The 576716-nt window shown below is 40.1% G+C and overlaps 2 protein-coding genes across 2 annotated transcripts; one reads left to right on the top strand and one right to left on the bottom strand.

Annotated features, from left to right (window-relative positions):
* Positions 1 to 58215: 58215 nt before the first annotated feature.
* On the top strand, positions 58216 to 192852 carry TGFBR2 (transforming growth factor beta receptor 2). Its single transcript, XM_089690798.1, has 10 exons — positions 58216 to 58501; positions 146099 to 146243; positions 153643 to 153833; positions 154719 to 154787; positions 155511 to 155682; positions 157160 to 157353; positions 173706 to 174493; positions 176159 to 176300; positions 186217 to 186344; positions 188972 to 192852. The coding sequence occupies exons 1-10, from the start codon at positions 58441 to 58443 to the stop codon at positions 189149 to 189151; spliced, it is 2070 nt and encodes a 689-aa protein (XP_089546924.1). The 5' UTR covers positions 58216 to 58440; the 3' UTR covers positions 189152 to 192852.
* Positions 192853 to 233000: 40148 nt separating this feature from the next.
* Positions 233001 to 563433, bottom strand: GADL1 (GAD like acidic amino acid decarboxylase 1). The gene is made up of 15 exons (XM_089690797.1): positions 563165 to 563433; positions 453136 to 453308; positions 450462 to 450588; positions 426458 to 426548; positions 424213 to 424319; positions 417783 to 417898; positions 403856 to 403935; positions 399017 to 399071; positions 377995 to 378111; positions 375280 to 375344; positions 372852 to 372933; positions 316696 to 316895; positions 286208 to 286259; positions 280826 to 280915; positions 233001 to 235079 (listed from the first exon to the last, which is right to left on the bottom strand). The coding sequence occupies exons 1-15, from the start codon at positions 563205 to 563207 to the stop codon at positions 234906 to 234908; spliced, it is 1572 nt and encodes a 523-aa protein (XP_089546923.1). The 5' UTR covers positions 563208 to 563433; the 3' UTR covers positions 233001 to 234905.
* Positions 563434 to 576716: the final 13283 nt, after the last annotated feature.

Here is a 576716-nt window from a genome sequence, read left to right as displayed (position 1 = left end):
TCTACCTCCTCCTACTGCCCCCCTTTAGGGTGTAGATTCAGATCGTGTTGTACCTCCATATATCCCGCCCTTAATCGACCTTCCCCTATATCTCTACACAGCACTAGTTCCCCTGCCTCCCCACCCGTAACAAAAAAAAGGGGGGGGGGTAGGGCAGGAAATAAAGGACGGCGGACAGAAGCAAAAAGGAAAAAAGAGCAGCAGGGTCATCCCAATAATCACCTCCTCTTCTACTCCCTCTGTTTAATGTCACTAGTTATAGAGTCTCTCAAAAATTATTTTCTTCTTTTCTTTTTAATCTTATTCTTTCTTCCTTCTTCTCTCCCTTCTACTTATCTCCTCGCTGCTGGCTGCACTCCTTTCCTTGGGATTAGTTGCCATCTTTCTTGTTCCAGGCCCCCTTCTCTCCTTCCTCCATTAATCCAGTTTGTGATATCTGGTGCTTGTATTTCTAATTTCTCACAGAAGACCTGAAGATCTTCTGGAAACCTCAGTCTAACTGAACGTCCTTCTTTCCATCCCACCAGACAAGCAGGAAAATCCAAATTATATCTGATATTTTGTGTTTGCATTTTCTTCAACAAGGTCTTAGAATCCTTCTTCTTGCTAATGTTTCAGGTACTATATCAGCGTAAATGTGCACGTTCATCCCTTATTCTTATTTTATTCTCTAAGTAATGGAACTTTACAATCACGTCCCTTGGGATATTCCCTAGGGTCTCTTATCCCTGTGGACTGTGTAAATTTTCAGTTGTTCTGTCATAGGTCTATCTGTTAGTAGATTAAGCACTTTATTCATTATATCTCTTAAGTCTTCTTCTTGTGCACCTTCGGGTAACCCCCGAATCCTCAGATTATTTCTTCTATTTCTATTATCTTGATCTTCTCATTTATATTTCATTCTTCTTTGTTCAAATCGCATTTCCTCCAATTGTCTCTTGAGTTCTGTTATTATTTGAGCATGCTTATCCAATTTCCCTCCCTTTTCTTCCACTTGAGATAAAATGTGTCCTAAATCCTTATGTATTATTGCCATAAAATTTTTTAGTGAGTGTCCTAACTTTTCGAACATCTCTGCCATATCCATTTTTGTAGGCATCTAAGCTCCACCTCCTTGCACTCCAGTGCTCCCCATATCCAATTCACAGTCTATATTTAAAGTTTCTTTACCTTGACTCAGGTCAGTTGTTTCTAATGACAGACTAGACTGATCTCCACTATTATTTCCTGTTATTTGTTTTCCACTGACTCCCCATTGCCTCTCGGGGGTCTGGCATTCCAGACTCTTCTCCTGCGGGGCATATATTTTTTTATTGTACTAACATTTGTCTTAGGAGTCTTAACCCCTCCGCCTTTTGCTAATTTACTCTTCATCCTGTTACCTCCAACAGTTCTTGCTATGCCTTGAAATATTTCCTTGTTTCCCATTTACTAGAGAGATATAGAGATTATGGACCAGACCAAGGCTACTGAAATTGCACCTTAATGTCTCACTGGGTGACCCGCTCTCTACACATCCCACCAGCTTCTACACTTTGATTTCTTCCTCCAAACAATACAAAAACATTGTGAATGTGCTATGACTTTAAGCACTCACTGCTCTCAGCCTTCTGACTCCCAGCCACCTACTGTTCAGTCCCCTGTACCAATGAGCACCCTCCTCTTGGTGGGGGGATTTCCGTGGTGTCTACCCAAAAGCCTTGGTCCTCCTCTGCTCCCTCTTTCTGGCCCTCTCTCTCATTTCCCAGGAGGCCGTGCGGTCACCGTCACTTGGCTTCCTCCACTTCACTTCCGACCGACTTTCTCTCTCCACCGCACCACTCTCTGGGCACCGCTCTGCACTCCCAACCCGACTAAGGGTTCGTACATCCAGCTGAGAACCCCTCTCTCCAGCAGTGCAAGGTATGGCATTCACGGCGGGTGCATGGAGCTCCTGCTACACGCTCCTACCAGGTGGGTTGCTGTTCTATTCTAGAAGAAGAGGGGTGGGGAATTGCACCTGTTGGTGCCAACATTCAGCCCCTTATCTTTGATTTTAACACTTGTAATATTGTCCTTATGACTTTTGCAGGAAGGTGCACTTTAAATGGTTCTTCAGTGCCCTGCATTTCCTATTCCCTATTTGTACATATACAGGTAGATGGAACTCTTTTTTACATTCTGTAGGAAGCATGCCATCTGAGAAATCAATTCTGTTAGAGTCAAAGTTTAAATAGAAAAATTGTCTGAAGGGTGACAGTCACTTGTCTGAGAATTAAACATTAAACATTTCAGGTTCATTTTATCCATGGAAGAAAAATGCACCTTTAAGCAATTCTGGCAAATTGAACATTCGGTTTTATAGCAGAATACCAGATCTAGCATCTGACAGCAAATAGTGTGTCAAATAGTATCCATCATTCCTACATAACATAAGAATAATACAGTGGTTTGCTCTGATAAAAGAAAACAGGAATTCATCAAGTCTGAGAAATGTAATGGAAGAGCAAATTTCTTGCAGGCATATATTGTATAGCTTAGCAAAATTGATAATACAGTTCAGGCCTGAAATGTAGATGCTGTACAGTTTTAAAACACCATTATTTTCTTGCAGTCTCTGCTGAGTTGCCATCTGTTCTGACAACAAAATAGCAGAGAATATAACTTGCTATCATCGTCATCCAACTCCTGGTCATCATAGGTGGCAAAGCACCAGGTGACCTAACTTTAGCTCCCCACTTGGCTGCAGAATAACAAACTATGGAGTTGGACTTGGAAGGAGTGACTGTTATACTATAGAAGGAGCCTTGTTCATCTTAGCCAACAGAGCAGGATGCTTCACCTCTCAGTTTGAATAGAGCAGAAAGCTGCAGACATAGTATACAGGGAGATGGGTCCCAACACTGTGGTGCTCCCAAGGAGGAAAGACTATGCAAAAGGGAAGATGGTTTGAGAGTGCTGTATAATGTGTTGCCACCACAATGTCACCTTTATTTTCTTGCAGTCTCTGCTGAGCTGCCATCTGTTCTGACAACAAAACAGCACACATATAAATTTACTATCATCATCATCCAATTCCTGATCTTCATTGGCGGTAATGCACCAGGTGACCTAAAGTTAGCTTTCCACCTGTCTGCAGACCCAGGTATTTTCTAAAGAATAACAAGCTCTTTCTATGACACAAGACCAGCTACAGCATATTATAATGTACCTTGTGGATGTTCTTCCTGCTAAGCCATATTTTACTCCATTAAAGGATAAGTTCACCTTTCATAGCATGTTACATGGTACTCCCATATTCAGGGTGTAACATGTAACAAGTTACGAACGGTTCGGCCCCTGCTCCCCCACTGATCCCCATTGTGACAGCTAGCAAGGGATCTTCTCCCCACTAGCTGTCACAATTTAAAAAAAAAACGCTCGCCCACCAGGTTGTGTCATTTATTCACGGTGTTCTGTGAATTCATGAACTACAAGTCCTGACAGCCTTTGCAGCTGTCGGCTTGTAGTTCTCAATGAACTACCACGGCCGTGGTAGTTTATTGATTGTTCCTGTTAGTGTATCTGCTTGCCTGTACATCTTGTACAGGCAAGTAGATATATCAACAGGTCTGCAGGAGGCCTGCATGGCACCAGCGATCAGCTTTAGAGGCTCCAGAAACAAAAAATAATAATTTAAAAAAATAATAATAGTAATTTATATTTTGTAAAAAGGTGAACTTATCCTTTAAAGGATACCTTTACAGAGAAAAATGCATATGGTTTCATGTCTCCTTCTGAAAATGCTGATTATCTGGCTTTTTCTGACTTCTTTAGGTTCCAAGTAACTGACACAGAAAGTATTGAAATCATTGGATCAGCATAATAATCCAGCAAGCTAGAATTTTCAAAACGAGAGATCAGCAGTACCAGTCTACATATTTAAATGAGAATACTTAAAGGAAAATTGTAGCTCATATCAAGCTGTTTTATTACAAAAAGTGCCAGAACAACCACATATTAAACATAATTGGTTTCAATTTTTGCTTTATAAGAACTGATATATTTAAATTATACTTCATTTGTATGTACTGGTCCTTTACGAACATTTTTGAACATTGCCAGTCCCCTGAAATGACTTGTAATGCACCAGAACAGGAGAATTCCAATAAAGCATTTGGGTATATGAATATATTTTGAGATGCAAGGCTTTAAAGTGCTTCTAAAGGCTGAAGCTTTTTCTACCTTCATGCATTCTATGCATGAAGATAAAAAACCTTCAGTGTGCAGCTCTACTCAGACCTGAACCAGATCTCAATCCAGTGATGTGCACGAGAGTGGTGGCTCTCCTGGGTCTCTCCTTCCTCACTGGCTCAGACACAGCAGCGGAAGCCATTGGCTGTCAATCATTGGCTGTGCACTGTGTGTCTTACACACACTGTGTGGGGCTTGGGAATGGGGGGGGGGCGACCAAGAGGAGAGGAGGATTGGAGCAGCACTGTGCAAGATCATTACACAGCAGGTAAGTATGTTTGTTATTTTATAAAAAAAAATTACTTTTACAGTCACTTTAAACGCATACTCAGTTTTCTTTGTCTGTAATGGGTACATGTCTGAGAAAAAGGAAGAGCATTGCCAAAATGTTTACCTTTACTTCTGCTATATTAGTATTATCCCTGAAAGACCTGCTGGCAAATGATGGGTTATCCTAGTGATTATCCAGTGATTTTTTGCCTTGTAACTGGACTTGACAACATACCAACACACCAACAGTGATAATTGGGCTTTATTAAAACAAACAATAATAAGCCCTGCAGATAAGTATTGATTAGACAGATTGAACAGCTGTAGTGGCAATAGTTAACCAGCAGTATAATTCAATAATACAATGAAATGAATACTGCAGGTGTTTGTTTTCTTTCTCACCTGTGAACATACTCGGCAAATTGAAAACAAAGTTGCAAGCACTAACAAACAATGATTAATACAACCAAGGTCCCCTATACAGAGCAGGAGGGTTGCAGCTAACTGTTTAGCCCTTATCAACCAATGGCCAGTTGGTAAACCTGCCACAAAATCTGCTGGTGGAGAAGCCAAAAAATTCAAGAGAAGATGTATGTAGTCCAAAAAGTTAAGTGCATTATTGCAGAGTGTCCCAAACAACTGATAGTGAAAGGGTAAGGAGGTACTTTTTTAGGAAAGCTCCATTATAGACAGCAGTGACTCCCAACAGCAGGGTTCAGCACGCACAAAGGTGCCCCACAAATGTCCACCTGGGTGCTGTCTATCTCTTGATGGCAGCTCCTGCAGGCTGGATGAGGAGCAGACAACACTATCTTTGTTAGATGATGGAAGATGAATAGAGGCAATATTGTCTCTTGCAGGGTGAGTGTTGGATTTTTAGACACATATAATACTTCTTCTAGTGTCTTGAGGCGATTATGAATGAAAGAGCCATTGAAATAAAAAATGAAGTGTGATTTTATTCTATCACACAATGGTGTAAAATAACAATGTAAAGCGTATTATGAACAGTTCCATGTAGATAAAACTACTGTAGAAATAACAAGCAAACGTTTAAAGACAAAGTCACCATTATCTGTCATGGCTGTCCTGGTCATGTGCGATTCTCCATGTCCTTGTCCTTCATCTCTACTTGTCCTTCTAATACTTTGTGAAGAAGTCAGAAGTAGACGGAAGTGATCTCGTAACAGTATGCACCTGTTGCAGCTTCTCAGACGTGTATGTATGTGTATGCAAGTGTCAGTGTTAGCGTGTGTGAGTCTTCCACTTGTCCGTTGTCTCATGATCTTTTATGAGGCAAATTTACGTCATAGTTAGTGATCTTAACACCTTGTATGGCATAGAAGGGAGGGGACGACACTCACATAATGTTTTTGATGGACAGGAACATATGTATGTAACCCTCAGCTATATATTTAAAGAATAATATAGCTTAAGAACATATCAATGTATAATCACTAAACTATATATGTATCAATGTTAGAAACGTATACTAAATACACACAGATACTATTAAAATACGTAATGTAATAGTAAGTCACTTCTAATAACCTTGACATATACTACCAGCATAAGTATAGTATACTCAGCCTTCAGCTGGTATAGCTGTCTCAGATAACTTACCCATATTTACTGCCTCAGCTTAACTTGTATATCTTTTGGTCTCAGCTATAATTGAAGAATTGTAATACTACCATTTGCCAAAAGACCATTCACAAATATTAATATTAATTATGACTAATCATAAAAACCAAATATTTTGCAAGCTTGCCATCAATATAAGTACCAAATCATAATTTAGATTTATTAACAGTGAGGCAGATGAGTGACAGATCAAAATATTTATTTATTTATTAATTTATTATTCCAGGCAGATCTCCCCCAATAAAGTTTGAACCCAGTTCTAATGATAGATTTGTATTTTATAGCATTGTCTGTATCTCACAGAAAGATCTCCAACATTATGCCAACATTTTTCAAAGATACTGTATGAACAAATTCACATTTTTTTTATTGAAAATGTGATGACAACACTGGGAACCTGCCTACTTTATCAGCACAACAGTGGAAGGAAGATTTTCATTTTCATCTTGAGTGTCTAATCATGGACTTATACATGTATAATGAGCTATATTTTATTTATGATGGATATTTTGTATGTTATTGGTATGATATTCTCATGTTTATATTTAAGTCTATAAGTTGTTTCTTGGTGGGGTGCCTGTTGGGGGAAATTCTTCCCAAGATCTGTTCTGTGATGTAAAGCCTTGTTTAGACTTAGAGTTGAAAAGTGGCAAAAATGTGTGGTTCAATTGCATTTTTGCAGCCCAACAACCACAACACCCCCCCCCCTCGAAGCTGCAATGGGCAATGGGCAATGGACCAGTGGACGCGGATGTTTACATGCCGCATGCATGCTGATTCATGACTGTGGCATTGTTGACCTGACATGTATTACTTGCCAACCACCAAATGCTCCACATGCAAGTCAATGGGGAAGCGCCACAAATCCATATATATGGTTGTGACTCGATTTTCAGCAAAATAGGGTCAAAACAGGCAGTGAGGAGATGTTGCATCGCTTCTGCACTGCCTGCCAGCAGCCTCTAATGCAAATCAGGCTTCAGAGGCAAGGGAGATTTAGATACATGTCTAAATCTTCCCTTAGCGTAATTTTCCTAAAGGAAATAAACAGCAATAACACATTACAGAGCTTCAATCTCTCTTGGTATTGCACAGAGCAGCCCAGATCATCCTCTTCTTGGATCCCCCGGCTCCTGGCTACTCCTCTTCTTCATGTGTCCCCACTTTCTATCTAAAGGGATGTGGGTAGAGCTATGCATGGCTATTCACTGTTATCATCTATACCAGCGCTCAAAGCAACTACAGTTGCAGCAAGAGTGACAACACTGCCATGATTGCAGCAGGAAGAGTGTTATCACCCTATCAAAGAAAGTGCTAATCAAATGGCTCTATTGGCAGGATCAACAGGTATATAAGATGCTGTAAGAAAAGCAAAAAGGTCAACCACTTTGATTAATTTAGAACTAACTTTTTGGGCCTCACGCACACTGGGGGTTTTTGAAGCTACTTCCAGGGACATCAGGCATTTTTTTTACAGCCCCTAAACTTTCCTTAAAGTTTTCCTATGCGCCAATGCACGCATAGGTTTTTAGCAACGTTTTCTGGCAGGAGGGTTTTTTTTTTAAGAAAAAACCCCCACTGCCAGTGCATGCTGGAGCAGCGGCGTTTAGGCAGAAAAAAAAACACGTGATGCGCTTAAGCAATGTGTTTAACCGTGCCTAAATGCTAGGTGCGTTTAGTGTTTGAGCATTAATTTATTTCAGTGGTCAAAATAAATAATTATAATTTCATTTTAATAATAATAATTCAATTAATTAAAGCCACAATGCTTGATGGGGTAAACGTGGGTAAAGAGGGATAAACATGTGTAAACATGTTACACACTTCTACAAGCATCAAACAATTTTTGGCTATAATGCTTCTGCCAGGAGGAGGATTCCAGGGGAGTTAAAAAAAAAAACGTCAATGTGCATGAAGCCTTAAAGTAAGGTGCATATGAGCAGAGCAATTAGAAAACAATACATTACTAATATGTATCCAGCATGCTTACAAGTAACTAGCAAGAACAAAATTCTACAGTGTCTTAATAATTTGTGGTTAAAAACCAAGGTCTTTTTTCTTTGCATACATTAGCAAATACATGTGAAATGCTACGTGACGTGGGTTTCCACCAGATACTCCAGTTTCCTCTCAAACTTGCTGGTATGTTAAATGGCCCTGTCTAACTTGGCCCTAGTATGTGTATGTATAAATGTAAGTTAGGGACCTTAGATTGTAAGCTCCTTGAGGGCTGGGACTTATGTGAATGTACAATGTACTCTATATGTAGAGCGCTGTGTAAATTGTCGGCACTATAAAAGTACCTGTAATAAACAATAATAATAGGCCACACTGCCTTGCCAAGGCACCTCTGTAAAGAGTAAACCTAACTCAAATCTAACAGAGCTCCTAACTAGGAATGTATATAGCCAGTAATAAATTGTAGCTTACAAAGTAAGGTGGATATGAGCAGGGCAATTCACAGAAGAATAAAATCTAAAAAAAAAAAACCCTAACACACTTCCCAGCTATCAAGCAAGTTTACAAAAAGTTCCAGGGGGTACATAGAAAAAAGGAGAGACAAGTGTTAGTGGTATGGGTAGCCGACAGTACATATGCAGAATCATTTGTTGTCCTCTTTAATTAATACAGTAATTACAATCACATTCAATCCACATACAGTAGATCTACAGAGGTTTCTGTGCTTTACAAAGATTAATGTGATTTGTCCAATCCCTTTGCAAGAAATGGAATCCATTCTTCACAGCTGTTGAATTTAAATGCAAACATTAGGATTGTGTAATGTGCTAATGAGCTTCTGTGTGTTTCCTTTCTCAGATGACTGTACAAGGGTTCAGCTGTGCCCTATTATCATATATCAAAATTCCCATCTGCTCTCATTCTTGCTTTCACTTCCCCTCCCTTTCATTACCCGCTGGAATGTCTGCTACATTTAAGAGTATGTCATCTGAAGCAAGATGAAGAGAAGAAAGCTAAACTTCAAAATTGGTTTAAACAATAGATTCAGTTGTTAACATTGAGTAAGGTCAAACATGTTAAATGTAACTAAATAAACTGAAATTTGGGTCATCAATTAGAATGACCCATGCACCAGACAAGCAATAAAAGTGTTGACTACACACAAATATCTATTTGCACTGATCCACTTTACTAGCATTCATTTATTATTATACTATATATTATCTGCAATGCTTCATAGAGTATACAAAGATACTCACCCCGTCAGCGACCGTTTACTGTTTAATGTTCCCACTACAGTCATACAGACTGTTTCAGAATGAAGAGTGGATACAGCTCTTCAATACACACTGCAGTATTATCCACTCCATGGCATGCATTTTTTGTACCATTCCAAAAATTCAGACCATGTTGAGGAGCCTGCAATGACCCATGGAGTTGTCGCTGCTTATATTGCTGCAGAGATAACTCCACAATTGGAGGATAAGCTATTCACATGACTCAGACAGGTCATGTGACAGGTTCTCCTAATCCCAGCTTTTTTTTTTTTAAATATACCTCATTGCAAGTTTGTAAAACACATTGCTGGCTGCCTTGCATGGCACTTAAGCTGTCCCCTAGGTTCCAGACATTTGCAGTATTGCATTACACTATCCTCTCTGTGATTTTGGGTGTGATGGCTGGTATGTACTCACTTAGTTCCTTTAAGTAGCTCCATGAATCCAGAGAGCAGCTGCATGGACCTTTCTACTGTACAGGCTGATTCTAACTTGGATACTCCATGTAAGCCTAGCTGGGACTATGACTTAGTGATGTCCTGGAACTCTGTTCTCCTCTGTCTCTTCCTTTCTTCTCTCGCTCTTCATTCTGTCCCAGGAGGCAGAGCTCCCAGCACACAGTGTCCCCCCAGACGACTGAATCCCAGATTCCTTCCCTGTTTACAGCATGTTATCCCATACCTGTGAACAGGGGCGGACTAACCATTTGGCCACTCGGGCACTGTGAGGGCCCGGGTCAGTAGGGGGCCCCATGAGATGCCGCTGGTACCTTTAATTGGCTTTTTCATAGGCTTTTTTTGGCTGTGGGTGAGGAAACAGGGGCCTCGTGATCCCCTATTGCCCGGGGGCCCCATGAGTTGTCAGTCCGCCCCTGCCTGTGAATTAAAGTTTTGTGCACCAAATTAAAACACCTTTAGAGCACCATATCCTTATACCCTCTATTGCCATAGTTGGCATTGAAGTTTGGCAATTTCCTATATTTAAAATGTCAAGCAGACCTAAACAGAGAGACATAAGTTTTGCATGCAGAGGTAGTAGGAAGCAAGCAGGCATGGAAAGGCAAAGCAGTGCTCAGGGTGATGCAACTTACTGATCCAGCGATGAGGAACAGCAGTCAGAGAGGGTTTCATCCAGGGATAAGAGCAACTTGCAGAGGACTGGTGGGACAAGCCTTCCTATTCCAGCAGATAGCACTGCCCCAAAGGTAAAGGCCATTGTCAAAGCCCTTGCAAGCTTTACAATAATCTCTGTTGAGCAGCCACAATTGTATCTACTTAATGAATCCCCATCTGGGCCAAAGAATGGTCAAGGAATACATTTCCAATTTTCATAGGGGGAGTGTGGACAACCAGTGGAATGATGCTACACTCAAGCACCATTTGGGACTCTCCAGACTGCTGAAGGATGAGTTCGTGTGTGTCAGAATACCTGGTGAGTGATCAGTGATCTGACCCAACTGGCTACTCCAAATTGATTGTAGGCTTGGTAAATGGAAGTTTGCAAGGATGGGAACCTACCGCTTACCCAGGCTGACTCACTTCTCACCATTTGTAGCTTCAAAATATCTCACACCTGCAGTTTCTCCAGACCTCCGTGAACTGATGCAACTAGACCTGGCCCAACCTGCTTTGTAGTCTGATGAATACTAGCATCGCTCACTGGCGAACCTTTGCTTGTAATGAGAGGACTCTGGTCACTTCCTCCTCATTCAGTTGGATTTTAATCCTACTTTAACCCCTTAATACTGGCGCCTCCTGCCCCTTCAAGGGGTTTCTGATGCTGGGGGGCAGGGCGGGGTTTCTGATCATGTGACTGCCTGACTGGCTGTCACAGTGGTCACATGATCGGACATCTCCCAACCACAAGTAGAGATTGTGAGCTTTTGGTTAGCTGCTGTTAACTGTGTCCACTCAGCACAGTTGTGTTTACATTCTGGTATGCATATACATGGGGTTAAGGGCCACCTGCTGAGAAGCCACATATATGCATACTGTTGGTGCAAAAAGGTTACATGCATTGTTTGCTGAATTAATTGTAAAAGACAATAACAACAATTCATACCAACATGAGAAGAATAAATCGAATCCCTAAAGATAGTTAAACCCAGGACCCCGGTACCACAAAGCATAGTACTGTGCCCCAATCTGTTTGTTGTAGCACTGGATGTACAATGCTATTACTTTATGACAGAGGCTACTTTAAAATAACAGGCCAGCTAAATAAATAGACACCCAGCATATGCTGGTAATTTTCCAGTACATACATAAGCAAAATAATCATTACTTTAGATGAATTTCAAGAATGCCAAATCATATCATTTCCACCTACCCTTTTGTATTAATAATGTTGATTAGCTTGTCTAGAACAATATAACATCGCCATCAGTGACTAGAAAACTACAATTCCTTTCCTTTGAGCTGTATATTTTATGGCAGCTATAACAAGCTAATGAATACCCACATTAAACATATAATAGGTATTTTATGAAATGAGTAATGCCCTCCCATTAAGTTTGCCGTCCTAACTGATTCCTGAATATATTGTAACGGAATAGAGCAGACACAAAGTCATTGCAACCAACAAATTTTCCTATCATTAGGTTATAACTTATAACATTGCAATTATTTAAACAATAGTTGAACACCAGAGAAAGAAGAAAATCATACATAGCTGGTTAAGTCTGAGAATTTTAATTTTATCACCTTATTGAATGTGAATAGTAATGAGAAATAAAACTATATAGGCATGAGTTTCATTACCATTCAGTAACACATATTTAGTCTAACACTGTGGTGCCCAACCTGCCACCTCCGGCCCTTTGGCACATATTGTATGACTCTTGGTGCCCCTTCATACAGCAGGCAGTGTTTTGCTCATGCAAAGTGGCTGTAAAGGTAGAAGTTTTTTTACCTTAATGCATTCCCTGCACTAAGGTGAAAAACCTTTTGTATGCAGCCCCCCAAGAGCTGTGCCCAAGAGCAGCGGCACTCATCTTTCTCTCCTCACTGGACAGGGAGGCAGCGGTGAGAGACTTTAGCTCCTGCTGCTGTCAATCAGAACCAGTGAGCAGAAAGCGGAGGTGGGTCCACAATGCACTCTGTGAATCAAGGGACAGAGTGTGGCTCAGTTATTGAGCCTGTACGAGTACTGCTTGCTATGGGGGCACTTGGCAGGGAGGAGGAGCCAGGATCACTGGTGGGGGACCAGAAGAGGAGGATCGGTGCAACACTATTGCACTATTGACTTTAAAGTGATATTAAGGGCATATCACTTTTAGGTGATATTAACCACTTCAAGTCCAGACACTTTCACCCCCTTCCTATCCAGGCCAATTTTCAGCTTTCAATGCTATCACACTTTGAATGACAATTGCGTGGCCATGCAACACTGTACCCATAGGAATTATTTTGCATTTTTTTGAGACAGATAAAACTTTATTTTGGTGGTATTTATTCACCACTGGGATTTTTATTATTTTGCTATATAAATGAAAAAATCCAAACATTTTGAAAAAAAGTGTTTTTCTTATAAAATTTTGCAAATAAATAATATTTCTTCATAAATCTTGGTCAAACTTTATGCAGCTAACTTTTTTAGTAAAAAAATAAAATAACCAAAATTAGTTTATAACCAAAAATTATAATTTTTCAAAAATGTTTTTTACATTTTTATTTTATTTTTTATATTATTATTTATTTTTTTTACATACTGTCACCCTAGCAGCACAGTGTCACCATAGTGACACTGTACTACTTGTGGGGGGTGATGAATTTTTTTTTTTTACACTGATTGCTTTTACGCCCATAAAAGCTGTAAAAGCAATCATTTCTCCTTATCTCTGGCTGCATTGTTGCAGCCATTGAGGAATACTGTGAGAGCTGTGATTGGTCACAGCTTGTCACATGGTACAAGGCTGTTGTGAATAGCCTTGTACCATGTGACCTCTGTGATCATTCACAGATTTCACTAGTAGTAAGCAATGATGTCAGCAAGTGACATCTTGCATACTACTATTCATGTGATCACTGATTGGCCAATCAGTGATCACATGATCGGGACCTCACACAGAGGTGTTCCTCAAAGCGGGCACCGGATTGTGGTGCCGCGCACTTCCAGGGAGCACGCACAGGCAGTGAATGCAGAGGCCTTTTATAAACGGCCACCCGCTCCTGCACTGCTCCCCATCCGGCCGTTTATGTACATGGGCTGGACGGGAAGTGGTTAAGTCATGCCTCCACACCCTCCTCACGGGAGTTTGACTAACAGCAGCAGGAGCCCATTGGTCCCGCTGCTATCAGTGTCTTCTGTGAGACCAGGAAGTGAGAGGAGTGATGCTGCAGACGGGACAGTGCTGGATCAGTGAGAGGAGTCATGTAAGTGTTTAGGGATGGGGGTGGGTAGGACATGTGGTGAGGAAATTTTTAGCAGTCAAAGCATCAAGGCACTGGAATACAACAATAGACCTTAGGGCCATTTTAAGTGCTTCTAGTGGAAGAAAAATATGCTTTAGACTAGATTTAAGTGCTTAAATGCTCTTATTTCTTGCACACAATCTTACTTTTTTCTGTGCTGTCCATCCCTTTTGTCTTTTTACATTTTCTTTTCCTCAGTTCTTTTATAATGGATCTTGCTGAGGGAAATATCAAATGTGACACAGGTCATTTTTAAGGGGGCTATAGGAAGAACAAATGAGAATCATTCATTTTGTAACTTAATGTAATAGTAGTGATCTCTAGGAGTCTCAAACGAAGGAAGAGATTTACTAAAACTGGAGCATGCAAAATCTGGTGCAGCTCTACATTGAAACCAATCAGCTTCTAGATTTTATTGTCAAAGTTTAATTGAACAAGCTAAAGTTGGCATCTGATTGGCTACCATGCATGTGACTGTCTCCTAAAATCAATCTCCAGTCTCTGATAACTCATAGAATAATATATATATATATATATATATATATATATACACATACACACACCCACTGTATATCCCAGACTGCCAAACAAATAATGTGCAAACAAATTACATATGTTGCAGCTAATCCACTGTCATGTGTTTCCACATCAAAAATTAAAAAAGAAATAGCAAAAAAGTGCAGCACAACAAAATGATCAATCTATATATAATATTCAATACAAAATTTGTATATCTGGTCACTGCAGTGAAACAAGACGGGGGGATTTTGCACGGATTTGGAGGATATTTCTGACTGTTTGGTGGAATATACTGTGATAAATTGTATTTCATTTTTTGTTTATATATATTTTTTGTCATGAATCTGAGAATCAAATTAATATTTGAAAATAATCACATGGACACTTTGTTGGTGATATAAGCATTTTTATTGTAAATATTGCACTGGACTGATTAGTTGACTTATTTTAATATTTTTGTATTATATTTCTGATGTGTGTATTTTTTATTTTAATAGCACAGAATTTATATATTAATTTTATATTGAATAATCTATATAGATCAATCATTTTGTTGTGCTGCACTACTAACTCCTATTGTATGTCCACAGACTATGACAATCTCCTGTAGCATGTTTTCAGTACCTGACTATCTCTTATAGTATGCCAGTAGGCGCTGACCACTTCTGTTGTATGCCTGCAGACAACTTTCTATAGAATTACATTCATTGTATATTATGTGGCCCTCCTAGGGGCCATACTTGTGGGCCACTATAACAAGTAAAATGACTACAACTGTTGTAACCAGTTGTACAGATCGTAACTGACCATCCTGGCCAACATGTGAAAGTAATTTGTGAATGGCTAATACTATCCAGGAAAAACTGTAACCATACCTCTCAACTTTCTGAGATGGAAATGAGGGACACCTATAAGCAAAGGTATGTATTCATAGGACACACCCCCTGCCATGTCCCTTACAAAAAGAATTAAAACATTAAAAATGATTGGTTAAACACACAAGTGCATTTTTACTACTGCTATTGCTTTATATTGGCTTTTGAACTGTACAAATGCAACAATTTAGAAATTTGAAGAAAGGTTTAACACTATAAAACAACTTTTGATAGATAAAAAGTGCATTGATAATAATTTTATATACATCAGACCAAAATGAGGGACAAATGAGGAGGAAAAAGGGACAGAGGGACTTTGTTCCAAATGAGGGACAGTCCCTCAAAATCAGGGACAATTGGGAGCTATGCTGTAATTGTGCTAAAATCAGAAAGTCTACTAAGCGGACCTTTAAGCAATGTGTAACCTGGACCTGGTTTGAGTTATACTGTAGCTCAGTGCTACAGGCAATGGCTGGCCTTCTGCCTGAAAGAAAGGAGGATGTGAAAAAGTCAAAGGATCCTGACTCATCAATGCAATGATGTCTCGTTTTGTCTTCCAAAGAAGAATAGAATAAGAATTAGGAAGCATGGGATCCCTGAGACAGGAATGTATATATTGCAATAAGGACCTTACATGGGGTTTTGAAAAAAAATCATATAATTAGGGAGGGTTTCCTGACATATGTTATAACATTTACTGGCTCTATCCAGAAAACCAGAAAAAAATGTGCCTGGAACTAAGCTTTTAACCATTTGACTACCTGAGCCTTTTTTCTCCCTAAATACTCCTGAGTACCAGTCCCTGAGTTCTAATGCACTCTACATTGCTTTTGGGGGACAGGTTGGGCTTTAATTTAGCAGCAGAGTTCGATGCATATGTTTTTTTTTCTGTTTCCTTTATTGGGAATAAATAGTAAAAAAATTATAAAAAATGCAAGTTCCTGCAGTTTTTTGTCCAATGCATTTTTGTAATTTGCACACCAGCATATACTATAATTACTGCAAAATATAAAAATCAACAAAGTCTGCTTATTAAAATGATATAACATTAGTGTGACTGTTATGTAATGGTATTCATGTAATGCAGAATGGTAAATCTAAAAGGGAATGTTTGCATTTTACATTAAGAGAGCTTTATATTGCCATACATGTTAAAAACTGCATAAATTGTTAGCATAAAATTAAGAAAATATTAAGTCAAATTGACAAGGGCAGAATTAAGCACAATGGTGACATTTTCCAGCTTTGCGATTGCAAAAAATTGAAGATTAATTTGGGTGGGATATTATTTTTTGTTTTTCATTTTAATACATATGTTGTCATCTCTCTCTATCATATTTTTTTTGTTATATTTACACTTTTTCTTCTTCATCCGGGTCTGGACCTGGTCAATGGAGACCTGATCTAGACCCCCCTGTAGCTTTAATAGAACCCAAGCTTCTGGTAGTGATCTATTGTTGGCTGTAGTCATCCAGCAATAGATCCCTATAGCAGTGATCTACTGCTGTACGGAGATGCTAGCCAGAGCTTCAACAGCTCGGCCTGAGTCTTTGTACTGACAGGTAAATCTGTAACACCATTCCTAACATCACTAAACTTTCTAGGTAAACAAGAGTATTGTGTTAACACTCTTCTACAGTGAGCAATATGAAGCATTCTTTAGAAGCAACAGTAGTCCAGGAGTTGAGCATTTCAGCTCCAAGGATTTTCGCTGGATTTCAGCTGTCACTGGAAGTTGATGGCTCCAGTACTAGATGACATCAAGACCCACAGAAGTAGCCAAAACAGCTGTCCCTGTACTGGGACCTAAGTGGTTAAGCTGTTATGCTTTATAGATTCTGGCTAAGGTACTGTATAGAGAAATCATAGTAACCTCCCTAGCGGTCTGATTATGTCCATATTTCTGTGCTCAAAGTGGTAAATTTTTTTGCATGGAAATATGTTTTATTTTTAATGTAGGCCTGTAATTTTTAGGAATAACTCACTGAAATCTGTCCGAACAAGATTCTAGTAAACATCCCAGGTATGTTAAATTTTGAAACACGAAATCATAAATTATAGTTTAATAAATAATCATAAAAAATAATAATATAATAATACATTTAATTCGATAATGTAATCAAACCAAAAACAATTTGAAATATAGTTGAATATAAGTATGCACATCACTGAGCAAAGTCGCAAAATCGTTTTCAGTGTCTGATAACAAATTTCCACACGAATCATTATCACTCAATTCTGCAAGTGGTTCTAATTTACTATCGCTGTTCTCTAGCTGGTCTAAAACCGCTTTTGACCTAAAGGGACACTTTTTGGAAGCCATGGACATTTCTCAGTTTCCAAGCAGAAAGAACAGTAAAAATGCAGGCAGGGCACAGGACAAAGCACTAGGGACAAAATGTATGTAAATGGTTTGATACAGTAATGTTTTACTATGTGAATTTAGTGAATGTCACTTTTACAACTTTCCAATTTCCTGCCAGTTCCGTCCCCCGTACGTCCCGACGTCGCAGGGAATGGAACCCAGAAGACAGATGCCGGCATCGGCTGGAGGACATTGCAGGGGACACTGCAGGAGGGACATTGTGGGAGCGCAGGACAAGGTAAGTGAAGAAGAGATCCCGGAGCAGCGCTGCAGGGCATTCTCGAGTGTAGCTCGGGGTTACCACTTGTGGTGCTGAAACTTTACCCCGAGCTACACTCAGGAATACTGCCAGGGAGGTTAAAGTGCATCTGTGTCCAGACTATAGACATTCATTTACATACTCTTAACAAAGTAGCAAAAGCATCCCCTCACCGCTGTATCTGCTCTACAGTGCCTGTACCTATAGAGCTTAGCAAGAGATTGTTTTAAAGTGGTTCTAAAGGCTCATTGTTTTTTACCTTCATGTATTCTATGCATGAAGGCAAATAACCTTTTGCAAGCAGCAGCCCCCTCAACCCTTTCTGACACTTACCTGAGCTCACTCTCCATCCAGCAATGTGCACAAGAGCCTCATCTCTCTGAGGACTCTCCCTCCTCATTGGCTGAGACAGAAGTCGGAGCCAATGAGAGGGGGAGGGACCAAGCCATGGCTGTGCGTGTGAATGTACCAGCAGAGGAGCTTAGGAGCAAGCCTGCTTGGATGCCCCCATAGCAGACTGCTTGCTCTGGGGGCACTTGGCAGGAGAGAGAGGCCAGGAGCACCAGCAATGGACCCAAGAAGAGGAGGATCGGAGCTTCTCTGTGCAAAACCACTACACAGAGCAGGTAAATATGACATGTTTGTTATTTAAAAAAAAAACTAACTTGCTTTTAATATTACTTTAAATCTCATGTACTGCTTATGAAAATACTAGAGTGCCCTTGGCCTGGTTATGGGTTAATTTAGGGTACATTTAGACGCCATTTTAATTTTAGCACAATGATTTCTAACTTACTGATTCATTTCACTTGCTGGAATTGTTCTTTTGTGAACCTTTATCCAGTGTGAAAGTGCAAATATTATCTTTTGAAACTGTGTGCTTTTTATCTGTAGTTGCCAGCTATGCTCTAAGGGACACATCTATGCAAGAAAAAGCAAAGCAATTGAATCCTTTTTTGACAGTTGTCACCATAGAGCATGTTGTTATAGCACTGAAGTGTACAGTATCTAGACCTATGTGATCTCTGACCAGCCATGTGACACCTTTATAAATTATCCAGCCTGGAATTTGAGTGAATTAATGCTCTCAGATAGTAACAACAGAAAGATTGCCCTAAGGTTATGTTATCAGCAACACAAAGGATGATGGAATTGAGTAAAGTTTAAACTAGTGCAGAAGTAATATCATTTCTTCATTCAGCTATCACGTTTGATCTGGACTGCTTTGGAGAGCCTCTGCCCTTGAAATAGGTTTTACTAATGTACTACCATTGCTGACCTTCTGTAAATGTTGTAGCCTGGCTGTTATGCTGATACTCTGGAGTTCATATTTTATAATTCACTGATCTGGGTCAAAAATGCAAATCCATTAACGAAAATTCATTGTGCATATCTGCATTCTTTTTCTGGATTTATACCTCAAAGTTTTAAGCTTGAATGTAAAAAAAAAGAAGTCAGCATTCAAAGCCTTTATGTTTTTCAATTGACAGGTTTACCTTAAAAATTAAACCATTTTACTCATCAGACTATATGAGTAAGCAGGGGTTAGTATCCCTTTAAGGCGCATTTACATGGCAGGTCGGATCAGGTCTGCCTATCAGTTTTTCAGGCGGACCTGATCAAATGGTCTCTTCACCCCTATGGACAGGCAGGTGTAAACTGACTATTACATCGACGCAGTGATGTATTTAGACTTTGTGCTGCCCTAGGCAATTTTGCCCCCCCCCCCCAATGAGAGAGCGAGAGAGTCAATAAGTGTGTATGTATGTATGTACAGGTGAAACTCAAAAAATTAGAATATCGTGCAAAAGTTAATTTATTTCAGTAATGCAACCTAAAAGGTGAAACTAATATATGAGATAGACTCATTACATGCAAAGCAAGATAGATAGTTCAAGCCTTGATTTGTCATAATTGTGATGATTATGGCTTACAGCTCATAAAAATCCCAAATCCACAATCTCAGAAAATTAGAATATTGTGAAAAGGTGCAATATTCTAGGCTCAAAGTGTCCCACTCTAATCAGCTAATTAAGCCATAACACCTGCAAAGGGTTCCTGAACCTTTAAATGGTCTCTCAGTCTGGTTCAGTAGGAATCACAATCATGGGAAAGACTGCTGACCTGACAGTTGTGCAGAAAATCATCATTGACACCCTCCATAAGGAGGGAAAGCCTCAAAAGGTAATTGCAAAAGAAGTTGGATGTTCCCAAAGGGCTGTATCAAAGCACATTAATAGAAAGTTATGTGGAAGGGAAAAGTGTGGGAAAAAAAGGTGCACAAGCAGCAGGGATGACTGCAGCCTGGAGAGGACTGTCAGGAAAAGGCCATTCAAAAGTGTTGGGGACTTTCACAAGGAGTGGACTGAGACTGGAGTCAGTGCATCAAGAGCCACCACACACAGACGGATCCTGGACATGGGCTTCCTCTTGTCAAGCCATTCCTGAACAACAAACAACGTCAGAAGCATCTTACCTGGGCTAAAGAAAAACAGACCTGGTCTGTTGCTCAGTGGTCCAAAGTCCTCTTTTCTGATGAAAGCAACCTTTGCATCTCATTTGGAAACCAAGGAGCCAGAGTATGGAGGAAGAATGGAGAGGCACACACTACAAGTGTGAAGTTTCCACAGTCTTTGTTGATTTGGGGAGCCATGTCATCTGCTGGTGTTAGTCCACTGTGCTTCATTAAGTCCAGGGTCAACGCAGCCGTCTACCAGGAGATTTTGGAGCTCTTCATGCTTCCTTCCGCAGACGAGCTTTATGGGGATGCTGACTTCATTTTCCAGCAGGATTTGGCACCTGCCCACACTGCCAAAAGCACCAAAACCTGGTTCAATGACAGTGGGATTACTGTGCTTGATTGGCGAGCAAACTCTCCTGACCTCAACCCCATAGACAATCTATGGGGCATTGCCAAGAGAAAGATGAGAGACATGAGACTGAACAATGCAGAAGAGCTGAAGGCCGCTATTGAAGCATCCTGGTCTTCCATAACACCTCAGCAGTGCCACAGGTTGATAGCTTCCATGCCACGCAGTAATTGCTGCAAAAGGGGCCTAAACCAAGTACTGAGTACATATGCATGCTTATACTTTTCAGAGGTCCGATATTGTTCTATGTACAATCCTTGTTTTATTGATTGCATGTAATATTCAAATTTTCTGAGATTGCAGATTTGGGGTTTTCATGAGCCATAATCACACAATTATGACAAATCATGGCCTGAACTATCTTGCTTTGCATGTAATGAGTCTATCTCATATATTAATTTCACCTTTTCAGTTGCATTACTGAAATAAATGAACTTTTGCACGATATTCTAATTTTCAGAGTTTCACCTGTACAGTATATATGATTCTCTCTCTCTTCCCTCTCTCTTTCTCCCTCTCTTCCCTCCCTCTCTCTCTCTCTCTCTCTCTCTCTCTCTCGACCCCCCCTCCCCCCCTCTTCCTTCTCTCTCTTCCCCCTATCTCTCTCTCTCTCTCTTCCCCCTCTCTCTCTTCCCCCTCTCTCTCTTCCCCCTCTCTCTTCCCCCCTCTCTCTCCCCTCACTCTCTCCCCTCTCTCTCTCCCCCTCACCTCTCTCCCCCCCTCTTTCTCTTCTCTCTCTCTCCCCCCTCTCTCTCCCCCCCTCTCCCCCCCCCCTCTCCCCCCCTCTCTCTCATCCCTCTCTCTCTCGTCTCTCTCTCTCTCTCGTCCCTCTCTCTCTCTTCCCTCTCTCATCCCTCTCTCTCCTCCCTCTCTCCCCCCCCTCTTTCTCTCTCTCTTCATTCCCTCTCTCTCTTCATTCCCTCTCTCTTCCCTCTCTCCTCTATCTCCTCTCTCTCTCTTCCCCCTTCTCTCTCTCTCTTCCCCCTCTCTCTCTCTCTCTTCATCTTCTCTCTTCTCTCTCTCACTTCTCTCTTCTCTCCCTCCCTCTCTCTCTATCTTCCCTCTCTCTTCTCCCCCTTTCTCCCCCCCCTCTCTCTTTATTTTCTCTCTCTCCCCTCTCTCTTCCCCCCCTTCCCTCTCTGTTTGTCACATTGTATGGGGCTGCACACACACACCTCCTAAAATGAACAGAGACTGATGTATCTTGCGCCCACTTTTCTCTGTTCAGCAGGGGATCTATGAGTGGATCCTCTGCTAATCAGGACAGAGTGCATGCCATTTGAATGGGGCCGTAGGAAAACATAGTGGGTGGGACTAGTCTGTCCTTTATAATCTTGAGCTGCAACAGCCTGGGGCAGAGGGTGATGGGAAGAATCTATCCTTGGTATCCTGCAATGTAAGCCTGTAGCCTCAGGAGGAGAACCCTTTGTCATAGGCCTGTAACAGGCAAAGGTGGAAAACCACTTATGGGGGACCTAAAGTGAGGGCTACGGAAAAGCTGGGTGGCCATCCACTGTTGCTGTTGGACTTGTACTGTGCAGAATTATGGATTTCGGTACTGTGATAGTTGGACAGTGGTTGACTTGTTGAAGGTTGACTTGTTAAAGAACTGTTCATTGTGTTCTATTTTGGGAGGTGAGCCCCAGGCTGGAAGAATGTAAGAGTCTGAAGGTGGTGGAGTTTCTTCATGTTGCAGGTGTGTGTACTCTATTTCGTTCCTAAGCAGGAGGATGGTGGAAGGAGCCCTTGGCCAGCATGGTCATTTTTGGAAGCAAAACAGGACCCCACTTACATATGGTATTTGTTGTGTGCTTTCAGTTTCTCCAACTGTCTACACCTAATGTTGTTTTATATAAAACTTTGTTTAACATTATTTCAGGTTCAATATCTTTCTCATTCTTCACTGTGATGGAATTTGAAACTTATAAGACAGACATTTACAACAATTTCTTAAATACACTTTTTCGCTATATTATTAAACTTGAAATGGAAAATCTTTAGACTAAAAGTAAAACAGTAGCTTTTCCTAGAGAAATCAATAGTTCAAGCCCCAGTATACAGTACTTCCAGACATTCTAATTCCAATATTATTTAGAGTTGATTGGTACTCTTATACCAGCATCACGTAGAAGTCTTGAAAAAATACCAAAGGAGTCATTATTAGCTTATTCTTTGGATCGCTAATATACTGTACTTTACTTTGACTTTAATGCCATTGGTGGTTTCTGAACAATATTGTTATTTGTTCATTAAGAATAATGGATAACTCTGTGATATTTGAAACATTTAGCCTTGCAAGGTCAACTAATAACGCTAACATAAAATCCAGATTGACCAAGAACAGGATTTTTAAGGTGCTTTTTCCATTGACCAAAACAGGAGTAATTAACCATTTCAGCTCCGGAAGATTTACCCCCCCCTCATGACCAAGCCATTTCTTGCTATTCGGCGCTGTGGTCATGCAATTGTCAGGGCTCCCGGTAAGACCAGAGATGCGCAAACTGACACAGGGAAACGCAGGCTCAAGTATGGTGTAACAATATAATTTATTAAGGGTTATACACAAATATAATGCACAATATAACAAAACCAAACCTCCAACTGATAACGGAATGTACACAGATAAGAGCAGTCAGGGCTGGTGAGGTGGGTTGGTCAGGTGGGCCGGGTCAGGAATCATCGGGCAGACAAGACACAAAGGAGCAGGCAGAGCGTAGTCAGACGGGCCGGGTCAGGAACAATCAAGCAAACAAGGTACCAAGGAGCAGGCTGGAGAGTGGTCAGTAATAGCCGAGGTCAGGGCAGGCGGAGTTCATTCAGGGTCAGGATCAAGCAGAATCAGGAATCAGGCAGGAAGCAGACAGGATGCAGGTACAGGGGCTCATGGGAAACATACACCAAGGCACTGACTGCAGGTCTGGCCATTCCTTAAATACACCTCCTGCAATAAGCCTCAGGTGATGGCTGACTGCAGGAATGAGCTTCTGGTTGCTGAGAGAACCCGCTGGCCAGCCCTGGTACTGCAGCCCACAAGGCAGGTGAGTCCCACCACCATTGGCAAGTCCATTCCTGACAGCAATGCTGTACCCAAACTAAATTTATGTCCTTTTTTTCACACAAATTGAGCCTTCTTTTGCTGATATTTAATTACCACTGGGGTTTTTTTTTGTGATATAAATGAAAAAAGACAGAAAAAAAACAATATTTTCTACTTTTGGTTATAAAAAATATCCAATAAACTCAAAGTTAGTCATAAATTTAGGCCGAAAATGTATTCTTCTACATGTCTATGGTAAAAAAAAAAGTCCCATTATGTGTATATTAATTGGTTTGTGTGAAAGATATCGCATCTACAAACTATGGTATATATACTGAAATTTATGCAGCTTTTACTTTCTGATTGCCTATCATATTTCATGAAGTGCTAAAATGCCAAGACAGTACAAAAACACCCCAAATTACCCCTTTTTTAGAAGGTAGACACCCCAAGGAATTTTCTGAGAGGCATGTTGAGTCCATGGAAGATTTTATTTTTTGCCACAAACTTTTGGAAATTTACAGTTCTAACTTAAATTATATATGGCTCATGCATGCCATGGGCATATGTGCAGAAGCACCCCAAAACACACTCAGCTACTTCTCCCAAGTATGGGAAAACCACATGTGAGAGACTTTTTGGCAGCCTAACTACATACAGGTCCTCAAAATCCAATGACCACCTTTAGGCTTTCAAAAGGCATATTTCCCCATATCACTTCCTCACTGCCTATCACAGTTTCGGAGGCCCTAAAATGCCAGGATAGTACAAACACCCTCCCTTCCCCCCCAATTGAACCCTTTTTGGAAAGTAGACACCCCACCCAAAGAATTTGATAAGAGGTATGGTGAGTATTTTGCAGATATAATTTTTGTCACAGGGTTTTGAAAGAGAAAAAAAATATTTTCGCTGTATTTCTTCATTTTTCAAAAACTTGTGGCAACAAATGAAATCTGCCTAAATACTCACCACGCCCTGATAAAAATACATTGGAGTGTCTACTTTCCAAAAAGGGGTCATTTGGGGGGTGGGTTGCTTCTACTATCCTGGCATTTTAGGACCAGCATTAGAAGCTTATGCCACACATCACCCACTCTTCCAACCACTTGAAGACCGAGCCTTTTCTGACACTTTTTGTTTACATGAAAAACCTGTTTTTTTGCTAGAAAACTACTTTGAGCCCCCAAACATTATATATTTGTTTTAAAGCAGACTCCACGTGAGTGTTGAAATTTATTATGTCACACAACATTTGCGCTGCAATTTTCCAAACGCTAATTTTCTTTGCAAAAAATGCATTGTGAAATAAATTTTTAATTTTAATGCACAAAAACACAAAATATTGCTGAACTGTTTAATAAAATATAAAAGATGATGTTGCACTGAGTAACTAGATAGCAAACAGACATACTTTAAAATTGCACATGCCCGTGCAATGGCGACAAACTACGTACATTTTTAATATCAATAGGCAATGCTTTAAAAGCCTTTACAGGTCCCCGCTTATTTAGACAGGAGGTATAGTGCTATAATTACTGCCCTCAATCTGACGTTCACGGTGATACCTCACATGCATTGTGCAATATGTTTACATACTGACACGAGGGTGATTTTTGTTATTATTATTGTTATTATTACACTGTCCTTTTCTTCTTTTTTTTGGTCCACTTTTATTGTTATCACAGGGAATGTAAATATCCCATGTGATGGCAATAGGCAGTGACAGGTACTCTTTTCTGAGAAATCTGGGGTCTTTAAAAAATAGCTCTGTTAATATCCGGAGAAACAAAAATGATGAAATGCTTGTAGCTTCCTGTGTCTTAGACCATAGAGATGATTGGAGTCATGCCTGCTGCATTCTCAGATTCTCCTGTGGGATGGGAGAGCTTGAGAAATCCAAGGAAGGCGGCAGGAGGGGGGAATGTCCCTTCCCTCTGCTTTTAAAAATGATCCAGCAGCTAATTAGCCACTAGTATTGCTTATACATGAAAGCCAACCACCAGCTGAAAAAAATTATACTGGGATAATGCCTTTAGCTGCAGGCATCATCCTAGTATAACGACTCAAAGTCCAGTGACATACCAGTATGTTGCTGGTCCATGTTGGGCATATATGTAACAGGAGAGAACATGAGCAAATGATGAATCGGGTCTGTGGACCAATATGACCACAATTTATTCTTTTTTGTAACACCCATGTTGAAGGTTAATCCCAAAAACATTTTAAATTCAAAAACCATGATAGGTTTCCATGCAAATTGTCTAGCAAGAGCTGAATTTAGGTGGATGGTGATGTATTGTTGACTATAAATCGTTTTGGCCCACAATCAATTGGTAGAAATCTATGAAAAACAGCGGAGGGGCTAAATGCTAGTGCTGGCAGTGAATGGGGCTGATCATGCTAACACTGCATTTTTGGGGACACCGTACTAAGGAGACACTAGTATAGTTCTGTTCGTGATCAGTAACCTATAGCATGAGTGCGGGCAATCTAACGCTAGATTATGCTGGTTGGGAGGGGCTCTAACTGACCCTGATGCTATCTGATGTCCCTAGTGCCAGTAATACACGGATCAGTAAAAAATTCAATGTACTGACACTGAACTAATGGCAGTGGCTGGGTGATGGGGTGATCAAAGGGTTAATAGGTATGAACAAGGTTTAAATGTGCTAATCTAATGTGTGTGTGTAAAATGTAGAGCTTTTATTCACAGTGTGGTGTTCTCTGTTCTCTCCCTGAACCATTAGGGGGGCAGCGGAGGGCACACGCAGCGCTCACCCTCAGAAATAGAAAGCAACATAAGGGTACGTCGTTTTGCCCAGAGCCAGTGGGCAGAGGGCAAGTGGTTAAAAAAAAGCCTTTATTTTATTATTTAAACATTTTTTTTATTATTTTAAAAAATACCTTCATCAGAGTAGTACAATATTACCATAGTAACATTGTACTACTCTGGGGGGTGATCAGGGATTTATTTTTTCTTTTACACTTTGCATTGCAGGAGCAATAAAAGTTATTGTTCCTGCAATGCAATGCTTGCTTTGAACTGTCATCAATGGGTTAAGTTCATGACAGTTCAAAATACAGTGTTCTATGATTGGCTCCAGCTGGTCACATGGTACAGGGTGCTGTGATTGGCCCTTGTACCATGTGTGAGCTGTGGGCCAATCACAGTTCACCAGGAGGAGAAGCAACCCTATTATCTATCAGATTGATACAGATAAACAAAATATACAGAGTACACATATATAGAAAATGTTAATTAAACACATCACAAATCACAAAAAATACATTTTTAATATTGTTGATTGCTGTATTTTGGGGTGTATTATCCCAACCAAGGCTCAGTAGGGACATTGGAATCACAGCAACCTATAAAAAGGGTTTGTAACTAATAGAGTTATCGAGTTTCCAATTGTGATAAAGTCCTATAAATGTCTTTTTTGTGAGCAGAGACATGTTCCAACGTAAAAAAGCCAATAACATTAGGGTCAAAACCATGGTATAGACCACTCATATGTGGTCTTATACGTTTTTTGCACTTTATATTTTATTTATTGTATCTATGGTGTAATTTTGAGATATTGTCTGCGTGATTTGCATTTTAGAATATTTGTATGAGGTGGAATATATTATCATCATTTAACAAGCACCTTTTGCACAATTGTTATAACAGCGCTGCACATATTTCTATAATTATTTGTTCTTAGGGGGTTTACGGTTACCTTTTTGTGTCCTAGCAGCTGGAATTTTAAAAGTAGCGCTCGCATAACTCGCCTTACATACCTATAGCTGTAATGTGGCCTTTTGTAGTTGATGTATCTCTAAGGGCCAGTTCACACCACAAAAACACACCCTGGATACATTTCAGATACGTTTTTGCTTACAGTTCACACCACATGCATTTCTGGTGCAGTTTTGATGCAGTTTGCTATGTTCCAGTATGGTTCAGAAAAAAATGCAGCATGTCCTACCTTTTTACTGCACCGTAAACTGACTGAACTGGTGTGAATTAGAGCCATTGCAATAAATGGAAAACACTGGGCATGCATTTTTGATGCAGAAAAAAATCTACTGGACTGCATCTAGTGTGAACCAGCCCTAAGAGTATTGGTCTATTTATTACTTTTATTTTTATCTATACAGATATTTTTGTACAGTTTTGTGACACGTGGGCTCTCCCCATGGGACTGCTTAATTAAATATCTTTGTAAGTATCATAAACATATAAGCGAGGAAATATGCATCTTTGATTGCATCCCTTTAGTATTGAGATTAATGACAATATGAATGTGTATTATGTTCATAGGATACCTCCTTTGAGGTGGTCCATAGACTATCCCACACTCCCAGCAGGCTCATGCTGACACTTGTTGCCATCTATAGTGACACCAGGGGCGGACTGACCATTTGGAAACTCGGCACTGCCTGAGGGCCTGGGGTCAGTAGGGGGCCCCATGAGATGCCCCTGGTACCTTTATCATAGGCTTTTTTGAGTTTGGGCAAGGACACAGGGGCCCCATGATCCCCTATTGCCCGGGGGCCCCATGAGTTATCAGTCTGCCCGTGAGTGACACCTCTCTGGTGTGGGCTGGTTTGTGAATGGGATGGTTGATATAAGGGTGGGTCTTTTGCCCCTTTATGTATATGAAATATGTAATCTGTATATAATCTGATTAGTTTTTAAAAACTTTTTTTGGACCTTTATTAGTTTCCTTTTTGCGCACTTCCTAAAGTGCGGCAAAACATGTATAAGAAAATGCATAGAGGATTTTGCCAATGCTAATATTAATCACAGAGGCTGTCAACAAAGAACACTTATGAGAAATTTTCTATATTTTTTTATATGGATTTGTAATAAATATTATTGTATTTTAATTACTCTTGCTTCGGCCAATAGCGAAAGCACCTTACAAATCCCGTTCCTACTCAATCTGGATTTTATGTTTGAATTTTCAAGGGAAGTGTTGCAGTCATATTCATTTTCCTTTTCACCGCACAGTAATTTAGTACATTAATAATTCTGACATTCTGGAATTCATATGCTCTTAAAGAAATGTAAACCCTGCTCACAGAAAGAATACTGGGTATACTGCATGCAAAAATAAAGCACATAGTAGAGTGGATTTACTAAAGGGAAATAGACTGTTTAATTTGCAAGGGAATTTGCCCCAGAGCTTAGTGAATGAGGCTCTAATAGCTTTCATCTTCCAAACATGTGCAAGCAAAAAAACTGTTTTTTTTATTTTCCCTGCACTTGATTGATTATTTTCCCTGCACATGATTTTATTTGTCCTGCACATGATTAGTTTTTATTTGTAAAGTAAAACTTCACCACATTCACTAAATTCTGGGGCAAATTCTCTTGCAATCTCCCTTACAAAGTCAATGGTATATTTGCCTTTAATCAACCCCAATATGTATTATGATTACTCAAATTGGCCCAACATACATTTCATTTATTTATTTATTTTATTTATTTCAGGTACTTATATAGCGCCGTCAATTTACTCAGCACTTACGTTTATGATTTAATTAGTGATCAAGTGACTGTATTCTGTTCTAAGTCTCTGAAAAGATGGGGCTGTTGGTGTGCTGAAAGATGCAGTGTATTGCCATTTTCCGTTACGTCACTGCTGACTCGGAGGTTTCGATTTTCAGGCTTCTTTTCAGACCACTTTTACTCCAATCTCAATATACACTGCCTAGCCAGCTTTCAAAGCACTGTTGGGCATTGCAATGACTGCAGGACTGAGGGAACAACACTGGAACACATACCATAAATTGGCACAGCAACCTGCAGTTTTAGTGCCGCAGTCAGAGGCTATAAAAAAACTGGCAGGATCAATAAGTGGTTGAGGATTGTTTTGCTTGGTGTCTAGTAAAAGTTACTTTGCATTATAAGCAAGGAAACGTAGACCTCCATAGTGTATTAAAGTGCTTTTACCAAATGAAAATGCTGTACATAGAAACAATTACAATTATAGAAATACATTACAAGACTGACAGATATACCTATAACAAGCAAGAATGCTCAATACATAGTGCGCTGTCCCTTTAAATATATGAAATGCAAACAAATCAATAATATGTGTCCCTGTAAAAGAGCCCACAGTCAATATATAACTACAATATGAACATAAAAATGTAAATCAATACATAAATACATAAACATACATAAAGTCCCAAAATCAGTTGTGAGAAGAAAGTGCTCTGTGCTGCAAAATGTCATACAAAGTGCTTACAATCAAGTGAATACAGCGATATGCAAGGGTCCGGCCGCAATCTCAGTGCGTATGCCAGTACATGATGATGCCATGCAAAGACTCTGCCCAACGAGTTTCCCCAAAATGGCGTCCTATGGGATTGGAGATCCATTCTCTGTATACTGTCTGTTTTATTCATCTGAATGTAAGTGCATACATTTAATAAATAGATGGTTTTTAATTATACCGCACTATGAGGCTTCTCCTTGCTCAATCCTTTTATACCATTATGATGAGCTTACTGGAGATGAGAGTGGAATCCTGGTGGGACTTAAACCTTTTCGGTGAATGCAATTATCCCTTCAGTGGTTTGTCGGAGAGAGTGCCAGTCTTGGGGTATGCGCATATGCTTATTTGAGCTCTATAGCTTGAGATCATCTCTTTTTGGTAAGAAGCTTGCTTGTTTTTTTGAAGAGTACCTTCTGAGCACGGAAGCACTTTGTATGAAGTTTGGCAGCACAGAGTACTTTCTTCTCACGATTGATTTTGGAACTTTATTTATTTATATTTTGTATGAATTCTTTATGTATTGATTGTGTATGTATATATTGATTTAAATTTTTATGTTCATATTGTACACTGCTCAAAAAAAATAAAGGATCACTTTTTAATCAGAGCATCAAGTCAAATAAATTCCTGGGATATTGATCTGGTCAGTTAAGTAGCAGAGAAGGTTGTTAATCAGTTTCAGCTGCTTTGGTGTTAATTAAATTAACAACAGGTGCACTAGATGGGCAGCAATGAGACAACCCCCAAAACAGGAATGGTTTTACAGGTGGAGGAAACTGAAATTTTTTTCCCTACTCATCTTTTCTGACTATTTTTCATTAGTTTTGCATTTAGCTAGGGTCAGTGTCACTACTGGTAGCATGGGGCTATACTTGGACCCTACAGAGGTTTCTCAGGCAGTCCAGCTCTTTCAGGATGGCACATCAGTACGTGCCATTGCCAGAAGGTTTGCTGTGTTTCCCAGCACAGTCTCAAGAGCATGGAGGAGATTCCAGGAGACAGGCAGTTACTCTATGAGAGCTGGACAGGGACATAGAAGGTCCTTAACACATCAGCAGGACTGGTATCTGCTCCTTTGTGCAAGGAGGAAGGGGATGAGCACTGCCAGAGCCCTATAAAATGACCTCCAGCAGGCCACTGGTGTGAATGTATCTGACCAAACAATCATAAATAGACTTCATGAGGGTGGCCTGAGCACCCAACATCCTCTAGTGGGCTCTGTGCTCACTGCCCAGCACTATAGAGATCAATTGGAATTTGCCATTGAACACCAGAATTGGCATGTCCGCCAGTGGTGCCCTGTGCTTTTCACAGATGAGAGCAGGTTCATCCTGGGCACATGTGACAGACATGAAAGGGTCTGGAGAAGCCGTGGAGAGTGGTATGCTGCTTGTAACATCGTTCATCATGACTGTTTTGGTGGTATATCCATGGAGGGATGCACAGACCTCTACATGCTAGACAATGGCACCCTGATTGCCATTAGGTATTGGGGTGAAATCCTTGGACTCATTGTCAGACCCTACGCTGCTGCAGTGGATCCTGGGTTCCTCCTGGTGCATGTGGCAAGAGTATGCAGGCAGTTCCTGAAGGATGAAGGAATTGATACCATTGAATGGCCCCCATGCTCGCCTGACCTAAATCCAATAGAACACCTCTGAGATATCATGTTTCGGTCTATACAATGCTGCCAGGTTGCTCCTCAGACTGTCCAGGAGCTCAGTGATGCCCTGGTCCAGATCTGGGAGGAAATACCCAAGACGCCATCTGTTGTCTCATTCGGAGATTGCCTCAACCTTGTCGGGCATGCACTTGGGGCATACAAACTACTGAGTACCATTTTGAGTTGCTGCAATGAAATTTCAGCAGAATGGACTAGCCTGCTGAATAATTTTTTCACTTTGATTTTCGGGGTGCCTTTGAATTCAGTCCTCTGTAAGTTGACCATTTTCACTTCCGTCAAACGATCCTTACGTTCCTAACACATTACCCAGTCCATATCAGCATAGATATCCAGCATGATATTTTTGCCCATTGAAATCTGATGTGTTTTCAAAGTGTTCCTTTAATTTTTTTTGAGCAGTGTAGTTATATATTGGCTGTGGGCACTTTTTCAGGGACACATAGTAGTGATTAGTTTGCATGTCATATATTTAAAGGGACAGCGCACTATGTATTGAGATTGATAATAATTTAGTATTCAGATTTATTAGTTGCAGCAGTTCACATTTCATAAGGTTTGGTTGGGCCAAACCCAGGGAATTTTTTGATATTTATTTAAGCAAAAATGCTACCTACTTCCTAGTGAATCTATATTCTGTATACAATTGTAATACGCCGAAATGGTTACTTAACTCAGATTTGAGTGGGTTCACGATCTCCATAGGCAACGCAAGAACCCAGACCTAATATACAGCAATTGCAGGAGATCGGATGACAAACTTCATCTTCTGTCAGAGATCTTCCTTGGGGTCAAGTCATCTTAAGAGTCCTTCTAATCAGCCTAGCCTGCCGACCATTATTCTAAATGTTTTGGGTAGCCAATCCTACATGGATGTATCCTTTTACTACCTTATTACACTGTCCAATTATATAGATAATACATTCATCAATTCAACCTCAGTATGACACAGAAGGTCAAGCTATTGGTAACCATGGTTACAGAACAATAGCAAACTTTCAACTGAAATACAATGGTATCTATGTTTCCATTGTATCCAGTGGCATTTGTTTGAGACCCCTCACACAAACTTCAAGAAACTTGTCTGTTTTCTTAGACTTACTGAGCATATAGGAATCTGTTTGTCTTGGAGACAATCAGGAAACACACACACAGACATATATATATATATATATATATATATATATATATATATATATATATATCAAACACAAAACATTCCGCCCTTTATTCTTTCTCAGACTACATAAACCACACAGAAAATCATTTCATTACTAAGCATTCGTTAACATTGAAAGTAACCTCTCCCATATTACTGACACTGAGTAGGTGTTTCAGTCTTTAGAAAAAGTTCATTATAAAATGTCCATTATAAACAAGTCCAGGCTTGGAACACATCAAAGGCCTTGCTCTCCAAAGCTCTTGTGGTCTTCCACCATTCTATCCATCATGAAGCCACTTTCTCTGGCTTTCTATGGATCAAATCAGAGACAGCATGTGAAGTGGAAAACAAAGCTGATTATCTGTTCCTTCTAATAAGACATACAGAGTAGACCTTGGCCCTTCAGCTACAATCTCTCCTCGAATTGGCTTCTTGCCTGGATCTCTGACCAACACTTTGCCACCTGCCTGTATCCACTTCTGATCCTCCGAAAGAAAATCAATAGGGAGGAAAGGAAATATACTGATACTTCCCAGAGGACCATTGTTGTTTATTTTGGAAGGTTTGATATTATAGAGCCTTACTTTCTACTCTTGCTGAGAAGTGTCCACTAACCATTCAGAGTTCCAGCCGCTCTCTTGGAGCTCATCTGCCAATGCAAATATAACTTCAAACCTTCCTGCCAGATTCCCTTTCATTCCTAGATAGGCTTCAGCTTCAGATATGTTATTTGTGGTTTCTATGTTATAGGAAGCAGTAACTTGGTACCTGTTAAACCCAGTTCTTTCAGGAACCTTATCTAAATACTGAACTCTGCATTCCAGCTGTGGAATCTGTGACCCAGCACCCACCATCTTCTCATGTGATGCACTTCTGGCTTTTGGCCTGGAATTTAACAACAGAACTGCCTGTGTAAGGACCCGATTCCATGCCCTTAGTGTGTGTGTGGGTGTAAAGTTTGCGTAACTGGTTCTTCAATAGCCCATTGTATTTTTCAATCAAACCAACCGTCTGTGGATGGTATGGGATGTGGCAAAACCAGTACACTCCAGAATCTTTGGCCCATTGCTGTAAGTGTGAGCCATTATCACTTTAGACCTGTTTGGGACATCTATAAGCAATGACATGTTTCTGAAGCAGTTGAAGTGTTGAAGCTTTATGAGCATGTTTGCAAGGATGAACAAGCAAAAGTCCTGAATAGGTGTCCACTGCAGTGCAACAATATCTCAGTCCATTGTTTCCCCAGGGTAGGAGACCGTTGAAGTCAATCTGACAAATCTCTGTGGGCCTCTCTCCCCTCTTAACCACCTCCCGTCCAGCTTTTGTATATAAACGGCCGGATGGTGGCAGTGCAGGGTCGGGTGGCCGTTTATAAATGGCCTTCCCGCCTTCTGCTTGTGCGCGCTTCCTGGGAGCGTGCAGCACCGCGATCCGGTGCCCGCTGTGTCCTCCGGACACAGTGGAACACTGATCCTCGTACAGGACCTCTGTGGGAGGTCTCGATTATGTGATCACTGATTGGCCAATCAGTGATCACATGCAAAGCAGTAAACAAGATGTCACTTCCTGACATCATTGCTTACTAAGTGTGAAATCTGTGAATGATCACAGAGGTCATATGGTACAAGGCTATTCACAACAGCCTTGTACCATGTGACAAGCTGTGACCAAACAGCTCACACAGTAGTTCTCAGTGGCTGCAAGAATGCAGCCAGAGAGAAGGAGAAATGATTGCTTTTACAGCCTTTATAGGTGTAAAAGCAATCAGTGTAAAAAAAAAAAAAATCTCCATCACCCCCCACAAGTAGTACAGTGTCACCATGGTGACATTGTACTGCTAGGGTGACAGTATGTTAAAAAAAAAATATATATATATTTTTTTTAAAAATTCTTGGGGTCCCCCCGAATCCTTTGGGTCTGGTATGGGTTTTGAGGGGAACCCCCATGCCAAAAAAAAATGGTGTGGGGTTACCAACCAAGATCCATACCAGACCCTTATCCGAGCATGAAGCCCGGCAGGTCAGGAAAGGGGGGGACGAGCAACCCCCCCCCACCTGATCCATACCAGGCCACACAGAGACAAGGGCCTCTTCCCCACAACCCTGGCCGGTGATTGTGGGGGTCTGCGGGCAGGGGACTTATCAGAATCTGGAAGACCCCTTTAACAAGTTGGCCCCCACATCCCAGCTTCCCCATGTGAATGAGTATGGGGTACATGGTCCCGCTACTCATTCACAAAAAACAAAAAGTGTGGTGTGAAAAAAGACAGGGCACAGTCTTTGACAAGTCCTTTATTAAAAGAAAAAACTAAAAGAATTTCCCCCGCAGTAGATCCAACGTCAATCACAATATCCGCCGCCAACCTGAAAAAAGAATTTTAAAAAAAGGCTCCGCTCCCGATGCTGGCTCCTGGCCGTCGGTCTGCTCCACTGGCTTGACAGTTCTTAAATATGTAAGGGGCGAAGCTACCCAGTGATATCACGCGTGTGGCCCCACCTGCTTGTGTTGTCATCAACCAGGGCATGCTGGGTCAATGATGCAGGAGATGGCGCCACACGTGTGATGTCACTGGGTGGCCCCACCCCTTACATATTTAAGAACTGTCAAGCCAGCTCAGAGGCAGACGGCCGGGAGATATCGTCGGGAGTAGAACCTTTTTTTAAATTCTTTTTTTGGGCTGGCGGTGGCAGTGGACATCGTGATTGACGTTGGATCTACTGCGGGGGGCATTCTTTTAGTTTTTTCTTTTAATAAAGGACTTGTCAAAGACTGAGTCCTGTCTTTTTTCACACTACACTTTTTGTTTTTTGTGAATGAGTAGCAGGACCATGTACCCCATACTCATTCACATGGGGGGGGATCTGGGGGCTCCCTTGTTAAGGGTGGCTTCCAGTTTCTGAGAAGCCCCCTGCCCACAGCCCCACAACCACCAGCCAGGGTTGTGGGGAAGAGGCCCTTGTCCCCATCAACATGGGGACAAGGTTGTTTGGGGGGGAGCCCCACCTGCCACAAAGCACCCCTCATGTTGAGGGGTGCTGGCCTAGTATGGTTCAGGAGGGGGGGCTCGCTCGTCTTCCCCCCTTTCCTGGGCTGCATGCTTGAATAAAGGTCTGGTATGGATTTTGAGGGAGACAACCACACCATTTCTTTTTTCATTTTGGCGTGGGAGTTCCCTTCAAAATCCAAACCAGACCCGGAGGGCTTGGTATGGATGGGAGGGGGGACCCCATGCCATATTTTTTATTAATGTTTTAATTGCTGGCAATTCTTTCTTTCACTTTCAGCTGTCAGTGGGGAACCCCGATGACAGCTGAAACATTAACACATGGTTGTCCTGCTATTGGCAATGCAATATGGATGGTGACTGGGTCCTTTTCTGTAATGGTCTCTACATGTTATAGTGCTGTGTATGCCCCAAACAGGTACTTCTATAGGGGCATGTATCTCTTCTGTGCCCTTGTCAGTTGCTTGGACCAAAATCCAATAGGTATTGCCCTCTGCCCTTTATTTTCATTTGGTTGCCACAGACTGCAAGATATGGTACCATCCTGCTCCACTACATCTAGCTCTCATGGGTTGCAATCCTTGATGCTGCAAAATTGTGTCTTTGGCAGCAAGGAATGTGGTCTGCTGCTCTGAACCCCATAAAAACTCAGTCTTTTTCCTGGTAACATTGTATATAGGCCTCAGGATCAGTCCAAGATGTGAGATGAATGATCTCCAGAATCCCACAACTCCAATGAACTTCTGTGCCTCCTTTTTGGTAGTAGGGACCAACAGTGCATGAATAGTTTGAACAACTGTCTCTGGAATTTTCCTCTGTGGCCCAGTCCACATCATTCCCAGGAATTTCACCTCTGTGGCAGGTCCTTGGCCTTTGTCTCTGCTAATAGCCCATCCTCTGTGCTCCATGTGCTGTATCAGCAGGTGCAGTGCTTCAATTACATCTTCTTTTGTCCCAGAGACTATGCCATCATCAATGTAGTGAAACACAGCAACTTTCAAGTTCAGTGTACTTAAATCTTGGTCATCAGTCCATGACAAATCGTTGGAGAGCAAAGGAAGCCTTTCAGAAGGACAGTGAAAGTGAACTGGTGCCCAACTCACACAAAGGCAAACTGGTCCTGACTCTCCGGGTCTATCAAAATCGAGAAAAAAGCATTAGCTAGGTCTATCACAACATGATATTCTCCTGCCTCTTTAGCAATTTTCTCAACGATGGAGATCATATCAGGTACAGCTGACTTCAATGGAGGTGCCACTTTGTTTAGACCTCTAGTCTAAGGTCCAAGGATTCCTACGTTCAACAGTTCTTGAATAGTCTCCCCAATTTCTTTATGGCCTCCAGGAAATCTGTACTGCTTGAGACAAACTGGCTTCTCTGGTGAAGGAATGTAGACAGGGGTCCGTTACGCATGACCTCTGACCACAGCCTTCACCACCCTAACCAGATATGCTTTATCAGGATACCCTAATGTGAATATACCCCGTTCAGTCCGAATTGACTGACCCTGAAGTACATCCATCCCAAGAATATTTTCAGGTAACTCTCAGCCTCCAATTATTTTGCTTGGTGTTTAGTAAAAGCTACTTTGCGTTATAAGCAAGAAAACTTAGACCTCCATAGTGTACTAATGTGCTTTTACCAAATGAAAATGCTGTACATACAAACAATTACAATTATAGGAATACAATACAATACTGACAGATATACCTATAACAAGCAAAAATGCTACCTACTTCCTAGCATATCTATATTCTGTATACAATAGTAATACGCTTAAAAGGTTACTTAACTCAGGTTAGAGTGGGTTCACGATCTTCAAAGGGAATGCGAGAAAACAATCAGTAAACACACACACTCATATACAGTTAGGTATTTGGACACAGGCACAATTTTATTTTTTCAGGTATTTACCAAAACATATTCAAGCTATAGTTATATAATGGCTATGGGCTGAAAGTGCACTCTCTCAGGTTTAATTTGAGGGTATGTACATCCAAACTGGAGGAAGGGTTTAGGAATTACAGCTCTAGCTATCCCCCCTTTTTCAAGGGGCCAAAGCGAATTAAACAATTGAATCAAAAGCTGTTTCATGGACCAGGTGTGGGCTAGTCCTTTGTTATTTCTTCATCAATTAAGCAGGTAAAAGTTCTGGAGTTGATTCTAAGTGTGGTATTTGCATTTGGAATCTATTGCTGTGAACCTACATCATGCGTTCAAAGGAGCTGTCTATGCAAGTGAAACAGGCCATTGTAAGTCTTCAAATATGAAACAAATCCGTCAGAGAGATAGCAGCAACATTAGGAGTAGCCAAATGAACAGTTTGGTACATTCTGAGGAAAGAAGAATGCACTGGTGAACTCAGCAACATAAAAAAAAGCATGGACGTACACGGAAGACAACAGTGGTGACTGATAGCAGGATCTTCTCTATGGTAAAGAAAAACCCATTCACAACATCCAAACAAGTGAAGGACTCTCTTCAGGAGGTGGGTGTATCATTGTCAAAGTCTACAATCAAGAGAAGACTTCACAAAAGCAAATACAGAGTGTTCACCACAAGGTGCACACCATTCATAAGCCTGAAAAATAGAAGAGCCAGATTAGAATTTGCCAAACAACATTTAAAAAAGCCAGACCAGGGGGGGCGCTCGTGAGCAGCAACCAAGATGGCTGCTTTGTAAATTAACTCCTCGGCCGCCGGACACATCGGCCGATTTTCTCTCCTCAGGGGGGGGTCCCCCTGTTTCCTCCCTGGCCCCCTGTCTCTCTGGTGCCCTGATGGGCAAAAAAACGCCGGCCGCCCGTGCCTCCAGCTCCCGGCAGGCTGCTCCGGAGTTTGCGGCCTACCCACCGGAGATCGCGGCTGAAGCCGGGGCCTCGATTTTGGGCTGGCCGCCGCGGACTTCCAGGACCCCGGCCACGGGTTCGCGGCTCCCGCCCGGGACCACAGATGGAGCCCCAGCCGCGATTTTGGGTCCCCCGCTGTCACCATCCATAGGTGGGTCGGACCCTGGCAGTGTAGAGGACCTGGCACCAGAGCCATCCCTGCAGTCTCCCATCCCATCTCTGCGGGATGCTGAGCTCCTGCGCCGATTCCAATGTATGCTGCAGTCCGAGTTGTCCTCCGCTACCTCCAAGCTGGCCGACCGTCTTTTGCAGGAGATTCGCGAGTTGGGCAACCGGACGAACGACCTCGAAGATAAGATGGACGCTGCGGCCACGGTCATGGAAAATCACGAACAGGATTTGTGCGACCTCAAGAAAGAATTGGCGGACGCGCTGCTACGGCTTGAGGATTTCGAAAATCGTTCCCGCCGTGGCAATCTGCGGTTAAGGGGTGTCCCGGAAACGGTCGCGGATCTTACTTCCACTGCTACAGCTCTGTTTCAGGAGCTGACACCCGCTGTTCCCATTGACCGGCTTGAATTTGACCGCATACATCGTGCGTTGGGCCCCAGACGACCGGATGGGCCCCCGAGGGACATTATCATCAAGTTTACGTATTACTGCACTAAGGAAACTATCCTCTTGGCGGCCAGAAACAACCCTGACCTCAGCTTCCAGGGGCATCGCTACCAGCTCTTTGCGGACCTCTCTCAGACCACTCTTCAGAAGCGTCGCCAATTGAAGCCCTTCACTTCAGTCCTGGTGAAACACAGTATCAAATACGCTTGGGGCTTCCCGTTTCGCCTCACCTTCACCTACCAGGGCCGCAGTCATTCTGTGGCTACGCCGGAGGAGGCCCATTCTCTTCTGGAATCTTTACACCTTCTTTCGCCTGAGGCTGCGAATCGGAGCCCAGCTCATTCATCTGGATCCCCGGCAAGGCCGCTTCTTCCAAGCCGCATCTGGGAGCGGTCATCCAATAGGAAGAGGGCCCTCCCTCAGACCTCTTCACGATCAAGTCCTTCCTGTTCTTCTCCGGGCTGAAGATGTGTCTTGGACTTCCCATGTATCATCTCACCGATGGACTTCCTTGACGGGACCGTGAGTTTGGCCCTTAGGGCTCCCCCAGTTTGTCAGCATTACAGGTTGGGACTGCTCCAGTGTGCCCCCTTGGGTTCCTTCCCTGGTTGGGGGGGTCTCCTCATGGATTCGAGAATTATGACTTTCTGCTGCCGCAGCCTATTTTGGGCCTGGGTGATGGTATTCCGGTTTTTGTTGGTAGCACGGAGTGAGGGTTCCCTCTGGTTTCGGGGTGGGAGGTTGATCTGGTAGGCCCGGTTGGGTGGGAGGGGGTTAGCCCCATGGTTCTCTGGGTTGCTATGGGGAGGTCATCACGGTGGCCTAGCTCCTTTAGTTTTATTGCTTTGGTACCCCGTTCTATTGTGTTTAGTGCCTTATTGCCCTTTTGCCCCCTGGGGACTTATGTTTCTGATGTTTCCATTTGCAGCCATGTGTCCGGTGGCAGAGCCACCCCTAACTGGTATCCTTCCTTTGTAGGATGCACGTCACCATTGGCGTGACACGATTGCACTATTGTATATTCTTTTTGTGTACTTTTCCTTCTTTCTTTCTTTGTTTTTTTTTCTCCTTTGGTTTTTTTTTGTTTTTGTTTTCTGCAGGGTTCCGGGACGCCACGGTCCGATCGCCATTGGGAGCAGAAATTGCTAGCTGCTTTATGGTTTCTTCTGCTGAGCGCGTTGCCCTGATGCCGCCATGGCCTCGCCCCTTTTGAAAATTCATTCGCAAAATGTTCAAGGCTTTAATTCGCCTCAGAAGCGGGCTAAAGTTTTTCATCACCTCAAATCACAACAAATTGACGTGGTATGTTTACAAGAGACCAGGTTTTCTCAGTCCTCCGCCCCGCGTTATCTTTCACCTCACTATCCCACCTTTTACACGGCCTCGGCCCCTGAGAAGCGTCGGGGTGTCCTGATCGCTTTTAAACGCAATCTCCCCTTTGTCTGTGCTAGGAATATAGCGGACCCCACGGGCAGGTATCTGCTTCTGCAAGGCACCCTCTGGGATCAGGAGGTTACTTTTGTCTCTTACTACGCGCCTAATCGTTTTCAGGATAAATTTTTTTCACATCTTTGCACCATTGTTTCCCGACACTCCAAGGGTCTTCTTGTTGTTTTGGGGGATTCAAATGTTACTTTGGATTCCGCATTGGATAGGCGCTGCGCACGGGGGGCGGCCCCTTCTCATGACTTGGTGCTGGAGGAACGTATGCGCTCTCTCCTGCGGACAGCGGGGCTGGCGGACGTCTGGAGGGAGCTTCACCCAACGGAACGCGACTTTACATTCTATTCCAGTCCTCATGATAGTTTTTGTAGAATTGATCATATATTTATGCAGGTTCAGCAGCTTCCCTTGGTCAGGCGGATAACTATTCCCTCCTCGCCTTGGTCGGATCACGATCCCTTGGTACTTCTCCTTGCCCTCTCTGGGTCAGAACGGCGCCCATTTCATTGGCGCATCAATGATTCTTTATTGACCACTCAGGCTACCTGCCAACAAATAGAATTTTTTTTACGAACATACTTCACGGAAAACGCGGGATCGGTCTCCTCGGCAGTGCCCCTATGGGAGGCGCATAAGGCCACGGTGCGGGGTCATGTTATACAGCTGGCGGCGGTCCGGAAGCGGGAGCGGGAGCGCCGACTTTTGGAGCTTCATTCTCTCCTGGCCTCTGCGGATGCGCGTTGGAAGTCCTCTCCATCTGCGGCCCATAAACGCGCTCGGAACGCTCTGGCGGCAGAGTTAGACCTACTTGCCTCTTCAGAGGCGGAACGGGCCCTGCGTTGGACCAAACACAAATTTTATTCCTGTGCTAATAAGCCAGGCCCGATGCTGGCCAGGAAACTCAATTCTGTGGGGAAACCCCATAAACCGATTCGACTGCGACTTCCTACAGGTGGCTGTACTTCTAATCCCCAGCAGATTGTTTCCCGTTTCTCAGACTTCCTTGCACGCCTCTACGCTAAACCAGATCCCTTCCCCGTGGCTCAAGCAGAGGCATTCTTTCAAGATCTCCGACTTCCTGAGTTATCCGAGGCAGCACAGGTGGCACTCAACGCCGGTGTCACTGTACCAGAAGTGCTCCAAGCTATCAAATCTTTACGGTCCACCGCGGCCCCAGGTCCCGACGGCTTTTCCGGTCTTTATTATAAGAAATTCTCAGCCTTGTTGGCGCCCTTTTTGGCTGAGTATTTTAATGCGTTACGACAGGGCTCCTCGCCCTCCCCAGATGCGCTTAGAGCGCATATCGCCATGATTCCTAAGACAACCGATGATGTACAGGAACCGCAAGCCTTCCGGCCTATTTCTCTTCTTAATGAAGACCTGAAGATATTGGGCAAGATCCTTAGTTTCCGCATTAATAAATATTTGCGTAGCCTGGTCCACAGGGACCAGGTAGGGTTCGTCTCCGGGAGGCAGGCGGGTGATAACGTTCGTAAGGTGGTCCATCTGATACATTTTCTGCAACAGCGGAAAATCCCGGGATTCTTACTGTCTTTAGACATATATAAAGCCTTTGATTCTCTATCCTGGGAATATCTGCGGTTTGTGCTGTCTCGTTGGGGTTTTGGGGATTCTATTCTTTCTTGGATTCAGGCCTTGTATTCTTCTCCTTCGGCCTCCGTCAAATACGCTGGGTATTTTTCAGATCCCTTTCCTATTGGGCGAGGGACGAGACAGGGTTGCCCCCTGTCCCCAGCGCTCTTTGTCCTGGCGCTTGAGCCGTTGGCTTTGGGGCTTCGGACCGATTGCAATGTATCGGGGGTTCCTGACGCGGGACAGGAATTCAAACTGAACCTTTTTGCGGATGATGCCCTCCTGACTCTTACTAACCCCCTGACGACGCTTCCTAATTTGCAACAGGTTCTTGAGCGCTTCTCCTTGATTTCGGGTCTCCGTATCAACTTGGATAAGACTGTCGCCCTCAATATTACTTTGGCTTCAGATTTGGTTTCGCGCCTACAATCCCACTTCCCTTACAAATGGGCTTCCTCTTCTCTTGAATACTTAGGCATTCGCTTGACCCCCACTTATGAATCCTTGTTTGCTGCGAATTACTATCCATTGCTTAGCTCTCTATCCTCTCTTATGCATTCTTGGCAATTTCCGCACCTGTCTTGGATAGGACGGGTTAATTCGGTGAAAATGACCATCTTGCCGAAATTGTTGTATTATTTTCGCACACTCCCGGTGCGGGTTCCCCCTCATTTTCTTCGGTTGCTTCAGGCGAAGTTAATGCGTTTTATCTGGGCCGATAAGCACCCCAGAGTATCCAAAAGTACGCTTTTTGCCCATAGACTTCAGGGTGGTCTTGGGGTGCCTAATGTGACTAAGTATTATCAAGCGAGCCAGATTGCCCCGCTGTCTATGTTGCACGCCTCTTCCGACGTCCCCCTCTGGGTCCTGTTGGAACTACCTAATTGTGCCCCTATCGCACTGTCGACGCTTCTATGGCTTCCCCCTGCCCTGCGCCCTATGGCACTGAGTCCGATGTTACTTCATGGCCTACAAGTTTGGGACTCGGTGCGTTACTCTGGTGGTCTGATGTCACCTTTTCTGCCTTTGCTCCCAATTATTAACAACCCTCTTTTCCCGCCGGGTTTGGATCACCCAGGGGCGTTTTCTTGGTGGGTGACTAATGGTTTTTCGCAGGTGCGACACTTTTTGATTTTTCGGTCCTTTCCCACCTGGGACTCTCTTCGGGAATCCCGGAATATCCCCCCGGCGGAATTTTTTCGATATCTTCAATTGCGACACTGGCTGCTCTCGCTGCGGGGTACTTCTGCGTTCCCGTACCAGAAATCTGCCTTTGAACAGCTCTGCCAACTGCGTCCGGGCGCTCCGGGCCTTATATCCCTTCTTTATGCAGCTCTGAACAGACGCTCGTCGCATACTTCTCTTTCATATGTTGTTCAGTGGGAGCGCGACCTGGGAGTGGCTGTGGATCCAGAGGACTGGAATAAGGCCTGGTCACTCATAGCTAAATGCTCATTTAATACGACCACACTGGAGGCAGCCTATAAGGTATTGTTTCGTTGGTACTGGGTTCCGGCTCGGCTGGCCCGGGCTAACCCTGCCTGTAGTGATCAATGTTTTCGGGGTTGTGGTCATCGTGGTGATGTATTACATATCTGGTGGTCATGCCCGAGACTGTTTCGTTTTTGGTCTCGTGTATTTGGCCTCCTTTTCACCTTGTTCCATCTCTCCATACGCCGGGATGCTCGGTATGCCTTGCTTCATTGCCCCATACCGGGCCTCTTAGCTCACCAGCAGAAGTTGGCTTCCTATCTGTTTTTATCCGCCACTAGGACAATTGCTCAGGCCTGGAAGAGTCCGTTTGTCCCTCTTCAGGGGGTGCGGGATCGTATGACCACTATGATGCTCAACGAACAGATGTCGAGTATCCGCAACGACTCCCAACGTAAATTTTTGAAAATATGGGAGCCGTGGTTGCAATATGCCCTTCCCTCACTCCCCCCGGCTAGTCTGGGGATGTAATGGCGTTCGGTATTGGCGCTCTTGAATCCCTGCTCTTTGCCCCCCACCCCTTTTTTTTTTTTTTCTTTCTCTCTTTTCTTTTTTCTCTCTCTCTCTGTTTTTGGTGTGACTGGACAGCTGCATTTAATTGTTATAATCAGTTACATTACTGTTTTGTACCTTATGTGCCACTGATAGCCCCTGCGTGGGCGTACCTTTTGCCCTGTTGGCATTAGAGCATTGTTTTTCCTTTTTTTTTTATTTTGCATTTTGTTTATCTGTGCAATTGATAGCCCCTGCGTGGGCGTGTTTTATTGCCTCTGTTTATACTGTTTAAAAAATTTAATAAAGACCATTGAAATAGAAAAAAGCCAGACCAGTTTTGGAAACAACATCATCTGTAAACTATGGTGGAGGCAGTGTGATGGCATGGGCATTGGTGTTTATTGATGATGTGACAGAAGACAGAAGCAGCCGGATGAATTCTGCAGTGTTTAGAGATACAGTATACTGTCAGCCCAGATTCAGCCAAATGCAGCAGAGTTGATTGGATGGCGCTTCACAGTACACATGGACAATGATCCAAAAGACACTGCAAAAGCAACCCAGGAGCTTTTGAAGGAAAATAAGTGTAATGTTCTGCAATGGCCGAGTCAATCACCTGATCTCAAGCCAATTGAGCATTCATTCCACTTGCTGAAGGCAAAACTAAAGGGAGAAAGACCCACAAACAAAGAACAACTGAAGACATCAGCATGCCCCTTATTTTATGTTAACAGGCACTCTGATGGGCGCACTTTATGCTAAGGGGCACTCTGATGGGCACATTTTATGTTAAGGGGCACTCTGATGGGCACATTTTGTAAGGGGCACTATGGCCCATTTTATATTAAGGGGGCACAAATGGGCACATACTGTGGAAAGGGACACTCTGACGGGGAATATGATGTAAAGGGGCGCTCTGATGGGGAAATATGATAGAAAGGAGTACTTTGAGTATAAGGGGGCACTCTGATGGGAATACCTGATGTAAGGTGGCAATGTGATGGGGATACCTGATGTAAAGGGGCACTCTGATGGGGATAACTGATGTAAAGGAGCACTCTGAAGGGCACACTTGATGTGATGGGAATACATGATGTAAAGTTGCACTCTGATGGCGACACGTTATGCAAGGGGGCACGCTGATGGGCACACCCTATTTGGACATCGGCCAGAAGAAAATTTTAGTGACCGGACCTCCTTGAATGTTAATTCAATACTCCTGCTATAGAAAATTTATGGAGGGAGCTGAAACTTGCCAAGCTACAGCCAAGAAACCGTAAGGATTTAGAGAAGAATTGTGAAGAAGAGTGGATCAAAATCCCTCCTGAGATGTATGCAAACCTGGTAACCAAATATAAGAAACGTCTTGCCTCTGTGCTTGCCAAAAAGGGTTTTTCCACCAAGTGCTAAGTCATGTTTGCTTGGGGATCAAATACTTATTTTATACACAAAGATACAAATAGGTAATAAACCAGCTCCCGAACATGTCCCTTTAGAGGAAACCTAAGCATCTCTAGTATAAACAGAGAGGGTGAATCACCCCAGTGGGCACACAGACAGTTATACAAACCTGAGAGGAATTGTAAAGAATATGTAAACCCAACATTACATTTTCCTGACATGTGCCTGATATACCAGGTACTCGTATGAAAAGGCATCCTATCCTCTTTGCATTGCTTCCTTTGTGTGAAATCCCTGGTGTTCCTGCTAGTTCCTCAGCTTTCCTATTAAAAACTGACCACACTAGGCAGGAGAGCACACCATATTCAGTTCTCTAGCTGTGCTGGAAACTCAGTCTGCTCTCCTCCAATTATCAGACTTCTATTCACATGCCCCCCTCCCCCCTGCACAGCCAATCACTGGGAGTTTCATAGTTGTGCTGTTTCTCCTCCCCCAACTCTCTGAGCTCCTTATGTAGCTGAGAATAGAGGGTGTGTAAACACTTATAAAAAAAGGGGGAAAGGGTATTTTTTAATGTTTTTTATATCTATACACAAATGTTTTGCCTTTCATTTCTATTTTAAACTGAATGGGTTGTTTTACAAGACAAAGGTTTACATATGCTTTAATCCCTTCCTACTCTAAAATGAAAAAAAAAAATTACTTGAGATGTAAAGTGCAATGATTGTAGCAAACTCTATTGCAGATCTACAAAGCTAATATTGGTGTCTGCTAGAAACTGACACCTCCATTCACGTTCTTCTTCCTGTTTCCATAGGAGGTTCTGCTCATTATAGTCAGATAATTATTTTTAGTGTTTTAACAAGGAAAAACTGCTGGGGAAATCCACTAAGCTGATCAAATAGGAAGAAATGACATTTCTTATATGTTCTGCCCACGTACATTGTATAATACACCTCCAGCTACAAAGGTTACATTTCATTTTTTTTAATCTTTAAACTATCATAATGGCTGAATATTGAAATAGAAAAGTCACTTTAATTGCAATAAAGCTTAAGTCCAGATGTACAAAAAAGTGGTAATACATTAAATGCTGCTGATGCTGAAAATTAATGTATTATTTACAAAGTATAATTCTTAATACACATATATGGTTGAAACCAATTTTCTCCCAAGATTCCCTTGTGCATTAAGTGGTTAAAAAAGAAGTGTGCCTATTACAGTCACTACCAACATAACAATAACTCACCGAAACGAAATCTCTCAACATGAATTGCCCCAGTGGAATAAGACACAGGGGTAAAGAAGGTCAGCATAGGTGAGAATGTGAGTCCTTCCTAATGCAAGCTTTCAGATCATTACTTGAAATGTTTTTAAGCCCATTACACAGGCAGCTATTTTTAGACAATTTCAAGCACTTTCACTATTGTTCAATCACAACAATGCTGAAAAGAATAAAAACAACATACCATAAACAGTTTGGGTCATTTAATGGTTTCAGTAGATAGTGTATCATTGTTGGCAATTGCATTAATTATCAAAAAGCTAATGGAAATTGTCTGATAAAGTATGATAATTGCAATGTGTGCATATGATCAGGCTTTAAGGACTCATTAACACCACAATTCAATTGTTTTTGTTTTTTTTGTGCCTTGTTTGCCTTGATTTGCCTTGCAGTGTGTTGTGTTTATGCATGTTTGCATGCATTTGAGTGCTTTGCATTAAAAAAATAGTGCATGCTGTATTTTTTCAATGCTGGATAAACACAAAGTGCTGGTGTGAACTGCATTCATAGGGAACCATTATTTTTTTGGGTTGCCATGCTCCCTCCCTTTCCTGGAAGTTCAAGAAACCAATGCAGGATCAAGAGGCAGGGAACGGGGAAGTTGTAAATGTTTAACTTCACTAGGCTGTTTAAATGTATTGGGGCATGTTGCACTGCTGGCTAGTAGAGGATTAAGTTACAAAAAAAAAAAAAAACTTTACTACCAATTATTATTATTTAGGATTTATATAGCGCCAACAGTTTGCTCAGCACTTTACATTATAACAGGAGACAATACAGCAACAATACAGTTCAATACAAAAGGATTAGGAAGGCCCTGCTCCTTGGAGCTTACAATCTACGAGGGAGGGGCGCTTAAAGCAGTGGTCTCCAAACTGTAGCCCGAGGGCCAGATGTGACCCTTTGCTAGCCTTTATATGGCCCTTGGGGAACTTTTCCTCCCAATGATATGAGGCACTTTTCCTCCCACTGACACCTACAGTGTGGCGAATTCCTGCCACTGACACCAACAATGGGGCACTGGTCCTCTCACTGACACCAACAATGGGGCACTATTTCTTCCACTGATACCAATGTTGGGGCACTATCCCTCCCACTAATACCAATGATGAGGCACTATACCTCCTCCAACTGACCACCAACCCTGAGGTCATGTTTATTCTCACTGATGCTGTTAAAGTTAACAGTTTTGCTTAGCTCAGCAAAAACCAGGACATTTTTGGCAAATTTTCACCATTTCACAAAGTTGAAGATTAGTTTCTTATTTATTTATTTGGTATACTGAACTGAGAGCATAACTTAAGTCTAATGAGAGGTGTCCTACATCTCTCTGGCTGCTTCTTAGTGTAGATAACCTCTCTTCATTTATGTTGGATCCTTCTTGTAGCTGTGAACTTCCAGCACTGAATGAGCTAAGAACAGTGACTATGGCTGTGAAAGTCTCCTGATGTCTGCCCTCCCCTTAAACACTTTTGGCCCGCCCACCCACAATGTACTGGCAATAGGTGGCAGCTACACAAATACGGGTACGTCACTGATCTTTTGTCAACACAGGGGGGTGCTGCGGGTGCTCAACCCTACCCCCCCATGTCTGCTGGTAACATTGCATTAGTCTGATGAAAGTATTTTTTTAAAAAAAGAAAAGAAAAATAATGTTTAAAATAAAAAATGTAAAATAAAATTGATAATTTTTTTTTTTAAATACTTGCTGCCAACAATGTGTGGGTGAGCAGCGGCTCTGGGCAAAGCATTGTAATCTTACGTCGCTTTCTATTTCCTGGTGTGTGTGCGCATGCATACGCCCCCCTATGCCATCCAGGGAGAGAAGAACGAACGCGGCACTGAGTAAAAGCCCTACATTTTTCCCACACACACACAATAGATTAGCAGATTTAACTCTTTGATTGCCCATAATAACCTATTGATCACCTCGTCACCCAGCCAGTGCCATTAGTGCAGTGTCAGTATATAGACTTTTTCACTGATCACTGTATTACTGCCACTAGCAACATCAGATAGCGTCAGGGTCAGTTAGCGCCCCTCCCATCCAGGGTCAGCTAGAGTTAAATTGCCCACACACTATCGCACTCACAGTATAGGTTGTTGATCACCGCCATTACTAGTATAGTGTTTGTACAGATCAATATATTGATCACGAACAGAACTATACTAGTGCATCCTTTGTATAGCATCCCCAAAAACACAGTGTTAGCAGGATCAGCTCCATTTGCTGTCAGCACTAGAGTTTAGCCCCTCCACTGTTTTTCATGGAAGATTTGTATCAATTGATTGTGGGCCAAAGCAATTTATACGCACATCAATACATCGCAGCCCACCCAAATTCAGCTCTTGCCAGACAATTCAGATTGAAACCTATCTCAGTTTCTGAATTTAAAACTTTTTTGGGCCTAACCCTCAACATGGGCATTACAAAAAAGAATGAACTGCGGCCATATTGGTTCACAGACCTGATTCATCATATGCTCATGTTCTCTGCTGTTACATATATGCCCAACATAGACCAGCAACATACTGGTACATCGCTGGATTTTGAGTGGTTATACCGGGATGATGCTGAGTGGTTATACCAGGATGATGCCTGCAGCTACATCATCCTGGTATCGTTTTTTTCAGCTGGGGGTTGGCTTTCATTTAAAAACAATCACAGCCATTAATTAGCAACTGGATCATTTTTACAAGCAGCAGAAAGGGGCTCCCTCGCCCCTCCCACCACCTTCCAAGGTTTTCCTGGGCTCTGCTGTCCCACCTGGGAACCCAAAAATGCAGTCAACAGTTATACTGGCTGACAATAGAGCTGATCTGAAACTGCAATGCCTCCACTCATCTCTATGGTCTAAGAGACCGGAAGCTACGAGCATTTCATCATTTCCATTTTTGCTGGATATTAACAGCACCATTGTAGCCTCCCTAGCAGGGAGACCCCCCCCCCCCAAAGCACCTTGTCCCCATGTTGATGGGGACAGGGCCCTTTTCCCCACAACCGTGGCCAGTGATTGTGGGGTGTCTGGGGACAGATTATCAGAATCACTGAAAGCCTCCTTTAACAAGATACCAGCCCCTCCCCATGTGAATGAGTATGCGGTAGTGCAAAAATGACAGGAGACAGTCCTTTAATAAAAACAAAAATTAAAAACGTCCCCCCGAAGTAGATCCAACGTCAATCACGATGCTCACCACCACCGTCGACTGGAAAAAAAGAAAAAAAACACTCTGCTCTCGACACTGGCTCCCAGCCGTCTGACAACTGCGCCACGATGACAGTTCTTTGATGATGTCACAAGGTGGCGTCATCATGTGCTGTGATTTGCCAAAGCATTGTACCTGCCCTGTGGTCAGGTGCATTTCTTTATCTAATTACAATGCACTGGCAGGGCGTAGTGCTGTTTGAGGCGTAGCAGGCGAATAGCCTGCCGAATGCCCTTATCGTTTGTGTGTTTGCTGAACACACGAACAGCCAATGTTCAAGTCGAACTTACTCAATACAGTTTCCTGCCATGTCCAGCCACCATATACTGTGTTTCAGTCTATTATAAATTTTACAAGGCTGCTAACAGCTGGGTCAAAGCCTGTACCTATGTCTTCTGGGCACACAAAACTGCTAGGATTTGACCAGGGGCGGACTGACAACTCATGGGGCTCCCGGGCAATAGAGGATCATGGGGCCCCTGTGTCCTCGCCCACACTCAAACTACACCCAAAAAAGTCTATGAAAGGTAACAGGGGCATCTCATGGGGCCCCCTACTGACCCTGGGCCCTCGGGCAGTGCCCGAGTTCTCCAATGGTCAGTCCGCCCCTGGATTTGACACAGAGGCTAGATGCTCAGTGTGCATAAGGCCTTCAACTACAAGCAGCTGGGCCAGTGCACAATGTGCTAACTATTCCGTCATAGCCACCACAGTAGTAATTAATATAGCAGTAGTAATGCTTAGGAATTGCTTTAGTCATAACACATAAATGATCCTACCAGACTAAGGCACCATTTAGACGTGTGGTTGAGGAGCAGCAAAAATGCACTATTGAGATGCTTTTTTGCCCCCCCCTTGAACTACAAAAAGCAATGGACGGGGCTGTTTACATGCCGCAGTCACGATGCTAACACTACACTCTAGAAAAAGGGAAGGTGCTGCAAACGCCACCACGCATCTAGCGCATTTTTCTATGCAGGTGATTGTGGCTGTGGGAATGGATGCAGACCCACAGCGGGAACCACTCGCACAGATGTGAACCTAGCCTTAGTCATAACTCTTATTTATCACCATTAAAGTAAATCTAAAAAAAAAAAGTAATACATTGCAGCTTGCCAGTCCTTAGATGTAGTGGCTGCATTAGTTATCTTTTTTCAAGCTTTTTTCTTTTACTTTTACCTGGTGGTTCTGCAAAAAATGCATTCCCTGTCTCTTTCTTACTACACTCATTTCTCCATTGTTTCTATGGCATGAGCTATGATTGCCACCAAAGCTGGACTTCAAACATGCCTGCCTTTGTTGATCTGCAATACATGGTAGTTGATGGGATTAATGATTTATACAAAGAAGATAAGGATGTTTGTGCTTTCTTTTCAGTGAGGAGGAAACTGAATTTCTGGCAAGATCAACAGGTCACTTCTTTGCCTGCTGAAAACCTAACAAATAAAACTAAATGCAGCTACCACATCAATGCACTAGTAAGCGGCAATATATTAATTTTTTGTTTTTTGGTATAGAAACCCTTTTAGGTATATCTAAAGCCAAAATGTGTTGTTTTTTTAGTTTTGCATAGAGAAAGAAACTGAAGATTTTAGTGTTGTTTGTGTTCCTGCTGGGGCCCCAGTTGTGGGCCTATTGTTGGGTAGTGTTATAGACAGAGACAGACAGAGCAATGCAGAGTAGACTAGGTCTCTTTCATGACAGGTAGTATTTTTGTATTTATACCATGATCCAATAATGTGCACACAGCTAGGGTCCTTTTATTCCTTAGTGTCCCTTTTCTGTGCAGGACAACAAGACACATCAAGTTAAAGTGGTTATAAAGACTGAAGGTTTTTTTACCTTCATGCATTCTACGTATGAAGGTAAAAATCCTTCTGTGTGCAGAAGCTCTCCCAGCCCCCTCAATGCTTACCTGAGCCTCATTGCGATCCAGCGATGTGATTAAAAGCCTCAACTGTCCCATGTCTCTGCCTCCTCATTGGAGGATTGCTGTCAATCACATCCAGTCAGCCAATGAGGAAAGCAATGGGGCATGGCCAGGCCACGGCTCCATGTGTGAATGGACACACAGAGCAGTGGGTGCCCCCATGCAAGCTGCTTGCTGTGGAGGCACCTGACAGGAGGAGACAGGAGAGCCTGCGGGGGACCTGAGAAGAGGAGGATCTGGGCTGCTCTGTGCAAAACCACTGCACACAGCAGGTAAATATAGGCATGTTTGTTATTTTACACAAAAAAAATGAACCTTTTAGAATCCCTTTAAACACAACCTGGTTGCAGGCAAAGCCTAATTTATACCTCTGATGACTATTAGTAAATGAATGGCCTTACTTCAATCCTTTTGGTTATCACTCATAAACCCCTGCTTGCAGTACCCAGATATTTTTATTATGGTAATGAACAGGTGCTGTAGGATGTATTTACTAAAGCAAATAGATTGTGCACTTTGCAAGTGCAGTTGCACTTATTTTCCCAAGAACTTAGTGAATGTGGTAAAGCTTTATTTTGTAAAGAATACCCAAGCAGGTGCAGGGAAAATAGAAAACAGCATTTTTGCTTGCACATGATTGGATAATAGAAATCAGCAGAGCTTCACCACATTCACTAAGTTCTGGGGAAAATCAATGAAACTGAACTTTCAAAGTGCACACCCTATTTGCCTTTAGGAAATCAACCCCAATCCTATGGGTATGTCTACATTCAGGGCTGCACACCCACACACTTGTCAAATTGAGATAAGCAGGTGTGTCGGTGCAGTCACTGTGTTCCTATACCATTACATTAGCTGCCTGCATGCAGCACTGCTGGCTCAAGCTGCATAAACACGCGGCCTCAGCATCCATGTCAATTAGTCCTAGTATAGATGTGGATGGATTAAGGGGTCTTAAAATAAATTCCAATACACAGTTAAACTATTAAGTAATGCAAATGTCTGAATATTTTAAACATTTGTTTTAGTGGCTATGGAATCCATCTAATGCCAGTCACAAGGAAGGAGGACCTTCTGTAATGGACAACTAGTCTCTCAGCTTCAGATCTGGCTCTGCCCATTGTCAGTATACCACCCGTTGTCATTGGTTGATAGGATGCTGGCAGCTTGTGTCCTAGCTGCCGATAAAGAGATTAAAGTGTTACTAAACCTAGGACCCTGCATCCACTATATCTGGTCTCCCACAGTACACAGAACATGGAAATGCAACTATTTTAGTAAATATAAACTGCTAAATTCCTTTTCTCATCAGCAGTTAGAACAGTCTTCTGACTTCTATCAGCGTTCAGCAGAGCCCTAGCTAAAGCTTGTAGGAGCAGTTTTTTTTCTGCTCTAGGAGGATGCAAAACCCCTGGTCTCTGTCTGGCCAGTGCTGATTGGCCCTGTGCTGATCACATGCACTCTCCCAAGAAAAAAAAAAAACCTCTCTAGCAATACACACCACACTGAGCATGTGCAAAATGCCTACGGTTCAGTCTGTCTTATCAGGAGATAAGAGGTGGAAGCTTGAACAAGGGGAGGAACAGAGCAGTCAGGCTCAATCAGCCTTTTTACACAATGCAGAGGATTAACCCCTTAGGTTCCACAGTGAGTATAACAAGCATGCTTTACTGCATATAAAGACTGATTTTACTGTTGTGGGTTTAGTAACACTTTAATAAAGTTAAGCAAATAATTCCCCCCATCCCTCAATATTCTGTCCTATTTGCATGCCAACTGTTAGCTGGTCTTCAGTTTCATTATCTATGAACTGGCAATAATTATTTTTGAATTTGTTGCAGTCACGATGACATATTGTAAAAATGTTGCAAAGAAAGAACTACATTAAATTTGTTGCGCTTGTAGGAACTGTTAGCAGAAGGTTTCTTGTAGCAAGCATTGGCATGACATTTAAAAGGGATCATACCAACAGAAGCACGTCATAAATGCTTTATTGAATCCATCCCCCATAAACAAGAATGAATAAATGAATGAGTTAGTCAATAATTCTCAGTGTGTACTTCCCTTAACCACTTGCCCTCCGGAGTATTTACCCCCCCTTCCTGACCAGGCCATTTTTGCGTTACAGCGCTGTGTTACTTTAACTGACAATTATGTGGTCATGCAACACTGCACCCAAATTAAATTTATGTCCTTTTTTCCCCATGATTTGAGCTTTCTTTTAGTGGTACTTTAATGCCTGTGCGATTTTTCATTTTTTGTGCTATAAAAAAAAAGACACAATTTTGAGAAAAAAAAACAATATTTTTGACTGTTTGCTATTAAACATAATAAGCATAACTAGGTACCCTCCCAATACAGCTTGGAGATTCCAGCTAATCCATTTTACTGCAGGGTCATTGGTTGATTGGGGTTCCCCTTGGCTGTTACTATTAGTCACCCATTGACTGGAGCAACAGCCAGAATGGGAGATGGGGAAAAAACCTGGAAGAGACATGGACTGTACTCTCTCCTTCTCCAGGTGTGCATGAGGGGGACATCTTCACCCTCTGACCACAAATGTCTTTTCTGTGGCCAGAACAAGAAGAATCTTCCCTACATGCAGCTGGAGGCCTGGATTGGGATGATCCATACGTACTGTACATACAGAATAAGATAAGATACTGAAAATGATACACAGCATACAGAACAAGAGAAGTGGTACTGTGCAGACTCCACCTATGGGGGGAGAGGGGATGAAAAACAGGGAGACTCCTGGATTATAGAATGAGAGGGGGCAAAACAGGGAGACTCCTGGATTATTGGATGAGAGGGGAGAAAAACAGGGAGACTCCTGGATTATAGAGTGAGAGGGGGCAAAACAGAGAGACTCCTAGATTATAGAGTGAGAGGGATGAAAAACAGGGTGACTCCTGTATTATAGAGTGAGAGGGAAGAAAAACAGGGAGACTCCTGGATTATAGGGTGAGAGGGAAGAAAAACAGGGAGACTCCTGGATTATAGAGTGAGAGGGGGCAAAACAGGGAGACTCCTAGATTATAGGGTGAGAGGGGAGAAAAACAGGGAGACTCCTGGATTATAGAGTGAGAGGGGAGAAAAACAGGGAGACTCCTGGATTATAGAGTGAGAGGGGGCAAAACAGGGAGACTCCTAGATAATAGAGTGAGAGGGGAGAAAAACAGGAAGACTCCTGGATTATAGGGTGAGAAGTGAGAAAAACAGGGTGACTCCTGGATTATAGAATGAGAGGGGGCAAAACAGGGAGACTCCTGGATTATATGGTGAAAGGGGAGAAAAACAGGGAGACTTCTGGATTATAGAGTGAGAGGGGAGAAAAACAGAGTGACTTCTGGATTATAGAGTGAGAGGGGAGAAAAAAAGGGAGACTCCAGGATTATAGAATGAGAGGGGGCAAAACAGGGAGACTCCTGGATTATAGAGTGAGAGGGGAGAAAAACAGGGAGACTCCTGTATTATAGAGTGAGAGAGGAGAAAAACAGGGTAACCCCTAGATTATAGGGTGAGGGGGGTGAAAAACAGGGTGACTCCTGGATTATAGTGAGAGGGGACATCAACAGGGTGACTCCTGTGTTATAGGTGAGAGGGGAGAAAACAGGGAGATTCCTGGATTATAGAGTGAGAGGGGAGAAAAACAGGGAGACGTCTGGATTATAGGGTGAGAGGGGACATCAACAGGGTGATTCATGTGTTATAGGTGAGAGGGGAGAAAACAGGGAGATTCCTGGATTATAGGGTGAGAGGGGAGAAAAAACAGATTGACTCCTGGATTATAGAGTGAGAGAGGAGAAAAACAGGGTAACCCCTGGATTTTAGGGTGAGGGGGGTGAAAAACAGGGTGACTCCTGGATTATAGGGTGAGAGGGGACATCAACAGGGTAACTCCTGTGTTATAGGTGAGAGGGGAGAAAACAGGGAGATTCCTGGATTATAGAGTGAGAGGGGAGAAAAACAGGGAGACTCCTGGATTATAGGGTGAGAGGGGACATCAACAGGGTGATTCCTGTGTTATAGGTGAGAGGGGAGAAAACAGGAAGATTCCTGGATTATAGGGTGAGAGGGGAGAAAAAACAGAGTGACTCCTGGATTATAGAGTGAGAGAGGAGAAAAACAGGGTAACCCCTGGATTATAGGGTGAGGGGGGTGAAAAACAGGGTGACTCCTGGATTATAGGGTGAGAAGGGACATCAACAGGGTGACTCCTGTGTTATAGGTGAGAGGGGAGAAAACAGAGATATTCCTGGTTTATAGGGTGAGAGGGGAGAAAACAGGGTAAATCCTGGATTATGGGGTGAGAGGGGAGCAAAGAAGGGTGATTCCTGGAACTATAGGATGAGAGAGGACAAAAATGGGATGGCTTTTGAATTTGAGGGTGAGAGGGGACCAAAACAGAGTAACTACCTGGATTATAGGATCAGAGGGAACACAAACAGGGTATTATAGAGTGAGAGCGGGCACAAACAAGGTGAATCCTAAATTATAGGTGAGAAGGGGCACAACAGGGTGAATCCTGGATTATAGGGTAAAAGGGGACAAAAAACAGGGTAAATCCTTGATAATAGGGTGAGAGGGGAGAAAAACAGGGTGACTCCTTTATTATAGGATGAAAGGGGAGCAATAAAGGTTGACTCCCTTAAATATAGGATGAGAGGGGACACAAAAAAGGGTGACTCCTGAATTTTAGGGTGAGAGGGGACAAAAACAGGGTGAATCATGGATGAGAGAGTGATAGGAAAAAATAGAGGATGACTACTGAATTATAGGATGAGAGCAGACAGAGTAAATCCTGTATTATAGGGTGAGAGGAGAGTTTCCTGAGTTTTAGGGTGAGAGGGGACAAAACAGGGTGATTCTTGAGTTTTAGGGTGAGAGAGGACAAAAACAGGGTGATTCCCTGAATGACAGGATGAGAGGGGACAAAACAGAGCAATTCCTGAATTATTGGGTGGGAGGCGATTATGTGGTGAGAGGATAGCAATGAAGAGTGCTTCCCTGAATTTTAGGGTGAGAGTGGACACATATCGGGTGATTCCCTGAATTATAGGATGAAAGGAGACACAGACAGTGTAAATCCTGGATTGTAGCTGGATAGGGGACAAAAACAGGGTGATTCCATGGATTATAGGGTGAGAGGGGAGCAAAGAGGGGTGCCTCCCTTCATTTTAGGGTAAGAGGGACAAAAACAGGGTGACTCCTGGATTATTGGGTGAGAGGGGAGCAAAGAGGGGTGCCTCCCTTCATTTTAGGGTAAGAGGGACAAAAACAGGGTGATTCCATGGATTATAGTGTGATAGGGGAGCAAAGAGGGGTGCCTCCCTTCATTTTAGGGTAAGAGGGACAAAAACAGGGTGATTCCATGGATTATAGGGTGAGAGGGGAGCAAAGAGGGGTGCCTCCCTTCATTTTAGGGTAAGAGGGACAAAAACAGGGTGATTCCCCGGATTATAGGGTGAGAGGGGAGCAAAGAGGGGTGCCTCCCTTCATTTTAGGGTAAGAGGGACAAAAAACAGGGTGATTCCCCGGATTATAGGGTGAGAGAGGAGCAAAGAGGGGTGCCTCCCTTCATTTTAGGGTAAGAGGGACAAAAAACAGGGTGATTCCCCGGATTATAGGGTGACAGGCGACACAAGCAGGGTAAACCCTGGATTATAGCTGGATAGGGAGGCAGCAAAAACGGGGTGACTTTTGTATCCTAGGATGAAAGGGGACATAGACAGTGGTGCTCCCTGTATTGCAGGATGAGAGGGGTACTTATGTACTGTATATAGAGAATGGCCCCCACTAACACAGCCATGCCCCCGTTCCTTGAAGTGAGCATTTCTAATGAAGCCCCCGATCCTGTGCCACCCTCCACTAACATAGCCCGTGCTAGCCTGTAGCTGAGGTAATGTTCAGTAGTCAGTGTGTGATATGTGATATGACCATTCCCCTGTCCCAGTCCTAGCATGTGTAGTGGGTGAGCTGTATGAGGAAAGTACAATGGCAGAGCTTGTAATGTGAAGCTGAGGGGGCCGGCTCATGTCATATGACTGACACAACTGGGTGAGGTTTTTAAGAAGAAAAAAAGAAGTAGAGAGGCCCAGCACAGCTGTTTGTGAAGTTGAAGATTTCCTGTTTCCTCAGGACTCGGCCAGTGAATGAGTCACAGAGGTGGAAGGCAGCAAACGGTGCCCATAGGAATGCAGGGAGGAGTGCGGGCTGGGAGGACAGGGGGAGCCGAGCCGGGATTGGGGCTGCTGGAAACTTTCTGGAGGAACTCCTAACAACTGTCTGCAGACGTCTCCCTTCTATCATGGAGGGCTACACCGGGCTCGCCGCTATTCTCTGCATACTGACAGCCAGCTACTCCACGGGTGAGTTCGGGTAGTCCTCTCATGGGGGAGGGGAGGGAGTCAGAGATGGGGGTTCTAGTAGTCCTGTCATGGATGTGTGAGGGGCGGTAATATCACACTGGGGGGGCACAGCAAGGACTGGGGGGAGCACTCAGACTCAGCTCTGGCTGCTTCTTCTCTGTTCCCTCACATGTCTGTCTTTATGGAAACACTGGCTGGACTATTATCAATTAATAACTGTTACTGTTGTCAGAATGTTTACATAGTTTCTTGTTTGTTTGTATTGTTTTTGTTGTCTTTCCTGTAGAAGCGAAGCATTCTCATCCTTTTGTATATCTGACAGAATCAGCATGAGGCTTCTCAATAAATAGGAAAAAGAATAATAATAATTAAAAAAATAAAAAAATGATTATTATTATTATACAGGATTTATATAGCGCCAACAGTTTGCTCAGCGCTTTACAATATAAAGGGAGACAATACAGCAACAATACAGTTCAATACAAGAGGGATAGGAGGGCCCTGCTCCTCGGAGCTTACAATCTAGGAATTATATCTATATATATATATATATATATATATATAAAATGAGGGTGCATTCACGCCCGAGCAGAGCGAATTTCAGCCATTTTTATTTTTTTGTGCTTTTATGAGTGTCTATGGCAGCTCTTACACTGATTCGAATTTCTTCCGCTTTTGCGTTAAAAAAAGGAAAAGAAAAACGTATGACCATGTATTCCTATGGAACTCTTCACGCTGATCCTTCATGGGTCCGGTGCGTTTTTTCAAATCCCGCTTACTGCATTTTTTGGTGCAGGCTTTATGTGGTTAAAAAACTGCACCAAAAGCACACCTCCCATTGAAATCAATAGAAAAGGTAGCAAAAACGCATCAAAAAGCATTTTTGGTATGGTTTTTGAATCACGTGTCCTGTAAAAAAGCGCACTGCAAACGTGGTAAAAACTCGGCAAAAATGCTTCAAGTGTTTTGTTTTAGGCCCCATTCACACCCCTGCGGGAACACACGCAAAACCTGTGAAAAACGTACATTGCACTTGCGGATTGTTAATAGCACCCCAAACACGGCTAGGAAACGCAAGTTTTGCTGCACAACGTTTAACCCCAGTGCAGGTCCCGGAGATTCTTCTGGCACATTTGCCGCTCATAAGGTAGCACCTTCAAACAAATAGGCTGCCTTGTGCTGTCGCATGGAAAACGCAGCACAAAATGTGTGAACAAACACGGGGCAGCGGAGTGAATGGGGCCTTATGGCTCATTTACACTTGTGGCGATCTCTGAAGAGTGATCCCCATTGAACAGCGGTGAGAAGGTGCTGTATCACCAGTTTTTAACTCCCTAATGGCCATTCACACTTTTGTGGGAAATCTCATGCAATTCGAACATGACTCGCACTGCATTAATGTTCATGTGATTATTTGCAGTGCAATTTGAGCAATTCAAATCGCACCGCACCCGCAGGAAGGGTGCATGCACCTTTTTTTTGTTCACACTGGAATGGATTCGTATGGGTCTTCACACCCATGCAGGCCAATTCATCCAATTATACTGCGTTCCGTAAGCCTTTTTGGGGTGTCATTAATGTAACATAGACACCCACAGTGGTTCACACGTTTCTGATGCAGTGCAGGAGATGCACTGGATTCACTGCGAATCCCATACAGCATCAGTATGCACTAAATATCGGACTACTGCTCTGCAACTCTGTGTATTGCATGTGGTTGCAGCATGGCCCATTCACTTGATTGAGTCACATTTAACAAGCAGTAGTACCTGCCAAACTCAGTGGGTGGTATAATTTCTGCCACAGCATGTGTGCATCCCCTGAAGCTGCCTTTCCAGCTAAAGGGGCAGTAAAAATGCAGCTCTACTGCGTGGTATTACCCCCTCCCCCCAATTACTAGTGTAAAGGAGCCCTTAGGCAGTCCATACATTATATTTAATTTGACTTTTATTTAAATTTGATTTCCCTCTATCTAAAACGTATGGAATTGCATGACATGTTACATAACATGATTTTCTACGGGGGCATTCACATATATGCGATTTAGAACTGAATGTAAACTGCATATGAAATGGTTATGTGTTCAAAGAGAAGGTGATTGCAGTTTTGATAAGAGTGAGACCCCCCCAGGGCTTAAATCCAAGTTGCAGCTCTGTCCAAATTGCGTGAAAAATGTGTTGCAATCTCAGCTGTACCACATCTAAATCGCACTGGAGGCGCTCCCTAAATCGCACTAGAAAACAAACAAACTCGTACCGCATCAGTGTGAACCTAGCCTCAGTGTTGATGGGGGAATCTCTCCCTCTTTGCTATTGTGTTCTGCTGGCAGGGAGCCTTCCCCACCAGCAGAAGACAATGATCAATGCTGGTGGCTGTAGGTACCAGCTGAACCAGCTGAATTCTGATTAATCTATGGCAGACTTTAGCCAATGGAAAGAACTGGGGTGGATAGCAATCTTTGCAGGCTCAAAATTACCTGCAATACACCTGAAAAAAACACTTGATCTGATTTTTTTTAAAAAAACTGCCTAAATCTGCCTCAAAAGTGCCTGATATAGCTTTTTTGAGCTTCAGTCTTCACACTGCAGACACCTGAACAGTCCTATGTGAACAGTCACCATTGTCATACAGGGGATTTTAAATGCTGAGCATCTTGAGCAAAACACTCAGTTGTGAATGGGGCCATATGGTGGCCCCCCCACATTTCAATCTTATTATCCGATCAATTGATTAATGTGCGGTTAAATCAAAACGATTGACTCCACAAAAACATGAAATAGCCATAATCGCCCTTCTGATCAATTTAGAATGAAACTGGGTTGATCAGCCAAGGTGGAATGTTATTGATCATTTGCAGTGATCAGCATCTCCAGGATACTTTAATCATGAATACAATCCTATTCTGATTGATCAGATCATAAGAATACATGGTGGAGACAGAGATGTGATTGACAACTTACAAGGTTGTGCTCGTATCTTAACTATCAGTCAAAATTCACTTCTCTGTTTGTGGCTTATCAATCAAATGGGTTGTTGACTATGAATTGATTATTCCTAGAGATCAATCAGAAACATTGAAGTGTGTATTGCCACCATTAAACGTTCATGCACACAGATGTAGAGTACAGCTCGATCTTTACTGCACACAGTTATACTTTATATGCGGATCTGAACACAGCAGCATTGTATGCTATAGGGCCCATACACGCAGCAGCATTGTATGCTATAGGGCCCATGTACCCAGCAGCATTGTATGCTATAGGGCCCATGCACTCAGCAGCATTGTATGCTATAGGGCCCATGCACTCAGCGGCATTGTATGCTATAGGGCCCAAACACGCAGCAGCATTGTATGCTATAGGGCCCATGTACCCAACAGCATTGTATGCTATAGGGCCCATGTACCCAGCAGCATTGTATGCTATAGGGCCCATGCACTCAGCGTCATTGTATGCTATAGGGCCCATGCACTCAGCGGCATTGTATGCTATAGTGCCCATGCACTCAGCGGCATTGTATGCTATAGTGCCCATGCACTCAGCGGCATTGTATGCTATAGTGCCCATGCACTCAGCGGCATTGTATGCTATAGGGCCCATACACGCAGCAGCATTGTCTTCTATAGGGTCCATGTACCCAGCAGCATTGTATGCTATAGGGCCCATGTACCCAGCAGCATTGTATGCTATAGGGCCCATGTACCCAGCAGCATTGCATGCTATAGGGCCCATGCACTCAGTATCATTGTATGATATAGGGTCCATGCACGCAGCAGAATTGTATGCTTTAGGGCCCATACACGCAGCTGAATTGTATGCTATAGGACCCATACATGCAACAGCATTGAATGCTATAGGGTCCATGCATGCAGCAGCATTGTATGCTATAGGGCCCATTCACGCAACAGCATTGTATGCTTTAGGGCCCATACACGCAGCAGCATTGTATGCTATATTGCCAATGCATGCAGCAGCATTGTATGCTATAGGGACCATACACTCAGCAGCATTGTATGCTATAGGGCCAATGCATGCAGCAGCATTGTATGCTATAGGGCCCATGCACGCAGCAGCATTCTATGCTATAGGGCCCATGCTTGCAGCAGCATTGTATTCTATAGGGCCCATGCACGCAGCAGCATTGTATTCTATAGGGCCCATGCACGCAGCAGCATTCTATGCTATAGGGCCCTTGCTTGCAGCAGCATTGTATTCTATAGGGCCCATGCATGCAGCAGCATTGTATTCTATAGGGCCCATGCATGCAGCAGCATTGTATTCTATAGGGCCCATGCACGCAGCAGCAGTCTATGCTATAGGGCCCATGCTTGCAGCAGCATTGTATTCTATAGGGCCCATGCATGCAGCAGCATTGTATACTATAGGGCCCATACGCGCAGCTACATTGTGGACAGTACTCCCCCATAGCATTGAGCTAAATGGAATGAAAGCAGAACATTTTGCATCCACTGTCCAATTTGGAATGCGTTTTAAACATTTGTTCAAATGTTTACATATGTAAATGAATATCACCCTTACATATCAATCATTCAAAACAAATTCTATGCTGCTGCCACTGCTTATGTTTTGCTTAATATTCCAATATAAGTATACATATATAAAGTGCGTCCAAATACATACTCATAAAGTGGAAATCCATATATGTAAAAGTGCTTGATGTTTACACTGAAATCAATATATAAAAATCCACAAAGTGCAAACGTTTTCTGTGAAAAGTGCTTCTTCACAAATCTGCAAATATAAATATAACTTGTCTTCCTATGTACAAATTAAAGTACTTCATGCAGCTTCAACACTTCCAAGTATTGCTCCTGATGCTCCACTTCACCACTGTGCACCACCACCACAGCTGAAAACTCACCAAACAGCCATGACCTTCTCACTTAAGAGTTGGTCTATATGCGCTGCTTTTTATATATAGGTTCCCCACTCTTGTGTACCACTGCCAGGGTTCCTCTTACTTGTAGCCTTGCCAGGAGTATCATGCAATTAGGAAGGAGACTTCAATAGTGTAAAATAACCTTTATTAAAATCACACATAGCTACCATTAAAACCATTATCTGTACCACTCACATTTACTATTGCATTGTGCCCTGCACCCGGGTTTAATTGATTAATTTCGTAACCAGTCAGCCCTGCCTCTCAACCTCCCAGGCCGCCTCACAGTGCAAGGGTAGCTCACCACTTCCAGGTGTCACTGCCGGATTGCAATGTCATCACTTTCTGTAGCTCTGCCTCGACATATGTTTCATCCTGATGACGTCTTCACGCCTCATGAAGATGTCATCATGTTTGTACTTTTTTAAAACATCACTAGTAAAACGAGCAAACATAATGGACAAAAGCAAAAAAAAAAGTTTACGTGCAAAAAATAAAAAAGGGTGAGCACTCTCTTGGTCTGTAGAGCTTGGTTGTAAGTTTGGCACCCAGTCCTGCGCTATTAGATTTAAACTCTAATGACAGCCTGGCTACCCTGGCCCCCTCTGGGGGTACAGTGGGTTTGAAGTCCCAGTTGCATGCTAGTCCCCCCACTGCAGCATATGAGGGAAGTGCCTCTCTTGCCTGCTTGTCAGTACTGCTCAGCTTTAAAGTGTATGTATACTAGCCATAACTTTATATTTCATTATTAATAACTGCTCCATACATTGTACTGGACGCTTCATTTTAGTGCTCTTTTTGAAAGGACAAATTGCAGCATAACATTTACACTTTTTGAGTTGTAAACTACTTTAGAAGAAAAATAGTGGTTGTCATAATGCTAATGATTATTCATTCTTTTTTTTTCCCACGATTGTTATATCTAAGGGCTTATTCACACCATCTGATTTGAGCTACATAGGTCAATGCAGGTTGAGCAATGGGAAACATTTTGCGTTTTTATATGCTGTGGTGAAGTGTGGTACACTGCATACAAATACAGACAGTTTTAAATAGCAAAACCCTATGTTGCAATGTGCTGTGGTGCATATACTTTAATGAAGTGTCATTTCAAGTGTAACATAAAGTTAAAGAAAAAGAATAATGTGAACAACATATCATTCTGATTTCATTATGCCACAGGATCCTGCTCAAATCTGGTTTGGGATTCCATGATCAAAAATGTGACAGCTGTAGTGCAAGCAGACAGAGGTTGTCACTTCTAAACCTTTATCTGGCCTTGGCAGTGTGCATGTGGATGTGCAAGCCTGGCCCCTCTCAGCTCAGGATGGGGAAGGGGGGCATGCTTTGACATCTTCCTCTCGGATGCCTGAGGACCTTGTAAACCATATAAAAGTGTATGTAGAATGCTAGGTTCCCATATGTGCAGGTGCGGGACTGCATGTAAATCACACATGTTCTTGCACCTGCATGCAGACACACAAAAAACTTACTGCTTCAACTCTTGACGGCACCCCCTCACATTGAAAAAAGCTGTGTGTTTTCCCACCCATGGAAATGCATGGTACTGAAACACCACGTGGTTTCTGTTTGGCCGCATTTTAAAAAGGTGCAAGGACCTTTTTTTTTTTAAGGAAAGGCAGTTACAGCTACCCATTAGGCTCCATGCACACGGGGCGTTTTAATAACGCTGGTAATGTTAGCTGTGTCAAGTCATTAAAAACCTTTTTTTAGCATTTTTGCATTAGTGTTTAGTGGTGTTTAGATGCGTTTTTGCCATTTTTTTTGCGTTTGCATTTTTTTATCGTTTTTTTTTACCAAAAGAAAAAAAAATGTGTTGCTCAAAAAAAGTCCACAAATGCTGAGTTGCCGTGTTTTGCCATGTTTTGGCACGTTTTTCAGCGTTAGAGCATTTTTACAGCTAAAAAACCTCTAGAAACCCACTACTTCTGAGGATTTTTCTAGCCAAAAAATGCCCGTCAAAAAATGTTGATTACAGTCTGTGTGATATGGACACAGGATAACATGCTGGGGAGTTTACTGGCTGTAGAAAAAAATGCCAAAAGCCAAAAACAGCCAATGTAAAAACGCCCAGTGCGCATGAGCTCTTAGAAATGAATGAGTTGCTGTGCCCCAAAAAATGTGGTAAACAGTATCACTTAGATATGAGCCTAGCCTAACAGTGAGGCAGATTTGTTTTTAGATTGTAATTTATTACATAGAGGTGTATCTTTTTACAAGAAACCTGTATTTGGGGAGTATGTAAGTCAATATTGCTGACCCATAATTCTGAAAAAAGCTGTCTCTGCCATATATGTGTTTAGGGTCAGTGGCTAGGGAATTATTGAAGACAGTGGTGACCAGGCAACTAGCATTTTCCAGAGGCCAAAAATGGCAGCCTCCATATTCTTAGTACAGGTTTCACACATGTATACACACATGCATATGTCCACATATACAATATATATACACATAAAATGTACACACCTACAAGTACCTATACACACACATACATACACAAACACACACTTGTGTGTACATACACATATACACACACTTACCTACATGCGTATGTATACACATAAGTACATACACACACGTGTGCATGCAGGTACACACACATTTACACACTTTTGTACGTACACACATGCAAACACCCACACATACATGTACACACATAAACACACGTAGGTGTACACACACTTTTTTTTATTGGTTTGGTCAAACCGCTGATGTTATTGACCTCTGACTTTGGTGATTATATTCTTGCTTTCTGTAGGGTCTAATGCTGTGTCTTGGTCTTTCTGATAAGCGGAAGGGCCTTTGTTTAAGAAGGAAGGAAGTAAGAATTTGTTTGTCTGATTTATACAGCTTAGTGTGGGGTTAACTCACGGATTCTGTCTGAATGTCATTTCCATGGCTTTTACTGCTCTTTAGTTTCAGTCTCACATTTACAGAGTGGGGAGAGATTCCTCCAATCCTGGGTGTAAATCATGCCACAGATATTTGTCTACATGTAGTCCCCAGTGCACATCTGGAGTCTGTGAATCGGAATCACTGGGAGGCTGCTCTGTTTTTTAGACATTGAGACATTGGATGAGGTACTCGTAGGTGAGGTAATCCAAGGTCTTTTCTTCCAAGGCCATGTGGATGTAATTATGTGCTCATAGATATTTAGGATAATATATAATATGGGATGAAAATGAGGCATGTGCTCTTATAGCTGGTGGTGCTTGTGAGTAGTAACATGAGTAAGAACCATTCACATCATCATGTTAGAAAACACATTGGGAGGGATTTACTAAAACTGGTGCACACAGAATCTGGTGCAGTTCTGCATAGAAACCAATCAGCTTCCAGGATTTTAGTCAAAGCTTAATTGAACAAGCTGAAGTTAGAAGCGGGTTGGTTACCATGCACAGCTGCACCAGATTCTGAGTGCACCAGTTTTAGTAAATCGCCCCTACTGTGTTTTTCTCAAAGTGCACAATGTGCTTGAAGGGTCATATCACACCATGCCTGCACATGAATCACGTAGGAATGCACTGTGTGTTCCTGTGCGATTCACTTGCGGTTCTGTGTGGTGCGATTTTAGCCCATTCATTTTGAATGGGCTAAAATCCCACCGCACCAAAAGTAGTGCATGCTCTACTTTTTAAAGTGCACTGTAACCAGATTGCATGGTAGAAAAGTACCATGCGATCCAGTGTGGGCAAACACAGTGCATTTTCTACCTGTGTTTGGGATGCCGTTCATTTTTTAACTCCCTGAATTGCACAGGAATACACAGCACGTTCCTGTGTGATTCATGTGCAGGCATTGTGTGACCCAGTCCTTAACCACTTGCCCTCTAGATGATTAACCCCCCTTAATGACCAGGCCTCTTTTTGCTACTCAGCGCTGCATTAATTCAACTGGTATCATGCAATACTGTACCCAAACAAAATTTACGTCCTTTGTTTCACACAAATAGAGCTTTCTTTCGGTGGTATTTGATCACCTGTGCACTTTTTATTTTTTGCTCTATAAACTAAAAAATTTTTTTTTGAAAAAAACAATATTTTCTCAATTTTGTCATAAAACATATCCAAAAAAACTAAAATGTTGTCATAAATTTAGGCCAAAATGTATTCTGCTACATGTTTTTGGTTAAAAAATCCCAATAAGTGTATATTCATTGCTTTGTGTGAAAGTTATAGCGTCTACAAACTATGGTATAGATAATGGAATTTACACAGCTTTTACTTTCTGACTGCTCATCACATTTCTTGAGGTGCTAAAATACCAGGATAGTACAAACACCCCCAAATGACCCCTTTTCGGAAAGTAGACATCCTAAGCTATCTGTTGAGAGGCATATTGGGTCCATGGAAGATTTATTTTTTTTCCACAAGTTTCTGGAAAATGACAAAAACTTTTTTTTTATGCCGCATAGTACTCGCGCAGCTATTTTTCAAACGCAATTTAAAAAAAAAAAACACTTTTTTTTACTTTTAATGCACAAAAATACAATATATTGGCTTATTATTTGATAAACTATAAAAAATTATGGTATGCCGAGTAAATAGATACCAAACATGACATGCTTTAAAACGCATGCCCCGTGCAATGGCGACAAACTGCATACATTTTTAATATCCATAGGCAACATTTTAAAAGCCTTTACAAGCTACCATTTTAGCTTTACAGAGGAGGTCTAGTGTTAGAATTACTGCCCTTGATCTAATGTTTGTGGCGATACCACACATGCATGGTGCAACCGCTGTTTACATACTGGCACAGGGTCAGCGCTCACGAACACAAGCAGGGGGGACGAGGGTCCTTTTTTTTTTTTTTTTTTTTTTTTTTATATTATTTTTACACTGTCCCTTTAATTTTTTTTAATCACTTTTAATGCTATCACCGGGAATGCAAATATCCCCTATAACTTCAACGGGCATTGTCATATATTCTTTTTTGAAAAATCTGGGGTCTACCAGGCTCTAGATATCTCCTTTGCTCTTACATTATCTAATCAAACCAAAATCGGTGTGATCAGATGCTTTCCCAATTTACAAATGGTGCTGTTTATATCCTGCGAAACTGAGGTGATGAAATGCTCCTAGCTTCTGATTTCTTACGCTATAGAGATGATTGGCACCATTCTGGTCTCCAATCAGCTCTATGGTCAGCTGGCAGAAACACCGGCTGCATTCTGAGGTTCCCCTGATGGCTTGGGACTGCCCAAGAAGGCCATGGAAGGCAGCGGGGGAGGGTGTATTGTCTTTCACTGCTTGTAAAAGCAATCCTGCAGCTAATTAGCCACTAGGATTGCTTTTACTTGAAAGCAGAGTTTGCTCAGCGCTTTACAATATAACGGGAGACAATACAGCAACAATACAGTTCAATACAAGAGGTTCTGATCCTTGGAGCTTACAATCTAAGAGGTATGTGAAAGACCAGGATGTACTAGACCGCTGGTGCTCGCCAGTTCACCAAAAGGTAGCGCGGCACTAGTACTGACACTCTGCTGCATATCAGAGTCATCAAAATATACCGGCAAGTGCTACCAGAGATCAGGCCTGATTCTGCAAACACTGCAGTTTTGTGTGCAGTGTATCAAATGGCAGAGACCTACTGACACTGCACTTGCTGGGGGAGAAGGGGGGGGTTAAGCGTAGGGGCTAAACGCAGGTGCCGGGTCTGATCCCGCTAACACTGCACACTGGGGACGCTATACTAATGTGAACTCTGGTATAGTGCTGATTTGATCAAAGATATTGATCCATTCAGACACTATACTAGCAATGGAGGTTTATTGTGTATGAGCGTGTTCCTGGCAATCAAGGGGTTAAATGTGATGACTGGTGTACTGATGGGCAATCTGACGCTATCTGGGAGGGGCATGAAAACCACGGGAGTGCCAGTCACGTATATATATGTGATTTTGTGCACCTGTGCCGCCCTGTAGCAGTATTTCTACTATAGAGCGGTCAGGAAGTGGTTTACATAAGCGGTTTGTGTTACGGCGCTGCGTTATTTTAACTGACAATTGCGCAGTCATGCAACACTGCACCAAAATGAAATTTACATTCTTTTTTTCGCATGAATTGGGCATTCTTTTGGTGGTATTTGATTGCCTGTGCAGTTTTTATTTTTTGCGCTATAAAAAAAAGACCGACAATTTTGAGAAAAAAACAATATTTTGGACTTTTTGCTATAAATCATGTCCAGTAAAAAAAATTTCATCATAACTGTAGGCCAAAATGTATTCTGCGACATGTCTTTGCTTAAAAAAAAAAAATCCTAATACGTGTAATTTAATTGGTTTACGTGAAAGTTATAGTGTTTACAAATGGTGGTATAGATGCTGGATTTTTTTTTTATAATAATAGTGGCGATCAGCGACTTATGGCGGCGATCAGCGACTTATGGCGGGACTGCGGGGCTACGGCGGACATTCTGACACTGGGGGGGGGGGGAACTGAGTTGGGGTCACTGACATCCCCAGTGACACCAATACAGTGATCAGCGCAAAAAAAACACTGACACTGTAATAATGGCACTGGGGAGGAAGGGGTTAACTTTTCGAGACAATCAAAGGGTTAACTGTGTGAGGGGAGTGTTTTACTAGGGGGCGGGGGTGTGTACCTCACTGTTACACACTGTTCCGGAAGACTGTGTCCAGTGATCCCAGAAAAGTGTGCTGAAGCTGACAGGGAGGAAAAGCTCCATTGAAAACAATGCAGCCTTCCTCCCCGTCTGTGTTTTGCCGGCAATCACCAGGCTCTATTGGGTAATCAATCCGGTGATTGACACCCGCGGCCGCGATCAGTGCCGCGGGTAGGGCGATCATGTGCCTCGAGCGCGCCCCCTACCCCGGAATGCAGGATCACGTTTATATATGTGATCCTGCGCACAGGGGCCTTGTAGCAGTATATGTACTGTGGGCGGTCCCCTAGTGGTCAATGTATTGTGTTAAGCTCCATGCACACGGAGTGTTTTGATAATGCTGGTAACATTAGCTGTGTAAAGTCACGTTACAAAGTGAGTTTTTCTACTTTTTTTTAACGTTTTTGCATTAGCGTTTAGCGGCATTTTGCTGCATTTAACAAAAAAATATATATTTTTGGTGAAAAAATGTCCAAAAACCTCCTGTTTAAAGAGTTTTACCGCATTTTACTTAGTTTTGCCGTGTTTTTCAGCATTAGAGCTTTGCCTGTACAGGGCAGAAAATAGGTTCCTCGTAAGGCCACAGGTACACTGCTGCTCCTAAGCGCTCATGCACACTGGATGTTTTGATAACGCTGGTAACGTTAGCTGTGTAAACTCACATTTAAAACTTGAGTTTTTCAGCTTTTTTTAGTGTTTTTACATTAACATTTAGCAGCAAAAATGCCGGTTTGCTGCGTTTTACTGCATTTTGCTGCGTTTTTCAGCATTAGAGCATTTTTACAGCTAAAAAACTCCTCTAGAAACCCACTAGTCCTAACTTTTTTTTCCAGCCAATAAACGTCCCAGCCAATAAACGTTGATTACAGTCTGTGTGCATGGACACATAGGATAACATGCTGGGGGGTTTACTAGCTGTATAAAAAAAATGTCAAAAGCCAAAAACAGCAGCTGTAAAAACATCAAGTGTGCATGAGGACTTAGAGTATGTTTGGGAGCTTTTGGTGTTTTTTTCCCAAACCCCTGAACTCAACTCAGTAAAAGCCTCTGTGTCCATGCACACATTTTCTAGAGTTTAGGAGCAGCAGAGTTTAGGGACAGTTAAATGTTTCTCTCCTGAACGCAGAAGAATTATGTTCAGGAGAGGAACATTTTGGGCAAAAACACCAAACATGTCAAAAACGCATGTAAAAGTGTTAGCCACATATAGCACTTGAGCATTTATTCAAATAAACGGCAAGTACTCTGGCCAAGTAAATGAATAAATGTCCAAGCACTAAACGCGGTACTGCGTTTACATGCATTTTTGCCGCATTTAGAGTTTTTCTGCTGCAAGGAGAGTTAATGTCTAGGGGAGTTCCAGTGTACATGTAGCCTAAACGCCCAAGTTGTGATGAATGGAGTGACAGTGGAATGAAGGAAAGCATGAGCAACTGTTGCTGTGTGTTGTACATGTTTACTTTAATCGTAATGCACAGACACAATTAAATTATGCCTGTCAGTGTTGGATATTGCTGGCAGAAAGATCTAGCACATAAATATGTGGAAATGGCGTGCAAAGTATTTGCTTACATAAAGCCTATAGGTGTAAATTCTTTCTAGCAGCTAGAAGAATCATTTCTTCTAGCCACTAGAATGGATTTACACGCATACCTACAGGCATTTGGTCACATACAGGCATTCGGTCGCATACACGCTTAAATTGCTCCAAAATCTGTGTCCTGAAATGTTAGCAATATAAGCATTTTTTTATTTAACACACATCAAGCAAAGGTGAACATGCACCATTGAAAATAATGACTAATCTGTGTACATGGGTTAATGGGCACTAAGTTCCATAGCTGTGATTGGGCCACAACTGTTAAAAAAACAATTGTAGTTGTATTTTGTAATAGGTAGTTTTGGTTCATACTGCACATTTAGGGCTCACTCACATCTATGAATTTTTTGTATATTTATGTGCTCTGCTATATGGTGGGCCATTCACACTATAGTTGTGCATTGCTGTGTGTGTAGCAACACACATGTGTAGGTATAAGGCTAGGTTCCCATCTGTGCTGGTGGTTCCCATTGCGGGTCCGCAGCTGTTTCTGCAGCAGCAACCGCCCACACTGAAAAATGCATTGGATGCGTGCAGGTGCCATTAATCCTAATAGCACGCTACACGCACTGAAAATCGCTCCTCTACTGGAACCACACTTTACTTGTAGTTTCCGTGTGGGCTGCGATTTCTAAGATTCTGCAGGGACCTTGTGTTTCCCTATGTTTCAGGAAGCACATGCAAAACATGGCTCGCAGAGACACATATGTGTGAACCTATCCTAAATGGGCTCCCTTTAAAAAGCACATTAATATGTAGGCGATAGGTCTGAACCAGGAAAGAACTGGATTCCTACCTGCAATGCATTTGAATACAGAGGATTTTTTTTTTACTGAATAAGCTTCAATGCACAAAAAATGCCTGCATTTCTTTTCAGCAACACAGCAAACCATCACACAGAATGTATTCACATCTGTACATTGTGATGGGCTGAAGAGCTCTTTATTCTGTATACATGTGCTAGGGTGCTATTCCGAAAGGCAACAAACCGCAGCTTATGTTCTGTGTGTTGGGTAGGTGGTAGGTGTGTATAGAGCCTCTACTGCAGTTTAAAAAGCCCATGTCGACAGCAGACGTAGATTGCCTGGGTAGTTAAACTATTTTTCTGTCCACTAACTAAAAAACACAATACAGTATGATAAACTCATAGGAAGAGTAAAGTAAAAGCATTGTAAAAATGTTATAAATTATTGCAGGGCTCTGATTTCTATCCACAACAAAGATGTTCATAACAGAACCCAGCAAATATGTTATAAACATAATGACAACTAATAGTTATAGGATGTAACCCTCTGCACATCTATGCCGTCGGTTTCTTAGGACCACTTTGAACTGCTGTTATGACGTTTTCTGTATTTGTCTGCTCACTAAAAAAAAGGCAAAGACGTCAGTCTGACTGAAAGAAAAATCTGCTGGAAAAAAATCATTCTTCAGACAGTTTGCAACAGACATACAAAATAGTTTTATACAGTAATAAAAAGGTTTCCAGTTAGAAATGAGGAACAAGTCTTGTACTTCGTTTTTACATACACTTACTGGAAACAAAAAATGTGTTTGTTGGGGAATCATCCATGCTTCTGATAGACTGGTGTGAATGGTATACTTCAGTAAAAGACTTTAGATGTGACATTACTAGATAAGGCCATATTCACATGGGCCTCCTGTGTTTGTTTTATTTAAATGCAGAAAAAATTGATCTGGGAAGTATAGTGTTTGTTTTGGGTTAACATGTCAACTGTTCATGCATTTCTCTATCAAACGGTACTAGGTGTAATCCTGGACTCCCATCTGTCCTTTCAGTCCCAAATCTAATCATTGTCCAAATCTTGTAAACCTCACCTCTATAAGGCTCAGTTATTATTATTATTATTATACAGGATTTATATAGCGCCTTGGAGCTTACAATCTAGACGTTCACACTAGCATTGTCAGCAGGCATCAAACAGGCATTTGGGAAATGTTTTTAACTCTTCTCAAACGCCTATGAAAATTCTGCAAATGGCAGCACACAGTGCTGTTCACACTGAAGCGTTAGCGTCCCAGCAAAACTGACGCCTCGTGTCCAGTCAGGAGGAGTTGTAGCCTCCCATTCAAGTCTATGGTGCCACTCCTCAAAAGCCTGGCAGGTGTTTACGGTGCATTTGCGATGCGGTTTGCGGAGCGTTAATACCATTTAACTTCATTATAGGTGTTTGTGGTGGGATTTAAATGCTTGACAAACGCCTATCAACCACCACAAAACCCTGCATAGGGCGTTTGGGGAGAGTTTGAGGAGGGAACATTAAAAACACTTCCCTAACGCCTGTCAAACGCTATAGGGGCGTTTTGGCAAGAGTTAGAAATAAAGACAAGTGTGAACGAGCCCTAACATCTCCAAAATACACCCATGTTTAACCGCCAAAGCCCCTCTTCAGTTAATCATGAATGCTGCTGCCAGACGCATCCACCTTACCAACCATTCCATATCTGCCACCCCTCTCTGCCAATCCCTCCACTGGCTTCCCATTGTCCAACGGATAAAATTCAAAACATTACCAATATCATATAAAGCCATTTATAACTCTGCCCCCAATTACATCACCAATCTTGTCTCCAAATATCACCCAAACTGTCCTCTCCACTCCTCCAATGACCTCCTGCTCTCTAGCTCCCTTGTCTCCTCCTCCCATGCCCATCTCCAGGAATTCTCCAGAGCCTCCCCTGTCCTTTGGAACCCCAATCTATCCAACTATCACCTACTCTGCTAACTTTTCGGCTATCTCTGAAAACCTATCTCTTCAGGGAAGCCTATCTTGCCTTCAGCTAATAACCAAATCTTCTATTTCTCCTATCAGTTCATCCCCCACAGTTATTACCTTTTGTACAGTATCTACAGTAATTCGTCCATGGACCCACTGATTTCTCTTCTTTCTAAATGCAATTTAACTGAATGTACCTGCATGCAGGTGCATTGTACTATTTTAAAACATTGCATGCATTTTTATGAGTTTAAGTTGTCCTCAGGGCTCATTCACACCAGTAGTTGGGGGCAGGAAAACCCTGTGGTTGAGCCATGCATTTACTACCCCTATCTGCTACCCCTTTTAGTTGCAGGGGCCAGGGGAGTACACACGCTGTGGCCACAAAGCTTTGTTCCTCGGCCACAGCAGAAATGATACCCTCTGTTGCTTTTGTCTCCCAGACACAACTCATTCAAGTTAATGGGGCTGCTCTGCAAGAATCTCGTAAGTATGCGCAATACATGAGGTTGTGGCATGCTAATGCAGCGATCAAGGGGTTAAAGCAGATAGTGAGGAGGCAATATAGCACCTCTTTATTGCCTGTCAAATACTCTCTGAAGAATGACCTGAATGCAGATTGCCCTTCAGAGAAAAATGTTTGTGTGAATGAGCCCTAAAAAAGGATAAATGCACTTGATGGCATGTATGCCATTGCCTGTGTGAGTGAGGTCTTAAAAATAGTTATAAGGATGTGTACCTCAGTGAAGTTCACCTGTAGATCTAGTATGTGATTTACTAAAGGCCTTAATTGTTGAAGTAAATATACAGTGAGTAACAGAAGTATTTGAACACCCTGCGATTTTGCAAGTTCTCCCACTTAGAAATCAAGGAGGGGTCTGAAATTCACATTGTAGGTGCATTCCCACTCTGAGAGACAGAATTTTAAAAAAAAATTCAGGAAATCACATTGTATGATTTTTAAAGAATTTATTTGTCTTGCACTGCTGAACATAAGTATTTGAACACCTAAGAAACAGCAAGAATTCTGGCTCTCAAAGACCTGTTACTGTGCCTTTAAAAAGTCCACCTCTACTCCACTCATTAATCTAACTTAGTAGCACCTGTCTGAGCTCTTTAAAGACACCTGTCCACCCCACAGTCAGTCAGACGCCAACTACTACCATGGGCAAGACCAAAGAGCTGTCAAAAGACACCAGAGACAAAATTGTGGACCTCCACAAGGCTGGAAAGGGCTACGGGGCAATTGCCAAGCAGCTTGGTGAAAATAGATCAACTATTGGAGCAATTGTTAGAAAATGGAAGAGGCTAAAGACAACTGTCAGTCTCCCTCAGACTGGGGCTCCATGCAAGATCTCACCTTGTGAGATGATAAGAAAGGTGAGGAATCAGTCCAGAACTACAAGGGAGGAGCTGGTCAATGACATGAAGAGAGCTGGGACCACAGTTTCAAAGGTCACTGTCGGTAGAACACTACGCCGTCATGGTGTCAAATCATGCATTGCACGGAAGGTTCCCCTGCTCAAGTCATCACATGTCCAGGTCCATGTCTGAAGTTTGCCAATGACCATCTGGATGATCCAGAGGAGGCATGGGAGAAAGTCATGTGGTCAGATGAGACCAAAGTAGAACTTTTTGATCTAAACTTCACTCGTCGTGTTTGGAGGAAAAAGAAGGATGAGTTGCATTCCAAGAACATCATCCCTACTGTGAAGCATGGGGGTGGTAAGATCATGCTTTGGGGGTGCTTTTCTGCGAAGGGGACAGGATGACTGCACTGTATTAAGGAGAGGATGAATGGGGCCATTTATTGTGAGATTTTGAGCAACAACCTCCTTCCCTCAGTCAGAGCATTGAAGATGGGTCGTGGCTGGGTCTTCCAACATGACAACGACCCGAAGCAAACAGCCAGGATAACCAAGGAGTGGTTCCGTAAGAAGCAAATCAAGGTTCTGGAGTGGCCTAGCCAGTCTCCAGACCTAAATCCAATAGAACATCTTTGGAGGGAGCTGAAACTCCGTGTTGCTCAGCGACAGCCCCGAAACCTGACAGATCTAGAGGAGATCTGTGTGGAGGAGTGGGTCAAAATCCCTGTTGCAGTGTGTGCAAACCTGGTCAAGAACTACAGGAAACGTTTGACCTCTGTAATTGCAAACAAAGGCTTCTGTACCAAATATTAACACTGATTTTCTCAGGTGTTCAAATACTTATGTTCAGCAGTGCAAGACAAATAAATTCTTTAAAAATCGTACAATGTGATTTCCTGAATTTTTTTTTAAATTCTGTCTCTCAGAGTGGGAATGCAGCTACAATGGGAATTTCAGACCCCTCCATGATTTCTAAGTGGGAGAACCTGCAAAATCGCAGGGTATTCAAATACTTCTGTTCCTCACTGTATAACTATAGCTTGGTTTCATTACATCAGCAGTTTCAGCTGAGCTGTGTCCTGACAAAGTTTGTTTTAAAGCTAAACTCAAGACAGATGTATAAAAAACACCCTCTATTGTGGGTCTAAATTCATTAAAAATTAATAAAAAAAAAATTTTGTACATACAACTAGTATTATTATTTATTACAGGTACTTACTGTATATAGCACCATCAGTTTACACAGCACTTTATATCTATATTGTACATTCACATCAATCCCTGCCCTCAAGGAGCGTACAATCTAAGGTCCCTAACTTACATTCATACTTACACATACTAGGGCCAATTTAGACAGAAGCCAATTAACCTGCCAGCATGTCTGGAGTGTTGGAAGAAACCGGAGTACCCTCCATTTACTTAATTTGCAATTTGTGTGTATGGATAGCTTAAAGTGGAACTCCACTCTCTCAATCAACATGGACTGTTTTTAATGTTTTTGCTGCTAGCATTAGTAAATGGATAGGAAAGTATATCATATTTACTTGTTTTAAACCTTTTTTACATTTCTTCAGTTACTTCCTGGTTTCCATGCCTAGACAAATGATGTCATACATCCCAGCAGTCTTCAGGAGGGGAGGGTTCTAAGCTCAGCCAATGACTGAGCAACGGGCAGATGGATTCCGAAAGAAAGCTCAATTCGGAGGAAAAAAGGACATAAATTTCATTTGGGTGCAGCATTGCATGACTGCGCAATTGTCAGTTAAAATAATGCAGTGCCGTAAAGCAAAAAATGGCCTGGTCAGGAAGGGGGTAAATACTCCGGAGGGCAAGTGGTTAAATAGCATTTTTTAGCATTTTGGTTTGTGGTGCTCAGATGCAGTGCAGTTCCACTTTAAGCAGAGTTGAGATCTCGTCATTGTGTTTCTTAATTGTCCAATCTACGTGAGTAACGGGATGGTCACACATTGTACTTGACACTGACAGAGAAAGTGGAGTCATCCTACTGTCTGTGTTCGCTGAAAAAAGGTATATGAATTTTAAATGTGGCTGGACAGAATTATAAATGGTACATAAAACAGTTCACATGTGTTTATTTCAACTGTGTATTTTAGTTGTTTGCTTGGAGTTCAACTTTAAAGTGAACCTGTGATTAGTCCCTGCAGGGAAAAGTAACATGTTTACTTTGATCCCCACCTCTCCAGCAGCGTATCTTCATCTCTGCTATATGCCTTTGCTGCTCCATTTGGACAAGGCAGAGTGTACTTTAAAATGGTATTAAACCCAAATCCAAAACTGTAATATACTGCAGATTACCAATTCTTAGACCCCATGTACACGGAACACTTCTGAATGATGGAAACTGACTGCTGGAAAACGTAGGTTAAAAAACATCTGTTTAGCAGCGTTTGCATAATGCATTTATTCGCGTTTATGTGCGTTAGCGTTTAGAAGCGTTTTTTAAAGATAAGCATGTGAAAACCTTCCAAATGCCCAGAAGGCACTGAAGAGTGGTAAATTAATAACTATTTCAGACTGTTTTAGAGAAATACCGAGAGTATAAGCAGACACAGCAGTATGTGTTGACATTAGCTAGGGGTGAGTTGCTCATTAACATTTCTTTTGTTTCCAAGGGTGGGACAGGTCTCTGGTGGAGTATGTTATTAAGGCCACCTGGCAGGGGGTGTTTATGAGGAATTTGAGGTGTGAATGGTCATTAACATATCTTTTGTTTCCAAGGGTGGGAGAGGTCTGAAGTGTGAATTGGTCATTACAATGTGTGACAAGCTTGGTAGGAACATCCTGTGTTCAGTGTTTTGTCCATCTCAGCACCTTAGTTAAAAAAAAATTCAACCACAAACGCTTATGAACGCGATTTGCTGCATTTACATGCGTTTTGCGTTTGAATCGCTGATAAAATCGACTGCTGAACGCAAGTTTGGTACGTTAAAAAAAAAACGAATGTAAACTCAAATGCCTGTAAACGACTGTAAACAAAGATGTGTACATGGACACATAGGAAAACATTAGGGTGAGTTCAGGAGCTGCTGAAAAAATTGCTGTACAGCTTCTAAACGTGAGTTTATCAGCTGCAGTGTACATAAGTCCTAAGATTGGTGAACTGCAATGATTTGTGGTGGCTGCACTTGGTTTCTTTTTTAGGCTTTTCCCTTCTGTTCACCTGGTCATCTGGGCAGTATCACACCACTGGTATTAGTGTGCCCCCACTCTGAATGAAGGAGCACTAGAGACACCTTTGGACAGCAGCATTGTCAGCCTGGAGGGGGGGGTAGTGCTAGGTAAAGACGTATATTTAAATACACGTAACAAACTGAAGCCAAACTTCAGCTAAACACTTTGTAAGCAGTTACAGCAACAGTTTTGCTTCTTTTGGGATAGAAGTTCTCCAGGAATATATAAAAGCTCTTCTTTTTAATTTTTAGGTATGCAGTGTAAATGGGAACACATAATAAACATATAGTGAAGGTTTCTTAAACTTGACTGCAAAAGTGAAAATGCACTTTAAGCCACTTGGTCCTCATTTGTCATTTGCTGTGCACTCATTGTGCATTATGAGAAATATAAAAGTCATTACCTTGCTCTCTTAATCGTTTCAAATTGTGTCACAGAAAAGGGTTACAGTTCAGTAAAATGCAAGATGTGATGGAATGAAGGTTAGAGCCCTGATGGAGTGAGATGTGCTCTGTTGGCTATAGTTCTATTGCTAATCTGCATCCCTAATCATATTTATTATTTTTTTATAATTTTAAGTACATATATGCCCCAGTTCACACCAATGCCACCCCAAAGTCGTTTGACTTTGAGGTCTGACTATGCTGTGTGACCTTATTGCGACTTGCTGCAACTTTAATAATACACGTCAATGCAAGTTACAATGAAGTCACAAAATAGTGAAGGCATGGGGTGCAACTTGTCATGCTACTTTAACCTCTTGGCGCCGGTGCATCCCGGCCCTTTAAGAGTTTCAGAAGCCGGGAGGCGGGGCAGGGTTTTAGGGTCATGTGACCGCCGTGATTCGCCGTCATGGTGGTCACATGGTCAGTAAAGGTCCCGACTGAAAGGGGAGATCGGGATCTTTCCGGGAGTCGCGGACATATGTGTTGGGAGCGCACAGGGCGTGCACTCTCAGCACATATGTAATTTCTAATTGCACACAAATCTGCGGCCTCTCTGCGTCAAGGCCCAGATGCCGAGAGGCCGCATATTTGCATGCGTTCAGCGTCAAGGGGTTAAAGTGGTAAGGCTCATGACAAGTCGCATTGTATGATCCAGGGCTTATTCAATACCCTGATTTAATAATAACCATTTTCTGTTTTATAATAAGCTTTTTTAATTTTTTCTATAATTCTTTAATTGTATCTGACAGTTATTGTATTAAACAGAGGCACATTGGCATCTTCAGGTTGCGGTGGCACCTGCAGTCAAGTAATCACAGGGGTTGATTTACTAAAACTGGAGATTGCAAAATCTGGTGCAGCTCTGAATAGAAACCAGTTTCCAGTTATTTTTGTCAAAGCTTAACTGAACAAGCTTAAAGCGGAGTTCCAGCTGAAAAAAAAAAAGTCAGAAAGTCAGCAGCTACAAAAACTGCAGCTGCTGACTTTTAAAATACAGCCACTTACCTGTCCCTTGGTCCAGCGATGTCCTCACCACTGCTGGTTTCACCGGCCATCTTCTCTCTCGGGCGCCGGCATCTTTAGTGCGGGCACCCGGCTGTGACAGCTTACGCCTTCACAGCCGGGTGCCCACTGCGCATGCGCGGGAAGCGCTGAGCTTTGTGAATGGCCCCATAGTCTTCTGGGACCTGTCACGGGTCCCAGAAGACTATGTGGAGGGAGGACAGCTTCCGCTTACGATCACCTAGGCGATCACAGCGGCAGTGGGAGCGGGTACCTGTCAAAAATTTGGGTACCCGCTCCCCAAAGGTGCCAATCCTTAATGGGGAGCGGGGGAAAAAGCATTAAAGCATAACGTCCCCTTTTGGGTGGAACTCCACTTTAAGTTAGAAGCTGATTGGCTATCATACAGAACTGCACCATATTTTGCACTCTCCAGTTTTACTAAATCAACCCCAATGCAGAAAAATGCAGATCTCCTCACAAGTGCAAGAAAGCTCTGACAACTGATTATATTGCAACAACAAAGTTCAAAAGGGGTTTCTGCATTGTTTTGTAGAATATTCGCAGTTACTCCACACATTTTTCCCTGTTTTAGTTTTGGCAAGGCTAGTGAAATGTTGGATTCTCTGTGCGCCTTTTATTGTTTCCTGTGCCAACATTGGACAGATTTCCACTCGCTTCCCATTCCAGTAACACCCAGGAATTCCTGTTTCTACTCTCTTTAGAGAATTGTCTATGTCTCGTTTAATGATACCAGTCCTTTTTTGATTCCAGAAAAATATATATGTGGAATATATGCAGAGAAAGGAAGCAGGAAATTTAGATCACAGCAAATCTCTGGGTGTGGCAGGCATTGAGAGGAAATCTTGCAAGTTTTGGAAGGAATTTCACTTTAGCAAAAATAGTGTTGTGAAGCTTGTGAGTTGTTTATATGCTCAGTGAACCCCTACTGTCTTACAATGTCTAGGTCAGCATACAGATGTAGAGTTGTTTATAGAGTGTAGTTGCATACATATTTTTTTCAATAGTGTGTGTGTAAATGGAAATGAATTAGCTTTTTTTTCTGTGAGCAAGTGTATATCCACTTTTGCACCCAAATTAGAAAGCACCTACTTTATATTTGATACATGTTCCCCATTCACAAAGCATAACCTTAAAAAAATGTGCTACTTACCTTTTTACTTGCATTTTACTTAAAAAGCCTACACAGCTTTTCCCTTCTATGTAAAGTTAAAGTGATACTAAAGGTTCCGTTTTTTTTTTTTAAACATTTTATATTTACCTGCAGCCCCAATCCTCAATGCATACAATGCATGAAGGTAAAAAGGTAAAAAACCTTTAGCTTTTAGAACTACTTTAAGGCAGTAGTAAACCGCGACTTTTTTCTAAAAAAAAAAAAAAAAACCCTACGAGACAATGTCATAATGTGCTAGTATGCATCACATACTAGCACATTTTGTCAAACTTGCCTTAAAATGAAGCCTTCCAGTGGCACTATGTCACCACTGACAGGGATTCCATCTTCACCCAGTCCTTCTTCCAGGTTCGCGGGCTCCTGGTGCCTTGAATGACTGAGCCATGATGACATCATCATGTGCAGGAGTCACTTTTTATGGCACACAGCTCTGAAGGAACGGCATGGGCATGCCGTTTCTTCAGAGCGCATGCATCGGTTCTCTTTACAAGTAAATATCTCCTAAATGGTGCATGTGAAAAAACGACTTTACTACTACTTTAAGGAGAGAGCTGAAGAGTTATGCAATTAAAGTGTTATTAAAACCACAACAGTAAAACCAGTCTGTATATGCAGTAAAGCATGCTTGTTATACTGTGGAACCTAAAGGGTTAATTCTCCACATTGTGTAAAAAAATAAAAAAAATGTAATAAAAAAAAATTTAAAAAATATATATTTTTTTTTCATACTGTCACCAGTCTGTGTCCCTGATCACCGCCATGCCAGTTATATGATGACGCTGTACTGCACTGGTGACAGTATGTTAAAAAAAAATAGTGAAAATAATTTTTAAAATGTTTTCATTTTCCGAAAAACTATGACAAAAAAAATACAACTTCATAAAACTCGCCATGCCTCTTATGAAGTACGTCGGACTGTCTACTTTGCAAAAAGGGGTCATTTGGGGGATATCTGTACTGTTCTGACATTCTTGGACCTCAAGAAATTAGATTGGCTGTCAGTACTTCAGGACTGATCAATATTCAGATCTATACCATAGTTTGTGAACTCTATAACTTTCCTACAAACTAAAAAATACATCCTAATTTGGGTTATTTTCACCAAAGACATGTAGCAGAAGACATCTCGGCCTAAATTTATGAAGAACAATTATTTATTTGCAAACTTTTATAATAGAAACAAAAAACATGTTTTTTTTTCAACATTTTCGGTCTTTTTTTTGTTAATTTAGCAAAAAATAAAAACCTCGGTGGTGATTAAATACCACCAAAAGAAAGCTCTAGTTGTGTGAAGAAAATGATAAAATTTTAGTTTGGGTACAATGTTGTATGACCGTGCAATTGTCATTCAGGTCTGAAACCTGAAAAATGGCCTGGGCAGGCAGGGGTAAAAGTGGCCGGTATGGAAATGGTTAATAATGCTGGTAATGTTAGCTGTGTAAAGTCACGTTAAAAACGCAAATTTTTTCAGCGGTTTTTAGCTTTTTTGCATTAGTGTTTCGCTGTGTTTTGCCGTGTTCTTTCAGGTTTGCGTTTCCTAGCAGTTTTCAGCGTTTGTTTTTTCACCAAAAAAAAATTTTTTTTTTGCTCAAAAAAGTCTAAAAACGTCAGCTTGCCGCATTTTTCAGCATTTGTCAGCGTTAGAGCTTTTCTACAGCTAAAAAAAACTCCTCTAGAAACCCACTAGTTCTGGGGGTTTTTTTGCAGCCGAAAAAAAGGCCCTGCCAAAAAACGTTGATTACAGTTTATGTGTGTATGGACACATAGGATAACATGCTGGTGAGTTTACTGGCTGTAGAAAAAAATGCCAAAAGCCAAAAACAGCAGCTGTAAAAACGTCCAGTGTGCATGAGGACTTGATTCTTCAAGGTTGATTTTTCTAATGGAGCCGAGCATGTGTGATTTATAAGTCCTCATGCATACTGGACATTTTTACAGCAGCTGCTTTTGGCTTTTGACATTTTTTTCTACAATCTGTAAACTCCCCAGCATGTAAACTATATGTGTCCATGCACACATAGACTGTAATCAACATTTTTTGGCAGGGGCGTTTTTTGGCTGTAAAAAAACCCTCAGAACTAGTGGGTTTTGTAGCTGTAAAAATGCTCTAATTAATATGCTGAAAAATGTGGTAAATCGCGTCAAACCAGCATTTTTGGAATGTTTTGACCAAGAAAAAAAATAATTTTTTGGTCAAAAAAACCTCTAAAAACGCTAAAAAACACAAAAGAAAAAAACGTGGCAAAACGCTGCTAAGCGTTAATATAAAAAATGCTGACAAACTCATGTTTTTAACGTGATTTACACAGCTAACATTACCAGCATTATTAAAACGCCCCGTGTGCATGGAGCCTAACTCAGAATAATGGAGGTTAGTCGAAGGTCACGTCTCCTTAAAGTGGTGATTAGCGAAGTGTGTGTTAAATAATCATTCAGCTTTTTCATCTTTAGTCATGGGTGAGAAGGAAGAATAAACAGTGCCTTGTTCCTTACACTTGATTTCTTGGTTTAGCAAAATATGTAACCACATGATACATGACAAGTTGCAAGAAAAATGCTGAGACACGTCAAAGTCAGGTTTACACTAAAGAATGCATAGGATGTTGGAAGAACAAAAAACGTCCTCAGAGGACTGAGATTGAGCTCTTGTCAGGGCAGGGGCCGAGGAACGGACAGGCAGGCCTAACAATGTAACGCACTGGCTGACGACAACCACCACCCACAGACCGAAGTCCCCCAGGGTGCGGAGTCTAAGTCCCAGGCTGCCCTTCACCAGGGCCCCTGATGGTGGGGATGGACTTGACGCAGCCAGGACCGCGGCCCCCGAGACACCTCAGCTGCGGTAATGGCCGCCGCCAATGGCGTGTAGCTGGTGGAAGAGACAAAAGAGTAGTCAGACAAGTCAACAACAACAGGACAAAACAGTACAGGACAGCAGACGAGAATCACAGGTCACGAGCCGGGTTCAGCAACAGAGGGTCAGATCAAAGGAGAATACAAAGAATAGTCGAGTCACAAGCCAAATCAGATACCAGGAGAGTCACGAGAGTCAGAACAGAGTAATAGCGACACAAAGACACAAGACACAAGTGCAAAGAGCATGTGCGGGCCACAGGCTTATATGTCATCAGCCACACCCCTCTGGGGGATGGACCACAGAGACCTGAAGGCATAAAAGGATTCCCACCATGCACAGCAGAATCCAAGATGGACGCCAGCACATGGAGTAACATAACCTCAGGGAAAAGGTAGGACCTTGACAGCTCTGCAGTCACTTTTCCCGGAAACTGTATATGCTGTCTTAACCTTTGATACTGTAACTCACAACATGGCAAATAAATTGGCAACTTCAGTCACAGAGGCACTGATTCAGTGGGCACGAACAATTTGCCCTCTTTGAAGCTCAGTAAGCTCTGACATGACTCCTTATTACTAGCAGTGCACTCAGTGAATGACAAAAGTGAGACTTCACACCTGTTAGCTAGGTGTCTCATCACACAGCAGAAGCAAAAGAATGTTACATCACTTCTGCTTTTAATGGTAAACATGTCGTCACTTTCACATCTGCAAATCATGTAGTGCTTCTATTTTTTTGTCTGACTCCTATACATGCTTACCTATTTTCAGCAGCGGTTGCAGGGGATGGGAGGTAGTGCCATCAACAGATGAGGCATGGGAGCCTAAGGAAAGCCATAGATGATGTGATTTTCTTTCCTGCAACCTCCCACAGATCTATTGTGTTCTACCACTGGAGGCTCCTCTGCAGCCACTGCTGGCTGACACAGGGTATCACATGACTGGAGTGGAGTGGGCTGAAATTAGGTAAGTATGTACATCTATCTTACACAGGTTAGTCATCATAAGTTTTAGAAGGGAAAGGGAGCATTTTAATTAGCTTTAGCCTGGAATTTTGCTTTAAGTGTTAACAGACCTTAACACATACACAAAATATTGTCTGTGAATAATTACATAGTATATAAATTTAAAAACAAGATCCTAATGCTGCAATTTATAGAGGATGACAGAAATCCTTATAAAGCATCGGGCAGTTTGCTACAACAAGGACAAATTCTTCCTGATCCCCAAAGCCAATCTGATAATACCAGAGTATAGAATGTTTTTTTGTAACAGAGCTTTTATTTGTTTTAGACATATGTGATATACACAATTGTCTGTTTCATATTCTTTCTGTATGTAAGCTACTTTTGTAAATAACCCCTTGTGTGATTAATTGGGTGGAACATCCGGCCCTGTGCATTAAGAAAAAATCTTGAATAAAAGATTGCAGCACTGTTTTATTCAGGGTCATATAGGACAATTGCCTGAGGTCCTCGATTCTCAAAGAATCCATTTTATTGAAAAAGGAAATGTTTTATATAACCTTAATTTGTCTCTTACACAAAATGTTTGGAATACATTTTACAGCAACAGGAAGGCATATTACACTGAAATGGTGAACAGGGATCCTTTCTCTTACTGACACACTGTTCCTCTACCATTGATATCCTCTATTTAATGAGACATAGCAAAATGTGCAAAGTGCAGCAACAAATCAGAAAACCTGATTAAATAGCTAAAGCATACTATCCACAGTATGTACTGCATGCACACAGTGAGCATAGAGATACACAATACTGTGATTTGTATACATACAGCTAATTCACTAACAGATTTGTTATACTGAGTAGCACACACTCCATTCTCTGAACATAAACCAGCTGAGTGGTGACATGTATTAAAAAAAATAGTATTTCTCTTTATATCTGTTAGACATTTTGTATCAGTATTTTATGTAAAAACAATACAGAATAAAGTGCATAATGATACTTTTTATAGCCAAATGTATGTAAGCATCACTCTGTTTCTGAGTTCTGGTGCACAAAGCCAGGCCCATAAAGACATTGCTTGATGAGTTTGGCATAGAGCTGTTCAGGGAGTCTGCACAGAGACCCAACTACAAGCCCTGTTGAACTCAACATAAATAACTTAGAATGCTGTCTGTAAGTGTTTTTGTTCAACATTAGTATCTGACCCCGCAAATGCTTTTATGGACACAAATTCCTAGAGCCACACTACAATATGTGATAAGCCTTTCAGAAATAGTGGAGGTTGTTACATCTACAAATTGGTGACCATCTTAATGTCTATGCCAGTGGTGGGCAACCTTTTTTTTCAACTGAGCCAAATCTCGCCAAAACCATGATTGAAATTTATTTTGAGAGCCACATTTTTAAAACTGAAAATACATCCCCCATAGTAATTCATCCCCCATATAGTAATTCACCCCCCATAGTGTAATTCATCCCCCATAGTAATTCATCCCCCATATAGTAATTCATCCCCCATCGTAATTCATCCCCCATAGTAATTCATCCCCCATATAGTAATTCATCCTCCATATAGTAATTCATCCCCCATAGTAATTCATCCCCCATATAGTAATTCATCTCCCATAGTAATTCATCCCCCATATAGTAATTCATCCCCCATAGTAATTCATCCCCCATATAGTAATTCATCCCCCATAGCAATTCATCCCCCGTATAGTATTTCATCCCTCGTATAGTATTTCATCCCCCGTATAGTATTTCATCCCTCATATAGTATTTCATCCCTCATATAGTATTTCATCCCCCATATAGTAATTCATCCCTCATATAGTATTTCATCCCTCATATAGTATTTCATCCCCCCATATAGTATTTCATCCCCCCATATAGTATTTCATCCCTCATATAGTAATTCATCCCTCATATAGTATTTCATCCCTCATATAGTATTTCATCCCCCTATATAGTATTTCATCCCTCATATAGTATTTCATCCCTCATATAGTAATTCATCCCTCATATAGTATTTCATCCCTCATATAGTAATTCATCCCTCATATAGTATTTCATCCCTCATATAGTATTTCATCCCTCATATAGTAATTCATCCCTCATATAGTATTTCATCCCTCATATAGTATTTCATCCCCCCATATAGTAATTCATCCCTCATATAGTATTTCATCCCTCATATAGTAATTCATCCCCCATATAGTAATTCATCCCTCATATAGTAATTCATCCCTCATATAGTATTTCATCCCCCCATATAGTATTTCATCCCCCCATATAGTATTTCATCCCCCCATATAGTATTTCATCCCCCATATAGTAATTCATCCCTCATAAAGTAATTCATCCCTCATAAAGTAATTCATCCCTCATATAGTATTTCATCCCCCCATATAGTATTTCATCCCTCATATAGTAATTCATCCCTCATATAGTATTTCATCCCTCATATAGTATTTCATCCCCCCATATAGTAATTCATCCCTCATAAAGTAATTCATCCCTCATATAGTATTTCATCCCCCACAGTACTATCCCCCCCCCTTCTAGTAAGCCAAGTCCCCCGTGTCAATTCACTTACCTTTTGCGTTCCTCTCGCTGTCTTCCCGCGCCGTTCGGGTCTTCAGGGCGGACTGTGAGAGGAGCCTAGCTCCCCTCCCCTCACGTTCGGCACGCTGCCCCGCCTACACACATCCTGACAGCCACATCCGCGGGCCGGATTAAAAGGTCCGCGCGGAGTTTTGGGGCTGCCAACCGAGAGGAGGCAGGGGAGCGGCCGACCGAGAGGAGGGAGGGGAGCAGGCGCCCGGCACACAGAAGAGCCGCATTAGAGTGGGTAAAGAGCCGCATGTGGCTCGCGAGCCGCGGCTTGCCGACCACTGGTCTATGCAAACTCATATGGGTGTGATGGTCAGGTGTTTACAAATGTTCAACCCCATATAGTATTGGCTAATGTAGCACTCTCTAGTGGTGCTAGAGAATTAGGAATATCAAATGGCTTGCTCAGTAGTTCGAGTGAGCATGTCTGAGTAGGGGTCAAGTCCAGGTTAGGCTGATTGATTCAGCAGTTTTGGCCTCTATCGCCTCCCTCTGGTTCTGGAGGTCCAAGGAAACTTCCAGAAGCTAGTGGGCGGAGGGGTGGAGACCTAGATATTCATATTCATGGAAGTCTGACCAATCCCACGCAGGAGGTTCTGGTAGTGTGGCAGACTGCCCCTGGATATAAGGAGCCAACTCAGCAGAGGTCTGGAGTCAGGTGAAAGACGGATTACTGAAGGTGCTCCTGTGTGGGTTGGGCGAGGGACCCCTAAGAAGGGGGTCTCTACTTCCAGGCTGGAGGAAGGAGGCTGGCAGAGGGAGCTCCATTGTCTTTCAGTCCACCATGGAAGGAAACTGTCTCAGTGAGAGGCCTGAACTCAGCTTACCCAGAGCTGCAGGATACGGGGACAGTGTTCCCCTGGGACCTACAGGTGAGGGGGCTGCAGTACTTGGCCAGTTCTTCCTGAGACAGTGCTGCATGCCTTTCTTGGCATATCTTGCTCAGGATGGGCATTTCCTAGCTGGGGTCTGAAGAGAATTCACTTAGAGGGGACCAGGTGCTCCTCACGGAGACTGTGCTATTGATCCATTACGTGAAAAATAATGAAAGTGCTGCTGCACTTATGGATATAATCAACAATGACAAATAACTGTTTGCAGCAGTCCTAATTGTGAACTAATAAACACAACATTAAAAATGAATACCGTATGGACCGCACATAAATAGTGCAAGTATGAAGTGCTCTGTGACAATGTCTGAAACAACAATATTGACACTGATATTGATTGTTCAGTCCAATAAGTGAAAATAAAGTGGAAAGCGCTGTGATTCTTGATTGTGAACTCTGTGTACAGTAACAGGTGCTCCACTGTTCTCAGACTGGTGCCCTACACGGCTTTACACTCACCACCATCCCATGCATAGAGAGTGTCAGAGCTCAGCCCTCTGCACACTGGGAGGGTCCCAAAAGTGCAAACAACCATCCTAGAAATAGGTAGTCATGGGATGATGGTGATGTGCAGGGCTATAGCGGGATCCAATTCATCAGCAACTCCTAAGGAGGTAGTGCTACATGTGGGGGCTCGTAAATCCAGGATTCGCCTGTAGTAACCTGCTGGCCATCACCCCTAGCAACAAACGAGCCAGAGAAGAAATTGCTGCGGAACTCAGGCAGCCATGCCAGGCCCATTGGGTTGCTTCCCAGGTGGCTCCTAATAAAGACCCTGCCTTGCGTGTGCTTCTGAATATATGTGCAACGTTGAAAATGTTTGCTACCCTGCCTGCTATTACCCAGAGCAACTGGGATAGCTCATCAGTCCACAGATGTCCCTCTGCTGCTCCCCAGGTGGCTACCAGTAGAGACTATGTGACTGTATGGGACAGTGAAATGTTTACTGCTCATGTGCTAGCCATTGCACGGAGCAACTGGGATGGTTCATTGCTGTTCAGTCTGTGCGCTGCTCAATAGGTGGTGATTACAAATGACTGTGCCCTAACAGCGATCTGCTTGTTCACTATGACCAATGGATTACAGATGTGTTACTGCTTTGTGTGGATGGAACTTGGTGGCTTTAATGGTGACTTTGTATTCAGCAGGGGGTGTTCTTCATGCCCTGCTGTAGCCCTTGGCAACTGCTGCGGATCAGCATCCTTCCTAACACTCATATTGACTCTGATGCAAGCCTGTGTGGAAAATGCTGAATGTTTGGCTGTGCAGGACTATAGGGGGAACCAATTCATCAGCAACTCCTAAGGGGGTAGTGTTACACCTATATAGACAATTGTGGTGTTAATCACTTAATTTTTTTTAGGCAGAATCCTAATACAAATGCAAAAAAAACAGCATTACTTTGATGTTCAATGCACACTGTAATTGAAGACCATAAAGTATGGATAGATAATGAGTTTAGGCGTTAGACGATAAGAGTTAAACAATTGCGATAATATTTTATGGGTATGGAAAAAGCAGCAGACCTATGCAGCAAAGTCTTGCATAAATTGAAAAAAATGAGCTGTTAAAATTCGAAAAATAATGCATTTATAAAACTGATATGTACTAGAGATAATTTAAAGTATAGTTTTAGATAGAAAAGGTTTGCACTAAAGTCCACGTCATTTTTTTTTTTTTGTGCTGTTTGCCATTCAGAGACAGCAGGAAGTGAGGGAAATTCCTCTCTGAGAGTTGTTACCAAAACTGGTGTCCTAGTTGAAGGCTTTACACTTACCGGTACCTCATATTCTAAACAACTTTAAAATGGTGGGTTTCCCATCGCTTTCTGTCTCAGTAACAATGATCACCAGGATAAATAGGGTGAATCGACCTAGCAAGGGCAGATAGCAGTAGAACTTGACAGGGACTCTAATCCTATGTCACACTATTCTAAAAAAGAAAGGGTTTGACTATACTATCAGACGTTACACCTGGAATCTGTGCCAGTGCTTGTGAAATTTTCTGTCCAGAGTTAGGTCAGTGTACAAGATTACCAGAAGGTGCTGTGGAAGATACTGCACCCTTACCCTCACTCCAGCTGTAACTAGGGGTTAGCAAATGTGCTCAGCCTTGATTTATGAGGGGTTCATTGCATCGTGTTTGAAATTCCCATAACCCTGACTTTGGAGCATATCACACTGAAATCTCTGGGGAGTAAATCTTAATACTAAATTCTGGACATTTTCAAGGCTAATAGGCAAGCAATTGAGCTCGGAACTGCACTGGGGAGGGACATTTAAGCAAAAAAATATTTTAAATACTGTACAGTGGTTAGAGGGTCCATTTAATGTGACTATCAGGGTGATATGGAAGAACCATCAATGTATTCCCTTAGATGCTGGTATGGAACAGTATCTGTGGCACCATATTCTGGCGTCACATGCTTTAGATGTATAATTTATTTTTCAACTTTTACATTTAGCTTGGCTTCAATACAGTGACCCTAATCTGATTCATTTCAACTTGAAAAAATGCTTAGGTAGTTTTGGTTGTGACACCTGATTTTTTACCAGTACAGTAGAAGTACCAGGCACAAATTATTAATTATCTCTAATCACCCCAAGTTAAAAGGGAAAAGACCCTGATTAATATAAAAAAGTATCTAATGTATCGACTTTTGAAGAGTCATCTATCAATCAGTTGCAGACAGATATTGGTCATTAAAAGTATTTTTGGGTGTACAGATATGTGCACATATTCAAGACACATAAGAAAAATATACCTCAGCACTGCAATTCAAAGAACCCAAGTGTTGTTTGCTAAAACAGATGTAAACCCAACCAATAAAATCTCATATAAGCCTTAACATGAAAAAAACACTCGGAAAGCACTTTGTGTTATGGGGTGGCAGTACTATGCTACTGTTTCCCACAATCCCCTGCCTGTAAATCACCCTGTCACATGCTCAAAAGCCTACGCTAATATTTCTCTAAGTAGTTTGTCAGCAGCTCTCCCTTTGCTTTCCCCCATCACAGATTAAACACATTGTGATAAAGGCTGCTGTGACCTCTGCATTTTATAGTGAGAAGGCTAGCTTATTCAAAAACCCCTTATTGACCTAAGTTCAAAGAACAGGTAGTACATTATCATTATCATTATTCCTAGATTGTAAGCTCGTAAGAGTAGGGCCCTCTTACCCCTCGTACGTTGTTTGTTGTTGTTGTACTGTGCCATGTATTGTCCCCCCCTATTGTACAGCGCTGAGCAAACCCTTTGGCGCTATATAAACTCGTAGTAATAATAATAATAATAATAATAATAATAATCATTACAAATAATTCAGCCAGGCCTGGCAATGTGACAATGATTTTCAAACATGCCGCAATCTGCACTGAACCTATGATAGCGGCAAACCTGAACCTCATTTCTAGTTATAACAAGTCTAGTAGCAATGACACAATAATTTTAAGACGGGGTTTTGAACTGATTTGTTCTTTAAATAAATGATTCAACCGTCTAGTCACTGACAGGACCTCTTTAAAAGAAGAAAAGAATGTATATTTCGAAAACTATGAAACTGTGTTTTTCCTCTGGCAGTAGATTCGGACCAATGACATTTCCAAGCTTCCATCATTCTCCTACTTAATCACATTCTTAGTTCACATGTAGACTTTACAAAGTAAATAGATACTAATTTTGTAGTTTCTACTTCTTGATGTCTGGTTTCGGCTTTGTCATCTAGATGTTTTGAGCTCCAGAGCTGTAAAGCTTGAACATTATATTGAGGTTCTATATAAATCCCTTGCGTGTATAAAGATAAAAGATAGAGAGGTTGAGTCCTGAATTAACCAATGAAACTGATCTTTTTAAAGCAGTCCTTATTTATATCAGTATTTTAACATCAATATTGTATGTGTACAGCTTTGGACTGAATTCCAGTGTTACTACTACATTAATGCTATGGAGATTTTGTCAAGACTGTTGAATCAGACTTGCCATGCAGCAGTGAAGTGGTTACACTTAATGAAAATTCCAGAAAGGCTACATTCTAGAAAATGGGTACCATTGAATGCTTTTCTTGATGACTGTAAATTTCACCCCATCCTTCCTAAGTAAGAAATGTAATAGCATGCATTCATTCCATCCAGTGCTGTGTTCTTTGTAGAAGTTTGTTTTAAATAGTAATTCAGGGGAAAAGGTCAAAATGGTCATCAAATTATAGCTGTTTCATGTGCCACTGTGGGCATTTTTAGGAATCTGGTAAGGTAAGCAAAAAATGTTACTAGATCACCAGGTTACCCATAAAGTGTGAAGGTTAGACTAGGATACTACAGCAACACCTGGATGAAAGACAGAAGCTGCGTTCAGGTAGTCAGTGATCAAGGCTTTATTTTCAGCTATGACTGCTGTTACAGATGTGATTTATTTTGGCTTGGTAAGTAATGTGTAAATGTCTCTTTAGGTATTTATTACCATTTGAAACAGATAACACCATTCCCTCCTTTCTTTCCCCCCAGAGAGCCAGCACCACCTTTGTTCAGGCATCCTTTAGTGTCAGCATTTACTTACAGGACTAAATGCTGGTTCAGAGATGAAACGATCATTTGATTCCTGATGCCTAAGCAGTATCTTTTATGTTCTTCTCATAAACATCTTAATCCCATTGCTTCTACCTCTCAGTATGTGACCAACTAGTCGTGTAAATAAATTGTCCTTTAAGTGAATTATTCATGCCCCTGCTTGGTGAAATACTTACCTTCCTTCCCACTCCCGATTTCTTTATTGTATGGCCTTGTCCAGCACCACATAGCGTTTGCAAAAAAAACACCATCACCATCTTCCTAATGTACATGTGCACAGTGGACTCATTAATTCCTATGGATTGTCCATACTTATGGTGGCATTTATGTATTTTATTTATTTAATATCCTTTACCACCAGTATTAAGGAGATGACCCAACATGTACTAAATAATAAATGTATATATCTGGCGAAAAGCATATTTTCATAGGGTTGTGATTATCAAACAATCAGATTCCTGTGTTGCTAGAAGTACTAAATTGGTAATAAAATCCTAAAACAAAAATGTAATATATGCAGCTTACCAATCCTTAATATTGTGGCTGTCCGTTTTCTTTTTTTATGCTTATTGTTCTTTTTTGTCACCTGGTGATCCTGCCGCTAACACACGTACTATCTTAGGGTGGTTTCACTCTGGATGAAGGAGCAATGCAGCCAGCCTTACCTAGGAGAAAGTGTTGTTAGATGCACTAGCAGATTTTGATGACCTTGAATGGCAAATTTAAGCTGAACTACAGCTAACACTTTTTAAGTATTTACAGAAGCAGTCAGTATTAGTGTTCATGTACACTGCAGCTGATAAACTCATGTTCAGGAGCTTTTCTGTTTTTTTTTCAGCAGCCCCTGAACTCTCCCTAATGTTTTCCTATGTGTCCATGTGCACTATGTCGTTTACAGTTGTCTACAGGCAGTTGAGTTTACAGACGTTTTTTGAATGCAACAAACTTGCGTTCAGGAGTAGATTTTATCAGCGTTTCAAATGCCAAACGCTTCTAAACGCATGTAAGTGCGGCTAACTGTGTTTATGAGCGTTTGCGTTTAGAAGCATTTTTTAACTGTTCCATATCCAAATGCTGTCCAGAGCCTTTTTCCATCATCAGAAATGCATGCAAACCGTTTTCCATGTATTCAAATGGACTTAGCACATCAGCGCTGTCAGTTCCAGGTTTTGCGTGAAGAAACAAATAATAGAACGTGCTGCATTATGCTCATGATGGGATCCATAGTGAATATAACCAGATAAGACAGGTCATCTCAACACATACTGCTCTCCCTGCTTCTGCTGTCTGTATTACTCTCAAAATGTCTGAAATAGTTATTTTTTTTATTGATTTTCAGTGCATTCTGGGCATTTTGGAAGGTCTCTTGATGTTATCTTTAAAAAACACTTCTGAACGCTAAACAGACGTTTTTTAATCTATGTTTTCCAGCGTTTCCAGCGTTCAGAAGTGTTTTCCAAATGTCCCGTGTACATGGAGCCTTAAATAGTATGTTCACCCCTCTAAATACTGCTTTTGCTGGGCAGCTTGACCTGTTAAAATAAGTTGAAAAACAACAAATATACTGGCTGGATCACCAGGGGAAAAAAAAACTAAAAAAGAATTGGTTTTTGGTTTTAATACCTCTGTAATTTATGCTGTGAAGGTGTCCCTGTAAACATTGATACCATGAGTTTTTAGATAAAAATTGGGTTTCCAGTTAGCATGGCCATTATAAAAGTGGCAATATTTTAGGAGTAAATAAGGAGGTGTAGTTTTGTTGCTCTGAATGTGGATTCACACATGTGCAGTGCGGATTGAAGCTCAGGTTTCAAAGCTAATTGACGCAGTAGTTGTTCAGCGGTTCAGGTCAGGTTTAGACCAGGTTCAGGACAGGTTTAGATCAGGTTCAGGTCAGGATTTTATCCTGTGCGCAACTGATGATGCATGCGGTTTAGAAACGTTTCCCATAGAAGTCAATAAGCTGTAATCCGCACCTGAACTAGAGCGCACTGCTCAGAAATCGGACAGGACTCTTTTTCAATTCTCACTGAATCTGCACTGCCATTCCTCCGGACATATGTGAACAAACACCATAAGAAGCAATGTTATTTCACATGTCATGCGCATTGGATGTCGTTTATACCGCATCCAATTCTCATATATGTGAGCCGGTACTTAAATAACTACATATTTGAATATCCTCCAGAGTTCTTCTAGCATGCATGTATGACTCATGGAAATGTTTCTGATAAGCAAACAATAGGCTTTGCTGCCTTAACATGTAGCTTGTCCTGTGTATGACAGGGAAATTCTCTTTATGAAAGCTCATCTATAGGAAGTGTTACCTACCCCCACAAACAGGCAGTGAGATAGACAACCGAAGGAAGACATGGGTTTTTTTTTTTTGTAATGTCAATGATCAATGTGTGTGTGTTAGGGTGGGGGTGAGTGAAGGAAAGGTATGTGGGGGTTGTAGTGGAAGCGTAGAGATCAGCTTTAAAATTACAAAGTGTGGTGCTGTGGAGTCAAAATCTGAGCTTTATTGTTATTTAGTATGAAGTTACAGTATACCCACTGGGTATTGCTATCTTTGTTTTTCATAGGTTTAAAATAATTTTTGGGCAACTGTGCTCACATATTTGTACACTGGTCAGATTACATAATTCTTTGTTTTTGTGTGTCCAAAATTCACACAGGAATACGAGTGTTGGTGAAATGGAGCTGGAGTTTTTAAAAACATAAACTAACACTTTTTGTGTAATTAAAAAAAAAAAAACAGACACGAACAAATATTTTTTTATAAAATCATGTGTATTGCTATTTTTTTCGTAAAGCGGTAGTAAACACTGCTTGCTCACTTGTACCTACAGGTAAGCTTATAACGGGGCGGAATGACAACTCATGGGGCCCCCAGGCAATAGGGGATCATGGGGCCCCTGTGTCCTTGCCCAAACTCAAAAAAAGCCTATGAAAAAGGTACCAGGGGCATCTCATGGGGCCCCCTACTGACCCCGGGCCCTCGGGCAGTGCTGAGTTTTGAAATGGTAAGTCCGCCCCTGGCTTATAATAAAGCTTACCTGTATATTCAAGGAATATCTCCTAAACATGCACTGCTTAGCACATATTCACTACTTCTGCAGCTGGTGACATCACCGGTACATGCGCACTGCACTCTGAAGGGAAGACATGTCATCCCCCTGGAGTGCTTTGCTGCGGCCCTGGCTCCCATGCCCATGCGCGGCAGTGAAGTCATTGTGGCTAAGCCATTAAAATGGCTAGAGCCCACAATCTTGGAGGGAAAACCGAGTGAAAATGGAAGCCCTGTCAACATGCCACTAGAGGGCTCGTTATAAAACATACTAGCACATTGTCTTGCAGGGGGAAGGTTTTTATTATAATTTGTTTTTGGAAAGTTTACTAACTCATAAATCACTTTTTTTTAAATTATGTGATCTATAGTACTCTTAAGCTGGGTACACGCTATGCGAAATAAAAAATCAAGGGAGCAGGGTCTAAAATCCAGTTAGATGCAGCTGCAGTTCAGGCATTTTGACAGGCTGCAGCTGTCAGAATACAGTAGCCACAGCAGGAGATTCATCCATCCACACTACACAGCATGAATGGGGAAATCTGTAAGATTATTTTCGTTCAGTATACAGGTCGAACTAAAATAACCTAACAGTGTTTACCCAGCTAAGGTTTTTACATGTATTTGTTTATGGGGTGAGATGATCCTATTAATGTCTGCTAAAACTGTTACAAAAATAATTTTATTAGCTTTTCATTGTAGGCTACTTTTACATTGATCTGCATCAAAAATGTGGCAAAAACGCATATGCGTTTTTGCTGCATTTTTATCGCATTTGCAGTGCATTTTTTAAAGAACGTTACTCAAAAAGTGCACCAAAAATGCAAAGCAGGTGCGTTTTTAATGCATTTTTGACACATTTTCCATTGATTTCAATGGGGAGGTGTGTTTTTGGTACGTTTTCTTTACTGCACCAAACCTGCACGAAAAATGCAGTTTGCAGAACTTTGAAAAATGCACCGCACCCACAACTGATCAGTGTGAAGAGTTCCATAGAAATAAAACACATTTGTTTCTACTTTATTTAACGCAGAAGCGGAAGAGAAACAGACCAATGTGAAAGCAGCTTTATGTGTACGTTGTGACAATCGTGCGGCTCTATTCCCTGCTTTGTAGTGCTGGATAGAGATATGTACATCTCAAGGTGGCAAAGCTAGGAGCTGATTTTGTCTCAGGTGATGTTCATAAAGATGGTAATTAGAATGATATAGTCAGCTACTAGATGAAAGTGATACATATCTTTTTGTAACATATTGTGGAAATATGAAACAGCAAGAAATAAAAATGTTACTCACATCAGAAATGTATTTTCTTGCAGGTTTTACAAAACTAACTCTGAACTTGTACTCACAATAGATTCTGTTTAAGTAAATTAGCTTGTCTCTTGTCCAGACATTACTGGCTGCATTGTATGTAGCTCTAATGGTTCTAAGCCGCAGGGTCTTCCCAGAAATGTGGTCCTGGTTGAGACCTGTGTGAACCCTGCTCTGACATTTCAAGACGTCAGCTCATTGCAATGTCATTGACTAAAATGAAGCTTGGTTTAGTATAATAAAAAAAAAATTAAATGAAAAAAGAAATTACAATTATACTAAGCCATATTGGAGGTCCATTTTGTATGCAGTATAACTCATGTGCATTGTAAGCATTTTATCAAGACTATAAATGAATGAATCCCTTCACAACACTGTGCAAGTATTGTTTTTTCAGTAATGCATCAAAATAAGTCAAAGATTGTGTGTGTGTGTGGAATTTTTAGCACTATTGTGCATCCTCTCTCTGTGCCTTGACAGCTGATCTCTTTCATTTGAAACTGACATTCTCAACATACAGTAGTTGATTGTACACTGGTAAATTGGTCATTTGAAACAAGGATTCTCTTCTCATTATTTGTATAGTATTCACTTACGTTATTCTTGATTCCCTCTAAATAGCCCTTTTATTATCGGTTGTTTTTATCTGTTACTATGATGTATGGGTACTAGTATACTATAATAGTACTACTGGCCTCTTGGTAAGTTTAATTGCTTGCTTGTTTAAGGCCTGTGACTGGAATGAAGGATATCTAGATACTAGAATACAAGATAACTGTATGTTTCTTTACTATCACTCTGCTACAGAGAATACAGATGTAAAAAGCTACTGGTTAGGTATGACTACACATTATACAGTGTGATATTAATAATAATAATAATAATATTATTAAAGCTGGAGTTTCAAAATAATGAAAGTGACTTTTCATATTGCAATACATTTTTAAAGCTTATACCAGATTTCGCTGAATAGGTTTTTCAGAAACAATTTTAGGAAACAATCTAAGAGCTACAGCACACTCAGCCTTGTTAGCACTGACAGTCAAAATGTATAAACACCTAGCTGTGCTGGAGACTGAATTTCTACACATACAGCAGACCCAAAATCAACCAAAATCAAAAGAGAAACGTTGATATAGTGGGGTTGCTTTTGAAAGAACAGTTACTTTGAATGGGAATTATCCCCAAAAAGTAGTGAATGCAGTGAAGCTCTGCTGACTTCCATAACATGTAAGCAAAAATGCTGGGGTTTTTTTTTTGTTTTTGGGGTTTTTTTCCCTTTTGTGTAGTTGGGTATTCTTTGAAAAGCTTCACTACATTCTCCAAATTCCCTTGCAACATTCAACTTCACTTTGAAAGTGAACAGTTTATTTGCTTTTATTAAATCAACCACAATAAACAGGGCCACCATCAGGGGGGATAGCCCATATACATGTAGGGGGTTCACAAGGGGCCCATCTGTCCAAGCCCAGGGCTGTTTTAATGCACAAGCACCACCATAGGTGCATGAGGGTCCCTGCAGTTTAACCCCCCGCAACTTCGGGCACTCTGTGATTATGTGAAAAGACTGTTGACATGGGGGTGCTGTCAGTAATAATGTAGCCAATACAGACTGCATGTGCACACTTCAACAGCAAGACGTTCTATGTGAGCTGAGCTTGGAATGCATCATGCTTTAGAATGACAGCTGATAACACTCGGGGCGGACTCTGTGTTTAAACATTTCGGGAGCTTGGTATTTTCCCGCCGCTTTATTCACTTCAAAGTGCATGCTGAGAGGGGTTCACTCCCCACACTGTCTGCATAGTACATACCAGCCGGAGCTGAGTGGAGGAGACGCAGATCAGAAGACACAAGGTGTGTGTTATCTCTCCCTCCTCAGCTAAGATGCATGAGAGCAGAGCCCCTGGAGCTGCACAGCAGCTTTTGCTCTTCAGATGGTCTGACACTATACTCCTGCATACTACGCACTTTACAGGTCACAGAGCTCTGTATTTCTAACAAGTTTCCTGATGGAATTCTCCCCAGAGATAAGGTCATCAGAGAGATACAGACAGTGCCTGAGCAGAGGAGAATGTGTATATGTGCATGTTTACCTTTCTGCCCCCTTCCATACTGTACTTCCTGCCTCCCCTGTATACTGTGCCCTCCTGCCTACCCTGTACTGTGCCCTCTAACTTTCCCCATACTGTGCCCTCCTGCCTGCCTTGTACTGTACTTACTGCCTCCCCCCTATACTGTGCCCTCATGCCTGCCCAGTACTGTGCCCTCTAACTCCCCCCCATACTGTGCCATCCTGCCCGCCCTAAACTGTACTTCTTGTCTCTCACCTGTACACTCCTGCCCACCCTGTACCATGTACAGACATACATAAATAAAGACTGCTGATAGACTGGGAAAGGTATTTATGACAGGGGGGCAGTGTGTACAGGGGGATGGTATAAAAAAGGAGTGGGAGTAATGTAGAATTGTGCTGCATGTAGCCTGCAGATTTGCTCAGTGTTCACTGTGGATTGGTCTGGAGACAAGTTGTTAGACATCACAATGCTGAATTGATTGACCATGTTGCTGGATGTGGGCCTGTGCTGTGACTGTCTCTTTATTGGATTGGGCTGTCTCTTTGCTGGATGGGGATATCCCTTTTGCTGAATATATAGGGATTTATCTGCTAGATTGGGCCGCCTCTTTGCTGGATTGGGGTGTCTCTTTGAATATATATAGGGAAATATCTTTGCTGGATGGGGATTTCTCTTTGTTGGATTGGGATGCTTCTTTGCTGAATCTATGGGGATGTCTCTTTTCTGAATACATGGGGATGTCTCTTTGCTGTTCTTTGGCAAAAATATAATTCTTTACTGTTAAATTTTGAAAGCACTGATGACGTGTAATATATTTTTCATTTTCATATGGCATATTAAGTTGTAAGATAACAGATAAGTGTTAAAATAAAAGTGGGTGCACTGAAAAACTTGGTGGAATGGCCATTGGGTGGATTCAGTGGAATAGAGAGTGGACGAGCCCTGGGAAATGTTGGTACTCAGGCTCGGGGAGAGGCTCAGGCCTAAAGCTGTGTAAGAGGCCCAAAAATTTCTGATGGCTGACCCTGCCAATAAAAGAAAGAAAACAGGGCTTGCACAGCTATCTAGGACCCCTCCCCCTATCTAAGTAGCCAGCTAATACAGAGTGTGATTCACACACCAAATAAAATAAAACAGTAAATAGCGGCACTACAATAACATTATACATAAACAAATCTCAGTATATACAAGTATGTAAAATACCCCTTGCTTTAGTTAAGCTTTAAATGAAAACAATAACAGTCCACATATAAAAATACAATCGCATAGGTGCAAAAAAAAAAAAAAGACAGCTGAATGTAAAAAGAGTTGCCGGCATTTAAAAAAAAAACAAAACCATAGCCCCCACCCATGCCATGCCCTTTGGGTCTGGTATGGCTTTTGAAGGGAACCCCCATGCCAAATTTGTTTAAAAAATGATGTGGGGGTCCCCCTCAAAATCCATACCAGACTCCTATCTGAGCATGCAGCCCGGCAGGTCAGGAAAAGGGGGGGGGAGGGGCAAGCTAGTGCCCCCTCCCCCAAACCATACCAGGCCACATGGCCTCATGCGGGGGACCTATTAAAATCTGGAAGTCAGGTGCATTGCTTTGGCCAATCACAGTGCACTGTCAGGGCGCAGTGCATTGTGGGGCGCGGCCGGCAAACACCCCGCCGAACGCCCTTGCCGTTCATGTGTTCACCAAACACACAAATGACTGATGTTTGAGTTTAACTAATGTTCGACTCGAACCTACAGCCCATCCCATATTGTGATGATGTCACAAAGGCTGGAGTTTGGGGAAAATTTCCTTGCAACATACAACTTGCCTTTAGTAAATCAACCACAATGGCTGCTCCATGCCTGTTCTGAAAGCAGTCTTTGTTCCATCAGTCATCCACATACACTATAATTGAGCATGGGAAATTATTTTACTATCTTTGCCTTCAGTTGGCTCTCTATAAAAAAAATCCCCACCTACCACCAGTATCCAAACCAAGACTTTGCCAGAGCAACCATGCACAGAATACCAAGAGGATCTGCTCAGATTGTTCATGAAATATAAAATATATACTTTTTCAGTCTGGAATATAGTTATTCTCAAAAAATACATCTTGAAACCTGTTTTAAAGCCTGCCCTACATAGAACAAAACTAGTATTCAAAACATTTTGCACTGACAGATATGATTTGCAGTTGTGCGGAAGATTTAACCTTGGATGTCATTACCTAACCATAAAAGTGCAGCTTGTTTAAGTTTAAAGATGGTAGGTATTGAGAAGAAAATGAAACTGTCACAGATGACATTGTTAGCTGCTCATTCTTAAAGCACTATTTTGAAAAGACCAGAACAGTACAGCATCATGTTTTCAAACAGATATATACTCAAATGTTAACAGTCTTGTCATGGTAGCTAAATAAAGATTAAAAGAAAGGCTGAAACACCTTTTCTGGAGAAAATATTTTGTTTCTAAGGCTTTTGGTCATCACTAATGCTACAGTCAGGTCCATAAATATTGGGATATCAACAAAATTCTAACATATTTGGCTCTATACACCACCACAATGGATTTGAAATGAAATGAACAAGATGTGCTTTAACTGCAGACCGTCAGCTTTAATTTGAGGGTATTTACATCCAAATCAGGTGAACGGTGTAGGAATTACAACAGTTTGCATATGTGCCTCCCACTTGTTAAGGGACCAAAAGTAATGGGACAATTGGCTTCTCAGCTGTTCCATGGCCAGGTGTGTGTTATTCCCTCATTATCCCAATTACAATGAGCAGATAAAAGGTCCAGAGTTCATTTCAAGTGTGCTATTTGAATCTGTTGCTGTCAACTCTCAAGATGAGATCCAAAGAGCTGTTACTATCAGTGAAGCAAGCCATCATTAGGCTGAAAAAACAAAACAAACCCATCAGAGAGATAGCAAAAACATTAAGCGTGGCCAAATCAACTGTTTGGAACATTCTTAAAAAGAAGGAACGCACCGGTGAGCTTAGCAATACCAAAAGACCACGGAAAACAACTGTGGTGGATGACCAAAGAATTCTTTCCCTGGTGAAGAAAACACCCTTCACAACAGTTGGCCAGATCAAGAACACTCTCCAGGAGGTAGGTGTATGTGTGTCAAAGTCAACAATCAAGAGAAGACTTCACCAGAGTGAATACAGAGGGTTCACCACAAGATGTAAACCATTGGTGAGCCTCAAAAACATGAAGGCCAGATTAGAGTTTGCCAAACGACATCTAAAAAAGCCTTCACAGTTCTGGAACAACATCCTATGGACAGATGAGACCAAGATCAACTTGTACCAGAGTGATGGGAAGAGAAGAGTATGGAGAAGGAAAGGAACTGCTCATGATCCTAAGCATACCACCTCATCAGTGAAGCATGGTGGTAGTAGTGTCATGGCGTGGGCATGTATGGCTGCCAATGGAACTGGTTCTCTTGTATTTATTGATGATGTGACTGCTGACAAAAGCAGCAGGATGATTTCTGAAGTGTTTCGGCAATATTATCTGCTCATATTCAGCCAAATGCTTCAGAACTCATTGGACGCTGTTTCACAGTGCAGATGGACAATGACCCAAAGCATACTGCAAAAGCAACCAAAGAGTTTTTTAAGGGAAAGAAGTGGAATGTTATGCAATGGCCAAGTCAATCACCTGACCTGAATCCGATTGAGGATGCCTTTCACTTGCTGAAGACAAAACTGAAGGGAAAATGCCCCAAGAACAAGCAAGAACTGAAGAGAGTTGCAGTAGAGGCCTGGCAGAGCATCCCCAGGGATTAAACCCAGCGTCTGGTGATGTCTATGCGTTCCAGACTTCAGGCTGTAATTGACTGCAAAGGATTTGCAACAAAGTATTAAAAAGTGAAAGCTTGATTTATGATTATTATTCTGTCCCATTACTTTTGGTCCCTTAACAAGTGGGAGGCAGTTATGAAAAATGAATGAATTAAAAAAAACCAAAACAAAATGTTTACTTGCATATGATTGGATGATGAAAGTCAGCAGTTTCCCCTCGTTTACTAAGCACTGGAACAAATGCAGAGTGCAACCGATCTTGCAAAGTGCACAGTCTATTTGCCTTTAGTAAATCAATCCCTGTGTTTTTTTAGATCTTTGCAGATGCCGGCTATGGCATAGTTTTATATAAACTTTTGTGCTTATGTTTTTTTATGTGTAATAATTTCCAATACAATTCTATCAGACAGTGGGGCTGTCCTAACCCTGGAGAGTGTGAACCAGGGGCGGGCTGACCATTTGGAAACTCGGGCACTGCTCGAGGGCCCGAGGTCAGTAGGGGGCCCCATGAGATGCCCTGGTACCTTTTTCATAGGCTTTTTTGAGTTTGGGCAAGGACACAGGGGCCCCATGATCCCCTATTGCCCTGGGGCCCCATGAGTTGTCAGTCCGCCCCTGGTGTGAGCTCTGGTGCAGTTGTGCAAGCTAGCCAATCAGTTTCTAACTTCCATTTGTTCAATTAAGCTTTGACCAGAAGAAAAACCCCAAAAAACCTGGAAGCGGATTGTTTCTATGCAGAGCTATACCAGATTTTGCACTCTCCAGTTTTAGTAAATCAGCTCCAGTGTATTTATTCCTCATTTTAGAAAAAGGTTAAAGCTGTGAAAACCATTCCTTTATGCCTCTGAGGCCAACTATGACATCTTATTTATAGTCATTGGTGTATAGCACAGATGCAGTCTAAAGTTTGATGCATTTAATCTTATTTGCATACAGCCATTTTAGGCTTTTTGCCCATCATATATGTGAAGTATGGATACCGCTGGTCTGTTTAGATTCTATCCTTGTTATATACTAGTGATTTTAGAGCACAGTAGGTCACGGGAGCCTAAAGAACTGATTTTCATGGCCTTAACTACTATTTTGATTAAGGAACAATCCATTTGATCTTTAGATTTGAGTTGAGAAAGAAAACAGCAATACTTGCTGTAATGGTGTACAATACAATGCCTCACCTTAGGACTTCTATCTATTATGAAAAGAACAGATATATTAAATTAAAGTAGGTGCGCCCACCTCCAGCCCCTTCAATACATATATGTGTTATATATATCCAGGGGGTCTGTACTTATATTGTTTGACAGCTGCCTCCCACAATGTCCACAACCCAGCCAGTAAAAATCTAAGGCTGGCTACTAGAGATGAGCGAATTATTCAAAAATTCGATTCGGCTGATTCGCCGAATTCGCGGAATAAATTCGATTCGAGGCGAATATATTCGCTGCGAATTTAACTTATAAAAAGGGTGTTTCTAGGCTTCAGAGAGCCTTTATATTAGTGCAGAACACTGTACCTTTAATTTAAATGCCCTTGGAGTCTGCTGGGGAAGAGAAATAATACTGTCAGTCAGTATGACATGCAGGTGAGTGCCGTCGATCTTAGAATCACCGCACACTTCACTCATTTGAGCAGTCATGGGGCCAAAACCAGAGTGTGGAGCCACAGTGTGGCGGTGGAGGCAGCAGCAATGGGAGGCCATACAGCACCCTATGACAAAATGGAACCCACCAGCAGTGTGAGGAGACCTGAAAGTGGCACATGGCAGAGTGTGGCGATGGAGACAGCAGCAATGGGAGGCCGTACAGGGACCCATGACACACTCTGGACCTGGCAGCAGCATGAGGAGGCGGTACAGGGGCCCATGACAGATTACGGGCCTGGCAGCAGCATGAGGAGTCGGTACGGGGGCCCATGGCAGATTACGGGCCTGGCAGCAGCATGAGGAGGCGGTACAGGGGCCCATGGCAGAGTGGCGGAGCGTAAGCAGCTAAAATTGAAGGCCATACAGTAGCCTATGTTAAAAAGTCCCCCCAGCAGCAGCGTGGGGAGACGACTATCAAGAGTCCAATGGCAGAGTGGCGGAGCAGAAGCAGCTTCAATTGAAGGCCATACACAGGCCTAGGTTAAAAAGTGGAAGCCGTCAGCAGCGTGAGCAGACACCCTATCACAAAATGGAACCCACCAACAGTGTAAGGAGACCTGAAAGTGGCACATGGCGCAGGGTGGCGGTGGAGGCAGCAGTATTCGGAAGACATACACAGGACTAGTTTAAAAAGCGGAAGCCGTCAGCAGCGTGAGCAGACGACAGAGGCACATGGCGCAGGGTGGCGGTGGAGGCAGCAGTATTCGGAAGCCATACACAGGCCTAGGTTAAAAAGCGGAAGCCGTCAGCAGCGTGAGCAGACGACAGAGACACATGGCGCAGGGTGGCGGTGGATGCAGCAGTATTCGGAAGCCAAACACAGGCCTCGGTTAAAAAGCGGAAGCCGTCAGCAGCGTGAGCAGACGACAGAGGCACATGGCGCAGGGTGGCGGTGGAGGCAGCAGCAATGGAAGGCCATACAGCACCCTATCACAAAATGGAACCCACCAACAGTGTAAGGAGACCTGAAAGTGGCACATGGCGCAGGGTGGCGGTGGAGGCAGCAGTATTCGGAAGCCAAACACAGGCCTCGGTTAAAAAGCGGAAGCCGTCAGCAGCGTGAGCAGACGACAGAGCCACATGGCGCAGGGTGGCGGTGGATGCAGCAGTATTCGGAAGCCAAACACAGGCCTCGGTTAAAAAGCGGAAGCCGTCAGCAGCGTGAGCAGACGACAGAGACACATGGCGCAGGGTGGCGGTGAATGCAGCAGTATTCGGAAGCCATACACAGGCCTAGGTTTAAAACTGGAACCCAGCAGCGTGAGCAGACGACAAAGACGCACATGGCAGAGGATGGATCTGGCAGCAGTATGAGAAGGCGGTACAGGGGCCCATGGCACAGTGTGGTGATGGGGGCTACAGCAACTGGATGCCAGAAAGTGGCCGATAGGGCTAAATACTGCATGGAATTATAAAGTTGTAAAGACAGCGGCCTATTTGTCCCTAATAACATGTTTGGGGCATGATTCATGGCGGATTTAGTCAGTTGTGTCAGGAACTGGTGGTTTGAAATCCAGACTAATCCACGCCTGATTCATTTTCACAAACGTGAGTCTCTCCACACTTTGGGTGGACAGTCGTGTCCTCCGCGGAGTTACAATACCTCCTGCCGCACTAAACACGCGCTCCGATGCCACGCTACTGGCCGGGCATGACAGCCTTTCAAGGGCAAATTCAGCTAGTTGGGGCCAAAGGTCAAGTTTCGTTGCCCAGTAGTCAAGGGGATTGTCTACCTCGGTTGGCAGGGTGCTGTCCAAGTAGGCCCAAGCCTGTTGTTTGAGGTCCTGCTCCAGGTCCACCTGATGCTGCTGCTGCTGCGGCTGGTTAGTAGTTTCCTCACTGCGCTGGTGAAGAAAGCTACTCATCATCGACTGCAGACTGAGGCAGCTGCTGCTGGTGGAGCTGCCACTGCTCCTACCACTCCACCCCTCCCCTGCTGCCATGGCAGCGGAACGCGAGTGCACAGGGCCCACAGTGTCTGAGGATGGACGTTGGCGCAGAAAGGCAGAGACCAACTGACTACATAGGTGGTTTTTATAGTACGTTATTTTGGCCTCCCTCTCAGCAGGTGTGAAAAAGGCCACCATTTTTGAACGGTAGCGAGGGTCCAACAAGGTGGACAGCCAAAAGTCATCCCTCTGTCTGATGGTTATTATTCGGCTGTCGCTACGCAAGCAACCGAGCATGCTATGGGCCATTTGTGCCAAGGAATGCGAGGGACTCCCTGCCTCCATCTCCACAGCATACTGCCACGGTGCGTCTGGGTCCTCTGTCTCCTCCTCCTCCTCTACCAGATGCTCCTGCTCCTCCACTCCTGTCCGCTGAGTGGAAAAACCACCCATTTCACTCAATAATTCCTGAGCACCAATGTCCTCCTCTACCTCCTCCTCTTTTTCCTGTCCTGCCCCCACAGGGGTCATGTGGCGTTGAGATCTGTGCGCCACGTCTACCGCACCCTGACCAGCCATTGTTAACAGCATTTGTTCCAGGACGTGCAACAGAGGAATGACGTCGTTCATCCCATAGTCCTGCCGACTCACGAATAGCGTGGCCTCCTCAAAGGGCCTGAGCAAGCGGCAGGTGTCACGCATGAGCTGCCAATGGCTGACATCTAAGTTACACAGGGGAGTACCTTTATCCGCTTGTAACATCAGGAAATCGGTGATGGCCTTTCGCTGTTCGTAAAGGCGGTCTAACATATGTAGGGTTGAATTCCACCTTGTTGCAACGTCGCAGATCAGGCGATGCTGTGGAATTCCGTTCTGCCGCTGCAGCTCAAGGAGGGTGTGCTTTGCGGTGTAGGAATGGCTGAAATGCATGCAAAGTTTACGTGACATTTTAAGGATGTCTTGCAGTGGGATGGTGGATTTTAGGAACCGCTTGACAACCAGATTGAACACGTGAGCCATGCATGGCGCATGGCACAACCTTCCTTGACGCAGAGCAGACACCATGTTCTTTCCGTTGTCGGTCAACATGGTTCCGATTTTCAGTTTGCGCGGAGACAGCCATCTGTCGATTTCTCTGTTCATTACACTCAGAAGTTCCTCCCCTGTGTGACTACATTCGCCAAGGCATACCAGGTGCAGCACAGCGTGACACCGTTGCGCCCTGCACATGTGATATGCCGGTCGGGTAATGGGACTTGGCACGGGGGTGGCGGCTGAGGACACGGCGGAAGAAGAGGTGGTAGAGGCGGACATCTTTGCTGGACCAAGGACGTGCAAACGTGGAGGCAAAAGCGGCGTGACCTGTCCAAGTTGCTGGTGCGGCTGTGCCGGCACCACGTTCACCCAGTGAGCCGTAAATGACATGTACTGTCCCTGACCGTAGTTACAGCTCCACACGTCGGCGCTGCCGTGCACTTTGGCAGAGACCGACAAGCTCAAAGACTGGCCCACCATCTCTTCTACATGTGAATGCAGGGCTGGCACTGCCTTTTTGGCGAAGAAATGCCGGCTTGGCACTCTCCACCGCGGCTCGGCACAAGCCATCATTTCTCGGAAAGGTGCTGAGTCCACCACTTGGAAAGGGAGGGACTGCAGCACCAGCAACTTGGACAGGAGGACGTTCAGCTTCTGCACCGTCGGGTGCGTGCTCGCAAACTGTTGTCTCTTGGAAACGGATTCCAAGAAAGACTGCTGACGGAATCCGTGAAGAGGAGTAGCAGGAGAAGGAGCATCTGAACGAGCGGAAGATGCCAACGAGTGACAACTCCCCTCAGCAGAGGTGTTGGAGCCTTGACTGGCTGATAGAGGGCGATTGACGTCGGGTGACGGAGCAAGTAACGGAGCGGGTGATGGAGCGGGGGCTGGGGCAGGCAGAACCGCCGTATCTTTATCACGGTTTTCCCAGGCCACCGAATGGCGACGCTGCATATGCTGACGCAACGCTGTAATCCCAACATGGGCCCCCTGGCCACGCTTGACTTTCTGGCCACATAGTCGACATACGGCTACGTTTACTTCCTCGGGCGGCTTGATGAAAAATTGCCACACCGCCGAGTAGGAAACTTTGCCCCCGCTACTCCTCACTGGCTGACTGCTACTTCCTCCGTGCACACCGGCACCACTACTGGCCGTGGTGGTAGGCTGCAGTGGAGCTGGTGCTTTACTCCGTGGCCGTTTGGCTCCACTGACACTGCTGCGACCCTGCTGCCTCCTGGGCAACCCACCGACTGTTTTGCTCGCTGGCAAGCTGGCACCCTCTTCTCCTGATGATGCGGAAGCAATAGCCTGATGACGACGAGGCTGCCAAGTGCGATCAGCCTCATCATCATCAATTAGGGTCTCCGCGTCACTACTAGCCCCCTCGGCTGCGTGTGGGTCAGGAGACAGACCTGTCTCTAGACCGGCTACCGAGCCACTCTCCTCGCCAGTACTTCTTCGCCTGGCTGCTGAAGAGGCGGATGTCTCCCCCCGTTCCTGACCTCCCTCTGTTAGTTCTTCCTCACTGTACAGTGGGGCTGAGCCCACAGCATGCGATACTTCGCTTGGTGAGGGAACAGCAAAGGACAGAGGCAGGTCGAGGACACGTGATTTCAGTGGGCTTGCTCCCGGGCCATGCCAACTAACGGTTGTGTCTGACGTACCCACCGACCGTTGGCTGTAGGTGTCAGAAGTGACCTGGGAAGAGGAAGACGACCGAGTCAACCAATCGATGACGGCAGGGTTGTCGGTGGAGACACGACCGCTGGATGACACCGGGAGCACTGGCCTCTGGCTGCGACTAGTGCTGCCTCGACCCCTTCCTCTGCTGCCACGTCTGCTCGCTCCTGAAACATTGCCTCCTCTGCCACTCCTCTGCGTGTTGTCTGACATGCTCTTTAATTCAATAAGCACCCCAAAAATAAAACCGGATTTAACTCTTTGAACGTACAATAGTGGTTGTGAAGCAGAAAGTCAGTTTATTTAGCACAATCGGTCAATTGCAGCTTGCCGTTGACTGGAAACTGTACGTTTATGTCACTGGAATGCACTAATCACCCAAAAAATATTACCGCCACCCGGCGTGTATATGGATTTAACTCTTTGAATGTACAATAGTGGTTGTGAAGCAGAAAGTCAGTTTATTTTGCACAATCGGTCAATTGCAGCTTGCCGTTGGCTGGAAACTGTACGTTTATGTCACTGGAATGCACTAATCACCCAAAAAATATTACCGCCACCCGGCGTGTAAATGGATCTAACTCTTTGAACGTACAATAGTGGTTGTGAAGCAGAAAGTCAGTTTATTGTACACAATCGGTCAATTGCAGCTTGCCGTTGGCTGGAAACTGTACGTTTGTGTCACTGGAATGCACTAATCACCCAAAAAATATTACCGCCAGCCGGCGTGTAAATGGATTTAACTCTTTGAACGTACAATAGTGGTTGTGAAGCAGAAAGTCAGTTTATTTTGCACAATCGGTCAATTGCAGCTTGCCGTTGGCTGGAAACTGTACGTTTATGTCACTGGAATGCACTAATCACCCAAAAAATATTACCGCCACCCGGCGTGTAAATGGATCTAACTCTTTGAACGTACAATAGTGGTTGTGAAGCAGAAAGTCAGTTTATTGTACACAATCGGTCAATTGCAGCTTGCCGTTGGCTGGAAACTGTACGTTTGTGTCACTGGAATGCACTATTCACCCAAAAAATATTACCGCCAGCCGGCGTGTAAATGGATTTAACTCTTTGAACGTACAATAGTGGTTGTGAAGCAGAAAGTCAGTTTATTTTGCACAATCGGTCAATTGCAGCTTGCCGTTGGCTGGAAACTGTACGTTTATGTCACTGGAATGCACTAATCACCCAAAAAATATTACCGCCACCCGGCGTGTAAATGGATCTAACTCTTTGAACGTACAATAGTGGTTGTGAAGCAGAAAGTCAGTTTATTGTACACAATCGGTCAATTGCAGCTTGCCGTTGGCTGGAAACTGTACGTTTGTGTCACTGGAATGCACTAATCACCCAAAAAATATTACCGCCAGCCGGCGTGTAAATGGATTTAACTCTTTGAACGTACAATAGTGGTTGTGAAGCAGAAAGTCAGTTTATTTTGCACAATCGGTCAATTGCAGCTTGCCGTTGGCTGGAAACTGTACGTTTATGTCACTGGAATGCACTAATCACCCAAAAAATATTACCGCCACCCGGCGTGTAAATGGATCTAACTCTTTGAACGTACAATAGTGGTTGTGAAGCAGAAAGTCAGTTTATTGTACACAATCGGTCAATTGCAGCTTGCCGTTGGCTGGAAACTGTACGTTTGTGTCACTGGAATGCACTAATCACCCAAAAAATATTACCGCCAGCCGGCGTGTAAATGGATTTAACTCTTTGAACGTACAATAGTGGTTGTGAAGCAGAAAGTCAGTTTATTTTGCACAATCGGTCAATTGCAGCTTGCCGTTGGCTGGAAACTGTACGTTTATGTCACTGGAATGCACTAATCACCCAAAAAATATTACCGCCACCCGGCGTGTAAATGGATCTAACTCTTTGAACGTACAATAGTGGTTGTGAAGCAGAAAGTCAGTTTATTGTACACAATCGGTCAATTGCAGCTTGCCGTTGGCTGGAAACTGTACGTTTGTGTCACTGGAATGCACTATTCACCCAAAAAATATTACCGCCAGCCGGCATGTAAATGGATTTAACTCTTTGAACGTACAATAGTGGTTGTGAAGCAGAAAGTCAGTTTATTTTGCACAATCGGTCAATTGCAGCTTGCCGTTGGCTGGAAACTGTACGTTTATGTCACTGGAATGCACTAATCACCCAAAAAATATTACCGCCACCCGGCGTGTAAATGGATCTAACTCTTTGAACGTACAATAGTGGTTGTGAAGCAGAAAGTCAGTTTATTGTACACAATCGGTCAATTGCAGCTTGCCGTTGGCTGGAAACTGTACGTTTGTGTCACTGGAATGCACTAATCACCCAAAAAATATTACCGCCAGCCGGCGTGTAAATGGATCTAACTCTTTGAACGTACAATAGTGGTTGTGAAGCAGAAAGTCAGTTTATTTTGCACAATCGGTCAATTGCAGCTTGCCGTTGGCTGGAAACTGTACGTTTATGTCACTGGAATGCACTAATCACCCAAAAAATATTACCGCCACCCGGCGTGTAAATGGATCTAACTCTTTGAACGTACAATAGTGGTTGTGAAGCAGAAAGTCAGTTTATTGTACACAATCGGTCAATTGCAGCTTGCCGTTGGCTGGAAACTGTACGTTTGTGTCACTGGAATGCACTAATCACCCAAAAAATATTACCGCCAGCCGGCGTCTAAATGGATTTAACTCTTTGAACGTACAATAGTGGTTGTGAAGCAGAAAGTCAGTTTATTTAGCACAATCGGTCAATTGCAGCTTGCCGTTGGCTGGAAACTGTACGTTTGTGTCACTGGAATGCACTAATCACCCAAAAAATATTACCGCCAGCCAGCGTCTAAATGGATTTAACTCTTTGAACGTACAATAAGTAACGATTCTGTGTCCCTGAGTAACGATTCTGTGTCCCTGAGTAACGATTCTGTCCCTGAGTAACGATTCTGTGTTCCTGAGTAACGATTCTGTGTCCCTGAGTAACGATTCTGTGTCCCTGAGTAACGATTCTGTGTCTCTGAGTAACAATTCTGTGTCCCTGAGTAACGATTCTGTGTCCCCGAGTAACGATTCTGTGTCCCCGAGTAACGATTCTGTGTCCCCGAGTAACGATTCTGTGTCCCTGAGTAACGATTCTGTGTCCCTGAGTAACAATTCTGTGTCCCTGAGTAGCAATTCTGTGTCCCTGAGTAACGATTCTGTATCCCTGAGTAACGATTCTGTGGCCCTAAAGTCTCTGTGGCCCTAACTCTGTCCCTCAATACACAGAGGTCTGTCTCTCTTGAATGACCGGAGGCTAATGGAGAATTCGAAGATGGCCGCGATTTATAGCTCCACCATTACACAGTGCTGGCTGGCTGGCTGCTGATTGGCTAATGCGATCACATGTCATGATTCATGACTCATGAATGCATTATGGGTCAGCGCGCCTTGTCTGCGCGCCTTCCCAGAGATCCCCGCCCCATCTTCTCTGTCCATTTTCTCCTGTCGCCACACATGTCGCCGCCATTTTTGGGAAAATTCGATTCGTGCATCCGAAGTTTGCTAATCTTCGGATTCGTTGCGAATCGAATTTTTCCAAATCTTCGAAACGAATTCCTCTTCGTCATGTTCGATTCGCTCATCTCTACTGGCTACACATGAGCATCCTACAGTTTTGAATTAGATGCTGCTCTTGCTATACCCATTCATCTCATTCAAGTCCATGGGACATTAGTGTATAGAGACGGACAGCCCAGCAGATTTTTTTCATTCAAAGTAAACATGAACCTACTGCAGGGGAGACCCAGATAAATGTATTGAGGGGGCTAGGGAGGGGGACGTGCTGTGGTACTTAAATCAGTTAAATCAGCTGGGCATGCTACATAAGGTAAAAAAAACCTTCTTAGAAGTACAAAGGGGGGTGTGTGTAGTATGCCCTGTCCTTCTGTCCCTCTGACGCTACCCCCATCACACTCACCAGCACCTTACAGTTGTCAAAATGCTATAATAGTTGCTGTTGCTAAAAAAAAACCCATCTGACACGATGTTTAGAAATACTGTTAAGGTGAGAGAGATACCAAATATCATTGTTATTTTTATATTTACTTTGTTTTATTCATCTGCAGATCAAAAGGTGGAGCTTCTTTCTGCATAGAAACCCTAATCATCCCAATCGACTTTTCCCCCTTCTCCCCTTAATTAATATTTTCTTGCTAATTTAAAAATTATTTTTGTTCTTACCATTAAAGTGGTTCTAAAGTCTAAACATTGTTTAGCTTAATGTATTCCTCGCATTAAGGTAAAAAATGTTTAGGCAATATTATTGGCACCTTGCCCCCCTTATACTTACCTGAGCCCACACCTTATCCAGCGCTGTGCATGCCTGGAGCTCTTCTCTCCCCTCACTTCCGGATCTCAAAGGGTTTGCTGAGACAGCAAGGGCCATTGACTCCCATTGCTGTCAATTAAAGCCAATGACGAGAGAGAGGGGGTTGGGCCTGAGCAGCTTCTTATTGGGGCACTAGCCCTAAAGGAGGAGCCAGGAATTACCCGAGAAGAGGAGGTGAAATTCTTTTACAGCCACTCTGTGGGCAGCAGAAAGGTGAATATTTAGTATAGTAATAAGTATAGTATAAAGACAGGCTCACTTTTGGTGGTGAGCAATTAAAAGTACACATATTTTTGTGTGTAATTTCCTCTTGTGGTTTCCAGTGATGGAGAAGAGGTGTTTAGGCAGACACAGAGAATTCAGATATGTTTCAGTATGTAGGCTGTTGAAAACAGAAATAATTGAAAATGTAGAAAAATCAGGTCACTTTTTTTCAGTCTGTACCAGCACATGACAACAAAGTACTAGCTCAGAGCTCTTTCTCTGAAAAGTCATTATTTCAACTGAGTCAACATTTTAGGGGTCTGTAAGGGTAGGGTTTACCAAAAGTGGGTGTGATTTGGGAAGGAGTTTTGTCTGCTTCAAGCAGGATTGCTTTGCAGCACTTGGGTTCCTTATTTGATTCCCATCGAAGACATTGTCAACACAGAATTTATATGTCCACCATTGTTTGCTTTATTTGACTTCATTCCACAAAGTAGTTTAATTGGCTTTCTCCCAAAAGTGAATGCACCTAGGGACAATAGACTGTAAGCTCCTTGGTAGCAGGGAGAAAAGTGAATGGTGTAGTGTTCTCTGTAGTGCTGTTAAAAAAAGCTACGAGTTTTATTGACTGGCATTCCTATGTAAGAGTTAAACAACCAACAGCTTTAGCATTTATTTTTTACACTAGACTGTAGCTATCTTGAGTATGTTTTCGATTATTTTTAGAAGCCTGGTATTTCTTGCTGATATGCCCCCTGTGCTACTGTAAACATTCACGGCCCTGTGATTTTAACCTAAATACTTAATGCATGAATTTTACAAGTAAGCATAGTGAGACAGCAGTTGGTGAAGGTGAATGAGACATTGAGCAGCTATTTTATGTGATTCTGCATGAATAGTTAGCTAGATCAACAAACAAGCCCATGTGTGTGGGGGTGGCAGGAAGCACACACTGCCAGGTATCCATTCTGTGGCACCCATCCCAGGCCTTGCCCGATCCTTTTTTTGTTTTTTTCTCAGAAAAGGAGAGTTCACTTTTTCCACCCACAGAGAGTTATAAAATATAAGGGAGCAATTCTCTTACAAAGTAATTATTTTGTTATTTCCCATAGTTTTATAACAATTTTGTTGTAAAGCAGTCATAAAAGACAACTTCACTCAAAGCTGTCCTTTAACATTTCCTTCTTACTGTCCTCCCTTCTCCTGTGATCTTCCCTGTGTGATCCTGCCCAGCACCACACAGCCTTTGCAGCAAAAACTCCTGGCTATGTCCTGCATCTACAGACCATGCTCACCACTTACCGGTACTCCTTGTATCCCTATGACTGCTCTGTATTCATGACTGCCTCCAGCTATCTGTTAGTTTATTATCTGATGCTTTTATATTGGTATCAACTATGGGTATAAACATTTTGTCCCTCAAATTAACTTTTGATACAGAATGCAGCCTTGATTCTCTGTTTGCAAAACACAGCACTGTCTCTATTGGTAGCTCATCAAGTTAATAAAGATGTTTCCATCTCTGATGGGAGAATAACGCACATGTCCCTCCTCATTTTGCAGCCTGCATAATCTGATCTCCCCAGTATATAGGTTTATTTTTAGCAAAAAATTGTGAAAGTTAGCCTGTATTGCTCTTGCACAGTGATCAACACTGACTGTCTGAAAGTTATAATAATGACCTATGAATATGTGATATTTTATATTTACATCAGAACATTAAGTTTAAAAAAGGTATTTTTAGTACTGACAATACCAAATCAGTAAAGAAATATAACTATAAAATAATTATGCAGCAGGCAGTAGGACTCAACGGAGCTTGGTTTTGGAGCTGCAGCTGGGATTTAGCATCAAGAGGACTATACGATGCAAATTCTGGCAAACTCTTTTCTCAGGCGACACAGGTTCAAGGTACTGCCCAGGGAAATATGTAGTACCCTGAACGAAAGGCAGTCTGTGTTCAGGACAGTGCATATGTCCCTGTATGCAAGTATATACTGTTTGTATATAGTACCTGCATATTTCAGCCTGTTATTGATTATGATAAGCTGTCGGCATTGCTTTGTATACTAAACCTGTGACTCCCGGGTTTAGAATTATATGCTCAAATGTGTGCTGTATGACCCTTTTGAGGCTGTGTGAATGAGCCTTTAGTGTGGCACAGCATGCCTTTGGATCCTGGTTGTATAGCAAAATTGTCTCCAAGGCTGTTCTTGTTGCACCAAATGGAGCACAGTTTGCAGGAAAAAAAACTTTAATTTCCATCATCAATAATATTTTAACAAGTTCTGTCAGATGTTGGTTCAATTCTTTAACTTTAACAGAGGGTTAGCACATTGCTAGTCCCCATAAATGCACTGAGGATCTAATATTTAACACTGTTTTTTTTTATAGCTTTGAACTGCAATTGGTCTTTAAACCCTTCAAGACACTTTTATCCCCTTCCTGTCCAGGTCATTCAACACAGTACCTATATTATATTTTTTTATAGTTTTTTTCACACAGAGCTTTCTTTTGGTGGTACTTAAACACCGCTGGGTTTTGTATTTTTTGCTAAATAAATGAAAAAAGGCCAAACAATTTGGGGAAATAAGTGTTTTTCTTAGTTTCTCTTATATAAATTTACTGTAGGAAAGTTAGAGTCCACAAACTATGAGATACATATCTGAAAATTGGTCAGTCCTGATGTATTGACTGTCTATCTCATTTCTTGAGGCCCTAAAATGCCAGAACAGTACAAATATCCCTCAAATTACCCCTTTTTGGAAAGTAGACAGTCCACGGTATTTAGTAAGAGGCATGGCACGTTTTTTGAAGTTGTATTTTTTTTAAAAGAATTGCTAATTTTTTTCATTTTTTTACATACTGTCACCAGTGCAGCAGAGTCATCATATAACTGGTATGTCAGGGAGCAGGGACACTGACCGGTGATGGTATGTAAAAAAAAAATAATAAAAAAAATAAATAAATAATAATAAAAAAATATATATATATTTTTTTTAGATATTTCTGTTTACATGTTTTATATTTTGCTTACATACATACCATAGTAATACTGTACTACTCTGGGGAGGTGTTCAGGTTTTTTTTTTTTTAACACACTATAATTGCTTATAGCAATGAATTTCATTGCTATGAGCAAGCATTTTTACAGAATAAAATCCATTCATCCAATGTGTATTCTTCTTATTAGCTGTAATTGGATACGGCTAATCACATGGTACAAATGGGCTGTGGTTGACCAATCACAGCTTACAACACAGTAGTACACAATGAAAGACATAAATTGAAGCCATTCATTGTTTAAAATTGTCATGTGATATGCTGTGATTGGTCACAGCATTCACATGGTACCGGCAGCGGGTCTGTACACTGTTCAGTCATCCGCTGTGTCCGGTGGACACAGCAGGTGACAGATCACGCTGGAGCTCAGCCCACCTCCCATGTGATGTCCTCCCAGAACAAAAGGGCTTCTGCAGCCTTCGTTTTACAATGCAGGAAGCAGTTAAAGTGGTAATATACATTTACATAAGCTCACTGAAATGACTAATTTCAGATGCTAAACAATGATATAGCTAATACTCCCACATAAACTGTACCTCTTTAATTGCAGTCCTCTCATCCATAGAACCACCTAAAGTAAGCAGATCAAGGCTTCTTTCTCAGTTTCCAGGGGGCAGGGGGAGGAGACTAGACATTACACACTTTACAGCAAAGAGCAGAGAGCTGGGTGTAATCTGGCACCAAAGTGGAGGAATGGATAAACCCCCTTTACACAGACTCACTGGAGAACATGCACATTCTCAGTTCAGTAAAGCTGTCAATCACCACCTGTGGCCTTAAATTGGGGAGGGCGTGGGCATCGCTATGGATTTCCTAGAGAAAATTTCTGAATATCAGAGGTCCCCAACATCCAGTCGGTGGGCTGTTGGGGGCCAGGGCGTGCGTCGGGGGTGGACAGTGGATTGTTGAGGCTTGATCTGTATTGGCGGCTCCTCACATTGCTGCCTGGGCTCTGCCTCTTGTCGAGTTGCTGGGGTCCCTGCTGTGGGGCTGCAATGGTAAGCATTATCAATGTCTTTTACATTTGACGTTTATTTCATGTTTAGTAAATAATTCTCAGGTGTTCTGGCTTGTCATGGTCTTTCTAATTGAATTCTAGGCATGCTAGTGGGTTTTGTCTTAGTTTTCAGTGCAGATAAGCAGCTGAGAAGGATACTGTGGCAGGAGAGGGGTTGACAGGACCTCTAGCCATTTTAATTTGCTGCTGCTTTCCTTAATAAACAAGAGGCTATACAATATTTAACCCACCAAAACCCATCCATACCATAAAATTGAAGGGTAAGGAGATATTTATCCTAATTTGATATTTAAATTCATACTTTAATACTGTGTTCACATTTGTGCTGTAAATGTCCTCATAAAATGTTGCCTATGATTATTATAGGTCAGACTATTTTAGCTGGATTGGTTAAATTGTTATGTAGCCCTCGGATAAAAGTCTAACAATAACCCTTATTATGATAAGCAACAAAATTTGTTTTACATATCATAGATTTTTTTGTAGTTGTAAATCACATAACTGCTCCTAAACTGCCCAGCATAGAAAGATATGTTACATAAACTAATGCTGTTGTCTTAATCATACATTTCACGCAGGACACAGGATCTTAGCCTTGGACCATGGTTTATACAGCTACCTTCAGGTGATTGGACACTGGCAAACACAGATATAAGGGCAGCACTGGCTTTTCTGCTTCCACTCCCAGTAGTCCTCAGTTTTTTGGCAGTGTCTTTAGGTGAATGGATGTCTTTTATCTGCTCTGAGAATAGAAAACCCCTATCTTTTGTTGTCTTTCTTTTTTTCTTTGATATTTTATGCATCAGGGCTCTCTGTCATTTTTGAAGGTTGTTGAAGGGGCATCCTATCTATCGCTCCACTATAGCGATGTGGATTATGAAAGTCATAATTTGAGCCTGTAGTCTGAAGGATTAGGTTCCCCTTTCTTGCTAACGTAAACACTAACATACCTGTTATTGCTTTATGGGCTTATCAGTATTAGGCACCTGTTTTCCAGATTTGTAAAGCTGCCACCTGGTCTTCTGTTCACACATTTGTTAAGATTCACCAGGTGGATGTTCAGGCCTCTGATGCCAGTTTCAGGTGCTTAAGGCTGCTGTTTAAGTTTTTTGAGCCGATCTTTGACCAATTGTTGAATGGACCTGTTGGAGTTTGCTTGCTTTGTTGTCCACCCCTCAGGTTAGAAAGATAATCTGTCACTTCCTGTTGAGTCTACAGGACAGGAAGTGAAGAGAAATCATCCTAATGAAACGGTTGGTTTCCAGAAATCAAAAGCACTGTACATAAATGACTGCCAGGACTTAAGTACAAGATACAATCTTTAGCAATCCTAAACTCTATACAGAGATCCGCCTGCATGGTCACTTCAGTTGTTGGGTGTATAATGTGGACACCTTGGTGCTAAGTTGAGGAAGGGGGAAGGTGAATGGGAGTGGGACAAGGGTATATGGAATTGGTGGGGGTACAAAACAAAAACAAGAAAGACGTGATTAAACGTATGACCTAAGGGTCTACCACCTTTGAGATGGTGGAAAGCCAAGTCCAGCTACAGTGTATATGATTAAACCAGGTGTATCTAAGAGACCAAAAACTCTCAGTAATAGTCAGAGCAGTATAGAGTCAGATAGCTAACCGGTCCTGCACATAGTGTGGGAGGAAAATGCTTTTTTCAGCCTAGCCTTACCTGGCTCCTTCAGTGCTTTCCTGTTTATAGTGCAAATATCTAATCCAGGAGTTCCAAACCCTTTCAAATGTTGACTGGCCTTCAAAATGGTGGTACTTTTTTCAAAACTACAACAGTGTTATTACCTCTCTACTCCATGCAAAGTGAACAAAAAATGTCTTGATTTTGGATATGCTTTAATAGCCCAATGCCTCATTCACATTTACTAATTCCTTTCATGGAATAAAAAAAATGCATTTATATATATATATACAGTGGGGATCGAAAGTTTGGGCACCCCAGCTAAAAATTTGTATTAATGTGCATAAAGAAGCCAAGGAAAGATGGAAAAATCTCCAAAAGGCATCAAATTACAGATTAGACATTCTTATAATATGTCAACAAAAGTTAGATTTTATTTCCATCATTTACACTTTCAAAATAACAGAAAACAAAAAAATGGCGTCTGCAAAAGTTTGGGCACCCTGCCCAATATCTTGTACTGCACTCTTTGGCAAGTATCACAACTTGCTTTTTGTAAATGCTTTTTGTAGCCAGCCAAGAATCTTTCAATTTTTGTTTGAGGTATCTTTGCCCATTCTTCCTTACAAAAGTCTTCCAGTTCTTTGAGATTTCTGGGCTGTCTGTCATGCACTGCTCTTTTAAGGTCTATCCAAAGATTTTCAATTATGTTGAGGTCAGGAGATTGTGAAGGCCGCGGCAAAACCTTCAGTTTACGCCTCTTGATGTAATCCCCCGTAGATTTCGAGGTGTGTTTAGGATCATTATCCATTTGTAAAAGCCATCCTCTCTTTAACTTCAGCTTTTTCACAGATGGCATCAAGTTACCATCCAAAATTTGCTGAAATTTTATTGAATCCATTTTTCCTTCTACTCGTGAGATGTTCCCTGTGCCACTGGCTGCAACACAACCCCAAAGCATGATTGATCCAACCCCATGCTTAACAGTTGGACAGAGGTTCTTTTCATTAAATTCTGTGCCCCTTCTTCTCCAAACGTACCTTTGCTAGTTCCGGCCATAAAGTTCAATTTTAACCTCATCGGTCCACAGAACTTGTTTCCAAAATGCATCAGGCTTGTCTATGTGTTCATTTGCAAAGTTCAAACGGTGATTTTTGTGGTGAGGACGTAGAAGAGGTTTTCTTCTGATGACTCTTCCATGAAGATCATATTTGTACAAGTATCTCTTTATAGTGGAATAGTGTACCACAACTCCAGTGTCTGCCAGATCTTTCTGGAGGGATCGTGCAGTCAAACGTGGGTTTTGAATTGTTTTTCTCACAATCCTGCGAGCTGTTCTGTCTGATATTTTTCTTGGTCTTCCAGATCTTGCTTTAACTTCCACTGTTCCTGATGACTGCCATTTTTTAATTACATTCCGAACAGAGGATATTGACATCTGAAAACACTTTGCTATCTTCTTATAGCCTTCTCCAGCTTTGTGAGCGTCAACTATTTTCAGTTTCAGTTTTCTAGACAACTGCTTAGAAGAACCCATGGTGCTGATTGTTGGGGCAAGGTCAGATGAGTCTGGGCATTTAAAACCTTTGAGCTTGACATCACCTGGTCTTCCCAGACGATGATTGAGAACAATCCATGACACTGGCAGGTCTCAGCTTTGCAAAGGGGGCAGTGCATGCTATAAATTCTGCAGGGTGCCCAAACTTTTGCAGACGCCATTTTTTTGTTTTCTGTTATTTTGAAAGTGTAAATGATGGAAATAAAATCTAACTTTTGTTGACATATTATAAGAATGTCTAATCTGTAATTTGATGCCTTTTGGAGATTTTTCCATCTTTCCTTGGCTTCTTTATGCACATTAATACAAATTTTTAGCTGGGGTGCCCAAACTTTCGATCCCCACTGTATGTATATATATATATATTCCCATAAATCTTTTTTGTTTATTATTCTAAACTGTGAGGGTATATTTTTTATATTACAGATGTGCAATAAAAATAGCCTTTATTTTGTTAGCCATGAGATTCCAATCCCCACACAGATCTTACAAACTAAAAAAATAAACTTCTTTGAAAGTATTCTTCAGATCCTTTGAAGATCTAATGTCCCATACATTGTTGAGAAACATAGGCTATTTAGTGTGACATTATTTTTTTAACTCTTTTGAGAATAATATTGAAAATCTTCTCTATTCTGTCATGATATCTTTTTTTAGTTGATTTATTTATTACATATAATAATATTTGAACATATAGTATCTCAGTACTTTTATATTAGTATTTGTTAATTTCACATTTTATAGGTAAAACTAAGCCAAAGTGAACCCTCAGAGTTGTTAAAACAAACTCCTCTCCAGGTTAACGATAATACACGGCAATGATTTCTTTTACCAAACTTCATTGCATGTTTTTATTTGATTTTTTTCTGTCAACATAGAGCTAGGCTTGTCCCTGCTGAAAATAAGTGCTAAATTGCTTAATATAATTACATTTTGAATACTTGTGTTATATTAAGCAATAATACATCACTGAAATCCCTGTAGATGTGCAGCATCATTGGCAAGTGAATAACTAGATGGAAACGCTCACTTCAGTAGATCTAAGAATTTTGCTGGGAATGCCTGTAATTGTACATCAAGAGATTTGCAAACGTCCAAAAAAGCAGTAAATTTATTACTATTACTCCATATTACTATTGATTATCATGAGACATTTTCAGGATGAAATAGAAGGGTCATTTTTCCAACACTTAAGAGATTCTGTCACTTGATGAAAGGTGAAAATACAAACAGCAGCAGGAATGACACCTAGGGTTGCCTGAACATACCTAAAACAGCCTCCAAAATCTCCTGTCATAGCAATGCATACATTCTTGAATGAACTGCAAATTTGCACCAGATTTCCTCCAGATTTGCGCACACTGTTATGGATTACTTGATTACAATGAAATACAATCCAATGTTGTTTTTTAGGTTTCAAGAGAGTGGATTTAGGGTTAGAACCTTTGTTTTATTTTTATTCTGTCCCTTTTTCCATTGGGGAGATTTCTGTCTTAGCACCTAGCATTCTCAACAATAAATCTTAGCAGAGACTCTAATGGTGGCCATACACTATATGTAAAATCGTACAGCTGTAATGTTTGTTCGATTTTCAACTAATTAGTAGGTGAAAAACAATAATCGTTTTCAACTTTTCAGAGCTGAAAAATCAATTAATAAGTTTGTAAAATGTTTATTGAATGAACAAAATTTGAAAGGTTAGTAGGTTTCACGTTCGGTAAAAATTGATTGATTTTTAATGCTCATGTGCAAGAAAACGGTCACCTGGAAGAAAAATACTTTATTGGAATGCACATACAATCCAGAATCAGATCTTTCATCTACACAATCAAAAAAAAAAATTATACATTCATCTAGCAGGCAATATATAGTAATATATGTTCAAACACAGGTTGCCAGCTAATGTATTATTTATATATAATCTATAATGGATGGAAAGTTATGGAAATGCAAACAAAGACACAAAGAAAAATCTTTCCATAACGAATGCTCGTTACTCCTCAAAAGCGGGAATACGTGAATCGACATTGAAAGGTTAAATATATGTCATCACTCCCTTTCTAATGTGAACAAACTGAACAATAAAACAATTAATTTATGTCCCTTGAACGATTTATCTTTTTAAATTTGGTCACTACAGAATAGTAGTATTGTGAGCTCTGCTGAATGATTTTTCTTACAGTATATGACCTGCATTACAGTTCCCCTCTATAAAAACATATTTGCCTAGAATGGTACTTCCATTCTGTCTATGGTAATGGTACATTTTTGGGGAGTCAGTTTTTGTTTTCAGACCACAAAACAGATGTAGTTTACCATAGGAGAGCATGGAGTTATCCACACATAACTAAGGCTGTAGATAAGTAGGTAGGAAGCTGCTTGTGAATCAGATCAAGTAAACAGGGAATTGTAAATATTAACAGATTGTAAACAGAGTGTGACTTTTGCAGGAAAAGGCTGATATTTGCATATCAGTTTAGCTGCCTATGGAGTTGGTTGCTAAGGCAAATAGACTGTTTACTTTTCCGGGGAAGTGGCAATTTGCAAGAGATTTCCCCCCCCCCCCAAAGATTCGTGAATGTGGGGGAATTTCACGTTACAAAGAATACCCAATCATGTACAAGGACAGTAATTTTAAAAAACGGCATTTTTGCTTGATGGAAGTCAGCATAACTTTGCCTAGTTCACTAATCTCTGGTAAAAATTCCCTTGCACAGTACAACTTCCCTTGCAAGGTGAACAGTCTATTTGTCTTTTGTAAATCAACTCTAATGTCTCTGGGTCTGCTGGTAATTTTAACCTGCGGTTTTCACTGAAGGTACATCTGCTTGTGCATTTTCTTCATTATATGTCCAGATTTGTGGGAGGTTCAGCTCCTGTAAGTCACATTATAGGGAGCAATGACATTAACTGCAGATAAGTTAAAAGTGTGATATCTTTGATAAATAAGTTACATAAAAGAACTCGGGTCATCGTCATGAAGATCAGCTGTTATATGCCATGCATGACTGATAATACTCCTGAAAACTGTAAACTCAGATCTAGTACATTACCTAATGACTTTTTGATCACACACATTTAAAAAACACTTTGCAAATAATGTATGTTTATGCTTGTACCACATATAGTTTAAAATAAAATATCAATTGAATAAAGGCCCTTTTCACAAAGGGGCACAGGGAATATTCATGGCTATAGCTATAAACCAAATCATGATATAACAAATAAATAGCTACCTTAATGTTGTCACTTCTTTTAGTGATGTATAAAATAATATATTTGAAAACTCAAAGTGTTTATGTGGTTTGAAATGGCTCTTTTTTATGGTACAATGTGTTTAAATGCCATGTAAAATGGCATTAATGTGTCATATAAAGCAGTGTTTATTTGTAGACAAACAGTGTGTTTAGTGCAGTTTAGATGCTCATTCTCCTGCAGTTATGTGGTGCCATTTACACATTCTTAGCGAAGCGTGCCGCCAATAAAAATTGCTACTGGTGTGATTGGAAGAGGGAAAATTAATCCTTAGATGTGCATTAGTAACACACATTTTAACATTTGTAAATGCACAGGGTGCATTAAAACTTGATTGCATCTTTTAAATCATATATATTTTTTAAATATTAATTTATTATCTTTTGAAAAACAGCATCCAAGACTGTCCTAGCAGTATATTTTTTATATTTTTTCCCTACTGCGTGAACCTCAACTGAAGCCTATTTGACCTCTTGATATTGAGCATTAGTACTGCAACATTTCTGTTACTTGTATGCCCAAAGAGACAAACGGGGGGGGGGGGGGGGGGCAGGTTAATAAAGTGGCGAATAATCTGATCATCAATTGTTTGCTGCATTTTTTACTGATGGCAGCCCGTTAGGTGGTTTGTAGTATTTAAGAAGATTTGCCATCCACATTAATTGCCTTTACCAGAGAACTTGCATTCCTATCTGTTTATGTATATTTGCTTTTATTATTCAGTAGACAATTTCCTTTCCAAATAATGATCCTGATCTGTTTTTAACCGCTTGCCTACAGGGCACTTATACCCCCTTCCTGCCCAGGCCAATTTCCAGCTCTCAGCGCTGTCACACTTTGAATGACAATTGTGCCGTCATGCAACACTGTACCCATATGAAATTTTTATAATTTTTTTGTGACAGATAGAGCTTTATTTTGGTGGTATTTAATCACCTCTGGGTTTTTTATTTTTTCTTAAACAAACCAAAAACCGCTGAAAATTTAGAAAAAAAATGTTTTTTTCTTAGTTTTTGTTGTAAAATTTTGTAAATAAGTGATTTCTCTCCTTTACTGATGTGCGCTAATGAGGCTAAAGTGATGGGCACTGATAGGCTGCACTGATGAACACTGATAAGTGGCACTGATGGGCACTGATGAGGAGGCACTGGTAGGTGGCACTGATGGGCATTGACAGGCATCACTGATGGGCACTGAAAGGCAGCACTGATATATGGCACTGATAGGCCGCACTGACTGGCACTGTTAGGCCGCACTGACTGGCAATTTTAGGCGGCACTGACTGGCACTGATAGGAGGCACTGACGGGCACTGATAGGTGGCACTGATGCACACTGATAGGCGGCACTGACTGGCACTGATAGGCGGCACTGATAGGTGGCACTGAATGGCAGCACTGATAGGTGGCACTGATTGGCATTGATAGGTGGCACTGACTGGCACTGATGGGTGACACTGAAAGGCAGCTCAGATTGTCACTGATATGTGGCATTGATGTGAACTGGTAGGCACTGATATGTGGCATTGATGTGGCACCGGCACGTGGCACTGTTCAGCAGTGCCAGCTGGCACTGATGGACACTGACAGCTGGCACTTCTGGGGCCACACTGATCATCAGGGCACACTGATCATCAGTGCCCTGATGATCAGTGTACATGTCCCCTCCACGGAATACCGATTACTGGCTCTCCTCTCCTCACGAGCTATCAGCGTGACAGCTCATGAGGAGAGAAATGCTGATAACTGGCATTTCCCTGTTTACATGTGATCAACTGTGATTGGACACAGCTGATCACATGACTGAGCCGACATCTTCGGCTCTTTTTTAGATCGGTGATCTGCTGTGTCCGAAGGACACAGCGCACCGCTGATCGCTGCGCTGTGCGCTCCCTGAGCCGCGCATGCGCGGTGAGAATGGGAGGACGTCATGTGACGTCCTCCCAGAAAGAGAGAACCACCTTGCGCCCGTCATTGCACTATATGACGGGCGGGAGGTGGTTTACATTTGAAGTTTTTAGATCATTGATTTTATCTTATGGTTCATCATTCATTCCTATGGAGGAAGGGGATTCTAGTCTAAAGTCTTCATTTATGTACTCCAGTGTTTGCCCCCTGTGGGCAACACCTCTAATTATAAACTATTCGGTGAATAGCTCATTAATATACAGTAAGCCCCTCAGTTTGACAACCCAACAGTGGAAGGCTAAAGTTGCCTTGGAACTGGAAGATCAATTCTTGCTAATATATGGAGAGTCAACAGTGGGAGTCCAAATCCCCTCCAAAAAAACTATATGCAGTTCAAGGCTTTTATCAAACAGATCATTTTATTTCTTTGTTATAAATAATTCTTGATCATCTTACCACGTTTTCTCAGACTGATTCTGAATAGATAGGTAAGAGATTATTGTCACAAGAATGTCGGTTTCAGTGTTAGGCTTCATGCACACAGGACGTTTTTCCTGCTGCTTTTAGGAGCGTCAGGCATTATTGTTTACTGTTACCAAATGCCTCTCCATGTTATTCTATGTGTCCATGCACACTGTGGCTTTTAGAAGCCTTTGGTGGCAGGGGTGTTTAGAGGCAGTTAAAAACAAGCCAGGACCAGTGCATCCTGCAGCAGTGGCGTTTTTGGTAGAAAAAAAATGCTTGATGCGCTTAAACGCATGAAAAAGCACCTAAACACTAGACACACTTGAGTGTTAATTTACTTTAAATGCCAGTATAAATTATTTATTCTCGCCAATGAAATTAATTACCTTCCAAAAGTTTGATGTGGGTAAACACGTGTAAAAGCAGTACACATTTTTATAAGGCTTTTTTTGGCCAAAACGTTGCCAGGAGGCGGCTTCTAGGGTCAGTGTGCATGAGACCTTATAGTTATATAAAATTAAAGAATCTGTATTCCTTTAAGGTGGTAAAACAGACAATTTTGCTAATTACTAACGGAAGGAAGAATCTTCACATAACAAATTGTGTAAATATTCACTTCACTTATGCAGTCATGTGCAGATGAAATAAGTAAACAGGGATTTTCTTTTCACAGTATTGAATAATTGAAGTTAATATTCACAAAATTTATTTTGCAAAATTTCTCAACTCCTTTAGTAAATCAACATTCCTTGCCACGAATGGACTCAGACAACCATTTTGTTAAAGATCCACTATTTTGTATCATACTCTGCAAATATCATTCTCTCTCCCTCCAGCCCCCTCCCCTTGCAAGGAATGTGGTCTGTGTGTGTGCTGAGTTCAGGAGTGAACAGGGCACAGCTGGATACACTTCATGGTTGTAAACTCAATTAGCTGGTTCCATGATGTCTGTCAGACCCTTGCCTTGGCCTGGTCGTAAAGCTATAAATCAGTCTGTCACTGGACATGAAAAGCATTCCAGAATGGCTGTAAAACATACATCCCACTTGAAACCACTTTTTCATACAAATTCATAAATCCCGACAGGAACAAGGTACAATAAAACAAAGCATATATTCAGATAGGTCAGTTTAATACGAGTCACCTGACACATTACACGCCTATGTGGCACCTACATGAGAGTAGAAAGCAATATGTCGTTATCTGGAACGGTAAGATATGTCATGTTTGATGTCTGAAGGTTATTGGCCATGGTATAAACGCGGGAGGGATTTGGTCATAGCCTGAGTCTCCGCCTAAACACCCCTCCCCAAATGAGGCGATTGGTTCTCTGCTTTAAGGAGACACCCTGCTGGGTTCCTAGAAAAAAGGCTGTCATGCCTGGAAAGGAAGATGAAGAGATTCTCCCTTTTAACATCAGGAACCATCTTTGGGAGAAAAGGCAACCCTTTTGTTCAGGACACTTGAACTCTGCTTAAACCAAGGACTTCTTTCTGTTATCTCTCTTTTCTGTTATTGCTCTCTATTTATATATATTGGTTACATCTTTTCTGTAAATTTTTTATTGCACCATTTTGACCTTTTTAGTAATAAATCCTATTTTCTGAAAAGTGTTGAACTGTTTCTAAAGCTCTTTAATGCAAACTAAGAATCCCTGTCTCTGAAGAGTGCTACTGTGTGTTTTAAAACCTCTGGATATATCTGTCTGCGGTGACAGTGTGTATACAGACGCTTAGTCAAACATCATAGTGTTACTGCTAAGATTTGTGAGTTTCCTCCTTCTCTGTAAAAAGGTGGTGGTGGCAGTGTGAAGGGTTAATTGAGTAATTAACCTGACCCAGTAACAATAGCTCTCAGACTGCTTGTACCTAGATTGTGGTCCAGCAAACTGGAAAATCTTTGTGCAGGGTGCAGCTGAGAGTGGCATTGTTACGCTAGTGGCAGCGTGGTTTTAGATTGGCTAGTCCTTCGGTCACAAGTTGGTGAGAAGGGCTGGGGTCTGACGCCGCGCCCGTCACAAGCCCAATATCTCAATACTGGAGAGAGCAGTAAGCTGGTTATTCAAGCAGGAATGTAAATGCTTGAAGGAGTTCTGCACTTTATCAGTGCCACACAGGCAGGCGGCCATATTGCAAGGAAACATCTACTTTTTTTGTTAGATTTTCAGAATCATTCTGGCTGCAGATTTAAATAGAAACATTCAGTTAAAAACAGTGTTTGTGTGGCAAATGGATGTATAATTTTTGGTTGAAAATGGATTTTTTCTTTTAAGATGATAACACCTATCTAAAGGTGTATAATTAGGCATAACATGAATGTACTTTATTGTGGAATTAAATGGATATGAAGATTTCTTCTGTGCTTTTAGTGTCTGTCAGTGAACGTTCATTTAGAAATTATAGTTCTTCACCGGTCCACCAATCAGCATATCAGGAATGCAGTTTTGGCAATTTTTATTTTGCTGATATGCAGACCTTTGCTGACATGGCGTAAGGTCTGCAGTGACCAGGGTTCATCACAGAGATGAATGGAGACCCAGGGACAGCTGTAATAGAAGTCTTTCTCCTAAGTGGCAAGAGCTAACAATAGAGTCCTCCTATCACTACTCCTGTGCTAAGCACATTCTCTTCTTTCAAGGATCTACTATGGTACAGACTGCTAACTGATGTAGCCTGCTGGTAGTCTCTTTCTTCTCTGTTGGTGACCAGCCCTTTCTCAAGACAGATGCTTGAGCAACCATCACTCAAAGCAAATTACAACAAGCAGTTTCCTATAGCTGCCTAGTAAAGCTAACATTAAAGTAGGCAAATTCTTATGCAGGCTGCCACACTCCAAAATTTCTACAGCATTTATTTCAAGCCCTCAGAGAGAATTCCACTTCACCACCAATGTTAAAGTCCAAATTCAGCTTAAACAAATAATTATTGTCCCCATCAGCTCTTAAAAATGTAAAAGCTGCTGTGGCTTTTTTTTAGGAGCCGGGAAGAGGAGGATCAGGTAAATATAGCAAGGTTGTTATTTAAAAAAAAAAGTCTTTAGTATCATGTTAACCACTTCAATACCGGGCACTTTTACCTCCTTCCTACCCAGGACAATTTTCAGGTTTCAGCGCTCTCACACTTTGAATGACAATTGCATGGTCATATAACACTATATCCAAACTAAAATGTTATCATTTTTTGCAAAAAAAAAGACCAAAAATTTTGAAAAAGACCCCCAGGTTTTCTTTGTTTCTGTTATAAAGGTTTGCAAATAAATAATCGTTCTTCATAAATTTAGGCCAAGATGTATTCTGCTACATTTCTTTGATGAAAATAACCCAAATCAGTATTTATTATTTAGTCTATAGGAAAGTTATAAAGTTCGCAAACTATGGGATATATCTGAAAATTGATCAATCCTAAAATACTGACAGCCAATCTAATTTCTTGAGGCCCAAAAATGTCAGAACAATACAGATATCCCCCAAATGACCCCTTTTTGCAAAGCAGACAGTCCGACGTATTTCATAAGTGGCATTGCGAGTTTTTTGAAGTTGTAATTTTTTTGTCACAATTTTTCGGAAAATGAAGAAATTAAAAAAAGTTTCACAATTTTTTTTTACATACTGTCACCAGTGCAGTACAGCATCAGCATATAACTGGTGTGTCGGTGATCAGGGACACTGACTGGTGACAGTGCGAAAAAAAAAATTATAATTTTTTTTTATTTATTTTATTTTTTATTAAATTTTTTTCTCTTTTTTTAAGATTTTTGTTTTCATATTACACTATGACCAAAGTAGTATAATGTTACTATAGTAACATTGTACTACTTTTGGGAAGTGATCAGTATTTTTATTTTTTTTTTACACAATTTGATTGCTTATAGCAAAGCATTTCTTTGCTATAAGCAAGCATTTAACTGAATGAAATTGATTAATTCAGGGTTGTGTGTTGTGATTAGCTGTAACTGGCCATGGCTAATCACATGACACAGATGGGTTGTAATAGGCCCAGCCTGTGCATGTGATCACTGTGACCATTCACAGCTAGACACACTTGTATCTAAGGGATGGCCTTAAAGGAAACCATCCATTGTATACAACTATCATGTGACCTGATGTGATTGGTTGCAGCAGGTCACATGGTACTGGCAACAGGACCGGAACACAGATCTGTCATCGGCCATGTCCGAGGTACATGGCCGGTTACAGATCTCACCACAGCACGGCCCTGTGGGCACACGTAATGCGTGATCCGGGAAGAACATCATATGACACCCTCCCGGAGGGACGAGATGTTCGCCCGGCCATCATTTGACTGTAGGCCGGGTGGCAAGTGGTTAAAGTTCCCTGCATTTATTACTGCAATTTCTGTTGTTTGGGCTAGTTTTAGGATTCTATAAGTGGCTACCTGTACAGGTGTAAAGACCACTCATGGTGGCTGTTGTAGATATTTCCCTAGAGTGGTGAATGGATGTATCCTAGGTGTGATTCATATGCTGTTGTACAAAACATTTTTTAGATTCTTCATGTTGATTATGGTAGTTAGACTAAACATCTGGGGCTGACTGCTTCGTACTCTTCTCTACCACTGAACTCTGTTATGTCATGCATGATGCCAGGATTTTGTGCAAACATCTAAGAAATTAATGTCTCAATCTGAATTACATTTTTATAAATGCAGGTGAGAATAAAAAAGAACATTATGTTTCACTTACTCTCACTTTTTTCCTGTTTATTTTCAATCTTTTGATTTCACACACGATGCTTAGAATTTTGTATGTTTTATGCACACAGTTTTCTATCATTTTTGTATTAGTTTTTTGTTTTGTAGAATCAATTCTCGAAGGACTTGTCAGAAATAAGACATCCTTTTGCACCCTCTGTGGTGTAAAATGAAATTCCAGCCATTTTTTTCTGTTTTGGAAGGGATAGGTAGGTCATATGTCAGGTTTTGAGTTCTGTTGCCAGTGTGAAAGATTCCTCAGTGACAAAGGGGTTGATTTACTAAAACTAGATATTGCAAAATCTGGTGTAGCTCTGCATAGAAACCAAAAACCTTCCAGGATTTTTTTGTTAAAGCATAGTTGAACATGCTGAAGTTAGAAGCTGATTGGCTACCATGCACAGCTGCACCAGATTTGCATGCTCTAGGTTTAGTAAATCAACCCCAACGTGTCTTTTATATCTGCTCAGTTCTAACCCTTCTTCCCCCTATTTAAACCTTAAGTTGAAGTTTAGGCTATACATTACCTCTTCTTTTAGGTGCTGCCTCCCCAGTGCTCTTCACTGCCCTATATACATTTTTGATGAAACCACAAAGTAAATACCTTTTTTTTTCCTATATTACAATGTGGTCATGGGACAACAAAGTTCTATTTCCTTTGTGTAATATGGAGGTCTAACAACAGAGCTGAATCACAGAGAGCAGTGAACTCGCCTGTGGACACCCACTGTTCTAGGTGTTGGAGCACTAGTAAGACAGCATTTAAAAGGTGTAGCATTGTATAGTTTGAACGCCTGCTTCAAAAGGAAAACTTTTCCAAAACTAAATGGTAAAATCGTTGTTAGAATACTACCTTTAAGCGGTAGTAACCCTAAAACCAAAAATATAGAGATAAATACACTAAGAAACTGATGTGAAACTCCAGCTAATACTTTATAAGCACTAACAGCAAACTGTTTGTTTTTTCATTGTAGGTTTTACATAAATAAGGATTGAGAGGGGATAACCCCAAACTGGAATAAATGGACTATCTTGGTACCCATGAACGACACAGTAACATAATAATAATATATTTGTTGATACAAAAAATTAAAAATCTCTTTCACATATACATGAATTTATATATTAAAACCACATAGATTTATAGCATGATACAGTGAAGTACATGAGTAACAGATACTGTAATTTCACACCTCTAAGATGGAGGTGATACTTGCTTCTCTACATGTTTCATGGATATTGTCCACTTCTTCAGGAGGAAAGAGCAAAATGTAATCTGAAAAAAACCCATAATAGTCAACATACAAATATAATGTGATGGACACAGCAGGGGCGGGCTGACAACTCATGGGGCCTCCGGGCAATAGGGGATCATGGGGCCCCTGTGTCCTTGCCCAAACTCCAAAAAACCTATGAAAAAGGTACCGGGGACATCTCATGGGGCCCCCTACTGACTCCGGGCCCTCGGGCAGTGCCCGAGTTTCCAAATGGTCAGTCCGCCCCTGGGACACAGTAATTATGATAATACACTAGAGTTAGTGGACTAGTTTGATCTTTCTTCCTGAAGAATGGACAATATCCGCAAAACATGTAGAGCAGCAAGTATCACTCCTATATTTTTCACCATTTTAGGGGTGTGGAATTACAATATCTGTGACTCATGTACTTCACTATATCATGCTGTTAGTTTGTGGTTTTATTATAAGAATTCATGTATACGTGAAAGAGATTAAAAAATTTTTGTATCAATAAATATATTATTTTATGTTACTGTGTCGTTCATGGGTACTGAGATAGTCCATTTATTCTAGTTTGGGGTTATCACCTCTCAATCTCTATTTAATTACTTTGGATGATGGTACCCCCATTCCCTTTTCCAATGTTTTACTTTTGGAGGCATTCTGCTTAATTAGTTTTGCATAAATAAATAAAAGCAGATCATTGTAAACACCCCTGCCAGTGGTAGATGGTTTGTCTCCTCTCTGTAAACTGAAACATTTGCAGAAAGCATGTTCTTTTTAAAAACAACAGACTTACTGGCTGGATCAGCAGAAAAAAATAGAAGACATCGTAAAAAAACGAATGCAGCTATCACGTCTAAAAACTGGTATACAATAAATGTTTTCTTTTTGGGTTTAATACTTCTTTAAATAAATCAAGTTTTTTCAGCACTAGCATTGGGCCACGTTATGCTGCAGCTTTTATATTAGCATTAAAAGTGGAATTGTTTTTGAACTGGGAAGAGTTGGACCATATGGAGAGTTCATATTAATGCATACGTTCTCTTGGGTTTTAGTTAATATTGTAGGATTTTATAGACTTAAAGCTAAACTCCATGCACAAAAATTGATTTAAATATATTTCTCAATAGCCAGAAATGATCTAAGTCCATTGTATGTGCAGCAAATGTCTTTGCAAACCCAGTTATTACTATATAAATGTAGCATTGACATCAGCACTGGGCTGCTGCCAATAACCTGTACAGTGAGCAGAGCTGTGGAAGGTACCCAGCAGGCCTTACACACTACAGGATGCCTGCAGAAAACTACAGCAGAGTTGGAGACGAGACCAGTTATCCTGTAGAAGAGAGAATGGCAGTGACTGGTATGTATCACGGGAAGTTCTTGCAAACAGACAAAGTTTCACACTGGGTTACTGCACAGATCTTACATTTTTTGTTTTTGAAAAATGGCAAGATTCAAGAGATTAAGCACTACATGTTCACCTAGGCTGGAATAAGAAAGAGGGAGCATATACCCGCTGAAAAAAATAGCTTGCTAGCAACAACAAAATAAATAAAAATGAAAGAAAAGAAAAAATAATTAAATGTGTAAGACTGCATGCACAGTGGGCGTTTTAATAATGCTGGTAACATTAGCTGTGTAAAGGTACGTTAAAAACATGAGTTTTTTAGCATTTCTGTATTAGTGCTTAGTGGCGTTTTGCTATGTTTTTAATGTTTGCATTTTTAGAGGTTTTTTTGACCAAAAATAAAAAAATTTTTTTATTAAAAGTCCAAAAACTCTTTTTTGCTGCGATCTGCCACGATTTGTCTCATTTTACCGTGTTTTTCAGCTTTAGAGCATTTTTACAGCTACAAAACTCCTCTAGAAACCCACTAGCCCTGGGTTTTTTTCCAGTCAAAAAACTTTCCTGCCAAAAAATGTTGATTACAGTCTATGTGTGCATGGGCATGTAGGATAACATGCTGGGGAGTTTACTGGCTGTAGAAAAAAACGTCAAAAGCCAAAAATAGCTGCTGTAAAAATGTCCAGTGTGCATGAGGGCTAACAGAGAGGGGGGATATTGCTAATGGTATTTATTAACTCCACAACTCCCTTTAAAAAAGCAGGAGACACATACTAATAATGCTAAAGGTTACACAAAATTCCAAGTATGCATGCATTTTACCTTGCATGTTAGAAAAGATACTTTAGCTCTGCTTTAAAATCTCACCAAAACAGCAGAATCAACACGTGCCTACGAATTATATTACTTTATTGAAACAGTGCCTAGTTACTTCCAAGAAGCTTGCTTGTGATGTGTAGCCATATCTACAAGCAGCAGAGCAACAAAATACAGTTCTACAGTTACTTTAGATGTTTTCAGTGTAAAAACAAAACCCACAAGCTTCAGGTTACTGTGGTTTGCTGCCTTCTCTGCTAAGCTGTGTTATCCAAATAGTTCAAGAGAAAGTGGCTTTCATGGCATTCCTGTTTGTAATGTCTCCTGCGCCCCACCCACGCAAATCAGCATGTAGCTGTGCGTCATTCTACACACTGGTAAATTTATAGATATGAGTTGAGTTATTGCCAAACAGAGAGGGGAAATTTCAACATCTTGCCTTTGTGAAGTTAAGCAGTGTTTGGCAGGAGATAGATATCTGTTCATATAGCTTTTAGGCAGCTATGTACTGAAACTTAATTAATAATTATTCTCCTAACTTACTCCGAGTACCGCCTCATTCCAGTCTTGTGATCCGGAAAATGAATCATCTGCTTTTTAAAGCCTACAAATGTGCAGGCATGGCCAATACAATTCATCACTGTTGCATGTGTAGCATGAATACATTAGGAAATGTACAGAAATGTTTTTCAGTGTCATGTAACACCGTAAATTTCAACTTCTGTCCTTGAAGTATCTCTCAGTCTAGAGTTCAGTAAACTAAACACGATACAGTGGGAACCTGTGCTTGTGGGTATATTCAGTACATATATGTACACTATATTGCCAAAAGTATTGGGACACCCCTCCAAATCATTGGATTCAGGTGTTCCAATCACCTCCATAGCCGCAGGTGTATAAAACCAAGCACCTAGGCATGCAGACTGCTTCTACAAACATTTGTGAAATAATTGGTCGCTCTCAGGAGCTCAGTGAAGTCAAGCATGATACCATGATAGGTTGCCACCTGTGCAATAAATCCATCCATGAAATTACCTTGTTATTACATATTCCATGGTCAACTGTTAGTGGTATTATAACAAAGTGGAAGCAACTGGGAACAACAGCAACTAGGCCATGTAAAATGACAGAGCGGGGTCAGCGCATGCTAAAGTGCACAGTGCACCGAAGTCGACAACTATGTGCAGAGTCAATAGCTAAAGACCTTCAAACTTCATGTGGCCTTCAGATTAGCACAACAACAGTGTGTAGAGAGCTTCATGGAATGGATTTCCATGGCCGAGCAGCTGCATCCAAGCCTTACATCACCAAGTGGGATGCAGTGGTGTAAAGCACACCTCCACTGGACTCTAGAGCAGTGGAGACATGTTCTCTGGAGTGATGAATCACGCTTCTCTATCTGGCAATCCGATGAATGTGTCGTGGTTTGGCGGTTGCCAGGAGAACGGTACTTGCCTGACTGCACTGTGCCAAGTATAAAGTTTGGTGGAGGGGGGATTATGATGTAGAGTTGTTTTTCAGGGGTTGGGCTTGGCCCCTTAGCTCCAGTGAAGGGAACTCTTAAGGCGTTAGCAGTGTTATAAATGAGAAAATGGAGAATGTGATTAATCACAATTCGCTAGACAATAGGATCACTTAACTTGTAGCAGGTTGGTGTAGGGTTCTAGGTAGTAGGCATAATGTATACCTGGTAGCCTACAAATCCACACAAAGCACTGACATGAATGACAATAGCTACGATGGTGAACAATTAACTTTCCTGCAACTTGTATACTATGCTGTTAGAGTGCATTCTAGAAATAATAATGCAGAGACCCAGGTATTACTGTAGAAGCCTCCCCTTACTTGTGGCAGCAAATTAAGTCGTAAAACAGCTATCTAAAAGACAGTCTGGTTCCCTCGTTCTTTAGCCAGCTAACATCAATGCATGCAGTCTCACTCTCTCTCTCCCTCTCTCTCCCTCTCTCCCTCTCTCTCTCCCCCTCTCTCTATTCACTTCTCTCTCTCCCTCTCTCTCCCCCCCTCTCCCTCCCTCTCCCTCTCTCTCCCCCCCCCCTTTCTCCCCCCCTCTCTCTCTCTCCCTCCCTCCCTCTCTCAATAGGAACTACAGCCTTTCCTCCACCTCACACTCTCTCCTTGTGGGTAGTTTAGTTCAGTGGTCCATAGGATTCCACAGCATGGCTCCCATTCATGACTTCAGCTTCCACAGACCAATGTGGCAGTATACAGGTCAATAGGGCTCCTTTGGCTGATCTGCTTCCCAGGCTGGCATGAGGCAGACGTTGTTAGATGCAGCATGTCAGTTCAGTGAGGACATGGAGAGCAGCTGCAGCACTGCGTTCAAACTCACTCTCTATGTATCCAAGCACATGGTTATTTACGACCATTAGAATGATATTTAACACTTTTTTTTTTTTTGCTTCTTCTAAAATTTCTGCAATGTAATCCTTTAAGTCATACAGTCCCCTGATCTTTGGACTTGATTTGCATTGTAAGGGTAACTCCTTAGCTTGCAGGGGCCATATATTGCACTCACAAAATATCTGCCAATGCTGCTTGCACTCGTGAGAAGGTAAATATGTTCAAAGTGTGAATTTTCTGACCAGAAGTTCGGGGAAGCCATGTGATGGGATCTGAAGGGTGTACCAGTAAGAATGTGGAATTTTAGTGACATTGCGCTAAATAATCAATGACTGGTTATAGCTCAGGGTATAAACATACATAAAAAAAGAATACTGCTTACTTACATAACCCCTTCACGCCTAAGGGTAAAACAAATCTTAATGCCTAAGCACAATTTTGCAGCTTTGACATGTGTTCTTTAAACCGTACATATCATCACAACTCACAACTTTGTACATCCAGGTGAATTATACCTTGTTTTTTTTTCAGGAAAAATTGTGCTTTCATTTGGTAGTAAATGGTAATGGATATCTCCTGATTTATTTTTATCAATGGAAAACTGGCCCAGAATAGTAAAAAAAAAATATTTTTTTAACTTTAGCTGTGTGTTTCTTGTTACTACCATAACCTACCACCAAAGAACAACCCAAAATAGATTTTCCAGCTCTTGATAATGGCAGCGATAACATATATGTGTATATTATTTGTTGTTTGTACCTGTACTACAGCCCAGAAACAATTTTTTACCTAAAACACACTGACACTAACTGACACTGATACCAATTTAAAAAATAAAATAAATCCTGGCCTTTGACCCTGACCTTGATCCAAACACTAACCCTGGCACTGAACTAGATCAGACCTTGATATGGGTATTTTTTCTTTATTTTTTAATTTAATTTATTTATTTTTTTTACAAACAGTTGTGTTTTTTTTTCTCTCTCTGCAAGGAGAGAGAGAGATACAATGTATCTCTTTCCTCCATTCAGAGAGAAGAATAACCAAGGTGGGCCAGCTTTGTAGTGACTGATCACTGTCATAGCCAATCAGAGGCTATCACAGTCATCATGTGACCCGGAATCGGGAGTCCTGGGTCCCGATTGTTAGAATGGGACCCACGGATCTCAGTGACACCCCATTCTTTGTGCTGGGAGTGCGCTGTACGGCACGCTCCCAGCACAAAGACAGGTACACAAATATGTGGCCCCACGGGGAAAAGCCTAGTTCTTTGAGGCCACATATTTGTGTGACATCGGCATCAAGGGGTTAAGCTTTGAAAGAGGTGTCAAAATTGTGAAAGATGGCCCTTTTCATTTTTTAAAAGTGCCTTTCTACTGCTTCACTCACTAACGTCAGCTGTAGATGATGTGATTTCCTGCAACCATAGTCATCCCTGGTTCACACTGATGCGGTGTGTAATTCGCAGCGTTTTCAGTGCGAATTCCACACCACATCAAAATCGCACCCCATTCATGCGAACCGCTGCGGGTGTCTATGTTAAGTTAGCAACACCCCGATAGCGGTCCACAAAATGTAGTGCAAATGTGCAGAATCGGATCTCATAGGTGTGACTACCTATGCGATCTGATTCTAGTGTGGACCCAAAAAAGGGTCCTGAACGTTTTGGGTGCGGTGCGAATAGAGCCATACAAAATGTATGGCTCCAATTGCACCGCACTCAAATCGCATGTGATTTGCACAGGAATGTGATGCAATATACCAAACCGCACATATGTAAACCCAGGCTCAGTGTTGATGGGAGAATCCCTCCCACAGAGCTATATTGTTCTCCTGGCAGGGAGGCATGGGGGGGGCAGGGGGGTGGAGCCGTCCCCACTGGGAGAACACAGAGATTATTTCTCATAGCTATAGCTGCTGGCAGTAATCACATGAAAAATCTGACAGGCTGCTTGTACAACTAATGATTTAGGTACAATCAGCCTGCCCATTGATGGTTCGAATCTTGGATGGTTCCTGCTTAACCGCCTGAGATTTGAACCATCTATGGCCAGCTTAAGCAGCTGAAGGGACCAGCTCATCCTTCATTTGTAAAAAACAAAAGACCAAATGAGATTTAATCTGTTCGCCTTCTTGTTTGATATACTTCTAATGCTGTGACCACTATAACCATGCATCCCTAGACATAAATAAGGATGCCCTTTACAGAGACCCCATCCCTTGTTGGAAATAGACTCTTGGCTTATTTAGCTGCAGATTACATGCCACCAATCAAGTGTCGTCAGAAACTGCATGTTTCCTGAGTTTTCTACTTTTAGCTCCTCATGGGAACTCCTCTGCCCCCCACACGTTCATTTTTGCTTAATATACTCAGATATCAAATGGGAGCCCAGCATGATAAATGACTATAAATACAAATTTAACATGGTAAACTTTGATGTTACCTTCTCTTACCCTGAGATAAATGTAACACTGGAAATAGCCTTACATCCATATTTTGCTTTGATTTAGGTATATATGCTGCAAAATTAGAAACTATACTTTCATGACCTTTGTAAGAAGAAAGAAAACAGTGAGGACTGTTTAAACGTAGACAACAAATTTGTCAGGCACCTGTCAACACATATACTTGCAATGTTCTTGTACTGTATTTTTACTGTTTGATGCATGAGACCAAGTTTGATTTTCAGCAGCTGTCACAGTACAAAAAACAAATCACTTGTTGGGAGCAAGTAATCATGTTAGTCAACAGATAGGAAAACCATTTTTATAAATGCAGTTGTGGTTTTTAAACTTCATGAAGACTTGACCTCTGTCCTGGTCAAAAGTTTGTACATAAGACACAATGGGATTGATTTCCTGAAGTCAAATAGGCTGCTTACTGTGCAAGAGAATTTTTTCATAGTAGAGTGAAACAATTGAGTACTGTCCGTGATACTTTTTTTATTTGCACTAACATACAATTTTGAGGACAAGCTTTCGGGGTATGTCCCCTTCTTCAAGGTCTAAGCAGTACTATTAAAAATCACAAAGTTTAAGCAGAATGTTAGAATGGATTGAGAGAAAAAAAAAAAGGGCTACAGATAAGATACATCAAAAGTGAGGGGGGAGGGGGGATACAACACTCACACAGAGGGGGTCAAGTTTTAGCTAATAGATAGTCATAAAGCTGTCGGATAATGGTTGAGGAAACCCATGTCCAAATTAAAACCGTTATCTTTAGTGTCAAATAGAATTATCATTCTTAGTTCAAATGTTTTTCTTTCCTGGATGGATTTAAATTTTCCTTTCAGAACTAAAATATTGAGGTCTTCCATATTGTGGCCTGGTTGTGAGAAATGGTGTCCTACAGGTGTGCAGAGGTCACCTTCTTTATGTTCCTTGATGGTATGTCTGTGTAAATTCATCCGTGTTTGCAACCTCTGTCCTGTTTCACCAACATAAGATCCTTTGCTGCATTTTCTGCACTGGATAAGGTATACAACATTACTGGAGGTGCAGCTGTATGATCCGCAGATATTGAAGATCCCTTTTGAGTGTCTGACACTTTTTGATGGATTGATTTGGTTGCACAGCTTGCAGCGTTTCTTATTGCAGGGTTTGCTTCCATTATTTGTGGCATCATAATCAGAAGGAAGTTTCCTACTGATTAGTTTATTTCTGAGGTTGGGGGGTTGTCTGAAAGCCAGTATTGGGGGTTGCTGGAATATTTATTTCAGAGTTCCATCCTCTGTTATGATGGGTTGTAAATCTTTGATTATTTTTCTTATCCCTTCTAGTGCCGGGTTGTATGTAGTTACTAGAGGTACACGGTTGTTTGTTTTTTTCTCTTTGTACTGAAGCAGATTTTCCCTTCGGGTTCTCAAGGCTGTGTTTATGCTGGTGTTGATAGTTTTCTCCTTGTAACCTTTCTTATGGAAGGAGTCTGCTAGTGTCCCAAGATGTTTATCTCTGTCTCTTGGGTCAGAACATACTCGGTGGTATCTGATGGCCTGACTGTGTATGATGGCACGTTTCGTGTGTTGGGGGTGGAAGCTAGAACTGTGGAGGTAGTTGCATCTGTCAGTGGGTTTCCTGTATATTGAGGTGTGAACCGTATCATCCCTGATGTATACTGTGGTGTCTAGGAAGTTGACCTGTGTGTTTGAGTATTCCATTTTTAGTTTGATTGATGGATGAAAAGTGTTCATCAATGAGTAAAATTGTTTTAGATTTTCTTCACCTTCCGTCCATATGATGAAAATATCATCAATATAGCGAAAGTATCTGTATGGTTTTTGTTCCATGCTGTTCAGGAATTGTTCCTCCATGTCAGCCATAAATAAATTTGCATATTGGGGTGCCATTTTACTTCCCATCGCAGTGCCCATACATTGAAGATAGATGTCCTTATTGAAAGCAAAGTAGTTGTGTGTAAGTATGAATTCAATGAGCTGTGTAACATCCTCAGCAGTGTATTTGTTGTTTGGTGAGGATGATAAGGATCTGTGACATGCAGCTAATCCATCCTTGTGAGGGATATTACTATACAGGGATACTACATCCATAGTCACTAGAAGTGTATTAGATGGTAATTGCTGGATGTTGTTGATCTTGTTCAGAAAGTCAGTTGTGTCTTGCAGGAAACTAGCAGTATTCATGACTAACGGTTTTAAAATTTTTTCTACAAAGCCTGAGATTTGTTCGGTGAGTGTATTCATACCTGTTATGATGGGTCTGCCTGGATTTCCTGGCTTGTGGACTTTGGGCAGCATGTAGAAGTCCCCGATTTCTGGATGATCCGGAATCGCATTTATAAGTTCTGAATGTAGGTGGGCTGGAAGTGTTTTAATGAGACCTTTTAATTGCTTTGTAAAGTCCTGGGTTGGATCATGATCCAGTTTTTTATAGTAGATGGCATTTTCCAGCTGCCTCTGGCCTTCTTGTATGTATTTGTTTGTATCCATCACAACAACTGCTCCCCCTTTGTCCGCTGGTTTGATGGTGATGGCCTGATTGTTGCGCAAATCGTGTATAGCCCTTCGCTCTAGTGGTGAAAGATTGTACAGAATTTTCTTTTGCTGGGTGGATATCAGGGATGTAGCTCGCAATCTGAAGCTATCAATATAGTAGAGTAAATGAGGTGAAGCCTATCATCAAATCATGTGTAAGTAAAAGACTGTTTTTTTTAATGTGTTTTTGCTTTCACATGTTTGTTTTCAACATTACTAAGCTAAAGGAAATTTTCTCATAAACTGAAGATTCAAGAAGAGAAGTAAACAGTCAGTGTATTTGTATCATTTTGTGAAATTATGCCAACTGATCTTTTCCGACCAATGTGAAAATCCACTTGCCATTTGGCTGCATTGGCAATAACAAACCTTCATCTTGCAACATTAATATACGACAAGGGATTCGCAAAGCGCTATGAGAATGCACTAAGATAAGAGCACATTACAAGTATTTCTCTTCCAGCCATGCTGTCTTTCATTAAAACCTCAGAGAGAACCATCCAATATGGAATGAGTCACTTCTAATTTTGTGTGAATTTCAGCTTCATTTCAGCTTGAGCTATTGAATTCTACAGGGACTTGTGCCTATGGGCTTTTGTTTGTGTTAGTGGCGTTTTGCATTTCCATATGAGAATACAATACCCAATTGGAGAAAATCAAAAAAAAGGTCAGAAGGAGGTTAACTGCAGGTATAACGTAACCTTGATTTATTTCTGCACTCGGATGTCTAACTGATGCCATTGACATAATCCCAAAACCCATTGATTTAGGGACCTAAAAAGTAGGGTTTTTAAACTTCAGGAGGTAAGGAGTGAAAATATGAAAAGAGTCAAGAGCTTTTCCTGCTGCCAGAAGAGGAGAATCAAAATAGTTCATATATTATAACTCATATTTACCTTACTAAACATAAAGAAATTGTATATTTTATTCCTCTGTTTGTAGGAAATAAACATAATATGTAGTAAAATAAAAATCATATTGGAGTGAATAGGCAAGATTTTATAGAAATATCATAGTGTGCAGTATAAAAGCAGTATAAAAACAATAAATACATATGAATTTGCCAGATTGGGCTGCAGAATGGCTGGGTAAATAAAAAAAACAATAATACAAAGAATAAAACAATGCTAAAAAAAACAAAATAAAAGTAACAATGAATATTTCAACTCTTCTGAAACCTATGAAGATAGATACACAAAATTTGCAGATGACAAGTGTCATACTGATAAACTCAAGAGAGCATTATACATGGAATTTGCAGACAGCTGCCCATCCATCTCTGGCCATAGTCTATGCTGTGTTGGGATTCCTACTTCCTGATTTGTATTGTGTGGTTTGTTTGTTTGTTTGTTTGTTTGTTTGTTTAGCTTATCTGGTAGTTGTTTCCCTAGATGGGTTGTTTATCTTTCATATCACATATTTGCAGCTGTTTTCTTGAACAGTATTTGAATATAGCAGTACATATTCTTGCGACCCTCCTATTGCTCCCACTTTGGTGCAGTAGCTAACAGGAAACATGAGCCCTGTATCAAATGTCACCAGAGATTTTACTGTTACATCCGGCTCATTAGTATACATTTTTTGCCTTGCTGACATTTCATTCACTTGCATTTACGGTTTCTAAATGTCTGTGGAGATCATCAAACTGTAACATTTAGAGCTTAGTGGAAAATATGTCTTTTCTCAGATTGTGTTTATATTGTCTTATGGAGCTAATAAATCAGCATTGCATTCACACCATTTAACCCTCACGCTGTACTTTGTGAAGTTTAAATATAAATATGGCATTTACAGACTGCTAACTGCACTCATCTACTGTGTAATGCTTTTATACAACCCCCATTCCAAAAAAGTTGGGACGCTGTGTAAAATCTACCGTACATAAAAACAGAATGTAATGAGTTGAAAATCTCATAGACCCATATTTTATTCATGATAGAAAATAGAAAACATATCAAAAGTTTAAACTGAGTAAATGTACCATATGAAAAAAAAATAAGGAATTTTGAAATTGATGGCAGCAACACATCTCAAAAAAGTTGGGACATGGCAACAAAAAGCTGGCAAAGTGGTAATAAGAAGGAAGAGCTAGAAGAACATTTAGCAACTAATTAGGTTATCTTGCAACAGGTCAGTAATATGACTGGGTATAAAATCAGCATCTTAGAGAGTCTACTGGGTGATGATATCCCTGCCTGAATGGGCTCAATCGTATTGCATGGCACTGAAGACTCACGTGTACCTTTTTTGGAGCCGCACCGCAAACTGGATTTTGTATCATGTGATCAGGTGCAGGCAAGCGCACTGTGCTTGTGACCTGCATTTTGGGTATCGTCAACTTTGTATTGACACCCGCAGCAGATCACAAAGGCAGTATGATTGCAATGCAGTGTAGGAAACACACAGGGATTGAAAGTTTCCCGCAGCGTGTAAGTGTGAACCTAGGGTTAGGGCTTGTTCACACCAGGTTAATTCCTAATGTCACCCCCAAGCATCTAGGAAACCTGTGCATTCGCACCTGTGAAAACTAATTGTACGACAGTACCATGTGTCTTGGTACCATGCAACTTTAAAAATTGTGCCAGTAACTATTTTGCAGATTTCACATGCATAGGGCAGCCCACGGAAATGAATGAGCTCTTTTAAAACGTGTCGTGCACCTCCTGGTGAAATACCCTAAAAATGTCCTTTATTATTTAAAATATGTAGCACACATATATATTTTTATCTCTGAAATGTTTCTAACAAATATTATAGTTATTAAAATTAGCAGACCCAGTTACTTTCTCAACATAATTGGTTGATGTAGGTTGCTACGTTTCGCACAAAAGTATATTGATAACATATGGTTTGCTTTTTGGAAGTACATTATACCTCTCCAATAAGGCAGCTGGATAGAGATATAAGATTTCAGTTACGCCACCACTGTGACATTTATTATATCTAGCACAGACTATATGGCCTTTCTTTTGTGTTTCTTTTTCCACAATTCAGTGACTTATAGTGTTCTTAAAAATTTAAACTGGTTGGACTGGTGCCTTTTTTCAACTTTACCAACCATGTAACTTTATGTAGCTATGTAAAACCGAATTTCCAGATAGTAAATAGTTTTATATTTTGTATATATGACTTATAAAATTAACTGTTTTGATTTTGTTTAAATCCACCAGGTTTTGTGAAGTTCCCTCAACATCGAACATGTGTTTTCTGTGATGTGCTACCAGCAACATGTACACAAAGCAAAGGTCGCTGTGACAGTTCCTGTGAAAGATTGTCCATTTGTGAACATAAGGAAGAAGTGTGTGTTGCCATATGGTAAGTAATGCAAGTTTTATTTTTATTTTTGTTTTCTCTTTATGATTGATGGACTGTACATTTTTTTTTTTTTTTTTTTTGGTCTTTAGTTCTGAGAGTTCCTAATCAGCTTAGTCATATTTTTGGAATATGGTGGCAAAATACTTAAATATTTAGGGAAAAGCAACAGGCTTTCTTCAATGGCGGGCTCCCATCAACATACTTTTTACATCCTTCTGCTCTTCTATTGCTCCATTTACCCAATAAGAGTAAGAAAAGGAGGCACTCTAATAATTACTATATCTACAACTGATAATACATTATTGTGATTGTTAGTGGGAAGAATTATGAACATTGGGAAAAATTACCCCCATACAGATAGTTTAAAAGATTAGTGGTGTCAGTGGGAACTTATCTCAGAAGCAGAAATTGCCCATTGCTCAAGGAGCCCTTAGAAATCTCTGGAGGAACCCTAGTTGAAAACCCCTGTTCTAGTTACACAGGGTGATTGCACTTCTCTCACTCCCATGTGACAGTGCTTATCTAAACACAAAGCACCAGTGTTGTCCTTTGAGAGGATGAGGAGGGAGTCGCATGCCCCTCCATGCCTGGAGGTATAGTTAAGGTATGAAAGATTTTTCCCTTGGTAAACAATGTAATGCATGTTTCAACCACTCACATCGATTATCAGCCCACCCTACCAGAAACACCTAGACCTTTAATACAAAAAGATCTGAAACATGTTTAAATCCACGCCATACCTACTGATGGAGTAATCCCTCTCACAGTGATATTGTGTTCTGTCGGCAGGGAGGCTTCTGCCAGCAGTGATCACATGCAGAAAATCCGATAGGCTGGCTGTGCTGAAGCCGAACAGTGTATCAACTTCAGTGCAACCAGCCTGCCCACAGATGGATTGTAATCTACCCAGTCCCTGATAAACCAGCTGAGATTCCATCCATCCATGGCTGGCTTAAGCTATTCACTCATGTCATTTCAGATTATCCCAACCACGGCACTACCTTCTTGGAGTTTGCATGTTCTCCCTGTGCCTACGTGGGTTTTCTCCGGGTACTCCGGTTTCCTTCCACACTCCAAAGACATGCTGGTAGGTTAATTGGATCCTGTAAAAATTGTGCCCTAGTATGTGACTGTATGAATGTAAGTTAGGGACTTTTATTTTACGCCCCTTGAGGGTTAGGGACTGATTTGAATGTACAATATATACACTATGTTGCCAAAAGTATTGGGACGCCTGCCTTTACACATGTATGAACATACCAGTCTTAGCCCATAGGGTTAAATATTGAGTTGGCCCACCCTTTGAAGCTTTAAAAGCTTCAACTTTTATGGGATAGCTATCCACAAGGTTTAGGAGGGTGTCTATGGGAATGTTTGACCATTCTTCCAGAATCGCATTTGTGAGGTCAGGCACTGATGTCGGATGAGATGGCCTGGCACACAGTCTCCACTCTAATTCATCCCAAATGTGTTCTATTGGCTTGAGGTCAGAACTCTGTGCAGGCCAGTAAAGTTCCTCCTCCCCAAACTCGCTCATCCATGTCTTTGTGGACCTTGCTTTGGGCATTGGTGCGCAGTCATGTTGGAACAGGAAGGGGCCATCCCCAAACTGTTCTCACAAATTTGGGAGCATGAAATTGTCCAAAACGTTTTGGTATGCTGACGCCTTAACCTCCCTGGAGGTATTTCCAAGTGTAGCTTCGGGTAAAGTTTCAGCACCACAAACGGTAACCCCGAGCTACACTCGGGAATACCTTGCAGCTTCTTCTTCAATTACCTTGTCCTGCGCTTCCGCGATGTCCCCCCTGCAGCGCCCCAGGCAATGTCCTCTGGCCGATGCCGGCATCTGTCTTCTGGGTTCCGTTCCCTGTGACGTCAGGACGTATGGAGACGGAACGGCGGGAAATTTAAAAATGTGAAAAAGTGACATTCACTAAATACACTAAAATCACATAGTAAAACATTACTGTATCAAAGCATTTCACATACATTTTGCCCGAGTGCTTTGTCCTGTGCCCTGCCTACATTTTTACCGTTCTTTCTGCCTCCCTTTAGGTCAAAATCGGTTTTAGACCAGCTAGAAAACAGTGATAGTAAATTAGAACTACTTGCAGAATTGAGTGATAATGATTCGTGGGGAAATTCGTCATCAGACACTGAAAACGATTTTGTGACTTTGCTCAGTGATGTGCGAACTTGGCGCTGTATTTAAAATTTCAGTGTTTTTGGTTTGATTACAATATTGAATTAAATTTATTATTATTATATTATTATTTTTTATGATTATTTATTAAATTATAATTTATGATTTTGTGTTTCAAATTTAACATACCTGGGATGTTTACTAGACTTTTGTTCGGACAGATTTTAGTGAGTTATTCCTAAAAATTACAGGCCTACAATAAAAAAAAAATACATATTTACATGCAAAAAAATGTACTCCTTTGAGCACAGAAATACTGACATAATCAGACCGCTAGGGAGGCTATGAGTTCCTGCACTAGAACCAATGGGTATTCCAATCCCTGAAAAACAACCCCACACCATAATCCCCCCTCCACTAATCTTTACACTTGGCACAATGCAGTCAGGCAAGTTCCGTTCTCCTGGCCAAACCGAGACACGTCCATCAGATTGCCAGACAGAGAAGTGTGATTCGTCATTCCAGAGAACACATCTCCACAGTTCTAGAGTCCAGTGACGGCGTGCTTGACACCACTGCATCCGACGCTTTGCATTGCACCAGGTGACATAAGGCTTTGATGCTGCTGCTCGGCCATGGAATCCCATTCCATGAAGCTCTCTAAGCACTGTTGTTGTGCTAATCTGAAGGCCACATAAAGTTTGAAGGTCTTTAGCTATTGACTCTGCAGACAGTTGGCGACTTCAGCATGCGCTGACCCCGTTCTGTTATTTTATGTGACCTACCACTTCATTGCTGAGTTGCTGTTGTTCCCAGTTGCTTCCACTTTGTTATAATACCACTAACAGCTGACAGTGGAATATTTAGTAGCAAGGAAATTTCATGGATGGAATTATTGCACAGGTGGCAACCTATCACGGTACCACGCTTGAATTCACTGAGCTCCTGAGAGAGACCCATTCTTTCACAAATGTTTGTAGAAACAGTCTGTATGCCTAGGTGCTTTTATACACCTGTGGCCAGGGAGGTGACATGAACACCTGAATCTAATGAATTAAATGGATGTCCCAATACTTTTGGCAACATAGTGTATATGTAAAGCGCTGTGTAAATTGATGGCGCTATATAAGGACCTGTAATAATAATAATAATAATTAAAGGAAGGGGGACATCAAATGAAAGAGGAAGCCTCCAACAATGTAAACATACTTAAAATTTATTAAAAGAACAGTAACAGAGGTTTATGAAGTGTTTTATCATAAACAGGCTTTTCAAGTAATTTAGGAAGAAGTTGTTTTATAAGGAAACATGGGAATAACTAGAAAAGCTACAATTTCTGGGGAAATTGTGTGAAGTGTTCTTGCCTGCTCACACACCTGGGTTCCTATGGCAACTCACTCTACAGCAAGGGCAGAGAAGAGTGGTTAAAAACAAACTGCTCCAACTTGCTCACTTCACTGGCAGTTGCCATCTTCAAACATATGTAGTTTAAAAACTATAAATCCTACACCGAAGAGCTTTATATTGTGAGAATCACAAGACCCAGACCTACATTTTGCTGCATAGTATGTCTCTGAAATATTAAAAATGAAGGCACAGTCGCAGTTTAGAAATTGCCCTTCAAATTTGAAGTGGCTAGAGTGGAGTTTCAATGAATGCCAATGGGTAGCGTGAGTTGCAAACGGTCATATTGTGAAAACTATCAGAACTATGGCCGTTGACATTTTGAGTGGCAGCAGGGATAGCTGAACGTTTTGATATAAGATTTGTGTAGGTGGGCTTGAAAATGAGGGAGTGATGGCAGTTTAGAAATCATGTCCTGATTTTTCAGCTCACACTCTAGCTTTTGTCAGCTCCCACTTGAACATTCCGCCATTCATTCCTATGGGACCAATTTCACCACAAAAACGCCGATATTTCGTGAACCATTCGGCGAAGCGTTCCACAAAGTAATAGCACACCGATCGGGAACAATCCGCACGTTTCGGTATATTACTGTCTATGTAGTGTAAAAACTGTGGGAGGAGTTAGGGTGGTAAATTTGGCTATAATAATAAGACTATATATGTGAGATAACAGTTAGTGGTCTTGACATGCAAGAACACTTAATTAGCTAGACTTCAATATTCCAGACCATAGCCTCTGCCTTTCCATAAACCAGGCTTAGGGGTGTATGACCCCTGTACCCCAACCATAATTATAACGTACAGTTATCAGATGAAAGCAAATGTTATCAGATGGCAGCAGACTAGTCATCTGCTGTATCCTAGTGTCAGTAGTAGGTTATTTTTAAAGTGGCTGTAAACCCTTACATATACCCAGTGAAGTGACTGGCCTCAGGTGATACACAGAGATGAAGCAAATCCTCCTACATAAGTTGTACCTGTTTATTTATAGCCACCTGTCCCTTACATCCATTCAAAATATAAAATGTTTACAGGATCTCTCAGCTCTGAAAAGTAAGGGGTGGAGAGCTGAAGTTACAGTTAGGCTACGTTCACACTAGCCTTGTGTGCAGGCGGCAGAGAGGCGTTTGGGAAGCGTTTTTACCGCTTCCCAAACGCCTCTGCCAATTCTGCACATTACAGCACATGGTGCTGTTCTAACAGGAGCGTTTGCGTCGCGTCGTGTTGCGTCGCGGCAAAACGGACGCCTCTGGTCGAGTCAGGAGGCTTTGAAGCCTCCTATTCTCGTCTATGGTGCCGCTCCGCAAACGCCCGGTCGGCGTTTGCGGTGCGGTTGTGACGCGGTTGCGGGGGGTGTTTGCGGAGCGGTAACACCACTCAAATGCATTATAGGCGTTTGTGGGGCGTTATTAACGCTCGGCAAATGCCTAGTAACCGCCGCTAAACCGCGCATGCGGCGTTTGCGGAGCGTTTGCCGAGCGTTAAAAACGCTCCGCAAACACCGGACCAACGCTTGCAAACACTATAGGGGCGTTTGGCAAGCGTTGGCAAAACAGCCTAGTGTGAACGAGCCCTTAGGTCCATATATATTTGGACACTGGCACAATTGTAGTTTTTTTCAGGTATTTACCAAAACATATTCAGGCTATAGTTAGATAATGGATATGGGATGAAAGTGCACACTCTCAGGATTAATTTGAGGGTATGTGCATCCAAATTGGAGGAAGGGTTTAGGAATTACAGCTCTTAAGAGTAGCCACCCTCTCTTTTTCAAGGGACCAAAAGTAATTGGACAATTGAATATAATCATAAATTAATTTTTAAAATTTTGTTTAGAATCCTTTACTGGCCTGAAGTCTGGAACCCATGGACATTACCAAAGACTGGGTTTCCTCCTTTCTGATACTTTGCCAGGCTCTAACTGCAGCTGTCTTCAGTTGTACTTTGTGGGTCTTTCTGCCTTTAGTTTTGCCTTCAACAAGTGAAATGCAGGCTCAATTGGGTTGAGATTAGGTGATTGACTAGGCCATTGCAGAATATTCCACTTCTTTGCCTTCAAAAGCTCCTGGGTTGCTTTTGCAGTTTGTTTTGGATAATTGTCCTTCTGTACTGTGAAGCGCCGTCCAATCAACTTTGCTGCATCTGGGCTGACAGTATATTTCTAAACACTGCAGAATTCATCCGGCTGCTTCTGTCTTCTGTCACATCATCAATAAATACCAATGACCCAGTGTCACTGGAAGCCATGCATGCCCATGCCATCACACTGCCTCCACCATGTTTTACAAATGATGTTGTGTGCTTTGGATCATGAGGTGTTCCAAGCCTTCTCCACACATTTTTCTTCCCTTCATTCTGTTACAGATTAATCTTAGTATCATCCATCAAAAGAATGCTTTTCCAGAACTGGTCTGGCTTTTTTAGATATTTTTTGTAAAGGTTTACTCTGGCTTTTCTATTCTTAACTATTGTGAATGGTTTGCACCTTGTGGTGAACCCTCTGTATTTGCTCCCATGAAGTCTTCTCTTGATTGTAGACTTTGACAATGACACATCCACCTCCTGGAGAGTGTACTTCACTTATCTGGATGTTGTGAATGTTTTTTCTTTACCATAGAGAGGATCCTGTGATCATCCACCACTGTTGTCTTTCGTGGACGTCCATGCCTTTTTATGTTGCTGAGCTCACCAATGCGTTCTTCTTTCCTCAGAAAGTACCAAGCTGTTGAATTGGCCACTCCTAATGTTGCTGCTATCTCTCTGATGCCTGTTTCACTTGCATGGAGAGCTCCTTTGAATGCATGATGTAGGTTCACAGCAATATATTCCAAATGCAAATACCACACTTAGAATCAACTCCAGACCTTTTTCCTGCTTAACTGATGAAGAAATAACGAAGGAGTAGCCCCCACCTGGCCATGAAACAGCTTTTGATTCAGTTGTCTAATTACTTTTGGTCCCTTGAAAAAGGGGGGATGACTAGTCTTAAGATCTGTAATTCCTAACCTTTCTTCCAGTTTGGATGTACATACCCTCAAATTAAACCTGAGAGTGTGCACTTTCAGCCCATATCCATTCTATAACTATAGCATGAATATGTTTTGGTAAATACCTGACATAAACTAAAATTGTGCCTGTGTCCAAATATATATGGACCTAACTGTACATCAGTGAGGAGAGCTCTGAAATCTGATTGAAGGGAAGGTACACCCCCCCCCCCCTCACACAGCATACAAGAACAGAGCTGAGGCTGTCAATCACAGGCTGTGCTGTCCCTGTCACAATTTCTCTTTTGGTGTCAGGAAAACATGTCAGAAGTGACTCAAACTGATAGCAGAAGAAGACAGCAAGGTATTATTTATTCATATTTCATGTCAGAGGTTTATAATCACTTTGTCAGTTTTGAGTTCATCGTGTTTTTACCTTTACATCTGATTAAATTAACTGCTACAAAATTTAGTAACCATGCTGTCCTTTTAAGATGATAGGACTTAGCATTTGTGCTTCGGGGGCACAAATAAAGCAAGAACACTGATTCTCAGAAATAATACCTAGAGTAAAGAGTGGGTATTATCCATGTGCGGTGCCCGTGCAGTGGTTCACCACAGAAGATGCAACAAATCTGCTGACCCGTCTTGAGAGTTTGGATTTCCTTAAGGAATTTACAAATTCTGCAATGTTTGTGGTATATCAGTGACTTGAGTCAGACTAGGTTGAGTATTAAAAGTCTTATCCCCATGATTATCTGGATATCAGCATCCTTAGATCATGTTGATGTTGCATTTACCTCAATATAAATACTTCATTGTCAGTCTGTGGGTTCTACAACTATGTTCTGTTTTATTTGCAGGAGAAGCAATGGTTCTTCTGTCACTGAGGAAACCCTGTGTCATGACCCCAGACTGAAACTGTATGAACACAAGCTGGATGACTATAATGCCTCAAAGTGTCACATGAAAAAGAAGAATCATTTAGGAGATACAATGTTCATATGTGCTTGTAAAAGTGATGGGTGTAATTCTGAGTTTATTTTTGAAAATGGTAGGTACAGTTTGTGTCTGCAAGCCCTTTTCAAATATTAACCTTCCCTTGTTCTGTTTCAAGCCAATCCTTTATCTATCTGTCTGTCTATCTATCTATCTATCTATCTATCTATCTATCTATCTATCTATCTATCTACTTATCTATCTTTTGTATCTTATATACTCTGTCTAACCCATTTAAAAGCAGGTGATTCAGTATATAGCTAATTTTGTATTCGGAAACTGTTTTGCATTCAAATAAAGCTAAATTCCAGGCACAAAAACGTTTACTAAAGAATATTCCTCAAAAGCCATAATAGGTATAATTCCACTTTGTGTGTACCAAATGCCTTTGCAAACCTGAATAGTACCCTGTAAAAGTAGCATTGACATCATTGCTCTGCTGCTCAGAGTCCCAGCAGGCCCTCCCACTATAGGCTTCCTGCAGAAAACTACAGAAGGGCCAGATACAAGATCTGTCACCCTGCACAAGAGGAGAGCAGAGGTGACTGGTCTTGATTACAGGACACTCCTGCACAGAGGTAAAGTTCCACACTGAATTACTCCACAGATATGGAAGAAGTACACAAAGCACACCAAGATTCAAGCAAGTATACACCTACCTCTCCTACCTCTCGTATTTAGACAATTTTTGCTTATCCCAGACTTTAGCACACATAATTAGTATGTAAATGTTGTGGTAGTAAGTAGAAGTAGGGGTGAGCACTGTTTTATTTACTGCCATGAGTAGTATAATGGTTAGGGACAGCCTTATCATATTTTAGAGTGCTTTATGAAGCAGAGTTTTTAGCAAATCATTCTTGAATTGGTACACAAATATTACTACTAACTAGTCTTATTATTGTTTCTTATTTTCTTTTGTTTTGTTTTTTTATTTTTGCAGCAACAGCAAAAAAGCAACATACAGAAAGCATGCATCACAAAGTCATAGATGAAAGCAACAGTTCTAAGGGTAATGCTTTATATTGTTACCATATATTAATTTTTATAGAACCGTCTATAGACAAACGTTTTTCTTTAGTTTTGTGATCAAATATTGCATAATGTTGGCCATGAAGAAAGTTTGCAATCTAAAGTGATTGTGAAGTCAAAATATATATATTTTTTAACAGCAAACATGTATTACACAGAGTGGCCCTGAACATCTTCTTCTTGGGTCCCCCACCATCTTTCCTAGCTCTTCCTTTTTTCTGTGCGTCCCCATAGTAAGCAGCTTCCTATGGGGCTTACGTGCAGGCTCGATCCCGAGACGTGCTGTCTGTGTCCATAGACACATATTATTTGAAAAGTGAAGCTTCACCTCATTTACTAAGCTGTGGAGCAAATTACCTTGCACCTCCAAAGTGCACACTGTATTTGCCTTTTTGTACATCAACCCCAGTGTGTTATAAGTATTTCATTCTACCATACCACTAGTCTACCAACCCAAGCTTCCCTCTCGGATATTGCAAGGAATGGTCACAGATTTCCAATTATAAAGGTGATTTATTTGTCTTGGAAATATCCTTTGAAAATAGGCTTGCCATGGCCCAGAATAGCCATATATATATATATATATATATATATATATATATATATATATATATATATATATGGAGTAAAACTAGTAAAACGTGTTATCCATACTGTAATATATAGTTGAATCCTGATTCACTTTTACTATATACTTCTGTAGGTAAAACAAAATCCTGGGAAAGCGAACCTGGAGGGAAGGTGAAAATATCAAAATTGTGTAAATTTTGTGATAGCCTACCATCAACATGTTTGATAAGTGATGGGAATTGTACAAGCTCCTGTGACAGAACTTCCATTTGCGAGTTTGCTGATGAAGTGTGTGTGGCAATATGGTAAGGCCAAGATTTAATGTTTGATTTTAGCTTGTCTGGCATGGAAAAAAATGCATTAGCATTTAAACTGAATTGATGGTATGATATATTTATTATAATACATATGGTTCCCAGTGTTTTTTTTTTATTTTAAGATTGCTTGTACCATGTTCTACATTCCATATTTTTTTATCCTTTAACCACTTGCCTACTGGGCACTTTTACCCCCTTCCTGCCCAGGCCAATTTTCAGCTTTCAGTTCTTTGAATGACAATTGCACAGTCATGCAACACTGTACCCATATGAAATTTTTAGCATTTTTTTCACAAAAATAGTGCTTTCTTTTTGTGGTATTTGCTAAACAAATGAAAAAATTACCAAAACGTTTTTCTTTGTTTCTATGATACAATTTTGCAAACAGGTAATTTTTCTCCTTCACTTATGTGTTTTGATGAGGCTGCACTGATAGGCACTGATGAGGTGGCAATGATAGCACTGATAGGCACTGATAGGCTGCACTGATGAGGCGGCACTGGTGGGCATTGATGAGGAGGCACTGATAAGGCTGCACTCATATGCGGCACTTATGGACACTAATATGCGGCAATGATGGGCACTGATAGGCGGCACTAATAGAAAGCACTGATTGGTCGCACAGATAGGTGGCACTAGTGGGCACAGTTAGGCGGCACTGGCAGGCACAGATAGGTGGCACTGGCGGGCACTGATGGGCACTGATGAGCTGCACTATTGGGCACTGATGGGCAGCACTGTTGGACACTGATGGGCAGTTTTTGGGCTGCACTGATAATAAGTGCCCTGATAATAAGTGCCCTGATTATCAGTGTAGATGTCTCCTTTGACAGTTGCCGGTTATCGGCAGTACTTTCCTCATGTTGTGACAGCGTGAGGAAAGTACTGCCAATAACTGGCAAGTGTATTTACATGGCGATCAACTGTGATTGGACACAGCTTATCACGTGATAAAAGGCAGCTGTGATTGTCCCTTTACTGTGTCATGTGATCAGCTGTGTCCAAAGGACATCATATGATGCCTTCCCAGAACTAGATGACCGTGCTGTAGCCATCATTTGGCTATAGCATGTTCAAGAAATGGTTAAAATATAAACTTCTAATACAATGCCTTGAGTTTCTGGCAAAATCAACAAGTATTATTTGCACCCATCTAACACTTTTAGTTGAATATTTAGAGGAGAACGGTATTTAGAGGAGAACAGTTAGAACCTATCAGGTTTATTATCACTTTATGTGTCTCTACTGGAGAGATCTCCTTTCAGGATTTCACAGGGAGTGGAAGGGAGGGCAAATTTCCCCTCTGGGAAGGCAGACAACAATAGAAGCCCAACAGTGGTCAGTCAAAATCGGCACTTCAATTTTTCATAGATTTATTAAAAAAACTTGAATCTATACAAAAAAATAACTCTTTATTGCCTTTTTTAAAATGATGCATTGTATATTTGCATTTTTTTCCTTTAAGGAGACATAATGACACTCACACAACTGAGGAGACACTGTGTCATGACCCCAAAGTTCTTCTTTATGGTTACATGCTTGATGAGAACACTGAACCATCTTGTATAATGAAAGAAAAGAAGATGGCTGGTGGGACAATGTTTATGTGCTCTTGCCACGAAGACGAATGTAATTTAAAGTTTGCATTGCAAGGTATAGGTATGTATTACTTACTTTTTAACACAATGCCATTTACTTTATTAGGCCTTATATACTTGTTAATGTATATTTGCTTAGTGTTTAAAGTGTATTTCCATTTTTGCAGTCACATTTGAGAAAACCCCACTAAATGTTTGTTGTGAGTTCCTATTCACACAACATATCTAAAAATAATGAAAAACAATTATGTCTTACCTTTTTATGTGTTTGTTCAGTGCAGGCCTCTGGGAAGACTCTGTACAATTTGAAATGAGAGAAAACTCAGTCTGTCTCCACTGACAAAGAGGGACACCCTTAGTTTCTCTTTATTAGCATACATGAAGAAATCATGCTTTTTAACCCTTTGTTTGTACAGACTGTATTCAAATGTATAATTGTTTGCTCTTTTCTGAAAATGCCAGGACTGAATGTCTTACTTAACTTCCCTTTCTCTGTAATGTTTATGATGGGGCTGGGGATTTAAAGCCTAAGTTTAGTTACATTTTTTTAAATCAGCATAAGGGTTGGTATTTACATTCAATGGAAAGTGCCCCTTGTGCTGGTGGCTGCTATCTTACCTGCAAGCTTCCATCCTCTGTTCCCCTTCTCTCCCAGTACCCTCTCAGCTGTAATCTTTTGATGTTTTGGGGATTAATACAGCCGCTGGACCTGTCATAACCACTCTTCAAGAGTGCTAATTACACCTGCCCTTTCAACCCCCCGCCTCTATTCATAGAAGCTGCACTATGGCTTCCATCAATAAAAATCACTCTATGAATGGAGTAAATGGGGAAGGGGGGCATAAGACAAATGATTTCAACTAAGATGACAACCCAGGACCACAACAAATGATGGCAGGATGGTGAGCAAGAGGAGCACAGGAGCATCTGTCCCCGAATCTCCTCTAAAGAAGTTTTAACGGGAAGTGCTCAGCTCTGACTACTTCTGATTCAGAGCAGTCAGGGTCCAATATAGTAGACCCCTGATATCGCTATAAAGAGAACATGTGACCTGCCCAGTGCTATGACATGTGCAAGTTTATAGCCTGCTTGTAATAGCAACACAATTAAATGTAAAAAAGTTAGATTTTTTAATTATAATAAAATAAATAGAAATAAGAAAGTCACTTAAAGCATAAGGTAACATACATATACAGGGGATGTTTATCTACCAAAATATTTGGAAATCTGTACAGCAGTTTTTTGATGCAAGACAGCTATTCTGACTCCATCTGTTGTAATAGTGACTTATTCTTTCCTGAGACCTCTATATCTGGCCTGAGACGAAGCAGAAACAATTGCTGCTGACAATCTGCATTAGCTTAAGCCCCCCACACTTGTCATCCATGAATATCTTTATTGCATGTTCAAGGGCTGAGGCAGACAATGTGACGCAGTAGATGTTGGCATTTGCAGTGTTTGAAGGTCAAAGGAATTTGTCTCCAGCCTCAGTGTGGATCTTGCAAGAAAAATAAAGGAACTCACAGTGGAAAAGGGAAGTTACATCATACAAAAGGGAAGTTTCAGAAAACTGCTGCAGGTAATACAATGACCACAGGGTGGAAGCATAGCCATAAACAAGTAACAATGAAACAACCATAGAAATAAACATAGATGCAGGGCCTACTTATCGAGCGGGCACCTGAGGTTCACATGGGGCTTCATTAGGGCTGGTCAGATCTAGGGGGATGTTGCTGGCAGTGCTGAGGTGTCATGGTAAACTGCATTGCATTGATTGCACAGAGTATGTTTAACCGCTTCCCGTCTGCCCTATAGCAGTAATACTGCTACAGGGTGGCACAGGTGTGCGCAAAATCACGTGTATGTATACGTGATTTTGCATATCCGGGTAGGGGAAGGCTATTCGCGGCCTTGGCTGTCAATCACCGGATCCCGGCCGATGATTACTCGCCAGCACCCAGTGATCGAGGAGCATTACCGATGGAGGGAGAGAACTGTATGTAAGCAATACAGTTCTCTCTCCTGTCAGCTCCTGCGCACTGTTTTGCATGGCTTTGCATAGCAGAGCCATGCTAAGCAGGATGCTTACAGTGAAGCGCACACACAGTAAAACAGCACACAGTTAACCCTTTGATAGCCCCACATGTTAACCCCTTCCTGCCCAGTGCCATTAGTACAGTGTCAGTGCTTTTTATTAGCACTGATCAGTGTATTGGTGTCACTGGGGATGTCAGTGACACCAAGTCAGTTCCCCCCAGTGTCAGAATGCCTGCCACAGTCCAACTATAAGTCACTGATCGCCACCAATACTAGTAAAAATTAAATTTCCATTATATATATCGCCATTTGTAAACGCTATAGCTTACATGTAAACCAATTAATTTACACGTGTTGGGATTTTTTTTTTTTTGCAAAGACATGTAACAGAATACATTTTGGCCTAAATTTATGATGAAATTTGATTTTTTTAATTTTTTTACTGGACATGTAAATAGCAAAAAGTAAAAAATATTGTTTTTTTCTCAAAATTGTCGGTCTTTTTTTTTTTTTATAGTGCAAAAAAGAAAAATCACACAGGTGATCATATACTACCAAAATAAAGCTCTATTTGTTGTAAAGAAAGGACATAAATTTCATTTGGGTGTAGCCGTGCATGACTGCGCAATTGTCAGTTAAAGTAACGCAGCACCATAACGCAAAAAATGGCCTGGCCAGGAAGAAGGCTAAATCCTTTGGAAGGCAAGTGGTTAAGACCCCATTTACACTTGTGCAAGTTGTCACGTGACCTTGGACATTAAAGTTGCATGACAAGTCGTGCCCCATGTTTTCTAATGGTAACCATTCATATATGTGCAATTTAAAGTTCCAGCGACTTCAAAGTAGTTCATGCACTACTTTGTTCTGACTTTCATACAACTTGAAGGCCATAAACTTCAATGTGAAATCTCAAAAGATGCACGAAAGATGTACTTGAATGTTTTACATGCAACAGTGGTGCACCTGTGGGTCCAACTTTGCAGAGGGACAAGACATATCCAAGTTGCATCCATCAAAAGTTGCGTTAAAATGTGCATCAAAGTTGCTCCAGCATTGCACCAAAGTTGCACTCAAACTTTGAAGTTGTACAAATGTGAATGGAGCCTAACTTCAGCTTTTTGTTAGCAGTGGTGCAGCTCACACAATATGCTGCCTACCATCTCCGAGTCCAAGCTGTCATAATTGCCGGTCTGGGCAGAGTCCGTGGTTGGGAGTGGGTTCACTGTCACTGTGCTGTCTGTGGCTGTGCCGATCCTGTTTTTCAGTATCTCACTTACACAAATCCTGTGAGTGAGATGTTGAGACAGGATTCAGAGGGAACAGTGCAATGTGCTGAAGAGGTCGGTGGTTTTATCTGCCTCCTTATCAGCTATCCAATCCCTGCTATGCCTTCCCTGAAAGCCCCGCCCTTACTCCACCTCCTGTTGTACACACACATACGCACGCGCACACACACACACACACACACACACACAGCACTGTGCTTTCTGTGTGTATGTGAAGCTGTGCAGGACAGTTGGCAAATTGGAGTACTCACACTATAGGTTGGAAAATAGGTGAGTGGAGTCTCTCATTGTCAAATGCCCCTGAAAAGAAATCCGTGTGCAGATTGATTTTCAGAGGAGAGTCAATCTTTTTCAGACAGCGAGTTGATATGTTGCCTCCTCGCCACCTGTTTTAATCCCCTAAATTCTGCATCGCCCTCACCACAACCACATGCATTGCACCCGGTTGCAGGGAAGTTGCAGCACGTACCATTTTATTTGAATGGGTTGCATTTGGTGAGTGGTAGTGCATCATGGCTGCAGCATGTGTAATCCCCCAGCTACTGCCTTGTGATGCTATGCAGTATCAGTGCAATGTAGATTCTGGACCATTGTACTGTTCCTTTTTTTTTTTCCTAAAAAGACTTTATTGAATGTTCACACTGACATTTCAAGTTCAATTGGTACTGTGCAGTACGAGGTGATGGATTGTCTCGCACTGTGCTGCGCTGAAAAAACTACTGCATGCAGTACGTTTTCCAGCATGCACCGCTGCAATGCACTGGTGTGAACTGCGCATTCCAGAGACAAGGCGTTTTGCCTTGTTAAGTGGTGAAACTATGCTGCAATAGCCACCCAACATGGTCCCACCACATCTGGTGTGAATATACCTTAAAGGAGGAGCAGTAAAACCACAGCTCAATTGCATGGCTTTTCCACTCCCAAAGACACATGTGAAAGACTCCTGAAAAAAAAGGCTGAAATTGGAGCATGTTTGTAGAGGCTCCAGTGCATTACTTTGCCCAGAGGCCAATGATGCTATTAAGATTGCCCTGCATAGATGCAATTGAATTGCCCATATAACTGGGGACAGCACAGCAGCATAACCAGATCCTTTACTTTTCTAGCAGCTGCGGTATAATTTAGTCAAGATTCTATCTCCAGTTTGCCAACAAAGCAAGGTGGGAGCTGCAGCACTGTCTCTTTCCTTCTCTTTGCATCTCCAATGGCAGCATGTTTTCACAGCAGCAGAGCATGGATGATTGCTAGCGCTGCTACTCCCTGTTCCAGTATGAATGTTTAGTTTGGGGGATTGCAGGTGACTGATATATGAAAGATACTTTTGGGCGCCTACTCTGGTTCCATTTATAAATACACAACATTAAATTATTTTTAATTATATATAACTGCATTAATTGGTGTGATTTTAATCTATCTCTAGAGTTTACCCTTAGTGAATGTAGCTGATACAAAATAAATCACAAGAAATACTTGTAAACACAATAAAAAACAGTACAAGTGTTGAACTAATCGATTACCAATCTTTGTTTAGCATCTTCTTAGAAAAGAAAATCACCTGTAAAACTATATGTGTGTACGAGCGCTTTACAAAATATGTCTGGTTCTTTTTTTGCATTGTAGAAAATGGCCTATTAAAATTGGGGAAAAATCAAATATGATAGTCCACTTTGACTAAACCAGCAGGTTGTTGCTCTGTCACTGCCAGCTGTGGCCAGTGAGGGAGCAACTTCCATTAAATTGGCAGCTTTCTCTTGGCGACTATGCCTCTTAGCAGGTATCACCAGTGGTTGAAGCACCAGTGTGATGCACTAGCAATCTGAAAAAATGGCATTTTTGAGGAAGCATTGTTTGTCCAAAATTGGCCATTCACTAGTAGAATTTTGTTTGAACATTTTCATTATAAGAATGTTTGTTAGATTTTCTAATAGTTAATGAGGTCAAATCAACAGTCATTTTTGATTACAGCGATGAGAAAATTCGAAGGAGGTGGATAGAAAGTTTTTATTGAATGATTCATTAAAATTGAATGTTAACAGCAAACATGTCGCAAGTACAGAAAAATAAGTTTTGATGTGCTAAAAATATAGTGCACTCCTACCTTCCTCTTTGACATTACAACACAGCTCTGAATACATGTATTGTCAGCCCTGCTTACTTCAATTTTGATGAATTACAAAGAGCACAAACCTTTTTCACATTTTCCCCTACAACAGGCTCCGCCTGTACGGCCACGTCTTTCATTCACAGCATCCTGTGAATAAAGAAGCTACAAGTCCCATCTACCACAACAGCAGATGGCTCATAGTTCTCAAAAGACTGCGAGGGCACTGATTAACACCCTCATATTCCATTCACACTTCCTCCAGCATTCAAACAGAAAGTCCATACAGAAGTACAGTCAAGAAAACTGCAGTAAGTTTCTGTAAGAGCCTGACATGCTTTTCAGGTTCTTGGGGCAAAAAAAAAAAAATCTAATTTTATTCTTTAGATTTGCTGCAGCATATTGAAATCTCTAGCTAATAGTGGTTAGTCACATTCAACTAAAACATGTGAATGGAATTAACTGTTACTAACTACAACACAACTTAGATAAATGAGAACCTTCACAGACATTGAAATTTATAATTATAGAAATATCCAGACACAAGTGATTGTTGGAATCCTGAAAGAATACATAAAAGAAATCTACAGAACTGTCTGTTTGACTGGTATAAGGTGTGATTGAGAGACTTACTACAGCACTCTATAGTTGGTTGAAGAGGTAGGAAAAGGGAGATATGTGTGTGTATGGATCCTGTCTTACGGGATAAGTTCATATGTGTGTAAAAAAAAAAAAAAAAACACAAAAAAAATAAATGCACATTTTTTTGCAGGCAAAAAAATGGGTGGAACATGTAACATGATACTAAAGGTGAATTTAGCCTGCAAATCATATGTAATCCATTATAGGTCATTATAGGTAATAGAAACATAAAAGAGAAAAGAGTGGGTAGTCTTCTTTAGCTCAAGACTCCATTCTCACTTGGGAAAATCAGTAACTAGTACAAACGGAAAATGTGTTGGTATAGATATAATTAGAGATGAGCGAATCGAACTAGGCGAACCGGAATTCGAGTCGAATTTCAGGAAATATTCGATTCGTGTCGAAACCGAAATTTTGCCTACTTCGGGTGCGCGAATCGAACATTTCCCGATCAGCCGGCAAAAGTGTCCCTGCAGTGAGCTCCGCTATTTCTGACAGTTCTCTGACAGAAGGAACACATGTTTAGCGGTTGAAACATTGTATCTATTAGTTTCCATTTAGGATACAGATGTTTCAACCACTGTACATGTGAAGAAGTTGTGAGAGAACTGTCAGAAATAGAGGAACTCTGCACATACACTTTTTGCCGGCTTGGAATTATTCTTCTTTTCATCCTACTTCTTCTTCTTCTTCATCCTCAGAAGAAGAGGATGAGGATGAGGATGAAGAAGAAGAAGAAGAAGAAGAAGAAGAAGAAGAAGTAGGATGAAAAGAAGAATAATTCCAAGCCGGCAAAAAGTGTATGTGCAGAGTTCCTCTATTTCTGACAGTTCTCTCACAGCTTCTTCACATGTACAGCGGTTGAAACATCTGTATCCTAAATGGAAACTAATAGATACAATTTGTATCTATTAGTTTCCATTTAGGATACAGATATTTCAACCGCTGTACATGTGAAGAAGCTGTGAGAGAACTGTCAGAAATAGAGGAACTCTGCACATACACTTTTTGCCGGCATGGAATTATTCTTCTTTTCATTATACTTCTTCTTCTTCTTCTTCTTCTTCTTCTTCTTCTTCTTCTTCTTCTTCTTCTTCTTCTTCCTCATCCTCATCTTCTGAGGATGAGGATGAAGAAGAAGAAGAAGAAGAAGTAGGATGAAAAGAAGAATAATTCCAAGCCGGCAAAAAGTGTATGTGCAGAGTTCCTCTATTCTGCAGATACACTTAGAGGAGCTCTGCAGATACACTTAGAGGAGCTCTGCACATACACTTTTTGCCGGCTTGGAATTAATCTTATTTTCATCCTACTTCTTCTTCTTCTTCTTCTTCTTCTTCTTCATCCTCATCCTCATCCTCAGAAGAAGAAGAGGATGAGGATGAGGATGAAGAAGAAGAAGTAGGATGAAAATAAGAATAATTCCAAAACGGAAAAAAGTGTATGTGCAGAGCTCCTCTAAGTGTATCTGCAGAGCTCCTCTAAGTGTATCTGCAGAATAGAGGAACTCTGCACATACACTTTTTGCCGGAAACCGCTGTATGGAGTGAATGTCCCAGAACTGTCAGAAATAGACTATTTATGACAGTTCTGGGACATTCACTGCATACAGCTGTTTTAACCGCTGTATGGAGGGAATGTCATGGAACTGTCAGAAATAGACTATTAATGACAGTTGTGGGACTGTCCTTCCATACAGCGGTTGAAACATTGTATGTATTTGTTTCCATAAATGGATCCATTTATGGAAACAAATACATACAATGTTTCAACCGCTGTATGGAAGGACAGTCCCACAACTGTCATTAATAGTCTATTTCTGACAGTTCCATGACATTCCCTCCATACAGCGGTTAAAACAGCTGTATGGAGTGAATGTCCCAGATCTATCAGAAATAGACTATTTATGACAGTTCTGGGACATTCACTGCATACAGCTGTTTTAACCGCTGTATGGAGGGAATGTCATGGAACTGTCAGAAATAGACTATTAATGACAGTTCTGGGACTGTCCTTCCATACAGCGGTTGAAACATTGTATGTATTTGTTTCCATAAATGGATCCATTTATGGAAACAAATACATACAATGTTTCAACCGCTGTATGGAAGGACAGTCCCAGAACTGTCATTAATAGTCTATTTCTGACAGTTCCATGACATTCCCTCCATACAGCGGTTAAAACAGCTGTATGGAGTGAATGTCCCAGATCTGTCAGAAATAGACTATTTATGACAGTTCTGGGACATTCACTGCATACAGCTGTTTTAACCGCTGTATGGAGGGAATGTCATGGAACTGTCAGAAATAGACTATTAATGACAGTTGTGGGACTGTCCTTCCATACAGCGGTTGAAACATTGTATGTATTTGTTTCCATAAATGGATCCATTTATGGAAACAAATACATACAATGTTTCAACCGCTGCATGGAAGGACAGTCCCAGAACTGTCATTAATAGTCTATTTCTGACAGTTCCATGACATTCCCTCCATACAGCGGTTAAAACAGCTGTATGGAGTGAATGTCCCAGATCTGTCAGAAATAGACTATTTATGACAGTTCTGGGACATTCACTGCATACAGCTGTTTTAACCGCTGTATGGAGGGAATGTCATGGAACTGTCAGAAATAGACTATTAATGACAGTTCTGGGACTGTCCTTAAATGCAGCGGTTGAAACATTGTATGTAAATGTTTCCATAAATGGATCCATTTATGGAAACAAATACATACAATGTTTCAACCGCTGTATGGAAGGACAGTCCCAGAACTGTCATTAATAGTCTATTTCTGACAGTTCCATGACATTCCCTCCATACAGCGGTTAAAACAGCTGTATGGAGTGAATGTCCCAGATCTGTCAGAAATAGACTATTTATGACAGTTCTGGGACATTCACTGCATACAGCTGTTTTAACCGCTGTATGGAGGGAATGTCATGGAACTGTCAGAAATAGACTATTAATGACAGTTCTGGGACTGTCCTTCAATGCAGCGGTTGAAACATTGTATGTAAATGTTTCCATAAATGGATCCATTTATGGAAACAAATACATACAATGTTTCAACCGCTGTATGGAAGGACAGTCCCAGAACTGTCATTAATAGTCTATTTCTGACAGTTCCATGACATTCCCTCCATACAGCGGTTAAAACAGCTGTATGGAGTGAATGTCCCAGATCTGTCAGAAATAGACTATTTATGACAGTTCTGGGACATTCACTGCAAACAGCTGTTTTAACCGCTGTATGGAGGGAATGTCATGGAACTGTCAGAAATAGACTATTAATGACAGTTGTGGGACTGTCCTTCCATACAGCGGTTGAAACATTGTATGTATTTGTTTCCATAAATGGATCCATTTATGGAAACAAATACATACAATGTTTCAACCGCTGCATGGAAGGACAGTCCCACAACTGTCATTAATAGTCTATTTCTGACAGTTCCATGACATTCCCTCCATACAGCGGTTAAAACAGCTGTATGGAGTGAATGTCCCAGATCTGTCAGAAATAGACTATTTATGACAGTTCTGGGACATTCACTGCATACAGCTGTTTTAACCGCTGTATGGAGGGAATGTCATGGAACTGTCAGAAATAGACTATTAATGACAGTTGTGGGACTGTCCTTCCATACAGCGGTTGAAACATTGTATGTATTTGTTTCCATAAATGGATCCATTTATGGAAACAAATACATACAATGTTTCAACCGCTGTATGGAAGGACAGTCCCACAACTGTCATTAATAGTCTATTTCTGACAGTTCCATGACATTCCCTCCATACAGCGGTTAAAACAGCTGTATGGAGTGAATGTCCCAGATCTGTCAGAAATAGACTATTTATGACAGTTCTGGGACATTCACTGCATACAGCTGTTTTAACCGCTGTATGGAGGGAATGTCATGGAACTGTCAGAAATAGACTATTAATGACAGTTCTGGGACTGTCCTTCAATGCAGCTGTTGAAACATTGTATGTAAATGTTTCCATAAATGGATCCATTTATGGAAACAAATACATACAATGTTTCAACCGCTGTATGGAAGGACAGTCCCAGAACTGTCATTAATAGTCTATTTCTGACAGTTCCATGACATTCCCTCCATACAGCGGTTAAAACAGCTGTATGGAGTGAATGTCCCAGATCTGTCAGAAATAGACTATTTATGACAGTTCTGGGACATTCACTCCATACAGCTGTTTTAACCGCTGTATGGAGGGAATGTCATGGAACTGTCAGAAATAGACTATTAATGACAGTTCTGGGACTGTCCTTCCATGCAGCGGTTGAAACATTGTATGTATTTGTTTCCATAAATGGATCCATTTATGGAAACAAATACATACAATGTTTCAACCGCTGCATGGAAGGACAGTCCCAGAACTGTCATTAATAGTCTATTTCTGACAGTTCTATGACATTCCCTCCATACAGCGGTTGAAACCGCTGTATGGAGTGAATGTCCCAGAACTGTCAGAAATAGACAGAAACTGTCACAGAACTGTCCTTCTTCTCATCCTTCTCCTTCTTCTCATCCTTCTTCTCATCCTTCTTCTCATCCTTCTCCTTCTTCTCATCCTTCTCCTTCTTCTCATCCTTCTCCTTCTGCTCATCCTTCTTCTCATCCTTCTCCTTCTTCTCATCCTTCTCCTTCTCCTTCTTCTCATCCTTCTCCTTCTCCTTCTTCTCATCCTTCTTCTTCTGCTTCTCCTTCTCCTTCTTCTCATCCTTCTCCTTCTTCTCATCCTTCTCCTTCTTCTCATCCTTCTCCTTCTCCTTCTTCTCATCCTTCTCCTTCTCCTTCTCATCCTTCTCCTTCTTCTCATCCTTCTCCTTCTCCTTCTTCTCATCCTTTTTCTTCTCATCCTTCTCCTTCTCCTTCTTCTCATCCTTCTCCTTCTTCTCATCCTTCTCCTTCTTCTCATCCTTCTCCTTCTTCTCATCATTCTCCTTCTTCTCATCCTTCTCCTTCTTCTCATCCTTCTTCTTCTCATCCTTCTCCTCCTTCTTCTCATCCTTCTTCTCATCCTTCTTCTTCTCATCCTTCTCCTTCTTCTCATCCTTCTCCTTCTCCTTCTTCTCATCCTTCTCCTTCTTCTCATCCTTCTCCTTCTTCTCATCCTTCTCCTTCTCCTTCTTCTCTTCCTTCTCCTTCTTATCATCCTTCTCCTTCTTCTCATCATTCTCCTTCTTCTCATCCTTCTCCTTCTTCTCATCCTTCTTCTTCTCATCCTTTTCCTTCTTCTCATCCTTCTTCTTCTCATCCTTCTCCTTCTTCTCATCCTTCTTCTTCTCATCCTTCTCTTTCTTCTCATCCTTCTCCTTCTCCTTCTTCTCATCCTTCTCCTTCTCCTTCTTCTCATCCTTCTCCTTCTTCTCATCCTTCTTCTTCTCATCCTTCTCCTTCTCATCCTTCTCCTTCTTCTCATCCTTCTCCTTCTCCTTCTTCTCATCCTTCTCCTTCTCCTTCTTCTCATCCTTCTCCTTCTCCTTCTCCTTCTTCTCATCCTTCTCCTTCTTCTCATCCTTCTCCTTCTTCTCATCCTTCTCCTTCTCCTTCTTCTCATCCTTCTCCTTCTCCTTCTTCTCATCCTTCTCCTTCTCCTTCTCCTTCCTCATCTCCAAGGGCATTTAAATTAAAGGTACAGTGTTCTGCACTAATTTAAAGGCTCTCTGAAGCCTAGAAACCCTTTAAATAAGTCATCTTCGTAGCGGAGAAATTCGCATCGAATCGAATTTCACACTGGAATTCGCCGAATCAGCCGAATCGAATTTTTCATTTCTTCGCTCATCTCTAGATATAATCCTTGTAATAAGCATGCCACCAGTACTCAGCACATTCTTTTTATGCATCATATTCTACAGAGCAGGCAATTTCACTGTAGATCAATTGTTTATAAAATAGAGCAGATTTTACTCTAGAAATAATTGATATATGATGAACTCAGATGGAGATTCTGTCTGCTGATAAATGTTTTTGAGTTATCATGTGTGATTCAGCTATATAGCAAACCTGCATGTCATCATTTCAGTGGCTAAAATCGAAAGGACACAGAAATAATTTTTTACATTTTAATTACATTACAGTATATCTCTTAAAGTATAAATATGTAATTTATACATTTCATCCCTGTTAAATTTAATCTATTCAAAATCTATCTTAAAATATTTAAATTAAAAGGCTACCAACAAAGCGTAGTAGTTTAAACATTTATTAACATAGAAGATTAATAGTATACTGGCATGTAAAACAACAAAAAAGCTCATAGACATGAGGAAAACAATGGAGGTTTAACCTCCGACCAACACTTAAATAAACCTGGATTTAGGAGGTTCCTAAGATGCTTGTTTGACTGCAGATCTTGCCATTTATTAGTGCTATTACTTTTTTGACCACTGCTATGAATTGCAGGGAAACATGCAAGACCCAGATAAGAGAAATGAATTAGACTCATTAAAAGTCTAACAACCTTATTGTTGCCTAAGATTTCAGCATATGGGCAGCAATCATTGATGCTTAGTGGGGTGGATGAAGGGCAGTGGTGCTCAGTGACATAAACAGGTGGTAATACTGCTCATGGGATGGACAGAGGGGCAGTTGTACTCAGTGAGGAGTACAGGATAGGGAGGCATTAGTGTTTAGAGAAATGGATGGGGGGAGTTGTTCTCTGTGGGGAGAGAGGCAGCCAGTGGTGCTTAGTAGAGGGAGAGAGGGCTTTTGTGTTCAGAGAGGTGAGAGGAGGCATTGGTGTTAAATGGGTTAGGCAGGGTCCATTGGTGTTCAAAGGGCAGAGGGGAGGCAATTGTTCTTAGTGGGGTGGACAGGAAGAGGGAGAGGGCATTAGAGTTCAGTGGAGGGTGGGGGGCTGACAGGGCGCATTTGTGCTCAGTGGGGTGGACAGGGGTTATTGGTGCTTAATGGGGGACTCAGTAACTTTCTCTTGTACCAGCAGAAGTCATTCAGCAGCATGAGTGACACAGGGACCTTCTGCTGCCCTGGAAGCAGCCTGCTTCTTTTGGGCAATAACAGATACAGATCCTGAGCTCTGAAAAGCAACAAGGAGAAAAGCTGGCAACAGAAAATTTTAAAGTGCAAGCGGTTTATGGTTCCCAGGAACCCAGCGTGAAGCATAGCCGTTCCTAGTGCTGGACATCCCTCATTTATTGGTTAGTACCAAGCACTAGGGACAGCTATGCCTCCATCTGGATTCCTGGTACACAGCCTGGGATGCAGGTAGAAACAAAAAAAGTAAAAATCAGGACTGTCCTGGCAAATCTAGGACAATTGGCAAGTACAGTATGCAAGAACTGAGGAGGTTACAGACAACAATAAAAATGTTATAGCCCTTCTCCACAATAACAATTAAAAAATGCTCCTGTTGTTGTATGTGTCATCTGGAGATATTCATCTCGCTTCCTTCCCTGATGAGAACACAAAAAAAGAAAATGTTTGCCTGGAAATGAGAAATAGATTGAATTCAATGTTTGGTTAACCTTTATTAAGAGCTACTGTGTATGAGGACATGTACTTAACCAATGAAAGTATGTGCAAAAACTATTCTAATCAGCCATAGATATCTACCATGCAAGGCCTTAATAAGAATTCCATAAACAAGAGCTGGAACTCAGTGATTCTTCTTTTATATAGTCATGTATTAGTGTTTTATATAAATGAAAACAGAGGTTTGGACAGCTTTTCTTGTTATCAGCAGCAGGGAAGCAAATGGTGTTTCTGTGTCAGACATGATGTTTCCTTTCTGTGCTCAGCAATGAAGACAATCTCAGCAAGTCTATGCTCAGCTCCTGCAGACAGCTAAATAATACACTGTATAAATATCACCTACCTCACATTTATCCTGGCAGCAAGCTTACATTACCTCCAGACTGCAAGTCATTAGCTAATGACTAGCACTACTTGCTGCGTACTCTAGTTTTTCATTTTTAAAATGGATTAATTTCATAATATGTCAGCACTATACAAATATGAATAATTGAAGGAGAAGCAAACAGATTTCAAGAAAAGATAAACAGAACAATGGTCTTGATCAAATTATTTATGGTCCATTATATTTCTAGTATGTTCATTAGTTGAATCTAGTTATTTTATTGTAGTACTAAATTAGTTTTATATAACTTATGGTATTGATGACACACAGTTAACGTACAAGCCATTGCATGAAGGGTGCTTTTGTATAAGCAACAACGATAGGGAGGCAGTGGTGCTCATTGTGGGTAGCGGGGACACTGGTGCTCAGTGGTATAGATGGGGGGCAGTGGAGCTCAGTGGTGTGCATGTTCTCCAACAATGCTAATAGTCTGTTCTAACATACACTATATTGCCAAAAGTATTAGGACACCCCTCCAAATCATTGGATTCAGGTCTTCCAATCACCTACATGGCCACAGGTGTATAAAATCAAGCACCTAGGCATGCAGAATATTTCTACAAACATTTGTGAAAGAATGGGTCACTCTCAGGAGCCCAGGGCATTCAAGCGTGATACCGTGATAGGTTGCCATCTGTCCATCCATGAAATTTCCTTGCTACTGAATATTGCACGGTCAACTGTTAGTGGTGTTATAACAAGGTGTAATCAACTGGGAACAACAGCAACTCAGTCACGAAGTGGTAGGCCGCATAAAATGACAGTGTGTGGTCAGCGCATGCTGAAGTGTACAGTGCTCAGAAGTCACCAACTGTCTACAGAGTCAGTTACTAAAGACATTCAAACTTCATGTATCCTTCAGATTAGCAGAACAGCAGTGCATAGAGAGCTTCATGAAATGGATTTCAATGGCCGAGCAGCTGCATCCAAGCATTGCATCACCAAGTTCAATGCAAAATGTCAGATACAGTGGTGTAAAGCACCCCGCCACTGGACTGTAGAGCAGTGGAGATGTGTTCTCTGGAGTGATGAATCATGCTTCTCTGTCTGGCAATCCAATGGAAGTGTCTGGGTTTGGTGGTTGCCAGGAGAATGGTTCTTGCCTGACTGCATTATGCCAAGTGTAAGGTTTGGTGGAAGGGAGATTATGGTGTGGGGTTGTTTTTACGGGTTGGGCTTGGCCACTTAGTTCCAGTGAAGGGAACTCTTAAGGCATCAGCATACCAAGACATTTTGTAAAATTTCTTGCTCCCAACTGTGTGGGAACAGTTTGGGGATGGTCCCTTCCTGTTCCAACATGACGGTGTGCAACCCGATAGAACACCTTTGGGATGAATTAGAGCAGAGACCGTGAGCCAGGTCTTTTTGTCCGACAACAGTGCCTGACCTCACAAATGTGCTTCTGGAAGAATGCTCAAACATTTCCATAGACACACTTCTAAGCTTTGTGGACAGCCTTCCCAGAAGAGCTGAAGCTGTTATAGCGGTAAAGGGCGGGCCAACTCAATATTGAACCCTACGGACTAAGACTGGGATGCCATTAAAGTTAATGTGCGTCTAAAGGCAGGCATCCCAATACTTTTGGCAAGAAAGTGTATGTATATGTATATATGCATATACTGTATATGGTTGAAGGTGTATTGCATTTTTATGGAGTAGGGGCAGCAGTTGCTTAATGACCACAAAGGTTTTTTCAACATGCAGCATCTCCATGTTTAATATCAAGCACTTTTCAGTTTTTAACTGTCATAGTAGGAAATGAGCAGAGATCTTTCCAAGGTGAGTGGAGGTCCCTCCTCTTAACAGTTGTCTCCAGTGAAAGGTATCATCTCCCCTGTTCTGGTGAGTGACAGTGTTCACCATCAAAAATATATGAAAAGACTTGACAGAAGTTCTAACTTTTCTTTACTTTATTATACAAAACTGAAAAAACTATTTGCCTTGCTGTTATAATTTTAACTGTGCTTTATTATTGTAAATAACACTAGAACTGGTCATCATTTGCAAATGTTGAGTACACAAAACGGTTCTGCTTTCACAATCTGGATTTTAAGTTCACATTGACCCCTATTACATTCTGTACTTAACGTCATGGCTTAGCCCAGTTGCTTTATCATGGTCCATTGAGAGTGCTTTGGTGGCCAAAAAGGGCATGCTCATTGGATAGAGCTTAGCAGTGATGGCAGTAAAAATTAGACCTCAAGGACAAAGGGAAAATAAATCAGAGAGAGGCACATATGATCTTTTATGCCTTATACTGTTAATTGCATGGGCATAATGGTGTCTGTTCTTAGGCAGAACTTTATTTTTAAAACTTTTAAGGGGAGCATAAGTTCACTTTAAAGTGTTCTTGAACTTTTTTATTGTGTTAGTAAAACATATCACATGCTCAGTTATGTCAATGCATTCTTATTCATTCCTTTTTTAATCACTTTACTTTGTTTTTAGAACTTAGAAATCCTGGCGGCCCTGACACAACTATTGTTGCACTGGCAAGTCTTCTTCCACCAGTTGTTATTGCAGTTGCAGTAATCTCCATTTTTTATTGCTACCGAATTCATAGAAAAATTAAGCTCGACAAGAAGTGGGAAAGTAACCAAAAATGTATCAAACACCCAAATATGGAATGTTCCATTATGTTAGATGATGACCGTTCAGATATAAGCTCGACATGTGCCAACAACCTAAATCACAACACTGAACTTCTTCCCATTGAATTGGACACCTTGGTTGGAAAGGGAAGATTTGCTGAAGTTTACAAAGCCAAGCTCAAACAGAATACTTCAGACCAATTTGAAACAGTGGCCGTCAAAATTTTTCCTTATGAAGAATATGCATCTTGGAAAATGGAGAAAGAAATCTTTTCGGATATAAATCTAAAACACGAAAATGTTTTACAGTTTTTGACTGCTGAAGAGAGGAAAACAGATATTGGAAAGCAATACTGGTTAATCACGGCCTTTCACTCCAAAGGCAATTTACAGGAATACTTAACAAGACACATCATTAGTTGGGAAGACCTCCTACTGCTTGGCGGCTCTTTAGCTCGTGGGGTTGCCCATTTACATAGTGACCATACACCATGTGGAAGACCAAAGACTCCAATAGTGCATCGAGACTTGAAAAGCTCAAATATACTTGTTAAAAATGATCTCACGTGTTGTTTATGTGACTTTGGATTATCTCTCTGGCTGGATCCATCTCTTTCAGTGGATGATCTTGCTAACAGTGGGCAGGTAAGTCTGAAAATTGTATTAGAAATCACATATTGTATAAAAAGCATGATGGGCATCGGGAATTGCTTTGCTTGGTAAAGCACTCTTCAATGACTTTTAAATTGTCCACAGTGTAGAATGAGTAGGGTCTTGTGCCTAGAGGTATCCCTGTCAGAACCTGAGACATGGGTGTTGCCTGGGAAGAAAGTAAAGGGAAAATATCCATAATAGGAACAAAATGTAAACCTGACAGACATTCCAACTATTATACTGTATAATCCACTGTGTCTGTGCAGAAGACATTTCCTGCCCCCCTGTTACTTGAATAGGAAGCAAAAAGAAAATCTCAGAGACATAAAAATAAGAAATTATTGTTAACTTGTTGGATAAAATAGCAGGATTATAATATTGTAATGTAGCGCTGCCATGTCCATCCCTGTGTCTAAATCATAATACTAGTGTAAGTCTATTTTTCTTGATCATGAAAGTATTTATGTAGTGTTGCTTCCAGTATTATGTTTCATGTTGAGTAGAAGTAAGCAAGCTTCAGCATCAGCGAATCAAAATCTCGTCCATTTTACAATCAAATCAGGAGGCAGCATCAGAAATGATGTTTGCAGCACAGTAATTAACACGGTGCAGACAGTTGTAGAGAAGCTGCAGTTCTCACATAGAGATCAGTAGCCTTCAACTTAAGGAGGCCACTTGGAAGGGTGAATTTGGGGTTTTGCAGTGTGTTGCAATGTGTTACTGCACACAGAATAATGGGGGAGATTAACTAAAACTGTTGCACTCAGAATCTGGTGCAGCTGTGCATGGTTGCCAATCAACGTTTAACTTCAGCTTGTTCAATTAGGCCAGAAAAAAACTGGAAGCTGGTTGGTTTCTACGCAGGGTTGCACCGGATTTTGCACGTTCCAGTTTTAGTAAATAACTCTCAATGTGTTCTATACCACACATTAACCTGCATTGTGTTAGTAGAGAGTTATGGCCAAACTTTTTTGACTATATTTTTGTTTTGGATCACAGGAGTACATTAATGTTGAAATAAAGGCAAAACTTTATTTTATCGTGGCTAGAGTAAGAGAGGTTTGTAACTCGTGTAATGTTTTTTATTTTCTTTTTACCGTTTGTGTTTCATTGGGGAGTTCTCTATTCACAGTCAAAACAGAAAGTGAGAGAAAATCCCTTCAAAGTGAGAGAATCTCTGGTTGTCACCAAGGTCCCAGGATCTAGTGTCCCAATTGGAAGATTTCCCCTCTATTCCTGTTCTGGTGATACCCAAAACTTGGGCTTTTCTTTCACTTTCGCTTTCACTCTTGGTGGTGATGATAAACAGGACAAATAGAGAGGACAAATCTTCCTAATGGGGGCACAGACAGCAAAATAAAACTTCATAGGTGTTCTAATTTCTCTCTACTCAATCCAAAACTAAAAAAAAGTTTTGCTTTTAGTTATACTTTAACTAATGTTCTGCTTTGACTCTTGATAGCAATGCACATTAGTGCTTTGTGGTGCCCTGTAGTGCATGTCAGTTACATTAGTGCTTCTAGATGCCATTCAGAATGACTGGCAATGTCATGCATTAATGTGTGCATACTGCAGTGCTGTGTGCAGTAACATGCACAGTAATTAACGCATTGTTCATATGATTTTAATGTTTACATTGTATGTTTATATCTGCAGGTTGGAACTGCCAGATATATGGCCCCAGAAGTCCTTGAATCAAGAATAAATTTGGAAAACATGGAATCATTTAAACAAACAGATGTGTATTCCATGGCACTGGTATTATGGGAAATAACATCCCGTTGTAATGCAGTTGGAGGTAACTAAACCAATATAATTGTGTGCTTTGTTATAGTATGTCTGATGTAATACTACCTTACATTTTACAAAATACACAGGCTAATGCATTTTTTTAGACCAATGTTTTTTTTATTTGTGATACAGAAAAGCACTTTCTATTTTTAAAGCTCATTCAAACAAACTACCAATAGTACTTAATCTAACGATAACACATGTGAACTTTGTCATAAAAAGCAATGAAAATGTTGGAAAAAGGTTTTGGTGAGGTAGACTTTTTGTAGCTTGGAATAAATTATTTTATAATATTAAGCTGTATGCAGTATTTTCTGGAAACCAGCAGTTCTGGGTGTACTGTTTGCTCAGGGGAATAAATTAGTATGTTGTTTGGTGGTCTCAATTTAGAATGCCAGGATCCTGCAGAACACTCAGCTGTCTTTCCATCATCCTCCCGTATGGGCAAACAGTTGATGAAGTGCAGGAAGTGTCAGTAAACAATGAGAGCACTCACCAGCATCCTTGCAGTTCATTGAGAACTACACACTGTCTGCCATTGGTAATTGTAGTGCATTAATTCGCTGGAAAATCTGAATGATTGTCACGGCCGTGTGGACGGAGCCCCGAACATCTGCGCTATTTTTGAACTGTAACAAGAGGTTAGGGGAGAGGTGGGGGGGGGGGGGGGGATTGCAGCAGGTGATCCTTAGTAGCATTTTACCAAAGGTGAACTCATCCTTTAAGATATATGAAAAGGTAAGTATATAAAAGGTCGCAAATACGCCATTGGTTTCCCATTCAGAGAAGTATATCCTCCCATTCCTCATTGCATGGGAAAGTGATTTGGATTTGCATTTGACCACCAGAAAAAGAAAGTTCTTTCTCTTTTTCACACTCTCTTTGAGGATACAGGAATCAGGTTGTAAGCTGATGTAGAGTCCCAGAGAGATTACACTGCATGTCCCCAGATGTCAGCCCTGACTGCTGGAGATATGGCATGGCTAGGGATATGATACCCCATTCCTTTTGGTCATGTCTGTGGATCCACCCTTTTTGGTGAGATGTCTGCTCCTTGATTCACAATCTCATCGATCTGTCTCTTGAGCAAGAGCTGGCTGCATGTCTCCTCTACCTCAGTTCACTGTCCAATGAAAATACCACCACTCATTAGTTCGACAGATCCTTAATTCAGCCAGGGCATGTATCCCAGCACAGTGGAAATCTATGTCATCCCATTGGTGACCCAGTGGATTAAATCAGTGAACAAAATTAAGTGTATGGAGAACCTCACCTCGTCCTTGAGGAAACAAGTGGCCCGATTCCACAGATATGGTTCTACTGGACTCAATTTACTTTCTCCAAGAGATACATGGAGCTCCTTGCAGCTAATCATATGTAGACATGGATGCAGTGGCTCTGTGACGGACCATTTACTGGCTCTCTTACCCCCCACCCACCAAACACCTAACCCCCCACTTTTTTTTCTCCTTACTTCTCTCATTTTCCTTGCTTTCTTTTATTCCCTACCTCTTTTTCTGACTCTTTGAATATAAAACCTTTATGGCTGGACATCAGATTCTCCCCCTGCCTTTGACATATGTTTCGGCCTGTTGTTGCATTCTTCATCTCCACGACTACACCAGTCATCTGTTCTCAGCAAGTTTGTTAACTTGATTTTTCACTGTTTACTGCTCATTATTGCTGCTGTAAGCTATCTTTCCTACAGTTAACCATGTTCTGATATTATATTTTACCTGCTAAACTAGGACTTGATGTATTGTTAACAACACTTACAATGTGTAATCTTTTGTGTATATTGTTGCTAAATATTACGTTATTATCTAAGCTATGTGAACATTTACTTTGCAAATTGAACATTTTGTTTTTCACTAGTAAATAAACCCCAGTGAATACCTTGTTCCATACTAGCTGTGGGGCATTGATTTACTTGGTGCACCAAGAAAAACAATGACAGTCCAGAAGGTTATACCAGGCAGAAGAAGTCATCAGCTGTAACTCACATATCTCTATTCTAGTCCTGCCTGTTACTTTTCAACTTCCCTTTGAAAAATTAAGCTGTCCAGCAAAGACAGCAGTTAAGAGTATTGAGACAAACTATTTAACACTGGCAGGGGTGCTCACAAAGATCAGCTTTTTTAATCTATGCAAAACCTTTATCCAAAAAGTAAAATAAACTGTTTCAGTAACTGCTTTAATGCGTTAGCTGGAATTCAGATTTGATTTGTTAGCCAAGTCCATTTAAATCTGCTAGTACATTTAGTAACACAAAATTATAAGGACATTGCTGCTGTCCAAAGGTGTCTCTGTTGCTCCTCCAGAAGTAAAGGAGCCACCCTAGGACAAGAAGTATGTTACTGGCCAGACCACCAGGTGAAAATAAAGGAGAAAAAAATTAATGCAATATAGTACATTTTTGTTTTGGGGGTTAGATGTGCTCTAAGAAAATATTTACTTTTATTGTCGCAGATATATTCAAATTAATTCATAAATGCTGTGCAGAGTTTCACGCTTTTAAATTGTACTAAGCAATACCAATAATTATAATGACCAAAGGGCAAGAACACATTTTCCCCAGTACTTGAGCTGTATCTATTTCTCGCTGTGATTTTAAAGAAGGTAATCTAAGGTGAAGGCATTAGTAACCATGGCATACCATTGTAAATTATTATACTTTGTGTCTTACACAGCAGCCCTTGAACAAATTCCTGCAGTGTCTTGATTTTTCAAAACAACACGAGCTGAATGTATCTCCCCTCTTGGTATTTTCATTAGACCTCAGCAGTAGAATGGCCTATATGAATATTTACAGGAGCCATATCCCCCAAGGCTCTGATGCGTAAATTGTTCTGTCACTGAGCATTAGTTAGAGGTTACAATAACAAACTAGATAAAGTAGAAGAAGCCGAAACATTTTGCAAATGTTGCAATTATAAAAGCTTGCCCTCTAAAGGTCATGTGTACAGCAGCCACAAAACATTTTAATTACTGTTTGTTTGTTTTTTCTTAATTTTGTAAAATTAAACACTTTCTGTAGAGCATCAGGAAAGATAAATTAGGCACTGTGATAAATTGTAAAGCTTTTAATGTGTATAGATTTGAATTGTGTGTGTATATATATATATATATATATATATATATATATATTTTTTTTTTTTTTTTCATACATTTGGACTTTAACCCCTTCAAGTCCGGACACTTTCATCTTCTTCCAGTCCAGGCTAATTTTCAGCTTTCAGCACTATCACATTTTTAGTGATAATTACTCAGTCATGCAACACTGTACCCATATGAAACTGTTATCCTTTTTTTGAGACAGATAGAGCTTTCGTTTGGTGGTGTTTGGTCACCACTGTTTTTTTTTGTTTGATCGCCACTGGTTGTTCTCACCCAAGCTCCACAGATTTTCAATTGGATTAAGGTCTGGAGACTGGCTAGGCCACGCCAGGACCTTAATGTGCTTCTTCTTGAGCCACTCCTTTGTTGCCTTGGCCAGTGTTTTGGGTCATTGTCATGCTGGAACACCCATCCATGACCCATTTTAAATACCCTGGCTAAGGGAAGAAGGTTCTCACCCAAGATTTGATGGTACATTGCCCCGTCCATCGTCCCTTTGATGCGGTGCAGTTGTCCTGTCCCCTTAGCAGAAAAACACCCCCAAAGCAGAAAGTTTCCACTACCATGTTTGACAGTTGGGAGATTGTTCTTGGGGTTATAGGCAGCATTCGTCCTCCTCCAAACATGGCGAGTTGAGTTGATGCCAAAGAGCTCAATTTTGGTCTCATCTGACCACAACACTTTCAACCAGTCCTCCTCTGCATCATTCAGATGGTCAGTGGCAAACCTCAGATGGGCCTGGACATGTGCTTTCTTGAGCAGAGGGACCTTGCGGGCACTGCAGGATTTCAATCCTTGTTGGCGTAGTGTGTTACCAATTGTTTTATTGGTGACTGTGGTCCCAGCTGCCTGGAGATCATTGACAAGATCCTCACGTGTAGTTCTGGGATGATTCCTCACTGTTCTCATGATCATTGACACTCCACGAGGTGAGATCTTGCATGGTGCACCAGACCTAGGAAGACTGACAGTTGTTTTGTGTTTTTTCCATTTGCGAATGATTGCAGCAACTGTTTTCACCTTCTCACCAGGCTACTTGGCAATAGTTTTGTAAGGGACTGCCCGGCGGTACCACTAGCACTCCACTGAATAGGCGTCCCCAGCGCACGGAATCTAAGTCCCAGAGTGCTTGTTCACCAGGGCCCCTGATGGTGGGGATGGACTTGGAGCACCCCAAGACCAGGTCGTGGCTACTGGGTATGTCCGTCAGTGGTAGTGGTATACGCCGAGGGCTCCCACGGGAAAGAGTATGATATGAGGAGGTCTGAAGACCCCACTGCGAGGGATGGATGGATGGATGGTTGAGCAATAGCAAGGTCAGACAGGCTGGGTCGGTAACAGAGAGGACGGTGCGGTACAAGGCAGCGGGCAGAGAATAGTTGAGTCACACACCAGGTCAGCAACAGCAGGTCAGATACGATAGGGGGCATCCAGGAGAGAGGTCAGACAAAGCAAGGGTCACGACAGGAGAATATGGCAAGGTCAGGTACAATCCGGGTCAATAACTCACAAGGCACAGGTTCGCAGATTCAGGAATGCAGGTAAGACCAGAAGGCACTGAATGACAGCTCAGGGCCGTTTAAATATCGCGCCCTGCACTGCCATTGGTGCCCAGCAGGCGGCCGTGTCTTCTACTGTGCATGCGTGAACTCCAACGCCGCGGCCGGCCCGGACCTAGTGCCACGTCCCTGCACAGGGCGGCGCACTGCGCCTGCGCCAGGACCATCGCTGCGGAGATCGCGGAGATCCCTGACAAGTTTGGTAGCCCAGTCCAGCCTTGTGTAGGTCTACAATCTTGTCCCTGACATCCTTGGACAATTCTTTGGTCTTTCCCATGGTGAAGAGTTTGGAATCTGATTGTTTGATTGCTCCTGTGGACAGGTGTCTTTTATACAGGTAACAAAATTAGATTAGCATCACTCCCTTTAAGAGACTGCTTCTAATCTCAGCTTGTTACCTTTATGAAAGACACCTGGTAGCCAGAAATCCTGCTGAATGATAGGGGATCAAATACGTATTTCCCTCATGAAGATGCACATCAGTGCATCATTTGTTAGACATGCATTTCTTTTGAATTTTTTTATTGCTATTCTGTCTCTCAGTGTTACAATACACCTACCATTCCGTTTTTAGACTGATCATTTCTTTGTGAGTGGGCAAACATTCAAAATCAGCAGGGGATCAAATACTTATTTCCTTCACTGTACAGAAGCTCAAGATCCAAGTAGCACCATCAGGCGTTCTAGAGGCATAAATTACACTTTTAATTTCCTGACTACCTATCACATTTTTGAAGGACCAGGAGCACTAGGACAATGGCATTACTGACAAAATGACCCCATTTTGGAAAGCAAATACCCCAATATATATTCTACGAGGCATAATGAGTCTTTTGAACATGTCAATTTTTTCCACGTGTTTTTAAAAAATGTGGAAAGAAAATGAAAACTTTTTTTTACACAAATTTGTCAATTTATAAGATATTTCTAAAAACACTGCATGGACATAGCAAGAATTACACCCCAAAATATATTCTGCTACTCTTTTTGCGTATGGTGATACCACATGCATGAGACTTTTTCACAGCCTAGCTAAACAAAGGGTAAACAGAAAATGACCTGAGGTTATAGTGGAGAAATCTGCAGAGGAGATCAGTGGTCCAGGAAGCAGGCAAAGGTCAGCAATAGGCAAACGAATAGTCCAGGCATAGTCCAAAAAAAGTCCTGGGTCATTAGAGGCAGCAGGCAGAGATATGATCAGCATAGCCAAAGTACTGGTTCAGGTAGCAGGCAAGAACATGGTCCATGAAAACTCCTGGGTCATTACAGGCAGTAGGCAGAGATATGGTTAGCACAGTACTGGTCCAGGCAGCAGGAAGGAACATCAGGCTTAGGGCCTCGGTCAGGTAAGACCTGGCCACAGGGGTAGAGGCTTCATCCCACCCAATCTCTTCAAAGCCTCTGAATTAACAGACCCTCATTTGGAAATTACAAAACCCGGTGAAAGCAAAAAACTGGTTTTCTCTACTCTGAAGCCCCTCACAATACTGTATGTGAGACCCCTGTGTTATCTTGCATCTCACTACTATAGTAGCAGGACAAAAGACCAGTTCAAGCAGCAGGCAAAAAACATGGTCAATTTTACAGGCCGGTCAGTGCAGGTGGAAGGCAGAAACGTGGTTTAGAAACAACCCAGACGGAAGACAACAGCATTGTCGGTATACAGGCCAACGTCAGTTCAGGTGGATGGCAGAAAAGTGGTTTAGATACAATGCAGACAGTAGGGAGAGGCATCGTCGGTAAACAGGCCAGGGTCACTTAATGTGGAAGGCAAAGGCATGGTCAATCAAGGCAGCAGGCAAATGATCAGCATGGATTTTAGAAACTGGGAAATGGCAGGCTGTTAAAAATAAGGGGAACTAATATTTTAGTGACGTGTGATAACGTCGGAAGCAGTCTCAATACATAGGCTCGGTTGGGAGGGACATTGGGCACAATGAACACTGGTGTCTCGACTAACTGCTGCATACCCAACATTTTTGGCGTCTTCTTCCTGATTCTGTGGGTGGACTGTTTTCTGGAAAATGTTGCTCATGAAGTCTGCTCACACAATCAGAGTGAATGTTTTCTGGGGGGGATCCTTCCTGGTATATCAGGGCAGTGATAATTCCCTCTATATATTTGGGTGGGGCTTTCTGTTGACTTTTGATAGATGACAAACGCATTGTAAATGGCCAAATGGAAAAAATAAATTGCAACTTTTTTTATACCAGAAGAGGGAGTTTCTTGTTGACAAATAGGGCTGTAGCATCTGATCATTTAAATCCACCCCCCCACGAACCGATTATAATTGTAGATACATTCAGGTTTTTGGTTGGACCGCATCTTCTGTGAATTTCCACCATGGTGTCATTGTGGATGGTGGACAAGATGTAAACATCTCTCTTATTCCTCCACTTCATGGCCAACACTTCCTCGTTTCTCAGACTTCACCACTTTGTAGCCGTGTGGTTACTAAACTTTATGGGAAGCCCTTTCTATTTTTTCGGGTGGTACCGCAAACTAAGGTTTTCTCACAGTACAGATGCCAGAAAAGGAGCAGACTGGTATAATAGTTATCAATGTAGATATAATAACTTTTTTAGAACAGTGGGAATGCCAGGTTTCAGACAATTTTGCCACTTGTGCCAATGTAGGTTGGACACTCAGGGGGCTGGAGCTGGGAGTCTTTGCCTTCGTACATGCAGAATGCATGCGCATATCCTGTTGCTCTTTCACAGAGCTTGTTCTGCTTCAATCCATACCTGGCCCTTTTTACTGGGAATGTATTGCTTGAATTCCAGCCGGCCAGTGAAGTGGACAAGGGATTCATCCACACAAATTGTTGCTCAGGGACATAAAGTTCCACAAATCTCTTAGCAAAAGAATTTATTAGGGGGTGAATTTTGTATAGCTTGTCATAGTTAGGATGATCTCGGGGGGGGGGGCACTGTGAGTTATCATTGAAATGCAGGAATCGAATGATCAGATCATAGCGTGACCGGGCCTTAAAGCAGAATAGAAGGGCATATGATGCATGTGATTGGTGGACCAATAGGCATGCAATTCACTTTTTTTGTAAGCCCTATGTTAAACTTAAGGCCCAAAAAATTTTTTAACTCCTCCACTGTGAGACGTCTCCATAGAAAAGGACGGGCATATGGTGTACTAGGATTGTTATCAATATACTGCTGAGCAAAAAGGTTTGTCTGGTCCACAATGTATTGAAGTGAATCAGCAGGGCAAAACAAGTAAAAAAAAATCAATTTCAGAAAAATTTTCAGTATTGGTCTGCACACCTAGCTTTGCGTTGAAAGGGGGGATTGAAGCTGATCCTGAGCTGGAAGGCAGCTATAGTGGGATTGACAGGGCATCAGGAAGATATGTTTTGGCCCCAATTCTTGGGATCTGGTGGGATGCTTCAGTGCTGGTACTGGGTCTTTCCTCCTGGGGTCTAGCGGCATTGGTGTCTGCGGATTGACCATTGGGGTGTATTGCCTGCTTTTCAGAGCACCGTATCCTTTTAGGAGGGACTGCTTCCTCCACTGATTCGGTCACTGACCCACTACTTTCTACTGGCTCGTATTCTGAATCAGAATCAGATGGTGAGAGCTCCTCGCTGCTCTCATCCGACATGCTGAGGATTTTGAGCGCCTCCTCACTAGTAAAATATTTTTTGGACATTGCAGCTCTGATGATTGTGGCTGTATGAGGGGTAAACTGTTGATGGATGACTGTGATGGGTACAATGATGGGGGCAGCAGTTGTGTCAACTCTGTGACAAGTACACTGATTAGGCTGCACTGATGGCTGTGGTGACAGGTACATCGATGGGCTGCACTGATGAATGCACTGACAGGTATACTGATGAGCTGCACTGTCGGGTCCACTGATGGGCTGTACTGACAGATCCACTGATGGGCTGCACTGACAGATCCACTGATGAGCTGTGCACTGACAGATGCACTGATAGCGGCACTGACATATCCACTGATGGCACTGACAGATGCACTGATGGTGGCACTGACAGATCCACTGATGGGCTGTGTACTAATGGGCTGCACTAGCAGATGCACTGATGGGCTGCACTGGCAGATCCACTGATGTCGGCACTGGCAGATCCACTGATGTCGGCACTGGCAGATCCACTAATGGCAGCACTGGCAGATCCACTGAGGCAGCACTGATAAAGCCACTAATGACTCCACTGACAGATCCACTGATGGGCTGATCTGACAGATCCACTGGTGGCACTGAAAGGGACTTTTTTTATTAGGGGCAGTGTGGTGCACAGTAGTGAAAGGGTTTTAAAAACTCACTGTTCCTAGGTTCTCCTCCTCACACAAGATCGATGTGTGAGGAGGAGAAGATAGCAACACTGAGTGACCGCTGTGTGTTTATATGTATGATCGGCTGTGACCTGTCACAGCCGATCACGTGGTAAAAAGCCAATTTTTTTGTCTCTTTACCTTCAGCGAGGAAGCGCTGTGTCTGAGGGAAACAGCCTGACAGCAGCAGCCACGCTGCGTGCCCCCAAGGGGGCGCGGCTTGATGCACAGGATGTCATATGACGCCCAGTCACAGGGAGAAAAGGACCGCCCGGTCGTCAATCTGCTATAGGCCGGGTGGGAACATGTTAAACCAGCATAAATGTTCAGCTAAATCAACCATATAATAAAGATTGATAGACAGCCTTGAGCTGGCCATACATGTTAAGATTTCTCTAATTCAGCCCTGTAGTCTGAACAAGAGAAATCACTCGATCTCCTCATCCACAATAAACAGTGGGGATGGACAAAATCTGCAGTTCTGGTTATTGTAATCTGAGAGCCAGAACCTGCAGCAGCCAAACTACCCAAACAGTGTTAGTATCTGATTGGATGCAAACATTGTTCTGCCAAGACTTTTCTGTCTGGCATCTTCAGCAAAAGTGAGTTAAAAACATTGATTTTGTCAAGCCGGTCAGTATTAACAGAATCACCTTCAGAACTATACTTGATCCATGGATAGCTAACTGTAGACAGAGTGGCCTATGCAGGCACTTATTTATTGTTTTTAGTACAGCCCACTTCTGCATGATACTAACATAGTTTGGTAAGAATAAAGATTGCTTTTTGTTGTGGCATTTTTACAATGGTCATCCACATCCAGATTTGGAGTAAACATTACAGCTTTCATAAGTCTCAGGAAACATATTACATATGAAAGGTCTTATATACATTGGAAAAATAACATTAAATATTAAATAATCTGATTTATTTTTTGTAGAAGTAAAAGATTATGAACCTCCATTTGGAACCAAAGTACGAGAGCACCCATGCGTTGAAAGCATGAAGGATAATGTCCTCAGAGATCGAGGTCGACCTGAAATTTCCAATAGTTGGTTGAATCACCAGGTAAAAAAATAGCATATTAATCAAATATTTATTTAGCTATGTTTTTTTAATGTAATGTATTTCTGATATCAATAACAAATATATCAAGTACATTTGCTGCCATAACAAATCAGTTTCTTCTGCAGCACACTTTTTCACCTGTTCTAAGATCAGGCTTCAGTGATGACCAAGATAATACTTTCTGAACCATTGACCTTGAATAATAATGTAGTTTAGTAAAGACAGTCCATAATTGTTCTGGAGATATTGTTTGACCTAAAATGACTCCATGTGTTTTAGCACTTCTGAAACAAAACATTACTTCTTTTAAACTGTTATTAATTGCCATTCAGATAAATGACAAAGATAAATTGCATAAAGTTTTTTTTCCATGATTAATTTTAGTTTAACAACAGATCAGAGTGAATCTTCTTATGCTTATTTGGAGACTTTGTCACACATTGAGCTAATATACCAAAGGTAAAAACAAAGGATAAAAATGTTCATTCCAACTAATAAGGTTTCTTCTTTCAAATGAAGTAACATCTGTTAGGTTCTTATGGGTCATGGTTCTTTTTTTTTCTGCACTATTTTTGTAAATTAGCCTGATTGATTATCCTTTTCTATTGACTGTCCACCAGCAATATTACCACCCCCAAGCAGTTGCCGGTTAAGAGAAAATAATTTTAATTTCCAGGCCTAATAAACCTGGGTTTATGCAGTAAGGAGTATCACTTTTCTTTGATAAACAATGTTATTACAACAGTGGGTCAGGTTTTAGTTCACTTTGAAATGCCTTTGAGAAAACAGTATTTCTTTCTTGTTCATTGAGGGACACAGGTTTCATAGTTTATTGGGATATACTGCAGGAAGATTTGGATGCTGTTAAACAAAAAAACAATGACCAGTCTGGTATAATCCCTCCTACTCCTAGCATGTCTATATTTTTTGCTAGTTTTCTAGAAAGATGGATGCCTTTTCTTTACTTTCAGTCACCCAATTGAGGGTGATAGGTGTTCCTTCACATACGAAAAAATGTGACGGAACGCCTGTCACCCCGATTGGGTGACTCTGCCAGTGAACTGTTTCCCTGCCACTGAGACACAGGATCAAGGTATTAAAGCTGGGCATTGCACCCAAGATTAGATGAGACTAGCTTAGATGCCAAAACTGGAACTCCTTTATTGAACAGAAATCTCAGATTTATTATACACTCCTGAAATAGGGGCAGTGCCCACAGGAACAATAAACACAAATATACATTAGGATAAACATCCCACATTGATTAGGTAACAAGGTGAAGCTGACATCAGTCTAATCCTATCATGTAGGCAAGAGTCCTCAGCATGAGGTTGTTTTTAGCTGATTATATCAACATCTGCTTAGTCTCTGAGTATAGGAAGGGGGGGGGGGAGGTTAAAGCAGTCAGTGCTGGTTTGGGCACAGAGACCCCAAATCTGTATCCTGGTTCTCCAGTTCTCAAAGTCTGTATGTTTTGGGGAGACATGGACTTGAATCCAAAGTAAACTGTTCCAAAGGTCCTCCCAGGCAGACACCAAAGAATAGAGACCCCTCAGATGCCAGGGCCATGGTCAGTAGGCAAGAGGCTAGACTGCAGTCCCCTCCAAAGGCCCCTGTCCTGGTTGGGTCTGTCTCAGAGGGGTTATCCCAAACTAGTCATTATTTTTTGTTTGCCAGCGTCCAAATCATCTGCAGGCAGCAGTATATTCCATTATTCTAGGAATCCCTGTGTCCCTCAAGGAATTTCATAAAAATTGTTGACAAATGTGATGCAGTACGTCACTATCATTAATATAATCATTTTCTTTTTGTTCCCAATGTGACATGGTTTTATTACGAATGAATCCTGTCAGTAAATCTGTGGATTTTGCACTTCCCTAACAGGCCAAGCTATCCAGCTGAAGTGGCGGTTAGAGGACCTGAGACAAACCATATAACACTAGCAGTGGTGTTTGAAATGGTCTGCTTATATTTATTCCGAAAAGAATAGAAAAACCTGTTGCAATATTTTAAATTTGTTTATCACCTTATTACAGGAAATCAAAAAACAACTGATCTACTGACAGGCAAATTTTCAATGTCAATGCTAGTGACAGACTGCATATATGTCATTTTTCGATTTTGCCCAAAGATACACTTTACATGTATTATTTTTAATTAATTTTGTATAATCACTTAAACCAGTCCATTGAATCAGCATCTTGTGATCTCTTGCACATCAGCAGCCACACTGGAAAAGGAGGAGCAGACTGGGAACCAATCAGGTGTGCTGCTTGCAAATATGCTATAAAGGAATATGGTGGTAGGAAGAGTAGTGAGCTGATGGATGATTTCATTAGCCTGGGGCTGCTTTTTCATTGACTAGTCAACAGGCTGGGGTGGAGAAAACATCATTGATTTCCTTAACTGTAAGTAGTGTAGCCCACATAGCTGTGCTATGTGAGGGGCTATGTAAATCTCAGGACTAGATATACAGAAATGCAAATCCTTTTGCTTGTATAACAGCTCTCAAATATATTTCTTCTGTGTTTTTAGATACTTAGAGATCAACTTTAAGCAGTATGTAGGAAAATATATTATTTATATTTACTTATACACCATATAATAATTTCTATATCTTTCCCCAGGGTATCCAGCTTGTATGTGAAACCATAACAGAATGTTGGGACCATGACCCAGAGGCCAGGCTCACTGCCCAATGCGTAGCTGAGAGATTTAATGAGTTAGAAAATCTTGACAGAATCTCTGAGAGAAGCTGCTCGGAAGAAAAAATACCAGAAGACTGTACAGAAAACACAAACAAGTGAAATATGCACTGCAAATACTTTGTCTTAAATAGAAATTCAGGACTGCAATGTAAGCAGCTGAGGAAATCACTTGCATGAACTATGCACTGAACGTTTACCTCCAGAGACATGACAGGGCAAGTCCCAATTGCTGCTGGAGCAATGTCACATATGCTTCCCACAAGAACTGTCTTATCTGTGGGACCTAAAGCAAGTATGGAATGTAGTGACTGAATCCCAGCTGATAACAGACACCAAACTCTAACCTGAGTATATGTAAGGCAAACCGTAAGTGTCTTCTTTTGGTCAAAAGTAACCACCCCAATTGCTTTACCCAGAAGTCACTTCTTCTGCCCCTATGGCACTGTCATAGGGTAATACGTTTCCTCAGGACATGTTTATATTACTTCTAAAATAGCCATACTTTACTTGCACTTTATAAAATTGTGTATAAAACTACACATTGGCTTTAATGTATGTAAGTATTGTTTCTGATAAACCAAAGTATATTACCAGGAAAATGTACAGGACATAGGATCATACAAGATTAATGAAAAGAACACAGATAAGTATTCAGACGTCTAACAATAAGCTCTTGTTACATATTTTTGTATCTCATAATAGGAATTTTTTATTTTATCAGAACCAAACTTTTTGCTTGTTCAGGTGAGAGGGATTTATATATAAGCACTGTACACGTTCTATTTTATTGGAATTAAAGTGCAGGATGGGAATTAAAATCTAGATTTAATAAAAAAAAGTTTGTGATTTTACCCATAACTGCTAATAATTTACTTGAAATATCAAAACAAGACAATATGCTAAACGATTACCTCTTTACACGGTTCAAAAAACTTTCCTTCCAAAATGTGTGTGGAAAATATTGTATGTTTCATATATTACTAATCTGTCAGCATTACATTTTGGAAGTGAATACTTGGAATTACCATTTATCCTGGTTTAGGAGGAAAAAGTATAATATGAGATAGCATATGGGTTGTACTTTAATAAAGCGCTGCGTGTTTTTTCATATTATCAGACGATATATTGAAATTAGCTCCTGAATGCACTCACATACAACAATGAGATATGAGGTAGAGATAATTTTAAAAAAATTTGAAGTGCATTTAAATATTTCCTTGTTTATGGGTGTTATGAATAAAATCTCACCTTGCCTTTAAATGCATTTTATACTTTTCTGATTTTGCTAAAGTGAATAAATGTGACATATAGATTTTACAAAGGCCTACTAAGCTATAGTGTGGAGTGAGGTTGAAGGGGGGAATGTCTTTTGCTTTCTGCACCTTTGGTGTTGTTATGATACATGTACATTTCTTTGAAGCTCTTTTCGCTCAGTGTTATAGTAACATGGAGTTATTAGGAGGTCCACTGATTTAAAGCCATAAAGGGCTGTAACGTTAGTCATTACAAAATAGAAATATTTTGACCTAAGAGCAACCTAATCTTAAGGGTTGCTCAAATCAAGCTGAATATTATAGCTTTAAATGGGCACTGATACGTTGCATCACCAGGAAGCTTTGTATATCTCTGAGAGACTGAGAGAAGCAGGTGTGCTTTACAGCTATGTGTTTGTACTGTGTTTTGAAGAATCCATTCACAGATGGTGATCATGTCTTTTGGTATATAACAGCCATGGTAGGTGAATAGAACTAGGAATTGTGATAGACCTATCTTGCAAAAAGAGTTCCCGAGAAAATGTTAAGGGTAAATGAGCTTTCGTGGGAAAAAAAAATGGCAAATAAAAAAAAAATAATATAGTATATACAATTGCGACACAAATCATATTGTTATTAAATGTTATCAAAAATGACCTTTCCCTTTCAATCAGCAGCTCTGTAATTTTCTGTAACATGCAATGCACTATAGCCACCTGGAGGTTTTCTGTGCACAATTTGTACAGAATGCCCTCCAGCAACATCATTTCCTGCTTGTGTGATCAGCTCACTGATTTTCCCAGAAGTCTGCACTAAGTCAGATTTCAGTCATCTTCTGCAACGATTGTAATTTTTAGTGAGATACTCCTGAAGGGAAATTCTGTCTAAAGGGATGCAGACCCTGCCACTTTCCTCAGTAGAGCCCTGCAGGTACAGCAGCTGATTGAAAATTAGGAACCACTCCCATTCACATTCATTTTGCACATGAACACAGACAAACATCCATCTCTTTCTTCAGAATAACAAAAGGTAGGAATCTGCAACTAAGTGTGTTAAAATCCTTGCAATGTATATAGATCACCCAGAGGGGAATTATTTTTTTCTCAACAAAAGTGGAGTAACAATTTTAAGTAGCCTGTGTGTAATTTAGTTGCAAACATCTTTGCAATAAATTAATGTTAAAATGCAATCCTGTTTTCTAAAGTTATCTTCATTTTTTTATCATATATATATATTTAAGTACATCTAATCTAAAGATTACATTATTTTAAAAACTAATATAATAGTGACCTTTTTATTTTAAAAGTAAGGTTTGCATTATATAACATGAAAATTAATATAAATCAGATAACTTAGCTTAAGCAAGAATAAAATATGTATATATTCTTATAGAATAACTAAATATAGTCTCATAGAATTAATATTATTTTGATAAAACATTTTGTTTTTCTTCTGATCTTTCAAAGTCATGTCATGAGTTCATTTCAATAAAAAAAAAATTAACAGTGGACGCATCAACATATTTGTAAAACCCCATGTAAATGAATAAAATGGTATTACATTTTTATCCATCAAATATCCTGAATACTGCTAATCATCATTTATTACTATTTTTTTTCTGTTCTTTCCCCAATTTAACTCCAGTTATAGAATAATGACTACATAGAAAAAGTACATTGTGCTATTTTTGCTGTTCAATATAGAATCATCAACTGGAACCCTTTGTCAAAGAGATTACCACAGTGGGATACTAACCATTTTTAAATGTAATATAAAGAGAATTTTCTGTCTCCTTTATAATATACCAAATATGTTGTATCCTAAATGTTTGTCCTTTTTTCATGATTTTAGAGGAGTTATTATATATGCGCAGTTATTGCTCCTTTCATAACTGTTAGTGCAGTCACTCCAAGTTACAGCTCTATTTATTGATGGGTTGCACTCCACATCTACTATTTATTTGCAATTGTTTATTTGGAGACATTGTTAAAACATATGAGCTAACCAAATTTGTAATTTAAAGAAAAATTGAAAGAATATTGACAAATGTATTAAAGTCAAGTTTACATTTGTCACACAAGCTTGTTTACACTCAACTACACTGACATCTTGACAAATATATCTAGTGCATTTTGTTTGGACTTTGGGCACACAAAGGTCTTAATTCCGTGTTGCCTCTACTAGTATACATCCTTGTACCTTTATACAGTTATAGTGCTGAATCTTACATTGGTTCTGTAGAATGTGTGAGTGGCCAACTGATATTTTTAGATTTTTTTTCCATACCTGAGAGGATAACTGCATGAGTTTAGCCTCTCAGTAGTCACCCAACAGTTTTATATGGTTGTTTGGAATCCAAATTTTTTTAACCACTTTTCCATGACTGATAAAATCAGCGCTAAAAGTAGGAAATATTGCTCATCAAACATTGCTCTTAATTTTCTGTTTTGTTCAAGAAATCTGTTTCAAATGTGTGCTTAAAATACATTTGTTTAGCAAAATTAATGTTGACATCTGTTTTTGCACAATAAAGCACATTAAAGCACAGATATACAGTCATGGCCGAAATTGTTGGCACCCTTGATATTTTTCCTGAAAATCAAGTATTTCACACAAAAAAGGTATTGCATTAACACATGTTTTGCTATACACATGTTTATTCCCTTTGTATGTATTGGAACAAATATAAAACAGAGGCAGAAAAGCAAATATGACATAATGTCACACAAAACCCCAAAAATGGGCTGGACAAAAGTATTGGCACCCTTAACTTAATATTTGGTTGCACACCCTTTGGAAAACATAACTGAAATCAGTCGCTTCCTATAACCATCAATAAGCTTCTGACACCTCTCACCCAGAATTTTGGACCACTCTTCCTTTGCAAACAGCTCCAGGTCTCTCTTATTGGAAGGACACCTTTTCCCAACAGCAATTTTAAGATCTCTCCACAGGTGTTCAATGGGATTTAGATCTGGGCTCATTGCTGGCCTCTTCAGAACTCTCCAGCGCTTCTTTGCCATCCATTTCTGAGTGCTTTTTGACGTATGTTTGGGGTCATTGTCCTGCTGGAAGACCCAGGATCTTGGACGCAAACCCAGCTTTCTGACACTGGGCCCTACAGTGCGACCCAAAATCCTTTGGTAATCCTCAGATTTCATGATGCCTTGCACACAGTCAAGGCACCCAGTGCCAGAGGCAGCAAAACAACCCCAAAACATCATTGAACCTCCACCATATTTTACCGTAGGTACTGTGTTTTGTTCTTTGTAGGCCTCATTCCGTTTTCGGTAAACAGTAGAATGATGTGCTTTACCGAAAAGCTCTATCTTGGTCTCATCTGTCCACAAGACGTTTTCCCAGAAGGCTTTTGGCTTACTCAAGTACATTTTGGCAAACTGTAGTCTTGCTTTTTTATGTCTCTGTGTCAGCAGTGGGGTCCTCCTGGGTCTCCTGCCATAGCGTTTCATTTCATTTAAATGTCGACGGATAGTTCGCGCTGACACTGATGCTCCCTGAGCCTGCAGGACAGCTTGAATGTCTTTGGAACATGTTTGGGGCTGCTTATCCACCATCCGGACTATTCTGCGTTGCAATCTTTCATCAATTTTCCTCATCCGTCCACGACCAGGGAGATTAGCTACAGTGCCATGGGTTGCAAACTTCTTGATAATGTTGCGCACTGTGGACAAAGGCAAATCTAGTTCTCTGGAGATGGACTTGTAACCTTGAGATTGTTGATATTTTGCCACAATTTTGGTTCTCAGGTCCTCAGACAGTTCTCGTCTCCTCTTTCTGTTGTCCATGCTTAGTGTGGCACAGACAGACACACAATGCAAAGGTTAAGTGAACGTCTCTCCTTTTTATCTGCTTTCAGGTGTGATTTCTATATTGCCCACACCTGTTACTTGCCCCAGGTGAGTTTACAGGAGCATCACATGCTTGTAACATTCTTATTTATCCGCAGTTGTGAAAGGGTGCCAATACTTTTGTCCAGCCCATTTTTGGAGGTTTGTGTGACATTATGTCGAATTTGCTTTCTTTCCTCCCTTTTTTTGTTTTGTCCCAATACACACAAAGGGAATAAACATGTGTATAGCAAAACATGTGTTAATGCAATACGTTTCGTGAGAAATACATGATTTCCTGGAGAAATATCAAGGGTGCCAACAATTTCGGCCATGACTGTATATTAACTTTATGAATTCTGTAGGACTGATGTTTTTCTTTGATATATGGTTTTGCTGTTTGAATAAATTTTGGAAGCAGTTCTATCAAATGCACACAGTATAAATGTGGCAAGCATTTCAATGATATTGTAATATCAAGTAAAAAGTGTAGCTGGAAACAGGAATTCCAATATTTTAGTCAAATATACAAAGATACAGGGACAGTTTAGTTTAAAGTGATTTTAATCATTTCATCTATGTTTACTGATTTTCTTCTAAAATATGTGTTTGGTATACAAAAGACCAACTTCAATTTTGTAAACTTCAAAATGTGTTTCAACAATCAGATCTCCTTTTAATATGCATGTCTAACAGAGACTTTAATGTGTTCAGACTCACTGAGCTAAACAGTTACCTTACATTGAGGCATTTTTAATACATAGTTCAAACCCTAAAGTCATTTGAAAACAGATTTTTATGATCTTAACAATATTTTTAAGGTATTTCTTTAATTTAGATTTGTATTTTTATGAAGATAGAAAAGCAATACTGTTGTCATAACAAAGTAATACTTGAGAAGGATTCAGTATATTGTACACTGTTGCTAAATCTGAGCTTGCTCTTTTTACAATGCTTGATATCAGGAAATCATTTTGGAAAACCTATATGCAATCCTCCTAAGAACCAATGGTTGTTCAGGTTTTAAATTTCCAATCAGAAGAATTAGAAGTAAACGGTAAAAGGCACTGTGTGGCAATAATTAATAGCAGTGGTGTGCTTACTTCAGCTGTATAGGCTAATTTTAGCTGCACATTAATATATTATAATATAATAATATATTAATTAATTTTAGCTGCACCTTTAACACCTTCCAGATCCTTTAAGGGATTTCTGATGCCTTGGCACAGGTTTGTGTACATATATTCATATATGGGTACTGTTGACACGAGCAGGTTAAAATAAGTAAAATGTGCCCCCCTAATTTCAGGGATGCCAGCAAAGCAATCAGAGCCTTTTTACTAACACTAAAAGGATTATTTGGCTAAGGGTAGGTGCTGATAAAAAGACATCTGGAATATCTGCAGTGTTGCTGTAGGAATATGTAACTCTTCCAAGCAACATGGAATAAATTTGAGGAAATGAATGACATAGAAGAGCTTGAACCAAGGCCATAGTTTTCCTGAGTGATTACTGCAACATTCTGGTCAATACCTTTCTCAACAGCTGGGGATAAAGAGCAGGCAGCACACTACAAAAGCAATAACCTATTTTGAGTGTGTTTTTAAAGGTATATGACATGAATCCTGTTTTGAGCCCTTTTTAGCAGTTATGTAGCCTGAGCAATATATACCCAAGGGAAATGAGTAACTTCAATTTCTCAAACTCATTAGGAAGAAGAAAGTGCACTTAGTAGAAGTAAATACTTCTACATAAGCACTAAGTACATACATTGACATTCATGGTCCTTGAATGCCAATTTGATGGCCAAATGCAAAGTTCAGGTTATCAACAGAATTTCTTAGAACTACATAAACAAAAGTGTAATCTTGTTAAATGACCTCTATGTGGATACTGATTCTTCAATTTTCTCAGCGACTAGTTGAGTAACAAGCTATGGTTTGGTCATTTTCAACATCTACCAGTCTTTGGTCAGCATTTAGGCGACCAAAGCTACTTTTAATTAGCTGAGCAGACTGCCAAAAGTAGGCATCCATGTTATCTACTGACAGAGTACCAGGGTGTTTCTGTTTAGTTATAAAAATAGATATTGGACCCCAACAGATAGCCCTTAGAGTACCAGTCTAACACAATTAATTGAGTTGATACATTTTGCAGTTGTTAAGCTAAACCTGAAAACTATTTGCTTACCTGGATAATGTTTTCAGTTAAAGCTAAATTTAAAAAAAATGGCATTTTAGCAATTAAAGAATATCTAAAACTAAAAGCAAAACAAATATATATGAAATGAAGATACCCTGTCACTCCTCATATGAACTACTAGTCCCAGTAATCCACCATGTAATGGAAATTAACTAAGGCAGACAGGTTTGAAGTTCTGCCTGAGTGATAACCAAGGCTGCCCCCCCCCCCCCCCATAGATACAGTGGAGAAAAAATGTAGACATGAGAACAGGAAATCTGATATTTGCAGGATTACCAGGATTTTCCTTTTTAACCCCTTCACGTTCAAGGGTAAAATACATTTTAACACCTAAGCACAATCTTGCAACTTTGACATGTGTTAGTAAAACCGTACATACCATCACAACTACTTTGTACATCCAGGTGAATTATACCTTGTTTTTTATTTCAAGACAAATGCTTTCATTTGGTGGTAAATGGTAATGGATATCTCCTGATTTTTTTTATTATCAAAGGAAAACTGGCCCAAAATAGTAAAAAATAATATATATTTTTTTTATTTATCTGTGTGTTTCTTGTTACTATCATACCACCAAAGAACAACCCAAAATACATTTTCCAGCTCTTGATGATCGCAGTGATACCATATATGTGTATGTTATTTGTTGTTTGTACCCACAGCCCAGAATCAAAAGTGCACTTTTTTTTTTTACCTAAAACACACTGACACTGATACCAGTTAAAAAAAATCCTGACATTTGACCCTGACCTTGACCTTTGACCCTGACATTGACCCAGACACAAACCCTGGCACTGAACTAGGTATTTTTTCTTTTATTTTTTAATATTTATCTTTTTTAACAGTTTTTTTCCCTCTATGCAAGGATAGAGAGATACAATGTATCTCTCTCTTCCATTCATAGAGAAAAAAAAGGGGGGTGGGCTGTACAGTGACTGATCACTGTGATAGCCAATCAGAGGCTATCACAACGATCATGTGACTCGGAATCTGGAGTCACGGGTCCCGATCTTTAGATCTCAGTGACACCCCGGTCTTTGTGCTGGGAGTGAGCTGTGTGGTGTGCTCCCAGCACAAAGACAGGTACGATAATATGCGGCCCCACAGAAAAAAGCCCAGTTCTGTGAGGCTGCATATTTGTGGTACGTTGGCGTCAAGGGGTTAAGGAAAAAAAGGCCTAAAAAAAAGAAAGGCAATGTAGCCGTTACAGCTATGTACTGGAAAATGCAGTATATTACAGAACATCATTGTTTTGGGTTTAGATACACTTTAAAGGGTTTTAAGGTAATTAGTTGAAAAACTAAAGGCCAATGCATCTAGCATACATCAAATATTCAGATAATTATAATATTTTAAAGGATTATGTCCATTTACATATGTCTGCCTCATCTTTATTTTTTATTATTATTTTTATTTGTTCTTACTACGTTTTGCACACATTTGTCCCTGTGTTTTTTTCGGCAAGGTTTTATTTAAGCTAGGACAAAACAACAGGAAGAGGTAATGTGTGTCCATGCCCTCAGGCATCAGTTTGACAGCAGTGATCAAATGTAAGCTAAACTGAGGATCAGTACCTCAGCTTCTTAGGGGATCAACCATGAAATGTTCTCCACATGCCACACACACATGCTTCTGCATAAAATATCTTCGTTTACTTCTTAGAAAAAATAAAATGTACAGAATAGAAATAAAACAAACAAATCATTGTAATGGCCAAGATATTACACTGTGAACTAGATAAATGGTTTTATGGTGGCCACATATGACTTCTTTTATCACACTTTTGTATTTCATATAAAAATGCCCTTACAAAATGCTTGATCAAGGGAGGCAATCTCTTCCTTTTACATGAGCAGTTCCTGCCAGATTATGTTCAAAGTCGCCCAGTCTGCTATAATGCATATGTGTATCTGCAAATCTTTACCCAGAGGTTTATGCACATTTGGGGTGCATTACTGGAGTAAAATCAGCTTTTTTGAATAAAGCACAATTTTAACTATGCATTTAGATAGATCATTTTTATTAAATTAAATTGTGTTTTTTTTTTGTTATTTTCCGACTGTAATTTTCTTGCCAAAGAAATAAAAAAAGATTATGACTTTATATTATTTTGGATATATTTTTGACCATTTTTGATAAAATTAAGGGATATTGGAAATTGTGTTAAAATGTACTGTATATATAAGATATCTTTGCATCGGCTATTGTTTAAAGTGCCTTACACATGTATATAAAATAAATAATATTATAACACATCCACATTGTGCTTTCTCTTTTTTGTGTTTTCTCTTTTTTTCTTCATAATGTGACATGCTATATGAGCATAAATGAGCATAGACAAGGTGGTTAGAGCCAACAGTCGGTGATGGGATATTCGTGCCATGCAACTTCCAATTTTCAGAGAGATTTAGACATATAAATTTAGTATCTGTAACCTCCCTGGCGGTATTCCCGAGTGTAGCTCGGGATAAAGTTTCAGTAGCACAAGCGGTAACCCCCGAGCTACACTCGTGCTTACCATGCGGCGCTGCTCTCGATCACTTACCTTGTCCTGCGCTCCAGCGATGTCCCTCCTGCAGTGTCCCCAGCAATGTAATCCGGCGGATGCTGGCATCTGTCATCTGGGTTCCGTCCCCTGTGAGCATCGTGACGTACGGGGGATGGAACGGCGGGAAATTTGAAAATGACAAAGAGTGACATTCACTAAAATCACTAAAATCACATAGTAAAACATTACTGTATCAAACCATTTCACATACATTTTGTCCCTAGTGCTTTGTCCTGTGCCCTGCCTGCATTTTGACTGTTCTTTCTGCCTTGAAACTTAGAAAAGTCCATGGCGTCCAAAAAGCGTCCCTTTAGGTCAAAATCGGTTTTAGACCAGCTAGAGAACAGCGATAGTAAATTAGAATCACTTGCAGAATTGAGTGATAATGATTTTTGGGGAAATTCGTCATCAGACACTGAAAACGATTTTGCGACTTTGCTCAGTGATGTGCAAACTTGGCGCTATATTTCAAATTTCAGTGTTTTTGGTTTGGTTATATTATTGAATTACATTTATTATTATTATATTATTATTTTTTATGATTGTTTATTAAATTATAATTTATGATTTCGTGTTTCGAGTTTTATCATACTAGGGATGTTTACTAGACTCTTGTTCGGACAGATTTCTGTGGGTTATTCCTAAAAATTACAGGCCTACAATAAAACAAATACGTATTTCCATGCAAAAAAATTTACCACTTTGAGCACAGAAATATGGACATAATCAGACCGCTAGGGAGGTAAAGGTCTGAGAGAAGTCTAGCTGATTCACAAATGGCAGATGTCTGTGAAAACCAATTGATCTCCAGAACATATTTTTTCTTTATTGCCTTTACACGTTTTTTTTTAAAGTTAGTGCTTTAATTCAAAAAGTGATCTTCGACGTGTACCCTAAAAGATGGTGGTCCAACACCAGATGCAAAGGTAAACCCAGTAACATAGGGAATCTGAATTAAAGAGGAGCACATAGGAAGTTGTTATCTAATGACAGGTATCCTATGGTGTCAGCTGTTACTCCGAAAATTTACTTTTAAAAGTTTAAATGGACTACAGGTTAAAAGGGTAACCATATTCCTATCAGCAGTTTTTCTGCATCATTTGCAAGTCACAGGCAGAGTACTTTTGTTATGCCACTGAATTGTGTCTCACAAACAGGCAGCTGGATCCAGAAACACCAGTTTTGCTTATGATGGACAATCAAACAAATCAGCTCTCTGATTAGTGACTGTATGCAAGCTGCAGTAGGGTGTTGATACCAGATCAGGTCAAAACCCCTCTCTGTTGTAGATTTTTGTACATAGTATAAAAATCTGTTTGTTGAGGGTCACAATTTAGGGCAATTTAGGAATTTTTAGCAGTCTAGTTATACTGTCAACTACAGAATTTGAAAAATTCAGTCAGCCACTGTATATCCCCTCCTCTAACTGGCATGCAAGCAGTACAAAGAGCCAATGCAGAGCCAATTAATGCAAAGCTAAGTGAATGAGGTGAGGCTCTGTAGGCTTCCATCATTTAAACATGTGCAAGAAAAAAAAATCAGTTTTTATTATATTTTCCTTGCACGTGATTGGGTATTGTTTGCAACTTCACTGCATTCACTAAGCTCCCTTGAAAAGTGAACATCCTAATTGCCATACCATGTCTAATAGAAAAAAAATTCAGTTACCCTCAGGAAAACATTAAACCTAACCTGTGACTTCAGGTAAAGGAAGTTTGGACAGACATAACATATCCAGAAGGAAAGACTAGTTGGTCAACAGAAGGAGGCTTAAGCTATACACTACTAACCCTTGACTTCAGGGAAAAGGAGGTCCACGAGTAGAAAGGGTGTTACCTAATTAAGCAGCCAATCTCATAAGATAGCCATGGATGTAAGAGCCCTCACTGCAGAAAATGTAAATGGATAAAGGGTGAAAACCCTTAAACTGGAAAAAAAAATTGAAGAGTACTAACCCTGAATTCTTCTGAAGAAAAAAAAAAGGATAGGCAGGGATGAGGATATGGTGTAACCAAAACTGGAGTACAAAAAATGAAGAATGAGTCAAATAGCCATAGTGCAAATTTGCCAAACCAGCTACCAAATATATTAGTCTAGGAATCATCCAGCCTACCCCTGTAAAGAATGGAAGCCTTTACTATGGAGAGAAGGATAGGAATCCTAGTATCAGTACTAGGATTATTTATCTGATAGAGAATAGGAAAAAGGAAGTAATCTTGGGAGACTTCCTCAGAAAACTGCAGTTCAGCCAAAGAAAGGGGACCTACCTCTCTGTGATCAGGTCCCACAAAAGCGTCTAGACTTACACTATTGCCATTATATGGAATCAGCAGCAGGGTAATGATGTGACATGACTACTATTGACCATTCAGTGAAGAACAGGACTTTCCAGCAATGGATACTCTGTGGGGGGGGTAACAAAACTTGCTCAGATTCCAGGTACCATAACACAGAGTGAGAGACTGCACAGGAAAGGGGATCATGCTAAACGTGAATTCCCCAACAACTTCACAAACTCCAAAAGAGGTGCACAGGAAAGGTCAGCTAAACATGATGAAGGGTCAAAGGTTCACAAGGGGTGGACTTTCTTAGCGAGGACTTGAGTCCAACAGTTCCAATCAAGAAGGGCCAAAGACTACTGGTGCAAGATAGTTGGCAAATCGTATATAGACACGGTTTGCAGACATCAGGATCATTGCCATTGTTCAAACTGCAATAATCCAAGAAACTGACACTCTTCAGGTGAAGCCTACCACAATGGGCATGTGAGTAAAAGATAGTAGGATCAGTGTTCTGAACAGGGTCCAGAACTGCTGGAGAACACAAGAGTCAGGTTCAGTGAAGGAAGTTGTAGGGACTAATCCTTGTCAACCTTGTAGGTCAGTAAGTCAATTAGGAGAGGAATAAGGCTAAAAGGAGTCAAGCACCACAAGGAGTGCAACAACCTGTGAGGAAAAAGGACTCCTCTATGAGGAGTGCTGATTTTTGTGTGATTATGTCCCTAAGTATAGGCTCCAACTAGAGTAAGAAGAAGAAATCTTATGGTGTGGAAACCCAAACAACCCTGGGAAGATGCCCAGTGGGGAGCAGTAATTCGGATTTTCGGACATTCCCACCATATGTGAAACACCGTGCCTATCTCTCCACATCCTCTCCAACACATTTTTGAATTTTCCCCATTCATCTTGTGCTCAACACTCGGTGTAATGTGCCATCGTGTCACACACTTATAATTAATCTCAACCTCTCTCATACTGACATTCTCGTGTATCAATCTAAACATCTTTCTCTGTTTGTCCTCGTCAAACCCTACTTCCATATCCCTTTCCCATTTTGTTATAAAAATTAACTTTGTGTTTGTGTCTAATTCTGTGAGTATTCTATAGATTTTCGAAATACCGTGCTTCCCATCCCTTCGTGTTTCTAACAGCCTTTCAAACATATTCCACTCCTGTTTTAATCTCAGGGGTTTTGGGAGATTTCCAATAAAACATTTCAATTGATGATATTTCCACTCATCTATTCTAGTAAAGATATCTCCCTTCTTCTCTATTAAATCTTTAAGTGATCTCAATTCCCCCTCCACCAGAACATCTCTCAGTTGGGTGTCCTCCTTTCTAAACCATCTCCCTGATATCTTATCCTTTCCCGGGGGAAAGTACTCAGTATTTGTGAGAGGCATTAGTATAGAATTAAATTCCCATTTCATGTTTTTATGTAAATTGTCCCATACCCTTAAGACATTTAAAGTGTAAATACTTGTGCTTTCTTTAATTCCTCTAAAGTGTGCTGGAACCCATATCATCTGACTCAATCTAATTCCACTAAGATCATTTTCAATTGTTACCCAACTTTTCCCCTTATGGTTAAATGTCCAGTCATATATTCTTGCCAAGACCACTGCTTTATAATATCTCTTGACATCTGGTAGACCCAATCCCCCTTTCTCTTTAGTCCTACTTAATGTTTTGTATGCTATTCTAGGTTTTTTATTCTTCCATATGTATCTTGCTAACATTTTTTTTATTATCTTAAAGAAGGCCTCTGGAATTTTAATTGGTACCATTTGAAATCTATACAATATTTTAGGCATAATTACCATTTTGACTAGGTTTATACGTCCTATCCAGGATGGGTTTCCTCTTCCTAGTGTTTTTAAATCTTCCCTGATCTCGTTTAACAAAGAAATATAGTTTAATCTATACAAATGCTTAGATGAGGCAGTGAGTTTTATTCCTAGGTATTTTATCTCTTTTTCTCTCCATATAAAGGGGAATTCTTTTTGTAGTTTTTCTTTTTCATTCTTTGATATATTAATATTCAAGATCTCTGTTTTCGTTGGATTAATTTTTAGATGTGATAGTTCACCGTACTCCTTCAGAATCTTCATTATATTTGGGAGTGTTATTCGGGGATTCCCCACATAGAACAATAAGTCGTCCACAAAGGCCGCAACTTTATGTTCTATAGTTTCTATTTGAATTCCCTTTACCGCTCCACTGTTCCTTATTATTGACAACAGAGGTTCGAGTGACAACACATATAATAAAGGGGACAGTGGGCAGCCCTGTCTTGTTCCATTAGACATTCCAATGGGTTCTGATCTCTCCCCATTTACCGTGATGATTGCAGTAGGCTCCCTATATAATTTACTTATCCACTCACGCATTCTATCACCTATCCCCAGCGCTTTTAAGTTGTCCATCATAAAGCCCCAGTCCACTCTATCAAATGCCTTCTCTGCATCAATTGACAAGAGCACCTCCGGGGCTTTCCCTTTTCTACTTTTCTGAATAAGCATCAGGGTTCTCAAGCCGTTATCTCTACCCTCTCTCCCTGGTACGAAGCCCGTCTGATCTCCATGGATCCATTCAGGCATTAGATCTTTCAACCTGTTTGCTAAAACCTTTGCATACAGTTTGGTATCTGTGTTCAATAATGAAATAGGTCTATAGCTGGAGCACCGAGATGGGTCTTTTCCCTCCTTGTGAATAAGTACTACATGGGCCTGTAAAGATTCTCTCCTTACCTCCATCCCACCTCCCAGAGCATTCATATACTTCTCCAGCTTGGGTAACAGCACTTCACTAAATTTCTTATAGTACTTAACTGTATAGCCATCCGGGCCTGGGCTTCCCCCCCCCCCCTGTGCTTCTTAATGCTATTTTAATTTCTTCCTGGGAAATTTCCACGTCCAAGGAGTTCAACTGTGCTTCACTTAGTTTTGGTAATCCCGCGTTTTTTAAATATATCATCTTTTTTTCATTGATTCCCTCTTGACCTTCTTTTAGAGAACCTTGGGGACTAATATTATATAGCTTTCTGTAATACTCCATAAACACTTTAATAATCTCTTTAGTTGAGTGGGCCAACTCCCCCTTAGGACTTTTTATCTTTTCTATATAGTTCCTATTTTTCTTTTTATTCAAAGCTCTCATTAGATATTTTCCTGGTCTATCTCCCCATCTATATCTCTCATTTAAAACCCTGTTGTATACTCTTCTCTTCTCCTCATCCATCAACCTCTCTAGCTCATCTTTTTTATCCATTAACTTCTGTCTTGTATCTTTTGTTATTTTCTTCTTATGGATCTGCTCCAGGTCCAGTATTTCTTTTAGAAGCCCACTGACCCTCTCTCTTCTTTCTTTTTTCTTCCTTGCTCCTGCCGCAATCAAGATTCCTCTTATAAATACCTTGTGACTTTCCCAAACTGTAGCTATCGATACTTCCTCTGTTTCGTTCTCCTTAAAATATACCTTAATCTCTTTCTCGATTTTCTGAGCTAAGTCCTCATCCAGAAGAAGAGCCTCATTTAACCTCCACCCTAATCCTCCAGTCCACCTTCTTCCCCATCCCATTTTCATTACGACCGGGGCATGATCCGAGAACGTTCTTGTCTCTATTTCAATTTTAACCAGATGTTCTATAAGTTGATGGTCTATTAAGATGTAATCTAATCTCGAGTATGTCTCGTGTGCATTGGAGAAGAAGGTAAAGTCTCTGTCTTTCATGTGCATTATTCTCCAGATGTCCACTAGTTGATACTCATGCATCACTTTTTTCAAAGCTCTCAGAGACCTACTCCCCTCTCTTTGCACAGAAGAGGTATTATCCTTTTGTGGGTCCATACAAAAATTTAAATCTCCTGCAACTATCAAACGCCCTTTTTTAAATTCCATTAATTTTTTCAACAGACCCTTCATATACATCTCCGGGTTTTTATTAGGGCAGTATATATTGGCTAAAGTACACTCAATCCCCTGAAGTTTACCTTTTAAGAATAAAAATCTCCCCTCCGGATCGGTCCTTCTGTCCTCTAGCTCAAATCTCATATTCTTTGCCAATCCTATTGCAACCCCTTTTGCTCTTTTAATTGGTCTGCGTAATACCATACTGGATAGTATTTAGATTTCAATTTCACATTTTCCTCTATCTCAAAGTGCGTCTCCTGCAAAAATACCACTGACGTTGCCCTATGATGTAACTCCTTAAACAACTTAAATCTCTTCCCTGGACAACTCAACCCATTCACATTATAGGTTACAAACTGTATTTCTTCCATCCTTCCCAGTTCGCTCCATCGCTCTTCCAAATTGTCTCTTCCTCTTTATCCCTACTGTCATGCAGAGTGTTAACCCAATACCTCCTCCCCTCCCTCCCCCTCCAAACCAACCCCCATCCCCCCTCCCTGCCCCCTCCCATCTCCCTCCCCCCTTTCCCCCTACCCCTTTTTAGGCTTGTAGAGTGCCTGCTAATCATTTGTGGGATCATTCCCACCCTTGATTTAAGACTTTGGGGTTGACCTCCGCCCATGGACGGCTCACCTCTCCTCCATCCTCCCCAGTTTCCCTCTCTCTAATAATTTGACTCAAAAAAAAGAAATCAATCCGGAAGAAATACCCTATTTTCAGAAGGGGGTGAGTGGGAAGAGAAAGAAAAAGAGAGGGTGGAAGGAGAGGAAAAAAAAAAAAAAAACAAACCACAAAATCAAAGTCTCTATTTCTCCCCTCACTCTCTCCCTCGCCCCAAGCCCCCCCCCCCTTCCTCCCCTAACCCGCTGCCAGTCCTCTTTTCTTATGTCTTCTAATTCTCCTTTTTCTTCTTCCCATCCTTCTATTTCCATTCTTTGCAAGTCCAATCTCTCACAAAAGTCTCTCAGTTCCTCTGGAAATCTCAGATAGGCTGTGACTCCGTTTCTCCATCCAATTAGGCATTCTGGGGTTCCCCATCTGTACTGCACATTCTGCTTTCTCATTTGTTCCAATAAAGGTCTCAGGGATCTTCTTCTCCATAGGGTCTCTGATTTTAAGTCCGCATAAATTTGGATATCTAAATCTCTATATTTAATTATTGATCTTCCTTTAATCTTCCTCCAAATCTTATCTTTGTCCCCAAATTTTTGAAATTGAACAACTGTATCTCTCGGTCTCTCCTTCCCCGTGATCTGTTTGAACTTTCCTATTCTGAACACTCCATCCAATTTAGTCACTTCTGATTCCGCTCTGTCCATTATGGAGTTTAGAATTTTACTAACTAGTTCATACAGTGATTCCCCTTTTACAGACTCTGGGATTCCTCGAACCCTAAGATTACTCCTTCTTTCCTTATTCTCTTGTACCTCCATCCTATAAAGAAGTTTTTTTCTGAATAAAGTCCATATTAGTTATCTTCCTTTCTAGTTTAACAATGGTTTGGGCCTGATTCTTAACTTTCTCCTCTGTTTCCTCCACTCTCAGCAACAGATGCCCCAATTCCTTCCGAATAGATGTCATTTCTTGCTTTATCATTTTCTCCAAACTTTGAAACATTTCTATCATCTCTTTCTTATTTGGTACTTGTAGTTCACCATCAGATTCTTTTTTCTCCAGCCTTTCCACCGTTTGTTGACTACAGCTGCTATTCATGCCCAGTGATAATCTAGGGCTACTTCCCAAACTGGTTTCCATTTCACCTTTTTCACTAGCACCTTGGGGCCTTTCTGGAGTAATGTTTCCTTGAGAAGTATATTTCTTGATCATACCCGTTTGGGACCCTTTGAGCCCTGCTCCTTTAACTCCTTTATTCTTCATGTCCTCTATGGGTCTTATTTTCTTCTATGATCACTTATACAAGTGTATGTCATATGTCTATAGCTTGTTAACCCAGCCTTGCCTTGCTATTTTTCCTTTTACTTGACTTTTCTGGGTCTCCTTAATCCTCTTCTCTTCTCCACCTCTTCTTGACTCTTGGGAATCCCCCCCTCCTCTCCTTCACCTTTTTCCTCCTGTCACAGAAGATTATAGTACACAAAAGATTCCAGTATATAGAAAGCCCCAGCCGCTCTCACTCACCCTTCTCTTTCCTTGTCAGAGGCTCCGGTCATCGGGTAGAGGGCTTTTCTCAGTCCTAGGGGGATTCCTCTGGGTCTCCTTGGGCTTTTCAATCACTTGAGGGTCATCCCCTGGCAACAGGCTGGGTCTGCTGAATTTCCTGGGTCCAGAGCCAGTCTGCACACCGGGGAACGAGGCCAGGAGTAAACCGGCACTTCCCTCTCTCCTCGAGATGCCGGCCGGTCTCTCCTCCTCCCAGAGATCCTCCACGGCTAGTCACGTGGTCCCGCCGCGTCTCCTCGTCTCCCAGCTGCCCAGGCTCCTGCCTCACTCCTCGAGCCGCTCACATCCCCTGCTCTCCAACCTCTCCTCCTCGGCCCGCCAAACTCCGGTGAGTCTGCCTCTTCATGTATTTGCTCCAGAGGGTCCCTGGGGAGGACGGGAAGCGGAGCCTAGCAGAATGCTAGTGCCTCACGCTCTCCTCGGCCGCCATGTTCTGGCTCCTCCCCTAGGGTCCTAGTTCTCTAACCGCCTTATTCCCCTCTTGTCCATCCCAAGCTCTTGTATGTGACATCACCTGGGATAGAGAGGAACAGAGGATGGGCCAGTGGGGAACAACGTCCTACAAGAGGCTGATTCCCTGCCATGGTCTGCATATGAAACCGGTAGGAAACTGGTACTGTAATGTGCAATGCTCATGCTGTGTGCCTCATGTCATGTGCCCCATGTAGTGTGTCCCATATAATATGCCTCATGTAATTTGCTCCATGTAGTGCGTCCCATTTAGTGAGTCCCATGTAATGTGCCCCATGTAGTGTGTCCCATGTATCGTGCCTCATGTAGTGTGTCCCATGTAACATGCCTCATGAAATGTGCCCCATGTAGTGTGTGCCATGTAATGTGCCCCGTGTAATGTGCCTCATATAGTGTGTCCCATGTAGTGTGTTTCATGTAATGTGTCCCATGTAATTGGTCCCATGTAGTGTGTCCCATGTAATGTGATCTGTGTAGTGTGTCCCATGCAATGTGCCCCTTGTAGTGTGTCCCTTGTAATGTGCCCCATGTAATGTGCCCCATGTAACGTGTCTTATATAATGTGCTCAATGTAGTGTGTCCCATGTAATGTGCCCCATGTAATGTGCCTCATATAGTGTGCCCCATGTAGTGTGTTTCATGTAATGTGTCCCATGTAGTGTGTCCCATGTAATGTGCTCCTTGTAGTGTGTCCCATGTAATGGGCCTAATGTAATGTGCCCCATGTAACGTGTCTTATATAATGTGCCCCATGTAGTGTTTCCCATATAATGTTCCTCATGTAATGTGCCTCATGTAATGTATCCCATGTAATCTTTTCCATTTAATGTGTCCCATGTAATGTGCACCATGTAATGTGTCCTGTGTAGTGTGTCCCATGTAATGTGCCCATTGTGTTGTGTTCCATGTAATGTTCCCCCTATAGTGTGCCTCATGTAATATGCCCCTTGTAGTGTGTCCCATGTAATGGGCCTAATGTAATGTGCCCCATGTAACGTGTCTTATATAATGTGCCCCATGTAGTGTTTCCCATATAATGTTCCTCATGTAATGTATCCCATGTAATCTTTTCCATTTAATGTGTCCCATGTAATGTGCACCATGTAATGTGTCCTATGTAGTGTGTCCCATGTAATGTGCCCAATGTGTTGTGTTCCATGTAATGTTCCCCCTATAGTGTGCCTCATGTAATGTGCCCCATGTAGTGTGCCCCATATAATGTGCTCCACGTAATGTGCCCTGCTCCCAAGTAATGTTGCTTGCTCCCATGTTTTGTGCCCTGCTACCACGTTATGAACCCTGCTTCCCCACCCCCCTTCCCCGTGTATGCTGTTTATCTCAAGTTGGACCCAGAATCAAGCATCTCTGCAGAAACAAACAAGCACAAGTTACACTTTAAATAGGTAAGTTGTTTTGTTTTTAAAACAAACATGTCTATACTTACCTGCTCTGTGCAGTGATTTTGAAAGCAGCTCCGATTCTCTTCTTTTTAGGTCCCCACTGGGGCTCCTGGCTCATCCCCCTCAAGCAGTGCCCCCAGGGAGAGCCGCTCATGCTGAGGGCACAGCTGTGTGCCTGTCCTCGAGCCACTGCGCTACGTGTCCATAAGATACAAAGAGCTGTGTCTCAGCCCTATACCCCTCACTCTTTCCTCATTAGCTCACTGGCTGTGATTGACAGCATCGGGAGCCAATAGACTCCTGTTTCTGTCTCAGCCAAAGAGGAGGAAGAGTCCCCGGACAGCAAAGGCTGTTGAGAATATTGCTGGATCAGAGGGAGGGGGGGGCTGGGGGGCTGCACACAGGTTTTTTACCTTCATGCATATAAAAAACCTTAAGCCTTTCGAACCACCACTCTCCCTCCAGATGATTTACCCCCCTTCCTGACCAGGTCATTTTTTGCATTATGGCACTGCATTACTTTAACTGACAAATGCACAATCATGCAATGCTGCACCCAAATGAAATTTACGTCCTTTTTTTCCCACGAATTGAGCTTTCTTTCGGTGGTATTTGAATGCCTGTGCATTTTTTTTTGCACTATAAAAAAAGCGCCAATTGTGCGAAACCCCCCCCCCCAATATTTTTAACTTTTTGCTATTAAACATGTCCAGTAAAAAAATTTCAAAAATCTAATTTCATCATTAATTTAGGCCAAAATGTATTCTGCTACATGTCTTTTCTAAAAAAAGCCCCAAAATGTGTTAATTAATTTACGTGAAAGTTATAGCATTTACAAATGGCGGTATAGATACTGTAATTTTAAATTTTTTATATTTATACTAGTAATAGTGGCGATCAGCGACTTATAGAGGGACTGAGGGACTGCGGCAGACATTCTGACACCAGGGGGGGGACTGACTTGGTGTCACTGATATCCCCTGTGACACCAATACAGTGATCAGTGCTAAAAGGAGATTCTCTGCAATCACCGGACAATGGCGAGCAATCACCAGCTGGGGCCTGGTGATTAACAGCCGCAAATGGTTTCGTGCCCCCTACTCAGACATGCAAAATCATGTATATATATATATATATATATACGTGATTCTGTGCACCCATGCTGTCCTGTAGCAGTATATCTGCTATAGGGCGTTTGGGAAGCAGTTCATTCTATTTCTAAAAATGATTGTTGTTATAAAAACAGCTCACTGATCATACCAATGTTCTTTGAGCTGTAGATGTAAACATTATTTCAGGGGTTCCCCGAGATCCCAAAACTTTTTTCCATAGGGTTCCTTCACAGAAAACTGGTTGAAAAACCCTGATCACGGTGGTGTTAATTTTAAAATGGTGGTTTTGAATCCATAAATTAAATCTGATTTGCAGCTAACACAGTACACACAATCTTTGGCCCCAGCAGAGTCAAATTATGGCCTCCAAAATCTGCTTCTGAGGATGCTTCAATCTGTATAGCTGCTTTATAGAGGCTATTGATTGAAGTTACTGAATAAAAACATATCTACATGTACCTAGTATCCCAGTTTTTTCCAATTTTACAATCATGTTTGAGCAAACCCCACTATATGCTCATGTGTTCCCATTCACATAGCATAACTAAAATGATTTTTGTGTAATATTTCTATATTTCTTATCATTTAAATGTCTTTTAGGAGAAGGTATCATGGTTGACTGTAAGCATTTCTCAAGAAAATCACTGTGACATGTCCGAGTAGGAAGTCTGGGGACTGGCTGAATCCAGTTCTCATCAAAATGCAATACTTTTAAAATTGTAACTCTTTGTTAGAACAGGCAAACAGGTAGTGTGTTTTTTTTATTTATATAAAGTGCAGATCTCTAGCTTCATCATAAACAAAATTAACTAGTGGGGTTTAACATTACTGTAACTAACAGAAAAATATTTAATAAAGGTAAACTGAACTTTTTTTTTCTGTTATACTATGCTGATGGTGAAATGTAATAAATATAAAGTGGGTATTATCCCAATTTGGCTGCAATAGAGGAAACAGACTACAACTCTTTTTTGCTTGCCAGTGTCCTAACCTCCTGTAGGCAGTATAACCTGTCTCTTTATGAATTCCTAAGAGAGTTTTGACTGGAAAAGCATTTTAAAATTTGTCCCCAGCCAACATGGATAAAATAGGAAAATCCAATCTTCTGTTGGCCCCAGTTCAGCTGCTTGTTTTGTTGTATTGTTAATGCAGCAGTTTAATGTTATTTATCATATTTTTCAAAATTTCTCATGACAGCTCGCGCTGTTGACGTCACGCCGTCGGAGCATCGTGGAGCTCCGGCGGCCATCACACTCTAGGGAGGGTTAGTGTTTGTTACTGCCTGCCGTTCCCACTATACATTGGATGCACCCCATGATTTTTAATAAACATCTACTTTATTCAAACTTACTACACGATGGGCACCTCTTTGTTTTGACCCCGTACGGGGAGTATTTTTTCCAGACGCTGTGTTGCTCCGAATCCATCCAGAGAGGGAGTTTCCTACTACTGTAAGAGCAACACCCACACATCCCATAAGGGGAACTCTGAGCTGGAGCCTAAACACCTGTGATCTTGGATCTGCTTTACCCAGAGAGGAAAGCCCTTCTACCCGCTGACCCAGATATATACACCCAGTGACACCAGGGAATAAGTTTATACACTGCACTATACCAAGTGCACTTCCGGTGAGTGGGCACTTCTTCTATTTCTTTCTAAAGAACAATCACTGGACTGGATTATTGAGGACTATTTTACTTATTTATTTATTTCATTTACTCGTTCATATCAATACTGGGAAAAGAGTTTCTTATTAAGCGCTGCACTATTTTTTGTGATATATTATCAAGGAAGTTTCTATCACGCAGCCTACTGTTCACATCAAATTAAAGGCTTTCAGGTACAAGGCCTTCCCAGTAAATTAGAACGTATGTCCATAGAGTGGTACTATGGATGAACCACTTGTAAACTGCGCCACATCCTATAAGATTATTCAAGAAATGATTGCAGCTCAATGGACTTTGTAGACACTAAGACATCAAACAGAAATATAAAATCTTTGTTCTCTTTATTATACAAATCACGTTACACGGAAACAGAAACAATTATATCTAAAAGTTATACCAACATATGTACCACAAATTGAAGGTGGAAAAATTGCACCTCAATACATAAATCAATTGAAATCATACCGCTCCTAGATAACTGTATATACTATAGCAGGGGTGTCAAACTGGCAGCCCTCCAGCTGTTGTGAAACTACATGTTCCATCATGTCTTTGGGAGTCATGCTTGTAACTGTCAATCTTGCAATGCTTCATGGGACTTGAAGTTTATCAACAGCTGGAGGGCCACCAGTTTGACACACTATAGGGTACCAAAAAATCACCAATGATTGAGATTACCTTATATAGTTGATTGAAAATGGATGTGATGCCACAATTGAGAGCTAGTATAATTGAAAACTGGCACTACATGTTTTGCAACTATATGTCGCTTTCTCAGGAGCTAGGAAAAGGTGCATCTATAATAAAACAAAGTTTTGTTGTTTATATTTATATATAGATATACAATTAAAAAGTATGGACATATGAATATACTATATCATAAAGTATAAACAGATATCCACTTAGAATTACTCACAATAAAATCACAATTTTGAGTAACAATAGTAGCTATAGTAGCAATTTTTTACTATGAATTCTTGTACTGTACCGCGCTCCAATATTATCAACCTTTGTGATTGACCTTTTTTGATTGTGTGAATTTCTTAATATACCACCTATAATCCAATCATTACTTACTTCTATGGTGCTTAAATATACAATTAACATAAATTCATTTATAAATGTGAATTAAAAAATTATATGTGATTATAACAAATATTAATAAAAAATTAATGAAAAATTGGAATGTCAATTCTATGTGAATAAAATTAATAAAAAATTAATAAAACATTAATAAAAAATGGGAATGTCAATTATTTTCTTTGAATTTGAGATGGTGTTGTTATTCAATTTAGTTAATGTGATGAGTCTGTGTTCGCAGCTTGAACCTCTCCCTCCTGTCTCCTCTCCTCTCTCCTCAGCTCAGCCTTCTCAATTGTGCTTTCTTCACTGGCTGCTTTGTTTATTCCTCCATATACGGAACATGCAGAGAAGGGAAAAGAAACATAGTGTCTTATCCGGGATATAAGTGATTTATTGCTCTTTGATCTCCCACTCACATTGTGTAAATGTAAATAGAGCTTTGCATACAATGTATCCAGATCGTGCTTCAGACAGCCTGGCTGGTGTGTTTGCTTTCAGTAAATATACTCGCCATTCCTCTGTGGATGCGTGATAACGTCACCGCCCCTCCCCTACGCGTTACGCTACAGGGACTCGTAGCTTCCTCTGGGGGATGTGGATTCCATTATTAGCTCTATTTACATTTACACAATGTGAGTGGGAGATCAAAGAGCAATAAATCACTTATATCCCAGATAAGACACTATGTTTCTTTTCCCTTCTCTGCATGTTCCGTATATGGAGGAATAAACAAAGCAGCCAGTGAAGAAAGCACAATTGAGAAGGCTGAGCTGAGGAGAGAGGAGAGGAGACAGGAGGGAGAGGTTCAAGCTGCGAACACAGACTCATCACATTAACTAAATTGAATAACAACACCATCTCAAATTCAAAGAAAATAATTGACATTCCCATTTTTTATTAATGTTTTATTAATTTTTTATTAATTTTATTCACATAGAATTGACATTCCAATTTTTCATTAATTTTTTATTAATATTTGTTATAATCACATATAATTTTTTAATTCACATTTATAAATGAATTTATGTTAATTGTATATTTAAGCACCATAGAAGTAAGTAATGATTGGATTATAGGTGGTATATTAAGAAATTCACACAATCAAAAAAGGTCAATCACAAAGGTTGATAATATTGGAGCGCGGTACAGTACAAGAATTCATAGTTTATATTTATGCACCTAGAGAGGGTGTAATTAGTGCCTAGCGATCTAATATTTAATAAATATTCACTTAAGCACACAATTAACACTAATAATAGAGTAAGTTAACTCCTGGTGGCTCACAAAAAACTATTCTATTAAAATAGCAATTTTTTACTAATTACTCAACATCCAGAACCAAACAGACAAGACACATTGGACGCCTATCTAATTTGACCAAACTTATATCCAATGATACCAACAGTACCTCCCAACCCAGCCCTGATTACGAATTGAGTGTCATTAATATAACTCCAGATCCACTTTTGCCCAATGAACTTTCACATCTAAAATTGGTTTAAGTTTTTTTTTTTTTAAGTACAGCCACTAATGACAAATATGACACCATTAAAGATCTATACCTTTTTGCAAGAAACCTTACTTTTAAATACAATATATGTTTGACCTTGACAGAGTTCGAATCAAGGAGGAAAAGGAATTAGCTGACCAAATGAAGCATTTCATGATGCAAGATTTTAGTCTTGGAGGAAAGTGGGAAAACATAGGTTAGATCCCTTTTCAAGTATGCCACAGGACAACTTAGGCAGTAGGCCTTTAAATAAGACTTTTAAAAATAAGTTACAAAAATTTCCTGATTTGATTAGTAACCCTAATGTGTGGTCAGTGAGGTTAAATGTATGAAGATATTGAATTTTGAGTCAAATTTAAATCCTGCATTTGTCCAACTCCAGAATCGCCCCAATACAATTATTAAACTGGCCGGTAAGGGTGGAAATATAGTCTTGATGACCAATGTACAGTATGAAAAATTGTGTTATGATATTCTTAATAACAAACAATGGTATAGGCCCATATCCCTTGATGTAATAACCATGTTAATCAACGAGTTTAAACAATTAACTGCCACAGCATATATGGAAGGAACAATTGATAAAGAAACATATGAATATCTTAACATCCAACATCTCTGGAAAAATACTTTTTACTCTATTCCCAAAATACATAAAAGTCTTATATCACCAGCGGGCCGACCCATTGTATCTGGTAAAGGGTCAAATACAGAGAACACTAGCCGAATAGTTGATTTTTTTCTAATGGCTCATGTCACCATGCTTCTTTCTTATGTTCGGGACACTATGGACTTACTTGGACAAATAGAGGATGTTACTATTCCCCCTGACACAATACACCTTACCATTGATGTGGAAGCTTTGTACTCCAGCATCCCTCACGAGCATCAGGGTGGTTTGTATATTCCTTATGGAACAGAATAGAACTCACTGGCAGTTCAACTAGTTCATCCTTCAACTTCTACATTTCATTCTTACACACAACTGGATCACTTTTTCAGGCTCCCACTTCCTCCAAGTGCAGGGTGTGGCCATGGGCACTTGTTGTGCCCTTGTCTATGCCAATTATTACCTGGCAGGGTGAGAGCATGAGATTTTTTAAGATGAATCATTTGTCACATATCTGGGCCCTGCATTATGGCTCAGGTATATTGACAATATTCTGGTCATTTGGACTGGGTCAATCCAGTTGCTTCATGAATTTATGGCCAAATTGAATCACAACAATTATAATCTTCATTTTTCCATGAATTACTATACAGAGTCCATTTTTCATTCCTAGACCTTTATATATCTAAGGACATTGACAACAGTCTGTTTACCAAACTTTATCAGAAGGCCATGGCAGGAAACACCAGTCTACATTCCGCAAGTGCTCATCCATCGGCCCTTATCCGAAGTATACCTTATGCACAGTACATTCATTTAAGACGTAATTGTACACAATTGGAGGATTTTAAATGGCAGGTTGCACTTTTGCAGGAGCATCTCCTCAATTGTCTTCTATGTGCCCTGTTCACACCACAATGCTGATATCAGGTATAGATTTTTTTCTGTGCAGGAATCTGCAACGTTTATAAAACTCATCGCGGTGTGCAATAAAACTAATGTAAACTGATGTAAACTGTAATCTGCATGTCAGTTTCCATCAGTTTTTCTGCACGTATGGTATGAACAAGACCTAATTTTGTAGTCAAGTCCACCTAAACTTGTGAGTCTAACATCATCCTCTCCCCAGATTGACAATGCTGCTGCAGCTGAACAGGTAAATATGAAATATTGCATATGTATATTTTGTATTTCCTTATTCAGCCAGCAGGTAAAGCTTCTTTTGTGCATGGTTATCTGTTGATTTTGATCTGCTTTGTTAAAATAGGCCAAATGATTGCAGAGCTCAATAGCTCAAGCTCCTCTCCCTCACTCGCTCTCCCTCCTGATGTTTTCAGTGGAATCTGTTACAGATTTCAGTTAAAGAGAGAGGCAAGCAGACATACAGATTCAGTTTCTCTCTCTTTTTAGAAATCCTTTAATCAGTAAACCCTGTGTCATGGGTGTAATTTGTATTAAAATTTGTGACAGAAACTAATACGGCTACAATCACCTCTATTAAAATTTGTAAAATAGAACTTTTATATTGCAGGGTCTGTTGCCTTCTCATCTTATCTGCTAATATCACAGTTTTATGTATAATTATGTCTTAACATGTCATGTCTACTGAAGGTTGTCTTTGAAAAACTCCAGAAGAAGGAAGTGGAGAGAGAGATAGGAACTGACACCACGGGCTTTATTACTAAAGCTGGAGAGTGCAAAATCAGTCTTACTTCTGCAGAGAAACCAATCAGCTTCTGACCACAGATTGTTAAATTAAGCTTTGGCAGAAAACCTGGAAGTGGTTTTAATGCAGAAGTGAACATGTCTACAGTAGATAGAGGAACTGCATTACTACAATACAGTATTTTATCCAGACAAGAAGAGACTATTAGGTAATTTTTCCTGTTTTCCGGCTGTTTAACTGTAGCTGCCAGGGGCGGACTGACCATTTGGAAACTCGGGCACTGCCCGAGGGCCCGGGGTCAGTAGGGGGCCCCATGAGATCCCCCTGGTACCTTTTTCATAGTCTTTTTTGAGTTTGGGCAAGGACACAGGGGCCCCATGATCCCCTATTGCCCAGGGGCTCCATGAGTTGTCAGTCCGCCCCTGGTAGCTGCCCATAACTTCTTGATCTGAAATCTAGTGACTGATAAGTGTCTGTCATGTTGTCTCACACATGCACAGTGCTAGATAGCTAGGTCTGTGCTACTGTACTTTAATGAAACATTTAACTGACCATAGAAAAGCAAATAGTAGCTGTTCATTACCAGGGTTTATATACACTTAACCACTTCCCATCCGGCCCATGTATATAAACGGCTGGACGGGAGCAGTGCAGTGGTGGGTGACCGTTTATAAACGTCCTCCCCGCTTCCCTGCTTGTGTGCGCTCCCTGGGAGCACCGATCGTTGTACGGGACCTCTGTGTGAGGTCCCGATCATGTGATCACTGATTGGCCAATCAGTGATCACATGAAGAGTAGTAAACAAGATGTCACTTTTGACATCACTGCTTACTACGTGTGAAATCTGTGAATGATCACAGAGATCACATGGTACAAAGCTATTCACAACAGCCTTGTACCATGTGACAAGCTATGATCAATCACAGCCAGAGAGAAGGAGAAATGATTGCTTTTACAGCCTTTATGGGTGTAAAAGCAATCAGTGTAAAAAAAATCTTCATCACCCCCCACAAGTAGTACAGTGTCACTATGGTGACACTGTACTGCTAGGGTGACGGTATGTAAAAATAATTATAATAATAATATAAAAAAATAAAATAAAAATGAAAAAAAATTTTAAAAAATTATAATTTTTGGTTATAAACTAATTTGGGTTATTTTTTTTTTTTACTAAAAGGATAACTTAATAAATGTTGGCCAAGATTTATGAAGAAAGATTATTTATTTGCAAAATGTTATAAGAAAATCACTTTTTTTCAAAATTTTTATATAGCTAAAAAAAAATCCCAGTGGTGAATAAATACCACCAAAATAAAGTTTTATCTGTCTCAAAAAAATGCAAAAAAAATTCATATGGGTACAGTGTTGCATGACCGCGCAATTGTCATTCAAAGTGTGATAGCGCTGAAAGTTGGAAATTGGTCTGGACAGGAAGGGGGTGAAAGTGTCTTTAAGTGGTTAAACAGACCTACATACTTAAATGAATAATTTAAGAAAGACCATTGACCGAATCCAGAGACTTTTGTAAAGAAGCATAATCAATTAAAAAAAAGTCCTTCTTACATATAATAAAATGTTTATTGAATTATTTGCTTGCTGATCTTTTATACAGCTTGAAATTGTCTTAACTCAAGAAAGTTTTATTCATGTTTTTCCATTGATATTTTAAATACATCACAAAGTGGAAGCATTATAAACATCCCGAAGGTGGACCACTAACAACTCAGCTGGGATTTATTTACAGTCAAAACATCAATATATATTACTGATTCTCTTGTCTTGGAGCAGAATGAAGCTCTCATTCTAAAGTAAGGAAGTAGCTGGAATAGGATGCAAAAGGGATTTGGTAGAGTCGATAAGTGTACTTATATTTTAAAATTGTACTTTAAAGTCAATTATTCCATTCCTTATGCTCAGAGCTACTTGCGCCTCCCCCCCCACCGGCTCTGATGAAGAGGGGATTTCCCCTCGAAATGCGTCAGCCATTTGAGGGTCTTCTCATGCTTTGGGAACTGACCTGGTGACGTGATTGCTTTGGATACTGATATGACTTTGTCAGTACAGTTGTTTGTGAGTATATATCTCCTTTGAACTTAATAAAGTTACCTCTCAGGTAATGCACTAGGCTGGTGCTCCCTCTTTTTCCTTGTTTTGGCAGTGAGTCCTTTGGGTTCCCCTTACCCTTACAGAGGTGCTGCCTAGCAGCCAGGATGCTGATAGGAGAGCTTCCTCCCAACAGAGAACCTGTACATAGTGATCACCAGTACAATAGTAGGTGAACCTGTTTATGAAATAGAGTTTATATGCAGCTCTTGTTTTTTTAGTTATTTGCAGTTTCGGGTATTTTAGTTAACCCTGTCTCTTCTGGTCTGGGATTATATAGCTAGTTTTAGCTTAGTGCTCGATAACTAGTATAGGCTGAGGCTAGGTTAGGCATTTGATGACCACTTCTGGCAGTTAGAGGTGTGGTTGCTTGTTAGATTAGAAACTACTAGGGAGGGAATAAAGCACAGAGTAGATATCATGACTCTGTGTACCAATGCTAAACCGAAGTTTCTGCAAGTGAGAAGTTGTATTCCAGGCTGGTTAGACAACAGTTGGAAGATCTCCCCATCACCATTCGTCTTGTCTTCAGGTCCCCAACACAAAGTTGGATGCCACATGGTGATCAGCCTCAAGGGCCCCTGTGATTGGAACATTGCTGCAATGTTCATCTGGAGTTATCTATATTAATAAATATATATACTCAAGCATACAGAATATGTGAACAATTTCACCAGGACTCTTGTTTGGCCCTTTACTAATAATGCCTGTTTGTACATTGGATGTACTGTATGTACTACAGTATTATTAATCTTTTCTTATATAAAGCTTGTATTTCCATGCTGGTGAACATTTAAATATCTATGGTTAATGTTACATGCTGGTTACAGTAGTTCTTCTGCTCCTAATTACTTTGATTAGATTGCTGTTGAATTTCCCAGGGAGGGAATCCCCTCTGTCCTGGGTGAAGGCAATGCCAATTGTATTATCAAACCAATGCTTCCAGTTAGTAAAGGTTATGATTCTATTGTTTATCTACAGGTTTAGTGCAATATGCTGTTTGGGAAGTACATTTGTTATAACCCCCCCCCCCCAAAAGAGGGCAACAATATAAACAGTTTTAAACTATATAAACATACATAATAAATCAAATTGACCCCCAAAACATTAGTATTTGCATTTAAAAACAAGTTGGCAGCAGTTTCTTGCACATTTGTACCAAATCAGCCGTTTAGATGTAGCTTACAAATCTTCTCTCTGGCTGCACTGATATAAAATGCTCTACTGAACTTTACAAAATTGTACTGAAGACATCTAATGATATAGCATCTGACATCAGTGATATTTCAAATTGTACTGAGTATTTTACACTTCATTTAAACCAAATCATACATAGGACATTATTGATCTTAGAAATGTTTTAACTGAAACAAGTTATGATGATCCTTTGATTTTACTATGACGATCTTGGCTACATTTCTAAAGAATTTTATACAGATGTCAATAACTGGCTATGTAGTATTTTATAATTTTATTCTGTAGAATTTTTGTCAAAGTTATCAATGTGCATATAAGAGTTCTATGTACAGTATGGGCACATACATACACATACACTTAAAGAAAGAGTATGTGTTCAGATAACGAAAATTCAATTGTACATTTCAAATAAAATAAATACAGAAGACTTTAAAGAGGAATTCAAGGTATGTGTTTTTTCCATATTTATATTGGTTCAGCTTGGACCAATGTAACTATGTACACTGTTCAAAAAAATTAAAGGAACACTTTGAAAACACATCAGATTTCAATGGGGAAAAATATCATGCTGGATATCTATACTGATATAGACTAGGTAATGTGTTAGGAACGTAAGTATGCCCCATCATTTGATGGAAATGAAAATTATCAACTTAGAGAGGACTGAATTCAAAGACACCCCAAAAATCAAAGTGAAAAAATTATGCAGCAATCTAGTCCATGTTGCTGAAATTTCATTGCAGCAACTCAAAATGGTACTCTGTAGTTTGTATGGCCCCCACATGCTTGTATGCATGCCTGACAATGTCAGGGTATGCTCCTAATGAGACAACGGATGGTGTCCTGGGGTATTTCCTCCCAGATTTGGACCAAGGCATCACTGAGCTCCTGGACAGTCTGAGGTGCAACCTGGCAGCATCAGATGGACTGAAACATAATATCCCAGAGGTGTTCTATTGGATTTAGGTCAGGCAAGTGTGGGGGCCATTCAGTGGTATCAATTCCTTCATCCTCCAGGAACTGCCTGCATACTGTTGCCACATAAGGCCAGGCATTGGCGTGCACCAGGAGGAACCCAGGACTCTCTGCACCAGCAGAGAGTCTGACAATGGGGCCAAGGATTTCATATCGAACCCTAATGGCAGTCATGGTGCCATTGTCTAGCCTGTAGAGGTCTGTGCTTCCCTCCATGAATATGCCTCCACAGACTATCACTGACCCACCATCAAAACGGTTATGCTGAACAATGTTACAGGCAGCATAATGTTCTCTATGGCTTCTCCAGACCCTTTCACGTCTGTCACATGTGCTCAGGATGAACCTGCTCTCATCTGTGAAAAGCACAGGGTGCCAGTGGCGGACCTGCCAATTCTGGTGTTCAGTGGCAAATGCCAATTGAGCTCTTTGGTACTGGGCAGTGATCACAGGGCCCACTAGAGGACGTTGGACCCTCAGGCCACCCTCATGAAGTCTGTTTCTGATTGTTTGGTCAGAGACATTCACACCACTGGCCTGCTGGAGGTAATTTTGTAGGGCTCTGGCAGTGCTCATCCTGTTCCTCCTTGCACAAAGGAGCAGATATCAGTCATGCTGAATTGGATGAGGACCTTATACAGCCCAGTCCAGTTCTCCTAGAGTAACTGTCTGTCTCTTGGAACTTCCTCCATGCCCTTGAGACTGTGCTGGGAGACACAGCAAACCTTCTGACAATGGCATGTATTGATGCGTCATCTTGGAGGAGTTGAACTTCCTGTACAACCTCTGTAGGGTCCAGGTATTCCCTCATGCTACCAGCAGTGACACTGAGCCTAGCCAAATGCAAAACTAGCGAAAAACAGTCAGAAAAGATGAGTAGGGAAAGAAAAGTCAGTGGCCTCCTCTGTTAACACCATTCCTGTTTTGGGGATTGTCTCATTGTTGCCCATATAGTGCACCTGTTGTTAATTTCATTAATACCAAAGCAGCTGAAACTGATTAACGACCCCCTCTGCTACTTAACTGACCAGATCAATATTCCAGGAGTTTAATTGATTTGATGCTATACTCTGATTAAAAAGTGTTACTTTTATTGTTTTGAGCAGTGTATATACCATGCATGGCCGTTGCCCCTGGTAGCTGGAAATCACTAAAGTAGACACCGCTACTCTATGTGTTGCTTCTGGGTCCTGAGCCAAGTGGCTAGCCTACTGCATTGCGAACACACCTCATCTCCATACAAAGGGAATGGTTCTCTGTAGTCCACAGAGAGAGCTGATATTAATCTTCCAGTGCAGAGAGAGAGCACGCTGTATTTCTAACAGGACTGTAGGATATGTTTGCACTTATCAAACAGAGAAAATTTTTTTTAATTAAATATTTAACTGACCATAGGGAACCAAATAGTAAGTTTTCAGTACCAGGGTTTATATACACTTAAACAGACCTACATACTTAAATGAATCATTTAGGAAAGACCATTGACTGAATCCAGAGACTTTTGTAAAGAAACATAATCAATTAAAAAAAGTCCTTCTTACATATAATAAAATGTTTATTGAATTACTTGCTTGCTGATCTTTCATACAGCTTGAAATTGTCTTAACACAAGAAAGTTTTAGTAATGTTTTTCATTGATATTTTAAATACATCAGAAAGTGGAAGCATTATAAACATGTAGCACTAACATCTCAGCTGGGATTTATTTACAGTCAAAACATCAATATATACAGTTGTGCTCAAACGTTTACATACCCTGGCAGGAATTGTAAAATTTTGGCATTGATATTAAAAATATGACTGATCATGCCAAAAAAATGCTCTTTTATTGAAGGATGATGATCATATGAAGCCTTTATTATCAAATAGTTGTTTGGCTCCTTTTTAAATCATAATGATAACAGAAATCACCCAAATGGCCATGATCAAAAGTTTACATACCCTGGAATGTTTGGCACTGGTACAGACACACAAAGTGACACACACGGGTTAAAATGGCAATTAGAGGTTAATGTCCCACATCTGTGGCTTTTTAAATTGCAATTAGTGTCAGTGTATAAATAGTCAATGAGTTTGTTAGTTCTTACGTGGAAGCACTGACTAGGCTAGATACTGAGCCATGGGGACCAGAAAAGAACTGTCAAAAGTGCTGCGTAACAAGGTAATGGAACTTTATAAAGATGGAAAAGGACATAAAAAGATGTCCAAAGCCTTGAATATGCCAATCAGTACTGTTAAATCACCTATTAATAAGTGGAAAGTTTGGGGATCTCTTGATACCAAGCCAAGGTCAGGTAGACCAAGAAAGATTGCAGCCACAACTGCCAGAAGAATTGTTCGGGATACAAAGGGAAACCCATAGGTAACCACAAGAAAAATACAAGCTGCTTTTGAAAAAGACAGTGTGGTTGTTTTGAAGGAGCACAATATGATGAAACTTGAACAAAAATGAGCTGCGTGGTCGATGTGCCAGAAAGAAGCCTTTACTGCATCAATGACACAAAAAAAGGCCCGGTTAGGCATGTTAAGGTGTTATCAGGCATATTGTAACTGGGCTTTTTTTGTGGCATTGGTGCAGTAAAAGCTTCTTTCTGGCACGTCGACCAAACAGCTAATTTTTGTTCAAGTATCACCATATTGTACTCCTTAAAAACAATCACACCATCTTTTTCCAGAGCAGCCTGTATTTCTTTTGAAGTTGCCTGTGAGGTTGCCTTCTTTGAATCCCAGACAATTCTTTTGTCAGTTATGGCTGCAATCTTTCTTGGTCTACCTGAACTTGGCTTGGTATCAAGAGATCCCTTTCCACTTCTGAAATAAGTGATTTAACAGTACTGATTGGCATATTCAAGGCTTTGGACATCTTTTTATGTCCTTTTCCATTTTTATAAAGTTTCATTACCTTGTTATGCAGGACTTTTGACAGTTCTTTTCTGATCCCCATAGCTCAGTATCTAACCTAGTCATTGCTTCCACGTAAGAGCTAACAAACTCATTGGCTATTTATACAATGACACTAATTACAATTTAAAAAGACACAGATGTGGGACATTAACCTCTAATTAGCATTTTAACCCGTGTGTGTCACCTTGTGTGTCTGTACCAAGGCCAAACATTCCAGGGTATGTAAACTTTTGATCCGGGCCATTTGGGTGATTTCTGTTATCATTATGATTTAAAAAGGAACCAAACAACTATTTGATAATAAATGACTTCATATGATCATCATCCTTCAATAAAAGAGCATTTTTTTGGCATGATCAGTCATATTTTCAATATCAATGCCAAAATTTCACAATTTCTGCCAGGGTATGTAAACTTTTGAGCAAAGCTGTATTACTGATTCTCTTGTCTTGGAGCAGAATGAAGCTCTCATCCTAAAGTAAGGAAGAAGCTGGAATGGGCCGTTTCTTAAGTAGCCTCATGCAAAAGGGATTTAGTAGAGTCGATAAGTGTAATTATATTTTAAAATTGTACTTTAAAGTCAATCATTCCATTCCTCATGCTCAGGGTCAGTGCTACTTGCGCCTCCCCCCCGGCTCTGATGAAGAGGGGATCGCCACTCGAAATGCATCAGCAATTTGAGGGTCTTCTCGTGCTTTGGGAGCTGACCTGGTGACGTGATTGCTTTGGATACTGATAAGACTTTGTCACTACAGTTATACTAAAAAGGATAAAAACGAGCGCTAGGTATCAAGCTGCTTGCATAAAGGTGAAACCTCTTACCCTCTATATAAATATGTAAACAGATATGCAGCGCTAAAAAACAATAATAAACAGTAAAGTGAAATTAGTGCAGGTGCCTTGTAGCGCAATAAGTGATACAATATGGAGTGAATCATCCCAAGTTGACGTATTGGCAAAGTGAATAAATAAATGTAAATCAGATGAAATAAAGTGACGAGTGATTATTGATATATATATTATAAAGTCCAGCAATAATGTAATCCGAGTTGGTGAAATCCGTGACTTGGAGCTGTTAATGTGTAACACTCACTAGAAGCACAATTTGAAAGCGCATTTGTGTTATTAATATGCCGTCATGGTCATCTGGGTGTGGATAAGGATGTTGGAAATAATCTGGCACACGTTCAGCATGCAAGGTAGCTTTCAGACCTCTCACACAGTATCCAGGGACATCTCGTCAGATCTCGTAGACTACCGGATGAGAACACAGTGAGCACTGGGGAAACTCCACCTTGGGGGCTTGTGTCAGCTCTGCTAATCCACAAGAGTCCATACAAAGGGCCAGCAGGGATTGCACAGCTCAGCAGTCGGAGCGTCCAGCCCTCCCAGCAGATTTCCAAATTAATTTTCATTTTCTTGCAATTCAACAAGATAACCACAACAAACAGAACCCATGGTGAACCCTGCTGTGCACTGGGTTTCTAGCACTTGCAAATTGTTAGTAGGACTCACAGTAGGACTACTGTTTTTTACTGTTTTTTTAACCTCTTCCCATCTGCCCATAAACACTTTACCAATGTGGGATAACGTACCTGTACGTCAGCCTGCATTGGCGGCTCCTGCTCATCTCACTGAGTGGCAATATATTGCCTGCACACCGGTGATCACATGGTGTTTTACTGATGTGATTGCTGTATCCAGACACAGCAATCACATACAATAGTAAACAATAAAATGTGAAACTAAAGATCACTGTGAGAGCAGACTGCAGTGTAAGCCATACCAGTGTCCCTGATCATTGCCCCAGTGTAGGGACAATAAACAATACAGCCAGCCCTGTCACCTGTCCAAGTGCGCACAAAAACACCACCATACACTGTAGCAGTGTCCTGATCTCTGCCATACCCCATACCAACACCCTGATCGCTGCCACACACCATACCAGCACCCTGATCATGCCATACACCATACCAGCACCCTGATCACTGCCATACACCATGCCAACACCCTGATAACTCCCATACCAGCATCCTGATCACCCCATACACCATACCAGCATCCTGATCAATGCGTTGCCCCATGCCAGCATCCTGATCACCCCATATGCCATACCAGCATACTGATCACTGCCATACCTCATACCAGCATCCTTATCACCCCCTTACCAGCATCCTGATCACCACCATACCAGCATCCTGACCACTGCTATACCCAATACCAGCATCCTTATCACCTCCATACCAGAATCCTGATCACCGCCATACCAGCATCCTGATCAATGCTACCCCATACCAGTGTCCTGATCACCCCCCATCCCCCATACCAGTGTCCTGATCACCGCCATACCCCATAAAAGCATCCTAATCACTGCCATATCAGTGTCCTGGTCACTGCCATACCCCATACCAGCGTCTTGATCACTCCCATACCCCATACTAGCGTCCTGATCATTGCCATACCAGCATCCTGATCACCGCCATACCTCATGCTAATGTCCTGATCACCACCATACCAGCGTCCTGATCACTGCCATACGTCATATGAGTGTCTGGCATTTTAGGATCTCAACCGATCCATTTTCAGATATACAGTATATTCTATAGTTTGTAGACTCTATTGCTTTCACACACACTAAACAATATACACTGTTTTGAGTTATTTTTACCCCAGAAATGTGGAATAATACATTGTGGCCTAAATTTATGAAGAAACATTATTTATTTGCAAGACTGTATTACAAAAACTAAACAAAAAATAATTGTTTAAAAACTTTTCAGTCTTTTTTACTTTTTATAGCAAAAAAACCCAGTGGTGATCAAATACCACCTGTCTAAAAACAAATGATAAAAATTTCATAAGGGTACAGTGTTGCATGACTGAGTAATTGTCACTCAAAGTGTGATAGTGCTGAAAGCTGAAAATTGGCCTGAACTGGAAGGGGGTAAAAGCAGGGACGGACTGACCATTTGGGAACTGCCCGAGGGCCCGGGGTCAGTAGGGGGCCCCATGAGATGCCCCTGGTACCTTTCATAGGCTTTTTGGGTGTGGTTTGAGTGTGGGCTAGGACACAGGGGGCCCCATGATCCCCTATTGCCTGGGGGCCCCATGAGTTTTCAGTCCACCCCTGAGTGTGTCCAGACTTGAAGTGATTAAAGGATGTGGCTATATTAGAGTAGCAAACGGACATGATTGCTCATATCTCCAAAGGGAAACTACAGTATAATAATTTTTGAATAGCATAACAGCTTGGTGCTGCTCTAAACCTGCAGTATCAGGCTCTTGGGTTTACACTCTGTATTCAGGTGCTGACAGAAACAAAGTGCATCTTGCTCCAAGATACAGCCTTTGTTTGTTCCTTGGTGACCTCTTACTCTACACAACATTATGTACTTAAAAGAATTATTAAAAAACACTAGCGTATTTTAAAAAATGATAGTGTATTGGGACCTTTATTACCAGAACAACCTTGTGTTATCTTTAGAGGAGTTCCATCTCTTAGACATAGAATAGCCCCTAATGTTGTTGACCGACCTCTTAGATATTCCTTCTTCCAAGATTTAAAAGGTGTTTATCCTTTTCGCAGATGTTCAATCTGCTCTTAAACTCTTTCAAAGAAAGGAGGATCACGTGTTTTCAGTCACAACAAACCTTGTGGGAATATAACATCAATTCCTTTATCACATGCTCTACCAAGAACGTGGTATACATGCTTCAGTGTAAGAGCCGATTCACACATGTGCGGTGCAGATTGAAGCTCAGGTTTCACAGCTGATTGATACAGTAGTTGTTCATAGGTTCACATCAAGTTTACGTCAGGTTCAGGACAGGGTTAGCTCAGGATCTTAACTTGTTCACATATATGTGGTTTAGAAATGGTTCCCAAAGACATCAATAGCCTGTAATTCGCACTTGAACAGGACTGGACTGTTCAGAAATTGGGCATAACTCTTTATAAAACCACACTCATATGTGAATATTGGGTTTATTATCCTTTTTTCTCAACAAGATGGGGATACTGCCAGCTTACCTGGTGAGTATGGTTGTAAGTATTGGGCGTACCCTAATTTTCCCACAAGATGGAGATACATGCAGCTTATCCAGTGAGCTTGGTTGGTTACTTCCTGTTGTTTATTCGGTAAGAGGAGAGTCCGCCTTCCCCTATATTGTGTATAAAGAGTGTGGAGGCTGACATTTAGCCATTCCCCTGATGACGTCAAACATATGACAAAATGCTTTGGCTGATGCCACGCTGAAGGGCCACTGTCCTGAACGTCTGTGTACTGTATTGGAATTGCTGCAGCCCCGTGATTGTCTTTGATGGCTTTCTGGTTTAAACCAATTTTAAGTGCAAAATTGTATTTTTAATAAACGTTTATGTAAGGACATACTGCAGTATTAGCCTTTATATCTTGCACGCCTCTACTGGTGGAGAATGTAGTTGGAGCAGAAACGCAGGTTGAAATACCATTGTGCCATCTATCGTGGATCAGACTGGGGTTAACCCCTAAAGTGTTGCTTGCTTGCTTTCTATTCATTTGAAAACCCAATAGCTCTGGTAAGAGCTCCTGCTTAGTTGTTGTTGTCACCAGGGATTTTGAGGTGTCACCCCTTCTCTCCGGTCTCACTGAATGTGTTTTTTTTTCCTTTTCCTTCAATGAATGGATTCACTTTCCTTTATGGATCTTTATTCGAGTACAAACTTTAATTGGACTTTTCAAAACAATATTTTTTATTATTAATATTTTAGCGCTGCACTTTTTGCACTACAATATAGCATAAAGTACTGCTGCACACTGTATTCAAAATCAGCATGAAGTGAATGAAAGACAGGCTTCAGCTCAAGTCCCCACCCATTGGTCACGCCCCTATGTCATGTTTCACCCACATTGCGCTTAATCATAGATGTGTACCGATGGGCAGGGACATGAGCTGAAGCCTGTCTTTCATTCACTTTCATTAATTTCATGCTGGAGTTGAATACAGTATGTAGCAGTACTTGTATGCAATATTATATTCATTTTGCTTAGCTTTATTTTAAAAAAATGTGTTGAACATTTACAGACTTATGAGCTGATTCTTTGTATAATTTTTACTACTGGTGTAAAATTCAATAAGGATGCTTAGCATTATTCTGCACTTTTTAACTGCACCTTTTATATATGAGCATAGTTAAGGAGAGGGATGTGTCTCTGACTAGATCTAAATAGCTAGAGATCAAATACCACCTCTTTATTCAGAATCATTAACATCATAGTAAAACAATACAAAAAAACAGCCAGCAGACATAAAGACTACAAACTGTAAATATAAAATATTCCTATGTAATCATTTTATGTACTATACTAAAAATATTTTTTTTATTTTGCACTAAATTTGCAGCAGATTACACATTTGGCCCAGTAGCTTCATCTGTATGGGCTATAGCTGATGCTGGAATTAACATGAGAAATTTGAAGCATGAGCACTAAGATCTAAATGATCTGACTTCCAAAAAATTTTCCTCCCTCTGAAATGATCTGAGTTTCAACCCTCCCAGCCAAACACATACTGCATGAAAGCATCCAATTATTCCGTCATGATCCGACCGCTCAGAGGTATATCTGTTGGACAGTCATTGCTCTCAGTTTGCTGAGGCATTCATGTTTAGGCAAATGGAAGAAGAAGTAAGTACCAAAAAAAGAATGCAAGCAAACCAGCTGCCAATGCATGCATATTACTGGGTAAAAAACAGATCAAAGTATTAAAATACCCATATTGGAGATTGTTCACTATTCGACTGGATTTAGCAATGATGATCTCAATTATATGGTCAACTGAACACATACAATACATTAAACAACACAAGCCTGCTTACTTATGTCAGAAACTGATCTGGTTGGTAGAGAAAATTCTATTCTATTGCACCCCATAAAAAGTCTGATTATTGTATCCTGAGATCCATGGACTGTCTAAATCATAGATATTAGCAACAGGCATCTAGTGTCAGTGGGCACCTTCATGTCTTCTGACTGCAGTTTGTCTCTGAGCCATACTGATAAAAAGTGGCTTAGTATGGTTTTGCTATGTAGAATAATTTGAAATCTCTGTTCTAATTTCAGTAGGTATAAATTATGCAGTAACTCTGCATAACATGGTAATTTATAACTGAATTACTGCATTTTGGCAAAAAGTAGGATAGGAAGGGTAGGATAGTATAGCTAGAAATGTTTGCACTGAATTAAAAAAAATCCTTTTATCTATTGGTTCTAACAGATGCATAGGTAGGCGCAAATGATTTTATTTTGTAAATGCACCAAAAAATATCATTATAAGATAATGAGCTGAGCATCTTCCATTTTTTCCTATTTAAATATGATTATCACTTTCAGGCCACATTTCACATGCGATCTTTTTATACACGTGGAAAACATCTAAATACAAACATGAACTACATACATGAGAGTTTTTGTAACCAGCCAAAATAATTTTTTCCCAGCCAGTCTTGGGATTTGAGTAGTTCTGCAACACAGAGGAGTAGATTTACTAAAACTGGAGCACTCAGAATCTGGTGCAGCTGTGCATGGTAGCCAGTGAGCTTCTAACTTCAGATTGTTCCAGGGACATCCCTAGGGTTGGTGTCACCTGGTGCTGGAACACTTGGTGACACCCCCTCTCTCTCTCTCTGCCCTCTTTCTCCCCCACTCTCTCTGCCCTCTTTCTCCCCCCTCTCTCTCTCCCCTCTTTCTCTCCCCTACCTACTACTTGAAGCTGCAGTGCTGTCACCAGGGTCTGGGGATTACACACTGACCTGCTGCATACTCTGCCCACCCCTCCAGCTCTCCGACTTCAGCACCCATGGCAGGGATGGGGACCCGCCCCTCTGCTAAAACTCCGAGGAGAGAGGTGTCCAAAGTGCCTGCCTCACTGTCTGTCCCCTCAATGTTTGCTTATTTCAGCAGCGGCACAAAAAGGGACGGACTGAGCCTCTCATGGAGCCCTGTAGTGACCCTGGGCCCTCGTTCAGTCTGCCTCTGGTGGAGTGGGTCCGGTGTCACCCCGTGCAAAAGGTGTCACCCGGTGCGGCGAGCACCCCCCGCACCTGCCTAGGGATGCCCCTGGCTTGTTCAATTAAACATTGACAATAAAACCTGGAAGCTGATTGGTTTCTATGCAGAGGTGCACCAGATTTTGCATTCTCCAGTTTTAACAAATCGCCCACAGAGTGCTAAATGGCTCAACTGCATGTGTTATGTGAACACCCCCCCCCCCCCACAACCTCACTCTGTGACTGGACAGGGAATGGGAGAAACACTCCAATGAGATCATTTTTCTGTCACTCTGCTCTCAACGTCTATCAGTATTCTTCTTGTACTGTGATGCACTTGATTGGCTTCACTCCCTTTCTCTGAACCTTTCTGTACATTGACTTCAAGGGTTAAGGGTCAAATTTAGCTACCATTTAAAAAATAAATTTACTGATGTATTAATAAATATGGGGCAATGTTAAAGTGGAACTTTAGTCAGAAAATTAAGTCCTGCTAGTCACCTAATGCTGGCCCATACTACAGGTATAGCTATTTAACAATTAAAAATAGGTGCCTATACTGTTTAAAATCCAGTAATACACTGTCTCACCCTACTCTGCACATGCTCAGTTACTCTCTATTTTTCGACATTGTGCCAAACATGTAGAGGCTGATCTGCTGACAGCCTAAAGAATTACTGCTTCTCAGGGGCTCTTGGCTTCAGCAAGAAGAAACAGGAGCAATGCAAGAGGCAATTTACAGCACACACTAATTTGGGTAGCATAATTATTAAATCAGAATGTATGTTGCTTGCTAAAGAACATTCTTTTTTTATCAAATTGGGTAGGTAAAGTTCCACTTTAATTTGTGTTTTCTATATGTCTGGAGTTCAGTTGTCTCAACCGAGCATCATGCAAAAATCCTTGGATACGAATACAATGATCTTATGCAGGGGTTTTCCTACTGACTTTGCACTGATAAGCCTCTCAATTTCTAAAGTAACAATTTCCTTCTCACACTTTCTTTGCCCTATGGTAGTTGCAGATTTATCTTAAGTTCTATCTTCATTAGGCCATTGGAATTAACATAAACTTGCCTTCTTGGAGGTTTCATTTAAACCCCTCTCATCTCACAGTATATGTGGCATAGACTATTGTTCCGATATTTTGTGAATTTGTTGATAATCTGATGCACGTGCCTTTTTTAAATAGATAGATAGATAGATAAAGCATTACTGCTTTTGTACTTTCTCTGTAAGCTCATTTAAAATGGTGGTAAATTGCAGGCACCTGGTACTTGGTACCTACCAGTAACATTGATTATCTTACGTGTGTCTAAATCTAAAAGCACAAATATAATATATTTCACCAGTTCTTGGATGTAGTGGCTGTACTACAACTTTTTTGCTTCTTATTTTTACTTGGTAATCTTGTGAATAACAAACTTCTGTCCATTGGTGGCTATGCTCTTTTTCTGCACTGCATCTATGGGGGTAGCCATGGTTGTCACACAGACTGGACTTCAAATATGTCTGCCTTTGGTCATCTCCATTAGATGATGGATTGATGAGACTAGTTGTTTACACAATCAATTTCTGATTTTAGCATCCTTTTTTAGCTCCCTGGAAGTGAAAAGTACACTGCATTTCATGAACAATTAACAGGTATTTACTATACTGAATATGTTCTCAGCCTGAAAAAAATAAAACTAATGCAGCTACTACATCTAAGCACTTGTAAGCTGCAATATATGTAATGTTTGTTTTTGGGTTTACATACGCGTTAAATGTAATTGGGGAGGCCCTGGTTCTCCAGGCTACCCACAAGGTTTAAACATCTGCTATAGTCATAAATATTTCATATTGGCCACTGAGATTCTAATGTTGAACTCCAAACTGCTGGGGCTAATCTTAGGTAGCAGTTGAGGCTCTGTGTTCAGCCTTGACATCAGATGCAGACTTCTCCCAGGACACACAACAGTTGATCTGAAGATAAATAGTCACTTTTTAAGACCTGACAGGTTATCTTTAAATGCAACAATATTTAATGTAGTCAGCACACAACAAAAACATGAGTGAAAGACATTCATAGAAAGATTTCAAAACTTGTCATTATGAAAAAAAAAAAAAAAGATTAGGCATTATTTAACATTATTTAAACTAGCAGTGCCAACAGTCAATAAAGTTCACAACACTTTTTTTCTGTACAAATTAATTCACTATCAAAGACCTAATTATTTAGTATTAAAGAAAACATGTGATAAAGGTTTAATCAACTAATCAATCACATATGTATAATAATAAAATCATTGATTGTTTCAGGAGACAATTCAAGTTCATAACAAAAAGAAAAAATAAGAAACGTGATTACATTGTGAACAGAAAAATGAGTGTATAGTTAATTTGTTCTATAGGTAGACACAAACTATTTTTATTTCCTGAGTCTTTACATTTTTCATTCTCTTTATTCTGTAAAACTATTGCACGTCAGGCACAGTAAAAATAATTAAATTATCTCCACAATGCCTCCCCCCATGGAGAATCCCTTGCTCTTATTTATAGGAAAAGGTTAGCTTACAGTAATATTCACCTTATGCTACGGTCCAGTCAGTGATAGCAATCCTACTATAGGCCACATCCCATCCTGAAGATGTGGTCACTCGTCCTTTACTGATTACATGATAACATTTATGAAAATGTCATGAAAAAAAAAATGGTCAGACACTAGCATGTAGACAAAAAGCAGCTTGAAGGACGAGTTAGCACAACAGATATCAGCAGGGAGGAAGATCATAGAGTAAGGTCAGTTTTACTGTATGTTAGCCCATTCCCTTCAGAAAAAGACGAGCATTGCATTCTTTATTGTGGGAGGTGGATTCAATTTCAAGGTTTTTTTAAGATGATGGGAGTAAAGCTTTAATTCTGCTATATGTGAAAATATGTTTTCATTAAATATATACTGTATACTCCACCTAACTAATTTCAGTGGAATGGGGTTGGAAGGCGTACTGGATTAACTACTAAGGCCTGTGATGATGGGCTTGTGTTCACATCAAAACTGCTTCTCTCTCCATGCAAGTTTGGGGGAATACAAAAGCAGCACGAAGCAGGTCATATGCACTTGTTAATGAATTCCAAATGATCTCAGCAGCATCTCAAACTGATATCAAAAGCAAGCTCAAAGCCTATCCACACAGACCATCACTTACGCTTATTCCACCATTACCATAAAATGTTCATTGCAAAGCTTTGCATCATGTACTTCTACATCCAGCCACTCTGCCTATGAGGAGTGTGTATCAGAGAGTTTTATTATTCAAGGCATAGGGAAAATCCTCAGATCTTGAGCCCAGGCAAAATGACCAGAAGGTAAAACTGTTCTGTGCATGTTTGCTGCAACTGTAAGCAGATACAGTATAAGCTATATTTAAATGTGTTATATCCTAGCTGACCTTGGATGAAGATATCCTTTGATACTTTATGCATGCTTTAGATGATAGCTGGCATAGAATAAATACCTGAATATTCCAAAGGACAGCAGCATAATTATTTATGCTGCTGTCCTTTGGAATATTCATGTTACAATCAATTGACAGAAATGTGGATTTCGAAAAATTCCACGACGCTATAAACATTTGTGATTTGGCATGAACATACGATGAGGTATGTAGCAAAATGACCAAAATGTAACTGAAAGTAGACCATTAGGGTATAGCCTGTTTTATTCTACAAGCAGGGAATATAATGTAGTGCACAATTATTGTCTTTTGTTCTTGTATAGAATATTCTTGATTATGGTCAGGAAAATAATAATATTATGTAGCAGTCTAGCCTGCATCTATACTACAGTGTTTTTTAGTGTAAAATGCTGCAGTCTCTCTTTTGTCAAGCCATATAAGAGCAGCACATTGTGCTGCTGTACCACAGCTACAAGTCTTTGCCGAGCAGTTCAATCTCATTCAACACAAAGTCCATATCTTCACGGCTCACTTGGGGGCTGATGACAATGTGACGGAAGAAGTTGACTTTATCACGGTGTGGTTGATATCCCACCATCATGCTTCCTTTTCTCATCATCCTTTCTTTAATTATAGGTGCAACCTGAAAAAGATAAACCATTTAAAGTTAAAAAGGAAAATAAACTTTATACTTTTGTGTTATGCCACTGAATTTAAGGTGTAAAGATCATTCCATACAATAGCAATAATGGAGATCAGTGTTTGGTAGAGAGGAAGATTAAATCAACCACTAGTTTCTTGTAAGGAAATCTGGCAATGAGATTGATTTCTGAAAATTAGTTTCCAGTTCTGTCCCTATGCTGATTCCAATATAAAAGGCTCAGTCACAATGCTAGATTCTACATGTATTTTCAGTATATTACACTATGGAGAATGCAAAAGGAATACTGGAATGCCTGTTGATGTGCAAGAGTGGAGATATTTTTTTTCTGAGAGTGAACCTGAGCATCACCCCCTTTTGCCTGTAATAGTAATCCAGCATCTCTATTGCTGCTTAGATCACTTTTACTTTGCAGGGTATTGCCGGATCTAAAAAAAATTATACCTCCAGGTGCACTCTTCCTGGGTACATCCTATGGATAAGAAGTTCTTAAGGACAGTTATTTAATTTCATCCCAGGTAGGAAAAAATAAAAGCTTTGATTTAACACCCCAGTCCTTAAAAGTACAGTATAAATTTACCTTGCTCATCTATTACTTTATTCAGAGCGAAGAAAATATCTAGTGCTTGGAGAAACATAACACTTGCTTCATGTTAAAGTGCTAGGCCAATCAGTAAGCACCTGTGCTGCCACATGGAGAAATTTGATAGCCAGATGAGTATGGGGTAATGGGAAGGAGGAGAGTAATGTTGACATGTTACTTTGCTGTACATGGGAAAAGCAGACTTGTCTTGCATTTTCAAATTCCCCAGATGATTCAGAGAAAGGCAAAGAAGCCTTACAGAGAATGGTTAAACAACGTAAGGTGGCACAAGCATGTGAACGTTCATACAAAGTAGTGAGAGGACAACAACATTCGGAGAGCTCACTGGCTGTTCACAACAGACAGGGCTGCCTTTTCTAGTGGGTACCCAGCAGTTTATCAAAAAATAAAAAAACCAATGGACAAATCACCAAACCAAAGGATAAATAGTCCAATTCATTTATTGGTTTACACTAAATAACAGCCAACACGTTTTGGGGGTTAGAAATACTCCCAGTTCATTAAATAAATCTGATATTCCTTTATTTTCAGTTCTATGCATGTGTACATGTATGTGAGTATTTATGTATGCACATATATATGTACACATAAACAGTATATACAGAATCTATGTTATCCATAATATTCTATGATTGTTAGACTTATGATTATACCAGTCACATTTACATTTAAATTATAGTGTTTTGTTGTGGCCCTGATGGAGGAATTTTTTCCGGCCCCTGAAACACATTGGCTGTTTTTTAGTGTAAATCAGTAAATTAATTTGAACTCATTTATTCTTTGGTCTTGCACTCCTTCCACTGGTGCATGTTTTTTTCTGATAATTGGTAGGGCCTGTATAAGGTTTTTTCTAGAAATCCAGAGATCCTTGAAACCAGGAACTTTAGAAGAACCTGGGCTTGTTACTGCTAATTTCTTATGCCTCCTTATTGGTGCATTAACATTATGGAAAACCTCAAGATCACTAGTGAGGTATGTGCTGAAGAAAAAAAAGGGGGGTCATTTAACTTCAGTTCCCAAAGATGCGATCTACATAATGAAATACTCTAAATGTTGAGGTTCTGAGATTTGTGCTTTGTGGCTCTTGCACATTTAATTTTTTTCATTCTGTACAAATTCACTTGGAAAACAAACTTTCTTCTTTACCTCCCCTGGATCAGCACTCTGCTATGCTTTTATTAACATTATTATGTTTTTTGTAGAAGAAGCAATCAGATGATAAATCTGCTTTTACCACAACCGCAAAGACATCAGATTCCTAGAAATATTACTAGGATCAAAACAATGATTTACTATGCTGGAGCTTGACGTTTATTTCCAGTTTTGATTAAAAAAGTAATAAAATTACTTAGAAAAAAAACCCAAGAACATAATAACATACAGCTGTTTATACAATTTTAAAGAGCTTACAAAACAACAATGATCAATTAAGCAATGCCAAGCATTTCAAATCTCTGTGTTCATATAACATACTGAGTTTTACATTATTTAAAAAGTGATTCAGAAATGACTAATATGTTGATGGATAGATAATAGTGGAATTTACCGAATGACTTATTTTGTTGAAAAAAAGTCCTGAATATTTTACAAGATTGTCTTCTGAGATTTATAATAATGCATTTTACAAAGTATGTTGAATGTACTAGTCATTTATCACATGAGAAGCTGGCAGAAAATGCCTTGTATCATTAAGGAAAGCATGTTTAACACTTAACCAACACGAATAGATTAGCTGATTCAGAAGCAGGTATTTAGTTAAGAGGATGTTTGCCCTAGGCTAAGAGAAACCAAGGGAGTATTTTGTTTTTTTAGCATTCTTAAACTTGTACTTAAAATATATGTAAGCCATAACAGTGAACTTCTCATATTTGTTCCCTTTTGATTTGCTAAATATACCATTGAAAGTGTTTGGTTATATATTTTAATTACAGCAAAAAATACTGATTGCTCCAGTTAGAATTCTTGTCAGCTAATACTTTCCTGTTCTTTCTACCTCTGCTGACTGTTATCAGTTAACATTGTTTCCAGCTATTTGGTTAACTATAGAACATCTCCCCCTCCCATGTTATAGAGAAAAAGAAAGGTGGAGATGTTGTCACCCTAGGAAATGATGTGCGTTACTGGCAGGATCACCAAGTGAAAAAAAGAAAGAAAAACTGAAACAGTAAACAAATTCAGGCACCACATCTAAGGACTGATATCTATAAGACATATTTGCTCTTGGGTAAATGATAAAAATGATGATAAATGGCTTAAAATGATGTTTCATGGGAATGTGGATTGCAACCATTTTGGCAGTTTTTACAGTTTCTCTGTGTTTTACTATAGATATATAGATGAAAGAACTGTTTTGCAGGAATCACTGGGCCTGTTTGCTCTGAACGGGCAAATCCACACTTTAAGAAGATGGTTCTACTAAGTAAACTAAATTGCTCCAAAAAATAATTTACCAGTTCACCTGGCCATTGTAGAGTGTGCAGTGGACCCCTGAACCAGCCAGAATGACCAAAAATGATTACTGATTATGCTGTTTTCTAAGATCTGAAACTATTGGAAGAGAACAAATATTTTTTGTTTTTCAGTCTGGCATCCAGCACAGAATACCAGACCAAATAATTAATTAAATAAATAATAATTGTGAATTTGCAATCTTATCATTTACCACACGCCACCAGATTATTACTATTTCCCACACTGGGGCCATACAGATTCATCAGAATTAAAGAACTGTCTATATAATTTACCTATTCCCACCGCATTATTATTTTACTCTGCACTCCTTGTGGGACGGTTACTATGCTATACACCCATTAAGATCATTTTATATGGACTGCTAGTCAATTTGACATTTTTTATATATAATTTGTTCACATCACAGTGTATAAGTGTATATTGGAATTTATTATGCTTGCACATTGCACCTTATTCTAGCGCTGCACTATCTTTATTCATTGTTTATATCTATTGAGAAGGTTTGTGGTTCCTTTTTTGTGCATACAGCTGGTAAGCACTCGCTAAGCACTCATGTTTTATTTAGACCAAATAATTAGTTTATCCATACAGGATTTGTTACTTGGTGGCTTCAGCATTTTACTGCAGATATCTAGTCTTTTACTTCCGATATTCATACATCCTGGGGAAGCATGATTGTGTAAAATGCATCAGGTCATTTTCCTACTGTATAATATGAATAATTGAAAGTACAGTACGTAGCAATTGTACGTACAGATATGGACGCGGACATCCATGTTGCTAAAGGTCCTCCATCTTATGTCATTCTCACTCCAAATCAGTCCCCCCTCCTCTTTTTGTTGAATGGCATGTGGTCTGGTATGGCTGAGTTCAGGAGTGCATCGGGCACAGCTGGATACACTTCATGGTTTTAAACCCAATTAGCTGATTCCAGTGTGTCTGGCAGACCCTTGCTCTGAGCTGATTGTAAAGCTATAAACCCATCAGTCACTGGACTTGAAAGCATTCTGGAATAGCAGTAAAACCTGCATCCCATGTGAAACCACTTTTTCATACAAATTCATATCTTTTGGCAGGAAATACGTACAATAAAACAGCATATATTCAGACAGGTCAGTTTAGTGCAAGTCACCTTACATCCCCAGATTGCGTCTACCCGAAAGCGATATCTCCTTAACCGTCCCAAGCAAATATGTGATATTTGGTGTCTGGACGTTCAGAATATCATTATTCATATTATCTTACCAGTGGATAGGATGCTACATGTACCTATGGAAGGTTATTGACCCTGGTATAAACTTGAGAGGGATTGGGGTCACAGCCGGGGTCTACGCCTAAACCTCCTCCCCACATGAGGCGATTGTCCCTTGGCTTCAGAAACACCCCCTGCTGGGGGAATAGAAAAGAGGTTGTCAGGCCCGAGAGAAGTAAGATGAAGAGATTTCCCTTTTAACATCAGGAACCAACTTTGGGAGAACGGTACCCTTTTGTTCAGGACACTTGAATCTGCTTAAACCAAGTGCTCTGGCAAGTATTCTACCTTTCTAAACTTCTTTCTGTTATCTCTCTGCTGTGTTATTGCTCTCTGTATTTATATATATATACAGTCATGGCCGAAATTGTTGGCACCCTTGATATTTCTCCAGGAAATCATGTATTTCTCACGAAACGTATTGCATTAACACATGTTTTGCTATACACATGTTTATTCCCTTTGTGTGTATTGGGACAAAACAAAAAAAGGGAGGAAAGAAAGCAAATTCGACATAATGTCACACAAACCTCCAAAAATGGGCTGGACAAAAGTATTGGCACCCTTTCACAACTGCGGATAAATAAGAATGTTACAAGCATGTGATGCTCCTGTAAACTCACCTGGGGCAAGTAACAGGTGTGGGCAATATAGAAATCACACCTGAAAGCAGATAAAAAGGAGAGACGTTCACTTAACCTTTGCATTGTGTGTCTGTCTGTGCCACACTAAGCATGGACAACAGAAAGAGGAGACGAGAACTGTCTGAGGACCTGAGAACCAAAATTGTGGCAAAATATCAACAATCTCAAGGTTACAAGTCCATCTCCAGAGAACTAGATTTGCCTTTGTCCACAGTGCGCAACATTATCAAGAAGTTTGCAACCCATGGCACTGTAGCTAATCTCCCTGGTCGTGGACGGATGAGGAAAATTGATGAAAGATTGCAACGCAGAATAGTCCGGATGGTGGATAAGCAGCCCCAAACATGTTCCAAAGACATTCAAGCTGTCCTGCAGGCTCAGGGAGCATCAGTGTCAGCGCGAACTATCCGTCGACATTTAAATGAAATGAAACGCTATGGCAGGAGACCCAGGAGGACCCCACTGCTGACACAGAGACATAAAAAAGCAAGACTACAGTTTGCCAAAATGTACTTGAGTAAGCCAAAAGCCTTCTGGGAAAACGTCTTGTGGACAGATGAGACCAAGATAGAGCTTTTCGGTAAAGCACATCATTCTACTGTTTACCGAAAACGGAATGAGGCCTACAAAGAACAAAACACAGTACCTACGGTAAAATATGGTGGAGGTTCAATGATGTTTTGGGGTTGTTTTGCTGCCTCTGGCACTGGGTGCCTTGACTGTGTGCAAGGCATCATGAAATCTGAGGATTACCAAAGGATTTTGGGTCGCACTGTAGGGCCCAGTGTCAGAAAGCTGGGTTTGCATCCAAGATCCTGGGTCTTCCAGCAGGACAATGACCCCAAACATACGTCAAAAAGCACTCAGAAATGGATGGCAAAGAAGCGCTGGAGAGTTCTGAAGTGGCCAGCAATGAGCCCAGATCTAAATCCCATTGAACACCTGTGGAGAGATCTTAAAATTGCTGTTGGGAAAAGGTGTCCTTCCAATAAGAGAGACCTGGAGCTGTTTGCAAAGGAAGAGTGGTCCAAAATTCCGGGTGAGAGGTGTCAGAAGCTTATTGATGGTTATAGGAAGCGACTGATTTCAGTTATGTTTTCCAAAGGGTGTGCAACCAAATATTAAGTTAAGGGTGCCAATACTTTTGTCCAGCCCATTTTTGGGGTTTTGTGTGACATTATGTCATATTTGCTTTTCTGCCTCTGTTTTATATTTGTTCCAATACATACAAAGGGAATAAACATGTGTATAGCAAAACATGTGTTAATGCAATACCTTTTTTGTGTGAAATACTTGATTTTCAGGAAAAATATCAAGGGTGCCAACAATTTCGGCCATGACTGTATATATATATATATATATATGTATATATATATATATATATATATATATATATATATATATATATATATATATTGGCTACACCTTTTTCTGTAAATATTTTTATTGCACCATTTTGACCTTTTTAGTAATAAATCCTATTTTCTGAAAAGTGTTGAACTGTTTCTAAAGCTCTTTAACTATCAAGTATTTTATTACAGCTATCCATGGCACTTGAAGTCTGGCCACTCTCACAAGGCCAGCTTTCACCAAAAGGCTGCTCCTAAAGGGGCTACTGGTACTTTCTGAATACCTGTCTTATTTTTGTGCACTTTTGGGGTGCCCACACCCCTAAACCCTCTGCCCTTGAATTCCATTCAACAATAAAGAGTACAATGACTAAAGTGTCTGGTGACCAGCTTACATGTCTCCTAACCATGCACCAAGAACTACACCTTGAGACAGAACTGTTACCTTGTCACACTATTTAGGGTGAAATTTTTCATCACCCTAAGAAAAGTGCTATATATATATATCCTGGAACTGACAGAAAGAAATGTTTATATTTGAAATTATACTTGAATTTAAAATGCTATAGATTTTCTGTTTTCTTTAAAAGTGACATTTGTACTATTACATACAGTGACTGTTCCCAGAGCTAAGGTTGTTACATTTGAGCTGACATTCTTCAGTTTTGATTGCTTGTCATTTTTAAACTGTCACATTCAGCAACAAGTCGTTCTAGGGCAGATAAGGATAAAAAAAATGGGAATGTATAAGAGAAGGTCAAGTTTGGAAAGGAAAAATAAGTTCACTTTGCCTGTGCAGAGTTATGTAGTAATTGGTGTAAGAACCCATACCAAAAATATCATTCTGAATTAAAGTATATTGTTAAGTAAAGATCAGACATTCTAAACATCCTTTAGACATGAACAATAATGGATCTGATAAATTTACAAAGCATCATTTTCAGTTTCAGATTTGAACTCCATATTTATCCAAAATGCAAACTTGAATCTATCTTTAAAACTGAATTTCAGGGGTATATTAGAACACAGATTAAGACAATAATGCATTTATTAAAAATACAGAATTTAATGTTAAAATCACCTATTGAATGTATCTGTCTTGATATTAACTACCTGTAATCCCCTGCACAGCAGCACTGAAAATGGAAGTGGGCTCTGCTGCAGTGCACATGTGCTGACAATGTTCATGATGATAGTAGGAGAGGGCAGGATGATAACTGCATTGGTATGATTCTGCTCAATTTTCTAACTAGCAGTTGGAGGCAGGTGTGTTGCTACTGTAGTGGAGGTTGAGAACCTAACTTCTCTGGCAGGTAAGCCAGCCCCCATACATATTGTTTTTGTGTTTTAAGATGTTTTCACCCTTTAATAATGCACTTGGTTTAATATTTGAGATAAAACAATTCAATGACAGGTTTCTTTCCTGGGTGCTTCATACATATATTGGCAAAGAATCCCATATTTGCCTATCTCTGTGAGACCTCAATGTATATTATTCATATTCGTAGTCACTGCTCTAAACAACAAATTAATAATTCATATACAAGCAGGCTTCCACTTGCTAATGCAATACAAACCTATAATCCCATACAATTCTTAGGTAAAACTACCCTACACACAAAATAATGAATGGCAAAGAATTCAATCAAAAGTGTTCTTAATAGAATGATAATAATGTGCAATGACGATTTCCCATCTTTTTGCATTTACTGTGATCAGGAGGTCTCAACAGTGAAAACATTTAGCCTGTTTTCATGGCATATGACCAGTAACTCTGTCAGTTGATTCTTTTATAAACTAATACACTGAGGCTGAATTATTAAATAAACTATGGAAATATTCACCCCAGTTATTCAATTTTTCAATTATGTGAAAAGCAAATTGCTAAACACAGTTACAAGTTAATGGGTAATCAGCTTCATTACCTTATACCCTGTGCTTCGAATTCAGTTGCAATTTTTAGTCATTACTGAATCTCAGTGCAGTGTGGTTTTAACTCCTAAACATTTTTCACTTTTAGAACAGCAATTTTTATTTTCATAAGTTTTTTTTTTTGCAGATTAAAACTTAAATCATGCTGTCAGCTAACATATCTATGCACTGTTTTCTAGGTAGCTTTAATTTTGACTACCAAGACTAATGCATGTATTGGCAAGTGGATGATATCAGATGCCAAACATCTGAGGAATAAGAATGCAACATTAGAAATAGTCATTATCAGGTTGTAACATGAATGTGAGTATTTAACAAGACTGTGATTACAGCTGATGCTAAAGTAGCAGACTGAACCCAATGACGTATGTGTCCTGAATCTGTATATTTCCTGTTAGTTCAAATGTAAAGTGAGGCATCAATGGATCTCCTTCACAGGCTATGTATCTCTCTCTCTCTCTGTATATATTTATATATATATATATATATATATATATATATATATATATATATATATATTCAATATATCAGACATTAAATCAGTTCTTTATGTTTCTGTGGCCAATTATGTATTCAGAAGTGTTGGGGAAAATAGGAAATGGTTGAACCATCAACCTATATATTTATGTCTGTGTCCCTTCTAAGGAAGCTCATGTCCATTGGTCCATTGATCATTGTCACCCACTGCAGTGACAACTGTTTAAGGGGGGAATTACCCTCACTTTGTAGATATTTCCTAAACCCTCCTATCATTTTCAGCCAAGGAATCTGCCATCTTAAATTCTGTGTGATGTTCAACTGCCTTGATGCTGCACTTATGATCAGCTATGACACCAGCAAATTGATGGTTTGACAGTTTGATTGAGAGCACGACCATTGTGACAGTTACATTCCTAGCATGTGCTGAGAATATACTTTTTTTTAACTGTTAAATCAGTGGGTGTAGTTCGGCTTTACCTTTCTGTTGCATTCTTGGGGGAGTAAAGAGAAATCTCCCACTAATAGAAGTATTGATAGCAAAAAATACACTGACAGAGGGTCTATCCATTCCATACCCTATCCAAAACTCATTAAAAAAAAGGCTTGCCTTTACAAACACTTTTTAAACATAAAGGGGAAAATTTTTAAATGAAAGGGTGAGGAGTACAGAGATTGATGCAGGTCTATATTTTACAATGTACAGCTCTTTTTTCATCCAGTAATTCACTGAAAGATTACTGCCTACTGCCAAGTAAAATTCGAGCCCTCTTGCATTTAAGGCTTCCAACCCACACTTTCATTGAACGTGGCTTAGTCCAGCAGTAATAAATGGAGGAAGTGTCCTATCACACATGTAATACAGATACAAGCTTCGTCAAGTATATGATATACAGCAAAATTTCATTAAGGTTCTGGGATAACAATGCAAAGAAACCCTTGTGGCCCTTGAGTCCTCAGGAGCAAAAAAGTTCCACTCTTATGACAACATAATGTGCATGTGAGGAATGTATTTGAGCCAATATGCTTACCAACAGGTGAAAAAATATGATTCTATAAGCCAGTTTGTTTTTTATTTATTGCCTACAACAAATTTTGCCTAATATAGACCCATAAATTGCAAAGCAGATTTGTGTAAAAAAAAAAAAATTCAGTACATACAATACCTGTGAATGTTAATAGCTTTTTTTATAATGCATATGAAGCAACTTGTTTGTATTAGGTAGAGGTCATGGTTTATCTAAATGGACAGATATCATATGCAGAAAGAAGACCTTTTTCATAAACTGTACTGCATCAAGCTCCAGTTATTATTAATATTATTCTTATTCCTATTACACTGTTCAACAGGTAAAAAGTTTTGGGCATAAAATTAGCTAATCTTACATAATTTTGGGGTGCTGAAAACGAAAATGACCCTAAAAAATGTTGATTTGCTCTAGTTTCCATGATATATTCACCCATCTAATGACGTAAGCCATTCAAAATTATGATGCAACTTCAGCTGCATATTGCGCAATTGATACTGGTGACCAATAGAAAATTGCATGTATACTGAGATGATGCAATATTAGCCTTTAATTGCATCACTTCACTGCATAAAAGCTGCAGTATCTGTAGCTGATTGTAGTTCGACAGCGTCTTTACATTTCGTTTTATGCTTATATAGGCTACTCAGTAATGCCTCGAACTTGTGTGAATAAAGCAGATAATTTCTGCTATATCTGCGGTGAAATAACTTTTATCTCACAAAAAAGGAGGATAACAGGAATGATTAAGCCTACAACTTGTATTTTGGGTGCAAGATAGGAGACCAGGACAAGAGCTGGGCACCACATATATGCTGCAATTCTTGTGGGACGGCACTGGAGCAATGGTTGAATGGAAAAAAGGCATCTATGCCTTTCGCTGTGCCAATGATTTGGAGAGAGCCAACAGATCATGTTAGTAATTGTTACTTTTGTATGGTGCCTCCAATTGTAAAAGGGCTAAATAAGAAGAAAAAGTTATCTGTGCACTATCCAAATATTCCATCGGCAATACGTCCAGTTCCTCATGGAGAGGGGCTACCAATTCCTAAAGCACCAGAATCCTTCGTGGTTGAGTCAAGTGAGGAAGAACCTGAAGCGTGTAGTCACGTGCAGTTGTAAGAGATAGCCCTTTCCTCGAATACAAGAGAAAAGCCAAGAGAAGCAAAACCGACACAAACTGAAGACAAAACTAGTGAGAATCCTAAGTATTAAAATGATTCAACTTAGCTTATGGCTATAATTTTTCTTGGTAATCCTATGCAATATATTATGCCATTTAGGCTTTGTTATGTAGTCAATATCACTTGCTTTATATTTGTGGAAAGACATCTATCTATATAATTATTGTGCATTATGTAGTCATTACGCCTATAGTAGAAAACCTTCCGTTTACAGAAAAACTAGAGCCAATTGACAAATTTCATTGTTATATTTGAACTCAGAATGTGAAATTCATTAAGAAATGGATCCTTTTGTTTCCAAAACTGGCAAAAAATAAAAATTAGTTGAACAGTGTTATTGTTACATTACAGCTACACACATAAAAATATCATAAAACCCTTGGGTGGATGGTAATGCTCAAGGATTCTTGGACATGATTATATCATGATATTATTAAGCCATCACAGTGATCAGGCTAGCATAGGGGTTGATTTACTAAAACTGGAAAGTGCACAATCTGGTGCAGCTGTGCATAGAAAACCAATCAGCTCCCAGTTTTTTTTTTTGGCAAAGTTTAATTGAACAAGCTGAATTTAGAAGCAGAGTAAATCAACCCAATAAATCTGCAAGCAATAAATACTTGGACTTAATAATTTATTTAGCACATGTTAATTTGCGACTAAGACATTTGTTATGTTTTTGTAGAAAATTAGTTGCAGATTCAAATGAGTTGCTTTGTTTTTCTTTTTATGCTAATTTGAAAAAATACTATAATTTGTCAGTTGTCATTATGGACAATGGAAATATAAATTGTCTGCATGTCAAATGCACCTCCTATTTTAGCTATTGCTTTGTGAAATCTGGCTTGTTTATTAAGATTGGAACTTACTTTGTTTGTTTTTAAATAGAAAAACACTTTAGAGGATAATGTCTGCTGTTTTCCATTATTTTACACTTATAAAAATGTTTATTGTTTTGTTCTTTACTAAACCTATTAACATAATAGAAAACACATCACTGATGCATCTACTTTTACTAATATCACAAATATAAATGAACTTAACCCTTAAATCATATGCAAAATACAGTAGACCGTGATTCTACAGAGATGCATTATTGCATGAGAACCCTGCCCTGACTTTACTGCCTAGGCCTTCACAATCTTGTTTTTTATAAAGTCCTTTTTCTTTAAAGTGTATGTTAAGGCAAAACTTTTTACATTTTAATTTTGAATAGATTGTGGAATAGTTAGACCCTTGGCCAAGTTGTCATAGATGTCTGTTTCTGGGCTGGAAAGATTCACTCCTATATTTGTCCTGGTAAGCATTGTTAAGCCAGCCATACATAGATCAAAAATTCAGCAGATTCCACCCATCTATGGGTAGGCTGATTGTACCCAAGTCGATTCATTGATCGACTTGGGTAAAACCAGTCTGTCAGATTTTTTGCAATGATATCTTTAGTTCATCTCCAGGGTACATGCACCTTATCCCTTTCTGAACTTCCCAAAAACACTGCAAGCACAGAAAAAAATTCTGTTAATTCTTTCACAAATCCAGTAACCTGCTATCTTCCTGTTGTTGACTAACAATGCTGCCTGTGCTGAACTGATACTCCATCTCTCATCTGTATGCTTCTCAACATGCATACATTGATTTCTTATGCAGCAAAGCTATGCTGCTGTGTTGACTCCCAAGACCCTGCCCACATGCTGAGTATAAAGAAAGAGCTCTAAGGAGGTGTAGTTCTTGGGGATGTGGATACAAGATTAGGAACTGACCTAGAGGACCCTGCTGATCCCTCCCAGCAAATGTCACTGCAATCATTTTTAAGGCATGTCATAAGGTGTAATAAAAGTTGTGTCCCACTACAGAATTAGGTTAAAAGAAAAAAAAAATACTGGTACATGCTGTGGAGGGAGATAGGGGTTTGTGGGTACATTTGGGCAATGTCTATACAAGTCCTTTACATTTTTAAGACTTTTGTAAGATAGATGATTAACAGTGAGCTTATTAGTTCTAAGAAAGGGGTTTGAACACACGGTTATCTGCAAACTCTGGCTTCTCTCTGTTTGCCAAGCCAGTGAACTAAATGGCCTGTCTGGCTGCCCATTAAGTAGAAGTAAAAAACGTATTAGTGGTAATACTACTGATGCTAGATGTGACAACATCTTGCTCAGGCCCTCGTTGTTTGCAAGGATGCCGATGCATGTATTCCTGGCCCCATTCAGTTATCAGCTGAGGGATTCCCAGGCCAGCAGCTGAAAGTGAACAATGGCCTTCGGGATGCTGACCATGTCCATATTTGAATCAAGAGATATAAAAAGGGTAGTACGAGCGCTATCTAAAAATAGGGAATAGCTGCTGGATACCAAAAAGGCAACCAAATAAAACCTTCCAGATGATATATAAATAAAAGGTGCAGCGCTAAACGTGCTAAAATAAATCAAGCAAAAATCATATAATATAATAAATGAATAAAATGGTATGTGATACGCATCTGAGCACCCTATCCTAGACGTGACCAGAAGGTGTACAGGATCCTGACCTTTATGGGGAAGCAGCTGACCTGATTTATACCTGGTGAGACAGGCATATCTCAAAGGCATATTATTTACGCACTTCTCGTGAGTGCACAATTTATTTATTTACCTCCTATCATCTGCCACCTTGGATCAAGCCTGCCACGCACCTATATTGGGATCACATCAGATCCTCACGTGGGCTTTAGACATCTTGGGACATTTTATCCACTATTGGTCACTATTGGTGACGTGACTTTGCACTTTATATGGATTTCTTACCAAATATTAATACCATTTTATTCATTTATTATATTATATGATTTTTGCTTGATTTATTTTAGCACGTTTAGCGCTGCACCTTTTATTTATATGTCCATATTTGGTCAATGATGGATTTACAATGTGGGACTTTTTTTTTGGGGGGGGGGGTGTTATAAAACTTTATCATAGTGTATGTTTACTCTATGATACCCAAGATACTATGCACTCCTTACATACAAGTAGTGGGAGGGTTGCATATCTCGGGGCTATCATAAAAGTTGAATACAGATTCATTAAATGCTCCCTGCAGTAGACCCCTCCATCCATCAAATAAGTGATGTGGGAAAGCTCTTGTTCCTCTCCCTATTGGGCCCTTTGCCAAGGTACTTTCCCCATTTTATGGTTTGGGATGGTGCATGCCCATTGCCCATAGGGAATTGTATGACAATTCCCTATCTTTTAGACATGAAAATGGTCATAATTAATTTTCAAGATTTACCTTCCATAGTTTGATAAAAGACTTCATGCTCCAATGAGAAACATGTTGAATGTGTATCTGAAATTTGACATCACTTGTCCAGAGAATAGCACCCTATAAAACCAAGCTGGCTAGCTGCACATAAGTAAGGCTGACTATGGCTACCAGTACTTAAACTTTACTTTAAACTCAGACTTTACTTTATGACTATGGCACATCCACCACTATCTTACTATTCAATAATAGGGGTCATCTCTATGAACATCTCTAATGTCCATGAGATTTAATGTGTTACTAAACCTAGCACCCTGCATTCACAATATCTGGTCTCCCACAGTACACAGAACATGGAAATGCAATTATTGTAGTAAATACAAACTTCTAAATACCTTTTCTCATAAGCAGTATACAGCAGTCTTGTGACTTCTATCAGTGTCTGCTGAGCACTGGTTAAAGCTTGTAGAAAGAGTTTTCAGTCTCCTCTTACTGCCCTATGAGATTTCGTAACCCCGGACTCTCTGTCTGGACAGTGCTGATTAGCCCTGTGCTGATCACATGCACCCTCCCAAGAAAAATAAAAAACTCTCTAGCAGTACACACCAAACTGAGCATGTGCAGAGTGTCCCCAAGGCTGTGTTCTATCAAGAGATGAAATGGGGAATGTGGATGAAGGGTAGGAACAAAGACAACAGGATCAAACAGCCTTTTTACACAATGCAGAGGATTAACCCCTTAGGTTCCACAGTGATTATAACAAGCATGTTTACTGCACATACAGACTGATTTTACTGTTGTGGGTGTAGTAACACTTTAAGGTTCATATAGACATATAGACACATTCTGGGGAATACTATTTATTGTGGGCAGGGTATCTGTTAATCAGGCTATTGCATAATTAGACATAGAACTATTTTTTACATCTGTGCAAAAGGAAAATGTATTATAATTTTAAAAACAAGGGTGTAAAGAATGAAACTTTATTTATTTCTACCTTCAACTATACTTGAAGCCTTTGCGTTATTTTCCCCTGCATGTTCTCAGTGTGTTTTTTTTCCTTCCACCTTTCCTTATACATATTGGAACATCATTTATGTATATCCATGACTTCTAGATGGATTCTCTGTGTTCTGTGATGTATGTGTGATCCAACCATTGGAAAAAATAATTGTCAACTTTTAATGTTATTTTATTTAATCATTACACGTTTTAGCTGCATTTTGTGCCAGAAATGAGTGTATCCTCTACTTTTTTGTAAATCTTCTTTGTAACCTGTTGTCCTTTTTAAAAAATGAAATATCTGTTTCAACATCAGCTCATTATTTGCAACCGTATTTGCATAACTTTTATCAGTTGCCCCCACAATTATTGCTGGAAAATGTAAAGCTATTACAATTATTCATTAATTTGTATTAAAAAAAATGGAGTGTTTCAGATAGCTATTCTATGATTAAATGTATGCTCAGCCAAAACTTTTTATTTTTTTTTAGATTTGTTTGGGAACAGTTTAGAAAACCCTGTCTGTTTTTTTTCTACTGCTATCTGGCATTTTGTTAGAGAGATTTCCGCTCTCTTGCTGGCACAGTGACCACCATTTCCACCAGACAGGAAGTCTAGGAGGAAAAATCTGTAAAAAGGGCACAGAAAACAATATGCATCTGATGGGTTTTTTTAGCCTTCCCCTACCCTGGTAAAGAAAAAAAAAGTTTATTTCTGTGTTGCTGATGAAGATTTGCCCTCACTTAATGAATGGAGAAACTGCTGTCACCAGGATAGAAAGTGAGAGGAAATCTTGGAACCCTAGATAGAGAAATTCTTCCTCACTCCATCCAAAACTAAAGAAAATGTTTTGGTTGGACATACACTTTAAATGCAATACGCATAACAGGAATTTGACAGCCTTGTCATTGCTATGTTGGCTTATCTGCCGATTACAGATAAACTTAGTGAGCATAGTTCTTGTGGTGCAGCCAAGTTCTTGATTGTTCATAAAGGGTTTGAAAGTGTTCATCAGTAAATTGTAATGCCGTGATTAGCTTTATTCATCTCCATTTGAACAGTGTTATCCTGCATTTAATTGTGACTGGGAAAAGGTGGGGACTTTTTGTGATATATTAATATGTATAGTATATTCATTGTATATTGTATACATTGCATATTAATATATATTGTCATATATGTTTTTGTTGAATTTGAATCTTTAATAAATATTATTATTTAATATCAAATTGAGGGGGTTACCCACTTTTGGTGCCACAGTCACCTTATTTTTTTGCTACATGTTTATATTTCTGATAAGGGCATATGTCACTGAGTTTTTTTTTGGAGATGCAAGGAAGAGACACAAGGAAAAGAAGTGATGATGTCAGTGTGTGTATGTGGGGGGTTAGTATTGTGTACACTGAACCCCCTTTCCCTCCTCTCCTTTCCCTTTCACTCTTCCCTCTTCTTCATTTTGTCTCCACTAGTCTTCCCCCACCTTTTTCTCTTTTCCTCCCGCCCCTCTTTTTCTCTGGTGGATGTACTGAATGGGGTGTAACATCAATGTGCCTGCTGGAGAAAGCAGAGTATTTATTGTTATGCTGAATTTGTCTATTTGTTTGTTTGTGAATACTGATATTTCTCACAATAATAAATGGTATACATATTACTACACTGTGAAGTTTTGTTCTTTGAATATGTTTGAGCTTTGGATACCAATATTGGCATCTTGAAAGGGGAAAAATTTTGATTTGGCCATCGATCTGGGATTTGCTCTAAATCACTGTATGACTAAATCATTAGTAAAACCTCATCTGGAATATGCAGTTCAGTTTTGGGCACCAATTCACAAAAAGAACATTGGGGAACTGGAGAAAGTAGGGCAACCAAACTGATAAGAGGCATGAAGGAGCTCAGCTATGAGGAAAGATTAGAGGAACTGAATTTATTCTTTTTTGAAGAGGAGATTAAAGGAGGGATAGGATCAACATGTATAAATACATCAGTTGTTCATATAGTGAACTCGGTTATTCACCCTGAGGTCATCACAGAGGACAAGGGGGCACTCTTTACATCTGGAGGAAAAGAAATGTAATCTCCAAACACGGAAAGGTTTCTTCACAGTGAGAGCTGTGAAAATGTGGAATAGACTCCCTCAAGAGTTGGTTCTGGCCAGCTCAGTGGATTGCTTCAAAAAAGGCCTGGATGCTTTCTTAGATACACAGAATATAACTGGTTACTAACATTTATAGGCAAGGTTGATCCAGGGAATATCCGATTGCCTCGGGGAATCAGGAAGGAATTCTTTTCCCTGCAGGAGCAAATTGGATCATGCTTTGCTGTGATTTTTTATTTTTGCCTTCCTTTGGATCAACTGTGGGTATAGGATTATAACTTTTTTTTTCTATGGTTGAATTGAATGGACTTTTGTCCTTTTTCAGTCAGACTAACTATGTAACTATGTAACCTCTGTGAATGTGGGGTCTATTGCTCTGGTAAGCGGTTCCGTGTGCAGGTGGAGAAGCACTGGCTGGATTATTTTGCATTGAGATTTCACACCCCTTAAGCATGTTTTTACATGTGGATTGGCTTTGTTTTATTATAGATGAATATTTAGCACCGTGATTCATACTGAATGGATATTACTATGTGTTTGATATAGTAGATAGGTTGTTACACAGTATTTGGGAATGTATGTATATCTGTTGATTTTATCATTTAAAGATACAGTACAACACATTTTTTGATGATTAACATAACATTAGCAGTAAAGCTGAAATGTTTTACCATCAAAAGTGGCAGCAGCATTGCTAGGCATGGCATGATAAGATTACTGTAGATACTTTATGTGGCGGAATTATTTAGCTGAAACTACAAAGTAGGCATTATCTTATACACAGGTTTCCTTGTCATCCTCTACCCAAAATAAAATAGTTTTCAGTATAAATCTTTAAAAATATAAATAAAGAAATAAAGAAGAGCATAACTTTTTTTGAAATGTGCCTTTTTGTTACTTTTTTCTTTCTAATCATGTCTTCTTTTGCCACAGTGTGGCCTCTGGTGTACTTAATGCACACTGCTCATGTGAATTCAAGTACACTCTTGACCACAAATAAGACACTTTGCTATTGTTCAAGTAAAACTGTGGATTTAATTGTAACAAGAGCACAGCAGGGAAGGTTAAAACCTTTCATTTCTTGCACATTCAAGCCTCACGTTAGCAGATAACAGCATAATGATCCAATTTATTCTATCAGCACTGTACCGTATTTTCTGCCTTGTAAGGAAATTTAAGTTGATCCCAAGGTGTCTGAATGGTTTCCAGAGATATTCCTGTTCACTTTGTATGTTGCAATACTGCTTTTATAATGAGCCATATGGAACATCACACCGATACTAAAAAGCTGGTCTGTGCCAGGCAATATTTAACATATTTGTTTGTCTGGAGCAAGTTGGAAGCAAAGAAAACTCTCGATGCTGTAGAGATTGAAGAGCCATATGTGATCTCATTAATTTGAAACATTTTCTCAGGCAGAGTGAGTTAAAATGTCTAAGGCAAATGCTGTGTGTCATGCATGCCATAGATCCTAACTACATTGATGTAATTGTGTTTCAGTGACAATAAGACATCCTCTTAGACTTGAAAAGGATCCATCTTGTTGCTAGCACATAAATGGGTTCATTATTGTAAGAATGAAAATATCTTACATTCTCAGCCAAAGGAGGTGGGCAACAACACAAGCAGCACAAATGTGAATCCTATTAGAAAAAATCCTCTCCAGCTATAATTAGCAGGAAATAATTAGTGAATAATCCAAAAATATGTATATGGCAAAGGATTGAAAGTGTATGTACACCTTAACTATGAACTTCTCTTAGTTGTTTCTCTTTGGTCTGCTAAATATACAGTAGAAAGTGCTTGCCAAAGATTCAGTGTGGCCATTTGTCTTGTACTCTCTACACTGTTATCTCAGACAGCTCTGTCAGCCCCAGATAATTTCTGTGAATTTCAGGACATCTTCCCCTATGTTATAGAGAAGAAGCAATAGGGAGAAGTACTGTAGTCCCAACACAACTTCTAGGGTGGCAATGCTGTTTCACCATAGATACTGTATAGAAGATGTATCACCCTAGGACAAGAAGTGTATTACTAGTAGGATCATTAGATGGAAAAAAAACCTGAAAGACTCAGTGAATTCAGCCACCACATCTGATGACTGCTAAGTTACAATAAACTAAATTTTTTTTTTTGAGTTTATATATACTTTAAATTTAGGGTATGGGGAGGATAGACATATCTCCTCCGACATCCCATGGGTTAGTTTCCTTAGCAACCTATCAGAGATTAATGGCATGCCTATGAAAACCAAGGAACTCCACCATTGACACCATCTATGTAATCCACTTTTCAGAAGTAGGAGTGGGTGAGGTATATCTGTAAAATTCCTGTGCGGCAAGAAGAACAGAGGGTGTCTAGGCACTCCCTTATATAAGAAAATGCACTGCTGCTTCTATTTAAAAATACTTTGTTAAAAGTGAATTGTCATTCATGTGTTTAGCCATATTAATCTATGCCTATATATCCCTGTTAGACAGGCAAACTTTAGATTTTAAGTAAATGCCCATTTCAAGGAGAGATAATCAACATTTTTATTAGTTTTGAGAGAAGAGAAAATCGCAATTGGTGGTTGCATTTCTGACTGATAGTGTTTTGTTCTTTCAAAATATAAAGGGACTGGGTGTCTTCTGTGAACATACACATCTATCCTTGCAAGATATGAGCATTAATAAAGTGACAATTATTGATTATTTGCTAATAAATGACCTTGTATTTAAACTGCTGTTCACATGGCACCTCACATCTGAATTTAAATACTTGTTACTGTATATTGTTAACACACTCATTTTTTATAACTCTGACCCCACATTGTTAACACACTCATTTTTTTCCCCGTAAAACTATATAATTAATATAGTGGAACTCTCACTAGGTATTTTTTTAGCTTTGTATAATGTGAGGAAGGGTTACAAAATATGTCTAGGGAAGGAAAGATTTTCTTGGGCAACTGATACCGATTTTGCATTATAGGAAAAAAATGTTCTGCCCCCCTCAAAATCAGTTGAACCAAAATGCAACGTATTACCATAATATCTATTATTACTTAATGTGTACATAATTAATTTTAATCCATTATAGTCAAACTATTCACTTCAACAATGATCATCCCATAAGGTTATATGTGCTTTTAACATATAGGGGTTGATTTACTAAAACTAGAGAGTGCAAAATCTAGTGCAGCTCTGCATAGAAACCAATCAGCTTCCATTTTGTTTTTGTCAAAACTTAACCACTTGCCCTCCTGAGGATTTACCCCCCTTCCTGACCAGGCCATTTTTTGTGTTATGGCGCTGCTTTACTTTAACAGACAATTGCGCGGTCATGCAAGGCTGCACCCAAATTAAATGTACTTCCTTTTTTCCCCATGAATAGAGCTTTCTCTTGGTGGTATTTGTTCGCCTGTGTGTTTTTAATTTTTTTGCACTATAAAAAAAAGACCAACAATTAAAAAAAAAAAAAAATAATATTGTATACTTTTTGCTATTAAACATGTCCTGTAAAAAAATTAAAAAAATCAAATTTCGGCATAAATTTAGGCCATTATGTATTCTGCTACATGTCTTTGCTAAAAAAAAATCCCAATACGTATAAATTAATTGGTTTATGTGAAAGGTATAGCATTTACAAATGGCTGTATATATACTGAGATTTTTTTTCATTTTTATTTTTACTAGTAATGGTGGCAATCAGCGACTTATAGCGGGACTGCGGCGGACATTCTGACACTGGGGGGAACTGACTGGGTGTCACTGACATCCCCAGTGGCACCAATACAGTGATCAGTGCTAATAAAAAGCACTGACACTGTACTAATGGCACTGGGCAGGAAAAGGTTAACATGTGAGGCGATCAAGAGGTTAACTGTGTGCTTTGTGCAATTTTACTAAGTTAACTAAGGGCTGTGTTAGTGCTTCTCTGTGACCACACTGCTTTGCATGGCTGTGTTATGCACAGCCATGCAAAACAGTGTGCAGGAGCTGACAGGGGAGAGAACTGTTTTGTTTACAAACAGTTCTCCCCCCCCACCAGAGATGCACGGCAATCACCAGGCAGCGGTGAGTAATCACCGGCCGGGACCCGATGATTGACAGCCGAAAATGGTGGCGCGGGTAGGGGGCGCGTGGCTCACGCACCCCCCTACCTAGAAATGCAAAATCACATATATATGTGATTTTGCTCACAGCTGCCACCCTTTAGCAGTGTTTCTGCTATGAGGTGGCGCTAAAGTGGTTAATTGAACAAGCGAGTATAGAGTTAGAAGTTGATTGGTTACCATGCACAGCTGCACCAGGGTTTGCACTCTCCAGTTTTAGTAAATCAACCCCGTAGTACTTCCATTGCATTTACCTATTTTCTGTTATTTACTTGTAAGAGCCTCCCTTGTGTTGACACTCAAAAGCCCTAAAACTGCTGCTGGATGCTGACATTTTGGATGTAATGCCACCAATTCCAGCAGACCCAGTACTGTAACTCAAGTGACATTTTATATTATTTCCCTTCAGTCTTTCCAAGTGATGTGACATAAAAGCTTATGTAGGGAGATCAAAAAAAGAAAAGAGTAGCTGGGCCAGCACAGAGAATAATAAGACAATCTCAGAAGGGGAGAAAGATGCGACATTGAATGAATAAGGGCTCATGTACACTACAGCTGATAAACTCACGTTTAGGAGCTGTTCGGCTTTTCTTTCAGCAGCCCCTGAACTCTCCCTAATGTGTTTTTGAACGCAGAAAACTTGCATTCAGCATTCGATTTTATCAGCGTTTCAAGCGCAAAACGCGACTAAACGTGGCAAATCACGTTTATAAGCGTTTGCGTTTGAATATTTTTTTTTAACACTTTCAGTTCCCAATGCTGTCCAGAGACTTTTTTCATCAAGGTACTCAGCTGGACAAAACACTTAACACAGGATGTTCCTACCAAGCTTGTCACACATTGTAATGATCAATTCACACCTCTGACCTCTCCCGCCCTTGGAAACAAAAGATATGTTAACCTCCCTGGCGGTATGATTATTTCAGATTTTTGGTGCTGAAAGCGGTATCATTACTTTGCATGGAAATATGTATTTTTTTTTATTGTAGGCTGTAATTTTTAGGAATAACTCACTGAAATCTGTCCGAACAAGAGTCTAGTAAACATTCCGGATATGATAAAACTTGAAACACGAAATCATAAATTATAATTTCATAAATAATCATAAAAAATAATAATATAATAATAATACATTTAATTCAATAATATAATCAAACCAAAAACACTGAAATTTGAAATATAGCGGCACGTTTGCACATCGCTCAGCAAAGTCGCAAAATTGTTTTCAGTGTCTGATGACGTATTTCCCCACAAATCATTATCACTCAATTCTGCAAGTGGTTCTGATTTACTATTGCTGTTCTCTAGCTGGTCTAAAACCGCTTTTGACCTAAAGGGACGCTTTTTGGACGCCATGGACTTTTCTAAGTTTCCAGGCAGAAAGAACAGTCAAAATGCAGGCAGGGCACAGGACAAAGCAGTAGGGGCAAAATGTATGTGAAATGGTTTGAAACAACAATGTTTTACTATGTAATATTCGTTTACAAAAAAATGAAATTTTTTAAAATTTTTAAATTTCCCGCCGGTTCCAGCGCCCGTACGTCCCGACGTCACAGGGACAGGAACACGGAAGCCGGATGCCGACATCGGCCAGAGGAGATGGCCGGGGATGCTGCAGGAGACACATCACGGGAGCGAAGGACAAGGTAAGCGCTGCAGGGACTCCCTGAGCAACGCCGCATGGTAAGCCCAAGTGTAGCTTGGGGTTACCGCTCTTGGTATAGAAATTTTACCCCGAGCTACACTTGGGAATACCGCCAGGGAGGTTAATGACCATTCACACCTCAAATTCCTCATGAAGACGCCCTGCCAGGTGGCCTTAATGACTCACTCCACCAGACACATTTCCCACCCTTGGAAACAAAAGAAATGAGCATCTCACACCTAATTATCTCAACACATACTGCTGTCTCTGCTTCTACTCTCTGTATTTCTCTGAAACAGTCTGAAATAGTTAATAATTTACCACTTTTCAGTGCATTCTGGGCATTTGGGAGGTTCTCCTGTGCTTATCTTTAAAAAACGCTTCTAAACGCAAACACGCATAAACGCGCTATGCAAACGCGGCTAAACAGATGTTTATTAACCTATGTTCTCTAGCAGTCAGTTTCCATTGTTCAGAAGTGTCCCGTGTACATGGGGCCTAAGCAAGAGAGTAGTGCTAGGAAATTCTTCTACCAGTAGACACATTTTATACCAAGTTCAAAGCAAGACATAAATAATTATTGATGGAAAGGAACATGCTGCAAGTAAGCACTTATACTTGATTTCTCTGTGCTTTTACCTACATTTTTTAAATTTGGTAACAGGGTCTCTTTGAGGCAAATGGTGCTGTGGGGGAGATTTACTAAAACTGGTGCAGCTGTGAATGGTAGCCAATCAGCTTCTAACTTTAGCTTGTTCAATTAAGCTTCGATAATGAAACATGGAAGCTGATTGTTTTCTATGCAGACACTCTCCAGTTTTAGTAAAACTATTGCAAAGAAAATAGTGAATGTATGTATCTAAAGCAATCCCAGACATATATTTGCATTTCAAACTTGCAATTTAAACTGTTATAACAAATATTCAGTATTAGTACATTTCACAGGCCAGCTAACAAATTTTTACTTTAGCTAAAATTAATTTAAGAGGAATGTTCGCTACTCTCCAGATACCATTATTATTGTTGGCAGGATCACCCCTTTCAGTATCGGGAAATGAAGGTGTTCCTGCCAACAAAATGCAGTTACTGCCTTCAGAATAATGTTTCTTTTGTAGGAAATGCATTTCCACTCTGGATCATAATTCTCCTGTGGACATTTGGCTGAATGAAGTTATCTTGTGCTATAGGCATGTCTAGGACGAGGCCAACACAACTATTAATACTGGTTCAGACATTGAATGCTAAATTCAGCTTGTCTTGCATAACAATACTAATGCAAATGTCTTATATACAAACAATTTTGCTGCCTAACGAAACCAGGAGAAATTGACAATTATGATACAATGGTTCTGTTTGTGATTAGGTGTTCTTATTTATATCTGTAGCAGACTATAGTTCTGTCAATGTATGTTATGATTTCTGTAGACCTGAACCCACTACGTTTTTCATTTATATGTGTAAATTATTAATATAAGCCTTTTCTTCTGAGGAAATGTCAACATGTAGGCAGGGGCGGACTGACCATTTGGAAACTCGGGCACTGCTCGAGGGCCCCGGTTTCAGTAGGGGGCCCCATGAGATGCCCCTGGTACCTTTTTCCTAGGCTTTCTTAAGTTTGGCCAAGGACAGAGGGGCCCCATGATCCCCTATTGCCCAGGGGCCCCATGAGTTGTCAGTCTGCGCCTGCATGTAGGCTTTCTGCACACTGGAGCTCTTCCAAAATCCTTTGTCCTGGCAAGAGAAAAAAAAAAGCTCAAATGCCTGTAAAAGCAGCGTTTTTGAGCTCAAGTATGTAGGAGGCCTTATAAGGCCTCCTGCACACTGGTTTATTGTAATCACTAACATACTGCCATACTGTTTATTATGACATAAGTAAATCATTGATAAAAACTCACCTAAGCTGCATTTTTTCAAACCAGTTTAGGTGAGTTTAGCAGCGTTTGGATTTTTTTATTTTATTGGCCAGGCTTTAATTTATTCTGGTCAGTAAAATGAATAAACACCAAAGTGCTATACGTACCTAGTGTTTAGACGTGTTTAAATGCATTTAAACACATTTAGCAATGTTCAGTGTTTTTGTAGTCAAAATGACCTCTCCTGAACAAAATTTCAGGGCGTTCAGAAAATGTCCTCTAAAATTTCCTGGTACTAGACTGCTGTAAGTATCTGTGTGCATGGACATATAGGATAACATGAAGAGTTCAGGGAAAGAACCCCCCCAACCCACAAAAATGTGAGTCTAGAAGCAGCAGTGTTCATGAGGCCTTTAGAGGTTGCAAAGATTTTTAAGAATACTTAAAGCTTCATGCACACTGAGGCTTTTATAAATGCTTTTCTCCTGGCAGCCAAGTTTTTGCAAACTTGTTTAGGCGTGTTTAGGTGTGTCAAGCACTTGGACATTTATTTACTTAATTGGCCAGAATATTAATTTATTCTGGCCATTGGAATGAAATCATGCTTAACTGCTAAACACACCTAGCGTGTTTACCTACCTTTACGTGCATCAGACATTTATTTAAGCTCAAAAGCTCCTCTCCAGAAAGCGACTTTGGTGTTTTTTTTTCTGCCTTTAAACACCCCTGCCTCTAAACTCCTGTATACACCTAGAATGTGCATGGACAAGCAGGGGAGTTTGGAGGCAGAGAAAAGAAAAGCTGTAAAAGCAAAATTTTTTAGCTCAAGTGTGCATGAGGTCTCAACCTCCCTAGCGGTCTGATTATGTCCATATTTCTGTGCTCAAAGCGGTACATTTTTTTGGATGGAAATATGTTTTTTTTTATTGTAGGCCTGTAATTTTTAGGAATAACTCACTAAAATCTGTCCGAACAAGAGTCTAGTAAACATCCCGGGTATGTTACAATTTGAAACATGAAATCTTAAATTACAATTTAATAAATAATCATAAAAAATAATAATATAATAATAATAATTTTAATTCAATAATATAATCAAACCAAAAACACTGAAATTTGAAATATAGCTCCAAGTTCGCACATCACTGAGCAAAGTCGCAAAATCGTTTTCAGTGTCTGATGACGAATTTCCCCACGAATCATTATCACTCAATTCTGCAAGTGGTTCTGATTTACTATCGCTGTTCTCTAGCTGGTCTAAAACCGCTTTTGACCTAAAGGGACACTTTTTGGATGCCATGGACGTTTCTCAGTTTCCAGGCAGAAAGAACAGTAAAAATGCAGGCAGGGCACAGGACAAAGCACTAGGGACAAAATGTATGTGAAATGGTTTGATACAGGAATGTTTACTATGTGATTTTAGTATTTAGTGAATGTCACTTTTTGTCATTTTCAAATTTCCCGCCAGTTCCGTCCTCGTACGTCCCGATGTCGCAGGGGACGGAACCCAGAAGACAGATGCCGGCATCCGCCGGAGGACATTGCCAGGGACACTGCAGGAGGGACATCGCGGGAGGGCAGGACAAGGTAAGTGAAGAACAGATCCCAGAGCAGCGCCGCATAGTAAGCTTGAGTGTAGCTCAGGGTTACCGCTTTTGGTACTGAAACTTTACTCCGAGCTACACTCGGGAATACCACCAGGGGGGTTAAAGTGATATTAAAAGCTTAATTTATTTGAACAAACACATCAAATGTACCTGCTCTCTGCAGTGGTTTTGCTTAGAGCAGCCCAGATCCTCCTCTTTTCGGGTCCCCCGCAGGCTCTCCTGGCCCCTCCCTCCAGTCAGCTGCCCCCACAGCAAGCAGCTTGCTATGGGGGCACCCTCTGCTCTGTGTGTCCATTCACACATGGAGCCGTGGCTTGGCCCCACTCCCTCTCTTCTCATTGGCTCACTGGTTGTGATTGACAACAGTGGGAGCCAATAGCTCCTGCTGGTGTCTTAGCCAATGCAGAAAGGGTGTCCCAGCATTGCCGAGTGCACATCGCTGGATAGAGAGGGGGCTTAGGTGAGTATTGGGGGATTGGGGGAGATGCTTCACAGAGAAGGTTTTAGTACCTTCATGCATAAAATGCATGACGGTAAAAAACCTTGAGCCTTTACAACCACTGTAAAGATATTTATGATTGATAATACAGTACAATGTTTAAGATATATAAACTATCATCAATATGTTTTATACCAACAGTTTTTTTTTACTTGGGCCTCATGTTTTGCCCCTGTACCAAAACCTCTGTCATCCGCTGCCCTTGTATCATGTTAAGAGTTACATAGAAACTTACAGTAGTCACAATGCAATATGGGCCAGAAGTTGGTATCACAAAAAGTACCCATACAGAAAGATGCACTGTGTGGTTATGGTAGCAAACATACTGTAGATCACTGTATCCAAACATCTCAAACACGGACAATTTTATCACCACTTCTTGCTTTAAAAAATGTCATCAGACAATTTGATCTTTTGGTCACTCTACCCAAATCTAATATTTTTGTTTTTGTCACGCATATTGGATGCTGGCTTGAGAGCTTTATTTCCACACACAACATACAGCTTTGTTAGGTACTGTAGTTTCCAAATACAACAACCTGCCATGACCACTACAATGAGAACTCATACTTTTTTGTTTAGTATTGTTTACATATATTTTATGTAGTGCAGTAAGAGGTATGAAATTGACATGTGCAGAACGGTAATATTTGTTTCATTTCGGATCGATTTGTTAAGTTACTAATTTTGTTTTGTTGCATTCATAACAAATGCATTTTGTTTTATTTTTATTTTCATTTTGTTTATTCATTTTTGACCGGATTCACATTTTTCCAATGTGTTTGAGGTATTCAAATCGAATTTGAATCAAATTCAAATTGAAAATTTTGTATCGATGGGCATTTATTGTGAAGAATAGCTGGTTCTATTCTATTTTAAATTGGAATTTCGAAAGGCGGTTATATTCTTTTCTATTTTATTCTATTCTAATCAATTCTTTTTTTCTCTATTCTATTATTTTATTTTCTATTCTGTTCTATTCCTTTCTTTTTTATTCTATTGTATTCTATTATTTTATATTCTATTCCTTTATTTTCTAGTCTATTTTATTCTATTCTTTTATTTCTTATTCTGTTCTGTTTTGTTTTATTCTAGTTTATTTTAATAAATTTTTTTAAAAATTTGAATTTCAGAAGACAGCTATATTCTAGCACTAATAAACATAGACTTTGGGGGAAATCAGCAATTTGTTTATATTTCAAATTTAATCTCAAATTCGATTTAGTTTTTAATTTGGTTCAAATTTGATTCAAATTTTGGATGAAATTTTGTTTCATTATTTCAGATTCCTTTAAATTCGTTACTATTGTAATTTGGAAATTCGGATACATCCAAATCTCCGAAAAACAAAAATTTTGTCCAAATTTCCATTCCAAACTAAACGAACCCCACATGTCTAGTATGAAATTGGTCTGTTAAATGAGTTGAAAAGTAACATACTAACTGATAGAATCAAGAGGGGCCTCCCAGTAAGTAAAAAAAGCCTTAAAAAAGGAAATGAATACAGCCAACCCCTCTAAGAATTGGTATATATTGGTAATATATTACATTTTTGATTTTGGGTTTAGATATACCTGTAAAGCCATGGGGATCCCACAGTAGTGTCTGCTACAAAAACACCTAGGTTAGGTTCATGCTCTTGCACTGAGGCATTCACGCACCACAACATATGGTAACATGTGCCATGTGTTGTGATCTGAGTTACGAAACGTACCTGTAGTGGCGCAATAGGTGGAAAAATGAAATATTGCACCTTGACCCACATGCATTAACCACTTGAGCTCCAGAGGATTTACCCCCCCCCCCCCTTAATGACCAGGCCTATTTTTGCTACTCGGCGCTGCACTAATTCAACTGACAATTGCGCGGTCATGCAATGCTGCACCCAAACAAAATTTACGTCCTTTTTTTCACACAAATAGAGCTTTCTTTCGGTGTAATTTGATCACCTGTGCGCTTTTTATTTTTCACGCTATAAACAAAAAAAGGCCAAAAATTTTGAAGAAAAACAATATTTTTTAATTTCAGCTATAAAAAATATATAGTAAACTCAAAGTTGGTTATAAATTTAGGCCAAAATGTATTCTGCTACATGTTTTTGGTAAAAAAAATCACAATAAGTGTATATTGATTGCTTTGTGTGAAAGTTATAGCATCTACAAACTATGGTATAAATACTGCAATTTACGCCATTTTTCTGCTATACAGCGCTGCGCTAGTTTAATGGACAATTGCGCGGTCATGCAATATGGTATATAAATTAAATTTACATCCTTTTTTTCCCCACAAATTGAGCTTTCTTTCGGTGGTATTTGATCGCCTGTGCGGTTTTTATTTTTTGCACTATAAGAAAAAAAAGCTGACAATTTTGAGGAAAAAAAAACAATATTTTGGACTTTTTGCTATAAAACATGTCCAGTAAAAAAAAATGCAAAAATCAAATTTAGTCATAAATTTCTGCCAAAATGCATTCTGCATGTCTTTGCTAAAAAAAAAAACCCAATACGTGTAAATTAATTGGTTTACATGAAAGTTATAGCGTTTACAAATGGCGGGAAAGATAGTGGGATTTTTAGGTTTTTTTTTATACTAATAATGGCAGTGATCAGCGAATTATGGTGGCGATCAGGGACTTATGGCAGCGACCAGCGACTTATGGCGGGACTGCGGCGGACATTCTGACATTGGGGGGTACTGACTTGGGGTCACTGACATCCCCAAAAACACTAATACAGTGATCAGTGCAAAAAAAAAAAAACTGACACTGTACTAATGGCAATGGGGAGGAAGGGGTTAACTTTATTTTGCAGGGAAGGGTTATAGGAGTGAGGGGAGTGTTTTACTAGGGGGCGGGGGTGTGTACTGGGCGGGACAAGGCTGATCGAGAAAGAGAAACTGTTCTTTCTTGATCAGCTCATCCTCGAGCTGACAGGGAACTGACAGACAGCACAGCTACTGCAGCTGTGCTCTCTGTCACCGGAGATCCGCGGGACAGATTGGGCGGTGGCGCGCCTCGCGCGCACCCCCTATTTGTTTACAAAACACACGTTTTAAAACGTGGTTTTGCCTGCGAGTGCCGCCCTGCCGCCGTATATGTACAGTGGCAGGGCGGCAAGTGGTTAATGTACTGCAACGGTGTGATTCCAGCCTTATATGTTACCTTTGGGTGAAAGGGTTTAAAATATTTTTTGCAGCATGTCAGACCTTTGATTCAGTGATCACCTTGTGATTGATCCAGTAACACACTTCCTATCATAAAGTGACAATGCACTATAATGTATCTATAAAGAAGCAACGTTGTCACCTTAGGACAGGACAACTGACAACTGACCTTTTCTCTTCTCCATAAGATATGGGGATGTATTCGACAGTCCTCAAAGATAATTGGGAACAATGCTAACTGATAACAGTCTAGCACCGGAAGTTATCATCATACTAGATTTCAGCCAAGATCAACATTTTGGAAAAATGGTTAAATGGTATATTTACCAGGTGAAAGGGATACAAAAAAAGTTAATTGTTAGAATACACTGTACATACACTTTAAATGTTAGGGAAAAAATGCGTGAAGCTAATGTATTTGTCCATGAAAAGATTATTCTCATCCACATATACTGGAATTACATGTATTTGTATATCAAGTGTGTTTTTTTGTTTGCTAGCTGTTCTGAAACACTTAGAGTTCAGCTGAGTGCAGATAAAGTATACTGTTTAGAAATTGTAATTTCAGATTGGTGTTGGCTACCTTTCAGCACTGTGCCTAAAAACATATTTCAAGGTTAAGTAAGGATATTCTGTGGAAGGTTTCAGTCTCCCTTCTTTTATTTAATCCATACTTACCTAATAAAGACTGTTTCCAGGCAAAGTGGGAACCCATTATAATGATCTGTACATTTCAGTTACCTTAGTGGAGCAGATGGGAAAAGTACCATTTTTTTCAGTTTTATAACAGAATGAACTTTTCCAATTTTTCTTATACGATTTCCTCCTGCCTGTCCATAGAAAAGTGTTACATAGAATGTATTATGTACAAAATAATGTCCCACTTCTGTAAATAACATTAGGATTTAATAAGGAGTTCAGCAACCATGAAAATGCATAAAGCCGCAGGCTAGTACATTTATAAAGGTCACTGAGCTCCAGGGTGAATTTTAATATCCTTATTAATTTATTTATAATAGACTGAAGTTTACCGTTTTGCAGACTGGCAGACACTAAAGTGCACAGCCTGGAAAGGACATTCACAGAGAGACAGGCAGACAAACAATGTGAAAGTCTTTCGGAGTTTTAAATAATATCAGCCTTTGTCAGTGGTATTATAGGCACGGTCAATGACTTTGCAATTAATCAACCAAAGGAGAGCAGGTTTTGACTAGAATGGGGACCTTATCCTAAAGAGAACCTTCATCTTCTTTACACACTATACATACTTTTCTTCCTAACCTATTACAAAATCAGAAACTACATACCCCCCTAAGTACCTCTTTCAGTGGACCTGGGCTGGCTCTTCCTTTTTTTCTAGCCTAGGTGAAAATGTTGTCTCCTCCCTCCCCAAAAGCTTCCTGGATACATATGTCAACTATCCTAGGAGGCTTTGGGGCAATATCAGGCAAACTGCAAATGTGTGCATCATCAGAGTTTTGTGTAAAAAAAAAATATGGAAGAGAGGCCAGCCCTTGATGACGTCAGAGAAAGATTGCTGACTGACTGATCTGATCACTGATTGTGTATGTTTTTTGAGGACAACCAACAGTACAGACAAGAAAGCAATAAAAGAAAAACACAACGGGGGGGGGGGGGAGGTCTTAATTAAGGCTCCATTCACACCAATGAGTTTTTTAGTGCTTTTTGCAGAAGTGCACTACAGTCCATTTAACATGGTTTCTTATGGAACATGTTCACATCTATGCTTTTTTGAGCTGCTGTATTTTTGGAAAGGGTCAGCGATTTTTTTAAAAGCGTTTGCATTTTTATTCTGCAGCAACAAAAAACAATCCACTTTAACAAAAAAAAGAGCTGAACAAAACATGATAAAAATGCATCAAATAGGCACTGAGACTCTTTTCGACAATGTATCCCTTCCCACGCGACTCTGGCGTTAGCTTAACTCCTATCCCCATGCATGAGTAACCCCAGATATTGCTGTCATTACTCACCCCATATGTTTCCCCCCCCCCCCCCCATTAATTTATTTTGCAAATTTTTTTTTTTTTTCTTCACCTTCCACCTCCATCCCCCTCTTTCTGTTTCTATCACTTTTCTCTCTATTTCCCTTTCTCTCTTTTCTCCTTTCTCTTTTCTTCTCGCCTCTCGCTTTGCTATGCTACATGGAACACTAGACATGCCATCCTATCACTCTCCCCACTTCCATCAACGGCTCCTACCGCAATATGTGCCGATTTTGTAACTCTCCACCTTGCCATAAGTTTTTTTGTCCAATTCCTACGTTCAGATGCCATGATCACTCTTCCTATCGCTACAGCCCTGCTTGGCGAAGCACGAGCGCAGGGGATATTATAAGATGCAATTACACCCCATACTATACTATATTGGCTCCGGTTTGTTGCAAGCATAACCTTATTGTAGTCGGGTTTTGTATTATTGCATTATCATTATCTGTATTTTCTTGTTTGAGTTACTGCTGTATCGCTGTAGGTTGTGCCTGCTGTTTCGCTTAGGCACCCTGTACATGTCTTTTGTACCATTATGTTCTTTCTTAATAAAGGCTTTCTTTTTGGAAAAAAAAAAAAAAAATGCATCAAAAACGCATGTAGAAAAACACAAAACAAATTGCAAAAAGCACTGGAGAAAGCATCAACTGCAAAATGCATATATGTGAACCAAGCCTCAGGGTGGGCACAGCTTAGCATCAAAGTTAATGGGACCTAATCTGCCAGTGAGAATTTCTACACTCTATGTTTAATGTGCTTTAATGTAAGCAAATAATTATTTATGTAGTTGCAGAAAGTTTGGCATTTACCCTTCATTGGCTAGCTTAACTTATTAGGTTTTTAAGACTTTTCTTTGAAAGGTATGACTCACTGTATCTTCCATAGTTGTACTTATTTTTTTTATAATTTAATATTTTATTAATTTTTCGATTACCATTTCATACATACAAAAGCTAATAAAACAGACATATACATATAAATATTCTCAATTTCGTATGTCCTTATATCAAAAACATTGCCATTCATCTATTAATTTTTTACCCCTCTCCCCTCCCACCCTATTTCCCAAACCTCCCCATCCCCACCCCTCTCGGCCCTAATTATGCATTAACCATAGTTGTACTTATGATATTCCTCTACTACCCTTTGGAAACAATCTCCAAATCTGATCAAATATATTTTCTATGAATGCTAAAGTTCTATCTCTTTGTAAAATATAATTTTGCTATCTAATATAGAAGGCTGAACAGAAATAACCATTTGCTTCACTGGTTTCAGGACAGACAGACACTTTTACAATGACAATTGATTTGCCAACAAGCTATAAATCCAGATAGTTCTCATAAAGAGCTATTTACAACATGAAGCAATGGCCTGAGCGCTGGGAAAAACAGCACAAAAAAACAAAAAAAGATTTACAGCTTTAGAGGTTTTTTTTTTTTTAATTTGAGGCATCTATTAGTTGGCTGATCAGAGGTCAGAGCTGTGGTCCAGAAAAAGGGTAAGTAAAGAGTTTTAAACAGTATGAAGCCTAGCTTAGTTCAAATGTGTGTAAAAGACGAAGTACAAAGCACAAAAGGATGAATCATAAAAGGCATATTGGTATCTTGTAACACCTTCTTGGAGGTCCTGCAGGATAAATTAGAGAAATGTATCAAAACTAATATACCCTGCCAGCTATTGTATCATGATAGCTAGTACATGCTACTGTCACAATACCCAAACAGTGGCTTCTTTTGACTGGATGGAGCTGTTGTTCAATTGCCAATTTTCTGCCTCGACCCTTCAAATTTTCAGATCATAAAATGACAGATCGCAATGTGCCAACAGGGCCATCTACAGCTCATCACCACCTGACCGAAGTTCGGCCAGCATTACACTCCCACTACGAACCTTCAAGTAAATTTCCATTCTCTCCCTCATTGTTAAATCCTCATTTCTCAGGGAGAGAAGGGCCTCTGTGGCCACATACAAACATGAAGATTTTTATTACCACTTTTAGTGGCATCTGCTCCTAACGCTAGTTCTTCCCCAATCAGAAGAGTATAGTGGACCTACAATATAAATGGTTTCCCCCAGCTAATCTCTTAAAATGTACAGAATTTTGGCTTCAGAAATTTTCCAGCATTATTTATTTTGATGCTGTGAGCATCCTGACCTGCTATAATGCAAAAAAAAAAAAACAAAACAGTTGAGGTTCTCTTAATCCCCATTATCACATTCTGGTTACATTTTTCATTGTTGGTTTTATAAATTGAGAACAAAGAACAACAGGCTGATCATGAATATTTAGTAGTCGCTTATCAAAAATGCCTCACATAAAGGTTATGTTTTTTTTCTACCCAGAAGTTAATTGTGTGCAAATTAAATTGGTTTTTCAAGCAGCTACTAATTTCTAATCACCGGACACCAGATGTAATATTACAATTAAATCACCTAGACGAAAAAACAAAATGCCACTAAGTGAAAAGATCCCCTGTGATTTTTCTCTCTATTACCTCTCTGATATTCAAAGACTTAGTATGAGAACTTTACCAAGTGAAGTCACAAGGCTAATATAATGGCATACACAAACATTCGTCTTTGAAGTGTATCTTCATCAGCAACTGTCAGACTGTTATGCAATTATATGAATTTTAGTTTTTTTTTTTACTGTATATAAATAACAGTATTATTCATATTATTATAATAATAATTATTATTATTAATAGTAGTGGCATTAGCAGTATTAGTATCCCATCTTTTTTTCACTCTAATATTTTGCAAAGTACATGTGCAACTCTGACTTAGAGCAGCATTGGAAAGTGATGCTCTAGATTTCAACACCATCTAGTGAAAGCATTTGGAAACTGCATGCAATTTCCATATGTATTTTTTAAAACAGAAGGTAAAAGTTACTGCGGTTTTAGTATTAATACAAATATTTACAAAAATCAGTTTATTTTGTAGCATATAAAATAGAGAACATTGCTGTTGTACTTTTTTTTTCAAAATGTCTAAACTTTAAATCTATTAACGAGCAAAAAAAACTGCTTTGCCTGATTAGACCTGCAGAGATGATCTAGAGACTTCAAACAAACCTGCCATGTGAACAGGCTGCTTACTCTATAACAGTGAAAGGAATATTACACTATATAATATTTGGTCGTTAAACAAATATATGTTATATTAGTAGCAACTGGTGTCATATGTCATAGCAAATGTCATAATGGTGGGTGGAAATGATATTGTAGTTTTATAACTGTGGCTATAGGAGTATAACATGCTGTATATCATGTTCTCCCTGTACCTGCATGGGTTTCCTCTGGGTACTCTGGTTTCTTCCCACATTCCAAAGACATGCTGGTAGGTTAATTGGCTCCTGTCTAAATTGGCCCTAGTATGTGTATGTATGAATATGAGTTAGGGACCTTGTAAGCTGTAAGGGTGGGGATAGATGTGAATCTACAATATATATGTAAAACATAGCATAAATTGATGGTGCTATATAGGTACTTGTAATAAATAAATAAATCATAGTGTTGTCTGAGGGATTATATAATAGTGGCTGAAGGAATATGTGTTTTTAATCATAGCTGGAAACATTATATATAAGGTATGTCCAACAAATAATGAAAATGCAATTCTTACATTTGGAAAAGGCTCTGTGAAGGGCGAAGCTGGCCAAGGTCACTTGGGGTGGGGTGCCAGGCATAATATAGGACACTGATCAGTTGCATTCCAGCCCTGTCATAGTCAAGACATTCTTTTTTGTGACACCCTGTTCAAGTGCCTCGTATTAAGAAAAATGCGAACGAGTTTGGAACAGTGGTACATGATAACATTTTGTGTGAAATTGGGCAAAAGTGCATCAGAAACCTTGAAAACGGTGAGGAGAGCTTATGGAGAAGCTGCGCTATCATCTGCACAAGTGTACTGATGGCACAAGGCCTCAGGGAAGGACGAGAAGGTGTTGAAAATGAACAACAATCAGGACGACCCTCTTCATCAAAAATGAAACAGAATGTGGATGTAGTGAGGTCTGTTCTCAACCATGACTGACATCTCACTATCAGAATGATTGCAGAGGAAATGGGAATTACCATGTCCATTGTTCATGAAATCGTGACCCAAGATTTGAACATGAGAAAAGTGTGTGCAAAATGTGTTCCAAATAACTTGACACTTGATCAGAAGGAACACCGTCAACTCATTTGCCAAAACCTGTTGGCCCTTTTGGAAAGAAAAAAAGATTTTTTGAGTCGAGTGATCACGGGAAATTAATCCTGGGTGTTTGAGTACGATCCCGAGATAAAGAAACAAAGTTCAGAATGGCACACATCCACGTCACCTCACCCCAAGAAAGCTTAAATGAGCAAATCAAAAGTCAAATCAATGCTCATTTAGGTTTTTTTTTTTGGGGGGGGAGGGGGTTAATTCACATGGAATTATCCATAAGGAATTTGTACCTAATGATCAAACTGTGAATCAAAAAGTTTACCTGGAAGTTCTTGTTTGCTTAAGACAAATGTTTTTTTTTGTGTGCATCCTGAGACAAGCTCAACTGGGATCATTCATCACAACAACACACTGATTCCCAGTGCTTTGGCTGTCGGAGAGTTTTTGGTTGAAAAATACATCATGGAGCTTTCCCATCCACCCTGCAACCCCAACTTGGCTCCTTGTGACTTTTTCATATTTCCAAAGATGAAGAAGGGTTTGGTAGTGTGAATAACATTCAAAGAGCCACTACACAGGCTCTGAACACCATCCCACTTGAAGAATTCTAGGGATGCTATGAAGAATGGAAAAATTCTTGGCAGCTTTGTGTACTCCGACAAGGTGCTTGCTTTGAAGGAGACAATGTTCAATTGTAAAATTTTTAATTAAAAGAATTTTTAAAATATCATTCTCATTACTTTCTGGACACACCTTGTATATATATATATTTTACTTGTGACAATTTACAAGCTAGCGGTGCAATGAATAATAATGTTTCTGCTCCTGAAGTAAAAACAGATTAAAATCCTAATAAACATTTATTTAAATGACTACATAGCTAGGTTAAAAGTGAATATTTTATATGTACCTACATGCTTGCTTTAGGTCATATTACAAATTGAGAATTATCTTTTTATGAAATAAGAAGTGTACAAAACATTAGGTGTTTACACAGTTAAATACTTTAAAGCAGAGTAGCTGTAGTGTTCTTGGTTGCAGATGACTGGTCCATAGGTTTTCAACTAACGTGTTCTGCATCTATTCAGAAAAAAGACAAGAGGTTGTTTTGCTTCCATGGCAGTTGAGTAAATTCCGCCAGTTCTGTTTATCAGATTATAACTATGATGACTGTAACAACCATGTTACTGCCTCTAGAAAGAAGCAAAATAAAAAAAGAAATGGGTCAGCATGGAATTTTCAGTTTCGTTTAGGATCTTTTGCTTAGTCAGAAATTTGTTTCTGTATTATACATATCTGAACTGAGTTCTGCAAACTGTAAAGCCCAGCCACCCACTCTAACAACAAGAAAGGGATGTTTTATTGGCAGATACATTATTTTGAAAGCATAAGTCAAAGTTAAAGAAATGGGCAAACCAGAGAGGGAAGTATTTAGGGCCAGTTGGTGTCCTGTATTCATGTGTATTGCAAGGGCAGATGACAGGAGGAGAGAGCAAACAGATGACCTTATCAGTCACTTCCAGCCATTAACAGTTCAGTCACTGGGTGAGGGCTGGGTGGTGACCTTGCTGTGTTTCCTACAGTAAGTGCAGCAGAAAAAGTTGGGTCATCAGACTGGCTATGCAGCATGGCAGGGATGTTTAATTCTCAGAGATGGCTAGCAGATAAGACAAATAAAAAAATTACAAATTTGCCTTTCTCATTAAATTTACAGCTATAATCTTTACATTTAACTAGACACAGACACACTGTAGCTAAGTGGTTAGCATTTCTGCCTAGCAGCACTAGGGTCATCAGTACAAATCCCAACCATGGCACTACCTGCTTAGAGTTTACATGGTCTCCCTATGCCTGTGTGGGTTCCCTCCCACACTCTAAAGACATGCCGGTAGCTTAATTGGACCCTGTCTAAATTGTCCCTAGTATGAATGTGAGTTAGGGACCTTAGATTTTAAAGCAAAGCTCCGGGCAGAAATATTAGGACATATTTGTACCAGTGCTTCCCTACTTTTAAATAATCTGTTCATCTTCCAGTGTACACTTCTCTTGCCTGTCAGATATCCAGCCTTCTGTGATCAGTGAAGTGTCCTCCTCATATCCTGTTGCCAAGACCGGTGGCTGATATGCCCTCTATTTCCTCAGCAACCAGTCTTGTACAATCCCCCCTGTAGGTTTTTAGTAGAGGCAGGGGACACGTAATCACGCTGCTGCTCACTGCATTGGGTGGACCCAAGAGACTTGGAGTGTAGCTCTGATCCACCTACTGTGCTGTGTCATTGGATGCTCTGGCCTCTGCACTCCTGGGCTGGCCCGCCTCCGATAACCGGCACTTCACTGGCAGATCAGGGTATGCACGGCTCAGAGATAGCGAGCCTTATCATATCATCTTCCTATATTACACTGTGGGAAAACAATGTGAAATGTACTGTCATAAAATGAGGGCAAAGCAGGGCACATTTGTGTTGGTGGGTGGAGTCCAAAATGTCGCTATGTAGCACACTTCAGATCTGTTGCACATATGCCACATAGACTCAATATTCCAGGGCATGCTGCGATGTGTAGTCTCAGTGAGTGGTGACAAGCACTAATAAGAAGTGACATCATCGCTTCTGAGACACCTCCTCTCGGACCCTGGAGACTGAGAAACTTTCAGAGTAGAATGATGACAGCTTTGAAAACAGTGAGTTTTGGACATAGTTTTGAGCAATACAATGTCCGCCGTTTTGCCTAACTCACTATACTGGACTACTGTGCAAATGTAATCATCATCCTGGAGTTTTTCTTTAACCACTTGCCCTCCAGAGGATTTACCCCCCCCCCCCGTCATGACCAGGCCATTTTTTGCGATTTGCTTTAACTGACAATTGCACGCTGTACCCAAATTAAATTTACGGCCTTTTTTCCCACAAATAGAGCTTTCTTTCGGTGGTATTTGAGCGCTTGTGCGTTTTTTCATTTTTTGAACTATAAAAAGAAAAAGATCAACAATTTTGAAAAAAAAACAATATTTTTTACATTTTGCTATTAAACATGTCCAGTAAAAAAAAATGTCATCATAAATTTAGGTCAAAATGTATTCTACGACATGTCTTTGCTAATAAAAATCCCAATGCATGTAAATTAATTGGTTTATGTGAAAGTTATAGTGTTTACAAATGGTGGTATATGTACTGGAATTTGTTTTTATTTTTAACTAGTAATGGCGACTTATAGTGGGACTGCGGTGGGTATTCTGACACTGGGGGGAACTGACTTGGTGTCAATGACATCCCTAGTGACACCAGTACAGTGATCAGTGCTAATAAAAAGCTATGACACTGTACTAATGGCAATAGGCAGGGGTTAACATGTGGGGTAATCAAAGGGTTAACTGTGTGCTGTTTTACTATGTGGGCTGTGTGTGTGTTTCACTATAAGCATACTGCTTTGTATGGCTCTGTTATGCAGAACCATACAAAGCAGTGTGCAGGAGCTGACAGGGAAGAGATCTGTATTGTTTACATACAGGTCTCTCCCCCGTCGGAAATCGTTGGAGATCACTGGGTGCCAGCGGGGAATCAACGGCTGGGACCTGGTGATGACAGCCAAGGCCGCGAATGGAGCGATTGCCCCCTACCTGGAACTGCAACATCATGTATATATATGTAATTTTGCGCACCCGTGCTGCCCTGTAGCAGTATTTCTGCTATAGGGCGGCATGGACACAGTTAAGCTCCTTAAGGGCAAGGACTGAGATGAATGTACAAATACATATGTAAAGTGTTATGTAAATTGACAGCACTATATAAGTACCTGTAATAAACAAATGACTGTTCCAGGTAATGAATCCAGCCTTTACTGAGGGGGTCAGTTGGGATCTTGTTTCTTTTTTCTTTTGTCAAAATGAACAACAATGAACATTATACAACCAGATTGAACTCAATGGCCTGTTCATGTTTTTAACCTTGTTAATAAAGTTACGACTTCCATCTGCCAAGTGTTTGGTGATCTGTGGTGTCAGGCAATCATCACCTTTCCAGAGAGGTTCTTTTTAATTAATGAACCAAGCAATGACACTGCAGTGTACAAGACCTACTGTATGTCTACCACTAGCGAGCGAAGAGGATGCTCTGATTTAACTATACAGATATTCCCAAACTGGAAGACATATTATCTATTATTATTCAATAAAAAGCCCTGTTTGCACTAAAAGTTTTCTCTATTGAAATTCTTCATTTCATATTTCACTAAAACTTTTTTTGCACTCTTGAGGTATTTTTGCTTGAATAGAGTAAATAAAAAATAAGCTATAGCTCAGTTAGCAAAAAAAAAAAAGTGCTTTATTTCTGAAATCAAAAATTCAATCTAAACTACCAGGTTTATATCTTTAGAGTTCCTCAGGCAAAACTATTTGATTTCAAAACAACACATTACTTTCTAAGGGAAATGCAGTACAAAGTTCAACGAAAAAAAAAACACATCTGACAGAACAAAAAGCTATTTCTTTTTTAATGTTCGAGAATTAATACACTATTCAAATTGGTATACCTTTTACAACATAATTCCTTTGCGACAGCTAAAAGGGTCATCCTGACAGTGTCACTGATGACTAACAATTTATTTACTACTTATATTGATTTTCTGTTGTATGATTTAAATAGAATATCTATATCTTTATTTATCTATTTATTACAGGTTTAGATCTATACATTTTACAACATTTTTTTCTTTGTGATAGTTAAAAGGGTCATCCTGACATTGTCACTGATCACTAACAATTTATTCATCACTTTTAGTGATTTTGTAAGACTGATTTAAATGGAACATCTATAGCTTTACTTTATTTATTAGAGTGATTATATCTGAGCTTTTTAAGGTTGGGACTCTTTTTTTCAAATTGCTTTTGTTGCCCTCGTATCCTAATGCAACCCTGTCAGTCAATAAAAAGAACCCTAAACAGGGCTTCCTGAAAAAGAGGTGAATATTTACTTTTCTTGCTGCCTATGTCACCAGAATTCTCAGCAGAAGTCTTCTAGGAAACTATTCCAGAAGCATCAATCTCCATGGTCCCTACGCTGTTGTCAGTGATTCCTTCTGGCCAACCTCAATGTCCAATGGGGCACTGAAGTAATGTTGAGAAGGCATATAACCCCCTGTCAAACTGGCCATAGACCATTCAAATCTTGGCCGGTTCAGCAGAGACTGGCTGAAATTCAAACCATGTATGGGCAGACAATGTATCCAAGCTGATCGATCAATCAACTTGGGTACAAGCAGTCTGTCAGATTTTACATGCGATTATTACTAGCGGCTAATATAGCTACTAGCTGTAATCACTGTGTTCTCCAGGTGGGGGCGGTTCTCCCTGCCCCTTCACCGGCACAACACAATGGCTCCACAGAAGGGATTCTGCGGAGAAGGGACACTGACTGTGTTGATGGGGGAATTAAGCGATTCTAGGAAAGAAATATGCTCCATCTATGGCTGGCTTCAGACTTCTGTTGCTGTAATTGATTCAAACACTCTCTGTCCTGGTGACTATTGTTTTCATCAGAACAGGAATCAAGGGGAAATCTTCCAGTGGAGACACCTGTTTCCATTCCATTTGTAGAGTTTTTTCCTTGCTGTTGTTTTTTTTTACAAAAAAATTAAATGAAATACCCCTAATGGGACACAGAATGAAACTAATGTATGGGAATAAACCCATTCCATACTGTCCAAAACTAAAATGCCTTTTGATAAACTGAAAAGCAGAACAAATTGAAATTGTTCTTTGTTTTGGATAAAATGGAAAATGAATACATCTATCATGTGTTTATTGTTGACTTTGCCCCGGTTAGAAAGGATCCCTGTTTTCCTGTTGCATTGGCAGTGGTAACTGAGACAAAAAGTGAGAAGAAATCTCTCCAGCAAGGACATATACAGTTTGATCCTTGGTCAGGTTTTCCCTGCTGTATGTGTTCTAGTTGTGGAGTTTTCCCTTATATCAGTCCCAGAGACAGCAGTCACCAATACAGGAAATGAGGGCAAATAAAATCATTTAGGACACTGACAGAAATGAAAACGTGAAAGGTGTTCAAACTCTTCTCTAGACAGTCCAAAACTAAAACACTACAATTTGGAGTTACACTTCCATTTGCATTTAAAGCTGATCTCCAGACAAAAATTTAAATACACATATAGAATACATATAAAGGAGGTGTTTTAACTGCTATAGTATTTGCATTTCTGTATTTCCAATCCTGAAATTAACACAGCCCTGCCACACACCATTTACAACTGAGGAAAATTCTGGTGTCCTCTGACTAGTGAAAGAGCAGCAGCAGATTGATGAGGCCGCCTCTCTCCTCACTCTGCTCTCCCCTCCTGTTATGTTCTTTGTCAACACATTGCATTTACCAAACTTGTCCTCCCTCTTCCAGCCTGACTGGTGCTGTACAGGGGTTTGGAAGAGGCTAATACTATGCCAAACCAGGGGCGGACTGACCATTTGGAAACTCGGGCACTGCCCGAGGGCCCGGAGTCAGTAGGGGGTCCCATGAGATGCCCCTGGTGCCTTTTTCATAGGCTTTTTTCAGTTTGGGCAAGGACACAGGGGCCCCATGATCCCCTATTGCCCGGGGGCCCCATGAGTTGTCAGTCCGCCCCTATGTTAAATTATTTACACTAGATTTATTGATGTATTAATGAATCCATTCATGCATTAATATGTGTTTTTTATATCTGCTTAGAATTCAGCCTTAAGTTTAAAAAAAACAAATTAATGGCTCTGCACTAACGTAAAAAAAAAGGTCTGGGTATTTTTGCTGTAAATGGGGAAGACAAAATTATGTTAAGAATGATGCACAATATAGAGTTCTTCTTAAAATTACACTACAATTATGACTTGCTAGGAAACATTCATTCACTACAGGGAATAGTTTAGTTAATAGCCTGGTCCATCTAGAACTCACTGGATGGATGAATCTTATTTCTCTCACTGATTCCTTATAGGAGACTTTCTGGCAGTGACTCATATGGCTGGGCTCCTAAATTACTTGTTTATTTTATATATGATGGAATACATTTCAGATCAGGACACAATTGTTAAATATGTAATGGCTGCAGTAGCTGTGCTGAACTAAAATTATAATTGGGGATATCTTACTAACAGACATCCTGAGAAAAATAGACAACATATACAACCTGTGAGCAATCATTCAAAATTGAAATATTAATTTGGGTTTTAAGATGACCTTTACAGCCAAAACACACTTTTTTTGATGCAGTGCATTGCCATTTTGAATAAAACCGCAATGCTCTAAAGCAAAAGTCTCCAAACTTTCCATCCATAATTTTTATCAGTAGAAGGAAATTATGCTCCCTTGTTGGTGTCAATGGAAAGAATTGTGCCCTATTGTTGATATCAGTGAAAGGAATATTACCCTACCTTTAGTGTCAGAGGAAGGAATAGTGCCTCACCATTGGTGTCAGTGGAGGGAATAGTGCCTCATCATTAATGTCAATAGAAGGAATAGTGCCCCATCATTGGTGTTAGTAGGAGAAATTATGTTCCATCGTTGGTGTCAGTGGATGTAATAGTGTCAGTTAAAGGAATGGCACCTCATCGTTGATATCAGTGGGAAAGGTAGTGCCTTGTATTAGTGGGAGAAATAGTGCCCCACAGACAGGATAAAGGCAAGCATCTGGCTCATGGACCAGAGTTTTGAGAGCACTGCTCTAAAGCATTGCAGCTGCAACATACAGTAATGCACTGAATGAGGAAAGAACAAACAGAGGGCACACAGGCCTAGTGCATTACCATAAAAAAAGTTTAATAAAAAGTAAAGTAGGTGTTGTACTCACAAATGACAATATAGTCAAGGCACATCATAAAGAACAGCTGGGTCAACACCGCACTGAGTAACAGTCCGCAATAGGGAGTGTAATCATCCAATAGACTGACGCGTTTCGAGGACTTGCCTCTTCGTTCATCCATCCATCCATCAATTTATTTAAATGCGAGCAGTGCAGTGAATCATCAGGGAAGGATTTTTAATATATATATGTGTAACTTTCTACTTTTTTATTTGTCATTTGCACATTTCTTTTGGTTCATATGATTTTATGATTGTCACTAGTTTCAATGGTTTTATTTATACTTATATATTTTTATAGATCTTTTGTGTTTACTTATACTATGTCAATTGCCCCTGTGACTCCTCGACCTGCATAGGGGAGTGTCCAGGACAGCCCATGTGACCTTTGGTTCAACTAGGAGTGAGCATATAAAAGAGGGAGCAGACATTTGGTCAGTTGGCTTTAAAGAAGAATCAAGTCCTTGAAACGCGTCAGCCTATTGGATGTCTACACTCCCTATTGCAGACTGTTACTCAGCGCGGTGTTGACCCAGCTGTTCTTTATGACGTGCCTTGACTATATTGTCATTTGTGAGTACAACACCTACTTTATTTTTTATTAAACATTTTTTATGGTAATGCACTAGGCCTGTGTGCCCTATGTTTGTTCTTTCCTCATTTAGTATATTTGGATTCCCCCAGTCTATTTGAGGGCAGCAAGGTGTGCATGTTCCAGGACATTCTTAATGTAGTTGCAGCCTGCATCGAGTCCATCCCCAAGCACAGGAGCATTTGTGTTTGCTGGTACAGTAATGCACTACTGTCCATTGTGGTGCAATGTGTCAGAGAAAATGCTGCATATGCATTTTCCTTCCATTCTTGAAAATGAATGGACTGCCCTAATGCAACACAAGTTGATGCATGACACAATGCCAGTTAATGCAATGCACAAAAATGGTATGGTCCCTATAATAAAAAGCCTACCTCAAGATCTAAGATTTGTACCTGAAACAAATCTATCAGATGGCTTTGGTAACGGCAGAGGTAATTTTTGAAAAATGGGCTTCCCACATAGTCTCTGTATGAATTCTGGTAAAACTCTGTTCCAAAAAAAAATTGGGCTGTATAGTTTAAACAGTTTTGGGTCATAAACTGAATAATTAAAACAGTTCACAGAACACAACAATGTAACCAACTACAGTTCATTTTATTGTGGTGCCATCGGTGATTGTTATACCACATTTTGCATTATTTTGTGAGTTCACATTAATCAAACATGTAAAATAAAGATAAGGCAGTATAATCCTGGGGCTGAAAAAAAAAACAAATCAAAGCGGATTTTAAAATTCAGTTTTAATCAGTTCTTAACTTTTATACAATTCTTCCACAATCTAAGTTGATGAATGCTAGAGAAGGTTCCATATACCTGATAAATATGTAAATATAGCCTGTGTTGAAACATTTTGCAAATTTATCTTTTAGTAGCTTGCATTCATTCACATTTACCACATGGGGGAGGCAAAAACTTATTAAGCTATAAACAATGACAAATGTCTTATATTCTGCTTTTTATAGCTACGACTTTGATGGAATTCAGTCTTACCTGGTTCAGTCGTTGCCAGTATTCTGGTCCCTTCTCCATGTCTCTTAAACTTGGTGGAATGTACCAAAAGCATATATTTGCAAACTCTGGCTGTAACAGAGAAAAAAAAAACAAGTTAAACTGTAAAATGTATAGAAGAAGAACATATATATAAAGGCATAAAGTGTTCCTAAACCCAAGAAAATAATGTATTTTATTGTAGCTTATCAGTGTTTAAATGTTTTGGCTGCATTTGTTTTCTTTTTTTTTCAGGCTAAGTACATATTCTACAGAAAATACCTATTGATACAAACCAAATCCAAAGTGTCCTTGTAACTTTCTGTGTACTGAACCGGTATCTAAATCAATTTTTTAACCCCTTTTTTCGTAGACTAAAAAAAAAAACCTCCTTCCTATGTTGTAGATAAGAGAGGTGAGGTGTTTTGTTGTCCTAATACATTTCCAAACCTATGAGGACAATTTTGCTCCTCTCTAGATACAGTACAGTGAGTGAGTGTCATCCTAGAACAAGAAGCGTATTACTGGCAAGGTCAACAAGTAAAAAATACAATTTAAAAAAAAAAACGAAGAAAAAAGAAACAACTACATCTATGACATATAAGGACTGGTAAGCTGCAAAACATAAAAATGTTCATTTTGGGTTTAGATGTGCTTTAACCGTTTGCCCTCCAGAGGATTTACCCCCTTTTCTGACCAGGCCATTTTTTGCGATACGGTGCTACATTACTTTATCTGACAACTGTGCAGTCATATAACGCTGTACATAAATTAAATTTATGTTATTTTTTCCCACAAACAGATCTTTCTTTCTGTGGTATTTGATCACCTCTGCATTTTTTATTTTTTGCGCTATAAACAAAAAAAGACTGAACAAAACAATATTTTTTACTTTTTGCTAGAAAACATATCCAATAAAAAAAATTTAAAAAATAAAATTTCATCATAAATTTAGGTCAAAATTTATTCTGTTACATGTCTTTGCTAAAAAAAATCCCAATATGTGTAAATTAATTGGTTTACGTGAAAGTTATAGCTTCTACAAATGGTGGTATATATATTGGAAATGTAATGGCAACGATCAGCGACTTATAGCGGGACTGCAGCTGGCATTCTGCCACAGGGTGAGATGGGCATTCTGCCACTGGCTGGGAACTAACTGCCACTGGCATCCTCAGTGACACTAATACAGTGATCAGTGCTAATAAAAAACACTGACACTGTACCAGGGGCGGACTGACAACTCATGGGGCCCCCGGGCAATAGGGGATCATGGGGCCCCTGTGTCCTTACCCAAACTCAAAAAAAGCCTATCAAAAAGGTACCAGGGGCATCTCATGGGGCCCCCTATGGACCCCGGGCCCTCGGGCAGTGCCCGAGTTTTCAGATGGTCAGTCGGCCCCTGCACTGTACTAATGACACTGAGCAGGAAGGGGTTAACTTTTGGGAAATCAAAGGGTTAACTGTGTGCAGTGTGTAGTTTACTATGTGTGCTGTTTTACTATGGAGACACACTGTGTTGTATTTCTCTGCTGTTCTTTTTTTTGTTTATTTAGCAAAAAATAAAAAAAACTCAATGGTGATTAAATACCACCAAAATGAAGCTCTATTTGCGTGAAAAAAAATGATAAAAATGTAATATGGGTACAGTGTTGCATGACCGCGCAATTGTTTTCCAAAGTGAGGCAGCGCTGAAAGGTGAAAATTGGCTTGGTCAGGAAGGGGGTAAAAGTGCCCGGTATTGAAGTGGTTAAATTAAATAAAAATGAATGACAAAGATTTATGTGCAACCTGCTTGCCTAAATGTGTATAGGTAGGTTTGCTTACTGTGTCCTTGTCATCTATTGACCCCAGTTCTGAAAAGTATATGAGATTATTTCAACACAGAAAAGGGCCATGCCTGCTGGCCCTCCAGCCATGGGGATACTAGCCCATATGTTTGCTGCAACCAGGAGCAGGTCAAGCTTTTAATTTGAAAAAAAAAATGCCAAAAAATAAAATCTAACCCATTTTGTGTAACCTGTTAACATTTTGGCTCTGTAGCCAGGTGCATTAAAAAGACCCTGTCACCATTTAAAAAAAAATGCATGTAAAAGCAAGTATTTTACATGCTTACTTGCTGTAAATTTCCTTTCCATGCATTATTTGTTATTTAATTGCAATATTCCTCTCTATGATGACCCAGAATCTTCACCCCTTCCCTCCTTACTCAACCTTTTATGTAGTTGTTGAAGGTGAAGTGAAGGAGAAAGCTGTAGTAGTGTCCATTTACTTCAGGTACAGACCCCTTTAACTCCTTTGCAAACCACAACTCCATCAGTTCCTTGATTTGCAAGGGGAAGTTAAATTGGTTGTAATCACTTACATACAGTATACCCAGTAAAGTGACTGGCCTCAGGTGATGTACAGAGATGAAACAAAAGTGAATGGCCTCAGGTGATCTACAGAGATGAAACAAATCCTCCTACATAAGGTGTACCTGTTTATCTGAGCCCCCCTCTCTTCTCTATATCCATTTATAATGATAATGTCCAGAATTTATAAAGTCTGTCTGAACCTTCATAAAACAGGAGGCAGAGAGCTGAAATTACACACTGTAGAGCTCAGTGAGGAGACCTCTGAGAGTTGATTGGCCTCAGGTGATGTACAGAGATGAAACAAATCCTCCTACATAAGGTGTACCTGTTTATCTGAGCCCCCCTCTCTTCTCTATATCCATTTATAATGATAATGTCCAGAATTTATAAAGTCTGTCTAAACCTTCATAAAACAGGAGGCAGAGAGCTGAAATTACATACTGTAGAGCTCAGTGAGGAGCCCTCTGAGAGATGATTGGAAGGAAGGGACACACACCCCTCCACACTGCTCACAGGAACAGAGCTGAGGCTGTCAATTACAAGCTGTGTGCTAGAGTTCCCTCCCCTGTCACCTTTTTTCTCTTGGTGTCAGGAAAACTTGTCAGAAGTGATAGTACAGGAAGGAGGCAGCAGACAGAAATGACACTTAGTGCTCTTAATTGAAACAAGTGCACAATATAGAGAGATATGCTAGAGATAGATTTCTTGTCTGAGGTTTACCATCACTTTAAGATCCTCAGCTTCCCACCCCCAACAGCTCAGACTAGTCTCACTTAATAAGTCAGAGGTGGCAGGGCAGATAATTTGCAGCCAGGTGAGATGCCCTTCACAGTCAGAACCAGCATGTGGGCAACCAGGCAGAAGCCTAATAGCTTGTTCATGTTCCTTGCATCCCTTCAGCTGTTCACCTGTGTTACCAGAGCTACCCTGACATCACTGTGAGGAACACTCTTTATGAGCACAATAGAAAGTAGTTATGTTCTGAACTGTTATACTAAAGTAAAGATAAGCAGCTTGATTCTCTGTAGCTATAAAGTCTTATAGAGATTTTGCTGTGCGGCTATATGTTACCCTGACTGAGTCGCAGAGAAATTGCAGTAAATAGTCTATAGGAAAATAGTAAGCGACCGCTATCTGAGACTCAGGAAAAATAGCCGCTAGAACACCAAAAAAGGCAACCAAGGACAAACCTTCCAATAAATCTATATAGAGAAAAGGTGCAGCGCTAGATGTAAATATAACTAGACATATTATAACAACATGCTGAATGAACATAAAATAGACATAAAATAATAGTAAAATCGAGTGCAAAGTAGTGAATCACACTGGGTGAATATAAATGAGTAAATGTCCCAAAATGATTCAAACGCTACCATGGGGAACCACTAGATCCAATTGAAGTGCGTGAAAACGGGAGTCCAGTGTATCACACAGTGGATAATGGATATAAAGAATGCGCACCGTTCTAGAGGGACCACAGATGGTGACACAGTGCTAAGGCCTTTGTGGATTACCTACCCTGGATGAGATTGGATGGTGCATTACTCTGACCCTGCTCTGGCAGTAGATGACCACTACCTGAGAAAGGATTTCTTATATGCGCATTTTTGACGCATTTCTGGTGAGTGCGCATTCTTTATACCCATTATCCACTGTGTGATACACCGGACTCCCGTTTTCACGCACTTCAATTGGATCTAGTGGTTCCCCGTGGTGGCGTTTGAATCATTTTGGGACATTTACTCATTTATATTCACCCAGTGTGATTCACTACTTTGCACTCGATTTTACTGTTATTTTATGTCTATTTTATGTTCATTCAGCATGTTGTTATAATATGTCTAGTTATATTTACATCTAGCGCTGCACCTTTTCTCTATATAGTAAATAGTCTATGTCTGTGAAGCTCATTATTTTGCAGTATATGCATGTTTCTTTACATTCTGAACCTATGTTGCAATATTGATACTAACTTTCTACCTGTTTAGTAAACTGCAAGTTACAGTTACCCTCAGGCTGATCAATCAGGCAATTACCTAGTCTGCTAAAATACTATAGAGTGTTAGCTGGGTGACAGCTCTGAGTCTGCTGAATTCACAGCCAAGATGATGGCCCCCAGCAGCAGTCTCAGAGCTTTTCAGTGTCTACACAAAGGAAACTTTTACAGGTAAATAACATTATTAAAATGCATTAAATGCACATATAAACTTTATAATAATTTTTGTTGAATTATTAGTCTAGTGACAAGGTCCCTTTAAAGAAAATAAAGTTAGACATGCAGTAATTCAAACTACAGTAATGTGTTTTCAAATACATAAAAAAATGGTAAAATGCACACAAATGAACATACCATGCATTTCTGTGTATTTGTAGCATAGCACATATGTAACATGAACACTCTCTGTTCTTGAATATAACTCCCATAGTTGTCATAACACATTATATAACACATCAACAGTGCCCTTCAACACATATACGTTCATATGATGCATAGGTGTAAAGGTACCCTTACAATGACAGAACAGAGACAACCTAAGATCAGAAGTTCAGACAGCACATCAAATGTATGGTTATGACGGCATTAAGTGCCATTCATTTATTTGGAGGGGCCTTTTTGGGATTTTAAAAACTATAACTAGCAATGAAGAGCTTTGTGCCAACTGTAACTTGGACTTTCATTTATGATATGACTTAGTTCAGAAAGGGAATGTGGTTCATACTGCCATCACAATAATAACAAATAATAATATTAACAATATTAATACTTAATAATTAGATAGAAAAAGTAACAATGTGTGACAGCTCATATTAACCTACCATGTCCTAGTTTTCAACACTGTAGTTTAGTCACATTATTAAAACATTATATAATAATTGGTTTCTAAAGCATACTCCCCTCCATGCTCTTTGATTTTGCAATAAATTATTAGTGTTTTATTCCAAGTATTTCATTTTGAGATCAAATCACTTAAATTGACATTAGTAGAATTACTTAATTAAAAGATAAAAGAGAAAAAACATCACATACCTCCCAGAGAAGTTCAAACCCGTCTCTTTTCTTGATTTCATTTGCTAGATATCTGCAAAATAAAGGAAAATGACAGCTTATATGTGATGGCTAGGGGTATGGAGCATTATCCTTTACATTTTTTACTGACATCAGGTGAATATTAAGAAGAAAATGTAACCCCAAGGCATGTATATGACTTTACTTCTAATTGTTACATGGACATAATGAGATAGGAAGGAATATGCACACAATATAATGCAGTAGAAGGGGGAAATATGAAGACATTCTACACTTTTATAGACACCAGGTATTAGAAATGAATGCAATATACAGGTAATACTTCATAAATGATTGAATAAAATGAAAACATAAGCTACATTCTACAACTGGAACTGATACAAGCTCTGGATTATTAATGACTGACATCAGTCTAATTAAAATCAGGGTTTTGATATGAATTAAGAAACCAACCAGGTATCACTTCTACTTTCTTTCCTATATATGGGAGAACAGTTAATATGCAAACCCAGTACCAGACACTGTCCTATACTTTAAGCCATACTCCAGGCAAACAGCTAAACATACAGATAAAATGCATACATGTACAGTATGTATAAAATGTATAGTTGTTTTCTCTATCAAAATATTGTATGTCCATCCATCCAGTCCTGAGATTTACATAGTTCTGCTACACAGCCATGTACAGCGAATTTCGATCCATGTATGGCCACTGCGGTTGAACAGAATTGACCTCTGTTCAACCAGCCTGTCGGATTTTCACGACTTGATTGTGCTGAAGAATATAGTCTGCAGCGCTGATATGTGTATTCTGATGGTGGGGAAGTACAGCCACTGGTACAGCCACTGAATTGCTTCCATTTGGTACCTGACAGTTGGTTTGTCAGATTTACAGCTAATGGGAATGTGTTGGATACATTGGTAGCAGTAAACTTGTTGAAGTGTAGAACTCTACTGTTGTTGATTAAAAAACAATTTCCTACTAGTGATCTATGCTCATTTCAGAGATTTCAGTACACTTTGTAGCAGGCTCCTACCTTTTTCTGTTCTGAAGAAATAGCTGTTTGTTCCACCTCCTTTCCATAATGATTCGTAAATGTGAGGGGCTGCCTCCATTATATTCACCTGGGGCACACAAAGCGGGAGATTTACTAAAATTGGAGCACTCAGAATCCGGTGCAGCTGTGCACGGTAGCCAATCAACTTCTATATTCAGCTTGTTCAATTAAGCTTTGCAATAAAACCTAGAAGCTGATTGGTTTCTGTGCAGAGCTGCACCAGATTTTGCACTCTACAATTTTAGTAAATATTCCCAATGTGTTCTGATGAGGAAATCTTCACCATCTTTAGTAGACAAGTGTTAGGGGGATATCCCACCAAAAATGTTTTTTTTTGTAGAAGGATGCCTACAGTTTTACTTGATGTTTTGTGGAGACTTATGATGAAATTGGTTAGCCAATCACAGAAGCAAGAAATGGGGTATTTCATGTACTAATGATGTGCAGCAGGGGTGTTCAACTTTTTGAAGAGCGAGGGCCACTTAAGTGACTTTGTAACCCATTGTGGGCCACAATGAAATGAAATGGTTCAGAATTTTAATGTTTATATTTTGAATAGCATAATAAACATTTTCCACTTGCAGCCACTGAATGCTGAATGGGAGAGAAGGAGAAGCCATCTTTCAGCGATTGAAGGAGGAAAATGGAAATGATCATTTCCTGTATATATAGCCCCCGCTGCCCCTCCTGTCCAAGTGTAAAACAGAATGTGAGAGGGAGGCTGCACGGTCCCCCTGGAGCATGAAGCAGGGTTGCCGTTGCGACCCCTGATGCTACACCAGTGGTTAGGGGTGTGTGATAAAAAGACAGCTAAACTATGGGGTTTTACCATACCCCAAAACTGCAAATGTAAACGAGCCCTGACTGTCATGTGCCCCTTTAAGGATGCTTGCACACTGATGCTCTGCTTTGCCATGGACTTCTATTATATGTTGTGGGTGTGGTGCACTTTCAGAAGGTGCACCAAACTCACAGGATATAATAGAAGTCTATGGCTAACCTGCAGGAAAGCCATGCAAGATCTGTGTGAAAGCAGCCTAATATTTGGTAACTCTTTTATAGGTGCTAATATTCTCTTTGCAAAAGTGCAATGTATGTATTGTTTAATACACTGACTTTTTCCTTTTCCAGCTTCTGCTGGTATCACTCTCCAGGCTGCTAGAAAGGTCCCAGGTGAAGTGCACTTGGTATTACTCTGTCTAGGACAGGAGCTGGTGCTACAGAGGAAGCATTGTCTTATGCTGCTCCTGCTCTCTTCATGGCCACCTGCTTCCTTCTCTACCAACACCAGCGTGATGCACTTTGATGCTCTGGGATGACAGGTCAGCAAGCACAGATCGCGATCAACAAGTTGCCGACCCTGGACATGCACTGCCACCGTCCGGCCGTTTATATACATGGGCTGGACGGGAAGTGGTTAATAACATTAAAGTGGTAGTAAGCCTCAGGAAAAAAAAATCCCCTGCAAGGTAATGTCATATTGTGCTAGTATGCATCTCAAACTAGCACATAATGAGGGACTTACCTTAAAACGAAGCCCTCACCGCAGCAGAGGCTTCCATCTTTACCTGGTCTTCCTTTTTGGTTCGCGAGCTCCAGTTGTCTGACTGGTCTGGCCGCAATAACGTCACTCCCATGCGCATGCGTCCTGGGCCACGACACAGTATTCTGACGGAATAACACTGGTATGCTCTAAAAAAGAGCGAATATCTCCTAAATAGTGCACATTCATTTTACCTACAAGTAAGCTTTATTATAAGCTTACCTGTAGGTAAAAGTAAAAAAAAGAAGTTTACTACCACTTTAACCACCTTCCGCCCGCCATATAAGGCAATGATGGGCGCAAGGCGGTTCTCTCTTTGTGGGAGGACATCATATGATGTCCTCCCACTCTAACCGCGCATGCGCAGCTCCGGGAACGCGCAGCGGGGTGATCGGTGGTGCGCTGTGTCCCTCGAAGATGTCGGCTCGGTCATGTGATCAGCTGTGTCCAATCACAGCTGATCGCATGTAAATAGGGAAATGCCGGTTATCGGCATTTCTCTCCTCACGAGCTGTCACGCTGACAGCTCGAGAGGAGAACCGGTAATTGTCATTCCTCGGAGGGGACATGTACACTGATCATCAGGGCACTGATGATCAACGTGCCCTGATGATCAGTGTAGCCCCAGCAGTGCCAGCTGTCAGTGCCCAACAATGCCAGCTGTCAGTGCCCATCAGTGCCTCATGAATGCCACATATCAGTGCCTACCAATGCACATCAATGCCACATATCAGTGCCCACCTGAGCTGCCTTTCAGTGTCACCTATCATTGCCAGTCAGTGCCACCTATCAGTGCCTATCAGTGCCGCCTATCAGTGCCCATCAGTGCTGCCTATCAGTGCCGCCTAACGGTGCCAGTCAGTGCCACCTAATGGTGCCAGTCAGTGCCGCCTATCAGTGCCGCCTATCAGTGCCATATATGAGTGCTGCCTTTCAGTGCCCGTCAATGCCCATCAGTGCCACCTACTAGTACCTCCTCATCAGTGCCCATCAGTGCCACCTATCAGTGCCCATCAGTGCAGCCTATCCGTGCCCATCAGTGCTGCCTATCAGTGCCCATCACTGCAGCCTCATTAGAGCACATCAGCGAAGAAGAAAAATTATTTATTTACAACATTTTATAACAAAAACTAAGAAAAAACTTTTTTTGCAAAATTTTCAGTTGTTTTTAGTTTGTTTCTCAAAAAAAAAAAAACCCAGAGGTGATTAAATACCATCAAAAGAAAGCAATATCTTTCTCAAAAAAATTTCAAATGGGTACAGTGTTGCATGACCGCGCCATTGTCATTCAAAGTGTGACAGCGCTGCAAGCTGAAAACTGGCCTGGGCAGGAAGGGGGTATAAGTGCCGGTAGGCAAGGGGTTAAATTATAAAATGGCTCATGCAGCACTTTTTTATGGTCTATGAATATTTTTAATAAAAGTGGAGTTTTTCTGGCTTTGGGTCAGGGACCTGCTTTTAACGCCACAGGATCAATAGCAACAGCCATTATGCTGAAAGTCAGTGAACCTTAAGCAACTGCTTACCTCCTGGGATTTACAAAACTACAGTCTCTGCAGTGTACATCTAGTGGATAACAAAAAAATCCAGTGAGTGGCAGTTACGTTCGGCAAAATGCGTTGTTAATGAGAGAGGTCAGAGAAGAAAGGGCAAACTTATTTTAGCTAATACAAAGTCCACTACAGTTCACCACTAGTCTTCACAACAATGATGTGTAGCAGGTCATTTATAAATGTGTAGCACATTGAATTTGAAGAGAATGGACTTTGGCAGCAGATGTCTATGCCAGTTAAATACAAAAGATAAGCCCACAGTGGGTAAAACTGTCTGCAGACTGGTCTAATGAATCTAGATGTATCTCTGACCAGAATTTAGTGTACAAGACGTGGTTGTGTAGGCAACAAGTGTGGGGGAACTGTGTAATGCCATCAAACGTAGCAAACATAAGCTGATTGGCCATCCCAGGGTGCAGGGAAATATATTTTTTCAGGATGGTGCAACAGAAGCAGATTGTGTGGCATTGGAGTCTCTAACTAGTTTCTATTGCATTTTTTTTAACAAACAACTGCATGCAACTAACGCAACACAATCCTATGTGAATAGAAGCAGTGAAAACTAAAAAAGATATCTGTAGCCTCTATAAATATGGCTTGCATCACAAAGTTTTTCCAGTAAGCATGTGTATACAGAACTGAAAACTAGTAAAGGTATCTTTCTTTAACCACTTACCTACTGGGCACTTTCACCCCCTACCTGCCCAAGCCAGTTTTGAGCGGTGTCGCACTTTGAATTACGATTGCGCAGTCATGCAACACTGCACCCAAATTAAATTTATGTCCTTTTTTTCCCCACAAATGGAGCTTTCTTGTGGTGGTATTTGATTGCCTCTGCGTTTTTTTTATTTTTTTGTGCTCTTAACCAATATTGAGAAAAAAACCACAATATTTTTGACTTTTTGCTATTAACCTCCCTAGCGGTCTGATTATGTCCATATTTCTGTGCTCAAAGCGGTACATTTTTTGCATGGAAATATGTATTTTTTTTATTGTAGACCTGTAATTTTTAGGAATAACACTGAAATCTGTCCGAACAAGAGTCTAGTAAACGTCCCGGGTATGTTAAAATTTGAAACACAAAATCATAAATTATAATTTAATAAATAATCATAAAAAATAATACTATAATAATAAATTTAATTCAATAATATAATCAAATCAAAAACACTGAAATTTGAAAAAGAGCGCCAAGTATGCACATCACTGAGTAAAGTTAAAAAATCATTTTCTGTGTCTGATGACGAATTTCCCACGAATCATTATCACTCAATTCTGCAAGTAGTTCTAATTTACTATTTCTGTTCTCTAGCTGGTCTAAAACCGATTTTGACCTAAAGGGACGCTTTTTGGACGCCATTGACGTTTCTCAGTTTCCAGGTAGAAAGAACAGTAAAAATGTAGGCAGGGCAGAGGACAAAGCACTAGGGACAAAATGTATGTGAAATGGTTTGATACAGTAATGTTTTACTATGTGATTTTATTGTATATAGTGAATGTCACTTTTTGTCATTTTCAAATTTCCCGCCATTCCGTCCCCCGTACGTCCCGACGCTCGCAGGGGATGGAACCCAGAAGACAGATGCCGGCATCGGCCGGAGGACATTGCCAGGGACACTGCAGGAGGGACATTGCGGGAGCGCAGGACAAGATAAGTGAAGAACAGATCCCGGAGCAACGCCGCATGGTAAGCCCGAGTGTAGCTCGGGGTTACCGCTTGTGCTACTGAAACTTTACCCTGAGCTACACTCGGGAATACCGCCAGGGAGGTTAAACATGTCCAGTAAAAAAATTTTAAAAATCTAATTCAGTCATAAATTTAGGCCAAAATCTATTCTGCTACATGTCTTTGCTAAAAAAAATCCCAATATGTGTAAATTAATTGGTTTACGTGAAAGTTATAAAGTCTACAAATGGCGGTATATATATACTAGAATTTTTACATTTTTTTTAATACTAGTAATGACGGCGATCAGCGACTTATAGCGGGACTGCGTCGGGCATTCTGAAACGGAGGGGGGGGGGGGACTGACTGTTACTGACATTCCCAGTGACACTAATACAGTGATCAGTGCTAATAAAAAACACTGACACTACTAATAACACTGGGCAGAAAGGGGTTAAATGTACACACCAAAGATTAGGTTCTACAGATAGGAGTCACTTGATAATGCTGCCATTATTTCCTTTTAATGTGTTTGCCGTGTATACTAGATCAATGCTCACTCTGCTCATAATAAAGTGGTAATAAACCCAAAATAAAAAAATTTATATTTTGCAGTTTACCAATCCCTAAATGTGGTGGCTCTAGTCATTTTCTCTTTTGAGATTTTTTCCCTCTGTTTTTACCTGCTGATCTGACCAGTAACACACCTCCTGCTTTAGAGTGACCCCACTCTGGATGAAGGAGCACAGGGGGCATCTTTGGACAGCCTGGGGAGGGGGGTGTTAGGTCTAGTTCACCCTGGCTTTGAAATCAGGCATTTGAGGGGTGTTTGTAACGTTCCTCAAACACCTATGGAAATTATTGTATGGGCAGCAGACAGTGTTTTCCACATTATCAAAACATGAAGCGTTAGCATCACGTCGCGTCACTTCAAAATTGAAGCCTCATGTTAAGTCAGGAGGAGTTTGAAGTCTTTCAACGCCTCCCATTCAAGTCTATGGTGATGCTCCTCAAACGGTCTGGCAGGCGTTTAAGGGGCATTTGCAGTGCAGTTGCGGTACGTTAATACCATCAGAGTTTATTATAGGCGTTTGTAGTGCAATTTTAATGCTTGCAAAACGCTTATAAAACGCCTCAAAACAGAGCATAGGGCATTTGGGAAATGCTTTTAACGCTTGTAAAATGCCTATACTAAAGCTTATTAACGCCTGTTTAACGCACATACTAACGCTATAGGAGCGTTTTTGAGGAGTTTAAAATTTAGTCAGGTGTGAACAAGCCCTTAGACGTACTGTAGATTTAGGAAAACTAACAAATTGAAGCCAAACTCCAGATCACACTGCAGTTACACAAGCAGTTACAGCAACAGTTTTTTTTTCCTTTTGGGATAAGGCCAGTTGCACAAATATGTAAGAATTTACTGAAGTTTATACTCAGGATCTTATAGTCCCAAATAATCCCACGCTCACCAAAAAAATTATTATAAGCGGGAGTGGTTACGTGACATCGCTATACCAGAAGTACCGGATTGGTTATTTTCCTCACTGTACTGTGGATGGATGTTTCTCCTTAAAAGGGCAACTTGGACTGTTTGTAAAAGCGATTATTCCATTGCACGGATTTGTGCACATTCTCTGTAAATATATTTGTCTTGAGATGAGATAGAAGTAGATCAAACCAGCAGCACATTTATTGTTGACTGATCTTTATCGAAATGCCGACAATAAAAACTCTGCTTTTTCGATCAACCTCCTCTGCAAGACCTATGAGTGTCTCTATACCAGTTTTGGATTTGTATTCATTTCTTTGTGGATGAGCACCTGGGTATTTACCTCAAACAGAGTGCTGTGGCTACCATTGGGACTATATATTTACATATTTGAAATATGTATTTACAATATTTTTCTGTGCTCCACATTTCCTCACCCTTCTTTAACCGTACCCAGTACTGCCCCCCCATTTATATATATATATATATATATATATATATATATATATATAGCCAAAAGTATTGGTACCCCCTCCAAATCATTGAATTCAGGTGTTCCAATCACCTTCATGCCTCCATGGCCACAGGTGTATAAAATCAAGCACCTAGGCATGCAGATTGTTTCTGCAAACATTTGTGAAAGAATAGGTTTCTCTTAGGAGCTCAGTGAATTCAAGCGTGGTACTGTGATAGGTTGCCCCCTGTGCAATAAGTCCATCTGTGAAATTTCCTTGCTACGTAACAATTATTCGGTCAACTGTTAGTGGTATTATAACAAAGTGGAAGCAACGGGGAACAACAACAACTCAGCCACAAAGTAATAGGCCACGTAAAATGACAGAGCGGGGTCAGCGCATGCTGAAGCGCACAGAGCGCAGAAGTTGCCATCTGTCTACAGAGTCAATAGCTAACGACCTCCAAACTTCACAAGGCCTTCAGATTAGCACAACAACAGTGTGTAGAGAGCTTCATGGAATGGGTTTCCATGGCCGAGCAGCTGCATCCAAGCTTTACATCACCAATTGCAATGCAAAGCATCGGATGAAGTGGTGTAAAGCACATCGCCACTGAACTCTAGAGCAGTGGAGATGTGTTCTCTGGAGTGACAAATCATGCTGGAGGCAGGATTATGGTGCAGGGTGGTTTTTCAGGGGTTGGACTTTGCCACTTAGTTCCAGTAAAGGGAACTCTTTAGGTGTCAGAATACCAAGACATTTTGGACAAGATCATGCTCCCAACCTTGTGGGAACAGTTTGGAGATGGCCCCTTCCTGTTGCGCACCAGTACACAAAGCAAGGTCCATAAAGACATGGATGAGCAAGTTTGGGGTGGAGAAACTTGACTGGCCTGCACAGAGTCCTGACCTCAACCCAATAAAACACCTTTGGGATGAATTAGAGCAGAGACTGTGACCCAGGCCTTCTTGTCCAACATCAGTGCCTGACCTCACAAATGGGCTTCTGGAAGAATGGTCAAACTTTCCCATAGACACACTCCTAAACATTGAGAACAGCCTTCCCAGAAGAGTTGAAGCTGTTATAGGGTGGGCCAACTCAATATTGAACCTTACTGACTAAGACTGTAATGCCATTAAAGTTCATGTGCATATATAGGCAGGCGCCCCATCAACCCACCTAGGTACACTTGCACACAGAATGCATCAGAAGATTGTTCCAAACATCTAGAAAAATTAATCACAGTTCTTCAGTGGATTTAAAGAAGAACTCCAAAATAGGCAAAAAAAATCACCCACTAGTACACCCCCCTACGCAAAACACTAAACAGTTAATAAAATGTAGAAAATCCTTACCATTTAGGAAACAAGTCTAATTGAATTTTCATGACCTCATCTCTGTAATTCAAAAGATAACAGCATCTGCTCTGCCAAGGAGAAGGTGTAACAGCAGGGATTTACATAATATCCTCTCCTCTCTCTCTGCAGTAAAAGGAAACTACAGGTCCCCTCAACCACAGGGAATTGTAGTGAATGTGGGGGGTACACTAGGCCTGTACATGTTGAATGTGACTGAGAGTCTCAGTCTGCCAACCACTGAAAGTGGGGCTGAATTACATCACTGCTTCCTTGAGAAAGGGATGTGCCAAGACATGGCTGGGGGAATAGGAGGCATAGCAACCACCAGTCTTACAAACAGGAAGCCAAACAGAATTAATGGTTGCATTTGAAATGAATAAGCTATTTCAGAGCAACTACTGAGTGAACCAGAAGATGGATGACATATTCAGTGAAAGTAGGATATCAGCAACAAGCTTCAAGCTGTCTCAGTTGCTTCTGTCTCTTCATGTAATTGTAGATAGAGAGACTGCTGCAACATTGAGGAAACCATTAATTTTGGCCAAATCCTCAACTCCATACAGAAATGCAGCCCAAAACCTACATGGAACCACCATCATGCTTCAAATTTTAACACATCAGTCCAGTACACCTGTGGCACCTTTTCTACACACTTGTGTTTTCATGCATAGCCAAGTAGATTTGTTTTGCTTCCAAGTCAGAGGTATGAATTTTTTGCCACAAGTCTTTTATTAAGACCATTTATGATGAGACTCCTTTGGATTGTAGATGGGTAGACCAAGATCTGTTTGGTTTCTGTTAAGTCTGAGCCGATGGTGACATCTTCTGTTTGTTAAGGGAAGTCAACATGGTGTGTCTTTCATCTGCTGCTTTTAGCTTCCTTGGCTGACTACTGCAATTTCAGTCCTCAACATAACAATGTTTTTTCTTCTGCAGAAGAGCTTGGACAGCACAAAAACACATCTTCTTTGAAATTTCTATTTAGGAGAATCTTTGTTGGTGCTGTGAGACCATGCTATGTGTATTTGCTCTGCTTAGTCTTACCATTGTGCAAGGTTTTTACATTAAATGATCTTCCGTGACCTCAACTTGTTAATACGTCATGGCTGTCACAGCGTGAAGAAAGTACTACAGATAACCAGCAAGTGTGAAAGGGGACATCTACACTAATAATCATGGCACTGATTATCAGTGCCCTGATTATCAGTGCCGCCTTAACAGTGCTCATCAGTGCTGCCTATCAACGCCAATCAGTGCCCATCAGTGCTGCCAATCAGTGCCCATCAGTGCTGCCAGTCAGTGTCATTAGTGCCCTTCAGTGCTGCTTATAAGCGCCCTTCAGTTCTGCCTATTAAGTGACGTTCAGTCCTGCCTATTAGTGCCCATCAGCGCCGCCTTGTAGTGCCCATCAGTGCTGCATATCAGTGCAACCTCAACAATGCCTCCTCATCAGTGTCCACCGGTGCCACCTCATCAGTGTCCATCAGTGCCTATCAGTGCTGACCAGCAGTCCTGCCTCATCAGTGCCCATCCGTTCAGCCTCACTGCTCATCAGTGCTGCCTATTAGTGCCCATCAGTGCAGCCTCATCAGTGCACATCAGTGAAGAAGAAAAATTACCTGCTTGCAAAATTTTATAATAGAAACTAAGATAAAATTTTTTTGGTCTTTTTTTGTTTGTTTAGCAAAGAATAAAACACTGAGTGGTGATTAAATATTTCCAAAACAAAAGCTCTATTTGTGTGAAAAAAAATGATATAAAATTCTTATGGGCAGTGTTGCATGACTGAGCAATTGTCATTCAAAGTATGACAGTTCTGAAACCTGAAAATTGGCCTGGGCAAGAAGGGATTGAAAGTGCCTGGTAGCCAAGAGGTTAAATTATGCTCTTGCCCTGAACTTGCATTTCTGATGAAGAGCTGCCACTGCTCTCTTTTATGCAGGGTGACCAGTTATGTACGAGCCCATTGTAGCCCTAACTCTGCAGAGCTGACATCAGTGACATCAGTGGATCCTCCACTTCTTGTCATTCTCAATATCTCCTACATATTCCATGATGCATTGCACACAATATGCAAATGCACATGTGAGTGTATCAGTCATGGACTTTCTGCCACATCCCTTCTCTCAGAAGTAAGAAGATAAAAATTTTTTTAGAACCTTGTTAAATTAGGGCCACAACAAATTTCCACCATATGGATTACAATAACTTAATGCATGCACCCCTGTGACAACTGAATGGCATTTCTTCGGATGCGTTTCTTGATTGTGGCAACAGTGGAGCATGACTGCATAATGTGTTTTGATAAGATCATCTGATTCTCCATAGATAGCCCCCATAAGACAACACAAGAGCACAATTAGAGGACAGGGACAGAGCAAGGACCTTCAAGGCAGAATAGTGAGGTATAAACTTAATGAAAGCTGTAAATTTTAAAATATTAAAGTTACTTTTGAAATTACAGTTGCAGGTAAAGTTCATATGATATGTTTTATATTTGTTTTCATTGTTAACCATTTTATATATTTAGTGAATTTGGAGAATAATGTCCTTTTTGGAAAATAAATTAGCATCTTGTACAGGACATCTAGAGTGTGTTCTGAATGGCAGATATATTTCCCCACAGTTTGGATAGTGGTTCTTTTAAGGGAGAACTCATAAGGCATTGTTAGTACTCAAGGGTTCTCAGCCTTGCAGGGTGAGGGTTTGATTTCTAGTACTCTCTAGATTAGTAAGCCCTCATTAGGGACCCAGAATCTTGGATGTTTGAAGAGTTTTGGGGTGGGACACCGCCAAACCTTGATTACAGGGACTCTTGTTCTGAAAGGTTTAAGACACATTCAAAGCAGTGTTGAAATGCAGTGGGAAAGAAGCCACGTGTGTCTATGAGGTAATGTGGAGTGGTTTCACAGCTGTGAACAAGGGTGGACTCTGGAAATTTTGCTGAACTCTTGCGGCTTGTCTTGTAGCCCAAAACAAGTGTGAACCCTAAAACCTAGTGTGGGACCAAGAGACTGGCAGTGAGCCTGTTGTATGGTTTTCTTTGTACCAGGACTGAGAAATGTTTACTTCACATTTGTTGAAGAAAGCTATTTGTGTTTGACTGTTTTGATCAACCAATAAGACTATTTACTTTTAAAAGTGGCTTGCTGGTGATCTAGGACCCTCCATATTGTAACAATTGGGTATGGTCAGAATTACACTAAATCTATCTGCCAAATAAAATGTAAAAAAAATACATGTGGACAGTCATGACATTTGTAAAGAAAACCTGATTATGTGCATTAAAAAAGGTGCTTTGCTAACAGCTCCAGCACATAATGTTTCCAGTGCTGTAGCTCATCCACTAATTTATTCTGAAGTACCAGTAGATTGATATTGATAATGACACTCAGAAAAGCCCAGTCTTCAGAGCAAAACAGTTGCTAGCATTTCTAGCATTGCAGGAGTAAATCTGCATTGAAACCTGACTTAATAATGTCTTCTTATTTCTTCTATCAAGAAGAGACGAGAATAACCATGGCTGAGATGGTGACTTTTTTTTCCTGTTAATGATGTGACATTTGAAACAGATGCAAGCAGAAACAAAAATAATGTCAAGGGCTGAAATGTTCTTTTCTGTAATTTATGTATTGATACCTATAACAATTTGGTCATTTTCATGCGGACATATGGGTTTACAATATATATATAGTAGACAACTCATAAATCTGCAGCTGTTTTTGCAAGTCAGAAGTCAAAGTTAATTTTAACATACAAAGGACTAATGCACACGAGCACAAAAACAGAGTTGTTTGGATTTTTTTTTATTCCTATGAACAGACCTATATGATAGCCCAATGCTTTTCAACCTGTAGACTGTTTGGGTGGCATGAGCAGGGACTCTTTTTGTCTTTGATCGGTGTCATGAGTTGCTATGTTGTGGGCTGGCCATCCATGTACATCATAACAACCAATGGTGCTCTAGGACTAGGACCCACAGCATCATTTGTTGCTATGGTGATGGCAGTTGGCTCACGCACAACATGGCAATGCATGACTTTGGTCCTGGATAGGCACCATGCAAGCTCCCAATATTCAAGAGAAGAAAAAAATCCACCTCTTCCAACTCATACAGCATGCTGGACTAGGTTGTGAAAAGGGGAATTTGTGATTAGGGACTCTGTGATGGGGGGGGGTGTCAGTGTGACTGGGGAGCTTTGATGGGGAGCTCTGTGATTGGGGGGCTATGTGATGGGGGATTCTGGAGTGATGTAGGGATATCATGTATAGAAAGGACTCTGATGTGATGGTGGGACCTGTGACATGATGGGGGGACCTCTGATGCAAAGGAGGATCTATTTTGAAGGAGGGATTCTAGTGTAAAGTACATTTCATCAAAGTGGTTCTATGCATTTTCCCAGGCTCATGTTTACCATTGATAGATTAGCATTTACATTTTATGCAATTTATACTGGGGTGTCTTTAGATTCTGCATACTTTAAAGTGTGCTGCTGAAAAAAATGTTGAGAAACAATGTGTTAGCCAATATTCCTCTGCTCACGCTGGCGTTTATGTAATTTAGAGTGGCACTCAGAGGCATAAAAAATATTCCAAATATGCTATATGCCCTGGACAATATAATTACACACAAACAGAAATGTCTTCTCCCACCATCCATAGGAGCAGATCTGATAGGGGACCACAACCAAACCATGCATACAAGAGGCACTAGCTCCACCTACATTGTTGCTAAGCTATAGGCAGCTCCAGCTGCCTAGCATCCGTTGGTGTTAGGATGCAGGCTGATCTGGCGCAGAGAAAACACCAAAACCTATAAAGCTAATTCAACCTGCTATAAATGAGGATTTGTGTGGGAAAGTCTAGTGTCATTTTACTGATTCTTTTAGTATTCTACCTACACCTTTTACCATACCAAGCATCTAAAATAAAGCTAAAGAAAAGACATTGAATGATGAGACTGCTTTTATTCTATATTTAAAATAACTAAATTAAGTTGTATAGGGAATAGTAAATTCACAGGACCCATGAGTAGGGACATCGCTAGAGAGATTCATAGAGTCATTAGTGATAACTGAGTGATGGTTCAGCCTTTAGTTACAAAAACAGATGCAGAACATGTTGCAGAAATGTCCATTCTGGAACAGATGTTGTCCAATGCAGACATTTTCTCCCCCTCCCATTTGAAATTTTATGAAGAAACAGTGTATATTTCTCAATTCAGGGTTCCACATGAAGTCATAGGGTCCACCTTAGCAGAGGCACTGCCAGAGAGGTTCAAAGAAAACAGGTCCATACTCCTAAATGAGCAGAATTTCAGCCTTCAAAAACAGATGCAAAATATCTTGTGGCCACGGCTGTGCTGGGGGGCGGATTCTGCCCGAAGAAGCCATTTTTTCCTCCCCTCCACAGTAAAGATGACCATTTTGTAGTGCTTCCCGTGTGTGTGTGTATGCGCGCAAAGCTCAGTAACTTGAAATGTGCACTTTAGGAGTAAAAGCTTCTGCCTGGTCACTGTGCCGGTCACACAAGCAGGTACAGTTGCCAGCAGTGTTGTGCTCAGTGATGCTGAGCTTGCAATGTTAAGAGGCTCCATGGCACCTAAGAAGCTAGTCCGTTGTAATGCCTGTTTTGATAGGCAAAGGGCTAGGAATGGAGTTAAGTGACATTTTTTTTTAGGCATTACTAAGCTGCACTGAGGATGGAGTTTCTGGCATGGAAACTTGTTACTCAGTGCCACCCCTCACCTGCTTCCACAAGTGCTGCTTGAAGAGGCCATCTTTACTGGCTGTACTGGCTGCATGGTCCTAGTTGTGGCCACCTTTACTGGCAAACAATTTCTCTCTACAGTTTATTTTTACAGTTCAAATAGACAACATCAGTGCAGAGTTTTACCTGCTTCTATTTCTGTTGAACCTAATATAGGAATTCCAGTCATTTTCTCTTTTTTGAGTGATGAGTAGGTGGGTCTGCCTGCTAGTCACATAATCAGTCCCAGTGTTAAAAATAACAGCTGCTTGGAGCAAGGATCCAATCACATGGTCAGCAAACTAAATTTCTAGGGAAGTTTCTGAGAAACTAATGTGGAACAATTATGCGGCAAAAAAAGTGTTCGAGACAAATTTAGAATTCTTTGTCTCTACACTTATTTTGAGCAGATGACTACGAGTGAATTGAAGCCAGGGCATTTATATGGCACAAAAGGCAATAGCATTTGCAGGAGAGGTCAGCCACAATAGCCTTCTTTTTAAGGTTTTCCTTAACAGCACTCTTTACATTCTGGCTTGACATGTGACGGAAATAAATTATTTTTCTATACTAAGTAAAACTGCTTGTAAGGATAAATGTCATGCACATGTTCATTGCTAAGCTGTATAAAAGCAAGTAAAACCCAAGGATTTTTGAATTGAGAAAAATGGACTCGTTCCTTTTAAGCTTGACAGACACAGATGAGATTTCCCTGATGGATCTTAAAAATAAAACTCCAACTAATAACATAAAATTGATGTAACTGCACCGTCTCTGGGATGACTTGAATGAATGAGTCAGTGAAAAAATGACACCTGTGACAACTTTAACACCTCAGAGCTGGCCTCTTGCAGTGGAAAAGAACTGTCCTTAAGTTATAAGGTCAGAAGACAAGCTCTGAAAGCCAAATCTATTTTCAGACACATAGGCACATTAGCTCTGTATCCTTCAAGTAATCCCCAATGTAATATATCAACAAGACATGAGCAGTTCAAGCCGGCAGAAACAGCTGAAAGCTTGGAGAAAAGAAATTAAAAAAGAAAAAAACTGCTAAAAGAACACCCAATCATCTTAATCAATGTTAAAATCAGAATATTTTGTGTAGTTGAATCAGATAACATCAAGGCTACAAAAGCTTTAACTGCTGCAATAATCTCATTAGCAGAACTGTTTTCTGTAGAACAAAATGCAGTAATGAGAGCAATATGTTAAAAGGTTAAAGCCCATAGATAGAAGACAAGAAGTATTGCAAATTGTTCACTGAAAGCTTTTTTTTGCTTCTTGTATTAAATTACAGTTTGATTACGGGATGATAGGGGCATTTAATTATGGTGTAAATGCCGAATGATAGACTAACTTTATTTATTCCAGTTCAGTAATAAAGTACTGAGTTGAAGCAAAAATCTCTACAACTCGCTCAGAGAAGTAGCGTCTATAATATTATGAACTTATTACAAATTGACGCTGAAACTGTGAATCTTATTGTGATAACTTTATGACCTAATGCAGCCCTTCCATGTGAAATCTCCAACACAAATATGTAGTTTTAAGAAAGTGTCCATACTACAGATAGAAAAGGTGGGCATAGTGGAGCTATCTTGATGAAAGGTCCTTTAGTTGTAGAGTTGCAGACCCTTAGTTGTATCAACTCCCATCCAACCGGAAGTTTATAAAAGATGAAAATGCCTCCTAAACCATGAAGAATCAGCACAAGGAACACACCATATTAAATGTAAGGTATGTCCTTTGTTCTGTTTTTATGCTAGGCTAAACCCAGGCTTTAAAACTATTTGTGATGGCTGAGCAGAGGGCTTGTGAAAATGTATAGAAGGTGCAGTGCACTACTGTACCATTAAACATTGAGCTATGGAAGAACTGGTGATGGTGAACCTATACAGTATATATATATATATATATATATATATATATATATATATATACATATACACACACACTATATTGCCAAATGTATTGTGACATCCCTCCAATCTTTGAATTCAGGTGTTCCAATCACCTCCATGGCCACAGGTGTATAAGATCAAGCACCTAGGCATGCACACTACTTCTACAAACATTTGTGAAAGAATGGGTCGCTCTCAGGAGCTCAGTGAATTCAAGTGTGGTATCGTGATAGGTTGCCACCTGTGCAAGAAGTCCATCCATGAAATTTCCTTGCTACTAAATATTCCACGGTCAACCGTTATTGATATTCTATCAAAGTGGAAGCAACTGGGAAAAACAACAACTTAGCCATAAAGTGGTAGGCCACGTAAAATGACAGTGCTGAAGCTCACAGTGCTCAGAAGTCGCTAGCTCTCTGCAGAGTCAATAGTTAAAGACTTCCAAACTTTGTGTGGCCTTCAGATTAGCACAACAACCATGCATAGAGAGCCTCATGGATTGGGTTTCCATGGCCAAGCAGCTGCAACCAAGCCTTACATCACCAAGTGCAATGCAAAGCATTGGATGCAGTGGTGTAAAGCTCGCCGCCACTGGACTCTAGAGCAGTGGCGACATGTTCTCCAGAGTTATGAATCACACTTCTCTGTCTAGCAATCTGATGGACTTGTCTGGGTTTGGCGTTTGCCAGGAGAACAGTATTGGCTTGCATTGTGCCAAGTGTAAAGTTTTCTGGAGGGAGGGATTATGGTATAGGGTTGTTTTTTCAGGGGTTGGGCTTGGCCGCTTAGTTCCAGTGAAGGGAACTCTTAAGGCATCAGCATACTAAGCCATTTTGGCCGGTTATCGACAGTACTTTCCTCACGCTGTCACAGCATGAGGAAAGTACTGCCGATAACCGGCAACTGTCAAAGGAGACATCTGCTCTGATTATCAGTGCAGCCCCAAAAGTGGCCATCAGTTCCCAACAGTACTGGCCATCAGTGCCCAGCAGTGCTGCCCAGCAGTGCCCAACATTGCTGCCCATCAGTGCCCAGCAGTGCTGCCCATTAGTTCCAAGCAGTGATGCCCATCAGTGCCCTACAGTGCTGCCCAGCAATGCTGCAAATCTGTGCCCATCTGTGCCGCCAGTCAGTGCTGTCTATCATTGTTGCCAGTCAGTGCCGTCAGTCAGTGCTACCAGTCAGTGTTGCCAGTCAGTGCCCTTCAGTGCTACCTATTTTTGCCAGTTCCCATCAGTGCCGCCTATCAGCGTCCATCAGTGCCACATATCAGTACAGCACCATCATTACCTCCTTATCAATGCCCACCAGTGCCGCCTCATCAGTGCTGCCTCATCAGTGCAGCCTATCAGTGCCACCTCATCAGTGCCCATCAGTGCAGCCTCATCAATGCACATCAGTGAAGGATTAATAGTGCAAAAAATAAAAAAACCCTGTGGTGATTAAATACCTCCAAAAGAAAGCTCTATTTGTGTGAAAAAAAGGATACATATTTCATATGGGTACAGTGTTGCATGACCACGCACTTGTCATTCAAAGTGTGAAAGCACTGAAAGCTGAAAATTGGCCAGGGCAGGAAGGGGGTAAAATTGCTCAGTAGGCAAGTGGTTAATCTTTCTTTGCTAGATGAAGTTTGATAAAGCACACATTTATACATTGAAAAAAATGCAACACAATTATAAACATCTAAAATTCTGTGAAAATTAATACATTAATTACTGATTTAAAGGAGAGCTGTAGTCAAAAATATTAAATGTGCGTTGTATATGATATTAGGTTACCTACACTTAATATTACCTTTTTAATATGAGAAGCAGAAGTACTTGTGCTAGTGGTTAAAATTGATTTCCCAGCACCAGAATAGATTTGCAGTCTACAGCATTTCATATTTTGACTGTCGAATCAAATTACAGTTAGCAGAAGCAAGTGATGCTCACAGCATTCAGAGCAACATTTATATAACAAGAAGGCTTTTTAAATTACTGGAGGTTGGAAGCTCTCAGGTTTAAAGAAAAGTTGGTTCATTTGACTTGTATACATGTATGTGAGATCTAAGGCCTCTGGCTTCTAGTCTCACTGGATTTAGAGATAGATTTTGTGATGTCAGTGCTGCGGCACCCCCCTGACTCACAGAGACATGTAGGGATCCCCAGAGACACTGAGGGATAGCACTGCACTCTACCCCAGGGTGAGTTCATGTGGAATAGTGGGAGTTGAAAACATTGGACAACAGTCACTTTGATAAACTGAATTTATTTGGCATCAATTAATCAAAGGTAGAGAGATTTTAGGGCATCATAAACCCAGTGCACTGTTCAGCACAAACTTAGGTTTCCACTCATATCTTTGCAGAATAATTAACTTTAACCCTTTTACTACAACCAGCATAAGGCATATGTCAGTTGCAGTGGTGGCTTTTAGATACTGTACATTGGGGTTGATGTACTGAAGGCAAATAGGATACTTGATTTGCAAGGTAATTTATCCATACCTTCGTTAACGAAGTGAAGTTTTTCTTTGCAAAAAATACCCAATCATGCAAGAAAAAGATACTCAGCATCAATCATGAAAGATAAAGATTACTTTTTATTAAAAAAAAAAATATTTTATAAAAACTAGACCAAAAGAGATATAAAAAATTAAATTGGAATATTCATTCGTCATATGTTCATCATAGGGTGCATCTCAAAGAACCACAAGAAAAAATACAATATAAATGGGAAGATGACAACCTTATCAAATGGTGGAAGTGCTGTGGCTTGGACCCGCTATGTAGAAAGATATTGGGATTTTGGAACCTGTAGCCTATCAAACAGCCCATTTAGCCATATGTTATTAACCATCCATATATAATATCTCTACATTGCCTCTTTCCTGGTTTCAGTAACTCTGGTGTGGTTTGGGCCCCCCACATGCCGGGTTGGCCCGTTTTTGTCTGGCCCATCATTCTGCTCCTACTTCTGTCCCCTAGATGTAGATGTAATGAATGGACCTATTGAGGTTATAACAATATATGTGCGAGAACAGAAAAGTCCTGAAGAAGTGAATGACTAGCTGCAAAATTAGTAGACTTTGGTTCTCATTTTCACATTTACTGTATATTGTATCACTGTATGTGCTGCATATAGATAAGTAAAAAGAAATTATAGAAATCTGAGTTAATGGTAATTATTTTACATGCATGAGTGCGCATATACCCAAATACGCATGTATGAGTGTAAAATGTTAATTTGAAGAATAATAGACACAATACATGCAATCATGCGCAAAATGTACGAAATAAGACATTTTGGGCATGAATATCTATGTTCAGACATTAGTACTGTGTGCAAGTACTCTTTGAGGCGCCTTTCCTCTGGTACTCCAAATTGAGCTGACTAAGACAGAAGATGAACTCATACTACCTTCAGGAGTACAAGGAGCTGAGTACTATCTAGGAGTACAGGGAGCCTGGTTGAAAGTATAGAGGGGTCTGGTGTTATCTAGGAATACAGGGGGGATAGGAGGTCTTGTGTTATCTATTAGTACAGGGAGTATAGGAGGTCTTGTGTTATATAGGAGTACAGGGGGAATAGGGTGTCTGGTTTTATCTACGACTACAGAGGGTATAGAGCGTGTGGTGTTATCTAGGGGTAAAGGAGGTATATGGGATCCAGTGTTATCTAGGAGTATAGGGGGTATAGGAGATCAGATGTTATCTATGAGTGGGGGTTATAGGAGGTCTGATTTTACCTAGAAGTGGGGGTTATAGGAGGTCTGATGTTACCTAGGAGTGGGGGGTAAAGGAGATCAGGTGTTATCTATGAGTGGGTGGTATAGGAAGTCTGGTATTATCTAAGAATACAGGGAGTATAGAGGGTCTGATTCCCCTATATAGATCTTTAACTAGACCACATTTAGAATACTGTGTCCAGTTCTGGAGACCTCACTTACAAAAATATATTGAGAAGATAGAATGAGTATAGAGATGGGTAACAAAATTGGTGAAAGGTCTGAGGGATAAAACATATCAAGAGTGACTTCAGGTACTAGACATGTACAGTCTAGAGGAAAGAAAGGAAAGGGGCGACATGACTGAAAGCTTTAAATACATCAATGGGGTGAATAAGGTTCACGAGGGCAGTATTTTGAAAAGGAAACCAAATCAAGAACACAGGGACATGACTTTAAACTAACTGGAGTAAAGTTCAAAACTAATCCCAGAAAGTACTATTTTATTGAAAGTGCAGTTGATGCTAGCAATATAATATCAATAGTGAGTCAGTCAACAGTAAATAACTTGGGGCAAACATAAATCTATACTCAGACAAAAAAGTTAACCAAAAAAAGCAACCCCCCCCTCCCAAAAAAACCCAAAACAAAACAAAAACAAAAGAACAAAAAAACACACACATAAACACAAAAAAGAAAAAACGGGGTATACTCCATGGACCACTCAGTCTTTTTCTACCTTTACTATTCTATGTCTCTATGTTTCTAAGAGTACAGGGGGTATAGAGGGTCTGGTGTTATCTAGGAATGGGGGTATCGGATATCAGGTGTTATCTACAAGTTAGGGGTATAGGAGGTCAGGTATTATCTAGCAGTGGGGGGTGTAGGAGATCAGGTGTTATTCCTGGAGTGGCGGTATAGGAGATCAAGTGTTATCTACAAGTTGGGGGTATAGGAGGTCTGGTGTTATCTAGGGGTGGGGATATAGGAGATCAGGTGTTATATATGATTAGAAGGTATAGGAGGTCTGGTATTATCTAGGAGCGGGGGACTATAGGAGGTCTGGTAGTATCTATGAGCGGTGGACTATAGGAAGTCTGGTATTATCTAAGAGTACAGGAGGTATGGGGGTATGATGTTTTCTATGAGTACAGGGAGTAAAGAAGGTCTGGTGTTATCTAGGAGTTGGGGTATAGGAGGTCTGGTATTATCTAGGAGTGGGGGGCATAGGAGATCTAGTGTTATCTACAAGTTAGGGGTATAGGAGATCTGGTATTATCTAGCAGTGGGGAGTATAGGAGGGCAGGTGTTATCTAGGAGTGGTGGTATAGGAAATCAGGTGTTATCTACAGGTTGGGGGTATAGGAGGTCTGGTGTTATCTAGGGGTGGGGATATAGGAAATTGGGTGTTATCTATGATTAGAAGGTATAGGTGGTCTAGTATTACCTATGAGCGGGGGGGGGGGGGTATAGGAGGTCTGGTATTATCTAACAGTACAGGAGGTATAGTGGGTCTGGTGTTTTCTAGGAGTACATGGGGTATGAAGGTCTAGTGTTATCTATTAGTGGGGGTATAGGAGGTCTGGTATTATCTAGGAGTGGGTGGCATAGGAGATCTGGTGTTATCTATGAGTGGGGGGTATAGGAGGTCTGGTGTTATCTAGAAGTGGGGGTATAGAGGGTGTGGTATTATCTAGCAGTGGAGGGTATAGGAGATCAGGTGTTATCTATGAGTGGGGTGTATAGGAGGTCTGGTATCATCAAGGAGTGGGGGGTATAGGAGGTCTGGTGTTATCTAAGAGTGGGGGTATAGGAGATCAGGAGTTATCTATGAGTGGAGGGTATAGGAGGTCTGGTATTATCTAGGAGTGGGGGGTACAAGAGGTCTGGTGTTATCTAGGGAGTGGGCGGTATAGGAGGTCTGGTGTTTTCTAGAATTGGGGGTATAGTGGATCTGATGTTATCTAGGAGCGGGGAGATGCAGGGAGTCTGATGTTATCTAGGTGTGGAGGCATAGGGGTTATGGGGCTATGTAAGATTAGGGGTTGGGGTGGTCTGGTGGTAGCTAGGAATAGGGGGATTTATGGGGTCTGGTTTTGTGCAGGAGTGAGGTATACAGTGGTTCTGGTGTTATGTGGGATATGGGGTTCTAGGGATCTGGTGTTATCTAGGAATAAGGGCTACAGGGGTTTTGGTATTATCTTCTAGTGAGAGGGTACAGGAAGGCTGGTGTTATCTGGGAGTGTGGATCCAGGAACCTGATATTATCTGGGATAGGTGGGAGAGAAAATTTTTATGAAGGGGGATTAAGGGGGTCCAGTTGTGTTTGTGAAGGGGTGTACAGGGCGGGAGTTGGTATTATCTATGAGTGAGATGTGGTGCTGCTTGTGAAGAGATATTATTTGGAAGGTGAGGAGTCTATACATGTACGGCTGTCACTTTCTATATGACATCTTGCATTGTATACTTGTATGATGATCCAGCACACCCTGTATACTTGCATACACCTGTAGCGAGTGACAGACAGTCTAATGGTCTTAAGTTAATGTGAGTTTATTTTTCTTTATTTTCTTAACTTATTAAATATTTATTTTGAACATAGTGTAGAGAAATTCTGTGACAAATGTATATAATGTGGGCAGGGCAATATGTAGGTTTGGTTTGAGTTTGGGCAAATATATAGGGGGCCCCAGGAGTTGTCAGTCTACCCCTGCATACAAGGACCAGTTTAGCCAATTAACCTACCAGCATGTCTTTGGAGTGTGGGAGGAAACCCATTCAGCCACAGGGAAAACATGCGAACTCCAGACAGGGAGTTGGCGCTGTGGTTGGGATTCAAACCAACAGCCCTAGTGCTGCTAGGCAGAAGTGCTAACCATTGTATTGCCCCATTTTTTGCACTAGTTTTAGCAAATACTACCCACTGCTTCTGAGTTTGACTGTATTACGTAGACAGCGAGAATTCAAGTCATTCACAGTTTTCTTTTTGCAGAAGGACCCTCTTTTTTCTGTGAAGGAAGTAGGTTGAACGCTTTTTCATTTGTTGATCTGGTTTCAGTTTTAGAATTGAGCAGCACGATATGAATATAGACTTTTCCTGGGAGATTTACAGTATGTGGGATTCCATTGTCAACCTCCAGCATAGTAACCTGGTTGTCAGACTACTATGATAATCCACAGCATGCAATACCTTTTGAGATGCTGAGAATGAGAGGCCAACGAGGGACACCTCCAAATTTGCTCAGGTAAAGGTTTACTTTAAATGATATGCTTAAACAGGTTTAGGCGTCTTCAGTATGATTGAAGATAAAATGGGCATTTTATTTCTATTTGTTATTGTACTACTTAGTAGTTATGAAATGTAAAATGTATTTCCTTTGTTAAACTGAGCCAAACAGGAAACATACTTGCACACATAAAAAAAATTAAAAGTGGGCCCCTACAGTACATGGAATAAGGCATAAAAAACACATACTTTTTCCCTATTCAGCACCATGGTGTACTTATAAATAGTTTATCTATCTCTGGTTTACTAGTGATCACTTTATTTGGATATCAGCAAAGCAGAGGGCCCTTGTGTCTCTCCAGCTACGGGGATACTAGTCTATACAGTATACCTTATCCTTACCGCTTGCTCATTAAAGTGGTATTAAACCCCAAACCAAAAATGTAATATATTGCAGCTTACAATCATTAGATAAGCTGCATTGGCTTTTTTTTTTTTGCTAGGCTTTTTTCAAATGGTGATCTGGCCAGTAAAACGCCTGCTGTATTAGAGTGCTTCCACTCTAGCTGAAGGAGCACAGGGGCACCTTTGAACAACAGCATTGTCAGTCTGGGGGGAGAGGGAGTGTTAGATGTACTAGCAAATTTAAATGCACTAACAAACTGAAGCCAAACTCTAACTCATGCTTTATAATCAGTTACAGCAAAGAGTTTTTTTGGGATAAATGTTTAACATGAATAAATAAATAAGCTGATCATTGTAAGTACCCCTATCAATGGTAAAATGTTTGTCTCATCTCTATAAACTGATACATCTGAAAGAGAGCTTGCTCTTTTGAAAAAAAACAAAAAACAACTGATTTACAGATGAAAATAGAAGAAAGAAAGCATAAAAAAAGAAAATGAATGAAGCCGTAGCATCTAAGAATTGGTAAGCTGAAATACACTCACCAGCCACTTTATTAGATACACCTTGCTAGTACCAGGTTGGACCCCCCTTTTACCTTCACAACTGCCTTAATTCTTTGTGGCATAGATTCAACAAGGTGCTTGAAACATTCCTCAGAGATTTTGGTCCATATTGACAATGCTGCACATCCATGATGCGAATCTCCTGTTCCACTACATCCCAAAGGTGCTCTATTAGATTGAGATCTGTAACTGTAAAGGCTATTGGAGTACAGTGAACTCATTGTCATGTTCAAGAAACCAGTTTGAGATGATCTGAGGTTTGTGACATGGTGCATTATCCTGCTGGAAGTAGCCATCAGAAGATGGGTACACCGTAGTCATAAAGGGATGGACATGGTCAGCAACAATACTCAGGTAGACTGTGGCATTAAACGAAGCTCAATTGGTACTAGGGGGCCCAAAGTGTACCAAGAAAATATCCCCCACACCATTACACCACCACTAGCCTGAACATTGATACAAGACAGGATGGATCCATGCTTTCATGTTGTTTATGCCAAATTTTGACCCTACCATCTGAATGTCGTATCTGAAATCAAGACTCATCAGACCAGGCAATGTTTTTCCAACTTTCCATTGGCTAATTTTGGTAGCCTGTGCAAATTGTAGCCTCCATTTCCTGTTCTTAGCTGACAGGAGTGCTACTCATTGTGGTCTTCTGCTGCTGCAACCCATGTGCTTCAAGGTTTGACGTTTTGTGCGCTCAGAGATGATATTCTTCATACCTTGGTTGTAACAATGGTTATTTCAGTTACTGTTGCCTTTCTATCATCTCAAACTAGTCTGCCCATTGTCCTCTGACCTTTGACATCAACAAGGCATTTTCATCCACACAACTGCCGCTCACTGGATATTTTCTCTTTTTCAGACCATTCTCTGTAAACCCTAGAGATGGTTGTGCATCCAGTAGATCAGCAGTTTTTGAAACACTCAGACCAGCCCATACGGCACAAACAACCATGTCACATTCCAAGTCTCTTAAATCCCCTTTCTTCCACATTCTGATGCTTGGTTTGAACTTCAGCAAATTCTCTTCACCACGTCTGCATGCCTAAGTGCATTGAGTTGCTGCCATGTGATTGGCTGATTAGAAATTTGTGTTACCAAGCAATTGAGCAGGTGTACCTAATAAAGTGGCTGATGAGTGTGTAATAAATGTTGGCTTTTTGGTTGAATACCACTTTAAACTTACTGGATATTTCTGGTGTGCAGCCTAGTTCTTTCCTAACCTGGCTGGCACACCAGTATTTATGGTTTGCCACAAGCAAACATTTTTGTATATATATTTCAATAAAGTAATATTAAAAAAAGGTAAAGAATTACAAAAAGCTGACAGATTTGGTCTGGTGGATTGACTGGTGGTTTGGTGGTATTGGGGCCCAAGCAAACTTGTGCATTGTGCCAACATGGGCTAAAGCAGTATTGCCTTAAGGCCTGGCAATGCATTTGAAATATTTGCAGTGTGTTTTGTTGCTAATCATTGTGAATGGCACCCCCAACACATTGTACATTAGGGCCAAGTGCATTGCAGAGCACCAAAGCAAATGCATCGCTAGAAAAGGGTCATGCATGTTTTTTTCATCCATTATGGTGCATTGGCAGTCCATTTATAATAAATGAACTGCCCTAAAGGAATACAAGTTCATAAATGCCTCAACATACAGGTGAAACTCGAAAAATTAGAATATCTTGCAAAAGTTAATTTATTTCAGTAATGCAACTTAAAAGGTGAAACTAATATATGAGATAGACTCATTACATGCAAAGCAAGATAGTTCAAGCCGTGATTTGTCATAATTGTGATGATTATGGCTTACAGCTCATGAAAACTCCAAATCCACAATCTCAGAAAATTAGAATATTACATGCAATCAATAAAACAAGGATTGTACATAGAATAATATCGGACCTCTGAAAAGTATAAGCATGCATATGTACTCAGTACTTGGTTTGGGCTCCTTTTGCAGCAATTACTGCCTCAATGTGGCGTGGCATGGAAGCTATCAGCCTGTGGCACTGCTAAGGTGTTATGGAAGACCAGGATGGTTCAATAGCGGCCTTCAGCTCTTCTGCATTGTTCGGTCTCATGTCTCTCATCTTTCTCTTGGCAATGCCCCATAGATTCTCTATGGGGTTCATGTCAGGCGAGTTTGCTGGCCAATCAAGCACAGTAATCCCACGGTCATTGAACCAGGTTTTGGTGCTTTTGGCAGTGTGGGCAGGTGCCAAGTCCTGCGGGAAAATGAAGTCAGCATCCCCATAAAGCTTGTCTGTGGAAGGAAGCATGAAGTGCTCCAAAATCTCCTGGTAGGCGGCTCCGTTGACCCTGGACTTAATGAAGCACAGTGGACTAACACCAGCAGATTATATGGCTCCCCAAATCAACACAGACTGTGGAAACTTCACACTGGACTTCAAGCATCTTGCAGTGTGTGCCTCTCGATTCTTCCTCCATACTCTGGGTCCTTGGTTTCCAAATGAAATGCAAAAGTTGCTCTCAACAGAAAAGAGGACTTTGGACCACTGAGCAGCAGACCAGGTCTGTTTTTCTTTAGCCCAGGTAAGACGCTTCTGACGTTGTTTGTTGTTCAGGAGTGGCTTGACAAGAGGAATACGACATTTGAAGCCCATGTCCAGGATCCGTCTGTGTGTGGTGGCTCTTGATGCACTGGCTCCAGCCTCAGTCCACTCCTTGTGAAAGTCCCCAACACTTTTGAATGGCCTTTTCCTGACAATCCTCTCCAGGCTGCTGTCATCCCTGCTGCTTGTGCACCTTTTTCTTCCACACTTTTTCCTTCCACATAACTTTCTATTAATGTGCTTTGATACAGCACTTTGGGAACATCCAGCTTCTTTTGCATTTACCTTTTGACGCTTTCCCTCCTTATGGAGGGTGTCAATGATGGTTTTCTGCACAACTGTCAGGTCAGCAGTCTTTCCCTTGATTGGGATTCCTACTGAACCAGACTGATAGACCATTTAAAGGCTCAGGAACCTTTTGCAGGTGTTATGGCCTAATTAGCTGATTAGAGTGGGACACTTTGATCCTAGAATATTGCACCTTTTCGCAATATTCTAATTTTCTGAGATTGTGGATTTGGGGTTTTCATGAGCTGTAAGCCATAATCATCACAATTATGACAAATCATGGCTTGAACTATCTTGCTTTGCATGTAATGAGTCTATCTCATATATTAGCTTCACCTTTTAAGTTGCATTACTGAAATAAATGAACTTTTGCACGCTATTCTAATTTTTCGAGTTTCACCTGTATGTGTGCACTAATGCACCACATACAGGTGAAATACATTCACCAATGTGAATGGGCCCACAGCAGATAAAATCTAGTAGATTGATCCACTAATCTCTCATTTTAATAGTTGCATAGGATGAGGTTCGGTGGCACCACTACCCCCCAAGCTCATGAACTATACTAATGTCTATGCTTGCAGAAAATCCAAGATTGGCATTATACTTCATCAAAGTATAGTAATGAACGCATCATGTTTGATGATAAGAAACATTCAAGAGAATGTATAAAAAGAGTAATTCTAATCTGGGGTTATAACAATCTGAGCTTTAGGGAACGCTCTGGTTTAAACTTCCTTCAGATCTCTGTGTATATCTTCAGGCGGATTGCTAATTATTTCTCCCATGCTAACTGTAACAATAACAATTTGATAGTCAATGGAATTTAAATATTCTTGAGACCACAGTTTTGAACACGTCATTTGCCTCAAATGTTTATTATGCTGTATCTGTGTAATTATCAATTATTTGAGAGGGAGATAATGTAGCAAATGAAACATATGCTGCCATGGAAGTGGAGGGACATTCTGCATGGCCCAGATAGAACATGCACTACTGAGAGTACTACTAGCATAATTGCAAATCTGAAACATGGGCTTATGACCATATTTAAACATCACAATAATGATTCCTTCTTGTACCTTTTACCATTGTAATTATACTCTAGAATATACTCTATTGGAGAAAGCATGCAGTCTGCTTTATATATAAGGCTTTTTATCTGTAGACCAACAAACAATAGAAAGAAGATATGGATTTGTCTGACTCGTCTGACTCATCTGAACATTCCATGCACACACTTCCCCTATAGTTCAGTTGCTGAATTTAGACAGAAATGTCCATGGGAGGGCAGAATAGGTAAACACACAAAGAAAATGCAGTTTATAAACGTTAGGGCATGGAGACTTTCTTATATCTTATAGAATATCTATCAATAAGTTGACGGTGGAGAAGGAACATAGCTAATGTCATAGCAATCCAAGTGACCACTGTGGTGCCAGAGCAGCATTAGATCACTAAGGCTAGCCATAGATTATGAGATTTTCTTTTTGGCAACCATGGGGGTAAGTGTTGATGGGGGAAGCCCCCCCCCCCCCCCCCATGGAGCCTGGTGAGGAGCCATCCCTGCCAGGAGAACACGATTGCTGTGGGCAGTAATCACATGCTTAATATCCAACAGGCTAGTTGTATGATCAGCCTGCCCATAGATTGAATCTTGGTTGGCCCCAGCTGCACCTGCTGAGATTCAATTCATCTATAGCTAGCTTTATCAGATCAGCCCAGTTAAGTACCTAAAAAGCTTTATCTTTCTCTATAGACAGCATTCATACTACTGACTGCACTGATAGTCACATGCTATTCTACCACCTTTCAAATAGTTTAGGTGTGTATTTGATTAATGGATGCTTGTTAAGTGAAAAAAAATTGGTGTCATTCTACTGTACAGTAATGGGTAACATACTGGCACTATACGCATAAACAGTAGTAAGTACTATGGAACCAGCTCCATTACAGTCAAACAGGATGCTTGTTCCAACAGGTAAGATCTATTTGTATAGATCTATTGGTATTAGCTCTAAATATCCTCTGGGAGGCCAATGCCGGTCAGCTTGGTGTTTTCTTTGCCTTTTGCTATATATTCAAGATTTGTTTCCCACTATTATCAAGCAGAAGGTTGATCTTAGATGAACTAAAATGCTGTGATGTGAAATATCCAGATGTCATACTGCCATTTTAACTTCAAGCTCATTATTCTAATTCACATTATTAAAAGTGACAACATATGATTTGATATCAATTAAAAGAATACAGGCAGTCTTAAACTTCGAACACAATGCAGGGCTGCAATTCTGTATTAAAAGCTGTGGGAATTCTCTCAGTCACCTCTTCCGTCAATGCCATTATTTCATTGTCTAGGTATGCTTCAAGTCTGCATTTGACATGTGTTATTAAAGTATAATATACTGCTTGTAACACTTTAATTACTAATACCAAAAGTCCGTTACGTCCCAGAAGATACATGGAACATTTATGGCTGGACTGCGCAAAACAAATGAATGAATAATTGTTAATTTACCCATTATGGCTTGCATTTAAATTTAAAACAATTCAGCCACCTAATTTCTATGTATTCAGTATACTGCAAACAACAAACTACTATATGTGGACCATATTCTCGCCTTGTTATTTGCATTTGTCCTGACTCAAGTGGAGTTTGTATTCCCATGGTTTTGTCTTGAATTGAACCCAAATGAAGCAAACAAAAGCCTGTCGACAAAGTTACTTAAAAGTCTGGCTAGTGATTTAATGTATCAGAATCTGCCAAAACTGAAATGTAGGTTAACAAACCAATCCGTAAAATAGTATTTTTATTTTTTTTCAGAATTAAAAGTGATGCAAGTGATCACCGATTGGTGATATAGGATGGATCAGAATAAATGTGCAATTTTGAAAACATACCAAATTCAGTGTATGTTCTAGAATAATGTTATTGTCCTACCTTGATAATGCTAGGGCACGGTTTACTCGCTCTTCAAGTCCTATGGTCCCCAAAGCCTTCCACATCAGCCAAAACTTGAATGCATCTGCACGCCTACTGCACTGAATGGATTTGTCTCCTGTATCATATCGAACATCATAGAATTTATCCTGCTGGAAGAGATAGGTGGCTTCTGCTGAATGACACTTCTTAAGCAGATCCTAGAAAACAAAATTAAGCATATTAGAAAAAGAACAATGCCTGACACTTTTTTAAAGTGTAAAATAATACAAGGGTAAAGGTAAATTTTTCCTATCTTTAAAGTAGATCACACAGCTCTTCGGATCAGATACAAATGAAATATAAGACCCTTTAAATCTGAATTAAATAAAAAACAGCTAAAGGTGCAATACAAAACATGAACTGTTTTATGTGCCAAAATATTTTAATTGCTGCTCATATACTGTAGTCTTGATGTCTAGGCTTTCCTGTCAGTCAGATCTTAGAGCTCTACTGCAGTCCAGGACCCAACTGGTCTGTGACTGGGCAATGAACAAGCAACAGATATTCTCCTCTCTGTGCACTCCTATGCTGTAGAGTCCTTGCGTGCCCATTAAGGATATGGTTAGAATTCACCACTACCATTTTGTCAAGGCATAATTGGCGTGGTCCCAGTGAACGGGGGTATTCACCAGATTAAATTCTTGGAGTACAGACCACTCTAAAAAAGGTTGGGGAGAGGAGTAAGAACCATGTGCATTCAAAAAGTACTCCAAACGAAAGGCCCAAGGAAAAGATAAAAAGAAACTCTACATGTTTTGCTCCAAAAAACAGAGCTTCATCAGAAGTATAAAGAATTAAAATAGGTCACATAGTGGCTGGAAGTTGTGCTCAGTTTGACATGGCAAAAATATTTGGTATGTTGAACTAATTAATTTTTGGGATTTGTTTTCTATATTCATTGGGCCAGGAGGATTTGAAAAAGTTTTCAATTTTTCCAAAAGATTCCAAAATATTATATACTGTATATGATAGAATGAAACGGATTCGAATTCGAAGGATTGAATATTTTTGGACACTAGTCCAATCCACCAAGAGAAATGGCATGAGCTGATTGGACAATATTGACTGAACTACTATAGCACCATGTGACATCATCCGAATGAAACAAATTAAACAAATACATTTGTTAATTTTGTTATAAATTTTTTGGATTTGTTTACATTCATTACTATTTCCATTCAGAGATTCGTATACATCCAAACCTACGAGAATGAAATTTACATCTGACAAAAGAATCAAAATTAAACGTTCATGTCTACTGTGCACCCGCACCCAAGTGCACCACAAACCCTTCTATATTCCCATATATCAACATTTTAGTAATGGTTTGCAAAAATTGGCCAGCACCAAGACAGTACTTGAAAATGACCAAGTAAGGTAGAATAGGCTTAAATGTGGAAATACAAACAAGGTAGGTGTTTTGCTACACTAGAAATGTAAATGTATCATCTCAGGGAAACGTAAGAAAGAATACCAACAACAGAGCATTTTTGTGAACAGACAGGTGTTTTGTTGCAATATAAAGAAAAGGTCACTGTTCCAATGAAACTGAAGGAAAAACTGACCAGCTGCAAGGTAGTAGTTTAACTTTTCCAGGTAGAATAGTCCAAACAGTGCACACAGAAGGCAATCATGTTTTACATTTTACATTAAAAATTATAGTGTAGTATATCAAATACACTTGTGAAAAAATTAACTCAAAGCAGGATAGTATGTAAGCTACCCCAACAGGCCAAAATGTATAAAACACAAGACAGTTTTTGGTCCGCAATTTAATTTTTTTTAAGTGCCAAGAAATGATGTCAATCCAGGAGTGCCCTATGGCTGGAACCTGGGAGTTGTTCTGCAGCAAAGTCGATCACTCCTTGCAGGGTGTGCTGGTGAATGCCATGTGCCACTTAGACTTTGTGCCTGGTGTCTAAGGCAAATTTGCCATTTTCAAGACAACAAGCACAGGTCTTAATGTAGATACACAGGTCAATGGAAATGTTGCCAAGTGTTGAAACAGAAGGCACAAAGAGTTCTCTTCCTAAAAACAAATTAAAGTTCCGGCTCTAATTTGTCTGGTTTAATTAACTTATTTTTTTTTGGCATAGAGAAGGAGGAAAAGGAGAACGAGTAGTCCCTCTTTTTGATGCCTTGAATCTTGGGGTTTTTGCACAGGTATTAAAAAAAAAATCATCACAAATTGCCTGTAGCAGAGGACTGTGATTCCCCAGTGTCGCTGAGGACAAGACTCATTCTCTCTGTGCTTAGCAGGCAGTTTATGTTGGTGCTGCATTTCTGTCAGGTGAACACTGTCTGTGTATAACCTCCAGAAGTGCTACAAACCCTTCTGGCCTGGCAATGGATCCCCTAGAAGTCATAGTACTTCATGGTAAACTGATGCACCTTAAGGTTAACAACATACACCAGGCAAAATACATGAGTAATTTGTTTCCAAACAAAGTTCGACTAGCAGATTAGTGCTACAGCCACACACCTGTCTGAATATGGGATAGGGTCAGCCACCTTTTCACCTGGGCATGCAGAGCTTTTAGAAACTGTGGCTCCTGTCCCTCAGAAATATGAGCTGCAACACAGCATGGATGAATTTAGTCTGCTATATTGCTTATGATCCGTGGGTCTTGATGGGGACTGTTGGTTCAGAAGAGTCTGAGAAATAGGCCAGTGAAGGGAAGGGGTAGAGATGACTGTGCTGTCATCATCAGACAAGACACGTGGCAGCACCTCCAGCTCCAACAGTGTGCCCTATCCTACATCTTTTTCCAGTCTCCAGAAAATGAAACCATTGTGCCTTAAAGGATATGTAGCATCCCTGCCTATACTCACTGGACCATATGGCCCAGGGACACAGATGCAGTACATCCCACAAACTGGTGGACAGCAGGGATAGCCTTCTGGGAAAAAAATGGCCATAAAGGTGTGGTGACTCTCCAAACCTTCATTCCGAGCATTGTGACTGTGCAATAGCGTTTTGGGAAAGCGCACTCTCCCCATGTTTGGGGAGAGTGGACTGCCTGTGCAACCTCTGTAGGGTCCAGGTATAGCCTCATGCTATCAGTAGTGACACTGAACCTAGCCAAATGCAAAACTAATGAAAAACAGCCAGGAAAGATGAGTAGCGAAAAAAATGTCAGTTGCCTTCACCTGTAAAACTATTCCTGTTTTGGGGGTCATCTCATTGTTGCCCCTCTAGTGCACCTGAAACTGATTAACAACCCTTTCTGCTACTTAACTGACCAGATCACTATCCCAAGAGTTTAATTGACTTGATGCTATACTCTGGTTAAAAAGTGTTTCTTTAATTTTTTGGAGCAGTGTATAATGTAATATCAACTTAACAAAACTGGAGTTTTCCTTTAGGTTGGGATTTCCATCAGTGATTTCTGTGTAATGTATTAATTTGAGTGCTCTTAACATCCTAGCAAACTTATTTCTGTAATGGCTGCAGAATACAGTATACAAACGTGTTTAGTCAAAACTCTTGTTTATCTTACTTGAAGACCAGATTCTACTCTTGACTTTAATGATCATATTCAACAGAAATGACATTGTATGCTACATTTCTTGCATTACTCCTAGTTTTATGAATAATGAGAAATGTAGAAAATCTTATTGAACTCTGATAGAATTTTTTTTACTTGGCATAATGCAAACCAAACCAGTCTCTATAATGATTGTGTAGTCCCCAAAGAGTTGCCATCTGTTTCAAAAGCTTTCTTTTTTTATGCTATACATTTGTCCTCTGTACATTTTTTACAATAAAACTTGACAGCATTTCAACAGTACATTAAATACTGACAGAGAAAAAAACAGTTCAATCTATTTCAAGTGCTAGACAAATTATACTATGCTGGGTTTCAAAAAAGGAAAAAAAACAGACTTTCATTTTCCTTATAACACATTCCAAACATTCTGCCTTTTTGAAGAGTAGGGTAAAATGAAAAGGTCACACCTATGGAAGTATGAGTGAAATGTTTACATTATTAACCGTTTATTCTACAAGTGTATTTTTACAGGAAAGCAAGCACATGTTTCAGGACACATGTACAAGATGTATCACCAGCAGTCGACTTGGATTGCCATTCTGATACCTCTGTCATTGAGCCAGATGAAATGACAGAGTATTTATGCATACATCTAAGAGTCTATGGACTTTTCAGTCTTTGATCCACCAAGTGTATGCTCTAAAGGTAAGTGCCAGGAAAACAAACATGCATAATTACACATGTAAAACAAATATAGGACTTTTCCTTTCTGTCTAGACTAGGGACTGGATAAGAGTGTGACCTTAAAAGGGTATTCTTTTTCAAGTATTGTAGCAACACAGGATGCAGTTTTTCATGTTTTTAATTCTGGCATCTTAACATTGCCTTGAGTGTCTACATACTTCTTCTACGGAGTGTGAGCAACTTTACAGTAGAATTCCAGGCAATTTGTTTTTCCCATGTAGTGAGGCTGTGCCTGCACAGCATCGGTTAATTGTTTGTTTTGTCTAGGGGTGAACACAGAGCCTATACTCATTTGATCCATTGATCCTCTGGAAAAAGGGGCTCCCCATGTCCTGCAGTGGACTGTTCCTGCTGTCCTATCCAGAACCGGTCTATGGGCATGATGATGTCAGGAACAGTCCACCACACAAGACAAATAGACAAAAACGAGCAGTTACTGTATGCAGTGTAGGAACAGCCCCACTGCATGGGGGAAAAATTATCTGGAGTTCAGCTTTAAGTAAACTCAAACTCACCCATTGCCATGTGCTGTACTCCTCTGGTAGTAATACTCACCTTTAAGTATATAAAGATATCAAATCAAAAGTGCACAAAACCAGGTTAAAACTAGTCACCAGTCTGTGATTGAATATACCTGTGCATAACAAAATATATTTCTGCTGTGTTTACATAAGAAATAATAAAAAAAATACTGCTTGCACATATATAAAGTAAAATCAAAAGTTAACTCATGCAATTTTACATGAAAACATACAGTGGGGTTTATTTACTAAAGCTGGAAAGTACAAAATCAAACTCACTTCTGCATAGAAGCCAATCAGCTTCTAACCTTAGCTTGTTCAATTAAGCTTTAACCTCCCTAGAAGTATGATTATTTCAGATTTTTGGTGCTGAAAGCGGTACCATTATTCTGCATGGAAATATGTAGTTTTTTTATTGTAGGCTGTAATATTTAGGAATAACTCACTGAAATCTGTCCGAACAAGAGTCTATTAAACATCTCGGGTATGATAAAATTTGAAACACAAAATCATAAATTATAATTTAATAAATAATCATAAAAAATAATAATATAATAATATTACATTTAATTCAATAATATAATCAAACAAAAAACACTGAAATTTGAAATATAGCGCCAAGTTCGCACATTGCTGAGCAAAGTCGCAAACTTGTTTTCAGTGTCTGATGAGGAATTTCCCCACGAATCATTATCACTCAATTCTGCAAGTGGTTCTGATTTACTATCGCTGTTCTCTAGCTGATCTAAACCTGCTTTTGACCTAAAGGGACACTTTTTGGACGCCGTGGACTTTTCTAAGTTTCCAGGCAGAAAGAACATTCAAAATGCAGACAGGGGACAGGACAGAGCACTAGGGACAAAATGTATGTGAAATGGGTTGAAACAGCAATGTTTTACTATGAAAAATCGTTTTGAAAAAAATTACATTTTTTAAAATTTTCAAATTTCTCGCCGCCGCCGGCGCCCGTACATTCCGACGTCACAGGGACCGGAACACAGGAGCCGGATGCCAGCATCTGCCGGAGGAGATGGCCGGGGACGCTGCAGTGGACACATCGCGGGAGCGAAGGACAAGGTAAGTGCTGCAGGGACTCCCTATGCAGCGCTGCATGGTAAGCCCGAGTGTAGCTCGGGGTTACCGATTTTGGTACTGACATTTTACCCCAAGCTACACTCGGGAATACTGTTAGGGAGGTTAACAAGCAATAAAACCTGAAAGCTGATTGGTTTCCATGCAGATGTGAGCCTAATGTTGTACTCTCCAGCTTTAGTAAATACACCCCAGTGTGTTTGGCATGGTTTAACATTTTTAACAATATCATTTAATCTCTATAAAGCAGAGATCATATATTTCTAGCAGGAAGTTGGCACTTTTGGTGGCCTGGAAAGTAGGTAGCACTGAATGCTTAATTTCAAAGCACAGATTTCATATCATGCGTTAGCAGCTCTCTGGGCTATGCAGACATTGGGTGGGAACTTTATTTTTCACATAATTTTTATGAACAATTGCATGAGTTAACTTTTGATTGTACTTTATATTTGTGTAACCAGTGAGGGGTTTTGTTTATATTTTGGAGGTAAACACAGCAGAAATATGCACTATATTGCCAAAAGTATTGGGACATCCCTCCAAATCATTGGATTCAGGTGTTCCAATCACCTCCATGGCCACAGGTGTATAAAATCAAGCACATCTGAATGCAAACTGCTTCCACAAACATTTGTGAAAGAATTGGTTGCTCACAGGAGCTCAGTGACTTCAAGCATGGTACCATGATAGGTTGCCACCTGTGCAATAAGTCCATCCATGAAATTTCCTTGCTAGTGGAAGCAACTGGGAACAACAGCAACTCAGCGCATGAAGTGGTAAGCCACGTAAAATGACAGAGCGGGGTCAGTGCATGCCTGACCCCGCTCTTGCATGAAGTGCAAGACCTTCAAACTTCATGTGGCTTCATATTAGCACAACAACAGTGCGTAGAGAGCTTCAAGGAATGGGTTTCCATGGTCTAGCAGCTGCATCCAAGCCTTACATCCCCAAGTGCAATGCAAAGCGTCGGATGCAGTGGTGTAAGGCATGTCACTACTGGACTCTAGAGCAGTAGAGACGTGTTCTCTGGAGTGACGAATCAATCAATCTCTGGCAATCCGATAGACGTGTCTGGGTTTGGCGGTTGCCAGAAGAACGGTACTTGCCTGACTGCACTGTAACAAGTGTAAAGTTTGGTGGAGGGGGGATTATGGTGTGGGGTTGTTTTGCAGGGGTTGGGCTTGCCCCCTTAGTTCCAGTGAAGGCAACTCTTAAGGCATCAGCATACCAGGACATTTTGGACACTTTCATGCTCCCAACTTTGTGAGAACATTTTGGGAATGGCCCCTTCCTGTTCCAACAAGACTGCTCACCAGTGCACAAAGCAAGGTCCATAAAGACATGGATGAGCAAATCTGGGGTGGAGTAACTTGACTGGCCTGCACAGAGTCCTGACCTCAACCTGATAGAACATCTTTGGGATGAATTAGTGCAGACACAGTGAGCCAGGCCTTCTCATCCAACATCAGTGCCTGACCTCACAAATGTGGTTCTGGAACAATCCTAAACCTTGTGGACAGCCTTCCCAGAAGAGTTGAAGCTGTTATAGCTGCAAGGGGTGGGCTAACTCAATATTGAACTCTATGGACGAAGACTAGGATGCCATTAAAGTTCATGTGCGTGTAAAGGCAGGTGTCCCAATACTTTTGGAAATATATAGTGTATTTTGTTGTTATATTCAGCCACAGACTAATTTTCATGTGGTTTTGTCAAGTGTTTTGGTTTTATAGGAAATGTTTCTGTTTCTGGATATACAGTACATAGTGCTGCCATTTTGTTGTACACCAAGTGCATTAGTCTTCCCCATTAATTATACTGTAAGTATCAGCAAAAGTACAGTAAATAATCAAATTGTGTCAAAACTCAACTCATAATCTCAAAATTAATAATAATAATACTCACCTTTAACACCACTGTGCTTTCTTTTTAAATACATCCTAAAAGCACTGCAGAGAGAAGAGGAAGACGAGTGGGGATTTCAAACCCCAGGACCACTATACGGGCTGCATGGGCACTGACAGCTCAGCACCCATGGAGGTAAGTACAGCAGGGACAGGGGGGAGTAAGGCAGGGGGAGTATACCATGTTAGTTAACTTTTTCTTTTTTTTCCTGAAAAGGTGAACTAACCCTTATAGGCTTGTATGATGATCTGCAAAGTCATTGGAAAATGATGGAGCAAGAAGCAGGTTGTCCCTTGTGGAGACCCTCAGGAATGACAAAAAGAGAGTCAGTCTGTCTTAAGGAAGATGTAGCTGTAAGATAAATACAAAAAGCTCTAAGAGGGATGTCTTTGAAATGTACTAGGATCACCCAGGGGAACAAAAAACAATGTTCTGTTTAAGGAAAAAACTAAAAGACATCTTGGGGAGAAAGAGGGCTCTGGGCTTCAAGACAACTTTGTCCTTGTGTAATATAAGTAACTTAGAAACACTTTGCAGAGGAGATGGCAATTAATAGGTCAATATTATGGGTGAAAGGTTGACAGGAAAATATCCTTGATAAGTTCAAAGGTTGGTTTTTGAATAGCTGACAGAACTAGGTTGGATATCATAGAGTTCAATATCATAGAGGTTGTACAGTACATACGAGTGACACCTTTTACAAAGGTCTTTTCCAAGAAATGAGAGGCAAATGTTTTTTGAAAAAAAAAAAGAGGTGAGATTTGCCTCTTGATGGCACTCAGGGCCAAATGGTAATCTAGACTGGTACGCAGGAAGGTCAGGATCCTTTCCACTGAGTATTTCCTGGTTTGATATTTTTTTTGTCTCACACCAGGCGAAGTATGCTTTCATAGTGGATATCCTATCTTTTTAAAGCTTATGAATAGAGATGAGCGAATTTCTCAAAAATTCGATTCGGCGAATTCCAGTGTGAAATTCGATTCGATGCGAATTTCTTCGCTACGAAGATGACATATAAAAAGGGTTTCTAGGCTTCAGAGAGCCTTTAAATTAGTGCAGAACACTGTACCTTTAATTTGAATGCCCTTGGAGATGAGGAAAGAGAAGGAGAAGGAGAAGGATGAGAAGAAGGAGAAGGAGAAGGATGAGAAGAAGGAGAAGGAGAAGGATGAGAAGAAGGAGAAGAAGAAGGATGAGAAGAAGGAGAAGGAGAAGGATGAGAAGAAGGAGAAGGAGAAGGATGAGAAGAAGGAGAAGGAGAAGGATGAGAAGAAGGAGAAGGATGAGAAGAAGGAGAAGGATGAGAAGAAGGAGAAGGAGAAGGATGAGAAGAAGGAGAAGGATGAGAAGAAGGAGAAGGAGAAGGATGAGAAGATGGAGAAGGAGAAGGATGAGAAGAAGGAGAAGGAGAAGGATGAGAAGAAGGAGAAGGAGAAGGATGAGAAGAAGGAGAAGGATGAGGAGAAGGAGAAGGATGAGAAGAAGGAGAAGGATGAGAAGAAGGAGAAGGATGAGGAGAAGGAGAAGGATGAGAAGAAGGAGAAGGATGAGAAGAAGGAGAAGGATGAGAAGAAGGAGAAGGATGAGAAGAAGGAGAAGGATGAGAAGAAGGAGAAGGATGAGAAGAAGGAGAAGGAGAAGCAGAAGGAGAAGGATGAGAAGAAGGAAAAGGAGAAGGATGAGAAGATGGAGAAGGAGAAGGATGAGAAGAAGGAGAAGGAGAAGGATGAGAAGAAGGAGAAGGAGAAGGATGAGAAGATGGAGAAGGAGAAGGATGAGAAGAAGGAGAAGGAGAAGGATGAGAAGTAGGAGAAGGAGAAGGATGAGAAGAAGGAGAAGGAGAAGGATGAGAAGAAGCAGAAGGAGAAGGATGAGAAGAAGGAGAAGGAGAAGGATGAGAAGAAGGAGAAGGAGAAGGATGAGAAGAAGGAGAAGGAGAAGGATGAGAAGAAGGAGAAGGAGAAGGATGAGAAGAAGGAGAAGGAGAAGGATGAGGAGAAGGAGAAGGATGAGAAGAAGGAGAAGGATGAGAAGAAGGAGAAGGAGAAGGATGAGAAGAAGGAGAAGGATGAGAAGAAGGAGAAGGAGAAGGATGAGAAGATGGAGAAGGAGAAGGATGAGAAGAAGGAGAAGGAGAAGGATGAGAAGAAGGAGAAGGAGAAGGATGAGAAGAAGGAGAAGGAGAAGGATGAGAAGAAGGAGAAGGATGAGGAGAAGGATGAGAAGAAGGAGAAGGATGAGAAGAAGGAGAAGGATGAGAAGAAGGAGAAGGATGAGAAGAAGGAGAAGGAGAAGGATGAGAAGAAGGAGAAGGATGAGAAGAAGGAGAAGGATGAGAAGAAGGAGAAGGAGAAGCAGAAGGAGAAGGATGAGAAGAAGGAAAAGGAGAAGGATGAGAAGATGGAGAAGGAGAAGGATGAGAAGAAGGAGAAGGAGAAGGATGAGAAGAAGGAGAAGGATGAGAAGATGGAGAAGGAGAAGGATGAGAAGAAGGAGAAGGAGAAGGATGAGAAGAAGGAGAAGGAGAAGGATGAGAAGAAGGAGAAGGAGAAGGATGAGAAGAAGGAGAAGGATGAGAAGAAGGAGAAGGAGAAGGATGAGAAGAAGGAGAAGGAGAAGGATGAGAAGAAGGAGAAGGATGAGAAGAAGGAGAAGGAGAAGGATGAGAAGAAGGAGAAGGAGAAGGATGAGAAGAAGGAGAAGGATGAGAAGAAGGAGAAGGATGAGAAGAAGGATGAGAAGAAGGATGAGAAGAAGGATGAGAAGAAGGATGAGAAGAAGGAGAAGGATGAGAAGAAGGACAGTTCTGTGACAGTTTCTGTCTATTTCTGACAGTTCTGGGACATTCACTCCATACAGCTGTTTCAACCGCTGTATGGAGGGAATGTCATGGAACTGTCAGAAATAGTCTATTTCTGACAGTTCTGGGACATTCACTCCATACAGCTGTTTCAACCGCTGTATGGAGGGAATGTCATGGAACTGTCAGAAATAGACTATTAATGACAGTTCTGGGACTCTGACAGTTCCATGACATTCCCTTCATACAGCGGTTGAAACAGCTGTATGGAGTGAATGTCCCAGAACTGTCATTAATAGTCTATTTCTGACAGTTCCATGACATTCCCTCCATACAGCGGTTGAAACAGCTGTATGGAGTGATTGTCCCAGAACTGTCAGAAATAGTCTATTTCTGACAGTTCTGGGACATTCACTCCATACAGCTGTTTCAACCGCTGTATGGAGGGAATGTCATGGAACTGTCAGAGTCCCAGAACTGTCATTAATAGTCTATTTCTGACAGTTCCATGACATTCCCTCCATACAGCGGTTGAAACAGCTGTATGGAGTGAATGTCCCAGAACTGTCAGAAATAGACTATTTATGACAGTTCTGGGACATTCACTCCATACAGCGGTTGAAACATTGTATCTATTTTTTTCCATAAATGACATTCTGCAGATACACTTAGAGGAGCGCTGCAGATACACTTTTTGCCGGCTTGGAATTATTCTTATTTTCATCCTACTTCTTCTTTTTCTTCTTATGAGGATGAGGATGAGGATGAAGAAGAAGAAGTAGGATGAAAATAAAATTAATTCCAAGCCGGCAAAAAGTGTATCTGCAGCGCTCCTCTAAGTGTATTTGCAGAATGTCATTTATGGAAAAAAATAGATACAATGTTTCAACCGCTGTATGGAGTGAATGTCCCAGAACTGCCATAAATAGTCTATTTCTGACAGTTCTGGGACATTCACTCCATACAGCTGTTTCAACCGCTGTATGGAGGGAATGTCATAGAACTGTCAGAAATAGACTATTAATGACAGTTCTGGGACTGTCCTTCCATACAGCGGTTGAAACATTGTATCTATTTGTTTCCATAAATGGATCCATTTATGGAAACAAATAGATACAATGTTTCAACCGCTGTATGGAAGGACAGTCCCAGAACTGTCATTAATAGTTTATTTCTGACAGTTCTATGACATTCCCTCCATACAGCGGTTGAAACAGCTGTATGGAGTGAATGTCCCAGAACTGTCAGAAATAGACTATTTATGACAGTTCTGGGACTGTCCTTCCATACAGCGGTTGAAACATTGTATGTATTTGTTTCCATAAATGGATCCATTTATGGAAACAAATACATACAATGTTTCAACCGCTGTATGGAAGGACAGTCCCAGAACTGTCATTAATAGTCTATTTCTGACAGTTCCATGACATTCCCTCCATACAGCGGTTGAAACAGCTCTATGGAGTGATTGTCCCAGAACTGTCAGAAATAGTCTATTTCTGACAGTTCTGGGACATTCACTCCATACAGCTGTTTCAACCGCTGTATGGAGGGAATGTCATGGAACTGTCAGAAATAGACTATTAATGACAGTTCTGGGACTGTCCTTCCATACAGCGGTTGAAACATTGTATGTATTTGTTTCCATAAATGGATCCATTTATGGAAACAAATACATACAATGTTTCAACCGCTGTATGGAAGGACAGTCCCAGAACTGTCATTAATAGTCTATTTCTGACAGTTCTATGACATTCCCTCCATACAGCGGTTGAAACAGCTGTATGGAGTGAATGTCCCAGAACTGTCAGAAATAGACTATTTATGACAGTTCTGGGACTGTCCTTCCATACAGCGGTTGAAACATTGTATCTATTTTTTTCCATAAATGACATTCTGCAAATACACTTAGAGGAGCGCTGCAGATACACTTTTTGCCGGCTTGGAATTAATCTTATTTTCATCCTACTTCTTCTTCTTCATCCTCATCCTCATAAGAAGAAAAAGAAGAAGTAGGATGAAAATAAGAATAATTCCAAGCCGGCAAAAAGTGTATCTGCAGCGCTCCTCTAAGTGTATCTGCAGAATGTCATTTATGGAAAAAAATAGATACAATGTTTCAACCGCTGTATGGAGTGAATGTCCCAGAACTGTCATAAATAGTCTATTTCTGACAGTTCTGGGACATTCACTCCATACAGCTGTTTCAACCGCTGTATGGAGGGAATGTCATAGAACTGTCAGAAATAGACTATTAATGACAGTTCTGGGACTGTCCTTCCATACAGCGGTTGAAACATTGTATCTATTTGTTTCCATAAATGGATCCATTTATGGAAACAAATAGATACAATGTTTCAACCGCTGTATGGAAGGACAGTCCCAGAACTGTCATTAATAGTCTATTTCTGACAGTTCTATGACATTCCCTCCATACAGCGGTTGAAACAGCTGTATGGAGTGAATGTCCCAGAACTGTCAGAAATAGACTATTTATGACAGTTCTGGGACTGTCCTTCCATACAGCGGTTGAAACATTGTATGTATTTGTTTCCATAAATGGATCCATTTATGGAAACAAATACATACAATGTTTCAACCGCTGTATGGAAGGACAGTCCCAGAACTGTCATTAATAGTCTATTTCTGACAGTTCCATGACATTCCCTCCATACAGCGGTTGAAACAGCTGTATGGAGTGATTGTCCCAGAACTGTCAGAAATAGTCTATTTCTGACAGTTCTGGGACATTCACTCCATACAGCTGTTTCAACCGCTGTATGGAGGGAATGTCATGGAACTGTCAGAAATAGACTATTAATGACAGTTCTGGGACTGTCCTTCCATACAGCGGTTGAAACATTGTATCTATTTGTTTCCATAAATGGATCCATTTATGGAAACAAATACATACAATGTTTCAACCGCTGTATGGAAGGACAGTCCCAGAACTGTCATTAATAGTCTATTTCTGACAGTTCTATGACATTCCCTCCATACAGCGGTTGAAACAGCTGTATGGAGTGAATGTCCCAGAACTGTCAGAAATAGACTATTTATGACAGTTCTGGGACTGTCCTTCCATACAGCGGTTGAAACATTGTATCTATTTTTTTCCATAAATGACATTCTGCAAATACACTTAGAGGAGCGCTGCAGATACACTTTTTGCCGGCTTGGAATTAATCTTATTTTCATCCTACTTCTTCTTCTTCATCCTCATCCTCATAAGAAGAAAAAGAAGAAGTAGGATGAAAATAAGAATAATTCCAAGCCGGCAAAAAGTGTATCTGCAGCGCTCCTCTAAGTGTATCTGCAGAATGTCATTTATGGAAAAAAATAGATACAATGTTTCAACCGCTGTATGGAGTGAATGTCCCAGAACTGTCATAAATAGTCTATTTCTGACAGTTCTGGGACATTCACTCCATACAGCTGTTTCAACCGCTGTATGGAGGGAATGTCATAGAACTGTCAGAAATAGAATGTTTCAACCGCTGTATGGAAGGACAGTCCCAGAACTGTCATTAATAGTCTATTTCTGACAGTTCTATGACATTCCCTCCATACAGCGGTTGAAACAGCTGTATGGAGTGAATGTCCCAGAACTGTCAGAAATAGACTATTTCTGACAGTTCTGGGACATTCCCTCCATACAGCGGTTTCCGGCAAAAAGTGTATGTGCAGAGTTCCTCTATTCTGCAGATACACTTAGAGGAGCTCTGCAGATACACTTAGAGGAGCTCTGCACATACACTTTTTGCCGGCTTGGAATTATTCTTATTTTCATCCTACTTCTTCTTCTTCTTCTTCTTCTTCTTCTTCTTCATCCTCATCCTCATCCTCTTCTTCTTCTTCTGAGGATGAGGATGAAGAAGAAGAAGAAGAAGAAGAAGTAGGATGAAAATAAGATTAATTCCAAGCCGGCAAAAAGTGTATGTGCAGAGCTCCTCTAAGTGTATCTGCAGAATAGAGGAACTCTGCACATACACTTTTTGCCGGCTTGCAATTATTCTTATTTTCATCCTACTTCTTCTTCTTCTTCTTCTTCTTCTTCTTCATCCTCTTCTTCTTCTTCTGAGGATGAGGATAAAGAAGAAGAAGAAGAAGAAGAAGTAGGATGAAAATAAGATTAATTCCAAACAGGCAAAAAGTGTATGTGCAGAGCTCCTCTAAGTGTATCTGCAGAATAGAGGAACTCTGCACATACACTTTTTGCCGGCTTGGAATTATTCTTATTTTCATCCTACTGCTTCTTCTTCTTCTTCATCCTCATCCTCATCCTCAGAAGAAGAGGATGAGGATGAGGATGAAGAAGAAGAAGAAGAAGTAGGATGAAAAGAAGAATAATTCCAAGCCGGCAAAAAGTGTATGTGCAGAGTTCCTCTATTTCTGACAGTTCTCTCACAGCTTCTTCACATGTACAGCGGTTGAAACATCTGTATCCTAAATGGAAACTAATAGATACAAATTGTATCTATTAGTTTCCATTTAGGATACAGATGTTTCAACCACTGTTCATGTGAAGAAGCTGTGAGAGAACTGTCAGAAATAGAGGAACTCTGCACATACACTTTTTGCCGGCTTGGAATTATTCTTCTTTTCATCCTACTTCTTCTTCTTCTTCTTCATCCTCATCCTCTTCTTCTGAGGATGAAGATGAAGAAGAAGAAGAAGTAGGATGAAAAGAAGAATAATTCCAAGCCGGCAAAAAGTGTATGTGCAGAGTTCCTCTATTTCTGACAGTTCTCTCACAGCTTCTTCACATGAACAGTGGTTGAAACATCTGTATCCTAAATGTAAACTAATAGATACAATGTTTCAACCGCTAAACATGTGTTCCTTCTGTCAGAGAACTGTCAGAAATAGCGGAGCTCACTGCAGGGACACTTTTGCCGGCTGATCGGGAAATGTTCGATTCGCGCACCCGAAGTAGGCAAAATTTCGGTTTCGCCGCGAATCGAATATTTCCTGAAATTCGACTCGAATTCCGGTTCGCCTGGTTCGATTCGCTCATCTCTACTTATGAATAACTAAATCAAGAAGGCCTGTATCCTAGGACATAGGCTTCAGTATCCATGCCATCAAAGCCAGTGACCAAAAAGCAGGACAGTAAACCAGTCCCTGGGACAAAAGATGTGGATGATCTGGCAGAGCCTGCAGTGTGTCTGCCAGGATTCCAATGAGGTCTGAGTACAACATGCACCTGGACCAGTGTAATAAGAGGTAGGTTTGCATCTAGTGGACCCCATCTGCAAGAGAAGTCCTGAAACTCCAAGTGCTGCTAGATGAGATAATCAGCCTGTCAACATCCTACCTGGAATTTGGACAGAGGAGAAGGCTGGAACCTACAGCTCTGTCCTATACAGAAATATTTTCCACTTCTGTTTCCATGACAAGACTTCTGGTTCCTTCCTGATAATTGATATAAGCCATTGCTGTGGTTTTGTTGGACTGAATCCTGATTAGATGGACCTGCTGCCTTCAACACAGTCCAGCATTGAAGGGACAACTAGATCACATGGAGCTCAAAACTATTGATGGGAAGATGAGTTTGTTCTGGCATCCAAGTCCTCTGCACTGTCAGACTGTATAGTACTCCTCCCTAGCCTCTCAGACTGGCATCTGTCTTGCAAATCATTCAGCATAATGGAAGGAAGAATTTTGTCAACTTCAGAGCAGGATGCCTGAACAACCACGTCAGGTATAATCAGGTCTTTGGTGCAAGTACATTAGTTGATCCAGAGATTGTGTCTTCTTGTCCCGTGTCATAATGTTAAGTTGCAACAGAACTGGAATGGAATGGGGCAAATGAAATTGCCTCAGATGAGGCTACTATCAAGCCCAAAACTCTCATGCAAAAGCAGAGTCAGACAGCTCCTGGACTGTACAGTTTGAATTTGGGAGTGGAGAGTCTTGCATTTATCTTGCAGAAGAAAAACTGTGGATCAAGCAATATCCAGAAATAGTCCCAGATACTCCAAGTGTTCAGTTTGCTCTAACTATGACTTCTGAAGGTTCAGGATCCAATTGAACCTTTGTAGAGTCTGGATAGTCTGCCGGACATTGTCTGACAGAGTCTTTGCTGACTGATCTCTCAGCATAAAGTCATCTAGGTATCCCACTATTGGAATACTCTGGGAATGCAGAAGGGCTAGCACTGAAGCTAGTAATTTAGTGATAACTTGGGGCTGTCAAGAACCATAAACCAGATGGAGACAGAAAATGCAGTTACAATCACACCTTTAATGAAATAGCAAAAAAAAAACACAGTTCAGGAACATAGTCAAAAACAGAAGCCAGGGTTTGGATGCCAGAGCGGGTACTCAGATGAGCCGGGGTCAGTAAACCAGAAGTCAGCGTAGCCAGGAGCAAACACTAGGAACAGGAATCAGAATACAAGTCAGCCAGACCAAGTTGTACACAGGAACACAGGCAGGAACACACTGGAGATCATAGACCATGCATAGGCAAAGAGGTAAAGAGCTAAGCTGCTAAAAAATCAAAAAGGACTGGCTATGGGCTGGACTAATGAGACAGGTAAGAGTATCCAGGTGAATCACTGTAAAGATGAGTGGCTGTTAATTACCCAACAGCTAAGCAACTACTGAGCACTGAAAGAAAAGAGCTGCTCATTAAGTAATAGGAGCCCAGCCCTGACATGGGACCAGAAGAAAGACTAAATACAATGGCTACAAATTTGTAGCATTGTTTGCCTCCAGCAAATCACAGGTAGCACTGATATACAGGAAAAATGGGGGCATGCAGGTACACATTTTGATGTCCACAGGGGCTAGAAAATCTATCTGATAAAGGGAGGATATGACAAACCTGGTGGATTCTATGCAAATTTTTGAACTTTCACGTATAAGATGAATGCCCCATTAGGCTTTGGGAATAGTGAACAGGTTTTCATAGAAACTTTGAAACATTTCCTTTTCTGGAACAGTGGCAAGGACTCCCTGCCTTAGGAAGTCTTCCAAGGCATTGTGAAGCCCTTTTGGCCTGTGAAGAGACACAGGCAGATTGGAGGGCATGAAGTGAGACATCAAGTGAAACTTTAGTGTGTAGCCCCTGGAAACCAAGTATTTTACCCATGCATCTGAGATACTTTTGCTCCAGGTGTCTGAAAAGACCAACAGATATTCCCACACTATGAAAAGCAGGGGTGAAACTATATTTCAGAGGACCTGTTTACTGGTTTGGAAGATTTGGGAGCCCAGGCTCTGCAACGTAACTGGGCATGGACTTAGGGCTGGACTTAGAGACCTAGGAGAAATGAAAGGAACTCTTCTTGGGTTTAGAGGTAGAATGGATTTTGCCAGTTTGAGGCTTAGGTTTATTTTGATGAAACAAAAAAGCACTTTTTTCTACAAGTACGATTTTTAATATTGTTGTCCAGGGAAGCACCAAACAGACATTCTCAATCAAAGGGCATGCACAGCATGTGTTTTTAGCTTTATTGTTCTGCAAACCAACATTTAGGCTTAAGAGTTCTCATATTAACAGATATGATACTCATTCTGGTGATGAGATTAACAATATCCAATAACTGTTCATCAACACAATAGTGTAAAGCTCATAACATTCCATAACTGATTGTTCCATTCCTATACAGTAAGGATGGTTTTGGGCTGGCCATATGCTTAGTTAATATTCCTAGAGTCTGTCATATCGTCATAATAACTATAGCTGGTAGCATAACAAGGCCTGCCAGGGAGAGCAACAACTTTGAAAAGGATTCCAATCATTTGTAAACCTTAACCTTAATTACTGGAACATTATCAATGGGAATAGTGTTTTATTATGACAAGAAATCATTGGATCCACAGTGGGAATGGGCCATTTCTTAAAGTATAACTAAAGGCAAAACTTTATTTGGGATTTGGATAGACTGGAAAGGGATTAGAATACCTGTCAGGGTTTATTGCAGTCTGTGTCCCTGATTTGGCAGATAGAGGGACAGATAGAGAAGTATAATCTCTCCAAAGGCAAATAGATGGCAAAAACAAAACTGACAAGTATCTATAAGCCTCCATTACTTTATCCAAAATAAAATAGGAAAACAGTTTGTCAGCAATAGTATAGTCTCGCTACAGAATAGTTTTAAGTAAGGAAAAAAGGCAAAAAAAGAAATCTTGTAAAAAAAAAATAAAAAGTAAAAATGATTAAACTTTTTCTAATAAGTACAAAGATATCCATTCTCATAGAATGAATGCTGGGAATGGGATGGGTAATACTAGGCTGGCAAATGGGTTTTTTGTTTGATAAGGTCCAAAGCACCAAACGTGGACACTCCTAATGGCAGTGGTATAACCCAGCTGTCTCTTATTTAATTATGATTCTCTGTCCCTTAATGAATGATACAGAAGAGGAATTTGTACAAAGCATTAGAAAGAATGTTTCTAACCATTTAACCTAAATGAGCCTTGCTATCCTCAAAAGTTGAAGATTAAGTTATCACTCTTCTCATCAATCTTGTTTATTGTTGCAGATATAGCAATAGAACTAAATGCTCTATAAAGTCAGGAATTCATCTTTGCCATAGACATTACATCGCAGTTACATTTTGCATCTTCAAATGATTTTATTTTTCATAACTATGCATGTTTATGCATGCATAAACTTATCAACCAAGCATGCATGTTTATAGGCTGAACCATTACATCTAGTGCTTTCAAATATTAGCCTTCCTCTGGTGAATGAGCAAGAGGTACAAACCCAGCCAATCGATGTTACCCCCAGATTGGCCAGCCAGTCTTGGGCTAAAATTAGGCCTTCAAGAACAATGCTAAAATGTTTACCTGGGACTATGTTAGATGAGCCAGGAAAATATGTACAGTAAAAAAAAAAACAGCTTTGAAAATGCTGAGTGGGACTTTGACTAAGAAGCTGAAAATGAGAAAGCCTTACTGATTATACGGAACAGTAGACTCACTAAAGATAATGAATTCATACAAGTCAGGACTTTCTTTCTCTTTGATAGGCATAAGTTGATCCAAGTAGAAAATTACTTTTTTGACTGCACAAGTGCAGTAAGAGTAAATCGATTAATTTATTCGACAAAGGGCCTTTATGGTTCCTTAAACAAAATAAAGGAAACAAAAGCAACAATGGCTCTATTCACTGAAAATGCAAACAGAGAAGGAGCAGCATAGGAGTGCAGGATTTTGAAACACACTAAGATGAGCATTAACCCGAATCAAACACACAAGATAATAACATAGCTAAAATATAAAGTATAGCCCCTTATAATATATACAGTAGATATTAAAAATCAAAAAGGGGATTTTCATTAAGAAATTTGCAAAGTTGGCAGGGAGTAATTTCTTTCCATAACCTTTTGGCCTATCAATATTCTGCTCTCAGGTCGTAACTCTTCCATCAATCTTTTTGCTTTGCCTTCAGCTGGTCGTATATGTCACAAGTTTTAGAATGTAAGAAATCTACCATGCACAGTTTGATCTGTCACCATAATTTGGTCAATTGAGACATCAAAAGTGGGCTAATATCAATCAAGTGTGACTTTTAATTGGCAAGATCCAAATGTTTAATCTTTTTTTATATTAATAATTAGCACCAACATATTTACCTATACAGTTGAAATGACAGCTTCAATAAAGTTTGTTAAAGTTAGTTGATCAGATTTAATTTTAAAATGCCAAATTCTATGGCAATCTCAAATAAGGAGATCTGGTTTTTATGATGTGTCTGATTTGGATAATCAAGGTTCCTAGTTGCACAGATTGAGATGCAACCAAAGTAAGGCTAATAAATTGAACTAATGTCCATTAGTATTGAACAATCTGCTTATTTGTTTAATGTTCTTGTTTTTTTCTCTTTATATGAATAAAGGAAAGAAAATATACCTATCCAGAAATATACCAGCCTGGAACAATAAGGGCAGACATGGTTTAGGAGGATAGGGCCACTAACAAAATACTAGCCTGGTGATTAGAGTGTTACTAAACCTACAACAGTAAAATCAGTCTGTATATGCAGTAAAGCATGCTTGTTATACTCACTGTGGAACCTAAGGGGTTAATCCTCTGCATTGTGTAAAAAGGCTGTATGATCCTGTCTTCTCTGATCCTCCCCTTCTTTTGCTGTCCCCAATCCATCTGCCATAATTATAGCAGCAGTGGCAAGTCTGCACATGCTCTGTTTGGTGTGTATTGCTGGAGAGTTTTTTGCTTGCGAGGGTGCATGTGATAGGTAGTGATATCCTTCACGATCAAATTGAAAGTAAGTTCGACTCGAACATCAGCCATTCGTGTGTTCTGCACTGCGCTCTAACAGTGCATTGTGATTGGACAAAGCAGTGCACCTGACCACAAGTCAGGTGCAATGCTTTGGCCAATCACAGCACAATTGCACAGAGTTAGTGGTAACATCACCACTAGCTCTGCCCAATTGTTTACATCTGAACGGCAACTGTCAGACCTGTCAGATGTGGTGAGTGCTCAGTGGGTGCGACCGGGTCGGCGGGCAGCATTTTTTTTTATTTTGGCAAGTTGGCATCATTGTGACAATGCTGGACGCTGGGGTTGATGATAGATTTTAACAATGGAACCATTTTTTTGGCTTTTTTGTTAATAAAGGACTTGTCAAAAACTATTGTGTTTTTATTCACATTTTACAGTTTTTTGGTGAATGGGTAGGCGTACTATGTACCCCTTATGTATTCACAAGGGGGGGTGGGATCTGGGGGCTTCCAGATTCCGATAAGTCACTCCCCCGCAGACCCCCACAACCACAGCCCAGGGTTGTGGGGAAGAGGCCCTTGTCCCCATCAACATGGGGACAAGGTGCTTTGGGGGGGAGCCTACCCCAAAGCAGCCCCCTCATGTTGAGGGCATGTAGCCTGGTATGGTTCAAGAGGAGGGGGGCACTTGCTCATCCCCCCCCCCCCTTTCCTGATCTTTGAGGCCTGTGCTCTGATCAAAAGTCTGGTAGGAATATAGGGGGGACCCCAAGCTTTCCCCCCATTTTTGGGGGGTGGGATTCCCCTTAAAAGTCCTACCAGGCCTGAAGGGCCTGGTATGGCTTTTAGAGGGAACCCAAAGCACTTTAAAAAAAAATTACTGTGGGGTTCCTCCTAACCTTCCTACCAGACCTAAATGGTCTGTTAAGGATTAGGGGGACCCCCATTTTTAAATGTCAGTCCTGCTTCAGCAGGGTATATACATATGCAACTTTGCAGGTAGTTTTAGGGGACGCCCCCAGGTATGATAGGTAAAGGAATTTTTAATTCTATTTTTTTTACTTTAAGCAACGGTAACTTTTTGAAATTTTCTTTTTCACTGATTCATGTCCCTCAGGGCAGTACCCGAGACCCCATACCCCTTTTATGCCCAATAACGTGCATATAAGCCTTCAAAATGGGCACTTTTGAATTTACAAGTTTGAGTCCCATAGACTTGCATTATATTCGAAGTTCGCAGTCGAACCTTCGTTAGGTTCAAAAGTTTGACCACAAACCAAACAGGGGGGTGTTCGGCCCATCACTAGTGATTGGCACAGGGCCAATCAGCGATGTACAGACAGGTCAGGGCTTATGCAGCCTCATAGGACAGTTGAAAGAGGATGAAAACTCCTCCTACAAGATTAACCAGTGCTTGGATGGACACTGATAGAAGTCATAAGACTGCTATATACTGCAGATGAGAGAAGGTATTTAGCAGTTTATATTTACTAAAACAATTGCATTTCTTTTTTCTGTGTACTGTGGAAGACTGGATACAGTAAATGCAGGGCCATGGGTTTAGCAATACTTTAAAGTGGAAGTAAGGTCTAAATTTGTAAGTTGTACCTACAAGTAAGCCTGGACTCACACAGCATGCAGCTGTTGATGTCACTAGCGCATGCGTTCTGAAGGGACAGCACAGCATGCCAGGAGTGATGCCATTGCAGCTTTGGCCATTCATACTCTGGGAGCCCATGAATCTGAAAGGAAGAACGAGTGAAGATGGCGGCACTGGGGGGGCCGTGACAGTGTGGCACTGGAGGGCCCTGTGTACAGGTAAGTCTGTCATAAGGTACTAGTATGCAGTGCATACTAGTACATTATGACCTAAACCTGCAGGAGGGCCATTTTTTTTTCAGGTGGTTCACTACCACTTTAAATTGAAAAAAAAATTAGATAAGAGTTTGGCTCATGTATGTTAGCCAGACATCTCCCACAAAGTGACCACTTGCCAAATTAACAAGGGAGACTGCACAAACCTTGTAATTATAAAACGAAAAAGTGCTGACCCGCACTTTTTTGTTTTATATGTTTTATGTATTGTTACCTGCGATACTGTGTTGGCTGCTTTTTGTTGATCTTAATCTCTATGTGATATTCAAATCAATATAGCGCACAAGTGTTCAATTGTTAAACCTTGTAATTGCTAAATTGCTTATACACGAGCAAAAGAAAAACAACTTGGAAAAGTAAAAGGACAACTGAAAGCCAAATCTTCTTGGATCCTAGCAGTGCTCCTATGTTCAACCTTACATTTGAACCAAAGTAATACAGATATAAAACAGTTCAAGGGTCACGGCTTAATAAAATCAGCTCTGTTGACAAACCACACTAATTCCTTTCATTTCTAGCCAAAGCCAAATGTTCTGAGAATCTACACTAATTCCTTTTTATCCCAAAAAGTTTCCACAAAAGGAAGAATAAGTAACAGCATAATAAACATCTCTGCCAAACACATTTACACTAGTTCTATGGGGGATGTTTAGCTTCCTGTCATTTGCCACAAGAGTTTGGGTTTGTACTCTTTATTCCATGCTGTTACAGTGCTGTATCTCCATTGCATGCCAATTAGCAAACAAATCCTCAATTTATTAAACTGGCTTATCCATAAACCCAGATTATGTAGTATATAAATTTACAACATACTCATTCACCCATGGCCCCAAAGTAGGCTTTATTTTCTACCAACTCAGGTCTCAAAGTTATTATTTTGTCTGGAAACTCTGTTGACTAAAATACATATGATACATGGACAGGCCAATACAAGGTATCACACTTTATCACAGACGTGAAGATTCTAGCCAACTTTCTGGAGTATGGGAGATAAGGGATTTTTTTTTTATTATTGTGTTACTTATCTGACTGCAGACTAGTCATTTCAGATGATAGTAATGTGAAATGAGTCCCAGACTTGGTCGCAGCCTGCTGTGATAGAAATTGATGTCAGTATCTCTGTCACAGCAGAATGCACAAGAATTCCCTTCAATTTCTGCTATGTTTATTGAATGCATTTTGCATTGCTAACAAAAATAGGCTGATTTTGTCAAATGTGTTAAGCTGTTTTTTTAGCAACAAATATAAATACTCAGGCATTTTCCTGTTTAAATCTGCCTCCAGCAACTTTTGATATTGCAATATTGTGGTTTATAAACCTTAAAATAAAATAAAATGCTCCTATTCTAAAAACGGTTAATAGTACAATGGCAAAAATAATGTATTCAGGGGGTAGAAGCTGACAGGTAAAGCAGGATGTATGTGTATTATTTAGTCAAGTACAGTAGGAAATGAAAGTAAATTAACTCTGTCAGGAGAGGAACATGAAGGAATCATTTGTTGACCATTCTGAAAATGCTCTTTCCCTGACTGCCATTTTTACTCTCTTGCCTCAATACTTTGAGTTTCTGATTTGGAACAAATATGTAGATACTGTAGGAAGTTTTGGTTTACAATGGCTTGGAAGAGAACATGGGATTGGTTGATTGGAGAGAGAGAGAGAAGAAAAAAGCACCAAAATGAGCTGTTAAAATGGGGGAGAGAGGAAGCAGTGAACTCAGACTGTGGAAAGTGGGGAGAAGCAGTGTAGGGGCTGGCTAATGGGTCAACTTTTGCTCCTTTGAATAACTAGAATATACAAAAGATATAATATATAATGGGGTAGAAGTTTTAAAAAATGGGTAAGCTTAATACCCCATTCAGACCTCAGAGTGAGAATAAAGGTGGCGATATATACCGCTTAAATTTCAGCCAGTTCCTGCTGAATTGAACAAAATTGAGCCCTGGGCTGCCCTGTCAGCACTACCTGACTCAATCTCTTAAAAATTTGAAGGATCTATGTGTATGTATTCAGAAAAATGCAGGTGCTGTGGTTGTCTGAATATGATAGCTGGCAGGAGGGATTCTATTTAGAATCTATTAGATTTATTTCCTTCAGTTGTGGACTGAACAAGACAAATCTAGGTACACTATATTGCCAAAAGTATTGGGGCACCCCTCCAAATCATTGGATTCAGGTGTTCTAATAATCTCCATGGCCACAGGTGTATAAATCAAGCACCTAGGCATGCAGACTGCTTCTGTAAACATTTGTGAAAGAATGGGTGGCTCTCAGGAGCTCAGTCAATTCAAGCGTGGTGCCGTTATAGGTTGCCACCTGTGCAACAAGTCCATATGTGAAATTTCCTTGCTTGCTATGTGAAATTTCCATGGTCAACTGTTAGCGGTATTATAACAAAGTGGAAGCAACTGGGAACAACAGCAACCCAGCCACAAAGTGATAGGCCAGGTAAAATGACAGAGCGGGGTCAGCACATGCTGAAGCACACAGTGCGCAGAAGTCGCCAACTGTCTGCAGAATCAATGGCTAAAGACCTCCAAACTTCATATGGCTTTCAGATTGGCACAACAACAGTGTTTAGAGAGCTTCATGGAACGGGTTTCCACGGCCGAGCAGTTGCATCCAGGCCTTACATCACCAAGTGCAATGAAAAGCAACAGATGCAGTGGCATAAAGCACACCACCACTGGACTGTAGAGCAGTGGAGATGTATTCTCTGGGGTGATAAATCACACTTCTCTGTCTGGCAATCTGATGGACGAGTCTGGGTTTGGCGGTTGCCAGGAGAACGATACTTGCCTGACTGCATTGTGCCAAGTAAAGTTTGGTGGAGGGGGGATCGTTTTTCAGGGATTGGGCTTGCTCCCTTAGTTCCAGTGAAGGGAACTCTAAATTCGTCAGCATTCCAAAATATATATATACGTGATTCTACACTTCCTGGTAGGGCATGCAAGCGCACCCCTGGTGCTTTGATTAGTCACAGCAGAAGCCAATCAGCAGGTGCCGGCCAATGGAAGACTGCCGGCACCCACTGATCGATGAGGAGCAAGACAGGACACAGCGCTGCCTATGTAAACAAGGCAGAGCTGTGTCCTGTCAGCGGTGATGTGCTGGATTTTGTTTACCTGCAAAGCAGGGAATCAAACCCAGCATGTACCTTAGTAAAAACACCACATACTACACATATAAACACTGGGTAGGCACACAGCTAACCCTTTGATTGATCTACATGTTTAACTGTTTCCCAGCCAATGTCATTAGTACAGTGACAGTGTATATTTTTAGCACTGATCACTGTATTAGTGTTATTGGTTCCCACAAAGTGTTAGTTAGTGTCAGATTGTCCACTGCAATATCACAGTCCCGTTATAAGTCACTGATCACTGCCATTACTAGTATAAAAAAAATTTAAACATTCCAGTATATACACCATAGTTTGTAAACATTTGTGCAAAGCAATCAATATACACTTATTGGGATTTTTTACCAAAAATATGTAGCAGAATACATATTGTCATAAATTTATGATGAAATTAGATTTTTTTAATTTTTATTGGATATGTTTTATAGCAGAAAATAATATATACAGGTGAAACTCAAAAAATTAGAATATCGTGCAAACGTTCATTTATTTCAGTAATGCAACTTAAAAGGTGAAACAAATATATGAGATAGACTCATTACATGCAAAGCAAGATAGTTCAAGCCGTGGTTTGTCATAATTGTGATGATTATGGCTTACAGCTCATGAAAACCCCAAATCCACAATCTCAGAAAATTAGAATATTGTGAAAAGGTGCAATATTCTAGGCTCAAAGTGTCCCACTCTAATCAGCTAATTAAGCCATAACACCTGCAAAGGGTTCCTGAGCCTTTAAATGGTCTCTCGGTCTGGTTCAGTAGGAATCACAATCATGGGAAAGACTGCTGACCTGACAGTTGTGCAGAAAACCATCATTGACACCCTCCATAAGGAGGGAAAGCCTCAAAAGGTAATTGAAAAAGAAGTTGGATGTTCCCAAAGTGCTGTATCAAAGCACATTAATAGAAAGTTATGTGGAAGGGAAAAGTGTGGAAGAAAAAGGTGCACAAGCAGCAGGGATGACCACAGCCTGAAGAGGATTGTCAGGAAAAGGCCATTCAAAAGTGTTGGGGACTTTCACAAGGAGTGGACTGAGGCTGGAGTCAGTGCATCAAGAGCCACCACACACAGACGAATCCTGGACATGGGCTTCAAATGTCGTATTCCTCTTGTCAAGCCACTCCTGAACAACAAACAATGTCAGAGGCATCTTACCTGGGCTAAAGAAAAACAGACCTGGTCTGTTGCTCAGTGGTCCAAAGTCCTCTTTTCTGTTGAGAGCAACTTTTGCATCTCATTTGGAAACCAAGGACCCAGAGTATGGAGTAAGAATGGAGAGGCACACAGTGCAAGATGCTTGAAGTCCAGTGTGAAGTTTCCACAGTCTGTGTTGGTTTGGGGAGCCATGTCATCTGCTGGTGTTGGTCCACTGTGCTTCATTAAGTCCAGGGTCAACACAGCCGTCTACCAGGAGATTTTGGAGCACTTCATGCTTCCTTCCACAGATGAGCTTTATGGGGATGCTGACTTCATTTTCCAGCAGGACTTGGCACCTGCCCACACTGCCAAAAGCACCAAAACCTGGTTCAATGACCATGGGATTACTGTGCTTGATTGGCCAGCAAACTCGCCTGACGTGAACCCCATAGAGAATCTATGGGGCATTGCCAAGAGAAAGATGAGAGACATGAGACCGAACAATGCAGAAGAGCTGAAGGCCGCTATTGAAGCATCCTGGTCTTCCATAACACCTCAGCAGTGCCACAGGCTGATAGCTTCCATGCCACACCGCATTGAGGCAGTAAGTGCTGCAAAAGGGGCACAAACCAAGTACTGAGTACATATGTATGCTTATACTTTTCAGAGGTCTGATATTGTTCTATGTACAATCCTTGTTTTATTGATTGCATGTAATATTCTAATTTTCTGAGATTGTGGATTTGGGGTTTTCATGAGCTGTAAGCCATAATCATCACAATTATGACAAATCACGCCTTGAACTATCTTGCTTTGCATGTAATGAGTCTATCTCATATATTTGTTTCACCTTTTAAGTTGCATTACTGAAATAAATGAACTTTTGCACAATATTCTAATTTTTTGAGTTTCACCTGTATATATATATATATATATATATATTTTTTTTTTTTTTTTTTCAAAATGGTCACTCTTTTTTTGTTTATAGCTGAAAAAAAACCCCAGTAGTGATCAAATACCACCAAAAGAAAGATCTATTTGTGGGCAAACAATTACATAAATTTATGTACAGCTTAGCATGACCACGCATTTGTCAGTTAAAGTAACACATTGTTGTATAGCAGGCATCACTAAATGGCGGACCGAATGACAATCCTAATTGGATCACGGCTCCGACACTTAGCAGCCTGGATGTTCTCTGCATCTGATATCCTCCTACCTCCCTCCCCCCACCGCCGAGCTGCCGCTGGCGCCACGGCATTCATCTTTTTAGAAGGCAGAAGGCACCCAACTTTTCAAGTTAAACAGCCAGTCATTGGTTGCATCCTAGCAAGAAATCACCTGCCTGTTAACATGAAAAGCATGTCCCACCCTCTGTACAGGCATGCCGTGCCTTTTGCCTTCTATCTGCTGTGTAAGGTAGGAACAAAAAACAAAAAAGAGGGTTGTGAATGGCAGAGGGGAAATATACGGGAGGGTGCATTCATATAAAGGTAACTGGGCTGCAATGAAAGAAGGAGCGGGAGAAGGGCTGTGAAGGGGACCAGTATACAAAAATTGGGAATTGTAAAAGGGACTGGGGTGCAAGAGGGGACTGAGATGCAAGTAAGGTAGTCTGTAATGGTACTCGGTGCAAGGAAGGGGGGCTGTGAAGTGGACTGGAGTACAAGGAAGGGGAGTTGTAAAGGGGACTGGGGTGCAAGGAAGGGAGGAACTGTGAAGGAGACTGAGATGTAAGTAAGGAGGGACTGTAAAGGGAACTGGGGTGCAAAAAGGGGGGCTGTGAAGAGGACTTTGATGCAAGGAAAGGGAATTGTGAGGAATGGGGTGCAAAGAAGGGGGGATTGTAAAGGGGTCTGAGATGTAAGTAATGAGGGGGCTGTAAAGGGGACTGGGGTGCAATAAAGGGGAGCTGTGAAAGGAACTTGGGTTTAAGTAAGGGGTGAGGGGCAGTGAAGGGGGCTGAGATGCAAGTAAGGTTCTAAAGAGGACTGGGGTACAAGGAAGGGGGGCTGTGAAGTGGACTGGGGTGCAAGGAAGGGGGGTTATAAAGAGGACTAGGGTGCAAGGAAGGGAGGAACTGTGAAGGGGACTGAGATGTAAGTAAGGAGGGGCTGTAAAGGGGACTGGGGAGCAAAAAAGGGGGACTATGAAGAGGATTTCTGTGCAAGGAAGGGGGGCTGTGAAAGGGAGTTGGGTGTAAGTAAGTGTGGGAGCTATGAAGGGGACTGAGATGCAAGTAAGGGGGGGGCTGTAAAGGGGACTGGGGTGCAAGAAAGAGGGGCTGTGAAAGGGACTTGGTTGTAAGTAAGGGGGCAGGCTGTGAAGGGGACTGAGATGTAAGTAAAGGGGGCTGTAAAGGGGACTAGGGTGCACAAAAGGGTGGTTGTGAAGGGGACTGGGATACAAGGAAGGGGGGCTGTGAAGGAGACTGAGATGCAAGTAAGGGGGGGCTGTAAAGGAGACTGGGGTGCAAGAAAGGGGGGCTGTGAAAGGGACTTGGGTGTAAGTAAGTGGGGAGGCTGTGAAGGGGACTGAGATGCAAGTAAGGTTGTAAAAAGGACTGGGGTGCAAGGAAGGGTGGGCCTGTAAAGGAACTGAGATGTAAGTAAGGAGGGCTGTAAAGGGGACTAGGGTGCACAAAAGGGTGGCTGTGAAGGGGACTGAGATGCAAGTAAGGGGGGGTGTAAAGGGGACTGGGGTGCAAGGAAGGGGCGCTGTGATGGGTACTGGGATTTGTGTAAGGGGGCTGTGATGTAAAGGGGTGACAGAGGACACTGATGTGAAGGGGAGGGGGACTGTGATGTGAGGTGTGGGACTGAGGACACTGATGTAAAGGTGGGGGAGTTGTGATGTGAAGGGGAGACAAAGGACAATTAAGTAAAGGAGGCACTGTGATGTAATATGGGGGGATTTGAATGCAAAGGGGGGCTGTGAAGTAAAGCAGGCACTGTAATGTAAAAAAAGGGGCTTTAATGTAAAGGGGGGTGCTGTGATGTAAAGAGAGGGTTCAGAAATTTTAAAGGTAGTACTGTGGTATAAAAGGGGGCTGTGATGCGAAGAGGGCTGTGATGTAATGGGGAAACTGTAATGTAAGGGGGTGGGGCTGTGATATGAAGAATCCAAGCTATAGCACAAACATGGGACTCAGACCTCTGCTGGATGAAAGTTTTAATGACCGGACCTCCATGAATTTTAATTAAATATCCCTGCTGTATAGCAAAAAATGGCCTGGTGAGGAAGGGGGGTAGGTCAAGCAGTTAAAACTATCTTGCTGCTGGAAAATTTTACACTGTCATATTCAATGAAGCATCTTAATTCTTGTAGAAAAACCCAAGCAATGTGCTCTTTGTCCCTGCTATATCATCTGTGATCATCATTTTTGCATTAAAAAAACACCTGTCTGTACCCTTTTTTCTCTAGTAAGTTTTCAGACCACTCCCCCACATTAAAGTGTCCTGCTGCTGGTCAATCACACACTGCTGGATTTTCTGCAGTCCTTTAACCCAGCCCTCAAAATTTCCATTTGCCTGTACACATCGGGCTAGTGGAAATAAGGTGGGGGCGAGCAGCACCGGGACTAGGGGTGTGTGGCAGGGGCGGCAGTGGGCAGTGACAAGCAGCAATCTCCTGTATGTATTTCAATGATGATGCTTGAAGGCCCAGGAGGGAGAGGAGGAGAAGCGGCCAGCTGCTTCATTGAAAGACATATAGAAGATCAATGCTTGTTACTGCCCCCACTGCTGCACCAATCATCCCCGATCATTCCGTTTCATTCTGCCCCCCCCCCCGCTGTGTGCTTGTCAGTGCCCAGCCCCTCCCCCCATTCTCTGCATCAATAGGAGAGAAGCGGAGAGAGGCTGGAATGCCCGTCCATACTCCAGTCCATGCACTTTCAGAGGATGTGTGGGCAGGAAATTGAACACAGAGCAGCCAACAGCTCTGATGCATGTGACTGAGCATGTGAGTCCAACTTCCCCTCTTTCCACTCCTCCCTCCCTTCCTTTCACTTACCCCTCCCTTCCACCCACCCCTCCCTCCCTTCCTTCCACCCCTTCCACCTTTCCTTCCACCCCTTCCTCCTATCCTTCCCTTCCTTCCTTCCTTCCACCCCTCCCTTACTTCCTTCCACGCACCCCTTCCTTCCTTCAACCCACTCCTTCCTTCCTTCCACCCCTTACTTCCACCCCTCCCTTCCTTCCTTCCACTCACCCCTCCCTTCCTTCCATCCTTCCCTACCTTCCACCCCTCCCTTCCTCCCCCCTTCCTTCCTTCCACCCCTCCCTCCCTTCCACCACTCCCTTCCTTTGCACCCCTCCCTCCCACCCTTCCACAGCCTCAGAAAACTACCGGCCTAATTCTATCTGCCAGTCAAAGTGTTTGTTGAAGAATCACATGTCACTGATCAAACCAACTTAAAATGCTTTTTTTCAAACAGAAATTAATCAGATTTGGGTGCCGATGTTGTTTTTAAGTCAAGCTAATTGTAACTTTAAAAAAAATGTCCAAATATGCACTGTCAGTGTATGATTTCTCTGTGACTGTGCATGAAATGTTTTCTGTTCAGTAACACCATATAAAGCTTTAAATCCCAGACATGAAATATGAACAAAGCATATCCTTGTACTTGTGACAATCCAGAGCACTGTGGAGGTTATTTACTAAAACTGGAGACTGCAAAATCTGGTGTAGCTCTGCAATGAAACCAATCAGCTTCCAGATTTTTTTTTGTCAAAGCGAAATTGAACAAGGTGAAGTTGGAAGCTGGTTGGCTACCACAGCTGCTCCAATTTTAGTAAATCTTCCCCTAAGTGTAATTTCTGTCTGCTGTATGTAAGATCAAACCGTGCAAATCCCCAATCAACTGAAGTCACAAAGCTGCAAGTATATACTGAAAGAGGATATCATCTCTTAAAAGGCTAATTCAAATGGATACTGCGCTAGGTGAACCCTTAAAACATTATGAGCACTATGAAGACCTTCATACCTCTGAAAAGTGGTCAAAAATTGAAAATAAATTTTCTCAGTATAAACCAGCGCAAAACACAAGTGTTACAATAATAAGTGAATATAAAATTATGATTTTATAAATAATTTTTGAAGTCCAGTGATAAATATAAGTGACCACAAACCCGTGACATATAAAAACTAAAAAAATTAAAAAATTTTTTTTTTAATTATTTCATAAATCAAAAGTCCAGTGATCCCCAAGAAAACTTTCTAAAAAAATAAACTTCAGTGCTTCAAATAATTCTTCCACCATCCACCAGTGCCGAAACCAACATAAACCGCACTCACCAGATAATGGTGAGTAAAACACTTTCAGGATTATTTAGGGCTCCTGGGCCCCCTTTGAGGACTCCTCTATTTTCCACCTCAGATCTATGGGTATTTCTCCAGATCTGAGGTGGAAAATAGAGGAGTCCTCAAAGGGGGTCCAGGAGCCCTAAATAATCCTGAAAGGTGTTTTACTCACCATTATCTGGTGAGTGCGGTTTATGTTGGTTTCGGCACTGGTGGATGGTGGAAGAATTATTTGAAGCACTGAAGTTTATTGTTTTAGAAAGTTTTCTTGGGGATCACTGGACTTTTGATTTATGAAATAATTTAAAAAAAAAGTGTTTTAATTTTTTTAGTTTTTATATGTCACGGGTTTGTGGTCACTTATATTTATCACTGGATTTCAAAAATTATTTATAAAATCATAATTTTATATTCACTTATTATTGTAACACTTGTGTTTTGCGCTGGTTTATACTGAGAAAATTTGTTTTCGTTTATATACCTATGCACAGCAGCATTTCACTTAAAATTGTTTGTTAGTAGGTTGGTCCTGGGCGCTGTGTTTTTTTGATTTAAAAATTGAAAATAAAACACTGCCTTGTTCCTCTGCTAACTGCATGAGTCACTTTTTTTTTTTGTTTCATAACTATTTTATTAAAGCATGCAAAAAACAAAACATCACTGGCAATATACACCGTAGAAATAGAGGTTACATGATATATATATATATATATATATACATACATATATATATAGTGAAATAAAACTGATATGAGTCATGACCAACAATCCCAGAGGTAGGGTCTCAGTTATCAGTCCAATGAAAAATACAGGTGTATGTACAGCAATACATGATCAGTTAAGAAAAATAGTCATATCTTGTTAGAAATGCTCAGAAATAGAGCACATACTGTATGACTGTGAAAGGTCAGTGTTGTTGGCAGAGTCAACACTGCGAAAGAAAAGTCACAGTATGCTAAAGTTGACTTAAAATTAGTTCAGCAATACCAAGTAGGGGTAAATTTAGTTAGTCTTTCTCGGGAGATGGTAATCAGCTCTTTAGTTGCTTCCATTCTGTCTATTCTCTGAAACTGTGCCTCTATTGTCTGGACTACATGTGTCACTTCTGACAAGTTTTCCTGATACCAAACGGCAAAAAGGTGACAGGGGAGGGAGTTCCAGCATACAGCTTGTAATTGATACCCTCATTTCTGTTCCTGTGTACAGGAGATGGTTCTACAGATAAACAGGTACAACTTATTTAGGAGGATTTTTTTCATCTCTGTGTATCACCTGAGGATAGTCACTATAAGGGATGGCTCACTTTAAGGCACCTTCCTAAAACTACCTGAAAAATGCTTTATTTTTTTTCAAGCTGAAATTATTCAGATTCTGATGTTGCTGGTGTATGTAAGCCAATCTAATTGTAAAAGTAACAAAACAAATCAAATGACAGCCCAATATATGTTGCTAGTTTATACTTTCTCTGTGACTATTGGTAAAAACTGTTACTGTTCTGTAACACCACACACACAAAGCATCTCTGAAGCATGTTTCTTAAAGGATTTGTGTTTTTTACAATTGCCCTTGTAGCACATTGGTACTTTTACCCATTGGTACTTTTGCCACATAGTATTTTTAAAATTTTGTTTGTACTGGTACATGTTCCCCCATGACAGTACCTAGCTCCCTATCACTTTTTTTTAACAGCAGTTTGCTTAAAAGCCCTAAAAATAGACGGCATTTACTGACAGAATCCCCCCCCCCCCTCATCCCCATGGATTTTAATGGGATTTGCTGCTACATTCAGGTTTGTCTAATTTCAAACAGGATTTGTTAAATCCTTGGTATATTGAACCCAGCCAGATCATTGCCCATCAATAATTATACCTCGTAATGAATGCACTTTTCCTCTCAATCTACATTAAGTTTGATAAGCTTGGAGAAATTGAAAAATCAACTTTACTGAAATATTAAAAATGGTATGAAGTTGATAGATGAGACAAAGGTTCAAGGGCAAAGATCACATAAGGGCAAAGTCCACTTATTGAATACTGTGTATGATTCATGATAATCCCCACATTACAACTATGGAAAAATAAAACACGTGGGGAAAAGTTAGAATATACAAGGGTGGTGTCATAACTCTTCTGGTGAGGTCCTGGGAACATCTGAAATAAAAAGGGAAGACTCCCCCGCAGTATGCTGGTGTGTCCTCATTGGTAACATAATTTTTAATCCTCAGCATTTCCCAAATTTTGTCAGAGAGACTATGAACACATCATCTAAACTTTCTCCACCAGTGATTTTTTGCAGGTGTTAGTGTCCATCTAATAGTTGCCCCCATATGCCAGATGTGAATGGGCCCAGTGCACTTTGGGTATGTGAGCAAGACACTCCTGAACTGCAGAGATGTAATGCTGTGTTGCAGAGATCTGCAGAGATGTTGGTGCTGTATAAAAAAAAGCCCTCTGAAGGGATTAACATCCAGGGTGATGAGAGAGGAAATCTGGATAAGGAGACATTACCACCCTTGACCTTTAACTGCAGGTTTGTGGCTTGGTTGGAGTGGCCCCTGGGCTTGTAGAGGATCTCCATTGTGTGTGAGGAAGGACAGCCTGTGTGAGTAATATCTAATACTAAAGTGACAGGTAAATCTCGAAAAGATGGCTTTACTGACTTGGGAGACCTTTAAGTGTTCTGCACTTGTGACTACTACATAGCATGGTATGCAAAGGAGAAGAGTGTTCCGCACTGTAAACTGTTATCACTGAGTCTGATTCACTAATCTACTGCAATGTGCCTGTAACCTAAGAATTGTGCTACATTTGTGAAGTAAAGCAGTGAAAATACAACTTGCCTTTGTTTATTCTGGGTAACAGACCTAAGACCAGGAATATAGGTGTGGACAGGCTTCAGGCCAGGAGAAGATGACACAATATGGTGGAGTTTCCCTAAAACAAAAGGTGGGTGGCTTTCCTATGCAAAAAGAAATGGGGCGGGTCCAGGGTCCACAAGTCTAGGATCCACATGGCGCCAATAACCAACCAATGCAGACCCACCTTACATTTTTTTTGTCTAGTTTTGTAATGCTCAGCATTTCCTGAATCTTGTCGGAGAGACTATGAACACAGCATCTAACTTTCTCCACCAAAGATTACATATTGTGGCTAATACTTTGTCCAATTCAGTTGCTTGCCAGCTCAAATGGGCAAGGAAATAGACAGTGTTTGTGCTGTCTGAAGATGAAAATAAATCAGTTTTTATGTTATAAAAAGACTAAACTGCTGCTACATATTTGATCCGAAGCAATCCAGAAGACAAAAAGCCAGAGCACTTGTTAATGCAAATTTTAATTTGAACTGAGAAAATCTACTTCTGCCCTTTTGCCTCCCAACCTCTCTATTGGTCCACCAGTGTGATATCTATTCTAGTATACCGAAAGAGGATCTGGTTTTTGGGCTCCTAGAGTGCAAATGAACAAAGCCAGAGGTATGTGCAGGCAGATCTGGATGTCAGTATTTTTTATGCCATGAGTTCATCCATTATAACTGAGACAAGAAATGTTATTTTATTAGTTGTTTCATCTTGGTGTATATTTTTATTTTCTCACTAACTAATTTAATTTACTGTTTGAATGTGCATGTGTTGACCCAGATAAAACAAGTTTGTGATCAAAGCCTAATTAATTTGGTAGCAATGCTAAAGATACTTAGTACAAAAGATCACTGTGGTCGAGATTCATAAAAGAATTCTCTAATTCTATCCGGTAACAAAGAAGAACAGATTATCTAATAAATCATGCATAAAACAGAGCCAGTGAAATTATGAAAACTGAAAAAAGGAAGAACATAATTGTTATGCATTTTTGCCTGTTATTCAGATAAATTATTTTATTTGTGTATGCAACATTGTGTCTGATGAAAAAAGCTAGCCTTCATTTGATCATTGTCATAAGGGGAACCATATTTCAGAAACGTTTGTTGATAATAACATACTGTACTTAGAAATAGAGACAAATATAGTGGGAATAAAGGACATTTTAGGAAATTCAACTGTATATTACTGTTCTAAAATTAGTTTGATCATTTATAATAAGTTTAGTTTGATCATTGGTAATAATGAGACTAAATTAATATAAACACGCAATATTCATGAAAAGCTTTAAAATGCAGATCATCATTGTTTGCAATATAATCTACAAAATCTATTAAAATCTTGCTAAAATTATCTATGCCAAATAAGCATTCTATATTGTATACAAATCGTGATGAGCCAAACACACCTGGGTTTGCTTTGAACAGGGTTCAAAGTGCCGAATCCAAACCCCTCTGAAGTCAATGGGAGTTAAATGTTAAAAATCAGCTCTTGCCATTTCCTACGCTATTAGGTGAAAGTCAAACAAATGGCATGGGATTCTTGGCAATGCCCTTAGCAGACATGTACCAAAGAAAAAAAAACTGTCAGGAAGCAACAATTTTAGTAATGCTTAAAGTTAAAGTGATACTAAACCCAGGACCCTGCATTCACTATATCTGGTCTCCCACAGTACACAGAACATGGAAATGCAATTATTTTAGTAAAATATAAACTGCTAAATACCTTTTCTCATCAGCAGTTAGAGCAGTCTTATGACTTCAGCAGAGCACTGGTTAAAGCTTGCAGGAGGAGTTTTCTTTCTGCTCTAAGAGGATGTGAAACCTCTGACCTCTGTCTGGACACATGCACCCTCCCAAGAAAAAAAAAACAAACCTCTCTAGCAATATACACAAAACTGAGCATGTGCATGTGACCAAGGGTTCAGTCTGTATCAGGTGGTGATTTCAACAAGAGGAGGAGCAGAGAATAAAGGATCAAACAGCCTTTATACACATGGCAGAGGATTAACCCCTTAGGTTCCACAGTGAGTATAACAAGCATGCTTTACTGCATATACGGACTGATTTTACTGTTGAGGGTGTAGTAACACTTTAGGCATTACAAATGCAAAAATCCATTAAATAACATGATTGACGATGCACTGACTCGGCCTATGAAGTGGTGCATTTGTGCAATGTATAAAACTATGGATCTGGTATGGATTTCACAGGGAAGTCCCACAAAAAAAAAAAAATACATGCCCTCCCCCCAAAAAAACAACACCCTTATCTTAGCATGCAGCCTGACTTGTCAGGAAAAGAGGGGATGTGCGTGCATCATTCTTTCCTGAACCATACCAGGCAACATGCTCTTAACACTGGGGATACCCAATACTGATGAGGACGAGGGCTTCTTCCTCAAAGCCCTAGCTTGGTTGCTCTGTGGGGGGGGGGGGGGTGTTTGTGGGTGGAAGGGCCTTTTTAGAATCTAGAAGCTGATTTAACAAACGGGAGTCCCCAGATGCCAGTCACCCCATGTGAATGAGTAAGGGGAACTTAGTACCCCTATTCATTCACAAAAAAAATGTAACTAGGAAATAAAGACACCCACATGTTTAACAAAAGTTTTATTTGAAAATAAAAATCCCCCAAAATGCCTCTTGTTGTCCACTCCTTAAATATGTCCAGTGGCCATATTTAACATATTTGTCAACACCATCCTTGCCCCCTTGTTTACATGGCTGTGGATTGCTGGCCATGTACATTAATGTGCATGTAATTTCAGCCAGGAAGATGAAAGGTCCCTACACTTGTTGCTTCCTTAGAAACCATTGACAGTGAGGAACACTGAACCCACTCAAAAGCTACATAATCACTGGGGTAGATCATGAATTCTTAGAGTGCAAAAAAGCAGGCCTGAACTGAGCAGGGCTCTGCTAGCAGTGTCTAGTTAGCAAGGTGGAATAATGAAATGGCATAGGGGAAGTTGCTCAGGGCTGCAAAGAGGGGTCCTGCTTAAAGGTGGGATACTGATTCATTGCTACTACTTATTTTTTGTTATGTATTTTACACACATGTTTCAGCATAGAGTAGGCTTAATTCTGTAAGATGAATTAGTTCAGCCCTCGAAAATTTCCACTCACCTGCTCACATTGGGTGAGTGGAAATAAGGTGAGGGAGAGCAGCGCCGGGAGTAGGGGTGTGTGGGAGGGGCGGCAGTGGTGGCAGTGGCAAGCAGCGATCTCCTGTATGTCTTTCAATGAAGCAGCTAGAAGCCGCGGGAGGGGAGGAGAAGTTTCTTCCAGCTGCTTCATTGAAAGACATACAGGATATCACTGCTTGTCACTGTCCCCACTGCTGCACCAATCATCCCTGATCATTCTGTCTCTTTCTGGTCTCCCCCGCTGTGTGCTTGTCAGTGCCCAGCCCCCCCCATCCTCCGCACCAATAGGAGAAGAGGGGAGAGAGGCTGGATCTGCAGTGTCTCTCCCTCTGTCGGCCCACACTCCAGTCCATGCAGCTTCAGAGGATGTGTGCACAGGTAATTGAACACAAAGCAGCCAACAGCTCTGATGCATGTGACTGAGCATGTGAGTCCAACCTCCATTCCTTCCACCCATCCCTCCCTTCCTTCCTCCCACCCCTTTCTCCCTTCCTTCCACCCCTCCCTTCCAACCCTCCCTCCCTTACTTCCTTCCTTCCTTCCACCCAACTATCTCTTCCTTTCTTCCATCCCTCCCTTCCTTCCACCAACCTCTTCCTTCCACCCCTCCCTTTCTTTCTTTCTTTCTTTCTTTCTTTCTTTCCTTTCTTTCCTTTCTTTCCTTCCTTTCTTTCTTCCTTCCTTCCTCCCACCCTTCCCTTCCTTCTACCCACCCTTCCCTTCCTTTCAGACACCCCTCCCTTCCTTCCACCCACCCCTTCCTTCCATCTCTTTCTTCCACCCATCCCTCCCTTCCTTCCACCCAACCCTTCCTTCCACCCCAGTGCCACTTTATGAGATAATTTATGAGTGTGTGTTTAGGGGTGGAATTAAGGACAGGGCAGGGTTGGTTGGGGCAACTAGTGGCGAGTAACTCTTAATTTCTGGCTAGTAGCTCAGGACTTGAAATTTTGAGCCCTGGATTAATTATTTTAATTTTGTTTTTATTTGAATGAATTTAAAATGTGCTAGCAGCACCTTGAGTTGCTTTCAGCAGCTTTAATTGTCTCCTTGAATGCCTCAAATTCTTGGCTGTTCTGATCAAGCAAAACTACAGAAGTTCTTAGTAGTGATTCCCATCCCCTCCCATCTCTCACCCAGTACACATCCATACTGGCCATATCATCTATACTAAATCCTCATAGTAATGTGCCAGTAGAAATGTGCAAGGAACAGAGGAGGATAAAAAATCACAACCCAGAAGTGCTGGAGCTTTGCCTATTCAGAAAAATCTATCACTCGCCATGCACATGGTAAACGCGGCAAAACAATGCATCCCAGTCCACTGGCGCTCAACACATGTTCCCAGTATTCGTGAATGGTTTGCAAGGATCAATAAAATTGAAGAAATGGAGGAATTGATTTCTGTAGCTAAAGACCATCCCGAGAGATTCAGGAAGACATAGGCTTGTTGGAGTCATTTCAAGACCACCGCTGCCGATCACCTATTATTGCATGAACAACCTACACCCCTTGTTTGAATGTATAGACACCATGTTGTCTCGGGGGACGTTCTGTCCACCGGTGGCGCATTTGGTTGGATTGAGACTAGGCATTGCGGCCTGCCTTTTGGGTTCTTGACCCACGCGTTGCCCCATTGAATGATCATGCACGTGTTGAATATTAAGCTATATGGCTATCTTTCTGGCTCGTACAAAATGTTGTGATTTATTTCACCTACAGTTACCCATTCCATTACCCTCTCTATGCCTTAGCCATTCTCCCCCTCCCCCTCCACTCTCCCCCCCGCCTTTGTTTTTTTTTTTCCCATTCTCCCCCCCCTACTATTGCACTCTACATTTCCTCCTTTACCTATTCACCTCTCAGGCTTCTCTTTATCTCACACCTTTTCTACGTTTCCATCAATCCTATATCACCAACAGACTATAGCACTTAATCTTTCATACAGGTGTGCCTACTTTCTCGTGGGCACACAACTCATAATGAACACATCATCCTGTACTATTCTTTCCTAACATTTCCCATTCCCTCAACATAAGGGCATACAAGTAGCTAGGTAAATAATTCATATACCTATAACGAGCTATCTATTACACTCTATGTATTTGCTGGTCTGCTATATACCCTTGATACAAAGATATACCTAACCTCGATTTGTATTACAACTTTAACCCACTGCCCATCTGCAAAACGGGATGCTACTTATTGTGTCTATGTTCGGACTGTCATCAGTATTTGCATGTACAGTATGTTGATTTGCCTTAATTTTCCTAATAAAATTATTTTTGGAAAAAAAAATTAAAAAGTCTTTGTGGGCAAAAAAAAAAAAAAAGAAAAATCTGGCATTTTGGCATAGTGGGGGAAACGAAAGCTGCTGCAGGTATGTGCAGTTAAAAATTTGTGCAAGTTATATCTACTAGCATCAATATTATTTTAAAGTGACAGAGTCTCTTTAGTGTCATATTATTTGAATTAATCATTTTCTCCTACAATGATTCAAACATAAAAATCACATTGGAGACTTACTTTTTTCCACCTGAAATAAACATTAAACTTTTAAAGTACTTCTTTTCTTATGAATTGCAATTTTTTTTCTCACAAAGCATGTTTATAATAAATACTGTTTCCTACAATTCTCAATAAATCCACACAAAATCTATCACTAACCTGAAGGTAGTCAAATGTTAAAGAGAAGAAAAAACTGCAATAACTTTTATTTTTAAAGTACGGTAACACAAATCTGTGTGCAGCAATGCTTTTTGTGAAAAAAAAAAGCAAATTTTGATCAAACAAAAAGTAAACAGCACATGAAAATAAAAATATAACATGTACTATGCTTTTGTGAATTAAGAATCACGAACCACGTTCAAGGAAAAGAAGTTGGAACAAGGTCAAAGATTTTGAATGCTCTATTGTTTGAAAAAGATACAGAGATACTTTAAACATTTGAAAGAAGTGTGTAAGAAATCAGAAGGTTATGTTCTTCCCAAGTTAAAAGGCGTAATGGTTGAAAGTGAAATAAGGACTGTGTTGAAGACAACTAAGGAGGTTCTGAGTTTAAAGAACAGAGACAGGAATCGACTGATATCAGCATGAACCTTGGAACTCTTGGGGCTGCAAAGTTTTTAACTTAAAAAAAAAAAACAGGAAAAAAGTTAGGACACTGCATGTAGGCAAGGTGCAAGAACACATTTTTTCTTTACATTAACCAAATTAGCTATAGTCCAGGGAGAATACCCAGGGGTGGGACACACACACACTCTCTGCTCACATTTTTCTTTTTTTTTTTGGTGGGGTGAAGGTAATCTATGTCATTGTCTGTCCTGTTATTATGACTGGTTTGGAGGAAGTCTGCCTGCCAAGTTCTAAATTCTATCTGTTCTGCTGACATCAACCTCTCTATGATATCAGGTCTTTGCCTGCAGTATGCTGAATTGCTGTCTTAGGCGTGTGTGCTTGTTTGCTTAATTGCCATATTTCTGCTTAGTTTCTCACTAAAAATGTCAATTAAGCCAAATGAAATGGAACAGGAATAGGAACAGACCTATTTGTAGTAACTAGAAATGCTTCTTTTTATTAATTTTCATTGAACATTTTCAGATGGTACATTGTCTATATATATTATCATATGTGACATTACAGGATGATGACCAACCATCATTTTACAAGAAAAAAAAAAAAAGACCACAAGCAAGAAAACAGTAGAGGTATGTATGAGCATCTATGTGCCCATCCCATTTTGAAAAGTGGGTATTAGCTAGTAATAATGGAAATAAGCTAATAAAACTAAGCATGGGGTAGAGACTGCAGAAGTATAACAGTGGTCATAAATGTCAATTGATGGTAGCCTGTTTAGGCTTGTGTAATATAAAGGCCTAGCTATCCATTGATTTAAGTTTGCTTAGGATAGTGGTGCAGTTGCCTTGCCACAGTTGGCTTTGATGTATTTCTGTTGGATCTAATGCATGTTCAATAAACCACTTCCACCTCCCAAATAAGTTTTTATTACATAATTTTGGGGAGTTCCATGTTAAGTTTTTCTTTATTAGGAAGTTGTTTCAAATCCAATTTTATCTCAGTTGCTGTAGGGGTGGTGTTGGTGATCCAATTTCCCATTATAGGTTTCTGCACTGTTAAAAAAGACAAAAGTGTGTCTAGTGGGGGGTAGTTTTATGCTGTTTGGTATGCTACTCAGAAACCCAAGATTCATAGCTAAATAAAAGCATCAGAGGATCTTTCTGAATGGTCGTGTTCATTATTATTTGAACAAAATGTGCTACTTCATCCCAAAAAGGTAGGCTAATGGTATTTGCACTTTAAACAGTTCAAAGCATCAGGAGAAGATGAGTTTGCTGTAAATGGAATACAGTATATGCACTGTGTATTATTTTGAAATGGGTTTCCAAAGTCCATTTATAGCCACCAGATTTTAAGACTGGTGTTAGGCTCAGGCTTAGTAAATACATTGCTTAGTGGCTACTATAGTGTAGACACTGGATATAGTGTAGACGACCTAGGGTGAACAGGTGTAAGTGAAAGAATTTTGCTTTCGCTGAAATTTATGTCAAATCCTTAAAATTTGCTGTATTGTTTGAATATTTTTTTAGTTCTCTGGAATATATCATGTAAGTAACAAGGAAAAGATTAAAATGTTGTCCAAAAGAGTGTTTTTTTTCTCTTCCTATTTTTTATAGCATGAAGGGCTCTGAGGCTAGATTGAATAAAAGTGGAGAGAGCGGGCAGTCTTCCTGTGTAACTTCATAACTCCTAGCTGAAGGGGCTAGGTACACACTTTGAAGAATATTAGGGAAATGTCCTAAGAAGCATATAACAATCATAACTTGAAAAATCCATTTAAATTGCTGCTGTTGAATGCTTATTCCAGGACAGAGATAATTCTCTGAATAAGGATATTAAAGACAGCTGATCTGCCTTGTAAAAATTTTGATTGAGGGGTAGAGATCATGTTTGGGAATAGGTTTTCCAGTGAAACTATAATTTTAAAGAGTAACTTGGCATTGACATTCAGAACTGAAATGGATCTATATGTAAGTGATGATGTGTGGCCTTTTCTTTTTTTTAGCAAAATTTTGATATATTTTTCTGAGTGCATAGGTAGGTACTGGTCACCCTCTGAAAATAAATTATATAGGCTATGACACATGTCATGGGTTATATGTGGAGGGACTTTTAAAGTGGTATTAAACTCCAGCAGAAAAAAAGGGCCCTGGGCAGTTTAAGTCTTAATGTGCTAGTATGCACCGCATACTAGCACATTATAACAGGATTACCTAAAAAAACAAACCCCTTTAGGGGCGCTCTGTGCTGTAGGTGCCTCCATCTTCACCTGTTCTTCCTTCCTCGTTTGCGGGTTTCAGCGATGACCACCATATTTGTCATCCAGTGGTGTGATGGCATCTTCTGGTATGTAGATTGCTCTTTTACTATGCACGGCTGACCACACTTAAACTTTGCATTCTTTATATCTACTCTCTTTCCTGAAGAAGAGTTTATTGAAACATGTTGGTAATCCACAAGGCTATAGGTATGTATTATAAGGTCATTGTCATAGTCTGGAGTCAGGCTTGGAGACCAGTAGCTATAGCAATGGAGCAGCTCCCACTGACAAGTGGGACAGGTATACAAGCAGGTCACCCTGGTGAATGATACAGATTTTTCCTGAGTTGCAGGGTCTAAGTACTAACCGGTATTCACCAGAGCTCCTGATGTGTAGATGGGTTTAGATGTGTGTTAGTACTGGGTACTAGGTTGTGATTCTCAGGATCACCCTACCAGGAGCAGAAGCATAGTCAGTATATGACTTATAGGAGTCTCAACCGCATTACGATTAAAATTCTTACCCGATCCCATTGATAACAAAATTATTTGACCGCCTCAAGGGAGCAACAGTCTTTACTAAGTAGGATTTGAGAGGGGCATACAATTTTGTAAGGATTAAAGAGGGCGACGAATGGAAGACTGCACTTAATATTAGGAGCAGACACTACAAATACCTTTTAATGCCCTTTGTTCTCTGCAACACTCCTGCAGTTTTCCAGGAATTCATTAAAGATTTCCTTCAAAATATACTGCAGCAATGTGCGGTGGTTTACCTCCATGATATTCTCATATATTCAAAATCCATAGAGAACCACCACATAGACGTCTACCGTGTGCTACAAAGGTTGAGAGAGAACAACCTGTAATGCAAGTTGGAAAAGTACGTGATTGTGAACAGGTAACAATTTGGGGTTAAGTCATATCTGCTGCTGGGTTTTTGATGGACCAAGAGAAACTGTCTGCAGTCTTACAGTGGCCTCGACCCATAGGTCTACATCCTCTACAATGTTTTCTTGGCTTTGTAAATTATTATCAGAAATTTATTTGTAATTTCTCTTCTCTAATCAAACCCCTGACTGATGTGACCAGAAAGGAGGGCAACTTACAGAATTGGTCTCTGGATTCCATTAAAGCCTTTGAATCCTTTAAGGCTGCTTTTGCTGCAGCCGCAGTGCTGGAACATCCTGATCCTACATTACCCTTCATTCTTGAGGTTGACACATCTGAGACTGGAGTAGGTGATCTCCTGTCTTAATGTCTTCTTGTCTGAGGCTAAATGCTTATCTCTTAGAAGGGCTCAGTGGGTCCTTTTTCTGTCAAGCTTTAACTACATAGTCTCATTCTTGCCTAGTATGAAGAATAAAAGGGCAGATGCATTAACGTGGCGGTTTTCCTCCTCTTCCAAAATGGAGTCTGTTCCTACTCCTGTGATACCTCCGGACCGCATTTTGGCCACTATCCACACTAGTCTCACTTCACCTTTGGGTGAGAGAATTCTGGCTTCTCAAATCTATTCTCCTTCTGGAAAACCTCATGACTGCTCCCTTTTCCCCCGAGAATCTCTGCAATGCTTTGCTCCAGAACTACCATTCTTCCAAGGTAGCTGGGCACTCAGGGAAAAATCAACTCATATGATCTATGTCTCAACACTTCTGGTGGCCTAGTCTCCGAGATAATGTATCCACCTTTGTAGCTGCTTGTCCCATGTGTGCTCAGAATAAAACACCCTGACACCTTCCAGTAGGCCTTCTACAACCCATACCGATTGGAGAGAGACCTTGGACCCATTTTTCTATTGATTTTATTGTGGATTTCCCTAAATCCCCGGGCAATAGAGTTATTCTTATGGTGGTTGACCAGTTTTCGAAAAAGTGACATTGCATTCCGCTAAAGAAGTTGCCTACGTCCAAAGAACAATATTCACTCGGGAGGTCTTTAGGTTAAATGGGTTACCTAACGTTATCATCTCAGACAGCGGTAGCCACTTTGTGTCCAGGTTTTGGCAAGCCTTTTGTGCACAGTTGGGAATCCAGCTTTCTTTCTCCTCAGCATATCACCTGCAGTCTAATGGGGCCGCAGAACGAGCCAACCAAGTCCTATGTTGCTATATTTCAGACCACCATAACAACTGGTTGGACCTGTTACCTTTGTTCACAATAACACCATCAATGACACCTCCCCATTATCTCAGTTTATGGTGAACTATGGGTTCCAGCCATCCATATTACCTGATACAGTCATTCCACAGGGAATTCCTGCATCAGAGGAACATCTTTAAGAACTCTGTTCCACTTGGGTGCAGATCCAAGAATCCTTGCAACACCCTAGAGAGAGAGGTACAAACTCCATGTTGATCGCCGATGCCTACAGTACCTGTATTCTGCTACCAAGTTGGGGAGAGGGTCTGGCTGTCTTCCTGTTACCTCCACTAAAAATGGTGCCTTGGTATATTGGGCCTTCCACATACTGTGTAGGGTTACCCAGTGGCATATGCATTAAAAATGACTTCCAACTTTCCAATGTATTCCATGTTTTCTTATTAGAACCTTTGGTGTGTAGCTGCTATACCACCTTAGTAACAAACCCTCGCCCTGTTCAGGTTGATATCCATGAGGAATATGAGATACAATCTATCATTGACCCCCATAGGTTTTGTGGACGCATACAATATCTAGTTCACTGGAGAGGTTATGGTCCAGAGGAATGCTCTTAGGTCTCATCCTTGTACATACATGCCCCTGCCCTCCTCTGTGCTTTTGATTTATGTTTTTCCCTCAAGCCTGTTGCCCCCCTGGGGTAGGGGTCCTTAAGAAGGGTGAATTGTCAGGGCTGGGCTCCTGTTATTTAAGGAGCAGATCTTTTCTTTCAGTGCTCAGAATCTGATCAGCTGTCAGTTAATTCCCAGCTACTTGTTGGCTCTACAGTGACTCACCTTGATACCATTACCTGCCTCATTAGTCCAGCCTACAGCCAGCCCTTTTTGCTATTTTAGCAGCTTAGCTCATTTCCTCTTTGCACTTGCGTGGTCTATGATCTCCAGTATGTTCATGCCTGCGTTCTTGTGTACAACTTGGTCTGGCTCACTTCTCTTCCAATTCCTGTTTCTGATTTTGGCTCCTGACTTCGCTGACTTCTGGTTTCCTGACTTTGACTCTTCTGATAATCTGCTCTGGCATCCAAACCCTGGCTTCTGTTTAGACTACATTGCTGATCTATGTTATATTTGCTATTTCATTAAAGGTGTGATTTTAACTGCACTTTCTGTCTCCACCTGGTTCATGGTTCATGACATTACACAAGGGCCATGAATTCAGAAGATGCAGGCAATCCACCTAGTCAAAATATTTTTGCTAGATTGGATACGAAGGAGCACCTCCTGGATCAGTTTGCCATAGCATTAGAAACACTCCTAATCCAAACTGCTCGTCTGGATACCCCTACCCTAGCTGCTCCAGTACAACCAGTGTTGCAAGTCATCCCTGCTGCTGCTCCTATCTTAGTTCAGGCAGCCATCTATGATATGATTTTGCCATGGCAAGAGAGATAGGTTGCATCCTGTCCTAGGCTGATTTTCACATTCCAGCCACTGTGTGTACATCTAAGCCATGGAGAATGGGCAGACAGACTTCCTTAGCTGGCAACATCTGAGCAGTGGTCCCTACACCCAAGGGTGTTCCAGGACCTGTGTTGCTGGTAGGGGACACTGGATGTGCATCTCCTTGCTTCCAGGTTCAACAACATTCTGGATAGGTTTGTCTCCAGGTACAGGGATTCTACAGTGAAAGCATTGCAGGCCCTCATGACTCTGAAGGATCAGCACACCCTAATCTATGCCTTCTCTTCCTTGAAACTTTTTCCTTGCCTGTTTTACAGGGTTGAGATAGAGGGCATTCCAGTGATATTCACTGCTCCAGACTGGCCCTAGTGGATGTGGTAATTATTTTAAGACTCCTGTGGACACTCTGTAGAACATATCATTCATATCTTTTTTCTCACAGACCAATTTATCCTCCTGCTCATGGTGTCTGGCTTTAACAGCATGGCTGTTAAAGCCCAAGTTCTAAGAGCCAGGGGCATCTCTAAAGTAGTTTATATTAAAAGCTGGGAAGTCCACTTTCCACAGGTGTATCATTGATGTGGAAAACATTCTTCCCTTGAAGAAAGTCTTGAGGCTTCCACCCCTGGGCTCTATCTGTGGAACATATTCTCTCCTGGGTCTGAACCAGCGTATGGTTCTGAGCACTATCAAGGATTAGGTTTCTTCCCTTTTATCCTTCTTCAGAGATTGTTGGCGTATCAATCTCTGATTAAGACTTTTGTATAGGTAATGTGCCATGTAACTGCTTCTATCCATTTCCTTGTGACTCCATTGTTACGGTAAATACAAAAATCACTGTATGTCATTAATAACTATTATGATAATAATTAGTATATGAATTTATTTAGTTATTTCACATGCCTTTATCTATAAAGTCAGCTTACAATGGTCAGCTTTTGTTCATGTGGTTTAAGACTTTTTGCAAGAGCAAAAAGAAAAAAACCCCAAAAAAACCCTGTTGTTTTAACTGCTTCAAAATTGTTAGCTGGAGTTGGGCTTTAATTTGTTTGTTGTTTACTTAAAAGAGAAGTATGGACTTTAGAAAAAAAAAAATTATACTCACCTAACTGTTGGCGCTATATAAATCCTGTATAATAATAATAATAACCTAGGTGGATGCAGCATCAGTCCAATGCTGCATCTGCTCCCTGCTGGCCCTGCAGTAAGAACTGAGCAATCTCTGGCTCCATATAGTCGCCATCTTTTCATAGCCTAGACTAGCTGACTGATGTCAGCTGACAGCAGACTTTAGCCGACTGTCGGCTTAAAAAGGGTCATAGGAGTGCAGAACTAACTGTACCCCTGTGACCTACACGAGAAGAATAGCCAAAAAGCTTTGGTTATACTTCTGCTTTAAACTCCATTTAAACTACATGTCCACCTAAGACTATCCTCTCAACAGGGTGAGAATGCTGCTGTTCAATTTCATTGCAAAAAAGAACAGCTTTGTCACTCTAAAGGAAGTGGAAAAATAATGGATCTGCTGGCAGGATTGTCAGCTAATAAAACTTTGTCACAAGAAAATAAAAATTAGGGAATTAGTGACACACTAAATTAAATATGTCGGTCTTAGGTTCTACTTTTATTTTCTACAGTATTCTATTTTAAATACTATCTTAAATATTATATTAATTATCACATTTTAAGTTAAAATTTTAATTTTCTTTGTGTTTAGCGATATGCACAGTTTGCTCTGAGCTTTAGACGGTATTGACTAAATAAACAGCTCTCATCTATTAAAACTTCAGCTCCTGTGCCACATATCAAAAAACAAGCACAGGAATAGCTACCAAGGGTACCTAATTTAGAAGAAAGTATAATTTCCAATATTTATGCTGTTTTGTGGGGTTATAATGCTTTACAACATCTGAATCTTCTTTTTTTTATTGCAATAAATTACTAAAAATTACCTATAAGCTAATAAGAAGTCAGTATGCTTGGTGTCAGGATTGTTTAAGTGCAAATATATCACAAAATCAGGAAAAGTAAAAAAGATTGAAAGAAATTCAGAGTGCTGTACACAGCATGGTTTCTAGAACAGCCAAATCTAGCCATCATGTAAATCAAAGCGAGAGCAAACAGTTAAGTGCAGCAATCAGCCTAACACTTCTCTAGAGAGTTCAGAATTTTTGAGCAGCCCTGTAAATGAGAGCATCTAATGAGTTAGATGGCTTTCACGGACACTTCGTCTTATTTTCTGCACTGATTAATACACATTTTGGAAGCATGTGAATAAAATAAATGTAATCTTATTATAGTAAACTACTCTGAGCATTAAATACTGGGGAAGTCAATTGGTTTTGAGGGGACCTGATTGATAGAATTGAATGGAAACACAGCAAAGGAATTAGTGAGTTCTCAGTGGGCTGTACTAGAAAATAACATGTAAAATGTAAGCTTGTTATGTACAAATACACAGATGGGCACCAAATAAGTGTCGTAAGGTATTTAATAATTAAACAAGTGCAACAATATCATGAAAGACAGTGAGAAATACGATTGCTTGCTTCTATCCTATTATTTCAAATCAAATGGGAAATGTTTACTGCAAATGGTAAATAGTAAAATAGCAATAAATGTCTTCAAGTTCACATAATGAATAAGAATAATGGGATTGAGAGTAAAACTTGAAGTGTCATTTGGCTTTATTTCCTGAAGGAATATCCTAGAGAATTTTCACAATACAAAGTGAATGTTTACTTAGCTTATTGGACAAGGTAAAGCTGTGTTTAATTTTAACACCCAATCTTGTGCAAGGGAAGAGAAAAAATAAAAATAGGAATAATTGAATTGAATAATTGAAGTGAACACAACTTCACCGTATTCACCAAGCCAAAGGAACAATCACTTTGCAATGTGAATATCCTCTGCTTCTTAAACTGGTTCTACAGCCTTAAAGCAGTTCCAGCCTTTTTTTTTCTCCCTTGAAAGACAATGGTCTCCCTCCTCACAGTCTGTTTTGGAAATATATATGTAGATTTTTTTTTCCTAAATACCTTTGAATGATAATTTCTGTCTCCACTTCTGGTCCTGGCCACGTAGGCAATTACATCATCAGGCATTCCCTAGGGCTTCTGGGATATCGGCGTCATCTATCCCAGCAGTCCTAGGGAATGCCTGATCCCAAAATCTTGCGTTATTATGAGACTGGAAGTGACGCGATTGCTAGGATTTCTTCACACTGCGCAGGTGCGAAATCGCTCCTTCTTCACACTGCGCAGGTGCGAGATCGCTCCTGCTTTACACTGCGCAGGAGTGAAAATGGGGAGTGCATGCTGGGTAGCCAGCTGCACAATTTCCCGGAAGAATGACTGAGCGAACTTCAGATGCCCACACTTAAGATGACAGCATTCACAATATGAGGGTGCAGTGAGTAAATTTATTTTTTATAAGGAAAGCAAAGGATTACAAGTACAGGTGATCTCAACTTGCATTGCCTAAGCTGCCACTCTCACGTGGGTGCCTTTAGAAAAAAATTAATTAAACGGCTGGACCTCCGCTTTAAGGTTTTTCACCCTAATGCATTTTAAGCATTAAGGTGAAAAACTTTATGTGCTGCAAAATCCCCTCAGCCCCCATTATTCTTACTTGAACCTGATCTTATCCAGCGATGTGCACAAGAGCAGCAGCTCTCACTGCTGTCTCCCTCCTCCCTAGACAGATAGCAGCGGGAGCAATTGATTCCCGCTGCTGTTAATCAAATGCTGTGCCGAGAAAGTGGGAGGCAGGGCTGAGCTGCCCGCTCTGTGTCAATGGACGCAGAAAGAGCAGCTCAGGAGCGAGCCTGCATGGATGCCCCCATAGAAGGCGGCACTCGCCAAAGAGGAGGGGCCTGGAGCGCCGGTAAGGGACTACAGAAGAGGGGTATTGGAGCTTCTCTGTGCAAAACCATTGAACAGAGCAGGTAAATATGATATGTTTGTTATTTTAATCAAAATAATAGGAAGCTTTAATGTCACTTTAAGTATATCACCCTCATTATATCTTACAAAGGGTTATTTTATTTTAGAGAACCAAGTACAGTGTTTTCTAACATTAAAGGATAAGTTTACCTAATAATAAATGCACATTGTTTGCAGGTAAAAAAATATGTATTTATTTTTTTTGTAAGGAGTCTGCGTAGCATCGCTATCAGCAGATTGCAGGTGCAATCTCAGGCTCCTACAGACTCAGCAAAGCTGTCTGCCCATACCTCATGTGGCAATTACCTGAGAGCAGGAAGATCAATGCCCTCGTAGCTTATTGAGTACTACAAGCTGTCAGCTGCAATGCCGGACTGCATTTGTAGGCTGTTTATTCACAGGAAATTGTGTATGAATGATGCTGTCATGTGGGAAGAGTGCTCTATTTTCAAATTGTGACAGCGGGTGTGGAGAGAAGATCCCCGCCTGCTGTCACAGGGATGGGAGATGGGGTGAGAGGTTACAAATGCTGGAACATGTGCCATGATCAAAAATGAGTGGAACATGGAACATGTTCCAAAGGTGAACTTACCTTTTAAAGAAGAACTTCACCCCATAAAATTTACAAGGCACCTTTATAAATGTTTAGTAATGATAATTTACAAACAGATATTATAGATACTTACAGGCTGTTTATTCTTTGTATATGGTACCTTATTTTTCTTATTTTCCTCATTCTCCTTACAGTTGTCATTATTTTAAAAATAGTTTTAATAATTTTAGGCAAGGATATACAATCAGTACAAAAATGTAAAAAAAAAGAAAAAGAAAACAAAAAAGAGCAAATAATACAACCCTTCAGCACTCATGTTCTTAACAAGAAAATAAGCAAGTGGTCCAGTCCACACTGCACCACAACTGAGAGTACATAGTACAAGTATTAAAAGGCTCTAAATGCCACACGGGGCATACCACAATGATAGTTATACATGGCATCTTAGTGAAGAAATGCATAATGGAGATATTATCACCTGATGGGATTGGGGGACACAGTAAACAGAGGTAAAGAAGAGAAGGAATAATCATGTAGGGCAACGCAGCATATCACAAGTACAGACAAGACTGGTGGGATCACACAGAGAACCATATGAGAGAGGTTAGGATACAACCTCAGACTCAAGCCACAAGGAACAGATTTTATTAAACTTAGCAGGACATCGCTTACTGGTATAGGCAGCCTTATAAAAGGGTAGTGTGGAGTTCACCAACACTTTCCATCTGGTCAGAGTGGGAGGACAAAAGGGCAAAATCTTCCTTCTGGCATAAAATATTAAAAGGATATGTAGAGCTCTGGTTGCTCTGAGATTGGATAGAGGCTCTGCCAACCCCTATTGACATATACCCACTTCTTTAGGAACCACAACAGTTGTATGGTCAGTTACATATTGTGTTATCCAGGATCAGTATATTGAGATTTCAGAGCATGAGCAGAACCCATGTGTGAAAACTGCAGGGGTATGAGAGCATCTCCAGCAGGAGGCAGATTACTGGACTAGGATGACAGGCACAGTTGTCGTTTTTACTAAGGTCAGATGAATCCATCCCCTTCACATCCTGAAACACTGCCTAGAACACTGGATCTGCCTCCTGGAACATGTAAAAAAAAGAGGGGGGAAAAGGGAAAGCAGGAAAGCTGGGGAGTTCACAATGAGTCACAAAACAATACATATAATTGTGGTGCCACCAGAATATCTGGAGGGGTGCCGCCTAACCAACCAGCAAAAAAAAAGAGAGAAGAAAACAGGCTGCACACCTAAATTAGCTAACCTCAAATAAAGTTTATTGAGGTTATAGGAATGGCTATGGTTCATTACAGCATTGACTACATGTCAAGGTTCACTTCCATCCAATTGTGACTGCAGTGCATTGCTTGGCTATCAGCTGATCCGTCCCAGAAGGTTGCCTACGTGCAATCTATCTCTCATCTTACTCTGTGTGGATTGCTCTCAACTAAATATACCTTAATCACTGCCTTTCTTCCATCTGGCTGTGGCCACATAAGATGATTATAGTCACCACATATTGATTGGATTCCGAGGCTATAGCCCTTTATATTGACTACAGTCTGGACTGTCACCTCTTTTGTTTACAGGTCATTGCCTAGCAGGCTCCTATTACAGTGTGCTCTATCAGTGTTTATAGGCTGGGTGCTTATGCAATACTATTATATGGCTGTATATTATTACTAGACTGCTTTTCATGTGCTTTGCATTCCAGGAGCCCCTGGTGTATAGAAGGTTTAGGCGTCCATCTAGCAGGTGCTGGGGAGGGGGGGAGTTGGGGGTGTCAGTGGGCTGGTGTTTTCCCCTCAGCTCCTCTCTCTCCCTTTGGGAGGGGGGTGATAGGGTGGATGGGTTTTCCAACTGGGGGGTGCTTTGTGGGTTCCAAGGGGGTTCGGTGAGTGGTTGGGAGTGGTCAGTAAGGTGGGGAGTGGGTGGGGTTGGTTCATAGGGGGAATATACCATTGGGGTAGTATAGACCTAGTGGACACCTACTCCATCTTTTTGATGTCCCACATGGAGGGTCTTATCTTCGGGGGTTGGTGGCTCTTGTGATGTTGGGATTGTATGCCGTATCTCTGATGTCATTTTTTGTGTTTGTTGCACAATACACTTTATTTGAGGTTAGCTAATTTAGGTGTGCAGCCTTTTTTCTTCCCTTTGTTGTTGCACCTGGAACATGTGACAGGAGCTTCCCAGGATAAGTCTGTGAGGCCCTGGTTAAATCACTGGAGCCTCAGTCAGGAAGTGGAAAAATAGTCATTGTAAGGAAAAGCAAACACATGCTCATATAACTAATGAATGTAAGATGGCTTCATATCAGTATGCAGAGCTGATTTTATTTTTTGTAGAACAAGGAAAGGCTATGTGTGTTTAAGGTGTGTTTTGGGTGTGATACATTGTAGGCACAATGCACGTGAATTCTATGTAGCAAGTATTTTGCTGGAACCCAAATCAAAGATGCAGCCATTGGGACTTTGAATATAAGGCACTTTTCCAATCCGCAGCACATCTAAAATGTAGAGATTTGAAAAATGCTTTATGTGTAAGATACTATTTCTTCCTGAGATCAGAAGACAGTATATTTAGAAGAAATGTAATCAGAATTACACTTTCATTACAAACTCATTTTTTCATTTGATAACTGTTCATTGACAATGATCAGCAACTGGGTTTATAGCTTCTTCTTCTGTGACAGCACCAGCTTTGATACTCCAGTATCGAAAGAGAACCAGTTACATTTCAGTTTTTGTGAGCACCTGAATGTTCAGTTTCAAAATATTATTATGTAGGCCAGGGGCGGACTGACAACTCATGGGGCCCCCGGGCAGTAGGGGATCATGGGGCCTCTGTGTCCTTGCCAAAACTCAAAAAAAACTATAAAAAAGGTACCAGGGGCATCTCATGGGGCCCCCTACTGGCCCCGGGCCCTCGGGCACTGCCCGAGTTTACAAATGGTCAGTCCACCCCTGATGCAGGCTTACCTGAGAAAAATTTGTATTCAGATCCCTACTTAACTTTACTTGGGAGTGATTATTGGCGCTAAGACTCGGAAGTGAAAAGTCTCCTGAAGGCTGACAATTGCTACACTGTCAACTGTCTGAACTCATGATGACATTGTGGTGTACTCCAACTAGCCTAAGTAGGTATAAGCTGGGGTGTGTTTGAATCCTAGTCCAAACTCACATGAATGATCCTGCCAGGAAGCTGTCACTATACTACACCAATCATTCCCCACTTTACAGCCTCACATATACACACCCCTTTTCCCTGGCTGTATATGATTGGCCAAGTACAGGTTTCAGCTTCCTGGTTGGTTCGCTCACATGGGTTTGGGCTAGGATCCTAACACACCCAAGCTCATCCCTACTCCTAAGTGATCATAGTAGTAATACACAGAGTTCTGTAGTTATCTGTGTTCCTTATTTCTATGGGTCTTTATTAGGTTTTATGGTTATGCACATTCAGGAAACATTATGTGTTATCAACATGAGGTCACATAGGGGTCCATTTATAAAGAAGAGGGATGACCTTACTGCTTTAAAAAAAAAGACTCTACGTTTAAAAAGCACAGCGATGTTCTGGACAAATGTGCATTGCGCTTCACTTGCTTAGGGACTTTGAAGCAAGTGTAGAGCATATTAAAATGAATGGGGAAAGAAAATTGGGAGTAAAGTGACTTATCAAATTTCTTTCTGCATTTACTTCATGACAAACAGCAGACTCTGCACTGTAGCCTGCATTTTATAAATGATCTTTAAATAAAAAAAACCTCTTTAAGTGGTTCTAAAGGCTCAAGGCTTTATACCTTCATGCATTCTATGCATGAAGCTAAAAAAACCTTCTGGGTGCAGCAACCACCCCAGCATCCTTATACTTACCTAAGCTCCATCGTGATCCAGCGATGTGCACAACAGCCTCAGCTCTCTCCCTCCTCATTGGCTGAGACATCAGCGAAATCCATTTGTCTTTCAATCACAGCCAGTGAGCCAATGAGGAGAGAAAGGGGATGGGGCTGAGTTGCGGCTCTGTGTGTCAATGGACACACAGAGCAGCGGCTCCGTAGCTAGCCTGCTTGGGTGTCCCCATAGCAAGCTGTTTTTGCTCTGGGGGCACTTGGCAGGAGCAGGAGAGGCCAGGAGCGCCGGGGGACCTAAGAAGAGGAGGATTGACACTGCTCTGTGCAAAACCACTGACCAGAGCAGGTAAGTATGACATGTTTGTTTTTTTGTTTTGTTTTTTTTTACACTTGCCTTTAATATCACTTTAAGTTTGCAGTTATCAGTTAATCTCTTGTTGTATATATTTAGATTCTGGCATAATTTAATTCCTATGTGATTCTGCCTATTGACCCTAAAATGTTTTTTCTCAAGATGACATTGTATCAATGAATTTTTAATAAAAAAATAAGTATCCATTTTTGGAAACCATATCCGTAAAAGCTATAGAATAATATTATTGTCAGTACTTGAAATTAATTAAAGCATATTGTCCTGCTCACCGAGTTGTCTTTCACCAGGAAAGCGCAGCACTGGATCCCAGCCATTAACATTTTATGAGGATTCCATGCAACTGAATCAGCCCTATGTGGAAAAAAAGTTTAACTGTGAATTTAATTACAGAACATCAATCTGGCTTAGCTTTTATCTCCCAAAATAATCCTGCAGCCACCATAAACCCTCCCAATTGCTGTGACCCATGTTCAAAGCTGTATTTATTTATCATATGCACATAATTTGACACCTTGAGATCCACCCAGTGGCTACCCAAGCTCTAAACAATGCATATGTAATACTAAATATTGCACAGTGAAACATTATTATTATTATTATTATTACAGGTACTTATATATCATCGTCAATTTACGCAGTGCTTATTAGGAAAGCTATTCCAGCCTTATAATTTCTGAATCCTTTTAATATAATGGACAAGTAACCCATATTTATCGGCAAGAAGGCAACTTCAGTCAAGTGGAGATCAAATTACCAATAGGGGTCACATCGATCTACCAGCTATGGTTACTTTACAAGTAGGAAAATATTAGGAGATAAGGTATTATTGTGCCACATTAGTGAAAGAATATGTCTGGGGAGAAATAAAGTATATTTATATCCAAAACATTTTTTTAATTTTTAATTGCGGTTTGTGTCTTTGATATAATGATTCGCCTTTTCAAGATATAGCATGATGGGCAATACAAAGGTTTAGCATTGTAGGCAGATCAAAAGGTATTAGTAAAACTCCCTATAAGGATACCTGTTCAAAGAAATTGTCTATACATGCAGTTTAAGTACACCAGACATGCTGTATAAATAGCTTTGGAGCCATGTTTACAGAGCTTTTTCTCCAGGGCCCAAATCCTCCCTCCATTCTTTATTCTGAATACGTTAGGATCCTAATATCCCCTATATATGCTGTTAGGAAATAAGACAACAGTTTCACTATACTCTGTTTTCCTGCAGCTGTGTATTATAATCGTTTTTTCTATAAATGGCATGTGCAGTGTTCCCCGCTCCCAAATCTTGTTATCAAGGCTACAAATATAATTCAGTGATGTAAAGAATGCATTAAAGCTGAAGTTTAATCTGCTTACATTGTGTCCTTTCCTGGTTCCTTCTCCCATCTCCTCCAATCTACATGTTATGACATTTTTAAATAAAATCTTTATGTTTTATTTTATACCCAGAGATGGCATCACTGGGTCTCTGTGCAATGCAGGACGATTTTGGCTGGTGGGAGAGGGCATCAAGGTTCTGTACATAGCTTTCTGAAAACATCAAAGCACCCTGCCTCAGTATTATTCTCAAAAGTCTCAGCTCTGGATGAGTGGGTGTTCCTAGGTAGATTGTGTTTGTATGCAGACTGCCCATATGAGGTGCTGAGCCTCCATGATTAAAAAGAACTAAATCCAGTGAATTAATGGGGTGGGCCAGAGATTGCCAGGTTGGGGATGAAAACAATAGCTGATGCTGAAAGACCTCGAGCCTTGAAATGAAGCAGGCTCTATCTGGTTTGCTGCATATTTCAATGCACACTGTGAGAAGCTCACAGTGTGCAGTGATATCAGACCAGTGCCAGGACAAGGTCATCTAGTGTCCAGGACGAAGATGCCAAATGGCACCCCCCCCAAAATGTATGAGAATTATATGTCAGCAAAAATCCCTGTCCTATTGTGCAAAAAAAAATCCAACCACTAACCTGTACACTTACCCCCTAAGCATAAATTCCCTTTGCAAGTCGAAATTCTCCCCAAACAAAAATTTCCCCTCTTCCCAGTAAAAATTCCCTCCCCCCACCCATTGAAATTCCCAAACCAGCAGAAAATCTTGCCCCCTCAGCCCCCCCTCAACCAAATCCTCTCCTTCCCAGATACCCACTCCTAGAACAAACCCTCTCCCAGCAGAAATCCACCCAAAACCCCAATCCTAGTACAATCCCCCCCCCCAATTTCCCTTGCTAGCACAAATCCCCCCGATCACCCCTGCTAGCATAAATCCCCCCCAACACAAATCCCCCCAAAATCACCCCTTCTAGCACAAATCCTTCTCCACCCATTCCCTCTCATGCCAGATTGTAGGCAGGAACTCTCCACCTGGTGCCCCCCACCTCACACAATACCTCTGCACCAGAAGCAGCTGCGCCTCCTGCCCACCCCTTTTCCTGGCCTTGTAGAGTTCAGCTTTAACTACATAGAGTAGGAAAATAGAAGGAAAGGTGAGATCACTGAGTATCTTGGTCCCATCCCTCTTCCTTCACTGAATATAACGTTTTTTAAAGGACTGGATTTATTATATAACGCCAAAACATAAATTAGAATGTGTGGTGCGATAGGAGTCTCCAAAACAATTGAGGAATAGGTATTATACCTGTTGAGCCATTGAGACAATAATAATATTTCAGGGTTTATTAGGTGAACTAATTGAACTTACCGGTTAATGCCATGCAAGAGCTTTCTATATTTTCTTGACATTAAAGCTGATCCTCCCCAGGAAGCCTATAAAATAAATCATAATCAATATTACATGCATTGTGTGTATATATATATATATATATATATATATATGGTATATAAAAAAAAGTTGATATACTGTAAATAATATTAACAATAAGTGGTAATGTAAAAAAACTAATTTTAGTTTGTAATTATATGTGTACATTAGGGGATTTATATTTGCTCACTACACATGCAAGCTCCGGTCTCTGCTTAGTAGAGCTGCACAATAAATGTGCCTTACTTTTCCCCCCTCAGAGTGCAAATCTATTAGTCAGGCATGACTGGTTTAAAATATTGAGGTTGATTTACTACTAAAACTGGAGAGTGCTAAATCTTGTGCAGCTGTGCATGGTAGCCAATCAGCTTCTATCTTCAGCTTGTTCAATTAGGCTTTAACAATAAAACCTGAAAACTGATTGGTTTCTAAGCAGAGCTCTCCAGTTTTAGTAAATCAACTGCAATATGCCATGTTTTTGACTGAGATTATATCTGACTGCTTACTGTGAAATACAAATTGTCAGCACAGGAAAAATATAACATTTTTGGATATATAATTGAATCACAATGCAGGAAAATATGATTACATATAACACATTACAATATCATTATATAACATTACAACATTGATTGTTATTATTTTTTTTAAATCAGCATAAAGTACACCAAATGAGAAGTGTCTCTTGTGCTGGGGGCTGATCCTTTTCTTTAAATCTTCAGTCCGCTCCCCCCCCCCCCCACATACCCCTGCAGCAGTAATCTTCTAGTATTTTGGGGGTTAATATGAGCCTTTGGACCTGTCATAGGCACCCGTCAAAAATCTTGACTATGCCCACCCTTTCTGCCCCTCCTCCATTCATATAAACTGTATTATAGCTTTATGGAAAGCACTCTATGAATGGAGGAGTCCGACCTTTCATTTATCTACCCATTCTCCATCTGTAGAGCACTTTTCAGTGGTGGAAGCTATAATATATCTATGAATGGAAGGGGGGGGGGGGTGGAAAAGGCAGGTATAGTCGTCACTCTTAATGAGTGCCTATGACAGGTCCAGTGGCTTGTATTAATGTATGAGGGCAGCAGAGTGTTGAAGATTTAAATGAACAGAGCAGCCACCAATGCAAGGGAGACTTCTCAATCCATGTACAGTATGCACCATTCCTTCTGCTGAAAAAAATAAACTTATGCTTATGAGTAGTTTTGTGTGCATTAAGATAAATTGTGGTAGAGATGTTAAAATAGTTATGGTGACTTTATAACTGAAGTTCTGAACGTAATCATCAAGGCTACAGTTAATAATTTTCTCTTGGCAAAGTGAATGATCACTTAGCATAATGAATAAAAGTAAGGTGTCTTCTCTTTAATCATTCAACCGCATACCATGTAAAATTCTATCTTTTCCAATTGATGGCCTCCGGTGAGTTGTATTATCCACTGCTTTCTTACATCAGAAGGATACTTCAACTCTAAAATCTCCCCCATCAAAGTTCCTATCTCTGCTCTGGCCATTATAAATCTAGACTAGGAATAGTAGATATAAAACTTAAAAATACATGAAAAAAGTGAGATCTTTTGTAATAGTAGCAGCAGGTTGTCAAAGCTAGCTAGAATTCTCGAATGATATACTAAAAACTGCTTGGTCATTCAATAAACTCCAATTACATTGGGTGCCCTGACATTTTTGGCCTGATTTATTAAAGAGAAAGTGGTAACTTTGCAAACTGAATGTTCACTTATTCCTCGTGAATACAAGAACATTGTGTAAGGTGTGCAAGAAAAAGAGGAAAAAACTGAATTGTTACGGTGATTGCAGTTTCAACTTATTTACAGAGCTAAATAAACATTGACATTGTCAATTGAATAGCTTCTACTCCTTTGGTGAATCAACTCCATTAGGTCAATTTAAAAATGAATGCATTAACAGCACAGCATAAAACTTCATAAACATATGATTTCTCCTTGATATTAAAGTATATAAAGGCAACAGGACACAAGATAACTAGTGGAAGCTGTTTGAAAAATATATGTTTTTGCTATCCCCTTATTTTTCACAAAATCAGAGGTCCTTTTTATAAGCCAGAGGGTATAATGCAGGGGAGGACTGACCATCCGAGCACTCGGGTACTGCCTGAGGGCCCGGGGTCAGTAGGGGGCCAATGAAATGTCCCTGGTACCTTTTTAATAGGCTTTTTTGAGTGTGGGCAAGGACACAGGGGCCCCATGATCCCCTATTGCCCGGGGGCCCCATGAGTTGTCAGTCCGCCCCTGGTATAATGGTAGAATAAGGGGCAATAAACTGCACTTAGTGAAGAATGTTATGATATACAGAGAATTTTAAGTAGATTTTAAAATAAACATAGTAGTGAACATATTCAGTTTTGCAAAAAAGAGATAACCGTAAACATATTTTATAAAATATAGTTTGGACAGCATACTATTTAAACTTGAAAGCTGTCAACAAAAAACAGCCAAAGTTGAAATTTTGAAGTAACTCTGGAAATGTCAACGATAGATTATAAACTCACTTTTATATAAAAGTGTTTATGATTGGAAATGATTGGGAATATAAAAGATGTGTATTAAGAATTGGATGTGCTTATTTAAAAGCTTTGTAAGGTTTTTGAACAGAATAGTTTATCATCTGGTAACTCACATCAACATGGAACCAAAGTTTATGCCTCTCACAGATGTCTGCTATATCATCCAGAGGATCGAATGCACCTAACACAGTAGTACCAGACGTGCCAATGACAAGGAATGGCGCAGCTCCCTGTAAAAACAAACAGAGACAAAAGTTACACATTTTGTATGGATCTTTTATTCTGTTTTAGATTTTGGCATTTTCAATCATATTTGGTAGTACAATCCCTTTTAACAATTGCACAGCATCAAGTGTAATTCATGTTTTTTTTTTTTTACAAACATGTTATATAGTACTTACCTGCTCTGTTCAGTGGTGTTGCACAGAGCAGCCCTGATTCCCCTCTGCCTGGGTCCCTGCTGGCATTCATGGCTTCCCTCCCTTGATGAGTGCCCCCATAACAAGCTGCCTACTCTGGGAGCACTTGTGCATGCTCGTGCCCGAGCTGGCTCTGTGTGGCTATAGGCCCCCTGCTCCCTCCTCACTGGCTATGATTGACAGCAGTGGGAGAAAACCGTTCCTGCTGCTGTGTCTGAGCCAATGAGGAGGGAAAGACCCTAGAGAGCTTCTGCTTTCATGCACATCACTGGATTGAGATATGGCTCCGGTATGTATGTTTGGTGGGGGGGGGGGGGAGCTGCATGCAGAAAGTTTTTTACCTTCATACATAGTATGCATGAAGGTAAAACAACTTCTGCCTTTACAACCTCTTTAAATTATTGTGAAAAAAAGTAAAAATATATCTTCTGCAAGTCTATCTATCTATCTATCTATCTATCTATCTATCTATCTATCTATCTATCTATCTATCTATCTATCTATCCCTGTCAGAGAAACCTGTAAAGAGACAAATACAAGGTATGAATACTGGATGCTTTTCTGTCTCAGGTCCAGTGCTTCCTGAGTTTCTGACCCCCACAAAATATGTAGATTAGATCTTTAAAACAAATTAGAAATTTCTGATCTGCATACCTGTTCCAGGTATGTGTTTCAGAAAGTAATAAAGGCTTTGAGTCATCATGACATACAGGCAATTAGCATTTTTAGGAAGAGGTCAAAAATGGTAATCCCCATAATCTCTAAATGTCTCTTTCAATATTAAAATAGAACCATATTTAACACATATTTAAAACATTGATATATTTTTAAAGTGAGTGTATGGCTATGGACATTTCAATGACTTGACAGTTTTTCAGCTGTCGTAAGTAAATGAAGCATGTACTCTAGGAGGGGCAGCAGGATGAGCTAAAGTTGTTGAGAAACTACTAGAAGCAATTTCTGTGCCTTTGCTATGAATTTTAAAAATGAATTGCTCCACAGTGCTCATAGCTAGAGAGGTCATTGAGGGCTTGTTTCACCTTAAAAGGTGGGATGTTAAGGTAGAGGTACCACATTCCATATTCATAACAACACTAATGTAAAGAGTAGAGAAATAGTGGACTTTTGAAGTACTGAACACAACTTCGTAAAATCATACCTTTTTGTTTAATAGCTCATTGAAACAATTGTAAAAATAGTACTTATTCCCTTGACCAACCTCTATTGGCTATCTCTAAATATATACAAAATATATTAATATGTATAAATATATACTAAATATATTTATCTATCTTTCCATTCTTCCAATTAATTATTTTTCCTTTAATCAATTAAAGTGTAATTTATGCCAATGAAGAGGTAGATTTTCTGGAAACAAGATGCTGCACGTTTACTGGTGTGTTTGGGGTCGTTGTCTTGTTGGAACACCCATTTCAAGGGCATTTCCTCTTCAGCATAAGACAGCATGACCTCTTCAAGTATTCTGATGTATTCAAACTGATCCGTGATCCCTGGTATGCGATAAATAGGCCCAACACTGTAGTATGAGAAACATCCCCATATCGTGATGCTTGCGCAACCATGCTTCACTGTCTTCACAGTGTACTGTGGCTTGAATTCAGTGTTTGGGGGTCATCTGACCAACTGTCTCCGGCCACTAGACCCAAAAAGAACAATCTTACTTTCATCAGTCCACAAAATGTTGCGCCATTTCTCTTTAGGCCAGTCAATGTGCTCTTTGGCAAATTGTAACCTCTTCAGCACACGTCTTTTTTTCAACAGTGGGACTTTGCGGGGGCTTCTTGCAGATAGCTTGGCTTCACATAGGCGTCTTCTAATTGTAACAGTACTCACAGGTAACTTTACACCTTCTTTGATCTTCCTGGAGCTGATTGTTGGCTGAGTCCTTGCCATTTTGGCTATTCTTCTATCCATTTGAATGTTCGTTTTTTGCTTTCTTCCACATCTTTCAGGTTTTGGTTGCCATTTTAAAGCATTTGCGATCATTTTAGCTGAGCAGCCTATCATTTTCTGCACTTCTTTATATTTTCCCCTCTCCAATCAACTTTTTAATCAAGGTACGCTGTTCTTCTGAACAATGTCTGGAACGACCCATTTTCTTCAGAATTTCAGAGAGAAATGCACTGTAACCAGCATGTACAACATTTGCTTCCTTCCTTCCTTAAATAAGGGCAATAATTGCCACCTGTTTTTCAAAGAATAAATGACCTCACTAATAGAACTCCACACTGCTATTATTTTGAACATTCCCCTTTCAATTAGTGATTCAATTACACAGAATCAGCAGCATGCAAGTCATGACTGTTGGATCTGTTGGATTTCTATTACTCTATTACTCTACTACACCTGCTAGTAAATTATTTGCCATGTAGAAATATCATTTCTACCAAAAACAGTGATTGATCAGGTTAGTGATGTCTGACTAGTATTATTTTGAACACAACTGTATACTGCCATTTGTAAACACTATAACTTTCACGTAAACCAATTAATTTACACGTATTAGGACATTAGGATTTTTTTTAGCAAAGACATGTAGCAGAATACATTTTGGCCTAAATTTATGGTGAACTTAGATTTTTTACATTTTTTTACTGGACATGTTTAATAGCAAAAAGTCAAACATTTTGTTTTTTTATCAATATTGTCGGTCTTTTTTTCTTATAGCGCAAAAAATAAAAAACTCACAGGCGATCAAATACCAAAGAAAGCTCTAATTGTGGGGGAAAAAAAGGATATTAATTTCATTTGGGTGCAGCGTTGCATAACCACGCAATTGTCAGTTAAAGTAACGCAGCGCCGTAACTCAAAAAATGGCCTGGCCAGGAGAGGGGGGGGGGGGCTAAATCCTCTGGAGGGCAAGTGGTTAATAGAAGTTGCCTCCAAGTCGGATCCTCGTCTACATTGATGTGATTTGGATCTGACATTATAGGAAGGTTACCCAGACATTCCCTGTAAGTTGCTTCAGAGTTGCTTCGAGTCACTCCAAAGTAGTACTCAAGTTGCCTGGCAAGTCGCGCAACTTTTAGGAAGCAGTAGTGTGAACCGAGACTAAAGGGGCCTAACATGTAACAATGTACCTGTGAGCTAGGTGTTTTTACAATTGCTTTAATGCACTGCTATTTAAAACATATGATTTTATGCAATTGTGTTGGGTATTTCAAATATCTGCTATTTCACTATTAGCCTTGTTTCAATGATCATTAACTGCTTGTTAAGAATATGTAAATAAATGACTGTTTAAATTTATCCTAAGTAGTACTTAAGTCTGTCTTTATATTGTATTTTCATAATCCTTTGCACAGCAGGACTCATAAAATTAAGTTGTCAATATAACACAGAGAGCTTAGAAAAAGGAGGAGAAAGCTCTGGCATAACAATCAGTATTCTGCCACACTTCTACTATCCAGACATAGTCTGGGGCAGTTCCACAACCAAGCTGTAATATAGTGAGATTAGGGAAAACTATATATATATATATATATATATATGTGTGTATTTTTCTCCTTCCTGATTTTTTTTCTTGCAGATTTTAAATGATGGTTTAATTTATTAAGGGAAAAAATCTGTCCAACCCTGCCTGGCCCTATGTGAAAAAGTAATTGCCCCCTAAACCTAAAAACTGGTTGTGCCACCCTTGGGCATTAAGCAGTCGTGATAGCTGGCAATGAGTCTTCACATCACTGTGGAGTAAATTTGGCCTGCTCTTCTTTGCAGAATTGTTTTAGTTCAGCCACATTTGAGGTTTTTCCAGCATGAACAGAATAAATGGAGAAGGGGAGAGAGGCGCCCAGGGAACCAATATAGTGTAGTATGTCAATTAATTAAAAAGATCATTAAAATCATATAATATTGCACTCGAAACAGTGAAGTGTTTGCAGGCATGTCATTATGGCAGAAGTCCGCAACCGCAGGCAGATAGATGGTTTGATCCACTGGAAGCTGGATGGAGAGGTAGCTACTGGAGATGCAAAGAGGATGTGCACCTTAGAGAGTGGGATGCAAAGCCAGGAAAGTCGCAAAAAGTGCAAGAGCTTCAGCCGCTGTGTGTACTAGTGAATCAGTGAATCGGCAGAACTCTAGAACCGAAGCTTTGCTAGACTGTCGTGCAGGAAAGGATGAGCAGCCTGGTAACGCCACCGAGGGAGTGAGTGTGTGTGACTCTAGGGAACGCGTTTTTAGAAGAACAACAAACTTTCTTCATCAGTCTAACAAAATAGCCTACCTCTGGATATTAAATAGTGTGAGTTAATTGTTAATCCCTGCTGATCTGCATTCTGGCTGAAAATGGCATCAAGACACAGGAACTGTCATTCCAAAAAGACCAGATCAGCACAGCTAAGTACAAACAGACTTATATTGTTAAGCAGCAATTAAGCCATAAACAGTAGGAATAATTAATTATTAACGTCCCTCGCGGTTTGATTATGTCCATATTTCTGTGCTCAAAGCAGTACATTTTTTGCATGGAAATATGTTGTTTTTTTATTGTAGGCCTGTAATTTTTAGGAATAACTCACTGAAATCTGTCCGAACAAGAGTCTAGTAAACATCACAGGTAGGATAAAATTTGAAACACAACATCATAAATTATAATATAATAAATAATCATAAAAAAATAATAATATAATAATATTAATACTAATAATAAATGTAATTCAATAATGTAATCAAACCAAAAACACTGAAATTTGAAATATAGCGCCAAGTTCGCACATCACTGAGCTTAGTCGCAAAATCGTTTTCAGTGTCTGATGACGAATTTCCCCAAAAAAAGGTCTAAAACCGCTTTTAACCTAAAGGGACGCTTTTTGGATGTCATGGACATTTCTCAGTTTCCAGGCAGAAAGAACAGTCAAAATGCAGGCAGGGCACAGGACAAAGCACTAGGGACAAAATGTATGTGAAATGGTTTGATACAGTAATGTTTTACTATGTGATTTTAGTGTATTGAGTGAATGTCACTTTTAAAAATTTTGAATTTCCTGCCGGTTCCGTCCCCCATACTTACCTTATGTCCTGACGCTCGCAGGGAACAGAACCCAAAAGACGGATGCAGGCATCGGCCAGAGGAGATGGCCGGGGACGCTGCAGGGGGGACATCGTGGGAGCGCAAGACAAGGTAAGTGAAACAGGGATCCCGGGAACTCGGGGTTACCGCTTCTGGTACTGAACGTTACTAGGGAATACCGCCAGGGAGGGTAAGTGAACCTCTTTAAAGTCTATATTGAGATTATTATCATCATTCCTAAAATTGTATATATAATAAGAGAACACATAAAAATTACTATATATATATATATATATATATATATATATATATATATATATATATATATATATATGTGTGTGTGTGTGTATCTTAGATTGTAAGCTCTAATGAGTAGGGCCCTCTGAATCCTCCTGTATTAATTTGTTTTGTAATTGTATAGTCTGCCCTTATGTTGTAAAGCGCTGTGTAAACTGTTGGTGCTATATAAATCCTGTATAATAATTTTATATATATATATATATATATATATATATATATACTGTATATACACTGCTCAAAAAATTTCAAAGAACACTTCAGAAACACACCAGATCTCAATGGGGAAAAATATCATGCTGGATATCTATACTAATATGGACTGGGTAATGTGTTATGAATGTAAGGATGCCCCACCATTTGATGGAAATGAAGATTCTCAGCATATAGAGGACTGAATTCAAAGACACCTGGAAATCAAAGTGAAAAAATTATGTAACAGGCTAGGCCATTTTGCTGAAATTTCATTGCAGAAACTCAAAATGGTACTCAGTAGTTTGTATGGCCCCCACGTGCTTGTATGCATGCCTGACAACATTGGGGCATACTCCTAATAAGATGACAGATGGTGTCCTGGGGTATTTTCTCCAATATCTGGTCCAGGGCATCACTGAGCTCCTGCACAATCTGAGGTGCAACCCGGCGATGTCAGATGGACTAAAACATGATATCCCGCATGTGTTCTTTTGCATTTAGGTCAGAAGAGCGTAAGGACCATTTAATAGTATCAATTCCTTCATCCTCCAGGAACTGCCTGCATACTCTTGCCACATGAGGTCGGGCATTGTCGTGCACCAGGAGGAACCCAGGATCTACTGCACCAATGTAGGGTCTGACAATAGGTCCAAGGATTTCATCCCGATACCTAATGGCAGTCAGGGTGCCATTTTTTATCCTGCAGAGGTCTGTGCCTCCCTCCATGGCTATTCCTCCCCAGACCATCACTGACTCACTACCAAAATGGTCATGCTGAAAGATTTTACATTCTCCACGCCTTCTCCAGACCCCTTCACGTCTGTCACATGTGCTCATGGTGAAACTGCTGTCATCTGTCAAAAGCACAGGGTGCCAGTGGTGGACCTACCAATTCTGGTGTTCAATAGCAATTGCCAATAGAGCTCTATGGTTCCAGGCAGTGAGCAAAGGGTCCACTAGAGGACTTTGGGCCCTCAGGCCACCCTCATGAAATGTGTTTCTGATTGCTTGGTCAGAGACATTCACACCAGTGGCCTGCTGGAGGTCATTTTGTAGGGCTGTAGCAGTGCTCATCCTGTTCCTCCTTGCACAAAGGAGCAGATATTGGTCCTGCTGATGGGTTAGAGACCTTCTACGGCCCTGTTCAGCTCTCCTAGAGTAACTACCTGTCTCCTGGAATCTCCTCCATGCTCTTGAGACTGTGCTGGGAGACACCTCAAACCTCCTGGCAATGGCACGTAGTGATGTTCCATCCTGGAGGAGTTAGACTGCCTGTGCAACCTCTGTAGGGTCCAGGTATTGCCTTATGCTACCAGTAGTGAAACTGACTCGACCACTTTTTTTTCAGTTTGTAGATAATGGCTCTCACTGTGGTTCACTGGAGTCCCAAAGCCTTAGAAAAGACTTTTCCAAAGCCTTAACCCCTTGACGCCGACGTAACACAAATATGCGGCCTCACGGACCTGGGCTTTTTTCCGTGGGGCCGCATATTTGCGTACCTGTCTTTGTGCTGGGAGCGCGCCGCTCGGCGCGCTCCCAGCACCAAGACCGCGGTGTCACTGAGAGCCCCGGGTCCCGTTCTAACGATCGGGACCCGGGACTCCCGATTCCGGGTCACGTGATCGCTGTGATAGCCTCTGATTGGCTATCACAGTGATCAATCACTGTGCAGCCCGGCCCCCTTGTTTTCTCTCTCTCTATGAATGGAGAAGAGAGATACATTGTATCTCTCGAACTCCTGACACAGAGAGAGAAAAAAAAGTTTGTAAAAAAAAAAAAAAAAAGATAAATAAATATTAAAAAATAAAAGAAAAAATAAAGAAAAATACCTAGATCAAGGTTTGATCTAGTTCAGTACCAGGGTTAGTGTTTGGGTCAAGGTCAGGGTCAAAGGTCAGGGTCAAAGGTCAGGGTCAAGGGCAAAGGTCAGGGTCAAAGGTCAGGATTTAAAAAAAAAATTGGTATCAGTGTCAGTTAGTGTTAATGTCAATGTCAGTGACAGTGTGTTTTATATAAAAAAAAAAGACAAAAACAAAATGCGCACTGTTGTTTCTGGACTGTACTACGGGTACAAACAACAAATAACATACACATGTATGGTATCGCTGCGATCGTCAAGAACTGGAGAATGTATTTTGAGTTGTTCTTTGGTGGTAGGTTATAGTCGTAACAAGAAACACACAGTTAAATTTAAAAAAATGATTTTTTTTACTATTTTGGCCCAGTTTTCCTTTAATAATAAAAAAAAATTAGGAGCTATCCATGACCATTTACCACTAAATGAAAGCCCAATTTGTCCTGAAAAAAACAAGGTATAATCCACCTGGATGTACAAAGTAGTTGTGACGATATGTACGGTTTTACTAACACGTCAACGTTGCAGAATTGTGCTTAGGCATTTAGATTTGTTTTACCCTTAGGCGTGAAGGGGTTAAAAAAGACTTTGTAGCCCTTTCCAGACTGATTTATGGCAAGTACTTTTCTTATATGATCTTGAATTTCTTTAGAATGCAGAAAGATGTGTTGCTTTTTGTGATCTTTTAGAGTGCTTCATTTTGTCACACAGCTTCTGTTTTAGTGATTTCTTGATTCAACAGGTCTGGCAGTAATCAGGCCTGGGTGTGACAAGTGAAATTTAACTCATTCATAATTTAGCAGGGGTGGGTAATTACTTTTTCACACAGGGCCAGACAGGTTTGGAAAGCTGTTTTTCCATAATAAGTGCAATCATTATTTAAAAACTGCAGTTTGTATTCACTTGGGTTATGTTTGTTAAAATGTGTTTGATGATCTGAATAATTTAAGCGTGACAAATATGCAAAAAAAAATCAGGAGGGGGCAAATACCTTTTTGCAGCACTGTGTGTGTATATATATATATATATATATATATATATATATATACACACATACATATACAGTATACACATATATACAGTGCTTTGAAAAAGTATTCATACCCCTTGAAATTTTCCACATTTTGTCATGTTACAACCGAAAACATGAATGTATTTTATTGGGATTTTATGTAATAGACCAACACAAAGTGGCACATAATTGTGAAATGGAAGCAAAATGATGAATTGTTTTACATTTTTTTTACAAATAAATATCTGAAAAGTGTGGCGTGCATTTGTATTCTACCCCCCGAGTCAATACTTTGTAGAACCATCTTTTGCTGCAAGTCTTTTTGGGTATGTCTCTACCAGATTTGCACAGCTGGAAAGTGGAATTTGTGCCCATTCTTCTTTGCAAAATAGCTCAAGCTTTGTCATATTGGGGAGCATCTGTGAACAGCAATTTTCAAGTCTTGCCACAGATTCTCAATTGGATTTAGGTCTGGACTTTGACTGGGCCATTCTAACACATGAATATGCTTTGATCTAAACCATTCCAATGCAGCTCTGGCTGTATGTGTAGGGTTGTTGTCCTGCTGCAAGGTGTCTCAAGTCTTTTGCAAACCCTAACAAGTTTTCTTCTAAGATTGCTCTGTATTTGGCTCCATCCATCTTTCCATCAACTCTAACCAGCTTCCCTGTACCTGCTGAAGAAAAGCATCCACACAACATGATGCTGCCACCACCATGTTTCACAGTGGGGATGGTGTGTTTAGGGTGATGTGCAGCATTAGTTTTTCAGCACACATAGTGTTTTGCTTTTAGGCCAAAAGGTTCAGTTTTGGTTTCATCTGACTAAAATATCTTCCACGATTGCTGTGCCCCCCACATAGCTTTGTCTTGCCACTCTTCCATTAAGGCCAGATTGTGGAGTGCTTGACTAATACTTGCCCTGTGGACAGATTCTCTCACCTGAGCTGTGTATCTCTGCAGCTCCTCCAGAGCTACAATGGGCCTCTTGGCTGCTTCTTTTATTAATGATCTCCTTGCCCAGCCTGTCAGTTTAGGTGGACGGCCATGTCTTGGTAGGTTTGCAATTGTGCCATACTCTTTCCATTTTTGGATGATGGATTGAACAGTGCTCCATGAGATGTTCAAAGCTTGGAATATTTTTTTATAACCTATCCATGCTTTAAAATTCTACACAACTTTATCCCTGACCTGTCTGGTGTGTTGCTTGGCCTTCACGATGCTGTTTGTTCACTAATGTTCTCTAACAAACCTCTCAGGGCTTCACAGAACAGCTGTATTTATACTGAGATTAAATTACACACAGGTGGCTCTATTTACTAATTAGATAAATTCTGAAGGCAGTTGGTTCCACTAGATTTTAGTTAGGGGTATCCAGAGTAAAGGGGGCTGAATACAAATGCACGCCACACTTTCCAGATATTTATTTGTAAACATTTTTTAAAACCTTTTATCATTTTCCTTCCATTTCACAATTATGTGCCACTTTGTGTTGGTCTATCACATAAAATCCCAATATAATACATCTACGGTTTTGGTTGTGTCAAGGATCCCGGCCGTTCGGAGGTGCGCTAATGCGCAGATCGCCGACACGCACTAGCCGGCGAGCACTGAGACTTAGGCAATCGCGGCAGCGCATGCCTGTCACCAATGAGAGCACAGGGTGCCCTATTTAAACAAGCCCTGTGCATCTCCAAATCGCCTTATGGTCTTGTTCCTGTGTTCCTGATTGTCCTGTACTTCTGACTGCCTTGTTGCCGACCCAGCCTGATCCTGATACTGTTGTCCTCTCCTGCTGTGACCCTTGGCTCGTCCTGACCATTCTCTGCCTGATCCTATTGCCTGACTTTCTGTTGCTGAACCCGGCCTGTGACCTGATTATTCTTGCCTGCCGTTCTGTACTGTCTGCTCCACTGTTACCAACCCGGCCTGTCTGACCACGTTATACCTCTTCACATCTGGCTCTTACCTGCTATACGCCATTGGCGGCTGCCTTTACCACAGCTGGTGTTACTCGGGGGTCGCGACCTGGTCTCAGGCTGCTTCAAGTCCATCCCCACCATTAGGGGCTCTGGTGAACCAGCAGACTGAGGCTTAGACTCCGCACCCTGAGGGACTCCAGCCTGTGGGTCACTAGAGGCTACCGTCAGTCGGTTCGTGACAGGTTGTAACATGACAAAATGTGGAAAATTTCAAGGGGTATGAATACTTTTTCAAGGGACTGTAAATATATATATATATATACATATAAATATACATATTTATATATTGGCAGTGTGGTACCCTGCCAGGGTCTAAATGAGGATTATAACCCAGGATTCTCATCCAGGCAGGTTGAGGGGCTCCAGGGGGTTTGCCTAATGTAGAGGAAACTGGCTTTTCAGTTTCCTCATTGTTTTCTAAAATCTCTAGTCCAGGGTCCAGGGTTTGTGAACAGCCAGCACACTGATTACACAGGTGTGTGCAGGCCTCCACCCAAGAAAGACAGAACATCTTCTAGAGGTGTAAGAGAGACTGCATGTGCCTGCATCCTCCACCACTTGTAATATTTGGGGAGTTTAGCTTAGTGGTAGATGCATTTGCAAATGAGTTCACGCCAGTCAGAAACTATTTTTCAGGGCTTGGTAGCCCACTTTTATTAAAAGGTACCAGTCCCTCTGACCACCAGCTCTTCCAGGTACACAGCTTAGAGCTTCTCGGACACCCACAGCTTCTCTGGCCTAGTCCTCAGGCCGTTAACCATTTCTTGCAGACATTTATACTCCTGCTGCCACATGCAGCTTCTCTGACTCCTGTAGGAGACCTTCTGTCTCCCTTGGGGGAGCCCTTTTGATTCCTGGGCAACAACCTCCTGTCTGTTGGAGTGGAGCCCAGAACCATGGTTAGGCCTCTACAAAAAGGCCTGCACACACCTGTATAATCAGTGTGCTGGCTGTTCACAAACCCTGGACCAAGGACTGGAGATTTTAGAAAACAATGAAGAAACTGAAAAGCCAGTATTCTCTACATTAGGCAAACCCCCTGGAGCCCCTCAACCTGCCTGGATGAGAATCCTGGGTTATAATTCTCTAATTCTCATATAGACCCTGGCAGGGTACCGCACTGCCACTGTATAAAACAGTGTCTACAGGGGAATCACATCCCAAAGTCACATATACAAGAAGAAAGAACAACGCTTCAAAGGAGCTGGGACTTTAAAGGTGCAAAGTCATTCAATATCACACAGAGCTATAAGTAAAAACATCAATATTTATTACATAAAAACATTTAAAAAGTAAATTATTTTAAAATAAAGACATCTAAATGTTTGATAGTGACAGTGTACAGTTTCACATGTGATAGTTCCATGGGTGGAAAGAAAGAAAATTGCTCAATTTCCCCATTAACACAGTCAATGTTGATGAGGAAATGCCTCCCGTGGAGCTATTGTGTTCTGCCGGAAGAACACAACGATTACTGCTAGCAGTTATTGCCACCAGCAGTAATCACATACAAGTTTGACAGGCTGGTTGTACTGAAGTCGATTGATTGATTGATTGATTGATTGACTTCAGTACAACCAGCCTGCCCATAGATGGATTGAATCTTGGCCAGTTCATGCTGAACCAGCCAATATTAAATCCATATATGGTCAGTTTTACACTGCAGCATAGTCAGGTTGCTTACATGCAGTCCAGACACTGTATAATATTTGTGTCTATTGTCTCTCAAATAGTACTCTATTTTTTCTTTAAGATGGAAGCAGCCTTGGCCCTCCCTTTTATATTGCACCTAACCAAGCTGCTTACATACTGTTTACTATTGTCTCTCAGACCTTGGCCCTGCTTTATTTCTATCAATTTTCTACCTATTCAGGTGCTGGCATACTGCATGATTCCAGGCAGTAGCCAATTTCCATCCAAACACATACCTAAGGTCTATATTTTGAATATTTTGGGAATAATTGGGGACACAGAGAAGAGAGGGTGTTCAGGAAGTGTGGGGTTTTGAGGGTTATTTGTGCACTCTATTTTAACTCCAGTTTTATTAGAATTACACAACTTTTCTGCTACTTGCCAGTTGGCACAGAGGTGATGGCTTTAGCTTTATTTCTTTAAGAATACACTTCCCTATAGCTTTTAAATCTGTTATTGCAGCTACACTGGTCAAGACTTATTCATATTTATTACAGCCCAGGAGTTGCAGCCAAAACTACCTTAAAAATAATTTTTTCAAGTTGTACACATCTGTTGTATGTAAACCAAACACTAATGTAATAGTAAAAACAATCTGTTACACATTCAAAAAATGTGATGCTAAAATGTGGTGTCACTGATGCTGTCCATGAGGATCATTTTGTTTTTCAATACCACATTCAGTTTAAAGGCAATACATATAAATGAAAGGATAGGTGTTTCCCATGTCATGCATAGTATTTTTTAAAACTGTTAAATTTTTTTGCATTAGTGCACTTTCCCTATGGCACTGCCCAGTTCCCCAATTATTATATCCTTATTTAATGGATCTTTGCCTACAACCTTAAAATGGCCAGAACTTGTTATCACGATTTGGCCTCCCATGGGAATTAACAGCTTCCCGACCGCCCTATAGCAGAAATACTGCTGCAAGGCAGCATGGGTGCGCAAAATCACGTATATATAAATTTATGATGAAATTTGATTTTTTAAAATTTTTTTACTGGACATGTTTAATAGTAAAAAGTCAAAAATATTGTTTTTTTTCTCAAAATTGTCGGACTTTTTTTTTATAGCGCAAAAAATAAAAAAATGCACACCAAAAGAAATCTCAATTCGTGGGGGAAAAAAGGACATACATTTCATTTGGGTGCAGCGTTGCATGACTGCACAAGTATCAGCTAAAGTAACACAGCGCCTTAATGCAAAAAATGGCCTGGGTCAGGAAGGGGGGTAAATCCTTAGGTGGGCAAGTGGTTAAAGGGGGTTTGGATTCACATTCATGATTCATAAACATCACGAGTCCCCCACTAACTGATCCCAGACCCATTCTTCTCCACCCCCACTTTCAAGTCCCTTGATATGCTTATATATATATATATATATATATATATATAGGTTCAAGAGCCAAAATGAATGCAATGGGAGATAATGGACATCCCTACTATGTACCCCTTCCATTAGAAAAAGGCAAGGATAGAGATCTGTAGTACTGAATAGGAGCTGCAGGGGTGTAATAGAAAGCTGATAGCTATTTTAGAAAATCAGTATCTGTGGATAAGAGTAAGATTATTTGTGTGTGTTTGTGAGTAAAGTGCATCAAGTTGACTATTTTCCTAATATTATCACTAACTTACCTTTGGGGCATAAAGCCAGTTTGATAACAATGTAATACCGTAACTGTTCACGATGGGTGTTAAAGTCTTTGGACAATTATTTTTGTAAAAATGTTTAAATCGATATATTACACCATCATATCTCTCACCATTCACTTTTATGCTTCTAACAGGCGAGTATCAGGTATTTGAGGAAGACAGATCTTTGCAAAGAAATAGCTAATGCTTGATCCAAGGAAAATAATATAATTTAGTTAGTTGGAAATCTGTTAAGATTTTTCTAGTATTAATTGTACCCAGACTGGTTTTTGCAAGTGAGAAATCTGTTTTACTACTTTTGCATGAAAACTTTGCTTGGACCATTCCAATTTTATTCTGCACTATCTGTGTTTCATAAGCTGAAGTTTGTTCCAATCCTATCAAATTCATGTAAATTCAGGAAGAGTGGAATACAGTTGTGACCAAAATTATTCAACCCCCACTGAAATTGAGTGTTTTGGCCAGTTTGACATTGCTTTTGATCATTCAGTCATCTTGCTTACATTTACATTAAAGAGGCACTTGTAGGTCAGACAAATATAACATAACAGTTATAATGAAATAACCACAAATGTCTTTTCTGTGCTCACAGCATTATCAGTTTTATTCAACCCCCAAGTGACATTCAATCTTAGTACTTAGTACAGCATCCTTTTACAGTTATAACAGCTTTTAAACGTGAAGCATAGCTTGACACAAGTGTCTTGCAGCGATCTACGGGTATCTTCGCCCATTCTTCATGGGCAAAGGCCTCCAGTTCAGTCACATTCTTAGGCTTGCGCACTGCAACTGCTTTCTTTAAGTCCCACCAGAGGTTCTCAATCGGATTTAAGTCTGGTGACTGCGATGGCCACTCCAAAATGTTCCAGCCTTTCCTCTGCAACCATGCTCTAGTGGACTTGGAGGTATGCTTGGGATCATTGTCCTGTTGAAAGGTCCAACGTCTCCCAAGCCTCAGGTGTGTGACGGACTGCATCACGTTTCCATCCAATATCTCCTGGTACTGAAGAGAATTCATGGTACCTTGCACACGCTGAAGCTTCCCTGTACCTGCAGAAGCAAAACAGCCCCAAAGCATGATTGACCCTCCACCATGCTTCACAGTAGGCAAGGTGTTCTTTTCATCATAGGCCTTGTTCTTCCTCCTCCAAACATAGCGTTGATCCATGGGCCCAAACAGTTCTAATTTTGTTTCATCAGTCCACAGAACACTATCCCACAACTTTTGTGGTTTGTCCACATGGCTTTTGGCATACTGCAGTCGACTCTTCTTATTCTTTGGAGACAGCAAGGGGGTACGCCTGGGAGTTCTGGCACGGAGGCCTTCATTACGCAGTGTGCGTCTTATTGTCTGGGCTGAAACTTCTGTACCCACATCTGACAAATCTTTTCTCAGTTCCTCAGCAGTCACACGGGGACTTCTCTCCACTCTACGCTTCAGGTAGCGCACAGCAGTCGAAGTCAGCATCTTCTTTCTGCCACGACCAGGTAGCGTTTCAACAGTGCCCTTTGCCTTGAATTTGCGAATGATGCTTCCTAAGGTGTCTCTTGGTATGTTTAACATCTTTGCAATCTTCTTATAGCCATTGCCCTTCCTGTGAAGAGAAATCACCTCTTCTCTTGTCTTCCTGGACCATTCTCTTGCCTTCACCATGTTTGTAACCACACCAGTAAATGTCTAGAAGGAGCTGAGTATCACAGTCATTTTAAAGCTGCCTAATTGGTGCTTATTATGCTTGATTGCTGCTCGGTGACATCCACAGGTGTTTTCAATACCTGATGGAAAGCACCTGTATGAACCTCTGTTCTTCAGAGTGGTAGTCTTTAAGGGGTTGAATAATTGTGGCAATGAAGAAACCACATAAGAACCATTTACTACTGTATTACATAAACAATTGATGTCATTTTAGTTGCATTTGGGTAGTTACAACGTCCTTGTAGGATTTGATTCTGAATACAATTCCAAATGTACACTATAGTCCCTAAACCCCTTTACAGCATTGGGGGTTGAATAATTTTGGTCACAACTGTATGAATGTTTTAGAGGCATGGGACAGATCATGCTCTAGTCTATTGATGTGTGCATCTCATTCTTTCTTCCTCAGTGGGGAAAGCTGAAAAATTTGGCCCTTAATAACTGCTTCATAGGTCTTCCAAACAAAACAATATCTACTGTGTGGGTATTGAGAAGAAAATATTCATTACTTTTCATCTTAATATTTTCTAAAATATTTGTTACAGACAAAGGGGAATTGTTACGCACCCACATGGGCTTATCAATCATCGTGCAACATAAAAATCACGATCAGATCATGATCTGGGCAAGACATTGAAAGGATCTGGGCAGATGAGACATCATGAGACATTTTATACACAAAGCAATGATCTAGAGTGAAATTTTTAGGGTGGGAATAATGTGTAAAATCCTTGGATAGGGGATGAAGGACTCTCCAGGGGTCAACTAGATTACATTGGAATAGGAATTTGTGACTTTTTTTGAATAGTTTGTACTGCATCCTGGGAAAAGGGATGATTTGACTAATTTAGGGTTAATGGTCAAATTAGAGTCACTACATAAAAAGACTGTTCCTTTTTGGTGTTGTTCAACAAGGGAAAGATCATGATACAAGAAGCACATCTGTTGAAAATGGGAGTATAATAGACATGTATGGTAAGATCAAATTCTAAATGCTTGTACTGTAGCTATTGGCGTCATATTGGGTCGGCAATCTGTTTTGTGTAGTTTTTGTTCCAAAGGCAATCAACACTCTACTTGGCTTGGTCTGAGCCATTGCTTGGAAAATGTGGAAAAAAGCATGAAAATATTGGATGCAGAAACACAGCATCTATGAGGTGGGAATACAAACATTTGTATACTTTAGCGTTAAACGCAATGTTTTTCAAGAAAATTAAAGAGGAAAAATACCCTATGTCTAACTGTCTTAAACATGTTCTCTCCCTCCTCCTCCTCCTACCTATTTTGCCTAATCTGTTTAAAAAAAAGAGTTGTGTACTAACTAGTTTTAATCCTCCAGTCCAATTACACAATTCTGAAGCTCTGGCTAAGGGAGCTCTTGACAAGGACTGAGCTGTGACATTACCCATAGGCTTCCATGGGCTTTGGATTTGAACTAAGACCCATTTGTTGGTGCAGCAAACTTCTCTAAGTGCAATGCTGGTGATGTGGCAGTGATGTGAGGCTCACTGTTGGTACTCTTAGCAGCCATTTCCCCATTCAGAGTGCAGCTCGATCTTTAGCCATTCTGGTCCATCTCATGCATGCACTCCCCATTCACTTTATTTTAGTAATGTAAGCATATTATAAGTGATCAGTACTGCAAAGGTGTGTGAACTTATCCCATTAAAGTGTCACTAAAGGAAACATGTTTTCTTTAGTTGTGGATAGAGTGGATAGAGATTAATTAGTTTTAATTCTGTTTGTGCCACCATTAGGGAAATGTACCCTCTCTACTTGTCATGTTTACCATTATCATCAAAAGTGAAAGTAAAAGAAAATCCTAAATTTTGGGTTGACACCATAACAGTAATAGAAGGGAGATCTTCCAATGGATAAACTAGTTCTGGTGACACTGGTGACTCTTTGCTTACCTTGGAGGGATTTCCTCTCATTTCCTGTTTTGGCTATGTGACAGGAAATCTCCCGGATGGGACAAAGATGACAAAATAAACTGATAGAGGTTATACCCTCCCCTACTCTATCCAAAATTTAAAAAAAAGATTTGCCTTTAGTGACACTTTAAATACTTGTATATCTAAGCATAACAGCTTCCATGGCTCATCTGATTCTTTCAGTGTCTTACCTGCATCTATTCAGCCAGAAGATCTGTATACTTTGTGCAATTAAATATTGGGATTGCTCCCCTGCTACTGTACTCTCAATGTATCTAAAAGTGTCCTACAGCCATTATGCCAGTAGGAAACATATTATCTAAACCCCATGCTGGGGTTGATTTAATAAAAGACTAGAAGCTGTTCATCTTGCAAAGAGGTTGTTCACTTTGCAAATGTATGTTCATTTAGTTAGCTTAGCTAATATGCTAAAGTTGGGTTCACATTAACCACATGCCGCCCAGCCACCGCATATAAATGGTGGCAGGGCGGCGCTTGTAGGAAAGAGCACGTTTTAAAACGGCTGCCTTCAAAACAGGTAGGGGGGCGCGCGAGGCGCGTGCCCGCCCTGCCTGTGCCGCGGGTGTCAGCAGCGGGTCTACGCTGCCGGGTCACGGTTGGTTTTTACCGGCCGTTTTCCCGCGATGAGCGATAATCACTGACACAGAGCAGGGCTGCATTGTTTACACACAGCCTGCTCTGTGACAGTTCACCGACAAGCTGCAGAGGGAGAGAAGAGTTTCTCTCCCTCGATCAGCTCCCCCTTCCCTCCCTCCCCCCGTCCAGTACACACCCCCGCCCCCTAGTAAAACACTCCCCTTACACAGCAAATTCTAAAAATGTTAACCCCTTCCTCCCCAGTGACATTAGTACAGTTTCAGTGTTTTTTTTCACTGATCACTGTATTGGTGTCACTGGGGATGTCAGTGACCCCAAGTCAGTTCCCCCTCAGTGTCAAAATGTCCACCGCAGTCCTGCCATAAGTCGCTGGTCGCCGCCATATGTCGCTGATTGCCGCTATATGTCGCTGATCGGCGCCATTATTAGTATAAATAAAAATTAAAAATCCCAGTATCTTTCCCGCCATTTGTAAACGCTATAACTTTCACGTAAACCAATTAATTTACACGTATTGGGTTTTTTTTTTAGCAAAGACATGTCGCAGAATGCATTTTGGCAGAAATTTATGACTAAATTTGATTTTTGCATTTTTTTTTTTTACTGGACATGTTTTATAGCAAAAAGTCCAAAATATTGTTTTTTTTCCTCAAAATTGTCAGCCTTTTTTTTATAGCGCAAAAAATAAAAACCGCACGATCAAATACCACCAAAAGAAAGCTCAATTTGTGGGAAAAAAAAGGATGTAAATTTCATTTATGTACCGTATTGCATGACTGCGCAATTGTCCATTAAACTAGCGCAGCGCTGTATAGCAGAAAAATGGCGTAAATTGCAGTATTTATACCATAGTTTGTAGACGCTATAACTTCCACACAAAGCAATCAATATACACTTATTTGGATTTTTTTTACCAAAAACATGGAGCAGAATACATTTTGGCCAAAATTTATAACCAACTTTGAGTTTACTATATATTTTATATAGCAGAAAGTAAAAAATATTGTTTTGCTTCAAAATTTTTGGCCTTTTTTTGTTTATAGCGTGAAAAATAAAAAGCGCACAGGTAATCAAATTACACCGAAAGAAAGCTCTATTTGTGTGAAAAAAAAGACGTAAATTTCGTTTGGGTGCAGCATTGCATGACCGCGCAATTATCAGTTGAATTAGTGCAGCGCCGAGTAGCAAAAAGAGGCCTGGTCATTAAGGGGGGTAAATCCTCTGGAGGTCAAGTGGTTAAATACCCAATCATTTTTCAGGGATTAAAATAACAATTTTAGCTTGCAAATGATTGGATGATTAGAGTGAATTTGTCGTATTCACAAAGCTAAATATCATTCACCTTGTAAAATGAAAATACACTTTACAGATGGCACATACTATAATCCTTCAGTAAATCAGTCAAGGTTTTTTTTTTCAACACAATTAATTAGAAATGCTTGATTAATATTTTTTACACCCCTCTAGCTTCCTGTCTGGCCGTTACATATGAGCTGCCAGGTGGGAGCTTTTCCGATGCGGGTGGACATACCCATACATCCCCCCACTCATGCTCCTTGTGCGCATTCTCTAGGGCACACAGGTGCACAATTTGTGATTTCTGTGTCCTTCAAAATTGCCACTGTACCATGTGATCTTTGTGGTCAATCATAGTGATCACACATGTAAACAAAGGCTGCAAGCCAGCAGCCTTTGATCCATTTCCTTTCACAGTAATTAGCTGTGAGAGAGAATTGACTGCTTACTACAGTCACCATGACCCCCGAGTGGTACAGTGTCACCCTGGTAACCCTGTGCTGCTCTCACTATTGATTGGAGCCATTGCCTCTGAGCAAAAGCCACAGCAGTTCAAGGTCACAATAGTGACACTGTACTGCTCTGGTGACAGTAAAAAAAAAGTATATATATATATATATATATATATATATATATATATATACACATTTTTTTTTTTTTACATACTCTCTATGGTGACATTGTACTGCAGTGGTAGTGGTCATGTACAATGGACACTGTATGTCATTATGGCCAACCAATTTTTCTGGTCACCACCATATCAGTACAATGGAACCATAGTGATACTGCACTTGCTCTGGTGACAGTAGACAGTAGCTGGCTACACTGACAATACAGTGTCTTCAGAGAAGCCAGCCATTGTATATGATCACCATCACAGTAATACAATGTCATAAGACCAGTGCAGCCAGTTACAGTATCCTCAGTTACTACAGCGCCAGTTCCAGTGTCACCATAAGGCCTGGTTGACATTTGCTGTGCTCACCAAGAAGCAATCTTTGCCTCTTAGAAGATACCTTTGGGTGTTTGCTTTAAAAAATGTGGTGTTTTGTGGGTGTTTCTGCTGTCCTGGCGCTCCAGAACCTCTGAAGAATGTGATAGGTAGTCAGGAATTAGATGTGCCCCTAGAATGCCTGAAACTGCTCCTTGGATTTCTGGCCTCTCTATGTGGCTAGGCTGTGAAAAAGTTTCACACATGAGGTATTGCCATAGTTGGGAGTAGCAGAATGTGCTTTGAGGTGTAATTCTAAGTATGCCTCTAGTGTTTTAGAAAAATCTTATTTGACAACTTGTGTAAAAAACCATAACATTTTAATTTTCTATCCTGTGGCATTAACCACATTTTAAAAAAACTCACTGTGGCTTTCAGAAAATTCCCCCTATTATGTCAAATTCAAAATTGAAAAGCAACAAATTTAACTTTAAAAAACGTCTGCCAATTTGAACATGTTACCTCTTCTTTTGCTTTTTGTATCTGCTTCTCGAGTTCTTCTGGAATCATCTTTCCCCTGAATGGCAAAAGGAAACACAATAAAGATATATTTGGATTGATACAAATGAGTAAACACATTTTGGTAAATGGAAATCAAATAAATGAAAGCAGAATAAATAAATACAGACATAATAGCTGATATAATAAGCAATATTAACCACAAAATAACTTTAAAGTGACCTAGGTCTACACAGAAAGAAAATACAAAGAGAAAAAATCTCACCACTAATAAAAAGTAAAAAAGTCCCAAAATGAAAAAAAATAAAAGGCGTTTTGAAAACAACCTTAAAATGCACTATAAAGCAAGAAAAAAATCATTCCCCCTTCAACATATAACAGTAGGTAACAATGTTTAAAAGCAGGAAAATATGGCATAAAATATAAATAGACCTCAGGTTTTGCAGAGAGCCATGCATACAACACATTATTGATTGAAAAGCTCATACGACATGAAAATTTCCTATTTCATACACTTACACATTACAAACGAGGCCACATATGGTGAGGCATAGAAAATCAATATGTCATATATCGTGAGAAGCTGTATGTGTGGTCATTATTATTACTATGTGAATTTGATTTAATGATTAAGGACTTCAGAGCCTACTGTTTTGCACTTTGGGAAAATGTGATGGATGGATGAGTGGATAAATGTACAAGAAATCCTTATAAAGCTGGTTTAAATGTTGGAGGAAGTTATTGAAATATTTTGTACTGGCATATACTATATATTTTGTGTTGTAGAGCCAGACATATCTGCCTCTGCTTAGCTTGCTATATCAGATCACTGTAATATTTTGTGTATGCATATCACATAAATTTCAAACAACTCATCAAGCAATAACACACACTGTCGAGGTAACTATAGGAAGCTAAATCTATGATATACTATCTATACTGATGTAAAGTGGAGTTTGACTAGCTTAAAGTTTGAGAAAACCCCCAAGATCAGCACATTTTAAAAATACACTCTCCCGGAAATGTGATAATTGTGTTCCAGTGATTATATTTTGCAAGGTTTGGATCTGCTAGTCCACTTATTTTTAAATTAACAAAAAAATCCCCATACCCCACATTACTTATGCAGTAGTTAAAAAACTCACTCTGACACAAGCAGTATTAAAAATGATTTTAAAACTCCCACGTCATATTCTACTCTTAAATAAACATCCAAATGTAGTCCACAAGGGTCTCAGACATTCATGATAAAATAGGAGAATGGAATTCTAGGTAATTCACACATCCTAGTCCTACAGTGCCCATTAAGGGCGTATAATTTGCACATAGTTCCCCCTTTACCTTCACGCCCCCCAGACCCCTCATCCCCCCCGGTTAGGGAGGATTAGCCAGTAGATCAGCTGATATACATGCACATTTGCTGTCTTTAGGTCAGCTTGTTCTAGACCCAATCTTGTCTCACACAGATACGTTTACTCAGTTCCCACCCTTTTATTGGTTCACACTGAATATGCGACTTTGAAATTGTGCTACTTCACTTGAAATAGCCTGATTTCAAAGCTTCAGATCAGTGCAATTCTTACATCCAATTTCCCTGCGGCTTGCAACTTCATTTTCAATGCAAGTTGCAATGAAATTGGAAAAAGTGTGGAAACTCTTTTTGACATTGCACTACTTCAAATTGCACTGATTAAGACAGTGCCATAGAAATATAATAGATGGGACTTTAGGTGTGATTTGTAAATCGAATGTTGCACCTGAAGTCAGTATGAACCAGGGCTTACTGGATTCCATACATGAAAAAGTTTTGGAATAAATATTTCCTTTGATCATTTTGGATTTTGTCAGTTAAAGGGTAATTGAAGCTCTACATAAAATCTCCCTATCCCACCTCACGTTGCTGTCCTGACAAAATTGGTATTTTGCATCTGCTGTGCCTTGTTATTTTTAAGGCAAGCCATAATTGATTCAATTTTCTTCTAAATGGATTGCAGGAAAGAAAATCACTTGAATTCCCCATCAACATAGTCAGTGTTGATGGGGGAATCCCCTTGCAGTGCTATTGTGTTCTGCTGGTGGGGAGAACTGCTGGCAGTAATTGCATGTAAAACATTTGACAGGCTGGTAGTATCCAAGTTGATTCATCAGTAAACTTGTGTACAACCAGCCTGCCCACAGATGGATCAAACCTCGAACAGTCTCTACTGAACCAGCTGAGAATCCATCCATTTATGGCCAGCTTAAGTCTGCATTCCATTCAGTGTGTTGGAGCTGGCCATAAAGAAAAATGGCTGGTCATGGCACAGGTACTATACTAGCTATAGGTCAAGAATAGTCTGTTGCTAAAAAATAGAAGGAGTACTGTGAAGTGCTTGTGTGTCATAGACCTAAGTTTTATAGTTTTATAGACAGAGGGATACACAGAATTATTAGAATGTGGTGCTGATGGAGAATTACCATAATTCCATGCTGGACATGGTTATTTAGAATTTGGGTATTGAACACTGTGTTATCATAGAAAGTGCCCTTGATGGAACTATAGCAATGTTGGGAGCAAGTTAGGAAGTTTTTTGGGGAGCATACAGAGCCCATGGCCCACATTCTGCATTAGATTTGTGTAGTTGTGTGCGGTACCTCTAGTTTTGATGTACAGTAACAGTACAATGCAAGATTATTAAGGGTGACATTAATAATCCTCAATCATACACATAAATGTTTTCAGATTGCAAATAGGCACAACTACAAATGTACTTTATCTTAGTCATACAACCTCTAATAACAAGACATACTTTTTTGTGATTAAAGCAAACCCAAGTGTTGCAATTGCTGACATCTTACTGAAAATACTGGTTATCTGGCTGTTGTTCTGTCTCGTTGGCTTTAATACCTTCTATGTCACTAACCTGGAACAAATATGCATATCGGGAAAGTCACACAAAAGTATGAAAATTCAGCTCCAGGTTCCAGGTCAGCAACTCACAGTACTGAAACATGAGGGTCATAACAACAGCAAAGCAAGAAGCATCTTCAAAAGGAGAAGACAGCAGTGGAAATCTTTTTGTTTTTCCTCACTTTCCTTTAACTACTTCTATACTTTTCATCATAAAAACCCTTTATTTTAAAAATGTAGCTGGCATTTTTGTACTTCTAATTGTAGTTTCTGTGAATTCACACAGAGTATGCATACATTCTTGGATGCTATTGACTGTCACTTGTATTTCACTTGGCTTGTTTAATTGTATAATAGCAACCCACATTATCACAAGTATAACAAAAACACTACATAATTACGATAAAAACAAAACTCAAGGGAGACCCATGCACATAGTGCTGGATATCATTCACAATAATGCGGGGCAGAGCTTGGTGAGTTTTGCATTCGAGGGGATACCAGGAAATTCTTCCATACCATACTATAATTCATTGTATAATATATGCCTGTGTGTGTATAAATACAGATACTCACAAAAAAAACTTTTTGTCCACAGGGTTTATTGTCCTCAGCTGTCTTTATATACAGTATGAATAACATTTTCAATAGGAGTGTGGGTGTGTATACTGTACATATACTGTATATATGTATTATGGTAAGGACCACTTATTATAAATATATATATATTTGTATTGTTTAATCGCGTTATTATTATTTATTTCTTTTTTTGTTTAGTAAATATAAAATATGTTATATAAACATTTCCTTTTTTACATTTCCAATCAGACTTCTAGGTTCCTTCACACATTGAGATGAACAGCTAAAGCTAAAGCTCAAATTACAGATATAGCGAAAAGTTCTCTTTTAATTAAATTAGAAAAACACAATCACAAAGGGAGAAGATACTGGTGTTCCTTTAAAAAAAAATCCATAATGCTTTGGAAATCACAGTGGGTGCACAGTATATTTACTGTCTATAAAATATAAAGAATAATACTTTTTTGAGCTTGTAATAAAAAAAAATATAGAATTGAGTAAAAACCACCATACCGCCTTTATAACCCTATTGTCAAATTTAGAAAGTACACCCGTATTTTTTTTAAGTAGCTGGCTTTTTTTCATCAGTCCTACTGTACAAAAAATAAACTGCATTTGTTTTCTATCTATCTGATGGAGAAAAGTAGAAATGTATGGTTATATGTTGCTTGGCAATTATAGGGGTTGTCATCACCTCCATCCAGGGCAACACAAAAAAAATACATTGGTAAAATCAGCAATAAATGAAGATTTTGGATGGGGTAAACAGAGGTTCCAGATATCAGTCACCGCTTTCTCTTGCGTATGAGAAAACAAGCCTACAGGAGATCTATAAATATTTATTTGCTGCAAGGTGTTTCTTAATCCTGCATCTCATGGAGAAACATAAAATAATATAAATGCTGGCAGAAGTAACTTTTGTGTCACATGAATTATGTGAAGAAACGTGGGGAAAGTTTTTCAATTAAAAAGACATTGCAGGAAATTGAGACTCAATTAATAAATATGTTTATTTCAATCCGGATATGATTTTTAACAAAGTGGTGTTTTTCAGCACAAGGGCGCATAGTCAGTAAATCAAACAATTCCCACAATTTTAATGATACTGATGAGTTTACGCATTTTGTTCAATGTTGTACTATTCCATTGAGGCCTATTTAAAACTTTTTATCCTTGACACTGCATTTCCTTCTGATGAATCTATCTGCCAGAGAAATTGATAATTGAAAATGCAAACTAGATTCCAACTCCCATTCTTTCTAAAGCAAATAACTGTCATGAATATGCTTATAAAGCATGTGAATGACACTTTGTGAAATTGCAAACACTTTGTATAATTAAAAAATGAAGGTTTAAATTGCATATCCACTTACTGATGATCAGCCTTAACAAAATACACATTGTGTGTGCCAATACCAAGGAAAGCAGCTGCCTTCTTCATGGAGTAGTGACACTGTTGAAAACAAAATAATGACTGTACATACAAAAGAAAAATTGACAGCAAAATATCAGACTTACTCATATAAACTAGTGGGCAATGCATCATGACATGTTTGGCAAAAGCAGTTATATACTGACGTAAGGTACTGGTAAAATATTTCTGCCTTGCCAACTGAAAGAGACAAACTCAAACATTGGCCTATATTGCAAGAATATTATTTGCATCCATAATATATATATATATGTAAAAAGTTTTCAAAAACAAATCATAGCTGAAGACATTTCCTGCTGTGGAAGAGAGAAACTTTTCTATGTAAAATTGGCTTGCTGTTTTATAATCTTACTGATACACACTATAGATGAATTTTTGCACTGGTATCTTTCGGCCCAGGATAGTAAAGCCTGGTACATGCAATGAGAATATTGGACGAATGGTCATCCGTTTTTTTTTCTTTGCATGCTAGTCTCATATCGAATGGAATACAACTTCAGAAGTGATGTAATGTATTGTATTGTATTCTTTTGTATTGTAATGTATTGTTTCATTTCCAAGCAACTGTACTGATTAAACAAATATTGTTTGCTCTATTATTGGATGAGAAAAATGTTCATGCTTGTCCCTTTGGATATTGTTGCATGAATTGTCGTGGTCGGCTGTTGAAAGCTGTGTACTATTTAATAGATTATCGGACGATCGCTCCGAAAGCAATTTTTTCATCCGATATTCCCATCTTGCGTATGGGGCATTAGTCTTCACCGTAAAGGATCCTGATGATGAGTATGCAGACAAAGGCTTAAGGTGCACTTGTGCCCAGACTATTACCAATACATTATTTACATAGACTTAACAAGCAGGAAAAAAAGCTTTAAATAAACCACTTTAACCTCTTTAGCCAATTGTAAAATGAAGTAATATAGTCTTTAAAATCCTCAAAGACTACAGAAACTTTAAAGATGAGTTTGAAATGGTTTCTAGCAGCTTAGAAATAGCTGCTGTTTGTTTACATTAAAGGGCTGGCAGGCTGCTCAGTCTCTTTTGTAATAGAATGCAATAGGGAAAAAAAAAGTTTTCTGTGTATCACAAGCAAAGATTCCCTAGCACACCTACCAGCTAGCCTGCAAAACAACCAAATTAACTCTATCACATTTGCAAATATATGCATTAGCCACAGTGGCTCCTCTGATAAAGTTAGGACCGTAGGACACAGATAAGCCTTAACATAGGCACTGTATCTTATAAATATATTTACAAATGTGCGCAAGCAAAATCTGCCATTTTTAACGTGAATTGTTAGACAGGGTTAGTTTGTTTTTTTTGCAGGCTAGCTGGTAAGTGTGCTGGGAAATCCTTGGTTGTGCGTTGCTCTTCCATGTTCACCTTGCTGCAAAGGCTAATTATAGTTTGAGGTGCTTGCCTTTTTTGGAAAGTTTTCTGTCCCAATGTTGTAAAATTTGATCAGTAAGTTGTCTGCAATGCCTATAGATACATAGGTGAATGAAGGTTTGTTTTAGAATGCTTTTACTGCTTGTTCAGAATATGTAAATACTTTAATTAAGTTTAGTAAAGAAAGAGCTAGTGTTAGGGTATAGGGAGAGTAAGTTTGTGGGATATGGGTAAGCTTAGTACTAGGGCAGGAGTTACAGGGATGTTTAGCGATAGGACTGGGTTACAGAGAGTGTTATTTTTTGAGGTCCTTTAAATAGAGCATCACTCTCTGTGCTGGGAAAATGCTTCTCAAGTACCAAAAGGTAAGGTACTCATCATATATGCCTCATTCATCAAAAAATAGATGGTAACATAGAGCAATAGGTTGAAAATATCAATATAACATTTAATATTGAACAAACTATTCAACATTTTTTCTATCAATGACTTGCCTGATCCATTGGCTGGTATATTTACTTATCTACCTGCTTATTTATTGAGTAAGAAATAAAAAATGTACCCCTTTAATGATCTGAAATGTTAAATGGACCCTTTAGACCCTTTTGCAGATTTGGTACTGCACCATTGAAGTTTATGTTTAATAAGGGAAAAATTGAATGCATTCTTTCTTTGGTCTCCAGTCAGAGAGCAAATCAATCAATAGGATTTCCTTTTTAGTTTCATAAATAAAATTGCAGGGAATACTACATTTTCCAACAAAATAATAACTGAAACACCAAGCGATAGTTGCCAGGTGGTATTAGGATATTTACACACATTCTCATGCACATTACAGAATAAGAGTTCATGCACCTGAAAACATTTGCTAGCTGGGAGTCCCCTTTTTTATGCGCTTGCTTGCAGTTAAAGTGTGTAAGCATCCTATTCTATACATAAAACATAGGAAAGTTATTTCTATTGCTTGCTGCTTACATTTCTATATATAAAATGACTTATTTTTAAAGCTGAACTCCAGGTCATAAAAATACAATTTAATTCAATTATGGATGCATTCAAAAAAATCATTTTGAAAATCATCACTGAGCATTTTTAGATAGTACTAGCATAAGTACCTGAACTTGTCTTGATACCAGTCTTCTGTAATTCTGTAAGAGCAGCATTAGGAGACGGAGGTGCAGCACTTTAAGCCAATCAGTCTTTACTGCATCATACAGTAGTGTCCATCCAGCACTGATAGTAGGAGAGAGCACAGGGATGGCCTCATCAGTGTGCTACTGCTGCTTCATTGTCTAATCACAGACTGGGGTGGATCTTAGATCAAGCTGTATAACTTAACTGCAGTACAGTCTGTAGGGAGGTCACGAGAAGTGCAGGACAAGGCTATACAGTTTGGCAGGGCTGCCTGGATCTAGGGCTGGCTGAACAAATTGAAAATCTTTTAGCAGGTAAAATAGTGTCATGTGTGAAATTTAGTCTAAGTCAGTCTATTGATCTGTTTGCCTGGAGTTTAGCTTTAAGTGAACCAATTTTTTTTAGAAGGATATATATATATATATTTATCATATTGTAATAAAATTACCGTTATTTAATTTTGTGTAAGGAGAATGATAAGCAAGTTGATTAAAATAAACATGAAGTGCTTACATTTGTTAATGTTTTAAAATGATATGTAAACTCTATCTGTATAAACTGTGTATCTGAGCATCAAAAAGGGAAGTAAACCCTTTAATTGTCTATATATTTATATTATAAGACGATTGATCACACATGTTCAGTAATTTCATGCAGGAGATTCTGATTTATTTAACTGCAGTATAATGACAGATTTCTAGGTCAGAATTCTAAGTAATTAGGTAAAAATATACAAGCATTACAACTAAATTACAAAACTGTAAGAATAGTGGTTGAATTATAATGTCAAATCCTGCTCACCTGATTCTTGAAGGTAAGGAGACATATGCAAGGAGATGTTTTGTTGCTTTAGGGATGTGTACTCCACTTCACTAAATTTGTGTCCATAGGTCAGGTATACTGCAAAGTTTCACGTGTTTGCATATGTACATCTCATTAATATTTTAATTCAATTTAGCTGCATCACTGAAGATACATACCCAGTAAGCCAGCTGATAACCTTGGTAAACCAGGCCCAAATTGTTTAGAAGCTGCATGTACACCACCTGCATATTGTGTAATCACAAGAAGACCACCGTGCCTGTACGTCTGTGCATGTACAAGTAACACTTTATATTTTGTCACATGCTTCATTCATTTTTATGGAAGGTGAGTCAAGGCTAGTGGGGGAACACTCATTCCATTTCTATTTTAAATAAAAAGTACACAGGCTGATTAAACAAGGAGATGCAAACTACTACTGTGTAGTGAACCATAGCACCATAACAACTAAAGATGTCTCCTCTTTGGAACAGTCAGAACAATGAAAGATTGTTAATGGTTGCATGTTTGGGGATATTGGATTGTCTAATTGAATATAGACCATAAATATATATTGGAATGTGTGTGTGTAAATGTTTCTGCAACAAGAACACAAATATTTAATGTATTTGTCTAATAGTACCAAGGATCTAATTTAAATAGACTATCAATGGGAGACTGCTACAAGGGATGGGTGAGTTGCTGCATCTTTGAATTGCAAACACTTGGAACTGCTTGTACATTCCTGCAGGAACCCTGAAACCTTCTTGCCACGACCATTGTCGGGCCATTGTCTGGCAAAGCTCTTTCTAGTAAAGCTTTCCGTTAAGCTCCAGCCTGACACATTACTGGTATCCTTACTGGCCGATAGGGATGTGTAGGATGGAAGAATGGATGGATGAGTTGTGTAAGTTTTAGAAAGTGCTGAAATGTTGCCTGTTATATGGCCTGTGGAGTTAACTATGATAGGAAAGATTTGGGGGTCTGTTTGTCCCCTTCTGACCTAATAACAGGGCCCCTTTAGGCCAACAGTTACTGCATTTTTACAACAAAAACTAGAAAGTATGAGGACGTGACACGGTTAACTCTAGGTACACCCTTGATGCCCCCTGGGGTAAAGTACCACCAACTTTCTATTTATACAGTTTTACAACAGCTTCCCATCAGATAAACCTTCTGACTCATTATATGGCCAAAAAGGTATATGCAGTCTTTTAACAGATAATTTCTCAGGCTTGTGTAACTAATTTAATCTGAATGTGTGCTCTGATGTTAAATATTGAATGTTAACAGTCTAGTTGGGAAATCAATAAAGTAAGCATTTGTTCACATGATCCCTAAAGAGATGCTTTAAGCTTTTGATTATGGGACCAGCACCTGACGATGAACTAGGGGTTTGAATTTGATGGTGCTACATGAAACAGAAGAATTTATGCTGCACAGTATTGAAGCAAACCAAGCAAAATTGAAGCAAACGATATTGGGTTGCAGTGGATCTTATAGCAGATGATGATTAAACCAGAAAATGTTTTGATTTCAGCAAAATTACAGTGTTTGCTGGATAGCATTTAGAGTTATTAGATTGGTTTCACTTGCTGCCTAGAAGTACTTTTTACACTTTTATTATGGGTACATATTGGAGTGGGCCTGATCGCTAAAAGATGCCTAAGTAGTACCTTGAAAATGTGTATTTTCATTTTAATTCCACTTGACAAATAACAGTGAATTTTAGTTATCTAAGGGTACCTGAGCATTCCTGTGCCTATGGCCTCATAGCTAAATATCTACTGTGTGAGGGCACTGCTGCTAGTCTGATGAGATAATAATTTGTGTGGGTGATAATTGGTTTTGTCACTACTGCGCTGCTTTCTGGAGAGGGATATGTGCTACATAGATCACTCTGCTTATGCTTAATTAATTCTATGGATCTCTGCTTTGTGGACCTCTCCTGTTACTTTTTTAGGATTTACCACTATCAGTCCTCATGCACACTGGACATTTTTACAGCTGTTGTTTTTGGCTTTTGACATTTTTTCCTATAGCCAGTAAACTCATCAGCATGTTATCCTATGTGTCCATGCACACATAAACTGTAATCATTGTTTTTTGGCAGGGGCGTTTTTTGGCATGGAAAAAAACTCAGAACTAGTGAGTTTCTAGAGAACTTTTGTAGCTGTAAAAACACTCTAATGCTGAAAAACACAACAAAATGCAGTAAATCTCTGCAAACCAGCATTTTGGACTTTTTTTTTAGCAAAACAAAAATTATTTTTTGATCAAAACAAATCTAAAAAACACAAACGTGAAAAAAAGCTGCAAAACGTTAATGCAAAAATGCCGAACAACTCACGTTTTTAACGTGACTTTACACAGCTAACATTAACAGCGTTATTAAAATGCCCAGTGTGCATGGAGCCTCAGAGATCAAGATCAAAAGTAATTGGGTGTGGGGGGGAGGCAGTTTTGACATGAGGAAACCCCCTGCAACCCCTAAAAACATGACCACCAACAAACAGAATGTTACCTGTTGTAGCAGGATTTGTTTTCCTTTATTATGCCTTATTTTCCTATTTTCCTGGTGATATGACTAGTCAAATGTTCAGTCTTACCGTAGCTATGCTCATTCCTTCACTGTATCTATTGGTGAGTCATGTAACCACCCTTGAAAAGGGATTTAGAAAAAAAAAAACTATTGTGTTAATGTTTTCTACAGACTGCACCATGAATGCAATTTTTTATTTTGCCCAAAGCTCCAATTTAAGACCAAGGCATTATAAGTTAGAAATATTGAATATATCAGCTTGAGGAAGCCTGCAGGTGAATTCTATGTCTTCTGCTTCACTCTTTTGGGCACATCTTCCAAAGTCTAATTCCTCTTCAAAAATGTTAATTTTTTTTCTACCTAATTTAGATTTTTTTTTTAATTCCCCTTGAGGTATAAAATTGTGTTGTTAATTTAACAAGTATCCTCTGATCTCAATTATCTCTTTTTTTCCCAGGGGTAGAAGCATAAAAGATTTTTTTATAGCAACACTCAGAAAAAGAAAATTATATTTCTCGGGTTCAGACTTTCCTTAAACTTTCTTTTATCATATGTTATTTCAATATAAATATGCAATCTGTAAACTGACTACTGAGATGATCATTTAGGAATTTTACTGACATTATGTATTTATTACCGAATCAATGTATTTTATCAGAAAAGCGAGAAAGTGAAAATAAGGTTTAATGATAGCTTTCAATATTTATGATCGTTCTGGCACTGGGCAGCCACTGATTTACATACACTTAAATGAGACTCACTTCCAATGATATCTGAATTGCACCTTCCAAATGTATATAGCCCCTTGTGTTTATAAGATAAACCAATATGGTTTTTATGAAAATGTTTTCTTACATTTTTTTAAACAAGAATAACAAATGTTAATTACAATGAGATTGTTTGCCAAGGTTTTTGTTTTAATTTTCTCCCAAATGGTTTTAAGAAACCTTTCTCAGACTTGGAAAGTTAGTGTCTTTGAATTTCACAGTGCAGGCTGTTAGCTACATGAAATATTTAATGCATCTGTGGTGCATTTGCTGGAAATTTTAGGATTATCATTTAAATAATACATCTCTCTCTCTTTCATGACCTGTTGTTTTTCTGCTTCTTCTTGAGATTTCATTTGTTTCTAATCATATATTTGTTTAGGTTGCCTTACATTGAATGCTTTAAAACCTACCATTAATACTACAGTATGTATACGTACTGAACTGCTACATACACTTACTGTCACACATACTTTTTGGATATTTCTTGAAAAGTTCTTTCTTTCGTTTGCTGTGTTTGTTTGTGTCTTATTTAAAAAGACTCTGTCACTGGGAAAAAGGGGGGGGGGACTGGTGCAGGTGTGAAAGGCAAGAGCCTAGGGGTTCTTCCACAAACTACCCACAAGTTCCCAAACTTTCCTTTGACAGCCAAAGCTCAAGCTGTTCTGACAGATGAAGCTTTGTCAGTTCCTGATAATACCAAGCCTTTCCTGTCTTTTCCTGTGCTTTTCCATAGGCCAGTGAAGCTGCCCATCATAGAGACAGGCTATCAGGAATATGTGCAGATGGATTGCAGTAGGATAAGTTAGGACTTATCTGGAAGTATGAGTGTTTTGTCTTTCAGAATGGCCAAGCATTTGGCCATCACAGGAAGGCTAGCAAAGCTGTTGAGATATGTGCAGGGTGCCTAATTTTCATCCTTTCATCCTATTGAAAAAGTATTTTTTAAAGCCAGATGTTTGCATTGCATTTAAAAAAAGTGTATATGTTAAAACTTTCAGAAGCATAATAAGCATGTTCTAAGCCCTGGGAGCATAAACCATCTAATTTCCTCAATAATCCTTAATACTTCTATTTATTTGGATGATTACTTCTGTAATTGCAAGCAATGGTGGTGGATAACTGGCTATCGCTGTTCCTTTTTAGTGGAAAAATATTTCCTGAGTGGTGAACTGGCATATATAAAATTGGTACATATCTGTTAGACTATGGAAGGATCTTTAGACTATAAACTCCTTCAGAAAAAAGGACAAATATTTACATAGCTCTGGCAACTGTAGCAATGATTAAGGCCTCATGCACACTAGGTTTAAAAAATGCTGCTTTTACAGACATTTGCCTTTTTTTTTTTTTTTTGTAGCTTGTAAAAACACCACTATGGTAGCCTACATGTCCATGCACACATAGGCGTTTACAAGAATATTAGAAGAGGAGAGATTACAGGCTGAAAAAAACCTTAAAAGTACATTCAGGAGAGGAGCTGAAAACACACCTAAATGCTCTTAAATGCTAGACAGATTTAGGTGAGTTTGTGAGGTAATGCATTCCAATGGCCAAAAGAAATTAATATTCTGGCCAATGAAATCCATTAATGCTCAAATTCTGATGTGGCCAAATACGCTTAAAAGCATCTAAAAAAGTGTGCAATACGAGGCTTTAGGTGCTTTTTTAAGCAGCTTTTCTCCTGCCAGGAGTTCTTGCATTCAGAGGAGCAAAGCAGATGTCCTGTGTGCATGAGACCTTATAAAGAAAATAAATACATTTGGAAATATGTAGCCATGACACAATTGGCTACTTTACTTCTTTACTGCTTGATGCCTAGAATTATTACATTGCCCTACAGCCAGGGGCAGTAAACACTGACTTGCAGATGTTGTGCCTGAATGTAGGTATTGAATTGGACAGTACACAAGCTTCTGGTAAAGGAACTTGATTTATGAAAAAGGTATGAACATGACCTTTTAGGAAATTTCAAACCACATACAGATATTTTATTTTGAATGTGGTACATTTTTTCATGAATACATTTTGGGCATATTGCAATATTAAGACTAAAAGTTCAACAAACACATTTTAAAGCTACAAGTAAATTACATTATTTAAGTTGCTCTGTTCAACATGTAATGATGTACCGTATGTGTTTTATCATCTCTCTCACTAAGTCTTGCTTTCTGAAGAGCCACTCTGTGCTTTTTTGATATGTTGGAGTACATATTCTAAATGGAAGTAGTGAAAAATAATTGTAAACTGAGTCAAATGAAAATGTTTTAGTACTTGGATGTTTTTGAGTCTTCATTCAGGTGTACCAAAACTTGATTTTGGCTTAACTTTGGTGTGTAGAAGCAAAAATGTAGCCAAACCACTAAATACATGGTTGAAAGGCATACACGGCGCTGAGACAAGGTCCTTTAGCACTCGAAGGCCAAAGTGCCCCATCCCTTTATGAGCTGTGAACTACTTTGACATCATAGGTTAGAGGTCATGCCCCTTTTACACTCCACTTCTAACGTACACAAGGTGGCCCCCTCTTCTTCCTACACCTTGAACCAGTCCTGAGCATGTAGTACATGTTTCACATTTCAAACGATGTGTAATATTCAGGTTTGTTAAGTCAGTCGTGGGATAAAGGCAGCTACTAGTTTCACCTTTTGAGCTTGCTGTGTCATCTGTTTGCTTCCAACCCTCTCATTGACTATAGAATTACTACATATGCACTTTGAATTTATTATCTAGTAAACAGGTAAGTGACACATAAAGCTGCAACGCTGACCATAAAATGGGGTTATTTTCTAATTGGCTGTGCAGCAAGTCTCTGAAGTATGAATCACAGAACTGGATGAACAGAATTACAAATCATATGGCAGGTAAAAGATAACATGTTTGTATTGGAAAATGTATGGAGCACTTTCCCTGAAATAGAGCTTTCAAGCTATCTTTAGTTTTAGATAAAGATAAGAATTGTCAAAATTTCTGCCAGACGTTTACTTTTGTATGTAACTCCATTGGGCCAGGAAAAGAGGGGAAATTTCTCAAAAGTATACAGGCAGCAACGTAAACCTTCCTCTCTTTATCAATAAGTTGAGCTTTAAAACACAAGCTGGCTCCCAAAATATACATAGGATATCAGAACCACATGGTCTTCCTTAGCTACTATTATCATTCTTTTCCTTCTATATGGACATAATTAAAACATTTGTCAAATATTTGCACTCATTACTCACTTTACATTTCTTATACAAAATGTAAAAGTGATTTTATCTACAGCTGATTGCTATATTGAAGGTGAGGGGGCATAGTCAAAACTCCTAGAAGTTGTTTGTAAGTCCTCAAACATGTGCTGTAATATGTCTGATTTCACAGAAAATTCACCAGTCATGCAGGTCCCAGAAGTGAGCATCATGATACCATTATGTGCATAAGTTTGCACATAGCTTAATAAATGAGGTAAAGCTAAGTGAAATTTCACTGTACAAAGAATACTCAATCATGTGCAAGGAAAGTAAAAAAACAGGATTTTGCTTACACATTATTCGATGATTGAAGTCAGCACAGCTTCAATTCATTTCACTAAGTTAAATGAAAATTCACAAAGTGAAAATGATCTATTCTTTTAGAGAGTCAAACCCAATGACTGCATACATGCACCTATTCAATTTCCCATGCAGAATATTGAAAAAAGTTGGGCTGGTCCATAGTTGACCTGGTTGGTTTTTGGTTCATCATAGTCAGTTTTGGTTTAATATACTATACTATGAGTTGGTCACAAAAATTGTAGGATGTAGGTAGACCTTAATGTATACCATTAATTTAGAAATGAAACAAAGTGTGATGGAGGTGGCAGTCATTATAAAATGATGATCCATCTTCACCGTTTGCTGCTGCAGCCCCTAAAAACTCTGCACTTCTAAGTATGGTAAGAATAAATAAACACACACCTAAACGCCAACTAATGCAACTGTGGTAGGCAGGACGCGTACCACAGTTGCATTATTGGTGTTTAAGTAACCTACACATTGGCATGTGGAGTTGTGTGGATGTAAATATGCCTATGAAAATACAAATTCAGCACTTCACGGTACACCAGTGGCCTACAAAGGACAAGGACTGGCACACTAAGACCTGTTTCCAAATACAATGCCTGGTCTGTAGCATAAATGTGCATGGTCTAATACACACGTAAAATTCTGAATTCCTTTGCATTGCTGTGCTTGGTGTTATTTTTGAGCTGGCCAGCAACATTTGGCAGGCATTTGCAAGTTGCAAAGCTTGCCAAATGCCTCAATTTAAGTTAATATCAACATGTCCCAAACAGCTGGCAAACACACCTTAGATACTCATACAGCTTTTTGGGAAGGTTTTCCTTTTAATTAATTTACATCCAAAGAAAGAAAAAAAAAACAACAACAGTTTAGCAAGGCATTCTGAACGCTTTTGACAATGCTTTAAAACTCCACCTAAACATGTAAAAAATGCCATGCAATTCTATATGTCATCTACAATTGCTTTAACATGCATTTGTTTTTAAAGCCTGTGTGCACAAACCTAAAGGTATGATCTGGGGTCTTATTGTGGCTTCATCCCCCTCAGAAGCCTTACCTTTTCTTTATTCTGTACAACACAGGTTAAACTACTTTAAATATTTAATTGGTTATTTTGTTGTTTGTACAAATGCACAATTAAAGAAAAACTGGCCATATACTGAATGTCCCTATATAGGTATTACTTGATACATTTGCATATTCAAATTGCAATGTCAAGGCAAAGTAGCTACATGTGGATTCAATCCAACTAAATCTTAATCATTAAACTGATCTGTGAATTCATGCTTTCATGTTGATAATATATATATATATATATATATATATATATATATATATATAAACTATAATTTGTATCAAATACATTTTGGCTTGAAATAAAAGTACATTTATTCTCATTTGTATTCATTTTAAATATCACAATGTCTTAGCTCATCTATGTTCATTTGGGATTATATTCTTAGATTAATTCAGTTCTTTTGCAATAACTAAGCAAATGAAGTAAAAATCAAAGATTCAGAAGTAATGGAACTAAAGAAAAGACTTAAGTGTAAACATAAAGCTAATAATATCGAACATTGTTTACTGAATAACTGTTTTTGGAAGATAAAGAAATATTAGAGGATGGTTGATTGATGTGCAGTTCAAAATACATGGTGCTGATTTTAAGAAAACTGGAGCAAACGTGGAGCTGCTTCCCATTAAAACACACATTCAAGGTTTCATCTTTCATCCTTTAGGAAAATACATTGGTCTTTACTATAAGTGTTCATCTGCTCAGTTTAATGTAATTGTGGGTAGGGATAAGAAAAGTTTTTAAAAATTCACTCTACCCTGATTTGTTTGAGCTTCAATGTGATCCAACCTGAATTTGTATCTACTGATCTATTGTGATCTTACAAAAAAAAAGGTGCGCTACCTCTTTAAACATAACAATCAAGTAATCCATATATACATAGATGAAGAAAAATCCCAAAAAAATCCACCAAAGTGAAATAAATTCTTTAAAAAAGATGTGCAAATCAATTGTAAGTAATCACAATCCCGTGCAAATCCGAAAAGAAGCCTGTGTTGTGAAAAAATCTACACCACCAAGATACACACTCTTCTTTCCTGAAAGATTAGATATCAGGCAATAGAGATCAAATGAGCTCAGCTGACACATAGACATACACCATGAGATATCCCTTCAATCTGAGAGGCTCCAATGTGTCATCACATTTGTTCTATGGTCCTGCCAAACTGGTTCCCCTTCTACTCCACATCAGCATCACAAATAGTAAGTATTTACAGTATATAAAATAGGAAGAACAGAACTTCATAGTGCAACCAATAAAGGCAGGATAAAATATATTCTGTTTATGCACTTACATGTGGAAATCAGTAAATCACATATACAAAAACAGAAAAAGATGGCACCATCAAAATTCCACCGGCATGCGTGATAACGTCATTGGCCACAAGCTCCACTCAGTGCGTTACCACACAACTTTAGTTGTCAGCTTCTTTTGGGATTTGCACAGGGTTATGATTACTTACAATTTATTTGCAAGTAATTTTTAGAGAGTTTATTTAGCTGGATTTTCTCCTCCTCTATGTATATGTGGATTGCTTGATTATTACATTTAAATAGATAGTGCACCCTTTTTTTTGTATTGTCATGTATATTTTGTATTCAGAAATTGTTTGTGTGCAGCTGTCATTACCTTTATACACTTGACACAATTTTTTTTTTCTTTTTATTTGATCTATTGTGATCTGTTTGCCCTCTCCTCCTTATTGTTATCAATAACTCACAAGCCTGTGAGTTTCTAAGTTCCAGGTCATTAGTTAAATGTATTTTTTCAATGATTATCAAAGATGATGCTAGTCATGCAGGAAGGTGGTTAGAGTTTAATACACAGTCTTTACTGTCATCATATTTAAAATGATTGAAAAAAAATACAATAGCAGTGGATCATGGATGATACAGTATGGCTTTAAAAAAAAAGTGCATCTATTGCAACTCTACTGCAAGGTATCCCTGTGGCTGTAGATACCATTGATGTCTACTGTAAACACAGCCATCAGCACAATTTGGCAGTATTACAATGGTGTGAACTTGTCACATTTTTAATGAGGCTGTCATTTTGTTATGAATGGGAAAAATGTTTCTTTAAACATTTGCTAATACTTTTAGTAGCCAGAAAAGGATCTTCTTTGTGTCTCACAACTTTCACTTTGTAACCAAGGGCCCAACTTTCTTCGGCTTAGTCCAGCCCCCATTACCATGATCCATGCATACATGCCATCTACCTGTCCAGTGAGGAGTCTCACTAAACATGGGAGCTCCTAGTGAGGACACATCATCTTGAAAGTATGGTACTTAGTCCAGAAATCTGGGAATGCAAAAACTCAGTTGCAAAGTGATACCACTATTAGAGTGGGGCACAACAGATGATTTTCTGGCTAAAGACTATGTGTAAATGTAGTATGCTAACAGGATTATCTAAACGTGAAGGTTATTCTGTAATTATAACAACGTTAGTTCATATTGAGAACTGTTTTCACTGATGCTTACCATGAGTTAAGTACCCACTAAGGCTGCGTTGCAGGGGCATACTGCTTTACTGTGATTGTGTTCACATTCAGGGTTACTCATAAGTTAATGCACAACACCAGTCACAGTCATGTTAAAATGAATGAATACTGTACCTCTTCTGATGTAAACATTACAAGTCGTGGAGTGTTTGAAAGTCCATGCTTCTTTATGTCAGGACAGTGTTTGTATCTTGCCATATTTACAGCATACATATTTGAGACTGATCCACCTACAGGAAAAAAAAAACAAAAAAAAACATTTTAATGCTTTTACAATATATGCACGTTCAGAACAAACTAAACTGCAAGAAAGCACTGTCATTTGGATTAGCATATTTAATTTTTCCATAAAAGATGAACCCTCATCATCTTACAGCTTGTAATTACTTATTCATTGGAGACCTGTTTAAATGAATTTAAAAATGTTTACTCTATCCATACACTTGCTGTGCACACGTTATTTCCTACAAAATACCAAACCAGTTATATGAATAGAATATGGACACCTAGATGTGATTAACGTTGTGCCTCCAAACCTCTTAACAAGTGTGCCTGGATACACAAAAGCTAGACCAGTCTTGCATACAAATGTGAAGAATTGTTGGAAAAGCCAAGAGCTTCCTAATAGCCTACTGTTTACATAAAACAGTGAATTGGTGAGTGACCAGATATGATTATTGCACCACATCCCTTAAAATTGCAAATAATCAATAGAGAAGATGGAATTTTCAGGGTGCATAGACATGAATACCATACATTAAAAGTTATATAATTTTTATTAGTATTTTGGTAAAACACAAGAAAGGAAAAAATACAAAAACATAAAAACTATTTCAATTCTAAGAATACCAACTGAGATTCAAACTTGGTTAGGTAAATGTAGTATACTTCCTACATGTTTCGTCCTCGCACACTGAGTATCTTGGAGGCTGTATTGGATCTGAACGGAGCTAATATCATCTGGACTTTTGTCCTTTGCTGATATCTGGTGGTGGAATTGAAAATTGATCCTCAATTAAAATCCTTTTTCCCTACATTTTCCTTGCTACTTGAATTGCAATATTTAACAGATGGATGTTTGATGTCCATTGTTTCCCTTCTTATGGTTGTGAACATATAGGTCAAATAGATCTTTGTTAGGTTATACCTATATATCCTAAAGCATTTAACAGATGATGTCTGATGCCCATTATATCCTCTACAATTGTTTTGGATGTGTAGGCCAATTAAGATTTTTTAGATCATTTTCTTCTAGCCCTGTGAGCTTTCACATCCAGGACTGCCTTGGCGGTAGAAATTTTCTCAAAAAATCTTCCCTGAAGAAGCCCGTTAGGGCAAAACATGTAGAGAGTATACTACATTTACCTAACCAAGTTTGAATCTCAGTTGGTATTCTTAGAATTTAAATTGTTTTTATGTTTTTGTATTTTTTCCTTTCTTGTGTTTTACCAAAATACGAAATAAAAATTATATAACTACTATTTATATAGCCAACCTCACTGGTCAATAGAAAGATGTAGGAGATGGAATGGGCAAAACCTTAACATCAAAAAGATGTGTCAGTATTTGCTTACTTGAGCTTCTTGGGGTTTAGGTCCATGGAAATTTGTTAAGATCTCTGAAGGTAGAGAAACTTGCATTTTATGGAAGTTGCCAGTTTAACAAACTTTAAAGTGAATCTGTATTCCTTTTTAGACATAGAACCTCTGTCCAAGAGTACACATGATAAGATTACTATTACCCTTTATTTTTTTTTCTAGGGCCTTACTTTTTCTGACTTAATGGCTTAGCCCTGTCAACTGCCTACAAGCTAAAAGTCTGAACCTGAGCTGTTTACAGCTTACCAAAGAGGCAATTTAAATGGATATACTTGGCCAGTTCACACACTTGCCCAAACATTCTGCTGCTGGGCAGCTTCCAGAAACCGGCCTGCCCACACATAGCTTGTTTTGAATTGTAAACAAACCTGCAACCAAAAGATGTAATTGACATTGTTTTTGGGGAGCTCCATATGATTTCTTTTGCATGGGGTCCCCCTTAAAAATCTGCACCAAACCTTTATCTAGGATAAGGGCCTGGCATTGATTTTAGAGGGGAAACCACACTTTTTTTTACATTTTTAAAACTTTTTTTCACTCAACTTTATTGCCATCACATATGGAGCTATTATCCCCCTGTGTGATAGCAAAGTGGAAATGACAGGTCATCCTTAAGGTTACATTAGGGTCTATTAGACGCTTAAAGTCAGCTACTGACCACAGTAAAGCTGATCTAACACAGGCCGTGCTTGATCTTACTCCCAATATTTGTTAGGTCACATGACAAGGTGTTGCCAGAGCCAGCTTTATTTCCACAAAACTTCACCCTCCTAACTTTTCCACATGAGGCTGTATTTTACTGCAGCAACAAGATCCGTTACCACTTCCTCTGACTCATGCAGCTGCTCTACCCAAACATGACTACTCTTCTTGGGTGGCAGCATTTCCTTCCCTGGCTCTACAACCAGCTCAGGCAAATATCTCTTCACACTGGGTTCAATTCCTGGACCACAGACTAACAAGGAGTAAGTTTGTGGCCCAGGAGTTGGGAACAGTAAAGATTCCCACAAGCGGATGTTCATCCTCACATGGGACCACCAACTCTGAAGTTAGGTCTTCAGTTCCCATGGATGGGGTGATAATCAGGCAGAGTGATATCCTGCCCAGTGGTACTTCTATGGACCCATAAATGATGTCACCACCAGTAATAGCCTTACTTCGCCCACTGACTAATCATAATTGAGCTATATTCCTCCCATTGTTGACTACCAATGATGGGGGTTTCGGTCCTCACAGTACAGTGATTCTTCCCCTGACCACCAATGATGGGGCTATATTTTTCCCACTGACCACCAGTGATGGGGATACAATCCTTCCACTAACCACCAGTATTAGGGCTACACTCATCCCACTTACCACCAATAATGACACTTCATTACTCCCATTGACCACCAATAATATGACACTATATTTGACCACCAATGATATGGCACTATCTTTTACTGACCTGTGATACTGGGGCATTTATTATTTCTATTAATGCCAGGGCATTTATTACTTTCACTAACAACTGACCCCAGGGCATTTATTTCTTCTGTTGATGCCTGGGCATTTTTCCTACTAGTCACTATGCCATGGCATTTATAACTCCCACTGACCACTAATAGCAGACAATTTTTAACTTTTACTTTCAAAGTCAGGGAATTGTTTTAGAACTACTGGTCACTGTCTGGCTCCCAACAGTCTGACAGACAGTTAACTGTCCGTTTGTTTAAAACTTTGGAGACCCCTTGTGTAGGTCTTGACACAAACGTTGGACCTTCCAGATACCTGTGTGTATATGTGTGTGTGTGTATATATATATATATATATATATATATATATATTCTACATACTGAATACACAGAGGGGATCAGCATTTAGTCAGTACTGCGATTTGCAGAAATTACAGTATAGCTAAAGGCAAAACTATTTTTTTTTTTTTTTACAGAGGGGAGATAGATGAGAACACCCATTAGGGTTTTTTATTAACATCAGTGTCACCATTAAGGAGATTCACCCTCTCTATTTGTCTTGTTTACCATTATCATTGAAAGTGAAAAGTGAAATTGGGGCTCTAGTGATTCCCTCTCACTTCCTGTTTTGGCAATGGGACAGGAAGTGAAGGTAAATCTCTCCAATGGGACACAGATGGCAAAACAAATCTGATAGGGGGTTATAGCCCTCCCTCGCTCTATTCAAAATGAAAAAAAAAAGTTTTGTCTATAGCTCTACTTTATAGAATCCTAATATATTCAGTTATTTGTACTTTTTTATTGACATTAATTTGATTTATTTCCGGGATATACATTTAAGAGAACAACAATTCTGCAATTAATTTCACATGACAATAAAACAAGCAAACTTTTAAGGGGGATATATATATATATATATATATATATATATAAATTCCAGTGGTTGCCACTGCACACATATCTGAAAAATAAGGTGGGTGGCACACGCTGGCTTTGAAAGGTGAACACTCAGCGAGGTTTATTTCAACATTTTGATGAGGCACAAGCTCATCTGACAACAAGCGGATCCAGGTTTAGCTTCATTCTTAACTTATGCCTATTTTGTATGTATCACTTTGTTGCTTTTCTTTCGTGCTTTCTATTTTGGATAATTGCTCACAACGTTTTTAGCTTCAAATTTGACATTTGCACTTCATGATATCACTTGATGATGTCATCACATGTGGGTGGTGATGATAGGTGTTTTAAGGGATATATGTTGTTCTGTTTTGAGTCCACTGTTGTCTTGAGGAAGACAAGCCTCATTGAAACATTAAAATACAGTATATCAGTTTATCAGTGAGTGTTCACCTTTCAAGCAATGAGTGCTACCTTTTCTTTTGGATTATAGATACACTACCGGTCAAAAGTTTTAAAAACAGCCTAATTTTTCCAATTTTTATTGAAATTTTCACAGTTTAATGTCTTAATGTACTCTGAAAATTAAGCATAGGATAAATAAACAATTGAAGATAAAAAAATAATAATGGAATTTGTTTTTTGTAACAAAATGTAATCTAAATTTTTTATTTCAAAGTAGCAACCCTTTGCAGATATAACAGCAGAACACACTCTTTCCACAATGGAAATCAAATATTGTTCAGAAAGTTCTTCCTAACACTGTTGCAGAAGTTCCCACAAATCTGTTGCACTTGTAGATTGCTTTGCTTTCACCTTTTCGTCCAGTTCATCCCAAACCAGCTCAATGGGGTTTACATCTGGAGACTGTGCTGCCCATTCCATGATTTGAAGCCTACCATCTTGTTTTTATCTTCTACTAACTATAAATAAACTCATTATAATGTGATTTTTGTATATAGTACGCTTTACTATGCTTAAAACTTATATGTAGAATTTTTTTTTACTTTGCTTGACCGAAAGACAGAGATAAGTAACACAGTGAGAGTTGTGCTCCCCCCTTATTGAAATAATTGCACTGAACATTTTAAAAAATGCACAAAAGCTTTATGTTCCTGGGAATAAACCAAATAGCAAACATATGGACATGTAGAATAGTCTAATCTATTTTAGATTGTTATTTATTTGACAGATCTTTGAGCCAACACTACAGGAGTCCTACACAAGGTTTGACTACTTCAACAGAGGCAATTAAAAAAGGATTTATGGGAAAAACAGAAAATAATATAAAAAAAGGAATCAAACTGAGCAGAAAGCCAGTTTTGTTGGTACAAAACCAATTACTTAAATATTACAAATAATATGTGTGTGTGTGTGTGTTTGTGAGTGTGCACAAAACACATTATGTGGTTTTTTTTTGTATGTCTACAAGTCTACATTTATACATGTCTGCAGAAGATATTATAGCAGAAAAACTGTGCACACTATACGCTGCACAGGCCTCCTTTGTTAGTAGAGCGGTAGTGCCAAGGGTACCCACAGAATTTAACTGTCCTAGGCTACACAGAGGCTTCTTGAAAAAGTATTTAGGGGAAGTCCACAGTGGGATCCATGAATACCATACAGTATTACTGGGATTGATTGGATAGCAATTTTTGGACATATGTCTGTTAAAGTGTATGTTACCCCAACATGTCATATTCCTGATACGTTTCTGTTGTACCATGTACTTATGTTAAAAAGTATCATGTTCTCTTTGTATTGCTTCCTTTGCATGAAATTCCTGGTGATCCTGCCAGCCCCCCCCCCCCCCCCCCCGTTTTCTTATTTCAAGCTGACCACACCAGGCATGAGAGCATATCCAACCCAGTGTGGTTAGTTTTCTGGCTGTGCTGGGAGAACTGCCTTCCTGTTCTCTAATGGTCAGACTTGTGCTGACATACCTCTCCCTCCATAGGTATTTACTGGGAAGATTAGTGTACTGCTGTTTCTCTACCCCCACCTCTCCAAGCTGCTTAAAACAGAGATTATGTGATCACTTATAAAAAAAAAAGAGAGAAAAGTATTTAGAATGCTCCACATGCATTTATATTAGGGATATTTTAATGCAGTTCTTGGTATATCTAGTATTAGTCATGTTAAATTGAAGAAGTTCAATTAAGGAATTAATGTGACTAACTGCTACTAGTTATACCAAACTCCTTGGACAAATTCTTTATACAACCGAGTTCATATTTCATTTTAAAAACAAATCTAGAATTTTTCTTTGTATTGGATAGAAGAAAAAAAAAGAGATTACAATTCCAGCCAGGTATGTATTTCCGTCTGTGACCCCAGTAGAGAGACTTTTCCTGATTTCCTGTGCAAGTCTAAGAAGGCACAGCCAAGAGCATTTTTAGACTTTACAACCCTTCAACAAACTAAAAGTGCCCATTGGAGGGTTTTCCATCAGTTCCTGTCTTGACTAAAAGTGAGGAGAAATCTTTTCAATAGAGATACAGATGGCAATAAAACCAAACAGAGATTCTAACTCTTTCCAGAAACAAAACTGGAGTGACTTGGGCTTTAAATAACAAAAATGTAAGGTAAACTTACCCGGGCTAAATATACCATCAGCAGCTTTCCAGCCAAGAAATTCTGACATTTTTAACAAAACAGCCTCCTCAATTAGAATAAAAACAGGGGATACTTCATAAGTATATCTAGAAAAAACACACAAGAAACAAACAAAATGAAGTGAGGAAATCTAATAAACTCATTGTAATTTAAATATAGGTGCTATAATGTGTAACTTTCATTGTAAATAATAAATTCACTGAGAAAATGATAAAGTAATAGTAATAATTATTTAGTGTTTTTTTAATTCCAAAAGAAAGTTTATTTATAACAGGGGAAGTCTTTTGCAGAAAAGATACTGAACAATACTAAGGGTTGAAATGTTCCATTTAACTTACCAGGAAAATGTAAAATGTAATATGATAATTAAAGTTGAACTTCACCCAAAAGGAGAAGTTCTGCTTTAAGTCCTCCCACCTCCTCTGCCACATTTGGCGTGTCATTGGGGAGTGTGGCAGGTACCTAGTTTTGACCCATCTAGTTTGCCTAGGCCTAAGAGATCCGAGCGGAAGTACAACCCCCCGACAGTACTCTGGGACACATCACAGGTCCCAGGTCCCAGAAGATTGCGGGATCATTCACAAAGTGCAGTGCTGCTTGTACATGCGCAGTGGGCAGCCCGCTGTGAAGCCACAAGCAGCAAAGCCAGCTGTCCACAGTTAGGATGCTGGTGCCGGGAACCCAAAGACTAGTTATGTGCTAGCCAGGGTGAGGATGGTGCTGGATCCCGGGACAGGTAAGTGTGTTGTTATTAAAAGTCAGCAGCTACAAGATTTGTAGCTGACTTTTATTTTTTTTCCCTGCAGTGTTGAACTTCTTTATGTTATCTACATGTTACCAATAAACATATGAAGACTGAAATATGTTTCAAATGTCCTGAAATTTACAGTCCCACCACTAAATAGCTAAAGATTCATACTTATATTTATCCTTTTTCATACAAATACTATACTAAATATAGGAAAGTACACGAAAATTATTTGTTCTGTTATCTTCCGATATCAATTTTCGTGCTTGTCCCCTCTGATATTTTCACATGAACTGTTGTGATTGACTCTTGAAAGCTGTGTAGTAGCAAATAGATTATCGGACGATTGCTCCAACTGAGTTTTTTCTTGCGATTTTCTCATTGGGTGTACTAGGCTTTAAACAAGTGAGTCCCCAAGCATAGTCCCATGGAGGGGCACTTTACACTAAAAATCCTTTCAGTTATAAAAATATCAGGGAGCAGTAAAAAAATTGTACATCTAATAATAAAGCCTTTCTCATTCATGTGTTAAACCTTTGGTTTCCTTCAGAGACTGCTAGAATTTCTTGAGCAATGAGCAATTGTGGATTGACCACCTTCCCTCACACAACAAAGCCAATAAAATGGAACCAGCAGGTCCTCTTCTCTCTCTAGTTTCTTAGGTAAATAAGCATTGGTACAATTTTTTTTAGCTGTCTATAAGGGTAGTATTCATTTCATTGACCTCCAATGTAAGCAGCATTTTTCTCATCAACTTCCAGTGTAATGGGGTATTCTTTCCACTGGTTGCCAATGTCAGGGGTATATAGCCATCATATAAGGTGAAACTTTTTTCTACTGACTACCAGTATAAGGTGGGCCTTCTCCACTGCCCATCAATTTAAAGGGAATTATTCCTTTCACTGATCACCAGTGTAAGGAGGTCCTTCTGCCACTGACCATAAATGTAAGGGGAAATCTTTCCAGCTAATTACCAATGTAAGGGGCCCTTCTCCATTGACCACCTAGGTAAGGGAATTCTATGAAAATTATTATTTTTTTTATTTAATTTACTGATCGTTACATAATTGTGCTACACAGACCAAGGAGATCTGCCTTGGGTGTCAAATAAGCTAGAACTGCTTTACTTATTGCTTTTTTAATACAACTACTTCTTGCTAATTATATTAATGGACCATGAGCTCTAGGTAAAATATGTTTAGCACCGGTTGAATGGAACAGCAAAGTGAATGTCTATAGATCTTAGAAAATAAGATAAAGCTATGTTCTCTTCAATCATCCAATCGTGTGCTAGCAGAACTCTTGGTTTTTTGTTTTTTTTTTTCATTTTCCTTGCACAAGATTGGATGATTGAAGAGAATACAACTTCGCTATATTCCAGAAGTGAACATTCACTTTGCTAAGTGAACACATCCCACTCCTTAATGAATCATCTCCAAATGCAATGTGTTTGCTAATAAATGAAATGTAACTTACACACTTGGGTTCAAAGCTTCTGTAATAAACCTTGCTGCCAAGGCATAATGATCCATTCCAGCGTACAATTGATTGAAAAATCTTGGATGACCTTGGAAAAAGACACATATATGATTCCCTAGTGAGCCATTAATAATATCTGGACATAACATTTTGATAAACAAATCTTCAGCAATTGTTAATGTAAAAACGTGTGAGGTTTATTTAGTGAAGGAATCCTGTTTCTACTGTTTTTACTGATTTACACATATGACTAGATATTCAAACTGAACACAGCTTTACTTAGTTATCTAAAATAGTAACATTCACTTTGCTAGGTGAACATTCTGTACTGATTTAATAAAGTATCTCAATTGCATTGTTTTTGCTTTTTTTACAAGCATGTTAAATAATCATAACCTAAAGATTAGTTAAAGCCCTCAAACGGTATATATTTTCTGAAAGCAGAGTCCTTGAAATATAAAATGGTAGTAACTCCTTTTTTTTGTCACATGATGTTAGTGAAAAGTTACAGTATGAAATACAATAAAATTAATTTCAGTGCACACAAATGCAAATATTATTAAATTTTTGGTGATATATAAATGATGATGTTACATAGAGTAAATAGAAAACCAACATGTCAAGACATAAAATTGCATGTGCCCTTGAAATGGTGACAAACTACGGCACAAAAAAATTTCCATTGACAAGGCTTTTATAGCTCTTACAGGATATCAGCTTTAAGTTAACCATATATAATGATCCTAGAATTATTTCTCTCACTCTGCTGTGTGTGGTGATATGTAACATGTGTAGCACAGTCAACATTTTCACACGCTGGGTCACCCAGGGTATGTTTTTACATATGTATTTATGCATGTTAGGGTAGTCAGAATGTTTTGTGTGGGTTTTTTAAGTGCTTGGGAGAAACTTTATTCCTTTTGCATTTTTTTTCACTTAAGTGGTAGTAAACTCTGCCTTTTCAGTTTAGCTCACAGGTAAGCTTATAATAAGGATTACCTGTAGGTACAGCAAATATCTTCTAAAATTGCACAATTTAGGATATATTTACAGTTGTAGCAGTTGATGACATTACCAACACATTCAAAGTGCCCTCTGCATTGAGTGTGCTATCCATTCAGAGCGCTGTGCCGCAATCATGACTAGCTAGGAGAGATCAGTGAATGAGTGTTCATTGGCCTCCCTCCCCTCTACCTAGCAATACCTGCTATGTTGGTCCCAGGACAGCAGACAAGATAGCAGAGCCCAAAAAAAACAGCGGGGAAACAGATTATGGGTGCCTGTGGAAGCAGTCCATTTTTTGCCATCTAAAAGACTGCAGTCGGTTTGTGACATTTACAGTGTGTGTGCCCCAACTCCCACTGTTCCTGACATATGACATACTTTGGTGGCAGCAAAATGGTTAAAAACCAGTTATCACATAATTCTATTATTATGGTACAAATTTAACAACACAGATTACAATCTGATTGCACAATCTCCTTAGATCTACCAACAGATATGTAGTGCATGGGCCTGCTTGGATATAGAATAAATGGATTGTTTGGTTACAGTAGCACTTAACACTCACAAATGAATACTTAGCTTTGTAGAGTACTTTAAGCGAAACAGGACTGCATATTTTTTTGTTACAAATATGTGGTTTTCCTGTTTTTCTCTTACTATGTACATGTTTTCTCTCCCTGCACTCTGCATATCCATACTTTTTGTATGAACTTCATGTGTTGGTGAATATAGGAAATTGTATAAGTGTAGTTTAAACAGACTGTAATATGAGTGGCTAGATTAGGCATTAAGCCCTGGTTCACACTGATGCGGTGTGGAATTTGCAGCGTTTTCAGTGCGAATTCCGCACCGCATCAGAATCGCACCCCGTTCATGCAAACCACTGCGGGTGTGTATGTTAATTTAACAATACCCTGAAAGTGCTCTGCAAAACGCGGTACAATGTGCAGAATCGGATCGCATAGGTGTGAATACCTATGTGATCCGATTCTAGTACGGACCAAAAAAAGGGTTCTGCGCATTTTTGGTGCGGGTACGGTGCGATTAGAGCCATACAAAATGTATGGCTCCAATTGCACCACACACAAATCGCATGTGATTTGCACAGGAATGTGGTGCGGTTCCTGTGTGAATCACATGCAATATACCGCACCACATATATGTGAACCTAGGCTTAAAGAAATAAGAAAGCATGTATGCATTTTCTTACATAGTGATTATGCAATAACCAAACAGAGAGTTATATACCGAAATATAAAGCCGTTCATAACCCTGCCCCAAAGTACATCACCGATCTTGTCACCAAATATCACCCAAACCGTACTCTCCGCTCCTCACAAGTCCTCCTACTCTCTAGCTCCCTTGTCTCCTCCTCCCATGCTCATCTACAGGACTTCTCCAGGGCTTCCCCCATCATCTGGAACCCCCTACCCCAATCTATCAGACTCTCGCCTACTCTGCTCACTTTTAGGCGCACTCTGAAAACCTATCTCTTCAGGGAAGCCTACCCCGCCCTCAGCTAATAATGGAATCCTCTACTCTTCCAACCACTCCATCCCCCACAGTTATTACCTTTTGTACCACTATCCCCTCCCTCCTAGATTGTAAGCTCCAAGGAGCAGGGCCCTGAAATCCCTCTTGTATTGAATTGTATTGTGACTGTACTGTCTCCCACCATAATGTAAAGCGCTGAGCAAACTGTTGGCGCTATATAAATCCTGTATAATAATAATAATGTCAATCAGATGTTTTGTGTTTTACATGATTGCTGTTTCATACGTTGTGTGATAAAAATACATATATACTGTAGATTTGTAGATATATTATTCTAGCAGTTATCTGCATTATACAGTGATCATTATCCCTTCTAAACTGATTCTACAAGGAAATTTATTACAGGATAAACCACAAAGGAAGTGTGCTGCTTTCCAGAATTAATATAGCCAATTTTACTGAGTGCCTGTCAGTGCCAGGACAAGGTCATTCAGCACCCAGGGCAAAGATGCCAAACTGCACCCCCCATTCATGATGTACAAGCTTAGGTGATCCAACACCTAACAGTCTCTCGCTTGTCAAAATTACTGTGCAGCTCAGTTTTAACACTGAGTACATGCTCTCTCCTCCACTCCCGGATTTCCTTTGGACACTTCTTTACTTGGCAGTGTGAGCTGTGTTCTGTCTCCCCCTCCTCTTTCCTGCTAGTGCAGCTCCTGTGTGTCTGTGAACACTGCCACCTGCTTGTTAATACAGGAGTGCTGCACTGTAAGCAAGGAGGGGGAGTGAGAATACAGCCCACACCACATCCCGGCTCTCTCCTCACTGCTCCCAGTGGTGGGCTGACAGGTGTAGTGATGCCATTGTCACTACCTGTCAGCCTTGTAATAGAAGAAAAGTCCCCCAATCCCTACAGAAAACCATTGCACCCAGGGCAGCCGGCCTTCCAGCTCACCCCTTGTCCTGGCCCTGGTGCTTGTTCCACTAATGTATACTGTCAGAGCTGTCTATAGGCTTTTTTGAGATAGGACAAGTATAATAGAACTGTATAGAACTACACATGTATTGTTGTTGTTCGCCTTTTAATATTTTGTCGCATACCTAGGAGATGTAGCCCACACACTATGGGGGAAATTTACTAAAACTGGTACACTCCAAATCTGGTGCAACTGTGAATGGTAGCCAACAAGCTTCTAACCGAATTAAGAACTGTCAAACCACCGGAGCAGGCAGACGGCAGGAGCCATCGTTGGAAGCAGAGCCTTTTTTTTAAATTATTTTTTTCAGTTTGGTGGCGGCGGCAGGCATCGTGATTGATGTTGGATCTACTGCGGGGGACATTCTTTTAGTTTTTTCTTTTAATAAAAGACTTGTCAAAGACCGTGTCCTGTCTTTTTTCATACAGCACTTTTTGTTTTTGTGAATGAGTATCGGGACCATGTACGCCATACTCATTCACCTGGGGGGGTGGAATCTGGGGGCCCCCTTGTTAAACCATACCAGGCCACATGCCATTAACATGGGGACAAGGTGCTTTGGGTGGAGCCCCACCTGCCCCAAAGCACCCCCCATGTTGAGGGCATGTGGCCTGGTATGGTTCAGGAGAGGGGGGGGGACGCTCACTTGTCCCCCCCCCTTTCCTGACCTGCCAGGCTGCATGCTCAGATAAAGGTATGGATTTTGGTATGGTCTGGTATGGATTTTGGGGGGGACCCCCACACGGTTTTCTTTTTTAATTTTGGCGTGTAAGATCTCTTCAAAATCCATACCAGACCCGAAAGGCTTGGTATGGATGGGAGGGGGGAACCCACACTATTTATTTATTTTTTTAATTTCCGGCAATTATTTTACAATCAGCTGTCAGTGGGGAACCCCGCTGACAGCTGAAACATTAACACATGGTTGTCACTACTAAAATACTGCATGACTTGATAAAATAACTCATGCAGTATTTTAGTAGCATTTACTTTTTTCTGACCTCAGGAATGCATTGAAAGGAATTCCCATAGGAATGCTTTTCAATGCATTCCTATGGGAAACAGCGTTTCGGTTTACAAATTTTTCGCTATACGAAAAGTCCCGCAGAATGAATTAAATTTGTAAACCGGGGTATGCCTGTTCATCTGTTATGATCTGTACAAATTTGGTTTAAAGCTTTCTACAATTTAATTTGGATTGAGTCACTGTCTGCCAAGCTACTGAGACTTTAGGTTAAGTTATCCCACCACAACTGGATCAGTTATAGAGATCACACTTTCAGTGCTTAAATTGCAGAAGTAGAACAGATCCTATATAATATATACATTATTGTGCAGTTATCACACATTAAAACAGAATTACATTTTATTTTAACAGGTTAAACAGATCGTGTATGCTGTCCATAGCATATCTGCTTACAGTATTTCATTAAAAAATAAAAAGAATTCTCAGAGGTATTTTCTACATATCCATATATATGATTGATGACCCTGATTAATATAACACTTTTGACCTGTTTTTGATGTTTCAAGCTCCAAGTCATTACCACGCCTCCTCACCTACATGGCGATTTGCATTGATGCTAAGCTCAGGGGGAAGCTGTGATATTTTCAGGGAAATTACTGAAGCAGGTATGAGTGGAAGTGATTTCCAGGGACACTACATTCCTGAATCAAGTATGGGGAAGAGTGATATCTTTAGAAACAATGAGTTGCAGAACCTGTAATTGAGACCCAATGTCATTTCCAGGTACACTGTAAGATACATTGGAGTGTGACATAGCAGCAAAATTTGCAGGGTATAGGTGTGTCAGGAAAGGCAAACTGAGAAATTAATAGACATAGTTTACTGCAGAACTAGGGATGGGAGCAGCAAGTGACTTCCAACTTGGTGAGGGGGGCACTGGTATGTGTCAGAGAAATGGGGATACATATTTCCAGTTATAAACAACTGCCCAGATAAAGATGGGATACCAACATTGTATAGTATTCTTTCATTTCTCTTTTTCCTTTTTACAACTCAACAAACAATCCCACATCTCCTACTATATCTAAAACACATGTAAAATAAGTTTTGATTTAAAGCCCTGAACAGAGACAAGATTGGAATTCATCAATAAACATTTAACCCATGTCCATTCAAAAAAAATCTCATTTACACAAATCTGATCACTTTCACACTTACATAATAGATAATAGATCCCCTTTAATGTATAATGTGAAAGACTGTATGTGCAAACATGTACAGTATAAAAGCACAACTTTATTTTTAGTGAAAGGAATGAATTGGGCCACAGTGCACATGTACAATAGGCACAGGACCCGAATGCAATCCTTTTCTTGCAAGGAAAGGGTAGGCATGTTAATATCTAGGCTACACTAAAGGAGGAAGAGTTATATTTCAAATAAAACTATAATGGATGTGCTCATATTGATTTTTTGTTAAGGTTACAATCTATAAAATGATCATATTCTTTTTCACTACTTGTATAAAATCTTAATTTTAAAAATAAACATTTAATGCAACTTTTTTCATTTCTCTGGAGATTAGGCTTAGCATTCTGATTATAAAGCCCCACACTAGGTCCACACTTGTTGATTGCTCCTACAGATGAGAGATATGGAGGGTGTCTACCAAGTCAACCAGCTATGCTTACATCACTAAATTGGGATCTTGTAAGCAAAGTCACTGAAAAGGCTTAATAGTAAACCAACTTTCAGAAATCTTTTTGAAATCAGTATAGTGCTCCCCATCTGCTGGAATGTATATATATATATATATATATATATATATATATATATTATAGCATGTTTGACCACTTAAGAGCCACCCCATAGCAGATATATTGCTACAGGGGGGCGCTGCTGCACAAGATCACATAAATAAATATGTGATTTTGTATTTCCAGGTAGGGGTGCACACTCCACCCTACCCGCTCCACTATTGGCTGCTGGATATGTCAATCACTGGGTCCTGGCTGGCAATTCTCGGTCGGGACTTGGTAATCATCAGCAGGGTTGAGAAGTGAGAGATCTGTGTGTAAACAACACAGATCTCTCTCCTGTCAGCATGGACATGTTGCTTTGTGTCTCTCTGCACAGCATGTCTCCCAAGTAAAACACAACATAGCACACATAGTAAAACACACACAGCACGCATTTAACCCTTTAATCGCCCCAGATGTTTACCCCTTCCTGCCCAGTGTCATTAGTACAGTTTCAGTGCTTTTTATTAGTGTCACTAGAGATATCAGTGGCAGTTAGTCAGTCCCCCCCATGTCAGAATGCCCACCGAAGTCCCACAGTCCCGCTATATGTTGCTGAATACCACCATTATTTCTAAAAACTAAAATAAAAATTTCAGCATATTTATCGGCATTTATAGACGCTATAACGTTCACATAAACCACTTAATATACACTTACTGGGATTTGTTTTTAGCAAAGACATGTAACAGAATACATTTCGGCCTAAATTTATGAAGAAATTTGATTTTTTTATTTTTTTAATTGAATTTGTTTTATCGCAAAAAGTCAAGAATATATTTTTTTTTTCAAAATTGTTGGTCTTTTTTTGTTTATAGCGCAAACAAATAAAAAACTGCAGAAGTGATCAAATACCACCAAAAGAAAGCTCTATTTGTGGGAAAAAAGGACATAAATTGAATTTGGGTGAGGCATTGCATAACTAAAGTAACGCAGTGCCGTATCGTAAAAAATGGCCTGGTCAGGAAGGGGGGTAAGTCTTCTGGAGGTCATATGGTTAATATTATCTGAATATAATAATAAAGAAAATATGTAAATAAATAAATAAAAATCTTGTATCAGCAACAGGTCTGCTGTTTGGAGTACCTACATTTTGTAGGATTCCCTTTTAATACTTATGCTTTGGCTGTGCTCTTAAATTAAATCATGTACTGGGCAGTTCACTGTGTGACTAACAATTGTGATTAGTTAAAGGTATGCCAGAATAAATGTCAGAAACCTAAGACTTAGATTTGGCAGAGTGCACATAAATACACATTATGTTCTTGAGTATTTTAAAATAGCTGGTTAAGATTCAGATGATTGAAAGTATTCAGATATAAACACAGTCTGTTTCCAATTAACCTTGTCATGTAAAAAGCTATGCTTCTTAAATTAACTTTCATCTACATCACTCAGACTGTCCACAAAGGAGTCAGAGTTCTTTATTAGCCAAATTGTAAATGACATGCAGTCTAAGGGTTTATGCACCAATTCACTGGCAAGAAAAATAAAAACAAAGATTCCATTTTACTGCTTTTTTTTTCTGGGAGCTGGAAACTGCATATGAAGAGAATGTGCTCAATATTTTAGCTTCTTATGAAAGCAGACCTTGCAGCCACTGACAAGCAAATTCTGACAATGCAGCTTTAAAGTGGTTATAACTCTCAGACATTAAGAATGAACAAGCCCATCCCATTATAGTGTGTACTAGCCTGAATCCTAAGTACTGAGTGTGGCCCCTCTCTGATCTCTTCTCTCTCTGCTATCTGCATGAGTTCCATCTGACAGTTTTTCCCAACACAACAGCTTCCCAGGATATGACCTTCCCCCTCCAGCACACAGTAGGTGACTGGTAGCTTTATCTCTGTATTTTTTTTTCTACAAGCCTTTAAGCCTGTGTAGGGGGGGCATGTCCCTTCCCTCCAATCAGCTAAAAGACATCAGGGAACTCTGCTCTGACTCTGCAGTCTGTGTGATGTTAGATCCCTGCACCCTGCTGCTAGAGCTGAGAAAAAAAGCCTTTGCCCTGTGTGTTTTTAGAATGATCTACAAAAAAAAAAACGCTAAAGATAAACAGGTGCAACTCATGTAGGAGCATTTGTTTCATCTCTGGGCATCACCCGAGGCTAGTCACTTCACTGGGTATATATAAGTGTTTACAATTAATAATGCACGCATATACAAGTATCAATCAGGTTTAAAGGTAAGCTTCAGATAAACATGAAAAGTTTGATTTAGGCTAGGTTCACATCTGTGCGGGTGGTGCCGCTGCGGATCTGCACGAAAAAGCACCACCCGCACAGAGAAATGCGGACCCATGGGCAGGTGCCATTAGTTCTAATGGCATGCCGCCCGCACTGGAAAACCCAACCGTACTGGGAACTGAGGTTCCCGCGCGGGCTGCGTTTTTGGATGAAGTGCAGGGACTTCTTCCCTGAGTGTCACAGGCATGGGAGTCCATTCAAAGTCTGTGCAAAACACGCCCCCCACGGCCCCTCACGACTGGCACTTAAACTGGTTCAGGGGGCCTAACATGCCTGCGTAAAGGTTGTAGATGTTTTTATTGTTTTCACTTTGTACGCCTATGTGCCTGCCAGAGGCGGACTGACCATTTGGAAACTCGGGCACTGCCCGAGGGCCCGGGGTCAGTCAGGGGCCCCATGAGATGCCCCTGGTACCTTTTTCATAGGCTTTTTTGAGTTTGGGCAAGGACACAGGGGCCCCATGATCCCCTATTGCCCGGGGGCCCCATGAGTTGTCAGTCCGCCCCTGGTGCCTGCTACAACATCCCGACAAAAACTTTTTGAAAGTCTGAAGAATTCCATGCAAGTGTGTTCCAGTAAATATAGCTTTATATTTGTTTTACTGTTCTGTCCCCTATAGAACTAAGTACATGCCTGATCTGCACCCCTTCACTCCTGCTGCAGCTGATCTGATAACAGCTAGGAAGAAGAAGGCTGCTTCATAATGGCAGTTTGTCTTGCCTTTGAGAAAAAAGTTAGCTGAAACCTCTCTCTGCTACCTTCCGAGCATCGTGGCGTCAAAGCCCCTGGGAAGGTAGCAGAGAGGTTTCAGCTGGCTGCGGATGAATGATTGCTAAACATATACCAATAGCGGTACTCTTTGGTAGATACTTTGTACAAAGCGCTTATTCACCTCTTACATGTGAGTGGAATACTGCATATTTTATTAATAAATGTTTTGTAAGGATAAAGAACTATGTTTTGGTCATCTTTTTTGGCATTGATCGGATGGAGAAGGATGACTAGGACAGTGAAGGAGACCCAGATCCACTGGACAGCACAACCAACCCACCATAGTCCACCTAAAGGACACATGCTATATATGACCTTGCTTAGTGGTTTGGTCATATACACAGTGTGAGAGCACAACCGCTGAAGGTGTCCAAATATTGGCTTGAATACATTGCACGAGGTGTACTAAGAAGCATTCCATCTCCACACATTAGTGGATATAAATAAATACGGATTCTAACACTGCATGGACATTTATTTGTAAATAACTTAAGTTGTTTTTTATTTATTGCTAGTGGAGCACGGCACTAGATTGTTATTTAATTTTATGAATCAGATTAATTCATAACAGCTTTGTTGTCATTGTGATCATGTGATTGCATAGGAATCACATGATCACCATGTCCTGATTACCTTACAGAAAAAAACAAACAGAGGCCTAGTGCATTACCTTAAAAGTATGTTTATCGAATGTTAAAAAATAGGTATTCTACTCACAATAGTCAATAAATAAAAGGCACATCATGAAGGAACAGCTCTGTCCAATTCGCACTGCGTATCTGTATTCCTCAGAGCCCTCAAAACATTCAATAAACATACTTTTAAGGTAATGCACTAGGCCGGTGCGCCCTCTGTTTGTTTTCCTCTATTCAGTATATTTGGACTCCCTGGGCCTTTGAGGGCAGCAAGGCGTGCATATCCCAAGAATTTCATTATGTGGTCCCAATGACATTGAATCCATCCCCAAGTGCAGGAGTATCTGGGTTTTCCACTCCTACACTCCTGATTACCTTATGTGGGGGGGTTGCATGCCCCCTTGGGCGTGCAGCACCCCGTGTGTTGGTACAGCACCAGCGATGTATGGGTACACCACTTGTCCTGTAGCTGCTGCCCATTTGCAGTACAATGAGGATGGATGGAAAGTGGTTAAATTACTTACTACAACACAGTATAATGTTTTCAAGGTGCAATTCACAAAGCTCCTCTTTTCCTAGTTGGCTCTACGATTGGCTATCTCAGGTATCATTTGTCTGAAATTCTTCATAATATTGTTCTCAACTGATGAGAATTAGAGTGGAGTTTGTTGGTACAAATAACAGTGGCAAAACTAAAGAGTATGGTGATGTGATAGTCCAAAACATACATATATAAAGATGTATGCAATATGGGCATAAACACAATGCAAATTCTATAGAATTTCTGCGATACATTTCTAGTATACAATTAGTGTTATACAATGAGTATAGTACACAATAAATGTTGCACTTAGTTGCTTATTTCCTTAGAGGCTGTTATTGAGACTATTTTGTCTCGAGAATTAATTAAGATATTAAATCAAAACAAAATCATGGCATAAATGGCAACAAAGTTTTCTGTTCATAATATAATGCATGGGATGCTGGCACTATCAATGTATGAATAATTCATAGCTGAGTAAACTAGCATTATTTTTCAGGCCCAATAATATCATTTAAGATAAAGACTCCTTTGCGTTTTAACAGTATGAGTCAAAACAAGCTTTAGAAACAACATTATCATCATTAAGTCTTGACCTTGAACTGTGATTATGCAAAAACATTTCATCATGCCATCAGATTTTAATTTAACAAGCAATCTTAAAGAAAAAAAATGCAGTTTTCGGTTATCACAATAGAGATGATTTAGTGCTCTACTTCTATGAGCATCTGTAGAGAAAAGACAATGCCTTTTTTTAGCAATAAATTTTCTACAGTAGTTAATGGTAAGTAAGAGAGAAACATACATAATTAAGGTAGCAAGATAAACAATATATTATAGAATAAACTTTAGATCATTAGCTCTCAGTATTGGTATCTCAGCGCTGTTACTTTTTAGCGTAAAATTGTAAGCATTGAGCATGACTACCTTCAGAAAGTGATCATTTCGGAAATAGGGGTTGCCTACCTTTAGGGGATTTGTTTAAGGATTTGGCTTTAGGGGGGTTAAGGGTTAGAGTTAAAGTAAAACTGAGGACAAAAAATATTTACATGTACCTAAGTAGTAACAGCGTTTTAAACCAAGCCCTCCATGACTTTTCTAGCTGCAGACACCCTGAAGTAGTTCATACTCAGGTTCTGAGACTACTAAAGCTTTGTACACTCTGGCCAAAAATCATCTGAAATCGGTCGGTTCAGCAGGAGTGTGTACTGTTGTCTGTTCTACAGAAGCTGGTGTAATGATTGGCTTCGGTCGAATGGGCATGCTGGAAAATCACATCTGACCTGCATCAGATCAGCACGTGTAGCCAATGGCTGCAATAGAAGATTGCCACACTAACATCACTTGTGTTAGTAGAGAGATTTCTCCATTTTTTTTTGTTCAGCCCACCGGGTTGAACAAAAAAACTTCTACTGTGTACTGGGCTATATTTTCTCTTATTAGATCATTTAGTTAGCCCTCTTGGCAGTGAATTGGCAGCCTGACAGCTTTCCAGGCTTTATTATAAACACAAAGCAGGAGAACAGGGAAGAGACCCAAATTGAATGACTTCACTGTCTCTTTTGTGAGCTTTGAGAATGAATTGCTTTATAGTATCTGCATTTAGAGAGGTTAGTTGAGGCTTGTTTTGAAATATAGCGTTTAGAGGGTTAAAATTTAGGTTACATTTTGTGGGTAGGTCGAGATTTGCAGGCATGTTTCATAGAATCTTTTTCAGCTCTATTTTTTTCAGACTTTTGACTAATGATATTGGTGAATGGATTTCAAATGAGCTGAACTGATTGGGCTTGCTTTGGACAGGGTTTGTTGAACTTACTACCATTTAACTGCCCACTTAAATGCCCATTTTTGTGCTAATAAGCAGGGTGGTATTAAAAAATAATTTGGTGAGTGGGCACTGCCCTGAGGAACATGTACCAATGCAAAAATCATTTTAAAAAATCTATTTGGCCAGGATCAGTGACTTTCTTAATATGCTTAAAGTGAAAGATTAAAAATGTCCAATTCCTTTAAATAACATACCTGGGTGGTACCCTAGTTCTGCCTGTGAAGGGGCACATGTACAGAGAGTGCATCAGCAGCAATGCGCTTTACAAAGAAAAACAGTTCTGAAACTGTTGGCAAATTACTTTGACAGCTGTCATTGACAGCTTTTTTGTTAAAAAAAAAAACACACAGACTCCTCCAAGGGTCTGGTATGTATTTTGGGAGACATTTGGAGGGGCTTGTGTGTTGGAAGTTTAAACTGTATCCTACAGCAAAAAAGAAAGAAATTGCATAGAGTCTCTCCCAAAATAGCTATGAGTAAGGCCTGGAGTGGCTTACTTATGATAATAATGGATACCAAGGATCTTTACTTAGAGTGTCATCCTATGTTTAAAATAATGATCACTAGATTGGCTTGCAGAGGCTGAGCCCGAGCACTGTATTCCATGCTGAATGGAATTGGGTGGAGTGATTGAGCTCAGCTTTCTTTCTTTGCATGACCCCCCAAAATACATGCACAAACAAATTCATACCAGACTCTTAATCCAATCATGCAGCCTGGCTGGACAGGAAAAAGGAAGGGGACGAGTGTGCACACCCGCCCCTACCAAACCATACCAGGAAACATGCCCTCATACTTTTACTGTATATGATGCTCTTCTCCCACTGAACAGGGATTTAAATGGGCAAACATTTGGGTGTTTGCCCAAACACCCAAACAGTAACAATAAGAGTGATAATAACAGTGGCAATAAATGAAACTTAGTCTCCCTTCCCCGCCTATAACCTTTTTTCCAGCAGCAAGCTATAGTTTGTATGTCCATCTTGGCACAAGGATGCTGGCATCATTCAGAGCTCTTGTGACTATCTCTGAATGTCATTGAATTATGTCACCACATGACTAGAGCACAGCAGTCATCTCCCAACCTGATAGTGACTGCTCTGCTCCACCAAGCCCTTCTATCCAAACTTATTTAAATTTACCACTTGATACCACTTTGGAGTAAAAATTGTCCATAGCGGCCATTTATTAACAAATAACCAAATAGAAGAAACATTCCTTAAAACAGAAACAGCGTTAATAATAATAACAATAATAACAATAACCATAAGGTCTTTGGAGTCAAAAAGTTTCAAAACATCCACTTTGTATCTGCATAACTACTTACATGGTCCCCAGTCGCACCACACTGGCTCGGGGACAATCACAACTCTCTGCAGATACCTTTTGTTTAAACTTACCAGTAACTACCATTAACTGGTATACCACAGGGGACTCCATACCTTAGATGAATCCCTAATCTGATAATAACAGCAAATTGTTAACTGCCTCCTAAGACCCTAATCGCCATGTCACTATGACAATGCAGAATTTATTCCAATACCAGGGTGGGAGGACAGGGACTTTCTTCCTCAATGGTTCTCCTCTGAATGTCTGGAAGGTCTGGGATCCCACCTTGCAGACCCCTTGCTGCCTCTCCTCCCCTGAGAACCCAGCAATCATGTAAGTGCCTAACCTGTACTCTGATTTTAAAACATCAATCTCCCTGTTCCCCCTGTTTCCCCAGTCATGCTAGCCTTACACTTTATATATATATATATATATATATATATATATATATTTTTTAATTTTTTTTTCTTTTTGCTTCGAGCTTTTCTGGATTATGGGCTCTCTAAGTTCATGAGTTTCAGAGAACATTATCTTGGGGCATATGTGTATAAGGAAAGGACAAGATATGCAAAGCAGAGTGTATGATTTTACATAGAAGGTAGCAATTACATATTATACAGTAACTTGATCCAACTGAGCATACAATGAAAAGAAACATTGTTATAAATAAAGCTCCAATTCAAAGCTGAGTTTTAATTGAAAAAAAACTAAATAAACCACACTGTTTAGTTTTACTTCTATCTGGGCCCTGTTAGAGAGATTTACCTTTACTTCCTGTTATGCAGGCAACCTACCAGGTAGGAATTCAGGTAAAATTTGCAACAGAATAAAAGACAACAATGAAAAGCTGACAGAGGTTTTAGCATTCCACAATTTATTTGTATAAAAATTACTTCTGTCTATTTTACTATTGGAGAATTTTCTTCACTTCCCTTCCGGTGAAAAAGTTGTCTCCAAGATAGGAAGTGAGGGGAAATCACTCTAACTGGGCCCCAGACACCAGTAAACCCTGACAAAACCCTGAGTTCTAATCCTTTACCATGCTATGCAAAACGAAAAATGAAGTCTTGGCTATAGTTACAATTTACATTAAATATAAACTCAATTGACTATAAAATGCATTTAAATTAGAGATATAAGTACTTAAACCAGTGTTATGTTATCTTCCTGCAATCTTTTGGACAGTTAGACTTAAACTGAGAGTGGGACAGTCAACCAATTAGGATGCTACTGCTTTTCATAGTGTAGTCAACATGGTGGACACACTCAAACAGCAGCAGAATATCAGTGTGGGTGGGGTACTTGACCAAGCTGTATTGCTTGCCAGCAGTAAAGTAAGGTCACTGATTTTGCTGTTTTCTAGCAGCTATGTCAGAGTCACGTGACCAGCTGAACAGAATTTTATAAATTAGAGAGTGAAATATTACATATATTTCAGCTGTGTATTCAATTGCTTACTTGGTGTTCAGCTTTAATTCTTGCCCGAGTGGAATTACATTGTTATATTTTCTGAATAGAATTCCTGCAGGATACTATGACATTCACAAATAGTCAATGATACACAATAAAGAAGTAAACTTGATAATTATCAGCCAAAGAAATGTCAAATAGTAACACTCACAGCATTCTTCCATTTATTTTGCATGGTTTCGATGCGACAGATTAATTTTCTTTTGTAAGAACATTGCCCCATCTCATTAGTGAAATTAGTAAAGCCTGTCATTGCTTCAGGGGCAGTGTTAAAAAGAAGATTTTTAAGCTGAGGAACAGATATTTCTCTAATGTGTATTTGTGTAAGGTTTTGTGTAAATGGAAACTCCCTCCTTGAAAGCTAAAACAAAGCAAACAGGTGGCAGAGTGGCGAAAGAAAGTGAGATTAGAATGTGTACATCTGGCATAGAAACCAACAGCAAATAATGTTAAAATGTGTTTAAAGCTAATGTTTAGAGGTTTTGTGTATATTTTCTTTTATTATGGTCAGAACTATGCAAAATGCAAAAAAAATGTTTTCTTAGTTGGTAATCAAAAAAGATTGCCTATTGATAATGTAGGCTCAAAGTTTCTGTTACTTTTTACATGATTTCCAGGCTATTCACACTGACAAAATGATCAGGCATCAGAGAATTCTGCTGTTAGGTATGGCTGCGATCTTTCTTGATCTATTATTATTATTATTATTATACAGTATTTATAAAGCGCCAATAGTTCACTCAGCGCTGTACATTACAAAGGGGGACAGAACATGTGACAGAACAATACCAATACAATGCAAAACATGAGGGGATTGAGGGCCCTGCTCTTTCGAGCTTACAATCTAGAAGGGATGGGATAGTGGTACAGGAGGAGATAGCTGTGGGGGATGGAGTGGTAGGAAGAGTGGAGGAGATCAGCAGGTTAGCAGGGGGTGAGGTAGGCTTCCCTGAAGAGATGGGTTTTCAGGGTGCGCCTAAAGGAGAGGAGAGTAGGTGATAATCTGATGGGTTGGGGAAGGGAGTTCCAGAGGATGGGTGACACCCTGGAGAAGTCCTGGAGGCGGGCATGGGAGGAGGAGACCAGGGAACTAGAGAGAAGGAGGTCTTGTGAGGAGCGGAGTGTGCGTGCTGGGCGGTACAGGTATCTACCTGACCTTGGCTTGGTCTCAAGAGATCCCCAAACTCCACTTCTTAATAGGTGATTTAACAGTACTGATTGGCATATTCAAGGCTTTGGACATCTTTTATGTCCATTTCCATCTTTAGAAAGTTCAAATACCTTGTTACGCAGGACTTTTGACAGTTCTAGTCAGTGCTTCCACGTAAGAGCTAACAAACTCATTGACTATTTATACACTGACACTAATTGCAATTTAAAAAGCCACAGATGTGGTACATTAACCTCTAATTGGCATTTTAACCCGTGTGTGTCACCTTGTGTGTCTGTACCAAGGCCAAACATTCCAGGGTATGTAAACTTTTGATCAGGGCCATTTGGGTGATTTCTGTTATCATTATGATCTAAAAAGGAATCAAACAACTATTTGATAATAAATGGCTTCATATGATCATCATCCTTCAATAAAAGTGCATTTTTTGTCATGATCAGTCATATTTTCAATATCAATGCCAAAATGTCACAATTTCTGCCAGGGTATGCAAACTTTTGAGCACAACTGTATATATATATATATATATATATATATATATATATATATATAAAATTTTTTATAACTGTAGCTTAGGTGTCATGTAACAAACACAATTATGAGAGATGCCTGTAGGTTAGTATACTTTACAACTTGATTGGATAGAGATGTTTACTTTGTGTACTCTATTTCATTGTAATAGAGCAGTAACACAATAGGGTTCTCAATTACTATTAATGGCTGCATGTTACAGCCAATCCCCAGACCTGTCACTTGTTTAATGAACAAAATATATCACTACAATAAACGGTAGTTAGTGGTTGTAAAATGTGATATTCTATTCTGCAGTATGAGAGTGCTGTATACTGTAGTAAAAGTTAGAAGGGAGATAATGTAATGTATGTAAATATGCTGAATGCTAAGGAAGTTCAAACTCAGAAAATATGACTAAACATCAGTAATTTGCAGATTTGCTTGTTCAGTGGGGTGATAAAAATATTTTTTTTTTACAGAAAGAATCTATATATTAATATAAAGGAAGTAATTTTTTAATTTTCAGATGTAATTTATGGTAAATAGCAGTTTTGAAAAATAGCTTTAAAGAAGAATTTCAATCTACATTAAAAAAAAAAGTTTAGCTGTGTCTCTTTGTAAATATATGTCTGTGGCTTCTTTTACCATCTGGGACACCAGCTGAATGGAGCTTGCATTGTTTTGCTCTGGTTGTTTCTGTTTCTTCCCACAGTCTAAACACATAATGGCAGTTAAATGGATTCCACCTGAAAAATGACCTTATTGTATATGTATGATGACTCTTCATGGGACATTTCCCTGTATGTCTCATTAAATGGGAACCAGTGCAAATGCTTGTAAATATAAAATGTTGAAGAAACCATATCTGGTATCTTTCTCTCCAAAATTTAGAATTATTTACCTATGTTGGCAGCTATATATTCATATAATATCAGTAAAGGAGAGTTTGTACTATGTTACACTTCTTGACTATGTTTAGCTAGGGTCATTTGTAACAGGAAATTGTCACAAAATGATTGGTAAAATATATATACTATTACATTTTTTTGTGATCCTTATAATTCTGTGCTAATGTTTTGTGTAAAGTGTGGGAATGATGAACATCTTTGGTTTGTCTCTGCTTGGGAAATTTCCCCCTACTTCCTGTAATGAAACATCCCTTCATGGTTTTTTCATTATGTGTGCCTCCACTTTCCTCAGATTCTATAATGGACAGGAAATAAGAACAGATCTCTCTATGGTTTTATAACAGTGTGTGTCTCTAGATAAAGTCCCACACCATCCCACTCAGGCATCACCAGCAAGGCTCCCACTTTCTATTCATTACACATCTGCATCAGAGGCTGGTCATTAGCTCTGAGGAAAGGGATTCGTCCCCGAAACACGTCAGCCATTTGACCGCACTGACAGTGAGAACACCTTGCCTGCCGTTGTGGCCATCGTCATTTTTCTATGCTTTTTAGATACATGCTTCGTCTGTGAGTATGTTTTTATTATTTTTTCACTCCTTACAATAAACCTTGGATAATGCACTAGGTGTGTGCGCCACCTGTTTTCTCTCTATCCACTGGCTGATTTCCCTGTCTGAGGAGGGCTGCACCCCTGAAGCATTTCCTTTGGTTGTCACTGTCCTGGTACCCTTGGCTTCCCTTTTGGTTGTGCATATCCTGAGGCGCTGGAGAGTACATATGATATCCAGTGTGTGTCTCTACTTGGGGAATTTTCTTTCACTTCCTGTAATAGCCCTGAGACAGGAAATAAAGACAGATCTCTCCATGATTTTTTCATTTTGTGTGCCTCTACTTGAGAAAATTTCCCTTAGTTCCTATAGTGGACAGGAAAGTAGAACAGATATCTATATGGTTTTATGATAGTGTGTGCCTCCACTTGGGAAATTTTCCTTCTCTTGTTACACTGGCACTGGGACGGGACGTAAGACAGGTCTTTCAAAAAGGAGCACTGCTAGTATTACAACACTCTTTTTAGGAAAATGTGGAAAAACAGTGGGACTAATTTACTAAAAATTAACAAGATCTCTAGGGTATGCTTGCATGATTGGGTAAGTCATAGAAAACCTATGACCTTGATCCTATGTAACTGATTTTATGCTACTGTATAATGCATACAGTGTGATCTTACTTTGCCATACAGTTTGAATGTCTAGATAATGCTGATTTTGTGCTTTCTGTTCCAATACAGTGCACTAAGGCAAGTGAATCAACATTTTATGTTAAAATTGAAAAAAAAAAGAAATATGACTGGCTTTACAAAGAAACACAAAGCAAAGCTGCATTCTACAAAAATGCATAAAAAACACTTTAACATCATCAGTTTAATAAACATACATATGAAATAAATACATTTTTAGGACCTCAGCAGTGCTTTGTGATGTTTGGCAAACCCCAAAATCCCAGAGAGCCCAAATAAAAAGCAATTGATTTGCCTGCATATGTAAGAAGGGTTTCTGTATTCAAAGATAAGTATCAAAAATACACTAGACACACTGTCTAAAAACCATTTGTGCTTCGCGCAGTCCCTGCACTGCTATTGTCACTTTCAAGATACATCTTCAATGCTGGAGCTTTTTATACAGAAAATAAAGCCATAAATAACAGCAATGGTGACAGAGGAACATTTCAGGATGATACAGAGAATGTTTTAGGTGTTTCTCTTTTCTGTCTGTGGGCGTCCAAATAATGAAAGAGAAGAAATGTACAGCAAGAATCACTCTCCAGTTGTACGTAAAAAAATTGAACTGAATTTTACAGATTTTTTTTTCTGTAGAAACCAGGGCCAGTTACATAAATTAGCTTTTATTTGATACATAGGATTGTATGTACAGTGTATTAGATTGGTTGATTCCCATAATTACAATAAAAGGAAATGTGTCAGAGAAATATGGAGGCTGCCATGCTCCTGTTTTTGCTGCCATTCTCCTGTTCTTTAAAGTGGACCTGAACTCTATAAGTGAACACTGTCATGTATGGGAGGAAAGAAAGCCATTAACCTAGTGTTCACTCCATGTGGATTACACAGAGTTTGGATGCCCAGATTTGATAGAGCTACACTTGGTGGGAGAACATGGAAAAAAGAAAATATCAGTGTGTTGGGGAAGAATTGTTATTTCAGGAAAACCTGTCACTTTGTCTATTCAGGACCCTTTTTAAGTAGTTTAATTACTATTCTCTTACAAAAACAATGATACTCTCCTTTGATGTTATGGTTTGTACATCAAAATAGCCTTTGTACAGAAACTGCTATCAGAGTTTACTGAGTTTGCAGGCAGTGGAGCACCACTTGCCCTCCTGAGGATTTACCCCCCTTCCTGACCAGGCCATTTTTTTGTGTTACAGCGCTGTGTTACTTTAACTGACAATTGCACGGTCATGAAATGCTACACCCAAATTAAATTTATGTCCTTTTTTCCCACAAACAGAGCTTTCTTTTGTTGGTATTTGATCGCCTGTGTGGTTTTTATTTTTTGCGCCATAAACCAAAAAATTTGAGAAAAAAAACAATATTTTTGACTTATTGCTATTAAACATGTCCAATAAAAAAATTGAAAAAAATCAAGTTTCGGCATAAATTTAGGGTAAAAAGTATTCTGCTACATGTCTTTGATAAAAAAAATCCCAAAATGTGTAAATGAATTGGTTTATAGCGTTTACAAACGGCAGTATATATACTGTATTTTTAAAAAGTTTTACTAGTAATGATGGCGATCAGAGACTTATAGCGGGACTGAGGTGGGCATTTTGACACTGAGGGGAACTGACTTGATGTCACTGACATCCCAAGTGACACCAATACAGTAATAAGTACTAATAAAAAGTACTGACACTGTATTACTGACACTGGGCAGGAAGAGGTTAATCGCTTCCCGTCCTCCCTATAACAGAAATACTGCTACAGAGCAGCACGAATGTGCAAAAGTATGTATATATACGTGGTTTTGCAGTTCCAGGTAGTTCGCATGAACCGCGCATGCACCCTACCAGCGCCGCCATTCGCTGCCTCATCTGTCAATCACTGGGTCCCGGCTGGTGATTACTTGTTGGCACCTGGTGATTGCCGAGTATTACCGACGGGGGAGAGAACAGTATGTAAACAATACCGTTCTCTCCCCTATCAGCTCCTGCACACTGCTTTGTATGGCTCTGCATGGCAGAACCATACAAAGCAGTGCACATACAGTTGAAAGCACACACAGCACATAATGTGAAACAGCACAGTTAACCCTTTGATCTCCCCACATGTTAAGGAATCTTTGTTTCTAGGAATTTATGTCAGCTTCTATTTCTATCCATATCCATGTATAACCTAACTAACCCGTCTAATGCAAATAAGTAAACAAAAGGGTGGCTTTATTTTAATTATTTTGTGAAGTGAAAACCCTACTACAGGAACAATTGCATTGTAAAGGTGGATTAAAGGAAACCTATGCTGAAAGAAAAACATAGAAAGTATTGAAGCCATAGACTGCCAGGCACATAGAGTAAAGCCTATACACACTGCCCGAATATTGGTCAGTATCGGCCAGTTCAACAGAAACCAGCCGGCATTTGGCCCATGTGTATACAAACCTTTTCAACAGAAGTCAGCTTCTGTCGAATTTGGCATGCTGGAAAACCAGCATCCAACTGGCATCTAATCAGTGCTGGCAGCCAATGTCTGCGGGCGCTGAGCAGTGTGTTCTAACAGGGGGGCATTCCCCGTGTCAGAAAACAATAGCTCAGTAGGGGGATTGCTGTACTAACTAACCCCCGAGCTCTTCAGTTTTTTTTTTTGTTCAGCCTACAGGATTGAATGAAAAAAAAACTGATAGTGTGTGCCAGGCAATACTTTAGTACAGACTGCCTTTAACTCATAGTATTCAGCTATCATGGAAGGAGGTACAGACAGCACAGGTATGAGGAAGGCCAGATGATACATAATAAAAAAAAGAGAAGCAGCGTCATCTAAGTACAGTAAAAAAAAAATAATTTATTTCCACAAAATTGGCAAATCACAATTGTAGTTAAATTAGCACTTGTCAAACTGGTGTCAACCGCTGTGCAACTCTGGTCCTGTACCACTGCAGGCAGGTCTCCAATGCACTGTCCTTGGCTCCCATCACTTCCTGGTTGGCGTGGATCCACAGGGCGGGCGAGAGTGATGTCAGCAGCAGTAGGCTTGACACACGTTCGGCGCATACTTCTTCGCTGCTGTACCTGGAGCTGATGTCACTCCCGCCAGCCCTGTAAATCCACACTGACCAGGAAGTGCTGGAAGCCACCAGCACAGCCAAGGACAGTGCACTGGAAACCTGCCTGCAGTGGGACCAGACTGGAGTTGCACAGCGGACACCAGTTTGACAAGCACTTATTTGACTACTATTGTGAGTTGCCAATTTTGTGGATATATATTATTTGTTTTTATTGCTGCACTTAGATGGCGCAACTTTTCTTCTTTTTATGGTTCACACAGAGTCTCTTCTAGCAATTTTTGAATCGGCTACCACTGAGACAAGTATTGTTGGATTATCCCTTACCCACCTTTGGACTGTAAGGACTATACTTGTGTGGATTATTTACTAGCCATTATATAACACATCTGGACTTTTACCTCTTAGTGAGCCAAATATCCCTCTTGTTCAAACAATGCATAAAGTAATGCTTTCAGTCATTTGTCCTTGGAAATTTACAAGGCTAATTGTCATGAGAACCCAAAAACACCCTGATCAGGAAATAACTATAAACAACATGTACACCCAAGCTGCCACAACTCACAACATACACACTTATGAGAAACCCTACCTTGAAAACCTAGTCAGTAGACTCTGCCTTCAAAGGACACGCACACAATTCTAACTAGCAGATGCAATTTAGCTAGACCCGGTTGTGTCATCTGTAGGGTTAATGCAAACACCCACTCACAGTCTTTTCAGTTTATACATTTTTTGATAATATCCATACTTTATTATCCCTAGCCGGGCAGGGTATAGTGAGGGTTACAAAACATTACAAAGAACAGACGTTATGACATAAGATGCATATAAGAAATCAATATAAATAATAAAAGACAAACCAAAAAAACAAACTTACATAAAAAATATTTCTCCTGCCCCCCCCCCCCGTGTTCTATGGAACACATAGATCATATCCCCATACATAGATGGGACCCCTCGGAAATGACAAAGATTTGGGTGTGGATTTCAGCTTTATTCCATTGAAACCAAAATTGAGGTACCACCCACCCAGAGTATCCAAAGGGATGAAATAGGCTTACTGTTGCATCTTACCCAATTGGGACAGGTAATATTTGGGTGATGAAAATCTTAAAATGCCCATAACCGTAGTGGGTTATGAACCCTCTATCAGAAAACACTCCTCCCACTGCAGCCTTTGGCTGCATGTGCTGATTGATTGCTGGTTTCCAGCAGGATCTCTTGACAGAAAATTTTTGTTAGACCAGCTCCTGTTGAACAGGCTACACATGTACCTAGATTCATCCTGTTCCTGCTGAACTGGCCAATGTTCAATAAATGTATGCCCAGCTTAAGTTGCTTATTTACAATTTACAAAAAAGCACAATTTAAATTTAACAAATATTTGTTCTTCATAACTCAATAATACAGTTTTACTCATAGACCTAGTAGGAATTGTGTAAGGTATGGTGTGTTTTGTTGCGCTAATGGTGATTTTATTGCATTTTTGGTGCAACTATCATGGGGCCTGCAAAATCAATAGTACCATCTTTTCATTTTGTCAGTCCTTTGCTTTCAGAAAATGTATGGTTTAGTGGGTCTTTTACAAACGCTGTAAGTTAAAAACAAAATATAACAAATTGTAAAAATAGTCTGGCTACCAAAGGTTAAAAGTAGATCACAGGGTCTTGCAGTGAAAGAATTAACCCTCCTCACCTTATATATACAGTATGTATACTTATCTTTCCATGATATTCTTGCCATTTCGTTCAGCACCAGGAGCTGAAGGAAACATGTGGTACTTTCAGGTATGAAAGAGCATGTAACTTACCAGACAGCACAAGGGGGCTCAGCCTTAGCACAGAGGACTCCATAGCCCCATGTGAGCTATGAGCTCAGTGACTTGTAGCCTACATAGGGCTTTGAATTCACACATGGTGGCTAAAGATAGCAGATTTATTTTACTAGATAGGATAATATTACTATCTATTAAATTATAAATTCTGGTTTTGCTGATAGTGTACTTAAAAAAAACTTAATCTAATTTTAAAAAAACAACAACATTTCTTACTTGTTTTGACACTGTATTTAATAGTATTTTGACACAGATTCAGAAGATCCTGATGAGGCTCTCCAATGTCTCTGATGTTTACATCCAGAAGCTTTTTAAGGTGTTCAGGGTCTTTCCATTCACAAACCTAAAAACCACATTGTTATCAAAGTTATGATAAACATGTGTACATATATCAATACACCAATATGCCTTATGCACATAAAAAATAATTAATGTAGATATAAACTATACCTGGTGCTGTATATCATATACAGTATTTCATTTTTTTTCTTTTGCATATCAGCACCACTGATCTCCTGAAGCTCTTTTAAAGCCACTTCCTGCCTACATGCATACACTCCAGCACTTTGTGTATATCATTTCTCAGGGTAGGCTCTCTGTCCATGACAGCTGTTGCTCATTTCTTTGTAATATATATTGACATGGTTAAGTGTTGTCTCCATTGACAAAGTGCATAACAGGGAAACAACACAGGAGCATAATTGGGGGCTAGGGACATAGCGTTGTCACCCTATAACAGGAAGAGCCTGAACAAGGATCCTCATGGCAGAAGCACTAGGTTTATTTTGATAAAAGCTACAGATTTAAAAATATTAAAAAATATTTTTGAAACACTACCCTGTTAATGCTCCTATAAAGGGTAGTGCTTGGGTTTACATATACTTGAAACCTATATATGTAATTGTGAAAATAATATATGAAATACTGAAAAAGTGGATTTATCTGATATGTTAAAACCTATTGTTCAAATGTAGTATCATGCAGCAACTAATCAGCATTTATCTTCAATTGTTTTGTCCTCACCAAAGCAATGAAAGATGAAATCTGTTTACACATTGCACAAAATCATTGCTTTTTACCGGCCTAATTAGCAAGCCTTTGTATCTCTGACTTTGGTAAATGTAGTTGAGGAAATAGTTAATGTAGCTCATAAAGCATTAGACATTTCTAAAGCCTATGTGAATTATCCATCTTTCTGCAATGTTGCACAAAGCCATTAAACAAACTAGTAAACTGTAAAAACTTGCCTGGAGGAAGCTTAGGAGCAAAGAAAAATCACTCTTACACATCACAATTTGTGAAGAAAATAATTGCTTGATGACAGAATGGTATTGGTTATCTATACGCTAAAATATAAAATGGTCACACATATGATGCAGTTTGGAATATAAATTACCAACTTCATTAAAGGTTTAGGTAATTGCAGTTGTATTACTGCACTTGTAACGTTATAAACATCATGCAAATTACTTGTCGTCCTTTGCCGAACTGTCTACAAAACTCAAATCCAAATTAAAAAAAGAAGCCTTCCATCAAGAAAAGGTTACTTGTGGGGTTCTAAAGCTGAAAAAGCAAATAAATGTGAAAAATGTAGTTTTCATTTGTGACCATACATCCTGTTCAAATATTTTATAATGTAGATGTCAATGGCATTATATTCTAGCTGTCTACTGTAAGAGATCAGATATTCTATATATAGCAACCCTGAGACAAACTTTATTTGAGACAAAATTCCTAGGATGTAAGCACGTTTACATATACCATCTAGATTCAACAAATATCCTACAACTCCTCCTCTGCAGCATGAGGATGCAAGGCAGGCTATAGATTTGTTTTTCTTTCATTTAACCAGTGGTTTGAATGGAAAAAAATGACTCGATTCCCCATACACACATTCCAGGTGGATGGGGGAATCCTCCCTGCTGTGCCTTTGTCAGCAGGGAGACTTCCCTGTCATCAGGATACACTGATCAGCTCTGCCAACTATAGCCGGTGGTGCTGATCAAGCAGAAATTTTACAATAGGGTAGTTGTACAGAAGTCGATCGATAGATCAACTTAGAACTTAGATGTGGCGACAACATACAAATACTTTATATAATATATATATATATATATATATATATATATATATATACTGGAGGGGCGTTCAAGTCAAACTGGGACTTTTAAATTTACAGGTATAAAAAGAGATGCTAGAGTGGCGATACCACATGCAGTAGTAAGTGGCAAGTGTATCTTATTACTGATAGACGGTGCACATGTTGTGGACCAGTCCAGAGACCGTTAATCAACATGGCAGACAGCAGTGTTAGTGAGTGCATGGGACAGCATGTGAAGATGAAGCTTCTTGTAAATGAAGACGTAAAAACCTGCGGATATCTACAGAAGACTTCAAAACACAGGATGGTGATATGATGCTCAGCAGCAGTAAGACATTTGTTTGGTGTAAACGTTTCAAATATGGCCATATGTCCATCAGTGACAATCCCGGCCATGGTGGTTGCTAGCCCACAGCTGTGAACATTCAGCTCATAGGACACCTGATCCTGGATAATCAATGCATAATCTGTCATTAAATTGCACAAGAGATGGGATAGGATTGGTGAACACAATCATTCAAGAATGTCCTAGGATGGTTCAGATGCACTGAGAAATCTTTCTCTTTCTTTCCAGGCATTAGTTAAATGCTTTGAAAAGTGTACAAATGTAGCAGGGGAGTATTTTGAAAAATAAATGCAGTTTCCACTTCTTGAAATTTGTTCTTTCATTATATAAGCTCAAAAGTCCTTGACTTGAACGCCCTATCTATCTATCTATCTATCTATCTATCTATCTATCTATCTATAGATATATTTATTGACATCTATATTTGCAGATACTAGATATACCTTTTCTGTTACATCAGTTGCCTTATGTATGACTTCATTCATCAGTAGTCTATAAACCTCTTCAACAAATTTTTCTCCAGAATTGCTATCAATTATTGGTCCATTTAAGATTACACCATCCACAAGCACGGCATTCTTCTTCATATTCCTTGATTCCCCAGGGCTGGGATCAGCTGAAAAACAAAATATGCTCTATTAGAAATACAATTGTTTTCGTAAATTGTATACTGTCCTTAATAAACTATTGTTGGTATTGTAATGAGGTAATAATATGTTCTATTGCTCATTTGGGGTACCATGTTGACTAAAGCATATCAGCTCAAAGAAAATTTACTGTGTTAATTTCTGATCATCAAGGCTGTAAGATATTCATTAGCATCAATAAACACAACATGATGAGGCTAGTTATAATAATGTAGCAATTATTAGCTTAAGCAAGTTATAGTGTTAATATTATGAACAATGAATTGTGCTTTCAGATAAAAATTGCATAATAAAAATATGTGTTGAACAGTGCTTTGGGAGGATATGGTTTTATTAAAATAGTCTATTTGCTTTTAATTTAATTCATTTTTTATTGTTTTTATGTAATTACAAATGCATCTTGTATGATAAACTTTGAATTTTAATGGCTTTTATGTTGTGTACAAATTCAATTAAAATTAATGCTACTGAATCTTTAGAAAAAAATTAGACTACTCATTATGCTTTACTAACTTCTATCCTTTTAGTAATCTCCAGCTATCCCATTGATATAGAGATGACCAAATTGATCTACTGGGTTTAGGGTATGAATTGGATTGGAATTATACCCATTTCAGTTGTGTTTTTTTTGGTTTTTGTTTAACCCTTTCACGATCAGATGTTAAGATAAAAATACCTTTATGACTAATTTGTTTACCTAGTTACATATATTTTTAAAGACATGTAAGGTTTTAATTTGTAATACTGTTTTAATAAAATCCCACAGTTTTTTCTAATATAGGAAGGCAAATGTGCAAAATTTAAAAATATATATATTTTACACATTTTTTATATTTTTTAATAAGAAGTGATTACTATTAATCTAATAGTTGACATAGTTAAATCATGATTAAAATGACTGATCATCAGTGTGGATCAAAGCTGTAAGAGACAGAGGGGATTAGTATCCAGTAGCCTTGCAAAGTATTGTCTGATGGCTCCTAAAGGCAGGACATTTGATAATGTATCCGCAGTGCAGGGAGGTGTGCTGGCGAATCTTAATATACAGATATATAAAAATACCTTGTATCACACCCTGAGCTACACCAGATATTAATGCTGGTGTTATGTGTCATAAATACACTAAATAGCCTACACATGTATAATGCATTGCACACTGAATACTTGTATTTCACTGGATGGCAGGCAAACAGCCTATGGGCAACCCACCATGCTGATAATAACCTGTACACCAGCCATTCCACTGGATAGGTGCTTCAAAAAAGAAATCTAATTGCATAGTCTACCCTCTCAAAACACCAGCCAGGTACCCCTTCATCCATTTCCACTAATTTTTTACAAAGAGGTTTTTTTGCTTTTTTCTTCTGTGATACCTGCCCTGATGTGGAAGCTGGACCATGAGATTCTGTGAGATTCCCATATGGCAGCCCCATGTTGTCAACTAGTTAACTAAATTATGAGAAAACATGTTCATTACAAGGAATACTTTCTTAATGCACTGTAAATCTGGAAGCCCCAGTGTAGATACATGGGAATACCTACGCAACCACAATAGAAAAAACCTGGCATGAGAAGGATGACGCAAAAAGAACATTTGGATTTCAGTGTTATCTTCATTAGTTCGATATATTTACAATTTGCTTATACTAGGTGAGCAGATAAGCACATTTGCCAGTTGACCAAGTATGGGGTAGCAACTTACCCATTGGGTGCTTCAGAAGAGTACCATCATTATTTTAAAGGAGGGGTCTTTTTTACCACGTTAGGTTTTTGCAACAAAAAACAGACAGAACAAATAGTGATGAGTTGTAGGACTAAAATCCACTGCCTTAAAGTGAACAGGTGGCCAAACTATGAGCATTCATGCATTTTTATATTCCTAACAAGCAGTAAATATACTTTAATTCAGAGCCTAAAGACATCTGCAGAGGCAGGCACTGAGGAGAAATTCATCCTCTGCCCCGGAAGAAACACTGAAATGGGTTTCTTGGTGGCTCACCCTTCTCCCCAATTTCCAAGAGAATTAAATTTAACATAGTTGCTTTAGGTTCAATCATTTTTTTTTCTTAAGTATCCTGAAGGAAATTATGCAAAGGGGATGGCAAACAAATCCACGGTCTACATGATTTTTGATACATCTATTATTAAAGGACTGCATCAAATCTAATATTAAGCAATGCTATGCTAGATTTGACTGTTTTACTGAATTCTGATAATTTTCTGAATATGAGAGACCAAAAGCTTTGCAGATTTTACACTCCTACACATGAAGAAACACATCAAAGTGAGCATTTTAACAATTTCTCAATTCACTAATGAGTGTGATTTCATGAAGAATGATTTACAAAATGCTGTTAACCTTTTGCAATAGTTTTTTTAGTCTTCCACTGGTTTGTTTTCCAGAATTTCAAACAATTTTTTTTGTATAGCAGGACAACAGAGAAAAGGTACTTTGGGATTTAGAGAAACTCTTGAATATCTTAAGTCGCACTTTTTTTTATTTCTTGCATTGTTAATTTTTTTCAATAAAACATTATCCTATAAATGTTTCTTTATAGAATTAAAGAAAAAGAAACTCAATTTTGCAATTGTATTAAAGTATGTTGTTGGGGGGGGGCGTGATCAGAGCAGCATTTAACCGGACGTGTCCCCATGCAACTCTGCCGGAATCCTGCTTCTTATCCTAACAGCACTGCTATTCTGCCCTCTCCTTCTCTAAGGGGCACCTCACCGGTTACACCTCTGCTCCTTCCATCCCCTGACACAGCTGCACCGCCGACCGCAATGTCCAGGTGAGCACAGACAGGCCGCTCGGCCCTCAACCCCACCATCCAAGATGGCAACCTCCCGCCCTGTTCTGCAAAGGAGGCAGTCCAGCGGCTGTTTCCATGGACACCGGCCAAAGATCCACCTTCTTCCTCCCTGTTAGCTCCTGCAGGAACTGTGCCTGATACAGATGCTGGGGGCATGGGCTCACCTCTCACCCAGCTGGAGGAGCCTGCTGACAGCCCTTCTGTGAATAGGACCTCTCTATCTCTCCACATGGTGCCTGACATACAATCTGCTACTCAAGGCCCACAGCCTACCCTGAGAGATATCCTCTCTGCTGTCACTACCTGCAACACCTCCACTGCAGATTTGACTGGCGAAGTTAAGAGTATGAAAATGGAAATTTCTTTAGTTCGCCAGGATATGCAGAGGCTCTGACAGCGAACCTCGGCATTGGAAGGTTAGCACTATAGAAGATGTTTGGCAACCATTGCAGAGAGATGTTTGCTATATACAATCAGTATCCTCTACTAATGCTGCCAGGCTAGAGGATCTAGAAAATCACCTCTGTAGAGACAATGTGAGAGTGGTGGGAATTCCTGAAAGGGCAGAGGGGAAAAATCCTGTGGCTGTCATTGAGTCCTGGTTGGTAGCTACCTTTGGGAAGGATGCCTTTTCTCCCATGTTTGCTGTGGAGAGAGCCCATAGGGTGCCCACGAGGCCACTTCCCACAGGCGCCCCTCTGGGACCCTTCCTGTTTTGTTTACTTAACTATAAAGACAGGGACGCTATCCTGACCAAAGCTAGAACAGCTGAGAATCTTTTGGTGGACAACGTGTGAATCTCCTTATTCCCTGATTTTTCTGCTGAGGTTAGGTGACAGAGGATGACATTTCTGGATATTAAGAATAGACTGCATGCTCTTGGTGTTCAATACTTTATGCTGTACCCTGCTAAGTTGAAGGTCCTTGTCAATGGCACATCCCAGTTCTTATATAATCCTTCGGCGGCAATGAAGTGGCTGGATAGAGAGGAGCGCAATCTGGCTCAGCGTCCGCCACCTTAATAGGTAGATGTCCTTCTCCCTCTATCCTATGGTGCTTTGCATGTCTCATTTCACATGGCGGATTGACCTATGGCTGTTAAATTATTCCTCTTTGTTTTGGCTATTTCTGCTGTTTATGAAGATTGCTATCGGGTATTTTCTCTCGAGATTTGGATGCAGGCCTAAGCAGCTACATTGGTCTACCCCACAACGCTGTCCTGCGTGGACTTTATTGTTCCTCTACTGAGAGGAACTCTGTGCCTTCTTGGACCTGGTTGGTCCAGTTGATTATGACTATTGTGTTTTCCTATGTTTTTTTATTGCAGGTGGGACTCTTATGAATGTATATGTTAGTAGCCGTGAATCTTCTTCTCACTGACTGGATTGTAGGTCTTCACCTTACCTCTTATGATAACATGGTAAGATGGAATATCCAAATGTCACTAGGGTCTACAGCCCTGAGCAAACTTGCTTCTGTTATTATCCTACACAAAGGGGAAAGCCCTAGCCCCCCCCCCCGGTTCATTGTTAATTTATTTCATGTGGGACACAGTACATAAAAGTTTACTTTTCTTGTCCTGAAATGTACGAGGCCTAAAATATAAGATTAAGAGAAGGGCTATGTTTAGTTATTTTAACCTTCTACAGCCATCCTTAATATGTTTGCAGGAAACTCATTTAAAATCCGATTCTGTCTGTCTGTTGTGATCTCCAAAATTTTCTACCCAATTTCACTCTACATATTCTTCTTTTTCCCGAGGAGTGAGTGTACTGATGTCGAAAACAATTTTGTTTGTGTGTCTGAAGCAGCAGATTGAGGAAACGGATCGATATGTTTTTCTAGTGTGTAAATTGAGTGGTATAGTTGCTGCTATGTATGTCCCTCCACCATTCTCCTCAGAACCTTTGATAAAGCCCCATACCCAGATGTTCCAGTCCTAGCTCTGGGGGACTTTAATAATTTTTTGAACCCCCACACTGGACAAATTATCTCTCATTCTGCAGACTGCACTTCCAGCTACTCAGCATACATCCTTTGCTAACCTTATCAATGAATTAGGTCTTAAAGATGTGTGCGTCAGGGCCTGGACTTGAACCTGGGATCTACTGTGTCAGGCAGTAACTCTTCTCAATGAGCTACCTGGGATGCTGGACAATACTTTGCCTGATCTATTGGACAATCCTGCCTTGTACCTTGTTTTCTGATGAATCTTGAACTCCTTGCTCCTCCCATGAACTTCCTGATTTAAGCCATGTCTCTGCACTTCCTGGTTGCCAGATTATTGTGCCTTCTCCAGCCAGTATCTCGCTTTGTCTCTCCTGCTGCCATCCATACCTTCACTACCGACCTTTGGCTTGTTCCTTGACTACGATTCTGCCTCATCCCAACCTGCTACAGCTTGTTACTGACCCTTGGCTTGTTTACTGACTACGCTTCTGCTAGATCCCTACCTGCCATATCAGTTACTGGATTCGGGCTTACTCACTTCCTGGTGGGGTGATCCTGAGAACTGCGACCTGGTACTAACATGCAGCAAATTTCCATCTCCACCATCAGGAGCCCCCAAAATCTCACCCCCGTCCTAAAGCATTGACTGACTTTCTTACATTGAATACTGGTTCTGCTTCTGCCGCTATCCTCTGGGACATGCTTAAAGCGTACCTTCAAGGGTTAATTATACATGAGATCACCACTATTAAAACGCAAGTCCCGGGAATGGGAAGATACAATTCATACAGGGGTACAACATAGGGAGATTGAATTAGTGGCAAATCCTAACCCTATCACTCAGCAACAATGGGTAGAAGCACAATCCCTGTGTAATAAGGTAGTCCTTTCTGCAGTGGAGAAAAAGCTCTGTTTTCTACAACAGAATTATTTTGAGGAGGGGGAGAATATCGGTCATCTTTTGGCTCTGGTGGCAGGGGCACAATGAGACACTTTTGATGCCATTACCTTGGCAACTGGAGAAGAACTTACGTCTAATACTGCTATTATTGATACATTCCACCACTTCTACACTGAGCTCTATGCATCCAAGACTAATGCCACAGCATCAGAATTAGAGACTTTTCTAGAGAACTGTCCCTTTCCTCAATTATCTGCCTCTGATGTAGCCAAATTGAATTGACCTATAACTATCAAGGAACTTACAGAGGCCTTGGCCGCTGCCCTACTAATAAATCTCTGGGATCTGATGGATTCCTCTGAAATATACTGCAGATATGGAGATGTTCTTCTATCCCCTTTACATGGTGCGTTGCAGGAGGCTGCGGACACTGCGGATCTTCCAGATTCAATGAAGGAGGCAATAATTGTGGTGATCCCCAAACCTGGGAAAGATAACCTACACCCTGACTCCTATTGACCTATTTCTTTGCTAAATACAGACATAAAACTCCTTTCAAGTGCCCTTGACACTAGACTTTTTAGGGTGAATGACAAGCTGATACACCCAGATCAGTCTGGATTTATTCCCTCCAGGTTGACAGCTAATAATATTAGACACTTGTTCTTTAATTTGCAATCACCTGTAGATAATCCGGAAGGTAGAGCCATTCTCTCTTTGGATGCGGCCAAGGCTTTTGACTGTGTTGAGTGGCCCTATCTCTGGGAAGTTTTGAAGTGGTTTGGGCTGGGGGAGCCCTTTGTAAGTTGGGTGCGGGTGCTTTAGTCTGCCCCTCATGATAGACTTCGTATTAATAACGCCCTTTCCCCTACCTTCCCATTATATAGGGGCACTCGTCAGGGTTGTCCTCTATCCCCCTTTCTATTTGCTTTACAGGTGGAACTTTTGGCAATCCTGATTCGCAAACACCACTCTATTGTAGGTTTCTGAAGAGGCTACATAGAAGACAAAATATCCCTTTGCGGATGACATGCTAATATATTTGCGGGATGTGGTTGACTCCATTAAAACTTTGATGGAGACCGTTATTAAATTTGGTACCTTCTCAGGCTTCACCATAAACTGGACAAAATCTACTCCTATGGCCCTGGACCCAGATCCTTCTACATACCTCCAACTGAACTTACAACCATTATTAGATAGACAAAGACTGAAGGGCCAATAGTTTGTGTAAACTTCCTTTATCTGTAATTGGTAGAGTTAATCTTATTAAAATGATTTGGGCCCCTCATATACATTTTTCATAATTCTTCCATGTGGATCTCACAGAAAGGGTTCAAGCTGGTGGATTCCCAATTTAGGGACCTTATTTGGAAGAGGGGAACCACTCAGATAAGGTAGACTACCCTGCAGTAAAGATAAGGGAGGTCTGGCTGTCCCGCATGCTAAATGGTATATTCTGGTTGCCCAACTCCAGCAACTCGCTGGGTGGGACAGGCAGGATAATATGGATCTGATTGCCCGGCTGGTCACTGTCCCTAACCCTGACTTACTGCCTGTCTCTCATTTGGTAATGGATCTTCCGGTTCTTCCCCTCTCTTGCTCCACTGTCGCCCTCCTGTTGAAGGTCTGTACTGCCTTAAAAGCTGTGCTATCCATCTCTGGTTTCATCGATTCCACCCCTAGATGGAATAATCTCAGGTACCCAGAGTTACATAAACTTGAGAGATTCTCAGAATGGTGACGCAGGGTTTATCTTACTCAGTTGTTTTCAGACACTCACCTCAAGTCGTATGATCAGTTGAGATTGGATTTTTTGCTACTCCATAAGCACTTTTATAAATATCTCCAACTTAGACATGCGATACAAACGCAGAAGCAGACTCTATCTCTCACTAGGTCTAACTCCCCATTACTGACTGAAGTGTTCCATGCTTCTTTATGCAACTGTGTAATATCTCATATTTACAAGGTATTGCTCTCCTCTATTCAGGACCCTGCATATTTGAAATGCAGAGCTTAATGGACGGAGGATGTGGGAGAAATAGGAGGGGATCTATGGGAAATGGCTTTGGAATCAGTACGTCTCCTCTCTTTCGGCCTCACATAAGCTCACACAATTATTTATCCTTCACAGGGCATACCGGACACCTGTTCGATTGTTTGAATGGGGTAGGAGAGATATGCCACTGTACCCTAAGTGTAATATACATAGAGGTGACTTTATCCACATGATTTGGAGATGTCCGAAACTTATCAGATATTGGGAGGAGGTTCTGCGTCCTGTATCTTACCTCGCCCAAATTCCCATTCCATCTGATTAACTACTGTGTCTTTTTGGGGTGCTGGATCCTGAATTATATCCCCAGGTACTCATATAATGGTTACTCGTCTCTTTTACCTTGCAAGAAAACTAATAGCTAGGTATTGGATGTCTAGTACAATGCCTACTAAGAAACAATGGGTGGAATATGTTAACTCTCTCCTCTTAAGGGAACAACTTACCTACCGTCATTGTAATGCTTTGTGTAAATTTAAACTTATTTGGCAGAGCTGATTAGATACACATGGATTGGCCCCTTCAAGATTGATAATGGAAAGACTTTTGCAGATGTGAGAAATAACGGTTAACTACCATTAGAATTAAGGTTTAGGTACCCATTTGCTGTTGTTGCTGTTGTTTTTTTCTTCTTTTCTATTTTGTATGTTTTATTCTTTTGTTTTGTACGATGCCATTTGTTACGGCATTGGTTATTTTGAGAAATGGGCTCTTATATGTTTGATCTGACTGTTTTTACTTGAGATATGTGAAACAAAATGTATCCATTTGATTACTTTTTTCTTTCAATAAAAAAAGTTTGGATTAACAAAAAAAAGTATGTTTTTGCACAAGTTTAAGATTTATATATTTTACATTTAGAACTGTTTGTAAATCAAATTTTGACACATTTATTTACAAACTGAAAAATAACTGGTCTCAAGACTTATCTAAGTCAAAGTTACACTTTCTGTTATTTGTAAATTACTACACTTTCTGCTTTAGAGTAGATTGTTCCTAATTATAGATAAGATCTTTATTTTTAACATGATTGCAAGTCAAGTGAATTTGTTGATATTTTATGGTGAATTCACCTGAATAAATGCATAAAGATTTCACAAACAATCACACAATCATACTTCCATGCAATGGGTATTCGCAGGTTGCTTGCTGATCCAAAAATCTGCATAAGAATATTGTAGAAATTATTTGCAAAAAATAATAGAAGAACCAGAGTTACCTGATTTCACAGTAAACGTATTTACTCTACCAATTCGCAAATACTACTTTAACCTCCTTGGCGGTATTCCCGAGTGTAGCTCGGGGTAACATTTCAGTACCAAAAGCGGTAACCCCGAGCTACACTCGGGAATACCATGCGGCGCTGCTCCGGCATGTGTTCTTCACTTACCTTACCCTGCGCTCCCACGATGTGTCCCCTGCAGCGTCCCCGGCCATCTCCTCCGGCCGATGCCGGCATCCGGCTTCTGTGTCCTGTCCCTGTGACGTCGGGACGTACGGGCGCCGCCGCCGCCGGCGGCGGGAAATTTAAAAATTTTAAAAAATGTCATTTTTTTTTTTTTTCATTTTACACAGTAAAACATTGCTGTTTCAACCTATTTCACATACATTTTGTCCCGAGTGCTTTGTCCTGCGCCCTGCCTGCATTTTGTCTGTTCTTTCTGCCTGGAAACTGAGAAACGTCAATGGCGTCCAAAAAGTGTCCCTTTAGGTCAAAAGCGGTTTAGATCAGCTAGAGAACAGCGATAGTAAATCAGAACCACTTGCAGAATTGAGTGATAATGATTTGTGGGGGAAATTCGTCATCAGAAACTGAAAACGATTTTGCGACTGAGCTCAGCAATGTGCGAACTTGGCGCTATATTTCACATTTCAGTGTTTTTGGTTTGATTATATTATTGAATTAAATTTTTTATTATTTTTATATTATTTTTATGATTATTTATTAAATTATAATTTATGATTTTGTGTTTCAAATTTTATCATACCCGGGATGTTTACTAGACTCTTGTTCGGACAGATTTCAGTGAGTTTTTCCTAAAAATTACAGCCTACAATAAAAAAAATACATATTTCCATGCAAAAAAATGGTACCGCTTTCAGCACCAAAAATCTGAAATAATCATACCGCCAGGGAGGTTAAAACACATTTTGTCACATTTCTCAAAAGTATGGACAATGTTGTTTTGACACTGCTTTAAATATCATATGTCTATCCTAAATTAATTTGTATATTGTTTCTCTTTCTCCACACAACTTGCCAGTTACATTAGTTTTTGTTCTCCACTTTCAGGCCGCCCGCCTGCAATGTACTGCGGACAGACAGCACCAGCAGGACCAGTAACATACCCATACATTGCTGTTTATTTCTTGCTTTGGAGTGCGAATGCATGCCCCCCTCCACTAATCCCCACTGTCAGTCACTGTAGGAGATGCATGTCAACAAGTCTCGGCCAGTGATCACCCCCGTTCACTGTCAGGCCTGATCTCTGCTAGCACTAGCAGGTGAATTTTATTGGTAGTGGTTCAAGCAGTCCCTGACAGCCAGGTGCTCTTTTTCCCGTGAGTCGCACTGGATACCTGTAAATTTAGAGCCCAAAATGTCCCAAAAAAGGTACACTAGTGAAGAGGCCTATAGGAATCTGTGCATGTCAGATGAGAGCGAAGGGGAAGCCTCGCTGACAGAATCAGAATATGAACCTGTAGAGAGCAGCAGCACCTCGACAGGAAGCTCGGACAATAGAGAAGAGGTCCCTGTTAAGATCAGGCGTACCCGACCCCATGAAGCTATAAGTGCTAGGAATGCATGACTTGTCTCATATGTAGCAGAGTGCCAGTACTAGTGCCACACTACCTTTTGGTGAACTGGATAGCACCAGCAGCCTACTATATCCTGCTCTTTTTCATACCAGCACTGCAGTGTCACTTGGTGACACTGTGACAAAACCTTGTGACAAAAAATTAGATCGGAAAAATAGTCACCATGCCTATAAAATGCCTTGGAATGTCTACTTTCCAAAAAGGGGTCATTTGGGGGGGGGGGAGTTGTGTTACCCTGGCATTTCAAGGCTCCTGAAACTGTGATATGTAGTGAGGAAGGGAAATGAGGAAATTATGTACCTTCAGGCTTCCAACGGGGTCTTTGGATTTTGGGCTGCCAAAAAGTTGCACACATGTAGTATCCCCCATACTCAGGAAAAGTAGCAGAATGTATTTTGAGGTGTAATTCCACATATACCCATGGCATGTGTGGGCAATATATCATTTAACTGACAACTTTGTGTAAAAAAAATTAATTTTCCATGGACTCAACATGCCTTTCAGCAAATAGCTCAAGATGTCTAATTTCCAAAAAGGAGTCATTTGGGGGTGGTTGGCATTTTAGCACCTCAAGAAATGTGATAGGCAGTCAGAAAGTAAAAGCTGCATAAATTCATATATATGTATATATATATATATATATATATATATATATATATATATATCATAGTTTGTATATGCTATAACGTTCACACAAACCAATGAATGTATGCTTATTGGGGTTTTTTACAGAAGAGACAGAAGACATGTAGCAGAAACCATTTTGGCCTAAATTTATGACTAACTTTGAGTTTTTTGGTTATTTTGTATAACAGAAAATGTTGTTTTTTTAAAAAAAATTCAGTTTTTTTTTTGTTTATATCACAAAAAATACAAAACCCAGTGGTGATCAAATACCACCAAAACAAACCTCTGTTTGTGTGAAAACAAGGACATACATTTTTTTTGGGTACAGTGTTGTATGACTGTGCAATTACCAGTTGAAATAGCGCAGCACCTAATAGCAAAAAATGGCCTAGTCATTAAGGGTGATAAATCTTCCGGGAGGAAAGTGGTCAAAAAAATGTATAACACCTGAGAAGTAATACTTCAGTTCATTGACCATTTTGAATTTGATGGGTTTTCTCATTTTTAACTTTTATGAGGTTGTTTCTTCCTTTGAAAATCATTGTAAAAATGCTTATTTTTGGGCTGTAATATTGAAACAAAACTGGTATTGTTGGGGGTAGTTAGTTACAATTTTGTTGATTAGAATCAATAAAACTCTCAACTTCTTAGACTAGGAAAAAGAGTTATAAAGTTCTAAAAAATAAATTTAAAAGGTATTTTTACATGATATGATAACCTCATATTTCCAAAAAAATTAATGCTAACAAAGCAAAACATCACAAGGTTCTAGTTTAGGGGACTTGAACCAGACAGTCTCACAAATGTTAAAAAAACAAAAATGATTTTCTGTGATTTATATCAGAGGTATGTAAGACAAAATTTAGGTTTAATAGCAGATACAGTATTTCTGAACATGTATTAGCACAACAGCAACATAGCATCAAAGAAAGGATACTGAGATTTTTTTTTTAAGTGAGAAGCTCCTGAATTGAATCTAAGCAGCATCGTCCCTTATATACTTCCCTTGGGGAAGTACTCCATGGGATTGATATCGCAGAGGCAAAAGGATGATTCATTTTGCAAAGGAATTTTCTCCAAAGCTTTGTGAAAGAGGTGAAGCGCTGCTAACTTCCATCATCCAACCACGTGCAAGCATATTTTTTGCAAAGTGACATTTCACCGCATTCACTAAGCTCTGGGGAAAATTCCCTTGCATAGTGCAACTTCACTTGCAAAGTGAACAGTCTTCTTGTCTTTTGTAAATCAAACCCATGAGTTGCTGCTGCGATGCATGATGTAGCTTTTAATTACAGGCCCTTGGTTGTTTAACAGTTTAAACATCTGCACAGCTAAAACTCATTGCATGGAAAAGTTTTATCAGTAGATAAATGTGTACATTGGAAAGCTATTCTGTCTTTGCAAAATAGCACAGTCTTTATACTTTTACTATTAATTAATTTTATTAAGCTGTTTTTAAACTCTCTTAAGAATATATACTCCTGGCCACCTAGCTTTTGTATGTGTGGGGCCAAGAATGCATTTTAGTGGCTAGGCATGTCTTCTTCCAGCCTTTTCATTATCTTAGGCCAAAAAAGCAATTTAAGTGCCTTTATCAGAGGAGGGGTATAGATGTTAAAAAGGACATGTCAGATAAGTGACTGTAGTATAATGCAAGTTCAAATTGCATTCAAGTATAGTTGATTTACTAATGCCTCATGCACACTGCAGCTCAAAGATGCTGCTCCTACAGGCATTTGAGATGTTTGGAGCTTTTACTTTTCTCTGCTTGTTAATTCGCCTGCTATTGTACAGCGCTGAGCAAACCCTTTGGCGCTATATAAATACTGTATAATAATAATAATATTACCATATGTGTCTATGCGCAGTATAGGTATTTTCAGGAGTTTAATGGCAGAGGTTTGGGTTTTTTTCTGCCCGTAAACTCCCTTGCCACTAAACTCCTGAAAAAGCTTATAGTATGCATGGACACATAGGCTAACATGGAGGGGAATTAACAGGCAGAGAAAAGTAAAAGCTCATAACAGCTGAATCGCCTGTAGGAGTAACTTCTTTGAGTTTCCATGTGCATAAGGCCTTAACCTTCCCTAAAAATGTTGCTAAACTTCTGTAGGAGCCTATAAGCTTACAGTTTGCATGTGTGTGAGTGAATAAGGTGTAGTTGTGTTCACTTTAACCACTAGGGGACCGCTCACAGTACATTTACTGAGGCAAAGCGGCCCCTGTAGGCAGGATCACGTTTATAAATGTCATCCTGTTTACATGGTAGGGGGTGATTAGCCGCCGGATCCCAGCGATTGCTGGCAAACACTGACATGGAGCACAGCTGCATTGTTTTCAATGCAGCTCTGCTCCCTGTCAGTTTCCAGCACACTGTTCCGGAGAGCAGAGCTTAGCTTTCCGGGACAGTGTGTTCCTGTGAAGCACACCCCCCCGCCCCGTAGTAAAACACTCCCCTCACACAGTTAACCCTTTTATTAACTAAAAATGTTAACCCCTTCCTACCCAGTGCCATTAGTACAGTGTCAGTGCTTTTTTTTTTGCACCGATCACTGTAATGGTGTCAGTGGGGATGTCAGTGACCCCAAGTTCCCCACCAGTAAAACAAAATAAATATAAACTTGCACCACAGAAAAATATGTATAAACTTTCAGAAATGTAAATGCTGCTGTTCAAAAAACAATCCAACAAAATTTTAAACACTCCACAGCGCAAAGAAATTATATATAAAAATTTAAATACTATAAATAAAAAGTCCCCAAAAAATTATATATAAAGTCCACAAAAAATAAATTGTGCTCAATCCCAAAAAAACCGTGCTCCAAAATTCTTCAAACAAATGTGCTCACACCATTCGTGATAAATGCTTTATCCCCACTCACCAGATGGAGTGGACTATTTGCTGGTATGGCAAAAGAGTCAAACAAGCTTAAAGTGACTGAGCATGTCCTCCCAGATATCTCTGTACTCAATATCCTCCAGAAATGACTCCCAGGATTAGATGACAATGGAAAACAAAACAAAAAACAACAAATAGTGCAATACTGTAAAAATGCTTTAATTATTTAAAAAGGCTGCCTTCTATGCACTCACATGTTTAAAATAGTATTCAGGCTTTCATAATAGCCCCCCCCCCCCGGAACCGGAAATACATTGACACGTTTCACCCTCCTCCTTTGATAACGCCCTGGAGGAGGGCGAAACGCGTGAGCGTATTTTTTGTGGACTTTATATATAATTTTTTTGTGACTTTATTTATAGTATTTTCATTTTTATATATAATGTATTTGCGCTGTGGAGTGTTTAAAAAAAAGGTCCCCCCAGTGTCAGAATGTCCGCCGCAGTCCCACCATAAGTCGCTGATCACAGCTATAAGTCACTGATTGCCGCCATAAGTCGCTGATCACCGCTATTCTTATTTTACAAAAAAAAAATCCAGTATCTATACCGCCATTTGTAAATGCTATAATTTTCACGTAAACCGATTAATTTACACGTATTGGAATTTTTTTTACAAAGACATGTCGCAGAATACATTTTGGCATAAAGTTATGATGACATTTGATTTTTAAATTTTTTACTGGACATGTTTTATAGCAAAGTCCAAAATATTGTTTTTTTTTCTCAAAATTGTCGGGTTTTTTATAGTGCAAAAAAGAACGCACAGGTGATCAAATACCACCTAAAGAAAGCCCAATTCATGGGTAAAAAAGGATGTAAATTTCATTTTTGGTGCAGCATTGCATGACTGCTCAATTGTCAGTTAAAGTGATGCAGTGCCATAACACAAACCACTTACGTAACTGCTTCCTGACCGCCCTATAGCATAAATACTGCTACAGGGTGGCACGGTGCGCAAAATCACATATATATATACGTGATTTGCGCTCCCCTGGTTTTCACGCCCCTCACAGATGGTGTCAGATTGCCCTTCAGTATACCAGTCATCACATTTACGCTCATACACAATAAACCTCCAATGCTAATATAGTGTCGGAACAGATCAATATCTTTGATCAGATCAGCACTATACCAGCGTTCACATTAGTATAGCATCCCCAAAAATGCAGCGTTAGCGGGATCTGCCCCGGCACATGTCAGCACCTGCGTTTAGCCCCTACGCTTACCCTCTCTTCTCCCCCAGCAAATGCAGTGTCAGTAGGTCACTGTCACTTGATACACTGCACACAAAACTGCAGTGCTCGCAGAATCAGGCCTGATCTCTGTTAGCACTTGCCAGTAAATTTTGATGACTCTCATATGCAGCAGATTGCCAGTACTCCCACTGACACCAAAGATGGGGCACTATTCTTCCCACTGACACCAATGATGGGACACTATTCCTCCCACTGACACCAATGATTGGACACTATTCCTCCCACTGACACCAATGTTGGAACACTATCCCCTTCCCCCACTGACACCAATGACGGGGCACTATTCCCCCCCCCCACACACTGACACCAACGATGGGGCACTATTCCTCCCCCCACTGACACCAATGATGGGACACTATTCCTCCCACTGACACCAATGATTGGACACTATTCCTCCCACTGACACCAATGTTGGAACACTATCCCCTTCCCCCACTGACACCAATGACGGGGCACTATTCCCCCCCCCCACACACTGACACCAACGATGGGGCACTATTCCTCCCCCCACTGACACCAACAATGGGGCACTATTCCTCCCCCCACTGACACTAATGATGGGGCACTATTCCTCCCACTGACACCAATGATGGGGCACTATTCCTCCCACTGACACCAATGATGGGGCACGATTCTTCCCACTGACACCAATGATGGGGCACTATTCCTCCCACTGACACCAATGATGGGGCACTAATCCTCCCACTGACACCAATGATGGGGCACGATTCTTCCCACTGACACCAATGATGGGGCACTATTCCTCCCACTGACACCAATGATGGGGCACGTTTCTTCCCACTGACACCAATGATCGGGCATGTTTCTTCCCACTGACACCAATGATGGGGCACTATTCCTCCCACTGACACCAATGATGGGGCACAATTCTTCCTACTGACACCAATGATGGGGCACGATTCTTCCTACTGACACCAATGATGGGGCACTATTCCTCCCACTGACACCAATGATGGGGCACTATTTCGCTCCATAAGTCAAACTTGGGGGGAAAAGTCTGTGCGTCTTATGGAGCGGCCGGCCCAGTATTCCCGCCGCCGTAGTATGTCCACAGTCTCTCGTCATCTCCTGTACTGTGTCCGCATTTGTTCATAGTTTTTTTTTTTTTAACCTATAGTCCGGCCCTCCAAAGGTCTGAGGGACAGTGAACTGGCCCCCTGTTTAAAAAGTTTGAGGACCCCTGATCTATACCATAGTTTGTAGACGCTATAACTTTCACACAAAGCAATAAATATACACTTATTGGGATTTTTTTTAACCAAAAACATGTAGCACAAAACATTTTGGCCTAAATTTATGATGAAATTTTAGTTTTTTTAGATATTTTTATGACAGAAATGAGAAAATATCGTTTTTTTAAAAAAAAATTTCCCTCAAAGCTTTTTTTGTGTATAGCGCCAAAAATAAAAAAACACACAGGTGATCAAATACCACCAAAATAAAGCTCTATTTGTGTGAAAAAAAAGACATAAATTGCATGCGTGCAATTGTCAGTTAAACTAGCGCAGCGCTGCATAGCAAAAAGAAAATGGTGTAAATTGCAGTATCTATAACATAGTTTGTAGACACTATAACTTTCAAACAAAGCAATCAATATAAACTTATTGGGATTTTTTTTTACCAAAAACATGTAGCAGAATACACTTTCGCCTACATTTATAACTAACTTTGAGTTTACTATATATTTTTTATAGCCGAAAGTAAAAAATATTGTTTTTCTTCAAAATTTTCGGTCTTTTTTTGTATATAGCGTGAAAAATTATATATATATATATATTATTTTTTATTTTTTTTGTTAAAATATGATTGAGTATTCAAAATTTTTACTTTATTTACTAAAATTGACTTTCCAAATTGTTGCTAGGTGAGCAGACTCTACTCCTTTAGTAAATCACCCCCAATCAATTTTATATGCTCCCATGTATCTGTTTTTTTTCCTACTTGATGCCACCAATGTGCATTTATACACCACAAGTTTCATAAATGTGTCAAAATAGAGAAAATGACATTTAAATATGTGTGTCTCCATTTAACGTGGTGGATAATGTCTTGCCTACAGATTTTATTTAAGCTGAAGCTTAAACTGCTCTTTGCTTGAGGTACCTCCTTACAGCTGCTCACAAAACATTACCATTCAATTTTAGAAAAGTCCTACCTGCAGATAATTGTGTGCTTTTAATGGTTGTTGTCATAGCTCATCATTCTCCCCATAACTTGGTACCCAATCAACCTCCTACCCATCATTCTCATTAAAAAAATCACCACGTGCCTCAAAGCAGAGCTTTCAAAGTGGCATGAACTTCCACTCATCTGCTTTCCCCAGCTTACACAGTCATGAATCATTTACTTATTTTTGTCAAATCACATACAGTTTTGTTTCTTTGTGAGTGGTGTGGTCTCCCACTTTCTGAATACTCACCCTAGGGTAAGTAACACATGCCAGAAGGTGTTTCAGTATGAGGAGACTTTTTTGTGGTATTTCGAACTTGGGCACAATGTAAGTTTTTGAGATCTAACAGAGAGATCTGCAGTATGTTTGCACATGTATGAGATCAAGGGCTCACCATTTGGAGTCGGAAGTGAAAATCAGGAATTGACAGTGCACTTTTGATGACAGGAGACACGATGAGGCAGCACAGAAGGAGAATACAACAGTGGAATCCATAGATTAGTAAGCATATTGTTTTTCTATATCATATCAGTACATTTATTAGATAGGCTGCATTTAGTTTTACATAGGTAGAGGGAAAATCCTCTTTAACTTCCCGTCCAACCCATGTACATAAAAGGCCAGACGGGAGCAGTGCAGGAGTGGGTGGCCGTTTATAAATGTCCTCCTGCATTCCCTGCCTGTGCGCTATCCCTAGGAGCACATGGCACCGCAATCCAGTGCCCACTGTGTCCTCCAGACACAGCAGAGCACAGATTGCTGTATGTTGTACTGTGTGAGGTCCTGATCATGTGATCACTGATTGGCCAATCAGTGATCACATGAATAGTAGTAAGCAAGATGTCACTTCTGACATCATTGCTTACTACTAGTGAAATCTGTGAATGATCACAGAGGTCACATGGTACAAGGCTATTCACAACAGCCTTGTACCATGTGACAAGCTGTGACCAATCACAGCTCTCACAGTATTTCTCAATGGCTGCAAGAATGCAGCTAGAGAGAAGGAGAAATTATTGTTTTTACAGCCTTTATGGGTGTAAAAGCAATCAGTGTAAAAAAAAAAATATTCATCACCTCCCACAAGTAGTATAGTGTCACTATACTTTATGTAAAAGTATAGTAAAAAAAACAGTATGTAAAAAAAACACAAATAATAATATGAAGAAATACAATTAAAATGTAAAAAAAATGTTGAAAAATTATAATTTTTAGTTATAAACTAATTTGTTTTGTTTTTTTAATAAAAAGATAGCTGAATACATTTTGGCCAAGATATATGAAGAAAGATTATTTATTTGCAAAATTTTATAAGCGAAACACTTTTTTTTAAAAAATGTTTGGACTTTTTCATTTATACAGCAAAAAAATTAAAATCCCAGTGGTTAATAAATACCACCAAAATAAAGTTTTATCTGTCTCAAAACAATGCTAAAAAATTCATATGGGTACAGTGTTGCATGACTGTGCAATTATCATTCAAAGTGTGATAGCACTGAAAGCTGAAAATTGGCCTGGACAGGAAGGGGGTGAAAGTATCCAGACTTGAAGTGGTTCAAGTCAGAAACATTAACCGCTTGCCGCCCTGCCACTGTGTATATACGTGTGCAGGGCGGCAGTGGAGCGCAAAACCACGTTTAAAAACGGGTTCCGCGCTCCCGACACTTTCGCCGGCAGGGGGCGCATGCGCGCGCTCCCGCCGACCCGTGGGTGACACTATTTGATCCAGGAGGGATCAATCATTAGATTTCAGCCAGTGATTTCTGGCTGAAATCTCATGATCGGTCCCTGTCCTATCCTGTCCTGTGTTGACATACACAGGGCAGGATATGATGTCATTCTTCTCTGCCTGGACACATTCCGTTCCAGACAGAGAAGAAGACATCCAAAAAGTGAGTACACAAGCACTACACTACAGTTAGAACACTCTAGGACACATTTAACCCCCTGATCGCCCCCGCCCCCTCCAGTTAACCCTTCACTGCCCTGTCACCAGTGTTACTGATCAGTGAAGCGATTTTTACTGATCAGTGTCGCTGGTGACTTCTGATAGAATTAGCGCCCCTCCCAGATAGCGCCAGATTGCCCACCAGTACACCAGTAATCCCGTTTAACCCCTTGATCGCCCCCCCCCCCCTCCAGTTAACCCCTTCACTGCCCTGTCACCCAGTGTCACTGATCAGTGAACCAATTTTTACTGATCACTGTATCAGTGTCACTGGCGACTTCCGATAGAGTTAGCGCCCCTCCCAGATAGCGCCAGTTTGCCCGCCAGTACACCAGTAATCCCGTTTAACCCCTTGATCGCCCCCCCCCCCTCCAGTTAACCCCTTCACTGCCCTGTCACCCAGTGTCACTGATCAGTGAACCAAGTTTTACAGATCACTGTATCAGTGTCGCTGGCGACTTCCGATAGAGTTAGCGCCCCTCCCAGATAGCGCCAGATTGCCCGCCAGTACACCAGTAATCCCGTTTAACCCCTTGATCGCCCCCCCCTCCAGTTAACCCCTTCACTGCCCTGTCACCCAGTGTCACTGATCAGTGAACCAATTTTTACTGATCACTGTATCAGTGTCGCTGGCGACTTCCGATAGAGTTAGCGCCCCTCCCAGATAGCGCCAGTTTGCCCGCCAGTACACCAGTAATCCCGTTTAACCCCTTGATCGCCCCCCCCCTCCAGTTAACCCCTTCACTGCCCTGTCACCCAGTGTCACTGATCAGTGAACCAATTTTTACAGATCACTGTATCAGTGTCGCTGGCGACTTCCGATAGAGTTAGCGCCCCTCCCAGATAGTGCCAGATTGCCCGCCAGTACACCAGTAATCCCGTTTAACCCCTTGATCGCCCCCCCCCTCCAGTTAACCCCTTCACTGCCCTGTCACCCAGTGTCACTGATCAGTGAACCAATTTTTACTGATCACTGTATCAGTGTCGCTGGCGACTTCCGATAGAGTTAGTGCCCCTCCCAGATAGCGCCAGTTTGCCCGCCAGTACACCAGTAATCCCGTTTAACCCCTTGATCGCCCCCCCCTCCAGTTAACCCCTTCACTGCCCTGTCACCCAGTGTCACTGATCAGTGAACCAATTTTTACAGATCACTGTATCAGTGTCGCTGGCGACTTCCGATAGAGTTAGCGCCCCTCCCAGATAGCGCCAGATTGCCCGCCAGTACACCAGTAATCCCGTTTAACCCCTTGATCGCCCCCCCCCTCCAGTTAAACCCTTCACTGCCTGTCACCCAGTGTCACTGATCAGTGAACCAATTTTTACTGATCACTGTATCAGTGTCGCTGGCGACTTCCGATAGAGTTAGCGCCCCTCCCAGATAGCGCCAGTTTGCCCGCCAGTACACCAGTAATCCCGTTTAACCCCTTGATCACCCCCCCCCAGTTAACCCCTTCACTGCCCTGTCACCAGTGTCACTGATCAGTGAACCAATTTTTACTGATCACTGTATCAGTGTCGCTGGCGACTTCCGATAGTGTTAGCGCCCCTCCCAGATAGCGCCAGATTGCCAGCCAGTACACCAGTAATCCCGTTTAACCCCTTGATCACCCCCCCTCCAGTTAACCCCTTCACTGCCCTGTCACCAGTGTCACTGATCAGTGAACCAATTTTTACTGATCACTGTATCAGTGTCGCTGGCGACTTCCGATAGAGTTAGCGCCCCTCCCAGATAGCGCCAGTTTGCCCGCCAGTACACCAGTAATCCCGTTTAACCCCTTGATCACCCCCCCCCCAGTTAACCCCTTCACTGCCCTGTCACCAGTGTCACTGATCAGTGAACCAATTTTTACTGATCACTGTATCAGTGTCGCTGGCGACTTCCGATAGTGTTAGCGCCCCTCCCAGATAGCGCCAGATTGCCCGCCAGTACACCAGTAATCCCGTTTAACCCCTTGATCACCCCCCCCTCCAGTTAACCCCTTCACTGCCCTGTCACCAGTGTCACTGATCAGTGAACCAATTTTTACTGATCACTGTATCAGTGTCGCTGGCGACTTCCAATAGTGTTAGCGCCCCTCCCAGATAGCGCCAGTTTGCCCGCTAGTGCACCAGAAATCCCATTTAACCCCTTGATCGCCCCCCTCCCCCCCAGTTAACCCCTTCGCTGCCCTGTCACTAGTGTCATTGATTACAGTGAACAGATTTTTACTGATCACTGTATTAGTGTCACTGGTGACTTCCGATAGTGTTAGCGCTCCTCCTAGATAGCGCCAGTTTGCCCGCTAATGCACAGGATTTTTTTTACCAAAAACATGTAGCAGAATACATTTTGGCTTAAATTTATGACTAACTTTGAGTTTACGATATATTTTTTATAGCTGAAAGTAGAAAATATTGTTTTTTTTCAAAATTTTTGTGGTTTTTTTGTTTATAGCGCAAAAAATAAAAAGCGCACAGGTGATCAAATACCACCAAAAGAAAGCTCTATTTGTGTGAAAAAAAGGACGTAAATTTCGTTTGGGTACAGCATTGCATGACCGCGCAATTATCATTTGAATTAGTGCAGCGCCAAACAGCAAAAAAAGGCCTGGTCATTAAGGGGGGTAAATCCCCTGGGGCTCAAGTGGTTAAAAAATAGTTGTAAACAAATAAAAGTAAAATAAAAGTGGAGACTTTTTATAAGTAGAACAGAAAGTAGAATTTAGAGGTGTCATACCTTGGTCATAAAATTTCCTTAGTATCAAAGATCCATCCTTGGAAGTTTTATGACCAAGGTATGACACCTCTAAAATCCCAGAACTGTTCCTATTGAAAATAGTTTTGGTGATGAGGATGTGGTGTTTAACATTATATTAGGGGGACAGAACTTTTGAAATACATATAGTGAAAATATTAGACATTGTAGCATAAAATATGCCTTTCTAAGGCCTTATTTAGATGTGCAGGGTGGTATTAAAAGCAAGTGGTTATTTATTTAATTATTACAGGTACTTATATAGCACCGTCAGTTTTACGCAGCCCTTTATATTGTACATTCACATCAGTCCCTAACCCTCAAATGGTGTACAATCTAAAGTCCCTAACTTAAATTCATACATATACATACAAGGGCCAATTTAGACAGGATCCAATTAACCTACCAGCATGTCTTTGGAGTGTGGGGGGAAACAGAAGTACCTGGAGGAAACCCACTCAGGCACAGGGAGAACATGCAAACTCCAGGCAGGTGGTGCCGGGGCTGGCATGCCTTTAAATACCATTCCTGAAGGATGCCCTGAACCTGCTGTGCAAATGTTGCTTCTATAACTTGTATATAAACTACAGTTTTCACAGTGATAGAAAGGTTTAAATTTTCACTGGAGAAGAATCCTGGATGGGTGGAAAACATGCGCTGCTCATAATATGGCCCCACGCTGATGACTCTGACCAAGCTTAAACCAAATACATTTCTACTGCTCTGACAAAATTTGATATACTTTATGTGAACCATATGAGTACAGACAGTATAAAAGAGAAGGGCAGAAAACACCAATGGTGATGGTGGAGAGGATTCTTCTCCAGTGGAAGATGGAAAATGTTCACTGTCATTATCACTGTGATAACTGTGTCTCTGCTGTCCTAGCCAGGACCTCAGCAGAGGAACCTCTACCTGAGGCTAAGGCAGGTGAGTATCTATCACAGTGATTGATGACTGCTGCTGTGGGAACTTCCAATCAATGTTGGAGTTACTACTGTGAACGAAAAAATTTTGCTAATCAAGCTGATCAGTCAAGATATTTTTGGTGAGTGCGGTGTTTGGAGGGGAGTGAGGCTCACCTGATGCACTGTGGTGATTAAAGTAAACAACCTCAAGTGAATGTCAACAGTTTATGGACTTTAAATATTTAATGAGAGAAAAAATACTGGTGGACTAGTGATCTGCACTTTATCATTTGGTGGTAGAATAATATTTAAGTGAATAATATTTCAGTGAATTGTTAGTTACTTTATGTATAAGGTAGCTGCTCATTGCTTATGTATTTTCTAGGTTCTCCAGACTCTCCAGGAGTGCATAGTAATGCTATATTAAGCTGTTAGAAGACGTGATTGATAATGGATTTAAACTTTGGAACTTTTCTCAGTGTGTTTATTTACGTCACTTACTTTTTAACTGAGTATGACTGCTATCTAGAAAGGGGGAACAGTATTCCACAATTATCAGGCCAAGGTTGTGAGGAAGAGGCCGTTGTCCTCATCAACATGAGGAATCCCCTGATAAGGTACTCCCAATGTTGAAGGCATGTGGCCTGGTATGGTTCAGGATCGTGGGACACACGCTCATCCCCCCATTTTATGGCCAGCCAGGTTCCATGCTTGGATCAGGGTGTGTTGTGGATTTTGCATGGGTTTCTCGCTTGAAATCCCTACCAGACACCAAGGGGTTTATTTACTAAAGCTGGAGGGTCCAAAATCAGACTCACGTCTGCATAGAAACCAATCAGCTTCCAGGATTCATTGCCAAAGCTTCATTGAACAAGCTGAGGTTAGAAGCTGATTGGTTTCTATGCAGAAGGGAGTCTGATTTTGGACTCTCCAGCTTTAGTAAATAAACCCCCAAGGGTCTGGTATGAATATTAGTAGGACAACAGACTATTATTTATTTATTTTTTTTATATACACAGTCCCTGAATGTGACAGCTGAATGGTGGGGATGAGTCACAATTATTAGGACACCGATGGCTGCTGGTTTCCAACAAACAGCCAGAGAGGAAGCTGTCACATCTAGCAGTGGTAGTAATACTGCTGCTAAATGCATAACTTCCTGCTGCCGCGGAGGTTCTGCTTACCTGAACGCCAGTTTAGCTCAGCCATTTGCTGAACTTTCGAAAAAGCAAAACTGGCAACTCATCCCTATATGTTACCTGTAAAAGTATGGCTGCATCTAAAATATAGTATTCAATGCATGTTTTAGTTCCCCAACATCTACAAGGCTGCAAGATCTTCAACCCTGAGATGCAGAGATGTATTGATATAAAGATGAAACTTTGAAAAAAATAGGTATAATGAGCCCTAAATTAATTAGACAGTTGCCAAAAATATGTCAAGAATAAAAACAGCAGGAAGAAGAAAAAGATTATATTGTTAGCATATAAATAATGGAATATACTTATATGTGTTTTCATGGACTTAGAGCAAGAATGGCTTCTTCATCCCAAAAAGCACATATTTGACAGTAATTAATCACCCTCCATCCCTTTGTCTTTCAATTATTTAATATTTGAGTTGGCTGAAAGGAGAATATAAATCTCATTCTTTTCTGCACTATTTGCAAACATGTGTTAGCGCAGCGAAGCTTTAAAGCGACAATCATTCTCTGAAATTGTTCTTATCACACATCATTAACCCTTTCATCACCTGTGTAACCGGATCATGTTCTCCTGACAGTAAATATTAATTTTTTTTCTTCTCCACGCTCAGGCTCAGTTCAGTTAAACTGACAAACTAAATTTACAAGATTTTTTTTTTTTTTATGAGATGTAATACTGACAGGGAGATTCTGTCTGAGTTATATCTTAAAAGATCGGTGAATCCACAGACTCTGTGACAAGTGCAGTTTCATTTATTTTATATTTAACAACCTGAGAAGTGTTAAATTGTGCAGTAAAATATAGATGGAGGAAAGCGGAGTCGCACTGTGGAACTTCAATTATGTAATGCAGGATTAGGAACACTGACATATTATCAAAAAGAAATGGGCTAAACCTGGGATTAAGGATTACCAGCAGCAAGGTGAGTTCACACACTTCATTTTGTAGTAGTAATACCTCAAAGGGCACTAAGAAGATCACATGTAGAAGGTGTGCTATATGATAAGGTCATTTAAACAAGAAAACAATAATAAGGTTAAGGGGTGCAATGAGAATTTACATGGAAGAGAATGCAGAAATGAAATCCTATTAGAGTACAAACACTAGCATGTTTTCGTTATAACTCTAATAGAAAGCTCAATATATGGGGCAGAGGTGACTCCTTTAAATAAGTGATATGTGAGTGGAAATACTAAACACTGAATGGGTAATATGAAAAATCTGGTTACACAAATATCACATCTGTCTCATGCGATGCACTGCAGAGTGGTAGACAACAGCTGAATAAAAAGATTCTGCTACATATATGACATTGATTTACAAAGTATCAGAGAATGTCAACACTGCAGATGTTCACTTAGCCTAGTGATTAGGTAAAGCTGTGTTCATTTTGTGTACTGAGTCATGAGCAACAGAAACTGAAAAGTAGGATTTTTTTTTCTAGATGATCGGATGAATGAGTAGAGATTTGCACAACAGAGAAATGTGTTTCATTTTGTTTTGGATTCATTTGTTAAGTTAATAATTTCATTTCAACATATTTGCTATATTAGAATTATTTGTTTTGGAATTCCTTTTAGAGCTTTGGATTTAATTTGTATATTCATTATTTTCTAATTGATTTAAAATTTGAATTTTGCAATTTGAATTTTGGAAGAGGGCTATATTCTTTTTTGTCTTTTCTACTCAAAATTTGAAATTTTAATTTCAAAAGACAGCTATATTCTATTTATTCTTTGTTTTCTGTGTTATTCTTTTCTTTTCTATTTTTTCTATTTTATTATATTCTTTTATTTTATATTCTATTACAATTTTTTAATTTTATAATCTATTCTTTTCTATTCTATTCCTTTATTTTCTATTCTATTTTTTAATTTAATATATTATATTCCATTCTTTTATTTTTTATTCTATTATTTTCCTTTATTTTATATTCATTTCTGTTGTGTTTTATTCTATACTACTCTTTTGTGTTTTATTCTATTCTATTTTTTTCTATTACGTTTTAAGCCATTCTATTTTTTCTATTATGTTTTATTTTATTCTATTTTTTTTATTCTATTCTGTTTTATTCTATTTTATTTTTTCTATTCTATTTTATTCTATTACATTCTTTTTCTGTTCTATTGTACTGTATTCTATTAATTAAATTCTTTTATTTTCTATTCTATTCTTTTCTATTCCATTTTTTCTATTCTATTATTTAAAGCAGCCTAAGTGGAAATCATCATCTTAGTTCACTTAAATACTTATTGTATTGGAATATGTTTCCATTTCAAATTGAAATTAATTTGTGAATTCAAATTCATTTTCAAATTCAAATTCATTTTCAAATTTGGATAATTCGTTTCATTATAATTTATTTCAGTTTAATTGAAATTCATTACTTTTGTGATGCCCCCGACTAAAGTAGAACAAAACAGCAGAGACTGGTGTCAGACTGACCATTACATGAGTGGAGCCTGTACGAAGAGCCAGACTCCACTGACAGCCTTGAACCCCTCAGACCCACCCCAATGCCCCAATGCCTTCAGAAGTTCAGTGGTACTGTGAGCGTGTGTGAATCCCAAGCCATGGTAACTGTTGTAGTCTTCTGAGCTGCTCAATGCATAGCAAGGCAGGTTGCGTATTTGGGGAGGCCAGGGAAAATGTGTAATCCTCCTGGGCTATTTACATGATTGTGGAGAGGGGCTCTTAGTGTGCTGGCAGCTTAATTCCTGCAGTGCTGGTGTAGCAGCTTGGAAGGACTTCCTCCACTTTTCGCTACTTTCTAGAAGATTGCAACAATTCAACAAATTCATGTACATGTTTCTGACAGGTATATGAATCTTTCACTTCTAAATACTGTCTGCACCATTTCTTATGAATCCAGGGAATCTGTCATGGAATCATAAGAATTTGCGGGCTGTTACTGACACTTTTTAAATATATGATATTTTCACTTTTCATTTGACAGTCCCTTGAACCTGAAGTGTGACATATCACTGGTTTAATGTTATACAGTGCAATAACAATGTCCAGGCTTCTTCTTAACACACTATGCCCTTTTTTTTAAAAGCTTTAAAAAGTTTAAAAACTAGTTGTAATTTTGTAATAAGCTACTTGTTAGAGGTAACAAACTAGTAATGTAAAACCATAGGAATAGGATTCTCATCAAATGGGAGCATAAGGAATCTGTAGTCAAATGATTGAAATTACTGCCAAATACCAATACATGTAAACATATAAGAGGGTATCAGGTCATGCTTCAAAAGACAATAGGGGGAGATTTACGAAAATTGGAGAGTGCAAAATCTGGTGCAGCTCTGCGTAAAAAACAATCGGCTTCCACGTTTTATTGTCAAAGCTTAATTGAACAAGAAGAAGTTAGAAGCTGATTGGCTACTTTCAGGGAGGTACCAGCTATAGTGCAGGTGAATGCTCCAGGTGTATACATGCCTTGCTGTGCATAGATGTGCACAAATGCGCGTGCAGATGTGCATGAGCTGGTGCGCACTCCAAAGGACGGGCCATCCACTCTGAATGGAGCTGAGATCGGAGAATTCTCCTGTCGGCTTCAAATCACATGGTGTCAGCGTCCCAGCGTCCCGGGTGGCATCATCACAGCAAGCGAAAAGCGGAAGGCAGTGTCTAGCGTCAGCTTCAGCTGGGAGCATATGCAGGGTTACCAAGACAACATGTTTCACAGAGAGTTGACAAAGCGCAACTGCGCAAAACATGTCGTCTTGGTAACCCTGCATACGCTCCCAGCTGAAGCCAATGCCGGACACTGCCTTCCACCCTTTGCTTATTGTGATGACGCCACCCGGGACGCCGGTATGCTGACACCATGTGATTCGGAGCCAACAGGAGCATTCTCCAATCTCAGCTTCCTTCAGAGCGGATGGGCTGTCCTTTGGAGTCAGACTGTTCACTTCGGGCTGGTCAAATTTTATTATACTTGCTACTTTATCTCACTTAATAAAGATGCACCTTCGTTAAGGTGCTTGACTGAAAGCATTTTCCACAGCGCCTATTCTTTTCAGTTCTTTACAAGTCAGGCTCTGCTATGAGGTACATGATAGCTACCATGCACAGCTGCACCAGAGTCCTCCAGTTTTAGTAAATCTCCCCCATTTGGTCAAAAACAAACATTAGCAAATTGTGTGTATGGCCACATTTTGCAGAACAGTGGGTTAAAGTACATCTAGTACCTAAAGAAGTGACATTTAACCTGACAAAGCACTGCATATCATAAATACTTCCATATAAATCCAGTTCATCATTTCAGGCAATTCTAGGAGTGAAGTCCTGTGTTTGAACAGGACAATGGGTTGGACTTTAGCAAAAATATTCCCTTTGCACCTACCACATTCTCAAGTCACTGTTCTTCCAGAGCTTTACTGATGGCGAAACATACTAGAAGATGGAGTTCAAGAGTGCACACTCAACAATACTATTTACTTCCTAGAGTTCAACTTTCAAAAGTATCTCAAGCTCCCAGACCCTAGGTCCATACTTACCTAAACCTGATAATTGCAGCTTTCTGCAATACTTACAGACCACATTTCTGGAAGCAGGGGTAGCAAAGGAACTGGCTTGGTTAAAGCTTAGTAAAGCAAAGAGCCCTGATGTTATTCAACCCAGAGTTCTAAGAGAACTTTGAGGCATAGTTGTTGGCAGACAGCTATATTGTACCTCTCCACAAGAAAGGCAGCATGGTAGAAGCTGGAAATTACAGGCCAGTTTAACATCGGTTGTAGTCAACTTAACGGAATCACTCCTGAAAAGAAGGACCATTGATCACTTAAAAACAGACAACTTGCTAGACCCAAAGCAGCATGGCTTTACTGAGAGTAGATCATGTCAGGCTAATCTGATTGAATTTTTTTAATATACAGTATTAACAATGATTTTGGAACAGGGTGGTGCTGTGGACATAGCATATCTTAATTTCACCAAGGCATTTGATACATAACAATCTCATAAAAAAGCTGTACAAACCAGGCCCTACCTTTTGAGTGGTTCAGTGAATATGCAGTTGGCTAAAGGACTGATATCAGAGTTTGGTTGTAAATGGGGTTCATTCAGAAGAGAGAGACGAGTCACTAATGGTGGACCACTAGGCCCTGTTTTATTTAATAAACAGTATATGTAAGTGATATAACTAAAGGGGACTAAAGGGGAGAGATCTAGGGACCTGTTATGTTTTGATGAGTAAAAATACAAGATCAAAAATAATTCAATAAAGCAAAATGCAAGATGCTAATATCCAAATTGGTTAAAGCTCAAATTAACTTTTAATATTAATAAGCTAAAAACATTCCAGGTACATAAAAAAAAGTGTTAAAAGTCTTACTGTTTGTTTTCTATAGAAAGCAGCAACAGCCTGAGTAACAAAGTTGACCATTACCAGCATGCTTTAGAGAAGGACCTTTACCCTCTGTAGGGAAGCAGTGGTCTCTCTGCAGAGATGCCCAATGCTACATTAGATCTACAGGTCTGGAATCAACACAGCTCATCTCTCTGACTAAAGGAGAACTAGGGCCAAAGCTCTATTGGCCATACTTTTCCTGTGAGTCACAGAAATGCACTTAGTTCTGTGACCCACTGTCTGCTGACGCCACTGAGCCAGGCTCAGCCTCTCACATCATATAATAGAAAAAACCTTCTGTGCTGCTATAGTTATAGATAGAGATGAGCGAATCGAACTTGGCGAAGTGGAATTCGTTTCGAATATTAGGAAAAATTCAATTCGCACCGAATCCGAATTTTAGCAAACTTCGGATGCACGAATCGAATTTTCCCCGATCAGCCGGCAAAAAGTGTCACTGCAGAGAGCTCCGCTATTTCTGACAGTTCTCTGACAGTTCCTTCACATTTACAGCGGTTGAAACATTGTATCTATTTGTTTCCATTTAGGATACAGATGTTTTTATTCGGAAACAAATAGATACAATGTTTCAACCGCTGTAAATGTGAAGGAACTGTCAGAGAACTGTCAGAAATAGCGGAGCTCTCTGCAGATACACTTTTTGCTGTACTGGAATTCTTCTTCTTTTCATTCTTCTTCTTCTTTTCATTCTTCTTCTTCTTCTTTTCATTCTTCTCATTCTTCTTTTCATTCTTCTTTTCATTCTTCTTCTTTTCATTCTTCTTTTCATTCTTCTTCTTCTTTTCATTCTTCTTCTTTTTTTCATTCTTCTTTTCATTCTTCTTCTTTTCATTCTTCTTCTTCTTTTCATTCTTCTCATTCTTCTTTTCATTCTTCTTTTCATTCTTCTTTTCATTCTTCTTCTTTTCATTCTTCTTCTTCTTCTTTTCATTCTTCTTTTCATTCTTCTTTTCATTCTTCTTTTCATTCTTCTTCTTCTTCTTCTTTTCATTCTTCTCATTCTTCTTTTCATTCTTCTCATTCTTCTTTTCATTCTTCTCCTTCTTTTCATTCTTCTTCTTCTTCTTTTCATTCTTCTTCTTCTTTTCATTCTTCTTTTCATTCTTCTCATTCTTCTTTTCATTCTTCTTCTTCTTTTCATTCTTCTTTTCATTCTTCTTCTTCTTTTCATTCTTCTTCTTCTTCTTTTCATTCTTCTTTTCATTTTTCTTCTTCTTCTTTTCATTCTTCTTCTTCTTCTTTTCATTCTTCTTTTCATTCTTTTCATTCTTCTTTTCATTCTTCTTTTCATTCTTCTTCTCATTCTTCTTTTTCTTCTTTTCATTCTTTCTCTTCTTCTTTTCATTCTTCTTCTTTTCATACTTCTTCTTCTTCTTTTCATTCTTCTTCTTTTCATTCTTCTTCTTCTTCTTTTCATTCTTCTTTTCATTCTTCTTCTTCTTCTTTTCATTCTTCTTTTCATTCTTCTTCTTTTCATTCTTCTTCTTCTTCTTTTCATTCTTCTTCTTCTTCTTTTCATTCTTCTTTTCATACTTCTTCTTCTTCTTTTCATTCTTCTTTTCATTCTTCTTCTTCTTTTCATTCTTCTTCTTCTCATTCTTCTTTTCATTCTTCTTCTTCTTCTTCTTCGTCGTGCCCCGTGACTGCCCAAATGAGTGAAGTGTGCGGTGATTCTAAGATCGACGGCACTCATCTGCATGTCATACTGACTGACAGTATTATTTCTCTTCCCCAGCAGACTCCAAGGGCATTTAAATTAAAGGTACAGTGTTCTGCACTAATATAAAGGCTCTCTGAAGCCTAGAAACCCTTTTAATAAGTTAAATTCGCAGCGAATAAATTCGCATCAAATCGAATTTCTCCCGCAAATTCGGCGAATCAGCCGAATCGAATTTTTGAATAATTCGCTCATCTCTAGTTATAGATAGGACTATTGAAAAAAGCTGCAAACACCTAGACCTAGACATCACTAGCAAAAAAAAAACGAAACAAATAAAATGGTGTTGCGCTAATATCATTAGTACTAAGGACACAATAATTCGAAGAGTGGGGATACAGAAAAAATAACGCCAAAACAGAGGTGATAAGTATAAAGGCCTCTGTTTTGGGGTTATTTTTTCTGTCTCCCCACTCTCCGAATTATTGTGTCCTTAGTACTATTGATATTAGCGCAACACCATTTTATTTGTTTTGTTTTCTCTCACATCATATGTTTTGATAACGTACACTTGAAATATATTTAGCTGATTTAAAATAACCATACAAAATAACAATAATAATCATCATCAAAATAGTAACCAACGAAATACATATTATCCCCTTCACGCCGGTACCTCCCAGCCCTTTAAAAGTTTCAGAAGCCAAGAGGCGGGGTTTAGGGTCATGTGACCGCTGTGACACGTCGCGGAAAAGGAAAGGTCCCCATCGAAAGAGGAGATTGGGACCTTTCCATGAGTACCGGACATGTGTGCTGGGGGCGCGCAGGGCGCGCGCTCTCGGCACATATGTCCTTTTTTAATAGAACGCAAATGTGCGGCCACTCGGTGTCTAGGCCCAGATGCCGGGAGGCCACACATTTGCGTTCGGCAGGCGTGAAGAGGTTAAAAGTGTAAATCAGACTGGTATCAGTACAGATTACAAATAAATAGAAGCACAGTAAAGTTCAACTAAATTAAACTTCTACTTCATATTGTATTAATCAGTAGAAAATTTTAATTCATAGTAAACATTAAAATCAAAGACAATATAATTTATGCTATAAATTAATTATTAAAGCGGTAGCAAACCGATGGTAAAAAAAAAAAAAATCCCCTGCAAGGTAATGTCATAATGTGCTAGTATGCATTGCAAACTAGCACATTATGAAGGACTTTCCTTAAAACGAAGTCCTCCAGCGTCACGCTGTCACTGCTGCCGAGGCTTCCATCTTCCCCTGGTCTTCCTTCCGGCATTGCGTGCTCTGGCCATCTAACTGGCCGAGTCGCGATGACGTCACTTCCACACATGCACGCGGCATTCCGAGGCCACGGCACAGTACTCTGAAGGAATGGCACAGGTATGCCATTACTTTGGAGCTCATGTGCTGGCTTTCAAAAAGAGTGAATATCTCCTAAATGGTGCACTTTTAGGAGATATGCAGTTTACCTACAGGTAAGCTTTATTATAAGCATACCTGTAGGTAAAAGTTAAAAGAATAGAGTTTACAACCACTTTAATATCGAATCAATGTCTAGAACCAAAAATATATATCAAGAATCAATGGTAAAAATAATAGAAATAAATAATCTTGACTAAAAGCGTGATTTGGACTTGCAAGTATAGCAACCAAGGAAAAGGTGTTCGAGTAACTAGGCCATGGGCTGCAAAGGCATTTATTAGAATTTCTATTATACATTTTAGCTTTGGAATGCACATTTGTGTTCAGATATCTTGAAGTGTGCAAAAAACAATGCTATTCAATTCCAGCCACCTCAATTTCATCAGATCTAGATTAAGTCAGATTTTCATTTTAACTACAAGCAAGAGTCAAAATGAAATAATGCCTGCAATCTCTGTATCAAGGTAACTGATAATGCAAAGTAGGGAAAGAGAAACATTCTTAAATGTATACCACTAGTCCACTTACTAGGGCAGCAAATGGACAAGGATTAGATAGGAGGACAAAACTGAGTTCAATGATTAACTGCACAATCAGTGAACGGCGGAAGTTTTTTATTTTATTTAATATGCCTACGGATTATTTAGAAAAGTGTTATACCATTTAATTATTGCATCAATATATGTAAGATTCTTTTCAGATTATAGAGATCTACATGTGAATATTTCCCAGAAACAAAAAGTGATGAATCAGCATTTCTCATGATTTGATCATCCCGGTCCTTAAGTAGTAGATGGACGAACATAAGCAGTTTTCATCCATGTTATTTCCAACTCTTTATAGTTATTTTAAAAAAAGAGTTTACTTCCTGAATACCTCAAATTGGAAGGCATAGTTACAAAACTGCACTATTCAGTAAATTAACGTAAATATAAATATATAAATTATTCCCATTAAGGCCTCATGAAAACGCCAGTAGCGTTAGCTGTAGAATGCTGCATTAAAAGCATGAGTTTTGTTGTATTTTTGCATTAGCTTTTTTCAGCATTTTTTAGTGTTTTTCAGTGTTTGCATTTTTAGAAAAATTATACTCCCATAAAATCTTCAAGCTCAAAAATGCTCGTAAACACCAGATAGCCACTTTTTTCAGCTTTTATCAACGTTTTTCAGCTTTTATCAGCATTAGAGCATTTTTATGTTTTTACAGCTGCTGTTTTTGGCTTCTGTTGTTTTTTTATACAGCCAGTAAATTCCCCATCATGTTATCCTATGTATTCATGCACACATAGGCTTTAATTAGCATTTTTTGTCAGGCGCGTTTTCTGGCTGGAAAAAAACTCCAGAACTAGTGAATTTTAACCTATTCTTGTCTGGCCCATGTTGATAAATGGACGGGAGTGCTGCCGATGCAGGTGGATGTTTATAAATGTCTCTTCCGCATCCATTGCCTGTACGCGCTCCCTGGGAACACAGATCGCTGTATGTTTGAGGTCCCGATTCATGTGATCACTTATTGGTCAATCAGTGATCACATGAACAGTAGTAAACAAGATGTCACTTCCTGACATCACTGCTTACTACTTGTGAAATCTGTGAATGATCACAGAGGTCACAAGGTACAAGGCTATTCACAACAGCCATGTACCATTGACTAGCAATGACCAATCACAACTCACACAGTATTTCTCAATGGCTGCCTTTATGGGTGTAAAAGCAATCAGTGTAAAAAAAGAAAAAAAAAATCTTCATTACCCCCCACAAGTAGTACACTGCTAGGGTGACAGTATGTAAATAAATATATAATAATATAAAAAATAAAATAAAAATGTAAAAAACATTTTTTTTAATTAGATTTTTTGGTTATAAACTAATTTTGGTCTTTTTTTTTTACAAAAAGATAGATGAATACATTTTGGTCAAGATTTATGAAGAAATATTATTTATTTGCAAAATGTTATAAGAAAAACACTTTTTTTTCTTTTTTTGGATTTTTTCATTTTTAGCAACAAATAAAAATCCCAGTGGTGAATAAATACCACCAAAATAAAGTTTTATCTGTCTCAAAAAATTCATATGGGTACAGTGTTGCATGATCGCGCAATTGTCATTCAAAGTGTGATATCACTGAAAGCTAAAAATTGGCATGGACTGGAAGGGGGTGATTCATATGGGTACAGTGTTGCATGACCGTGCAATTGTCATTCAAAGTGTGATATCACTGAAAGCTAAAAATTGGCATGGGCTGGAAGGGGGTGAAAGTGTCCGGACTTGAAGTAGTTAAGAGGATTTTAAAATGCTCTAATGCTGATAAAAGCTGAAAAATGTTGATAAAGGTTGAAAAACTTTAAAAAAACACGGCTATCCGGTGTTTGAGCGTTTTTTTGAGCCTGAAGATTTTGTGGGAGTATAATTTTGCTAAAAACACAAATGTTGAAAACCACAAAACAAAATGCTGAAAAAAGCTAATGCAAAAACGCTAAAAATGTGACAAAACTCAAGTTTTTAATGCAGCATTCTACAGCTAATGCTACTGGCATTTTTATATATATAGTGTGCTTGAGGCCTTACAGCTAAAAAACTCTTGAAACCCACTAGTTCTGGGTTTTTTTCCAGCCAGAAAACGCTCCTGCCAAAAATGCTGATTAAAGCCTATGCGTGCATGAACACATAGGATAACATGCTGGGGAGTTTACTGGCTGTAGAAAAAATCACCAGAAGCCAAAAACAGCAGCTGTAAAAATTTCCAGTGTGCATGAGGACTAATACTGTATAATTAGCAAACCAGGATGTTATTGTTGAGCTTTCCCCATACAGTGCTCAATAATTACTTTCCCACAACCTAATATTGAGCAGATATCCCTGTTTTGTTATGTCTATAGTATTTTGCGTTTGGATAATATTCAGTTCTGTATCTTATTTGACCTTTTTTCTGTGCTTGTCAGCCACCACTGCCAACTTTTACCTGAAAACTGATTATTTCTTGTAGCCTAAGGTACTGTCAAAAGTCCAACGTACACAAAGGCTTTCATCTCAATTCCCTTGAAGATACAATGTTAATCACATGACCATTTAAGACTGGGGCTGGTGCAGGCAACAATACAGAAACCAAAAAGATGTCATTCCAATTCTCCACTTAAAGATGAATCGCATCAATTGCTGCACAAATCAATCAATTGCAATTACAATTCATTTCAAATAACCACAGATGTATCTACCACACTCACATACTTTTGCAAACACAACTGCGATAAAAATTATGAGATATAAATAGATTTATCGACAAAATTGTTTAAATTAATGTCAGTAGGTCTGTTTGCAAAGAAAAAAAACTCAGCCCCTAAGGATAAGTAAAAATTTATAACTGGCAACAGGGGCGTCCCTAGGGTTGATGTCACCCGGTGCGATAACACTTGGTGACACCCCCTCTGACGATCCCCGCAGAATGGATCGGATCTGTGGATTGAGCATAATGGATCGGACTCCAATGCATTATGCTCCCCAATCCACAGATCCGATCCATCCTGCGGGGATCGTTGGCTTTCTTTACAATTTACCTTTTTGTGGAGCGGGTCCGGTGGCACCCCGTGCGGTAGGTGTCACCCCGTGCGGGCCGCACCCCCATCACCTGCCTTGGGACGCCACTGACTGGCAATGAACTACCATAAAAAGTTATATCATCACTAAGAAAGAAAATTACTCTTGATGAATGAAGTCATCATCACAATTGCTTGCAAATAAAACAATTCTACTATCAATGAGATGTCAAAATTCCATAATCACTGCTGGACATACATATCTAAATATCTTTGCATGGTTAACAGTTTCAAACAATCCTATTCTGCTGTGCACTGCCATGAAGTTGACAATGTGTAATGAAATATAAGAATACGAATATGTTGCATATAGTAAGATATACATAATACACATCACAAGGTTATGATCCTTTACATGTCTTGCAATGGCTAATTTCTCTTAACCATTTGCCCTCCTGAGGATTTACCTCCCTTCCTGACCAGGCCATTTTTTGCATTATGGCATTGCATTACTTTAACTGAAAATTGCGTGGTCATGCAATGCTGTACCCAATGAAATGTATGTCCTTTTTTTCCCCACGAATTGAGCTTCTTTTGGTGGTAATTGTTCACCTGTGCATTTTTTATGTTTTGCGCTATTAAAAAAAAAACAATTTTGAAAAAAAACTATATTTTTGACTTTTTGCTATTAAACATGTCCAGTAAAAAAATTGACACCAAAATGTATTCTGCTATATGTCTTTGCTAAAACAAAAATCCCAATATGTGTAAATTAATTGGTTTACATGAAAGTTATAGCATTTACAAATTGCCGTATAGATACTGGCATTTTTTTTTTTACTAATAATGCAGCAATCAGCGACTTATAGCAGGACTGCGGGACTGCGGCGGGCATTCTGACTTGGTGCCACTGACATCCCCAGTGACACCAATACCGTGATCAGTTCAAAAAAAAAAGCACTGATACTGTACTAATGGCACTGGGCAGGAAGGGGTTAACATGAGGGGCGATCAAAGGGTTAACTGTGTGTTGGGAGTGTTTTACTGGGGGGGTGGTGTGTTAGTGCTTCATTGTAAGCACACTGCTCTGAATGGCTGTGCTGTGCAGTATATCTGCTGCAGGACGGTGGGGATGGAAGCCACATTCCCCACACTGAAAGGGTTATTTCTTTGTTTTTTCTAGGAGAAAATACTTGCCTCACTTCAGCAGGTTTCCTCCAGGACTACAATTATCCCCACACCCCAGCTGCTTTGTAAGCCGTGACTGGCTTCTGTTACATTGGAGCCTCCAACTGTGCAATACAGGGTTGATGTCCCTGTATTGTATGTGATGATGCTGAGCCTCTGCCCACGGGCCAGAGCTTTATGTGGAGAAGGAGACCACTGGTGTTGGTCTGAATGAGGAATCATCTGCAATCCCCTAGATATACTCAGTAATGAACCCATGCATTGTGGGAGAGGCACCACTGCAAAGATGGAATTTTTAAAATTCCTGGAGTTGGGCTTTAAGGCCCCATGTACACGGGACACTTCTGAACAATGGAAACTGACTGCTGGAAAACGTAGGTTAAAAAAAGTCTGTTTAGCAGAGTTTGGATACTGCGTTTATAAGCGTTTGTGTTTAGAAGCGTTTTTTAAATATAACTTCAGGAGACCCTCCAAAATGCCCAGAATGCACTGAAAAACAGTAAAAAAATAACTATTTCAGACATTTTGAGAGAAATAGAGAGAAGCAGAGAGAGCAGTATTTGTTGAGATTAGCTGTTTTTTTTTTTTTTTTGAATGTGTACCAGCTCATTTCTGTGCAGAAATTATTGCAGCAGTGTCTAAAATATTTTTGTTCATGCAAAACCTCAAAGTAGGGTATGATAGGTCCATTTTAGTACTGGGAAAACGCTTTGCATGCATTTTTCATGATGAAAAAAGGCTCTGGACAGCATCTGAAAATGGAACAGTTAAAAAATATTTGCAAACGCAAATGCTTATAAACTTGGTTAGCCACGTTTAGCCGCGTTTACACGCGTTTGGCATTTGAAACACTGATAAAATCTACTGTTGAACGCAAGTTTTCTGCCCTCAAAAAAACTACTGTAAACTCAACTGCCTGTAAACAACTGTAAGTGACATAATGTACATATGGACACGTAGGAAAACATTAGGGTAAGTTAAGGGGCTGCTGAAAAAAACGCTGAACAGCTCCTAAACGTGAGTTTATCAGCTGCAGTGTACATGAGTCCTAAGGCTTGCTTTTGCCAGATACATTTTCATACCTGAAGAATGCATGGACAAATCTCTTGCCTTCAGTAGAGTCTTTCTCCACCATTGCATAGGGGTTGAGGTACTAAAATTGGACAGCGCAAAATCTGGTGCAGATGTGCATGGTAGCCAAGCAACTTCTAACTTCAGCTTGTTCAAATAAGCTTTGATAAAAAAAATACCTGGAAGCTGATTGGTTTCTTTGAAGAGCTGCACATGATTTTGCACCTCCAGTTTTAGTAAATAAACCTCACAGTGAGCTCCATTCACAAAGACTCCATTCACAAAGACAACATTGTTTTTTTTTATTCGTGGAAGAGGGGTATTTATATATGTGTGTTTTTGAATACTAGTTTCATTCAATATTTGATATTTAGAAATATATTTTGTATTTACTTAAGGTAACTTAGTTGTTTTTGATACACAACATGTGTCCTTCTCTTATCTTTTTCCAGAAATGTATTTAATTCTTCTCTTTTATTTATTACCCTCTGCATAATCTCTATTGTTACTTTATGTTTATGTCTCTGCTCTAACTCACAGAGTTCACTAAGAAGCGTGTTTATTTTTTCTCTTCTTTCCCTCTTCTTTTTTGCTCCAATCGCTATCAGGATTCCTCTAATATAGGCCTTATGAGCCTCCCACACTGTTGCTTTGGACACTTCCCCAGAATCATTTTCCTCAAAAAAATTGTTCTATTTCTTTTTTAATTCTTTATCCACCTCTGAATCCTGGAGAAGTGTCTCATTTAACCTCCATAATTTCCCCCCAATCTGCTCATTTCCCCATAATAATTGCATTGTGACAGGGGCATGGTCTGATATTGACATCACTTCTATTTTTACCTTGACCAGAGACTCGATAAGTCGATGGTCCAGCAATATATAATCTAGTCTTGAATACATCTCATGTGCATGAGAATAAAACATATAGTCTCTGTCCTTCATGTGGTTAATTCTCCATATATCCACAAGTTGACATTGGTATATCATTTTTTTCAAGGATTTCATAGACCTACTACCATCTCTCTGCACAGGGGACGTCATATCCATCTGGGGATCCATGCAGAGATTGAAATCACCTGCCACAATTAAATTGCCTTTTTTGAAATCCATTAACTTCCTCGGAGTATTTTTTAGGAATACCTCCGGTTTCTTATTCGGGCAATAAATATTTTTTAATGTACAGTCTATTTTTTGTAATTTTCCCTTAAAAAAAAAAGAAATCTCCCTTCTGGATCTACCAATCTGTCTTCCAGCTTAAACCTTATATTTTTCACAAAACCTATTGCCACTCCCTTGGCACGTTTAATTGGGGAATCTGCATAAAACACAATTGGATAATATCTGGAATTTAATTTCACATTTGATTCTAGCACCAAATGTGTCTCCTGTAAAAAAAACACTAAAGAAAATCTATGTTGAATTTCTTTAAAATCCCAAATCTCTTCCCAGAGCTATTTAACCCTTTAACATTATAAGTCACAAAGTGAATCTCTTCCATTCTTCTCCTCTCCACACCTCTATCTTCCCCATCTCTTCTCTCTTCCTCTTTCCTCCACATCTTCCCCATTGATCTCTAGGCTTTCTCCAGACTGATGTTTCTCCCATTATTTCACAGAGTCTTAAACTACCTATCCTCTCCCCATACCCTCCTCCCATCCATATATGCAAAAGTTCCGGCAAACAGGTTGAAAGACCTAATGTCAAAATGGATACACATAGACCAAGTAGGCTTTGTCCCAGGGAGAGAGGGTAGAAATAATGGACTTAGATCTCTGTTTCTCATACAAAAAAGTAGGAAAGAGAAATTCCCTGCGGTGGTACTATCTATCGATGCTGAAAAGGCATTTAATATAGTAGATTGGGGATATATGTTGGATACATTGGAAGTATTGGGGATGGGACCTAGAATGAGAGAGTGGATAAGGAGATTATACAGTCAATCCTCTGCAGCAATCATGGTTAATGGGGAATTGTCAGAGTATTTTGGGATGCAGAACGGAACTAGACAGGGATGCCCTTTGTCTCCATTGCTATATGTTTTATCATTGGAATCTCTTCTGGCTACAATAACGAATAAGATAGATATAAAAGGAATTTGGATAGGAGATACGGGGCACAAGGTGGCAGCTTATGCAGATGACATGCTGTTCTATGTGGGAAACCCAAAGATAACATTGCCAAATTTAATGAAATCACTGAAAGAATATGGGGAGATGTCAAATTTAAAAATTAACCCAACAAAAACAGAAATTTTAAAAAAATTTCCAAATAGAGAGAAAAATAGGTTACAGGAGGAATTTCCCTTTGTTTGGAGAGAAAAATAATTGAAATATCTAGGAATAAAATTAACTGTATCCTCCAAGAACGTGTATAAATTGAATTATATCCCATTGTTAAATGAGATCAGGGATGAACTAAGGAAATTAGGAGGGGGAACCCCGTCATGGATAGGTCGTATAAATTTGATAAAAATGATGATTGTTCCAAAAATATTATATAAATTTCAAATGATACCAATTAAACTACCAGAGGCATACTTTAGATCAATTAAAAAAATGTTAATACGATTTATTTTGAGGAATAAAAAAATTAGAATAAGCCAGGAAATTCTATGTAGAAATAAAGAGAAAGGAGGATTGGGAGTCCCAGCTTTAAAAAGATATTATAACTCGGTAATAATGGCGAGAATTTTTGACTGGACATATAATGCAGAGGGGAAAAGCTGGGTTAAAATAGAAAATATACTAAGTAATACTAAATTAAGTGGAATTGTATGGTTACCTCCACAATACAGAGGATTAGCAGACAGTACAAGTTTGTTCACATTTAATGTTTTAAGAGTTTGGGATGTTTTACACAAATAGATGGCATGGGAATTTTATTCATTGTTGATGCCCTTAAAGTCCACAGAGTTTTTCCCCCCTGGTAAAGAAGGTATCACAGGGAAGTGGATTAAAAAGGAAGATGCACAATTAAGGGATATAATGGTGGGGGAGGAAATAGGATCACTTAAGGAATTGGAAAAAAAAAGGAGAAGTTTTTACGAGAATGGATGAGTGGCGTTATTTTCAATTGAAATACTTTATAGAAAAGCTTCCAAAGCTGTTCTAAAATTCAAGAGTATTGGGGGAATATAGTAAGCTTGATTCAGAAAATTACAGAGGTTGATATTCTAGTAGACCCAGAGATTTGCCTTTTTCATAGTACTAAGCTTTCAGTTAAAAAATACATCTGGTTTACTGTACTATTTGAATGCAGCACAGGGACTGATACCCAAGTATTGAAGGAGACAGGTGGTGCCAAAAATAAAAGACTGGGTGGATAGGGTGGATCAAATATGTACATTGGAGGAACGTTATCATTTGAATGAAGATAAGATGGAGAGTTACCATACAAGATGGAACAAATGGGAGGAATTCAAAAAGTCAAGGCTAGCCTTAGAGGTTATGAGGGATTAACATAGAATAATATGGAAACATATTTTGTTCTTCTTTTATAGGGATTATGATCTCCAGAAATAAACAGGAAAATGTAGAGCAGAAGGGGTTAGGGATTGGATGGGGAGGGGAGGGGATTGGTGGTATATAGGTTGGGGGAGGGGGGGGGAGGGATGAAACAATAAATGTTTTGATAATTTTGCTAAGGTTTTAATGAGTATGTTTGTATAACTTGTTTATCTGAAAAATTAATAAATATTTAAATTAAAAAAATAAATAATAATAATAGCTATCACCAATGGGCCTAACAGGCTAAAATTGTTATTAGAATAAAAAAACTAAATCTGCTCCAACATACTGCAAGCCTATGGGAGTGATGGTCTGAAACTTTAAAGAATAAGAAATTCAATCACAGGAATCTTTTAGAGAGAAAGAAACTATTATTTGGTATCTTAAATACATACAGTCATGGCCGAAATTGTTGGCACCCTTGATATTTCTCCAGGAAATCATGTATTTCTCACGAAACGTATTGCATTAACACATGTTTTGCTATACACATGTTTATTCCCTTTGTGTGTATTGGGACAAAACAAAAAAAGGGAGGAAAGAAAGCAAATTCGACATAATGTCACACAAACCTCCAAAAATGGGCTGGACAAAAGTATTGGCACCCTTTCACAACTGCGGATAAATAAGAATGTTACAAGCATGTGATGCTCCTGTAAACTCACCTGGGGCAAGTAACAGGTGTGGGCAATATAGAAATCACACCTGAAAGCAGATAAAAAGGAGAGACGTTCACTTAACCTTTGCATTGTGTGTCTGTCTGTGCCACACTAAGCATGGACAACAGAAAGAGGAGACGAGAACTGTCTGAGGACCTGAGAACCAAAATTGTGGCAAAATATCAACAATCTCAAGGTTACAAGTCCATCTCCAGAGAACTAGATTTGCCTTTGTCCACAGTGCGCAACATTATCAAGAAGTTTGCAACCCATGGCACTGTAGCTAATCTCCCTGGTCGTGGACGGATGAGGAAAATTGATGAAAGATTGCAACGCAGAATAGTCCGGATGGTGGATAAGCAGCCCCAAACATGTTCCAAAGACATTCAAGCTGTCCTGCAGGCTCAGGGAGCATCAGTGTCAGCGCGAACTATCCGTCGACATTTAAATGAAATGAAACGCTATGGCAGGAGACCCAGGAGGACCCCACTGCTGACACAGAGACATAAAAAAGCAAGACTACAGTTTGCCAAAATGTACTTGAGTAAGCCAAAAGCCTTCTGGGAAAACGTCTTGTGGACAGATGAGACCAAGATAGAGCTTTTCGGTAAAGCACATCATTCTACTGTTTACCGAAAACGGAATGAGGCCTACAAAGAACAAAACACAGTACCTACGGTAAAATATGGTGAAGGTTCAATGATGTTTTGGGGTTGTTTTGCTGCCTCTGGCACTGGGTGCCTTGACTGTGTGCAAGGCATCATGAAATCTGAGGATTACCAAAGGATTTTGGGTCGCACTGTAGGGCCCAGTGTCAGAAAGCTGGGTTTGCGTCCAAGATCCTGGGTCTTCCAGCAGGACAATGACCCCAAACATACGTCAAAAAGCACTCAGAAATGGATGGCAAAGAAGCGCTGGAGAGTTCTGAAGTGGCCAGCAATGAGCCCAGATCTAAATCCCATTGAACACCTGTGGAGAGATCTTAAAATTGCTGTTGGGAAAAGGTGTCCTTCCAATAAGAGAGACCTGGAGCTGTTTGCAAAGGAAGAGTGGTCCAAAATTCCGGGTGAGAGGTGTCAGAAGCTTATTGATGGTTATAGGAAGCGACTGATTTCAGTTATGTTTTCCAAAGGGTGTGCAACCAAATATTAAGTTAAGGGTGCCAATACTTTTGTCCAGCCCATTTTTGGGGTTTTGTGTGACATTATGTCATATTTGCTTTTCTGCCTCTGTTTTATATTTGTTCCAATACATACAAAGGGAATAAACATGTGTATAGCAAAACATGTGTTAATGCAATACCTTTTTTGTGTGAAATACTTGATTTTCAGGAAAAATATCAAGGGTGCCAACAATTTCGGCCATGACTGTATATATATATGTTTGTATTTGAAGGTCATAGTGAAAACACTTACAGATAACTTTCAGTGTGCTTAAGTTTCTCTCTCAATATGTGAGGCTGCTTGTGTAAAATATTTGTTAAGTATGTAACATGCTATGCATTTGTCAGTTAACAACATTAAAATGTTACTAAACCCATGGCCCTGCATTCGCTATAACTGGTCTCCCACAGTACACATAACATGGATATGCAATTGTTTTTGTAAATATAAACTGCTAAATACCTTTCCTCATCAGCAGTTAGAGCAGTCTTGTGACTTCAGCAGAGCACTGGTTAAAGCTTGTAGAAGGAGTTTTCTTTCTTCTGTAGGAGGATACAGGACCCCTGACCCTCTGTCTGGACAGCGCTGATTGGCCCTGTGCAGATCACATGCACTCTCCCAAGAAAAAAAAAAAACCTCTCTAGAAATACACACCAAACTGAGCATGTGTAGAAGAGCTACAGGTTCAGGCTGTTTTATCAGCATGGACATTTGAACAAGAGAAGAAAGGATCAAACAGCCTTTCTACTACACAATGCAGAGTATTAACCCCTTAGGATCCACTGTGAGTATAACAAGCATGCTTTACTGCATATACAGACTGATTTTACTGTTGTGGGTTTAGTAACACTTTAAACTATAAAAGGACTACGATTTATGTCTTTGTATTTGCAAGAACATGCTTATTTAAAAAAAGAAACGTAGGAACTCACAGGTACTTTTCACAGTAAAATTCTTTTCAGTCTAGGTTCACACCTATGTGTTTTCCATTGCATTTTGCAGAAACGCATAGCAGTCCATTTAACATGATTTCCTATGGGACAGGTTAACATCTCCGGGTTTTCACCCAGTGTGTTTTTTGGAAAGGGTCAGGGACTTTTTTTTAACGCAAAATGTTGCATTTTTGGTTCTATAGACTTCAACGGAGATGCTGGCGAAAAGCATGTAGGGCATTTTTTATGCGTTTGTGATGCGTTTTGCATTTTAATCTGCCCAGTAACAAGTTAAAAAAAAACCCACAAAGGGCATCAAAAATGCATCAAAAAGCATCTGTTCAAAACTCTTTATAAAGGGCACTTTAAAGGCATAAATACTATACGGGGACATGATTAAAAATGAATTAGTAAATGCATTGAAAACCAATTAATCCATTCCAGAGGTCAGAGAAAAAGTAAAAAAAAGTCCTATCTGTTCAAAACTCTTTATAAAGTACACTTTAAAGGCATAAATACTGTACAGGAACATGATAAAAAAAAACTTGTAAATGCATTGAAAACCAATTAATCCGTTCCAGAGGTCAGAAAACAAGTAAAAAAAAGTCTTATCTGTTCAAAACTCTTTATAAAGTGCACTTTAAAGGCATAAATACTGTACAGGGACATGATAACAAAAAAGTTTGTAAATGCATTGAAAACCAATTAATCCATTCCGAAGGTCAGAAAAAAGTAAAAAAAGTCTTATCTGTTCAAAACTCTTTATAAAGTGCACTTTAAAGGCATAGTACTGTACAGGGACATGATTAAAAAAATTTGTAAATGCATTGAAAACCAATTAATCTGTTCGTATTGCAAAATAAATTAGAAACCGAGGCATTATTTTCAATGGATTTTCATTCGTAAAGCGAAAATTACGTTAACCGAGGCGTTCATAAACTGAGGTACGCCTGTACTTCCACGCAGATTGCTACACAACAACAAACAAATATTTAACAAATGTAAAGCATTGGGGCCTGTAAACTGGGTTCATGTTGATCTTCAGATAAAATGAGGAAAAAGGAAGAGTCTGAACTGCAGTTATTGAAAAAGCAACTTGCAGTGGCATCAGAACATTTTTGTAACACAGCTAGCAAGACAAATGATTTAGAACATAGGGTATTCAAAGCTCTGCAAACCGCTGCAGTGGTTTTGATGTCTGTTCAGGCCTCAGTAGATAGAGCTGAGGATTTGCATGAGCAGCATGTAATCCTCATGAACAAATCTAATGAATCCCTAACAAAAGACAAGGCCAGAACCTTGCATGTAGAGGCAGGAATATGCCACTATTACATTTCTTAAGTGGAAAGCTCTAAATCTGATCAACTCAAATAATGAATGAATCAGATAATTGGAAAGCTGTGGACTGTCTTATCTAAAATGGAACTCAACTTAAAGGAAAAGTACGGCCAAAGCTCTTTTGGCTGTACTTTTCCTGTTGATTGCAGTTCGTTTTGCACTCCTGTTACCTGTTTTCAAACAACAGCAGGCTGGTGTCACTCAGCCAGTCCAGGCTGGGGAAAGATCCCCCTCCAGAGCCTAGTGCTCCAGTGAATGCTGTGGGGCAGTGCAGACAGCGATGACTGACAGTCACCGCTCTCTGCTCACAGCAGCGGTGAGAACTCGGCGATCAATCATGTGATCGCTGAGATCTCACCCTTAGAGCTGGATGGGGACCAGTGCTGCATCCACCTAGCTAAGTATAATGGGGGAAAAAATTAAAAGCCATAATTCTCTTTTAATATGTTACTGTTCTTCAAAATAATGATGTATTGGTGACCTTTTTTTTTTCAGACAAGGCCCCTTTTTCCTGCGAAGGCAACCAGTCACTGTTGCTCTCTTCCTGTCATTAGGGCGACTTGTCACCTAACTTCCCCACTGATATTCAAATTAGAAAGTGCTGGCATCATCTTGTCTGTAATATATCAAGTGCTGCAGTATATGAAGCATCTTCCTGCCCGGCACCAGGCTAGGCTTTATTTTTTACAGTTAATATTGAAAGGTGGAGCAGACAGATCAGATGACAAAGCCAGATAAAGCAGACTAGAAGGCAACATGAGAACATGAGGAAGATGCAGATAATGTCCTGATGACAGATTTTTTTTTTGTTTTTTTTTTTAAAGTCCGCAAAAATGCGAAAAACGAAAAACCCGTAAGTGTACAAAAAAACGTGCTAGTGCAAAACCAACACAAAAAAGTGCACTTAGGGGTGTGCTTTGTCCTCCCCCCTCAGGGGTAGGATCTCTACCCTGATCCCCCGGGGCACGAAGCTCCTGACAGGGACAAGGTTCCCGTGTGGTCCTCCTAGCCAAAAGGCCTGGTGGACCCCTTTCTTGGTGGCTAGCCGAGGCCAGCAACCAAGTACTTGGTAAGGGGGCTCTCCCGAAGAGAAAACCTCCTAGGGACAAGGGAGGAAGGAACCAAAAGGCCACACATCCTCCCCCTAGACTTCAGGGTAGGCCCAAAGACCCACACCCTACCATCCGTGAGAAAAAAACACACACATAAGTAAAAAAGTGACAAACAGTGGGAGAAAAAATAAATAAATAAAAATAAAAAAGTGGCCGTGCAATAGTTCACTGGCTAGGCCTTGAGGCCCGTAGCATAAAAATTGCCCTGGACTTAGCCAAAAGGCCTAGCCCTAAAAGGTGCAGTGCAGGAAAAGTGTTTGGAACTGATGACAGGTGAATTAGGCAAGCCATGGATTATGTGATTTTCCTTCTTGCAACCATGAGTTGCAGGAAAGAAAATCACTTGATTCTGACTGACAGACTGAGTTGATGGGGGCATCCGTCCAGTGGAGCTATTGTGTTCTCGCAGCCGGGGACCAGGGACTTCCAGGAGAACACAATGATTACTGATGGCTGCTATAGCTGCAGGAGCAATTGCATGCTAAAAATCAATCAGGTTGGTTGTACCCAAGTCAATTTATGGATTCAATTAACCTTACCTATACATGTATTGAATCTCGGCTGGTCCCTGCTGACCTGGGCCAAGATTCTATCCATTTATGGTCGGCTTTAGAATGGACTTTTGTGTCCGCATTACTATATGGCTTGGAGGACAATGGACTGTTATCAGAAATTTTCTCTTACATCTGTTTTTAAACAGATTGGCCACTCACTGTTAAACCTGCTAAACAGACCTATGTAGTTTGTTTAGAAATAAAGTTTGATCACACAGGACATATTGTCAAACTGGGATTCATTTTCATTTTTTAATCTTATGTACAATATGGGGGGTTTATTTTGCCCTTTTCTGAACATACTGTTTAGCTGTTGAAAGATGATTCCATATTAGTTTTGCGTGTTTGTCATGAATGAATGAGTAGATAGTTTCTAGCTGCTGGATTTTCTATATCATGCTACAAAATCAAGAAGTGAAATGTATTGCTATGGCCAGTTGGTGATTTTTTATATCAAACAAGGAGTATCATTTTAGCTACCATCTGTAAAAGCTTATTGCATTTTGCCCGTTAAGTAAATTCAGTGTGTAGCTCTATTTGAAAGCTTAAAAAGTTGTTGGGCTAGTCTGAAAAAGTTAGCTAACCAGGAAGTAATCTAACAGGTAGTGAAACTGTAGATAGGAGATTTTTGGTTAGAAAAACAGCTGCAAAAAATTAAAAGTGGTTGAGCAGCAATCGCCGCATGCTTTGACTGAGTGAGAAATCTATCTTGACCTTCACAATAGCAAGAATCAACCATTATAACTGAATGAAGTCCCTGATTTATGATAAGTTGTAATTGCACTTGTGAATTATTACTTTGTTATATGCTTAAAATAGGTAAATAGACAATTTAAGGTTGATTGCTTGTGTACATGTTAGAAACTGGGTGACCTGTTGATGGCACTGTGGTTTCTGGACCTGTAGGATGTAGCCTCAATATCCACATACAGGTGTCTCCCAGCAGCCAATAGATCCTAGTAATTAATCACCACCTGATTCTGGCAGCTGGGAGAGTATTTTAAGGTTTTTTAGGTTTCTACAGTGCTTCAGCATTTTGTCCAGTGTGCCCAGACCAAAGGATCCTGCTGTTTTTACCTGGTTCCTGCCTGGCCTATAGTAATTTAACGGCCAAGCAGGACTTTCAAAAATCTGGGTGGATATCATGTGACGTTCTCTGGGAATGAGTCACGCTGCGGGCATGATCTGTCACCGGTTGTATCCACCGGACACAGCTGATGACTGATCAGTGTACTGGCCCTCTGTTGGTACCATGTAATCACTGTGACCAATTGCAGAAGATCACATGACAATTGTAAACAATGAATGGCTTTGACTCATGCCAATCATTGCTACAATTGTGTTGTTAAATGTGAATGATCACAGTGATCACATGGTAATGACAGGACCAATCACAGGCCATCTGCACCATGTGATTAGCTGTAGCCAATCACAGCTAATCACAACAAAACAAACTGAATGAGTCGATTCATTCAGAAAAAAATGCTTGCTTATAGCGGTGAAATTCACTTCTATAAGCAATCATAATATATAGAAAAAAAATCCTGATCACTTCCCCAGAGTAGTACAATGTTACTATGGTAACATTATATTACTCTGGTCACAGTGTTTAAAAACAAAAACAGTATGTGAAGAAAAAAAATTGTGAACATTTTTTATTTCTTCATTTTCCAAAAAATTATGACAAAAAAAGTTCAAAAAAGTCACCATGCCTCTTACTAAATACCTTGGATTGTCTACTTTCCAAAAAGGGATCATCATTTGGGGGATTCTTGTACTGTACTTGCATTTTTGGCTCTCAAGAAATGGCCGTCAGTACATCAGAATTGATCAATTTTCAGATATATACCATAGTTTGTGGACACTATAACTTTCCTACAGACTACATAATACACACTGATTTGGGCTGTTTTCACCAAAGAACTGTAGTAGAACACATCACATTTTGGCCTACATTTATGAAGAACAATTATTTATCTGCAAAATTGTATCACAGAAATTAAGAAAAACACATTTTTTCATATTTTTCAGTCTTTTTTCATTTATTTAGCTAAAAAAAAAGCCAGTGGTGATTAAAATGATAAACATTTTGTTTGGGTACAGTGTTACATGACAGCGCAATTATCATTCACAGTTTGACAGCACTGAAAGCTGACAATTGGCCTGGGCAGGACAGGGGTAGAAGAGCCAATTATTGAAGTGGCTAAACCAGTGATCCTGCTCCTGTAGCCTGCTACTTTGTACCTGTCAACTTGAACCAGTTGCTTTGGACATGTTATCTTGTTCTTATTGCTTTCACTTGTTACCCTGATCCTGCTGCCTTCACCTGTTCCCCTTGTATCAAAATCTCCTCTCTGGCTCTCTTTTTGACCCATCTTACCTGCTGTTCCTTGCATCTTCTACCTGAAGCAGCCTTATCCGTACTCTCCTGCTCCTTTGTATTGTCAGGGCAGGAGCTGTGGAACGGATAGGCAGGCCTAGAGGCAGGGTCACGCACTGACTGACGACAACCACCACCCACAGACCGGAGTCCCTCAGGGTGCGGATTCTAAGCCCAGGCTGCCTTTCACCAGGGCCCCTGATGGTGGGGATGGACTTGATGCAGCCAGGAACCAGGTCGCGGCCCTCGAGACACCCCAGCTGCGGTAATGGCTGCCGCCAATGGCGTGTAGCTGATAGGAATCAGATCAGACAATAGCGTAGTCGGGCAGGCCGGGTTGACAACAACGGGACAAACGGTACAGAACAGTAGACAAGAATCACAGGTCACAGGCCGGGTTCAGCAATGGGAAGTCAGATCAAAGGAAAACGCAGAGAATGGTCTAGTCACAAGCCGAGTCAGATTCCAGGAGAGTCACGAGAGTATACACAGAGCTGTTGCAACACTAACACAGAAGATACAAATGCGAAGGGCATGTGCGGACAACAGACTTATATGTAATCAACCACACCCCTCTGGGGGATGGACCTCAGAGACCTGAAGGCATAAAAGACTCCCACCATGCTCTTTGCAGAAACCCAAGATGGATGCCAGCACATGGAGCAGCACAACCTCTGGGAATAGGTAGGACCTTGACATGTATACAGTTTTGCTTAATTGGTTGGATTATTAGGCAGGTTTTAACTAGGTTTCACTCTTTACTTGTGTTTCACTATTGCTTGTATAATTTGTGCTATTTTATGGTTTTATCACTTGCTGTGTTCTTAATAACTTTTATTATAATTGAGTCTAGAGTCTGTGCAACAACACATATCTGGTGGTCACACTTGCTTTTGCAACATTCCAGCACCTGGTATTGTAACAGTATGAATGTGTATGGCTGGATTCACTATTTTCTCTATACGTACTACCATACACCATATACTGTATATAATACTTCTGTATATAATACTTTGTACTCTTGTTACACCTTCCAAACAGCAAGCATACCCTTTGTATCCCTTATCTATGTAATTGACAACACTTCTTAGAAGATTCCCATACAACCCAAGACAAATATTCTCAAAAGCAAAACATGTTCTTTGTCCTGTTGTCCTTACCCTGGCCTCATTCACAGGAGGCAATTGAAAATTCTGGATACATCCTTAGCAATATAAAATTAGAGAAAAAATAAAAAGGAAGCAAGATAGATCAATGCATTGTGTTAATAAGGTGGGTGAAGCTAGAAGAGCAGGCCTGAAGATCTTGTGGTTCTTCAGATATACTGTATATCAGTAATACCAACTCCAAAATACTAGTTTGGGCTTTGGCTTGTCTTTTCGAAAACTAAACTTTTTCAGTATTATATGTATTGTAGCATAAATTCTGTTTCATGGTTTGCATGTTGTTTTTACAGAAAGTCACTCATATTTATGTATATTTGAAGAAAATATACATCTTTCTCATATTAACAATTTTAATAAAAGACGAGACATCTTATTTAAATCTTATGAAGATTTTTTTTTTGTTAAATAAAAGGCTTTACTTGCAAGAGCAGTAAACTTCATATCATTTTTTCCTCTAACTGGGATTGTGTCTCTATGCAAACTATACAAATTTCCTTCCCTGTGGGTATACAAGTTCTTTAAGCTATATTCACATCTTTGGAATTCTACCAGCATGACAATTGGCATTTTTTTGTATACTTTTTTATTACATTACACCAGGCAACCTGCCAGACCAATAAAAGTAAAAGAGCTTTACACTAAATGATTATAGATTTTGTATCATATTGTTTGTAACACCAGTCTAGGCACAATGCCAAAATAAAACTTCCGTACAAATATACGTGTGTGTTTTGTTTTAAAATATTGTTTACTAAACACTTATTGAACTGTAATTAATGATTATGCTATTAATGTAATAATGGTATAAGCACTCTTTTTAATGCCTACAAATAAAAAACAAAGAAAAATATATTATTTGGTGACAATTTTGTAGAAATGCTTTACTAATTACCCAAAGATTTTCTTAAAATGATGTGGTTGTTTTCTATTTTTAGCAGAAATTTATTCCCATAGTTTTTGTTTTGAAAAATTTGCAGCAGCATTTCAGGTGTACATTTTTTTTAACTTGTTTCAGTATAATATTATATTATACTGAAACTTAAATATAATGTAATATTATCTAATATTGGAAAGTAATCATTACATAAAAACATTGCATTTGTTTTGTATTGGCTTGCATGATCATAACTGTGATCTACTGCTCGTGTTTATTTAAACGTATGCAGTTACAACAGACAAAGTTAAAAAAATAATAAATGCAGGTAACTTTTTTTGCAGGTAAAAAAATGTACATTTATTATTTTTGTTGCAGGAGCTTGTAAACCATTGCACCGGTGATCTGCCGATCACTGGTGCCATGCAGGTCTGCTGCAGACCTGTCAGTAGATCTGCTTGCCCATACGGGATGTACAGGCAAGCAAATCTATTGACAGCAAGAATCAGTGAACTACCACAGTGCTCGTGGTGTAAGAATTGGAATCAAGGTTGGTGGGACTAGGTACTATATTTTTTGTTATGCACATTGTTCTGTTCCATTAGCAAACAAACTCACACACTTACATGTATTGTATTAGGACTCTCAAATGCACCTGTACCTAAAAAATGCACCTGTACTATTTTTCCCAATGCAGTCCACTGCAACACTGCGCTATAGAGCAGGTGTGTTAAGAATTACTGAATATGTGCATTAGAGTACCAATGGCACTGCAGCACGATGCACACATACCCATGCCATAAAGTGCATTGTGGTAAAATTAATTCTGAGTGTTACCACATACATGGGCCTTTTCTATTTTAGCAGCATTTATTACCCGTGTTAATTGGGGAGTTCACAAAACTAGAAATATTGTGCTATTTCATACTAAATATTGAGACTTACCTATTTTTCTTGGTCATCAAAGAAAGGAATGGGCTATTTAAAAACTGTTCACTTAATGCCATTACATAATAATTGAATTTGACATTTTCTTCTCAACAATTCGTTCAATTTTGTCTTGTCAAGAAGTGGTAATTTACTATGTTAACTAGAACCTTTCAATAATGACAGCAAGCATCAAGATGTTTGAAAGAGTCTATTCTTTTACATAACAAAAATAAAGAATGACTTATTTGTCACTGTCATGTCTACACTTTTAAGCATTCCATCTATACTAGTGCTATAAACATCCAAAATGAAGTTCAAATGTTCAGCTGTAAGTTCAAAAATGATTAGGCTGTGCACAGATTGGCATAAATTTCTATTTCTGCAACAGAGCCAACATACAGAAGTGACATACTGTACATGATAATCTTGCTCCTGTTTCCACAAACGAAAGGACAGACTAGTCCAAGGTTACAACAAATTCTCCAGTTTCATGCTTGTTAGTAGGAATAGATTTAAATGAAAACAATTTAAGTAAAAAAGCAAACTTTAAAACCTAAAAGCAATCAAAAACAAAGTGACTGCAAGTCTTTTAAAGAGAACTGGTAAAGAATAGACATTTGTAATAATCTGAATCACCTCTCATAAATTGTTAGAACAGTGCAGCTTTACCTTTCATGCACAGCTATGTGTTGTGTTATTCACTGGATTCCTCTCCCTGCTGAAATGTCATCTTAGTATCAAAATGTAAAGCCCCCACAAAGACTGGCTTATCTCCTGCCTTAAAGGAATTGTAAGCTTTATTTTTTCAAACAAAATAATAAACATGCCATACTTACCTGCTCTCTGCAATGGATTAGCACAGAGCAGCTCTGACCTTCTTCTTCTTGGTTCCCCTGCCAGAGCTCCTTCATCCTCCTCTTCGGCAAGTGCCTTCTTAGAAAGCCACTTTCTATGGAGGCACTTGTGTGGGCTCAATCCAGAGACGTGCTGTCTGTGTCTATAGAAACAGACAGCATGACCTGACTCTTCCCCCTGTTCCCTAGTCACAGGATTTGTAATGGCTATTTTGGGCCTATAATAATTTTCACCTTCATGAAGGTTACTGTGAACTTTTGAACTGTGGGAAATGCCACTTAAAAAGACTCAATTGAGGTGAGGGGAATGGAAGGCAACTGGAAATTCCAGTTTTTTTTTTAACTAAACTGACCAGTGTTCTGAACCCACCCAGTGGAGGTTAAGATATGTGGAGGGGTGTCAGCGGCAGACTGGCGATAGCCTCTAGCAGCCCACTGGCCGGAATCCCTCAGGGCGCGGAGTCTAAACCTCAGTCTGCTGGTTCACCAGAGCCCCTGATGGTGGGGATGGACTTGAAGCAGCCTGAGACCAGGTCGCGACCCCTGAGGAACACCAGCTGTGGTAGAGGAGGAAGCCAATGGCGTAGAGCAGGTGAGAGCCAGACGTGAAGAGGCATGCGTGGTCAGACAGGCCGGGTCAGTAACAGCGGAGCAGACAGTGCAGAGCGGCAGGCAGAAGAATAACAGGTCACAAGCTGGGTTCATAACAGGAGGTCAGGCAATCAGGAACAGGTAGAGAATAATCAGGACTAGCCAGGGGTCAGAGCAGGAGAAGGCAGCAGTATCAGGAACAGGCTGGGTCGGCAACAAGGTATCAGGAACACAGGAGTAATCAGGAACACAGGAACAGGAACAAGACCATAAGGTGATTTGGAGATGCACAGGGCAGGTTTAAATAGGCCGCCCTGTGCTCTCATTGGTGCGGCCGCGATCGCTAGTGCGCATGCGCGGCCGCCGCCACGATCACCTAGAATTCAGTGCTCGCCGGCTTGGACGAGTCGGCGCTCTGCGCATGCGCCGGGATCCCTGACAAAGGGTGTGCCTTTACTTGGAATGTATGGGGAGGGGCTATAAAGGTATGGTATTCTGTCTTTTTGTCCCGTTCCTCTTTGGAAGCCCAGTCATCAGGATGTCTGCGTAGCGTATTATTCTATGTTTCTTTTCTGTAACTTTCTTTCCTGTAGTTATCTCTTTATATTGGGAACATTCTGTATTTGCATTGTAATATTACTACTTTTAAAGTTATACCAGCTACATTATATTTTGTTATATTTGATTAATAGCAAGCTTCTTTTCTGTGTAAATAAATTAGATCTTTATTTTTGCACAGTTGTTATCATTTAGTATTAATATTATTGGTATTAGCCGGATGAGGACTGGCTAAATTTATGTATCGACAAAACGTTGTAATCACTTATTACATTTATAATCTTAGATAGAACCAAGTGAATAAGTGCGGTATCAAAACCATCCAAACAAATGGTGCCCCTTGGTGAGGAAGTCTGAACGTTTAGTTAAATGTTACTTCTTGTGTGGAATACAGAGCATTGTTTACATCTTCCTTCATTTTCAAGGCTATCTTGCATGTCTGTCTGAAATACCTAGACTAGTAAGTTTTGTCGAATGTCATTTTTACCCTTTGTCTTTACTAACACTTTTGATGAGACTGATTATGAGCAGTATAATTGAAATAAAATTGTTCTGAGAGTGTATGAGGAAACATCTTAACTGCTTGGTTCCACCTATTGCAGCAGGGTGTAAGTGTGGATGAAAAGGGCTCTGACTGGTAGTGGTAGTGAAATAAATCGTATGATCTGTGCCATTCTGCCTAAAAGCAGGTCCAGTTGACCCTCAAATGAGATTAGGTCAAGACACTTCCCAATCTTTGCAACTGAAATGCACCTATGGGCCTAAATCACATGGAATGATCTTGTTTTGTATGAATCTGTCCTCTTTGTAATCTAACTGGGGTTTGTAAGCATATAGTTAGACCTGTGGACAACAGCTATATTGTAACAGCTACAAACCATACTGAAAATAGTTGTACCTCAATTACCTGCCTGCTGTACTCTAAGCACTCAAATTTTGATTATTCAAGTTTGCTCTAATCCTTCTTGGGATAATAGGAGCAATTTAGGAAAAAATCTTTCAGAATATTTCAAAAAAGTCCACGGGGGAGTTTGAACTATTGACAAGTTCAGGAGATTCCCAGGCTGTTTGAAGGGCTATAGTCAGAACTGGGAAAAATTAAAAGTTTGTTCTGACAAGTAGTGAAAAGCAGCAATGGTGAAAGGGGTGGTACCTGTCAACCCAATCACTGGCCAGAGATTAGCTACCTCTGGGGGCAACCTCTTAAGGTTGGGGACAACCGCTTAAGGTTGGGAAATTATTCCAGGGTTCGGTATCTGTAAGGATGGGTAACAGTATCAACTCAAGGAGGGCATCTAAGTGTGGCAAACCCTGCCAAATGACTCCAAGGGAAGAGATGATCGGTAAATATGGACCCTGGGTGGTAAAATATATACATGATTGGGAGCGCTGGACTGGAATTAAGTTTTCTAAAAGAGGTCTTTTTAGGCCAAAGATTTGGGAGAGTCTCTGGTATGATCATCATAGAAAGATGACACACCCAGATGAAAGAGATGCTTGGAGTATATGGCTGTTAGAGTCAATAAGTAGGGCAGAGGCAGTGAATGTTTTTAATATGGAATCTCAAGAGAAATCATTCCAAACAACACTTGAATGTAGATATATGCAGGAACAGTCACAAAAGTCTAAACCCCAGAATTGTGGCAATGATGAACAGGGGGACAATGAGCAATCATCAGGACTGGGGCCTTATGCAGTTACCCAGTCCTTGCCCGTGGAATTCTCAAGCACTGATATTGACTGTTATCAGCAATTGACGAAAGGGAGAGTCACAAGGTAATGCCAAAAGACTGTGAGGCACAGGAACAGAACAAGGAAAACAGAGAAGTTAGGCAGGGAAAGGCCAGACTGGAGTTAGAAGAAGATATGAAATCAAAGCCTAGCAGGAAAAGTTTTAGTAAGCGTGAGGGAAAGACTCCACTGACCTTTGCTGCCTGTTGGATGGCTAAGCAATATGAACATTTAATGTTGCAAAATTAATCCCTAATGGAAGCTCTTGAAATATCCAAAAGTGACATGAGTAGTTTAAAAATTTCTGTAACTAATTCTGATGCTAGCCACCAACAGCTAACAAGAGATAACAAAAGATTACAGGAGGAAATTGATCAGTTAGTACAAAGGTTGAAGAATGCAGAAAGTGAATTGAATCAATTCTCTGTCGACTGCCAGAAGCAGCTTGCTCATTTTCCAGTTAGAGTAGATGATAAAAAGACTGATTTGGGTATTTGTGAATTCAGTGGGAAATCATCCGCCCCTAGTGTATGAGCCAATATCTGTAAATCACTGGATGGTAAGAGCACTTCTAAAGTTGCCCCTTCATCTTATATGCAGCCAGAAAAATGTGATAATCAGGTGTCAGCCACTGAATACTCTCGGTCTGAAACAAAGCCTTTAGTTAATAGATGCCGTACCACCTTAGAAAAGATAAAATGTTATGCATATGGATTATTTGGCCACATTGCTCGATTTTGTCTATCCTCTTCTGCTGGAAAGGTAGTGAAACAAAATCCATATAGGACAATGAGACGTGATTTTGAAGTGTATTCAGGCTTTGGAACATGGCCGAGGTCTAAAAAGTATGAACGGCCTAGATCATGGATCCCATTCCAGCATATTAACCTCCTTAGCGGTATTCCCGAGTGTAGCTCGGGGTAAAATTTGAGTACCAAGAGCGGTAACCCCGAGCTACACTCGGGCTTACCATGCAGCGTTGCTCAGGGAGTCCCTGCAGCACTTACCTTGTCCTTCGCTCCCACGATGTGTCCCCTGCAGCGTCCCCGGCCATCTCCTCCGGCCGATGCCGGCATCCGGCTTCCGTGTTCCGGTCCCTGTGACGTCGGGACGGCGGCAAATTTGAAATTTTTAAAAAATTTCATTTTTTAAAAAATGATTATTACATAGTAAAACATTGCTGTTTCAATGCATTTTACATATATTTTGTCCCTACTGCTTTGTCCTGTGCCCTGCCTGCATTTTGACTGTTCTTTCTGCCTGGAAACTTAGAAAAGTCCATGGCGTCCAAAAAGCGTCCCTTTACGTCAAAAGCTGTTTTAGACCAGCTAGAGAACAGCGATAGTAAATCAGAACCACTTGCAGAATTGAGTGATAATGATTCGTGGGGAAATTCGTCATCAGACACTGAAAACTGCAAATTTGCCTCTGTATTTCAAATGTCAGTGTTTTTAGTTTGATTATATTATTGAATTAAATTTATTATTATTATATTATTATTTTTTATGATTATTTATTAAATTATAATTTAAGATTTCGTGTTTCAAATTTTATCCTACCCGGGATGTTTACTAGACTCTTGTTCGGACAGATTTCAGTGAGTTATTCCTAAAAATTACAGCCTACAATAAAAAACTACATATTTCCATGCAAAAAAATGTACCGCTTTCAGCATAAAAAAATCGGAAATAATCAGACCGCCGAGGAGGTTAAGGGAGAGAATGCATCTATACAGGCTGAGAATAAGCAACTGAAACAGGATGAATCGTTAAAGGAATTTCAAACTTCCAAAAAGATTTTATGGAAGTAAGAAGAAAGAGTACAGGTTATTGGATAAAACATGCTGGTATTTGTGGTGTCTAAAGTTTGTCTTTAAGATAACAAATTGTAAGAGTGTGTTTATGGAATTTATGTTGTCTTGTCTGAAGGTAACTGTAATGTTTGTTTAGAGCTTCAGAAATCTAATGTCCTCTCAGCTGCTGACAGCCCACTAACAACTGACCCCAGTCCTCTATAGCCAGGTCTGTCAGTGTAAATTACTCCATTGACATGCAAATGTACTGAGCTTAGTTAATCCTGAAAGGGTGAATTGATCTGTGTACTCACTATAATGTGTTTGTTTTTCTAGAAAGACATTTTTGAAGAATTGCTTTGAAGTACATTTTGTAAATGAATGGTAAAGCTAAAATGTTTGTTTTGAGATGCTAATTTTTTTAACCATAGTGAACAATTTTTTTTTGGGATATTAATGGTATACCATAAACAAAATCCACGTGGTAATAATTAGTTGACATCAACAATTTTTGTATTAGGAACAGTGCACTGTTAAAACATAAAATACTCACTGTAAGCTGTGTTGGTGTTAAAAAGTCCCTAACCATTGGTTTATTTTTTAGATGAAAAATTGAATGGTTTATTACTAAATTTTATTGGTGTTTTACCTCACAGGTTTTGTGATTGGCTTTCAGGGCTTTCTGAACAAAAGGTGATCATGGCCTACATTGACAAGAAGTGTCATTCCAAAAATTGTCTTTTTCCTGTATTGTCTGTTTTTACATGTAAATGTTTATGGGTTTCACCCCCCCCATTAGCTAGATGGTGCTTCTGTTTGAGTTTTTCAGTCAGTTTGTCTTTTGCTGTTTGGGTCTAGACCTTGCATGTGTTGTATGTTCTAATCTAATTGCCTTGCTGTAACTATGTGATCATTCAATAAAAAACGTTTGGACCCATATTGGTGATCCTTGGTGTGCTGGTGACATTCTCACTTGCTGATTCTGTTCGGTTTCAGCCGACGGTTGCTGCAGCACCCGCTTATACACACCGCCATTTTTAATGCAGGAACGTGTGCGTTTGGATTGTACACTTGTATGTTGTAATCTGACATGTATGGAGCTCTGGTATTAACGAGTTTCTTTGCTCCACTGATTATCCAAAGCGACTAGGTACAATCAGCAATCCCCTATTACCAGTGACAATATGATCAGTCACCTCCAGTCTTCTTTAGTTTTTTCAGATGAAAATTTATTAGGACTGCATTGAATAATTGATACTCGTTATAAAGCTAAAGAGTGTTACTACAGTTATTGTGTTTGTATGTTGTTAAGATTTAAATTAGATCTGTGTTTTTAGATGGTCCATTTCCTCTTTTCCTAAAGATCAGTAGGTATGATGGTATATGTAGTTCCATGGCTTTAACCTGTAAGGTTTTGCTGATCCTGGTTGTCCCACAAGACTTGTGTTGTGGACTGAGTAACCTCCTGCTGTTAATTCAATCAGCTACACCCCCAGTCACGCTGTTTTCAAGCTTGCCTCATTACTATAGGCTTTTCACCTTAGTGTTCCTAGCAGCCTGCCTGTGTGTCCCCAAGTGTATTTCAAGTCTGTTTCCTGTCTAGTGTCACCATGCATCTCTACCTGCTTCTAGAGATTTCTGTTTATTTGTTTGCATGGCTGTTTTTATGTGTTTTTATGTGTCTCCATGCATACCCTTCAGCTTGAATTGTACCCCCTACTGTTCAGTGATCCCAGCGCCTCGGCGTGGCAAGTGATTCTTATTTTTTTATTGGCCAATTGTTCCCAATAGCAGCAGTTCCTTGGACACTGTGCCTCAGCCCTTCCAAGAGCCCTTCACTTTTGTTATACATGAGGGTATGCTGTAGTCTCCTCAGATAGTACCCATAGGTGTCCTTCCTGTCCTAAACACCTAGTGTACCTCAACTGATATTACACTATGGATCTGGAGGTACTCAGAACCAAATTGGGAGGTCTGCTACATGTTGGTGAAGGGGTCAGGAAATCCAACTTGCTCTGTCCAGTACCCAGGTAAAATCAGAGGTGTCCCAGGACCTTGGATTAATTATTGCCTCTTTCTCAGTGGGATCATTTCCACTTTGCAAAGACACAGGTATGATAGTATCCAAGTTTGCTATGAGTCATAAGGATTGGTGGTTGGCTCAGTTCCATGGCTGTCAAAACCTGACTTGCACTGTCTCATGCCTGTGTCCGGTTGCAGGGACTGAACAACGTGTGTATACCGCAGTCAATTTGGGCACTATCCTATCGGACTTTACTGTGTTACACCCCCGAGTCAATCGTGGTTTGATGGTTTGAGTCAGGAGATCCTCAGATGATTGATACTGATGGGTGCTGGAGAAAGGAGGGTGTTGTGTTATGCCAAGGAAAACAGGACAGGATCATGAGACAGCAATGCTGGCACAAAGAAAGGTCATGTCTAATAGATGCTGAGGAACTGTCCCAACCATATTAACCTCCCTAGCGGTATGATTATGTCCATATTTCTGTGCTGAAAGTGGTACAATTTTTGCATGGAAATATGTATTTTTTTTATTGTAGGCCTGTAATTTTTAGGAAGTCTGTCCGAACAAGAGTCTAGTATACATTCTGGGTAGGATAAAACTTGAAACACAAAATCATAAATTATAATTTAATAAATAATCATAAAAATAATAATATAATAATAATACATTTAATTCAATAATATAATCAAACCAAAAACACTGAAATTTGAAATAGAGCGCCAAGTTCGCACATTGCTGAGCAAAGTCGCAAAATCATTTTCAGTGTCTGATAACGAATTTCCCCCACAAATCATTATCACTCAATTCTGCAAGTAGTTCTGATTTACTATCTTCTCTAGTTGGTCTAAAACCGCTTTTGACGAAAAGGGACGCTTTTTGGACGCCATGGACTTTTCTAAGTTTCCAGGCAGAAAGAACAGTCAAAATGCAGGCAGAGCACATGACAAAGCACTAGGGACAAAATGTATGTGAAATGGTTTGATACAGTAATGTTTTATTATGCCAAATTGATTTCTAAGAAAATTACAGTTTGTAAAAATGTTTAAATTTGCCGCCGTTCCGGCCCTTGTACGTCCTGACACTCTCAGGGACTGGAACACAGAAGCCAGATGCTGGCATCGGCAGGAGGAGATGGCTGGGGATGCTGCAGGAGACACATGGCGGGAGCGAAGGACAAGGTAAGCGCTGCAGGAAAACCCTGAGCAACGTCGCATGGTAACCCCGAGTGTAGCTCGGGGTTACCGCTTTTGGTACTGAAACTTTACCCCGAGCTACGCTCGGGAATACCGCCAGGGAGGTTAAAGAATACTTGGGGTAAGGGTATTGGTGCCGGTATCAAATGTCTGTGATGCCCTATATTCTATATATGGGTTACACTGTACTAAGCGGGGTACACTACCTCAGGGAGTCTACTCTACATCTCCTGTCCTTGGCATATAGCAGATACACAGGGATACATCCCTATTACTTCAGAGAAAAGGCTTGGTCTCAAACCTGACACCCCCATACACGTACAGAAACTTCCTTTGGAATTTGGGCCGGAGTTAAAAGTTTGGTTGTTAAACTTTGGGCAACAGGTTTTAGATAGCACCAACAGCTTGTGCAGTGTGTTAATAGGAGGGCCCAGCTCAAGGGGCTTATAATCTAAAGGGAGGGAGTGGTACAAAAGGTAATAGCTGAGGGAGAATGGTCTGATGGAGATGGCTGAGGTATAGTTTTTAGGTGGAGGCGAATGAGGTTCCCCTAAATAAATAAATTTTCTAGGATCACCTAGTGGTGAACAGGATAGGAGCTGGCTGGACATACTGGGGAGGGGAGTTCCAGAGGTTCTGAAGCCGTCCTGATGTTGAGCATGGGGGGAGGTAACAAGGGGGCTGGAGAACGGGATGTATTGGGAGGAGCGGAGTGGACGATTTAGGTGTTATCTTAGGATGAAAGTCGATTATTCCAAGTAACACACATATTAGAGAGAGATGCTAAGGTATGCTGGTGAGAGTTTTTTCGGGTACAGTCCTAAAGCCACAGCTTTCCTAAACATATAACGCCACCCTGCTGTTCACCTGATTTGTATAACTCTGTTGTTCTTCCTGATGCAATTAATAATGAGCATCACCATCAGAAGAATGAACGCCAAAGCTGTAAGAATGTGTACCTCAACAAGGTTTCTCCTCATGAGAAACAGAGAAGCCATAAACTCAGAAACTGCTCTCTGAAGAGTCTGATCCAACCCAGACCAGTACAAAAGAATTTTGCACATTGAAGAGAGGACCCTAAAACAACATAAAGTTAAAGAAAAAGGAAACTCCTGATGTTCTTTGTTTATTTTTTCCCCCTTTTTTATTGTTTTTTGGTTTGGTTTGTTTTAGGGAGAAGCCTCTAAATTGGAGTAATAAAGTGCAGTCCGGTTTATCTAAATTCTAAAAGTTTTTCAATCAATTTTTTTTACTCTCTCCATTTTTTGTGTACAGTTGTGTTCAAAATAATAGCAGTGTGTTGAAAAAAGTGAATAATGCTCAAAATCCTTCTAATAGTTTTTATTTCCATACACACAAATGCATTGGGAACACTACACATTCTATTCCAAATCAAAACATGAAGAAAAATATATAAAATTTGTGTTGTTCCTCTAAAAAAATTAAATAAAAGTGAATATTAGGCTGTTTAAAAAAATAGCAGTGTTTGTATTCTTCTTTACAAATGCAAAGATTCACTATATTAACTGAAAAATGTTTGAAGATTTTGCTATCCTTAGAATCACTTAATTAATATTTAGTTGTATAACCACTGTTTCTGAGAACTGCTGTACATCTGTGTTGCATGGAGTCAACCAACTTCTGGCACCTGTGAACAGGTATTCCAGCCCAGGATGATTGGACTACATTCCACAGTTCTTCTCTATTTCTTGGTTTTGCCTCAGAAACTGCATTTTTGATGTCACCCCACAAGTTTTCTATTGGATTAAGATCCGGGGATTGGGCTGGCCACTCCATAAAGTCAATCTTGTTGGTCTGGAACCAAAATGTTGCACGTTTACTGGTGTGTTTGGGGTCGTTGTCTTGTTGAAACACCCATTTCCGAGGGCATTTCCTCTTCAGCGTAAGGCAGCATGACCTCTTCAAGTATTCTGATGTATTCAAACTGATCCATGATCCCTGGTATGCGATAAATAGGCCCAACACGGTAGTATGAGAAACATCCCCATATCATGATGCTTGTGCAACCATGCTTCACTGTCTTCACAGTGTACTGTGGCTTGAATTCAGTGTTTGGGGGTCGTCTGACAAACTGTCTCCGCCACTAGACCCAAAAAGAACAATCTTACTTTCATCAGTCCACAAAATGTTGCTCCATTTCTCTTTAGGCCAGTCAATGTACTCTTTGGCAAATTGTAACCTCTTCAGCACATCTTTTTTCAACAGTGGGACTTTGCGGGGGTTTCTTGCAGATAGCTTGGCTTCACATAGGCATCTTCTAATTGTAACAGTACTCACAGGTAACTTTAAACCTTCTTTGATCTTCCTGGAGCTGATTGTTGGCTGAGTCCTTGCCATTTTGACTATTCATCTATCCATTCGAATGGTAGTTTTTCTCTTTCTTCCATGTCTTTCAGGTTTTGGTTGCCATTTTAAAGCATTTGCGATCATTTTAGCTGAGCAGCATATCATTTTCAGCACTTCTTTATGTTTTTCCCTCTCCAATCAACTTTTTAGTCAAAGTACACTGTTCTTCTGAAAAATGTCTGGAACGACCCATTTTCCTCAGAATTTCAGAGAGAAATGCACTGTAACCAGCATGTACAACATTTGCTGCCTTCCTTCCTTAAATAAGGGCAATAATTGCCACCTGTTTTTCAAAGAATGACTGACCTCACTAATAGAACTCCCCACTGCTATTATTTTGAACATGCCCTTTTCAATTAGTGATTCAATTACACAGAATCAGCAGCATGCATGTCATGACTGTTGGGTCTGTTGTATTTCTATTACTCTACTACACCTGCTAGTAAATTATTTGCCATGTAGATATATCATTTCTACCAAAAACAGCGATTGATCAGGTTAGTGATGTCTGACTGCTATTATTTTGAACACAACTGTACCTGACCTGCAAATATACTGTTGATTACTAGTATGGCAGAGGAGTTGTCTATTGTCAAGTAACTGCTGCAATTGTTGCAATGTTTTTGTGTTTTAATGCTGTTACCAATAGTTTTTCAAGGTGACTATATATACAGTATATATGCAGTGTTTTTTGGAGGATTTTGTTTTTTCTCACCTTTCTCATTTTTTATTTTTTGCATGAATACAGATTCATTGCTCTTTACCAACCTAAAGTGAAATATGTAAAGTAAAAATTGTAGTTGGAGGAGCATTAAATCTGTAACTTTTTTATTTTTCTATCATTTTGTTTATGCTTTTGCTTTTATTACTCTTCCCTCTTTCTTTCTTTTTCCTTGTATAATATTCCATTAGCATATAATTTTTTTCATAACTTAAAATTAGAAGATAAATGAGCTGTGAATTATAAGGCTGTGGCATTCATGCCTGACTCAGCTTCAAGAGTCCAGTGGGGATCCACAGGCTTATAATTGCTTCCTGCAGACATCCCTCAATCTGCCTACGGCTTCAACCCAAGCCCTGTGAGCAGGTGGGGAGAACCCAGGGACTGAGACCTGGCAATAGCATGCAGCATTGGCCATTTCTACCTTCAGGGGCCTTGGTAAATACCAGATGTTGCTCAGACTCTGCATCCTGTGGGGATCCCACTTTACCTGCCCATTACATTAAGACCCCTATGCTTAATAACCTTTAAAGTCCCAACCGCTGTTCCAATCATGACTTCCCCCAATATCCGTACACTGACAGTCTCCTTTTTTTTGTATCCATGTATGATTGTCTGGAGGTCTGCCCTACCACCACCTGAAGAAACAACAACCACCATGTCATCTCTTGAAACAAGGGTGCAAAAGCTAGACCTTCCTCAAGTATCTTTCACCATGCTGAATAGTGCCATTTCGTGGTCTGATCCAATCTTTGCAAACATCACACAGTGTTCCCAAGCTATGGGACTAAAGACACCAGGATCCTGCCATCAATGTTGGAGTTCTGTCCTTCCAAGGCAGAGGGGCGAGGAAACATTGCAGAACAGGCATTAATGGTCCGGATGTGAGGTCTCAGAGGTCATCAGAACAGAAAAGGAGTTCCGTTTTAATCAAGAAAGAAGAGGAGGCTGCAGTGGGGGTGGGGAGTTGGACCTTCTGGGCTGTCATGGGTGGGTACAAAATCATTGAGGGAGGGCATACGTTCACCAATAAACTTTAGGGGGATATTTAATGGCTATTTTGGGCCTATACTAATTTAACCTTATTGGACCTTTAATAATTTACAACATCATGAAGGTTATTGTGAACTTTTGAACTGTGGGGAATGCCACTTGAAAAGACGCAATTGAGGTGAGGGGGATGGAAGGCAACTGGGAATTCCTGTTTTGTTTTTTTTAACTAAACTGACCAGTGTTCTGAGCCCACCCAGTGGAGGTTAAGATATGTGGAAGGGTGTACCTTTACTTGGCATGTAGGGGGAGAAGGTATAAAGGTATGGCGTCTTTTTGTCCCTTGCCTCTTTGGAAGCCCAGTCGTCAGGATGTCTGCGCAATGTATTATTCTATGTTTCTTTTCTGTAACTTTCTTTCCTGTAGTCATCTCTTTGTATTGGTAACATTCTGTATTTGCATTGTAATATTACTACTTTTAAAGTTATACCAGCTACATTATATTTTGTTATATTTGATTAATAGCAAGCTGCTTTTCTGTGTAAATAAATTAGATCTTTATTTTTTGCACAGTTGTTATCATTTGGTATTAACATTATTGGAATTAGCCGGATGAGGATCGGCTAAATTCATGTATAGACAAAAGGTTGTAATCACTTATTCACTTGGTTGTATCTAAGATTATATATGTAATAAGTAGCAAAACTGCCAAAACAGAATTTATTGACAGCAGTGGGACCAATGCCTCCTACTGCTATCAATCTATTCAGTGAGGAAGGAGAGAGCAGAGAGAGCTGCTGCTCTTGTGCACAGCTCTGGTTCGAGATCAGGCTCAAAGAGGTCTGGGGGGTATCCTCTGGCACAAAATGTGTTTTACCTTTATTCTTAGGATGCATTAAGATAAATAAAGACTTAAATATTTTGAACTAATTTAACTCGATTGCTGAAGATAGACATTTTCTGGGCTTCTCTGGAAGGTAAAACCAATTAACAACACCATATGTTTTATTTCATGTAATCTCAGCATGCTCTTTATTATATGACTTTTTTTTCAGAGTGTCTTTTATCAGCACAGATTTCAGAATCAACATTTTCTATGGGACACTATTCTACAAAATACTCCCACAAATGCAGGCCATTGATTGCAAACAAGATTTGTTAATTTGCACACACGAAAAATAATTTTTCCTAACAAATTCATTCAAGACCATGTTGCAAAAATGAATACATCCCAATGAAAGTCTTAGGAACAAAGCTAAATTTTAGACAACACAATCCTAATTACCAAGAATTCAACTATAGGTGAGTCTAATTATTCATTAGACAGGTGTCCAGCAGACAGTTGATTATAAAAGTGCATTATTTAACAAAGTAAACCTCTTTCCATTTCATGCTATGAGCAATGGCACCACATGGAAGAGAAATGTCACAGGGCCTGAAAAAGAAAATCATTTCTTTACACAAGAAAAGTGAAGGCTACAAGAAGATCAGCAAAGCTTTACTTATCAGTCAGAATACTGTAGCAAAAGTGATACAAACATTTAACAAAGATGGAACTGCAACCATCTCACAGAGACATCTAGGTCATCCACAGATGTTAGCACCTCGACAGGAGCATCTTCTGATGAGAAGGGCTTAAGGAAATTGCCATGGAAGTTCACTGCAGTTAGCTAAAGTAGAAAGCCAAACTGGGGTGATTGTTTGCCGTGACACAATACGGAGTATACTGCAGAGGAATGGCATGCATGGGTCATCCACGAAGGAAGCCTCTCCTAAAGCCCATGCATAAAAACCTGCCTAGAATTTGCCAGGGCCTATGCTGACAAAAAAAAAAAAAAAAACTACTGGGACTCTGTACTCTGGAGTGATGAGACTAAGATATATGTTTTTGGAACTGATGGCTTCAAAACTGTATGGCGTTTCAAAGGTGAGGAATACACAGAAAAATGCATGGTGCCTACAGTAAAATATGGTAGTAGCAGTGTCCTGCTATGGGGCTGCATGAGTGCTGCTGGTGTTGGGGAGCTGCATTTCATTGATGGTGTCATGAATTCACAGATGTACTGCTCAATATTGAAAGAGAAATGCTACCATTACTCCGTGCCCTTGGTTGTCGTGCACCTTTCCCAACATGACAGTGATCCAAAACACACATCTAATGCCGCTGTTGCATTTCTAAAGAAGAAGAGGGTGAAAGTGATTCAGTGGCCAAGTATGTCTCCTGATCTGAACCCAATTGAACACCTATGGGGAATTCTGAAAAGACACGTTGAGCATCATTCTCCACCCAGCATTTAGGCTCTAAAAGAAGTAATTCTTGAAGAATAAAAAAGATAGATGTTGCAATATGTGGCCACATTGTTCATTCCATGCCTAGAAGACTTGGTGCTGTCCTTACAAATCATGGAAGTCATACAAAATACTAGATGGATTAGTTTTTGTGGGGTGTATTCATTTTTGCACAAAACTAATTTGAGTAAAACTGAAGACTTTGTAATCCAAGTTATATTATTAACCGTACTTTCATGTAATGAGCTAAACAAATGTTCTTTAAAACACAGTTTGTCATAATTTTGGAAATTGTTCTTAATATTGATTAAAATCTTACTTTTCAAAAGGGGTGTACTCATTTATGCTGAGCACTGTAAGTAAAAAATAAAAAAAACTTGAGGTGGTACTAAACCTTTGCAAAGTTCTATTTTCCTATAGCTCAGTTTATCAGTGTACTGAGCAGTAAAACATTTTTTCCTGCATCTTGCGCCAAACATTTATTTTTCTTTTTTAGAAGATCTCCACTCTATTACCCCCTCTGCTGCTCCTTCCATGGACATTTGGGGAGCGTGCACTGAAAAAGGATTTGATCTGATCCATCAAAGTTACATGTCTTATTAATCTGTGTATATTGGCTAAAAAGGCCAGCAGATTCTCCCAGAAGCGTACACGCCAGGGTGATTATGCTGGGCCTCCAGGGAAAACATGCAGGGGAGCATGTATGTATGTACATACTTGTTTATTCATATCTGACTCTCAGCTATCCAACTCTATTGGCCAACTCTCTGGGCACCATTTTGAAATGCTTGAAAGTCTTTTTCTATAGGAATTTCTTGCTACTTTTTTAACAGGTTAAGAAGTCTTTCTTCAACTTTGCCCAATCGCTTGGCATGCTGACATGCAAAACATAAAAACACAAGTTGATAGCTAATTTGTACACACATACTTGCTCCAGTTTAGACAGGAGCCAATTAACCCACCTGCATGTCTTTGGAATGTGGAAGGAAACTGGAGTACCTGGAAGAAACCCCTGTGAACATAGGGAGAACATGCAAACTCCAAGCAGCAAGACAGCATAGCCATTCTTATAAAGGAAGTGATCTGAACATTCAGAGGCTGAAGTTTGGAAACTGAGACTACACAATAAAAAGGGACAGAAAATAATCTGTAGTATAAGGTATTCTGACATTTTTTTTTTATTTTTTATTAACAGTTCCAGTCTGGGCCAATTCTGACATTCCTGTCCTACATGTAAAAAACATCATATTTATGCTAAAAAACTGCTTAGAACCCCCAAACATTATATCACCCTTCCCATCCAAGGACATTAGGGTATGTCCATGTACATTAGGGTACGTCCTATAGACTTCCATCCAAGGTCATTCAGGTACGATGGACAGGAAATGGTTAAGCAATCTCCGAGAGGTAATGCTGTGCTATTATGACAATTCAAATGTGGAGATTCACAATTTTACAAATTTCCATTTGTAACCAGTTCTCTGTCCTTGTTCTTCTAAGGAATGTTGTACAGGGTTTTTTTTTTCAGATTCAGTGCCCTGGATGATCCCTCTACCGCCCTCATTCAACAATCCAGTAAGAGCTCCTCAGAATCCAATAGTGGAGCACATGACAGATTGGCTATAAACTGGGCATATGGTACATGAGCAAATTGCATCTTTTACTACAAAAAAAATTCAAGAACTGTTCATTCACACAGTTGTAGCCAAACACAACTATGAGAACAACATCTGTTTCCATGGACTTTGCTACTGCTATATTCAGATAGATTTTATGCATTGTAATTAAAATAAATGCACCATGCTGGAAGATTTCTGCAACCAAAGCCAGTTTTAGTTATTGTCAAGCTCTAGTTATTTTGTAATTATTACATCATAAAGTAATTAACCCAAAGCAAAGCTCAAATATTTCCCAGGAAATGTTGTTTATAGCTATAATCTTTCTATAGAATGAAAGACATTGACATTTATGTTTATTAAAAATAAAGGAAGAGAAATAATAATTTGCAAAGCGCATAACCCCTAGTAAAAAAAATCTGATTATGATATTGCAGAAACATCAGTCCTTACTGCTGTGCATTATAGCACATTGCTTTTTTGCTGCATACAGAACAACCCCCTTATATCTTGGTTGAAGTGAGACAAAGCATAGAACTTGGAATACAACACTGGAACTGGGTTGGCAATATGCAGTTTTAACAGCAGGCCAACATGTGAGTTTGCAATCTAAATGTGAGAATTGACTGGAATGTGACTACCAGACATTACTATTTTAAGTCTGTAAGCATGGTGAATCTTTTCTGGTGCAATAGCATGATGGATTTTCCAGCAAGTATGTTACATCAGTTGCTATAAATATCATGTGGTTTATGTAATACACCAGAGTGAATGAAAATACTTTAACCTTTTGCAAACAAGCATATTATATTTTGGTAGACACAGTTCAATATACATTAAATATACAAAAGACAGTGCAGCTCTAAATAGAAAATAAAATGGGATACACATAAGCTAATACAATTGATATAAACATAAGATAATAAAATTCTGATGAAAAGTCTATATCGTAAAAAACGTGCCAGGTGACTGGTGGTAATCAATGGTGGTGATCTGTGAAGAATAACAGAAATGCGCACTCACCAGAAGATAGATAAGTATAAGCGGTGTATATCAAATCCAATGGATCCTCACTCAGGAAGAAAAAAGGTCTGGTCAGAACAGGTCAATCCTCCCTCTGGGTTGCATTCAGAATTTGCCCCAAAAATGAGGTAAACCAGATCTAGGTAACCAGAAGTCTCCTATTGTTGGATGGATGGAAGGGGTAGCCTGTTTACAGGGGATCTTCCTCCTCTTGGTATGGTACCTGAGATCATGGTGAAGGGTTCCATTCCTCTGAAGTGCGTGCGCACGTAACGCGTAAGGAGGAGCCTGGACATCGTGACGCTACACCGCCGGAGCCACGTGGAGGCCCGGTGGCCATCTTTTAATATCCTAGGGTTAGTTGATTCTCTATACCCAGATGATACATGTTTGCCAACTGATACTCTTTAACAATAAAGCAATTTTTTTTTCTACAATACTACACTATGGGCATCCTTCCCTGACTCCTTGAGAGGAGTTCTTTTTTTACAGAGCGCTTCACCACGATCTGAGGTACCATACCAAGAGGAGGAAGATCCCCTGTAAACAGACTACCCCTTCCATCCATCCAACAATAGGAGACCTCTGGTTACCTAGATCTGGTTTACATCATTTTTGGGGCAAATTCTGAATGCAACCCGGAGGGAGGATTGACCTGTTCTGACCAGACCTTTTTTCTTCCTGAGTGAGGATCCATTGGATTTGATATATACTGCTTATACTTATCTATCTTCTGGTGAGTGCGCATTTCTGCTATTCTTCACGGATCACCACCATTGATTACCACCAGTCACCTGGCATGTTTTTTTACGATATAGACTTTTCATCAGAATTTTATTATATTATGTTTATATCAATTTTATTATCTTATGTGTATCCCATTTTATTTTCCATTTAGCGCTGCACTGTCTTTTGTATATTCTTTTTAAGTGCATATTGGTTGCTTAGAGTGCATAGCTGCTTTTTTTGGGTCAGCGCTCGCTTTTACCACAATATACATTAAATGCTGGTCATTACTTCTCGCTGTTTATTGCACCATGTTTACAGTTGTAAAGAAATCAGTGAACCAGATCACTGAAAACATCAAATTCAAGGCAAATGTACAAGGCAAACAAGGCATTTGCAGCACTGCCCCCGAGAAGAAGGGACATATGCAGCATAGGGACCAGGTGGGATCCAAGAGAGGCTGCTTGATTGTGTATGCAGAGCCTGACTGTCATTCCCGGGGATGTCCAGAGCTGTGGAGCCGTGGGGTGTTAGTGAAAGGCTGTCTCAGGTGGGGGTGGGGGTGGGGCAGGGGTGTTGTTGGTTACTGTCAGGTGGGGGTCTGGTGTTGGTCAGTATCAGGTTCTCTCCGCCGGGGAGGGCGTCCGATTTTTGTGTACCCTAGGGGAGCACAAAACCTAAATACACCACTGCACCCACCAATACTTATCAGATGCATTTTAAGATGTTCTGATAAAGTCTAAACAGAATGCTTTATAATACAGAACCTCCAGAGTGTAACTAGAGAAATATCATATAAATAATTGCGGTACGATGAAGTATATGATACTTTTTTATCATAATGTCTGTAGTAAATGTCCTAGAAAATTAAAGCCTCGATCTTAGCATTAAGTAATAATTATCTAACAAAAGGAGCTATGCAAAAGCAGCTTAGAAGAAGGTAAATTAAGTCTTTGGCACTAGTGGTATTAACCCATTGTACTTCAGAGAAGCTGAGCTAAACAATGAATTAAGAATGCATTTACTGAGTGCATTGTTTTCTTCACAGCAGCTAAAGATCTATTTGTTGGATAACCACATTCTGTTCCATTACAAATAAAACCTTTAAAGCTTAACTATTAGTCAAATATAGCGTTTGTAATGGGATGAGCTGCAGAGGCCATATTTATTATCACACTGGTTAGGAGCTTATTTTACATAATGCTGATTTTTATTTTCTTTGAAGAAAAAGGCAAGTATAACATTTTCACAGAATAACAAATGTTAAGGTTGAGCTCCAACCAAACAGGAAAATACACAGCTGAAAAATGTATTTGTGAACTACCTTAAAGCTAAATCCAAACTAGCAGAAACAGTTTATTTTCATGTCACCCCCTCCCCAACCCTCCTCCACATAGAAATGTTTATTAGTTTATTTAGGGGGTGGGGGGTTGTAGAGTAGAAGACTAGTTTCCTTTCCATGCTCCCACAGGCTACCTCCCCACCATATGATTGGTCCCATGAAGCCACTTAAATAATTTTTAATTCTGTTCAGCCAGCTATATGCTCTATGCAACCCTGTCAGACAGCATAAATAGGTAAGTGACTTCACATTTGTCCACTGTAGCTATGCAGCACAGATTGGTGGTCACTGACCTTCCCCCAACTTGATGCTGGGCAACAAAGGGGCAGTAGTAATCTTTTTCCTCTTGCTAGGATACCTCCAAGGATAGACTGCCTGCAGAAAGGTACAACACTCCACTTCCTCTTCAAGACATTGGCATTGGCATACAGGATGGTAATATTAAGACATATTTAGGGACATGTTTTAGTTGTAATTAGGAATACATTTTCAGAATAAGTAAACCCTAACAATGATCTTACCTTACTGTATTGCTTTTGGCCTGGTAAAGTGTTACTAAACCCAGGACCATGCATTCACTATATCTGGTCTCCCATAGTACACAGAACATGGAAATGCAATTATTATAGTAAATATAAACTGCTAAATACCTTTTCTCAATAGCAGTTAGAGCAGCCTTGTGACTTCTATCAATGTCATACCGAGCACTAGTTAAAGCTTGTAGGAGGAGGAGTTTTCTTTCTGCTCTAGGAGGTTGGAGAACACCTGACCTCTGTCTGGACAGTGCTGATTGGCCCTGTGCTTATCACATACACTCTCCCAAGAAAAAAAAACAAAAACCAAACTGAGCATGTGCAGAGTGTCTCCACATGCAAATGTCTTATCAGGAGATAAGAGGGGGGCACTAGAAGAAGGGGAGGATGAGAGAAGTCAGGATCAAACAGCCTTTTTACACAATGCAGATGCTTAACCCCTTAGGTTCCACAGTGAGTATAACAAGCACGCTTTACTGCATATAAAGACTGATTTTACTGTTGTAGGTTTAGTAACACTCTAAGCACCAGGCTAGTATTTTTTTTTGTGGTCATATCCTCCTAAACCATGTTCTTGTGGGTTTAGTAACACTTTAAATATAAAAATAAAAGTGTTTTCATATAGTTTTTGGATAAGTGCAACAAATACTTTCTGACTTGCGCCCCATACAGTTGGCAGTTTTGTTTCAAGGAGTCTTATCGGCTCTGCCCAGTTCATATCTGTGAACCACAGAACACCTCCCCCTATGTTAGCGATATGAGGAGAGGGAAGATGTTCCGCAGTCCTAACACATTTTGGGGTTGATTTACTAAGGGCAAATAGACCGTGCACTTTGCAAATGCAGTTGCTCCAGAGCTTAGTAAATGTGGTAAAGCTCTGCTGACTTCCATTACCCAGTGCAAGTAAAAATTCTGTTTTTAATTTTCTTTGCTTGCGGTTGGGTATTCTTTGTAAAGTGAAGCTTTGCCTCATTTAATAAAATTTGGAGCAACTGCACTTGCAAATTTTGCAGTCTTTCTGCCCTTAGTAAATCAACCTCAATGTGTCCTAGGGTGACCATGCTTCTCCTCCATAGATTCAGTTTGGTGAGTCAATGCACTGGAAGTATGTTACTGTCAGGATCACCAGGTGACAAAAAGTGGAGAATTCCTGAAAAACAAATTCAGCCACCACATCTAGAGACTGGCTAGCTGCAATATAATACGTTTTTGTTCTTGGATCTAGTTACACTCAAGTATGTATGTAGAGTATGCAAGTTTTGTATACATGTTCTGTATTTATTATAGAACACAGAGACAGACAGAGAGGCAGAGGACACTACAGTGAGGGGGTGATGTTGAGGGAGCATAGGACACTGCCATGGGGAGAAAGCAGAGGGGCAGAGGACACTAGAGTAGGGGAGTTATGTAAAAGGGGCAAAGAACACTGCTATGAGGGGTATAGAAGCAGATGACACTGCTGTGGGTGGGGCAGAGAGACAGTGGACACTGCATTGGGAGGATTTTGCTGTGAAGCTGGGCAGAGGACACTGCTGTGTGAGGGGGCAAAGGGGTAGAGGACACTGGAGTAGAGAAGTTATGTAAAATGGACAGAGGACACTGCTGTGGGGGGGGGGGCAAAGAGGCAGTGGACACTACATTGGGGGGATTTTTCTGTGAAGCTGGGCAAAGGACACTGCTGTGTGAGGGGGCAAAGGGGCAGAGGGCATTACTATGGGGGGGTCAGAGGCAGCTATTGTGGGGGGAAGGGTAAAAGCTGATTGTGAAAGGGGGAAAAGTATATTATTGTGACACGCTATGTGTTCTTCATTCCATCTTTTTATTAGGTGTTTGATAGCTGTTTTTTTTTTTTAAAGGCAGCTGCCCCCTCTTTCCCTCTGGGAATCTTTGATTTCCTCCATATTGTCAAGGTAGATTTCAACCTCTGAGAGGTTGCCTACTATTGATCTAACACTATCCTCTCCACAGGTTGACAGTGCTGCTATCCACGGGTGGCTATTTTGCTCCTCCATAAATACAGTGGAGCACTCCTCCTTAGCCATTCTAAGTCAGGAGGTGTGTTACTGGGAAATGTAAAAGAAAAAATGTCTACAACAAGAATACGAATGCAGCTAAAACATTTAAGGATGCGTGAACTCTAATATATATATATATACAGTTGTGCTCAAATGTTTGCACACCCCGGCAGACATTGTGAAATGTTGTCATGGATATTGAAAATATGACTGATCATGCCAAATAACAGTTTTATATTTAGGGATAGTGATCATATGAAGCCATTTATTATCACATAGTTGTTTTGGCTCCTTTTTAAATCATAATGATATCAGAAATAACCCAAATGGCCCTGATCAAAAGTTTACATACCCAGGAATGTTTGGCCTTGGTACATACTCAGAAGGTGACACACATAGGTCATAATGACAATAAAAGGTTAATTTCCCACATCTTTGGCTTTTTAAATTGCAAGTAGTGTCATTGTATAAATAATCAATGAGTTTCTTAGCTCTCACATGGATGCACTGAGCAGGCTAGATGCTGAGCCACGGGGAGCAGAAAAGAGCTGTCAAAAGACCTGCGTAACAAAGTAATGGAACTTTATAAAGATGGAAATGGATATAAAATGATATCCAAAGTCTTGACTCAGCCAGTCAGGACTCTTCAATCACTTATTATAAACTGGAAAATTTGGGGATGCTACTTGAACAAAAATGAGCTGCCTGGTCAGGTTGCCAGAAAGAAGCCTGTAATGTGCCAATGCCACAAAAATGCTTGATTACAATGTGCCTGACAACATCTTGACACACCTCACTGGGCTCTTTTGTGGCATTGACGCAGTGAAGGCTTCTTTCTAATTATATTCAAACTATTGAAAGGTAAAAAATAGTTTACTAGCCATTTAGAGCAGATTCACGCTACAATGCAGCATACTGCAGTGCTTGGGGTTTTCTGCATCCAGGAGGTATTTTGCGTTGTGCAGTTTTTCCATTTGAATGTGCTGTTAATGCATCTCATTGCATGAAAAAATAAGCCCTGCACAACACATGTGCATCTGTGCACTGCAGTACATTATAATGTAGGTGTATTGCAGCGCACTGTAGATGTGCGTCAAGGTGAATTTAACTTTGAAAGTCAATGTGCCTCTGTTCGGAATAGCTATGCATTTTATAACATGTGTAATGATGCACTTTATAATATCTGTTATGGTGCAAATGAGCCCTTAAAGGTAGTCTTTCAGTAGAAAAACACATGGTCTATTAACTCCATGAGCACTTTACTCTGCCAAAATTCCAATTATGTTTTATGCCTGGAAGAGTTCATGCAGAAATATGCCAATCTGACCATTTGGCTGCATGTTATTTGTAGATCAATGAAGATTAAGCTACTTGGCTTTATTGCAGGTGATGATACTACCCTAGAACTGGAAAAGAGAGTTTTTCTGGAAAGAGGACACTAACAATGACAGCCAAATGTTAATGCATGAAGTACTCATCACATTCAACATTGTATACATCCATCATGAAGGTAACAAATAATGTTTGTCTCTAAATACAGTATTCCCAATGAAGCCATTGTCAAGCAGGATTCGGTGGAATGATTGGTTCCTTTGGAGGTTGCTAGGGATTCCTTGAGCTGTATCTGATTTATCTCCCATTTGATGGTACCTACATAATTCTGGGGCCAGTGTTACTTGAGTCAGCAGCATAACACCAGTGATCTTTTTAGCTACTGTATCTGTACCATACAAGATCTGAATGTACAATCTCCAAACAATAAACCTTAGATTTACAAAATGTAGGCAATATGAGGACCTACCTAATCTATTCAATCAATCTGTACCTAACAAAGGCACTGCATACTTGTTGGTAGATCTAAAGGACATTGCACAGGTTGAAGGATGCGTGGGGAGCCTATGGGTGGCATTCTGACCACATCTGTAAGAGACATTCTTCCCACTGGTAACCAATGTAAGGGGCATTTTTCCACTGACCCCCAATGAGTTTGCTTTTAACAGGGGGCCCCTGAGACCTGAAAATTATTTCAAAGGTTCCTCTGGGGTAACATTTTTGAGAAAGGCTGTCTTAAAACAGTATGTTGCTTAAATGGAAATAATTGTTAGTGAAATCATCCTATTTTACTGTGCTTTTGGTGTACCTATGTTCATTTTTTTCTCTAGACAATATAGCATTGTATTATACAGATTAGGCTCACTTAAGCAAGCTATAGTGATCATATTCAGCAATGAGAGCTGATCACAATGCTGCCGATGAACATTAAAATGGAGTTCCAGACCTCACCACCTCTCAAATACAAAAATAAAGCTCAGCAGCTACAAATAATGTGGCTGCTGACTTTTAATAGCAGGACACTTACCTGTCCAGGCATCCAGTGGTATCCTCACCCAGAGCCGATTCTTCAATCAACTGTTGGGTGCTTGCACCGCCATCTTATCTAAGGGAAACCTTAGGGTTAGAGATCTGTGTATAAACAACACAGATCTCTCCCTTTTCATTTCCTGAACACTGCTTTGTATGGCTCTGCATAGTAGAGCCATACAAAGTAGCGTGCTTACAGTGAAGCACACACACAGCCAACATAGTGAAACAGCATACAGTTAACCCTTTGATCACCCCAGATGTTAACCCCTTCCTGCCCAGTGCCATTAGTACAGTGTCAGTGCTTTTTATCAGCACTGATCACTGTATTGGTGCCACTGGGGATGCCAGTGACACCAAGTCAGTTCGCCCAGTGTCAAAATGTCTGCCGCAGTCCTGCAGTCCCGCTACAAGTTGCTGATTGCCGCCATTACTAGTAACAAACAAAAAAAATTCCAGTATCTATACCTCCATTTGTAAAACACTTTAACTTAAACCAAATAATTTACACGTATTGGGATTATTGTTAGCAAAGACATGTAGCGGAATACATTTTGGCCTAAATTTATGATGAATTTAGATTTTTAAAATTTTTTTACTGGACATGTTTAATAGCAAAAAGTAAAAAATATTGTTTTATTTTCTCAAAATTGTTGTGCTTTTTTGTTCATAGAGCAAAAAATAAAAGACGCGCAGGCGATCAAATGCCACCAAAAGAAAGATCGATTTGTGGGAGAAAAAGGTTATAAATTTAATTTGGGGGCAGCATAGCATGATCGTGCAATTGTCAGTTAAAGTAACGCAGTGTCGTATCACAAAAAATGGCCTGCTCAGGAAGGGGGGTATATCTTCAGGAGAGCAAGTGGTTAAAATTCCGCTCAATCTTGAGGCACCCCATTCTAAAATTCACAAAACTAAACTAATAGTTTTACATATTACAGCAACATCCACACACATAGGACACCCAACATTAAAGGGGATTTATTCTTCAAAGCAAACACACCTTTACATACTGGTACTGATAAGTACTCTAATGTTTCTCTTCTGCCTCAGTCTCTCTCCCTCAGTCAGCTATCGTGACCTCAGTATTGATGGAGAGGGGCGGGGGAGGGGCAAACAAGGATACTGAACAGGCTAATGTCCTCCTTATCAACTGATGACATCATTGGTTGTTAGAATGCTGGTGGCTGGAAGGTAGTAGTGGTACAGAATGAAAACCTGCGGTTTTGTGTAAATAAAAGGTAGGCTTGGTCCACCCACTAGCATGTATATATTTTTGGGCAATTTTTAGGCATTCTGTTGAGGTACACCTGAAGAAACCTGAAGGCACCCAAAGGTTGCTTTGGCACCCTGGTTGAAAAAGGCTGAGCTATACACATAAGACAAGTGCCCAGCTGGTCCAGTTCTACCTGCCTACCTCCCCTTTAATGTCTATAGCATGTTATAAAATTAACCTGTGTCTAGGCTAAGGACATTTAAATATTTTCATGTAGTTTTCTCAGTGACTCAGCTCCCTCCTGCTCCCTCTCCCAGCAGTGACTTCAAGCATTACAATCTCTAATGTAAACACACAGCAAGAGTTTCAGGAGAGGGAGCAAGATGTGCTGAACTGACTTGAATTACCTCAGTACCTGCCCAGTGAACTTTGAGGAGGAATTGCTACAAAGTACCCGCATCTACAGAGGTCACTGAGCTAATTCACTGTGGTCTATATATATAAATATTTCAATATCTATAGCCCATGCACAGGTTCACTTTAAGACCAGAAAATTTATGATACAAGAAAGGAGAGGCAGATTTTATTAGGTGATTTTAATGAACTAATTTGCATGTGATTTAACCTGACTGTGCAACTATGAAATTAATAAAGAAATACTTGGCAGTAAGCAGAACATCAATAAGCAAGTTAAATGATTTAGGCTGCATCTAACTGCAAATTATGCTGTCATTAAAAATATCTACATGATGTTATAGTGTACATGTACATACATAAATGTGTGCTGTTACGGAAAAATGAAACACAGGATAATGGGATTTGCAGCAACACTAGGTTTCTCAGCATGGAAACCCCACAGTCAGAGAACAAGATAATTATCACCTTGGGTTGATGAGTGCATTTGTTTTCACAACTATTTTCAGATACTTCATTCTCTTTACAAGCTAATCTCTAGATGTTAATGTTAATTCTTAGCAGCAATTTTGTATTGCAATTACTTGACAATACATTCTTAAAGAGGTCTTTTATAGTCCTCTTTAAAATATATTCTTCGGATATATTTTTTAAGTTAAAGCTAAAATTCCACGCTACAAAACTATTTAGAAGTTATTTCACTTCCTATTAGATATTTGTATGTATTTATAACACCAAAATATTCCATAAGAGACTGATTCACCTAAGTGAATCCTATGTTACGTTAGCATCATTGGCACACATATTGGTAAAAAACTGGTCAGATCAATCTGCTCTCTGTGCTACAAACCAGTCTTGTTACCGCCCCTCACTTTTTGACATCATAATGTCAGAACTGTAAGCACACCTCCCAACTATCTGAAATGACAAAGAAGGACACCTTTTAGCACACCATGGAGTTTATTTATTAAAGCTGGAGAGTGCAAATCAGGCTCACTTCTGCATAGAAACCAATCAGCTTCCAGGTTTTATTTCCAAAGCTTAATTGAACAAGCTGAGGTTAGAATCTGATTGGTTTCTATGCAGAAGTGAGTCTGATTTTGAACTTTCCTGCTTTAGTAAATAAATCCCAACGACAGCACCACCTGCCTGCAGTTTGCATGTTCTCCCTGTGCCCACGTGGGTTTCCCCCGGGTACTCCAGTTTCTTCCCACACTCCAAAGACATGCTGGTAGGTGAATTGGCTCCTGTATATGTAAATTGGCCCTAGTATATGTATGTATGAATGTGAGTTAGGGACCTTAGATTATACACCCCTAGAGGGTTAGGGACTGATGTGAATGTACAATATATATGTGTAAAGCGTTGTGTGCTGTAAATTGACGGCACTATATAAGTACCTGTAATAAATAAATAAATCCCAGTGCATAGCAAAGGACAAGTTCCTGCCACAGCCCTGGTTACATTAATCACAAAGATCTAATATGCAGAAAATGAATGGTTGAACCACACAAGTGCTTCTTTGACCTCAATTGTTATATTATTTTATATTGGCTTTTTGAAATAAAAAATGATGTAACAAACACTGGAGAAAAAAAATGATTTCCATATAATGTTTTTGGTAGTAAAAAAGTAAAATTTTTTATAGAGATCTACACATAAGACCAAAAAGAGGGACAACTGAGGCTGCATGAGGGACAGAAGAATTTGGTTTCAAAAGAGGGACAGTCCCTCCAAATGAGGGACAGTTGGGAACTATGCTGTAAGCACTAGATGACTTTTTTAGAGCCTTTTCCAAGCAAAATGTACCAGTATGTAAAATGGCAGGTGTTAGAATGGCCTTCCAACAATGTAGTGCTGAAGAGAGGAAGATTTAGATGAACTTTAGGGATGAACTTTAGTGAGCAGAGAGCTGGTGACTGTCAGTCACCGGCTCTCTGCTTTGTCCCTGCAGCACTCACTGGAATGCTGGGCTGTGGAGGGAATGAGAGCAGCTGGTTCAGGCTCTCAACAGCCAGCTGCCGGTCTGGAATCTGGGTGGATCCTCATGTTAAAGTCGAGATCTTTCTAGTAGACATGTGCGGTTCTTAACATTATGAATCAAAATTTGGACTAAATTGCATTATTCAGAGGTTTAGATGTATCCCATCTCTGAATCACAATAGTAACACATTTTAACTAATCCAAAATAAACTATAACAAAAACAATAAATTAATTCATATTAATTAGTTTCATTTGGATGACATGATGCAAAAGTTTAGTCCTTTTGTAATGTTTGAAGCATCCAAAATAATGTAGTAACATAACAAATGATTCAAACTGATTCAGGTCCATTAGTTTTTATAATAGTGAGTGTAGCATGAAAATTTTAATAGGATTCTTTTTGTATTGGGATTGAACTTGAGCGACCATTTAATTTGTTTGTATGTGGCCCAACAAAGTCAGTTGGGAATGGGGAAATTGATTCAACTTAATAACATAACAAATACATATGAATTATTACATTAAATCCAATATAGCCAATCTTCCAAAATAACAAAACTTCCAAAAATACAAATTGAATCGGAACAAATAATATATACTCTCTCAAAATAACAAATTGTATCTAAAACAAATCATTCTAACATGACAATTATGATGAAACAAAAATGATTTACTTAACGAATTAAATTGAAACAAAACAAAACAAAATTTCTGTTGCGCACATCTCTACTTTCCAGAACCTGGACCGTCTGAGTGACGTTAGCTGACAGCCTGCTTTAGCCAGCTGTCAGCTGAGAAAGGGTCACAGGAGTGCAGAACTAAGTGCATTTATGTGATCCATAGGAGAAGTATGGTCAAAAAAGTTTTGGTCCTACTTCACCTTTAAGCTGAACTTCTCCTTTAAGCTGAAGAAGGCAGCTAAAAAGTACAGTATTAGTATATTAGAACTGTTTTAACTGCCAATATTGTATTTCAGTCCATCCAGTCATCAGATTTAAACTGCTTGCCATGGAGCATAGCCCTGTTTGGCAGGGGAGGAGACCTGACATTTCTTTGCTGCAACGTGTGCAGGTCTTGCCTCTTCCTCAGCCTGTGACTGGAGAGTGAGGTAACATAATGAGCATACCAATGAGCTCATCTATCTGTCATTCTGCTCCTTTCAGCATTGTCCTTGTTAGTACATGAGCACTAAAGCACAATTGACTGGCTCCTTCCCACATGGAAGAAAAATATATTTGATATATATTTTAAAAATGTTCTTCCCAAATATATTGGCATATATTTGAAATGCTACAAAGTTGGCCATATTCAATATATTTCAAAATATATTTCAATACATTTTTTAAAAATATATATTTTTAAAATATATACTTCAGATTTTTTTAACACATAAAAAAGTAATTTTAACATATATTTTACATATATTTGTAAATGCATTCCAAAAATGTAGATTTGTTTTTTTAAAGACATACAGTATATTTGAAATGTATTTTTAAAGATATTCTTCATAATTTTTGTAATAAAAACACATTTCAACATGCAGTGTATATATATATATATATATATATATTTTTTTTTTTTTTTTTTTAAATATTGAATACGGCCAAAATTGTAGCATTTCAAATATATGTCAATATATTTGGGAAGAATATTTTTTAAATTATTTTTCAAATATATTTTTCTTCCATATGGGTTGAGCTGCTGTTTCATCTTAGATTTCAGAACAATATAGCAAGCATAAAAATATCAATAGCTCAGCGCTCACAGACTGAACAGTACAAAGTCCAATGAGAGAGTTGCTAATAGGAATAGGCAGATCCACTTAAACAAATGCAAATAAATGGTACTAATGTTAGCTGACATGTTTCCATGAAGGGGTGAGTATATGTGCATGAGGGGAGTCTGTAGTAGCCAAAAATCTAATGGGAAAGGATAGATGAATGGTGATGAAGTAGCAGGTGGATGGGACCCAAGGAAGAATGACCAAAGCTCCTCAGCTCCAACAGATTAAGGAAAGTCCCATAGACCATATAGAGAAAAAGACAAAGTAGCCAAGGGTGCAGGTGATTAGCAAAACCCTTTGCTCATGAATTCCAAAACAAATCCACAATTACACTGAGGTTGGAGACATACAGTTTAGTCCCACAGGAGATGACAGTACACTGGAGGTAACGGTTACCTCCAGTGTACTGTCATCTCCCTCAAGACCAAAGCCTGATTCACAACTCTGCGGGTTTGCATGCACGTTTGCATTCATTTGAATATGCTACGGTGCCTGTGTTTCCCCCAGAAAAAAACTTTTTGAAAACACTGCCGCAGGGAAATTGCATGGTGCTTTTGCACCATGCGATTTCCCTGCGGTTCCCGCACTCGCAAACCTGCTGCAGGTTGAGAGGCATAGGGATGCCATTAAGAATGAATTGCAGCCCAATGTGTCTCTGCAAAGCAGCACAATTTGGCTGTGTGTGGTTGTAGGTGCAGGAACAGCTGCGATTCTCACATTCCCAACCACCCACACAGGTGTTAACCAGGCCTAAGCTGTATTTCTCCAACATTAATGTAAGTGTGAGTGTGGATTTCAATAAATGTTACAAAGTTTTTTACTAATCTTCTGTGCCTTGGCTACTTTGTCTTTTTCTTTTACATTTTAGCCCTGCTGTACAGAGGCCTGATACTATATTCAGGTACTTACACTGCTTACATTAACCTCCCTAGCGGTCTGATTATGTCCATATTTCTGCACTCAAAGTGGTACATTTTTTTGCATGGAAATATGTATTTTGTTTATTGTAGGCCTGTAATTTTTAGGAATAACTCACTGAAATCTGTCCAAACAAGAGTCTAGTAAACATCACGGGTATGTTAAAATTTGAAACACGAAATCATAAATTATAATTTAATAAATAATCATAAAAAATAATAATAATATAATAATAATAAATGTAATTCAATAATATAATCAAACCAAAAACACTGAAATTTGAAATATAGCGCCAAGTTTACACATCACTGAGCAGTCGCAAAATCGTTTTCAGTGTCTGATGATGAATTTCCCCACGAATCATTATCACTCAATTCTGAAAGTGGTTCTAATTTACTATCGCTGTTCTCTAGCTGGTCTAAAACCGATTTTGACCTAAAGGGATGCTTTTTGGACGCCATGGACGTTTCTCAGTTTCCAGGCAGAAAGAACAGTAAAAATGCAGGCAAGGCACAGGACAAAGCACTAGGGCCAAAATGTATGTGAAATGGTTTGATACAGTAATGTTTTACTATGTGATTTTAGTGAATTTAGTGGATGTCACTTCTTGTCATTTGAAAATTTCCCGCCATTCTGTCCCCGTACGTCCTGACATTGCAGGGGACGGAACCCAGAAGACAGATGCCGGCATCCACCGGAGGACATTACAGGGGACACCGCAGGAGAGACATCGCGGCAGCGCAGGACAAGGTAAGAGAAGAACAGATCCCGGAGTAGCGCCACATGGTAAGCCCGAGTGTAGCTCGGGGTTACCGCTTTTGGTACTGAAACTTTACCCCGAGCTATACTCGGGAATACCGCCAGGGAGGCTACATGATGTATTAAAGAAAACAGAGCTGCATTAGCTTGTGTTTTTTTCATCTTTCTGGAGTTCAGCTTTAGGTATATGCATGTTAAGCAATGTGTAAGTGTAAATATGGCCAAATACTGTTTTTTTTGGTCATCTATACAAACGAGGCAGATGGAAGAACCTTCCCCTTCTGGGACATCGTATTCCGACAGCTGTTAGAATGCAATATCTGCCCCCCCAGCCTTTTGTAATATGATGGACAGGCGGGACCGCTCTCGTTCTGGGTGGACGTCATATGACGTCCTCTCAAGAACACGCTACGCGCATGCCCCATGGGCCATACTGCAGCACAATCCAATCAGTGTACTGGCGCTGCTGGTACCATGTGATTTCTGTGACCATTCACAGCTATCATACTGTGGTGTGTAAAAAGAAAAGCATTACCAGGGATCTTCAATATCATATCACCCGACGCTGGGCAGGTAGTTTAACATTTAGCCCTGCTGTGGGCAAGCAGCAGGGTCCTCTGTCAGGTGGAAGCATTCGGGGGGCAGCACTGCCGCCCGATTGCTTCCACACAGCCCACAGTGCCAGCCATCACCCCCCTGCCCGCTATATGTCCCGGGCTCTGCTTGCCCATCTGTGGGCCCGGGACTGGTTCAGTGGGTCCCGGCGGTATGCCGGGATGTGGTATAGAGAAGGGAGGACAGCGGGCACGTCTGCTCCCCTCCTCTTCTTGTCTTGACTCAGAAGTGATGTGACATCACTTCTGGGTCCCCATTGACAGATTCCCAGCCATCGAGGCCAGGAAAGAATGTAATGCAGTGTCATGTGCAATGCATTACATGCAGTGTAGTACAGGGGAGACATGCAGTGTCTATTAGACCCTGGATGTCTCAAAAAATCATCACATAGGGGACTTTTTGTCCCCTATGTGATAAAAATATGGTTTTGATTAAAAATAATTTTTTAAAATCAGGACAAGTAGATTGTCATGTGGTACAAGTAGATTGGGACACCGATTTAGTCTCTGGACAAGTATTTTTTTCAAAAAGATCCACACCCTGCATTACTGATCACCTCCCCAGAGTAGTACAGTTTTACTATGGTAACACTGAACTGCCCTGATTACAATATAAATGTAAAAATTGAAAATAATTATTAATACAAAAAACTCAGCATGCATCTTACTAAATACCATAGACTGTCTACTTTTCAAATGGGGGTCATTTGGGGGGTATTTGTACTGTCCTGAAATTTCAGGCCTCAAGAAATAAGATGTTAGCATATCAGTATTGATCAATTTACGAATATATATGCCATAGTTTATAGACTATATTTTCCTACAGACTAAATAATATAGACTGATTTGGGTTTTGTTTACCAAAAAAAACATAGCAGATTGCATTTTGGCCTAAATTTATGAAGATACATTATTTATTTGCAAAATTGTCACAGCAAGAAACAACTCTAATGCAGAAATAGAGAAAGAGGGAGCACAGCACCACCACTCTAAGTGTATATTATTCATAAAACCAGAGGTTTAATGAAGTAAACAATGCACAAGGATATGATATACTGCAGAATCGCATGTCATTGTAAAGTAAGTCCAGGTGCAGGTGTGGTTGCTGAGTGCCGTGCGGTTCCAGGGCTTCAGAAGTAGCAGAGAGACACAGGATGGCTGACAGCTTGTGACGTCACCAAATCCAGAAGAGTACCAGCGGTGCGCGTTCTGAGCATGTGCGCTCCTTCCTCAGGCCTAATTTTATGGTGTTTCTTCTGGTTTTATGAATAATCTAGACTTAGAGTGGTGCCGCTGTGTTCCCTCTCTCTCAGGAGTTTATTCATATAGACTTACAAAGATACTGAAAGATCCTTTTTAAGCAGTGGCCAGTAGTTAAATTGGTGAACAAATAAGAAACACTGTAATGATCACTTAAAACACACACTCCTTTATCTGGGAACTAATTGTACATTTTCTTAACTTTGGAGATAGAATTATGCACAATTCAATGCCAGCCCTGGCTATCTGCAAGACAGCCTTGATCAATTCACCACAGTGTTTTCTAAAGCAATAACAGTTAACAGTCAAGAATGTTGGTTCTCAAAGAGAAATCTTTAATAATTAAAAGGTTATGTCCACAGAATTTGTTTTTCTTAGTCTTCAATAGAGTGGGGAAGAGTTAGAACACTTGTTAGGTTTTACTGTTATGCCAGCTTTGTTATAGAGGTTCACCCTCAAATCTCCCTATATTATGAGGCAGGAAGTAAGGGGAAATCTCTAACAGTAGGGTAAGGCTAGAGCTCCGGTCAGTTTTTAATCGTCGTCTGCATCCGTGTTACATATTTTCCCCCTACTTCTTGTCTACTGAAACAGTTCTCAGCAGGACAGGAAGTTCCATCCAAGGCTATCCCCATATAGAAGAAAAACCTGTCATGAACTTTATTCATTCCACATTCTAAAACTAGAAAAAAACTTGGTTTGACATACACTTTAAAGTGATATTACAGGCAAATAAATAAATAAACATGTTCTACTTACCTGCTCTGGGCAGTGGTTTTGCACAGAGCAGCCCAGATCCTCCTCTTCTCAGGTCCCCCGCAGACTCTCCTGGCCCTTCCCTCCTGCCTAGTGCCCCCCAGAGCAAGCAGCTTGCTATGGGGCCACCCAAGCAGTCTAGCTCCTGAGCCACTGTGCTGCTTGTCGACTCACGCACAGAGCCTTGGCTCAGTCCTGCCTCCTTTGTCTCCTCATTGGCTCACTGACTGTGATTGACAGCAGCAGGAGCCAATAGCTCCTGCTGCTGTCTCAGTCAATGAGAAGGGGAAGGGATAGTGCTGATCACTGTATTGAGATGGGGGCTCAGGTAGGTATTAGGGGGGGCTGGGTGGGCTGCTGCACACATAAGGTTTTTTATCTTCATGCATAGAATGCATGAAGGTAAAAAACCTTGAGCCTTTACAACCATTTTAAGTTTTCACACAAGAGCATGTCATCCCATCTGACTAGTTCAATGCAGGAACATTTTTAGCCAAACTGACTTTACATGCAGCCAAAAAGACATTACAATTGCAACTTGAACTGATCAATCTGATAACACACAATTATGGGAAAATTTATTTTAAAAGGTGCAATTTGTGTCTATATGGGCACATACCACCATCCATACATAGTGTGGTATCTGCAACTGACGCAAATTAAAATGTTGTTTTAGAAGTTGGACAGTCTAAGCAATAGTGACTGGTTGACATTGGTGCTTGGGAACATTGATAGTGCTAGTCAACACTCATAGGGAGAGATTTACTAAAACCTGTGCACCCAAAATCTAGTGCAGCTGTGCTTAGTAACCAATCAGCTTCTAACTTCAGTAGACATGCAAGCCGGAAATTTTATTTTTTTTTCATTTCAGATGCATTTGTTCATTGAAGAATTTCCTTTAGTAACATTCGGTATGTTGAACTGATTTGTTTTTGGGATTTGTGTAGTATCTTCACATTTTGTATATTCTTTAATCCAGGTGGATTCCATAAATGTTGCAGTTTTTCCTGAAGATTGCTATATATTCGATATATCCGCAAAGCGAACGGATTTGAATCAGAAGGATTTAATATTTTCAGATGCAAGTTCAACCCATCAAGAGAAATGGCAGGAGCTGATTAAACAATATTGACTGGCGTCATGTGCATCCGAATTAACGAATGGATCAACATTTAGATTAATTTGTTAACCGAATCCGATTATTATCAAACAAATTCGAAAACTGAATTAATTTACCCATAGGACCAAACTACTAAATCATCACTTGACGCCATCCGAATGAAACAAATTAATTTGATCATTTCGCTATAATTTATTTTTTAATACGTTGACATTCGTTACTATGTCTATTCGGAGATTCGTATACATCCGAATCTCTGAAAATAAAATTTTCATCTGAAAAATGAATCAAAATGAAGCGCACATGTCTAAACTTCAGCTTGTTCAATTAAGCTTTGACAATAAAACCTGGAAACCGATTGGTTTCTACGCAGAGCTGCACCAGATTCTGAGTGCACCAGTTTTAGCAAAATCTCCCCCATAGGGTCTTTCAATAGGTTGAAAATCTTTGACGGATAACCAAGTATTCCCTATCCACCTTTTTGACCATTACTGCACTTTGTAGGAAAGGAACATTGCCACAGGTCTAGGTAGTGCAGATTGGGGCAAATCTTTGTCACCTGCTTGGTGTGAGATCTGCTTGATGATAGTAATAATAATTTAAATTATAAAACATACCGTATTTTCCAGCATATAGGGCAACTGGGTGTATAAGACGACCCCCTAATGTTCCAGTTAAAACATAGGTTTTGGGCTATACTCGCCGTATAAGACTACCCCCCTTCTGAGGCAGCACCATTTAAAAACATCAGATTTTTTAATTGAAATGCTTATGACTTACCGGTACTGATAAATCCTTCAAAATCCTCATGTTCATCCTCTGACATCATAAGTTCATGAATGACATCTTGTGATACATTTCCAAGACAGTCATCATATGGATCAAATTGCAAATCAGATGGTTACCGCTGGATGTGCGGTAATACAGTAGCTTCGGCTACATACAGTATACAGTATATATACAGCCCGCTGGATGTGCAGTAATGTACATACAGTATACCGCGCTAAGCCAAGCTGGCTCAAAACAAATGTCCCTATGACAGATTAATCTGTCAGCCCGCTGGATGTGTGGATATACAGTATACTGAGCCAAGCTGTTTCAAAACGTACCGGTACGTCCCTACAGTAATCAGCCTGCTGGATGCGTGTATGTACGGTAGTTGCGGCTACATACAGTATACACTGGGCCAATCACAGCAAGCGATGTATTCTACTAATGAATACAAAGCCTGCTCGGATTGGCTGAGTCAGAGAGGTGGGCTGATGATGTCATAACCTCAGCCAATCCGAGCAGGCTTTGTATTCATTAGTAGAATACATCGCGTGCCGTGATTGGCCCAGTGTATACTGTATATAGCCGCAGCTACCGTACATACACGTATCCAGCGGGCTGATTACAGTAGGGACGTAGCGGTACGTTTTGAAACAGCTTGGCTCAGCGCAGTATACTGTATATACCGCACATCCAGCGGGCTGACAGATTAATCTCTCATAGGGACATTTGTTTTGAGCCAGCTTGGCTCAGCACGATATACTGTATGTACAGTATTACCACACATCCAGCCAGCTTGACCCAAACAAACTCAAGGTTCACATTTTATACCCCGCGTATAAGACGACCCCTAATTTTTGGGGTATATTTTTAAGTATAAAAAGTAGTCTTATACGCCAGAAAATATTGTACATTGCAATGGAGTGCTGACATCATCCTTTAACAAAATCTGCAAGTTAACATTCACTTGGGCCACTGACGTTCACATAGTTGCCATATAACTGAGTGCTCAGCGCAGTGAAGTACTGCATGTCCTGGCAATTTCTCAGTGTCTGACCTCAGCTGACCTTCTGTCTTTTTCCAAGCAACCTACAAGCCCTCTTTGCATTGCTTTGTAGCCACTCCTGACACTTGACATTTTCTTCTGCCTACCCGTCAATCTTACATTTCCTCTATATTATCAGGTGCTAATACATATTTCTTCTCTTCTGTTACCCTTCTTCATCATTTTATATAAGTAATAAATGAATACTCTTGCAAAATGTAAATCTATTCTATGTATTTGCTAGTTCCAGTGCTATTTAAACCAATTGTCATTCCATTTGTATGTGTAAAAAAAGTGTAATAAAAACATAGTTAAAATGAACCTGACGTTTATACAGTGTGGTTTAAACAGTGCAGTGTAATGAGTATAAATATGCTGAAGTTGTTCTCAAAATGTCATGTTTTATAAGCCAGTGTCATGCATTAGCTCAAATACTCTGCATTTGTGTCCTTGAACAGACATCACATACAGTTGTGTCCAAAATTATTCAACCCCCAATGCTGTAAAGGGGTTTAGGGACTATAGTGTACATTTGGAATTGTATTCAGAATCAAATCCTACAAGGACGTTGTAACTACCCAAATGCAACTAAAATGACATCAATTGTTTATGTAATACAGTAGTAAATGGTTCTTATGTGGTTTCTTCATTGCCACAATTATTCAACCCCTTAAAGACTACCACTCTGAAGAACAGAGGTTCATACAGGTGCTTTCCATCAGGTATTGAAAACACCTGTGGATGTCACCGAGCAGCAATCAAGCATAATAAGCACCAATTAGGCAGCTTTAAAATGACTGTGATACTCAGCTCCTTCTAGACATTTACTGGTGTGGTTACAAACATGGTGAAGGCAAGAGAATGGTCCAGGAAGACAAGAGAAGAGGTGATTTCTCTTCACAGGAAGGGCAATGGCTATAAGAAGATTGCAAAGATGTTAAACATACCAAGAGACACCTTAGGAAGCATCATTCGCAAATTCAAGGCAAAGGGCACTGTTGAAACGCTACCTGGTCGTGGCAGAAAGAAGATGCTGACTTCGACTGCTGTGCGCTACCTGAAGCGTAGAGTGGAGAGAAGTCCCCGTGTGACTGCTGAGGAACTGAGAAAAGATTTGTCAGATGTGGGTACAGAAGTTTCAGCCCAGACAATAAGACGCACACTGCGTAATGAAGGCCTCCGTGCCAGAACTCCCAGGCGTACCCCCTTGCTGTCTCCAAAGAATAAGAAGAGTCGACTGCAGTATGCCAAAAGCCATGTGGACAAACCACAAAAGTTGTGGGATAGTGTTCTGTGGACTGATGAAACAAAATTAGAACTGTTTGGGCCCATGGATCAACGCTATGTTTGGAGGAGGAAGAACAAGGCCTATGATGAAAAGAACACCTTGCCTACTGTGAAGCATGGTGGAGGGTCAATCATGCTTTGGGGCTGTTTTGCTTCTGCAGGTACAGGGAAGCTTCAGCGTGTGCAAGGTACCATGAATTCTCTTCAGTACCAGGAGATATTGGATGGAAACGTGATGCAGTCCGTCACACACCTGAGGCTTGGGAGACGTTGGACCTTTCAACAGGACAATGATCCCAAGCATACCTCCAAGTCCACTAGAGCATGGTTGCAGAGGAAAGGCTGGAACATTTTGGAGTGGCCATCGCAGTCACCAGACTTAAATCCGATTGAGAACCTCTGGTGGGACTTAAAGAAAGCAGTTGCAGTGCGCAAGCCTAAGAATGTGACTGAACTGGAGGCCTTTGCCCATGAAGAATGGGCGAAGATACCCGTAGATCGCTGCAAGACACTTGTGTCAAGCTATGCTTCACGTTTAAAAGCTGTTATAACTGTAAAAGGATGCTGTACTAAGTACTAAGATTGAATGTCACTTGGGGGTTGAATAAAACTGATAATGCTGTGAGCACAGAAAAGACATTTGTGGTTATTTCATTATAACTGTTATGTTATATTTGTCTGACCTACAAGTGCCTCTTTAATGTAAATGTAAGCAAGATGACTGAATGATCAAAAGCAATGTCAAACTGGCCAAAACACTCAATTTCAGTGGGGGTTGAATAATTTTGGACACAACTGTATATTATTTTAAAGTCACTTATGAATTCATTAGCTATTGGAAAAACAAACAATGCTTGGCTGCGAGTATTAATAAACTATGCTAATAATGCCTTCTATTTTCTGAATGTGAAATATGCAAGATGATTAGTTATCGTTTCTCCTTCTGGCATGGCACCCATAAAAGTGTAAACACTGTATACCTGTAAAACATTGTCAAATGTGCAGAATAGACAGTGTTGACCCAGTGTTGATACATTCAAGGACGGCTTCTCTGCATTCTTTAAAGTAACACTTCATTAATCACTGCTTAAAGTTTGGGGAATCTTTCAATATGACCTAGTTCACCAAACACACAAGGGTCTGTTTTAATGTTTTCCCTAATTTTCCCCAAAGGAAGATGAATCATCATCTCCTCACACAATCAATTTCTCAAGGACCAGCAGCCATGGGATTTAATAATATGTTCAATTAAATGCATATGTTTGCTATTTGAGGAACTACAAATTCAACTAAAGTAGAACTAAAGGCAACACTTTTTTTTCATTTTGGATACCGTAAGGAAGAGTTATAACCCTTGTCATGATGTCATCCAGGCCCCACCCCTATGTGTCCCAATGACGAAACATGTAGGGGTGGGGTCTGGATGGGGTCATGATGCTTGGTAACAGTAGCAGTGCAGTAATAGACAGTGAGTACGCTGATGCACATGATCTCTATATTACTTAATACATGCTGGTAATATTTGGTGTGATTTAGCACCCATTTTAAGCGAGTGTATTTCTGTACTTGGGAGAGGAATACATTTTTATTAGGAATAAAACACTACCTTAGTATTTTTTTTCATACAGTGCTGAGCTAAAAAGAGTGCCTAAATAAAGAAGAAGCACTGCAGGAAGATAAGGAGACAGAAGGGCAAAACTGAAAACCATAAATGGCATCTACCGCCAGCGGAAAGTCTCAGGAATATCTGACTGAAATGTGAAAATTCATACAGAAAGGCAAAATCTTTTTTGACCAAGCAAGTTATGTGAGATCAAATTGTCCAGGTGAGATCACATCTGGTGGTGGTGGTTATACACAGAGAGCATAATTTTAGGAGCTGGTAGATTATTATAAAGAGGTAGCACACAAGGCACAGTATATACATTGAAGTGACTTTGGAGGACATTATATTGGTTGATATAAAGTTGCATATTGGATTTTGGTACTGATATTTTTTTAAGCAATTGTGGCACTATAGAGTTTGAATTCTCTTTTACTTTAAGTGATAATGATAAACAGTACAAATAGAGGGTGAGTCTCCCTAATGGGGGCACAGACAGCAATAAAAACTTGACAGATGTTCTAATCCCAATTCACTATGTTAAAACATTTTTAAAAATGTGTTGTTGATGATAGTCCTTATTCCCAGTGATGATATCCACATGTGCAAAGTTCCTTAAACAACAAGTTCCTTAAACAACACTCTTCAAGTGATCTTCTCACTAATATCTTAAATGCTCACCAGATAGTAAGACCCCTCTTTTAGAATGGGTCAAATCACACTTGTGCTCAATAACAATCCAGTGTCACTGTCTCCACTTCCCTCCACGCCCTCTGTTACCAAGCCCCGGTGGGTAGGGTGAAACGCATCAGAGGGCGTGGCCAGAACAGCGACTGAGGCCATTCCTCAACATTGGACTCCTGGGGTCGGTGTAGCAGTGTCCATCCCTTCTGTGCAATAATTCCTCATGGATATATAAAAACAAAAACCACCATAGGGTGATACTATCAAACCAAAACCGTGCTCACATAAACATGTAGTGATCTCACATTATACCACCAACAATCTTTCACCACGCAATGAAGCCTCACCAGAACCTTACAACCACAATCGGGCTAGAATGCACCCAATCTCCACTCTCCTCTTCTGCACTATCTTCTCCAGTTACCAATCCACCTCATAAAAAAAGAGCTTCCAACAGTGTCGTAAAGGGTAAAGAACATATTTCTTTTTTAAAATGCCTATGTCAGGAAGGGCATGCCAATAAACGATATGGCTCCTCTGGACGGTCTTCTGTGCATTTTCACAGACTAATACATTAGGCACATGCGCTAAACCGTGCGTACATGGTGTGCGTACCCATGCGCATCGCCGTGCTCACATGCACTCGTGATGCATGTTGGCGTCAGATGGGCTATTTAAATTGAGGCAGTGCTCAGGATTAGTGCTTCTTTGTCTTCAGCCTCCTGTGTATCCTCCTGTGGTAATATGATTATGGCTTACAGCTCATGAAAACCCCAAATCCACAATCTCAGAAAATTTGAATATTGTGAAAAGGTGCAATATTCTATGCTCAAAGTGTCCCACTCTAATCAGCTAATTAAGCCATAACACCTGCAAAGGGTTCCTGAGACTTTAAATGGTCTCTCAATTTGGTTCAGTAGGAATCACAATCATGGGAAAGTTGTGCAGAAAACCATCACTGACACCCTCCACAAGGAGGGAAAGCCTCAAAAGGTAATTGCTAAAGAAGTTGGATGTTCCCAAAGTGCTGTATCAAAGCACATTAATAGAAAGTTATGTGGAAGGGAAAAATGTGGAAGAAAAAGGTGCACAAGCAGCAGGGATGACCGCAGCCTGTTGATGATTGTCAGGAAAAGGCCATTCAAAAGTGTTGGGGACTTTCACAAGGAGTGGACTGATGCTGGAGTCAGTGCATCAAGAGCCACTACACACTGACGGATCCTGGACATGGGCTTCAAATGTTGTATTCCTCTTGTCAAGCTGCTCCTGGGCTAAATAAAAACAGACCTGGTTTGTTGTTCAGTGGTCCACAGTCCTCTTTTCTGATGAGAGCAACTTTTGCATCTCATTTGGAAACCAAGGGCCCAGAGTATGGAGGAAGAATGGAGAGGCACACACTGCAAGATGCTTGAAGTCCAGTGTGAAGTTTCCACAGTCTGTGTTGATTTGGGGAGCCATGTCATCTGCTGGCGTTGATCCACTGTGCTTCATTAAGTCCAGGGTAATGCAGCCGTCTACAAGGAGATTTTGGAGAACTTCATGCTTCCTTCCACAGATGAGCTTTATGGGGATTCTGACTTCATTTTCCAGCAGAACTTGGCACCTGCCCACACTGCCAAAAACACCAAAACCTGGTTCAATGACCATGGGATTACTATGCTTGATTGGCCAGCAAACTCGCCTGACCTGAACCCTATAGAAAATCTATGGGGCATTGCCAAGAGAAAGATGAGAGACATGAGACTGAACAATGCAGAAGAGCTAAAGGCCGCTGTTGAAGCATCCTGGTCTTCCATAACACCTCAGCAGTGCCACAGGCTGATAGCTTCCATGCCACGCCGCATTGAGGCAGTAATTGCTGCAAAAGGGGCCCAAACCAAGTACTGAGTACATATGCATGCTTATTCTTTTCAGAGGTCCGATATTGTTTTATGTACAAATACAATCCTTGTTTTATTGATTGCATGTAATATTCTAATTTTCTGAGATTGTAGATTTGGGGTTTTCATGAGCTGTAAGCCATAATCATCACACTTATGACAAATCACGGCTTGAACTATCTCACTTTGCATGTAATGAGTCTATCTCATATATTAGTTTCACCTTTTAAGTTGCATTACTGAAATAAATGAACTTTTGCACTATATTCAAATTTTTCGAGTTTCACCTGTACATTTCAAATTAATAATTATGTCACAAAAATTAGTGTGTGCTGTAAATTACATCCAGTAATGCTCCTGTTTCTCCTTGCTAGAGGTTGCCATTATGTTGAAGCACAGAGCAGTCACTTCCTTATTAAAAACTCTCTCCCTCTCTTTGGTCTCAAAAACTATATGTAATTTTCTGTAATTAAAATATGTGCATTTCCAGCCTTTATTGTATGCCTTGGATCAGCTAGAGGGGGAGGCTGACAGAAGCTCTACAGTGCTGCACTTCATAGCTCTGCCTCTACCAGGAGAGAACAATGAGAATATCATGAGAATATCAGGGAGATAAGATAAGACACTAACCTTGTAAATTTAATTCTTTTGTGTCTCCCTGACAGCAGAGGTTGCCCTTCACCTCTCCTGCTCTTCTTTTCTCCTTTCCTAATCTGTGTTTGCTCAGCACAGTCTGTGTCATTCCTGTTGCTTCCTACCAGTAAATTGTGAGCCTGCAGAATATCAGCCTGTAGTGACTGACTGATTATTGGCAGAGTGTGAGAATACAGGACAAGTGAGGCTGTGCACACATGGTGAGACAGGGCTTTATTGGATTTTAAACAATATAAGCACTTATTTGTATTGTTTTACATAGCTATACTAGGCCAGCCTGAAATGATCTATCAGGACTTAATTTTCTGACTAAAGTTCCACTTTAACTACTTTTAATCCTTATGCTAACAGCATTAGTAAATAGATAGAAAACTATATTATAAAATGAATTAAATAGTGTTTTCAGTTTGTGGTGCTCACATATAATTGAGTTCTGTTTTATAAGAAACATATAAAAAACCTTCACAAAAAGACTGATAAAGATCATGAGAAAAGCTGCTGAATCCAAAAAATATTAAAATCATTATTAAAAGATTTTTCTTAGTTTGTTATGACTAATTTTGTTGTATTAGAACTTAATGATCTGCTGTCAGTCAGACGTTCTGCTCTCAGCAACACTGCTGACACCATAAGCAGTGAGAGGCAGCTCCATTTAGGAAAGAAACATAAAAGGAGTCACTACAACTACACAACTAAATGTATCATACATTGCACCACGCATACAAACAGTGCACCACACATACAAAGGCACTAATTAGTTGGACTCAATGGAAAGTAACTGTCATTATTTTTTTAAATGAACATCCTCATCCTGGTGTGTTAGGTTTGTAAATTGAGCCTCATATCTCCCAACTAGATCTAAAATGGGGAAGAAGGACAACATTTAGAACAAACTATCTAGGGAAAGGATACACTCCTGCCATGTCCCTAAGTTTTCTGTACCATACAAATCTCAAAAGCAAAAACTGACCAAACTTTAAAGTGCTGTTGTTTTTTTTTCTACTTTTCTTTTATACCAGCAAAAATAAGTGGATGAAAAATTTAAAAAGTAAATTGTGACATCGGGTGTGGGGAGAAGATCCCCAGCCCGTTGTCACAACAGGGGATTGGAGGGGCGCAGGCAGGTGGTCTTTGGTAACATGTTACATGTTACACCCTAAGTTCACTAAAGGTGAACTTATCCTTTAAATAATGAACATCATACTTACATACTCTGTGCAATGGCTTTGCACAGAGCAGCCCTGATCCTCCTCTTCTGGGGACATCCGCTGGCTCTTCTGGCTCCTTCTCCCTTCTGAGTGCAAGCTGATTGCTATGTGGGCACTCATGTGGGCTTGATCCAGAGCCAGGATGTGTGTATATACTGACGCATACAGCGTGAATTGGCCCTCCCTCCTCACAGGATTTGATTGACAGCAGCAAGAGCCAGAGGCTGTCCAGTGAGTAGAGAAAGAGAGTATTGTTGCTGCCCTAGCGCTGGATCAAGATCAGCTAAACACAGAAGCTTAAAAACTTTCTGCCTTTACAACCACTTTAAAGAATAAAAATTGTTAGATGGCAGAGTTTTATGAAACTTTTATGAAACTCTGTGTGGTTCTTTTACCATTAAATCTTTTTCCCTTCCTGCTAACAATTTTTTATATTATGTACTCACTGTGTGCATGCATAGTACAGTGAACAATCATAGCTTCTCTATGCAAATAAGGCCTTGTTCACACTATGTGATTTCGGAGGCGGCTTGAGTAACATAGAACATCATGACAACGGAAATCACATTGTTTTTAATGGTGCCCATTCATAATTCAATGTAACTCAGCATGGTGTGATTTTGGAAAAGGTTTATGTACCATTTTGATGCAATTCCAGCACCATTTTTGCTCCACAGGATATGCAAACCACTTCAAAGAAAAACTGTACAAAGAGCGTTATGGATAGAGGTCACAAGATAGTGCTTACTCAACTAAAGTATCCAGACGTATTCACAGTATTGTCAGCAAACACATGCAATCCAAAATAATTAAAAGGTAAAAGTTTAATGAATCAAATTGCTTCCAACAGTCAATGCTTGAAATGGTTTAATAAGTCATAAAGGATCATGACATCTTAACCATGCTGGGGGCAGAAATAGAGTATAACATACCGGCAGGCTGTAACAAATTGCTGGGGAGGCCAATGTAAAAGACATGGGATTAATCCATCTGTGAAGACGCTTTGGGTGCTGAAGGTAACATGTCCATCCAAAATACTGAAGGTGTGGATACTGGGGTGATTGATGTAAAACGCCAGCCTCCTGAGCCTTCAGCAGTGTTGGTGTGAGCACCGGAAGTACCTTTTAATTATTTTGGATCGCATGTATTTGCTGAGAACACTATGAATATGTCTGGGTACTCTAGTTAAGTTAGCACCATCTTGAGGCCTCTATCCATAGAGCTCTTCAGTTCAGTTTTTCCTTGTCCTATAACACACTGCTCCTGGTGATTACTAGAGTGGCTTGTGTTTTTGGTCCACATACACTATATTTCCAAAAGTATTCGGACGCGTGCATTTACACGCACATGAACTTTAATGGCATCCCAGTCTTAACCCGTAGAGTTCAATATTGAGTTGGCCCACCCTTTGCAGCTAAAGAAGCTTCAACTCTTATGGGAAGGCTGTCCACAAGGTTTAGGAGTGTGTCTATGGGAATGTCTGACCATTCTTCCATAAGCACATTTGTGAGGTCAGGCACTGAGGTCGGACGAGAAGGCCTGGCTCTCAGTCTCCACTCTAATTCATCCCAAAAGTGTTCTATTGGGTTGAGGTCAGGACTCTGTGCAGGCCAGTCAAGTTCCGTCACCCCAAATTTGCTCATCCATGTCTTTATGGACCTTACTTTGTGCACTGGTGCACAGTCATGTTTGAACAGGAAGGGGCCATCCCCAAACTCTGCCCACAAAGTTGGGAGCATGAAATTGTCCAAAATGTTCCCTTCACTGGAACTAAAGGGCCAAACCCAACCCTTGAAAAACAAACCCACACCATAATCCCCCTCCACAATACTTTACACTCGGCACAATGCAGTCAAGCAAGTACCATTTTCCTGGCAACTGCCAAACCCAGACACATCCATTGGATTACCAGACAGAGAAGTGTGATTGGTCACTCCAGAGGACATGTCTCCGCTGCTCTAGAGTCCAGTGGCGGTGTGCTTTACATCACTGCATCCGATGCTTTGCATTGCATTTGGTGATGTAAGGCTTGGATGCAGCTACTTGGCCATGGAAATCCATTCCATAAAGCTCTTTACGCACTGTTGTGCTAATCTGAAAGCCACACAAAGTTTGGAGGTCTTTAGCTATTGACTCTGCAGACAGTTTGGGACTTCTGTGCACTGTGCGCTTCAGCATGCGCTGACCCCGCACTGTCATTTTCACGGATGGGCTTATTACACAGGTGGCAACCTATCATGTTACCACGCTTGAGTTCACTGAGCTCCTCAGAGCGACCCATACTTTCACAAATGTTTGTAGAAGCAGTCTGCATGCCTAGGTGCTTGATTTTATACAGCTGTGGCCATGGATGTGATTGGAACACCTGAATCCAATGATTTGGAGGGGTGTCCCAATACTTTGGCAATATAGTATACTATATACTGTATGTATATATATATATATATATATATATATATATATATATATATATATATGTGTGTGTGTGTGTGTGTATTTTGGCCACTACATCTATAATAAAGCGTCGAGCAGTGAGTTGTTGTAAACCACTTTAAAGTAGCATCAAAGTAGCATCCAAGTTGCACTTCATAATCACACTGAAAATCAGATTGCAGAAGAGTGAACCTATCCTAAGAGTTGAATGCTGAGATTATGTAACTATTGTGTGCATGTGCAGGAATTACATCATCATTGGCCAACCAAAGGCTTAAAAAAGAAAACTTCAAACATAAATCAAGAGAAAATAGCAGCAGTAGCAATGGAGCAATGAGGAAGCACAAACTTTTCTCTACTGACGGTAGGCAATCTAGGCAAATATGCCACATTTGCACATTGTGGTAAGAGCTCCGGGAACACTGTGTGGGCACAATTCAACTTTAACTTAGAACTCCACTGTTAACATTTTTACTTTTGGGAAGAGTAGGAAGGATTTTTTTTTACTGTTGTACCTGTTCTCAGAATTTCCTCTACCTCCTTTGCAAGGACACAGGCAGCAAAAACAGCATATGAGAAGTCCTTTTACCACACTATAGAAAAAGTATTTTAATTGCTGCCTGTGATGTCATTGAATATAATCTTCACACTTCTTGTACTTGTGACCACAGAGGAAGTGAGAGGAAATCTCCATAATGGGGACAAAGACCAAAAACTAAACACTCTCACTGGCTCTGGCCTCTTTCCCTTGTATTAAAAGTTTGCAAATTATTTCTTTACCCTCTTTCAATTACTTTGTATTTTATATTAATGATGTATTATGAACATTCATATTTTTCTTTATGCTCAAACAGAAAAAAATAAAATAAAACCAACTACAGCTAAAGAAAGCTCTACCTTGCACCCATTCTTCAGGTAACTAAAATATATTCCACTGATCATTAATTAAGATATTTTTGGAAAAGAATCAACAGCATAGTATTATGTTAGAAACTACATGACCTCTAGTAATTTTCTAAGCTGCCATGACTTCCACTGCTGTAGCCCATTGTTTAAATACCAATGCTAAATAAAGATGCCTGTTTTCTAAAAGTGACAGGAAGGAGAATGATGGCATGTAACAAATGTTGGCTCATCATTTTATATGTTTTAAGCATTGTAAATTAATCACATACAGTTGCACCCGGGGTGTTGCACTTACCCGTTGTAGCATGCTTATTTTGGTAGTGTTTAGGTTCATAACACCAGATTTGCCTAAAGCAGGACAAACTAAGGCCTGTTTCACATATGGCAGACCCATCAGCAGATCTGTTTGCTCAATGGGGGTTCTGCCCGCTGATCCACGCTGAGCAAGTGGATGACAGGTCCATGTCTCCTCTGCTTTTGCAGAGAGGACATGGACACAGCCCACTGTCCTCTAAGGGCTGTCGAATGAAAATGGACCGCCTGTCCATTTCCTTCCTATCCGCCAAATGGATGGGGAATGGATTCCCATCTGTCTGCTTTTATCAGACAGGATCGGATTGGATGCAGGCAGAGCAATGGAGTGTCTGATCGGGTCGGCTAGAAAAACTGACAGGTAGACCGAAATGGTTGGCTTGTCTGAAAGGGGTCTAACTAATGCTCATCATGCCCTTCCCCATGCTAAAGAATATGGTTCTTGGATCACAACTCTCCATTAAGCCTCATTATAGCCTCCTGGGAAAGCTGAGGATTCCAGTCTTTGTTCCTGCGCTGCACATACTGAAAATTCCCATAAAATTTGGGATCCTCGGTTTTCTAGAGGCTGTGGGGAGGCTGAGTGACTTCACTGACAGTAACAAGAAAGGGTAAGGGTTAAGAGATGAAGGCTGATATTAGGCACCTTTTCCTATCCAAAATAAACACTATTTCCCATTTTGATTAAAGCAGAACTATAGGGGGAAAAATATATTTTTGATGTTTACTTTGTATTAAAAAGGTATCTCTAATGATGGGTATTTCATATGTGGCTGATGCAGTGTTACATAACACTCATTCATTGCTACAACTACCATAATCTCCAAACGTCTATCTCTAATACAGCATAGAACATCACTCGCTCTCTGCCTTCCTCCATTCATAAAGTGGTTTATATTTTCTTCAGAGAATACAAGGCATTCTGTGATTGGATAAGAAGAGAGGAGGGTTGGATCAACATCACAAAATGTTTTGTATTCTGCAAAAAAAAAATACAAGATGTTTTATGAAAGGAGGAAAGGGGAGAGCAGGCAATGCTCTTCTTGACTGTATAAGGGATGAAACTGATTTACAGCGCCAAAAGTTTGTTGACTACAATAGTTTCAGGGATGAAGGAAAGTGGGTTTTACCAATGAAGCATCCACGCATAAACTCCCATCATTATAGGCAATATATTGGTATATAGCAAATATCAAAACATTGCTTTTTTCTTGGAGTTCCACTTCAAAGCGTATGTATAGCGAAAAGCTTTTTGTTTCATGTTTTGGTTAGAGTAGAAAAGGTTTAGAATTCCTATCATGTTGTTTGTGTTGTCTGTATCCCCACTAGGTAAATTCACCCTTTATGTTTGATTTGTCCAGGTAACCATTGTCACTGAGACAAAAAATGATGGGAAGTCAAAAATGTTACAAATGTCACTAAAGCAGGTGGTGAGGGGAAACCTTCCAATGGGGACACCTGTTCTAGTTACACCTGTTTAACAGTGGAAGTCTCCTTGCTTTATAGAGATTTACCTTAACTTCACATTGTGTCTCTGGGTCATAAGTGAAGGGAAATACAGCCACCATATCTAAGGATTAGGTGTAGAAGAGTTTTTAGTTTTGCTAAGGTTTTCAGCTTATTCTATTTAACCTTTAGGGCTCATTTAGATGTCTTTTAAGCCACCAGGCTATCCTCGATGCAGCTGGTGCCCCCTTTCAAAAGCTTTTAGGGTTCTTTGCATGTACAAATGCATTTGCCAGTTTTGCTGTAGGCAAAATGAATAGGCATGTTTTGCACTGCTCTTTGCAGAAAGAAGAGCTTGATGCAAGCATTTCTCAGACAGCTTCTTTGGTGGCCATCTACACCTGTCCTCAGGGGTGGACTGACAACTCATGAGGCCCCTGGGTAATAGGGGATCATGGGGCCCCTGTGTCCTTGCCCAAACTCAAAATAGCCTATGAAAAAGGTACCAGGGGAATCTCATGGGGCCCCCTACTGACCCCGGGCCCTCGGGCAGTGCCCGAGTTTCCAAATGGTCAGTCCGCCCCTGCCTGTTCTTTTAAATACTTTAAGAAAAGCAATCATAGTTATTCAGTACATTATATGGTATTAATTTTATGACTGATAGGAGCATAATTTTAAACCACGTGTCAAACACAAGGCCCGCAAGCTGAATTCAGCCTACCAAGCCATTTCACGTGGCCTTCGCATATCTCCTACAGCCGCCTTGTCTCAGCAGTCAGCAGCAGAGTGGAGGACAGAACTCCTCTGCCAGATCCGGTGCATCTCCGTGCAACCCCGAAGAGGTTCATCTCTCCCCTCCATCTCAGTAGTCAGCAGCAGAGAAGAGGACAGAACTCCTCTGCCAGATCCTGTGCTTCTCCATGCAGCCATGAAGAGGCTCATCTCTGCCCCTCATCTCAGTAGTTGGTAGTAGAGAGGAGGACAGAACTCCTCCTTCAGATCCTGCACCTCTCTGTGCAGCCACAGCACCCCCTTGTCTCCACCTCCCCTGGTCCCAGCATTCAGCAGACTCCAGCCTTCCTCTGGTCCTCCTCCAGATCTTGCACTTTCTGCTTCCCAGCTCCACACCCAACTGCAGCAGCCCAAGGTAAGGGGGTTGCACTGTGATATAAACAGGGGTGGGGGACTCTTGACTTCTGATGATGGGGGCTCTTGGCATCTGATATAGGGGGGGGGGATGGGGAGCTCTGGACATCTACTTATAATTTTTTGAGAATAATACAATTCTATGTCATTTGAAAAGGAAAGTCACACACAGCTGGCATCATCCACAAGAGACTTTATTGGAGACTGCTCAGACAGAACACCATGGCAGAACAATGTTCTGTCTGAGAAGTCTCCAATAAAGTTTCTTGTGGATGATACCAGTGGTGTGCGACCCGCCTTAACAGACGTACACCATCTACTACAGGAGTGTGGTCTCCGTGCCAGCCTGCACCTGCTCTTCACAGCTTAAGTCCTCATGCACACTATGCATTTTAAAAACGCCGGTAGCATTAGCTGTATAAAGTCACATTAAAAACGTGAGTTTTTCTGCATTTTTTAGCGTTTTTGCATTAGCGTTTATTTGCATTTTTCTGCACTTGCATTTTTTAGCGTTTTTTTACACACAAAAAAGAAATAACATTTTTGCTAAAAAAAAAACCATCCCAAAACATAAAAAAATGCTGGTTTGCCGCGTTTAGCAGCGTTAGGCCTCATGTACACTGCTGCTCCTAAACATGAGTTTAGGAGCTTTTGGCAGTTTTTTGCCAAAATCCCTAAACTCAATTCAATAAAAGCCTCCATGTCCATGTACACATAGACGTTTACCAGAGTTTAGGAGCAGCAGAGTTTAGGGGCAGGCCTCATGTACACATGAACTCACCTAGTCAATAAACTTTCCTGGCAGCAGAAAACCGCTAAACACGGCCAAAACGCATGCAAATGCAGTACTCTGTTTAGCTGTGTTTATCAGAGGCGTCCCTAGGGTTGGTGTAACCCGGTGCAGTAACACGTGGTGTCACCCCTCCAGAGAGGAAGGAGCAGTGCCGGTGTAGCGGTAAAATGAGTATACCAACCCATGAAGATATGTAGCCCCTGAAGCAACTGCGCATATGTCGGTTTCAGGCCGAAGAAGCCTATCTCTGACTTTAGCACAGAGCTACCACAGTTAACCCCTTACAGGCTGAAAACCACTGAAGCCGATCCCGTGGATCATTATGGGTTGCAAGATCAGTTAACCTCGTATAGGTTTGCGGCGGTTTGCAGTCGGTAAGTGGTTAACTGTGGCAGCTCTGTGCTAAAGTTGGAAATCGGAGATCGGCTTCTTCGGCCTGAAACCGGTACATGCGCAGTTGCTTCAGGGGATACATATCTTCACGGGTCTGGGATACTCATTCTACCGATACATCGGGGGCAGCTGTCACTGCACTGGAATATGGGATCACCCCAATAACTGGCCAGGACCTTCAAAGAGCCCAGAAGCTCTGCTGGCATCCTGGTCCTGCACCCCCTGTGATGGTGTCACCCGGTGCGGCCTGCATCCCTCGCACCCCCTTAGGGACGCCACTGGTGTTTAGCCATGCTTAGCCACGTTAAGCAATTGGATGTATTTTTATTTGATTGGACAGAGTATTTTCCATTGACATGGATAAATGCCCAAGCGTTAAACATGGCTAGACACGTTTTTGCTGCATTTAGCATTTTTTGGCCAAAATGTTTCTCTCCTGAAAGCGATTATTCTGCGTTCAGAACACAAATGTTTAACTGTCCCTAAACTCTGCTGCTCCTAAACTCTGATAAATGTGTACATGGACACATAGGCTTTTATTGAGTTGAGTTCAGGGACTTTGGAAAAAAAACGCTAAAAGCACCTAAACTCACGTTTCGGAGCAGCAGTGTACATGAGGCCTTAGAGCATTTTTACAGCTAAAAAACTCCTCTAGAAACCCACTAGTTCTGTTTTTTTTTTGTTTTCCAACCAAAAAACTCCCCTGCCAAAAAATGCTGCTTAAGTCCTCATGCACACTGAACATTTTGATAACGCTGGTAACGTTGGCTGTGTAAAGTCATGTTAAACACGTGAGTTTTTCAGGAGTTTTGCATTAGCGTTTAAAGTTGTTTTTAGCATTTTTTAATCGTTTTTTTGCCCCAAAAAATATTTTTTGGGGGTCAAAAAAGTGTCCAAAAATGGCAGTTTGAGGCGTTTTACTGTATTTTGCCATGTTTTTCAGCATTAGAGCGTTTTTACAGCTAAAAAACTCCTCTAGAAACCCACTAGTCCTGGGTTTTTTTTCCAGCCAAAAAACGTCCAAGCCAAAAAACGTTGATTACAGTCTATGTGTGCAGGATAACATGCTGGGGGGTTTACTAGCTGTAGAAAAAAACCTCAAAAGCTAAAAACAGCAGCTGTAAAAACGTCAAGTGTGCATGAGGACTAACGCCTATGTGTGCATGGACACATTGGATAACATGCTGGGGAGTTTACTGACTGTAGAAAAAAAAACGCCAAAAACAGCCGCTGTAAAAACATCCAGTGCATGAGGACTAAGTCTTAAGTTATTACTAAAACCAGTAATCGAATGCAGAGACAATGATTTCATATGATACAAAGTAGATATATTTATATAGTCTTACAGATACAACTGCCCCTTTGAGGGCAACCATAATGCCGATGCGGCCTGCTATGAAATTGAGTTTGACACCCCTGTTTTGAACAATCACATGGTGCATAAATCATAGCACATCATCATGGCACACATTTTACAGTATACAGTAATGCATATAATGTGTATGTAAGTTACTAATTTGGTACATGTATGAACTATTGCATGAACTATTGGATGATGCAGACAGGAATGACAGTTTATACACTTTCTTCACAGCTACGATGTGAGGGTAAAGTTTTTGCTCCATTTGTGACATACTGGGAAAGAGGTAGCGCTTAGGCACTGGTCCTTATATCACTAAAACGCTACTCTCCATATCATTTGTGCTCAGGAGTCTACCTCCACCAGGACAGCCAGGGGTTTCTGTATAGGAACTGTGTGGTGCCGCAGACATGGATGGGTTGATGGCAGGACACTGTGTGGATTACTGAAAGACTGGGTCAGAAGACCAAACACTTTCATGCTCTCTATGTCAAGCACTACAATCATTGAGCTACGTTGAGATCACACATTGTGGAGCCAATAATTCTGAATGACATCCCACTTTCATGCTCTCTATGTCAAGCACTACAATCATTGAGCTACGTTGAGATCACACATTGTGGAGCCAATAATTCTGAATGGCATCCCACTTTCATGCTCTCTATGTCAAGCACTACAATCATTGAGCTACGTTGAGATCACACATTGTGGAGCCAATAATTCTGAATGACATTCCACCTTGCTACTAGAGTGGCCAATGACCTGCACTGCAGTACATTGCAACACACATGCTGTGACCTAAATGAAGCAGAGTTCCAGAAATTATATTTATTGCCAACACAGATTGGCTCAGCTTGGCATGATGCCATTATTGATATCTTATATCTAGACGGCCATTGGGGGTGTGGATAACCACTTTAGCAGCCCTTCTTACATATAGCTGCAATCTTCTGGGTCCTTCTTAAGTGGATTCCCCACTGCACACTGTATAGAGGTGATGGCTCGCTCAGCATCTCCAGAAGGAATTCTCTGATTGCACGGGGGCAGGTTGTGATGTAATTTGCCCGTCCTCTCCACCTTGTCCTATCGGAAAACACGAATCACTAGAGAAATTAGCACTCGGAATGGCATCCAACAATGGTCAGCCTTTATTGAAAAAACATGTATAACAGCTATAAAACATCCAACGCATTTCAGCCATCAGGCCTTAGCCATGACTCTTAACATCCAAAACGCGTCTTATGTTTTACAGCTGTTATACATGTTTTTGCAATAAAGGATAACCATTGTTGGAAGCTGTTCCGAGTGCTATTCTTGTGATTCGTGTTATATGAGGCTTCAGCAGCCTGTAAGTCTGAGCAGCAGGCGGAGCTGAGATGTGAGAAGGTGGAAGCGCTTACACACTGTATTGGTCCAATCAGAAAATGCCTTGTACTTACTGAAAAAATACAAGGGGATTTCTGAATGGTGGTGGTGCCCAGTGAGTAACCACTTGTGTTTAGTGGGCAGAGGGGAAGACAACTGAGCAGCACCCAGAGGATTATGGCTATATGTAGCACAGGCTACTATAGTGGTTATCAGCACTCCCAGCGGCCCCCTCCAGATATGGATAATTACATCATGCCAAGCTGGACCATTGAAGGTTGGCAATAAACTTAATTCCACTTTGACAAAAGGTACATTTTGGTTTTTGTTAAAGGATAAGTTCACCTTTCATAACATGTTACATGTTACACCCATATTCAGGGTGTAACATATAATATGTTATGAATGCACCCGCCCCCGCTCCCCTGCATTGACAGCTAGTGGTGGATCTTCTCTAAACTCACTGGCTTTCACATTTAAAAAAAGACGCAGCCATGCGGGGGGGCTGACAGGTCAAGGGGGGGCCTACATGGCACTAGCGATCTGCTGATCACTGGTGCAATGCTTTAGAGCAGTGGTCTCCAAACTGCGGCCCTTTGCTAGCCTTTATCCGGCCCTTGGGGTACTGTTCCTAACACTGACACCAAAAGTGGGGTATAATTCCCCCAACTGACACCAGCAATGGGATACTGTTCTTCCCACTAATATCAATGATGGGCCAATGTTCCTTACAGTGATAGCAATGATGGTACAATACTCCTCTTCCTACTGACCACAAGCACTATGCAAATGAACATCACACCTGAGACTTTGTTTACTCCTACTGGTGTTGGCCCTGAGACTTTTTCTACCCCCCCCCCCCCCCCCGCTAGCCACAATCCAGCCTCCCTAAGTAAACTGGCCCTTTGGTTGGAAAGTTTGGAGACCCCTGCTCTAGTGGCTCCACAAACAAAAAATAATAAATGCACATTTTTTTACCTGCAAAAAAAATGTACATTTATTATTTTTTTTATTAAAAAGGTGGACTCATCCTTTAAGGTGCATTGCAAGATAACAATAAAACATTGTACGTAGGTGCATTAATAAATAGGAAATAGAGATATTTTGTTATTGATTTTAATCTGGAGTTATGGACTATCATCCCTGACCATTAGGTGCATTAATGTAACCCCTAGTGTGAAGGGGGCCAAAGAACTCACAAATATTGCTGTTACCTACAAGATCTGGCCCTTTGCGTTTGGTCATTATTCACACTATGTAAAATATTTCACTTACAAAGACAAATACATAAATAAATATTGATGACGTTACTGAGACAACTTAGGCAATCTGATTTTGCTTCGTTCTTCTAACGTTCATTTATTAAAATGATAGAAAGACCATTCGCTCTAATTACAACTTTTTTCAAAACTGTTTAAAACTTTTTCACCCCATCACACTCAGAAAAGTTAACCAAACTCGTAAGTCACTTTTGTCATGTAGGTCATTCATTCAGTGACTGAACTATATAGAACGCAGTCCATTCCTATTACAATCAATACTTCTACTAAGTTTCACAAGTGAACACAGCTGTCACTTATCTGTAACTGAAACAAACACAGATCGGCGCACATTTTCAGCATGGAATCTAAAAAAGCCACACAGCACAAATAGTCACAGACACATTAGACAACGAATGAATGAAAATGCTCGCTGTGTCATTGTAAAAGCAAACTTATATATTGATCTAGGCTGCTACATGCTGTCTGTGCCTAATGAACTGATGCTGGAAGAATAGAGAAGAACAGTCTGTTACCCTCCATCTGCCCGGCAGTGTGTATATTCTGGCTGCTGCTCATTGATGTCTCTGGCCGCTGAAGGTGACTTTTGCTTGCTTCTCCTAAGGACTCCCCAAATGATATCCCGATCCCTGGGGAAATCAGTGCGGGTGCTCACTGCACAAGTGAATAATTTACAGGTGTCTGGTGTCAGTGTTCCTGTCTTCTCCCTGGCTTTGGTCTGTCCTGCTGCTGCAGCTGCTGCCTTGCTGCTTCTCCAATAGCAAAGCAGGGCATCTATTAATACAAATACCAGCTGGCCCTTATCCAGTCTGTACAGAATGGGAGGATAAAAAAGTCCAGACCAGATGGCCAAGAGGGAGGGACGGCAACACTTAAAGCTGCAATACACAAACACAGCACTGACTTTGCTGCACTGACAAGTCTCCATGTTGGAATTCTTTCCAGATAGCTGTCTACATTACATGAACTTTGCAAGAGTCTGGGATTTAAAGTTAAGTTACCACGATTGTAAAATACATTGTATTCGGTAAGCTGCAGGTGATTGGTACTATGATTATTATTAAGTATGTAGATTTTTTTTTTTATTTCAGATGCCTTTTTATGTTTTGTATTGCTTTGTTTTTTTTTTTTTTTTTTTTTTTATCACTTTTACTTGCAGGCTGAGCTATTCAGCAGTGACAGTAACAGGAGACAAGCTGTGACCAGGGGCGGACTGACCATTTGGAAACTGGGGCACTGCCCGAGGACCCGGGGTCAGTAGGGGGTCCCATGAGATGGTACATTTTTCATAGGCTTTTTTGAGTTTGGGCAAGGACACAGGGGCCCTGTGATCCCCTATTGCCCGGGGGCCCCATGAGTTGTCAGTCCGCCCCTGGCTGTGACACTGTAGCAATGGTGTTTTTTTTTCCTATTCAAGTCTATGGTGCCGTTCCTCAAATGCCTGGCAGGTGTTTGCAGAGCGTTAATACCATTTAACTTCATTATAGGCGTTTGTGGTGCGGTTTTAACACATCGCAAATGCCTATCAACTGCCTCAGAACCACGCATAGGGCGTTTGGGGAGTGTTTAAAAAGCTTCCCAAAACACCTGTCTAATGCCTGGCAAGTGCTATAGGGGCATTTGGCAAGAGTTAGGAATAAAGTCAAGTGTGAACGAGCCCTAAGGCCCCATGCACACAGGGTGTTAACCCAGCTCTCCTAAGGCTAGGTTCACACCTATGCAGTTTGCATTTAATCCATTTCTGCAGTGCATTTTGCACATGCGTTTTTCCACGTTTTTGATGCTTTTTGCACTTGTTTGTTTTGTTTTTTTTTCTAGTTGCTAGGCAGATTAAAATGCAAAATGCATAAAAAACCCACTACGTGCTTTTATGCATTGTCTCCATTGAAGTCTATAGAACCAAAAATGCAACTTTTTGCATTTAAAAAAGTCCCTGACCCTTTCCAAAAAATGCACCAGGTGAAAACACGGAGATGCTAATGTGTCCCATAAGAAATCATGTTAAATGGACTGTAGTGCATTTCGGTAAAACACTGCATAGAACGCTTAGGTGTGAACCTAGGGTAAATGCCTTTCCTCCTGGCAGCAGCCTTTTGGCAGAAAAAATGCTTGATGCATATAAACGTGTTGTTGACCAAATCTCTAGATTATGAAATATAATATTTCTCTGATATGATATGGTAAATTAAGAGTTCTTACCCAGAAGTGAAAGGTTTAACATAACAACCAAAATGTATTGGTAAATAGGATGGAGGTCTAAACTAACACAATCTATCTAGTTACATAAAAGAAACATTATTAAGAAAGCTCGAACATATTACAAAATACAAACAGTGAGACAGAAAAGACATAAGATAAACATTTAGATATAAGTGCAAAGGATATATTCCAGAATTACCATGGAACTGGACGTACAGGTCCCATTCTTTTCCCTGGGGTTCCAAAAAGAACCTCTCTCTCTCTCCCTAGTGTCTATAGTTTTAGGCTTCCCCTCTAGTAATTTTCAAATGAACTTCAAATCCCCTGTATTTAGCATTCACCAACCCCCTTTCAGGCAAATCGTGGCACAGCCTTTATGGAATTTAGGCACGCCAGTTCATGACTTTTTTTGGGGAAATTATGTATTCATGAAAGGGTGGTCTCCTTCATTGCATATCTAAATGAGGAATCCTTTGAAGGGAAGCCAAAAGGTTTGGTCTCATTCTTAGGTAAACTAACTCTGACACCAAACTGTCTGAAAGAGAATCCTCAGCAAAGACTTTTGTTATACACTAAAGAAGGTGTAATTAATAGAATATTTCCTCTGGCAACTATGGTATCTATAGAACAGGAATTTATGGGAAAACATATTGCACACCCACACTGATACAGCTCTAACTGAAATATATTCATAATTACAATATTATTTACAGTGTTTAATGGAGATTTCACATAAACTCATTATCTAACAGTGTCTAGATGTATTGTAAGCTCCAAGGAGCAAGGCCCTTCTAACACTCTTGTATTGAACTGTATCATTGCTGTATTGTCTCCCTTTATATTGTAAAGTGCTGCACAAACTGGTGGTGCTATATAAATCCTGTATAATAATAATAATAATTTCCTAGATTGTAAGCTCCAAGGAGCAGGGCCCTTCTAACACTCTTGTATTGAACTGTATCATTGCTGTATTGTCTCCCTTTATATTGTAAAGTGCTGCACAAACTGGTGGCGCTATATAAATCCTGTATTATAATAATAATAATGATAATGATGTATTTAGGCATGTCAAGCATTTGGGCGTTAATTTAATTGGGCAAAATAATAAATGTTATTATTATGATTATTATTATTAATAATAATAATTATTATTTATAATTCTGTAGTGCTCGACACACATTAATGCATGTTTAAACACGTTCAAATGTATAATTGCAGACTGCGCAGAGGGCTAATTGATTAGACTGGCTGCTGCTAGCAAAACCACAAAAGTGTAATGGTGAACAATTGTGTGAGTACAAACATAAATGTTGCTGCGCTGAGGATATTATGAGGATATAGCACCCTACTTACATGTGGGGGCCCCACAGATGTGCGTGTACCTCAATGCCCTATGGGCTAACTAAATGTTTCCCTCCTGCCCAGGGACTTAATACATCCCTAAATAGGGAAAACAATATACATGCTCTGCATGCTCAAACAACAAGGGTGCTAAGAAATGAATAAATATAATTATAACAATATACCATCAGACTAAACATACAGTGCACTTGTATGCAAAAAAAAAAGCAGTGTTTTTAACTTTCAGTGTGTATGAGGCCTCACAGTTAAACTATATATATTGTATTCACACAGGCACTGAGGCCTGCTGTCTGTAAATGTGTCATGTGTTTATGCGGCTTGTGCAACATGCAGGCAGCTCATGTACTGTAAGTGTATGGCAATGCATTGACTGAACAGACACAGATACTTGCCCTGATTTGGCAGGAATTGTGCATTCAGGGCTGCTCACCCGCATTCACATGCATTTGAGATTTGGAGGGGTGGCTGTGTCCATGCAGCCGCTGCGTCTCCATACATTTGGCTCTCATGCACGTTGACACTGTCAAACCTGCTTTTATATGCATTTAGAGGACATTTCTAAACACGCATAAATCCATGTAGTGAGTTTTCGAAAGTGCCATTCACACAGTACATTTTCCTACGTTTAGTTGTGGTCAGTGTAGCTGTGTTTAGACAAAATAGAATTCTGTGTCCAGAATGTGATTAAATGTGCTGAATACAACTAAATGCATGTAAATATGTGTAAACACGTGTAACGCGATGCCACTGGATTTGTTTTGGGTCTCCCTAAGCTTTGCATGGCCAGGCAACACATATTTTCTACATTTCCACAGTCAGTAGGACAGTCCTTGAGCTGGTGTTTTAGTTGTTTTTATTGAAGGGTGAACAACTTGGATGGGGTCTATGGGTATATAGGATGCCCCAGGAACTGCAAACTTGAGGACAAATTTCTTAGCAACCTGTACACTGTACAAAAATGTGGATCAGAAAAACAGCACTGTCTCTTTAAGGAGCATTACAGTCCTCTTACTATACCTTTTCAGACTCCACACGAATCCTTCCTCTTCATCCGGCTGCACTGAGAGTATCCCTGGACAAGGGATTCCAAGAGCTGACATGATGAAGTAGTCCCAGATGAAAACTAGTTGGGTCTTGCACCTCTCCCTTTATCAGGCCCAGGAGGTGCAGAAGTACTCACACTGTCTTGTCCAGCCAGTGTGGTGGGTTGGTAGCTGCTTTCAGGTTTTTCGCTGGGCTTGCTTCTTCCGTGCTACATCGGATGTCCTCCCTAGGAAACCTTTAGCAGTGGAGATCCTTCTTTTCAGCATCCTGCTTGCAGGTAGGCTCCCCTCCCTGGGGCTTCCTCCCAGGCTCCACACTCCACCCTTCTCTCAGTCCATCTTCCACCCGACTCCAACAACTCCCCTGCTACACAAGATATCCTCCCTAGGAGACTTTGGGCAGTGGAGATCCTTCTTCACAGCATGCTGCCTGTAGGTAGCCTGCTCTCCCTGGGGCCCCCTCCCAGGCTTCACACTCCTCCCTTTTCTCAGTCCATCTTCCACCCAACTAAAAAACTCCCCTGCTGCACAGCATGTCCTCCCTAGGAGACTTTGGGCAGTGGAGATCCTTCTTTCCAGCATGCTGCCTGTAGGTAGGCTCCCCTCCCTGGGGCTCCCTCTCAGGCTCCACACTCCACCCTTCTTTCAGTCCATCTTCCACCCAACTCCAACAACGCCCCTGCTGCACAGGCTCTGCCACATGTAAAGGCTTTTCTTGGCCAAAATGCCCAACCTCCTTCCTGGGGATTGGCTACATTCCCTCAAACATGCACATGTGAGCCTCCTTCCCTCCTTCGCCCCTCTTCAAGAAAGTTCTCAGAGCTTCTGGAAGGGTGGGAGGACCCAGGAAGCCCTGCCCTGTAAAGCCTCCCAGCCTGTCCTGAGGTGAACTCACTCTATCTCACTCCCAGGCTGACTCATCTCAGGCTGCTACCCAGCCTCTAGGTAACAAAACAACAAATCCTAGCTACCTAGAGGGCGCTTACACACTTGCAACCGTGACTAAACAATCTAAATGCACCTAAACGCAGCTAAAAGCAGAAAGATCTTAATGCAGAAAAAAATATCTGGGAAGAGCAGAAGTTGTTTATACTTCTCAATTCTCTTGCATTTAGAAAAGCTAAATGCAGGAATGCCAGTGGGAATGAAGCCTTACACAAACTTTATGCCTCACTCAGCGCACATGTGAATGAGGCCTAAATGTGCATTAATATAAATGATTGCATGTAAAAAAAAAAAAGAAGAATCAATAAGGCCCCTTTCACAGGGCATGGACTCTGCATGCTCTGTAGGGTATCTGTCTGCTGATCCCCCACTGAGTGGAGCAGAGTGGGCAGATGACAGGTTATGTGGAGCAGACAGGGAAGCAGCCTACTCTGCTCTATGGGCAATCAAATGTGAGCAGTACGGCTGTCTGTTTACACTTGACTGCTCTCTGATTTGATCCACGCAGATGGAAGACAGTGGATCACCTTCCTTTTTTTTAGCGCATCAGATCGGATTGGAGGTAAGCGGGTGTAAACGGAAATCAGTCCATTTACATCCACTGCTCAATAGAGATGAATGGAGGGTCCTATCAGGTCCTGCCGATTGTGTGTCTGTCAAACACTATTACTACATTGTTTGACATTCGGTTAAAAAAATACAATATTTTTCAAGACAGTGGCCCTTCAATTAATTAATTAATGCAAATATTATCTCTGATACAATTATGTAACCCATAGCAGCCAGGTAAATGTCAGATCAGATCCAGTAACCAATGAATTCTAATTGACTGCAGGGCTTTCTCTTTGCCTTGCTAAGTATTTCCATGATGAAATGCAGATTTGGAATGCAACTGTACTTACTCATAAGGAAAGTTTCACAAGTATTGATGTATTGCTGACAGTGTTTTAAAATAACATTGCCAGTCAGAAGAATTATGAGTTTTCTATAGTAACAGATTACAATTACATATTTTACACTGAACGTTTCTTTTCAAGAAATACTAACTAGGAAGAGAAGAAGCAAATCATAACAAATTAAATTAACATGTAAAATAATATAATATATTGCAGGACATAGTACTTTTAAGCCAATTAATCAAAACCTTTTCTTTTTTCAGATCACAATCCATTGAATAATACCTGTTGAGCCCACCAATTATTAGTCAAAATGCCACTTCATTTTTTTATGGTGACAACTCTCAATGCACTGGGGGACATTTATCAAAACTGTCTGATTGTTTGTAGTTTATAAACTGTCACTTCTTTATTTTTTTAATGCAAGATAGGGACAGATTGATTTTCTGTACTTGATTTGTGTTCTAATTTAGCCACTGTTGAAAATAAATACCGAATTTTTCGCCGTATAAGACGCACTTTTTCTTCCCCAAAACTGGGGGGGGGGGAAGTTGGTGCGTCTTATACGACGAATAGAGAGAGAATCCGTGAGGCGCGGCCACGGCTGTAGGAAAGGCCGTGGCTTTGGCCTATCTCTGGAGCGGTCGGCCATCTTGGTACACCCGGCGGTGCGCGCTGACGTCATCACCCCCTCTGCTCGTGGATCAGCAATGGGCAAACTACGGGGTGGACAGGATGTAGGCGGGGCAGCGTGACAAACTCCTCTCCTCTCACAGTCCGCCCTGAAGACCGGAACGGCGCAGGAACATGGCGAGAGGAACGCGCGGAGCAAAGGTAAGTGAATTGACACAATATGGGGAATGAATTACTATAGGGGGGATGAATTACTATAGGGGGGATGAATTACTATGGGGGATGAATTACTATGGGGGATGAATTACTATATGGGGGATGAATTGCTATATGGGGGATGAATTACTATATGGGGGATGAATTACTATGGGGGATGAATTACTATATGTATTGGGTTCAGAATCTTTTTTTTCTAAATTTTCCTCCTTTAAAATTGGGTGTGTCTTATATTCCGGAGCGTCTTATATGGCGAAAAATACGGTACATCTACGTGTAATTAAAAAGTGCTCATTAGCACCTTCTAAGTTCTGTGACAGTTCTGAGGTTGACTTTCAATGCTAAAGTGCTCTCAGTTGTGGCACAGCTGAGAAACATGGTGTACAGTAAAATGTAAGCAATCAGCAGGTGCTTCTAAGCTGTTGGAATCCAACTGAAACCTGACTTTTTTGCAATCTTTCAGTACATTTTGCGATCTTCCAGTATCCTAAGGAATTATTTACTTTAGATTAACCCCTTAATGCTACCTGATGACTGCCGGAAGCCGCTGATTTAAGTAGGCAGAGCTCTGTCCTGTAGCGGGGATGTGCTGGATTTTGTTTCCCTGCAAGGCAGGGAATAAAAAACAGCTCATCCGTCAGTGAAAGCACCACATAGTACACACAAAACACTGGTTAGGCACACATTTAGTTAAATCTGACAGAAACCTGAATTTTTTGTGATATTTCAGTATCTTAGGGAATTATTAACTTTAGATTAACCCCTTAATGCTGCCTCCTGGAGGCCCTTTAAATGTGCTTTAATTCCAAGAGGTGGTGTGTCTTCTCTGTTATGTGAATGCTTTGATTGGCTCTTACAGTGGTCATATGACCAGAAGCCTATTCAATTGGTTCACAATCACAAGCCTTGACTAAGAGCTTTTGGTGATAGCTCGGTCAGTGTCCTGGAAACACACACTAAGCTCGCTCTCAATGCACAAACCTCATACTACCATGGATGCAAATGTGCAGTGGATGCGTGTTAAAGCCCACCTTTCTTGCTGCTTTATGCGATAAGGTCTTTTTTTACAGAAAAGACATACAGTACTAAGTGGCTGATTTACTAAAATTGGAGAGTGCAAAATCTGATGTAGCTGTGCACTGGATGCCAATCAGCTTCTAAATTCAGCTTGTTCAATTAAGCTTTGAAAAAACCTGGAAGATGGCTGGTTTCTATGCAGAACTGCACCAGATTGTGCACTCTGCAATTTTAGGAAATCAACGCCTAAGCCTCTTCTGCAATAAAAGAGTCTTATCTTCCTCCTTGCAAACTATGAAACTTAAGTGGGCTTGATTCATAGTTAAAAAAGACAAAACCTCAGCGCCCAGGACTCTCCTATTAAACACACAATTCCCCGTGAGATGCTGCTGTACACAGGTGCAAAAACCAAAAAAACTTATATCAATAAAAACCAGCGCAAACCCACATAATCAATTGCATTACTCAACTTATTAAACAAACTTAAAAACTGTGACAAAAAAAACACTTTTGTGTTAGTAAAAATTTAAATTATAAAATATATAAAAATAAATATATAAATATAAAAAATTAAAATTTCTAAGTCCAGTGACAAAAAAATCCCAAAAACTTAAGTAGACAGTCCCGTGACAAAATAAATCAAATAATAATTAAATTATAATTTTCATTGGATTCTTCCGTGCCTTTGATCCCTTCACCATCCACCAGTGCAAAAACCAACATTAACCGCACTCACCAGATATTAGTGAGTCACACGCCTTTCAGGAATATTAAGGGTTCCTGGACCCCCTTTACTTTTTATGAGACCTCCAAATGCTGATTCCTCTTATGTCTGGGTGCCTCTTCTGCTTACTCCTCTCACCGAATCCCCCAAGGAAAATCAGGAAGAAGAAAAGACCATAGCGTGATACCGTAGTGGTTTCTCCTCAAAATAATCTCTCCAGACCACTCACATTTTAGCGGGATATAACCCGCATTTTATTAGAAACAACAATGATTTTCTTTCAAAATGATCCACTTTCCAAGTACAGCGACTTTGCATAAAGACCCCACAGCCTGGTATACAGCAGGATGGCAGACCTCAGATGCAGACTCATCCACTATGCTAAGATGGCCCCTTGGAACGCACCGCTCGGCGTGCGTTCCACTCACCGAAAATGACGTCAGACGCCGGAACAGGCAACCGGAAGTGCGTCAACGCGTTTCGCCCCACCCACAGGGCGTTATCAAGGCGCTGGTTTTTATTGATATAAGTTGATTCATAGTTAACAAAAGTTGGTATAACCACGTCACCTCTAGACCAGTTTTTAATTTTTTGCATGCATCTTATGTTAAAAATCTGCATTTGTGGCTATAAACTTAAACCCCCCAAACAATATATATTTTCTGAAAACAGAAAAATATGGTAGTTGCAATTTTTCAACAATTTATCAATTCTATATTTTATGGAATAAAATACACTAATATGAGTTTTATTGCACACAAACACAATTTAATCTCTCATTTTTCTGTACAAGATAAAAAATGAGGTAGTGTTGAGTAAATAGATACCAAACGTGTCAGGCCTTATAACTGCATGTGCCTGTTAAATGGTGAAAAATTACAGTACCCAAAATTATCAATAGGCAACGCTTTAAATGTCTTTACAGCTCATCAGTTTAGAATAAACCATACATAACAGGTTACAATTATTGCTTTTGTCCTAATGTTAGAGGCGATAAATAACATGTGTGCCAAAATTGTGGTCTTCATACACATGTGCACCCTGTACATGTGTTTGCAGATGTGCACAGAGTGACAAAGTCACTTTAATTTTTTTAAATGTTTATTTCATTTTATTATAATTAAAAAAAGAAAAAATCATTTAACTTTTTTGCTATCACAAGGATACTAACTAGAGATGAGCGAATCGAACATGACGAAGTGGAATTCGTTTAGAAGATTAGGAAAAATTCGATTCGCGCCGAATCCGAAAATTAGCAAACTTCGGATGCACGAATCGAATTTTCCCAAAAATGGCGGCGACATGTGTGGCGACGGAGCGGGGATCTCTGGGAAGGCGCGCAGACAAGGCGCGCTGACCCATAATGCATTCATTCATGACATGTGATCGCATTAGCCAATCAGCAGCCAGCCAGCACTGTGTAATGGTGGAGCTATAAATCGCGGCCATCTTAGAATTCTCCATTAGCCTCCGGTCATTCAAGAGAGACAGACCTGTCTGTATTAGGGACAGAGTTAGGGCCACAGAGACTTTAGGGCCACAGAATCGTTACTCAGGGCCACAGAATCGTTACTCAGGGCCACAGAATCGTTACTCAGGGCCACAGAATCGTTACTCAGGGCCACAGAATCGTTACTCAGGGCCACAGAATCGTTACTCAGGGCCACAGAATCGTTACTCAGGGCCACAGAATCGTTACTCAGGGACAGACACAGAATTGTTACTCAGGGACACAGAATTGTTACTCAGGGACAGACACAGAATTGTTACTCAGGGACACAGAATTGTTACTCAGGGACAGACACAGAATTGTTACTCAGGGACACAGAATTGTTACTCAGGGACAGACACAGAATTGTTACTCAGGGACACAGAATTGTTACTCAGGGACACAGAATTGTTACTCAGGGACACAGAATTGTTACTCAGGGACACAGAATTGTTACTCAGGGACACAGAATCGTTACTCAGGGACACAGAATCGTTACTGAGTAACCATGTTGACCGACAACGGAAAGAACATGGTGTCTGCTCTGCGTCAAGGAAGGTTGTGCCATGCGCCATGCATGGCTCACGTGTTCAATCTGGTTGTCAAGCGGTTCCTAAAATCCACCATCCCACTGCAAGACATCCTTAAAATGTCACGTAAACTTTGCATGCATTTCAGCCATTCCTACACCGCAAAGCACACCCTCCTTGAGCTGCAGCGGCAGAACGGAATTCCACAGCATCGCCTGATCTGCGACGTTGCAACAAGGTGGAATTCAACCCTACATATGTTAGACCGCCTTTACGAACAGCGAAAGGCCATCACAGATTTCCTGATGTTACAAGCGGATAAAGGTACTCCCCTGTGTAACTTAGATGTCAGCCATTGGCAGCTCATGCGTGACACCTGCCGCTTGCTCAGGCCCTTTGAGGAGGCCACGCTATTCGTGAGTCGGCAGGACTATGGGATGAACGACGTCATTCCTCTGTTGCACGTCCTGGAACAAATGCTGTTAACAATGGCTGGTCAGGGTGCGGTAGACGTGGCGCACAGATCTCAACGCCACATGACCCCTGTGGGCAGGACAGGAAGAAGAGGAGGAGGTAGAGGAGGACATTGGTTCTCAGGAATTATTGAGTGAAATGGGTGGTTTTTCCACTCAGCGGACAGGAGTGGAGGAGCAGGAGCATCTGGTAGAGGAGGAGGAGGAGGAGACAGAGGACCCAGACGCACCATGGCAGTATGCTGTGGAGATGGAGGCAGGGAGTCCCTCGCATTCCTTGGCACAAATGGCCCATAGAATGCTCGGTTGCTTGCGTAGCGACAGCCGAATAATAACCATCAGACAGAGGGATGACTTTTGGCTGTCCACCTTGTTGGACCCTCGCTACCGTTCAAAAATGGTGGCCTTTTTCACACCTGCTGAGAGGGAGGCCAAAATAAAGTCCTATAAAAACCACCTATGTAGTCAGTTGGTCTCTGCCTTTCTGCGCCAACGTCCACCCTCAGACACTGTGGGCCCTGTGCGCTCGCGTTCCGCTGCCATGGCAGCAGAGGAGGGGTGGGGTGGTAGGAGCAGTGGCAGCTCCACCAGCAGCGGCTGCCTCAGTCTGCAGTCGATGATGAGTAGCTTTCTTCACCAGCGCAGTGAGGAAACTACTAACCAGCCGCAGCAGCAGCAGCATTAGGTGGACCTGGAGCAGGACCTCAAACAACAGGCTCGGGCCTACTTGGACAGCACCCTGCCAACCGAGGTAGACAATCCCCTTGACTACTGGGCAACAAAACTTGACCTTTGGCCCCAACTAGCTGAATTTGCCCTTGAAAGACTGTCATGCCCGGCCAGTAGCGTGGCATCGGAGCGCGTGTTTAGTGCGGCAGGAGGTATTGTAACTCCGCGGAGGACACGACTGTCCACCCAAAGTGTGGAGAGACTCACGTTTGTGAAAATGAATCAGGCGTGGATTAGTCTGGATTTCAAACCACCAGTTCCTGACACAACTGACTAAATCCGCCATGAATCATGCCCCAAACATGTTATTATTTTTAACATAGGCCTCTGTATGGCCTTCAATTTAAGCTGCTTACGCTTCGCCACTCTGCCATGGGCCCCTGTACCGCCTCCTCTTGCTGCTGCCAGGTCCAGAGTGTGTCATGGGTCCCTGTACGGCCTCCCATTGCTGCTGACTTCATCGCCAGACTCTGCCATGTGCCACTTTCAGGTCTCCTTACACTGTTGGTGGGTTCCATTTTGTGATAGGGCGCTGTATGGCCTTCCATTGCTGCTGCCTCCACCGCCACCCTGCGCCATGTGCCTCTGTCGTCTGCTCACGCTGCTGACGGCTTCCGCTTTTTAACCGAGGCCTGTGTTTGGCTTCCGAATACTGCTGCATCCACCGCCACCCTGCGCCATGTGTCTCTGTCGTCTGCTCACGCTGCTGACGGCTTCCGCTTTTTAACCTAGGCCTGTGTATGGCTTCAGAATAATGCTGCCTACACCGCCACCCTGCGCCATGTGCCTCTGTCGTCTGCTCACGCTGCTGCCAGGTCCATACTGATTCATGGCCTCCTGTACCGGCTCCTCATGAACGTGGTTCAGCGGGTTTGCATCACTTAACGGCAAATCGTTGACAAACGCTGGGACGTTCAGTGTTGTGCGCATTAAGCCAGACACCAAAGGGCAGCACAGACCTGTTATTATTCGCTCAAGCATGGCTGAACAAAACCAGTCTCTATCACAAATTGGACCCAGACCTGCCCAGGGTCTCGTAAGTAGATTGCACGGAGGAGTAGAGTTCGTTATTGGAATTAACTGTGAGGGACTTTTAAACCTAGGCCTGTGTATGGCCTTCAATTGAAGCTGCTTCTGCTCCGCCACTCTGCCATTGGACTCTTGATAGTCGTCTCCCCACGCTGCTGCTGGGGGGACTTTTTAACATAGGCCTCTGTATGGCCTTCAATTTTAGCTGCTTACGCTCCACCACTCTGCCATGGGCCCCTGTACCGCCTCCTCATGCTGCTGCCAGGCCCGTAATCTGCCATGGGCCCCCGTACCGACTCCTCATGCTGCTGCCAGGCCCGTAATCTGTCATGGGCCCCTGTACCGCCTCCTCATGCTGCTGCCAGGTCCACAGTGTGTCATGGGTCCCTGTACGGCCTCCCATTGCTGCTGTCTCCATCGCCACACTCTGCCATGTGCCACTTTCAGGTCTCCTCACACTGCTGGTGGGTTCCGTTTTGTCATAGGGTGCTGTATGGCCTCCCATTGCTGCTGCCTCCACCGCCACACTGTGGCTCCACACTCTGGTTTTGGCCTCGTGACTGCCCAAATGAGTGAAGTGTGCGGTGATTCTAAGATCGACGGCACTCATCTGCATGTCATACTGACTGACAGTATTAGTTCTCTTCCCCAGCAGACTCCAAGGGCATTTAAATTAAAGGTACAGTGTTCTTCACTAATATAAAGGCTCTCTGAAGCCTAGAAACACCCTTTTTATAAGTTAAATTCGCAGCGAATATATTCGCCTCGAATCAAATTTATTC

The sequence above is a fragment of the Staurois parvus genome, unplaced genomic scaffold (assembly GCF_062004578.1).
Source record: "Staurois parvus isolate SC_StPar_1 unplaced genomic scaffold, SC_StPar_1.0 ptg000021l, whole genome shotgun sequence".
In the NCBI taxonomy this organism is placed as follows: Eukaryota; Metazoa; Chordata; class Amphibia; order Anura; family Ranidae; genus Staurois; species Staurois parvus.
This window is presented reverse-complemented; position numbering and strand designations above follow the sequence as displayed.

Coding starts and splice junctions, on each gene's coding strand:
- GADL1 (XM_089690797.1), bottom strand. CDS start 563,207: ATGAGCAGCAGCCAGAATATACACACTGCCGGGCAGATGGAGG. Junction 375,345..377,994: donor AACTTTGGTTCCATGTTGAT/GTGAGTTACCAG, acceptor TTTATTTTATAG/GCTTCCTGGGGAGGATCAGC. Junction 286,260..316,695: donor CGTGCCCTAGCATTATCAAG/GTAGGACAATAA, acceptor TTTATTTTGCAG/ATATCTAGCAAATGAAATCA.
- TGFBR2 (XM_089690798.1), top strand. CDS start 58,441: ATGGAGGGCTACACCGGGCTCGCCGCTATTCTCTGCATACTGACAGCC. Junction 154,788..155,510: donor TGAAAGCAACAGTTCTAAGG/GTAATGCTTTAT, acceptor ATACTTCTGTAG/GTAAAACAAAATCCTGGGAA. Junction 176,301..186,216: donor CCGTTGTAATGCAGTTGGAG/GTAACTAAACCA, acceptor TATTTTTTGTAG/AAGTAAAAGATTATGAACCT.